We start from the raw sequence: 501276 nt of genomic DNA, 5'->3' as shown, positions 1-501276 counted from the left end.
TTTACTAGTTTGTATAGTGTTGGTTTGTTTCATTATATGCACTTCAGGCAAACTGTTCTAGAAAAAAATACCTGAAAGTATAACTTTAACTGTTTAAGAAGACAGTTCCTTGGAAAGGCAGTTTATATTGCCCATAATTACATTTGAAATGTTCATGGACTCTGCAGTCACTTTTCTATTTATAGCAACAACAACAAGAAATCCACTTGTCCTTTAGATTTTTAGAATGTTTTGGAGGGGTAGGTATGCTGGTATAAAGGAAACTCCAGTTCTTTGTAAGATTAAAGGCCATCTTCAAGACTAACACCCTTGGAGCCATCTGGTATAGATTGCAAGAACTATTAACTGACCATTCACAGGAAAACTGAATGTGCTTTGTCTAAGTTAAAGGAAATAAAACCAAAATGGACTAGCAATTAAAGATACAGCCCCTTCTGAAAGGCAGTATAAATTTTCTAGGTTTATGTTTAATGTTGCCATCTTTAGTGTAAAAACCTAAGTTTGCCAAGAAAGCATGGTTTTTAAAGATGCAAATCTCAGAGCAATATCAAAATCCTGGCAGTTTAAACAGTTTCTGAAAGAGGAAGGAAAAAAATTAGCACCTGTTACATAAATTGCTCATTATAATGAAGAACAATAGAGCCTCTACACAAGACTGTCTTTGTTATAAAGCACCCTGTTGGGCTGTTCATCCAGATCATGCTCCTGGGATATGTCTGTGAACTCCCCAACACTGACCAATCACTGTGAATGATGTCATAGGATGATTATGAGTATAATTTACAGGCACCTTCTCCCCCCACTCCCACTCCACCGGTGTTTTGAGACAAGATTTCTCTGTGTAGCCCCCAGCTGTCCTGGAACTCACTCTGTAGACCAGGCTGGCCTCAAACTCAAAGAGATCTGCCGCCTCTCCCTCCCAAGTGCTGGGATTAAAGGTGTGTACCACCACTGCCCTTACAGACACTTCTTATTTCAAGGAAATTTTTGTTACCTTTAATTCAGATCAAGGAGAGATTCAATTTTAATTGGTTTGATTTTTTTTTTCAGTACTAGGAATAAAACCTAGCCCATATGCACTAGACTAGTATTCTCCCACCAAGCCACATCCCAGCCCTTGGTTTGAGACAAGATCTTGCTATGTAGCTCAGACTGGTTTCAAGCTCACATCTTCCTCTTACTCTGAGTTATGAGATTACAGGCCAGAACCACTCCTTGATTTAAGGGTTCCTAAGAAACTCAACTCTTGAGTGGATATGACACCAGAAAAATGAGGTATCCTTTGAGCCCACAGGAACTTTCTTCTTGCTTCAAGTAGGCCTCTCAGGGGCTGGGATGCCAGACACTCGGGTTCTCATAAAACTCTGACTGAGTCAGTGACTTCCAAGTTATCATCTAGTGAATTCAAAGAATGAAGTTCACGGAACACAGAGGGTGACTTAGAAGTTTGTTGTTGATTCGTAGCTGGGAACTCAGAGAAAGCAAAGCTCCTGTCTAGTAAGAGTGGGTTCCAGGAAATGAGGTACCATCGAGCTAGTAGTCTGGGGTCTTTTTAGAGGGCTGGTGGCAGACACTGGGGCAAGGTAGGGGGAGGTAGTCTGTCCATCCAATTGGCCCACACACAGTGTGTCAGGATATCCTCTGAGTTGTTACATCCTCACTTTCAGCATCTGGGCAGGGTTAGGACCAAGGGACCAAGGACCAGACCTTTGAGCATTCCTGGCCTTGGACAAAGACTCCAAGTTGCTGCTTGGGATCCCTGTTCCACCTGACCAGCTTCTACCTCAGGTTCTCATCAGTTTCATTAGTTTTGTGTTGTTTGTTTTCTTTCTTTTAGAACTTTTGTCTCTAAGTTACTGCTGAAACTGTAAAGTCTCCTTTTACTAGTGAAGCAAATAGTTGAGCACTCTGGCTCCTTTTCTCTCTTTATTTTTGTTTGTTTGTTTGTTTGTGTAGCCTAGGCTATGCTGGAGATATCCCCAATAAACCTTTCTACCCATGTAAAACTTAAGTTCTGTGGTTTCACTGTGCCCTTGTTTACAGTTATATCTTATAAAATTATTAGTTTTATATTTTATATATAGGTGAAGTCTACTTATTAAATGAGTTTCTGTGGAAGGTGGGAGGGTTTAGTTAATATCTCCATTTATTTATTTATTTATTTGGTTCTTTGGTTGGTTGGTTGGTTTTTCGAGGCAGGTTTCTCTGTGTAGCTTTGTGCCTTTCCTGGAACTCGCTTTGTAGACCAGGCTGGTCTTGAACTCACAGATTCACCTGCCTCTGCCTCTGCCTAACAAGTGCTGGGATTAAAGGCGTGTGCCTCCATCCCCCCCCCCCCAACCCCGGCTATTTTTTTTTCAGTCTCTTCTAAAATAAAGAATTCTTCTCAACTTATATAAGACCAGTATATTTTTGATACCTGTGGTAGTTTGAATGTAATTGGCCACCACAGTCTTATAGGGAGTGGCACTATTAGGCGTAGCTTTGTTGGAGTGGGTATGGCCTTGTTGGGAGGAAGTGTGTCACTGTGGGGGTGGACTTTGAGGTTTCCAATGCTCAGGATACCATGCTGTGGATATCGCTCTGTATAAATAAAAATGCTGTTTGGCCAGTGGCCAGGCAGGAAGTATAGGCAGGACAAGAGAGAAGAGAATCTGGGAAGTGGAAGGCGGAGGGACAGACACCACCAGCCGCCGCCATGAGAAGCAACATGTAAAGACACATGTAAAGCCACAAGCCATGTGGCAAAGTATAGACTAACAGAAATGGGTTAATTTAAGATAGAAGAAGTAGATAACAAGAAGCCTGCCACGGCCATACAGTTTGTAAGCAATATAAGTGTCTGTATGATTATTTTATACATGGGTTGTGGGACTACAGGGGCTTGTTGGAACCTGGAGAGAAGCTCTCCAACTACAATACCACCCAGTGTCTCATTCGACTTCCTGTTGCATATGAGATGAAGGACTCCCCAGCTATTTCTCTAGTACCAAATCTGCCTACCTGCTGCCATGCTTCTTGCCATGATGGTAATGGACTGAACCACTGAAACTGTAAGTGAGCCCCCTCAATTAAATGTTTTCTTTATAATAGCTGCCATGGTCATGGTGTCTTTTTACAGCGATAGAAACCTTAACTAAGATATACCAAAAACAGACAGAACAAATCAAATCACATGGTAGGCTTGTTAGTACACAGCAATGTAGCTAGATTCTGGAGATCTGTCTTTGAAACTCAGGCTTAAAACTCTTGAACAAAACCTTAGCAAGTGCAATGTAGGTGTACATGGAAAGAATACCAGGCCCCTGCTAGAGTAGAAAAGACTCCTGGTCAATGGAGTGGAGTCTTCGGCCTGGGTGGAGACATAACATCCCAGTTCAGTTACTGTGGCTAAGGGGGGACTCCTAGGAAGGTGGACTACCTTAGACCATACTAAGAGATGGGCATTAGTGTACATTTTCTTCCCAGAACCCCTGCACCTAGTTCAGTAGTGTACAGGCAGCCACTCTGGGTTGTAAATAAACCTCTTGTCTGAATTATTCAGAAAGTATAACTTGTCCTTTTCCTCTAAACCTTTGTAAGCACGCTTTCCTTTCTGAAATAAGAAGAGCATAGGAAATCACAAAGAATTCACAAGAATCAATTCTATTTCTGTAGATACAAAATGGTTTGGTAATTTTTTTATAAAATATACGTGCAGTTACCACTCAACTAGTCAGTTGCGCTCTTGTGAATTCTTTGTGATTTCCTATGCAGATAACAATGTCATTCACAAATAGGAGTTGCATTTCCTTTCCAGTCTGTCTGCTTTTCTTACTTCAGGGGCTAGGACTTCAGTATTGCACTGAAAGAGTGGTCTGTGTGGCTGTCTGGCTTGTTCCTTTTAGAGAGGAAGTATTGTCTTTTACTGTTAAGTGTGATGCAGCTTTTTATGGATGGTCTTCACCATCAGAAAGCATGTGTGTTTTCCCATTTTACCAGCCAGCTAGACAGAAAGTTATTTCTAAATACCCTCAGATAGAAAAAGTCTAGCACTCACCCCCTTCGTGGATTTTCTTGCCTTACCCTGGTGGTGGCCTTGGAGCAGGCTCTCCATAGGCGCCTAATACTTGGTCACTATTGCTTGCTCTTTCATCTTTAGCTCATTTAATAAAAATACCAGCACAGAGGCATTAGAACCTTTGTGGACCATATTGCCCTCCCACTTCCTTGAGGCAAGGTTCACATAGTCCAGACTGTAGGACCTTGAGCCTCTGATCCTCCTGCCTCTACTTCCCAACTCCTGGAATTACACATGTGACCCACCATGCCCAGGACATGCAGCACTGATAAATCAAACTCCAGGTCTCCCGCATGCTAGGCAAACACTCTGTTAATTGAGCTAAATCTCCAGCCCCATTTCTCCATATTATTAAAGCAACCTTTTCAAACTGATCAAACTAATGGCAACTTGCACTTACTAGAACAGAATACTTAGAAACAGTGAGGTTTCCAGATTTCTGGATGTGGGCACCAGTCAAGGGAAGTAAGACAAACTCCCCTAGAAAGCAACTGGGCCTCTGGTGTGCTGGTGTGCCTTGCATTTTGGTTCCAAACTGTTCTCAGCATCTCTGGGTTCACATCATCACCTTCCTCCAAACATTTATACAGGAGCAGCTGCCAGACTCCGGCACATGGGAAATGAGTGTGTGAGAGATTCTGTGCCAAGCCTTAAGTGTGGGATCTACATTACCCCAAATCTGCCAAGCGGTGGAGACAAAAATCTCTACATGGTGTGACAGTGCCAAAGCAAACAGACAAGCTTGGAAGTGTATGCTGGAGAAGCTGAGAGAAGTGCCTGCTGAGGCTTCTCAAGTGTTTTCATTAATTTTTAAATTTTAAATAAAATTTCCCCATTACTATATGTGCTTTTGTCTTGATTACATGTCATATTTTTTTCTTGAAAAAAATCTAAACTTAATTATCAGTATCTTTTCTCTTGGGCCAGTAAAGAAAACAAAGTAACTTACCATATTGCAGAGTGCATCTGAGGGCTATGATGACTCATGCCTGTAATCCCAGATCTCAGAAGGCTCAGGCAGGAGGATTGGCGTGAGCTCCATCCAAGCAAAGCCTTGATTACAGATTGAGACTGCCTCAAAAAAAATTGTACATTAAATTGGGGGGGGGGGAGTTATCAAATTAAGAAGGAAAGATACTTTGTAAGTGGCTTTAGGTTTTATTTTATGTGATTCAAGACAGAATCTCTATTTGCCTGGGCTAGTCTTAAATTCTTGATCTCAAACCTACCTCAGCCTCCTGAATGTTGTGACCACAGGTGTATGTGGCTATGCCTGGCTGAAAATGGGCGTATTCCAACAGCAACTCATTAAGTATAAACTCTGAAAGTAATTATTGATTCCCTATGTTCCTCCATTTAAATGGATAACCTAGACTTTACATTCTGCAACAATTACAGGGTTCACTCAATGAATTATCAGGGACCACACAGGAAATGCATCCCAGATTTCTTTGTATGCCAATGAACCTCAGTTTCCCTATCACCTTAGGAATGCAGCACATTAATTTCCCATTGTTATAATAGAATACTTGAAGCCAAGTGCTTTATAAAGTAAAAATATAAAAGTATGTATTGGTGAAGTTATTAAGGCCACTCCACGTAGTTAAAGGGGAGGTTTATTTTGTGCAGTAACTTACAAATGAAGGGGTAAGTTGCAGGGTCTGGCAAAGGTACAGCGCAGTCCAGCGGTGTTCTCTGGAGACCAAGCGAGAGAACTCCTCTGGAGTCCTCGGTCTTCCGCTTCCCCTCCGCCCTGCCTTGTGGGCGTGGCCATTACCGAAGCCTCAATGGGGGTTGGAACTTCCAGGCCAATGCTGGGATGGCTATCCACTACAAGTATGTTAATCACAGATTTAGAGGCTGAAAATCCAAGCTCAGAGGAAGGTAGCTCAGGTCTGTGATCTCAGTACTAGGGAGGTGGAGGCAAGAGGATCAGGAGTTCGAAGTCAGCCTCACCTATATAGCAAATTCAAGGCCAGCATGAGCTAGAGAACCTGTCTAAAAAATAAAAGGAGTCCAAGGTCAAGTGCCCTTGTCCACTCAGCCTCTGAAAGCCCCTTTACTTGGGTCACAACATGATGGAGAAAAAGAAAACCAGAGTCGAGGGCTCACAGCTGAGGTAGCATACATGAGGTGGCCTCATTTCCAGAAGAGCTATGTATAGCTCTTCTGGAAACTCTGAAGACCAACACTAACCTCTTTAGACAGTGGTGCCCACACTGACTTAATGACTTCCAGCATTGGCCCCACCTCTTTAAGACCATACTAGGTCAACAATGTCACACTGGGAACCTAGCTTCCAGGATGTGACACTCCATGGGACACACCCAAACCATATACAAACTATGAAACCAACCCAAACTAGCTTAAGAAAGTCACAAGAACCAGGTGTGGTGGTGCACACCTTTAGTCCCAGTACTTGGGAGTCAGAGGAAGGTGGAGATCTGTGAGTTTCAAGTCAAACTTGGTCTACATAGTGAGTTCCAGCCAGGGCTACATAGAGAGACCCTGTCTGAAAAGAAATAAAAAAGAAAATGTCACAAAATGTGAGAATGGTGAAGTCCTGTAGTTCAGAATCCAAAGGCAGGAATAAATCAGTGCCAGGAAAGGATGGCCACCCAAGGGATGGACCTTCACTTAGCCTGCTTTGCTCATAGCATGGTCTTGTTAGCCCACTGGGGTTGAGAAGATGAGAAAACCAAATGCCAGTTCCCACTGAGTTCTAGGTCCAATTTGTATTAAAGAATTTTTTCCTTGCATTTAAGATTCAAGAATAAATTTTGAGGGGCTAGAGAGATGGCTCAGCAGTTAACAGCACTTGCTATTCTTACAGAGGACTTGGCCTTAGTTCCCAGCACCCAGGAGGTGATGGAAAATATGGACAAATCATCCGGTTTGTGCTTCGTGGCTAGAAGGAATTGGTTTTTTCCTTGGTTGGCTTATGTCATATGGTCACTTTTAATCAAGATGAGAGTGAAGTCACATGGTAAAATCCATCCTTTCCAACCCTAGCAAAGATGGCTGTCAACCACATGGCTACCTCCATCCTGAAGCTAGAATGGTGGCAAGCCTTTTGTTTTGTACAGATTTTACAGGTTTTTAATCATACCCAATATGCTTACTAATCTTGGGGTAAAGAAAATTTGCATAATAGTCTTATAAATCTAGATATATATGTTTATACACACACACACACACACACACACACACACACACACATCTTAACAAAAGTTTTAGAGAGTTTAACCAAAACCCAAAGAGTATGAGATGAATAGCAACAGTCCCATTGGATTTTGTTTTACTTTCCTTCCTCTGTCACATGGTCAAGTGGATTGCCTGATATGGGACAGAGAATTTGAAGGAAACCTTTACACAAGCATGCTTAGGTCTAGAGGAGGGGAACCATACCCCAACTCCAAAGCCAGCTTTTAATTTATGCGGGACAGCATGAAACAACAGTCTACATCTACTCATACCTAAAGGACACCCGAATTCCTGTAAAACTGAATTTAGTAAAGACCAAAGAAGGCTTAGAGATAGGAAATGTTTGAGCCCTGGCTACAGACAGAAGGTGCTGCAGGAGGGAACTGAGACATGCACCAGCCAGCAAAGTGTCTTCAAGCTGCAGCTGGTCTACTTCTTTGCTTTCTCCTGCTCTGCTGTGTCCCACCTCCCACTCCTACATTGCAACAAACTTGTAGATTCATGAGCAGTAACATAAAAGACCAGACATTTACACTATGGGGATTGCAGAATATTTGTTTAACTATGCAAAGATGTGTTGCATTTAACTGTGTAAAGATGTGCTATATTTGTTTATGTTGTACAATATTTGTTTACTTATGTAAAAATGTATTGCATTTGTTTAATTATATGAAGATACGTTACTTTGCCTGCCTGAGGTACCTGATTGGTCTAATAAAAAGTTGAATGGTCAATAGTGAGGGAGGAAGTATAGGTGGGACTTCTAGGCAGGAAGAATAAATAGGAGGAGGAATTTAGGCTCAGGAGATGAAAAAAAAGGAGACACCAGAGAGATGCCAGCGGCCAGACAGACAAACATGGAGGAAGCAGGAAAATATGACATACAGAATGAAAGAAAGGTTAAAACACCTGAGGCAAATATAGGTGGATAGAAACAGATTAAATTAAGTTAAAAAGTCAGTGGGACAAGCCTAAGCTAAGGCCAAGCATTCATAATTAATAATAAGTCTCCATGTCTTTGAGAGCTGGTTGGTGGCCCAAAGAAAATTCCAACTATGGGGAGGGGGGAGTGAACCAGACAAAAACAAACAGGGGTTGGAGCAGAAAAAAGAAATGGGGAATAAAGAAGGTATTTCCAAGTCCTCTTTGCTCACAGTGTTTGTAAAGTCCTGAATAATATTAGGATCTAGGGTGCTATTATGCAGCCCTTTAGAATGATAGTCTAGAAGTATTGAGGTAAAATTCGATTACAAAAGCGAATAAATTTAGGGCCCTTCAGGTTAGGTGTCAGGTGGAGAGGCTGGAGGTTCTCTAAGAGGCATCCCAAGGGAGAATGAGAGAGTACAGAAGGCACATTCCTATGCACAAGAGAAGGGGCTAGGAGGAAAAACGTCATTGCAGCCTGTAGTCGTGGGCATCCTCAGAACTCAGACAGGATGAGGAAGACACAAACTCAGTTAGTCACTGCACTTAACAGGAGCTAGGGCCTTAGCCTGGCTAATCCAGAAGAGAGATTCAGTGCCTGGTACCCAATTAAATGTTTTCTTTTATAAGAGTTGCTGTGATCATGTTGTCTCTTCACAGCAATAGAAACCCTAAGACAAGGCCAGAAGGTGAGGACAAAACCTGAGCTCTAGGAGGGTGGTCTCATCCACAGGAAAGAGTTGGAGAATAGAGTCACAAAAGCCATGAGGGCCTAGGGAAGCTGTGGGATTATAGGCAGCTCTAAAGGGAAGATGGGCAGAGAGGGCAGGAAGGGATGCAATAGCCCAGTTGGGCCTAAAGGAAACTGCAGGATTGTGGCTCCATGGGTGGGGCAACAGGGTCAGGTGAAGAAATCCAGCCATAGCCTTAAAGGTGGTAGCCGAGGAGAGTTGAGGATTTAGCTCAGTGGTAGAGCACTTTCCTGGCAAGCGCAAGGCCCTGGGTTCAATCCTCAGCTTTAAAAAAAAAAAAAAAAAAAAAAGATGGTAGCTGAGGATACCTCCACCTCCAAGAATATCAGCAGGGTGCCAGACTGTTGTGGGATATTTGATTACACTATGTAAAGATGTGTCTCTGTCCTTCCTTGCCTGCCTAAGATACCCTCTGATTGGTTTAATCAAGAGCAGGATGGCCAATAGCTAGGCAGGAGAGGATAGATGGGACTTCCAGGCAGAGATAGGAACTCTGGGAAAGAATAAGAGAGGTAGAGGTTTGCCAGTGAGATGTGGAGGAAATTGGATGTACAGTATGGAAGAGAGGTAATGAGCCATATGGCAGACTGTAGATTAATAATAAATGGGTTAATTTAAGTTTTAAGGGCTAGTTGGGAAGAAGCCTAAGCTTAGGCCAAGCTTTCACAATTAGTAAGAAGTCTCTGTGTCATTGTTTGGGAGTTGGCAGTCCAAAAAAAGACCTGTTACATTTGGCATGCAACATGGAGGCCCATATATCCAAGCATAGGGCCTGTGGGCAGCTGGTGCACTACTCCACAGGAGACTGTGTAGAAATGCCTGCTGCAGCTCAGCCCAGCATCTTCCCAGAGCTGGAGCAGGTAGATGCAGCTCCTGGCTGGTGCTCAAAGCCATAAAGCTCATCCCTCATGGAAGGGCAAGCAAGAGCAGCCCCAAACCAATGGGATAGCCTGCTGGACTGACCCAAGCGAGGCAGAGCCAGCTGCCAGCACTATGTGCTAAGCAGAGCCATAAAAGGAGCTTCTAGATGTAAGGAAGAGCAAAAGGAACATATTCCCAGAGCAAGTCAGGGTTCCACTGTAAGTGTTAGAGCTCTGAGGGAACAGTCTTCCTAATGGAAGTGAGCTCTGCTGGGAGTGGGGAGGTTTCCCCAGTGAGAGTGTTTCAGCTCTGAAGGGAAATATATTCTTCCATTTGGGAGCCAAGGAATACCACAAAGTCACACCTCACAAACAAACCTCACACAAGACATTTATTAGGAGGGAAAACCCGAGGAGGGTGGCTGCCTCTGCTTCAGTGAGAAGCAGAAGAGAACTGAGCAGAAGATAGGGTTTATACAGGGTTTCTTGGAGGGGTAGAGGTGGGGAGCTTTCCAAGGTGGCCTGGGATTGAAGTGTTTATGTGGCCTGATCTTGAGGCAAGCTGGGGGACTGGTGGAATTTTGTGGCCTGATCTTGTTTTGTTTTGTTTTTCCTATAGGGCAGGGCCTGGCCACTCTTCTGTATTGAGGGGCTGGGAAGGGCCATTACAGCAGTTAGGTTAGTCTTAGTAGGGGCCAGAGCCTGGGCTTGGAGCTCCTTAAGGGTAGGGCTCAGCCATTGAAGCTCCTTAGGGGTAGGGCCTGGCCACTGAAGCTCCTTAGGGACAGGACCCAGCCACTAAAGCTCCTGAGGCACAGGTGGTGGTGGTGGGGGCATGTCCGATCATATGATTCCAGGGATCAGGCCTGCCAGAGTAGTCTAGTGATGGAGCCTTGTGACTTGAGGTCTCCAGGGGTAGTACTTAGGAGTCTGTGGACGTGGCAGAGAAAGACGTCCTGCCACAGTTTTAATTTGGATAACTGGCAAAAGTCTTGAAATAGACCAAGATCTAATCTAGAAAAATATAAGAAATAATTGTGAACAAACCCTTTTATTAATATAAGGATGATGTTAGGTGAATGGACTTTATTTTAACTGGTAATGATCCATCAGTGTTGATTTCTTTATTTGGGGTCTGAATTTGATTATATGGGAGAATATCTTTACCTTGAAGAAACACTAAATGATCTAGGAGCATGGATCATTGCATAAGAAGCTAACTATAATATGATTTAAAAGTGTGTGTGCGCGCGTGTGTGCGTGTGCACGTGCACCTATGTAAATTCCACTGTGTGTGTAACTGTGTGTGAGAGTGTGTGTGTGAGTGTGTGTGTGCTGTTTTTCAGCTTTTTTGTAAGTCTAAGGTCATTCTGAAAAACAAAGGTTTTGGTTAGTGTTGTTTCTGTTTACAAAAAAAGGTGGAGATTTCAAGCCCAAGGCCTCATGAATACTAGACAAGTGCTCTAACACTGAGCAAGAGCCCCAGACAAAAAGTCATTTTTGAAATAGTCTAGACTCTTAAGTTTACAGGTGAAATGTGATTGGGCCAGTTGGTGTCCATATTATTCACCATCAGCTGTGGTTAGCAAGACCAGAAGGTGGATCTCCAAATAGTTCCATAAACAGACTAGGTGCTGGAGAAACTATCTGCAGATAATGGAACTTATCTTGCAGAGGACTCCATTCAGTTCCCAGCACACACATGGTGGCTCAACACAGCTGTATCTTCAGTTTCATCACCTTCTTCTGCCCTTCTCAGGCACTGCAAGCATGTGAGCCACATACATACATGCAGACAGACACTCCTTCATACACACACAATACAAATAAGTAAATCTTCAAACACAGAGAGACCAGAGAAATGCTGCATTTGATATGTACTGCAAAGACAATACACTCAGTGGGTTGGATTTTTTTTTAATTTTTTGTGACTTGTCATTTTCAACCTTTAATCATATTAATTCTCAACCTCTTCTCTTCCTTTGAGATGGGGAGAGGGCCATGAGATTAGAAATATGAAATGCAACGAAAATCCAAGACCAATGTCAGGAAAACACCAGCATGGAACTCTATGCTCTAGTCACCTTGTGACCAGCTCTGCTCTATAGATGAGATCCCAGTTCAGATGCAGATGATGTCTGATCTCAGTCTCTGCAGATAACCCAACAGCAGACGAGAATTGCTAAATGGTCTTATATATTAGGGTGCACAATATATTGGAGGACACAATATATCACCACACAGACCCTTTTAGCATACCGAGCAGAACAAGCAGGGCATACAAGTTTCATTAACACATAGCACTCTGGCATACATGGGCAGTCTTCCTTCTCCCTCCCTCCCCTCTTTGTTTTCTTGAAGAATTTCCTTCCTATCCTCTGGGAGTCCTGGACACTGCTGGACAGCAATAGTTTCCACAAATGGCTTTTCTACAAACCCATAGTCTTCATTCACCATAGTTGATCACCACTAAAGTGTAAGATTATGTGATATAATCGAGTGTAGCAATTACGAATTACACAAGAAATTTCCTTTTAAAGATAGAAAAACCTAGGAAAAGATGTAGCCTGGTCTGTTCAATGCTTGCCTAGAAAGCAGAAGGCCCTGGCTCTATTTCAAGAGTCACATAACCCTGGGCAACTTTGGTTGAATGCTCATGATTCCAGAACTCAGGAGGTGGAGGCAGGAAGATCAGAAGTTCAAGGTCATCTTCAGCTACTTATTAAGTTTGAGGATGGCATAGGCTACATGAAACCAAGGAAAGGAGGAAGGAAGAAAGAAAGGGGAAGAAGAAAAGAAGGAAGGGAGGGAAGGAGAGAGGGATGAAGGGGAAGTCCATCTAAATATGGTGTTTTATACCTGCAATCCTAGTAATTAGTAGGCTGAGGCAGGAGGATAACCACATATTTCAGGCCAGCTTGGGCAACTTAGCTAGTTCCTGACCAGCATGGTCCACAGAGTAAGAACCAGTCTCAAATAAACAATGAAAAGGGTACAAATATTGATTAGATTCATTTAAGAGCCTAATTTAGTAAATGGTGTAGAATAATAAAAACTTTCTTCATATATTAGAGAGCTAGGAGCTAGTGAGAGATATTACATGATGGCCACAGCCTCTACCATGCAGACAAAAACACTTTAACTTATTTCACAAGGACAGATATCTGGCTCTTGGTGCTGATTATTTGGTTGGTGGGGTTTAAAGGCTAGGAAGACAGCTGTCATGGTTGAAAGACCTTTACATAAACTGGCTGTGGTTGGCAGTTCTGAGATTTTCTGTCTTTGTTCTTTAAAATTCCAAGATTGAGCAGCCCATCTGTTCTCCTTGAAGAAGGTTCATGACAGGGAGCATTACACTGGTGGAGGTGTATGGCAAAAAGACATGATGACCAGGGGCTCTCCTGGTCTTGAATATATCTTCATGATATGCTGGCCCCACCCACCCACCCCCTCAAATCTCATCTTTTGTAATCGGACCTTCCTTTGGCCTGCCAGCTCACAAATAATGACATGGAGACTTATTATGAAAGCTCAACCTTAGCTTAGGCTTCTCCCACTGACTCTTATAACTTAAATTAACCCATATTTTTATGAATCTATGTTCTACCGCATGGCTTTTACATCTATCCCATTCATTCCACATCTGGCTGGCATCTCCTGATTATCTCTTCTTCCTCTCTGTCACAGTAAGTCCCACAACAATCTTTGGTCAAAGCTGGGTCTCATTTAAGGATATTAGATTGAATGGGAACAAAGATGTATGTTGGTAAGATAGTGAATAGCTTATGCACTCAAAGCAAGGGTCAATAGCCTGCAGGATGACTGAACTGAGGTACCTCTTTACAGGAGCTGTGAAGTTTTCTTTTCTTTTGAGACAGGATCTGTCAACATATTCCTGGCTGTCCTGGAGCTCACTATATAAACCAGGCATCCTCAAACTCACAGAAATCCTACTTCTGCCTCCCAAATCCTGGGACTAATGGTGTGTGCCACCACAAGGGGCCAAGAACCTTCCAAAGTTGTCATAGTGCAGTGTTCCAAGGGTAGAATACATAATCAGCCCAGTCTGGGGCAGGTGATTCTGCCTGCTCTCTACCCTTTTCCCTCTTCCCAGCTCTTACACAACCCTATTGGTTGTGGGAGTGTAAGTTTGGATCTAGTTACAGAAAAGGGCAAGAACCCAAGCTGGCCAATGAGGAGAATTACTAAGGATGACATGCCATATGAACAAGCCAGGGATGGACAAAAAAAAAACAAACAAACAAACAAAAAAAAAAAAAAAAAAAAAAAAAAAACAAGGAAAAGCAACTCTGAAGAGCTGCATCACCTCCCGATGGCTGAAGTGCTGTGGGAGGAAAATGGACTTGCAAAGAGCTGAAGACAGATGGCGCCCCTGAGCAGCAGCTCCCTGGGGGAACTGCTTGTTGTGAGGAGACAAGCCTGCTCCCCACACTTGTGGGATCTAGACAGAATATGCAAGTATTTACAACCCAGAAAAAAAATTCTGATTGATGACTTCCCTGGTGTAATTCTCCTACCACGTTGATACCAAGCTACAAACTGTCCCTGAACACAGAACTGCAAAGGAATGAATGCAATCGTTTCTCAAAATCCAGTATGATCTGCTTGCAGCATACCAGGATCCTGGGGCAAGAATCTAAATGGAGACTCAGACATCTAGATATTTAAGTTGTAACTCAAGATAGCTCATGTCCTGTCCTACTTTGACAACCAAAGAAGATATTATTATGTTCACCTAGACCAACCAATAGGAGGCTAGCCAGGGCTATATATCAAGACCTTACCCACAAAAAACCAAGAACAAACAAATAAACAAGTAAATAAAGTAAATAGAAGTAAGAGATAGGTTTGTAAATAATGAAAACAGGAGATTGCAAGTTTAAGGCTTCCCCCACCGGCTACAGAGATATTTTGCATAAAGCAGTATCATTTTCTGGTTGCACTTGGTATCTTCTTTCTCCTTGCAGTTTAATCCATGCTCCAGAAGCAATATTTATCATGTGTAAGTCTAAAGCCCAGAACACTAGGGCAGTGAAGTAGGTGGCTGAAAGACTGGAGAAAAGAATACCATGGAAGTGTTGGGTGAGGTATAAAGCTTCCTGGAACTCACTACTAGGGTCACTAATACCTACTGACAAGGTCAAGAGCCAAAGGCAGCCAGATTAACAGAGGTATTCTAGGCAACTGGTATTTTTCAGGACACTTAACTATCCCCAGGATGGGCCAGTAGCACCTCTCTGTCATGCAAAGGATTCCAATAGAATGACTCCATTCTTTTTCATGCTTCTTAGTAACTAACACGCCTCTTATCAAAAGGCTTCTTAGCTTTTAGGTTTTCCATGTAATGTCAACTCAGTCTAATTCCAGCTAAAGCCCCAGACCTCTATTTGCTGAGAAGTTAACACAAGGGGGCAAACAAGGATCGAACTCTCTGAGGCTAAGGGTTTATTATTATTATTTATATTATTATTATTTATATTATTATTGCTATTTTACCATATAATAAAATAACAAAATACACTTGGTACATGAAAGCAAAATCTTTCACAAGGGTATGTTGTTAAAAAAAAAAAAAAGTGGTGACCTAGTTCAATATTCCAGACTCACAAAACTAGAAGCATGCCTCACCCAACTTAAAGTGTTTCTCTTCCTTATGTATGCAGAGAGCAGGTGTAAGAATACTACGTCCTTACTCTACCGTTCATTAAACATAGATCATTTTCTACTCAAATTCTACTCATTCTATGAAGAGGAAAAGAAAGTATTTATTGAGTGTCTACCAAATGATCCTTGGAAATTTATTTTTATTGAGAGCCTGCCACATTAATATTTATTGAGTATCTACAAAGTAGAGCCTGAGCTAGAGAAACTGAGTCAGTGAACTAGGCTGGGAGGTCACTGATGAAGCTTTGGGCTGTAATGTCCTCTTGAAGCCATGTGTTGATTGCTGATTGCTGCTGCAGTAGGTGAGATGTGACAGGAGGAAGTTATGTCATTGGAAGAGTTCCTGTGAAGTTGATATTGGGCACAAGTTCTGTGTTATCATAGGCCCAAAGTGATGGAGCCAAGTGACCGTAGACAAAACCTTTCAAACCAAGAGCTGAAAGTAACCTTTCTCCCTTTAAATGAACTGTCTCAGGAACTTTGTGATGGCAATGGAAAGCTATGTGCACAGTCACATAGGGACTCAAGTCAATGCCATCATGTGAGACTAACTACTGCTGACATGCTTGCAAATAGACATTTAGAAAATCAAGCATCAGAGAGAAACAAGATGGGCAGTGGGAGGGCACAGATGATGACTTGAGTTCAACTCCCAGTACCACATGGTAGAAACAAAACCAACTCTGACAAGTTGTCCTCTACCCTCGTCACACATGCTGTGGCACCCACACCCACACAAAAATAAAAATGAATGAAAATTTTAATTGTTTATGACAGGTCCCACCAACAGCTCACCTGACACAGGTTTGCCCATCTCTGTCTTCAGGGTTCTGAGATTAAAAACATGCAGTACCACTGCCATGCCCAGTATAACAAATGTAGATTGGGACGGGTGGGAGGAGAGGCAGAGAGGGAAAGAGGGAGAGATGCAGATGCTGGTGAATCATGCCTGTAATCCCAGCACTTGGAAAGTGGAGGCAGCCGTAAGATCAGGAGCTTGAGGCCATCTTCAGCTCCACTGTGAGTTCAAAGTCAACCTGAGCTACATGAGACCCTGTCTCCACAAACAAACAAACAAACAAACAAACAAACACAGACTAAAATAAGAGATAAGGCAAGTGTGGTTTGAATGACAATGGTTCCCATAAGCTCACATATTTGAATGCTTGCTTGGTCCCCATTTGATGCAGCTGTTTGGGAAGAATGAGGGGGTACAGCCTTGAAGGAGGTAGTGTGTCACTGGAAGTGGCCGTTGAGGTTTCAAAAGCCTTGTATTTGTGCATCAGATGTAATCTCTCTGCTATTCCTTCAGCACCATGCCTGCCTGCCTGCCCACCATCCTGCCTGCCTCCATGCTCCCTGCTGTTATGCCCAGATCCCAGGGATGACCCCAAAAGACCGCCACGGAGACCAAATTCTGTACATAAAAGCAAAGAGCCTTTATTTTCAAGCTCTGGGGCTTGGTCTCTCTGTCTTATGCAGTAGTGAGAGCAGAGAGCCCTGAGTTCAGGCAGGGTGGGGTTTTTGTCACAGCAGAGGTTGGGGTGAGGGGATTTCCAGGGTTCAGGACCCTGATTGGCTGACATTTGTCTAGGGGTATCGGGAATGTTTGGGATATCAGGTACAGGCCCAATTAGGTGGGGTCAGCTTATGGCTTTTCCTGGGTCCAGGTATTGTCTGCCAAAAGCTAAGTTTGGGCCTCTAAGCCTGTCATGGCAGCTGTGTGGTCAAGCTGTTTTGGGCCCCCCACACACACACCTACCATGGTCTTTGACTTGATATAGGCTGTTTGGATTGACCTACAAGTAGATGCCCTTGCCTGAGGTTACTTGGCCTTTAGGAGTGCATTAAGGAAGGCTCCTGCTAAAGAGAAGCCTTCTTTACAAAATCCGCTTTTCTGGTAAAATGAAACCTGCCTTTAGGCTTTTGTTGACCCAGTAACAACCCTTTTGCTCACGTGGCCAAAGTCCATCTGTTTAGGACCTTGTCATCAGCACCGCTGTTTTGGGTGGAGGCTTTGGACCTAACAAAGAGCACTGGCTGCCTTTCCACAGAACCCAAGTTTGGTTCTTAGCACTCACATGGTAAATCACAGACATCTACAACTCTAGTTCTAGGAGATCTGGTGTCTTCTTCTGGCCTCTGCAGGACTGAGGCACATGGTACACAGACAGACAGGCAGGCAAAACACTCATACACATACAATCAAAAAATAAAGGGAGAAAAAAAACATGTTTTAAGTATAGAGGCTGGACATGGTGGCCCATATCTATAATCTTAGCACTTAGGAGGCAGGTGGATTTCTATGAGTTACAGGCTAAGCTGGTCTACATAGGGAGTTCTAGGGCAGCCAGGGCTACATAGTGGGATCCTGTCTCAAAAAAAAAATAAATAAAAATATTCTAAGAACATACAAAAACTTTACACTTAATTGAGAATTTAATTCCCTATGTTTTTCAGATGTTAAGGTAGAAGTATGTAATACTGAAGACTTAAACACCTACTTGGTATGTCTATGGTAGATGTAAACAACCCATTTCTTCTGGGCACTACTTCCCAAGTACTAGAATTATAAGTGTGCATCACCACTGCCAACCCTAGTTTTTTGTTTGTCTTTGGATTTATTTGCTGAGATAGAATCACACTATGTTGCCCAGGCTGACCTGAAACTCTCCATGTAGCCATGGTTGGCCTCAAACCTGCAATCCTCCTGCCTCTGCCTCCCACATGCTGGGTTTCAGATGTGCACTACCATCTCCAACTTTGGTGGGGTTTGTTTTGTTTTGTTTTGTTTTGTTTGGTTTTGTTTTGTTTTGAGCTGAGGATCGAACCCAGGGCCTTGTGCTTGCTAGGCAAGCATTCTACCACTGAGCTAAAGCCCCAACCCCTCAACTTTGGTTTTGGTTTTTGAAACAGACTCTCACTCATTGGCTCAAGTTGGCACCAAACTCCCTGTAATCCTACCTCCACCTCTGGTTTTCTGGAATTACAAGCACAAAGCACTATGCCTAGCCCACTGGACTCATAAGAAAAGTATACAGGACTGAAAATAGGATCTAGGCTGGTGCAGAGCAAACACTCCTATTAATTTTTGAGAAACAGTTTGACCAGAAGACAGGTGGGGGTCCATAAAGCCAGAGCCGAAATCAGAGTGGGAAAACTAACTCTCCCTCTACTTCAGTGTATGTCATGATTCTAATTGTCATTAGCTCATCTCTTTAGAAATACTTTCTCTACTTAGAAAGTTTAGGTCTCCCTATGGTGGTTTGAAAGAAAATGGCCCCCAAAGGGAGTGGCACTATTAGGAGGTGTGGCTTCTTGGAGGAAGTGTGTCACTGTGGGGGTGGGCTTTGAGGTCTCTTTTGTTCAAGCTTCCCTCAGTGTGACTATCAGTTGACTTCCTGTGGCCTGCAAGATGTAGCACTCTCAGATCTAGCGCCATGTCTGCCTGCACACTGCCATGCTCCCCTTCATGATCATAATGGATTGAACCTCTGGAAATGTAAGAAAGCCACCACCTTGATTAAATGTTTTCTTTGTAAGAGTTGTCATGGTCATGGTGTCTCTTCAAAGCAATAAATATCCTAAGACACTCCCAAGGTCTTATTTATTGTTTGACTTAACATTATATCTCACTTTAGAAAACAATGCTTATTTTATGTATTGTGGACTTCTCTTGAGCTTTTGGGTTAAAGATCATAGCTGGGAGCTGGGAGTTATTGACACATAGAATGAGAAGTATTATTATCTCCATTAGTAATGCTTTGGGGTTCTGGAGAATCTATACTTCTTGTTGGGTTGACATTTTACACTTGATGTACAAAATGTATACTGAACCAGGTGGTGGTGGCGCAGGCCTGTAATCCCAGCACTCAGGAGGCAGAGGCAGGTGGATCTCTGTGAGTTCAAGGCCAGCCTGGTCTACAAAGCAAGTTCCAGGACAGCCTCCAAAGCTACAGAGAAACCCTGTCTCAAAAAACAAACAACCAAAAAAAATGTATACTGTACAAGGGTACATTATGTAGGATAAACTATTCACTAAATTTCTCTGGAGATGCTGGCATTTTTTTCCATATGAATATTTTTCATTCTGTCTTGAAAAACATCAAGCTACTGCTTAAAAGATCCAAAGTCACATATTTTTAATAACTTTGAAAAATAAGTAGGGTAAGCATTTTTCCTCCTGTTTTACCAGGGTAGAAACCTGATACTCAGAGAAATTATGTAACTTTTCCCAGACTGAACAAATAGTCCATAGATTAAAAGTTATGAGACATTCTGACACCCCTCACTATCCACCAAACCACTGAAATATTCAAACATTCCAGTATATGGGTTCAGACTATTTCAACCATCATGGGTTCTTTTTCCCAAAACAACCATATTCATTTTACAGTATCTGTTATGATTAAGCAATACATCAAGACTCACTTCAAACATTGGTCAGTATAAACCTGCCTGACTCATAGTAATAGTGATAATCCACCCATCAGCTTTCCTAAGCTTCTCATTGATGATAGTTATCCATCTGATGAATTATCTTATCAGTCAGCAAAACATCTATCAAATGCCTTTTAGAAAAATATTACTGAAAAGTTATCTTCAACACCTCCAGCTTGGTGTTGAACAGCTACTTGGTCAGTTTCCTTTCAACCATTCCTCTTGTTTTTGTTGACTTATAAAACAGTGACTGCTGTGGAGCCATCCTTTATGACATGTTTACTAGAATCATATTCTAGTTGACAAGTTGCTCACACTACCAGAACAAAGACTTAACTGGGGAAGAGCAGCTACCATCTACTATCTCAGATGGAGAGCAGAACAATGCATAAAGGACTAGCCTACTGTGGGCAGTACCATTCCCTGGACATGTAGTCTTGACCGGCATAAAAAGCATGAGCCTGTGAGTGGGTCAGCAAGCAGCATTCCTCCATGATTTCTGCTTCTGGTTCCTGTTTTTAGCTCCTGCCTGACTCCCTTCAATGATGGACTATAACTGAAATAAAACCTCTTGCTGAGGAACCCACACTGAGTTAGAATGCCTTGCTCCTGTGACACCTGTCTGGAGTCAGGAGTTTTGATTCTCAACCCACAGCGGTCCTGAGGGAAAGGTAAGAGATTAAGGAAAACAGAAAAAGCAGGCAGCTGCAAATTCCATTGCTGACTTATCACATCAGCTGCTGGGAGCCAGAAGGATCTCAGATCCAGTCTATGTTCACATTAAACAGGTAAGTCAGGACAGGTAAGATCAAAATGAAACAGTGGCCTGGGTTTTTACTATTACTTTTTAATGAGTTGTCAGCAATGATGTTCTCTCAGTGTTTAGGTTTTCCTCAGCAGAAATGAGACACAATGTCCTTTTGAAGAAATGTGTACAGCAGAGGACTGAACCAAACAAGCCGAAGGCAATTCCTAGAAGCCATTTGAAAAGAAAACACTGGCATGCCTCTGACCACAGGAGATGAAAGATGGATGGCAGGAAGCAAATGGTGAAAGGAGAGAGCATGAGTGACTGGGGACTTCTGAGCAGATGAGGTGCTAAAAGTGATCACCTGCTGGTTGAGTAGAGATCTGCTTTTCCAAGTGCCTCATGTCTCCTTTCGCTCTGGCTTGCACTAAAGCTTCTGGTTCCAGACTCTGTTATGATTTTCCCGTTGTGTGTTAAGACACGGCTCAGGAATGTTCTCGGCTTAGCTGAGCTCATTACGGTTATTCAGAATGTTTCAAATTCTTATTCAAGTTTCCCTGAGGACAGGAGAGCCTTAAAATTCAGAGAATTTTACATGGTCTTGTTTCAAAAAGTTTGCTTAACAAGCAGGTTATTTTCTATAGATCCGAAAGACTGCACTATCAAAGATGTTTGAAATTTTAGTCAGTGTTCACTCAAGTTGACCAAAACCCAATCCAAACTAGCTTGAGCATGGAGGAATTTACTTATGGATCTGAGAACTCTAAGCTTGTGTGTGCTTCAGGTGTGGATTTATTTTAAGCCATCAATGGACATTAGGACTTCAGGAGCTCAGGCTTGCAAAATGGATCAGCAGATAAAAGGGCCTTCCACACAACCTGATGGGCTGAGTTTGAGTGTCAGAACCCATGTGAAAAAGCTGGATGTGGTGGTACACATCTGTGATCCCAGCATTCCTAAGGCATGGGAGTAGAAGATGGGGAAGTCACCCAGTGGTCCGAAGTTCAGCAAGGCTGCAGTATGCAGTGAGACAGAACGACACAGAACTTGATCAGTGAAGTGGAAAGAATCAACCTCTGGAAAGTTCCCCTCTGACTTCTACACACATAAACCCACACGTAACTCTCACAGAAACAAACAAATAAATAAATACTTCATGAGCTCGGCTGCATGTATATCCGTGCCTATTGCAATGATTTTTCACAACAGCCAAAAGCCGAAAACAACCACAGGTACGTTGACATATGAATGACTTGATGTGTTTGTCGAATTATTTTTAACAATAAAAACCTTACGAGTCAGATTGGGAGTAAGAACTTGAACGATGAGAGAAGCGGCGGAGAAATGACCAATGATCTCTCTCTCTCTGTCTTTGTTCCTCCATCGAAAAAGGCCGAGACCTCTCTAAACCATACCCTACTATTCCCTGTGTCTATCTCTCTCTTCTCTGTCCTGGGTCCTCCAAGATCTCTATGGCTAATTTTGGTCAGCTAGTAGCTAGCTCTGCCTTCTGATTCAAAGCAAACTTCATTGTCAGAATGTGATCAAAATATCACACAACAAACAAATTATACAGTGAACAAGGTATAGAGTGAAATATCATGTGACTATGAGAAGGAAAGAATCACTGAGTCATGTCACAAAATGAATGAACTTTGAAAACATCATGCCAAGTTAAATAACCCATACACACAAAAAACCACATTTTTTATGAATGTGTGTATATGTATGTGTACAAGTACACACAAGTGTGAATGCATGTAGAAGCCAAGGACAACCTTGGATGTTGGCCTCAGGTACTCTGTCCACTTCCTTTGAGGCAGGGTCTCTCATTGGCTTGGAATTCGGTGGTTAGGCTAGGGAGCTGCAGGGTTACTTCTGTTTCTGCCTCTCTTGTGAGGGATTACAAGGGCATATCACCATGCCCTACATTTTCACTCGGGGCCTGGGGACCGAACTGCTGTGGGATGTTCTGTATGTCAAAAGTGTTGCTCTGATTGGTTAGTAAATAAAACACTGATTGGCCAGTAGCCAGGCAGGAAATATAGGCAGGACAAGCAGAGAAGAGAAATTCGGGGAAGTGGAAGGCTGAGGCAGAGAGACACTGCCAGCCGCCATGACAAGCAAGATGTAAGGTATGGGTAAGCCACAAGCCACATGGCAACTTATAGACTAATAGATATGGGTTAATTTAAGATATAAGAACAGTTAGCAAGAAGCCTGAGCCATTAGGCCAAACAGTTTAAATAATATAAGCGTCTGTGCGTTTATTTTATAAGTGGGCTGTCGGACTTCTGGGGCTTGGCGGGACCTGGAGGAAAGCTCTAGCTACACCGAACTCATGTCCTCATGCTTGCAATGAAGCATGTTAATGACTGAACCACCTTTAAGCCACCACCCAGGACAAATATTGAACAATTTCATTTATAAGAAACATCTAGAATAGGCAAAGTCATGGAGGCAAAACACAGATCTTGCTGACAGGAAGAAAGAGGTGAGGAAATAACTGCTTAGTAGAGTTTCCTTGTGGAGAGACAAAAACAATTTGAAACAGATAGACATGGATATTGTACAACACTGTGAAAGTACTAAACCTCTGGTCACAGAATCATTTACATTAAAATGGTTAATTTAATACTGTATAATTCTCACCTCAATGAAAATGAAAAGGAAAGGAAAAGCAAAAATCAAAGCAGAACACCCAAAACAGATGAGCAAACAGAAGCCTTTAAATGGGGTCCCTGAAGAGAGCCCAGGCTGCTACAGACAGCAGCTCAGGCTGTGTGTCCTGCTCCCACTCGGTAACCCATCTCCCTCCTTCCGTCCCCATTCCATTCCTTCTTTCATTCCTTAGTGAGTGTGCATGCGTGCGTGCGTGCGTGCGTGCGTGCGTGTGTGTGTGTGTGTGTGTGTGTGTGTGATTCTTTTATATTTAAGAATGCAGGTGTGTGGTGGGGCTCAGAAAACAAGATTCCCCAGATGCAGCGCTTTGAGATGTTTGTCCTAGTTTGCTTTCTATTGCCATGACATTTACCATGATCCCAAACAACTTGGGTAGGAGAGGGCTCATTTCAGTTTACAGTTCCAACTCACACTCCATCTCTTAGTGAAGTCAGGACAGAAACTCAAGGCAGGAACCTGGAGGCAGAGATACTGAAGGATCACCAGGTACTAGCTTGCTTCTATTTATTTGCACACACACACACACACACACACACACACACACACTCCACACACTTAAAAATAAGCAAATGAAATGAATCTTTTAAAATCTAATAAATAAATCATCTACAAAGAAATCGTTTATCTCAGGTTCATTTGTCTTTTCTGTCCCTTAAATTTAACCTCCAGTTGTCTTTTCTTTCTTTTTTTATTTTGTTTTCCAAGACAGGGTTTCTCTGTGTAGCTTTGTGCCTTTCCTGGAACTCCCTTTGTAGACCAGGCTGGCCTAGAACTCACAGAGATCCGCCTGCCTCTGCCTCTGCCTCCCGAGTGCTGGGATTACAGGCGTGCGCCACCACCTCCCGGCCCATCTGTCTTTTCTATTACTTTAATTTAACCTCCATCCGCCTCCATCCCTCTGCCATATGAAGAAATGCTATTAAGACCTAAACTTCACCAGGCGGTGGTGGCACACGCCTTTAATCCCAGCACTCGGGAGGCAGAACCAGGTGGATCTCTGTGAGTTCCAGGCCAGCCTGGGCTACAGAGCGAGATCCAGGACAGGCACCAAAACTACATGGAGAAACCCTGTCTCATAAAGAAAAAAAAAAAAGACCTAAGCCATGGGGTTGTTGAATAATCACACTCCTGGGCTTTCCCATTCTTTGGTCTAGGGCCCATTGTCGTTGCAATGTTAGATATCTGCCTCATTATAGATTCAGATGAGGATGTTTTAAACCCATTCCTTAGTCTGATGTATCCAAAGTTCTTGGAACTGATTTTCCCACTATGATTTTAATACGCTTATGTGCTTCTGCTGTCTCATTTCACTCCAACAAACTGATGTGTTGGAACACTTTCTCCCCAAACCTTAGTCATCTATCAGTCTATGCAGTGGGCGGTTTGGGATTCCCAAAAGACATCCTCTGACCTTCACATTGCACCATGGCATATGTGGTATATATGCCCTTACCCCCACACACATCATGTACACACACACACACATGCACCACACTCAAATGAATAAAAAAAAATTGCAAAATGAATGAACTTGAATCAAAGGGGAAATGACTTCCTTGGCTAACCCGCCCAACAAAACTGACATTCTATCCTAGTTGATCCCAGGAGGAGGCAGGTGGCATTCTTTGAACCCATATCTGCAACTTTGATCTTCTATGACTCTGAATAATGGCAGAAATTGGAGTGGAGCAGTAAACACAATTATGAATTATGCTGTGGCTGAAATGTGCCCTCTCCATAACGCTGCTCATGTGATAGATAACATTAAGATCAATAATCTTTTGGTTTCTGTTGTTTGAGACAAGATCCTCTGCATAGCGGTGGCTGCCCTGGGACTTGTTTTGTAGACTAAGCTGGCCTTGAACTCATAGAGATCCATCTGCATCTGCCTCTTCCTCTGGAGTGCTGGGATTAATGGTGTGTACCACCACTATCTGAAGATCAACAGACTTAACAGGGCTTTTAAGTGATGATGAGGTATTTGGCACCTTGTGATAAATTTCACTCAGTTTTCAGGTGTCTTGCTGTCCTGTCTTCACATAGTGGCTGTGGCACTGAAGCCATCACCAGCTCCAAAACTGATACTTTGAGCTTGGACTTTCAGCCACAGGAGAAATATATCTCTGTATGTTATAGATCTCTCTCAGTCTCAAGAGTTTGGGTATAGAAATAGAAATAGATAAAGAAGTCACAACAATACACTGCCTTGTCAACCCTAAATGCATGGTTGAGAGGGAAAATGGCAGAATAAGAGAGGAAGGTAGCAGTCAGGGAGAAACTTTCCCAGTGACATCACAAGAGATGGGCCACTGTCAGGATGTCTGCTGGGGCCACCAGACCAGGAAACAGATGATGCGATGCTTTAGACCTGGGGTCTTGTAAGCAAGCCACCAAATTATCTGCCACAGTTCTAATTCTTCTTTATACTAATTGGTGTGCTCTGCTTTTGAAAATAACAGCCTAATAATACTCCCGCAGTGTTGCTGATAGGACCAAGGGAGTCTGGCAGTCTAACGGAAAACTTTGGGAAGATTCTCCATTTCCTCTTTATTTTAGAGTTGTACTCACCACTGAGTCTGGTGTCAAGTGTAGTTAGTTTTTAAGACACAAGGCTGGCGCTTTGAGGGCTATTTCATTTCTCATCTTCCCTTGTGAAAGAGCAGCTCTTATAAAGAAAACATTTAATTTGGGTGGTTCACTTACAGTTCATGATTCAGTCCATTATCATCACGACAGGGAGCATGGCAGCGTGCAGGCAGACCTGGTGCTGGAGGAATTGCTGAGAGCACTACATCTTGCAGGCGACAAGAAGTCAACTGAAAGTCACACTGAGGGAAGTTTGAACAAGAGACCTCAAAGGATCTAGCATGACTGTGGCTTATAATAAGTTTTGGTTTTACTCAGTTACTGGGCAAGCCTCAGTGAAACATTTCACTATTAGGATAAGAATTTGTACTGTATCAAGCTGATCATAGAAAAAATAAGTAAAAAAGAAAGAAAACTAAACACCCATTTTAAAAAAAGCCTATTCCCACAGTGACACACATTTCCTCCAACAAGGCCACACCTCCTAACAGTGCCACTCCCTTTGGGGGCCATTTTCTTTCAAACCACCACATTCTATTCCTGGGCCCGCAAAGGCTTATAGCCATATCATAACGCAAAAAGTCCATTCAGTCCAACTTCAAAAGTCTCCATAGTCTATAGCAATTTCAAATTTTTCAAAAAAAGTCTCTTCTGAGACACATGGCAATCTCTTAATTGTAATCCCCCTATAAAAATCAAAATCAAAATCAAAAAGCAGATCATATACTTCCAACAAAAATAGCACAGGATATACATTACCATTCCAAAACACAGGAAAGGGAGCATAGTGAGAAACACTGAGCAAAAGCAAGACCAAAAACCAGCTGGGAAAATTACAAACTCTGCAGCTCCTTGTCTGATGCCAAAATGCTCTTCAGATCGCCAACTCTGTTAGGTTTGTTGACTACGACACACTTCTTTCTCTTGGGCTGGTTCTACTCTGTTAGCAGTTCTCTTCAGCAGGTATCTCACAGTTCTGGCATCTCTAACATCTTGGGTTCTCTAAGGCAATCTAGGGTTCAACTTCACAGTTTCACACAATGGCCTCTCTACTAGGTCTCCATTTAGGGACACCCCTGACCCATGCCTAGTGATTTTCTTTCAAACCACCACACCTACTGCCTTAGTTAGTGTTCTACTGCTGTGAAGAGACACCATGACCATGGCAACTTATAAAGGAAAAACTGGGACTGGCAAATCAAAATTTTCCCGGAGGCCTGTCCTGAGAAGATTTCTCCCAGAGTCCTGGGGAAGACACTATGGCTGGCATGGGGTAATCTGAGGGAAAAGAATCTATGTACACCATGCTTTTTCATCTGTCCACTTTATTTTTTAAGACAATATTTCTACCTACATAGCTTCATTTCTATTCTTATACTTAGCTCCTCTCTGTCCCTTCTCTTCCTGTCCCCTCATAGCCCTAACTAAGCTCTTATGCTTTTGATCTCATCTTTGTCCCCAGTCCCTTCATTCATGTTTGTTCCTTCCTCTCCTAATCTCCTGACCTGACTCAAATCCACCTACAATCTGCAAAAACTTTTCCTTGCTCGTTCTCCTTGGGCTGAGCCTCTCTAAACCTAACCCAGAGTCAGGAATTTTGCCCTAGTCTTCACTGCATCTGGGAATGCAAAAAACCCTTTTATTCTGAGTCAATAGATCTGGACTCCCACTAGGCCTGTGAGAGAAAAGGATGATCTGAGCTTTATTTGTACAAGAAGCAAAGCTATGCATTTACATATCTGCCTGTCTCCTAGGCCTAGGAGACAGATGTTATCTCTGTAGGGGTGTTACCTAGTTCAGATCAGCAGTGGATCTGAGAAGCTTATACTGTTCGCTGTTGTGGCCTAGTAGTATACAAGCACATAACAAATTCATAGCAGAAGACAACTGATATATTAAAAGCTGAATAATATCAAATATTCCTTGATATTTGACTTCTCTAGAAGAATTCCTTGATCCTTCAAGGTATAGCTTTATTATATATAGCCTAATCTCTATTTCATATGCTTGCAACCTGCTGCACTGGCATACAGGTTCAGAGGTTCAGTCTATTATCACCATGGTAGAATGCATGGTGGCATACAGGCAGACATGGTGCTGGAGAAGGAGCTGGGAGTTCTACATTTTGATCCTCAGGCTCCAGAAAGTGAATTGAGACACACTTCCTCCAACAATGCTACACCTATTCCAACAAGGCCACAACTTATAATATGCCACTTCCTGAGTCTATGGGGGCCGTTTCTATTCAAACACCAAACCTATAGAACACATTGAAGAGGACACATTCAGCATCATTTTGAAAACAAACATTGTGTATGGAAAAAAAAGAGCTGGACAATATTATAGTCACAAACTTCACTATCATCATAGTGCTTGTGTGACAAATGTCCTTGATAACAATCAAAACTCATTCACATGCAAATCATAGACAGGCTTGTCTACTCAGTCAAAAGCTGTTTTGTTTGTTCACTTCAGTTCACATAGAAACAAAGCCTGACACAGGAATCTAAGGACATGGAATCCGTTCTGGATGAGGTCACAGGAAGCACTGAGAGAAAAACACATAGAGAAACAGGAAAGGGAAGAGGTCTCAAACATGGATGTGTCTGCTGGCAAACAGGTCACTGCTATGGTAGCTGAAGCTTGATCTACTGAGGTACTCTGGGGGACAGCACAGGAAGGTCAATGGGAATAGTGTGACAGTTACATTGTGATGACATTTGTTTTAATTTAATTTTATTTGTTATTGTGTGTATGTGTGTCTTAAGGTTTCCATTGCTGTGAAGAGACACCATGACCTTGGCAACTCTTTTAAAGGAAAATATTTAATTGGGGCTGGCTTACAGATTCAGAGGTTTACTCTGTTATCATCATGGTAGGACATGGCGGCATGTAGACAGACATGGTGCTGGATAAGGAGCTGAGAGTTCTACATTTTGATCTGTAGGTTGTAGAAGGAGTCTGTGTCACATCAGGTGTGACTTGAGTATATATGAGACCTCAAAACTTGCTTCCACAGTGACACACTTCCTCCAGCAACACCACACCTACTCCAACAAGGTCAATAATGTCATTCTCTATAGCCAAGCATTTAAACACATGGGTCTATGAGGGCCATTCCTATTCGAACCCCTATAATGTGTATCTGGGGGAGGGGCATGTACTCTATGCTGTATGTGTATATATAGCTTAGAGGCCAATTATGGAGTCAGTTCCATTTTTCAACCCTTACCTGGGTTCTGGTGGTTATACTTAGGTCATTGGGCTTTCATGGCAAGTGTTGTTACTCACAGAGCCATTTGATAGACCCAATTGTTAATATTAATTTTCAATGTAACAACATCTAGAATCACCTAAGAGATGGGCCTTCAGGTGATGGGGCTCTGGACGTGTTTGCCTATCTTGATGATGCTAATCAAGAGGGGACAACCCATCTTAATTGTGGACAGGAGCATTCCCTATACAGAAGATCCTGAATTGTATGAAATGGAGAAAGGGAGCTGGCCAGTAGCATGCCTTTATTGCTCTCCCTTCCTGATTATGGACATGAAATGAAAATCTGCATTGAACTGTGAGTCAACACTAACTTTTCATTCTTTGAGTTGCTTTTGTCAGAGTTTTTGTTTTGTTTTGCTTTTTGTTTTTTGTTTTTCATGACTGGGTTTGTCTGTGTAGCTTTGGAGCCTGTCCTGGATCTCACTCTGTAGACCAGGCTGGTCTTGAACTCACAGAGACCCGCTTGTCTCTGCCTCCCAAGTGCTGGGATTAAAGACATGCGCTACCATTGCCCATCTTCGTCAGGGTGTTTTATCATGGCAACAGGAAAAGCAACTATGGGTGGGATCTGCTGTAAGTCAGAGCCCACCTAAGTACAAGTCAAGTGGAGTCTGTGCTGGTGAAAAAGTCTGCAAAGAGACTGACATGCAGGTTGTTGAATTTATAGGGGTCTGTGCTATGATAGAACTGCTCAAAGGCCTAGGATCATACTCTACATAGGAGGAAGGAAAGGTTGTAATTTTACTCTTTTTCTGCTTGGAAAACAGGTTTAGAGACATTTGGTGGCTTTCCAGGGTCTTGTACACTGGTTCTCAACCTGTGGGTCACAACCCCCATAGGAGTTGCATATGAGATATCTTTAATATCAGATATTTACATTATGGTGTATAACAATAGAACAATTACATTTATGAAGTAGCAACAAAATAATTTTATGATTGGGGGTCATATGAGGAATTGTATTAAGGGGTCACAGCATTAGAAAGATCAAGAACCATTGGTCTTGTGGTCTACCAGAATTCTCAGAAATTTTTCTGATTTCATAGTCTTCTATCTAAAATCCTATTGAAACTGGCACACACATAGACACAAAAGGACAATATATTGCCTTGTCTAACTGGAAAGGTCAAGGGTAGGTCTTCAGGCTAAGTGATATACAAGAACTCAGATCATGTCTGCAGCACCATAGTCTGACCTCTTTCATCTGTATACATTATTCATTAAATTAACAAATTCTTATTTGAAGAAACTAAGACCAAGTACAGGTTGTTCTTAATAGGTTGGTTAATAGGATACTTTCTGAATAGCAAAACTCAACTGAAAAGGTGAATTACCTATGAACAAATTTTAAGTTATTGTTTTTAAATTTTGCAATACTGAGGATTGAACATGGGGTCTTACATGCTACTCATGAGTGAGCTACATCCACAGTACTCATTTAAAATAGGTATTAGCAAGAAAACACATCATGTCCTCTATAGAATTTTATCAATAAAATACCACATATATAGCAAAGGACCCATGAGTCATTTGTTGGGGAGCATCTTTGAATTAAAAACATGAGGAAAGAAAGGGGATGTGGCAGGGACTGGGTAGAGAGCATTGCAATGCAAGGCTCATTACAAATTTGGCCAGTCTGTGGGAAGATCAGAAACTGGAATGGCCTTTCAGACTTGTCCTGGTTCCTTCCACAGAGATGGACTTTTGTGCTCTATCACTGGTTAGTCATGGGCTATGGTATTCCCCTGTGATATATTTGTCTGTTTTACATTGCTAAAATAAAATATCAAGGCTGGGGACTTTTCAAGGGCATCACCTCCAACCACCCAATACCTGTATCTTAAGGTGTCCACCTCTTCCTGGCATCACTGCACTGGGAACCAGGGTTCTGACACATAAATCTTTTCTGTACAAATCATATCCAAACCACAGCATGGACTGCCCTCACATGAGATAGTGCCCCAAAGCAGAGTCAGTCTTCGAAGCACAGATGACTTAGTAGTAAAGTTTCAGAGCTTTGGGTCTCCATATAACTGCCACCTTGACATTTCGATCATTTCAAAGGCTGTGAAGAGATTGAGTGCCAACAGTAAGAACACAGAGATCAAGATGACGATGGCTACAAGAAGGTCACAGAAGGACAGATTAGAGGTACCAAAGATGGTATTGTCCCCATTTACACTTTCACAAAAAGCTCGTCTTTTCTGTGAACAGCTTTCTGAAGAGTAGACCCCAGCTCTTCAAACCCTGGGGTCACCTGATGTCTCCTACTCAGTCATCCCCTGCCCCCACTAAAGTGTTCCTCAAGTTTCACACACTTGAGTGAATGTTTTCTTTTCCTTGTACTTTGAAAGTTGATTTTCCTCCTCTTCTTTTTCTTTTATTACAGAGTTCAGTGTTTATGAAAAGGCCTTTAGGAATTAATTCAAGACCATTGTAATTTAAAGACCTCAGAGCCAAAAGACTTTAGAAGAAAATGTTTCAGGCCTTGGAAGCACAGACGGCAGCCAATGCCTTGAACTCTTGAGGTTTTTCTGGGCAGGAAAAGCCTGGAACACTGGAATGAGACTTTCTTCTCTTTCTCCTTCTTTGTCTTCAGAGTGTTCCATTGGCCAGCTATTGTACTGGAGATAGAATATTTGATCTCCAAAACTACAGTTTATCTCCAAAAGCTTAGAGAAAGGGAAAACAAAGAGAGAAACACCAGACAAGACAAACTGCACATTTGTGTTCTGGAAGGACTGTGAGGTTAGGAGCCAAGAGGCTTTGGTTTCTGGTCTCAACTGTGCCACTGAAAGTAGCTGTGAGACTCTGAATAAGAAATTGACATTTTCTTGGCCTCTACTTTCAAAGGATGAAGTCTGGGCAAGGTTCTTTCTCCACTGGCCCTCATTCCACCCTCTTCGGGTTTTAAACCTGTGAATTAGTCTTTCCCTTGGTCTACAGCATCCTGTTATTCCTTTACCCCATGAAACTGGGGGGACATACAGACAGCTAGAATGACTGTCCTATGTGTGTGTTTTAAGACAGCATCTCACATAGCCAAGGCTAGCTTTGAACCTGTGATACTAATGCTTTCACCTCCTGAGTGCTGAGATCACTGATTTTCTGACTACTTAAAAGTAATGCAGTTTGTTGGTCTCTTTCTTTTAATGCCAACACTCTGTTATCCTTATAGCTGAAACACATTGATAGACTTATGTTGAAGTCACAAGTACTTCCACATTGAGTAACTCATAAGCTTCCCAAATGTTACAAGCCTGTTGAAGTAGGCTTTCAGGTGCTAACAGATTTTACCTTTTTTTTTTTTTTCATAACATATCAGGGTTCTTCCAGTTGCAAACTCTTCCTGGAAATCCAACTCCAAACAGATCCTGTCAAAAACAGGAGCTTTGGGCTAAGAATATATCTCAGTTGTTAGTTTTCTTGTCTGGCATATATGAAGCCTAGATTTGATCCCTAGCATCATGTCAGAGATGGTGTGGGGACAGACACCTATAATCACAGCACTAGGGAGGTGGAGCCAGAAAGAGTACCACAAGTCCAAGGCCATCCTTGGCTACATAGTGAATTTGGAGCCAGCCTGGAATACATGAGACCAAGCCAAGCCAAACCAAATCCCAAGAGCTTATTGGTTTAGAAAATTACAGTGTTTCAAGGGTATGTCTTCAGGTTCAGCTTGATCAAAGAACTCAAATCTTGAACTTCACACCTTTTCTTTATATATATATGCTGCCACTCTTTTCTCTGAGTGTTTATGGTGTGTATTTAGACAAAAAAAAAAAATGTTTGTTGAACATCTGCAATACATCTTAAAAAATCGTGATGAGTTTCATGATTCTAGATTTGTGCAGTACTTAATCTAACAAAATAGAATCTGTTCCTACCTCCCACATTATAAGAACATGAAGTATAGTGAACAAGACATCATTCTTAGAACAGTGACTAAACACAGCTATGCTAAAAATCCATGAAGTTCATATTTTTCCATTCATACAAATGTTAATGTAGAATATTCCTATATACTATTAAATATATGTTGCTATGATTAGTTTAATAAGGAAGCTGACTAGCCAATAGCTGAACAAAATAAGGTTAGGTGGGAGAGCCAAACTGAAAATGCTGGGAAGGACAAGGGCAGAGTCTGGAGTCACAAGTGGATGCAAAGAGAAGTAAGATGGGCATGCTGTACTGAGAGAAGGTACCAAGCCACAGGACAAAGCATAGATAAGAAATACGGATTAATTTAAACGTAAGAATTAGCTAGTGACAAGCCTCAGCTATTGGCCAAGCATTTGTAATTAATATTAAGTCTCCATGTCGGTTAACAGGGTGCGAAAGAGAAACAGAGCTAGGCAGTGGTGGCACAAACCTTTAATCCCAGCACTAGGAAGGTTGAGACAGAAAGTGATATGGGTAGGCAGAAAAAGGAATATAAGGTGGGAGGAGACAGGAGCTCTGGCTTTCAGGCTCTTTCAGGCTGGGGAGTTGGTAAGGTAAGAGGTGGTGGCCATGGCTTTTTCTGCTTCTCTGATCTTTCAGCTTTCACCCTGATATCTGGCTCTGGGTTTTTGTTTTTGTTTTTAAGATTTATTTATTTATCATGTATACAGTGTTCTGTCTGCATGTATCCCTGCAGGCCAGAAGAGGGCACCAGATCTCATTACTGATGGTTGTGAGCCACCATGTGGTTGCTAGGAATTGAATTCAGGACCTTTGGAAGTCAGTGCCCTTAACCACTGAGCTATCTCTCCAGCCCATGGCTCCCGGTTTTTATTTTAAGACCATTTAGGAGATGTGCAACAAATCCGCGCATTTTAACATTTATTTTTAATGATGCCCATAGGGAAGAGGTGCACACATGTGAGTGTGGCAGCTCATGAAGTCCAGAAAAGAGCATTAGATCTCCTGAAAGTGGAGTTACAGGCAGTCAGGTGCTGCCAGGAATGGATGCTGGGAAATGGAATCAGGTCCTCTGGAAGAGCAGCAAGTGCTCTTAGTTAGGCGCCAAAATAAAAGACCTTTAATTTAAAAAATCAAATACATATTTGAAGTGGCGCTTTGCTAGTATACTGATTAGAATTTCCCTTGCCATCTTATTTTATGAGTACATGGAGGATGTGGGTCTCCAAAACTTTCCTGGACATCCATTCACTTGCAAGATTCAGAGTTCATAAGTCTGTCCTGGAAGACACCAGGCTAAAGCCAAGCCTGTTCCTTCCATGATGTCTTGTTAAGTATATCTGACCCAGTCTCAGGAGAATGAAAAACATGTTCAGGTTTGAGAGTAAGACAAATGTCAATCCAGCAAAAGTAAAAGCAGGCAGTTGTTCAAAGAAGACTGTTGGTCTCAGATTGGATAGTAAAAAGATTTGACAGGGAAATGCAGAGAAGACTCATCCAACAGGCTTGTCTTGGCGCCCATGAGCGAACTGTGAGCCAGCGTTCAGGCGGGTGAGCCCAGAAAATAGATTTTGTGGAAAAGGATGATTCACCCACCAATAATAATAATAATGATAAATACTGCTGACAAGGACCTGGTAATTGGCAAATGAAAATAAATCCAAGCCACATATGCTAGATACTTTAGAAGTAAGGTCAGAACATATTCTCTTTTAAAAACAAGAACATTTGTAGTGTGGCTCCTGTCCCTGGAATCCACAGTGTGTGTGTGTGTGTGTGTGTGTGTGTGTGTGTGTGTGTGTGAGAGAGAGAGAGAGAGACAGACAGAGACAGAGACAGAGAGAGACAGAGAGACAGAGACAGAGACAGAAAGAAATCTAATTACTTCCTGCTGAATAACATGGTGATTACTTCTGAAAATGCATCAGAAGAGCATTTCACAGCACATCCTTGCATTCTCCAAGTACAAAGAATCATATTAAGTTTTACTTTTCACGATCACCAACTATGACTCTGATTCATACTCTGTAATTGGAAAAGGCCAGTACCAAATTCTGGGAAGTGAGCTCAATCAAAAACAATTATTTGGAAACTTGTTTGGAGGATTTCAAATCCCAGAATGAAATACAGACCAGGCTTTGAGGTTAGTGCTCTCAGGACATTCAGAGGAGAAGGGTTAAAATTCTGTGTACCATGGCCGGGCGGTGGTGGCCCACACCTGTAATCCCAGCACTTGGGAGGCAGAGGCAGGTGGATCTCTGTGATTTTGAGGCCAGCCTGGTCTACAGAGCTAGTCCAGAATAGGCTCCAAAGCTACAGAGAAACCCTGTCTCAAAAAACCAAAAAAAAAAAATTTTTGTGTACCATGTGCTCACATCTATATGTTCTTTTAATTTTAATTTTTGTTTGTTTACTTTTTAGTCATTTTATACTCTATATTACTTTTTTATACTCTATATTACTATATATTACTTTTCTCCCTTCCGCAGCTCCTCCCAGATCTTCCACACTATCCTATGCATGAAACTTTTTTCTCTCCCTCTCTCTTTCAATAAAATTTTTTTTAAAAATCCAAAAAACAAAAAAGACAAACAAGACAAAAAATAAGAATCAAAAACAGAAATAAGAAAATCCCTGCAAAACACAAAACAAAAATCAAAACTAACAGGCAAAAGACAGGTAGGAAAAAAAATACCCAAACAAAGCAAAATGAAACAAAAAGTTCACAAAAATACCAGTGGGTTTATTTTCTGTTCTGGAGTGTAGTTGATATACCTAGTGACATTCTGTTGGAGAAAACTGATTTTCCATTTGCTGATGGGTGTAGGCGGAGCTTTTCTGTGTCCCAGCAGCCATTCCCCAAATAATCACTCAGAGACTTGATATTAATTATAAATGCTCAGCTGGGCAGTGGTAGCTCACGCCTTTAATCCCAGCACTCGGGAGGCAGAGCCAGGTGGATCTCTGTGAGTTCGAGGCCAGCCTGGGCTACAGAGTGAGTTCCAGGATAGGCTCCAATGCTATACAGAGAAACCCTGTCTCAAAAAACCAAATATATATATATACACACACACACATATATATACATATATATATATATACACATATATACATATATATGTGTGTGTGTGTGTATGTATACACTCCAAAGATAGCTCAGTCTTGTTACTAACAATTACATTTTAAATTGACCCATTTTTTTGTAATCTACCCTCTACCACATGGCGGTACCTTCTTTCAACATAGCATGTTCATCTTCCTTCAGTCTCTGCGTCCGCTTGTGACTCCTAAGACTCTGCCCTTCTTCCTCGCAGTGTTCTCTGTGTCTTGCTATCTTGCCTATGCCTCCTGCCCAGCCACCAGCCAGTCAGCCAGTCAGCTCTTTTGTTAAACCAATCAGAAGGCGCCTTGGCAAAGACACCACACTGTACAGAAAGATTAGTCCCTAACAAGTGGATATCAGTTGCAGATAGCTTCCGAGTTAGTTCCCAACTGCTGCAAGAAGCAGCTTGTCTCATGAGGGCTGGGCAAGGCACTTACTTATCTATGGGTACAATAGTATGTCTTTAGGAGTAATTTTATTGCTGGGTTTCCTTAGCAGTTTTTGGGTTTCCATGACGTATCTAGTCTCAGGTTCTTGGCCATTTTATCGGTGTCAAGTTTGAGTGCTTTCTCATGGAGTGGACCTTAAATGGGAGGTGGGGAAGCTGATTGCTCCCATAACATTTGTCCTACTACTAGTTGCTGTAGTCACCAGGAGGGTTTGTAGCTGGGTAATATTCATGATTACCTTTCTCCTCTGGTAACATGCAGAATACTTTCCAGTGCCATGAACACTAGTCAATAGACTTCTCCATGTTTGGTGACGTATTTTAAGTGCTGTCTTCAGCACTAAGGGCCTCACCAACAGGTTGTAGAGAACAATCAACGGCATTGACAATAAATAGCCTGTGGCATTGGAAGGGCTCCCAGGGGACCCTTTCAGTTAATGACTCCACAATATAGAACCCGTTCCTGGCACTGGACGTTTTCCTTGGTGGCATAGGATGTCTACCTGGGGTAGTGTCACCCCTATTGTTTGTTTCTTTGTGTCATGGTCACTGGCCTTAAACTCTGAATTATCCCAAATGCTAAGTTACAGGCATGAATGAGCATACCTGTTACATCCTGGATTTCTACATCAGCAACAAGCCGTCTGTCAAAAACAGGGTCACCTTTGGTTATCTCTTTCTTTTTTCTTTTTTAATTAAAGATTTATTTATTTATTATATATGCAGCGTTCTGTCTCCCTACAGGCCAGAAGAGGGCACCAGAATTCATTACAGATGGTTGTGAGCCACCATGTGGTTACTGGGAATTGAACTCAGGACCTTTGGAAGAGCAAGCAGTGCTCTTAACCTCTGAGCCATCTCTCCAGCCCCTGGCTATCTCTTTCTACTGGGAGACAGTAAATTCCCTGCAGTTTTTTCTCTTCTCCTTGGTCCCCCCTTCCTTCTTTATTCTTTTCTTGTCCCTTTACTTCTTAGATCCATACGCACAGCCTTGTTTGTCCCCACTCTTTGCAAAATTAACTATAGAGTTGCATTTTGCCTGCTTCTGGGGAGTATGGTTTTGGAAACAGAAAACAACAGCAAGAAGTAAGGATTAAAGTCTTCTTCCTGGGCTGGTGAGAGGACTCACCAGATCAAAGCATTTGCTGGGCAAGCTTGGCCACCTGAATTTGACCTCTGGAAACCAAGAGCTGTCCTTTGACCTCTGTAGGTGTGTCATGGTGTGCAAATACATGAACATACTCATACACACACATATACACACCACTAAATGAAATTTTAAAATTAAGTTTTATAAAAGTAGTTGGGCAGTGAGATAGCTCAGCAGGTCAAAGTGCTTCCTGTGCAAGCCTGATGACCTGAACTGCATCCCAGGTGGAAGGAGAGAACTGACTTCTGGGGAGTTGCCCTGACATCCCACTACCACCACATGCTTCGTGTCACACATATCTGCCCTCACATATATACCATACATACACTAAAAAATACTTTAGAAAAAGCATTCTCTTCTAGGCCAATGTAGATTTCCATCATGATTTCTCCCTTGCTTAAGTACAAGCTCCACCTAGCCACCTTAATCCTTTTTTCACACCCCACAAGATGTGAGGATAACTGGACTATTGTTTCCAATTTTAGCTGCTTATAGTAGTATTTGTATGTTAAAGTTTTTCCAGTGTCTACAAGTGAAATGAGGAGGGACCTTGGGTCTCTAATTTGGGATGGAAGGGACATACCACGTCATCCTCACAGCAATTAAAACCAGAATGTGCCTGGAGGTGCTCAGGTTCTATCCTTAATTGGCAAAGAACAAACATGAACAAGTTAAAAGTTCGACCAATCTTCTTAGGCCTGGCCAGGTCTGTGGGTGTAGCTCAATGTGAGTCACACAGGCATAAACTCACTACAGGATGAGTCCTAATCATGGGTCTCTAAAAAGCTTCCTGTACTCGGCTAATTTTATGTCAACTTGACAGAGGCTATAGTCATCTGAGAGAGGAGGGGACCCCAACTAAGAAAAAGCCTCCATAAGATTAGGCTGTAGGCAAGCTTGTAGAGTCTTTTCTTAATTAGTGATTGATGTGGGAGGGCTCAGCCCTTTGTAAATGGGGTCATGCCTGGGTTGGTTTCCATAAGCAGGCTGAACAAGCCATGGGGACTAAGCCAGTAAGCAGGACTCTTCCATGACCTCTGTATCAGCTCCTGCCTCGAGGTTCCTGCCCTGCTTGAGTTCCTATCCTGACTTCCTTTAATGATGAACTGTGATGTGGAAGTGTAAACCAAATGAACCCTTTCCCCCTCTGAATTGTGAGCCAAAATCTTTTCTCTTTGGGAGCTAATTATTTCACACATTTATTACAGTGATGAAAGACTGAATAAACTAGCCATATTATAACATGTCCATAAATTCTGGGGATTGAGACAGAAGAATCCTTGGGAGATTATTATTTTCCATAGTGATCAGGGCATCTGAATCATAGTAGTTTTTTTGTTTTTTGTTTTGTTTTTTAAGAAGTGAGTTCTAGAAAAGGAGGGATCCCTTTATTTCTGTTCCTCACTAGCAATTCAAAGGGTTGCTCATCTAAGCTGTGTGGGGGTGGGGGGTGGGAGGAGCTACTAATTAGAAACTAGATGATATCCTCTGACTAGTACTTTGTAACAGAGGTGCTTTTCCTGGCCGCTTTCCATAGAAGTGTTTAAGACCCTCCTGAGGCAGAAGAAATGACTTCTTACAAATAGTCTCCTATCTGTTATTGTGTTTTGTATGATCACACTGTAGGCAAATGATAGAAGTAAAAATAGAATAATGTTAACATTCCAATAACTTTTTCATTTATTAGTGAGTCATTCTGGACTTGGGCAAATTTGTGGCTATTTTTTTTTTTGGTCTACTTTAATGGGCTTGGATGATTGATATAACTTTCCAACTGATGTTTATTAGTTTTCCTTATTTTCCAGCTTCCAGGATGCTGGCTAATAATGTCTAAGTGAACCCTGGAATGCACATTTGCCATTGGTGACGTCCTCCCTTACCTTAGATTCCCAAATTGACTCCAGCAAAAGACAACATTGGCCCTGTGGTCAAGAACTCTGCCATTTCCACTTGCCTAGAGAGTTAGGTTTCTCTTCCACATAGTAGTCCTTCAAAAGTATTTGTTGAAGCCAGGCGGTGGTGGTACACACCTTTAGTCCCAGCACTCAGGAGGCAGAGCCAGGCAGATCTCGGTGAGTTTGAGGCCAGCCTGGGCTATAGAGTGAGATCCAGGACAGGCACCAAAATGACACAAAGAAACCCTGTCTTGAAAAACTAAGCCAAAAAAAAAAAAAAAAGTGTCTGTTGATTAGGTTAAACATCTGCCAGATAAATGGAATAGAGCAGATGAATATCACCTCAGATCTTACATGACAAAAACCAAGTCTTGAGATGAGTAGTGTGTACAGGTAATGTGCTAAGGAAAGACTTTTGAGCAAATCAGAGGAGGGAGAAAACACAGGGAAGACATAGGAGCCAGGTAATGGAACAGTTTCAGGCAAGGTCCCAGCCTTTGTAGGATCCCACAAAGATTCTGTAGAATCCAATATAAGACTCCATTTTAATAAAATGGCTAAGCACTACCAAATTTAATGGAAAAAAAATTACCCTGAACAACAAGAGCTCAATAAATTCCAGTTAGGATAAGCACAAAAATCCTATCCTTAGACACATCTTAGGCAAACAGATGAAAAACAGAGAAACCATGAAAGCAGTGACAGAAAAATAGTCATCAAGCCAAATGAAGCCAAAGAAAATCAATAGTTGTTTTCTTTTTAAAAAGAAAAAAGAAGGGCTCAGTGGTTAAAACCATGTATTACTCTTCAGAAGGACCCAAGTTCAATTCCCAGCATCCATGTCAGGCAGCTCACAACTACCTGCCTATACCTCCAGCTCCAAGGGATCAGATACCTCCGGCCTCCAAAGTTACACTCCCCTCCCACACATATACATATGATTTAAAATAAAATAAATCTTTAAAAAGGAAACAAAAGAGAAACCAAACCTGGAGTTTAAAATATGGTAGGGAAAATACGTAAGTAACTTTATGTCTAGAAAGTCTATGTAAGAAAAAAAAATCTTTCAAAACTAAAAACAAATATAGACATCATCAGATAGAGAAGATACCATCAGACAGTAATACAAAGAAACAAAGAACACCAGTAATGGTAATTTTGAAAGTAATTACAAATGATGCTATAATTATAAATAGTTCTATTAACAATCTTATTGAGTTTAATTTATATTAGCATATATTAATTGTGGAATATTCCTTTACACTGTGTGAATATATATATATATCACTGTGATTGGTTTAATAAAGAAGCTGACTGACCAGTAGCTGAACAGGATAAGGTTAGGTGGGAGGACCAGACTAAGGACACTGGGATAAAGAAGGGTGGAGTCAGGGGAGTCACCAGTGAGACATGGAGAAGGAACAGGAAGTGAAAGATGAAAGAGTGGTAACACCAAGTGGCAGGATGTAGATTAATGTAAATGGGTTAATTTGAAATGTAAGAGTTAGCTAGTAACAAGCCCAAGCTATTGGCTAAACATTGATAGTTAATATTGAGTCTCTGTGTCAGTTATTTGGGAACTGGTGGGTGGGAAAGAAAAGTCTACCTACAATTAATTATATATAATAACAAGTTTCATTGTGACATTTTCATATGTGTATATAATGTGTCTTGATCATATTTATGAATCATATGCTTCCAAATTTGTATCTTCTTGAGGATAAGTGCTGGATATTTGTATTTCACTGTCTGTTCCTGGTTGACCTGAAGCCTCTAGTGCCCAGGTGTAAGTGGGTGGGGGTGGGTGGCAGGGGTGTGGTGGGGGGGGTGTGGAAAGTGGAGGGGGGTAGGGAGTGGCTGTATATTCTCAGGCATTTTCAGTTCCCAGCAAAGAGGGCAGCATGACTCTATAAGCCTAGCAATGTTAGCCAGAAAGAGCCACAGGTGCTGGCTGTGACAAACAGAATCACAGAAGCTGAGGTGAGGAAATCACTAAAAAGGGTCCCCCAAAAGCTCATGTGCTGAGTCTTGGTCCTCACCCTGAGGCTCTATTGGAAGGTATGGGATTTAGGATTGAGGCCTGGTTTAAGGACAATAGCTCACCAAGGATATAGTCTCCAAGAGGAGAGTCCCTGGTCTCTTCCCTTTTTCATTCATACATGGCCATGCTCCTGCTGTAGTATGTCATGCCACTACTTGTTCAAATCAATGATCCAAATTTGTAAAATCATGAACCACAACAAACCTTTCATCTTTTTAAGGTGATTTGTCTCAGGTATTTGTTACAATAACTGGAGACTAACACAGAAAAAAAGCAATAGGACCCAAGGGGATCTAGGTGTAGCTAACAGTGTTCAACATAGTTTCTTTCACATTTCTAGAACTATTGTTATAAAAGGACAGTGTATCAATATTTGCATGAGTCAAAGACACATTTTGAGAATTTGCAGAAATACCCTTGTATTTTAAATAATTTGCTTTTAATAAATATGACTTGGCCCCCAGGAAATAATTTTTCCTGTGGTAAATGTGTATTTAAATGGTCATACCACATACAATTTCTATTTTAAAATTCTACTTAATTGCATCTAGAAATATTTTGGATTTTCTTAGTCCAATTGTACTATACTTGTAGAATGAACTAGAAAAAAAAAGCACAGTTGACCACAGACTCAATCCAAACATTCTCCTGATCAGTTATGGTATTAATTTGGTTTAATGTTGATGTTTTGGGTATTATTCATGGCATGGTTTAAAAAAAAAAAAACCATAAAAGTAAAACTTGAAGCATGTGTTCTGTAGTTCACAACTGAAGGAAAAGTTGACTGAAAATAAGGAGCCTATCTCATGATCTTGGATTCACAGAGGGCAGAATGGTCCCTCTCAAGATGAAGATGTTTCACTTATATAGCTGTAAGTTAGTCTGGTTTCTACTGTGGGCAGGTCAAAAAGGCACTTGAAAGCAATGCAGTGTGTTGGTTTTGGACCATTTTAATGCTAAAACACATATTTAAACCATTTACACAAGATAAACTAACATTTATTTGGCCCACAGCCTGCCAATTATGATGTTAAAAGAGAAGCATAAGAAACCACGGGTTGTTTTGGATGAAACCTGAGCCTGTTCTCTGGACTTGCAAAGGTTGTGAAAGATCAGCATACTCCAGTTTAGGGCCTGCTTGTTTCTGTCGTCCTCTGGGGCTTCTGTGTGTCAAAACTGCTCTTAGAGCTGTTTATCTTTGTCTAGAGAGCCACTGGCAAGCTCACTGAAGTGCTACTTCCAGCAATCACAATCAGGATGTAGGGATTAAATTTACCAGGAAACTGCAATGATTATTAAATATTCCACAAAGCTACTGATGATGAGAATGATACCCACGAGGAAGAGAGGCAGGAGATGCTTTGCCAAGCTTCTCTGTCATGAGAGCTCCCTGGGATTTTTGTGTCTGTGCTTTCTACAGAATCTTCCTTGTCCAGGTCTTGACATGGATGTTTCTCTTCATCATTCTCTACTGAGACATATTCCAAATGTCACATCTTCCAAGAGATCTTCGTTGGCATAATGTGACATGATATGTCCTCAAACATGATATGCTTTATAACACCACTCTTCTTTATTTTCTTCCTAATACTTACCAGTAACAATTTTCTTTTCTTGGCCATTCATTACTACTTACTGACTGTGGTTCTCTTCTAGCCTCCCTACTATCATTTGTAGAGGCCCCTGACGTCCAGCTCAATCCTGTTGTTTCTATCCCTGATAGCACCAAGGACCTCATACATGCTTGAAGACAAGCTAGGTTGCCAATGCAAGCTTTACCCACACACCACTATGCCTATGAAGGTTGAGGTATGACAACACAGAAGAGAATAAACTATAACTGACCTTTTAAAAGTATCATAGTTTTATGACTGCATACACGATTGGCTAAGTTGATAGACATTTCACAAAGCAAGTATAATTAAATTTAGGTGTAAGGTATCACCATATGCTATGGTCTGGTGTGTCTCATAAATTAGAAACGTCATCTTCAATGAACCAACCATGTTGAGAGGTGGATAGGTCATGGTGACTCAGTCTTAATGCTGTCATTTTGGTAGTATATGAGTTACTGGGGGACTAATGTTCCTGATAAAAACCATGAGTTCATTTTTCTCCTACTCTGCTGTGTGATATTTTGATCACATTCTGACAATCAAGTTTGCTTTGAGTAAGAGGGCAGAGGTAGCCACTTGCTGACCAAAATTAACCATAGAGGTTTGGAGGACTGAGGACAGATAGGAGACAGGAAGTAGTAAGACAGAGCTGAGAGAGAATCTCGACTCCTTTGGATGGAAGAACGGAAGAGACAGGAGGTCACTGGTGGTTGCTCTGCTACTTCTCTGATCTTTCAAGTTCTTACCCGTATATCTGACTCTGGATTTTTATTGGTAAGGAATAATTAGATAAACACTTCACTTCTCTCTCTTTTTAGACAGGGTCTCACTATGTAGTCTAGCTGTGCTGGAACTCACTCTGTGGAGTGTCCTAGTCTAGAAGCTGTCATAATCCTCTTGTCTCTGCCTTCCAAGTGTTGGACTTACAGGCATGTAGCATCAACTCAGAATTTTATTTTCAAGTTGCCTGTATATTTGAAACTTCTTCATCATATAGAATTGGGGAAAGAATAAAGATAAGTGAACTAGTTTAGAAGTGAAGAATTCTATGATTTGGTCCCAGCTCTGCTACTCACTAATAATTTAACTTTGGACAGATTTCAAATTCTAACCTCTGTTGAGGATCAATATCCTTAGAGTAAAATTAAAAAGGTTCACCCATAATTCCAGAACACAGGAAGTTCAAGGCCACTTTAGGCTACATAGCAAGTCAAAGCTAGCCTGTGCTACACAGGTCCCTCAACAAACAAAATGGTGGGACTGGGGATGGGGGTTGGCCAGCATAGAGGAGCTTCACACAAGGCCATAAGAAAAATACTTGTTGCCGGGCAGTGGTGGCGCATGCCTAATCCCAGCACTCGGGAGGCAGAGGCAGGCAGATCTCTGTGAGTTCGAGGCCAGCCTGGGCTACCAAGTGAGTTCCAGGAAAGGCACAAAGCTACATAGAGAAACCCTGTCTCGAAAAACCAAAAAAAAAGAAAGAAAGAAAGGAAGGAAGGAAGAAGGAAGGAAGAAAAATACTTGTTTTGTGTGACACTTGGAATATTCTTTTCCAACAGGCCTAACTTCCTTATGACTATTAGGTAAATCCTTTTGAAGTATACAAACAGACCCCTAACTTCTACCAACCCAAAGGCTAAAAATGCCATCATACAGTATCCAAGGCCTGTAATGAGAAGCTTCCCCCACTTTTCTATAATCTACATATCTGATGATGAAAAGTGCCCTGATTTATGGTTCTTAGTCTGCTACTACAAAGACATCATGAACCTGTTACCACATTGGAATGTGGTGTTTGAGGTAACCTAAATCTGTTCTTGGGTAATGGTCATTCATACTTGGTTCCAGAATAAACTATTTCTTACTCTCTTTGAGATGAAAACTGTATTCCTTTACATCTATAACTTGATCCTACCTGTAAAGGAAAATGAGACCCAAAGATGTGAAATGCTGGATCAGGGAGTATGGTAGCTACTTCGAGAACTCAAACATCCGGGTTTTTTTGTTGATCTTTCTACCCCCAAGTGCTAAAATTGTGGGCATGTACCACTATGATCACTTTTTATATTGGTGGTGGGGTGGAGAGGTCAAACGTAAATATCTCTTTGTTATATTCTTATTTCATATAGATTTCCTTTGCTCCAACTTTCAGTGGATTAACTCTCCACTAACTTTGCAGCAGATACCCTGATGGTGAAGAAAATAGGAGCTAAAATTACAAAATGAATGGAAAGGGGTGGGGTGGGGCCTTTGTATAATTGTTATTTTAATGTGTTAAACTTTGCAATCAACACAGCCAGGCTCTCCTAACAGAAAAGAAGACATCTGTTGGCTCCTTCCATAAGCTTATGGATAAAAGTTTGTTTATACAGCTGGATAGTCTGAAAGGAACCAGGGTGGAAAACATTAGGTGAGCAGGCAGATGGCAGGCAACAGTTGGAAGCATATGCTTTCTGTTAGAGACAGTAGGCTACAAAGGGCTGCCCTCTGACCTCTGAGTCCAGCTTCCCTGGGGACCTAGGTGTGCTCTCAAATCTCAAGGTGCTGACAGCCAATTTACTTGCCGACATATGCTAGGAGAACCCTTGGCTAAAATGGTGATCGAATAAGAATTTGGAAGTAAAGCCAGGGAATCAGGTTAAATGGGTGAAGTTATTTACATTCAGTTCCTAAAGCACACTTTAATTCTTGAGTAACAGTTGTTAGAAAAACAGCCTAGCCTGTAGGTAGAGTTTTCCTGCCTGGCCCACAGTCAGGACAAATCTCTCTTACCCGCCAGGCACACAGTCACCCAGACCCAACCAAGTAAACACACAGAGACTTATATTGTTTATAAACTGTATGGCTGTGGCAGGCTTCTTGTTATCTACTTCTTCTATCTTAAATTAACCCATTTCTATTAATCTATAACTTGCCACATGGCTCGTGGCTTACCTGTACCTTACATCTTGCTTGTCAGGGTGGCGGCTGGCAGGTCTCTCTGCCCTCCTGTTCCCAGAATTCTCTTCTCTGCTTGTCCCGCCTATACTTCCTGCATGGTTACTGGCCAATCAGCATTTTATTTACACAGAGCGATATCCACAGCACTCGCCTTTTCCTTTCCCCATTTCCCATATCCTCTTCCTTTTTAACTAATCAGTGTTCAACTAAAATTCCTATCTCTGAAATAAAAATCATTTATTATGTTATAGCAGATGCTAGGCAAAAAAGTAAATAAATAAAAGAGGAGGAGGAGACCAGGTCCTAAATAAATAAATAAATAAATAAATAAATAAATAAATAACGAAAAACCAAAGCAACAATAACAGCACAGCAAGGCTAGATAGATGTTGGGAAAATATTCACTGGTTCCAAAACTAAGAGATTTTGTTTGTTTGACAATGAAAATCAGGAGGGAGGATGTAGGTTACTTCAGCTGGCACTAGGTAACAGCCATGGACTCTCACGGGTGGGGGGGGGGGGAGTAGCCCACAGAGATAAGTACTTGTTTGGTTTGTGCGTTGGCTGGGATGAGCAGGATGCGAGGTTTTTCTATAGACTGTCCAGGTGGTGCTGTGGCTGGAGTGAGGAGGTGATGGCACAGAGTCAAGGTTTTAGCTGTGGAAGCCTTTTGGGGTTGTGTTTGCTTCTTTAGCTTTGCTTTGTGGGGTTACGAAGCCTCACAAAGCCGCACAAGCCACGGCTTCATGCACACTAGGTAAATGTACTATCGCTTAACTACCTCAGCCGTAGAACACTCTTTTTCTTGGTTTGCCCTACAGCTGTTAACTGGTTGCCCCCTCCCCCATTATCTTTCCTCTGTAAATCAATTAATAAGCACAGATACCAAAGAGACCGTGACTCACTTCTGTAGAAAAGCAGATGAAGTCTTCTACTACAGTAGTCATACTGGCCGGCATCTCAAAATACCTGCTCCAAGTGCATTACGTAAATGAATATTAGACTTTGTCACTTAAAGCTATGACAGGACAAATGATGCCAGGCTTAGTTTGGGTCCTCCCTTGAAATACAGACACTGCAGGTGCAGGGAATATTTGGAGAATGGTAGTAGGAAGCACATGTGAGAACTTTGAAAAAATAAGGCAGGAAAGGAAGAAAAGGCCTATGTAAAAGATGCTTCTTTAACGGGGCAGGACTCAATATCCTGAATTGTGGGAAGTTTATAAGAAATCTCTTGGAATTAGCCTAAAGGCCAGACATTTCAACTCCTTGGACCATAGATTGCCAATGGGGAAATGTTTACTTCCAACTTCCTCCAGCCTGTGCTTGGGCCTTGAAGCTGAGCAAGCTACTGCACCCTGGGGATGGTGCTGAGCCAGGAAACAAAACTGCAGGCGAGCTGACTGTGCAAGTTAGAACAGCCTGGAAAGTCTGGGAGCAGAGGCAGCCAAGATGAGATTGGGCACCAGAAGCTTCTGTTAACAAAGTGTGAGCAGCAGAATAAACTCAAAGTGCAGGTTAACTGGTGTTGGGAACATTCCAGCAAGTGACCTTCACTGCATTCTTCGAAAATTTCTATAATAAAAAGGTTTTTAGGGGGCTGGAGAGATGGCTCAAAGGTTAAGAGCACTGGCTGCTCTTCCAGAGGTCCTGAGTTCAATTCCCAGCAACCACATGGTGGCTCACAACCATCTGTAATGAGATCTGGTGCCCTCTTCTGGCATGCAGACAGAACACTGTATACATAATAAATAAATAAAATATTTTAAAAAAAGACTGACATTTAGTGTTGCACTCTTTCAATCCCAGCACTTGGGAGGCAGAACCAGGCGGATCTCTATGAGTTCGAGGCCAGCCTGGTCTGCAGCATGAGATCCAGAACAGGCACCAAAACTACACAGAGAAATCCTGTCTTGAAAAACCAAACCAAACCAAATAAAACAAAACGAAAACAAAACCAACAACAACAAAAACCAACAACAAAAAAGTTAGGTATGGAAATTATCCTTTCGATGATATCCCCACACTCAAAAGAAACATAAAAAAAGCTAATTCCTCCCAAAATTTTATCAGAACTCTTCCCTGTGTTATAAAAGATGAACAGATGTTATTAAAACATAATTTATTGATTCTCTGGGAATTTGACATTCACCCCAATCCTGGTCACCTTCCAATCACTCCATTTCCTTCCCTCACCCTGGCAGCATCCCCGCAAAAGAACCCTCCCCCAAAAATCAATTAAAAACAAAACAAAACACACAAAACCCAGAAAATGGAAGGATCTCCCATGCTCATGGATAGGTAGGATTAACATAGTAAAATGGCGATCTTACCAAAAGCAGTCTACAGATTCAATGCAATCCCCATCAAAATCCCAACACAGTTCTTCACAGCCTTGGAAAGAAAAATAGTCAACTTCATATGGAAAAACAAAAGACCCAGGATAGCTAAAAGAATCCTGTATAATAAAGCAACCTCTGGAGGCATCACCATCCCCGACCTTAAGCTCTACCATAAAGCTATAGTAATAAAAACAGCTTGGTACTGGTATAAAAAGTGACATACGGACCAATGGAATAGAATTGAAGACCCTGACATTAATCCACACACATATGAACACCTGATTTTTGACAAAGAAGCCAAAACTATACAATGGAAAATAGAAAGTATCTTCAACAAATGGTGCTGGCATAACTGGATGTCAATATGTAAAAGATTATAAATAGATCCATATCTGTCACCATGCACAAAACAAGTCCAAGTGGATCAAAGACCTCAACATAAATCCTGTTACACTGTTGTGCCCAGATTGCGACCTCCAGAAAGACCACCGAAGACTGGTTTAATTTGGAATATCCAAAAGCAGTACAAGTCTAGGCAGGGACTTTGTCCAGCAGATCCAACTCAGTGGAAGCTGGAGGAAGTGCCTGCCTCTCTGCAAGCTCAGTTTTTAAAGGCAAAAACCACAAGGTTACATCATTTAGGTGTGCTAGTACAGGTACCATTCTGATTGGCTCATTTCTAGGGGCTTTCTAGAAATCATGGCTTAATCTTACTTCTAAGGGGGTAGTTGCCTGATACCATTTCTCATTGGCTGCCCTCAGGTGGGGACATTTCTGTGGTCAGTTACCCTGGACACCGGGGAGAGGACATTCCATAGTCCCACAGTCATTACCTCATGACTACCTTGTGACTCTGTACTTTTACACTTCCTGGTTTCTGGAATCTGGACTGACTGATTTTAGTAACTTGTGGCCTATTCCTAAATGGAGAAATCTTAGGCCTTAGTTTTAGGTCTTATTTCTAAGATGGCTCAGTTTGGTCTCACAACACTAAACTCAATAGAAGAGAAAGTAGGAAATACACTTGAACGCACTGGCACAGGAGATCACTTCCTAAATATAACACCAGCAGCACAGACACTGAGAGCAACAATTAATAAAAGGGACCTCTTGAAACTGAGAAGCTTTTGTAGGGCAAAAGACATGGTCAATAAGACAAAAAACAAAACAAAACAAAACAAAACAAAAAAAACAGTCTACAGAATGGGAAAAGACCTTTACCAACCCCACATCTGACAGAAGACTGATCTGCACAGTATATAAAGAACTCAAGAAACTAGACATCAAAATACTGAACAATCCAATTGAAAAAATAGGCTAAAGAGCTAAACAGAGAATTCTCAAAAGAAGAATCACAAATGGCTGAAAGACATCTAAAGAAATGCTCAACATCCTTAGTCATCAGAGAAATGCAAATCAAAACAACTCTGAGGTACCACCTTACACCTGTCAGAATGGCTATGATCAGAAACACTAATGGCAGTCAATGTTGGAGAGGATTCAGAGTAAAGGGAACACTCCTCTACTGTTGGTGGGAATGCAAACTTGTACAACCACTGTGGAAATCAGTATGGCGGTTTCTCAGAAAATTGGAAATCCATCTCCCCCAAGACCCAGCCATACCACTCTTGGGCATATACCCAAGGAATGCTCAATCATACCACAAGGACACATGCTCAACTATGTTCACAGCAGCACTATTTGTAATAGCCAGAACCTGGAAACAACCTAGATGCCTATGAAGAATGGATTAAGAAAATGTGGTACATATACACAATGGAGCACTACTCAGCAGAGAAAAACAATGACAGCATGAAATTTACAGGCAAATGGATGGAACTAGAAAATATCATCCTGAGTGAGGTAACCAAGACTCACAAGGACAAACATGGTATGTACTCACTCATAAGTGGATATTAGCTATACAGCAAAGGACAATCAGACTACAACCCACAGATCCAGGGAGGCTACCTAGCAGGGGGGACCCTTGGATGACTGTGGTTTATAATAAGTTTTGGTTTTGCCCAATCACTGGGCAAGCTTTAGTGAAGCATTTTGCTATTAGGATAGAATTTGTACTGTATCAAGCTGATGAAAGAAAATACTGGCTGTGCTTTCAGTAGGGGAGGCTAAAATCTTTTTAGATTATGGATTAGCCTATAGAAAAATATCTGCCATAAATCAAACAGTGAAGGGGAAGATGAATAGGAATCTCACTTACACAACTTAAGTAAAACATAGCTCTCTGAACAGATGAAGATAGGTTTCTTCTGTATCTCAGAGTCGAATCAATATTCCTATGTATAATTCAGCTATTATTTTGGCTTAGAAAGGCTTTTGGGAAATTATAACCTGTTTGTATGTTCATATGTGTAGGGCCCTGGCCCGGTTTTGAGTAGCTGTTGCCTTGCTTGCTGACCTTGACCTTGATGTCCTCGCTATGCTAATTCCCTGGAGGTCTCCATCCTCCTGAATGCTTAAGGGAAGTTCCTTGTTTGTGTATCCTGCATATTGGATGTTAACTGCTTAGATGCAAGATTGTAAACATCAGTATTGAACTTCTGCCTTCTGGGGTTCTCCCATTATGCTGTAAGCCTGTATTTAAGGTTTCCTCCCTCTTTCAGGCGAATGACCTGCTGTCTTTTGTCTCTGTTTTTCGATCCACAGCCCCTTGCTTGCACATGGTGAATGGGTGGTGGTAGTGCCGGCGTTATCGCTACACATATGTGTGTGAGTGTGTGTGTGTGTGTGTGTGTGTGTGTGTGTGTGTGTAAAACACCCCCCAAATATATATAAATAAATAAATAAGTAGAGGGGTGCTCAGGGAAAGAACATGTCCAAGAATAAGAGTATCCTCAATGGAGAGTCCTGCTTAAGTGACTTTGAGATAATCTTGCTGGCTCTTGAAACTGTTTTTTCCATTTTTTTATTCCTTTTTCTTTTAATTTTATGTAAACCTTTTCATACATTATATTTTGTTCATCTTTCCCCTCCCCAACTACTAGATTCTCTCCACCTCTCTACCCACCAACTTCATTCTCTCTCAATACAACAAAACTGAAAATCAAAATACACAAACTAAAGAAAAAGAATGTCGACGGAGCAGAGAGCTGGATGTATCGGAAGAATCAGTGCGCCATAGTTACCTTTCTAGAGGTTTATTGGGAGAGAGAGGGAGGGGAGGGAGGGAGGGGGAGAGAGAGAGAGCATGGAGGGGGAGTATGGAAGGGGAGAGAGTATGGAGAAGAATAGAAGGCACAGAGGGCATGCCTGCTTTTTAGGCTGGGATGCCGGTGCAGGCTGGTGACATAATTAAGGACATAGTCCTTACAATATGTCCATCTCTTAGCAAGGCAAGTTAACCCTGGATGCAGATGGTGAGGCACAGTCAGTGGAAGTGAAATGAAGTGTCCTTAACAGAGTGTCCCCAGGGGTTATAGTACCACTTTTGCAGGGACACTGCTCTCATAGACTAAAAAGAATTTTTAAAAAGACTAAGTCAAAGAGATGGACTCAGAAGGAAATAAATAGACAAAAAAGGGTCTTTTTTTTATTTAAATGTTTTTTCATTTTACATACCAACCACAGTTCTCCCTCCCTCTCCTTCTCCCGTCTCTCCCCCCCCCCCCCCCCCCCCCGACTCAACCTCCTCCCACCCTACCTCCCATCCATTCCTCATGGGGTGTAAATTGTTCCTTGGGGAATCAACACAGGTTGGCATACCAAGTTGGAGCAGGACCAAGCCTTTCTCACTGCCTCAAGGCTGAGCAAGGTATCTCACCATAGGGAACTGGGCTCTAAAACGCCAGTTCCTGTACCCGGGGTTAAGTCCTATTCAGACAGGATCTTACTATATAGTGTTGATTGGCCTTGAACTCAAGAGATCTGCTTGCCTCTGTCTTCCTCTAGAGTGCCTAGATTAAAGGCATATTGCGCCCCGCCTGCCTCAAAGACAATTTTATTGGCATTTGAAAGAGAAAACAACAGGGCAGGCAAGCTGAGATCTCTTGGCAGGTGATAGGAGGAATGAGGTGGGAGAGGGAAAAATAAATCAGGTAGGGCAGGGCTGTGGTGGTGGCACACGCCTTTAGTTGAACTAAGAAAATGGGTTGGCTTTGTCCTGAGGCTCTGTAAGCACCGCTGCACTGAGGCAGGAGTTTGGGGGGTGGTGGTGTTTAATTATGTATCTTGTTAAGGGATACTTATTTCTTCCATGTCCTTATGTCTTCAGTTATATAGATATTCCATCTTCTGGTGCTAGGCTGTTCTTCCATGCGGATATAAACAGAGTCTGTTACCACTCCCTATCACCCATTACAGAAGATCTCAAGCCTTGTCTGATGGTTATGATAAACAGCACTGCTGGCAGCGCTGGTTACTGGCAGAAAAGTAGAAAAGTCAGGGGCCACGACCCCGACTACCTGAGTTATAAAGAGCTTTATTAGGAAGAAAGAGGGGATCAGAAGGAGGAGAGCCAGGCCTGGACAGAAAGGAAGATGGCAAGAGCAGAGAGAGAACACAGAGACAGAGGTGGGGATTCCACTTCCGGTTTTTTAAGGTAGGGACTGAGTGACCGCGTGGCAGGTGCCCAATCTCCCTGATGATGTAAGATGCCAGACCCCCAAGCTGCGCATGTGCCCGAGTGAGAGCAGGATCCTAACATTGTCTGGGCAAGGAAAGTTCATAGTGTGAGCACCAAAACAGACTATCAACCACTGACCAGTCTGTAAAACAGGTTATTGACCATCAACTATGCTATATGCTATTTGTATCTAAAGATGTCACCATGCTCTTATTCCTATTTCTCCAAGTGGTTCTCTGACAGGCAAGCAATTTGTCTATATTAGAATGTTACAGGTTGTAGAACATGTCATTTGTATGAAAGGAAGCTGGTGATGACTTGATATGTACTCAAATAGTACCTGGAAAGCAGCTAGTCATATCAAGCAGCTATGCCTTTTCATTTCCTATCAGAGGCCTTCATGCTGGAAAGAAAAAAAAATTAGCCAAACTGCCAATTTAGCATGCAGAGTTGTTGCAATCCATCTATTGCTGAAACTTTCTCTGACTCATAGGAGTAAGAATGCTTTAAGAATGATTTCCTGGGCGGTGGTGGCACAAGTCTTTAATCCTAGCACTCAGGAGGCAGAGCCAGGCGGATCTCTGTGAGTTAGAAGCCAGCCTGGTCTCCAAAGCAAGTTCCTGGAAAGGCACAAAGCTACACAGAGAAACCCTGTCACAAAACAAAAAAACAAAAACAAAAACAAAACAAAAACAAAAACAAAAAAACAAAAACGAAAAAAAGGACTGGAGAGATGGCTCAGAGGTAAGAGTACTGTCTGCTCTTCCACAGGTCCTGAGTTCAATTCCCAGCAACCACATGGTGGCTCACAACCATCTGTAATGAGATCTGGCACCCTCTTTTGGTGTGCAGACATAATGCAGCAGGCAAAATACTGTATATATAATAAATAAATCTTTAAAAAAAAATGAATGATTTCCACTGCTGATGGTATATGTACCTTGCATGATCCTTGTTGTACCTGTATCATGAAACTCCCAGAGACCACCAAGGAGCTGGTTTCCCATGCAAGCACACAAGGGTCTCTTTATTGTCATGTTGGAACCCGGGCCGACAACTTATGCTCCCACGCAGCGGATGGAGGGAAATGTGGTGGCCCAGGGCTCAGAGATTGGAGGAAAAAACCACAAGCCAGGAATTATATGCCTTGGTGGTTTGGGGGATTGGGTAGAAGAGATATGGAACAAGGTGGTTTTTTTTGAAACTATTGGTCTAGACTTTTGGTTCGAAACTACATTTGAAACTATTGGGTTAGGCTTTTGGCAGGGGAACCACAATCTACTGACAGGATTCAAGGGCCATAAATTGCAGACATAATATTTGCAGGAGCATCTGGATCTTGTTAAATTTTACTGCCCTGTATCTGTTTGAGTTGTCATGGCACATTCCTGACATTCTTCCTGGAATTGAGTACAGCAGGTGGTCTAAGATTGTGGCCCTTCCCTAAGATGGAGTCTAGGCCTTCACAATCCTCTCTCCTTGAATGTAGCTGTTGGGGGCCCCCCAAAACAGACTGACCACACAGCTACCATGACAGGCTTAGAGGCCCAGACACAGCTTCTGGCAGGCAACACCAGGACCCAGGAAAAGCCATAAGCTGACCCCACCCAGTGGAGCCTACACCTAAGAGGAAATACCTGACATTCCAAACATTCCCTATAACCCTAGACAAATGTCAGTCAATCAGGGTCCTGAACCCTAGAAATCCCCTCACCCCAACCTCTGCTGTGATAAAAACCCCACCCTGCCAGGGTTCTGGACTCTGCTCTCACATCTGCATCAGACAGAGATCCCAAGCTCTGAGCTTGAAAAATAAAGGCTCTTTGCTTTTACATACAGGTTTCAGTCTCTGTGGTGGTCTTTTGGAGGTCCTCAAGATCTGAGCATAACATAGTTAGAAACAGATGTTTATCACTTTTGTAACTTTCTTATTTTATATCCAGTCTGTTATGTACCAAGAGGAAAAAGAGAGACAACACTTAGAAGGTCCAAAGATTTTAATAAATCATTACATAAGTGGGGTCACTGATCAATCAGGGCTGCAGGACAAGGACTCCAGGAGCCTTGTTTCTCCTGGTAGTCCTGAACAGGGGCAGAAGCAGTGATTATAAGCACAAAAATTACAAACATTTGTTGCCAAGGTACAGTTACAAGTTTCACCAATCAGGAATCAAAGATTAGGTGTTATGAATTATTACAGGGGGGCAGGAAGACCCCCAAATATGCAGGGAAACATCCTGGGCAGATGCACCGATGGGCTGGCGGGCAGGGCAGCAGGTGGACATTCACAACCCAGAGGCTGCATCCACGTGGAAATGGTTTATTATAATGAGGAATAAAGAGAAAAATAGGAAAAGACAGGAAGGAGAAGAAGAGGGGGGGAGTTTGAGTGTGCACAACCTGTGGGAGGGAAGCGGAAGAGGAGAGAGAGAGAGAAATGGGTGGAAAGAGACACAGGGTGGCACCAAGAGGAGAGATCACAATATTAACATTAGGAAACTTTCTTGTGTGTTCCATCATTGTCAACTGACATACAATGCAAGCAAGCCTTTCAGTCCAACCAATCATCATTTGTTTTTTTCTGTTGTTAAAAACATAATGGGGCTGGAAAGATGGCTCAGAGGTTAAGAGCACTGGCTATTCTTCCAGAGGTCCTGATCTAGAGGTCCTGAGTTCAATTTCCAGCAACCACTCGGTGGTTCACAACCATCTAGAATGAGATCTGGTGCCCTCTTCTGGTGGTTCTGGCATACATGAAGACAGAATACCGTATACATAATAAATAAGTACATTTTTTTTAAAAAAAGGAAAGATTTATTATTTACAATAACAACAACAACAACAACAAAACAGCCATAATGTTTCTAGAGAACTAAAGATGCATAACAACTATTTCTATGGTGTAAGGAGGAAGTCGGTGAGCCATTGCAAAGTTCTCATCTCCCCTAGGGCTGGGGAAGCAGAACTTTATTTCATCCTATAGGTAAAATGGAGTTTGAAGTCAAAATGGCAGTGCGGAGGCCAAAGTGTTTTGCCTGCTTCCTTCAGTTACTAATCATTGACTTTGTGTTCATTAAAATGGAAGTCACCCAGGACTTAATTAGCTGTGTCCTTTAGAAGCTGGCAAAGTCAGAGAGGCTGGCTTCTGCTGACCTCCACTAAGGAGCTTGTTAAGTGCAAGAATCTTAGATCTACCAAACGCTTGGAGCAAGACGGAGCATTGATGAGATGGCAACCCTGCTGACCCCGTAACTGATGCCCTATGAGACCTGAGCAGAGCCTGGACATCTGACTGTGAGAGATGAAACACACAACTGAGTTTGTGGTAACTTGTTATGCGGTAATGAAAACAAATACACCATACTTCCATTGGGAACATGTCTGATTGGAGTGTTAAAGGAGAACTGTCCCTTGGCATCTGTGGGGAACTGCTTCCCTCATACCACCATCCAAAAATACTTAAGTCTGTTACAAACAATGATGTAGCATTGGCAAATAAACTCTTCAAATCCTCTCTTATAAAGTGTAAATAATATGTAGACAACATTATAATAACTAATGCAATGTAAGTGCTGTGTAAAGAGCTGTGATACTGTGGTGTTATGGCACTAACAACAGGAATGACAGAGAGGGCCACCTGAAATTGTGCTTTTCAGGAAGAGCAAATGCAGGTAGGCTCCCAGAGAAATGCAACAGAGGGACTGCCTAGGGTGTAAGGATCAAGATGCAGCAGTCATCATTCATACTACTAGAGATGAGGGAGAGGTTTTTCAGCTGGCTACTGTTTGGGGTTTGGAAGAGGAACAAACAAGAAGAGGATAGTTGTGGTGGTTTGAGAAGGAATGGACCCCATAGGTTCATATATTTGAATACTTGGTCATTCAGGAGTGGTGCTACTTGAGAGGGATTGGACCTTGGAGTTAGGTGTGGCCCTATTGGAGTAAGTGTGTCACTGGGGGTGGGCTTCGGGGTTTCAAAAGCTCAAGCCAGGCCCCATGTCTTTCTTTTCCTACTGCCTACAGATCCAGTTGTAGACTGCTCAGCTACCTCATACCATGTCTGCCTGTGTTCTGCCATGCTTCCGGCAATGATGATAATGGACTGAACCTCTGAAACTGCAAAGCAAGCCCAATTAAATACTTTTCTTTAGTCAGGTGGTGGCAGCAGCGCACACCTTTAATCCCAGCTCTTGGGAGGCAGAGGCAGGTGGATCTCTGTGAGTTGGAGGCCAGCGTGGTCTATAGAGTGAGATCCAGGACAGCCAGGGCTATATAAAGAAACTCTGTCTCGAACAACAAAATAAAAAATGTTTTCGGGGTTGGGGATTTAGCTCAGTGGTAGAGCGTTTGCCTAGCAAGTGCAAGGCCCTGGGTTCGATCCTCAGCTCCAAGAAAAAAAAATGTTTTCTTTCATAATAGTTTCATGGTCGTGATGTCTCTTCACAGTTGCTAATAAGAACTTTTCATAGTTAACATTTTGAGCAAATTTATTAGCTGGACAACTATTCCTTTTTAATATTTCAAATAATCTATCAATGACTGTGGTGAATAGTTTTAATCCTCAGCACTCAGGAGGCAATATGATTGGGAGTTTGAGATCAGCTTGGGCTACATTGTCAAACATCATCTCAAAACAAACAAACAAACAAACAAACACTCCAAACCAACCAACCAGCCAAACAAAAACCAGACTGGCAAAATGGCTAAACGTGCTTGCTGTCAAACCCCAGGATGTGAGTTAAATCTCTGGAACCCATATAAATGTGGACAATAAAACCAGCCCTACAGAGTTATTCGGACTTCCACAGGAGGACCACGGCATGTGTGTATCATGTCCACCCACACACTAATGCCAGACCCCTCTATGAACAGTTTACACCCTTGAATGAGAATAAAATATGTTATCACAACAAGTTTAAAATCGGTAAACACCTCACCAGTGAAATGATCTGGGATTTTTAACCCTGACCCCTGAACCACGCCTGGTTAACTGCTGCAGTATCTGTTTATATCTAAGCAGGTCTTTCTTCTAAACTGTGTATTGTCTTGGTGTTCAGTGTGGCTGGCTTATGGGATTGACTAGTTTGATCTCCAATTCTCTTTTCAAACCAGCATTTTCCCAGCACTTGTTTTGTGTAAAGCCTAATTATCTGTTAAATGAATGAATCATCACTTTCCAATTAGAATGGAAGAAAAATTTCTGTATCCCAGGAAGGAAAATAATAACAAAGCAAAAGTAGCTTTGCAAAGCAATTTTTTTTTTTGTTTGTTTTTTTGAGACAAGGTTTGTGTATAGCCTTGGCAGTCCTGGAACTTGCTCTGTAGACTAAGCTGCTCTTGAACTCACAGAGATCTGCCTTCCTCTGCCTCCCAAGTGCTGGGATCAAAGGTGTACGACACCACTGCCTGGCCACAGGCAATTCTTTTTGCAAAAGGGTGCACCAAACTCTAAACTGGATGAGCAAGCACATTTGGCCAAGATTGTTTCTGTCTTTTATGCCTGACATGGGTAGTGACTTTGTCTTATCCCAACTGTCTGAGCTCCATTTCACAATGTGTTGTCATTGTTTAATCATGTCAAAGAGGGAGGGGAAAGATTCAGAAATTTGAGTCCTTGCTAGGCTTCCTTTGACAGAGAAAAACAATAACAACAACCAAACCAAAAAACATTTCTCACAGTTATACAATGCTAACTTAGTTTCCCAATTTTGATGACCACTGACAGACATTTTTGGTTTATTAAATGTCTGTATGCTATTTGAGAAAGAAGTTTGATCCTTTGCAAACTTGTTGGTAACTAGTATGCATTTAATGGAGATTTCTTTTTTCTTTTCCTCTTCTCTCTCTCTCTTTGGTTTTTTGAGAGTTTCTCTGTGTATCCCTAGCTTTCTTGGAAAGCACTCTGTAGACCAGTCTGGTCTTAAACTCAGAGAGCCACTTGCCTCTGCTTTCTGAGTGCCGGGATTAAAGGTGTGCACCACCATTGCCAAGCTGGGAATTTCTTTATATTAAAAATTTTTTTTTATTTAAAAAAAAAATATATATATAGTTTTATTGCTGTGGATATGGCTCTGTACAAATAAAATGCTGATTGGCCAGTGGCCAGGCAGGAAGTATAGGTGGGACAAGAGAGTAGAGAATTCTGGGAAGTAGAAGGTTGGAAGACACACCGCCAGCCGCCGCCATGAGAAGCAACATGTAAAGCCACTGGTAAGCCACACGCCACGTGGCAAAGTATAGATTAACAGAAATGGGTTAATTTAAGATAGAAGAAGTAGATAACAAGCAGCCTGCCACGGCCATACAGTTTACAAGCAATATAAGTTTCTGTGTGCTTTCTTGGTTGGGTCTGAGCGACTGTGGGACTGGCGGGTAAGAGAGATTTGTCCTGACTGTGGGCCAGGCAGGAATACTCTAACTACAGTTTTATTATTTTACATGAATATGTCTGTGCACCACAAGCATGCTTGGTGCCCATGGAGGCCGGAGGAGGGCACTGGATCCACCAGAACTGGAGCTATCACTTGGGGTCTGCCAATCAATCTCAGGTTCTCTGGAGGAGCACTCAGTACTCTTAATTGGTGAGCTCTCTTTCCAGCTCAAGCTTTTTTCCTTTTTTTTTCCTGAGACAGGGTTTCTTTGTGTAGCTTTGTGCCTTTTCCTGGAACTCACTTGGTAGACCAGGCTGGCCTTGAACTCACAGAGATCCACCTGCCTCCCGAGTGCTGTGATTAAAGGTGTGCACCACCACTGCCCAGCTCACACAACATTTTAATTAATTAATTAACTAATTAATTAATTAAGTTTACGTGTATGCCTGCAGGCCAGAAGAGGGCGCCAGATCTCATTACAGGTGGTTGTGAGCCATCATGTGGGTGCTGGGAATTGAACTCAGGGCCTCTGGAAGAGCAGTCGGTACTCTTAACCTCTGAGCCATCTCTCCAGCCCCACACAGCATTTTTCATCCCCAGTTTACAAGTGTGGAAATTAAATAATAGAAGGGTCAATCAGACTGTTCAATCTGACAGTTCAGTAGTAGGACAGAGATGCAAACACTGATTCTTTAGTTTCTTGAGTCTGCTGTTAACATGTCCCATATTGCTACCATTCACTGACTTAATCATTAAACACTTCCCCCTTTATCCAAACCACTCATTTTAAAAAATATATGGGATTGGGGATTTAGCTCAGTGGTAGAGTGCTCGTCTAGCAAGCACAAGGTCCTGGGTTAGATCCTCAGCTCCAAACAAAACAAAACAAAACAAAAAGCAAAAAAAATTATTTATTTTTTGGGGGGTGGGAGGAGGGAGGATGGGGGAATCTGTGGTTGATATGAAAAATGAATGGAAAAATCTCTTAATTAAAAAAAAGGAAAAAATAAAGTATAAAATATAAACAAATTTATTTATTTTATTTCATGTGCATTGGTGTTTTGCCTGTATATATGTCTGTGTGAAGGTGTCAGGTCCCTTGGAACTGGAGCTATAGACAGTTGTGAGCTGGAAATTGAACCCGGGTCCTCTGGACGAGCAGTCAGTGTTCTTAACTGCTGAGCCATCTCTCCATCCTCCAAACCACTCATTTTAACACTGGTCTCTACATTTCCTTTCAAATCTAATGTTTTGTTTAAACTAACAAATTTTACCACTGTTTCTTAATTTCTTTCCATGGAAGAAAATATTACATAAAGATATCCTGGACTAGGCTAGAGAGATGGCTTGCCATTAAAGGCTAGGCCAAAAATATAAGATATCCTGGACAAGATAAAAATTATTAATTATATATCTAAGATTACCAGCAATTGAAAAAAATCTTTTCTTTACCATTTACATATTTTAATCTAGTAATCTCAGGGTGGGAATCTCATTCTTTTTTTTTTTTTTTTTTTTTTTTTCCGAGACAGGGTTTCTCTGTATTTTTGGAGCCTGTCCTGGACTAGCTCTGTAGACCAGGCTGGCCTGGAATTCAGAGATCCACCTGCCTCGGCCTCCCGAGTGCTGGGATTACAGGCATGCGCCACCACTGCCTAGCAGAAATCTCATTCTTGATCACCTAAAACCCCAAGTATTGGCTGCTCTCCTCTTCTGAGGATTGGGCTTATCACCCTTTCTGCTCTACCTCTAAAGAGTCAGTCAAGAAGTCCTACAGTCCAGTGACTCTCAAGCTTAGGCATTAGAATTACCTAGAAAGCTTGTTAAAAGATTGCTTTAAGCAGGGGGGTGGTGGTGCACACCTTTAGTCCCAGCACTCGGTAGGCAGAGCCAGGCGAATCTTTGTGAGTTCGAGTCCAGCCTGGTCTACAGAGTGAGATCCAGGACAGGCACCAAAACTACACAGAGAAACCCTGTCTCAAAAAACAAAACAAAACAAACAAACAAAAAAGGATTGCTTTAGGCGGGTTCTAAGAATTTGCATTTTGCTCTGGTGATCCTAAACTGCTGGTTTGGGACCTCACATAGGAGAAAAGTATATGCTGAGCATTTCTAATCTAAAAGTCCAAAACCTCAACTGCTCCTACACCATGCACGAAATTATTTAAAAATGCTTTACAAAATTACCTTTAGGCTCTGTGTGAAATACAATTGAGTATTTCTTTTTCCAACTGGGGTCCTATCCTCAGGATGTCTTATGTGTAAGCAAGTACTTCAAATTTGAAAAAACTTAAAAAAAAAAAAATCCCAAACGTTTTTCATCCTAACTATTTCAGATAAATGATACTTAACCCGCACTGTTCTATTTCTTCCAATATCAGCTTCTCCAAGCAGGCAACCCCTAGATAGAATCTATGTAGAATCCTAGTTTTCCATAGGAGTCAGGTTGCAAGAATGACGGGAGAAGGGCTCTACAGCAACCCGGTAATCAATGATGGCCACTATTTTCATTTCGTGCAACTGCCTTAGTTAGCTAACCACGTGCGTAAGAGGCAGACACTTCCCGCGAGCAAGTTACAGGGCACAGTGAAGGCGAGGTGGGTAACGCTGACCGCATAGCTGCGACAACAAGCAAACCGAAATATACAAATAAATAAATAAATAAAAGAAATCCTCCAAATATCAGAAGCCGGAGACAGACCTGTGTGTCTCTGCTCTGAAGCCAAAGAACCGGTAACAGACTAGCTGGCAGGGACACACCCACACAGGGCGGCTGCTTCCGGCCACGTGCGCACCCTCAGCCAATGGAAAGGCTTCATGCCACTCCCGCTTCCTCACCCTGGCAACGGGCGAGCGACTACTTCCGGCGCAAGGAGTGCTCTGCGCTGACGCGGGTGAGTGTCCCTCGTTCTCACGCTGTCCGCGTCGCCGCCGCCGAGCCTCGGTCTCCGTGTGGCCCCGCAGGCCCGCGCGGCGTCCTCTCCCTACCGCGCGGGACGGCGCTCTCGGCGCCACGTGCCTGTCCTGGGGCAGGGGCCCTCGGAGCGCCAGGCCCCGAGTCACGGTCACGCGTGGGCCCCGCCAGTTTCCTTGGCTGCGGAGTTCTCATAGCGCTCCGCACGCTGTGCAGTCACAGGCTGCAGGGCGCTCGCTCACAGCCTCCGGGACCGCCAGGGTCTGGGATGTGCCACATGCTGCTGTCGCAGTGGGGCCAGAGCTTCCCGGAGTGTGTTAGAGGCCTGGTTTGAGTCCCGAGGGACATCAGCATCCAGTGCAGAGGCAGCGGAGGCTAGGGCCGAGTAGAGGAAGCAGCTGGAGAGGCAGGCGAAAAGCAGTAGCTGGAGGTGTTTTGAAGTAGAGGACATAGTGATTCCGAGTTCAGCGTAATTCTGCTGGGAGAGGAAAGAAAGGTTTATTGGGGGGCCATTGGACTAAGATCTTTGAAAAATAAGCTAAGGAAGTTTAAGTTACACACGGGCATTTAATAATTTCCCTTTTTGTTTGTTGTAAATAAACTTTTTTTTTTTCCTCCAGGAAGCAGTGGTTATTAGAAAACGTTTGGGAAATGCAGAAGTAGTTGGAGATTAACATAGTTGCCTCAACTAAGGATTTATAATTTCTTAGGGTTTTTTTTTTTTTTTTTTTTTAGCTGAGGATCGAACTTTCTTAGGTGTTTTAAGCTATCACCTGCAAATGTGTGTGTACAGTACAGTTCAAAGTAAAAATTGCAGTTTGTGTATGTTGCATTCATTGCATGGATAGATTGATTATGCTTTGTCTTTAGTTTTTTTTTTTTAAATATTTTATTTTATGTGTATGAGTGCTTGCATCATAATGTCGGTCTGCACCATGTGCATGTCCGTGGAGGCCAGAAGAGGGCATCCTATTTCCTGGGACTGGAATCATGGATAGTTAAAAGCCAGTGTGTGGTGCTAGGAACAACTCAGGTCTCCTGCAAGAGAAGCAAGTGCTCTTTACTGCTAAGCCATCTTTCCAGCCCTGGTTGTGTTTTTTCTTTTTTAGGTGTAATCAACTCAGTACAAAATCCATCCTTTTAAATTGTAAGCCTGTGTGTGCGTGTGTTTTAAGTGTTCAAAAGTTTTATAGCATTGCTGTCTAGTCCCAGAACATGTTTATCACCTTCACCAAAAATCTCATGCCCATTAGAGTTAACCCTCCGCCAGCTGCCCATCCCACCCCCAAATTCTGATCCATGGTTCAGTATGCATCATGTACATTTCAAGTAAATGGAAGCATGTAACAGGTGTCCTTTTGTGTCTAGCCTCTTTCAGTTAGCAAGCGTAATGTTTCAGGGTTTGTTCATGACTGTGTAAAAATACATTATTCTTTTTTTTTTTTTTTCTCCGAGACAGGGTTTCTCTACGTAGCCTTGCACCTTTTCCTGGATCTCGCTCTGTAGCCCAGGTTGGCCTCGAACTCAGAGATCCGCCTGACTCTGCCTCCCGAGTGCTGGGATTAAAGGTGTGTGCCATCACCGCCTGGCTCATTATTAATTTTTATTTATTTTCCCCTGTCATTCTGGGGACAGAACTCACATGCTAGGTAAGAATTCTACCACTGACCTATATAACTCACCTATTTCTTTTTATAGATATGTGGTTGTATTGTTTTGTATTTTGGGCTATTTGGAATAATTCTACACATCCTCTATGACTTTTTGTGTGGATATTTTTAGTTTTTCTTTCCTTCATCATCTTCTTCTTTTTTTGAGCTGAGGATTGAACCCAGGGCCTTGCGCTTGCTAGGCAAGTGCTCTACCACTGAGCTAAATCCCCAACCCCCCCTTTTTTTTCCTTTTGTATGTACCTAGGACTAGAACTTCTGGGTCATGTGTTTTGAGAACTGAGTAGAGCAGCTACTTTCTAAAGTGGTTACAGCATATTGAATCCCATAGAGTATGAAGGCCTGCTTCTGTTAAATCCTGGCAAACACCTGTTGTTTTGATTATTTGCATCCTAGTAGTACTAGTGAAATAGTATCTCCTTATTGTTTTGCTTTTTATGGTTAATAATCTTAAGGATCTTTCCACGTACTAATTGATCATTATATAATTTTGGAGAAATGTCTAATATTTGATTGGCCATTTTGTTTTTTAATGTCCATGTACCACATGTGTGCCTGTTATTAACAGAGGCCAGAACTACATAATAGAATGACCCTGTCTCAGATAGAGAGACCCTATTTCTAAAAACTAAAGAAACAAAAACCACTACCACAACCAAAAACATTGCTAAATCTAGAGCAGAAATATTTACCCCTGTATAACTTCTGGTAACTCTAAAGGTTTTATAGTTTTGACTCTTGTTTTTGATGTACTTAATTTTGGTTTATAGTAGCAGAGAAGAGCACAGCTCTACTTTTTGCCTTTTGGCAATCTAATTTTCATCACCTTTGGTGCCTTTTGGCAATCTAATTTTCATCACCTTTGGTGACTTTCCTTTCCCCACTAACTGACTTAGGTATCCATCTTGAAAATCAATTGGCCACAAATAATGCTAGTTATAACTAGTCCTCTCTGTTGAACTCTTAGGTCGCACATGTTTGTAACATTCTATATTATTCTATATTAAGCATAGTATAAACTCTGTAAAGCTAATCAGGAGTAGTGGCACATGCTGGAAATCCTAGAACTTGGGAAGTGGAGGGAGGAGGATCAGGAGTTTGAGGTCAGCCTGGGCCACATGAGACCCTGTCTCACAAAACAAAACAGATGATCATCAATAATACAAACCAATCTAAGAAAGACTGTTTAAAATTTAGGTAGAAGGTGTGCTCAGAAGTAGAATTACTGGCTCAAAGATGAATTTAAGTTTGTTCTGGAACTCATTTAATGAAGCATTGCAATCTCAATATGATACTAAAAGCACAAAATACTGTGTTTGTTTTTTAAAATGAGAGCTTCTCCCCGATTGGCCTGCCACCCATTATGTAGACTAGGCTGGTCTGAAGCTTGCAGTGAGCCTCCTATCAAACTCTCTTAAGAGCTAGGATTCCAGTCATGTGTCATGATGGCCAGCTAACGTGGCTCTTTATTATCAGTTGCAATATCTTAAGGGCTAGATTTTTTCTGTAAAGAAATATTTTATTATCAGATAGATGATTTCTTGACTGTCTTCCTCCTATATTACTTTGGAAAGATAAAACAGGACACATGATACTTTTCTAAATTGCTTAATTAAAAAATATGTGATGTATATAAATGTATATCTTACATATTTTTTTGAGAGATTGAATGTCAAGATTTAAACCTTAAATTAGTGCCTAGAAAGTCCCTGAAGAAAAAAAAAATGTTGTATTTTGAGAATCCATTCTGGTCTTGATGATTAGTGAATTAGCATTTATCTTGGTCTTAGAAAGGTCAAATAGTCTCTTTTCAGTGGCTAGTACTGAGTAAAACAAGTTCAAATATGAAGGGTATTAGAGAAAACAGAATTTCTCAGTTCTCTTTTGAGGTATATCTACGATACTGTTAACTTGTGTCTTTATAGACTAGTACATATGTGCAATTTCTGGAGAAATGGTATCTACAGTATTGCATATTTGCAGGCTTTTCATACTTATAGACTTTTCAAAACAGTTACATTCAGCTTAAGGTACCAATACAGTTTTGTTAGAAACTTTTTTTGTTCTTTTATGAATATTCCTTAATATTATCCAATTCAGCTTTTATTTCCTCTTACATATTATCTATTCCTGATTTTTGGCATGGCATTTGTGTTGTTCAGTATTGTCCTTTATGAAGTTTATTTTGGCAGACTTTTGCAGATGGTTGCTCTATGATAACTTATGTTTGTGGAAAAAAGTCCAAATGCTGTGCAATATTTATGTTAAGAGGTATTTAGGGTAAACAATGGTAGAGGAAAGAGAAGTTAAATGCTTGAAGAAGAAACCTACGGGATTTTGATGCTGTCAGAAATGACTGTAAGGTGAGTTAGAAGGATTTTGCAATTATGAAAAATGCTGTGGAGATGACTTAGACTTCAGGGGAAAAAATTGAGCTCATTTTGGTAGATTAGCGAGGAACACCAAGATGAAGGAGCTTCAAGGAGAGAAAAACTGTGGCTCTAGCCACAATTTTATTTCAAGTCAGAGCATAAAAAAGCTAGGAAATCCCGTGTTTTGCTGAGAGGATTGTTTTGAAAGGTTGGTAGTAAGCACAGTTCTGGAGATGTTGAAAGTAGGCCCAGAGGGCCTATGAAGTGGGATGCAGGTTGGTGAGCTTGCCATGAAGAGCAGGAGGTTAGAGAACCAGAGTGGTAGTAGGAGACTAAGAGATAATTTCTGATTTCTGGGTAAATCAGAAAAGTACAGTTTATGGGAAGCAAGAGCTTATGTTTTTAGACAGCTTGGTAAGATATAATTTATGTGTTCACTCAAAGTGTATGATTTAGCCAGACGATGGTGTCTCATGCCTTTAATCCCAGCACCTGGGAGGCAGAGGCAGGAGAATCTTTGTGAGTTTGAGGCCAGTCTGGGCTACCAAGTGAGTTCCAGGAAAGGCGCAAAGCTACACAGAGAAACCCTGTCTCGAAAAACCGAAAACAAACAAACAAACAAACAAAAAAATATATATATGATTTATTGGCGTTTACTATATTCAGACTGTGAAACCTTCAATGCCCTAATCAGTTTTAGAATGTTGATTGTATGTACATTCTACTGTACAATGATATTGTATTCAATATTATACATTCTAAGGTTCTTAATACTGATTTTATGAGTATGTTATACTCATACACAGAACATTTGTATCTTTCTACAATGTTAGAATTTATTGGGGAGTACACTGGAATATTGCTTGGTTGTTAGAGTGTTTGTTTGCCTACCAGGCTATAAACTCTGGGTTAGATTTCAAGGACTGCATAACACTGGGTGTGGTGGCACATGCTTATAATCTCAGGATTCTGGAGGTAGAGTCAGGAGGATCAGAAATTCAAGGCCATTGTTGTTAACATGTGTTCAAGGCCTGCAGGGGATACACGATGCCTTATCTCAAAAACAAACAAAAAATATAAGAAAGAAAGAAAAAATAATTGAATAACAAGTTCACAAGCTTTTGTTGCCTCTAATTTGTAAAGTAGTCAAATTTGCCTTGATAGTTAGCTATTGCAAACACAGTTTTTTTTTATCCCAATCTTAATTACTCATCACACACTACATATTATGCAGTAATAAGTAGAGTCAGGAGGATCAGAAATTCAAGGCCATTGTTGTTAACATGTGTTCAAGGCCTGCAGGGGATACATGATGCCTTATCTCAAAAACAAACAAAAAAATATAAGAAAGAAAGAAAAAATAATTGAATAACAAGTTCGCAAGCTTTTGTTGCCTCTAATTTGTAAAGTAGTCAAATTTGCCTTGATAGTTAGCTATTGCAAACACAGTTTTTTTTATCCCAATCTTAATTACTCATCACACACTACATATTATGCAGTAATTATATATGTTAGTGTAGGTTACAGAATGTGGTAAAGAAGGTACAGGGAGTTCAAGCAGTGCAAAGAGGCTTTCCTGGAGGCTCAGGTAGAGAGCTGATGCTGATGGAGAGCTGTAGGAGCCAAATGTAGCAGGGATGCAGGGTCAGAGTTGATCCCAGGCCTCAGGGTTGAGTTGAGCTGCAGAGGTAAGATGTGGAACCATGGAGTCAATAGAGGTGAGGTGTGGGCCTAGAACTGGGCAGATTGGCAGATGATAATTTGAGTGCGTCATTTCATCAGTAGGGACTTATCTGAGCTTAATCCTCAGAGACAGTCCAGATTTCTTTGCCACTGGGTGGTGAGATGACAGGTTGGTGGAGGCCATTGATCATAGTGTTAGGGTGCCCAGATAAAGGTATAACACCCTTCCTCAGACTGATGTCTTTGGTAAAATTTTGGCTTCTCTTTGTCTGGTAAGATTTAATATCCCCACGTACTCATATGTTCCTAGTCTAATCTGTTTATAGAAGTGCCTTTTTACTTTAAATAAAAAGTTGGCTATCAGTCTGTGCCACCCCTACATGGTGCTGGACAGGTAGCATTATCTGCACAGTGTGTACAATGAGGAGCAGAGTCAATTGCTTCTGCATATGTACTCAAAATGGACTAAAATTTGGCTTGTAAAATGGAGTCACCTCGGCCAAGGCACAGTCTGGAAGCCACTGTTCTCTGTCCTGCTGAGCTCTTTTTATAGTAAGTTCTTTAGTTTATATGTGTTCAGGCAAGTACTGTCACTGGACAGGGATTTAAATTGTAAACTCATGTTCTATTATTATTATTATCCAGTTCAACTATTTAAAATATACCTATTTTAAATGTGCATGACTTTTTGCAAGTAATGTTCGTGTTGGTAGAAAGAAATAGAGATAATCACTTCCTATTTTTCTCTAGGGTAACTCCTCCTGTGAAGTTGCTTTTGCATGGAAGGATGCTCTTTTCCTGATAGAAGATGATAATCTTGGAGAATGACCATGGAGAAGGGGATGAGTTCTGGAGAAGGACTGCCTTCCAGATCACCTCAGGCATCTGCTGTTAAAGTAACAGTCAAGGAATCAGAAACAAGGCAGCCCTGTGAGGAGAAACGAGGAGGCTTTGTGCTGGTGCATGCAGGTGAGACATTGTGGGTGAGTTGAAATGGAAGCTGAAAAGAATGTTTTGTTTCTTGCTTTGAAAAAACACTGAAGACTGCATTTTGTATCTGCCAAAGAGAGATTGGAACCCACGAACCCGTTAGATGTTAATAGAGTGATTCTATACTCCAGGTTAGAAGGTCTTACAATGATATGTCTTCCTATGTCTTCCTTATTTCCCTTCTCTCTTATTTATCTTTACCGTATATAGTACATGTGTTTAGATCAGTAGTGTTAAAACCAAAGTAAATTTTAAATATTTATTTGCTTATTTATTTATTTAGAGACAGGATCTCATTATGTAGTTCTGACTGTCCTAGAACTTAATATATATTGGTGAAATTATTAAGGCCACTCCACGTAGTTAAAAGGGAGGTTTATTTTGTGCAGTAACTTAAAAATGAAGGGGTAGGTTGCAGGGTCTGGCAGAGGTATAACGCAGTCCGGCGGTGTTCTCTGGAGAACTCTGCTCGGTCTACCTCCTGCGTCCAGTGTCCCGGAACCAAGAGAGTGACCTCTTCTTGATCCTCGGTCTTCTGCTCCCTCCTCTGCCCCGACTTGTGGGCGTGATCATTACCGAAGCCTCAATGGGGGTTGGAACTTCCAGGCCAATGCTGGGATGGCTATCCACTACAAATATATAGACCAAGCTGGTCTCAAACTCACAGAGATCCACCTGCTTCTGCCTCCCAAGTGCTGGGATTAAAGTTGTGTACCACTATGCTTGGCTTGAAACCAAAGTAAGTTTTAAAGTTCTGGTTTATGTTTTATAGGATATAAATATAGATAATGCCACTGAAAAATTCTTTCTGGCCCCATTTTAGACAGTGGTCATCTTAAAGTATAATTACAAAATTATATAGATCAGCTTTTTCCCCTCATCCATCCATCTATCCATCCATCCATCCATCCATCCATCCATCCATCCATCCATCCATTCATCCATCCATCCATCCATCCATTCATCCATCCATCCATCCATCTATCCATCTGTCTGTCTGTATGTCTATGTGTGTATGTCTGTGTCCTTGTGTCTGGGCATAAGCACCATAGCATATTTGTGGAGGTCAGTTATGGGTATCAGTTTTCTTCACTATGTGGGTTATGGGGATTGAATTCAGTCATGGTGGCAAGCATCCTTGCCTACAGAGCCATCTTGACAGCCCATAGTTCAGCCTTGTAAGAATGTTTTAATTTCTTTTTGCCCTCTGCAGATTCAGTGATCCTTTATGAAATGAACTGATTGATGGGAGAAAAACTATTGTTTCTTGAGTTTTTTATATACTTTGGAGATCAGTCCTCTGTCAGATAAGGGGTTGGTGAAGGTCTTTTCCCATTCTGTAGGCTGTCTTTTGTCATATTGACCTTGTCTTTTGCTCTAAAAAGCTTCTCAGTTTCAAGAGGTCCCATTTATTAATTGTTGTGCTCACTGTCTGTGCTGCTGGTGTTATATTTAGGACGTGATCTACTGTGCCAATGCATTCAAGTGTACTTCCTACTTTCTCTTCTATTAAGTTGAGTGTAACTGGATTTATGTTGAGGTCTTTGATCCACTTGGACTTGATTTTTGTGCATGGTGACAGATATGGATCTATTTGTAATCTTTTATATATTTGACATCCAGTTATGCCAGTACCATTTGTTGAAGATACTTTCTTTTTTCCATTGTATAGCTTTGGCTTCTTTGTCAAAAATCAGGTGTTCATATGTGTGTGGATTAATGCCAGGGTCTTCAATTCTATTCCATTGGTCTGTATGTCGGTTTTTATACCAGTACCAAGCTGTTTTTATTACTATAGCTTTATAGTAGAGCTTGGGGTCGGGGATGGTGATGCCTTCAGAGGTTGCTTTATTATACAGGATTCTTTTAGCTATCCCGAGTCTTTTGTTTTTCCATATGAAGTTGACTATTTTTCTTTCCAAGGCTGTGAAGAATTGTGTTGGGATTTTGATGGGGATTGCATTGAATCTGTAGATTGCTTTTGGTAAGATTGCCATTTTTACTATGTTAATCTTACCTATCCATGGGCATGGAGATTCTTCCATTTTCTGATATCTTGGGTTTTGTGTGTTTTGTTTTGTTTTTAATTGATTTTGGGGGAAGGGTTCTTTTGGGGCGATGCTGCCAGGGTGAGGGAAGGAAATGGAGTGATTGGAAGGTGACCAGGATTGGGGTGAATGTCAAATTCCCAGAGAACTTCAAGTATTATATTGAATAAATACGGGGAGTCTTGCCTTGTTCCTGATTTTAGTGGAATCGCTTTGAGTTTCTCTCCGTTTAATTTGATGATGGCTATTGGCTTGCTGTAAATTGCCTTTATAATGTTTAGGAATGTTCCTTGTATTCTTGATCTCTCTAAGACCTTTATCATGAAGGGGTGTTGGATTTTGTCAAAGGCTTTTTCAGCATCTAATGAGATGATCATGTGGTTTTTTAATTTCAGTTTGTTTATATGGTGTATTACATTGACAGATTTTCGTATGTTAGAGTTTTGTTTTTACCTGGCTATTCTCAACATTGGCTAATCTGATACTGATAATAAAAAAAAAGTCAACTGTGCATGGGGTCATATACTAAACCCAGCACTTGGAAGTCTGTGGTAGGAAGAATACCATAAGTCTGATGCCAGCCTGAACTACGAAAAGAATTCCCAACCAACTGGAGCCACCTGAAGAATTCAGTTCAATCCAAACCAACCAACCAACCAACCAACCAGCCAACCAACCAAAGAAAAAAACTAAAACAAAGTAGCCACCTTTAAATTTTTGATAAATTTTTTTTTATATTTAAATATATGAATGTGAGTGTAGGTGCCCATAGAGGCCCAGAAGAGGGTGTTAGATTCTCTGGAGCAGGAGGTACAGGCAATGTTATCTGTCTAGTGTGGGAGCTAGGAACTGAGCTGGGATTCTCTGCAAGAGCAGTACATGCTCTTAACCACTGAACCATCTCTCCAGACCCAACCTTTAATCTTAAAATTGAAAAGCAGAGACTTGTCTACATAGTGAATGCCAGCGTTACATGCAGTAGAGAAACCATAGCTCACACAGTGCAAACATAATAGTGCAATAAAGTTTTTGCTATGTGTTATTACATGGGAGTGATCTGAGTGCTGAGCCTGTGTTTCCTTTGTCAAACAGGGAAATGGGCAAGTATTAACCAGATTCTAAAGATCACTTGGGGCCATAGAGCTCTTTTCTTTATTCTACTCAGAAGAATTTACATGCTAAGCTTATTTGGCAGTAATATCCCATGCCTTAGCAAATATTGCTGAAAATTTGGGGTCCCTGAGTTGGGACACAGCAGACCTAGGATCACATGCTTCATACCATAGGGCTGCATCTGTTGGTGTGAACTACTTACAGGCAGCATCTCCGATAGTCTAATGGTTACGCCTACTTGATTTTCTTAAGTTAACTTTTAAACATGTATTCTTTGAAAATTTCATATATGTATATGATATATCTTGATCACATTTCCTGCAGTCCTTCCCTCCAGCTCTCTTCTGCTCCTCTCCAACACATCTCCCTTCCAACTTTCTGTTTTCTTTTAAAATAACTTAATGTTGCTTACATGTGCAAGGGTGTAGGGTCATCTGTTGGGGCTTGGGCAACCCTAAAGAAAAATGACTCTCAATTCCTCAGCAGCCATCAGGAGCCCCTCCCACTTCCATGCCGGATTCCTTTAGCTGGTTTGATCTTGTGTAGCTATGGCTGCTATGGTTTGTGTGTGCAGTAGCCACATGAGGACAGCATGTCTTCCATCCTCAAGCCCTTACATTCTTTCTGATCCTTCTTTGATGTTCTCGAAGCCTTGTAGGGTTCTAGGAGTAGTGGTTGATATGTATGTCCCATTTGTATCTTGTAGGTGGAAGGTTTCCTGTATGGCAGCCAGCTGGTGGTTGGGACAAATCTCTCCCACTCGTGTCCCCCAAGTAAACACACAGAGGCTTATATTAATTATAACTGCTTGGCCATTAGCTCAGGCTTATTACTGACTGGCTCTTACACTTAAATTAACTCATAATTCTTATTTATGTTTAGTCACATGGCTTGGTACCTTTTCTCAGTTCTGCCTTGTCATCTTGCTTCCTCTGTGTCTGGTTGGTGACTCTTGACTCTGCCTTCCACTTCCCAGGATTCTGCCTATACTTCTTGCCTGGCTACTGGGCAATCAGCATTTTATTTATCAACCAATCAGAGCAACAGACATTCACAGCATACACAGTGACATTCCACAGCACTTCCCCTTTTCTGTCTAATCAAAAAGGAAGGTTTTAACTTTAACATAGTAAAATTATATATAATAGAACAGTTATGAAGCAAGAATTACAGTTACAATATCTAGTATATTTGTATTTGGCAAAATTAAAGAAAATATTCTATCCTACATTTGTGAGTTTAAAGTTTCATATCTAATTTATCTTTATCATTACCAAGGAAAATTATAACTAAGTCTTTAACTACATCAAAGGCCCCAGGAGATAATACTACCTAAGTAAACAGGAAGTACATTGTAAGCATCTTCCAAAAAATCTGGACATCACAGAGACAGCTGTCTGCCTGGACAGTCATCCAAATTTCCTCTGTAACGTTGGGGCATCCATCTTCAGCCTATAGGTCTATAGTTTTTTTTTTTTTTTTGTCACTTTTTCCTGTGTCCTGTAGAATGTTTGGCAGTCTCCTCTGCGAATCAGGAACCTGAAGGACCATCTCGCCTTGCAAATTGTAGTTGTCACCTTCCTATGGGTCCTGCATGTCCAGTTGATACAACATTTTGTCAAGCAGTCCAGACAAGAACAGTTTCTTACCCAAATGGCTATTTTTGCCAAGAAGATGATCAACTCCATATGGAGTGTCTTCGATGCCCATCTTTCTCTTTGAAGTAAATTGGTGCTACCAGGAGCAGACATGTCCAGAAAGTCTTAAGTTTTTAAAATATTTTAAATGCCATATTCTGTAGGTCTTTGAAGTGTTTGAAGATTACCTATCTAATTGAAATATATCTATGTATACCTAGAAAACTTAACTAATATGACTACAAGTTTGATTATCATAGATGACTAATTATTAATTTGTATTTCTTAGTTATACATTATAATTTCAAATGAATTGCACAAACAAAATACTTAAGAAGAGTAGAAATATACATACAGTATAACACAATTAACTTTAAATTTGTATCAATAAATTAAAATCCATAGCAATGTAAAACATTTTAAACAGTTGTTGCTGTTTAAAAGTAGGTTCACTAATCTATCCTTTTATCCTATCATATCTATATTATTTTTCTTTTTTAGAAAGAGATTGTGTTTATAATCAACCCTCTTTAATTTCTAAAAGGTCTTATTAAATAAGAAATACAGAGCCAGAGATAGGGGTGAAAACCTGAGAGATCAGGGAAATAGGGAAAGGCATAGCTGACTTTACTTCACCAACTCTGCAGCTTCCAAATGTGAGCTATTTATTTCCTGTCTACTCATGTCCTTATGCCTTTCTGTTCTGCTATCTGCTACCTTTCTGATTTGTTCTTTTTGTCCAGCTACATCATTTTCTCTTCCTGTCCAGCTCTGTCACTTCCTGTCTGTCTGTACGGACCTCTAGACCTGCATGGTTAACTAGTATTGGAATTCAAGGTGTGTGCCACCACACTTGACTCTGTTTCCAGTGTGGCCTTGAACTCACAGAGGTCCAGACAGATTCCTGCCTGCCAAGTGATAGGATTAAGGGTGTGTGCTATCATTGCCTGACTTCTTTGTTTATTTTAATGGCTGTTCCTTTTCCTCTGATCTGCAGGCAAGCTTTATTTATTAAAGAACAAATAAAATAACACATTTCAGCACAAATAAAACATCACCACAGTATCTGAGTGTTCATACTTTTTTCAGCACTTTGGACAATTATGAGTCTACAGTAACCACTACCCTCTTCAGTAAGAAATTCTTGGATCACAATTGAGAACAGCACCCATTTGTGGATAAATATTGAGAGAGCAGTTTAACAAAATGGCCATTTAGCAAAGCAATATTGATAGGTTCTCCTGTAGAGCCTATAACCTCCCTAGTCATGGATTTTGAATGTGACTAGTGCCTGGCATGAATTCTGTCCTGTGTAGCAGACCGCAGGTCTAATTAAGAGAGTGGTTGGTCATGACTATGGGCAGTGTTACTGCTGATGGACCAGTGGGTCCATCATGCTCAGTGGATTTGTATTGTAGTGTTCAGGGTCCAGAACACCATTGATGTCTCTCTTCCTTTAGTACTTTCTATTTCTAACATTATGAAAGCTAGCTAGCAGGGAAAGAGTTTCCTGATCAGTTCAAGATTGATTTTTATGTTGTACAACTGAAGTATGAGGTGTCTCTAACAATTAGGTATTATTCTATAGTTATGGTGACAATCAGGAGTAAAGGCAGTAGCCTGTATTATTTTTGATACTTCTGGGGCCTTCCTTGCCAATAAATAACTCATAGTGCATGAAACAGATATTTAATAACCCATCTGTTTGGAGCAGACTTGTTCAGCCATGTGAGGTACTGCCATCCAAATTTCTTTTTTAAAGAAAAAATGAAATATAGTTTAGCTTATAAAATCAATAATGAGGTTTCATATGCTTTTTCATACATTTTTAGTTTTGGTTATACCTACCCCTGCACTCCTTTCCCTCACCCACTGCTCCCATCCCTCCTTAACCTATAGCTCCTATTACTACCCTTTCATGGTCTTCATAGCATGTGTTATGCTTTCTCATACTAGCTTTTTACTTGAGTTGCAAGACCATGTAAGTCTGCTGCTGCTGCTGCTGCTGCTTCTTTTTTTAAATTTTTTTTATTTTTGAGACAGGGTTTCTCTGTGTAGCTTTGCGCCTTTCCTGGAACTCACTCTGTAGCCCAGGCTAGCCTGGAACTCACAGAGATCCACCTGGCTCTGCCTTCCGAGTGCTGGGATTAAAGGTGTGCACCACCACTGCCTGGCTTCCCATGTAGCTTCTTTATGCACACTTCATTTTTGTTAGTCCTTTTCATTTCTCCTTGTTTCTCAATCCTCTTTACCCCACTGTCTGATTGAAACCTCTCTGCATTCAGTATTCCACCTCTGAACTTTCTTTTCTTTCTTTCTTTCTTTCTTTCTTTTTTTTTTTTTTTAAGTTTTTCTAAACTGGATCTCACTTGGTAGACCAGGCTGGCCTGGAACTCAGAGAGATCCACCTGACTCTGCCTCCTGAGTGCTGGGATTAAAGGTGTTTCACCTGTATTTTGATATCCCTCCTCCCTGAATGACTTCTCCAGGTTAAACATGAAAAACAAACGATTTGAAGCAAAGATCCATGTATGAGAGAGAACATGCAATGTTTTCCTTTTTGGGCCTCACTAAGTATAATTTTTTCCAGTTCTATCCATTTGCCTGCAAATTTCCTGATTTGATTTTTCCTTTACAGCTGGGTAATATTCCATTGTATGCATGTGCCACATTTTCATTATCCATTTCCAGTTGTTGGATGTCTAGGTTGATGTTTGATATCTAGGTTGATTCCATTTCCTAGCTATTGTGAATAGCGTGTCAATGAATATGGGTGTGCAAGTGTCTCTGTAGTAAGATATATAGTCCTTTGGGTGTGCATACCCAGGAGTGTACTGGGTTATACGGTTCTGTGTTCGAATACTTGATTACTTTTCCTCTGCAGATCATGGTTTTAGAGAATTGTGAAGATAGGTTTGACAAAGACTCATAGAGGCTCTATTAACTTTTAGCTTTCTCTCATGAAAAGAGAATTGCTTTTGAGCCTTAGGGACTCTAGTTGTTTAGCATTGTTTCTATTGTCCCAGGTCCCTGTAACACTGTTTATGGGTTAGTTTTTTCTCAGTCTTGAGAAAAGTTGTGTTAGGTTTCCACTAGATCCACAGGAGATTGGGAGGCTTAAACATGTAACCTTAATCTTCCTTAGCTTTGACCTCTATGGAATCTAGTGGAAGAAGAAGGGCATACTAAAGAATTTTAATATGAACTCTAGTCATCAAGAGTTTTAAGTTCCTGTCTCTCCCCCTCCTCTTGCTCCCCTTTCTCCTACTCTCATTCCTAGCTTGACCCTTTAATTAAAAGTAAGGGGCTGGAGAGATGGCCCAGTGTTTAAGAGCACCGGCTGCTCTTTAAGAGGACTGAGGTTCAATTCCCAGAACCTACATAGTGGTTAGGAACTGTCTTTAACTCCAGTTCAAGGGGATCCAGTGCCCTCTTCTGGCCTCTATGGGACACTGCATGCAAGTAGTGTACAGACATTCTTTCAGGCAAAACACTTATACACATAAAATTAAAAAAAAATTATTTATTTCTTTATTTCTTTATTTATTTTGGTTTTTCGAGACAGGGTTTCTTTGTGTAGCTTTGCGCCTTTCCTGGAACTCGCTTTGGAGACCAGGCTGGCCTCGAACTCACAAAGATCCTCCTGCCTCTGCCTCTTGAGTGCTGGGATTAAAGGTGTGCGCCTCCACCTTATTTTTATTTTATTTTATTTTTTTTTGGAATAAATTTTAAAAAACACCAGAAAGCACTTGCTCTTGAAGAGGACTCAAGTTCACATCCCAGCACTGATGTTGGGTTGCTCACAACCACATGTAATTCTAGCTCCAAAGGATGGAACACTTTTTTCTGGTGTCCTTGGACACTTGTGTGAATGTGTACATACAGACAGACACACAGATATGCTATCAAAAGTAATAAAAATAAATGTTTAAAATTTACTTACATATGTTGTGTCTGTGTGTGTGACACATAGGTGCACCTGTGGAGACCAGAAGAGGAGTTTGGATTCCCAGAAGCTGGAGTTAGGGTGTTGGTTATGAGCTGCCTGATGTGGGTCCTGGGAACTGAACTGGGTTTCTTTGGAAGAGCAGCAAGTGCTCTTTACCACCGACCTGTTTCTCTAGTTCCAAGAATAAATTCCTTAAGGAAATTAGTTTATTTGGAGCCAAAGTTTTATTATTTATTTATTTTTTTTTATTTTTTTATTTTTTTACGATCTGGAGCCAAAGTTTTAAGTAACTTTCTGGATGTTTGTTTAAAAGACAGACCATGAGGATTTTTGGAAACCTTGAGAATTTTAGATTCTAAATAGTAATTTCCTAAATAGTAGGTCTTTTAGCCAAGTTGGTGGTGGCACAGGCTTTAATCCCAGCACTTGGGAGGTAGAGGCAGGTGGATCTCTGTGAGTTCGAGGTCAGCCTGGACTACAGAGTGAGTTCCAGGAAAGGTGCAAAGCTACACAGAGAAACCTTGTCTCAAAAATAAAAAAAAATAGTGAGTGGGGCTTTTAAAAGATCCCAGAGGAACCGGGGGATGGTGGTGGCACATGCCTGTAATCCCAGCACTTGGGAGGCAGAGGCAGGTGGATCTCTGTGAGTTCGAGGCCAGCCTGGTCTACAGAGCTAGTCTAGGACAGGCTCCAAAGCTACAGAGAAACCCTGTCTCGAAAAACCAAAAAAAAAAAAAAAAAAAAGATCACAGAGAAGGACTTCAAGGTTCTTTGTTCCTGGTACCACCTGCATTATCAACTCAATTCCAAAGGAACTATGGAGTTTAGTTTTTAGTTTTTTTTTTTTTTTTTTTAAATTAAAGATCACATTTACTTATTTATCTATCTACCTATCTATTTATTTGTATATTTAATGTGTGTGGTGGTAGTGGAGATCATCACACTTATGGAGATCAGAGAATAACTTGTGGGAGTTGGCTCTCTCTTTTTACCAGATAGGCTTCTGGAATAAAACTTAGGTTGTCTGGCTTGGTGCAAGTATCTCTCTGATCCTGGTGGAGGTTCTTGAAGGAGGTAGGGGGTGACCATATGAAGGTTCTTTCAGGGCATGAGCTATTCTTAGGAGCTCTGACAGGAAACTTTTTTGAATAAAGGGAAAAGCATGATATCAGCTGTTAGAGTCTAGAATCTCATATAGCCAAGGCACTGGGACTGCATCTGTATGGACTGCTTTTCTAGTTGGAGGGGTCACTGGTAGTTTAGCAGGAACTAACACTTGGTTTTTCTTTTTTTTAACTGTAGGTGCAGGTTATCATTCGGAATCCAAAGCCAAGGAATATAAACATGTATGCAAACGGGCCTGTCAGAAGGTATGAGCATAGTGTGTGTAATGCTTGTGATTTTGCACATGAAACTTTACCTTTAGATTCAAAGTTTAAATTTTATTTTCAGTGAAGTCTGGCTAGATCCCAAAGTTATTTTACTCATACTCATTTGTAGGATGTTAGTCCTCAGTTTTAGTTTCATCTGTGTTTTTAATTCTTTGAATGATGTTTAGCTTTTTCCTCTTCTCCCTGAGATTGAACTCTGTGCTCTTATAGTTATGGGCACATATAACCATATCTTTTTAAACATTCCCACAGATGGGAAAAACTGTTCCTGTTGTGTAGTTCAGTATCTATTCTTTCTTCCTTTCTTTAAAAGAAATATATTATTATTATTTTTTGAGAATTTATATGTATGTATTTGCTTTTTGTTTTTTTTTTTTTTAGATAGGGTCTCACTTTGTAGCTCTGGCTGGCCTAGAACTCACCTGCCTTTGCCTTCCTGTGAATAAATGCTTAATGTTTTTTCTTGATGGGAAGTCATTAAAAAAGAAAGAAGAAGAAAGGGAGAAAATCAGTGCTTTTCTTCAGTGACTCTGGGTCCTGTCCTCTGCTCTTCAGCACAGGCAGAGCAAATGCCTGTCTTCCTGGTGCCGTGAGCGCTGCCCTTCTGTTCACTTGTGCTTTGTGAACCTTTGACATTGGATGTTTGCTAACTAATTGTTGACTACTTAATTTGGAGGCAGGAATGAGGTCAGAAAAAATATGATTTGTTTTTATTTTGATCTGGACTATATAGCCTTGTAGGCAAACTTTCCATTATTTTTATGCATACAGAATGTTAGAAATTGTGTATCAGGTAAATATGGATATTTTTTCTTTTTAAATACCATTATGAACTTTTTCTTATTAATGGATTACCATAAATTGAGAGTATTTTGTTACAGGGATTTTGTATAGTAAATACACACACACATATATACACACGTATGTTCATTTATATATGTGTGTGTATTTACTGTATACATACATATATGTGTGTGTGTATATATATATATATATATGTCCTTAAATATTTTCTTAGGTTTTTCAAGTGTGAAATCTTTTCATTATCTGAAAAGATATGTTTGGTTTTCTATAGCTTTAGTCCTATAAATCTAATTTATTTTGACCTATCATCTTTAATTTTTGTAATGAATTACCTTTTTTTATATTTATTAAGTTTGTTACCTTATGTGTATGCGTGTTTTGCCTGCATTTATGTGTGTATACTACATGCATATTTGGTGTCCTGAGTCAGAAGAAGGTGACAGGAGTTACAGATACTTGTGAGCTGCCACGTGGCTTCTGGGAATTGAACTTCTTGGATCCTCTGCAAGAGCAACAAGTGATCTTAAGCATTAAGACTCCCTAGCACCATGAGTTACCTCTACATATCCCTGGCTGTCCTAGAACTCACTGTGTCACTATGTAGACTAGGCTGCCCTCAAACTCACAGAGATCTCCTGCCTCTTCCTGTATGTGCTGGAATTAAAGGCATGTGCCACTATGGGTGCCATAAATTACCTTCTTAAAAGTTTAATTATGAATATGGGGCTGGAGTTGTGGTTCATTGGGTAAGAGTACTTGTTCTACAGGGTAGTGCTATCTGTAACTGCAGTTCTTGGGGAATCTGACATCCTCTTCTGACTTCTGAGGGCACCAGGTACATATGTAGTACACATTCAGACATGAGAGCTAAACACTCATACAATCAAATAAAACAATAAAAAGTTTAATTAGAAATACATTGTTAGTTTTTGGGCTTTGTCTTATAATTCTTTATTGATTCTTTGGGAATTTCACATAATGTACCTCAATCCTGCTCACCTCCCAGTCCCTTTATACTCTCCCCTCACCTCTGCAGCATCTTTCCCCAAAAATAATTTCCTCCCATCCCAAAAATCAGTTAAAAACAAAACAAACAAAAAAACCTCATCTTGCTCCTTCATCTTTCCAACACCTCTATATTAATGCTAGTGACATTGAGTGCTGCGGTGTGTCATGAAGTATACCCTTTTGTCCAATCAGCCCCACCCACAAAATGTTCATTGCAGTGAGTCATCGGTCTGGTTCAAGGCTTCTGGCATACCATCGTCATTGGACCTTCACAAAAATTCCTCTCAGATATCCTAATGTTGCATGAGTCTTGGGGATCCTGTGGTTATCATTCTGCAGAACCAGAACCAGTTTCTTCTCGAACTCCAGCAGGTCATAGATGTAGTAGATGTTAGGGTGGGCCATCAGGATGTGGGTCTGAGTGGTAGCTGAGCAGGTCATTCTAGGTCACTGGGACAATCCCCCCAGGTAAGAGGCAGAGCCAGCCCTTTTAGGACAATACATTCAGGACCAGCTCTCCCATGCCCATGGTGAGGGGTGGTGGGCTATCTCTCCTGAGTGCAGGGAGCCATCTTTCCCATGGGGGTTGGGTCCAGTTCTCCTGCTGCAATGACCAGTGAGGAGCAGGACCAGCTATCCCAGGACCAGTGAGGGGGCGGGACTGGCTTAGCACGGCCTTCAGATTTCAATGTTCATGGTTTCTGTGGCTGACCCCCTGTGGCAACAAAGACCATGAACATCATCACAGATTCCCTCTGCAGCAGGACCATGGACTCAGACGTGGCCCTTGGGAGCATGGCCTGGACATTACCGTGGCCCTGGTGGCAGCACAGGTCACCCAGACCAGTATGGCCCTGGTGCCAGCAAGGCCCTTGGACACCAACATGGTTGCAGGTAGCTGCCCATACCCCCAGCATTGCACAGCCCTCAGTGATAATAAGAGCCATGGACGTCAACTCAGACCCTGGCTGCTGCTGGGCCACAGACCCAGATATGGCCTTATGCAACAGCCTGAGCCTGGATGAAACCATGACCTAGTGTGGTGGTGCATTCCACCTAGATTGGCATGGCCCTGGTGGCGGCGTTACCCATAGATACTAATATGTCCATAGGTTGCAGCCCAGACCCTGGTACCTGTATGGCCTGTGTTGTTACCATGGGCCATGGACCTCAACACAGACTTTGGATATTGTAGGACCATGGACCCAGACATGGTCTCCAGTAGCAGCCTGGGCACAGACGTCATCATGGTCCTAAGAGGCAGCGCATACTCAGATTGTAAAAGCCAATTTATATTTTTTTCTCCGCCCCCTCCCTCAAATTAGGTGATTTTACTTTGTAGAATATATTACAAAAGAGTATTTTGATAGGAGACGTTATAGTATCAAGAATATTTTTGAAAATGAATATATCCACCTTGGATTCTTTTTTACTTAATAAACACCATCCCACCTCTATTTTTGATCCCTAGGCTGGATTGAATTTTAAAATCATGCACTCTAACTGCCTATCTTAAGGTTCTGGAGAAGTCTCATAAAAGACTACCATCCACATATGTAATTAGCAAGAGTGTTTATTTCCAGCATGCTGGGACTGACCATCCTACACAAAGGCAAAATGGCAATGACCTTGAGAGAAGCTGCAGGCTCCTTTTAAGCACAGCTAAGGAGAGGTCCTAGAGCAGTTAGGTCATTTTAGATATGGTTGGCTTAAGAAAGGGGCAGTCATACTAGTATGTTCTAATTGGTCAGGGCTAGTCAGGGGCTGGTTAAGGCTACAGTTTTCCCATTTTTGGGCATGCCTGGACAAGTCCTAGGCTTTTTCCTTATTTGGTTATTACCATGAGCTTGCTGACTTTGGAGGATGGCTGACCTAGTACTGCATGTACCAGGCCTCCTCCTCGTCCTTGCTGCAAGGGGTGTTGGAGATTGATTGTCTTTTGTTTGTGGCTCATTTAGAAACTGCTTGTTTAGTCTCAGGAAACTAAACTGAGGCCTGATCTCTGAGAGAAGACTGAAAAGCCTGTTAATGGCTTCTGCTCGATCCTCTCATCTCAGACTCTTCGCTGAGATTGGAAGTTTGAGCCTCCATTGCTGGTTTATCAGAAGATCTTTGTGACTTAGAAACAATAGTCGTTTTTGACATGTATGGATGGGGAGAGTAGAAATAGTGGGAGAGGTAGCTGGATCTGAGATACAGTTCTTTATATGAAACCTAAATTGTCAGGAGAGCGTAACTGAACAAACACCATTTCTGTGGTTGTTTTGAACTGTTCTGTGAACAGTGAAGCCCTTTCACTCATTGCATTCCTCACATCTTGCACTTAGTGGCTAATTGTTAGTCATTGTTTTAATTTGGATAATATTAAGAATGATAATTAGTCTGAGTAATAAACACTACTATTCTTAAATCTGAGAAACATGCCTTAAAGCAGCCTTGTCCATCTTGCAGCCCACAGGTCACATGCATCCAGGAATGAAACCCAACATAACCACAACTTCATGTCACAGTGTCAGCAGGCCAGACACCCGTGTCTTCCAGTGGGGAGTGGAAATACTGACCAGTTTTTACCAACTTGGAGTGTCTCATATATTTTAAGCCTTTGCAAAGCTCATGCTATGTTTGAGAAGCTAGTTTTACAGTGAATAATTTCTCCTTTTGTTTCATAGGCAATTGAGAAGCTACAGGCTGGTGCTCTTGCAACAGATGCAGTGACTGCTGCTCTGGTGGAACTTGAGGTATTTCTTTTCTCTTTTTATGTTTTATTTAAAATATTTGAATTTACATTCCCTATTTTAAATGGCATAAACATGCTGAATTAGTCAACTATAAGTCATGTAACCAGTGTTTCCCCACCAATATTACCAAAGCTCTATAAAAAATTTTGAGATAAACAGTTTTTTAGAAGTATTTTCCTTGGTGACTTTTTCTAAGTAATAAAAAAGTTGGTCAATTCCTTCTTCCTCTTTTTTTTTTTTTTTTTTTTTTTTTTGTAGGATTCATGGTTATAAGTTTTTGGTGATAGGTATTTTCAGTAATGAGATGTATCTTTAACAAATACATAATTTCAGCTCTCTATGAAGTGTCTAAAGTGGAAAGATAAGTTTTAACACAAATGTAACAGATGTAAGTCCTAAAGCTATATGTTGTGTATTTTGTGAAAGCACCCTTGTTCCAGTGGGATTTTCAGGACAGTGCCAGGTTTATGGTGGGCACTGAGTTGAGTTGGGGAAGCTCTTGGTATTCTATAGCGAGGGACTGCCAGTTTCTCTGACTCTGGAGTATTGATGAGTTTGAGGCCTTTGAGAAGACTGAAATGTGGGGAAGATAGATTTTAGTGAGTTGACCAGATTATTAGAGATGACTGTTTTACTGGATATGAAGACTTCGTGGGGAGGAAAGTTAAGACCTGGAGATGAGTAATGATGAGTGTGAAGGAGAAGGTGTGAGGTAAAGTAGGCATTCCCAAGCTGACAGTGTGGGCTTTTGGTTAGTCTGTGATATCAGGGCACAGGTGAAATTTCTTCCCCTGGGAAAGTAGCTCTGGAGTGTTGACTGAAAGTCCTAGCCATGTTTTCTGTACATTCCCTCTCATGTTAACTATAGAGCTGCACTTTGAATTATTGCTTTGTAGATTTTAACCAATCTTTATAACATATCTAACTTCATGCTAACACAATCAAGGCAGGTTTTGTGTGTGTGTGTGTGTGTGTGTGTGTGTGTGTGTGTGTGTGATAGGTTTTAGTTCTCTTGAAGTCTGGCCTCTGAAATATCTGATGTTGGGATTTGTTGGTGCTTGCCTTTTGTGACCCAGGGTGTCAGTCATAGCCAACCGCCAATGGGTGTATTAGAGCCTTCCTGTAACTCAGTTCTGTCTGAAATAGGATAAAAATAATTCCTGCTTACAGAGTTATGAAGATTACTATATGCCAACCACTTAGAGTATGTATAGACCATAGTAAAAGCACCCCATAACTGTAACAGTTTTTACTTATGATGTGTTCTGCAGCTATCAATGACCAGTTTACAATGTAGAGGTTTTTAGATGTTGTGGATAAAAGAAGGTAAGTGACATGAGAAGGAAGGTTGTTGTATTTACTGCTAAGTCTTCCTTTATTCAAAAGACATAGTATGGTCCTTTTTGTCGAAGGTGATTCAAATTATCATTCTGTGGAGTCAGTATAGGTCTGGGGGAAAAAGCTTAATGAGTAATGCAGAATGGCAATCATGAACAGAAAAATATGTAAAATTAAGTTAAAAAACTTTAGAGTAACTTTAGTATTTATAAGTTAAAGCTATATCATGTTGAATATTTGATTCTATTTCCCCCTTATTTCATAAATGATTACCTATTTTATACTTAAAAAAATACATTTTGGGACCTTATTATGGCAGTACATGCCTGTAATCTAAGCATTCAAGAGGCTGAACACATTTGAGGCCAGCCTGGCCTACTTAATGAGACCATGTTTTAACAGCCACAGACCCCCAAACAACAAAAATCACTCTGTATTAATGAGTGGAATTTATGTTTTTTAAAAATTTTCTTTTAAGATACATTAATTTTATTTTATATATTTTATGAGTGTTTTGCCTACATGTAGTCTTCCTTTCTCAGATTCTTGAGTACTGGGATTATAGATATGTGATGGCTAATGCTGGTTGTCAACCTGATAGCCCTGGCAAGAGAGAACCTCAACTGAGGAATTGCTTCCACTAGAAATGGCTGCGGCTGTGCCTTTAAGGCATTTTTATTGTTAATTGATGTAGCAGACCCAGCCCACTATATGTGAGCAGGTGGCCTGTGCTGTAGGAGAAAGCATGCTAAGTCAGCCACAGGGAGCAAGCCAGTGACCTCTATGGCCTCTTCTTTCAGAGGGACCAACCCAGTGTCTTGTATGGTCTCTGCTTCAGTTCCCACCTCAAATTTTTGCCCTGACTTCCTCCAGTGATGAACTGTGACCTGAAAGTTGTAAGAAAAAATAAACTCTTTCATTCCCAAGTTTCTTTTTATTACTCCCGCCAGATAAGAATAAGACCACTATCAAAATTTAAAGCCAGAATTGTAGCAAGCTTTAGTTAAATACTGGCCAAGTGGCTGGGCTCTGTGCTGTGAGATAATTCTTTTGTACACTGGTTTAAGAAAATGCTGATTGGCCAGTAGCCAGGTAGAAAGTATAGGTGAGATAAGCAGACAAGGAGAATTTTGGGAAGAGGAAGGCTGAATCAGGAGACACCAGCCAGACACAGAGGAAGCAAGATGACAAGGCAGAACTGAAAAAAGGTACCAAGCCATGTGGCTAAACATAGATAAGAATTATGGGTTAATTTAAGTATAAGAGCTAGTCAGTAATAAGCTTGAGCTAATGGCCATACAGCTCATAATTAATATGAGCCTCTGTGTGTTTATTTGTGTCTGAGTGGCTGCAGACTGGGCGGGACACAGAAAAACTTCCAACTACAGCTCTGGCCAGGTCCTTCTCCAGGTCCATCTTCAGAAGATGGTCCTGAGTCAAGTTTTGCATCATCTTAAGTATTTCCCATCAGGTCCAATCATGGGCAAGCATACATCTGGGCATACCTCCAGCTTACATCCAGTCAGGGGCAACTGTTCATCCTGATGTATTTTCTGTCTGTGAACCTCTTGCCCATGTGTAATCAAGCACATCCAGTGCAGATGGATCAAACATGCTTGTTAGGGGAGTGAAAACATGTGGCTTGTTATCTCTCAGAAACAACAGCCTCCAGCATTTCAGGAACTATCTGTCCTTGGGCAAGGGGCTTGTAGATCAGAGGCATTTTTGTTTCATGGATCTCTAAATAGTAATTAGAACTGAAAATGTAACTTTGGCTTTCACATTTTGTCCATGGTGTTTATCTCATCAACAGGGAAGCAGACTAGGATTAGGTGTCTTATATCTTTTATTGAAATGTGTGTTCATAGTTTAAATGCCAACTGTAAGCGTTTTCCTGTATCTTAAGAATTATATGGTCATTTCCTTTACTGTCCCCTACAGTCTCTCTGACCTTAAGTGTTTGAAATGCATTCCATTAAACTCAGGATAGGTTTTCCTGTGAAGAGTTCCATTGGAGAAGTATTGTAATAGTTTGAGTCAATGGAAAGAATAAGAAAATTGGATTATGTTTTCTCTACTTAGATGAATATGTCATTCTGAGTTGTTTGAGCATATTGAAATGAGAGAAATCACAGAAAGTCTGATTTCTATTGTTTTACATTCGAGGGTAACATCCGTCTTTAAGTTTAGTCATCCTTTTCACTGACGTCTCATCCTCGATGTGCCTTGTCTTCAGGTTTGGAGATGCTTTTTTGGTGTGATGAGAGGAGACAAGGCCTCTCTATAGTAGTTCAGTCTGTTCTTGAATTTGTGATCCTCCTGCTTCAGATACTCAAGAACTGGAATTACAGATAATGTAGCATCAAGCGTGACTCACTCCAGGGAAGGTGGGAGGGGTTGTGTGCGTGCGTGTGTGCGTGTGTGCGTGTGTGTGTGTGTGCGTGTGTGTGTGTGTGTGTGTGTGTGTGTGTGTGTGTGTTTTGGTTTTTCAAGACAGGGTTTCTCTGTAGCCCTGTCTGTTGTGGAACTTGATTTGTAGATCAGGCTGGCTTTACAGAGATCTGCTTGCCTCTGCCTCTGGAGTGCTGTGATTAAAGGTGTGCGCCATCACACCTAGCTATGTTTATCCTTTTAAAAATTAAGTTTCTTTTCCCCCACCTTGAGACAGGCTCTCTGTCTAATTCTGGCTATCCTGAACTCACTGTGTAGACTAGGTTGGCCTCAAACACAGAGATCCTTCCATGTCAGCCTAAAGTTAAGTGTTTAAAAAGTATTTCTTGCTGGGTGGTGGTGGTGCACGCCTTTAATCCTAGCACTTGGGAGGCAGAGCCAGGAGAATCTCTGTGAGTTTGAGGCCAGCCTGGGCTACCAAGTGAGTTCCAGGAAAGGCACAAAGCTACACAGGGAAACCCTGTCTCGAAAACAAAAACAAAAACAAAACAAAACAAAACAAAAAAAGTATTTCTTTTTCTTTTTTTTTTGTTTTTGGTGTTTGGAGCTGAGGATCGAACCCAGGGCCTTGTGCTTGGTAGGCAAGCACTCTACCACTGAGCTAAATCCCCAACCCCTCTTTTTCTTTTTTAGATAGATTCTTGTTATTCTAGTCTAGGCTGGCTTGAATTTATAATTCTTCTGCTTCCACAGCCTTAGTGCTGGGATTATAGGTGGTATTATACTTTCTTTTTTAAATTTATTTTTATGTCTTTTTGAGACAGGGTCTCACTATCTAGCCCTGGCTGGCCTGGAACTTGCTGTGCAGATCAGGCTGGCCCCAAACTCACAGAGATTTGCTTCTTTCTGGGCCTATCTCTCCTTCCCCAATGATGGGATTAAAGATTTGTGTTATCACACCTGCGTAGGGATATACTTTTTGATTAACTAAATGATATAATTTAAACTTGCCTGTTGTTTTTTCTTTGCCAGATACTAGAATTGGTATGAATTCCTTGAGCTTGTTCCTAAACACAGAGTAAAGTAATTGATAGGAAATGGTTTAATGGTTCTTATTTTATAGAAAGGGGTATTTAGCCTTCTGTTTACAAAAGTTTGATGATTTGTGTTTTCCCAAATAGTGAATATTTTAATACTAGTATCAACTTTACACAGTAGAGGAGGAAGAGACAAGATGATATACAAAATGGACTTTTCACACAAACCTTCCTCACCTTGGCATACACTCTTACATATACTCTGTTCTTAAAAACCTTTTTTAATTTTTTTTTTTTTTTTTTAAATATAGGATCCTAATGTAACATGGGCTAGGTTCAGACTTGCCATGTAGACACAGCAGGTTTTGAACTCTTGATTCTAGGATTACAGGCATGTGCCATTGTGCTTGGTTCTTTTTTTTTTCTTTCTTTCTTTTTTTTTTTTTTTTGGTGGGGGAGCAGGGAAAGGTAGCTGTCTGGTCCCTGGGACTCTGATGGGTAGGGCCTAGGGGCTAGAGACCTGATATGCGGTCCGGAGATGGGGGTTTATCTATTCCAGTTGGTGTAGGGTAGGCTTATGATTCTGGTGATCTGGTTTGGTGGCTGGGTGGCGCCTTCTTTTGTGTTCTCAGGTTGTGATTTGCTTATTTGTCAACTCCTCAGCTGATCTTGTTTCCTCAGACTGCAGACTCTCCTGAATGGATCTCAGCTGAGCATTGTTCAGTAGGGCAATCTCACTAACACCTCCAAGTTGTTGGGTTTCACAAGATTGGAAGCTGGGCACTGGCTTGGCCTCATGCAGAATGTTTAGATCCATTCTGGTCTCATCCCACTGAGGTGGCTCCTTCCCCAGTGCTGGGATTAAAGTCGTCTCTGTTCCAAGCTCTTAATCTCCATGTTTTTACCTACTCCTCTTGGTTCTTCTTTTAAGCCCCCTTGAAACTGATTGTTTTGGTTAGCACACAAAGAAGCAAGTTTTATTGTGACATTTTTATAATTATTTATGCAGTTGTCAGATCTGGACGTTGTGTTTCTAGGTTCTTGGACTGTTTGTTACACAGAGAATTGAAAGTAAGGTCTCACAAAGACTTGCAAAAGAAGCAAGATAATTTTATTTGGATTCAAGAGAGGTACATTGTCAAGATTGACGGGGGCTACATGAATAAACAAGGACTCTAGGCTTTAGCATTGGGTCCCTTTTTATGAGATCAAAGAGGAGCGACTGGTTACTAAGGGGCATAGTTTGGGTGGTTCTCTATTTTGCTTGATAGCTTCAGTTATATAATCATTTTTCTATTGTGCATGTTCCTCTGCATAATGCATTTGATTTTAGTCCTGTGCTTACCCATAGGAATAAGATGGCAAAATAGGCTTGATGGTGGTGGTGCACGCCTTTAATCCCACACTCTGGAGGCAGAGGCAGGCAGATCTCTGTGAGTTTGAGGCCAGCCTAGACTACAGAGTGAGTTCCAGGAAAGGTGCAAAGCTACACAGAGAAACCCTGTCTCGAAAAACAAACAAACAAACAAAAAAACACATAAACAAAAACAAAAAACAAAAAAAAAGATGGCAAAATAGGGTTAACAAGGGCACAGTTTTGCCTTACTTCTCCTGCACTCAAAACCAAGTCAGGCTGCATTGTCCCTTCTGTTCTTCATATCTGGATATGTTGGGAGTATATTTAAATAGAAATTGTCTAAATTTGATGGTTACCAGAGGTTGCTAGGTGCATTGTTTGGAGAGAGATGTGTGTATGCAGTACTGTCAAGTAGGTGAACTAGGCTTCCCAGTTCATTATTATAAGAATGGAGGTATGTATACATAACCCCAAATCAAATAGGGGTCCCAGGATACTAAACGTTATGCTATGCTTGCTTGCCTCAATTATAACCATCCCTCATTTCTTCCTTTAAAAAAACCTATTGTGTGACAGTTTCATAAATAAGTATGCTGGATTTTAGTTATTTCACCCCCCTTTACTTTCTCTCCCCCTAAAATTCTCCCTCAAAACCACCCTCCTATTTTGATGGGTGTGTGTGTGTGTGTGTGTGTGTGTATGTATGTGCTGTTTTGGGATGCGTGTATGCACGCGCATACACACATGCATTTATTTGTGAAGCCCAGTGAATTTGACTGTGGTTGTTTGCACAAGCATGAGAGAGAAGTTATACTGTATTTTGTTCTTATTCATCTAAAGCTCATACGAATCACCTAGACTCATAATTTCCCTAGAAATGGATGATTTAGTCCACTACAAATACAAGTGTTGTCATCTTAAAATGACCACTTTTGGACACACACATGTATTTCTTCCTTTAAATAATGTATGGGCACTGGCATGCAGTCCTTACCTAGTATTCAGACTTTTCTCCCTTACAGGTTTTGGGAGGGCAGGTGGCCACTCCTGTGTGATAAGTGTTCTGTAGTGTGAAAATGCAGAGGTGCCGCCAAGTGCATTTCGTCTTCAAGTTGGTTTATACATTGTAGTTTGGAGATTGATGTTGAATTTACTTGGCCTGTTGTTTTATAACTTTCACAGATTATCTGTAGACCAAATGAGAAACGAATTATGTTTATTGGATATTACAACTCTGATTTTGCTTCAGCAGAGAGGATAATATTGGGAAGCAATTTGGTCTTCATGTCTGGGGTTGTACATTTGGGTGTTAGCTAGACCATTACTTTGTACATTTTACATGGAGTAGCCTCTGATAATATTTCTTCTTTGAGAAAATTGGACAGAGTTCTGAGTGATTCATAGGCTACCACTTTCTTAGACTTGTTCTCAAAATAAAAAGGCATGCTTCTTGATTTTTGAGTGAAAATGAACTACTTTTGAAACATTGTCATTCTCTTTTCATGGAGACATTATTTTAAAAAAGTACTAAGACCTGGTTTAAAAGGACTAATGAGGACTAATGGATAAAGTATGAGTGGCAAACTTTTGGTCAGCTATTTTCAGTCCTGTGTGAAAAAACTCATGACTCTGACAAGAGATTTTCATCTGGCAAGAACCTATAGGGTATTTTAGTCAGTTCATTTTGACTATGATAGGTAGAATTCTATACATTAAGAACAGGGCATGCAGGGCCTCCACCTGCAGACCAAGAACTGTAGACAAGTAAGGAATGCTGAGTGGGAGAACTAGTCTTCACCAGGGATGAGCCCCCTAATTGGTTAGGACTGAACAGGTACATATACAAATTTATATATTTATTTGCTTATATATATAAAACAATAACAATTAAAAAGAGACTTGAATTTGAAAAGGGGGATGGACTCAGGAGTTGGAGGAAAGGGAAGGAGAAAATGATGTAATTATATTTTAATAAAAATAAAAATTAAATTAAAAAGAATAGTGCTAAGACTAACTTAAATTTTATATAACAAAAGATAAATTACATAGGTTCTTTTGTTTAAAGAATTTTGTTTTGCTGGGAATGTTGATCAATCTGGAGCACATATTTAATATGCAAGGGGTCCTGAGTTTGATCTTCAGTTCAGAAAAACCAGAAACTAAACCGACCAATCAACCAAGAAAGCCAAACAGTATAAGAAAATTTCCATAATATTATGTTTAAATTATGTGACCCTCTGGTTTTCTGACTGACGTAATTTATCCTTAAAAGTTTCCTATAGGAAGAGAAGATCTTAATTCATATTTTAAATGGATTTATTGTCTAAATCAGGGCTTCTCAACCTGTGGGCCATGACTTCTTGGGAGTATCAAATGATTCTTTCACAGGGGTCATAGAAAACCATCGGAAAACACAGATGTTTATATTACAGTTAATCACAAAAGCAAAATTACAGTTATGGAGTGGCAATGAAAATAATTATATATGGTTGAACTGTATTAAAAGGTCACAGCATTAGGAATGTTGAGAATCACTGAGCTAAGTCCTTTATGGAGAGGATTACATTTGGTATAATTTCTTTTTTCTTTTTTGGTTTTTCGAGACAGGGTTTCTCTGTAGCTTTGGAGCCTGTCCTGGATCTCGCTCTGTAGACCAGGCTGGCCTCGAACTCACAGAGATCCACCTGCTTCTGCCTCCCGAGTACTGGGATTACAGGCATGCGCTACCACCGACTGGCCAAAGATTTATTTACTTATTTGTTTATTATGTATACAATATTCTGCCTGCATGTGTCCCTGCAGGCCAGAAGAGGGCACCAGTGGTTGTGAACCACCATGTGGTTTCTGGGAATTGAACTCAGGACCTCTGGAAGAGCAGTCAGTGCTCTTAACCACTGAGCCACCTCTCCAGCCTGGTATAGTTTCTTGCCTTTGAATCTTTGTACAGTCCAGTGGATTGCTTGGTTATAAGCTTGAATTCCTTTATGACATGATTTCTTTCCAGATGGCTGGTATTTTAAGGTAAAGAAGAAAGTTGATATTTGCATCACTATATATTGTGTTACTATATTTAATACTCTTTATTTGCATCACTACACATTGTGTTACTGTATTTAATACTCTTTTACATTTGTGTGTCTTTATATCCTCTTGTGCCAGGAACCCACTGCATGCATCTTTAGGAACTTGAGAATGCCAGTCACCTTTGAGTAGTCTGTTATTGAGAGATCCCACTCAAGGCATGTGTTCACCTGTAGGAGTTGGCCACATTCCTTTCCCTGGGCATTGCACATTTTCGACTAGAGTTGTTTGTGTGCCTCAGGCATTGTAGAAATAAAATACCTGAAGTTTACTGGTGCTTGAAATGTGTAGTGGTCATGAAGATGATGTGGATTGCAGTTAGTATATGGCATACCTGGATGGAAGAGCACATTAAGGAGGGCTGATATATATCATAGCAAGTTTGCTTGAGGGCTCCTCTGGGTCAGATGGTTATTGTCACCCATTCTATGCATGACTTCAACTTTTTATTTGTGTTTTTTAAAATTTATTTTTATTTTTGGTTTTTGAGACAGGGCTTCTCTGTTGCCTTGGCTATCCTGGAACTCACTTTGTAGACCAGGCTGGCCTTGAACTCACAGAGATCTGCCTCTTGAATGCTGGAATTAAAGACGTGTGTCACCATGCCCAGTTTGCTGCTAGCTCTTTGAACTTCCGAGCCATCTCTTTAGCCCTCAGTTGCTTTTTTTCCCCAGTAAAAAATAAAACAAGCAGAAGGTATCTGATCATTTCCATTAATTGGAGATGTTAACCATTGTCTAAATAAACGAGCACTTCTGTTTTCCTGCACAAAAAAATGTTTCTGTAGGTAGAGGGTGGCAGAGTATTCCTGTTCTGTACTCCAGGTGCAGCAGTTCCCTGTCCCTTCCCTTTTCTTCCCCTGCAGGGCTGCTTGATGCAGTTAGGTCATACGTATATAAGCACCCATTCACTGTACTGTAGCTGGTGATGCATTCTGCCCTTCAAAGACCAAGTTTTCTTCTTCATTGATGATGTCTTTTATTCTTTGTAATGTGGGAGGGGGAAATTATGCTTTTTATTTATGTGGAATAAAAGATTCACCTTTGCCGGGCGATGGTGGTGCACGCCTTCAATCCCAGCACTCGGGAGGCAGAGGCAGGCAGATTTCTGTGAGTTCGATGCCAGCCTGGTCTCCAAAGCGAGTTCTAGGAAAGGCGCAAAGCTACACAGAGAAACCCTGTCTCGAAAAACAAAAAACAAAAAACAAACAAACAAAAAGATTCACCTTTAACAAATGATTGCTTTTTTCCTTATAGTGCTTGCAGTATATTCATTGCATGGAATTTTAGTTTTAACTTGAGATATTCTTTTCTTTCCTTTTAAAATAGTTGATATCTCCAGTTATTTCAGAGCCCGATTGTGCCAATCTCGCTAGCAGCATTTCCAGGGGTGCTTCATTATTTCTGTGTGTTCCAGCTGTTTATGGAGTCTTTATATTTCTCTGCATTTTTTGTTTTATTTTTTGAGGTGTACACACACAGTTACACTTAATGGAGTTGCATCCCGCCAAGTCTCTATGTTCTTCTTGTGAAGAGGCAGAAAATCACCTCTCCCAAGAATTTCCATCTTCTGGCCAAGGGAACTGTGTCCTGAAGAGCTGTACACAGACGGGAGGCACCTTGTTTGCTTGCTCTGCTGCTAGAGCATTGATTTAATTAGAAGACAGGCTGTGGGTGGCCATGTGCAGACAAAGAAGCACCAGACAGAGCCCACTTAGCCTGGACGGTAAAAGTAAGTTACTTTCTTTTAAAACACTTTTTGGAGTACTAATGCTGATTCTTGCCTTTAGTACTAAGGATCATCTTGTAACTTACTCTGTTTACACATTAGGTAGGTACAGCTGTTCTTTTCCCAAGATTCTAGGAATCATGTGTGCTTTGTAGCACAAAGCACAAGCTTAGTGGAAAAGCAATGTTTTTTTTTTTTTTTTTTTACTTTTTAAAAAATAAAGAATAAGAAGAAAATCAATCCAGTTATTAGATTTTAGTTTTAACTTTACTCTGTATCAAAATCCAAGTGAAAACACTTAACTGCAGACCATGTCATGATTTACTTTGTACTGATGGGAACCTGAAGACTTTCTTTAGCCTTCTCTAGCCATTCTTGATGAGCTCTGTGGACCTCATCAGATGTTTACTCTTGATGGAAGATGTCTAGGGGATGTCTTCTAAGACTAGACCTAGCAATTTCTGAGAAGCATGTAGTGTTGTGTATGAGTTTCCATGTTTCTCTGGGTGTTGTTACTCTAAATATATTTTATTTGATATTCAGTTTTGAGCTGTTTAAACCAACCTACAGTATGATGGTAGAATTGGTGGTATTTCTGTGTTTTGACTATGTGAAAGTAATTTATTTAATTTTGAGTATTAAATATGCTGTAGTTCTGTATTCATGGATATAATTAGACTTAATGGTCCTGAGAATTGCAGTTTAATAATTTTTGCATCATTTCATCTGTTTGTAGTTACTTGATTTATCATTTCAGACATCAATTTTATAGAATTGGATAGTTTTACAACTTATTTCCCCTTTTGTTAATGAAGGATCAAAGCTAAAGCTTTTCTGTATGCTTCATTTCTGTGTAACCATAGACTGTAATTTGAAAGACTACCTTTTACCTTTCTTCTCTTTTTGGCGAGGGAGAGGGGGATGTGTTGGGTATTAAAACTAGGCCAAAGTTAGGGTTTCTTTTGCTGTGATAAAACACTTTGACCAAAAGCAACTTGTGGCAGAAGGAGTTTATTTTGGCCCACAGTTTTATAGCATAGTCTGTCACTGAAGGAAGTCAGGGCAGGAACTCAAGGCAGGAACCTGGAGGCAGGAGCTGATGCAGAGGTCATGAAGGTGTGTTGTTTACTGACCGACTGGCTCCCCATGGTTTGCTCACTCTGCTTTCTTATAACATCCTGACCAGCAGCCCAGGGGTGGCATTGTCCACAGTGAGCTGGGCCTCTCAAATCAATCATCAATCAAGGAAATGCCCCTGAGGCTTGCTCACAGACCATTTTCAGGCCATTTTCTCAATTGAGGTTTCTTCTTCCCAAATGACTCTGTGTTGTGTTAAGTTGCTACAAAACTAACTAGGGCAGTTGATCTCTTTTCAGCTTGACACAAACACATCACTTATCAAGCTATAACTTTTTCTTTTTTGTCCCTAAGATGTCATGTTAATATTAATGTGACAGTATAAAACATTCCAACTTTCTTTTCTTTTGGTTTTTCGAGACAGGGTTTCTCTGTGTAGCTTTGCGCCTTTCCTGGAACTCACTCTGTAGACCAGGCTGGCCTTGAACTCACAGAGACCCGCCTGCCTCTAACATTCCAACTTTTAAATGTCCCACAGTCTTTAAAATTGAAATACTTTAAAAGTTCAGTGTCTTTAAAATATTTAAGGCCTCTTTTCAAACTTTTTCTAAAATATCTAAAGTGTCTGTAAAATTCCTAAGTCTCTTAACTATAGGCTTTGGTAAAATCAAATCAAAACAAAACAAAGCAAAAAAAACCAACTTAAATACTTTCGTACTGCAAAAGGGAAAAATCAAGGCACATGTCCAATCAAATAAAAATAAAACCAAACTTTTACAGTGGAAACCTCACTGTTAGGCTCTGGGACCCCCCATGATCCTCTGGGCTCCAAAGGGCTTCATTTCTCCAGCTCTGCCATCTGCAGCACACACAGCTTGTCTCTTAGGGTAAGTAAGGCCAGTTCCACCTCACAGCTGCTGCTGTCCCTTGTGGTGGTCCCATAGTACTGGCATCTCCAAAATGCTGAGGATTTCTGCAACTAGGGTAAACTTCTACCAGTACCTTTTCCTGAGCTCTCTTCAGGGACTCTGACCTTGCCACATAGTACCAAGCCTTTCATGACTCCTTCAGTCTTGGGCATTCTACTTCATCTGAGTTTGTATCTTCACCGATGGCCTCTCATCAAAGATTCGAGCCCTGCTGCTCAGTACCAAGCTTCAGCTGTTCTTTATGCCTTCAAAACCAGTACCACTTTGGAAACTCTTCACATTACCAAGTTCAGTTGCCAGCACAAGCTACAGCCGTGGTTCCTGTTGGACCACAGCTTCTGTGTGCTGACTCCGTGGGAATACTTCTAAAGATTTCAGTGATGCTGGTCTCTTTAGCCCTAGCCGACCAGTATCAGTTGCCCCAGTGAAGCAGAGGTTTCACTTTAGAGGTTTAAGTCTCTTAGTGACAGCTGATATTTCAGCTCCAGCTGACCAGAACCACCCAATCTTTGTTTTTGTTTTTGTTTTTGGAGACAGGGTTTCTCTGTGTAGCTTTGTGCCTTTCCTGGATCTCGCTAGGTAGACCAGCCTGGCCTTGAACTCACAGAGATCCGTCTGCCTCTGCCTCCCGAGTGCTGGGATTAAAGGCATGTACCACCACCGACTGGTGAACCACCCAGTCTTAAAACTCAAAATATCAAACAGCCCCAATATAGTTTTTAAGGGACTCCCAAAACCTCCCTCTGAAACTTCATAAGCAGAGCTTCAATTTTTGCACTGCTTTCAGCATTTTTATCTTTCAAGTTCTCACAGCAGCCCATTAAGCTCTGAACACTCAATGATTTTCCAGTCCAAAATTCTAAAATCCTTCCAGTATCCTTAAACATGGCCAAGTCTATCATAGTAATACCCCACTTCTGGTACCAATTTTTGTCTTAATTGGGCTTTCTGTTTCTGTGATAAAACACTGTGACCAAAAGCATACAGTTCCACATCACAGTCCATTATCAAAGGAAGTCAGCAGGAACTCAAACAGAGCAGGAACCTGGAGGCATAGACTATGGAAGACAGGACTGCTGTAAACTGGCTTGCTTCTCATGGCCTGTTGTAGCTTGCTTTCTTATAGCACCCAGGACCACCAGCCCATAGTGAGCTAGGTTCTCACATCAATCATCAATCAAGAAAAATGACCTTACTTTGTTTTTTAATGTGCATGCGTGCGTGTGCGTGTGCGTGTGCGTGTGTGTGTGTGTGTGTGTGTGTGTGTGTGTGTGTGTGCTGAGTGCCAAGTGCTTATACATACATGTGGGGGGCAGAATGCAACCTCAGGTGTTTTCCTCTAATGCTGTCCACTATATGTTTTGAGACAGGGTCTGTCACCTACTCTGGCTCACTGAGGATAGAGGATCTCAGTCTCTGCATGCTAGGGTTAGTGGGCAAATGTGGCAAGTTATGCCACACTTGGCTTCGTTTTGTGGCATCAAAGATTTACTTTTAATTATTTGTATCTATATGTTCATGTGAGCGCAGGTGTCCATGGCTGTGATCCTAATAATATGATTTCTGGTAGTTGAACTCAGGTCCTCTGGAAGAGTACTGTGTGCCATGTGCCATCTTTCCAGCCTCCCCATCTTTTTTCTTTTCTTTTTTTTTTTAATGCGGGTGCTGAAGATCTGAACTTCTGTCTTAATGTTTGGGCAGTGAGCACTTTATTCCTTGAACCATCTCCCCAATCCCAGAATACTGACCTTCGATTTTAAGTTTTTGTGTGTCTAAAACAAACAACACCAAAACAACACCAAAACACCAAAACAACACCAAAACACCAAAACAACACCAAAACACCAAAACAACAACAACAAAAATAAAACCCGCAAAACAAAAAACTAGGTAGTGGTGCAATCCTTTAATTCCTTAACTTGGGAGGCAGAGAAAGCAGATCTCTGTGAGTTCAAGGCTAGCCTGGTCTGCATAGTGAGTTCTAGCACAGCCAGAACTGCATAGTGAGACCTATTTTTAAAAAATAAAAGTTTTTCTGTGTCTCTTAAATTCAATCTTAATTCAGAATCTGGGAAAGAATGAAGAAATGCAGCACATAATTTTTTAAGGTCTCAAGAATGTCGTATAAATCTTGCTTCTAAATTGTGCAAAGCAGTGTTCAAAAATTTCCTGTTATTTCCCTGTCTGTCTTCTGTCTAGTTTTTATGAGAACTTCAATGAAGGATCATATGTCACTATAGAAAACAACTTTAAACTGTGAACTTCCTGGTTGACAAAAGTTCTTTGGTCATTTCTACTGCTAAGTAGTATTTATTGGCAATAATTTTCACTTCATATCTCTGCTCTTGCATGATCTGTACATTTCCTGACAGTTCATAGCATCCTATTTCTTGGCACAGGGCATCAACACTATACAGTGCACTAAGCTTCTTACAGAATTCAGAGTGGGAAATACATTTATACTTCCCTCTTCTGGCATATATGTAGAAGTCACCAACATTTTGTAGTAGGCTAGAAATCTTTATAATTGAAGCAAATATAGTTAGTAGAGGATTAAAAAATTAGCTCCCCCGTCCTCATTATGACTGTGTCATGAAAGAACGATGGTGTAAATATAAATTCGATGATCTGGTAAGTTCTGTTTGAGTGATATTTCCATATTATTGTCAACATGGTTAAAAGGTATAATGACTGAGGTTGAAGGGAAGTGTAAGTGGCTGCCAGATCTGGCAGCACTGGGGAAATAGCTGCATTTGTCGTTTTATTGTACCTCATGTGGAAAGAACAGTTTCAGGTACTGTGTGTGCTAACTTCCTTCTGGACATCATAATGAATCCAACTAAAACATTTTAAAACTATTTCAGATGTGCAAGTCTGGAAGCCAGTCTTTTAGTTTAAAGATTTCTGTTGTATTTGACAAGTAACTCTTTGTACTGTTGCTCTGTGGCTTTAAATTAAAAATTTGGAAAAAACTGCCATGATGTCATTTTTTCTGCATAATTATATAGTATTTATTTGAAAATTAGGCAGATTAATAATGAAGAGGTAAGTATTCTTTTTGTTAAAATATTTTAAATAATGAAAATATGATTATATTTTGACAGACTATGCCAGATTAACAAATGTTCTAATGAGCAAATATCAACATTTATTCCAGTTTTTCTGACATTTTCAAAAGATCTTACATAGTTTAGGATCGTCAGTGTTTTTCTAGTGCATACACATACTGTTGTTTCCAGCAAAAGTATGTTGTCTTTATATAGTTGGACCGTTTTAACAAATGAACTGTCACTAATATTAAACCTTAGTATTCACAGAGTGTGATACAAACAAATGTTCTCTCAACTTATATCCAGGACATCTAAGATATTACTTTAACACATGTTTACGTAAGCACTCTATTTCGCTGGATACAATTCCGGGCTGTCTAGTTGAGTAATTTCCTCAGGCATTCCAACTTTGATCAACCACAGCAAGAACTCTTAGCATGTCTGTAAAGCAGCCAGGGCATCTGCAAGTATGTCCTGAGAAAGAGAGGAAAGAAAGAACGCCAAAAAGAAAGACTATGTCTTTAGGAGTTATGGAATGAAGATGGAAAGTTTTCTTATTTTGTTAGGAACCCTTCTCAATAATTGAATCTTTTCTTTCAAAGTGTGCCGTGATGATTAGTATTAATGAATGAAAAAGACTTCAATTGGGCCTAATAAAAATGTTTTCTGGCTAACTCTGGTACCTTATCAAAATCCATTAATTTTTAAAAGACCTATGTACTCTTTAAAATTGTAATAGTTTGCTAACACGCCTTTAATCTCAATACCAACCATAGAGACCTAGAGGTCTGTATAGACAGGCAGTGATGAGGAAGTCATGTGGTTGTGTTTTCAACCAATGAGAAGGCAGAACAGAAAGTCAATAAAAAGACAGACACACAGGAAGTAGGTCTCTTTCATAGGGGAAGGACGGCAGTGGCAGCAAAGGGTAAGAAAGGTTTTTTATTATCAGCTCTTAGCTACTGCTCTGACCTCTTGGGCCTTTGACTCTGCATTTGGTTCTGTGTTTCTTATTTAATAAGACTGTTCATCTACAACCTCAGGTGTCTTTTTTACATGCAATAAAGCTATTTGCTCTTCTGACCTTGTTTTCTGTAGTCCTGTGATAATAGATAGGCATTAATTAGTTGTAGTTCTTCAGTTTTTTTGTTCTGTTCTTCCCCCTCCCTTTGGTGCTGAGGACTAAACCCAAGGTGTATTAGTGTATGGTAGGCAAGTACTCTGTCACTGAACTATATCCCCACCTTAGTTTCAGTTCTGAACATCTCAATTATTTATCATGGAAAGGAAGATTAACACAGTTAAATAAAATTTATTGAAAGTAAAAGTTTTGTCATAATTTTTACTTAATGTTTGTTTAGAATTGAACAAAGGACAGTAAAATTTGCAGACTTACACCCATAACGTCTACCTCCTGTATCCTAAATAATATGCAGAGAAATGGTAAATTGGCAAGCTTGAAGAGATGATGGAGGGCAAGTTCCAGGTTCATTAACTGATGTTCAATGTAGGAGTATAAGAAGACATCTGAGTTGATCACTGTATTAGCCTTTTCCCATTGTAATTGAAGTAGCATAAACAACTTCTTAGAGAAAGTAGTAAACTCACATATTTGGAAGTTCAGTGATATGGTACTTACTGCTCTTGCAGAAGACCCATATTGGGTTCCTATCACCACCATGACAGCTTATAACCTCCACAGTGACACACTTCCTCCAACAAAGCCACACCTCCTAATAATACCACTTCCTATGAGCTTTTGGGGACTAATTATATTCAAACTACTACAGTACCTTATCATTGTTTCTTTATTTCCCTATAGAAATGATATTCAGCCTATTTTTATGTGTTTGTAGGCCGTTTGTGTATCTTTGGGGAAAAACACCTGTTGATGTCACTTCATGTCTTTTGCCCATTTAAAAATTTTCTTTTCTGATTATTCATGGTTGTAGAAGAGCTGTATATATTCTGGTTATTAGATCACTTAAAATTTAAATTACTTTTTCTTTATTTTGTGTTGGGACACATGTACCATAGCATCTGTAGGTCAGAGGACTGTGTAGTTAGAGTTTTCCTGTAGGCCCATAGTCAGGACAAATCTCTCTCACCCACCAGTCCCACAGTCGCTCAGACCCAACCAAGAAAGCACACAGAGACTTATATTGCTTACAAACTGTATGGCTGTGGCAGGCTTCTTGTTATCTACTTTTTCTATCTTAAATTAACCCATTTCTGCTTATCTATACTTTGCCACATGGCTTGTGGCTTACCAGTATCTTTACATGTTGCTTCTCATGGCGGCGGCTGGTGGTGTCTCTCCTGCCTTCTACTTCCCAGAATTCTCTTCTCTCTTGTCCCGCCTATACTTCCTGCCTGACCACTGGCCAGTCAGAAATTTATTTACACGGAGCGATATCCACAGCACTTCCCCTTTTCTTTTTTTTTTTTTTAAAGGAAGGTTTTAACTTTTACATAGTACAATTACATATAACAAAACAATTATCAAGCAAGAATTACAGTTATAATATTAAAGAAGATATCCTATCTATCTTATATTTGTGAGTCTAAGGTTTTATATCTAACTTATCTTTTATCATAATTGAGGAAATTATAACTATCTAGTCTTCAACCACATCAAAGACCTCAGAAGGATATAATATTACCTGAGAAACAGGAGGATGCAAGCAACTTTCGGGAGTCTTGCAGGGTAGACAGAGACAGCTGGCAGCCTGAACAGTCACCTAATGTTCCTTTGTAATGTTGGGGCATTTGTCTTCAGCCCACAGGGCTAGAGTCTCTTGGTCACTTTTTTCAGTGTCCTGTAGAATGTCTGGCAGTTTCCTCTGTGAAGCAGGAACCTGAAGGACCATTTTGTCAAGCAAAGTTCAGTGGTCACCTTTCTATGGGTCCTGCATGTCCAGTTGATTGAGCAGTCCAGGCAAGAACAGTTTCTTGCCCAAATGGCTATTTTTGCCAAGGTGAAGATAAACTCCATATGAAGTGTCTTCAATGCCCATCCTCCTCTCTGAAGTAAATCGATGCTGCCAGGAGCAGACGTGTCTCATTGTCAAGAAAGTCTAAATTTTAAAAGTATTTTAAATGCCATATTCTGTAGGTCTTTGAAGTATTTGAAGATTGCCCATCTATCTGAAATATCTCTATGTATACCCAGAAGACTTAACTAACGTGGCTATGAGTATGATTATCACAGATGATTAATTATTAATCTATTTTTAATTATCCATTACAATTTTAAATGAGCTATACAAACATAATACCTTAAACAAGAGTAGAAATATACACACAATATAACAAAATTAACTAAGTTTGTATCAATAGACTAAAATCTAAACCAATGTAAAACATTTTAAACAAGTTGTTGCTCTTTAGAAGTAAGTTCCCTAATCTACCCTTTCATCCTATTATATCTATATCATATCCCCCTTTCTTCTTTAGAAAGAGATCTCATTTATAATCAACCTGCTTTAAAGAAAAATATTGTTTTTTCTCTGTCCCACACCAGAGGGCTCTTTTGATTTGGGACACAAGAATCTCTTTAACCTTTTCTTTTAGCAACATGTCTGGGTTTAGAGAAGGAGTGAGCCAATTCCATCTCCAAAGCCAGCTTGATAATTTTGGGAATGTGGCCGTAGTTTCTCTTACTACTTCCTGCTGGAGGGGGGCGCTGTATCTTATGGGGATACAAAGAAAATTTTAGGATTATAGAGTAGTCCATTAGGGTGAACCTCTGAGCCAGTTGCCTTGAAACCATTCTGGATGTCAGATCATCTGGGCCATGTTGTCATCGGAGACCTTTCAAGTGGTCTTGGCTGATCAAACCTGATATATTTTAATCTGGAACAAATCCACAGCCTCTGGCTTTCTGTGGAAACAAAAGCAGAGACTCCTTTCCAAAGCAACATATCCTTATATCCAAATTTTGAAGTCAAGGTACCTTTAAAATTTACATATTTGTTTAACTCAACAGCTTTTATGATCAAATCTTTTTCTGCAGTTAAAAATCCCAAAGACAACATAAACCAGATTCTCTGTGTAATATCTATCTTTGTAAGACTGAAACACTGCTGTGGCTGCTGGCTCCGCCCACCTCAGCTTCCCAACATGGCGGTGGTACAGTTTACCACCAGCTCTGGCTCTGGAGCCTTGTGTACCATCAACAATCAGAAGCAGTTCTATCAAAGCAGCGCATAGCCCAGAAACCCTTTTTTTTTTTTTTTAACTCGCAAAGACTAAATCCACCACGCAGCAGAGTAAAGTGTCGCTTATAGATTCCTCATTCCTGCCACACTGCAGGTCAGACGCACACGCCAGGAACCCGCCATAGTAGCTCAAACTGGCAGGCTGTTGCTAACTTGAGGGAGACAACTAGGAATCTGTTTTTAGCTCCGTCTTAGAATCTTTTTTCTCAGGTTTTAGGTGGAAACTCTTGCCCCACGTTGGGCGCCATTTGTAGTTAGAGTTTTCCTGTAGGCCCATAGTCAGGACAAATCTCTCTCACCCACCAGTCCCACAGTCGCTCAGACCCAACCAAGAAAGCACACAAAGACTTATATTGCTTACAAACTGTATGGCTGTGGCAGGCTTCTTGTTATCTACTTTTTCTATCTTAAATTAACCCATTTCTGCTTATCTATACTTTGCCACATGGCTTGTGGCTTACCAGTATCTTTACATGTTGCTTCTCATGGCGGCGGCTGGTGGTGTCTCTCCCGCCTTCTACTTCCCAGAATTCTCTTCTCTCTTGTCCCGCCTATACTTCCTGCCTGACCACTGGCCAGTCAGAAATTTATTTACACGGAGCGATATCCACAGCAGGACTGACTGCTTGTGGGAAACAGTTCTTGCCTTAAACCATGTCAGGTTGTCAGACATGATGTCAGGCGTCTTTACTCACTGAGCCATCTTGCCGGCTCTTGGATATTGGATTGTATTGCAAATTTAAGTCTTAAATAAGTCAGAAGAAACAAAATAAAAACTAAGCTTTGGATACCTTTGTGGTTTGCTTGTCTCTCCTGTTTAGCTTTCTGACCATGACCTATCTTCTGTTTTAGATTTGTAGTTTTATATATACTATTGTCTAATATGCCATCCAATTTATTGTTAGTCTACATAGCCATGATTTCTGAATCTTTGTAGTTGCAGATCAAAAACATTCCAACCAAAATTTGCATCTGTACTAAAGTTGTACAATTTTTCTTGTCATTCCTTAAATGGTACAGTTTAACAACTATATTATATTAGTTATGTAGCCAAGCTGGCTTTGAACTTGTGGAGATTTTTCTGCCTCACTTTCCTGAGTGCTAAGATTGTAGGCCTGGGCCAGTATGCTTGACATTATTTTTGATATTTTGAGACAGTTCACTGTGTAACCCAGTCTTGGCTTTTTTTCTTCCTCTTTTCCATATATATTTTTAAAGTGTTTGAGTATTTGCCTATGTGTGCATATGTGCATGACTGGTGCCCTCAGAGGCTAGAAGATAGTGTGGGATTCCCTGGAACTGGAGTTACAGATGGTTTGTGAACTGCCATGAGGGTGCTAGGAACTCATCCCAGGTCCTCTGCAAGAGCATCAGTTTCTCTTAATTGCTGAGCTTTTTCTCCAGCCCTCTCAGTCTGGCTTTGAATATGTGTGTCCCTCTATCTCAGCCTTCTGAGTATTGCAAGCAGGAGCCAACACGTCTAACAAATATGTGTTATTCAAGGTTCATAAACTTTTTCTTTTTCTTAATAATACTAGGTGATACTGGGGATTGAACCCAAGACCTTATGCATGCTAGGCAAATATTTTACCACTGAACTACATCTTCAATCTCAATGCCACTTTATATAAGGGTGTAAGTGTGGTGGGGGTGTTCTGAAACTTACCCTCTTCAGATACCAGAGGACATCTGTATTTCATTCTGTTCCTTGCTCTGCCAACTTCTCCCCTTTCTTGGTACTGGATATGGAACCCAGGGCCTTGACAGTGTTAAGCATATGCTCTGCTACTGAAGGCACCTGCTTCCTATAGCTGGAATTGAGGCTACTTGTTGGGAAGACTATATTCTGTTTTGTGTATTGCTATAAACCCTATGATTGGGTCAAAAAGCCAAATGGGCTTTCTGCCTATTTTTGATGGTCTGTAAACTTGTAATGGTTTTTAGTTTTTAAGATGATTGAAATGAAATCAAAAGGAAACTAATATTTCATGATACTAGAAAATTATATGAAATTCAAATTTCAGGGTACGAAATGCAACTTCTTTGGGACGCAGCCATGCTCACTCATTTGTGTATTTTTTCTGGCTGATTTTGTACCTCAGTGGCAGAGTTGAGTAGCTGAAGCATTGTGTGGTCCACAAGTCTGAATCATTTAATATATCTGGCCTTTTATAGGAAAAAAATTGCTTGGTAGCAGGTATCCAATAAATATTTGTTGAATGAATGAATCCTAACCTATACTACTACAAAGGAATTTAAATGGGGGAAACTTTCAATTATTTAGTTATTGGAAATTTGAGCTTAAGTGGTTGTTAAATATGTCCTGGTGTGTGTGTGTGTGTGTGTGTTGATTGTTTTTTGTCAATGACTCAGTTTCATTAGCCATCCTTCATTCTATAGATATCATGAACCAATAAGGAAATACTAGAGAGTTAATAATTCTTGGAACAGTCTTGGCTAAGATAGGATACTGCATATTTTTTAAAAGTTTTTGTCCATCCCCCTGCCCCCTCTCTTGGGATGGATTCTGATTATGTAGCACAGGCTCGTCTGAGGCTGCATTTTTCTCATTATAATTTGAAAAAAGCTGTGATGGAAAATGCACCCTATTTTTATCACTTTTTTTTTTCTATCCTGGGATCAAATCCAGGCTCATGCACACACTAGGTAAATTCTATGCCACTGAGCTATATTTACATACCTTATTACTCTTACTTAGAAAGATTCATGAATATTTGTTTTAAGACTATGTCCTACTATAAGATGAATAAAGCTACTTGGCTGTCAATGGAGGCAGTAATGAAAAGAATTTCAATGGAATACTTAATTATGTATGGGTAAAATGATATATTCCCACATGTTTCATTAACTTTAAACTGTGCTTGTTGAATTTGTATCTGATAGAGTGTGAACACTAGCGTATTAGTGATCTATCAGTGGACATTTGACATACTTTAACAGGAATATTGGTGATTGGACAAATAGGAACATTTTATATAAAATAGTTTCATATTGTACTAGTTTGGTTTTCATATATTTGAAAACTTAATTGTGTCTGTAAGAGTTGTTTATAAAGGTTACATAATAAATCCCCCAAGGTACAGTAAATCCCATAGCTGTGCAAACTCCTTATTTTGTGCTTTTATCAAAAGACACTAAGTAGTGGGTAGTGCAGCTTTTAGTTTCTAGTGAAAAAGTGGTGTTGCAGCTTTTTGCCTTAGCTGGACGCTGCCTGATTTTACTGTAGGAAAAGCTTCCCTGTCACGGTAGTAGAGTAGACCCTGGCTTGCCACTTCTCTCCTCCTTTCCTTTAAAGGGGCGTTTCTGTTTGAAGTCTTTTTTTTTTTTTTTTCTGGAATTTCTCTGTAGGAATGTCACATAAGAATTAGTGTGATAGTTCACAATAATCATTATTCTACTTTACCTGGTTATGATCAACTGCTATTTAGTTATTCTATAAATATTTACCATGTGTGAATGAAACATTGCTTTAGACTCTGGGATACAACACCTAAAAAGACAAAGGGGCTTATGCTCTGTGGGACAAATTAATAACAGAAATTAAGATGTGAGCTGAGTGTGGTGATGCATACTGTCTTAGTTAAGTTTGTCTTACATAGGGTGTCTGTTGCTGTGATGAAACACCGTGACCAAAGCAACTTGGGGAGGAAAGGGGTTATTTGGCTTGTGCTTCCTTATCTGTTCATCACTGAAGGAAGTCAGGACAGGAACTGAAACATGACATTTACTTGGAGGCAGGAGCTGATGCAGAGACCACAGAAGGCTGCTGCTCACTGACTTGGTCCCTGTAGCTTGGTTATCCTGCTTTCTTCCAGGACCAGCTACTCAGGAATGGCACCACCTACAATGGGCTGGGCTCTCCCCCATTAATTACTAGTTAAGAAAATGCCTAAAGGCTTGTCTACAACCCTATCTTATGGTGACATTTTCTCAACTGAGGCTCCCTCCTTTCTTATGACTAGCGTTAACAGTTGTGAACCACCATGTTAGTGCTAGGCATCTAACCTGAGTATTCTGCAAGAGGAACAAGTGTTCTTAACTGTTGAGTCACCACTCCAGGTTCCCTAAACTTACTTTCATTATGGCCCTATTTTAACATTTTTCTCACCCTTTGGAGACACGGTCTCATGTAGCTCCAGCTACATGCCCTAACAACATATTATTTTGTACAGCTAACTCATGCTAAAAAGATCATGTTTTCTTCTCCTTTTTTAAAAAAAAAAGGTATGTTACTTGATTCATTCTTAAAAAAATTAGTTGTTCTTTATTTCTTTTTGTAGCAAGAATCTTTTTTTTTTTGGGTTTGTTATCTACCTACCTACCTACCTACCTACCTACCTACCTACCTATCTATCTATCTATCTATCTATCTATCTATCTATCTATCTATCTACCTATTTATTTTTTGAGACAGGGTTTCCCTGTATAGCTTTGCGCCTTTCCTGGAACTCACTTGGTAGCCCAGGCTGGCCTCGAACTCACAGAGATCCTCCTGGCTCTGCCTCCTGAGTGCTGGGATTACAGGCGTGCGAAACCACCACCCGGCCTTGTAGCAAGAATCTTAAAGAGTCTTATTAATAAAATGAAATCTGAGCCAGATATTGGGATGAATGCTGGAAGATCAGAGAGACAGAACAAGCCACAGCTTCCTCACTACGGCAGTCCCTCAGCTGGTCTTGTTTCTTCAGACTGCAAGCTTCTGTGTCCTCATCCAAATAAATCTCAGCTGAACTGTTGCTCAGAAGCCTAAATGCTTAACCAGCCAAATGCTTCTAGTTTCTGGTCTTCACGCCTTATATATCTTTTTCTTTCTGCCGTCACTCCCTGGGATTAAAGGCATATGCTATCATTGCCTATCCTCTATGTTAAATATTGTGGTTGTTCTGTCTCTGACCCCAGATAAGTTTATTAGGGTCACACAATATTTTTGGGAATACAATACCACCACATCTTTTCTTTGCCTACTTGTCTTGCTACAATTGTCTTTCATGTTGTTGAATAAGAAGTAGTGAGAATGGATATTCCTGTTGTGTTTTGACTTGAGGGAAAATTATTCAGTCTTTCTCCTTTTCCCCATTTGTCAACGATAGCTTTGGACTTTTTGTAGGTTTCTTTTATCATGGAAAGGATGTTGTTTTCTGTTTCTAGCTTACTTAGTGTTTTTGTTTTTGTTTTTGTTTTGTTTTGTTCTCATAAAAGGGTGTTGTAGTTTGTTAAGTAACTTTTCCCTATGTCTCTTGACATGATTATTTTATTAACATGGGGTATTTTGATTGTTTTTGTTTGTTTGTTTGTTTTTTGAGACAGGGTTTCTCTGTGTAGCTTTGCACCTTTCCTGGAACTCATTCTGTAGTACAGGCTGGCCTCGAACTCACAGAGATCCACCTGCCTCCTGAGTGCTGGGATTAAAGGCGTGTGCCACCACCTCCCGCTTTGTTTGTTGTTTTTTTCAGATATTAAACTAGCCTTGCCTTCCTGCCATCCTTCTTGTTCATGATATAAATACTTGTTCATATTCTGCTGGATTTGGTTTGCTTTTGTTTCTCTGATGATTTTGATGTTAGCATCTACAAAGTATAAAGTATATTGGCTTCTAATTTTCTCATAATATTTTTGTCCTTTGTCATTAGAGAAGTACTGATATTGCATGCGTCTTAGAAAGTGTTCTCTTACTTTCTACGTTTTAGAGGGTTTATGAAGGATTGACATTAATTATTTTTTATGACTAATATTATTTAAATTCTTTTTTTATTTTTTAGGATTCTCCTTTTACAAATGCAGGAATGGGATCTAATCTAAATCTCTTAGGAGAAATTGAGTGTGATGCCAGCATAATGGATGGAAAATCCTTAAATTTTGGAGCAGTTGGAGCACTGAGTGGTATGTGGGCATTATGATATAGTCCTGATTTGAAAAACTGAGTCTGTTATTATTCCATTCCTTCTGAAGACTTAGTCCCATATTTTTAATTGTTTTTGTTTGGAAGAATGCTGAAACAATTATTATTCCTTCTTTACTAAATTAAGAGCATAACATCTCATGTATAAACAGTTTTAAAGAAAGCCTCCAATACTAGGACTGTAGCTTAGTTGGTAGATTACTTTCTTACTGTGAACAAGGTCCTCACTCTGAATTCCGACACTGAAAAACAACAACAAAAAGCAAACATAACACAACTAAACAGAGCAGTCTGTGACCAAGTTTGGTTAGAAGTACACTCCTCTCTCTAGTCCTAAAAGAGATTATGGACATTTAACACTAATTCTGAATATGCTATTAGCTTTGCAATTGGAAATATATTAACATTCATACATTTAGGAGATATAAATAAAATTTACTTTCAATTTTTTAAAACTCCCCTTTCTATCCCTCTTCTCCCCTTGGTTATTAACCAGGAAAAAAATCCGGATTATTTATATAAATATATGTATTCTGTGAATATGGTTGTTTTTAAAAAATGAATGTTATTCTGTGTACATGATATGTATGTGAGCACATGTACTATGTGCCACTGTATGCATGTGGAGGTTAGAGGACAACTTAAAAAATTAAAAAAAAATTTAAAAAATTTTATAATTAATTTAATTTTACATATCAGCCACAGATTCCCCTGTCTTCCTTCCTCCCACTCCCCAAGAGGACAACTTTTAAGTGTTGGTTTTTTCTTTCCACTTGGGTTAGGAGGAGGCTTCCCGTCCTAGTAGCTCTGGCCAGTTGTCCCATTTCTTCCTGACATCTCACCTTAGGAAAGCTGAGGTCACAGATGCATGCTGTACCGTCCATCTTTTTATGTGTGTTCTGGGACATAAATCAGGTCCTCAGCTTTGTATAACAAGCATGTTTTCCTGCTGAGCCATCTCATTGGCCCACACACATATATTTTAATGAAACAGAATTCCTTCCTTTTCTTTTTTCCTCTCTCCCTCTCTTCCTTCTCTATTTCCTTTTCTTCCTTTGTTCAAAGTAGTCTAATTATGTAGCTCAGACTGGCCTTGAGCTTTGCAATCCAGGCTGGACTTAATCTCTTGATACTCTTGCATTAGCCTTTGACTGTTAGAATTTTAGGTTTGCAGTACTCTGCACGTTGCTGGAAGTTTTTCGGTTTAAATCGGAGTCTTGTGGCTGTCTTTTTTTTTTTTTCTTCAAGACAGGGTTTCTGTGTATAGCTTTGCTCCTTGCCTGGAACTGTAGCCCAGGCTGGCCTCGAATTCACAGAGATCCACCTGGCTCTGCCTCCCGAGTGCTGGGATTAAAGGTGTGTGCCACTGCTGCCTGGCTATAGCTGCCTTTTTACATTAGTACATAATAGATTGATTTACAATTCATTTAAAGATACATTAAATGTACATAGTTTTATCTTTAGATTTGTGACCTTTCTAAGGCATCCAGACATATACATGTAGATCAAGACATTAAATGCTGTCGTGTTAGAATTTAGAACATTGAGCTGGAGAGATGGCTCAGTGGTTAAAAGCATATACTGTTCTTGTAGAAGACTCATGTCCAGTCCCCGCAAAACTACCAGCTTACAACCACCTGTAAATCCAAGTTAAGGGGAACCGATGCCTGTGTCCTTCATGAGCACCTGTACCCTCCAAACCCATACGATACATTTATGTAATTATTCTTTATCAGTAAAACTGGGAGTCAAATATTGGGGTAAGACCCTGAATGATCAGAGAAGCAGCAGAGAAGCTGCCAGTGACCTATCTCTTCCATTCTTCCATTCAAAAGGAATGAGATCCTCTCTAAGCCCTGCCTTACTACTTCCTGTTTCTCTGTCCTCAGTCCTCCAAAACCTCTGTGGTTAATTTTGGTCACTTGATGACTAGCTCTGCACTCTGATTCAAAGCAAGCTTTATTGTCAGAATGCGATCAAAATATCACACATTTCCTGCTTTTTGTCTAAATAAAAAGGAAACGTTTTAACTCTAACATAGTAAAACTATACACAATAAGAGTAATTATCAGGTAAGAATTACATCCACAATGTCTAGACCATTTGCATTTGGCAAATTTAGAGAAAATACTGCATTATCTATCCTTTCTTGGTGAGTCCAAAGTTTTGTACCTAATTCACTTTCTATCCTAACTTGTATTACCAACCCAAAACTATCCTTTTATGTCTCTGAACCTTATACACTTTACACCTCTTTTGTGAGTTTCTTTTTCTAATTTGGTAACAAGGAAAACTATAGCTATAGTTATCTAGTCTTCAACTCTATCAAAGACTTGGAAGGATATAATATTATCTGAGTAAACAGGAAGTGCAGAGCAGACAACTTCCAAAACTAAGAAATGACAGAAACAGCTGGCTGCCTGGACAGTCACCCAGGGCTCCTCTGTAACACTGGGGCATCCATCTTAGGCCTATAGGCCCAGAATATCTGGTAGACTTTTCTATGAAGTAGGAATTTTGAAGGACACTCCCACCTTGTCTTTGCTAAGTTTGGCAGTTGCTTTCTTTTGTTTCCTGTTTGTCCAATTTGGACAGCATACTGTTAGCACTTGTGGCAAGGGTAGTTTCTTGCCCAGTGGCTAACTTTTGCCACACAGAAAGCAAACTCCATATGGAATTTCTTCAGTGCCCGTCATCTTCTCTGAAGTAGATTGTTACTGCCAGGAGCAGACATGTCTCATTGTCATAAAAAGCCTTATGTTATTAAAACATCTTAAATGCCATATTCTGTTGATCTCTGAAGTGTTTAAAGTCCACCTATCTAAAATATACCTCTGTTTGACCTTGAAAACATTCCTAACATGACTACAAGTTTGATTGTAATAGGTGACTAACTACCAACCTACGTTTTTTAATTATCCTAAATAGTTTGTAGTAATAACTTTCAAGGACTAGAAATTTACATTATATTGTTAAATGAGCTACATAGGTACAACACCTTAAACAAGAGTAGAACTATATATATATATTATTTTCTAACAAAAATAACCTTAAGCCAGGAGGTGGTGGTGAACGCCTTTAATCCCATCATTTGTGAGGCAGAGGCAGATGGATCTCTGAGTTCAAGGCCAGCCTGGTCTACAGATCGAGTTCCAGGACAGTCAGGACTGTTACACAGAGAAACCTTCTCTTGAAAAACAACAACAACAACAACAACAACAACAACAACAAATCCCCTTAAATTTGAATCAATATTCAAAAATATCTTAAAAGAAGAAATATATATATATATATACATATATAATAACAAAAATAATCTTAAATTTGTAACAATATACAAAAATCCATACCAATGTAAAATATTAATACTAGTAGTTGCTTTTTTAGTTCAATAGTAGATTCAGTAATTTATCTGTAGCATGAATCTTAAAAGGTTCTTACTAATAAAAACAAACCTGGAGCTGGGTATTGGGGTGAATGCTGGAAGATCAGAGAAGCAGAACAAGCCACAGCTAACCTCACCTCACTAGTTCCTCAGCTAATCTCATTTTTCTCAGACTGGAAGCCTCTGAATCCTCATCCGAATGAATCTTAGCTGAACTGTTACTCAAAAGCCTAAAAGCTTAACCAGCCAAATGCTTCTAGTTTTTGGTCTTTGCGCCTTATATACTTTTCTGCTTTCTGCCATCACTCCCTGGAATAAAGTCTCATTTCTTGGGATTAAAGGCGTGAATCACCATGCTTGGCTGTATCCTTGAACACACAGAGATCCAGGTAGATCTCTGCCTCTGGAATGCTAGGATTAAAGGCATGTGCTACCACTGCTTATCCTCTATGTTTAGTATGGTGGCTGTTCTGTTCTCTGACCCAGATAAGTTTATTAGCATGCACAATATTTCGGGGAACATAATACCACCACATTTACCCTTTTATCCTATCATTTCTATATCCCTTTTTTTCTTTTTAGAATGAGATTCCTGAATCTAATCTCCCTTGTTCAGTATTTTTCCTGACCATTACCAATAACAACTTGTAACCATACCCCCTAAATGATGACAAATATCCATAATCCATGGAATGACCAAAAACTATCCACTCCACCTCTTGGGAATGTAGTTGCTATGTTCTCTATATTGCTTCTTGCTGTCTAGGGGGTGATGGCATCTCTAGGGGACCCTGAGAAAAGTGAGTTTAATAGCCAAGTCCTGGGAAAGCTAGCTGTATTATTTGTTTCCAGTTTCTATATAATGGGAAAGTGTAGGTCTTATCTGAAGTCTTTGCTGGAGTAGTGCATGAGGCTGGACCATCTCAGCTAACTGCCTTAAAATTGTTCTGAGTAGTTTGTAGTCCAAAGCTGATTTTTGGGTGGTTGTTGTCAGCCTAGTGGTATTACCGCAATGTAGGTGGGATCATTGTTGGGGGCCCCCATCATTTTTTTTGAGACTTCAAAGGTCACTGTTAGGAATGGTCATTGTTCAATGCAGAAAACTTAAATATCTTAAATGTCATATGCAGCAGATCTTCGAGAGATTGAATAAACCCTGATTTGTTAAGTACATCTTGAGTATACAAACTTAATTTCTAGTTATCTGATTCAGACTCATCCCAAATTCATGTATAGGAAGCTAGATAAAGCCATTTTTTAGATTAGTACTCTATATGACTATTAATATCTGTCTCCCAAGTGTTGGGATTAAAGGCATGCGCCACCACTGCCCGGCCTGAAATTTTATTCTGTTGGAAATGTGCTATACCTTTAGGCCAGTTTATTCTTTTACTTGGGGCACTTTCTGTGGATGATTTGTCCTTTTTCTTCAGATGTCTCATTTGTCCAGTGATCTTCAGATTCCTTAGTTGGATGCTTTTATTCTCCTGGAAAGACAAAAATAAAACCCTGCCCCAACCTTAACTTTGAGTGAGTTTCCTTTTTGGCAGGTTATATATGATCAAATGGAAGGCATTTGTTAGTATTATACGTTAGATTGAATGGTCACATTGTCTAATGAACTATTGCCTCTTCTAATCAAGAGGTCTCTTCTGTTCGAATCTAATCTTTATCAGTTTTAATGGTATCCACAGCTTTTCTTCTTTTTTGGAAACAAAAGCAAAACATCTTTCCCAACATAACGCGTATCTTGGTTTCCATTCTTAGGTCAACAACATCCTGAAAGTATCCAGGCTGATTTAATTCTGCATTTTTCTATAACTTTTAATAAATGTGTAATTACAGAATTGGGCAGGAGAGATGACTCGGAGGTTAAGATCATTGGCTACTCTTCCAGAGGTCCTGAGTTCAATTCCCAGCAACCACATAGTGGCTCACAACCATCTGTAATGAGATCTGGTGCCCTCTTCTGGCCTGCAGGCATACATGCAGGCAGAATATTGTATCATAATAAATAAATCTTAAAAAAAATTACAGAATCAGCCTTTTCAGAAACTAAAGCCATTGCCCATTGAAATCCTCATTATGTATCCATGGTATGGTGTACATATTTTAATTTTCTAAATTCTGCAAAATGAAACATATCCATTTGCCAAATATCTTTTCTTTGAATACTCTTTGGGTTACTTCCTGCAGGTAGTAGAATTTGGTCATACAAAGAACATTTCCTTGGCTTTTTGCTAAGTGATAGAAAAATCTTTTTTGAAAGCCTTGCTACATCTTTGTTTTTTAATAATATTGCTTATTATTATTCAGTAATTTTAATTAAAAGCCATTTTAATATTTCTATAAATGTATTGTTTTGAGTTTTCCTATGAATACTAAATGGCTTTTCTTCTACATATACAACCTTTAGAAATCCTTGTTGTAAAGTTTTCATTTACAACTTCTCGTCATTTTTATTGGTTATTGTTTTTTTATTGCTTTGTAGACATATTCTGTATGTTTAATTAAAAATCCCTTTTCAGATGCATATATGATGGATCTTTCCTTCCAGGCTGTTACTTCTTTTTTCATTCTCTTGATGCTGTCTTTGAGTGAACAACTTTTCTACTATAATGCATTTAAGGTTCAACTTTTTTAAGTTTTTATTTTATGTATGTGGTATTTTGACTGACTGCATGTATGTCTATGCCCTACTTGTGTGCAGTGCCTACAGAGGCCAGAAGAGGGCATTAGATACCCTGAGACTGGAATTAAAGATGGTTATGAGCTATGTGGATGCTGGGATGGAATCCAGATCCTCAGGAAGAGCAGTCAGTGCTCTTACCTGCTGAACTCTCTCTCCAGCCCGTACTTGTTTCTTTCTTTCTGTAAAAAAATCCCCAAACTGGCTAGTTGTTGTATTTTAAGAAGTTGTACTTATCCAAAGTTAGGAAGCAGTCTTCCTTATTTTATTTTATTTTATTTTTTTAAATTGTTTTTTCACTGAGTGTTTAGTTTTTCAGACTAACTTTTATGTGTATTTATTTATTTTTGGTGGGAATTTGAAATGGCTTATTGCCCTTTATTGAAAAGATATTCCCTTCCTTACAAAATTTTATTGGCAAGTTAGGTGAAGTTCATGAGACATGGCTTATTAGTGTATTATGTCATAGCTGACCTCATACTACAGATCAGGTATTGTTTTCTATATTTGAAAGGGTTTGTGTATTATTGAAATACTTTTGTTGGGAATTATTCCAAAATATTAACTTTTTTCCTTTTAGAGTCTCATTAAGTAGCTCTAGCTGGCTTAGTACTCAATATGTAGACTTGACATTCTTGGTTGGCAGTTTTTTTATTTCAGGGCTTGATGTATATCATTCCTTGAATTCTTTTTTTCCCCCCGAGACAGGGTTTCTCTGTAGCTTTGGAGGCTGTCCTGGAACTTGCTTTGTAGACCAGGCTGGCCTCGAACTCACAGAGATCCACCTGCCTCTGCCTCCCGAGTGCTGGGATTACAGGCATGCGCCACTACTGCCTGGCTTGAATTCTTGACACTTAGAATTGTTAAGAGATCCAGCATTTCTATGTGTTTATCTTTGTAGGTGAGTTGGTGCTTTCTCTTACAACAGCTCTTAATATTTTTCTTTGTTTTTGTAGTTTTGAAAATTGTAATAAATCTCAGTGAAGATAATAATAGAGAATCATAAAGAGGAAGGAAATGAAGAAAGGGAAAAAGATGGAATAAAATAGGGCAAAAAGGAAAAGTATATGAGTTAGAGGTATGGGAAGTAATAGAGAAAATGTAGATAGGTGTAGAAAAAGAACAGCATTGAAACCTGTGACACACGATGCTAAATGCTAAAACAAAAACAATTTCAAATACAAAAGTGAAAATTTTACAAAATGCAAAACTATGAAATAAGATAGAATAAATATAACATCAGTTACTATATCTTTTTTGTTGGGATGAATATGGTTTACCTTACCCCATTATTATTTTTCTGTGCATGTGAGTGCATGTGTGCATGTTCATACATGTGTTGATACACGTATATGTGAATTTGTGTGTGCATATATAGAACCCAGAGCCAAAACTTGGGTAACATTTCCCTGTGGTTGATATATTGTGCACCCCAATAAACTTATCTGAGGGTCAGAGAACAAAACAGCCACTTTATTAACCATAGAGGTTACGCAGTGGTAGCACATGCCTTTAATCCTAGCATTCCAGAGGCAGAAATCCATCCAGATCTCTATGAGTTCAAGCCCACACCAGAAACAGAGCAAGGCATGGTGACACACACCTTTAATCCTAGGACTTGAGATCTCATGTTTTACTTTGGAAAGACACACACCTTTAATCCCAGGAAGTGATGGCAGGAAGCAGAAAGGTCTATAAGGTGTGAGGACCAGGAACTAGAGGCTTTTAAGCTTTTAGGCTTTTAGCAGCAGTTCAGCTGAGAGCCATTCAGATGAGGACTCAGAGACTTTCAGTCTGAGGAAATAGGATTGGGTAAGAAGTTGGTGAAGTGAGGTTAGCTTTGGCTTGTTCTTCTTCTCTGATCTTTCAGAATTTATCCCAATATCCAGCTCCGGGTTATTTCTAATTATAAGATCTTTTAAGATTTGTGTTACATTCCTCAGGCATCCTCCACCTTCATTTTGAGACAAGGTCTTTTATTGGCTTGGAACTTGCAGAGTATACTAGGTTGGTTGGCCATGGAACCCTGAAGATTTGCCTGCCTTGGCTTCCCCAGCATGGCCATGGCAGGCATTTTAAAAATGTGGGTTCTGGCGATTGAGTTTAGGTCCTTGTGCTAGTGTGGCAAACATGATACAAACTGAGCTAGCTCCTAAGTTATATTTTGCAGCTGATATAATTTAGGAAGAACATTGCAAATCTTTATGTATATGAAAACAAATAGCTCCAGAATGTTTTTCCTGCTGGGTTAGGTTCCTGCACAAAGATTAGCTCTCTGTGAGACTTTCCTAACCCTAGATGTGGATTGCTACACCTCTCCTATACAGAAATGTTTTTATTTTCATGCAGTTCCAACACTTGATACTTGGGGTTAGTTTCTACACAGCTAAGTGTTTACTGATTTAAAAGTGGTGGGACCTGGGAGAATGCAGCTTAAAATGAGGTGGACTAAAGTCTCATGCAATAGCTAACTTTATTCAGAGCCTCAGACAATTTATACTCTCCACGTTAAGAATTCCATGCGTAAAGTATACAGTCACAAGGACAAGCTGCATGTGGCAAAATGTTTTTCTTTCTTTCTTTCTTTTTTTTTTTTTTTTTAAAGATTTATTTATTTGTTACATATACAGTATTCTGCCTGCATGTGTCCTTGCAAGCCAGAAGAGGGCGGTAGATCTCATCACACATGGTTGTTGCTGGGAATTGAACTCAGGACCTCTGGAAGAGCAATCAGTGCTCTTAACCACTGAGCCATCTCTCCAGCCTGCAAAATATGTTTTTCAATCTAAATGAATAATCAATCTAAAACAAACTCACTCCTGTCTGCTGCCCTTGGGCCTTCCCAAGGGCATGAAGGCATATACCAAGAACAATTCTGTGTTTTTGAAGAAACTGAGGTCGTAAGACTGTCTTAGTTAGGGTTTCTGTTGCTGTGAAGAGACACTATAACCATGACAACTCCTATAAAGGAAAACATTTAATTGGGGCTGGCTTACAGTTCAAGTTTAGTCCATTAACCTCATGGTGGGACATGGCAGCATGCAGGCAGTCATGGTGTTGCTGAAGGAGCTGAGAGTTAATACATCTTGACTTACGGGCAAGACCACACCTATTCCAACAAGGCCACACCTCCTAATAGTGCCAATCCCTTTGGGGGCCATTTTCTTTCAAACTACCACACAAAACTTTTGTCTTGTTTTTATGGAGTTTTCTAATAAGCACTCAGAATTCTCACAGGACTCCATTCTTGGACTTTTGTTCCCACATCAGAGGAAACAATCAACAGAGTTAACAGTCCACAGAATGACAATGTTTCTTTTTCTTCTTCTTCACCCTTCTTTCTTTTCTTCTTTTTCTTTTCTGTTTTGTTTTCTGAGACAGGGTTTCTTTGTGTAGCCCTGGCTGTCCTGGAACTCACTCTATAGACTAGGCTAGCCTTGAACTCACAGACATCTGCCTGCTGCTGCCGCCTCCCGAGTGCTGGGATTAAAGGTGTTTACCATTGGCAGAATGGTTAAAAAGTCTTTACCAGCTGCATGTTGACATTGGGCTAATATCCAGAATATACAGAGAACTGAAGAATTTAAATACCAAGGAAATAAAATTGACAATCAGTAAATGAGCAAATGAACCAAATATAGAATTTTCAGAAAAGAAATACAAATGCTCAGTAATTAAATATTCAGTATCCCTAGCCATCAGGGAAATGCAAAATTAAACTACTTTGAGATAGCACCTCACCACAATCAACATGACTATTGTTAAAAAATATTACAGCAAATGTTGGAGAAGATGTGGAGAGAAAGAAACCCTTAATCATGGTGGGGGTGCAAACTAATACAACCATTGTGGAAATTAGTGTGGAGAGTTTCCAAAAATTAAAAATAGAACTACTATATTACCCAGATATTTCTCTCCTGGGATACACTTAGAGAAGTCCACACTCAACCACAGAGATGTTTACGTTCCCATGTTTACTGTTGCTTTATTCTCTATAGCAAAGAATTGGAGGTAACCTAGTTGTTTTTCAATAGATGAATAGATAACAATTTAATATATATTCATATATGGTAAAATATCACTCAGCTCTAAAGAAAAATCAAGTTAAAAATTGCAGAAAAATAGATGGACATAGAATATATAGTATTAAGTGAGGTCACAAAATATCAGAAACAAAAAAGTATGTTCTCTTCCATATATAGGATCTAGCCAATAATAGATGTATATATGTAAATAAATGTGCATGTGTGTACATTATAACGTGAAGAAAAGGGAACCAGAAAGGCTCAATATAAGAGGTATGGAAGGATTGAATGCAGATAAGGGACATGAGTTATGAAAGAGGATGTAAAATTGTTTTTGTAGTTCCAATTTTGTCATGATTCTTGTTTTGTGAGGCAAAGTCTTACTCCATAGGCCAGGTTGGCCTGTAACTTATTGTATATCCTAGGTTACCCTCATCTATGCTGTAATCTTCCTGTATCTGTATCCCAAGTGCTGGGATTACAGGTGTGCTCACATTTTCCACACAGTTTGGTGTTCCATGTTCTGGGGTGGGTAGGTAGATGGATGGGACACACTTGTATTTACCTTTACTACCTGGCCTCTCCTCTTATCAAAATGGACTGCGGCTGTTTCTCTGCCTACAGTGTACATTTCTTGCCTAAATATATGTTAGATGTATAACATATTATGTCTTTGTTTAAAAATTGAAAGGCTTACAGTCTCAGGTCAGAGTTCCCCAAGGCCAATGGTCCCCCCCCCCCCCCCCCCCCCCAGATTTTTCAAGACAGGGTTTCTCTGTGTAGCTTTGTGCCTTTCCTGGAACTCACTTGGTAGACCAGGCTGGCCTTGAACTCACAGAGTTCCAACTGCCTCTGCCTCCCGAGTGCTGGGATTAAAGGCATATGCCACCAATGCCCGGCTGGCCAGTGGTTCTTAACCTTCCTAATGCTGTGATTCTTTAATACGGTTCCTCTTGTTGTGGTAACCCCCAATCATAAAATTATTTTTGTTGCTACTTCCTAACTGTAATTTTGCTACTATTAATGAATCGTAATGTAAATATCTAATATGCAGATGGTCTTAGGTGACCCCTGTGAAACGGTCATTTAACCCCCAAAGGGGTTTGTGACCTACAGATTGAGAACTGCTTTCATAGAGTACATTTTAAGTTTTTATTGTATTCATGTTAAGTTTGTGTTAGTATATTTGGTGTCTGTAAAGAATTTCCAAGGTATTTTAAAGTTGTCTTATTGAAACAGCAGAAAACAAAGTGGAGAAATGTGAAGACATTTCTGATTTCTTTTTATGCCAATTTTATTTTGTAGGAATCAAGAATCCAGTTTCAGTTGCAAACAGACTCTTGTGTGAAGGGCAGAAGGGCAAGCTCTCTGCAGGCAGAATTCCTCCCTGGTAACCACTCTGTTCCTCTCGACTTCCATCTCGGGTTGTTAGTGTTTGAAGGCTGCTTTAATCCACAGGGGACTGATGCTGTTGGTTCTGTATCAGTGGTCACGAGACTTTAGACTAAGACATACTTCGTTCTGTAATGGTGGCATGCTCTACAATTGATAAGCTCCAGATGGAATAGAATCTCATGGATCAAAGGAGGTCTGAGTTAATTTCTGGATCTGTGTATTGTTGATTCTCAAGAGGATTTTGTGTCCCTTAGTGATCAGTTAGGGTTATTTTGTTGTGAAACTCAGAACCTATCATAGATACTGGAGCCTAGTGTTTAAAGTAATTAGTTTTGGGACATTCTTAGAAAAGTTTATATTGCATATTGTGAACAGTCATGATGCAACTATTACCCAATAGTAATAATTAACAGTGTCTTATCTTTTACCTTATTCATCTTACTGAGAAGAGATGAAAAGGGTAAATAGTCAGTAGGACAGACTTGTAAGTTAAGGGGATTCAGTCTTTGATGATGGTGTCATCTCAGTCATTGTGGTGGGAAAAAGATGTACTAAGTAACTTGTGCTGGGGCAATAGGGCTATATTATGCAAGAACAATAAGTTCATCACATTATTCAGAATAGTACAGTCCAAATTTAAAGGTTAAAAACTTGGTTGGAAAGATGTATGACTCAGAGGTTAAGAGCACTTGCTTAAAGGGGACCCCAGTTCAGTTCCAAGCACCCATATGGTGTTTTATACTCATCTATAACTCCAGTTGTGGGGGACCTGATTCCCTCTTCTGACCTTCATGTGTACCAAATACTTGGATTGTATGCATGCATACATGCAGGGAAAATATTCATACATATAAAAGTCAGTCCTAAAAAACGGTACAGTATAAAATTTTCTTGGTAGAGTATAAAGCTATAAACAGCCTAAATGTCTCCCAGTGATTAAAAAATTTGCTTTCTAGACCTGTTACTAAGTAGAAAAAAGGAGACGACATTAATACTAATTTAAACACAAAGTTTAAACTCTCATAAATGTAGAGGTTGAGGAGTTCAAGCTCACAGATCTCCCTGTCTGGGTTTGGTGTGGGCTTTCTTTTTGCCATGCCGTTAGTTGTCTTCTTGTTTTGTCCTTCACTGAAAGTATATGGGAGAGGGGAGGGGAGGGCTATAGAGGTGGAGATGGGGAGAGGAGGAGGAAGAGGGGAGAGGAAGAAAGAAGTCAGTGAGTGAGAAAGCAAGAGAGAGAGAGAGGGAGAGAGGGAGAGAGGGAGAGAGGGAGAGAGAGACAGAGAGAGAGAGAGAGAGAGAGAGAGAGAGAGAGAGAGAGAATGAGAATGAAAGAGAGAGTGAGACAGGGAGAGTGAGTGGAGGGGAAGTACCATTTCTTCTGTTAGTGCAGTAATACTTGTCATGGGGACCCTACCCTCATGGTGGTCTCTCTCAGTTTATAGCAATATTTCTTTACATTGTAGAATTAAAAATAAAATGAAAGTTATATTTTCTTTCTTTTTGATTTGTTGAGACAGGATCTTACTGTGTGGATCTGGCTGGCCTGGACCTTGATTTATAGGCCAGGTGAGCCTTGAACTCACAGAAATTTGCTGGCCTCTGCATCACTATGCCCCACTAGTTTCTTAAAAAACAACAGCAAAAACCCTGCAAAATAATATGCTGAACAAGTTGATACTACCTAAGTTAGGGAAAAAATATTACCAAAAGATTTGAGGCTATGTAGACTGAAGTTTTCTTTCTTCCTTCTTTTTTTTGGTTGGGTTTTGTCATATAGCCAGACTGACCTTGAATTTGGGATCCTCAGCCTGTTGATTGCTAGGAATACAGGTATAAACCATCATGCTCAATCAACTAAAGCCTTTCTAGTGGAACCTCACCTTACACACTGTCCCATAGTTCTATGCTGAGCTTTGGAGTTCCTATGCCTAGTACCAATTTTCCTGAATTGAAGGTTTTCTCATTCTGAGATGCCTTTTGTATTATGTATTTTCTATTTATACATAAAGATATATGCATTTACATAGTTGTATTTTCTAAGATGATATAATAAATGTGCATTGTATTAACTTTTCTATTTCTGCAATGAGACATTGTGACCACACAGTTTACAGAAGGAGGTTTAACTGGGCTTTCTGACCCAGAGGGTTAGAGTGACAGAATGATGGCATGGCAGCAGAAGCTGAGAGCTCACAGCCAGAAGCAGGAAAACAGAGGGAGCTAATTTGAAGTGGCCTGAGTCTTTTGAGACCGTAAAGCTTATCCTCAGTGACATACTTCCTCCAGCCAGTGTACACATCCTAGTCCTCCATAACAGTCACCAACTGGGCACCGTGTATTCAAATGCTTGGTATTTATGGAGAGCCTCTCATTTAAACTACTGCATGTGTGGGGATATCAAACACTTTGGAATGGCCATATAACCCACTATGATTGCCTCGTAAAGAAGCAGAAGAGAGACGAAACAAAACAAGGTAGTTGCCAAAGGGAGTATAATACCTTAATATTTTACAAGGAAAACTTTTTCCTAAAATGATCTCATCTATCCAGGCTGAATCAAACTCCATTGGGTATATGCACTACATTTTCTTTGTATGCTTATCTGTTGTTGGATATCTAGGTTACTTCCACATTTTGACTATTGTGAACACTACCGTAATAAGCATGGTTGTTTAAGTATCTCTTTGGTATGCTTGCTTTGATTTGTTTTGGGTATGTTTATCCCAAGGGATGGTATGTCTGGATCATAAGGCAGCTCTGTTTATTCATTCATTCATTCATTCATTCATTCATTCATTTATTGTGATACTATCTCACTGTGTAGCTCTGGCTGGCCTAGAATTATGTATGTAGACTACACTACACAAGCTTTGAACTCACACAGGTCTGCCTGCCTCTGTCTCCCAAGTGCTGGGATTAAAGGAATGATCACCCATGCCTGGCCTAGTTTTGTTTTGTTTTAGAGGAGCATCTATATTGATCTACATAGTGGCCGCACAAGGTTTCACTCTACTCTGCAAGTGTGTAAGGAACCCTTTTCACTACGTCTCCAACAGTACTTGCTGTCATTTGTTTTCTTGATAATAACAGTTTGACTGTGATGGAACAGACTTGAGAAGCAATCTTAAGTTACATTTTCATGGTGATTAAGGATGTTGAATTTTTTTTTTTCCCTTTGTTTTTTGAGACAAGGTTTTTCTTTATGGCCCCGGCTGTCCTGGAACTCACTTTGTAGACCAGGCTGGCCTTAAACTCAGAGATCTACCTGCCTCTGCTGGGATTAAAGACATGTGCCACCACTGTCTGGCCATATATATATATATTTTTTAATATGCCGTGTCCATTTGTATATTTTTTTTTTTTGGTTGTTTGTATATCTATGTACCACATGCTTGAATAGTGCATGAGGAAGCCAGAAGAAATTGGATCCTGTAACACGAATTTTTTTTTTTTTCTTTTTTCTTTTTTGGTTTTTCAAGACAGGGTTTCTCTGTGTAGCTTTGCGCCTTTCCTGGATATCGCTCTGTAGACCAGGCTGCATCGAACTCACAAAGATCTGCCTGGGTCTGCCCCAGTGCTGGGATTAAAGGCGTGTGCCACCAGTGCCCGGCATAACACGAATCTTAAATGGTCTTATTAATAAAAACTTGGGAGCCAGGTATTGGGGTGAATTTGGAGAGATCAGAGAAGCCACAGCTAACCTCACCTTGACAACTCCTCATCTGATCCTGTTTCCAAGAATCCTCAGATTGAAAGCTTCTGAGTCCTCACCCGAATGGCTCTTAGCTGAACTGCTGCTAAAAGCCTAAAAGCCTAAAAGCTTAAAAGCCTCTAGTTCCTGGTCCTCATGCCTTATAGACCTTTCTGCTTCCTACCATCACTTCCTGGGATTAAAGGAGTGTGTCTTTCCCAAGAAAGACATATGATCTCAAGTCCTGGGATTAAAGGTGTGTGTCATCATGCTTGGCTGTTTCCAATGTGGTCTTGAACTCACAGTGCCTTGGAATACTAGGGTTAAAGGCTTGTGCTACCACTGCCTAACTTCTACATTTAATATAGTGGCTGTTTGTAGATGAACAGTCTTATTAAATAAGAAACAGAGAGCCAATGCAGAGTTGAAAGCCCAAGAGGTCAGAGCAATAGCTAAGAGCTAAAAACCTTTTCTTACCCTCACTGCCGCTGCTGTCCTTTCCTCAGCAAGAGACCTACTTCCTGTGTGTCTGTCCTTTTTTAATGACTTTCTGTTCTGCCTTCTCATTGGTTGTAAACCCAACCACATGAGCTCCTCATCACTGCCTGTCTGTACAGACCTCCAGGTCTTCTATGGTTGGTATTGAGATTAAAGGTGAGTGTCTCCATGCTGGCTGTATCCTTGAACACACAGAGTTCCGCCTAGCTCTGCCTCCCAAGTGCTGGGATTAACGGCGTGCACCTTTCCTCTTTCTTAGGCTGTGGTTTCCATTCAGCACACTACTAAAGAGGAGCTTTCTATAGCTCTCAGGAGGCCTGGCTGCACTCGTTTCCTATGTTGTACATGGCCTGTGAACTCTAACCATTCTGGCTTCTGATGGCCCAGGCCATCTCTTTGCTCTAGAGACTGCTGGGTTCCTGGACTGTGTGGCCTAGAAACTCTGCAAGTCATACAAGTAAGCTCTCTGAGTGCAGCAAGGTGGTTTTTATGTATTTCTTTTATTTTCTACAGGATAACAGTCCTTTGCTGCCTGGTGTCTAATGACTGAAACTGTTGATTTTCATATTTTGCTTTTTTCCCTCATTGATTCAGACAAGATGATAAGTCATTCTGTTACTCTATCTTGCCTAATAGTGAAAAAATTTTTACATACTTGGAAGCTCATTGTATAACTGTAGTAGCTTAAAAGTAGATTCTCCCAGTCCCTTGTATTAATTTATCCAGGTTTATCATTTATTTTGAATTTTTATTTTTTAAAGAAGAAGTGCTTTTAAAATTTTAAAAAATTATTCTTCTCACATATATTACATTCCTATCACAGTTTCCACTTACTCCCCTCACCCTAGCCTCTCCCCCACCATCTCCCCTCTACCTCAGATCCACTTGTCCTCTGACTTCCCTCAGAGAAGAGCAGGCTTCCCAGGGGCATCAACCAAACATGGCATAATCTGTTAGTGTAAGACCAGGTACATACCATCATATCAAGCCTGGATGAGGTAACACAGTAGGAAGAAAAGGGTCCCATAAGTAGGCAAAAGAGTCAGTGACTGCCCCTGCTCCCACTGTTAGGAGTCCCACAATAACACCAAGCTACTCAGCCATAGCATATATGCAGAGGATCTAGGTCAGAACCCTACAGGCTCCCTGATCTTTGTGAGCCCCCATGAGTCCTGGTCAGTTTATTCTGTGGTCCATGTTTCTGTGGTGTCCCTGACCCCTTAGGTTCCTCTGATCCTTCTTGCTTCTTCTCCACAAGACTCCCCGATCTCCACCTAATGTTTGGCTCTGGAGCTCTGCATCAGTTCCTATCAGTTGCTGGATGAAAGTCTCTCTGATCTCTTTGATGAGGATTCTGCTAGGCCCTGGTCCCAGAACATTCTGTAGGCAGGACAAGCATAGGTCGAAGGTTTTGTGGCTGGGTTGATATCACAGTCCTGTCACTTGAGGCCTTCCCTGGTTACAGAAGATGGCCAGTTCAGGCTCTGTGTCCCCACTTACTAGGAATCTTTGCTTTACTCTTGTAGATTTCATTGCACTAGGTTCTACTTTGCCCTCGATTCCACTTTGCCCTCAAAATACCACTCAGTTCCAGTCATTTCTCCCAGTATTCTGCCCACCCCTCAAGTTGATCCCTCCTGTTCCCAACCCCACCTGCCCCACGTCCATCCACAAAATCTCTTTTATTTCCCCTTCCCAGGGAGATCCTTGCATCCTTCCTTAAGCCCTTGTTACTTATCTTCTCTGGGTCTATGGACCATAGCATAGCTCTCTTTTACTTTACAGCTAATGAACACTTATAAGTGAGGACATACTATATTTGTCTTTCTGAGTCTGAGTTACCTCACTCAGGATGATTTTTTTCAAGTTCCATCCATTTACCTGCAAATTTCATGATGTCATTGTTTTGAACAGCTGGGTAAATACTCCATTGTGTAAATGTAGCACATTTTCTTTATTGATTCTTTGGCTGAGGGACATTTAGATTGTTTCCATTTTCTGGCTATTATGAATAAAGCTACTATGAACATAGTTGAACAAGTGTTCTTGGGATAGAATAGAGCATCCTTTGGGTATATGCCCAGGAGTGGTGTAGCTGGGTCTTGAGGTAGATTGATTCCCAATTTTCTGAGAATTTCCCAATTTTCTTTGTTGAATCTTTGTGTGTTTGGTTGTCAGGGTGACTGTGGCCTTATAAAATGAATTTGGTAATGTTCCTTCTGTTTTTATTTATTTTGTGGAATAATTGAGGAATATTGGTATTAGCTCTTCTTTGGAAGTCTGGTAGAATTCTGAGCTAAAACTATCTTTTTTTTTTTTTTTTGGTGTTGTTGTTAGGAGAATTTTAATGAATCCTTCTCTTTCTTTAGTGATAATAGGTCTATTTAAATTGTGTATCTTATTTTGATTTAATTTTGGTAAGTGATATCTGTAAGCATTGCAGCTCGGATGGAAAAGTGTCCTGGCAGCTGGAAGCCAAGGGATACCACAAAGTCACACTATACAACAAACCTTATATAAGAGATTTATTGGGAAGGAAAAAACCAGATGGTGGCTGCCTCTGCTCGAGCAGGAAACAGCATCAAACTGAACAGGATACAGGGTTTATATAGCGCTTCTTGGGAAGGAGGTGGAACTTTTTAGAGTGGAGCTTTCCAGGGGAGTGATTGGTGGGATTTCATGTCCAGAGATTTGGCTTTTTACTCTGCAAGGCGGGGGCAGGGTCCAGCAGTTTGGGCAGTTAGAGTATTATGTGGGTGGAACTTGGCCTGGGGAGGGGAGGTCTTCAGAGAGGGGCCTGGCACAAGGGGCTATAGTATCTATCCAGAAAACTGCCCATTTCTTAAGATTTTCCAATTCTATGGAGTACATGAAAGGTGGTGGCACTGGTTACCACATGGAAAGGTCACCGTCATGACAGAACCCAGTGTTAGTTTTCAGAGCTTTATTAGGAGGGAAAGGTGGGGAGAGGGGAGAGAAGAGAGCCAGGTCTGGAGGAAAGCACTTGCGGAGGGCAGAGAGAGAAAGATGGTAGTGGTGGTGGGGAGCAGAGCAGAGCAGAGAAAGAGAGGGTGGGGTTTGTGTCTGGCTTTTAAGGGCTCCCAGTATGGAGCTACCCCACACATTTGCTGATGCTGATCTTATGACCACGATCTTGTAGTAGCCATACTGATGATGTAAGTTGCAAGACCTTTTGCTTAACTCCTGAACTGCACATGTGCAGCCATGTAGCTGGAGTGAGGGCAGAACAGTACAGGTTTTGAAATATGACCTAAATTCTCTGGATTTCCTCTGTGTCTGTTGTTATATTCCCTTTTCATTTCTGATTTTGTTGATTTGGATATTCTCTCTCTGCCTTTTACTTAGTTTCAATAAGGATTTGTCTACCTTGTTGATTTTCTCAAAGAACCAACTCTTTGTTTCATTGATTCTTTATATTGTTATTTAATTTAATTTAATTTAATTTTTTCGAGACATGGTTTCTCTGTGTAGCTTTGTGCCTTTCCTGGGTCTCACTTTGTAGACCAGGCTGGCCTCGAACTCACAGAGATCCGCCTGCTCCTGCCTCCCAAGTGCTGGGATTAAAGGCATACGCCACCACTGCTCGGCCTTGTTTCTATTTTATTGATTTCAGTCCTCAGATTATTTTCTCCAGTCTACTCCTCTTGGTTTTATTTGCTTCTTTTGTTCAGGAGCTTTCAGGTATGCTATTAAGTTGCAAGAATGATATCAGTGCAATTTCTTTATGAAGGCACTTAGTGCTATGAACTTTCCTATTAGTATCTCTTTAAACCAAGGATTTGTTTATTTATTTATATTTATTTATTTTTTTTGGAGACAGGAACTCCTATTATAGCCTCTGTTGGCCTGACACTATGTAGCCCAGGCAGACTTTGTTCTCAAAGCACTCCTTCTCCCTCAGCTCTTGAGTGACTGGGATTAGCGTGTGTGGTAGCATGACCAACATTGGTCATGTGTTTGTTTTTTGTTAAGAAAAATCAATTTTTGTCTTGATGTCATGGTCCCTACTTATAATTCCATCACTTGGGAGCGTAAGTCAGGAGGGTTGTGAGTTAAGGCCAGCTTGGGGTACATGGAGAGACCCTGTATTAACATTTTTGGGATACATTCCAAGATGTTTGTAGTTTAAATTATATTGTATCTTGGGTTTCCTTCAAAATAATTGTGTAAATATTGTCCATGAGTAAAATTGACAATATGTTGATAATTACTAAAGCAGACAGTAATGATGTGTTAATTTCATTGCTGTAACAGAATGTCATAGACTAGGTAGCTTAGAACAATAACACATTTCTCAGTTCTAAAGCTGAGGGGTCTAAGGTCAAGAACTTAGCAGCTGTAGTGTATAGTGAGGGTTTGGTTTTCCTGTGTGAAACCTGCCAGCTGAGTCATATGGTGAGAGGGCAGAGCAGCGTACTGGACCCACCCTAACCGTATTCACTAGGGCTCTCTCTGGACCTAATCACCTACTCACCCCTTCATAGGCCACACCTCCTAAGACTATCCTAAAACTATTCAGAATTGGATTTCACAATACGAATTTTGTCAGATTGGAGCACATAAACCTTCAAATAAAATTGGTCATATATTTTTGAAAAATTTTGTGATTTTTTTTTTTTTTTTTTAAATGAAGCAGCCTCAGCAGTTAGCTCAGTGGATAAAGTGCTTAAGTCATGACATCCAAGTTAAAGGCCTGTATGGTAGTACATGCCTGTAATCCCTATGCTGGTGAAGGGGCACAGAAACAGGTGAATCCCTGGCTGGCTAACTAGCTAGTCTTTTGGAAATGGTGAACTGGAGGTTCACCGAGAGACCTTGACATAAAAATAGAAGGTAGAAAATGATAGCGGGAGACACTTGGCATTGGCTTCTGGTCTCTTCATGTCTATGCACGGGTGCAGGAACACATACATATATCACACACATATCACAACAGTTCACATTCCACACAATCTCATACACTACACACTATATAGACATCACACACATTACACACATATTGCATAGACATTACACACACTACATCCATTACACAAATTTCTTACAAATCACACACATTACATGCACATTATACACACCATACACATCATACACACATACTAACAAATTTGTACACATTACACATACACCATACATATCACATACATCACATACATACCACACACCACACATATTTCATATACATTGCGCACACTACATACATCATACATGTATTTCACATATACACATCACCCCCCCCACACACAAATTCAGTTTTTGTTGGTTTAGTGCATGTTCCTAGTTCAGTGAGCTCTTGCACTTTATGTTCATGAACTTTAAGTAGTTAGTAGCCTAACTTGTGTTCAATTATATTTATTTATGATACACAACAAAATGATAGAAATATTTTTTAAATCTGCTGCCTAGTATTTATTTTATTATTGTGAATTTCATAAGTGAATATAATGTGTTTTGGTCTATTCGACCTTCATTCCCCCGCTTCAACTCTTCTGCCCATTTCCTCCAATCTTACGTGTTCTTTTCTTTTTTAAACTCAAGAGTCCACTTAATGTCTTGGTAATCTAGAACATGGATAGTCTCTCAGGGACCATAAGCCTTTACAGAACTGATTTCCCCTTTAAAGTAGCTATCAATTGCCAATATCTTCTCAGCTAGGGGTGGGATTCCTGGTCACCTCCCTACTTTATGCTTGAGTTTTGTCTGGTTTGATTTTGTGAAGGTCCTGTTTATGCTGTCACTTCTTACGTACAACTGTTCTCCTGTCTCCAGAAAACACTGTTTCGCTGTAGTCATCCATTACACATCTGGCTCCTTATACTCCTTCCAGTCTCTCTTCTGAGATGATCCCTGAGTTGTGAAAGAAAGGAGTATGATGTAGATATTGCATTTGTGGCTGAAAACCTTGCTGTGTTGTAGTGTCTTTATGGTGACCAGTTGTGAGTTTTTATGTTCATTGCCATCTATTGCAAAAGCAAGCTTCTCTGATGGGGGTTGAGAGGTGCACCTGCCTATGGATATAGTGATAAGTCTTTGGGTATTGGTTTAATATTGTTTTCCTTTAACAGAACAATGATAGTAGGTTTTCTCTTAGGCCCAATGACCTACCTAATCTCAGGTTCTTGGCCTTGATAACAGTGCTAGAGACATGAGTTCTTTCTTGTGTTTTGCAAAGATATTAATGACTGGTTTGTTTGAAAATTGACTGGAGTGGGCATGGGGTGGGTATATACACAGCAAGGCAGGCATAGAAAAAGTATCAGTGAGGTCAGTGCAATGCTAGAACAGTTGAGGTTTAGAGGAAGGAAGCACAGTAGTGGGCATGTCTTACTATGGTGGTGTTAATGGGTATTTGAATGGGTTTGCATAAATCTCCTTTAAAGGTTTCTCCTTGGAGATTCAGAACAAATATCAAAGGAAATTTAAATTAGTGCTTACTGTTCTGGAAAGTGATTTCTTTTTCTTTCTATATGTTACTTTGTATATGTAGTGGCATACATATACATAAATATTTTACAAAAAAATTTACATACAAATGATATCAAAAGCATTTATATGACATTTCACATATGATGGTGAATTCCTAGACAATAATATTTGATGGTAAGCAAAGGCTGCCTATATAGTGTGCTTTATAGTATCTATAAATGATTTCTAAATATTAATATTTTAAAATGTCTAAAGTATTTAAGAATTACATAGATTATATCAAAGTTTGAAAGAAGTTCTCATGTATTCCATACTGGCCTCAATTCACTATTTGGATCAAGGGATGCATACTATGTGTACTAGTTAGGGTTACTATTGCTGTGATGAAATACCATGACCAAAAGCAGTTTGGTGAGAAAGGGTTTATTCTGCTTACACTTCCACATCATAGTCTATCATGGAAGGAAATCAGGACAGGAACTCAAAGAAGGCAGGAACTTGGAGGCAGGAGCTGATACAGAGGCTATGGAGGAGTACTGCTTACTGGTTTATTTTCTCCATAGGTTCCTCAGCCAGCTTTCTTATAGAACCTAGGACTACTAGCTCAACCCACGTTGGGGTTGGCTCTTTCCCATCAATTACTAATTAAGAAAATGCCCTCCAGGTTTGCCTATAGCCTGATCTTATGGAGGCATTTCTCAATGGTGGTTCTCTCCTCTCAGATGACTATAGCTTGTGTCAAGTTGACTTATAACTATCCAATGTAGTAGGCAAATGCTTTACCAACTGAGCCACATTCTCATGCTCTAGATTGGTTTTGTTTATGTCAAAATTATGAATGGTGAAAGAATGAAAACTTAAGAACTGTCTATTAAATGACAATGATTCTAGACGCTGAGATCGAATCCTAGATAACGTCTGAAGTGTTGAAAACATCTAGGTTTAGCCCAGACTTCTGCCTTGATTGCTTAATATTTCACCATCTGGCTTACATTTTTACATTAATAGAATGACTTAAACAAATCAACTTTTTTTTTTCTCTAGAAGTAGGAAATGCTAAAGATGGCATAATGATAGCTCAAATCTTACATCTAAGTTTCCATTTTAGTTGCTCTCAATTTTATGCGACAGCTTTTATTTGTGGTGACCATTGTTACACGAATTTGAAAATTTCAGTTGGCTTTCTCTTTTTTCTTTTCCAGTGTTCTTTCCATTGTAGTCATAATGTAAAGAAAACAGTTGCTGGAATTAATCACTTAACTTTTCTTTGACATCATTTGTTACGTTTCAGTGTACCTCCTGAGATCTTTATCATTTTAATTTCTACAGATTTTTAAGTATCTCAGCATTTAAAAGTATTCATAGAAAAATGAATATTTGAATCATTTTTTGGGATGCCATAAGCTTTCTAAACATGTGACCCTTTTGCATTATCAAATGTTGCTTGCTCGTTTCTTGTTTTTTGAGACTGGGTTTCTGTGTGTAGTCCTGACTGTCCTGGAACTTGCTTTGTAGACCAGGCTGGTCTTGAACTCACAGAGATGCAACTGATTCTGCTTCCCGAGTGCTGTAATTAAAGGTGGGCACCACCACTACCTGGCTCAAATGTTGCTTTCTGATAGTTATCATTGCATGGAAAAGCTGAATTTCTTACTAGTGTTAGTAATTACTGAATATAAAGACTTTAATAGTTATTATTCTTTTTTTTAAAAATTTTATTTATTTATTATGTATACGGTGTTCTGCGTGCAGACTAGAAGAGGGCACCAGATCTTATTACAGATGGTTGTGAGCCACCATGTGGTTGCTGGCATTGAACTCAGGACCTCTGGAAGAGCAGTCAGTGCTCTTAACCTCTGAGCCATTTCTCCAGCCCAGTTATTATTCTTGATGTTTGTTTTAATATATTTTTTAAAATTACATTTATGTCTGTCTGTGTGGAAGTATGTGCACATGAATTCAGGTGCCTACAAAGGTTAGAAGATAGAGTCAGACCTCTTGGAACTGGAGTTATAGGTGGTTTCAAGCCTCTGTATATAGATTCTAGGAAATGAGTGTAGGCCCTCTGCAAGAACAGTAGGTACTCTTCACCACTGATTTCTCCAGCCCCTACTCTTGAGGGGAATGTGAGAATGATTAGAAATGAAAAATTGAGGGTAGGACACATGTTCAGGGGGTCCATTACTAGCTGGTTGGGATCTTTAAGTAGTTGGCTGTGGAAGAAGATGAAGTGATTTTTGCTGTTTGCTGTTTACAATTATGTTCACCTCATGAAATTATTTCAGAGAATAGGGTTGTTACTTGTGTTGTCATACTTTATGAAGTCTTTGGAAATTAGTCATTCATAAACCAGAATTGTTCTGTTCCCTTTTTTATATTAAACTTGTAGTATAGGGCTGAACACTCTCTTTTGGGATGTATTTCAGTATTTGCTCACTAGAGTGAAAATGATTCTGAGCATTCTATATGCCTTCTTGCTGCAGTGAACTTAGGATGTAAGCATGCCAGTGTGTTTGTATATATCTAGTTCTAGACAAGAATAACAAGTCTAAAGACATTCATTTAGACTCTTAACCTGATTGAACATATTGTATAAAATAAACTTTACAACCATGTGGATCAAAGAAAAATCTTATTTTCCATAGGAAGTTACTTTTACTTTTTATTGTGTTAATTTTTTACCAATTTCTACATCAATTACTTCTAGTAAGGAAAGATTTAAAAGGAACTTTAAGCATGCAGTTATCTTATTTTGTGCCAACTCTAGAATTACTTCTGTCTCTCAGACTTGACTTTAATTGTCATATGATATACTTCTATAACTTATTGATTGTAGAAGATGACACTATGTATTTTTAAAAGAATAACTTTTTTGTTGTTAGCTTTTTAGTTGGAGAAGGAGCCTACAGATGGGCAGTGGATCATGGGATACCCTCTTGCCCTCCTAGCATCATGACCACAAGTGAGTAAAACCCTCATGAGTTAAGCTGTGTGAACAACAAGCCTAAAGTGTTATATTACTTCTGTTCTGATGCATAGGTAGAACACTTTCATGTTGAAATATTTATAGGTAAAAGATAGGTCAAGTTTACTGATCCCTCCCACCCCCCATCACTTTTTTATTCTGGACGTTTCCTCTTTGCTTTTTGTTTTGAGGCAGTCCTATTCTGTAACCCAGGTTGGCCTGGGACTTACTACATAACTCTGACTAGCCCTGAACATGTGGAAGTCCTCGTAAGTGCTAGGATTGCAGGTGTGAGTCGCTGTGCCAGGTTTGTAAAGTATTCTTGAAGTACCATTTTTAGGTTACTTAAAGTAATTGTGAGTAGTAAAACCATGGTGTTCTCTCTAGAGGACATTGGGAGGAAGGAAAGGGAGGATGTGTAACTGCTCTTGAGCTGAGGAAGGATTTCTTTTTGTTTCTTACTTTTTAAGATTAGTTTATTTTTATTTTTTGTGTATGAGTGTTTGGCCTGCATTTATGTCTGTGCACCATGTTTGTGCAGTGGGCCAGAAGAGGGCTTCAGTTTCCCTGCAGTTACATATGGCTGTAAGCAACCACTTAGGTGCTGGACATGGAACCTGCATCTTCAGGAAGAGCAGCAAAGGCTTTTAACTACTGGGCTATGTCTTTAGCTCCTTGCTTTGTATTTTAAGTCAGGATTTCCTTCACTTTGTGCCCAAAGATCACCTGAAACTTACTATGGAGCTCTTGTGGTTAGAATGAGAAGGCACCCCCCAACCCCATAGGTGCATATATTTGAATGTTTGGATTAGGGATTGTGGCCTTACTGTAGGAAATCTGTCACTGGGAGTGTGTTTTGAGGTTTTAAAGTCCTGTGCCAGGCTCAGTTTTGCTCTCTCTTAGCCTCTGTCTTGCTGGCCAGATGTTAGTTCTCAGCTCCTACTCCAGCACCATGCATGCTTGCTGCCATATTTTCCGCCATGATGGTTAAGGACCAGTAACCCTCGAAACTGTAGGCAAGCCCCCAGTTAAATCTTTTCTTCTGAGCTGGGCATGGTGGCATACACCTTTAATCCCAGCAGAGGCAGAGGCAGGTGGATCTATATGAGTTCAAGGCCAGCCTGGTCTACAGAACAAGTTCCAGGACAGCCTGGGATATATAGAGAAATCCTGTCTCAAAAAACTGGGGGAAAGAAAAAAAAATCTGTAAGTTGCCTTGGTTATGGTGTCTCATACCTGCATTAGAACAACCATAGAACTAAATATAGAGCGGATATACAAACCACATTAGAGCTAAAGCAGCAGCCCATGCTGGCCCCATACTTGATTCTTCTGTCTCTGCTGCCCTATTGCTGAGATTGTAGGTATGGGGCGCCATGCCTGACCCTGAGGAATCAGCAACAAACTTTTTAGGTCTAAAATGTATGAAAAAGACACATGGGTTAAAACTGAGAAACATCATAAGTAAGACAAAGGGATAGATAGTTTAATGTGAACACGTTTTGCTCAGTTCAGAACCACAGCATACAAGTAATACTCCAATAGAAAAATGGTCAAGTCATAGTAGGTAATAGGGAAACTAAAATTAAATGAGTACATGTTAAATTTATACTCTTAATTTATGGAAGAGTTAAAAAGATACTACAGTGCTCCTGGTGAGCCCATGAAATGAACAGAAGATACAGACAGATTTTGGAGGATGACTAAATCATGTAGTCATAAGCTTATTTTCTAGTAATCTTTCATTGGGGAGAGAGAGAGACAGAGACAGACAGAAAGGGGGGGTGAGAGATGGAGATGTATGTGTGAGTGTGTGTATGTTTGTGTGTGTGTGTGTGTGTGTGTGTGTGTGTGTGTGTGTGTGTGTATGTATTTATGTAGATTGGTTATCAGTGAGCATTCAGACCATAAAAACAACCAGAGAAACATCCTATGTCCAATCCATAGGAATTGGGGTAAAGTACCATATATTCTTATAGAAAAAATATTACAAAATAACCAGAGATCCTATGAAAACTCATTTCTGATAGTAATTAAATCTTATGATTTTGAAGGGAGTGAAAAATTAAAAAACAAAAACATGTCATTCCTTTTAGCCTGGTATTTTCTTGAACATATCTGATAGTGTGTGTGGGTCTCACTATGTAGCTCTGGCTGTCCTGCAACTGTAGACCAGGCTGGCCTTGAACTCACAGAGATCCACCTGCCTCTGCCTCCCAGTGCTGGGATTAAAGGCGTGTGTCTCTATGCCCAGCATGTGCAAAAGGTTCCCAATTTTCATTCTCTAAAAAAAGATTTTATCTTTACTTTAAAAATACAATTTTAATTAGATTAAGACTTCTTGGTTTAAAAAAATAAAAAGCCGGGCGGTGGTGGCATATGCCTTTAATCCCAGCACTTGAGACGCAGAGGCAGGTGGATTTCTGTGAGTTTGAGGCCAGCCTGGTCTACAGAGTGAGTTCCAGGAAAGGCGCAAAGCTACACAGAGAAACCCTGTCTCGAAAAACAAAACAAAACAAAAAATACTTCTTGGTTTATTTTTTTAATATGTTGTCCCATTTTTTATTTAAAAACATCCATATCATAAATTATTATCTTAAATATTTTATTTCATTTGTTTGTTTACTTATTTACTTACTGTGTGCCTGTGTGTGTATGGGAACGTGCTTGCCATGGTCCATATGTGGAGTGCAGAGGACAGCTTGGAGGAGGTGGCTGTCTGCTTCAACCTTGTGAATCTTGGCTCTCAAACACAGATGATCAGGTGACCGCTGAGCACCTCCCCTGCTGTCTTAGCCATCTGCAGCTAAGTACATGTGTATATAGTGTTGTGCAGCTGCACTGTTCTCCACTGCCCTAACTATTGTGTTATCCCAAACAGAATTTCTAAACTGTTTGCTTGCTCCCCTCCTGTTAGTTACTTGTGATCCTGTTTTTACTTCCTATCTTTATGAATTTGCCTCACTGTATATAATTGAAGTAAAATTGATCCTTTATGCCTCACCTCACTTAATATAATTCCTTCAGCCGGGCGGTGGTGGCGCAAGCCTTTAATCCCAGCACTTGGGAGGTAGAGCCAGGATCTCTGTGACTTCAAGGCTTGCCTGGGCTACAGAGCAAGATTCAGGACAGGCACCAAAACAACACAGAGAAACCTGTCTCAAAAAACCAAAAAAGACAAAGAAAAAAAAAATATATCCTTTAAAGTTCATCTATGTTGTTAAATAGCTCAGAAATTTATTTTGTGACTGAATAATATTCCATATGTTCTTTTTTTTTTTCTGTCATGCTGAGGATTAAACACAGGTCCTTTTGCATGTTGGCAGGCATTCTACTGTAGAACTGTATGCCTACCTTCTTTGTGTTCTCTTATCATGGTGGAGTCTCCTTTAATCCCAGCACTTGGGAGGCAGAGCCAGGCGGATCTCTGAGTTCGAGGCCAGCCTGGTCTACAGAGTGAGTTCCAGAACAGGCACCAAAATTACACAGAGAAACCCTGTCTCAAAGAAAACAAACAAACAGACAAACAAACAAATAAACAAACAAAAAGTTACATTGATTTGAGATTGAATTATTTCCTAAAGAAATTCAATTGCTGTTTATTAATAGTTACCTATGACAATGTAACTTTTTTCTCTGTCTGCTTTTTAGAGTAATTCTTTATATTTGTTTGTCCTTAGTGTATCCGTGGTATGCCTAGGTGTGGTTTTCTTTGTGCATAGTCTGATAGGTCTTTGGATTAGTCTTACTTTCTTCTAAGCCGTTTATTCACGGTGTGTGATATTGTTGGCAGGTAGGTTTGTCACTGCTTTAGAGGTAGTGGGACCTGGGAGGATGGAGCCCATAAATGAGGCCGACTACAGTCTCCTGCAACTTTATTCAGAGCCTCAGTTTATACTCAGAGGATTAAGAAAGGGCACTTGAATAAAGTTCTCATGTGTTCAAGCTGTAGACAATCACTAGGATAAACCACACATGACAAATCCTGTTTTTCTATAGAGGCATGTAAAAGATAATGTGAGCATTTAATTGAATAGCAACAGAAGCAATAATGAGTAATTTAAAGTAGGGTCACTACTATCTGCCACACCTGGGAGGAGCATGAAAACACATTCTAAGAACAGTTCTGTGTTTTGAAGAAACTGAGGTCACAAGACTCTTGTCTTGTTTTCTTGGAATATTCTCACAAGCACTCAGAATTCTGACTTGACCCCATTCCTGAACTTGTCTGACATAGGTTTGTTTAGTGTAATTGACTCCTTCATTACCAGAACATAGAAGCTGTGCTTTCTAAGTATATGGTTTTAATAAATACAGTGTGAATAATAATGATGTTGATGATAATAATAGCTATAGTGTATTAGTTGTTTGTTTCATTGCCTGACAAAACACCAGCCAGAGCATATTTTGGAAGGAAAGGTTTATTTTGGCCTATAGTTCCATGGTTCATAGTACATCATGGGATGGAAGCTATGATAGCAGGAGATATCTGGTCATATTGTCTCCCAGGTTAGGAAGCAGAGAGTAATCAATGCTTATGTTTAGGTTGCTTTTTCCTTATTCAGTTTATAATTTCAGTCCATGGAATGGTGCTGCCCAAATCTAAGCGGGGTCTTTCTATTTCATTTAATCTAATCTACATGGCCCCTCACAGAGAAGCCCATAGTGTTTTTTATAGTGATTTAAGTCCCATCAAGTTGACAGTAAAGATTAATCACAAATAATAGCAATACTTGATATGATAGGCAAATACAGTAAATATATATTTTTAAAGTGTATTATTATTATTACTTTTTTTTTTTTTTTTTTTTTTTTTTGTTTTTTCGAAACAGGGTTTCTCTGTAGCTTTGGAGGCTGTCCTGGAACCAACTTTGTAGACCAGGCTGGCCTCGAACTCATAGAAATCCACCTGCCTCTGCCTCCCAAGTGCTGGGATTACAGGCATGCACCACCACCACCCGGCTTATTAAAGTGTATTATTTAAACATTTTTTTAAAAAATTAAAATCATGACATATCTTTATATATTTATGTAGTAGTTTGTGATGCTTTGATTCTGTATGCATTGTGTGATGGTGAAATCAGGCTAATGAGCTTATCTGTTGCGTGTGCATGTGTGTGTGTGTGTGTGTGTGTGTGTGTGTGTGTGTGTGTGTGTGTGTGTATGGTGCTTGCAGTGGGTTTTCTAGCAGTGTCTCAATTAGGATGCCACTGTTAGAACTGAGCTTCAAGAACACTGGTGTCTTCAAATAGGTCTTTCATGTTGACTTTTCATGATATCACTCACTTCCTCTTACCTTCACCCCTAGCAGCCAGTAAAATACTATTCATTAGTATAATTTTGTCATCTTAAGAGTGTTACATAGTGCCACCAAGCAAAGCCACTTGCTGCCACGCCTGATGACCTGAGCTTGATTATATGGGGGAAGGAGAGAACCAACTCCTGGAATTTGTTCTCTGACCTCAGCATATATGCCATAACATGTACATGCTATTTATATATAATATTATATGTAAATTAGCTTTTGCTAATTTTTATGTGTTTTCTAGTGTTTGTTCCTCATTTCTTTTATTTATCTATTCCTTTAACCTTTATTTGATTTTGCTTTCTTCAATAGTAAAGTGATTTTTAATCTCATTTCCTAAACTAGAGATAGAGTTTTTGCTAATATCTTTGTGATTGTGGTTACAATAAAGATTAAATTTAATATTTTTAAGATTATAGCTTAATTTTAATTTATGCTCTGTTAATGGGATCATATTAATAAGTTTTGTTGTTATATACCTCTGTCATCATTACCTTTTAGTTATTAATGTCACAACATTTCATAATAGCCAGAGATAGTTTAGCAAATACAGTGGCTATCACCAAGACTGATAGCCTGACAATCCAAGTTCAGTCTCAGACACACATGTTGCAAAAGAATTGATTCCTGGAAGTTGTCTTTTGAGCACTGCACGTGTCATGTCATGTGCACCAACACAAACATACTCAGTTAAATGTAAAAATCATGCAATATAGAATAACCTTTTCCATGTCTTAGTTCTAAAGTGATGTAGAAAATAAACAATTAGAAGCAAAAATTAGACTAGTAATAGCTTTTTATAATTGTGTATTTACCTTATAATCAGCTCTTTATTGTTGGCTGTGTCTTTTATGTTGTTGCCTGGCATCCTTTTGTTTCTTTGCCTGATGATTCCCTTTAGTCTTTCTTGTAGGCTATGTCTGGTGGTGATCAACTGTGTTATGTTTTCCATACTCTGAGACTTTCTTAACCTAGTCCTCCCTTTTGAAACGTAGCTAGTCAGGTTTGGGATTCATCGTTCACACCCCTTTTTTCTTTCAGTGCTGTGAACATGTGAATCCAAAACTTGTAGCTTCAGAGGTTTTGATGAGAAATCTGCTTATAATTCTTTACTATCCTTAGTATATTGACTTTTAAAATCTCTGTCTTTGGTAATTAAAAAGAAAATAAAAACAAATTGATATAATGTTTATATGTATTTATGATGTCGAATTTTATGCATGTTTCCACTTTGTAAGGATGAAATTAGGGTGAGCAGTGTGCTGGTCTCTGAAGACCTTAAACTGTCAGAGCCACTGATCTCCCAATTACTGTACTGTGTGTTTTCAGTTCTAAGATGTAGGTTCCTTATTGTGCCATAAAGTTTCCTGTCTTTTGATACCTGTTCCTTTTCCTTCTTACCTTTCTTAATCTTCTTACCCTTCCTAGTCTGTACTGACCTTTACTGTCTTTTATTGCTGACTTGTTTCCACAAATGAACAAGAAAGAAAACATCTTGAGTTTGTGTTTCTTTGCTTGCCTTATTTCATTAAACTGGATGTCTCCCATGATTACCCATGGTAATATTCCATTGTTTATATGTACCACCTTTTTTTTTTTAAACCTACTTTTATCCATTGATGAGTACCTTGGTGGATTTCATTTCTTGGGCTCTATGGCTGATGCTATAGTAAACACTGGAGTGCATTTATTTCTGTGATATGATTTTTTTCCTTTGTATATGTACTGTATTATAAATAGGTTTGCTAAGTTACATGGCAGTTATATTTTTAGAGGGAACTTTACACTATTTTCCATAATGACTGTTAATTTATGTTCTTACTGATGTGTTGGAGTTCCTCTCTCCTCTTCCTATTGACACTTACTATTTCTGTTTCTTTGATAATAGCCTTTCAGCTTGGGTGAGGTGACATCTCATTGTACTTCTGATTTGCTTTATCCCAATGGTTAGTGATGCTATGAATTGTTTCATATACTTGTGGGCCTTTTGTATGTTTTCTTTGAGAAATGCCTATTTAAGTAATTTGTCAATTTAAAAAACTGGGTCATCTTTTTTTCTGCTGTTGGACTTTTGAATTTGTTGTATGCTTTAGATATTGACCTCTCACATTCTCTGTGTTGTCTACCCAGTTGATGGTTCCCTTCCCCTGTAGATGCTTCTAGGTTTGAAGTTTGATATAATAATGCTTGTTTAATTCTCCTTTGTTGCTTATGCTTTTGTGGTCTTACCTTAAAGGTGGCTGATATCATTGCCTTAAGAGTGTGTGTGTGTGTGTGTGCGTGTGCGTGTGTTTGCTATTTTTTTTTGTCACTACTAGCATCTTATTCTGGTTAATATGGTTTTGTGATGTATTTTTCAAGTGAGGGCATATGATGCCTGAAGCTTTGTTTTTGCTGAAGATTGCTGGAACAGATAGCAAACTTATTCCTAGATATTTTACTTTAGTGGTAGTTGTAAATATAATTAACTTATTTATTTTTTACTTCACAGGAACAAGCATTTTTTTGTAACTTACTTTAATAATTATTTTATAGTATGAAATGCATAAGACAGTAGTTAACAAATAACATATATAACAGATATATGTGTGTGTGTGTGTGATTTGAAAATTTTTTAAAAATATTTTTGGTTGTGAGCCTAGCCTTTAACAGCTGAGCCACCTTCCTAGCCCAAAAATATGTTTTTCTATTGTCTATTTTAGAATAAGACTTAATTGATAAAACAGGTAGTTGATTAGTTCTTGAGACTTCACTTAGTTATTACAGAAAAGAAAGACTTTTATTACACTAAAATTTTCTTTCACTTATAAATTCTGTTATTCCCCATATTGCTTTCAGAATTCTTCCTGTGCAGTATGTGGTCACTGGTAAACTGGGCAACATAAAACATGTGTACATTTCACTTTATGGTCACTAACTCATCAAAGATAACCAAGCTAGGCCCTTTAAAGACATTAAATATCCTAGGCCATGAAGATATTATAATGTCACAGTAAATTATGATAAAATTGAAAAAATCAGATACTAGATGAGAGTGATGGTGGAGAGCTCTCAGTTGTTAAGAGCACTTGAAGCTCTTATGGGTGACTTTGGTTTTGTCGCAGCCTACCTTGGGACATAACTTTCTTTTGTAAAAGAGCAAGTTGTTTGTATGCAACATTCTTGCCGCTATTACTTATTTTTAATTTTTTCTTACATTTCAGTGTGTGTGTGTGTGTGTGTGTGTGTGTGTCCCCGTCCATTTGTCCGTCTGCTCCTGTCTACCTGTGGGTGTTTGCATACATGTATGCATGCATATCATTGTGTGAGTGTGTGTGTGGTGGTCAGAGGATCTGTCCTTCCACCATGTGGGGCTTGGGGATAGGACTTATGCCATCAAGCTTGGTAGCAAAAAGGGCTTTACTTGCTAAAACATCTTGCTGGCCCTGCTACTGTTCATTTTGTATCCTACCATGCTTTAGATCTCATTATTTCTAATGGTTGGGTGGAGTCTTAAGATCTTTCTGTAAAGTCCTGTTATCTACACTCTAGGTGATCTGAGTTCCTCCTTTTGAATTTGATACTTCTTATTCCTTTCTTGTTTAATTTCTTTGCCTGTAATAGTGTTTTGATAAGACAGGTGTAAGGAGATATGTATCATGTTCCAGATCTTGGAGGAAGTTGTTAGCTATGAACTTGCCACTCATTACGGCCCTTACTGGGTTGAGGCATGTTGATGCTATGTCTAATCTTATCAGGGTTTTTGTCATGAAGGGTTGCTGGATGTTACTGAATGCTTTCTTTTATGTGAATCAAAATCACGAGTTTTTTTTTTTCTTTGTTCTCTTCATGTAATATCATACCTATATTGTTAGGTTTGGTTGTTCTTGCATCATTGGGATAAATCTTTCTTGACATTTTGGAACTGTGGCAGTTGGCATGCTACTGTTAGGTTGATGATTTTGGTATCTGTTCATCAGGGATGTTGATGTGTAGGTTATTATTATTGTGTCTTTGATTTTTGTTTCAGGGTATGCTGGCCTAGCAGAATGGATTTGGTAATTTCTTCCTTTTCAGTTTATATTTGGACTAGTTTGAGAATAATTTAAACTTATTTCTTCTTGAAAGTTCATCAGTGAAACTCAAGTCATGGACCTTTCTTTGGTGGGAGACTCCTTCATATGTTCTATATGTTAAGGGACAAACTCAATTCTCATGTATGCTGGACAAGTGCTTTACCACTGATCTACATACATCTTCAAACCATAGAGGCTACTCACCTACTGCCTCCATTTCATTGCTTGTTGTAGGCTGCTGTATATTTTTTCCCCTATCTTGATCCAGTCTGGTGTATTGTGTATGCCCAGGGGCTTATCTGTGTCATCAGATTTTCCAGCTTGCAGGCATATGATCATGGCAGTTTTTCTGGTTCTTTGCATTTTTGTGAAACCACTTTGTAAGTCTTTCCTTTTTCACACCTAATTTAATTTTCTTCCTTTATTTGGCAAAAGGTTTGTTGATTTTATCTTTCAAAAGAATCAGTGTTTCTCCATCCCTGGGCTGAGGGGAGGGCTCTGCTGGGACTCTTGAGTTGGGGAAGGGGCAGGGGAGCAGGGTCTCAAAAATCAGCCATCAATTTGATTATTAGTGATTTATTTCTAGTTTCTCTTCACTGATTTCTGCTCTGATATTCATGGTTTCCTGGGATTTGGTTGTTTTCCTAGACTGGCTCTGTGACATAGTAATTAACTACTTCCAGTTGCTTTTATTGTACTTCATTTGGTGAATAAACAGGCTTTGGCATGCAGTGTTTCCATCAACTTGAGAGACTCTATGAGTTCCTTTTTTATTTCTTCATGACTCCCCCTCCCCACCCTTGAAACAGGGTTTCTCTGTGTAGCCCTTGTTGTTTTAGAGCTCACTCTGTAGACCAGCCTGGCCTCAGACTCAGAGACCATCTGCCTCTGCCCTCGGAGTGCTGGGATTAAAGGCATGCACCACCACCACCTGGCTCTTCAGTGACCTATTGGCTATTCCTGAGCATATTGTTTAATTTTTACATATTTGTTACTTTCTATTTTTGCTTATTGATATCTAAATTTTGTTCTACTATTTTATAGATTTGTGATAAGATTCTAGTTTTTAAAATCTTGAGACCTATTTTGGTGCCTAATATATAGTCTAGGTTGGAAAAAGTCCCAGTGTTAATGGGTATGTGTATTCTGCAGATGGTATACGAAGCTTCAGTTAAATTTTCTTTTTTTTTTTTTTTTTTTTTTGAGGATGTTTCATTCTGTAGCCCAGACTGGCCTCGAGCCCATAACAATTCTTTGTAACTGGAGTTTTCCTGCCTGGCCCACAGTCAGGACAAATCTCTCTCATCTGCCAGTTGCACAGCTGCTCAAACCAAACCAAGTAAACACACAGAGACTTATATTGCTTACAAACTGTATGGCCGTGGCAGGCTTCTTGCTAACTGTTCTTATATCTTAAATCAACCCATTTCTATTAATCTGTAAGTTGCCATGTGCCTTGTGGCTTACTGGTATCTTAACATCTCCTCTTGGCGGCGGCTGGCAGTGTCTCTCTCCCTCAGCCTTCCTGTTCCCAGAATTCTCTTCTCTGCTTGTCCCACCTATACTTCCTCCCTGGCTACTGGCCAATCAGTGTTTTATTTATTAACCAACCATAGCAACACATTTAACATACAGAACATCCCACAGCAATTCTTTTTTTCAGCTTGTTGAGTGTTATGATGATAAGTGTGAGCCCATACCAGGATACTCAGTGATTTTTTTTTTTTTTTTTTTAAATTGCCTTTCTGTCTGGATAGTCTTTGGCCAAACACCACAGAAGAAGAAACTTAAGGAGGAGGAATGTGTTCTGGTTAGTTTTGAGTGGCAGTGTCCACTGATCCACCTATAAGAAGCAGAGAGACACAAAGATTGGGGCTCAGCTTGCTTTTTTCTATTTAGTCAGTGCAGACCATAGAGTGGTCTACCAGTGTTGAGGGCGAGTCCTCTCTCCTCACTTACACCTCTCTGAAAGTCTCCTCAGAGATACAGACAGGAGTTTTCCCTGGTGATCCTCCGCCCAGTCCAGTTGACAGTGAAGATTAAGCATTATATACACTGAGGTCCCTTTTTTCTCCTCAGATCATACAGATAACATGACCTCTTCTCTACTTTCTTTTCTTTACCTCTAGAGACAAGGTTGAGACTTGCAACCTTATTATAGTTTGTGGCAGTTTATTTTGCCTTTCCTGGGGTGAATCAACCTCTGGGAGTTCCTCCTTTTCTTGTAGCTCATCTCTAGTATACTGTGTAGTGCTCTGGTCCCAAATTTCATCTCCTATACCTGTGCATTGAGATGGTCATGGGTCACCAGATGCCCCTGGGCCCTGTCCACCTTCAGAATTCAGCTGTTTGTCTGATTTGATCTTTCCCTTTAAGTTTATAAACTTGTGCTATTTGTTTTGTTTTCCACTGTTGTCAGGGTACATTGGAAAGACTTTAAAATCAACAGTTCAGCAGTCTTGCGTGCTTTTTCTCTGGGAAGACTATTCAGGATAATCTCCCTTGCCTTCTTGTTCTACTAATTCTCAAGCATTATTTTTGTTCTTCTCTTTGTAGGATTCAGCTTAGCTGCATTTAAAAGGAACAAGAGGAAGCTAGAACTGGCAGAAAAGGTGGAAACAGACTTCATTCAGCTAAAGAAAAGAAGACAATCAAGTGCAAAGGTCAGGAGGTGTCTGAAGTATTGGCTGACGACCTGCCTTTAGAACAGTACAGTCCATTGGAACTAGAACATATGCCATACGTAGATTTGAAAGCAGGGTGAAGCTGGTTGGGCTCAGTAAGGAAATGTACATACCACCAAGCCTGATAACCCCAGTTCTTTCCCCAGAACCCACATGGTGGAAGGAGAGAACTGACTCTTGTAAGCTGTTCTTTAACAGTCACATGTGTGTTGTGACAGTCACTTGAGCATGTGCACATATGCATGCATAATATATGTATAAAAATGTAATTTAAAAAGTAAAATTTCAGTTGGGTGTGGTGACACACATCTTTAATCCCAGCACTCAGGAGGCAGAGGCAGGTGGATATCTGAGTTCAAGGCCAGCCTGGTCTATAGATTAAGTTCCAGGACAGCCATGGCTACTCAGAGAAAGCCTGTCTTGGAAAAACAAACAAACAAACAAACAAACAACAACAAAACAAAAGTAAAATTTGATTGTGAAAAGAAACAAGTGAAGTTAATTTAAAAATGTAAACAAAACAAAATTATTTTAATAATATATTTTCTTATTCAAGTGAAATATATTTGAAAATATCTCTTGAAATATAATCAGTGCAAAAATTAATAATAAGCTATTTTAAAGTTTTGTTGAGGGATGGCAAGATGGTTCAGTGTGTAAAGGCACTTGCTGCCAAGCCTGATAACCTGAGTTTGATCCCCAGCGTTCACATTGGAGAAGAATAGAGCAGATTTCTGGGAGTTGTCCTTTGACCTCCACATGTATGCTGTGTATCCAAACTCATAGATACAAACAAATACATAACTATGTCAATGAATGCATGTAACAAAATTAGCTGTTGAAAAAGTAAATTTACATATTTAGTTATTAGAATCATAGTTTGCAATGGCTGAAAATGTTTTAAAATAAAACTGAATTCAAATTGAAGAAAATAAGAAATTCAGCTTTTCATTTGCCCATTCTTTACTTCACTTGCTCAGTGGCCACAAGAATGCTACATGACTATTGTATTGTGTTGGTTCTTCTGTACTTGCTTTTAAGAGTAGAGTGAAGTTGGAAGCTACAGCATTCTTCTTCAGCCTGTGGCTTTAGGGTTCACCAGCACACAGCTCATGGTTGGTGTGTCAGTTCATGTATTTCTTTGGACTACCTTGTCTGCATCATGTAGTTGTTGTTTAGTGCCTCATGAACTGGTTCATGCTGTCTATCAAAGTTTTGTAAGATTGCAGTAAAGTGAAAAACAAACCATCTTTCATAATAATAGGTATTTTCTCAGTACGTTTCTTCACAGGATAATTTATCAAATAATTTGGCCCAATTTCGCTTGTATGTCTCACAATAATGGGTTTTAGGAAGCAAATGAACAAATTAATATGTAGATTTTGGTGGAAGCTGGTGTAGTCTGGTTCCCCTATTTTTGTGTTTCTGCATCCTTTGTGATACCTTGGTAAACAAATTTAGGACTTTTTGCCTTTTGAAAAAAATTTTTGCTTATCTGGTTTGCCTGTCTGTAAGCTGAGTGAGATTGATTATAGATAGGTCACAGGTCATAGAGTATGACTTTGTCTCAAGAACAAAATACATATAGTAGATAGTTTCATCCATTTTCATGACTGTATACTGTACTCCTGCACCCAAGTCATATCAAGACACAGAACATTTCAGGTTTTGTTGTCCAGCAGTTAATTCCTAACCTGGAGAGTAGCCATTATTCCATTATAACCCTCCATAGATGTTTCCTGTTGCTGTCGTGTGGAATGGGTTTTCTTCTGTTTGCCTCTTTCACAGAATATTTTTAGATATCCTGTTATTGATTCCTTAAAACAAGCAGGTAAAAATTAAAAACAACACTAAGTAGTATTTCCTAATGTACATAGAGTATAATTTGCTTATACATGTCTCCTGTTGGAGATCGGCTGTTTCTGGAAGTTTACTCTTAGGAATAATGCTGCTGTGAAATGTTTACAGTTCCTTTTTTTGGTTATTAGTTTAGAATTTTGTGCATGGAAATATTATTGTGTTTTATGGAGGCTGTTTTTAGCTGATTATTACCAATTTAGATCACTCATTTTTTTCATTAAGAAAATGATTGTGTGTCAGCTAATAAGAAAATAGTGGTGAAACTGTGGTTGGGATGTAAAATAAATGAAAAAAATAGAAAACAGTGAACAGAATGTTCTAGTGAGACTTTATGCTTTAGTGAATAGACACACACACACACACACACACACACACACACACACACACACACACGGTTATTATGTTTTTTAACTAATTTGTTTATTTTATAGCATGACTGCAGTTTCACTTCCTTTTCTCCTCCCATTCCTTCCCCTTCTCCCCTCCACCTCCCCTGCAACCCACTCCTCCTCTGATCTGTTAAGAAAGGGGCAGGGCTTCCATTAGTATCAGCAAAGCATGTTGCATCAAGTTGCCATAAGACTAAGTACCTCCCCTTGTATTAGGCTAGGCAAGGCAATCCAATATGAGGAGTAGGTTCCCAAGAGCCTGCATTAGGAAGAGCCTCTGCTCCCATTGTTAGGACTCTCACAAATAGACAAGCCACACAACTGTCACATATATGTAGAGGGCTTAGATAGGTCCCGTGCAGGCTCCCTAGTGTGTTGGTTCAGACTCTGAGTTTCTGAGAGCAAAGTTAGTTGTTTATACAGGTTTTCTTGTGATGTCCTTGGGTCCTCTGGCTCATGTAATCCTTCTTTTTCCCTCTTCAGCAGGATTCCTTGAGCTTAGCCTAATGTTTGGTTGTGGGTCTCTGTGTGTTTCTCTTAGGCTCTGTGTGAGCCTAGCCTTTAATGGCTGAGCCATCTCTTCAGCCCCTCTGTATGTTTCTTTCAGTTATTGGATGAAGGCTTCTGCTAACAATTGGGGTAGTTACCAATCTGATCAAAGGGATTGGCCAGTTCAGGCTATGTATCCACTATTGCTAGGAGTCCTAGCTGGGGTCATTCTTGTAGATTCGTGGGAGTTTCCCTTGTACCAGGTTTCTACCTGACCCCAAAATGACCCCCCTTTCTATTCATTTCTTTCAGTCACCCATCCCCCAACCCAATCCCTGAAGTTCCCATGCCCACCCACCCCCAATCCACCCAGGAGATCTCTTCTATTTCCACTTCCCAGGGAGATCCATGCATTCCCCCCTTGGGCCCTCCTTGTTACCTAGCCTCTCTGAGGCTGTGGATTGTAGGTTGGTTATTTTTTACTTTACTCCTAACATAAACTTATGAGTGAGTACATACCCCATGTCTTTCTGGGTCTGGATTACCTCATTCAGAATGATTTTTTTTTTTCTAGTTCCATCCATTTGCCTGAAAATTTGATGAGGTCATTGTTTTTAACAGCTGAGTAATACTCCATTGTGTAAATGTACCACATTTTCCTTATCCATTCTTAGATTGAGGGACATCTATGTTGTTTCCAGGTTCTGGCTGTTACAAATGAAGCTGCTATGAACATAGTTGAGCAAGTGTCTCTGTGGTAGGATGAAGCATCCTTTGGGTATATGCCCAAGACTGGTATAGCTGGATCTTGAGGTAGATTGATTCCTAGTTTTCTGAGACACTGCCATATTGATTTCCAAAGTGGCTGTACAAGTTTGTACTCCCACCAACAGTGGAGAAGTGTTCCCCTTGCTCCACATTCTCTCCAGCATGAGCTGTCACTGTGTTTTTTTATCTTAGCCATTCTGACAGGTGTAAGATGGAATCTCATAGTTGTTTTGATTTACATTTTCCTGATGGCTAAGGATGACAAACAATTTTTTAAGTGTATTTCAGCCATTTGAGATTCTTCTGTTGAGAATTCTCTGTTTAGATCTGTACTACATTTTTAAATTGGATTATTTGTTTTTTTGATGTCCAGTTTCTTGAGTTCATTATATGTTTTGTAAATCAGCCCTTTGTTGGATATAGGGCATGTTTTATAATTGTAAAGGAGGAAAAAAATAGAACAAGATGATATGATAAAGTAGCCTAGATGTGAGATTCTGAAGATAAGATTCCCTTCATTAGGATGATCAGCAGAGACTCACTTGAGCAGACATGTGAAAAGTAAAAGTGAATTTTACCATCAGTCAGCAAAAGGATGAACTCAGAATGAACTGCATATCCACAGGCCATTGTGGAGGATTGTCGTGTTGGGGGAACGAAGACGAGAGTCAGTGTGGGCAGGGGAGGGTGGTATGGGATGAAGCTAAAGAGGTAGATAGAGGCTAGATCCTTGAGGATGGAATCCATGTGGAAAGGAGTTTCAGCTTCATTTCAAGAACTACCTTTTAGTGTGCTGTGCCCCTGTGTTCCTTTCAGCTGAATGCATCAGTATCCTCATGTGCACATTGCTTTTTATTATTAAAATTATGCAATCTGTTGTTTCATGTAAAACAAGAATAATGAGTTCAAAAAGAGAGCTGTCTGAAAACTAAAGATTGTTTAAATATTGAGTACTATACTGGAAAATTAAATTGAAAAAACAGAATTGGCTTAAAAAATTTTTTTTTATAGTTATGGGTAAGTGAGCTAGAAATAGAAAGATTGATGAAAGCCATAAAAATCTATGCATACTTTGTTCAGAGTGTTTTGTTAGTATCTTTATCTATTGTTCTCTTTTACATTATGTGAAACTCAAAAATCATAGGGCATTTCATTCTGTTTATTATGAGAAACAGTATAGAAATTATCTGCAGAACTACATTCAAAGAAAAGGCCCTGGTTCTATCAAAAGATCAGGACTATGCATGTAAATCAGGGGTAGAGCATTTATCTAGAATGTCGAAGACCCTGGGTTCAATTCTCAGCACTATGAAAAACAAAGATTAAAACATTAAGGTATTGTTGAGTTTTTCATCACCAGCAAAATACCCCAAACAATTTCTTTACAAGGAGGAGAGTTTCATTTTGGGTTTCAGAGTTTTCATGTGGCAATTTCGGCTTTTGCCATCATGCCTTTGACGAGGCAGTACGTTATGGCTGTGGTCATGATAACTCAAACTTGCTTACCCAGTGGCAGCCAAGCAGCAAAAATGGAGAGAATGGGCTAGGGTCTCCACATCCTCTGCAAGTGTATTCTTCAGGGACCTAGTTTCCTCCTAGTGTTTTCTTCCCATCTCCTAATGTCTTTATGGCCTTCTCAGTAGTGCCCCAGGCTAGCAACCAAGTGTGTGTGCGTGACACCAAAATACACTATAGCAAATATACATTAAAAATTAATTTATTTCACTTTATTTTATGTGCATTGGTGTGAAGGTGTCAGATCCTCCAGAACTGGAGTTACAGACAGTTGTAAGCTACCATGTGGGTGCTGGGAATTGAACCTGGGTCCTCTGGATGAACAGTTAGTGCTCTTAACCACTGAGCCATCTCTCCAGCCCCTCAAATATACATTTAAAAATACGCTTTTCCTAGAGTATTTTCAACTTTTGAAAATTTGAACCAACGTGTTGTCATTACTATTGGAAAGCTTGCTGTGATAGGTAGAAATATTAACTGTGTAGTTGGTTATATAAGCAACTAGATGTTCATGGACAGGAGTTTTGTTTATGGGCAAGGTGGGAGGGTGATAACTATGATGAAATTGTTGACATCAAAAGGATGCATCCATATTGATGCATCCCCGAAGAGTGAGACTATGTGAGAGACTTACACATGAATCTCAAGCCAGTTCAAGATGTAGAAACTGGAAGAACAAGGAACCACCTGAAGAAAAAGGAGGAGACACTGGTGAGGCAAAGGTACCAGTCCATATGTGTGTGAATGCGTATGTGCATGCATAAGAGAGAGAGGGAGGGGGGAGAGAGAGTGTGTGAGTGAGCATGCTAAGGAAGAAACATTTCAAAGAAAGTCTTTGCTGGGTTACATACTCCTGAGGAGTGGCTGTTGGGTTTGGCATCTGGAGACTGTTCTGGATGGACCATATTTATGATGTAATGGATGAGAGATGGGCAGGGCATGGTTTGGTCTGGGAGAAGAAGGTTAGTTCTTGAGAAGTTTTGTCATGGAGGTGAGAGAGAATATGAATGAGTAAGAGTTGATGCAATGCTCATTAATGTCTGTGAATCAACTGAGTTTTGTGAACTTAGTTTCTAGCTGTAGGGTTTGTAGATTTAAGGTGTAATACTTTAAAGTGAGAAATACAGGTTTTAAGGAATTATCTACTCTTAGTGATAGGTATTTTTGTTTTTTCATCGTTTATTTTTTTGTGACCTACATAGTAGAGACAGGGAAAGATTACTATTTAACTGCTGTATTGTATTTATGTTGTTATATTGTGGTTTAATATAAAAATAGTAGTGAACACTTGGCCCTGTTCTCTCTAGGTGGGCCTCTTGGTTTTTCTTCAATCTCTATTGTACATAGATACTCCGTACTTGCTGTATTCTGCGACAAAAAGCAAAAAGTAATGAGTCAGTACTAATCTTTATCATATCTGGAGGAAGAAACAATCCTCTTGGAATGATATGACCAACTCATTGGTCTGTTGCTATACTTGAAGACTGTGTTATTCATGGCTGAGAAGACCATTACATTTAGAAAACAGACATGTCATACACCATTGTCTAGATTTCATAAATATCAATTTGAAACAGCTAGTCCTGGATATGATTGGAAGGGACTCTTATTCTTAGAGTATTAAAAGAAGTTAGGGTATTGTTTGATCTCAACATTTTTGATGTTTCAAATCCCCCTTTTTCATTTTCATTCTTCACAAGCATATTGCCTAAATAGTTTCCATCTCCTTTTCTTTAATAACAGATTTTACAGTTGAATGTGTATACTTATCCCTTGCCTCATCTCACCACGTGCATAAAGTAATCTAAGCTTTTGGTTAATTCTGTTGGTTTTTAGGTAAAGCAGCTCTTATGTAGGACAGTGTAGCAAATGCTTGTCAGATCTTGTCCATTGTGCAAGTATGTTTTAGTCTTCAGTTTCTAACAAACAAATTTAGAAAAATAAGCACTGCTTTTTGTGCTTTCATACCATGTCGTGTGTTCAAAACCACTCTAAAGAGATGCTACAACTTTTAATTTTGGCTCTTTAGCCACCACACAGGGACATTAAATTGGCCACATGTTTCAGAAAGGAAATGTTGGGACTTGCTTTGTGCGCTTCATATAAATATATTCTATTCTTTTGAAGTATATTGTGTGTAATGTTTTCCCCCTTTCCCCTCCATCTTGAAGTTATTATGTAAGCGCTTAACTGTATCATACTAAATCACTGTATTTTTTTGGGTGAGAGGTAGGTTAAGATCAAAGAAAATGAGTGCCCCCAAAACAACATATTTTCTTCAGATTGTTCCCTTTGTACATGTCTGTGCATTTTGTGTGCAAGGAGCAGTGTCATTATTCTCTTGAAATTTACCTTTCTTCATCTGATGCTTTGTTTTCAAGAAGACAATTAACATGTGGGTATCTGAGTTAGTAGAACTGTGGGCTTCTATCACTTTTGAAAAGAGATGTACATTACATATTAGCTGTGTAAAATGGAAAATTCCTCAACAAGTGAAGTGATCATCCTTCTTTTGAAACCATTGCCTTGAATGGCAGGTAATATGTTAAAAATTGCAACAAGCCCATCTAAGAGTATCTGTATTCCTTGATGAGCCTACTCTACGGATTTTCCATGTTAACTGGTACTAGGTAGGACAGTCATTAAATCTGTTGCCCTATCATGTGTTTATTTACATGGGGTTTGGACCTGATGATGAGCATTTCTCCTTTGAACTTCATGGTGGTTCTTTTATGTTTATGTTTATACATTCATTTTGTATGCATGTGCATGGGCATATGTATGCCATGGCATGCTTGTGGAGGTCAGAGCACAATTTGCAGTTTTCCATTCTCTCCTTCCACTGTGTGGGCCCTGGAGCTAGAACTCAGGCAGTCAGGCTTAGTGGCAAGTACCTTTACCCACTGAGTCATCTCACTGACCTGAGGGTGACTCCTAGTCTATAGTTTGTGGTATTGTTTGGTAATTCATTCATATTTAAGTCCTATACCTTTAACTGTAGATGGTGGGTGTGGTGGTATTATGTTGCCCAAAATATCGTGCACCCTAATAAACTTATCTGGGGTCAGAGAACAGGACAGCCACTAGATACAGAGGCTAGAAAATGGTGGCACTCACACCTTTAATCCCAGCATTCCAGAGGCAGAAATTCCTCTGGATCTCTGTGAGTTCAAGGCCACATTGGAAACAGCCAGGCAAGGTGAGTCATGCTTTTAATCCCAGAAAGTGAGCCTTTAATCCCAGGAGTGAGGGCAGAAAGCAGAAAGGTATGTATATAAGGCATAAAAACCAGGAACTAGGCTGGTTAAACATTCAGGCTTTCGAGAAGCAGTTCAACTGATTCATTTGGATAGGAACTCAGAGGCTTCTAGTCTGAGGAAACAGGATCAGCTGAGGAACTGGCAGGGTGAGGTAGCTGTGGCTTGTTCTGCTTCTCTGATCTTCCAGGATTCACCCCAATACCTAGCTCGGTTTGTTTTTATTAATAAGATACAGGTGGGCTAGCTTTTTCTGTAATAGCTTTTACTCATTTCAGGAAAAGCTTCTAAGTATGTATATTCATTCAGTTGTTATGGAGATTGGGCTTCTAACTAGAGGTAAGTCTTAAAACTGTAGTTATCTAAATGTTAAATTTATATAGACTTGAAAATTATAGATAAGTAAAAACTGATGCAAAAGGCAATGTTAATAAATTTAACTGTTTTTTGGAATGAAAGTAACCAATGGTATTCTCGAAAACTTATTAGAAGTTAACATCAGATATTATCAGCCTTGTGAATCTTTTCTCATTTTATTATGAGGAACCAAGAATTTTGTATATACTTTTAATTAGCCCAGAAACTGTAGCTAAACGTGGAACCCCTTCCAACATTTGGCATGTTGAATCACATGGTTACTGTGGTAAAGATAATTTTGTTGAGTTTTTGTAGGTAAGTTTGTCTAGATCCCCCTGTTTTTCTCATGAAGAGATTTTTTTTTTCTAGTGGATCTTAAATCTGACTGACATTAGATACAGCTGAGAATCTAAACACTATAAATTCTTAGAGACTCTACTACTGTTGGGTAAGCTAATGGGCCAACACTTGAGATCATTGTTTTTTTTTTTTTTTTTTTTAAATGATTAAGATAGCCTGTAAAGTGATGGGTTTTATTATGGTATATTCGTATGTATATAACCATTAAAACATTTAATGATTCTCCGTGTGTGGGTAGGATGGGGTGCACATGCCATGGTGTGTATATTTGTGGAGGTTGGAGAACCACTTGTGCAATTCAGTTCTCTCCTTCTAGCATGTGGATTCTGGTGATGAAATTTTAGGATGTCTGGCTTAGTTGTAAGTATCTTTAACTGCTGGCCACCTCAAAGGCCCCATAGTGTCATTTTACTCAGTTCTTAGTCAATTCTCACTTCTAGTCTCCTCCTATCCTCTCATCTGACCTCAGTTTCTTCTTCTCGTCCCCCTACTTTGACATCACATACACCCCTTTGTTCTCTGCTTGATCCCTCCTGAGATCTTCCCTTCTCATGGTCTCTTTTCTATGTTCATGACCCCCCCCCCCCCAATATAAATTTAAACCTAGAGTCCTCAGCTGAAAGAAAACACACCATATTTGTTTTTTCTGAGTCTGACCTGCTTAGTCGAACATAAGTTTTATTTGTGTTCATTTTCCAATAAATTTCTTTTTTCTTTCCTACTTCATAAAATTTTGTGTGGGGTTGTAGGTGATAGCTTAGGTGGTAAAGTGCTTGCCATGCAAGTTTGAGGAACTGAGTCTGATCCTGAGAACCCATATAAAAAGTGGAGTTTTGTAGTCTGTCTTTTGCAGTCTCAGTGCTGGGAAGCAGAGACAGGCAGGTCTTTGGAACTTTTTGATCAGTGCACTCAGCATGCCATAAGAGATGCTATCTAAAAACATCCAAAGCTAGACAGCACTGGAGATCACTGTCTGGCCTTCACCCATGCTTGCATTCATGTACACACACACAGTCCACTGTAAATATGTACCATAATTGTTTTATTCATTTGTTGATTGACATCTAATGTAGACTTTATTCCATTTTTTCTTCATTTTTTTCCATTTCCCCTCCCTCCCTCCCTTCCTCCCTCCCTCTGTCTCTTCCTCCCTGAGAGAGTCTCTAGTCCAGGCTGTCCCGAAATTTACCATGTCAGTCAGGCTCACCTTAAATTCAAGAATCCATGGATCATCCTGCCTCAGTCTCCTGAGTGATGTTATTACAGGTCTGATCTGCCATGCTCAGTACTGGTTTAATTTTTCAGCTTTTATAAGTAGTAGAGCAGCAATCACCGATGAACAAGTATTTCTGTCTGGTTAACTTAGTGTTCTTTGCGTGTATACCCAGGAGGTTCTAGCTGACTTTATTTTTGGCTTTTTTTTTTTTTTTTTAATTTTTATTTTTTTAGGAACTTCTATACAGACATTCTTAGTGGCTGCATTAGTTTATGTTCTTACTGGTAGGGAATATAGTTCCCCTTTGCTCTCATCCTCACTAGCATTTGTTGTTTGTCATTTTTTGGTAAAGGTTCTGAATAGGATGAAATACAATCTTAGAGCAGCTGTAATTCACATTTCCCTGTTGGCCAAGAATGTTGAACACTTTTCCAGACTTTTATTGGCCATTTGAACTTCTTTTGAGAACTCTCCATTTTATTAGGCCATTTATTGATAGGGTGATCTGGGTGTTTATAGATCCTAGATATTAATCTCTTATCTATTATGTGATTGGGAAAGATAGTTCTAGGCTGTCTTTACTGTGGTGATTGCTTACTGTGCAGAACTTAAAACATTATTTCCTTTGAGACTCAGAAAATGCCTCAATGTTTTCTTCTAGCAGTTTTAAGTTTTAAGTCTTATATTTGGGTCTTTCATTCATTTTAAATTGCTTTCTTCCCTTCTTCTTCTTCTTCTTCTTCTTCTTCTTCTTCTTCTTCTTCTTCTTCTTCTTCTTCCTCCTCCTCCTCCTCCTCCTCCTCCTCCTCCTCCTCCTCCTCCTCTTCCTCTCCCTCTTCTTTTTTTTTTGTGCCAGTTAGAAATGCATTTTTCTTTCTTTTCTTTTTCCCTTCCTTCCTTCCTTCCTTCCTTCCTTCCTTCCTTCCTTCCTCCCTCCCTCCCTCCCTCCCTCCCTCTCTCTTTCTTTCTTTCCTTTCCCCTCCCTCCCTCCCTCCCTCCCTCCCTCCCTCCCTCTCTCTCTTTCTTTCTTTCTTTCTTTCTTTCTTTTTTTTTTTTTGCTGAGGATTGAACCCAGGGCCTTACAATTGTTAAGCAAGGGCTCTACCACTGAGCTAAATCCCCAACCCCCTTTCTTTCTTTCTTGACAGAGTTTCTCTGTGTAGCTTTTGGAGCCTGTCCTAGCACTTACTTTGTAGACCAGGCTGGCCTCTAACGCACAGAGATTCACCTGCCTCTGCCTCCCAAGCGCTGGGATTAAAGATGTACACCACCACCTCCCAGCCCCTATTTCTGCCTTTATAATGGGAGATGATGTTACATTTATTTTTTTACTTGTATGTGGGATGATGGTGGTACATGTTCCATTGTGTGTTTTTAGAGATCAGAGAACAACTTGTAGGAGTTTATTGTTCCCTTCACCTTGTGGATTTTCAGGCTCAAATTCAGGTTGTCAGGCTTGATGGGTGAGCCATCTGCCCAGTTCAAGATCAGTTATCTTTTTTTTTTTTTTTTTAGCTGAGGATCGAACTACCACTGAGGTAAATCCCCAACCCCAGTTATCTTTTTTTAAAATGGGGATTTATAACTCATATTTTATTGCATTAAAAATTTTTTTGAAGTAAAAATAAGATGTTGAATTTTATTAAAGATTAAGATTACTTTTTGACAAAAGACATGAAATTGGTAGAAATTACTATGAAATGTGATGAAAGGGCTCAATCCCCAGTGCCCTCAGTTATTCACTTCCAAGTCCAGATAGCTGAGCTCTGTGTCCCATCAGACTTCCCATTGTCCTTGGGAGACATCTATAAGCTGAGACAATACTTGGTTTTGTGTGCTAAGTCTTGTGAGAGATGAATTCAGGAATAAGGGTTAGGGAACCTGTTTAATTCATTGGCCACAAAGCTGTTGAAGTAAGCTGTGGTGCCTTGCTACAAAAGAAAGACACCTTGGAATGCATCGCTGAGGTTTACAACAGACCCTCTAACTAGCACAGCCTTCAGCCTGCAGACAGTGTTAGTCTGAACAGGACTCACTCAGTTTAGAAACACCAAAACCATGAAGAATCCAAATAACATGGACTCACTCACTCCCCCACAACTGGCAAATTTCAAGAATAGAGGAGCCACTCCACATCCAACAGAGGGCTGACCTCCAAAATATATAAAGAACTCAAGAAACTAGACATCAATATACCAAATGATCCAGTTAAAAGATGGGATACAGAACTAAACAGAGAATTCTCAACAGAAGAATCTCAAATGGCTGAAATATACTTAAAAAATTGTTTGTCATCCTTAGCCATCAGGAAAATGTAAATCAAAACAACTATGCGATTCCATCTTACACCTGTCGGAATGGCTAAGATAAAAAACACAGTGACAGCTTATGTGGATGTAAGGGGAGCATCTTCCACTGCTGGTGGGAGTGCAAACTTGTACAACCACTTTGGAAATCAATATGGCAGTGTCTCAGAAAACTAGGAATCAATCTACCTCAAGATCCAGCTATACCAGTCTTGGGCATATACCCAAAGGATGCTTCATCCTACCACAGAGACACTTGCTCAACTATGTTCATAGCAGCTTCATTTGTAACAGCCAGAACCTGGAAACAACATAGATGTCCCTCAATCTAAGAATGGATAAGGAAAATGTGGTACATTTACACAATGGAGTATTACTCAGCTGTTAAAAACAATGACCTCATCAAATTTTCAGGCAAATGGATGGAACTAGAAAAAAAAAAAAATCATTCTGAATGAGGTAATCCAGACCCAGAAAGACATGGGGTATGTACTCACTCATAAGTTTATGTTAGGAGTAAAGTAAAAAATAACCAACCTACAATCCACAGCCTCAGAGAGGCTAGGTAACAAGGAGGGCCCAAGGGGGGAATGCATGGATCTCCCTGGGAAGTGGAAATAGAAGAGATCTCCTGGGTGGATTGGGGGTGGGTGGGCATGGGAACTTGAGGGATTGGGTTGGGGGATGGGTGACTGAAAGAAATGAATAGAAAGGGGGGTCATTTTGGGGTCAGGTAGAAACCTGGTACAAGGGAAACTCCCACGAATCTACAAGAATGACCCCAGCTAGGACTCCTAGCAATAGTGGATACATAGCCTGAACTGGCCAATCCCTTTGATCAGATTGGTAACTACTCTAATTTATGGTGAAATTATTAAGGCAACTCCATGTAGTTAAAAGGGAGGTTTATTTTGTGGGGTAACTTACAATTGAAGGGATAGGCAGCAGGGTCTGGGAAAGGTGTGGCACAGTCCGGCAGTGTTCTCTGGAGAACTCTGCTCGGTCTGCCTCCAGCGTCCAGGATCCAGGAACTAAGAGAGCTGGCCCATCTGGATCGGGTCTTCAGGGTCCTCTCTTGGCCCCGCCTTGTAGGTGTGGCAGTTTTGGAAGCCTCAATGTGGATTGGAACTTCCAGATCAAAGCTGGAATGGCTACCCACTACACTAATTGTCAACAGAGAGCCTAAAAAAAAAAACTTGTACTGAATCTTTGTGGATTTCACATCATGCATTCCAATCCAATCCATCTCCCTGTCCTCTCCCCCCAATCCACCCTCTGCCCTTACAACCTCCTCCCAAAACAGAATACAGTTTAAAAGAACAACCAACCAAACCAAACCAAACAAAAACAAACAACAACAACAACAACAACAAAAAAAGGAAGAAACACATCTCGGAAGTTGTAGTGTGGCCCATTGAGTCACACAGTTCACCCTTTGTTTAGTTCATTTGTCTTCACTTCCAAGTGTTCATTGCCTTGAGTCATTGGTCTGGTTCGAAGCCTTTAGCCTCTGCTACACCATTGATAATGAGGCTTCTCTTGGATATTTTGCTGTTGTCCTATGTTGTTGAGATCCTGCTGCTTTGGTTCTGTAGGTTCATTGTCTTCCCATGCTCCAATAGTTACAGAGAGGTGGACATTGGACTGGGCCAACTCATAGCCCTGGTTCTGGGCCTGGGTGGTAGCTGGGTTGGCCAGCTCACTAGCTTTCCCTCATAGTCACTACCTGGATGAGCTCTCCAGCACTGCCTCGACCAGCCCACCCATCGCATCCTGCAGCAAAGAGCGTGGGCCAGTTCTCCTCTCTTCAGCCTCTTGTGTCTTGCTTACCAACATTCATAACAACAGTGCCAGCTCCACTGTCTTGCCCAGGCAAGGTGCAGGGCCCTCTCTCCCATTGCTGTAGGGTGGATGGGGGTTGGGATCAGCTCTCTTGATCTCATACTCTCAGGGCTGGCTCACCTGCACCTCTCAGGGCTGGCTCACCGGCGCCTGACATCAGAGTCAGTTCTTGTGTGTTGCCCAGGTGGGGTACAGGGCCCACTGCCGCGTGCTGCAGCTGGTGAGGTGGTGAGGGACAGGGCTAGTTCTCCCACTCTTGTAGTCCTGGGGCCAGATTTCTCAGCAGCTGAGGGTAGCAAGGGGAGGAGAAGTTGGGGGGAAAGATCTATTCCTCCCCCATGCCTCTACATGGTGTGTGTGTGTGTGTGTGTGTGTGTGTGTGTGTGTGTGTGTGTGTGTGTGGATGGTGATATGCCGTCTTTCCCCTGGGTGTGTGTGGACAGCTCTCCTGCTGCAGGAATCCGTGAGGGGCAGGGCTGGCTATCCCAGGGCAAGTGAAGGCTATCCCCAGCTCAGTACAGTCCTAAGATTTCAGCATGCATGATTCCTACTCCCCAAGCTGCAACCTCAGTTGAAGAAGATGACCCTCCTGAGTAGAGGAGCGCAGGTCAGTGGTATACCAGTAGCTGCACTCTGCTGCTAGAGTTTCCAAACAAGCTCTCAAGGTCAGGTAGCTTGATGACTTTAGCATTTTCTTTCTGCCCTAGGTTTATTTGGATGTTTGGGAATTTTCATATTTGAATTTTAGATTTTAAAATTTCTGTGAATGTAATTAAAATTTTAATAATGATTGTGTTGAATCTTTAGGTTGTTTCTTATAATATTGATCTTACCAATCCATGAACATGGATGGTCTGGTCCTCTCACCTTCTACTGTGCCTTCCAGCATTTTTCTTCAGTGTCTTAACATTTTTTATTGTAAAGATCTTTAACTTCCCTAGTTAGGTTTATTCACAGGTATTTTGTCTTTTTATTCTGAAGCTATTGTGAATAGGATTTCCTGCCCTGGTTTCTTTCTTAGGAAGTTTGTAACTAGTTTGTAGAAAGGCTCCTGATTTTTGTATATTGACCTTGTAGTTTGCTACATTGTGGAAAGTTTTAAAAGCAAAATGAAACAAGAAGAAGGAAAAACAAAACAAAACAAAACAAAACAAAACCAAAAAAAAACCCAACCAATTCCAAGAGATTTTTGGAAGGCCCTTTAGGAATTTTAACGTATAGGATCTGGTTGCCCGTAAGTGGCAATACTTTGACTTCTTTCATGTTTGCATCCCTGTTGTTTCTTTCTCTTGTACTTGTTCTAAGATTTTCCTGTATTGAGTAAGAGCTGTGAGAAAGGATAGCCTTTATTCCTGGTTTTAGAGGGAGTGCTTCAGTTTTTTGTCCTTTAACATAATACAGGTTTGTTCTAGAGAAGTTTTTCTTTAGTCCTAGTTTCTTTGAGGATTCTGATTTTGTTGCCACCTCCCTCCTCTCCCCACTCACGCTTAACACTTCCTCTCTCACCCCCTCGCCCCCCTGTCCCCCTCCTCATTCTTCCTTTTTTTTTTCCTTTTTAAATAACCCACTAATTAGGGTTGCCTGTGAATATGGGGGTTGTTATAAATGACTCTGTAATTAGGGTTGTTTATATGAATGTGAGTGGGGCTATTGAGTGGCACATGGGGAACTTACCAGTGACTACACCACTGAAGAAAGTGATTCTCCCTCCTCCAGTGACCATTAGCTACCATTATCTACTTAGGGGAAGAGTATGGACCTCAGGAGTCCCTCCCCAATAAGCAAGTAGATTTTATACAGGCAGCTACAGGTGCTGGGTTCATGAGTACAGTTGCCAATTTAAGAAGGTGTCAGATGCCTTTTTGGTGTCAAGTGAGATGATTGTATGTTTTCTGACCAAGTTTATTTTGTTTTTTATTAAATTTATGGATTTGGGTATATTATACCAACCTTACTTCCTGATAATGAAACAGTTTGTTTTTGAAATTAATAGTCCTAATATTCAGTATTAACCTATTTACAGATATTATATCTTGGTTAAATGTTCATTTGTTTATATGTAGTGGCCTTTTTTTAAAAAAAAAAAGATTTATTTATTTATATATTATGTATACAGCATGTATGACTGCAGGCCAGAAGAGGGCACCAGATCTCGTTACAGATGATTGTGAGCTACCATGTGGTTGCTGGGAATTGAACTCAGGACCTCTGGAAGAGCAGTCAGTGCTCTTAACCTCTGAGCCATCTCTCCAGCCCTATAGTGGCCTTAAAAAAAAAGATTTATTTATGTGTGTGAGTATTTTGTCTGCATGTTTATCTGTGTACCATTTGTATGCTTGAGGAGACCAGAAGAGACTGTTAGGTGCCCTGGGACTGGAGTTATAGCTATTATAAGCCAATATGCATGTCCTGGGAAACTAAGTCTGCATTCCTGGAAGAACAGCCCTTTCCTGATTAGGACTGCCCTCCTTATGCTATGGTGTCCCTTCAAGAATATTCTGCAGTGTTGGTTTGGTTTCCACAAACTGCCTTAGTGTGTACTCATCTTGAAATGATCTTATTACATTGGTGATTAAGAAGAAAGAAGTTTTGTTAGATGTGTACCGATTTTGGTTAGCAGTGTATTATATTTTCTTGGCTTTTATCACAGAAGATAAGGGATCTGATCTTAATCTGACATGTTAGCTTTTATAGGTGAATTAATGGTTTTGTTTTGTTTTTTCTTACATCTTTTATTATAAAGTCAGTTAAATACTTTTTACTGCATTTATTTATTTATTCAAATGTAAGTGTTGCAGCTTGAATGGAAAAGTATCCTGGTGGTTGGGAGGCTAAAGAGTACACAAAGTCACTGTAAACTTAGCAGTTCTCCTCCAGGGAAAGGGTTCACAATGCAAGTGTAAGCCCTGTTCCTGCAGGGGAGGGTTTCCTCAGTGGAAGCTGTTACAGCTCTGCTCCTTTATGCTCCAGAGCAGTGTTACAGCTCTGCTCAGAACCAGCAAAGTGTTACAGCTCTGTTCTGCTAGGGGAAAGTTTCTGGAGTGAAAGTGTTTCAGCTCTGCTCTGCTCTGCCAAATGTTGTTACAGCTCTGCTCACGTCATATTTATCCCCCACCCCTGTGTGATATGAGTGACATGAGACATGTGTGGAGATCAGTTCTCTTCTACCATATGAATCTTTGGCTCCAACTCGAGTTGTCTGATTTGACAGCAAGTACCTTCAGTTACTGAGCTAAGTCACTGGCCCTTATCCTTTGGTATTAGTTGTTTTGTATTTTTGACACTTGACTGATTGTTTTAAGTGTCTTCTCTGGTCATGTCTTTTTAGGGATTCTAAATGCTTCTTCCATTTGAATATAATAATTCTAATATTTCCTTGAGTATTTTGTCTATTCCTAATATTTTTTCATTTCTCTTTCATAGAATCTATTGGCCATATTTTTCAGTGTTTTAAAAAAATTTTAAATTTTCATCTGTAAGTTTTTAATTACTAACTGTAAGCAAGCGAATATTGCAACTCTGGGGCAAGGTATCCTGGTTGCTCAGGGAGCTATACCTTGAGCTACTAGGATAGCTCTGGTGGCTGGAGCTACAATGAGATAATTCATCTCTGGAGGGAAAGGTATCTTGATTGCTCAGGGAGTCAGGCTATACTTTGAGTTGGGGTGCAGTTGGGGTTGCTCTCCCTCTAGGATATAACAATTCTACTCCTCTGGAGAACCGCTGCAGCTGAGCTCCGACATAAAGGGGCTTTCCAGCAGAGTTCTGCTTCTTCTTTGGCCCAAGATGTTGCTTCTTTTGCTTCACTCTTCTAAAGGGGAAACCCCTGCAGAAATGTAGCAGTCTCCTCTGGCTCCAATGTTACTTTTTCTGCTTCTCCTTGCTCAGTCCCCTAAGAGACATCTCAGCAAGGTTCTTCTGTTCTGCTCTACCTTGCTCAGCCCCCCTAAGGGAACATCTCTGCAAGGTTTTTTTTCCCCCTGCTTATTCCATCAAGTAACATCTTAGCAAGGTTCTTCTCTGTGCTGGTGAATGAGGAACTTCACACCCCAAGATTCTTTTGAGAAAGAGATTTATTTGGGAAGGAGTCCAGGAAAGTGGCTGCCCCTACCAGGGTGGGAAAGAACAGCTGACAACTGAACAGGCAGGGTGGTTTATATAGGGTTTCTTAGGGGTGGAGGGAGAAGACTTTCTGTCCAGGGATTGGTTAGTTTTTTTCTACTCAGGGATTGGTTAGTTTTTTCTGCTCAGGGATTGGTTAGTTTTGTGGGTTAGGGGCAGAGATGGCTCTGATCTCAGAGCCAAACTGTGTTTCTTTCACTGGCCTTTCTTAGCTTTTTTGCTCTAATTCTAAGGCCAGGGCATATTTCTTTCACTGGCTTCGATTCCAGGGGCAAACTGTGTTTCTTTGGCACTGGTTTCAGAGTCAGGGCTTGTTTCTTTGGTTCTGGGTTCAGAGATAAAGTTTTTCTTTCTCTGTCTTGGATCTCAGATCTGGGTTGTGTTTCTTTCACTGATTCTGGGCTCCAGGGTTAGGGTGGGTTTCTTTAGCTGGCTCCTTTTCCCTACATTTAATTTTTTTCTTTTCTTAAAAATTTAAATTTCCTTGATTAACTTTTCTTCTGTGTTACTAACTTTTTCATCCATTCTTCTGATTTTCTCATCTATTAGGTTGGTGCAGAAGTAATTAGAGGTTTTGCATTGTTGACATTTGCCATGATATTAGAATGTATTCTTAATAAATGTGGTTATTTTGCATCATTTTAAAAGACATTTCTCATTTTATTATCTTTTTGCTAATGACTTATTTGCTGTTTATTTTATTCTGTGGAGATTATTTTAGACAAAAAACAAATTGGAGCAGTGTTCCTGTCTGAGTTGAAATAAGTTGTATGGCAGTGGAGACAACTTGGTATGTCAACAATGTATGGGTCTTAGGAACTGCTAATGAATTTATAGTGCAGTGATCCAGGGAGCCCATGACCCAGAGGAAATAGTGAGAGCCCTGTTTAAATACAAACAACCTCAGACCATTGGCATTTTAAACAGGAGGGGAAAAAGGAGAAAATTTACATACAACACCAGAAGAGACATCAAGCAATTCTTCTCATAACCCAACTGGAAGAGATGAAATATGGCATTAAAAGTAGCAATGCCAATTTCACCAACCTTGCTACATTGTTTGCTTGGTAACCCCAGATTCTCCATGAATTATACTCTTAGGAAACTCAAAGCAAGTGTCACAAAACTGTATTCTAAAAGCTGGCCAGCAGAATACATCCAGACTGCCAGAAGGAAACTTTGAATCTGAACTATGCAGTAGTTAGAAAGATGGAAACTTGGTTGGAACTAGAATATGAAAGGTGATGTGAATGGTATTAAGCAGTGTACTACTGTCAACTGAATTGCCTAGTGGTAGAACCAGCTATTCCTAACCATACTAACTGCCCTAGTTAGCTTTAATTGTCAGATTGACATTATCTGGGAAGGAATCTCAGCTGAGAATTTGTCTACATCAGATTGGCCTGTTGGCATGTCGTGGGGGATTATTTGAGTGTTACTTCCTGTAGAATGGCCCATCCCTTTGTGGGTGGCACTAACTGGATAGAACAGAGCTGAACATAACCCTGCCAGCCAGCAAGCAATATTCTCCATGAGTTTTTGCTGCACTTCTTTGGCTCTGAAATGATTTCCTTGGTCAGAGTTAATGCTGTGTGGAATAGCAAGTAGGTTTGTTTCAGGTTCCTATCTAGACTTCTCAATTATCTGATAACCTGAGCTCCATCCTCAGGATCCACATGGTGGAAGGAGAGAACTAACCGAAGGCTGCAAATTTCAGTGCCCCTGATGTGCATGACCCCAGCATGTATGATACCTCACCCATAAATAAATGTCATTTTAAAGATCAAAGAATGACCATATAAATTAATTCTAAGGCATGAAAAGAATATTCTGGATTTGTAGGGTACTATGAAAAGACCATATCTATGAATCATGGATGTAGAAGAAGAATTCCATGTTTAAGACAGGAAATAGTTTCCATAAAGTCACAGCAAAATGTTTCCGAAATCTAGGAAAAGAATATAGATAAAGGAATCTTTTAAACCCCAAACAAGACCAGAAAAGAAGATTCTCTTACTGAAGTTAAAATACTAAGTGAGCCAGAGTGAAGTGCCAAAATTTATATAAAGGCATGCTTTGAGGATAGCACATCTCAACAGAACTTTAAAAGTCAAGAGGACTAAGAATGGTGTATTTACTTTTCTGTTTAGTTTTTTTAAAAATGAATTTGTTTCAGTGTCTCGATTCTGTTTTAGCTCACATTTCTGTATTTATAGAATAATAATTGCTAGTAAAACATCAGCTGTTTCTCTGCCTTTTAACATTTTAATTCTAGTCCTTCTGTAAGGACTAGCTCCAATTCCACTGAGATCAGAATACATTTTTATCTTCTACTTAGTAGGAGAATTAAGCAGGAAGTATTTGTCAAATTGGATTATTTATATGTTTCACATCTGTCACTTTGGAATTGCTGCATATGGTTTTTTTTTTATCATATTTGTGTTAGCTCAAGAATGAACTTTTATTTAACTTGTTTATCCTTTTTTATAGTCCATAGAAAGTGTCATTTAATTCAGTTGACACTAATAGTCTACCACTGATTCTGATATTAATTTCAAAGGGAAAAAGTGTGTTAGTTTTGTAGTCTCACAAAAAGGTTGATTTTTTTTTTTAAAGATGGTTAAATATACACTAGTTCAAAATCTATGCTTAGATAATAATATTTTATTTAATATATAATAAACTTGCATATAGGGATTAACTACAAAAGGTGGAAGTTAGGTTAATTGAAATAGTAAATAATATTGTTACTTCCTCAGTATTATAGCCATTAAGGAGTGATATTAAAAATACATAAACACATGAGGGAAATGGGTATCAGGAAAGACTGACTTGGAAGGTAAGTACAGAAGTGCCCACAAGGGGGTGTGCTCACCTAGAGAAATTTGAGCAAGCACCTTTCCTGATACACAGGGTGAGAAATGCCTTTTTTTACACACGTACTTCCAGGCCATGTCCCCCACATCCTGGGAAAGAATGAAACCTTACCACAGCAAGAATTCCTGTTTATTTCCTGGAACATGTTTATTTTGATGTGTGATTTTCCAACTGTGAACAAAGGTCTTACAGAATGAAAATTTGAATTACCTTGTAAACATAGGCAAGTTTATAATTTTCTGAGCATCATTATGAATTACAAGCTTGTGAATGTCCTTTTCTTTGGGGTGTATTGATAGCACTTTAGTTTTGTAAGCACTATCACCTTTTCTGTGAAGAAGTGTTAAGGTTCATAAAATACTTACCGAATCATTAACCCCTTTAAAATACAGGTAGTATTTCATTTTCTGTTCATCTGTCTGTATGAGGTTTTCATCAGGAGGTCATGTTGAGAAATGCACAGACCTTGAGTGCATGCATGGCCTCATGTGATCTTTTGGTTTTCTTGTTTAGTACCTCTTATTTTACTTTTATACTCAGCATTATAGCCAGCAAACAACTGCTGAATATTCTTGTGTTTTAAAAATAGGCTTTAGTTAAGTGTAGAAAGCATTTGGTGCTTAGGCTCTGCCTTTTACATATTTGGCTCTGGGGTATTAAACATTAAATGGAAATCATATCACTTGATATGTGCCAAGACAATGAAACACCAGTGAGAGCTACAGACCTGGATGCAGAAGTCCTGCTGAGTTCCCTTTGGCAAGCTTAAGGAAAGAGAGGAATTGAAGCTGAGCTGAGGAAGTTAGAGTTCTAGGGTCAGCAGCCTACAAGTGGAGGAGCTTGGTTCAACCACAGGATCTGTACAGGTATGAGGTGTTGGGCTGATTGTTAGTGTTGCTCCACTTCAAGGTAACCAAAACTGTAAAGTGCTGTCCAACCAAACTGCTGCTTACATTTGTCTCCCTTGGGAATGCTAGCTGACCAAGTTAAATTGTCTGCAGAATTTAGCAAAATATAAAGGCCCTAGAGAAAATAAGTCCACATCTGGAGGTGTTTTCCCACCCTCAGTGCTTCTCTACTTTTATTTGGTCTGACTGTACTTGGAACCAAATGAGGAGAATGTTTGGAAGTATGTGTGAATGGGGCTCATCCTAGGAATTATTTGCATTATGTGGGCTTTTGAGTGTTGTAAGCCTCTAAAAACATCATTGAGGTTAAGTTGAAAGACATTTGATCCTCTAAAGCATATTGTTTGTATCCTAGAATGTAGTTTGCTCTTTGCTCATTGCTTTAGTTCTTTTGACTTATTTCTGCTTTCTAATAAGATTTTAATCTATTGGAGAACAAAAAGAGAAAGAACATATAAACATTTTCCGTTTTACTTTTTAATGTACTAGCCTTTAGTTGTTAAATTTTTGTGAGTTTGAATATTTTCTGTTTTTGTGGTTATACTCATAGTTAACTGGCCAGACAGATAGTGGTATGCTTTTAAAATCTCATGGCATATAAAGCAACTTATTAGTGTTTTATAAGTCAGTATAATTATTATTCTTCAATATGGAGAGGGTCCCATTTAAGTCCAGGTTAATTGGCCCATCCTAATTGTTATAGTGTTTCTCTGGCAGGAATAAGATCCAGATTGTCTGTGTTACTTTCTAGTCCTTTATCTGTTATTCCCTACTGCTTTAAGACTCAGTTCAAAGGCCAGTGAAGTTCTGGCATTTAAAAGTGTAATTTTATCCAGAGAAAGTGAGGGTATGCCCAAAATGAAAGAAAGACCTGTGTTCCAGGCTATGGCCAGGTGTTCCTTCAAAGAGCTAAATTGAACAACTAAATTGAAAAATGTTTCCCACTCTTCTAAAGAGTTTGCTGCCATTTATTTAATTAACAAAGTTTTAGCTTGCTTATTTTTGTGTCTTTTAATCTTTCCAGGTACTGAATTCATATTCCATTAGTGTGTTGTACTGTGGCTGTCAGTGAAGAGGTATGATGCATGTGCCTCTATGAAATGCCCCCTTCTCTTTTGGGTTTATTTCTCAGATATTGATTATTGATTAGAGCAAAGGACTGCCATCTTTCCAGTGGAGAAAACAGAATTGATGAAAAACTTTGATATGAGTATTACTTTTTAGAGCTTTTAGGATCTAAGAAATTTTGGACTTAAAGAAAACAGATTCAACAATGAGAAGAGTATAATCCAGTGTCAAATGACCTCAGAGGGTGAAAGGGCATTAAAGAGGATAAATATAACATTGAATATAAGAATGTATGGTCAAAGTCAATACATATATTTCTTTAGATAAAATGAGAGGCATAATGCTTGGTGGATTAATTTTGGAAGTTTATTTTGAACAGCAGACCAAAGGGCATGTAAAATTTCCTGAAATAAAATTTCCACTCTCATGTTGTGAAAAATGAATCTGGACTTGAGTATAGTGAGTATGGAGGCAGCTTAAGATTCTCAGTAGGATCTTATAAGGAGGTGCTTTGTGGGTAGGCAGGCCTCACGTAGATGGTGTGCAGAAGCATTGCATTTAGGGAAGATTTAAATGTAACTTTATCAGAAAATGTAACTTAATCAGGAACAAGAAAACAACTTTAGGTACCTGAACTAGCACCGTACATGAAAATTGAAGAAGATTTTGTCCAGAGGCTACAAAGTAGAGTTATTGGTGAGGTTCCACTAAAATATTCATTTCATAGTATTTGTTATCTGTTGCTCATAGGTGCGTGAGGTTTCAATGACCCCCCAAACTAGCCTAGAACAAGCTAATGCGTGGTGTTTTTGGAGCAGGAAGACAGAGTGTGGTTAGAGTGTGAGTTTAGGGTTCAACGTGGAGAAGTCTCGGGGAACGACTCAGGAAACCTTTTCTGCAGTGGTTGAAGCTATAGGGTTTTAAGACAGGTGGGGTGGGGGCATTGGCATTTATAATTGGAGAAAACCCAGGCTGCTGTTAGAGAAGCTGATGGTGGGGTTTGGGCCTTTGCTGAGATTTCAGTGGTAGAGAAAATGGTTCATTCAGTTTACTTAGAAAATAGTTTTTTTTTAAAACCCAGAACCAACTTTGCTTGTTTTTGATCTCTATATAGTGTTAATTTTTTCATTGATTTCCCCCCCCCTTTATCTCCAATTTCTCTTTTTAGATACTGTATTTAACCTGCTCTTTCTGATTTCTTTAATTGGCCATTTAATATTAGTTTTCCAAAATCTCCATTCTGTATATAAATTTCCTTCCAAGCACTATTTGTCTTGTATTGATTTGCAAGTATTCTGCTGTCATCCATTCATCGTGCTTTGTTGCTTTGTTTCCATTTAGTTTTATTTGATCTTCAAATTTTTTAGAAGTATTTTATTTTTAATTTTCAAATTTTATTGATTCTTGTATTGTTTTATAGTCAGTGTGTATTTTTGATGTTGCCTCTTGAAATTTGTTGTGATTTATAGTTTAATGTATGATAACTTGTAAACATTCGTGTGTGCTTTAAGGTGGTATTTCTTGTGTAATTGCTGAGCACAACTTATGAACACCTGTCATGTCCTGCTTTTAATGTGCTGTTCACATCTGTGTTTTACTGATTTTTTCCCCCCTTACTTGACCTACTTATGATTGAAAGAAATGTGTTGAAATATCTCATTATGGATTATGGTTTGTTGGTCATTTTCTTTGTGATTTTTACTTTACCTAAGTTTAAAGTAACTTTACATAATTTTTAAAGTACATGTGAATTTAGAATTATATTATTTTAGTGGAGCTTTATTTTGAACATTTATCATATTCTCTTTATTTCTGCTAATGCTTTTTGTATGAAAATTATGATTTTAAAATCCCTTCACAGTTTAGGTTGATATTTGCTCTGTGTGTCTAAATCCTCTACCTGTTGTTTTATTTTTTTAACTTGTATGTATCTTTAATAATTTAAATACATTGCTTATAACTAACATGTATTCAGGGCTGGGACAGAGCATGCTAGTGTAGCACGTGCATACCATGTGGGAAGCTCTTGATTCTGAACTCAGCATTGCAAACAACAACAAACAAAATAAGAACTAAAAAAAGAGAACAAAAGTAGAAAAAGACAGCAAGATTTAAAAAAATACATTCTTTATAAAAATATTTTAATACAATATTGCTTTTATTGAATATATAGATTTGTCATTTGATTTACTTCCTTGTTTTTACATTCATAATGGCCCTTCTTGGATTTTTTTCGTCTTTTTTTTCTTTCTTTCTTAGGGGAATTGGGACCTAAGGCCTCATTCATGTTAGGCACTGTTCTACCACAGGGCTATATGGCAACTTCTTTTGAAGTCTATCCTCTATTTATTCATTCATCCATTCATTCAGGAAGTACCTTAGAGATATCAACTGCTCCTTTGAATGTTGACATGCATTAATGAAATACACAAAAGTTCCTGTCCTCATAAGTGTTATAGTCTTGTGGTAGAAATAGACAATTTAGGGGCTGGAGAGATGGCTTAGCAGGCTTTAAGAACACTGGTTGCTTTGGGGATTTCGCTCAGTGGTAGAATGCTTACCTAGCAAGTGCAAGGTCCTGGGTTCTATCCTCAGCTCAGAATTAAAAAACAACAACAACAACAACAACAACAAACCACTGATTGCCCTTCCAGATGACCTAGATTTGATTCCCAGGACCTACACAGCAGCTCACAACCATCTTGTAACTTCAGGCTTTGGGGACCTGACTTTCTCTTCTGGCCTCCAGAGGCACCAGGTGTGCACATGGTGCACAGGCATATTTGCAGGCAAAACATATACACACTTAAAAGTAGATAAATAAAATATTTAAAGGAAATAGTTTAAATTAAAGAAGTAGTTTAAATAATTTGAAAAATAATATTATGTAATTTAAATAAATCAAAAGTTAATATTTGGGATGATGATATTATACCATAGAAATAAGATGGAGTAGAACAAAGAAAGGGGAAAGAGGCATGCGTGTGTGTGGTAGGGTGGATGCCTGAGTCATCAAGACAGACTGTACTTTTATAGAGAATGACCTCAGGGTTTCTTTAAAGGAAGATCTCCTATTTGTATATTCACAAGTATAGCTATTTAATTTTGCTTTTTAAAATATGGTTTTATTGGTTATCTATTTAGATTTATATCTTATTTGGGGAAGACACTATGCCAACCAGTAACTTCTGGCAAAAAGGGTTTTTGGGAATCAGCCATTTCATTGTAAGTGATCTCCTCTCTTAGCCTCATTTCTGTCCATTTTTGGTAAGTTTCTAGACTTCTGGGTTCTTTGTTCTATCATCAGTTCTGGAACATTTGAGTCACTTTCTCATTAAATATTTCCCTCCTTTACTATATCCATTGTTCTGAGTTAGACATAGATTAGACATTGTTTTGTTTGTATCTCCTATTTTTAAAATTTTTAAAAATTTCCATAGTATCTTTACTCTTTTGCTTATGATTGCCATAAAGTGTGTATTAAGCATATCTTAAACATATGGAAATAGAAAAAGTTGATTTATTTTTAAGATAGTACAACTGAAGTATACAATTCAAATGAATCTTGACATATGTGTATAATCATGTAGCCCATAAAGAAAATTTCCATTACTTGATATACTTTCCTCATGCTCCTTAGTTACCATCCCTTGGACCTAAGGTACTGTTCAGTTGCTTCCCTAATGTCTTGACTGTTCCAGAACTTCATGAGACAAATGGGAACACCATTGCTCTTTTGTATCTTGCATCTCCTTCTCTGCCTGTGTCTGAAACATATTGTTATGTGTGTTATTAATTCCAGTTGCTGAGCTGTCCTCTGCTGTTGATGACATCATAATTTGTCTACATATTCTCTTGTTGACATTTGAGTGATTGCAGTCTTTGGCTCTTGCAGATAAAAACTGTCCAAATAGCCTTGACAAGTCTTTCTGTGAGAGTACTTTGCTTTCTCTGTGATAAATACTTAGGGGTTTAGTTGCTGTGTCATGCTAGGTTTATACCTCATATAGGATTTCAGAATTTGATTTAGAATTAGAAGTATGATCAGCATTTATTCTACTCAAGGAAGAAGTCAACATGGATGTGTTCATTATTAAATGTTTAAAATGATTTCATAGTTTTTGTAAGACAGAGCTTTGCTGTGTAGCCAGGCAAGATTCAAACTACAGTCTTCCTTCCTTAGCCTATTGAGTGCTGGGATGGCAGGTGTTACCACAGTCAGCTCTGCACTAATAGTACTTGGTGTCCTTGAAATTTGCTTTATAAATGTTTGACAAGTATAATTTATGATCTAATTTATATTATCCTCAAGAGCTTATCAAAATTATCATATACATAGACATTTTTTCAGCTCTCACCTCAGTACTTTAGGTCTACTGCCCTTAACCAATGGCTTACTACCCATATATATTAAGTATTGTTAAAAAGCATATGAGTAAAAACAAAAGTGATTTAAAGTTGTATTAAATAACTTCTGTTGAGAGAGAAAGCTCCACAGATAGAGGAGCTTATGTACAGGCCTGATTATTTGAGTTTAATTTTGAATTCTACAAGCTAGCAGGAGAGAAACCACTCGAAACATTTTCCTTGACTTCCACAATGGCATGTGTTCACTTTTCTAGTGTTTTTCTATGATTACCTGTCTAGTAATCTATGATCAGTTTTCATGAATATATTAATTAGCTCTACCATATTTACACATGCTCATTGGACATGTACATTGAGGCTCTCAAATTTCTTAATTTACAGAGAAAAATATTTTTTTAAAACCACTGCCTTTCTACTTTTAAAGTTTTTAAACATTTTTATTAGCTCTTTGGAAATGTCCTTCAATTTACTTTGATCATATTCACTCCTCTCCCTACTCCTTTCAGATCCACTCTCCCCTTCCCTTCCCACCCAACTGTGTGTGTGTGTAACCTATCCGTGTCAGTTTATGCTGCCCCTGTACTCTCTTGGGTATGTGGCCATCCACTGGAATGTAGTTCACTTATTAGGGGTCATAGCCTTAAAGAAAACTAACTTTCCCTAAGCAGCTATCAATTGCCAGTAGCTCCTCCTTGAGAAGTGGGGATTTTATGACCACCTCCCCTCTTCTGTGATTCTGCCTATCTTGAGCGTGTGCAGGTCATATGCATGCTGTTACAATGTCTGTAGGTCCTTATGTACAACTGCCTTCTTGTGTTCAGAAAATACTCTTTCCTTGTAGTCATCTACTACCTCTGGTTCCTATAGTCTTTCTGCCTCCTCTTGTGAAGTGATTCCTGAGCTTTGGTTGGAGGATTGTTACATACATCTCATTTAGTTCTGAGCATTTAAATGTCTCCCATTTTCTGCATCTTGACCAAACATGATCTGTAGTTTGCAGGGTTCACTGCTGGGTAAGATTGAGGATTACTTTTCTTCTCTGGTAGTGTATTTACCTTTTAGTACCATGAGAGCTGGCCAATAGTGATGAAGTTTCCAGGTCAGTACCAGGATGATTTTTCCATATTCTATGTCTCAAATATATAGTGTCTTCAGCAAAAGAAGATTGGCAATTGCCTATAATGTTTGGTATTCTGTGGGACCTCACTGGCCAAACAGTTTTAAAAAGTGCTAACCCATTTCTGACTGTAGGCTTTTTACTTATTAGCCTGTAGTTCTAGTAGGAAAGTGTTTTTGCTCCATCTATTTATTCATGCTCATTACTGTTCTATTCACAATAGCCAGGAAATGGTAACAATATAGGTGTCCATCAACTGATGAATAGATAGTAAAAATGGCATACATTTACACAGTGGAGTATTATTTAGCTGTTAAAAGAAATGAAAATATGAAATTCCTAGGTAAATGGGTGGATATGGAAACAGTTATTTTCAGTGAGGTAACCCAAACCTGGAAAGACAGATGTTGCATGTTTTTCTCATTTGTGGATGTTAGCTTTGAATTTTCAGATATGTGTGTTCCATTTGGAATTCCCATGGAGGTCATTAAGGGTTTGTAAGGGGCCATGGGGGTGAGGGCTTTCAATACAGTGGTAGAACGAATACAGTGGTAGAAAGGGTTCCAGTGAGAACAGTGGAACATGAAGGCTTAAATGTGGTGGGTTATGGGAAGGGAGGGGAGAGGAGGGGACTCACAGAGTGATAGATAACCAGCAGTGGAAACCTTTATAAAAGTCACTAGGTCTACTGCTATCTAAGGTTCCTAAAAAATGTACACATGTGTATAAAAGGAGTTTAAATGGAGTTACTTTTTAAAATCAAGTATTTTTTATTTTTTGAGAACTTCATACAATACATTCAACGTATTTTGATCATATTCACCACCCCCTAGTTCTGCACATAACTCCTTCTGTATCCATTTCCCCAACTTCATGTCTCTCTGTATTTTTCTGTTTGTCTGTCTGTAACCTACTGAGTCCAATTTGTGTTGCCCTTAGATTGATGTGTGTAGGGCCATCCATTGGAGCATGGTTGGCCTCCCAAGGACCATATCCCTGTAGAAAATTGGTTTCACCCTCTCTTCTAGCAGCCATCATTGATTAGTTAGTAGCTTTTTACCTAGTTCTAATTGTACAGCCTCAGAGCATTAGATAGAGATCCTATGTTTTGGAAAACATTGTCCTTTGCTCCTTTGAGAATTTGTAAATCTCAAGGTAATTTTGTGGACCTTCCCTGTGGTATGAATTTGTAATTAACATTATAATTGATGTAATGTGATATCCCTTACCTAAGGGATAACACACTTTACCTAATATATTTTAAGTTGAAAATTTCCAACTTTTGTTGAATAATTTAGGAAATAGAATCATATATACTATACAACTCTATTTGTGTCCTAAATGTTTATATGAATTTACATGGTAGTACAGAGACATTTAATCCATCTCAGTTAAAGGGAGAAGGGATTATTTAACAATGGAGTTCTTGTCTTCAATTTATAAGAATCATTATTTATAGTTTTGGCAGCAGAAGATGGTTTTCTTTTCTTCTCTATCCTTCTCCTTTCATGTTTGGATCAAACCCAGTGCCTCATGCATGCTGATTATGTGCTGTTCCACTGATCTAGACCCAGCTCAGAGGATGGCTTCTGCAAAGAAAAGGGAAAGATCTTTCTATGCCCAGACTTTTCCTTGGTTTTGACCAGTCTTTGTATGCGAAGGCAGATAATTTAGACTTTGTTCACATGAACGTAAACTTACAGTATTTTACTCCACAGTGGCCACTGTTAGAGGCTGGTTTGTGAGGGGAAAACATTGAATGAAGATTGGATCTTCTATGACCAGAACCATCCATCTTTCCTTTCTTTCTCAGATACTCAAAAATGGTAAAGCTAATGTAATGACTCAGCATTAAGGGCATTTGTTGTTCTTTCAGAGGACCCAGGTTTGGTTCTCAGTACCTTCAGGGTGTCTCCCAACCATCTGTAACTCGAGTTCCAAGGGATCCAGTGCCTTCTGACCTCTGTGGAAACCAGGCACATATGTGACACATGCATTCATGTAGGAAAAATGCTCAGGCACATAATTAAATCTAATAAAATAAGAAAACCTTATGGTGGCATTGCTGTGTCATCTTGTAGGGCACAGAAACTTTTCGTTATACAAGGGGAAACTTTTATTAACCAAGATGCTGCTCTTAGATCTAATAATTATCATTCGAGAGTTTAGTGTATTTTAACTGTTTCCTTGATTGACTGTCGCCTTCATTTTTATTATTAGGTTACTATGTTGGCATACCAACTTTCATATACATGAATATACTTCAGACTTATTCTTGTATCTAGCTTGATATTTGAGTAATATTGAGTTGATAGTTCAGTAATTTTCTTCAAATGTAAGACAGTTTTAATTCTAATGAGACAAGTGATTGATAAGTGGGGTCTTTTAGAATGTTTCAGAACTAGAGAACCAGGCTAGAGGTGTAATTTTCTGGTGAGACCCTCCCCTCCAAGAGATTTATTACTTTTAAAGAAGTTTACACATGTCACTTCCATTAATTGTCATGATAACTATGTAAAAGCTGTCTCCATCTTGGAGCAGGGAAAACTAGAATTACTGTCAGGTTGATTTTAGTCTTTTCCATAATACTGGTGTGCTTTCTGCCGAATTCATATACATGTATTTATTCTGGGAAAAAAAACCAACAAAAACCTTATAGTTTATGTAGTTATTTTCTAGTCACAGTTTTATCAGAAGAGTAATGTGAATAGCCTGCTTCAGTCGGGGACAATAGGTGCATGTGTATCTGTGTGGTACACACATTTTTAAGTATTTATGGGGTGTAAGAGTGTAATTGTAGCTCTGTATAGTAACAGTGATTGTGTATTTTAACCTGAGATTTCATTCCCATATAAATGAGCTCTCTGAGATTATTATGCCAAAAATACCAGTATTTGTCTTTCACTCTATTTATCTACACTTCATAAAAGTCCTTAAATATTACTTCATTATCTTAAAATTTGCTTTGCAGTATATGAAGTCTATGGAATGGATTTTTAATATTTATGAAGTAGTTCTGATTTTTGCAAGTGTTGTAGACTCTTAGGAATATAGAGCTTAATTTAGAACAGAATCCTCTTTTCTGCATTTTTCATTTTTAAAACCACATTACAGTAAATCTATCTGTGTGATCCAGCTATACTGACATTGCTTTTTTATATCTTTCTATAGTGTTTTGGTTAGGCAGAAAAGTTCTCCTACTTTATAGTATCCCAGTTATAATGGAAGGATAGCTACTGCAGATAATAATCGTGTGTTGCTGTATTTATGTCATGCTTCCCCTGTAAAATTCTTATCCTACAGATTGCTTAGGCCAGATTAGCACTGCAGTGCTTTAAACAAATAAACACAACAAAATGCGAACAACTAATAAATACCCTTATAAAATAGATTTTAAGGCCTGAGAGTTTAGCTCCATAGTAGAGTATTGCCTTATATGATGAGAAAATTAGTAATCTTCTGTCCTAGGGAGGATGGGGATTAAGAGAAATTTTAAGCACTCTTGCCAGGCTGCATGTATGTGTGCACACTCCAGAATGCATGCTCATGAATGTGCACATGCACACATACAGACACATGTGATAAGTGTGAATGTAATCCATATGTTAATTATCTGGATTCTGCCATACATGTTACAACATATATTGGGTTAAAACATCATGCTGTATACTGTAAATACAGGTTTTTGTCACTTGTAAGAAGAGGGAAAGCACCTATCCTCAAATGTTAGAGAGTGCAATATGAGAGCTATAATTTACTTACTCATCAGAAGTTGTCCTTATCAAGCTGTCAAAGCTTTACTTTATGTTGTATCTGGTCTGAGAACCAACGAAGTATGTATAGATTTCCAGATCTGTACAATAATGGCACACAGTGCTGCTATATATCCCTCAAAAAATAGTATTGCTAAGGCAGTCTCAAAATAAAAGGAGTATTTCTTGATTTTATGTCAACTTAACTGTTAAGCAAAGTTGAGTTTATTCATTTGTGTAAGAGTTGTCTGTTTTAAAAAAATAACCAAAAGCACTTATGTCAGATTAGTACTTGAGTACACTTGGTGGTATGCCTGTGGTGGCATGTAAGTGGTGATATGCTGCCAGCTGGGTAAACAGGATAGAATACACATCCTATTGTAGTAGCATGTTAGCCTCAGCTGGTTTAAGTTTCTCCTTCACCAGTTTTGTGCCTGTATATTTTAGTTCAGCTGTTGAAAGCCCCATGGAATGCTTGTTTTTCACAGTAGGGTTTTGTGGACCAGCATCAGTGTTACCTACATGACATAGTCTTGGATAGTTTCTCAGTTACTTCATAGGAATCTTCACTTAAACAAATTCTCTTAGTGATTTGTGTGTGTATTAAAGCTCGAGAAGCCCCACTGTAGAACACAAAAGACTTGTAATTTGGACACTTTTGTAACTGAGGTTACAAAGTTTAAAAAATTTAGAGATGGTTTGTAAGGACACTAAACATGTTCACCTTAAAAGCTCCCTTTATGGTTTGGCTGATGATAGCCCCATGGAATGCTACCAGACTTTGTTTTTAAGTGCATTTTGGTTTATTTCTGTACTTTGATTCTCAATCTTACTGAGCAAAGAAGAAAAATGGTGCAAAGAAACAAAACCATTGCTGTTAAATCTTGATGCCTCTGGCATCACATAAAATCAACTCTTCAGAAAAGGAGAAAGACCTGCTCAGACACTGGGGTGCACAGATTATAATCACTACTGGGCTTTTATGCACACGAGGAATGCAGATATACTTAAAGCATAAGTGGATGCTCAGTGAATGGATAAACAAGGACTAGAGCCTTACTCAGGGAGTTGATGGTCAAGCCTGAAACTTTCCTTAAAGTTATGCTCCTGCCAGTGAGCACAACTGTATTATTCTGGGATGTGACCATGTGGTTCTCTTGGCTGCCTTTCCTTCAAGTGTGGCTACATGTGTAATTAGATGTATTATACTTGTTCATCCCCATGAACCTCTTCTGCCAACGTCAGAATTGTTGGCCATTTGTTTCATTACATTTGAGGGTGTTAGGACTCAGAATAATAAGTAGAAACATGTAACTGCTTCCTGTTACTATATTTAAATAAAAATTTTGTGACACATTTTACCTCTCACCTCCCAATTTAATTTAGACAAGAAAGTTTTTGTTTGAGTTTTATTTCTCATTGAAAGCGTCCTTCAGCTACTTCTGTGAAATGCTGCAGGAACTCATGGATAGTTTTGTGATGCCTTTACGTATCACTTTCTCTCTTAGTGCACTGAGGGTACAAATGAAGTTTTGCTCAATAGTCTGAGTGCCAAGCCACAGTGGTTGGGTAGCTAGCTACTCTTGTGAACCTGGGGTTGTGTTTGGTTCTTTCATTCATGCCAGGGGTTTGGCATACAGTTTGATAACCTTGCCGTAGCCTAAGAATACTACCATGACTGCTGTTGACAGTGTACACTAACCTTTTTTTTGGTAAGGGAATTTTCTCCATGCTTCCTTTAATTCTGTTCTTATCTAGTACTTTGTCCTTTTGCTGTGGATGACCAGGAAACCTTTGTGGTAGGAGACAGTTGCTATTAATTACTAAATTTTAAATGTCTTAGACATTTGAGACTGGTGAGAAGGCACAGAGACAAAGATGCCTTCTAATAACACACAGTTTTCTGTCACCAGTTGCCAAGCATATTAATGATAGCAGGAAAGGGACCATGTCATTCTGTTTCTCTTATGAGCTTGATGGGAAAATGGTAATGTTGTGCACTACAAGATGGCAAATGCCATTCTCCCTTTCTGAATGCATTATTTATTCTTGGAAGTCTGTATGTAATCTATTTTAAAAACATGAATGGTAGCATTTATTGGCTCATTTAGATCGCAGGTCTTTTCACCCACAAATTCTCATTTATTTAATTATTGAGATTAACAGAAAAACAATAAAATAATAAATGAATTATAACTGTTGCACTTAAGGATTAATTCAGATATTTTTGTGTTGTGATTACATTGTGCCCTCTGTGTAGTCATGTCTAGATTCCTTACATGAGGCCTGGTACATACCATGCCTGCTGGGCTGTCATGTCTAGGTGTCTTGTGCCAGGCTTGGTGGAGACTCATTCTCTTTTGTTCCACAGGAAAACGACTCAGGCTCTTTGGACACAGTGGGTGCTGTGGTCGTCGATCATGAAGGGAATGTTGCTGCTGCTGTCTCCAGTGGAGGTTTGGCCTTGAAACATCCAGGGAGAGTTGGGCAGGTAAGGATTTGTGGGTTACTTAATCTCCTTTTCAAAATGAAATCACATCTTGTCTACGCACAACCATTAAACAACTAGGGATGGTTTTTCCTTAGGAAAAATAAAGAAAATTTTGTTCTTGAACATTTACTTTTTATAGGTCAAGAACAAAATTCCTTTTTAGTCTTACTTCTTTAAAGAGCCATCTCATGATGACAGGGCTTTTGCTGATCTTTATAACCAGTAACCCCAGCTTCCCTGCTCTCAGCAGCCTGAGTGTCACAGGCCTTTGTAGTAGATATTTAATAATTGTATGTTGATGTACATCTTCCTTAGTAAATATAACTCTGCAGGAGCAACACTCCCTGACTATATTGCCCAGTGCTTTAAGTATGAACATTGTTTTCGAGTAACACTTTTATTCCCTTCACTCAAGTCACAGTGGCATTTTGGCATTCTATGTCTCTACTCTGATTTTAGACATTTTACAGAGTAGATAGTATTTTTGGTCACCCTATATCTCAGTCAAGTATCTAGTAAATGAAGAGACTCTTAATATATGTGAAGTGTTCTTATTCTGAGTTCTCTTGCAGAGCTGTTTTTCAACATGCCTTCCCCAACTTCAATCTTTAATTCTGTCCTGAAAATGAAATCTAATAATGAATTTGATATGCCAAGGGTGGTGGGTATTATGACCTGAGTTTACACATTTCTTATGATCTTAGTAAATATTTGTGAATCAAGATACTCCTCTGTAGTGTTTTTGTTTTTTTTTTTTTTTTGATTTTTCAAGACAGGGTTTCTCTGTGTAGCTTTGTGCCTTTCCTGGAACTCACTTGGTATCCAGGCTGGCCACGAACTTACAGAGATCCGCCTGGCTCTGCCTCCTGAGTGCTGGGATTAAAGGCATGCGCCACCACCTCCCGACAGTCTGTAGTTTTTTAAAAGAGGTTATGAAGATTTTATTTAATACTCCATGTTTGGCTCTTGTCTTCCATGTGAAATGAAGCTCATTGTGTTGTATGTCCCTAACATTTGGAGAACTGTCAATGTCACTGTTAGTTTAGTCATGCTTTTGAGTGATTGCTTGGAGCAGACTGGCTTGTGGAAGATACTATTGCAAAGCTCCCAGTGATAGTCCCCAATCAACCCTTAATGTGGATAGATTTCTACACTATAGTTCTGTACTAGTAGGTTGTAAGTGGTAATAGTAACTGATTTTGTGTTCCTTTTTGCCTACCAAGTAGAAAATTTATGGAGAATGATTACTTACCATATATATGGTGCTTTGAATGCATTATAAAAGCCTTTGTTCACTTATATTTTTCTGTATTATGGAACTGTATATTTGTCAAGTTTGGAGTAAGAAAATCGAACGTTCAAAGTCAGGTTTGGATGTCCTGGTAGAGAAGTTAAATAAAGCCAACAGAGTTGCCTCCATTACTTTTTAATCTCTTGACTTTCTCATTTTTTATTTGTTTTGGGTAGTAAAGTAATAGCAGCAGATTAACAGGGCACTGCATCCAGAGGTCTTGAAGCCATTCTGTCACCACAAATGGGACTTCTGTGAAATTTATGCATTGATTTGCTCTACTTGACTTGTTTAGAAATAAACCATTATGAGAGCTAAAAAGTCATCAAAACATGTGGAGTAGAGGAGTCAAAGTGCTTAGAGGAAAACTTATTGCTTAGTTGTATGAAGTTGCTAGGTCTAGGAGACATCATGAACCTGGAGATATCAAGCATCAAATGAGAGATAAAGAAATCTATGAAGCATAAAAGCATGTTCTTTCAAAGGCTAAGTAAAAACGAGCGGAAATGAGATGCATTTCAATGTATTGTAAATGCTCAAATGAATGATTTTTTAAAAATTAGCATACCTGCTATAGATTTAATAGGAACACAGATTGTAAAATTTAAACTAGGTTTACTTGTTTTAGTATGTAACTATTATATTTTACAGCTGGGATATGAGAAAGGAATTAATAGACTTTACTAGTTGTAGTTGAAGTTTTCTCCAGTCCTGCCCAGCCCCACAGACCCTGCAACCACTTATAAAATAATCACCCAGAAGTTTATATTAATTAAACTGCTTGGCCATTAGCTCAGGCCTACCACTAGCTCTTACACTTAAACTCAGCCCATTTCTGTTAATCTATATGTCACCACATGTTTCGTGGCCTTACCTGTTGCCTTTACATGCTGCTCCCTCACTCATCCTTCTTCCAACCAACATTCCCTTCTCTCCTTGTCCTGCCTACACTATCCTGCCTGGCTACTGGCCAATCAGCGTTTTATTTATCAATCAATCACAGCAACATATATTCACAGCATACAGGACACCCCACAGCACTTCCCCTTTTCTGTTAGTTTCCAAATTCTGAAGATGAAATGTTATAGTGCTTACCAAGTTCTAGAAGATTGACGTAACACATTTAAATTGCACATCATACTTCCTAGAAATGAACTATAGCTGTCATTGGTTATATACTTGAGTTTTCAACACATGCATTCATTCGCATGATCCCTTGACAACAATGTGAAGTAAATGTTTTTATGATTCTTTGTTGTTTTGTGGCATGAGGTATTGAACTCAGGGCTTGTGATTCTAGGCAAGCTCTCAGGGTTGTACTCCTTTCCATCACCTTTGTCTTTTTTGAGACAGACTTACTAAGTTGTCTAGGCTGACCTTGAACTTGCTCTGTGTTCCAGGCTTGCCTTGAGCTTGTGATCCTCCTGTCCAAGCTGCCAAGCAGCTGGCATTATGGTCTTCCACAATAATTGCTTGCCACATTATTATGCTCATTTTATAGGAAACAATAGTCCTGAGACAGTTAAGTAATTTATCATTTATATAAGCTGCTATTTTTATTATATATAACACTTTTAAAACAATTTTACTTCCCAAAACGTAGGAAGCCTTTAAACATTTTTAAAAGGTATACATTTTACTCACAGAAGTGAATAATAGGGATTCAAACTCTATAATATTATTACTGCATTTTTGTTACTATCTCATCCTAACTAATTTCAGAAGGTTAAGAAGATAGCCTGAGACCATGGAATTAAGAGTAGATATTATAAAAGGAATTTTCTTAAAGGAAGACAAAAAGGAGAGTAATACTGTGCATCCTTTCTTAGGAAGGTGTCTTCCCCAGGCTTTCTGAGAGGTGCCACCTCCTCCTCCTCCTCTCCTTCTTCTTTCTTCTCCTCCTCCCCCTCCCTTTTCCCTCCCTTCCCCCTTCTCCCTCCTCCTCCTCCTTTTCCTCCTTTCCCTTCCCCTTCCTCCTCCTCCTCCTCTTCCTCCTCCTTCTCTTTCCTCCTCCTCCTCCTCCCCTTTCCTCTTCCTCCTTTTCCTTCCTCTTCCTTCTCCTCCTCCTTCTCCCCCCATCCCCTCTTACCCCCCCCACGCCCACCCCACTTTGGTGCAGAGCTGTTTGCAGTTCCTACTGAGCCCCAAGGGAAGCGAGGAGACTGCTTGAAGCAGAAGTCCTCAGAGCCTGGTTGCAGCTCCAAGGCCTGGGGAGTGGTGTCTACTCCCAAGGCTTCACCCAATTCTGAGTCTGATGCTCCAGAAACCAGAGTTCTTATCTGTAAATTCCTCAAAAAAATTCAGCCTTTCTCTAGTTTGAGAAACCTTATTTTCAATCTTTTCCCCCCTATTTTATTGAGAATAGATGTTTTTCTCACATAATGTATCCTGATTGTTGTTTCTATCTACTCTGCTCAGTTCCTCCCTACCTTCCCTCCTATCAGGATCCACTTCCTTTCTATCTCTCATTAGAAAGCAAACAGGTATGTTCCCTGTATTCCTGATCACTCCAAGACCTTTATCATGAAGGGGTGTTGGATTTTGTCAAATGCCTTTTCTGCATCTAGTGAGATGATCATGTGGTTATTTTCTTTGAGTTTGTTTATATGGTGTTTTACATGGATGGACTTTCGTATGTTGAACCACCCTTGCATCCCTGGGATGAAGCCTACTTGATCATGGCGGATAATTGTTTTGATGTGTTCTTGGAGTCTGTTTGCCAGAATTTTATTGAGTATTTTGCATCAATGTTCATGAGGGAGATCAGTCTGTAGTTCTCTTTCTTTGTTGCATCTTTGTTTGATTTAGGAATCAGGGTAATTGTAGCCTCATAGAAGGAGTTTGGTAATATACCTTCTGCTTGTATTGTGTGGAACAATTTAAAGAGTATTGGTATTAAGTCTTCTTTGAAGATCTGGTAGAATTTTGCAGTGAAACCATCAGGTCCAGGGCTTTTTTTTTTGGTTGGGAGACTTTTAATGACTGATTCTATTTCCTTAGGGGTTATTGGGACTATTTAAATGGTTTATCTGGTCTTGATTTAACTTAGGTATGTGGTACCTATCCAGAAAATTATCCATTTCTTTTAGATTTTCCAGTTTTGTGGAATAGAGGTTTTTGAAGTATGACCTGATGATTCTCTGGATTTCCTCATTGTCTGTTGTTATGTCCCCCTTTTCATTTCTGATTTTGTTAATTTGGATGCTCTCTCTCTGTCTTTTGGTTAGTTTGGATAAGGGCTTGTCTATCTTGTTGATCTTCTCAAAGAACCAACTCTTTGTTTCATTAATCCTTTGTATTGTTCTCTTTATTTCTATTTTATTGATTTCAGCTCTCAATTTGATAATTTCCTGGTGTCTGTTCCTCCTGGGAGACTTTGCTTCTTCCTGTTCAAGGGCTTTCAGGTGTGCTGTCAAGTCACTAGCATGAGATTTCTCCAGCTTCTTTATGTGGGCATTCAGTGCTATGAATTTCCCTCTTAGCACTGCTTTCATAGTATCCCATAAGTTTGGGTATATGGTATATTCATTTTCATTGATCTTTTGGAAGTCTTTAATTTCTTTCTTTATTTCTTCCTTAACCCATCATGGTATGTACTCACTCCTAGTAGGATACTAGATGTAAAACAAAGATGACTAGACTGCTACACAACTCCAGGGAGGCTACCTAGAAAACGGGACCCTAGGAAAGACCCAAGGATCACCCAATGACAGAGAAATGGATGAGATCTACATGAACAACCTGGACAATAGTGGGAGTAATGAAGGGTAAGATTTGAGGGAAAGAAAGCTTAGGGGAGTAGGAGATCCCAGCTGGATCAAGAACAGAAAGGGAGAATGAGGAATAACAGACCATAATAAATGAAGACCACATGAGAACAGGAATAGGCAGAGTGCTAGAGAGGTCCCCAAGAATCCACAATGATACATCCTCTGTAGACTGCTGGCAATGGTCGAGAGAAAGCCTGATCTGACCTAGTCTGGTGATCAGATGGCTAAACACCCTAACTATCGTGCTGGAACTCTTGTCCAATAACTGATGGAAGTAGAAGCAGAGATCCTCAGCCGGGCCCCAGATGGAGCTCCAGGAGTCCAACTGTCGAGAAAGAGGAGGGTCTGCAAGAGCGTGAATTGTTGAATCCAAGATTGCAAAAAGCACAGGGACAAATAGCCAAACAAATGGAAGCACATGAATTATGAACCAAAGGCTGTGGAGCCCCCAGCTGGATAAGGCCCTCTGGATAAGTGAGACAATTGAATAGCTTGATCTGCTTGCGAGGCATCCAGGCTGTGGGACCAGGACCTGTTCTTAGTGCATGAGCTGGCTGTTTACAGGGATACTTTGCTCAGTCTGGAAGGAGGTGACAGGACCTGCCTGTACTGAATCCATCAAGTTTAAATGAATCCCCAGGGGTGCCTTGATCCTGGAGGATATGGGAATGGAGGGGAGGAGCTGGGGGGAAGGTGGGGGTGCGGGCGGGAGAGGGGAGGACGGGAACGCATGGCTGATGTATAAAATTTAAAACACATAATAATAAAGGAAAAAAGAAAGCAAACAGGCTTCTAAGGGATAATAATAATTTAAAATATAATAAAACAAAAGCTAATACATTGGAATTGAACAAAACTAACAGAGGGAAGAGAGCCCAAGAGAAGGCAAAAGAAACAGAGACTCACTTATTCACACATTCAGGAATCACATAAACACACATAAACTGGAAGCTATGTCAAATAATCGGAGGACCCCGTGCAGACTGTGCAGGCCTTGTGTACACTGCTCAGTCTCTGAGTTAATGTGTGCTTTAATATTGTGGATTTAGAGGACCTTGTTCTCCTGGTCCTCCATCCCCTCTGGCTCTTACCCTGGTTTTGCCTCTTCTGCAGGGATGGTTCCCTGAGCTCAGAGGGGAAGGATTTGATGGGGCCATCCCCTTTAGGACTGAGTTCAAAACCCTTATTTTTAAGGTTCCGCATTGATTTCAAGAGCCAGCAGAGCAACTGGCTGACAAGCTATGAAAAGGAAAGGTTTTTAGGGATTGGAAAAATTGCTGATGGGACTAAAACAATTTTCTTTTGCTGTTTTCTAAGAACTTTTAGATGATTAGAATAGCAGAATGCTCTTGCTAGTATTTTGCATTTGTATGTGTGTTGTGTGTGTATGTGTCTGCATGTGTGTGGGTACATGGTAAGCATGCATTTATGTGTATAGGCTTGAAATTGATGTTGAATGTTTTCCTTGATTGGTCTCCACTTTATTTACTGAGGAAAGGCCACTCACTGAACTTGGGGCTTCTTGGTTCTAGCTGGTCAAGCTAGCCAACTTGCCCCAGGGATCTCTCTAATTCTGGGATTACAAGTGACTGCCATGCCTGCCTAGCTTTCTGTGTAGGTCTGGGGATCCAAATTCTGGTCCTTATAATTTCATGACAACTGCTTTATGCATTGAGCCATGTCTCAGGCCCTATTAATTTTTTGGATGACATATAACATCTATACATATTTTTGAGGCATAATATGATTTGATTTATGTCCATGTTGATTTATTAATGTTACCAGCTACTGGGGAAAGCAGAGTGGGGGACAGGGAAAGGTGAGTCAAAGATACAATTAGGTAGGAAGAATAAATCTGTTGTCCCTGTCATAGCATAGTGAGAGGATGGTGAACAGTAATTCATTGCATGTCCACAAACAGAAGATACAGCCTTAAGAGTTTGAAAAACATTGTTTGCATAGTTTTTATGCGATCTCTGCTGTTATGAACAATTTTTTACTTTATTTTCCCTGTGTGTGCATGCAAGCATACATGTATGTGCACAAGAAGACAACTCCTGCTGTGGTTCTTCAGTTATCACTCTGTTTTTAGTCCACCCTGTTTTCTTGAGGTGGGGTCTCTCTTATTTTTATTTTTAATTAGCATATAGGTTAATTAAATAGGTTTCCTTATGACACTTTATACATACTTTGTTCTGTTCTCTATTTTGTGTATTGTTAATAAACTCAGTTTTTTCGATGAATATGACTTTTATCCTATATTGAAAACAGTGAGTATTATATGTGTCTGTTTTCTGTTTTCCTAGGCTGCTCTTTATGGATGTGGCTGCTGGGCTGAAAATACTGGAGCTCATAACCCCTACTCCACAGCTGTGAGTACCTCAGGTATTTGCTGCTTTCATGGCCATTTTTCATAGCTACAATCTGTCAGTCATTTAATAATTAAACATTTATTTTATTTATTTATGAGAATGAGGGGAAACATTTATGAGAGTGTTGATGCATGAAAAACATCATTAATATTTGGGGGGTTTTTAAAGTTTGTTTAGTTTCCAATTATAAATGCTTTGTAAACTTTACCAGTAAAACTCTGATATTAAGCATCATTTAATTCTATTTTATTATCTAATGACCCATGATAGTTACATTCACATCACAAGTGGTATCAAAGCAGTGAGGCATTTCAGAAATTATCAGGTAATCTCTTGTGTCAGATGTTGACATAAAACTCACATCATGTGCTTTAGAATATATAGCCTATGGCATTTCCTCAAACTATTATCCTTTTAGCAAAAACAAAACTGTCTTTGTATGCATATTAAGAAAGTTTATAATTTAGTATTGATTGAAATAGAATGAGCATGTGTGATGTAGTATGTGTATGAGCATGCACATGTATGTTTGTTGATGTGTCCCTGTGCTGTAAGGATGGGAAATAGGGGTAGGGGAAATTTAATGGGTAGAATAATAATCTATTTTCAAAGTTTTATAATACTGATACCACATATACTTGAAGCTTTTTCCTCTTTATGTGGTGATACTACTGATAGACAAGGTCAGTGATAGTCACTCCTTCCGCATGTATCCCTCAAGTTCTTTTTCTAAACAGCCCCAGGCTTTATCACATCTGTGCAGTACAGATATATCTTCCCTTATTTTCTTCACCCCTTCAGTTTCTGACCACATTGGTTTTTGTTGTCTAGTACAGTAGCTCGCCTATGCTTCCTGCTACTCATCCTGTGATCTACTGTAATATACAGTGCATTAGTAAATTGTCATATGTTGTTTGAACTCACTCACACGCTGTTTCTCTAGGCTGGCCTTTCCCCACTTCAGACTCTAGTGTGTTTACTTTAGAGTATCCTCCAAGATCCCTTGACCTGGAATGGCCTGGTCTCCTAGGCCTGTGAGAAAGGGAATGGGGAATGGTAAAATTGCCCAGAAGTAAGATACCAAGATGACACACAGATTAAATTGCTAGAGTAAAAATAAAAACCTGTGTCCTAGAACATAGCTGGGAGATAATAGTTTCCAAGCACCTTCTCAAAACAAAAGATCCAACTACAGTTTATCCTATGTTGTTGAAGACCCAGGAGAGGCCAACACAGGAGGTGGTCTGCCTGAGATCTCCATCCACACATGATCTGGCTGACACCTGCCCTGTAGGTGGATTTGTCTTTGGATCACCAGCTCACCAAAAAATGACATGGAGACTCATTAGTTATGAAAGCTCGGCCTTAGTTTAGGCTTGTTCTTAACTAGTTCTTACAAGTTAAATTAACCCATATCTTTTAATCTACAATCTTTTATGTGGCTCAGTTACCTTGACTCTATACTCCACGTTCTGCTTCCTCTCCATCTGACTGGCAACTCTGCCCTTTTCCTCTTTGAGTCCACTCTGTCCCCAGAAGTTCCACCTAACTAACCTCTTCCTGCCTAGCTATTGGCCATTCAGCTCTTTATTAAAGCAGTCACAGTGACACACACATCTTCACACAGTGTAAAGGAATAGTCCACAACATGCCCACTGACTGGTACAGTTTCTTCCACTTGGCCCCAGTCCATTTCTGCTGGATGCTCAGTTGCCTGATCAGGTGCTCTACTGTCTTCGAGCTGTTTGTGGTCGTCTTTTTGCTTTCATGTTTGTCGCACACTTAACAGTTCTTCAAGACAGGAAGCATGGCTATTGTGGATATTTTCTGTACAGAACATCTACAATATAGACATTGTCCATTATAGTGTAGAACTTGGCGCTCTCCCGATTTTTTTTTTTTTTTTTTTTAATTTACCCTTTGTCTCTAGCCTGCTTCATTTCAGGTAGCTTCATAGAGTTTTCTTCTTCTTGAAAACAGTTGTTGGGTTTGATTATCTTCATTTCTCTATCTGCTTTCTCTTGCTGATTGGTGTCCTTGCTGTCTTCCTGATTTCAACTGTTTTCTCTTTGCCTATTAACTTCTACATCTGTGTCTGCTATGGGTTTTCTCTTCTGTTTTCCTGTTAAGTATTCCCCTGTGAGTTTTATGTATGTAATTTTTTTCCCATGGCTGCCTTTCTCCAGTGGTTTTCTTCTTAAAAACTCTTTCAAAATTACATTAAGATTATTGTGTATATGGGGGCCATATCTGTGTGCCACAGTGCATGTGTGGAGATCAGAGGACAACCCATAGAAGTCAGTTCTCTCTTCCTGCCATAGTTTCCCAAGGATCAGACTGAGCTTGTCAGGCTCAGCCGTATGTGTCTTTACCTGCTGAATCATCTCACTGACCCTCTTAACTGTTTTCTTGCCCTCATTGTCCTCCTCTTTTAGATATTAAATATTGGCACTATTATAATTCATTACGTCTTTCCATTTTTACTGATCTGTCTTTGTTATTCAGACTTTGTGTTTTCTAACCTGCCATGTGTGGCTTCCATCTGATCTATCTCCTTTCTTTGTATCAGAAAATATGATTGTGAGTCATGAGGCTATTTGATAGACAAATCAATAATGAATCGAAAGCACCCCAGTATAATTGTAAAAAATGCTTTTCATCTTTTATTTTGAACAGAAGAAGAAAATATAGTAATGCATTAATTTTCAGTTTAATCTTGATGGAACATAAAAATCTTGCCATACAGTATCAGAAATTAGCTAATGTATGTAGTCGTGTGTCTTTAAAGAAAAAATATGTGAACAAACTGAAGTAGGAAGCATTGCTTCATTTGTATTTTTCCACAAAACTGTCAGTATCATGTATTGTGCTTGTGTTGGTTTTAGCAAATGTCCTCACTGAGTTAGTTAATTGTTTTGGTATTATCCTTAAGGATATCCTAATATTTGGAACTGTCTTGAGGGTCTGCCTAACTGTGCCATTTTGTAAAAGAGATTCAATCTCTTTGAGATTACCTATTCAGCAACAAAACCCAGTTTTAAAAAACTGGTGATGTGGCAATTAGAATAAGAACCTACTTTATAAATTTGATCCTGTTAAGGAGAATGCAATGGCAAGAAAAGCTAGAATTGCACCATTAAGGTCTTTACAAGCTCCTTTTCCCTCTCTGTTCCCCATTTTGTCTCTCCTGCATCAGTTGTTTCCAGTTCATGGTACCCAGAATTGCATTTGAACGTGGATATGAGACATGTCATGTTGCTCCTTCCAAAGTGAAAGGATGAAATGTTCAAACTGGAGGATTATAGAACAGATTCCCTGCTCCTCCTTTCTGTAGGACTGTGTTGGCTTCTTTCTTGTTTTCCCTGGGACTGTTGTGTGAGGTTGATGATAGAAACACATGGCAGAGCTATATTAGTAAAATTATTAAGGCAGCTCCACGTAGTTAAAAGGGAGGTTTATTTTGTGGGATAACTTACAAGTGAAGGGATTGGTAACAGTGTCTGGGAAAGGTGTAGTGCAGTCTGGTGGTGTTCTCTGGAGAACTCTGCTCGGTCTACCTCCAGCATCCAGGGTTCAGGAACCAAGAGAGCTGGCCCATCTGGATCGGGCCTTGAGCAGTTGTAGAAAATCCAGAGACTTGGCTAGTGTTTTAGTTTATATATCTTGGAAGGTGATAATTGAAAAGCAGAGAAAAGACAGTTAGTTATGGTCAGGATAGGGCTCTCCCAAGGCCAGACAGGCAATTTGGTTATTACCCGAGGAATAAACTCCAGCATCTTGTTCTCATCATTGGGTAGGGAGGAATGAGTAGCAGCGTTTTTGGGACAGGAACTGCTCTTGCAAACACTGACAAATGTTCTGGAGCCATAGGACTAGTCAACGCTAGGAATGGAGTAGAGCATTCTCTTTGCTTCTTGTCCAGACTTGGTAGTTGTATTTGCTAGTTGTTAGTAACACAACAGGAATAACTGGCCATTGCTGTGGATGTGTAGTCAGTTGACATACGGTCCTCAGCATACTTCTTTCACTATTAAGTTCCATTTATTATATGTCACATCTTTTATAAAATACACAATATTTAATACTAGTAAGGGAAACAAAAATATTACCAATAGAAGAACGATAAAGCATTTTCACCTCACTTAACACACGGTTGTTGCTTTATGAGAAAATAAGGAACTGGGGATGTTCCTTCAGTGGTAAGTGTTTGCTTTACTGGTAATAAACTCACTCCCCATTCTGTGCCATTTATAGTCATTTTAAATTTCAGTCCTAATTCTTTGAACACAATGTAAACAGCAAGCAAAATGAATACACCTAGTTTTCATGTGGCGCACAACAGACAACCACACAGAACAGCTTGCACCGGGAAACAGTGACAGCTCTATCACTACCATAGCGTATGGGACAGCATAATACCTTCTTTTTCTCGAACATTCCTCTCCTTTCTCCTCTCCCCTTCTTTTGAGACCAAGTTTGAGTGGCCAAAGCTGGCTCTGAAATTTCATCTGCTGCCCTACTGTTGAGTGCTGAAAATGACAGATGTGAGTTCTTGTGTCTAGTCAGAAGTTTTAAAAATGAAAAAGGCATATTTTAGAATTGGTAAATTATTAAAAGTTTTTTATTATTGTCATTTTAAAAAACGAAAATAAGTAACTTGTAACTTTTTGAAGTAATAAGGCAGGCTTCTGAGGAAAGGAGTGCTGTGGGTGGATTGGCATCTCTTGAGTGCCTGACATAGAGCTTTCCACATGGTAAGACTAACATTTAAAGAAAAGCAACGAGCATGTGGCTCCAGCCTCTTTTAGAAGAACGCTTACTTTTTCTAAAGGTGGTTCATCATGGAATTCTCTTAAATAACACTTTAAAAATGGTTTAATTATTTGCTGAATTTGGATTTGTACATAGTTTTTCAGTAGCAGATGAGATGTATATTGTAAGATACATCCTTGTTGGTCTCTGGCCATAGAAAGGAAGAACATGTGAAGGATTAGAGGAGGAAACCAGCTGGAGATTGAGGTTGTGCTCTGGTTGATCTTAAGGTTGTCTTCTGTTCCTTGTCACTTTTCTTGCCTCATTTCTTCTCTTCTTTTCCCCCATCCTCCTCTTCGTCATTTCCTGCTTTTTGAAAATGGATTTTTTCTCATATAATATATTCTCAGTTTTCCCTTTCTCAACTCCCAGTTCCTCTCCACCTCCCCTTCCATGCACATCCACCCCCTTTCTATCTCCCATTATAAAATAAACAGTGTTCTAAGGGATAATGTCTGTCTGTCTATCTATCTATCTATCTATCTATCTATCTATCTATCTATCTATCTATCTGCCTGCCTATGAAGATTAAGCGTAGCTATAAAGAACACATCAGAATAGGACAAAACAAGTTAAGAGAAGGAAAGGAGCCTAAAACACAGATACAGATTCAGAGACTGACTCATTTGCACATTATTGGATCCCATAAAAACATGAAACTGGAAGCCATAATAGAGACACAAAAAACCTGTATGGTAAAAAGAGATTAAAAAAAAATAAGACAGGCCACACCAGTCAGAAGAACAGGTGAGTGATCCACCTGCCAGCTGAACTGCCCCATTCCCTAGATTCTGTCGCTAAAGACACTTCCCACAGCCCACCATCCCAGCTCACTACAGCCCTGCTGCCTGGCCCTGCCTCCAACACCTGGGGACTTCTGCCTCCCAGGAGCAGGGCACTCCAATCAGAAGAACAGCTCATTGTCCACCCTGCTGCTGGGCCCTGCCCCTAACCCCAGTGGACTTTTGCCACTTAGGCGTAGTCCATAACAGTTAAAACAGACTTATGCTGCTCAGGTGCAGGGCATACCAATCTGGAGAACAGAGATCCCCTGTTGCACCAAAGTCCAAGCTAACTTCCAGAAGACCAGCTTTCAACTTGGACTGAGACTTCCTACTTAATGGGGTCTTCATGGGCCAGCCTTAAAGACCTCTTCTTGGGTCCAAAGGAGACACTACAATAAGCGAGGTAAAAACTAGTATCTGATGGTGAAAGAAGGAATCTGCTCATACCGTGTTCTATCCTTCCATGTCTCTTTATTCTTCTACTCTTTTCTGTCTTTTCACTCTCCTAATTTTCTTGGCCTAATTGTCTATAATTTCTTAGTTCAAATTCTCTGTTTTCATCTTCCTGCTGCTGCTGCTGCTGCTTCCTCCTCCTCCTCCTCCTCCTCCTCCTCCTCCTCTCCTCCTGCTCCTCCTCCTCCTTTTCCTCCTCCTTCTCATCTCACCTAATAAGTCTTCTTTCACAGGAGGCTTGAACAATAGAAAAAGTTACAGGAGTTACCTCTCATTGGTCAAAAGCATATTCCTAGGGTAAGTGATAAGGAGCCGAGCCATTTACCCTGGCACTACACATTTTCAAGGTTTCAGGAGTAATAGGGAGGGCCATAGTAACCAAATGAGACAAAATCTGAGACATAGGTCTATTGTGAGCAGATTTGGCAAGCGAAGAATTGGCCTGCTTTTTTGTTTAGGGTGATTTGTGTTAGTTATCTTGGTAGATACCTGTAACTCTGACCTTGTGCATAACTGCAAAGTTTTAAACTTAGGATCTATTTACAAAGGCCTTTAGTCTAGTTTGAACTTGCTCTGAGGTAAATATGAGCTAAACATTGTGTTAGACTGAGGTGAGATTGTTATTTTCTTTGCCTGAGTAAAAGGAACAAGGCAGGCTTTAAGGGTCTACAGTCTCATGGGACAATAGATCTGGCTATGAAGCATATCCTACTATATTTTTCCATATATCAAAATTATACAACTAAATTAAAAGTCATCTTCCTCACCACCCACAGATATATGTACCCATAAGATTGAGATGTAATCATGAGATTACTGTACAAATTTAATGAAAATGCATGGTAATGGGGAGATATCATAGCTGTTATTGCACAAGAAGTTATAGTTGGAAGGAACAGTATTCAGAGTCAGTGGCCTGCAAGCCTTGCTTGATATGTTACCCCACCAGAGAACATTCTGCTGGTTGGTTGACATCTGAATTATCAATTGCTATAAGGTGTAATTGCATCATGGCCCACAATAGCTCATGACAATGGCTCCTGACACCTACCAGATCAGAGGACATGCCAGCTTCAGAAATCCAGAACACAAAGAGTAGAAAACCAAAGAAACAGAAGCCAAGGAACAAAACACCCATCCAACAAAGACCAACCCAGAAATCAGGACCTAGTTCTAAATCAACCCAAACTCAGCCTAAATACCAGTGTGAAAATACAATCAACAATAGCTAGGGTAATGTGGCACCATCAAAGCCCAGATATCCGAAAACAGCAAGACCTGAATATTCCAACACAGCCAAAGCACAAGAAAAAGACATTAGAAACAACTTTATGAAGATGATATAGGTCTTTAACAAAGAAATGAAAAACTCTCTTAAAGAAATCAAGGAAAAAACAACCAAAAATTGGAAGGAATCAATGAATCCCTTAAAGAATGCCAAGAAAGCCAAAAGCAAACAGGTAAAGTAAACTATTCAAGACATGAAAATCGAAACATAAGCAATAAAGTAAACACAAACTGAGGGAGTTACGGAAATGGAAAAACTTGGGTATGCAAAAGGAGTTACAGATGCAAGCTTCAACAGAATACAAGATAATGGAAGAGAGAATCTTAGGTATTGACGGTACAATAGAAGAAACAGATTCATCCTTCTAAGAAAATGTTAAGTCTAAAAAACGTCTAACACAAAAAACATGCAGGAAATCTGGTACGCTATGAAAAGACCAAACCTAAGAATAATAGGAATGGAAGAAGAAGAATCCCAGCTCAAAAACCCACAACATAATATTTAACAAAATCATAGAATAAAATTTCCTAACCTAAAGAAGGAGATGCCATTAAAGATACAAGAATCTTACAGAATACCAAATAGATTGAATCAGAAAAGCAAGTCCCCATGGCACATAATAATCAAAATACTAAACATACAGAACAAAGAAAGAATATTAAAAGCTGCAAGGAAAAGGCCAAATAACATATAAAGCAGACCTATTAATGGCATACTTTTCTTTTCCTTCCTCCAATTCCCAAATAACAAACAGGGAGACTTAATATAAATTATAAATGCCCAGCTGATAGCTCAGACTTATTACTAACTAGCTTTTACAAGTTAAATTAACCTATTTTTGTAGCAGGAATCTTAAAGGTACTTGTTAATTAAAACAAACCTGAGGCTAGTTATTGGGGTGAATGCTGGAAGATCAGAGAAGCATAACAAGCCACAGTTATCTCACCTTGCTAGTTCCTCAGGTGATCTTGTTTCCTCAGGCTGGAAGCTTCTGAGTCTTCCTCCACATGAATCTCAGCTGAACTGTGTTGCTCCAAAGCCTAAATGCTTAACCAACCAAATGCTTAACTAACTACATGCTTTACTCACTTAGTTCTTGGTCCTCACGCTTTATATACCTTTCTCTTTCTGCCCCCACTCCCTGGGATTTAAGGTTGGGTTTCTGGGATTAAAGGCATGGGTCATCATGCTTAGCTGTTTTTAAAGTGGCCTTGAACTCAGAGATCCAGCTAGCTCTGCCTCCCAAGTGCTGGGATTAAAGGCGTGTACCACCACCGCCCAACTTCTGCTATAGCTTACTCTTCCCATTTCCTAGCTACCATTTTTGGCTTTGTTCTAGTGGCTGTCTGTTCTCTGACCCCAGATATGTTTATTTCAGGGAACACACAATATTTCAGGAAACACAATACCCACCACATATTTTTATTAATCTATGTATTGCTGCTCTTACAACTTAAATTAATCTATTTCTATTAATCTATGTATTGTCATGTGGCTCATGGCTTTACTTGTCTTCCAGCATATTTTGCTCCCTCTGTGACTCCTGGTGATCTCCTTGTGCAGGCTGGTGACTTCTCTGACTCTACTCTTCTTCCTCCCAGCATTCTCTGTGCTCCAAAAATTCTGCCTAGCTATCGACTAATCAGCTTTTTATTAACCATGAGAACAGCACATATTTACAAAAGGATTATTCCACAGCAACCTGTAAGAATTATTCCTGACTTCTCAACAGAGACTCTTAAAGCCAGAAAATTCTGGAAAGATGTCTTGCCAGACACTAAGAGACCATGCATGCCAGCCCAGACTACTATACCCAGCAAAACTTTCAGTCAACATAGATGGAGAAAATAAGATATTTCATGATAAATTCAAATTTAAACAATATCTGTCCACAAATACAGCTCTATAGAAGGCACTAGAAGGAAAACCCCAACCCAAGGAAGTTAACTATCCCCATGAAAATTCAGGCAATAGATAATATCAAACCAGCAAGATCTAAAGAAAGGAAACACAGACACAGACACACACACACAGACATACACACATACACACACTACCACCACCACCAAAATAACAGGATTTAACAGTCATTGCTCATTATTATCTCTCAACATCAATGGGCCGAATAACCAATTAAAAGTCACATGATAACAGAATGGAAACGAAAACAGGAGGATCCATTGTTCTGTGCATATAGGAAACACAACTCAACATCAAAGGAAGATATTACTTCAGAATAAAGGGCTGGAAAAAGATTTTCTGAGCAAAGGGACCTAAGCAAGCTGATGTAGTTATTCTAATATCTTAACAAAATAGGTATCAAACCAGAATTAAGCAAAAGTTATGGAGAAGCACATCTCATACTTGTCAAAGGAAAAATGCACCAGGATGCTGTCCTATTTCTGAACATTTATGCCCCACATGCAAGGGCACCCACATTTGTTAAAAAAAAAAAAAAAGAAAAAATTACTAAAGCTTATATCACATATTGAACATCACTCTTACCAATGAACAGGTTGACCAGACAGAATCTAAACAGAGAAATAATAGTACTAACACATTATTATGCAAATGGACCTAACATATATTTACAGAACATTTCACCCCCACACAAAGAATATACCTTCTTTTCAGCACCTCATTGAACCTTTCCTAAAATTGATCATACATTCAGATATAAAGCAAGTTTCAGCAGACACAAGAAAATCGAAATAACCCCCTGTATCTTATCAGACCATTGTGGTTTAAGGCTGGATTTCAACAACACCAGAAATAACAGAAAGCCTACAAACCCGTGGAAACGGAACAACTCTCAGTAGAATTACTGAGATTATCACTAGGTCAAGGAAGAAATAAAGAAGGAAATTAAAGACTTCATAGAATACACTGAAAATGATGCACAACATACCCAAACTTTGGGGACATAATCCAAGTGATGCGAAGAGGAAGGTTCATAGCACTAAGTACCTTCATGAAGAGGTTGGAGAGATCTCATACCAGTGACATAACAGCATACCTGAAAGCTCTAGAATAAAAAGAAGCAAACACACCTAAGAGGAGTAGATGGCAGGAAATAATCAAACTGAGGGCCGAAATTAAAGGAAAAAAAATAGAAACAGAGAATAATACGAATAATTATTGAAACAGAGAGTTTTGTTTTGTTTTTTTTTTTTGAGAAAATCAACTAGGTAGACAAAATTTTATCCAAGCTTACTAAAAGGCAGAGAGAGAGAGAGAGAGAGAGAGAGAGAGAGAGAGAAAGAGAGAGAGAGAATATGAATGAATGAATTTACAAAATCAGAAAGGAAAAGAGGGATGTAACAACAGATACCAAGGAAGTCCAAAGAATCATTAGGTTATACTTCAAAAACCTATACTCCCCCAAACTGGAAAATCTAAAAGAAATGGACAATTTTCTCAATATATCCACTTAACAAAGTTAAATCAAGATCAGATAAACAATTTAAATAAACTCCCAATGAAATAGAAGTATTCATTAAAAGTTTTCCAACCAGTCACTATGATCCTGGGAGCCAAGCTATCAGGAAAATGCAGCCCTTGACTGAAGAAGAGACCCAAGTAATATTTGTGAAGATTTCAAAATACATCAAGGAGAATCTATAGTTCCTGATGGACAGGCCCAACAGTACTTCCTATTTCTGCCTGCACAACAACCAGAATGTACTAAGTGAGTGTGATGATTCTGAAGCTGGCCACTAACATCTCTAGGGATAAGCTAGTGTCACTGGGGACATGTTTTGGAAAGTTGACCAAGACCCACAAGTTCTAGTTGCATGTTACAGCTCTCAGATACCGTGCACCCTATGCCAATTTTAAAGTGTGGATAAAGTCAGGAGCAGAACAGCTTTTCACTGAAAATACTTCTCAGTACCAGGGAATAGTGGTTTATTCCATGGTAGACATTCCTTTGGGGTTGGGCGTGGCCACAGAGTCTACTCAAGACTACAGAAAAGTGGACCCCATGGCAATTGTCGTGTTTCATCAAGCAAGCATTGGGGAATACGTACTGCATGAAGAAGCGTTGATGTAGGATGGTCATCCCAAGACCTTTTTGCGGTGTGAGTGGACTTATCTTTGTTTTCTGTGTGTGCAGAAAACATCATGTTAAATTTGGATAACACTGATAGGTGCAGCTTACATTCTTACTCAACAGAAATGGCTCAAAAAATAGAGATTCAGGTACTCGAGAGGCAAAAGTAAGTAGATCACAAATCTAAGGCCTGCTGGGGCTACTTGGCAAGATCAGGGCTAACCTAGGCTACATAGTGAGACACTGTCTCAAAGCTCTAAAACAAACAAACAAGCAAACAAACAAAAACCCCAAACAAACAAAAAATTAGAGTGTTTCTATTCTGTTAAAAAAATTCTCTTTCTTTGTTGACTCTGTGTGGTTTGGGTATTAGGGTGACTGACCTTAGAAAATGAATTTGATAATGTTTTTTTCTGTTTCTCTTTTGTGGAATAATTTGACGAATATTGGTGTTAGCTCTTCTTTGAAAGTCTAGTGGAATTCTGCTCTAAAAGAGCCCAGGGCCAAATGGTTTTATTGCAGAATTCTACCAGACGTTCAAAGAAGATCTAAAACCAACACTTGTCATATTATTCCACATAATATGGAAATAGAAATCGAAATAGAAGGAACATTGCCACATTCATTTTATGAGGCCATAGTCACTCTGATACCCCAACCACACAAAAACTAAACAAAGGAAGAGAATTATAGACCAATTTGCCTCATGAACATAGATGCAAAAATTCTCAATAAAATACTCAAACTGTATCTAAGGAACATCAAAAAGATTATCCATGATCAAGTAGGCTTCCTCCCAGAAATGCAACCAGCATTGGTTCAACATGAAAATCTGTCAGTGTAATCCACCATGTAAACAAACTGAAAGAAAAAAAGCCACATGATCATCTCATTAGATGGTGAAAAGCCTTTGACAAAATCCAACACCCTTCTTAATAAAAGTCTTGGAGAGATGAGGGATATAAGGGACATACCTAAACATAATAAAGGCAGTTTACAGCAAGCCTATATCCAAAATCAAATTAAATGGAGAGAAACTCAAAGCAATTCTTCTAAAATTAGGAACAGGTCAACGGCTCTCCATTCTCTCCATATCTATTCAGTATAATACTTGAAGTTCTAGCTAGAGCAATTAGACAACAAAAGGAGATCAGTGGATACATATTGGAAAGGAAGAATCGAAGTATTGCTATTTGCAGAAGATATGCTAGTATACATAAGCGACCCCAAAATTTCTAACAGGGAAACCCCCCTTTTTATTTTTCTTTATTAAGAAATTTTCTACTCACTCTACATACCACCCACAGATCCTCCCTCCTCCCACTCCCCAGCCCTCCCTCCCAAGCCATCCCACATCCCTACATCCCCCAAATCAAGGCCTCCCATGGGGAGTCAGCAGAGCCCAGCACACTGAGCCTAGGCAGGTTGTGGTGGGTATTGTGTTCCCTGAAATATTGTGTGTTCCCCGAAATAAACATATCTGGGGTCAGAGAACAGACAGCCACTAGAACAGAGCCAGAAATGGTGGCTAGAAAATGGGAAGAGTAAGCCATAACAGAAGTTGGGCGGTGGTGGTACACACCTTTAATCCCAGCACTTGGGAGACAGAGCTAGCCAGATCTCTGAGTTCAAGGCCACCTTAGAAACAGCTAAGCATGGTGACCCATGCCTTTAATCCCAGGAAGTGGGGGCAGAAAGTAAAAGGTATATAAGGCATGAGGACCAGGAACTAAAGAGGAAAAAGCATGTAGTTAGTTTAAGCTTTGGAGCAACACAGTTCAGCTGAGATTCATGTGGAGGAGGACTCAGAAGCTTCCAGCCTGAGGAAACAAGATCACCTGAGGAACTAGCAAGGTGAGATAGCTGTGGCTTGTTCTGCTTCTCTGATCTTCCAGCAGTCACCCCAATAACTGGCCTCGGGTTGAGTTTTATTAATAAGACTCTTTAAGATTCATGTTACAGCAGGTCCAGGCCCCTTCCCACTGCACCAAGGCTGTGTAAGGCATCACACCACAGGCACCTGATTCCCAAAAGCCTAACTGGGAACTCATTACAGCTGATAAACATCTTCAGTGAAGTGGCTGGATACAAAATTAACTGAAAAAAGATCAGTAGCCCTCATATATACAAATGGCCAGGCGGTGGTGGCACACGCCTTTAATCTCAGCACTCGGGATGCAGAGGCAGGTGGATCTCTGTGAGTTCAAGCCCAGCCTGGTCTACAAAGTGAGTTCCAGGAAAGGTGCAAAGCTACACAGAGAAACCCTGTCTCAAAATAAACCAACCAACCAACCAAATAAACAAAAACCAAAAAACAACAACAACAAAAAACAAAAACAAATGATAAATTGTCTGAGAAAGAAATCGGGTGGGGTGGGGTGAAATCTTTCACAATAGCCACAAATAATATAAAATATCTAACCAAGAAAGTGATAGACCTGTATGACAAGATCTTCAATTTTTTGAAGCAAGAAATTGGAGAAGGTAGTGGAAGATAAATCTCCCATGCTTATGGATTGGTAGGATTAATGTAGTAAAAATGGCCATTTTACCAAATGCAATCTACAGATTCAAAGCAATCCCCATCAAAATTCCAACTCAATTTTTTTAAATAAAGATTTTTTTTATTTCTTATGTATACAGTGTTCTGCCTGCAGGCCAGAAGAGGGCACCAGATCTCATTATAGATGGTTGTGAGCCACCATGTGGTTGCCAGTAATTGAACTCAGGACCTCTGGAAGAACAGCTAGTGCTCTTCACCTCTGAGCCATTTCTCCAGCCCCGTCCCCCCCAACACAGTTCTTTACAGACCTTGAAAGAACAACACTCAACTTCATATGGAAAAACAAAACCTAGTATAGCTAAAACAATCCTCTACAATAAAAGAACTTCCAGAGGTATCACCATCCCTGATTTCAAGCTGTACTGTAGAGCAATAGTAATAAAAACTGCATGGTATTGACATGAAAACGGATGAGTTGATCAATGGAATTGAATCTAAGACCTAGAAGTAAATCCACACAGGTATGGATACCTGATTTTCGACAAGGAAGCCAAAAATTATACAATGGAAAAAAGAAAACATCTTTAACAAATGGTGCCGGTCAAATTGAATGTTTTCATAGAGAAGAGTGAAAATGATCTATATTTATCACCCTGTACAAAGCTCAAGTCCAAGTGGATCAAAGACCTCTCAACATAAATCCAGATATGCTGAACCTGATAGAAGAGAAAGTGGGGGAAATAGCCTTGAGCACATTGGCACAGGAGACATCTTCCTGAACAGAACACCAGCAGTCCAGGCACTAAGACTGACAATTACCACCTGGGACCTTATGAAAGTGATAGGCTTCTATAAAGGAAAGGACACTGTCAAAGGGACAAAATGACAGCCTGCAGAATGGGAAAAGATCTTCAACAACTCCATATCTGACAGAGGGCTAATATCAAAAATATATAAAGAACTCAAGAAAGTAGACATCAAAAAACCAAATAATCTAGTTAAAAAATGATGTACAGATCTGAACAGAGAATCATCATCAAAACAATCTCAAATGGCCGAGAACACTTGACGAAATCTTCTATGTCCTTAGTCATCAGGGAAATGTAAATAAAAAAGACACTGAGATTTGAATGGCTAAGATCACAAACAGAAGTGGCCGCTCATGTTGTTGAGTATGTGGAGCAAGGGGAACATTCCTCCACTGCTTTATAGACATCAGCTCTACTTCTCCATGTTCAATGAATTGTGTTTGTGTTGTTTTCAGCAGTAGGGCCTTACTGTCAGTTTGTGGAGAGCAACCTGTAGTCTTGAAAATAGTCTAGGTTGTTTGGGCATCCTCATAGGACCCTTTGGCCAGCAACTCAATTATATGTATCCAATTTCTGGAACAGAAGCTTCATTTGGAGACATGAAATGTCCAGTGGGGCTCTGTCTCCCCCATTTTAGTGATTTCATTTAGATTACCCTCATATATGTACCTATTTTAGGAAGCTTCTGTATTGTTTGCACACTACCTTTCAAATGCCCCTTAATTTTAGCTGTTTGTACCATATTCCCTCTTACCTCCCACTTCCTACTTGTTTTTCTTATTCCAGCACACCACCATCCAAACACAGCTATCTGTTCTGTTTCCCTTTCCTAGGGAGATCTATCTTCTTGCAGCTCCATCCCCAGTCCCTTATGCTGTGCCTAACCTCTGTGGTTTTGTGGATTGTGGCTTGGTTATCATTGACTTAACAGCTAATATTCATATACAAGTGGATATATACCATATTTGTCTTTCTGAATCTGGGTTACCTTACTCAGGATGATTATTTTTTCCTAGGTCCATCCATTTATCTGTGAATTTCATGTTGTTTGTTTTTTCTTTTTGGTTTTTCGAGACAGGGTTTCTCTGTAGCTTTGGAGCCTGTCCTGGAACTCGCTTTGTAGACCAGGCTGGCCTCTGACTCACGGAGATCCACCTGTCTCTGCCTCCCGAGTGCTGGGATTAAAGGTGTGCGCCACCACTGCCCAGCTGTTTGTTTTTTTTTTAATGGCTGAGTCATATTCCAATGTGTAAATCTACCATATTTTCCTTATCCATTCTTCTATTATGGGCATCTAGGTTGTTTCCAATTTCTAGCTTTATGAATAAAGCAGCAATGAACATGGTTGAGCAGTTGTCTCTGAGGTAGGATGAAGCCTCCTTTGGATATATACTAAAGAGTGGTTTAGCTGAATCTGTAGGTAGATTGATTCTTGTCTTCCTGAGGAACCACCACACTAATTTCCATAGTGGCTGTACACATTTGCACTCTCACCAGCAATGGATGAGTGTTCACTTTTATTCAATGTCCTTGCCAACATGAGCTATCATTTGTTTTACTGCTCTTAGCCATTGAAATTTCAAAGTAGTTTTAATTTGCATTTCCCTGATGACTAAGCATGTTGAACATTTCCTTAAGTGTTTCCCAGCCATTTGAGTTTCCTTTTTTGGGAATTCTTTGTTTAGATCTGCATCTCATTTTTATTTGGGTTATTTGTTTTCTTTGTATCTAGTTTAGTGTGTGTGTTCTGTGTACATTTTGGATATTAGCCTCCTATCAGATGTGTAGCTGGTAAAAATCTTTTCCTGTTCTATAGGCTGCTGCTTTGTCTGAATGACGGTGTCCTTTGCAGTGCAGAAGCTTCTCAGTTTCCTGAGGTCTCCTTTATTAACTGTGGATCTTAGTGCCTGTGCTAACTGTGCCAATGCATTCAAGGCTGTTCCTGGCTTTCTCTACTATTAGGTTCAGTGTATCTGGTTTTATGTTGAGATTTCTGATCCATTTGAGGTTGAGTTTTGTGCAGGGTGATAAGTATGGATCTGTTGGAACTCTGACATGCAGCCATCCAGTTTGACCAGCACCATTTTGTGAAGATACTGTATTCCACTTTGTATTTCTGTCGTCTTTATAAAAAAAAAAATGATGTGTTCATAGGTATGTGGATTTTTGTCTAGGTCTTCAATTTGATTCCATTCAACATCATGTCTGTTTTTGTGCCAATATTATAGCTCTGTAGTACAATTTGAGGTTGAGGATGGTGGTATCTCCATCAATCCTCTTATTATTTAGGATTGTTTTAGCTATCCTTTTGTGTGTGTGTGTGTGTGTGTGTGTGTGTGTGTGTGTGTGTGTGTGTGTGTAGTCTGAGGCTGAAAATTGCCCTTTCCAAGATCTGTGAAGAATTGTTTTGGAATTTTGAGGGCAATTGCATTGAATCTGTAGATTGCTTTTTGGTAGGATGGCCATTTTTACTGTAATCATCCTACTGATCATGAGCGTAGGAGATCTATCATCTGGTATCTTCTTCAACTTCTTTCTTAATGTCTTAAAGTTTTTACCATACAAGCTTTTGACTTTCATGGTTATAGTTACCACAAACTTTTTAATTATTTGAGGTTATTGTGAATGGTGTTGTTTCCTTTATTTTCTTCTGTTTTGTTAATTTGCTTCTTTTGTTTGTGTTTTCATAGATTTAAGGGATTTATTCATATACTATTTAAGGACTATTTTAGAGTTCCTATTGCTGCAGTAAAACACAATAACCAAAAAGCAATTTTGGGAGGAAAAGGTCTATTTAGCTTACACTTCCACACATCATTTTTCATCATGAAGGTAGTCAGGACAAGGACTCAAACAGAGCAGGTCTGAAGAAAGGAGCTGGTGCAGAGGCTGTGAAGGGGTGCTGCTTACTGGCTTGCTTCACATGGTTTGGTCAGCTTGCTTTTGTATAGAACACAGGATCATGGGTTGGGTTGCCCTTCCTTCCCCCCTCCCCCCCATCACTAATTAAGAAAATTCCTTATAGGGTGGCCCACAGCTCGATCTTATGGAGGCATTTTATTCAATCAAGGTTCCTCCTCCTCTCAGATGACTATAGTTTGTTTCAAGTTGACATAAATCTAGCCAAAAAAGGACCTCTATCATATTCATAAAAACTATTTTAAGGTCTTTGTCTTATTTCAGCCATGTTGCATTTCTTAGGGCTTACTGTGGTAGGTTGCTGGGCTCTAGTTGTCCTGGCTGTTTCTGTGCTGGTGTCTAGGCATTTGAGTTTGTGGTGATTATGATACAAGGTAGCTGATATCATGATGGTTTGATGAGTGTTTTGTTACTTGGTTTCTGTTGCCTTCGCTGGTTCTTTAAGAGTGTGGTAGCTATGTGTTGTCTTGTAGGGAATGCTTTGGGGTTCCTTATAGGTGTGACCACTGGGGTTTTTGTGTAGAATGTATTTCTAGGCATTGGGAGCTTACACTTAGGAATGGGGAAGGGCTAGGAGGAAGGACTAAGGAGGTCCACAGGAGGGGGGGAAGCAGGGTCTTCTCCCAGGATCTGCTTAGTCTCCTGGGCATGGGGACTAAGAGTGAGGAGAGTGCACAACAGGTAGTTTGCTACAGAGCTGGGGATGAGACTGGGGCTTGGATTGAGGAGAGGAGGGAGGGTGAAGATCTGAAGCTAGCCTACCTGCTTTGCTGGCTTGCTTACTTCTCTGGCACAGTTGGCTGGCAGGTTTCCAGCGAATGCCTTCTGAAGGTGGGGTTGGGTAATGGGAGGAGTGGGTAGGAAGGTTGGAGGAGATCGTCATGTTTCTAAAGAGTTTTAGGGTGACAAGAAAACTGCTGCCTGGTTGCTTCGGAGTTCAGTGTTTTCTGATTATGTAGGTTCTTTGCTTTTATGGCAGTGCTGGAAACCTGAAGCCTGGGAGAGCTATGACTGTGATTTGCCCAATTAAGTACAAAGGTAGATGGGATTTTAAAACTGCATACATTGAAAACATTGCATGCTTTAAATTGAGTTACTGACTGGAGTCTCTTCCTTAAGAGCTTGGATAGTTCGCCACTTTTTCCTGGTTTCTCAGCCATCCCTGCACTCTGCCCTGCCCATATGAAGGATGCTTGAGGGACTATGCTCAAAAACGTACTCATGGAATCATTGTCAGGAGTGGACAGAGGGTCAGCAGTGGACTGATGAAGTGTCTGCCAGTGCTACTACAGCTCTTCCAGGGATGTGGAATCAATCAGTCAGGAAACCATGCTGCATCTTCTTTTCTAGCAGCCGCTATTCTTTATCTGTTGTTTTGTGTGTGTCATGGGCACTTTTGGCAACAATACCCAGTTGTGCTCAAAATGTTTTGTGCAAATTAACTTGGGATTTAATCTTTCTAGTCCTTTATTCATCTCATAGCAACCCTGCAAGGCGAAATGTTTAGGAATTGTTGAGGCTTGTTCATTTTTTTTTTCTTCAGTTGCTCTATTTTATTTAATTTTCAGACAGGGTCTCTCTCTCTATCCCTGACTGTCCTGGTATGGTGATATTTTATTTGTACTGAAATGTGATTTTATTTGTATGTTAATAAATAAAGTTGTCTGGGGATCATAGCTAATAGCAAGCCATAGCAGAAGCCAGGCGGTGGTGGCACACACATTTAATCCTGATCACATGACAAGCAGATCTCTGTGTGTTCAAGGATACAACAAGCATGGGGACACACGTCTTTAATCTCAATACCAACCATAGAGACCTGGAGGTCTGTATAGACAGGCAGTGGCAAGGAGGTCACGTGGTTGAGTTTACAACCAATGAGAAGGTAGAACAGAAAGTCAATAAAAAGACAGACACACAGGAAGTAGGTCTCTTGCTGAGGAGAAGGACTACAGTGGCAGGAACGGTAAGAAGGAGGTTTTAAGTCTCAACTCTTAGCTTACTGCTCTGACCTCTTGGGCTTTAAACTCTGCATTTGGCTCTGTGTTTCTTATTTAATAAGACTATTACTTCTACATCCTGGAGCTCGCTATGTAGACCAGGCTGGCCTCAAACCTCCAGCGATCCTCCCGTCCATGCCTCCCAAGTGCTGGGATTATTTATTTTTGAATGTATTTAAGGCAAGCTTTCTCTCTGCCACTCCACCATCTTCTTTTGTCAAAATTATCAGCAACTTCAATCTAGATGATTAATACTGTGAGCAGCATTGACAGCTATTTGAAGGGTTTGTTCTTTCTGGAATCCTGCCCTTGACCAGTGCTCTCTCTGCTGTTGTCCCCCTTACCTCACAAACTGCTGCTTCTCAGTTTGCTGTATTGATACCGCCTGTCCAGTCTAATGGCAAACCTTCATCTATCCTGATGTCTTGCACATGTCTATCTCCAAATTGGGTCCTCCCTAGATCTCATTTATAACCTACAGGTTTGTTAAACATCCCTGCTCATATTTCTAATGGACATCTCAAACTTAGCATGTCCAAATATGGGCTTTAAATTTTGGCCCCAACTCACACTATGTTCTCTTGAAATCTTTTCTATATAGCAGATTACATGGTTGCTCTTTACATTGAGAAATCTAAAAATCTTACTGAGTAGGACAATCTTATGAAATTTTTTGCCTCATAAGAACAAGATACTTGTGAGAAGCCAGAGTCAGCCATGTAGTGAGAAGCAGCATTGGCTAATCAAGAAGGTTAAAGAACCAGAGTGGGTGAGAGCATGGGACTCAGCAGTAGAACCAACAGCTAGGCATTTAACTTCTTAAATGTCTGCATCAGTGCTCCTCTCTCCAGAAACAACTTTAGAGATGAAAAAAAATCCATCTTCACCTAACTTGCAAAAGTAGGAGCATCTCCCTGCTCAACAGGAATTCTTGCTTCATGGGAAAGAAAATTCACTTATTCAAAGCTGCCTAGAGATCACAACCTAACACTTCAAATTGAACTCAAAGTGCCTTACCCTCACCATCTTCCTCAGCCATCCCTACTGTCAACAGAATAAAGGACTCCCATTCGATATTTACCTTCCTCTTGGTCCTTACTGGGAATGAATGGCCTTCCTCATTCTGCCTACTGTCTTGATTTGCCATTCATATTCATTTACATTCATTCATTCATTCAACAAGCATCAGAAGTTCTATGATGTATACCACCCACATTTCAGTGAACAAAGATGTTGGCACCCCAACCTTCATGGTGCTTAGAGAAGACAGAAAATAAAGATATGATAATTAAAATAATAAAGTATGAAATGATACATACAATGAAAAAAGAAAATATGAATGAGAATAGCAAGAATTCATGTTTGGATACTTTGGTCAAGAGATCTGAGTGAGAAGGGAACCATGTAAATAAGTTGACGGTGACGGTGGGGACTCAAATCCTACAAGGGGAACACGAAAGCACAACTCAAGCGTAGGTCCTAGGGATTCCTGAGGACAGTGACAGCCATGGCACCTGCAACTGAGCAGTTGGAGGGGGAGGGAGAGGGGGAAGGCAAGGGCTGCTGAGGGAGAGCTGGGAAGCTTTCATCCTTTCTTTTAAGATGAAGAGCAAATGGACAGCCAAAGGTGGGAGGTAAGAAAGGGAAGGGAGAGGAAAAGAGAAAAGAGGGAGGGAGGGATTGAGTTAGCTTTAAATGACAACTTCAGTGTTGAGAATTGAGGCAAGCTAAAAGCTTCTGCCATAAACTGGATTAGAAATGATGGCATCTAAGGTAGACTGGCAGCACTAACAGGCTGATAAATGGTCACATTTAAATGCATTTACAGAAGAGAACAAAGACGAGGTGTGGGCAGCACAGGAAACATCAAAGGATAGCGCCCCAATTTTGGCCAGAGCCACTTAAGTTAAATGCACAGCTGTTGGTTCTACTGCTGCCTCCCATGCTCTCACCCACTCTGGTTCTTTAACCTTCTTGATTAGCCAATGCTGCTTCTCACTACATGGCTGACTCTGGCTTCTCACAAGTGTCTTGTTCTCATGAAGCAAAAAATTTCATAAGATTGTCCTACTCAGTAAGATTGTTAGATTTCTCAATGTAAGGAACAACCATTTAAGCTGAAATAATTTGAGGGATGATATGTAGATGTGAGATTAATGCCACATGAAAATGTTTTATGAATGGTGGCTTCCGGATGTAAATGTCACCATCTTAAAAGCCCTTGACTTGGATGGTTTGGTTATTGGGGTGGAAGAATTCCTCTTATTCACAGATAGCAGAGTGTTTAAAGCTCCAGCACACTTCCAGGCACTAAATAATGATATGGCTTAGGAATTCTATTCTGAGACTATTCTAACTGAGTCACTTCATATCTGATGAACTATTAACATGTTATTTTCTGCTTTTTTACATAGCTTTGTCACTGATAGATCAAGATAAAGTAGAATTCTGAATTATGCTGCATCATTTTCTAGGATACTAGCTAAAAGTGACAGCTACTTTATTATTATTATTATTATTATTATTATTATTATTATTATTATTATTCTCTTATATATTACATCACCTCCCTCCCCTCCTCCTAGCCCCTTTCCTTTGCCCCTCCTCTCCCCTAGCGCCGCTCCTCCTTCATTTCCCTTCAGAAAAGAGCTGGTCTCCCAGGGATGTCAGTAAAACATGGCATGATAAGTTTTGTTATATATATTATAGAGGTATTAAATGAGTTGATACTTTTCTAATTGTGAAATAATGCATGCTAATTAGAAATAATTTGAAAAATGAAATGGGTAATTTTACCATCTTGAGATAGTATTTTTGGTGGATTTTTTTTTTTTTGGCAAGCAATAAAAGGGGTAATGTTGTTTAGTATAAAATATACTTTGTTATTTATTATTGTGTAATGAACATTTAAAATATTCTTCCAAAGAAAACTTTTAACATAAAGCTGGATTCTTTTTGTGTATACATGATCTCAGGTATTTTATTCTTTGGCAGGAAGATTTGTAATTTCTCACATGTAATTAAGCAATAGCTGTTTTAGAGGCACTTAGCTTATGTTCTGGTCTGAATAAGATAGAGAAACAGCATCTTTCAGGGGATGAAAGCTCTGGTATTACTTGGTAATGAAAGAAAGTTTCATGTCAGTATGGAAATATGCTGAAATGATGAGGCTGTGCTGGATTCATTTATCTGGGAATGTATGTATACTACAATAGGTGCAGGCCTCTTCTGTAGTGTACCTAGCAACTTGGATGAACCTGTTGTTGCAGCCGTTCATGTGTTCTGCTCCTTCACCCGTCTCATCTAAACCATTGCCTTTCACTCCAGTGCTGCACATTGCTTTCACACTACTGTTACCTTGAGCTCCGGGAGAACTCAGGACTTTGTGAGGAAGTCTTTCTCTGAGATTTTAGACCTGGATTACAGTGGATCAAGTGGGCCCCACGATGAGTTCTTTTGATGTTTATAATTTCTTGTTGTTGTTGTTGTTGTTTTTTTTTGGTTGCTCCTAGCTACATACTTAGTTTGCATTGCTTTGTTGTTTCACTTTGTTGTTATTTTGTGAAAGAACAGGCTTCTAATTTTAAAACATGAGGTGAAGAAATGGTAAAAAAAAAAACAGAGAAATAAGATAGATCAAGTGCTGGGTTAAAATGTCAAGGCTGTGATCCTTAATGTATTTCTCCCTTTGATTGTCCTCACTTGAAAGAATGCTTCTTCCTTCCTATTGTCAAGTACTACCTGCTGTCAGTTGGAGGGACTAAATCGAGCAACTTGTCAAAGACCTTCCAAGCTCCCTTCATATGGTTAGCAGAGACAGAACTGGGTTTTCATTTCTTCTTTCATTCAACAGGAGTCCCTTTCATGTTTGAAAATTGAAAACGCGTGTTTTTCAGTGTGCAGCGAGGATGTGTGTGCCCTCTGGCACACCTGTTTCTAATTTCCTGACTTGAAAGCATAACCCATCAAAAGGAGCAGAAAAACAATTTCTTTCTGACACGCTGCTTCGTGGCCCTTACTGGACTGGTGGACGTGGTGGCTTAGCCTTCTTGGTTCATCTGTACAAGGTTCTTGTTAGAGACAGAATTTCATTCAGTACAACTAGTGCCTTTTATAGCACAGGGCCATTTTTGGTATTGTTCTGTTTGTAATGGTAGAAGATCTTTTTAGTTTCAGGAAATTTACTTACAATAAGTTGTACTTAAAAAAAATACACAGAAAAATCTTTAAAAAAATTAAATACTAAATGTAGCCAGTGGTATATGTTGGACAGTTATATGTAAGGTAATCAGTGGGCTGATTGGCCAGGAGTAGTGGTGTTTAAGATAAGTCAAATATTTCCAGCATGTTACTTCAGATTTACTTCAGAGTACTTTGTACTCCTGCCAGTTTAAATGACTGTGAGGCACAATGTGTTGACTTTGAGTTTTATAAATTGATAGTTTGTTGCTGTGAAATCTGTACATGGAATAACTCATCAGTTTCTAAAGGTATCTAGTATGTCTGATGTTGGCAATCTGTTATGAGAAGTTGATGTCTGGGGACACTGTAGGCTGTAGTTTTCAGATGCTTAGTGTGTGGATCTTCAGGTTTGGGCTCTTTCTAAATTCTTTGAGGGTATCTGTCTTTTTTGTTTTGTTCTGAGTTTCTTTTTTGAGACATTTCACTATGTAGTACATGTTGGCCTTGAACTGTGATCCTCCTGCCTCAACCTCTTAATGCTGGTGTGACAATGTGATGTGCCATCATAGCCTGGCTTGGAAAAAAATCAAGTGTTGAAAATTTATTTTCTTATTCATTTATCTTTTTGTGGGGACATGTGCTACAGTGTGTGTGGAGATCAGAGGACAACCTGTAGGAGCTGATTCTTGTCTATTTTATGGGTCCTGGGGAACAAACTCATCTCGTCAGTATTGGTGGCAAATGCTTCTAACCTATTAAGCCATCTCTGTGGCTTTATTTATTATTATCATGTGATACACATATATGATGTATGTGTGAGTGAGTGAGTGAGTGAGTGTGTGTGTGTGTGTGTGGGGGGGTCTGGAGTCAATTATTTCTTTCTACTAAGGCCTGTAGGGATTGAACTCAAGTTGTCAGGCATGTGATACAAGCATTACTAGCTGCTCAGCCATCTCACTTGTCCAAGGATAGTAATCTTAATTTATATTCTCCTAACAGTTTCTTGGTTATTATTTTTAATTTTAACATAATATCTTCTCAAACTTAAATATGTCTGAGTCACCTGGAGGTCTTATTTAAGATACAGAATGTCATCTAGCAAGTCTGGGATGACTCATTTCCTAAGTTTTCAGATGACGCCAGGACATTTCAGTGGGAAGAGTGGTTTTCCCACCTGTGCCTCTTCTACAATACCCATCATATACAACTTACCACTGAGTTCTGTTTCATTTTTGTGTTTGATGGTGGCAAAAGTAAGATGTGACCGTTGGGTATTTCTGGGAGCATTAAATGACTATTTTAACAGGTTACAATTTGATCCAGAGTAGCCTAAAACTACTAAAAGAGGTTGATTTTGCTAAAGTAATAATCTAGTTATGTCTATCAAGTCTTGAAGAATACACCCAGCCCTGTACATTAACAAGACTCTTGTAAATGAAACCAGATAAAACAAACTGCTTGTTCTAAAAGGTCCTAAGAGATGAGTTAGAAAGACATACTGATAATTCAAATGTCTTTCATATAAGCCAGCTCTATGCAAGATGGCTGATAATTGAATGAAAAAATTCACTAGTGAACTGGAAAAAAATTGGGGACACGTAAATGTAAACTGTCAAGAGAGCTTGCATTTTTCCTTTATATTGATATCTACCCTGGTTCTCATTAATGAATTATATTGTGATCCAGCCTACTGTACAACAAGCCATGACAAAACAATTCCTTGTACTTTCAGAATTTGTTCATATCTGGTGGAGTCCATTTATTAGCATATTGTACTGATTTCTCTTTATTAAAATGTCTGAAGTAAGTGCTGGCTAGTAAAAGCTTACATAGTTACTTACAAAACTAAACGTATGAGCTGGCTATTGTATTAGAGACTTTAATTAGAATCACCAGTGGTTTTTAGCTCTGTGTGTGTCTACTTTGAGTTTGATATTTGGGAAGCACTTTGTGCTGGGTCATAGCAGATTTGTAGCAAGCCTTGTGTTTGAATCCTAATGTAAGGAGTGGATTGGAAGAAATGTATTTACCTGTTCCAGGCTATCTTCCCTCATGGAGGAAAGACATGTAGGTGTGTGCTAAGTATTGCTGATAGTTCTTTGACAATTTCATACATGTATATAATACATTGTCATTTTCAGCCCCATTATGTGACCCCTCTCCATAAATGCCTTCTTTGTTTTACATATGTTTTACTTGTCTGATTTATTTTATCTACTTTGATTTTATTTTACATTTTAGGATCAGTTTCTTTGTTGTAACCTTTCTCATCAGAATTATAATCAATTTCAATCTGGAGTAATTATAAGAAATAAGGTGTTGGACTTTGCACAGTACAACCTTTGCAGGCTTAAATCTGCCCTTGTCATTAGCTCATAGGCAGTGTTCAGCAGCTAACAGCTTCTTTCTGCTCCATTCAATAATCTTTTCTCTTTTTATCCACTGCTAAAGTCTGCTTTAAATTTCAAAGCCCAGAAAATAAGTAACTTCTTTTCCACAGCTTTTTCTATTTTTTCTTTTTCTCTCCTTTTCTGTTTCCCTCTCTCCATTCCCCTCTCACTCTTTCTTTTTGCTCACTCCTTCTTACCATGCTCAATTCCAAAATTTACTCCCCTTAAGGTTGGTGGTGGCATGGTGTAGCATATACACTAAATTTGTGTCCTGTTCTCTGCCACAAGACTTGGGAGTTTCTTGAGGAAGGGGTGGTGGGTTGAAAATATAGATGGTGCATAGTAAATACTTGCTGAGTTGTATTCAGGAATCCTTTGTGTCTTTTGCAGAACTGTCAAACACAGATTCTGATTGGCAAATGAATTACTTGCTTCACATTGAAAAACCAGAGTTAGTGCCTCTTTTTGTTTCATACAGTTTGATATTCATATACAGATTTTTCAGCATTTGGAAAGTGTTAACTAATTCAATAAAACTGTTCTACAAATCTTGATGTTTTGATGGTTGCCTGAGTTAGTGATGTGTGGTGTGATTCTGCTGGGATACTGGTTGTGCATCAAGCTCCAGTTCCTTGTCAGCAGTATGCTCATGGGAGTCCACTGTTGGTGCTCCACAGCAGATTGTACTGCTGAGATCTGTTGCTCAGAGGGTTAGGAATGTTCATTTCTGTGTTGACCCATGTTGTCTTCACTGTACAATGAATTTATTTAGCTTAACTCCAATAAGTTGATGAACATCTATAACACTATTCCTTGAGTTCCATGTAATAAAAATGACAACCTGGCTTCAATGATAAAGATATAAATCATTTCATGTAAGGAGTAGTTTAGAGGTGGACTGGTTGCAGGTGTCTGAATCTGAATCTCCTTGGTGAGTGCAAGTGCCTGCTTTTCCTTTTCTTGCTTGTTCTGTTGTCTTACTTTTTTGCTCTGTCTTGGGATTATATCAGAGTTCTGCATTACTAGAAAAAAAGTTGTCTGTAGCTATTTTCTTTTTTTCCTACAATGACTCTGGCTCATCTCTAATTCTCAACCTCTCTCAGCCTCTTGAATGTTGGGATTACAGGCATGTACCACCTTGACCAACTATGGGACTTGCTTTGTTTGTTTGTTTGTTTATTTATTTATTTATCTTTTTATCTGTCTATCTGTCTATCTATCTGTCTGTCTATCTGTTTATCATTTTCATTTAAGATCTCTAACAGACTTCTTTCATATTTTGTTGATTCCTTAATGTTCTATGTCTGTTTATGAACCAATTACTGACCTAGGGACGCGATATTACCCAAGAATAAACGATGGGCATAGGCCTTGTTTGTAGCTTGTGTACATTATCATGGATGAGGGAGTAGAAAGCAAAACCAAACCAGGATTTTATTAGGAAAGAACAGAGTGCAAGAGTAAATACACATAAGTACCCTACAGTTGAGACTTGCCATCATTTTGGAATCACTAATAAAAACACTGATAATCATTGTCTGTTAGGGAGTTGTAGTTGTTAGGCATCTTTCTCTGTTCAGATAGGTTAAGCATTGCAGAAGTACCTAAAGTATTTGGAGGTGGTAGAGAAATGTGAGAAAGGAGAAAAAAAGCTAAATTTAAGGTAAATCTTTTTAAAAATTATAAATATTGTAGGCTATATACAGTTAAAAATGAACTTTTTATACAAGTTTGTTCTTAACAAAGCCATGCCCTTTACCATTATTTTTGGCTAACAGAGAACTGGCTGTGGAAAATGGATGTTTTTGTTTTGAAAAATCAAATACAGTAGATGAAAACAATGCCACCACAAAGTTTGTTTATATCTTCATTTCACTTAATTGAATGGATGAAATGAGGTCTGGCTTTTCTCATGTTGTTTATGTTCTGCTTTGCTTCTTGGTTCTGGGGCAGGGTTCCCAGTTCTGTGAAGCTTTATTTTCCACTCAAATATCATTTGCTAGATTATTTTGAAAATCAATAAAAGTATTCCTATTCAGTAAGCACTATAATTGTGCTAATATGATGTAATGTCATGTTTCGGCAACACTGTAGACATCATTCCATTGTGTCCCTTAGCTTCCTTCCGTCTAGACTGGAGCAGAATATGGTGTTAGCTGTGACTAACCACTGCAATTTTAAATGAAGGGTCATTTGAATGCCTGACTGTTTCAGTTCTGTTAATATAAGGCCATAATTAAATGTTTGATCTATATTTCACCTAAAATCTAAGTGACTGAATTTAGTTTAGTTTGGTTTGGTTTTTGAGGTAGGATTTCACTATGTTGCCTAGACAGGTATCAAAGTGGTCATCCTCTTGCCTCAGCCTCTTGAGTGCTGTCAGATGTTTATGGCTTGCACAATGGCCATTTTCTTATTTTTTCATGATGTGATGTTTTCATGTGGCAAGTTCCTTTGCTGTGACTGAAGTTCAGTGGCAGCCTAGCTACATGTCTGATAGTTCCCTCTTATTCCCTTGTGGAACAGCCTGGAGGCTGAATCCAACTAATATGAAGAGATACTTTATCCTGGCCTTCTTCCCATGAAGCCTCAGGGATTATTCATGTTTGATGTGACCTCTGTAGCAAGCTTGCAGGAGTTCCAGTGTGGTAGTTCAGGGTTCTTCAGAAGTAAAAAGTGAAAGCCATTAGGCCTCTGAAGAGTTTAGTCCTGAGACTGACATTGCATTTATTAAGAGTGAACGGGAGGATCACACTAGACTATAAACACTATAGATAGCAGCTTGGTTCACTGAAGGCCATCTGTGAGAACTAGCTAACATGGTTTTTGTTTGTTTGTTTGTTTTTTTGTAATCACTGTCCCTTTGAAAATCTGAAAAATTTGTGTTTTTTTTTTTTTCCTAGAAATGTGAATGCAAGTACAATTTCTTGGATACCTGCCCAAGTAGTCCTCAACTCTGATAGGATTCTTAGGGATTACCTGGGATAGTCCTGGCTTAACTCTTAAATTGAGTGAATTTCAATTGAGTAAATCCCGTTAGTGTCCTAGCATTTTTTTTGTTTCTATGATCAAATATCCTGATTAGAGCAACATAGGAGAGAAAAGATTTTATCTGGCTGACAAGTTTAGGTGAGACAGTTTCATCATTATAAGAAAGTTTAAGGCAGTAACTTGAAGCAATTAATGATATCCACCACATTCAAGAGAAGAGTGGGAAGAAATGCAAACATGCTTCTAGTGCCTGGTTTGCTTTCTCTACTCTTATACTAGACAGGACCCCAATTCCCAAAACAGTGCCACCTACAGTAGTCTCAGACCCCCACATCAACTAGCATGGTCAAGATAATCCCACAGAGATACTCATAGGTCACACTGTTACAGGTAGTTCCTTACAGGGACTCTCTTCTCAGTCAACTTGGCAATTAAAAGTAGTTACATAGCCAGGTGTAGTGGTGTATGCCTTTAATTCTAGCACTTGGGAGGAAGAGGTAGGTGGACTTCTGTGAGTTCATGGCCAGTCTGGTCCATATAGTGAGTTCCAGGACAGCCAGGGCTTTGTCAAGAGACCCTGTCTCAACAATAAACCAAAACAAACTAATTACCATAGTAGGTGACTTAACAAATTTTTTAATGCAGCTATATAAAATTCTAGTATATGTTCTAAACCCTTAAAATACCTTAATATAATTTCCCTGTTTTTATTTTGTTGTTACTGTTCTTCTTAATTTGTTGTTCTAATAGCAATAAATTTTCTTTTATGTCCTTTTCCTCCTTTTTGTGTGTGTATGTGTTCATATCTGTACTAATTCATGTGCGTGTGTGTAAATGTGCATGTGTGTGTGGAGGCTAGAGATAGCCATTGAGTGTCTTAATGCTCTATCTCATTTTAAAATTTATATTTTCTTCATTTTTCATAATTTTGTACTTGCCGTCATTGAAATATGATCATATCTACTGCTAGTCCTTTTCTTGGTCCAACACCCACTATATTCCCCCACAAAGTCTCTTTGGTTCTTCCTTCTCAAATTCATTTTTGTTTTGTTTTGTTTTGTTCTGTTCTGTTTTGTTTGTGAGTGCAAAGCCACACTGGAAACAGCCAGGCATGGTGACATACACCTTTAATCCCAGGAAGTGATGGCAGGAAGCAGAAAGGTATATAAGGCGTGAGGACCAGGAACTAGTAGAGCCTTTATAAGCTTTTACCTTTTTAGCAGCACTTCAGCTGAGATCCATTCAGATGAGGACTCAGAGGCTTTCAGTCTGAGGAAACAGGATCAGCTGAGGAATTGGCAAGAGTTTCGCCTACATATTGGTGTATCTAGTTTTCCCAGCTTCATTCATTACCCTTGTAACAATTTAGTGGAGAAGTAGTTTTGATGATGCCTACCTGCAGTCCTTGCTTGGAGAGACTGAGGTAAGAGAGTCCTTGAGCTCAATATGTAGAGACTAGCCTGAAAATAGTGATACTGGCTTTCAGAAATAAACATGAGTGGCCATATGTATGTGGGCTTATGTTTTACTGTTCTGTGTATCTGCCAGACTGTACTATTGTGATTATTATATCTTATAATATGTGAAATTAGGAATTAGTTCTGTTTTTGCTCAAGACTGTTTAGCTAATTAGGGTATTTTGATTAATTTTTAAAAATTTCTATGAAAAATATAATTGGAATTTTGATAGTGACTACATTCTGTCTGTTGTTTGCTTTGGGTAGTTATAGATGTTGTCACAACATTTATTTTTTTATCCAGTTTATGAACATAGATATTTTTACATGTGCCTTTATCTGTATTTTATTTCATCAATATTTGTTAGTTTTTAGTGTTTGGGTCAGGATGGCTAAATTTATTTGTGGATTTGTTTTTGAATTTCTGTTCCAAGCAGTTTATCGTTAGTATATGGGTTTTGCATTCCACAATTTTTTGAGTTTATTACTTCTAACATTTTCTTGGTAGAATCTGAGGGTTTTTGTTTGTTTGTTTGTTTTAGTTTTTGTTTTTTTCTCTGCAAGATATTTTCATCTGCAACCAGAGAAAAATCTTTTTTTTTTTTGCACTGCTGGGATTTTTGAGTGCTGTGTTGAGTAGAGAGTGAGGAGAATGGGCATCCTTCTCTTGTTCCTACCTTGTCTTGTTTCCCATCTTATAGCCAAAATTTTCAGCTTTCCTAGTGATTAAATATCAGATATTTGTTGTTTCACCTCCTCCTCCCTTTGAGATAGGATCTCTGGTAGCTCAGAGTAGTCAAATTGTAGTTAGTAGCACCTAAAAGCCTCTCTTCCCTTCATCATCCTCTTCTCAATATTTAACCACTCCAGGCACTTCATGTTCTTAGGTGGACATGGAGGAATTCAGCTTCTTGGGCTACAACCCATTCATCTGAGGAGCCCAGGGCTTGTTCACTCTGATTTCACTTTGTACCATGGGTGCTGTAAGTTTTGAGGACATGTCTATCAGGACAGAACTTGAAGGAGTGGTGATGAGGGCAAAGTAAACTGTTTTTTTCTTACTCTCTTCAAGGCATTTATTTGATATTATGGTTTGTGCTGTATATGTGAACATCCCTGTTCGACTTGGACATTCCTGGATTCCCAGTTGTCAATAAATAGTGTTCAAAGCTGCTGCTGATGGTGTAGGGAGACAACAGCAGAAAGCTCCCAATGCCACCATTGTGAATAAACCACTCTGATGACCAACACTATTGTGTCTTCTGCTCTTTGACAAATCCCTACTTTCCTTTCCAGGCTATCACTGTTCTGAAAATTGTGCATCATTACCCTTTGTTTTTTAAAAAAAGTGCAATTGAATATGTATCCCCAAACAATATGCTGCTTTGTTGTTTTGCTTTCTGTTGACCGGTGACAGTGTGGTATCATATAGCATGTATTGCCTGTATCCTGCTGTTTTTGTAAGGTATACAGGAAATTCCCTAAGTTGTTCATTTAAGTTTTCTTTTATGTATTAAAAAATTTTGAAAATAAAACCCCTTTAATGAACTCACAAATAAAAGCATGACACAGATAAAGGTTGCCAATCAAACACTTGCTTACTCCCAAACACAAGAACTTTTTTGATAGTATAAGCCATTATTTCCTTCTGCTTCTTTGATCTCTGAACATGTATGAATATAATGATTATAAACATTATTTAATGTTCATATGTGTTATAAATGCCACAATGTTTCATCTTTTTGTGTGTGTTAAGCAGTTAGTTGTTTTTAAAAAGTCACCTGCGCGCGCACACACACACACACACACACACACACACACACACACACACACACACCCTTAATTAATGTTCAGGCTTTATGCCATTTAGTGTTTTTATTGTCCAAATCTGCTGCTGCTGAATCTTCTAAATTTCATTTGTCTGAACTGTCTTTTTTACCCCTTTACTGTTAAAAGATATTTTGTTCCTCTCACTGTCTCCCTCCCTGCCCTCAGTCTTCTCAGATATTTTCTGTTATCTTTTTATGTCCATTGTTTCTGCTAAGCAGTTTTAGAGTGTTCTTTTTAAATGTAGTATGTCTTTTTCTGTTTTTGATGTTTCATTTTTTACTTTCTAGCACTTGTTAGTAATACAGTCAGGTGTCCTAGTTTGTGTTTTTCCTTCTCAGGCTTTGCTGAGCTTCTTTGTCAGTTGGTATCAATTTTGGAAAACTGTCCTATTATCTTCAGTTGTTAGGCATAGTTCTCTCTTACTTCTGAGACTTCCGTTAGGGCCTAGAGATCATCCCACAGAGACTTGCTCTCATGCTATCTTCTCACTCATTTCTGTGCATCAGTTTAGATATTTCCCCAACTCCATTAGAACCTTGGGTCCTTTGGTTTCCGGTCTCTTACTTCCTCTTAAGTCTATTGGCCTCCCTTCATTTTGTATTCTCAGCCATCTGATTTGATTTATAGCTTTTTATTTTGAAATTTTCATCTTTTCATGATAATACTAATTTATATAGATCATTATTTTTAATTTTTAAAATATTATTCTGACTGTTCCTTCTTTAAATTCCTGATCATCTGTTTGTTTATTTTTCATATAACTTTCAATTATGTGTTTAAAATATTTGGAAAATTAAAATATTTGCTACAAAAAGGATACATTTCTCTTCACATGCATCTATAATGAAACATTGTGTCAATATCATCTGTAGTTAAATTGGTACTCAATTCTTGTAGCATTGGATATAGGTATTTTGATGGTGTCAAGACTTAACCATTTGGGGCTAATGAGATGGCTGAGCAGGTAAAGGCACTTATTTTTTTTCTTTTTCTTTCTTTTTTTTTTTTTTTAAATGACTATGAGACATGTCGGCTCCTGGCAGCACCAGTCTACTTCAGAGAAGATATGGGCATTTAAGAAACTGTATATGGAGTTAACTTTCATTATGGCAAAAGTTAACCACTGGACAACAAAGTGCCCTCGAATCGACTGCTGACAAACAGATGGGGATGGGATACTTTTTTTTTTTTTTTTTTTTGTATTTCGAGACAGGATTTCTCTTTGTAGCTTTGCACCTTTCCTGGAACTCGCTTTGTAGACCAGGCTGGCCTCGAACTCACAGAGATCCACCTGCCTCTGCCTCCCGAGTTCTGGGATTAAAGGCGTGCACCACCACTGCCCGGCTGGGATACTTCTTTTATTTGTTGTTTCATTCTGTCTTTTACAAGCTGCCTACTAGCTGATTTGGTTTCTTTGAGAGAGGTTTTTTTTTTAAGGATGCAATCTTCCTGGTCTTGGACCTTGTTTTTTGCCTTTCTAGGCACTCAGGGTGAGATACTGTTGCAATGTACTTGGACAAAACCCAGTCAGTCTTACAGTTTGGATGTGAAATATTCCTCACAGGTCATATGTTTGAATAAGTAATCCCAACAAGTAGTAGAATTTTGAAAGTTTGTAAAATGTCTGGGAAGTTGGACCTAACTGGAGGAAGTGAGTATCTAGGGGTGGGCCTTGAAGTTTATAGCCCAGCTCCATTCATTTCCAGTTCTGCTTCCTGCTCACTAGATAAAAGAAAGTAGGGAGTGCTAGCCATGAGCAGCTACAGTGCCTCCAACCCCCAATACAAAGTTCATTTTTCTGTAAACTGCTTTTGATCACAGTCATAACAGAGATTTAGCTAACATACCCATTGTTCTTTGATGGCTTTCTCACAGCCTTTCTCTTCCTGCTGTTTGGTGGCTGCTGCATGGTACTAGGTGAGGACTGTCTACTTCAGCATTGACTAGAAAGATTCTTTGTTTCAGTTCCTGTTTTGTTCTCAGTCCCCAGCTTGCTGCTACTTTTCACTCAGCCAAGCTCTGATGACTTCTGCTGTGCTCTATGTCTTGGGAAAAAGTCTTCACCAACCCCACATCTGACAGAGGGCTGATATCCAGAATATATAAAGAAGGCGCGGGGGGGGGGGGGAGGCAGGAGTGGGGAGGACAGGGGAACCCATGGCTGATATGTAAAATTAAAACACAAATATATATAAAGAAAATATGTAGGAAAGAATGTGGATGGGTTCAGCTCTGCTCTGCATGTGGGGCTTTTCTTGATTCTAATTTATGTTAGCCCAAGTGTGGTCTGTCACTCATAGTTGTTATTGTTCAACTTGTTTCTCCTTGTCTTCTTCAAAGGCATTCTTCTTTCCTTATTGTTTCCTCAGGAATAAAAGAGGTCATAGGCCACTTTCCTGTTAGGAAGATCTTCTCACTTTTGGGAATTATGTTCATTGAGATACACTTGCATCTTCATTTCATTTACAACTTCTTAAACTGTGGTTTTGTTGCCTGTTTTGCTTGTTCTGTTAGGATGGAATAACAAGCTCTTGTAAAGTCTCCTTCCAACAAGCGGAAATCTCTGTGAGTTGTGGAAGCCTGCACTTTGGATTCTGGGTTTGGAACCTCTCTTTTGTTAGTGACACCTATGGTCTTTGATATTTCTATCTTTGTTTCCTTGTTTGTAAGAAGAACAAGACTGTCTTAGATTCCCCTTGGGTAATTTCTTCAGCCACCCTGAACATGGCCCTTCCCAGGGGCATTTTACTGAACAGGAAATACAATTCTAGCATGATACTCTAATTGAAGAATTTTTAAACTCTGGAGCTGATGGTGATGGCACTATTGCTTTTGGCACACGGAGTTTATGGTCCCACCAGTATTTTTACTGCAAATCAAAATGAACACTTTACCTAGAGGTTTAAAACTATATGGTTGTATATTTTTAAATAAAATCATAGCTGTGTGAGTTCTTAATTGAGGTCTGAGCACTATGGAGTTGATAAATGAATTTTCATGTAGTATTCTGTGAATTTCCTGAGACTTTATAGATTCTTTTGGTAATGATATGTGCGTTTGCACACACACATGTACAAACACACACTCTCTCTCACTTTATCACAACCTAGGAGAGATAAGGAAGCACAATTTTTAAATTTTGAATAAAATTGTAAATAAATTCTAGGCTGTAAGTGTTAAGAGCAATGTAACCACATGAAATTTTTTTTAATAATGTTCTTTAGAATAGTATCAAACAACACCTTTGAAGAATGTCTGCCCTTTGTCTGCACAAAACTAGTTTTTGTCTTACATATTTGTTTTAATAGTTCGTGATAAGATAACTTTTGAGTAATTTCTATATTAGTATTCCCCAATTTTATTCTGATCCAAATAATTTAATATGCTTCCCATTTCTCCCACACATCAGCACATTTGTATCCTTTTATACCCTCAAATCACCCCTGCCAGGGAGGTGACTAGAGAAGGTGGTAAGGAGTGTGGTTGGTCAGCAGATTTAAGACTTTTTCTCTTATAGGTTATGTGTCTTCTAAATACTGAATGTTGTTTTCAGCATTGAGTGCAACTTAAAAACTGATGAAATGATTTATATTGACTGTCTATTGGAAGAATAATTATTGGGAAATAACATCAACTCAAACTTCAAATTTTTTAAGAGGCCTGGAAATTGAAATCAACCTCATAAATCACATCTGAATTTTAACTCATTAAGAAAGGTATTAATGATACTATATCATACATATAGTTGTTTTGGTAGTTATATGTTAAATTTATGGTACAGCATAAGGATCTTGCTTACATTCTTTTGTCTGTGGACCCTATTCCATACAACTAGTATACACATGTAGTTTACATTACATCTACACATTAGATATTTATAGTCGTCTCTTGACTTTTTTGGCTGACGAAATGTACACTATGGTGTTGAGGCAAAATAAAATCTTAATTTTTTATTGGGTATTTAGCTCAGGGACTTACAGTTTCCAGGACATTGTGGATAAAATTGGCCCTCTGTCATCTAAGGCCTTGTGCCAGAAGTGCCTGTTGAACTTCTTGTTTTCAGATTATGATTATTATTACTTGGATTTAGATAATGGACTCAGAGTTTTCTTTTTAAAAGATTTATTCTCATTTTATGTGTATGTGTGTTTGTGTTTCTGCGAGTGAATGCCATGTATGTGCAAGTGCCTGCAGAGGCCAGGAGAGGGCATTGGGTTTCTTGGAGTTGGAGTTAGACCTGATAAGGGTACTGGGAACCAGACTTGGGTCCTCTAGAAGAGCAGCAAGTACTCTTACTTACTGAGCCATCGCTCCAGTCCCAAGTTTCAGGGTTTGCAAGGCTTTGAGGATTCTTTTTTTTTTTTTTTTTTTTTTTTTTTTGCTTGCCTCTCCTTTTGAAGCAATAACTAACAATTCCCTTCTCTTATTTGTCAGTTAGGGATGATATACCTTCTCTAAGTCAATTGCAAATACCCATTGAAATGTTTGTGAAAGCCTACATATACATTAATTGGTTATTTAATGGTAAATCAGTGAGTCTGTGACCTTCTCCCTTCCCTTGTAAAGATTCTCTATAGTTGAAGTTAACTAAATGTGCTTTTTCTTAATTAACAATGTTTGAAAAGCATTTTCTCATGGTGGTCTATCCATTGTAAGCACTTAACTGAAGTATTAATAATAATAACAGTAACAGCAACAATAATTAATATTATGATTATATTGAAACAGGATTTATTTTGTACCCCAGTCTAGCCTGGAACGCAGTCTTTAGTCCAGACTACCTCAGTCTCAGAAAACCTCCTTCCTTAGCCTTCCTCTTGATGGGATTTTAGACATGAGCTTTGACACCTTGTTTGAAACTAAATTTGAAGCATAAATTTACTAAAGTATTTGCAGGTATAACTATTTTGTCTTGTGGGAACTTTAATGTTATTTACGTGAAGTCATTTGAGTTTTCAAATGAGGAAGACAAGGCATGGAGATCTCCAGTGATTCACTTCAGGTGTGAGTGACATCTGGAGCTGCCCTTGTCTGTGATCTACCCTCTAACAGAATAGCAATCTAAATAGGCAATTGGCAAAGAACATAACTGGGCATCACAGTGTTACTTTTAAATGGCCATTGCCCTGCTAGAGTTCTCAGGTTTCGATAAGCCTAGTGCTTTTACATGTGATGTGTTTCTCACTTGAGTGCCATAATACTGATTCACGCTTAGGGACAATAACAATGGAAAACCCACTTCTGCTGCAGGCAGTTGCTTCTCATATGAAGAAAAAAATATCCCCTTGTCCATTTCTCCCCAATTTCAGTGTTATGATTTAGGTAACTGAGTTTAAGTCTATAACAGAACAGAGAAAAGTCCTGTTTTATCATTGGCCTTCAGAGTGAACACTGAGAAAATTCTCACACCGAGATGCCATTTTAACAAAGGGGGCAGCGGATAGAGTTTGAAGAGGAGGACTGCTGTGTGTGAGCTATGGGATTCTGTTGTGACACTACTTTCTTTAGTGGAAAGTCTTTTACTTAAGTTTCAGTCTCTTTGAGCATGTTCTAATTTATGACAGTGTCACACTCACAAAACCAAAAGTTTCTCTGTTTATGTAGCTAATTGTTTAGGCAGTTAAAACTTTTGTAGTTTGGTTACATCTTTTCAGTAAAAATGCTAATATTGGATAACATTGGATAGGTATTGTATGCCTCAGATCAGATGTTCCTCTGTGTTGAATTAGAACTGTTGGACATATTTTTCTTTCATGAATAAATATGGAGCTTAAAGCATATATTGCTTATACCCCAGTCTTGAAGAGATAGTACCTCTGCATCGTAGTAAAAATGTTTTTTTTCTTTAGTTCCTTACTATTAAACAGTGAGTACACAAAAAGGCCTGAGTTGGTTTTTAATATTATTGCTATAAATACTTAAAAGTATGATGAGAATTATGTAATAGAATGAAATACGCATTTGAGAAACAATGTCCATGTTGGTGAGCTAACCTTTGGACTTGACTATTTTAGACATCTTCACTACTTACTCCATCTCTTTATAAAACTCCTTATGTTTTCCTCTTGTATATAATAGATTCCAGGTTTGATAGTCAAGGGGACACTGTGAAGACTGAACTCATGTGTATTCTATCACTTTTAAGGCAGCCCTCTCTGTAATTTCACAAGACAGGCTTGAAAACCAGAAGTAACCCAACTCCAAAATTGGCAGTAAATCCTCTGACAGGGAAAAGGTGACGTACTATGTAATAAATTCCTTTGTTGAAAAAGAGATGTTGCAATACTGGAAAGTGAAGTACCAAATGTTTCCTTTTAAATTTGGAAAGGCCTTTACTTATTACTTATCTGTCCCTGTGGACTTCTTACAGGCCTGTGTTGAAAGGTCTTTTCAGATGTCCAATACTTTCAGTGAGAGTGAATGGCAGCATTTATACGTTGACACATATGTACTTCAGTATCATCAGTGTTCCTTGGAGATGTGTGGTATGCCAGTAGTACCTACTGAATTTGGGCTTTTGTTGCTGCTGGTCCTGTGTTCCTGTGTGCTGGCTGCACAGGAATGTAGGATATGTCTCTCTTACGTATGCATCTTTAATTTCTCCCCCTCTGGGGATTCTTGATCTCAGAAGTTAAGTTAGAGCAGTTGATAGAAGAAATACAGTCTGCCAAAGCAAAAGTTTGCTAGATAATGGTTACATTTCAAAATGCTAATTTCCTTTTGAGGCTCTATGAAGATTATATTATATAGTGACTCTTACCCAGAAAGAACAATGGCTCTTGCTTACCCAGAAGCTATCAATTGCCGATAGCTGTTGAGGTAGGCTTGAGTCCTCTCCCACCCATACTGGAATGTTGATTGTCTTGGTCTTGTGCAGGAATTTTCCAGGTATCTATGGCTATCATGAATTCACAAGTGCAACTATCATGTTGTGTCTAGAAAATGGCATTTCACAGCCTTTCTCCCCTACTTCCAGCTCTTAACGTTCTTTCTTCTCCATCCTCCATGATACTCCCTGAACTTAGGGGCTTGATGTAAATGTCCTATTTAGGGCTGAGCTGCTGAAGATCTTGATTTCCCTAATGTTTATTTTTTGGCACTTTTGTAAAAAATCAGGTAGCCATAGTTGAAAGGCCATACATATGGCTTCTATATTCTATCCCTGTTTGTCTGGCTTTGTTGTTTTTTGTTTTTTGTTTTTTTTTTTTTTTTTGTGACAGTACCATGCTGATTTTAGTAGCAAGGTTCTGTAGTATAACTTGAAATCAGTTTTGGTGATGTCTACAATAAGTACTCCTATAATGAAGAATGAGAATTGTTTTTGGTATCTAGGGTGTTTTTGGTATCTAGGGTGTTTTTGGTATCTAGGGTGTTTTTGGTGTTGTTGTTGTATGTACACCCATATGAATTTCAAGTTTTTGTTTTCCTTTTCATGAAAAATGTTACTAGAACTTTGGATCTGTAGATTGGTTTTGGTAGGATAGCTATTTTTAATTTTTTTATTATGTAATTCTTAAGCATGGTAGGTGTTTCTGTCTCCTAGTGTTTTTAAAGTTTTCATTGTACAAGTCTTTAGATCCTTTGTCATGTTTGTTCTAAGGTGGGCTTTTCTTGTTTGCTTGTTTGCTTGGTTGATTTGAAGCTATTGTGAATGGAGTCTTTTCCCTGATTTCCTTCTCAGGATATTTTCATTAGTATATAGAAAGACCACTGATTCTTTTGAATGTTAATTTTGTATCCTACCACTTTGAAGAAACTGATTATCAGTTCTGAGAGTTGTCTGGTACAGTTTTTTTTTTTTTTTTAAAGATCTCATATATAGGTCATATTATCTGCAAATAGATACCTTGACTTTGTCCTTTCCTATCGTGTCCCTGTTATTTACTTCACTTGTCTTATTCTTCTGGCTAAGACTTCTAGTACATTATTGAATGGGAACAGAGAAATTGTACCTCTTTTCTTGATCCTGATTTTTGTGTAAATCTTTTGAGTTTTACCCCATTTAATGTTGGCCATAGGTTTGTCATATACATAGCCTTTATTAGATTGGGGTATGTTCTTTCTAATCTGAATTTCTTTATCACTTTAAATGATGAAAGGAAATTGGATCTTATCAAAAGCCTTTTCTTTGTCTGCTGAGATGAACATGTGATTTTTATCCTTGAGTCCATTCAGGAAATGTATAATACTTACTGGTGTGTGTGTGTGTGTGTGTGTGTGTGTGTGTGTGTGTGTGTGTAAAGCCATCATTACACCCCTGGCATAAATGCAACTTGATTGTGGTGAGTATTACTTTTGATGTATTCTTGAATTTAGTTTCCAAGTATTTTGTTGAGAATTGAATCTAAGTTCTTCAAGGATATTGACCTGTTTTCCCTTATCTGCTCTTGGTATCTCTGTCATACATACTAGCATTATAAAAAAGTGTAGTAGTGTTCCTTCCCTTTCTATTTCATGAACTAGTTTGAGGAACATTAGTGTTCTTCTTTGAAAGTGTGTTAAAATTCACCAGTGAATCCATCTGGGCCTGGACTCTTTATAGTTGGGAGATTAAAAAAAACAAAAAACAAAAAACGATGCATGTGGTGTGTGTGTGTTTAAGTTATACAGATGTGGGTTCAGGTATTCTTGGAGGCCAAACCCTAGAGCTGGAGTTACAGGCTTGTTTGAACTGCCTGCCAAACTTGACAAGAACAGTATGTGCTCTCAACTTCTAAAAGCCATTTCTCCAGCCCCAGGTAGGGAGATTTTCAGTTATTGTTTCAATCTCAGTGCTTGCTGTAGAATCTATTTACATTTTTTATTTCATCTTGGCTTGATTTTCTTAGGTCATTTACATCTAGAAAGTTATTTACCTCTTTTGTTTTTCCAAATTAGTGAAGTGTACGCTTTAAAGGTACGATCTAATGATTTTCTGAATTTCATTTGTATTTGTTTTAATGGTTCTTTTTAATTTTATTATTTGGAGTCTTTTTCTTTTGATTTGTTCAGGTAAGTGTTTGTCAAGCTTATCTTTTCAAAGAACCAAGTGTTTGCTTCATTTGTTCTATGTATTGTTTATTCCAAATTAAATAATATTTTGTTTTAGGTGTGAATGTGACATATGCATGTATGTGAGGGAGTATTCAGTTGTGTAGGGTTCATACCAAAGGCAGAAGTTGACACTTGGATATCTTTCTTAGTCCTTCTCCAATTTCTTTTCTTTTCTTTCTTTTTTTTTTTTTTTAAACAGCAACAACAGCAAAACAGGGTATCTTACTGAACCTGGGGCTCTATGTTTCAATTAGATTGGTTGGCCAGTGAGCCCCTAAGGGTCAGCCTGTATCCCCTGCCAAAGCCTGTTTTACATATATACACCACCATGCCTGGATTTTATGTGGATTCTGGGGATCTGAACTAAGGTCCTCATGATTGCCTAATAAGCACTTTAAAATTTAAAAGAGAACATACAATTTTTGTCTTTCTGAGTTTGGATTACCTTGCTAAATATTATATTTTCCCTATGCATTCTAGATACATGGGCACCAAAGAGCATGAGACCGTGTTTATATGGGTTATCTTTTGTAGAAGTCTTATAATACAATAAATATTATAAAAAATAGCCAGCTGTTAATATACTTAAACTAGTAGAAAGTAGCTTAATAACATGTGAATGGTTGATTGGATGGCTATGGGAAAAAATTTAAGTTCAGGCCCACATTTTGGAAGCTGGTAACAGGCAGAGATCTGCAAACAGTTACCCTAGATTACTAACCAGAGAGGAAAAATTTTGAGGCATACCACTAGTGTTTATTTTGTAGACATACCCCCTGGAGGGATTTTATATGTAAAAATTTTGTCATTTGTAAATGGGGACTGTTTTATTTCTTCCTTCCTGAATTTTTTTGTATTTGGGGTTGGTTATTTAAAACAGGGTCTTATAACCTGGGGTGACTTGAATTTGCTATGTAATGAGCTGTCTTTGAATTCCTGATCCTCCTGACTCCACTTCCTAAATGCCACTATGCCCAGCTTTCTGTCTTTTATCTCTCTCTTTCTTCTTATATATTTTTGTTCCTCCTTTTTTATTTCATTACCTTATCTTGTTGCAATGCCTTGGATCTTTAGCATACTGTTGAAGAAATGTGATGAACCAAGTATGTAGACTTTCATAATTTTCCAGCATGTTGACTGTAGGTTTTTGTAGATGCTTTCACTTTCTGAAAATTGATAGTAGAATTTATAAGCTTACTAATATGTTCATATTCAAATGTCTTGGTCATGATACTGAAGGGACTGGTATTGGCTTGATACTCCAAGACCAAGGTCTCAGCACAAAGATTTATTTGTCCCAGAGGGATAAAGGACAGGGAATAAGAGACAAAGACAGGAGATGGAGGATGAAGGAGAAGTGGGGAGAGAGAGGGAAGAAAGGAAAAGGAAAGGGGTATTTGTCCCAGAGGGACAAAGGACTGCCTCTGGATAGAGTGGAGACAGACTTGGCACATAGGAAAATGGTGGTTTATAAAGGTAAAAAGGGAAACCCTGTGTTAGGATGAGGTGTTTAATTTTAATTGGGCATGTTAATTATGTGAGCCAAAGGGGGCTTTTGATTGCTGGATTTCAGTTGGATAACTGGACCTTGGTAGTCAGCCTCAGAAGGAGGAAGTGTCCAAATAAGGGAATAGACCTTGGTGGCTAGCTTTAGGAATGTAATCTAATGGTTTTTTAGCAAGGCAGAGTGAGTGGGGAAGAAGGACAAGGCCTGCCAGAGCCTCATTTTCCCTTGCTCCGGCTTGCTAAAGTCCTTTCAGATACAACTATGTCTTAATTTTATCGAGAGACAGGTAGGGTTGGGTTATATCTGTTGTGATATTAGCAGTCATTAAGTTTTGTTGCCTTAGCAGTATTATTTTACAGGTTATAAGTACATGTAGTCTTATTCTTTTATATCCCCTTCATATATTTTCTAGAATCCTTCACTTCTATAGAAAATCATTTTTTTTCAATAAACCTTCTATATATTCCTATAGGCAGAACATTCCAAGGCAGAAAAAGCTCAATTTTTTTCTTCTAGTTATCTTATTAATACTAGCACATTAAAAATAGCTATTTTAAAAAGTTACACTTATTTCATGCATGTGCATCAAAAACATGCATGTGTTGAAGTCAAAGGATAGTTTGTTCTAGTTGGTTTGTTCTTCTATAATGCAGGTCACTGGGATCAAATTCAGGTCATCAGGCTTGGGATCAAGCACTTTTACTCACTAGGCTATCTCACTGGCCCATTCCTAATGCTTTTCCAAACATATTATGAATTTACTGTGTGTTTCATTCCATTTATTTGTAGGTTTCATTGATGTTTATGTAGGCAGGCTTGCCTTTGGCTACCTGTGCAGCTGAGGCTGAGTTTGAGCTCCTGATCTCCTTGCCTCTGCATCCTAAGTGTTGGGATTGCCACTGAGCCTCACCACACCACCTTTCTGAATTGCTTTGTTTGTTTTCAGGTCTTTGTTGTATTCATAATCTTTGGTTTTTAATAAGTTATAAGGTCATGACATACCTTTCCTTGTATAAGCAATAACAAAAAGAAGATGCAGTGGTTGGGTGGTGGTTGTGTATACCTTTAATCTCAGCACTAGAGAGGTAGAGGCAGGCAGATCTTTGTGAGTTTAAGGCTAGCCTTGTCTACAGAGCAAGTTCCAGGATAGATTCCAAAGTACACAGAGAACCCCTGTCCCCAAAACCTTAAACAAACAAATAATAAATAAATGTAGGCAGACTTTTTTTCCTCCACCCACCAATTCCCATGGAGTCCCAATATTAATTATAAATGCTTGGCCAATAGCTTGGCTTCTAACTAGCTAACTCTTAACCCATTTCCATTCCTTTACTTGCTGCCATGTGGCTCATAGCTTGTTACTCCATTTTTGTACACATCCTGCTTCCTCTGTTTCTGGCTGGTGACTCCTGTGACTCTGTCCTTCTTCCCGGTGTCTTCAGTTTTGTTTTCCTACCTAACTTTATCCTGTTCTGCTATTGGCCAGTCAGCTTCATTATTAAATCACCCACAGCACAATTTATACAGTGTATAGAAGAATTATTCCACAGCATAAATAAATATAAATAAAAGAATATGTAGTATCCCAATAAGTGATCTCCTTGGGGACCTGAAGTCGTCACTCAATGGCACCTTCATCCAAGAGGACCATCTGCAGAGGGGATTTCTCCTAACAGATGAAAAGGGATGCAAATCAAAGGGGCCTCACAATGAAGAGATAAATCTTTTTTTTTAAAGATGTAGTGAAAATATATTTCTAATGTGTATGAGTAAAGAATGAAACGCAAAGTTAAATAACACTTGACTCACAATTCAATTCTGTTGCAGCATGTTCTAAGAAACTTTGGTATTTAGTGGGTAAAAACTCCAATATTCCTTAATTGGAATCCATGGTAGAAAAAGTTTTGGTGTCCTAAGCCCTTTGTTAAGGTAATAACATGTCAGACTATAAATCAGAATTTTAATAGTTTCCTGGTAAAGCTCAGTCATTGGGAAACCCTTTATATTCTCCTGCAGGAAGAGAGGAAAATCTCTTCTTGACACATGTGAAATTTTGATGTAGTGTTATAACTGTGGCTTAACTGTTTTACTTGAGGCATGTGTATGTAACCTTCTGAATATTCATTTAGCTTATAGTATGCTAATTTTCTGTCACTATTGTCCTAAAGTATAATATTTCATTATTATGACATCAAATATATGCACAAAGAAAATTAAAATGTATGAGGTTCTGTAACCTTAATACAATGTCTTTACACAGTGTCAATCATATTTTTTAACTATTACTTTTATTATTTTTTTCTGCTTATAAAACAAATAGTACTGAACAAAACAGGATTGATATAATCCTTCCCACAAAATTCTATATTAAATTCCATGGGAATTTTTGTTTAAATGTAGATATTTACAAAGGCATCTTGAAAAGTGACATTTCCATAAGATATCAGGCAGCTTGACAGTTGTGTTCACACTTATGTGAACTGTTGGTATCTTGACATGAGTATACATAGTATATGTATATATAATGTGCACATATGTGCATATTTGCATGTTTATTTTAAGAAGGGGATACTTGGAGAGGAGTGAACAGAGGGGGAAAGGTGTATGTGTGAAGAGGACATTTCTGAAATGAAAGGCAACAACGTGGCTTAATGGTTATTATAGCTAATGTTTCTGAAGATTTATCAGTAGTACTTGATTCTCATTACAGTAATACTGCCCAGGAGAGAGCTAAGTATCATTTAGTTTTCATTTATTTTATAGACTGAAGGTTCTCCACCAAAAAAAGTTGTTGCCATTATTTAGAAATGGTTTCTGGTTAAGAGGACATGGGTTCAATTCCTATCACCCCCAGATAGTTCAATACTATTTGTCTGCAACTCCAGTTCCAAGGGATGTAACAATCTCTTCTGGCCTTTCAGCACTATGCATGAATTTGGTGCTTATACATTTATGCACATATTTAAAATAAAAATGAATAATTTTTAAGTAAAAAGTAAAAGTGATTGCTTTATTTGGCTGTTTCAGTCCAAGTTTCATTATGGTTGTTGAGACCCTCTTTTGTTTACTTGTTTTTCCCCAACATGTATGTGTGTTATGTGGATCACATGTGCATGTATGCAAATTGCAGAAATGTTAAGTTGTGCCTAGTCCTGCTGGGACTCTGAATAGATCCTAGACACTCTTCTATGGAGTTCTTTCTGAAGGTGGCTTGAAATATGCTTGTTTTTTAGATTCTCAGAAGTGTAGATCATGATACGAGGGTTAAATGTTTAAATTTTGTTTTCTTGTAGAAAGGAAGTTGCTCCTTTCCAAGAAATGCTCTAAAACTCACCAATCCTTAAATTTAGCTTCTTTGACTCTACTTTTGCAGTAGCTACTGCCATAGAACTTCTGTTCATAACTCTTAATCAGTGCAAACCTGCCTGAACCTACTTACAAGTGGGTTTGAGTAGTCCAAATTTGCCTCATGTTAAAATCCTCACCTCCTTCTCCCTCCCTCTCTCCCTCTCACTCTCTTCCTCCATCACTCCTTCCTTCCTTCTCTGTGTTTTATATGTATGAGTGTTTTGCCTGCATGGATGTATGTGCATCATGTGTATGTCCAGTACCCATATTAGTCTGGAATTACAGACAGTTGTGGGTGCTGGGAACCAAACCTAGGTCCTCTGTATGAACAAGTATTTTTAACTGTGAACCATCTCTTGAGCCCCATAATATACTTTTTCTTTAAAACTACAGAGAGACTTTACTCCTAAATGCTATGTGAATATGAAAGAATGCCAGAAAGGTGCTATTTTCTTAGGTCCCCTTCACACTTTCAGTGTGTGATTTTCTTGAACAATAGGTAGGGAGAGATTTAGACTGCCTCTGAAAATGCCAACTTTTCTCTTTAACCACCCAGGCAAGTGAAGTGTCAAAAAGAAAATGGTTGACAGCTGTAGAAACCACTTATTATATGGGAGAATAAGACCACCCAACAGGGTGGTTTGTAGTTACTCATTAGTGGGAATGAGACAGAACCCTAGGTACAGAATCTTCATTCCCATGTTACATAAATTATTACTCTGAAAAAGAGATTTCTTTTATCTATTTTTTTTTTTTTTTAGATTAAATAGTCCCATGTTTCTTTATATTGTATTGAATGTCATTACTAAAATTACCAGACTGTTCATTGAGGTCATCTCATTCCCTCACTGAGTTGTTCTGTTACATAACTGCTTCGTAAGCTGTGTGCAAGAGTGTTTTATGTTATTGAGACAAGCAAAGCATTCAGTATTGCTTTTCCTCAACTGTTGTTTTTCTTGGACTTGTAGGATGTGGAGAGCATCTTGTGCGCACCATACTGGCTAGAGAATGTTCACACGCTTTACAAGCTGAAGATGCTCACCAAGCTCTGTTGGAGACTATGCAAAACAAGTTTATCAGTAAGTGGAACTTTGAGAAAAGGACATCTTTCAAATTAGAGAATTTTCCTGAGCTGTATACATTAGGAATTAATTTTCCCACGTAAGCCTCTAGACTTTTCACTGCCTACCATATAGTTAGACCTTCAGTTAATATTGTTTGTAAGCAGAAATTCTATCACAATAGCTACTGCAGCATATCAACTATTTGACTAATTTAGTGTCTGGATTCTGAGACATTATCTAGCATTAAATTGACAAGTACTAAAATGAAACTCTGTAAAGAGATTCAAGGGACAATGTGCTATAGCATGTTTGAAATTCCTCAGATCCCTCTCACCCTTTTACCATGTGCACTGCACATAGTCAGGATGGAGTCCTGTCTGGACACTTGCCCAGTCCTCTAATGAGATGCGCATATGTGTGTGTGTTGGGTAATAATCTGAGCATGTCAGAGGGAAATTTCCTTGTTTGTTTGGTTAAGTTGAGGAAACCATCAGTGGAAAAAGTGGTCCACTTAGGTTTTGAGACAAAGTAGATGTGGCACTCCTGTTCTAATCAGGATTTAGAAACCATTCAATAGATTACATGGGTGAAGTCTAACAAGGAAGACTTTCTAACTAGAACATACATGGAGAGTGTTTCCTACTGTGCTGGCTCATATGTTTATGTCAACGTGACAACAACTGAGGGTCGGTCACCTGAGTAAAGGAAACCTCAACTGAGAAAATGCCTCCATTAGACTGGCTGTAGGCAAGTCTGTGGTGCATTTTCTTATTTGATAATTGACGTGGAAAAGTGTAGCCCACTGTAGACAGTGCTATCTTTGGGCAGGTAGTCCTGAACTGTATATGAAAGCAGGCTTAGCAAGCCAGTAAACAGTGCTCCTTCATTGCCTTTGCTTCAGTTCTTGCATCCAGGTTCCTGCTTGAGTTCCTGCCCTGATGTCCCTCAGTAATAAGAGTATGACTGGAGAGTTGTAAACGGAAGTAAACCCTTTCCTCCCCAAGTTGCTTTTGGTCATGGTGTTTTATCATAGCAATAGAAACCCTCAGACAGGTACCCTGGGGATAAAAGTTTTCTTAGAACACACTCAGGGGATTTTAAATCCCACCGGAGAAGACATTGACCATCAGACAGCTGAACTTTGCTGGTTGGGTCAGGGTAAGATGAATCTGGAACCACATAGGTCATGCTTCAGAGTTCAGAAAGGGCGCAGATGCTGAGCTCTGGGTGACTTGTGTGCAGTGGGTTCCCTGTGTCAGGGAGGGCAAGGTTTTCAGAGCATGTAGGTTGCAGAGAACATCAGAAGGAATGACTGCTTGGCAGATGACCCTCTGGGATGCAGGAACTTGTTGAGAGAGTCATGAGTGACAATTGTGTTCAGTCTACTGAGCTCTAGTTTCTATGTTGAGAGCTGTAGAAGGGTTATCAATGGGCCCGGCTCCATGGTTCTAGAGGAACACTTTCTGGACCTGTGGCTGAAGCAGACTCTGTTAGGTAACCCTGTACCCACGCTGCCAAGCCCAGCACTCTTCCCCAATCTCTGCTGGAACTTATGAGAGGGTCCATATTACAGTTGTGCTCATCCTCTCTAACTTCAGTTGTTGACTCACCTTTTTACTAGCTACATAAGCTCATTATTTTCTATATCCATATATATACACTTAACTGTTTTGTATTATGATATTTTATTCCATTTTTGGTGGCACCTAGATTTCAGGGAGCATCTGTGTTCTGGGGTTTTTGTGGAGGGACACTCTGGTTCTGCAACACATTTCCTCAACTATTGGCTTCTACCAAGATGTGACTTGGCCTCCACCTGTTTTAGGCAGGAAGCCTTTGTCACCGTTTAATTCATTGTGGTAGCTGTAGCTTTTGGCTCCTTAGCCCACACAGCGACCACTGAGCACAGATACTCAAGTGATAGACAGCTCACCTTCTCAGCTAGTGTTCCCTCTCCGCCTTTCAGTGAGCCCTGGTAGTTCAGTCAGGGAGGCGGAACCTCTGGGCACTTGATTGGATAGTCAGGTCACATCAGACTTCCTCTTTCACTAATAGAGCATGCTGCTGCTGTCCTGAGTGCGCCTTGGAGCGGGGACTGCACCATCAGTTCCTCTCCTTTTATATCTTGTGGGGAAAGGAGGCACAGGTCTCCAAATCTAGCTGGGGCTGTTTTGTTGTCTCATTTCCCCCATCCTTTACCTCTGTCAGCTCAGGAAGAGGAACAGAAACTCTTACTAGTGACTAACCTTTAGTTTTCCCACAAATCACATATCAATTCCCATCTCTATTTTAAGGATTCTTATGGGGACCAGGCTAAGCAAGTGTTTTCTCCAAACTATTGCTTTTTCAAGAGTTTGGGCTTTACCTACCCCAAGTTCTTTGCCCTGTGAATTTGTTATGATGTAGAATTTTAAGAAGCTCAAAGGATGAAACCAAATTGAGCTGGATTCACTGAGGGGAAAATGAAGGGGTCCTAGTGTGGGACTAAAACCTGAATGACCTCCTCAAAATCCTAGGTTGTTACCTTGATCCTTTAAAAGCATCATGCTGTGTTCGAAAGGTGGTTTTCAGCCACACACAGAGAAAATAACAAATTATGCTCAGAAAAATTATATTTATTTATGGGAAAATAGAATGACTAACCAAAGGAAAATTTATTTCACAAGGAAGGGATTTTCAACAGGTATTTCTTCCTCCTCCTCCTCCTCCTCCTCCTCCTCCTCCTCCTCCTCTTCTTTTTCTTCTTCTTCTCTTCTTCTTTGTGTATTTCCTGTGTATATGTCTGTGCACCTCATGTGCACCTGGCCTGGTGCACACAGAGGCCAGGAGAATGCCTTGGATCCTTAAGAACTGGAGTTGCAGATGGTGGTAAGCCACTGTGTATGTTCTAGAAATTGAGCCCATGTCTTCTGCAAGAGCACCACGTGTTCTTGGCCATTGAGGCATCTTTTCAGCTTGTTTTACTTTCCTTATGCTAATGTTATGAAGGCCTTGAAAAGATCCAAGGTTTCAAATCATCTGGAAGGTTGTGTTTCTCTCTCTCTCTCTTTCTCTCTCTCTCTCTCTCTCTCTCTCTCTCTCTCTCTCTCTGTGTGTGTGTGTGTGTGTGTGTGTTAAAAAGTGCTACTTGATATGGACATACAAACTGAGGAATAAATTATGAATAGGACTTGAGGTTTACTAATAGTGAATTTCAGAAAAGATTGGTTGCATTCTTTCGAGTTCTCAGATCTTTCAGTCAGACTTAGATCTTATTCTTTTATTTTAGTAATAGTGTTAGTAGTAGGAATCTTAAAGGTACTTGTTAATAAAACCCAACCTGAGTCCAGTTATTGGGGTGAATGCTGGAAGATTAGAGAATCAGAACAAGCCACAGCTACCTCACCTCGCCAGTTCCACAGCTGGTCTTGTTTCCTCAGACTGGATGCCTCTGTGTCCTCATCCCAAAGGCTCTCAGCTGAACTGTGCTGCTCCAAAGCCTGAATGCTTCTTTAGCCAAATGCTTAACTAACTACATGCTTTACTCACTTAGTTCCTGGTCTTCACACCTTATATACCTTTTTCTTTTTGCCCCCACTCCCTTGGGATTAAAGGTTGGGTTTCTGGGATTAAAGGCGTGGGTCACCATGCTTAGCTGTTTCTAAAGTGGCCTTGAACTCAGAGATCCAGCTAGCTCTGCCTCCCAAGTGCTGGGATTAAAGGCATGCACCACCACCGCCCAACTTCTGCTATGGCTTACTCTTCCCATTTTCTAGCCACCATTTTTGGCTTTGTTCTAGTGGCTGTCTGTTCTCTGACCGCAGATATGTTTATTTCGGGGAACACACAATATTTCAGGGAACACAATGCCCACTACAAGTGTTGAATGCTGTTTTAAAGAAAAATGATTTTTGGCTTAATAACATTTGATTTATATATGATTTGTTGTCATTGTAGTCTCAGGACATCAATAAGAAGAAATATAAGAATTTTAAAGTAGAGGTTTGTGAAAGCTAACTTCTTAGAAGTCCTGTGACAAGCCAGGCGATGGTGACACACACCTTTAATCCCAACACTCAAGAGGCAGAGGCAGGCGGATCTCTATGAGTTCAAGGCCAGACTGGTCTACAAAGTGACTTCCAGAACAGCCAGTATTGTTACACAGAGAAACCCTGTCTCAAACTCCCCTATCCCCTCCCCCTCCCCCAAAAAGGAAGTCCTGTGACAGGTATATAATTATAGTGCATGGTAACTTTGCATCTATTTAGAAGGACCTGAAGGAACCTGCAGAACCTAAAGCCACAAAGTCACTGTTAATTGAACTCCAGTTTGGGTCTAGGGACTCCCTAAATGTTAGTCTTTTCTGATGCTTTAGTCTTCCTTTGTATAACTTTCAAAAATGGCTGATGACGTTGTGCAGTTTCGCCTCTGGGAACCTATTATTAGTGCCTATTGAACCCTACCTTAAAAACTCCTTGCATTAGAAAGGAGCAAGGCACTTTATATAGCTCAGCTAATTGATCCTGTTTATTTGATAGTTAAAGTTAGTTTAGAAGAATCCAGGGATTTGCCCTCAATGCCATCTTGTTAGCCAGTGAGTATTGATTTGTTCTGTAAATCTGTGTAAAATATAGAAGAATGTCCTAAGCCTTGGGACAGGTGGACCTCTTTAGTTTTCTGTCTCATCTCTTGTTGTTGCAAATTACTTCAGTGATTTCGCTCTTTTAAGATCAAGAATATTAGGTAAAAGGAAATTTAAAAATTCTTTGGCCATACTAAATTCTCTTGGTTCTCTACTGGAGTCAGTCCATAAATCTGAAATTCTTTTTAATCAGATGATTTGGACATGGGATTAAGAAATTAAAAAATTCAGGAAGTACATGTGATTTTTACAAAGTCCTTGGAATGAGATAAATTGGATTTAGTGGACGCTTGGACTATAAGCAAGGAGGTTGAGTTCTTTTAGTGCACTGATAGTTAGCTTTCTATCTAAAACAAAAGTAGTCTTTGTTCTCTTTCTTCATTGGAGAATGAGGAGGCAGATCTACATGGTCCCAAGAACTCCTTCATGTTCCAAAACTTTAATCGATCCTTGGATTAATTCATGGACTCATCTAAAGTACTTATAAAAGTACAGTTATGCATCAATTAAAATTATGTATTAAGACTTTGAGTTAGTGACAGGCTCCTATGTGGAGTGATATGGTTGAAATCTCAGGAAATGATTGAAGTATGTTAATGACAGTTTTCTTCATCTTGTGGAAATATGAAAGTCTTCTAGTTTTGCTTTTGATGTTTTTTTAAAAACTTGTGAAAACCAATTTAAAGACTATCATTGCAATATTGATAGAAAAGTTTTATATGATAATTAAGTCAAATAACTCCATTTGTTCATCTGGATCTCATTCTTTTTGTCAGAAAGAATCATTGCTAAAAGGTTTACATTTTTATAGTCTTCTATCAATGAGCTATGTATTTTATGAGCACTTTAAATAAGTATGCAGACAAGATAGCAGCATAGTTGTCTTTTTCACTCAATGGCCCTCCTTCCTTCCTTTCCCTTCTCTTGGTGTTTTTCAAGACAGGGTCTCATGTAGCCAAGCCTGACCTTGACCTTCTAATCCTCTTTCATAACCTCTCAACCACTAAATTATAATACACCATCATATCTGGCCACTTAACATATCTTTTTTTAAAATATTTTTTATTATTAAGAAATTTTCTATTCAATTTACATAGCAACCACAGATCCCCCTCCCCTCTCTCCTGCCTCCCAGCTTCTCCCTTCCAACCCACTCCCCATTCCCATTTTCTCCAAGGCAAGGTCTCCCATGGGGAGTCAGCCAAACCTGGTACATTTAGTTGAGGCAGGTCCAAGCCCCTCCTCCCTGCACCAAGGCTGCTCAAAGTGTCTCACCTTAGGCACTGGGTTCCAAAAAGCCCATTCATGCACCAGGGATGGATCCCGATCCATCAAACAGTTCAAGCTAAACAACTGTTTCACCTATCCAGAGGGCCTAGTCCAGTCCCATGTGGACTCCACAGCTATTGGTCCACAGTTCATGGGTTTCCACTACTTTGGCTGGCCAAGTCTCTGTACATTTTCCCATCATGATCTCGATGTCCCTTGCTCATAGAATCCCTCCTCTCTCTCTCATCTATTGGACTCCTGGGGTTCTGCCTGGCACCCAGCCATGGATCTCTGCATCTACTTCCATTAGTCACTGGATGAAAGCTCTATGATGATAGTTAGGGTATTCATTAATCAGATTACTGCACTAGACCAGATCAGGCACCCTCTCGTCTACCGCTCGTAGTCTAAAGTCATCCTTGTGGATTCCTGGGAACTTCCCTAGCACCCTGTTTCTCCCTGTTCCTGTGATGTCTTCCTTTATCATGGTATCTCTTTCCTTGCTCTCCCACTCTATCCCTGTTCCAGCTCGAACCTCCCATTCCCTTATGTTCTCATCCCCCATTCCTTGCCCTCCATTACCTCCCCTCACCCTCAATTTGCTCATGTAGAGCTCATCTATTTCTCCTTCACAGGGATATCTATGTGTCACTCTTAGGGTCCTCCTTGTTAGCTAGCTTCTCTGGAGCTGTAGGTTGTAGTCAGGTTATCCTTTGCTTTACATGTAGTATCCACTTATGAGTGAGTACATATCATGTTTGTCCTTCTGAGTCTGGGTTACCTCGCTCAGGATGATATTTTCTAGTTCCATCCATTTGCCTGCAAATTTAATGATGCCATTTTTTTTCTTTTACAGCTGAGTAGTACTTCATTGTGTATATGTGCCACATTTTCTTTATCCATTCTTTGGTTGAGGGGCATCTAGGTTGTTTACAGGTTCTGGCTATTACGAATAATGCTGCTATGAACATAGTTGAGCATGTGTCCTTGTGGTATGATTGGGCATTCCTTGGGTATATACCCAAGATTGTTACACTTTGGTTTTGAGGTAGATTGATTCCCAATTTTCTGAGAAACCGCCATACTGATTTCCAAAGTGGCTGTACAAGCTTGAACTCCCACCAACAGTGGAGGAGTGTTCCTCTTGCTCTGCATCCTCTCCAACATAAGCTGTCTTCAGTGTTTTTGATCATAGCCATTCTGACAGGTGTAAGATGGTATCTCAGAGTCATTTTGATTTGCATTTCCATGATGACTAAGGATATTGAGCAATTCCTTAAATGTCTTTCAGCCATTTGAGATTTTTCTGTTGAGAATTCTCTGTTTAGCCTTGTAGCCCATTTTTAAAATTGAATTATTTGGTATTTTGATGTCTAGTTTGTAACACGAATCTTAAACAGTCTTATCAATACAAACAAACGTAGAACCAGGTATTGACTTGAATTTTGAAAGATCAGAGAGACAGAACAAGCCACAGCCAACCTCACCTCACTAACTCCTCAGCTGATCTTGTTTCCTCAAACTGAAAGCCTCTGAATCCTCATCCAAATGGATCTCAGCTGAACTGCTGGCAAAAGCCTCAAAGCTTCAAAAGCCTTTAGTTCCTGGTTTTCACACCTTATATACATTTCTGCTTCCTACCATCACTTCCTGGGATTAAAGGCGTGTGTCTTTCCCAAGCAAGACGTGAGATCTCAAGTGCTGGGATTAAAGGTGTGTGCCACCACACCTAGCTCTGTTTTCAATGTGGCTTGGAATTCACAGAGATCCAAATTGGATCTCTGCCTCCTGAGTAGTGCTAGGATTAAAGGTGTGTGCTATCACTGCCTAAACCTATGTTTAATATAATGGCTGTTTTGTTCTTGACTCCCAGATAAGTTTATTGGGGATGCACAATATATCAACTACACTAGTTTCTTGAATTCTTTATATATTTTGGAGATTAGCCCTCTGTCAGATGTGAGGTAGGTAAAGATCTTTGCCCACTCTGTAGGCTGTCGTTTTGTCTTATTGACTGTGTCCTTTGTCCTATAAAAGCTTCTCAGTTTCAGGAGGTTCCATTTATTAATTGTTGCTTTATGACTGTGCTACTGGTGTTATATTTATGAAGTGGTCTCTTGTGCCACTGAGTTCAAAATTACTTTCTACTTTCTCTTCTATCAAGTTACTGATATCAAGTATACTGAATTTATGTTGAGGTCTTTGAATCTTTTGGACTTGAGTTTTGTGCATGGTGACAGATATGGACCTATTTGCAATCTTCTACATGTTGACCTGTAGTTATGCCAGCACCATTTGTTGAAGATGCTTTCTTTTTCCAGTTGTATAATTTTAGCTTCTTTGTCAAAAATCAGCTGTTTTTAGGTGTGCTGATTAATGTCAGGGCCTTCAATTTGATTCCATTGGTCCACATGTTGGCTTTTATGCCAGTACCAAGCTGTTTTTTTTTTTTTTGTTGTTGTTGTTGTTTTTACACCCCCTCCCCCCAGACAGGGTTTCTCTGTGTAGCTTTGTGCCTTTTCTGGGACTCGCTTAGTAGCCCAGGCTGGCCTCACAGAGATCCACCTGCCTCTGCTTCCCGAGTGCTGGGATTAAAAGACGTGTGCTGCCACTGCCCGGCCCAAGCTGTTTTTATTACTATAGCTCTATAGTAGAGCTTGAGGTCAAGGATTATGATGCCTCCAGAGGTTGTTTTGTTGTTCATGATTCTTTTAGAAATTCTGGGTTTTTTGTTTTTCCATAGGAAATTGAGTATTGTTCTTTCCAAGTCTGTGAAGAATTGTTTTGGGATTTTGATGGGGATTGCATTGAATCTGTAGATTGCTTTATGGTAAGATTGCCATTTTTACTATGGTAATCCTACCTGTAGTGATATTTTATTTGTGCGTTAATAAATGAAGCTTGCCTGGAGGTCAGGGGAACAGGCCAGCCATTTTAAGTAAACAAAGAAGTCAGGCAGCACATATCCGTAATCCTTTAGCAGGCAGGATCGCTGTGTATTCAAGGCAACATTAGGGAACGGAGCCAAGTGTGGTGCCATACGCCTTTAATCCCAGTAACCACTATAGAGGCCTGGAGGTTTGTACAGACAGACAGACAATGACAGAGCTGTGTAGGAAGAGGAAGTGAGGTAGCTGGGCTAAGAGCCAATAAGAGGGCAGAAACCCTGATCTCTTTAAGGCTTTAACCCAAATTTCCGTGTTTTTTATTTAATAAGACCATTTAGAAATTCTTCTATACCTAGCTATTCATGAGCATGGGAGATCTTTCCATTTTCTGATATCTTCTTTGATTTCTTTCTTCAGCTGCTTTAAAGTTCTTATCACACAGGTCATTCACTTGCTTAGTTAGAGTCACCCCAAGGTATTTTATAGTATTTGTGGCTATTGTAAAGGGTGATGTTTCTCTGATTTCTTTTTCAGCCTGTTTATCATTTGTATATAGGAGGGCTACTGATTTTTTTTTTTTTTGAGTTAATCTTGTATCTGACCACATTACTGAAGGAGTTTATCAGCTGTAGGAGTTCCCTGGTAGAATTTTTGGGGTTACTTATGTACACTATCATATCATCTGCAAATAGTGAAAGTTTGACCTCTTCCTTTCCAATTTGTATCCCCTTGATCTCCTTTTGTTGTCTTATTGCTCTTGCTAGAACTTCCGAGTACTATATTGAATAAATATGGGGAGAGTGGTCAGCCTTGTCTTGTTCCTGATGTTAGTGGAATTGCTTTCTCTCCATTTCTCTCCATTTAACTTGATGTTGCCTGTTGGCTTGCTGTAAATTGCCTTTATTATGTTGAGGTATGTTCCTTGTATTCCTGCTCTCTCTAGGACTTTCATCATGAAAGGGTATTTGATTTTGTCAAAGGCTTTTTCAGCATCTGTTGAGATGATCATGTGGTTTTTTTCTTCAGTTTGTTTATATGGTATATTACGTTGACAGTTTTTTGTTGAACCATCCTTGCATCACTAGGATGAAGCCTACTTGGTCATGGTGGTTAATTTTTTTGATGTGTTCTTGGATTTGGTTTGCCAATATATTGGTATTAGCTCTTCTTTGAAAATCTGGTAGAATTCTGTGCTGAAATCATCTGGTCCTGGGCTTTTTCTGGTTGGGAGACTTTTAATGACTTTCTATTTCCTGTATTGGTCTTTTAAAATAGTTTATCTGGTCTCGATTTAACTTTGGTATATGATAACGTATCCAGAAAATTGTCCATTTCTTCCAGATTTTCCAATTTTGTGGAGTACAGGTTTTTGAAGTATGACCTGATGATTCTCTGGATTTCTTCCTTGTCTGTTGTCATGTGTCCCTTTTCATTTTTGATTTTGTAAATTTGGATGCTCTCTCTCTCTGCCTTTTGGTTAATTTGGATAAGGGCTTGTCCATCTTGTTGATTTTTCTCAAAGAACCAACTCTTCGTTTCATTGATTTTTTTTTTTTATATTGTTCTCTTTGTTTCTATTTTATTAAGTTCAGCCCTCAGTTTGATTATTTCCTGGCATCTATTCCTCTTGGGTGAGTTTGCTTCTTTTTGTTCTAGAACTTTCGGATGTGCTGTTAAGTCACTAGCGTGAGATTTCTCCATCTTCTTTATGTGGACATTTAGAGCTATGAATTTCTCTCTTAGTACTGCTTTTATAGTGTTCCATAAGTTTGGGCATGTTGCACATTCATTTTCATTGAATTCTAGGAAATCTTTAATTTCTTTCTTTATTTCTTCCTTGACCCATTGGTGATTTCAGTTGGGCATTACTCAGTTTCCATGAGAGTGTAGGCTTTCTGTAACTTTTGTTATTACTGAAATCTAACTTTAAGCCATGGTGTTCTGAGAAAATTCAGCGGATTATTCCATTTTTTTTTAAAATCTGTTGAGATTTGCTTTGTGACTGAGTATGTGGTCGATTTTAGAGAAGGTTCCATGGAATGCTGAGAAGAAGATATATTCTTTTATGTTTGGGTGGAATATTCTATTAGGTATCTATTAAGTCTATTTGAATCATCATGTCTGTTTGTTCCCTTATTTCTCTGTTAAGTTTCAGTTGGCTTCCCTGTCCTTTGGTGAGAGTGGGGTGTTGAGGTATCCCACTACTAGTGTATGAGGTTTGTTGTGTGAGTGTCCTTGTATTTGGGGCATAAATGTTCAGAATTGAGACTTCATCTTGGTGGATTTTCCCTGTGATAAATATGTAATATCCTTCCCAATCTCTTTCAATTGATTTTAGTTTGGTCTATTTTGTTATATATTAGGATAGCTACACCAGCTTGCTTCTTAAGTCCATTTGACTGGAAAGTCTTTTCCCAGCCTTTTACTCTGAGGTAGTGTCTGTCTTTGAAGTTGAAGTGTGTTTCTTATATGTAGCAGAAGGATGGATCCTGTTTTATATCCATTCTATTAGCCTGTGTCTTTTTATAGGCAAATTGAGACCATTGATATTGATAGATATTAATTACCAGTGATTGTTAATTCCTGTACTTAACATATCTTTTTTTTCTCTTTTTCTTTTTTTCTCTTTTTTTCCCCTTGTACTTAACATATCTTGATGCCCTTTTTATTGCAGTATAGTTAAATTAATAGCTGAGTAATTCCATAATTCTGTGATGTATTCATTCCTTTACTGGAAGGGATTTAAAATATCTGTATAATGTTATCATGGGTGCATTTTAACCTCTTCATATTCTTTTAAGTCATCTATCTACTATATTTCTTATTTGTAAAATATATTTTATTAATCCTTTGAGAATTTCATATAATGTATTTTGATCATATTTGTCTCCTCCAACTTCTCCCATCTCCACTAGCACCACAGTGGGGCCTGCCATGGAGTGTGGTCAGTCAACTATGCTCTGTAAAAGGAGCCATGTAAATTGGCCTTTAGTGTATAGTGATTCAGTCTGGAGAAGAGTTCTATAGCCCATGTTCAGGAGGGATTGATAGTTAATGGGGCCTACTGTTGGGGCTTCTTCTTCCCCTCAGTTGTTTAGGCTTAGATAAAATCCCACAAAGTTAGGTTCTGGTTTCTCCAGTGGCGAGGCCTATTAAAAAACAGATGCTTTTATTGAAATGAATATATAGCTTATTCTTACTGTGATTTTTTTTAACTTTGCCTGATAATTGCTCAATTATTGATACTGATCAAATTTTAACACACTGGATGACTGTGTATATCTTTAGTGTGAGATTTATCTTAGGTCTATTGTTCTTTTTAAAAACCAGATCATCTTGTGGAGCCTGCTAGGGCAGGTGTCATTGTTGCTTCTTGGGAGGTTAAGTCACCATGACCGCAAGCTAAAGGACAGCTTGAGTAAATTATTGATATCTTGTCTCAAAAGAAAAACCAGAAAGGTGTGGATGCAGCTCATTAGTAGAGTGCTTGGCCAGCACTCTATGCAAGACTGTTGGTTTAGTCCCCATTACTGTTTTAAAATATAGTGTCTATTATTCCAGAGATATCAGTGTGAGAACCTGGTTTAATTTCTGGAGTTAGAGTCCATGAAAGTGTAGGTGTCCTCCTGTGATTGGAGTTTAACTTCCATCAGACTTTTTACACTCACTGGGTCTCTAGCAGTTGGATTTCATTGTTCTCCTTAGTTCAAGTTTTTCTACTTAGGTACTGATTCCACTGGTGGATTCTGCCATGTTTAGGGCAAGCAATTCTTCGATGTCATTTTTCTCATGGATGCCATTGGTGAGTTTTTATATTTTCATTTTGTTCTGTGTGATTGTTGATATTGATTGTCCACCTTGCAGGAGAAAAGTCTCTGCTCATCCTTTGGCTTGTTATCCACATTAGGTTAATTGAGGTGGGAAGACCCACTTTAACTACAGGTGTTACATTCCATAAGCTGGAGTCCTGAACTCACGGGACAAACGAGTAAGTGAGCTGACCAGTAGCATTCATCTTGGCTTCTCTGGGTCCACACTGTAGCTCACTGCCCCAAACTCCTGTTTCTCTGACTTTCTTACCGAGGACCCTCACAGTGTTAGGTAAAATAAAAATATTCTTCCTTAAGTTGCTTTTGATGGGTATTTTATCCCATCAGTGTGGAAGGTAACTGATACATTCAGCTTTTCACAGTTGTTAGGATGCAGTGGAAGCTTCCATGTTTCTGAGATGCCAGACTGCTCTCTTTATACTCTTATTTCAATAATGACCAATTTTTTTAAATATAGAAAATTATAACTAAAAATAGCCACTGTAGTTTTGTCTTTTTTAAGACAAATGCTTTTATTCATTCTTTGAGAATTTCATGCAATATATTTCCCTTCCTATAAGTCTTCTCAAATCTTTTTCCATTTCCTTTACCCAATCTCTTAAGAACCAAAGCCAAAAACATGGAATCCAATTTATGTTAGTCAGCTACTCCTCTGCATGGGTGGAGCCTGCCTTGATAGTTAATCTACTCAGTGTCATGTTATTGAAGAAAGCTCTCCCAGAACCTGTCAATTCTGAATAACTTCTTGGCTCGAGGTAGGACTTAGTGCTCATTCCCCTCCTCCATGACAGGGTTTTGTCTGGCATTTGTCTTATTAATCTTGGCCATTCTGATGGGGCAAGATGAAATCTCAAAGCAGCTTTAACTTTACATTTCCCTGATGACTAAGGGTGTTAAACAAAAGTATTTCATCTTTTAAGAACTCTTTTCAATTCTATACCCTACTTTAAAGTGAGCTATTTGTTTTCTTATTGTAAAGTTATTATTATTTATTATTGATCTTATTATTTATCTACTTATTTATTTATTTTAGTTCTTTGTGTAGTCTAGGTACTAACTCTGTTAGATGTATAATTGGTAAAGTGTTTTTTGCCATTCTGTAGGCTACCTCTTCACTTGAATTAAGGTGTCGTTTGTTATACAGAAGCCTTTTAGTTTTATGGGGCCATATTTATCAGTTGTAGGTCTTAATACCTGAACTGTTAGAGTCCTATTTAAAAAGTCCTTTCCTGTGCTAGTAAGTTTAAGTCTGTTTCCTGCTTTATCTGCCATCAGATTCAGGATATCAGGTCTTAATGTTGAGGTCCTTGATCCATTTGGAGTTAATTGATAACTTAAAGTTTATACAGACTGGAAATATGCAGCTATTTCTAATCTTTTACATGACAGCCTTCCAGTTTGATCATGTGTTGAAGATGCTGTCTTTTCTCCAGTTGAATTTTTGGTTTCTTTATCAAATTTCATGTGTTTGTACTTAATGTGTGTGGACTTAATGCTTGGCTCTTCAATACCATTCTGTTGATCAGTGTGTCTGTTTTTATTACTATAGCTCTGGATTATGAATGCATATCTGAACGATGATATTTCCAGAAGTTCTTTCATTGTTCAGGATTGTGTTAGCTATCCTGTTTTTCCCCCTCTTTGGATGTGGGTGTGTGGGTGTTGTTGAGGGTGTGTATTTCCATATGAAGTTTAGGGTTATATTTTCAATTTCTGTGAAGAAATGTGTTGGATTTTGGTAGGGACTGCAGTAAATCTGTAGATTGCTTTTGGTAGGGTGGTCATTTTCACAATATTAATCTTACCAATCTGTGAGCATGGGAGATCTTTCCATCTTCTGATGTCTTCTTCAGTTTCTTTCTTTAACATCTTAAGGTTTTTATTATACAGTTCGTTCACTTGTTTTGTTAGAGTTATTCCAAGATTTTTTTTTGAGGCTGTTGTGAGTGGTTCGTTTTCCTGGTTTCTTTCTCAGCAGGTTTGTCATTTATATAGAGGAAAGCTACTCATTTTTATGTGTTTATTTTGTATCCTGCCTCTTTGCTGAAAGTGATGATCAATTGTAGGAGTTCCCAAGTGGAGCTTTTAGGGTCTTTTGTGTAATAACATCTAACTGTCTGCAAATAAGGATACTATGATTCCTCCATTCCTACTTGAATCCCCTCAACCCCCAGCCTTTTATGTATGTATGTATGTATGTATGTATGTATGTATGTATGTATGTATGTATTTTTGGAATCAGGGCCTCACTGTGTTGCTGTGGGTACTCTTTCTGTGTAAACCAGCCTGACCTTGAATTCACAGATCTGCCTGCTTCTGCCTGGGATTAAAGGCATGTGCTACTATACTTAGTAGTTTTATCTTTTTCTTATAGTCATTTTGAGAAACTTTTTACATATAACTTGATGCTTTTCTATTTTTCTTGGATTTATCTGTTCATAGCTTCTGCCCACTTTTTTTTCTTGCATTTGATGATTTTCCTTGACATGGTGTGCAACTTTTGTTAGTAATAAAATTTCTTTAAAGGATTCTTTTTTTTAAAAAAAGGCATAGTTTTAAGCCTTAGGGTATTAAAAAAAATCCTCTATAAATGTTTGGTACCTCTGACTCTTGACTAAAATTTAGTTAAGGACTTTCTGTTCAATTTTTTTTTTTTATTTTTTGAAGATTTCATACATGAGTTATATATTTATATATTTTCTACCCCATTCCTCTCCTCCAACTTTTCTCATTCCTCCCCTTGAATTCATTAACCTCTCCTTTAATTATTATCATTCATGTTTGTACATGTGTTTAGGGCTGACCATTTGGGATTTGATAACCTCCCAGGGGGCTTGTCCATGGAGAAAAGTAATTCTTCCTCTCTTGGTAGTCATTGATTGCTTGTAGCCCTTCATTTCCTGGAAGGACATTGTAAAATTTTCTCATCCTTAGTGGCATGTCTCCTATATTTCATTATGCAGATCTTGTTTAGGCAACCATATTAGTGTGTTTTCATAAGTGCAATTTCTTGTCATATCTAGGGGATACTGTTTTGCTCTGTGTCCTGATCCTCTAGCTCTTAAAATCTTTCTATCCCTCCTCCTAGGTTTTCCCTGAGCCTTAGATGTGGGGTTGTGCTGCATATTCACCAACTGGGGATAGCATACCAAGGTCACTGCAATTCTCTGACTTGTGATCTCCAGTGTAGCCTCTACCATCAACTCAGACCCTAAAGACTCTCTCATATATAAATCCAAAATAGAATCCCTCTTTTCTCTCTCTGACTGGACTTCTGGAGCTCTGCCTGGTATTTGGCTGTAGATCTCTGTATCTGCTCTCATCTGTCATTGGAGAAAAGCTCTGTGATGACAGTTGGGGTATTCAACGATTTGGTCACTGGGGTAGGACAGCTCAGGCACCCTCTCTACTATTTCTAGTAGTCCAAGCTGGGGTCATCCTTGGGGATTCCCGGCAACTTCTCTAACACTGGGTTTCTCTATCCCCATGATGTCTCCCTTTATCATGGTATCTCTTTTATTGCTTTCCCACTCCATCCCTGTTCCAGCTTGACCATCCCATTCCCTTATGTTCTCATCCCCTATCCCCTACCCTCCATTGCCCACCCCTCATCCCCAGTTTATTCATGGAGATCTCATCTATTTCCCCTTCCCAGGGCGATCCATGCGTCCCTCTTTGGGTCTTCCTTGTATTTATATATTTATATGTTTGTGTACATATAACAATAATAATTAAAGAAAAAAGAAAACAATAATGATACTGCATGAAACTAGAAGGGATTGGAGGTAGAGAAAGGGGAACAGTGAAAGGAAAGAGCAGGATATGATAGATTATAGGGGATTGAAGATGATCAGAGTTGTATTCTAGACATCTATTAAATGTTATAATGAAATTCATTATTTTGTACAATTCATAAATGTTAATAATGTGAGAAAGTCTTTAAAATGTACTTTTCAAACTCATTAGTATCACTTTATAAAATCAAAAGGTATACATCCAGATATAGTAAACTATAAAAGAAAGCAGGAGGTATTAAAGAAGTTTGGGGTAGTGAGCTGTAGAAAAGAAGACTTAGGATTCTTTCATAGTATGGTTGGTTTTTAACTTTTCTACAAGGATGTCAGTCATTTTAGAAGGAGACGTTTTATAGGAAGCTCATTGCAGAATTGAATGTCCATTCTAAAGAGTTTATTAGCATATATTAATTGCGCATAACAGTAGGTTCTTTATGACATTTTCATCCATACACATAATATATTTTGTTCATTATTCCTTCCATTATCTTCTCTTGTTCTTTCTGTCCCCATAAATCTCCTGCTTCCTCCCTTTTGCTTGTTTCTCCTTTTTTGTCCCTTCATGGGGACTTTTGATGATCTCTGATGTGCTTCCTTTGTTTGTTTCTTTTTCCAGACAGGGTTACTCGGTGTAGCTCTGACAGTTCTGTAACTTGCTCTGTAGACCAGGCTGGCCTCAAACTCAGAAATCCACCTGCCTTTGCTTCTTGACTGCTGGGATTAAAGGTGTCTGCCAGAACTGCCTGGCTGTAATGTACTTCTTAGAGTGGCTTGTTTCATTGTTATTTTTAAAGGGTGGCTTAAGAAATGCCTTATTTAAAACAAGATGCCAGAGATTTTGCGGAAAGCCTGGAAGTTGAAAAATAGAGTGATTAGATAGATATTACTTGGTAAAATTGTTGATTGTCATAAAAATATGAGAACCTCTCCCTTTTGGCTTGAATGGGTGTCTGAAAAAAAATCATATTTATTAGCCTGAGTAGATCGTTCCATTGGGAAAGTAGCTGCTGCTCATACATGAGGACTTGAGTTCAGATCCTCAGAACCAGCATAAAAGCCAGTATAATAGCACTTGCCTGTAGCCACCACACTGCAGTGAACATGGCAGAGATAAGTGGGCTCCTGGATGTCATTCTCAGGGCAGTCTACTGAAATCAGCAAACTTTAGGTTCACTGACTGTCTCAAAATAGATAAGACACCCACTGTGCATCTTTGGCCTGCACACACATGCACAGACAAGTGCACATACATGTACCTGTACCCACATATGTATATGGACACATCCACACCAACAAGTACACATAGTGGAAATGAAATAAAAGTTTAAAAGTTAAGTAAATAATAATTAAGTGATATTTGTTCACTAAAGCAGTTTTCATGTGAAAATCATATGATCTACCTCTCAATTGACACATTTGCGTCTGCAGTTCTTGTCATTTAGAAGCAGTCACTATACTTCCCAAGGAGCCCAGAGGTTCCCTTCATATGGCTGATATATTTTTATCTTAGGATAAAACTGAGTCAGCATGTCCTGAGCAGTCCATCTGTTTTGTTCTGCCCTCCCTTCCAAATAATAAAAACAAAACAAACCATTTTCTAATGTATTAAATTGCTAACAGAGCTGACCAGCAGCAGATGAACAGTGTGGACTGTCAGTCAGTAGACACAGGCAGCCAGCGCCAGGAGGGTAATGCCCCTGTGCCTTCAAAACAGAAATTGCTGTCTGTAGTTGATTTTTCTATTTGCACAAGTACTGTGGCCTTCCAAAGCCTGGGATACCATTTCTTTAGACACCAGGAGTTTTTACATAGGACTGACTGTATCAATAGCATTTGTGTTGTCCTTCACCCAGACATTTGAGAAGCAAACCAAAAAGTCATTTGACATAAGCACCAAACCTTGGTAAGTAGAAATAATTTGGTAATTAGACAACTCAGAACTGTAGAGCAATCTTGTGTTACCTTTAAAAAAGTACTTTGTTTTTGTTGCTGATCTGTGTTCTTTCAAACATGTCTGTATTTGAGGACCATGACCTTGACTATAAAATGTTGGTTTTGTCACACAGTTGAGAGCTGATAAACTAGTCAGAATAAGTATTACATTATGATTTTCTGTTAAAAGATGTTTATGAAGCCGGGTGGTGGTGGTGCACGCCTTTAATCCCAGCACTGGGGAGGCAGAGTCAGGTAGATCTCTATTAGTTCGAGGCCAGCCTGGTCCACTGAACGAGAAAGGCGCAAAGCTACACCGAGAAACCCTGTCTCGAAAAACAAAACAACAACAACAACAAAAAGATGTTTATGAAATACTAAGTTACATTAAAAACCATGTAAGGAATTTGTTTCATCCCATGTAGGAAAAGTTAAAAAACCAAAACAACCACAAAAAACCAACTTTGTTTCTGTTTCAGCAATTAGTTTTTTTCTGCTAGGGGTACTTATTAGGTGACCAAAGAGATTTTGTACCCCTGTTCTTTTAGTTTGTGAGTATCTGGAAATGCCACTAATAGTTACAGTAAACACAAAGCAATAATTATAATACCGCAAGAAGGAAAGGAAAATTAAGTCATGTAATACTTAAAGCTGAATTATACAGTGTGTTGATTATTATAATAGTTATATATTGACTCACTCCTTCATAGACCCTTTTCAAACTCAGAATTATTTTTATATTTGTGTTGTTCCCTCATATTAAAATTTTAAGACATCAGATATTTGAGAATAGCTACAATTGTTTGAGTCTCTGAAAACCATGCGTTCATGTGACATATTAACATTTATAAATATTCTAAAGCCTGGACTATCATTAGCACTAGTAATGGGCAGCTCATACCAATTGCTGCAGTGGCCTTAACATGCTGCTGATTTTCTGGTATTTTATCTCATTTCAGAGTTGAATTTTTTCAATTTCAAATTGGATAAGTTCAAAATGTCTCTGTCTTATATACTAAGATGTATATTTATTTAAAGTACTTAAATCAAGTAGTAGGATTCATTATTTGAATTTGTGGTATAGAAGTCTGTAGTTGCATTTGTTGGGGGAAATTTTGATTGGTCAAAATGCATGTGTTTTTTGAGATCTCTAGAAACATTGTTTTTTGTTTTGTTTTGTTTTGTTTTCATTTTTTCAAGACAGGGTTTCTCTGTGTAGTTTTGGTGCCTTTCCTGGAATTCACTTGGTAGCCCAGGCTGGCCTCAAACTCACAGAGATCCACCTGGCTCTGCCTCCCAAGTGCTGGGATTAAAGGCATGTGCCACCACCGCCCAGTGAAACATTGTTTTATAACATTTATTTGTGTATGCATGTGCACATGCACAACTTCCTAGAGTCAGTTTCTACCAAGTGTTACTGTGACTCTATTCTTGCAGAGGTGTGAACAAATGTCTACTCCAGTGAATTTCTATGCACAGTCTCAGCATGATAATATTGTGGTATAGATGGAGGAATAACCTTCTTTATATGTGATGGCTTTACAGTATTTAGGATCAAGGACTATAAAGTTTTAAACAAACCTTTTCAAACATCTCAGAATAAAAGTGTGTTTATTTCTATCTCTTTAATTGAGCAAACATTATGAACATTATAAGCCGTAGTATATAATTTTCATTATATATTATTTATTTTCATTATAGCTTAAACTTTTACATAGTCAAGGAAATTCATAATGGTCATAGTAGTGTTCCCCACCCCCCCCCCCCCCCACCCCCCGACAGGGTTTCTCTGTGTAGCTTTGCGCCTTTCCTGGAACTCACTTGGTAGCCCAGGCTGGCCTCGAACTCACAGAGATCTGCCTGGCTCTGCCTCCTGAGTGCTGGGATTAAAGGCGTGTACCACCGCCCGGCTATAGTAGTGATTTTTAAACATATTTTAGCCTTTTTTTTTTTTAAAAAGCCACTTATAGTTATATCATCATTTCTTATGTGGTAAGAATTGAGTCTCATCCCCGCTTCCCCAAGTCTTTAGAATGCTAGTCAAGGACTCTACCCCTGAGCTTTACCCAGTTCAGTTTTGCATTTTACAGACAGACAAGTCTGATTTGCCTTCTTTATGAAGTTACCATTGGGAAAGTGAAATTAGACGTATGAAAATAAGGGAACTTGCTACATAAGTGAACTGACAGTTGTATTCCTTATGAGAGATTTTTTCCCCCTGTGAATAGTGTGTTTTATAGTCCAGGCTAGCCTTGAACTTGTTATGTAGCTTCTGTTGACCTTGAACTCCTTATCTTCCTCTGCCTTCTAGTGCAGGCATTATAGGCATGTCCCCACTACTCCTGGCCAATAGTATAATGTCTTGATTTTTGTTTCTGAGGACAGTCAGAAAATAGCTTTTATACAAAAGCTTGGTACATCTGTAGATGATAAGAAATAGAATTTACTGATAACTTGCACCCCTTGCTTTTTTTTTTTTTTTTTTTTTTTTTTCCCCAAAGCTGAGGACCAAACTCAGGGCCTTGCACTTGCTAGGCAAGCGCTCTACCACTGAGCTAAATCCCCAACCCCACCCCTTGCTTTTATTAGTATCAAAGTTTGTAGATATTATTTTATAACTAGTCAAAGTAATGTTTCACACATTGTAAAAATATTTCATTAGTTTTCTATTCATTTTTTATATTAACTTGAAAAATATCCTATGTAGATTTTTAATTTGATTTTTAAAAATTAAACATATAATTTAATACAATTATACATTTGATTGTCATTGTGATGTATAATATAGATAGCTGTGTATCTGTTACTTAAGTTTGTCCAATGATAAGCTGTTACAAAGCTCTATTATTACAACCAAGACATTGACATTGATACAATACACCAATTTTTAAAATTTTTATGGTTTATTTTTTGAGATTATAATACAAGTACAACATTTCTCTCTTCCCTGTCCTCCTTCCAAACTCTCCCATATATCTCTCCCTGCTCTCTTTTAGATTCTGTCTTTTTTTTCACCAAATAATATAATATTACAGTACACCAGTCTTACTTTGTTTCCTTGGTTTTATTTGTATCTGGGAACATTTGTATGTTACTGTGAAGAGACAGTATGACACAGCAACTCTTATTTAAAAAAAAAAACAAATAAACAACAACATTTAATTGGAGCTTGCTTACAGCTTCAGAGGTTTAGTCCATTATCATTATGGCCGACGGCATGTCATCATGTAGGCAGACATGGTGCTGGAGAAGTAGATGACAATTCTCCATCTGGATCCACAGGCAGCAGGAAGAGAGAGCAACACTGGGCCTGGCTTGTGTTTTTGAAACCTCCAAGCCCAACACTGGTGACACACTTCTTCCAACAAAGTCACACCTACTTCAGCAAGGCCAGCCTCCTAGTCTTTCTCAAGTAGTGCGCCTGCCTGGTGATTAAGCATTCAGATACACGAGCCTTTTCTTATTCAAACTACCACAGCAACTTTTTTTGTTGAGGCTGGGGATTGAACACATGGCTTTATTCATGCTAGGTACATCTGCTTTTTGAAGGCTCATGCCTTAAAACTATGTTAAAAACTAATGCCAATTTCTTATTATTCTGTAATTTAACAAACCATGTCGAGGTGCACTTTTTCTATTTAGCAGCCACTAACTATATGTACCTACTAATTAATTATTAGAATTAAGTTTAAAATTCAGTATTTCAGTTCTAACATCATTATTTGAAATATCTGACTTGAGGTTAATGAAATAGTGAAGATTTAGCATACATTCATTATTGTGCTTCTGTTTAATCAGGGGTGCTGCTTAGTGAAATAAACATGTACAACTTTTGTGCACAGAGGGAAGGATGGAGGGAGGGAGAAGGGGAGGGACAGGGGGAGAGACACAGAGAGAGATTAAGAGGATGGAGACTGATGATCGTTTTTTTGTGCTCAAGTGTATTTCTTAATGTCCACATTGTGTATATGTAATGTTTCTTCTGTAGGCTGATATTGACTTTGGAGGAAAGCAAACCTTTGGGGCTTTCAATGGAAATGAAACTAAGTACCATTTAGTAAAATTGAAGATGTAGGTTGGTTTATGTATCTTGTGAAATTAAATGGGGTTATAGCATTATGCAAATGATGACTTAGATTTATAGGAAAAATACAAATATTATTTTTGGACATCGTGTTTTGTTTGTAAAAATTACATTTTGATAAGGAGCCAAATAAATATAAAAACATGGCTTGTAGTGTGGTGATACTTTATTTGTGATGAAAAGTGATGTTTTATTTGTATAGTCATAAATAAAGTTGCCTGGAGATCAGATAGCCATTAAGCAGAAGTCCAGCAGTGGTAGAGCATGCCCTTAATCCGATTACATGGCAGGCAGAGTCTTTGTGTAGTCAAGGACACAGCCAAGTCTGGTGATGTGAGCCTTTAATCCCAGTACTAATCATAGAGATCTGGAGGTCCGTATAGATAGGCAGTGACAAGAAAATCATGTGTCTGGGCTTAGAACCAATGAAAAAGCAGAACAGAAAGGCAATAAAAACACAAGTCAAATAGGAAGTAGCTCTCTCTCTGGGGAAGCTACTGTTGGTGGTAAGCTAAAGCTAGTCATGGCTATTGCTCTGATCTCTTTGGCTATTTCCTTTGTATTTAGCTCTGTGTTTCTTATTTACTAAGACTTCAAAATTTCGTCTACATTGTAGGTTAGTTTTCTTTTTTTTATTTAATTTGAAAATATACATGAGATTTTCTGCTTTTCTGCTGTGCACCCAAACTAAACTATATCACATTACTGTATTTGAAAATATTCTTAAAGCAGCTAATAAAACTCAGATACTGTCAGAAGTCATACTTTGTCACCTCTGCATGCTGTTCTTTGTACCTTATCAAAGTATTTGTGACACACAGTATGGGCTATCTTGTTCAGTTGCCAGTTCTCTGGTATATATATTTGTTTTTCTTGAGACTGGTTTTCTGTGTAGCTCTATCTGTCCTGGAACTCACTCTGTAGACTGTGTAGCCTTGAAATCACAGAGCTCTGCCTGTCTCTGCCTCCTGAGTGCTGGGATTAAAGGCACATGCCACCATGCCTGTCTTATTTTTCTTTTGTTTTTAATTTTTATTTATTTATTTTCAAACTTTATTTTCATTTTATATGCCAATACCAGTCCCCCCCCCCTTCTTCTGCCTCTCTCTACCTCCCCCCATCCACTCCTCAGAGAGGATAAGGACTCCCTTGGGGAGTCAACAAAGTTTGGCATACTAAGTTGAGGCAGGACCAAGCCCATCCCCCATGTTAAAGCTGAGCAAGGTATCTCACCCTAGGGAATGTGTTCCAAAAAGCCATTTCACACACCCGGGATAAGTACTGGTCTTACTGCCAGGGCCTAGTTTGGTCCCATTCTTGTTCCCCAGCTGACAGGCCAGACTTCATGAGCTCCCACCAGTTTGGGTCTGCTGTCTGTGGTTTTCCCTATCATGATCTTGACCTCTCTTGTTCCTGTGATCCCTCCTCGCTCTCTTCAACTGAAGTCTAGGAGTTCAGCCAGTGCTTGGTTGTGGATCACTTTATCTGCTTCCATCAGTTATTGGATGTAGGTTCTATGATGGCAATTAGGGTAGTCACTAACCTGATTAAAGGGGAAGGTAAGTTCAGGCACCCTCTCCATTATTGCTAGGAGACTTAGCTGGTGTCATCCTTGTGGATTCTTGGGGATTTCCCTAGCACCAGGTTTCTTCTAACCCCCTAATGGTTCCCTCTACCAGGATATCTCTTTAATTGCTCTCCCTCTCAATCCCTCTCTGTCCTTCTCTCTGCTGGGTCATCTCAGTCCCTCCTGTTCCTGTCCCCCATTCTTTCCCTTCTACACCGCCCCCTCTTAACTGTTTTCCCTTCCTGGAGCCCTCCATGTATATTCTTCTTAGGGTCCTCCTTTTTTACCTAGGTTCTCTGGGGTTGTGGAATGTACCTTGGTTATCCTTTGCTTAGCATCTAACATCCATTTAAGAGTGAGTACACACCGTGTTTGTCTTTCTGGGTCTGGATTACCTCACTCACGATGATATTTCTTTGTTCTATCCATTTGTCTACAAATTTCATGATATCTTTTTTTTTTTTTTTAACCACTGAGTAATACTCCATTGTGTAAACATACCACATTTTCCTTATCCGTTCTTCAGTTGAGGGGCATCTGGGTTGTTTCCAGGTTCTGGCTATTATGAATAATGCTGCTATGAACTTGGTAGAGCAAGTGACCTTGTGGTATGATTGAGCATCTTTTGAGTATATGTCCAATAGTGCTGGGTCATGAGGTAGATTGATTCACAATATTCTCAGAAAACGCCATACTAATTTCCAAAGTGGTTGTACAAGTTTGCACTTTTACCAACAGTGGAGGAGTGTTTCCCTTACTCCACATCCTCTCCAACATAAGCTGTCATCAGTGGTTTTGATCTTAGTCATTCTGACAGGTGTAAGATGGTATTTCATTGACTTTTGATTTGCATTTCCCTGATGGCTAAGGACGTTGAGCAGTTTCTTAAATGTCTTTCAGCCATTTGAATTTCTTCTGTTGAGAATTCTCTGCTTAACTCTGTACCTCATTTTTTAATTGTGTTATTTGGTATTTTTTATTATTATTATTATTATTATTATTATTATTATTATTATTATTATTATATTTGTGTTTTAATTTTACACATCAGCCATGGGTTCCCCTGTCCTCCCCGCTCCCACCCCCACCTTCTCCCTATCCCCTCCCCTCCATTCCCATCTCCAGGGCCAAGACTCCCCTGGGGATTCATTTAAACCTGGTGGATTCAGTACAGGCAGGTCCAGTCCCCTCCTTCCAGGCTGAGCAAAGTGTCCCTGTGTAAGCCCAAGGTTCCAAACAGCCAGCTCATGCACTAAGGACAGGTCCAGGTCCCACTGCCTGGGTGCCTCCCAAACAGTTCAAGCTATTCAGTTGTCTCACTTATCCAGAGGACCTGCCCCAGCTGGGGGCTCCACAGCCTTTGGTTCATAATTCATGTGCTTCCATTTGTTTGGCTATTTGTCCCTGTGCTTTTTCCAATCTTGCACTCAACAATTCACGCTCTTACAGTCCCTCCTCTTTCTCGACAATTGGACACCTGGAGCTCCACCTGGGGCCTGGCTGAGGATCTCTGCATCCACTTCCATCAGTTATTGGATGAGAGTTCCAGCTCGATTGTTAGGGTGTTTGGCCATCTGATCACCAGACTAGATCAGATCAGGCTTTCTCTCGACCATTGCCAGCAGTCTACAGAGGATATATCATTGTGGATTTCAGGGAACCTCTCCAGCACTCTGCCTATTCCAGTTCTCATGTGGTCTTCATTTATCGTGGTCTGTGGTCTGTTATTCCTTGTTCTCCCTTTCTGTTCTTGATCCAGCTGGGATCTCCTGCTCCCCTAAGCTTTCTTTCCCTCAAACCTTGTCCTTCATTACTCCCACTTTCGTCCAGGTTGTTCATGTAGATCTCATCCATTTCTCTGTCATTGGGTGATCTCTGTGTCTTTCCTAGGGTCCCGTTTTCTAGGTAGCCTCCCTGGGGTTATGTAGCAGTCTAGTCATCTTTGTTTTACATCTAGTATCCTCCTATGAGTTAGTACATACCATGTTTGTCCTTCTGAGTCTGGGTCACTTCACTCAGGATGATTTTTTCTAGATCCATCCATTTGCCTGCAAACTTCATGATGTCATTGTTTTTCTCTGCTGAGTAGTACTCCATTGTGTATATGTACCATGTTTTCTTTATCCATTCTTCAGTTGAAGGGCATGTAGGTTGTTTCCAGGTTCTGGCTATTACAAACAATGCTGATATGAACATAGCTGAGCAGATGCCCTTGTGGTATGATTGAGCATTCCTTGAGTGCTACAGCTGGGTCTTGGGGGAGATGGATTCCCAGTTTTCTAAGGAAGCGCCATATTGATTTCCAAAGTGGCTTTACAAGATTGTATTCCCACCAGCAGTGGAGAGTTCCCCTTGCTCCACATCCTCTCCAGCATAAGCTGTTTTCAGTGTTTTTGATCTTAGCCATTCTGACAGGCGTAAGGTGATATCTCAGAGTCGTTTTTCATTTGCATTTTCCGTATAATTAGGGATGTTGAGCAATTCCTTAAATGTCTTTCAGCCATTTGAAGTTCCTGTGTTGAGAATTCTCAGTTTAGTTCTATAGCCCATTTCTTAATTTGACTGTTGGGCATTTTGATGTCTAATTTCTTGAATTCTTTATATATTCGGGATATCCACCCTCTGTCAGATGTGGGCTTGGTGAAGACCTTTTCCCATTCTGTTGGCTGTCCTTTGTCTTGTTGACCGTGTCCTTTGCTCTACAAAAGCTTCTCAGTTTCAACAGGTCCCATTGACTGATTGTTTCTCTCAGTGTTTGTGCTACTGGTGTTATATTTAGAAAGTGATCTCCGGTGCCAGTGTGTTCAAGAGTACTTCCTACTTTCTCTTCTGTCAGGTTCAGAGTAACTGGATTTATGTTGAGGTCTTTGATCCACTTGGACTTAAGTTTTGTGCAGATAGGGGTCTATTTGCAGCCTTCTACAAGTTGACATCCAGTTATGCCAGCACCATTTGTTGAAGATGCTTTCTTTTTTCCATTGTACATTTTTGGCTTGTTTGTCAAAAATTATATGTTCATAGGTGTGCGGGTTAATGTCAGGGTCTTCAATTCGATTCCATTGGTCCACATGTCGGTTTTTATGCCAGTACCAAGCTGTTTTTATTATGGTAGCTCTATAGTAGAGCTTGAGGTTTGGGATCATGATACCTGCAGAGGTTGTTTTATTGTACAGGATTCTTTTGGCTATCCTGTTTTTGATTTTTTTTTTTCCATATGAAGTTGAGTATTATTCTTTCCAGATCTGTGAAGAATTGTGTTGGTAATTTGATGGGGATTGCGTTGAATCTGTGGATTGCTTTTTGTAGTTAGAGTTTTCCTGCCTGGCCCAGTCAGGACAAATCTCTCTTACCCGCCAGTCCCACAGTCGCTCAGACCCAACCAAGAAAGCACACAGAAACTTATATTGCTTATAAACTGTATGGCTGTGGCAGGCTTCTTGTTATCTACTTCTTCTATCTTAAATTAACCCATTTCTGTTAGTCTATACTTTGCCACATGGCTTGTGGCTTACCGGTGTCTTTACATGTTGCTTCTCATGGCGGCGGCTGGCGGTGTCTCTCTCCAGCCTTCTACTTCCCAGAATTCTCTTCTCTCTTGTCCCGCCTATACTTCCTGCCTGGCCACTGGCCAATCAGAACTTTATTTACACAGAGCGATATCCACAGCACTTCCCCTTTTCTTTTTTTTTTTAAAAGAAGGTTTTAACTTTTACATAGTACAATTACATATAACAAAACAATTGTCAAGCAAGAATTACAGTTACAATATTAAAGAAGATATCCTATCTATCTTATATTTGTGAGTCTAAAGTTTTATATCTAACTTATCTTGTATCATAACTGAGGAAATTATAACTATCTAGTCTTCAACCACATCAAAGACCTCAGAAGGATTTAATATTACCTGAGAACCGGGAGAAGGATGTAAGCATTTTTCGGGAGTCTTGCAGAGTAGACAGAGACAGCTGGCAGCCTGGACAGTCACCTAATGTTCCTTTGTAATGTTGGGGCATTTGTCTTCAGCCCACAGGGCTAGAGTCTCTCGGTTACTTCTCTCAGTGTCGTGTAGAATGTCTGGCAGTTTCCTCTGCGAAGCAGGAACCTGAAGGACCATTTTGTCAAGCAAAGTTTAGTGGTCACCTTTCTATGGGTCCTGCATGTCCAGTCGATCAAGCAGTCCAGGCAAGAACAATTTCTTGCCCAAATGGCTATTTTTGCCAAGGTGAAGATAAGATATGAAGTGTCTTTAATGCCCATCGTTGTCTCTGAAGTAAATTGGTGTTGCCAGGAGCAGACATGTCTCACTGTCCAGAAAGTCTAAATTTTAAAAATATTTTAAATGCCATATTCTGTAGACCTTTGAAGTGTTTGAAGATTACCTGTCTATCTGAAATATCTCTATGTATATGTAGAAGACTTAAGTAACATGGCTACGAGTATGATTATCATAGATGACCAGTTATTAATCTATTTTTAATTATCCATTACAATTTTAAATGAGCTATACAAACATAATACCTTAAACACGAGTAGAAATATATACATAGTATAACAAAATTAACTTTAAGTTTGTATCAATAGACTAAAATCTAAACCAATGTAAAACATTTTAAACAAGTTGTTGCTCTTTAGAAGTAAGTTTCTTCCTTAATCTACCCTTTCATCCTATTATATCTATATCATATCCCCTTTTCTTCTTTAAAAAGAGATTGCGTTTATAATCAATCTACTTTAAAGAAAAATATTGGTTTTTCTCTGTCCCACACCAGAGGGCTCTTCTGATTTGGGACACAAGAATCTCTTAACCTTTTCTTTTAGCAATATGTCTGGGTTTAGAGAAGGAGTGAGCCAATTCCATCTCCAAAGCCAGCTTGATAATTTTGGGAATGTGGGCGTAGTTTTTCTTACTACTTCCTGCTGGAAGGGGGCGCTGTATCTTATGGGGATACAAAGAAAATTTTAGGATTATGGAGTAGTCCATTAGGGTGAACCTCTGAGCCAGTTGTCTTGAAACCATTCTGGATGTCGGATCATCTGGGCCATGGTGTCATTGGAGACCTTTCAGGTGGTCTTGGCTGATCAAACCTGATATATCTTAATCTGGAACAAATCCACAGCCTCTGGCTTTCTGTGGAAACAAAAGCAGAGACTCTTTTCCAAAGCAACATATCCTTATATCCAAAATTTGAAGTCAAGGTACCTTTAAAATTTACATATTTGTTTAACTCAACAGCTTTTACGATCAAATCTTTTCCTGCAGTTAAAAGTCCCAAAGACAAGACAAACCAGATTCTCTGTGTAATATCCATCTTTGTAAGACTGAAACGCCGCTGTGGCTGCTGGCTCCACCCACCTCAGCTTCCCAACATGGCGGTGGTACAGTTTACCGCCAGCTCTGGGTCTGGAGCCATGTGTACCATCAACTATCAGAAGCAGTTCTATCAAAGCAGTGTACAGCCCAGAAAGTCAAAATCTACCACACAGCAGAGTAAAGTGCCGCTTGTAGACTCCTCATTCCTGCCACACTGCAGGTCAGACGCACACGCCAGGAACCCGCCATAGTAGCTGAAACCGGCAGGCTGCCGCTAACTTGAGAGAGACAATTAGGAAGCTGTTTTTAGCTCCGTCTTAGAATCTTTTTTCTCAGGTTTTAGGTGGAAACTCTTGCCCCACGTTGGGCGCCATTTGTAGTTAGAGTTTTCCTGCCTGGCCCAGTCAGGACAAATCTCTCTTACCCGCCAGTCCCACAGTCGCTCAGACCCAACCAAGAAAGCACACAGAAACTTATATTGCTTATAAACTGTATGGCTGTGGCAGGCTTCTTGTTATCTACTTCTTCTATCTTAAATTAACCCATTTCTGTTAGTCTATACTTTGCCACATGGCTTGTGGCTTACCGGTGTCTTTACATGTTGCTTCTCATGGCGGCGGCTGGCGGTGTCTCTCTCCAGCCTTCTACTTCCCAGAATTCTCTTCTCTCTTGTCCCGCCTATACTTCCTGCCTGGCCACTGGCCAATCAGAACTTTATTTACACAGAGCGATATCCACAGCAGCTTTTCATAAGATTTCCATCTTTACAGCGTTCTACCTATTCAAGAGCATGGGAGGTCTTTCCATTTTCTGCTATCTTCTTCAGTTTCTTTCTTTAAAGACTTAAATTTCTTATCATTCAGGTCTTTCACTTGTTTGGGTAGTGTTACTCCAAAATAGATTATGTTGCTTGTGGCTATGGTAAAGAGTGACGTTTCTTTGATTTCTTTCTCAGACCATTTATCATTTGTGTATAGGAGGGCTGCTGATTTTTTTTTTTAGTTAATCTTGCATCCTGCCACATCACCTTCTGGCTTTCAGAGTTTCTATTGAGAAATTGGGTGTAATTCTTTTAGGTCTGCCTTCATATGTCACTTGGCCTTTTTCCTTTGCCGTTCTTAATATTCTTTCATTATTTTGTATATTTAGTGTTTTTATTATTATGGTGAGGGAACTTTTTTTGGGGGGGGATCTGTTCTATTTAGTGTTCTGTAAGTTCTTGTACTTTCATAGGCATGTCCTTCTTTAGGTTAGGAAAGTTTTCTTCTGTGCCTTTGAGCTGAGATTCTCTTTCTTCTATCCCTATTATCTTAGGTTTGGTGTCCCAGATTTCCTGAATGTTTTGTGTTAAGAATTTGTTAGATTTAACATTTTCTTTGACTGATGAATCTATTTCCTCTATCGCCTCTTCAAAACCTGAGATTCTTTTTTCCATCTCTATATTCTGTTGGTTATACTTGCATCTGTAGTTCCAGATCATTTGCCTCAATTTTCCATTTCCAGAATTACCTTGGTTTGTGTTTTCTTTATTGCCTCTATTTCAATTTTCAAATCTTGAACTTTCCTTCACTTGTGTGACTCCCTTTTCTTGGCTTTCTTTAAGGGATTTATTGATTTCTTCCATTTTTTCTTTGTCTTTTTCTCTACTTCTTTAAGGGAATTTTTTATTTCCTCTTTAAGGCCTCTATCTTCTTCATAAAGTTATTTTTAAGGTTGTTTTCTTCTGCTTCTTCTAAATTCAATTTTTCAGGCCTTGCTGTTGTAGAACCACTAGTTTCCTGTGGTGACATACTGCGTTTTATGTTGTCGAATGAATTCTTACACTGTTCTTTACCTGTCTCTTCTTCCAGTTGGTGCAGGTGGGGCCTGTGCCTTAGGGGGTCCCTCTTCCTCCACTTGGTCTTGGTGGGGCTAATGCGGGGGCGAGGGGAATGGTTGGGGCTGTGAGGATGCTGCTTCTGGGTTTTTGATGGGTGGGGGTAACACATTATATGCCCCTGGAGGCTAGGGCCTGGAGACTATGGCTGTCCCGAAGGGAGCCCAGATGCTCATATCCTCCTTCAGGTGTAGGTAGGTCCCGTGGTAGCTCCTCCTCCAGGTGCAGACAGGGCTCAGGTGGTTGCTGATTTGGCTGGGCATGGCTGGGGGTGGGGGAAGGCTGGTGCCTGGTCTCTGGGGTTTCATTGGGTTGGGTAGATGTGCAGGATGTGCTCCTAGGGGGCTAGGACCTAGTAGGCAGTGCTGTCCAGACAGGAGCCTAGACACTCTTAAAAATGTTTTTTAAAAACATACTTCAGATTAAACATAGGCCTTGTGCATGTACATGCAAGGTAAAGAGCCATTTGTTAAACTGCATCCCCTACAATTTTCTCTATTTGTTTTATATTCCTCTATTACTTCTGTAGTTAGAGTTTTTCTGCCTGGTCCACAGTCAGGACAAATCTCTCTTACCCGCCAGTCCCACAGTCGCTCAGACCCAACCAAGAAAGCACACAGAAACTTATATTGTTTATAAACTGTATGGCCGTGGCAGGCTGCTTGTTATCTACCTTTTCTATCTTAAATTAACCCATTTCTGTTAATCTATACTTTGCCACGTGGCGTGTGGCTTACCAGTGTCTTTACATGTTGCTTCTCATGGCGGCGGTAGGCGGTGTCTCTCCCCAGCCTTCTACATCCCAGAATTCTCTTCTCTCTTGTCCCGCCTATACTTCCTGCCTGACCACTGGCCAATCAGAACTTTATTTACACAGAGCGATATCCACAGCATACTTCGACCGCAAAAAGTTCATATTCATGCTCTAGGACTTTGCAGCAGTTCTCTATGGTTCAGGCTGTTGAGATAGCATTTGCCTGAATATTTCTGGAGAAACTTTTGTTTTCCACATCAAAAGACCATCACCCCTTGCACAGTCTTTTAATTCCTGAATGTGAATGTGATTCCTGGAATAACAGCAACCAGGTACAGTCATGGTGGAGTAGATAGGACAGACACAATAATCATGGATTTGTCACTGGACCTGCTATTGCAAATGTGTGAGCTACTTAGGACTGGAGTACTTGTTTGAGGGAAAAAAGTAAATTGCAACTTATTTAAATCATAGTAGCTCTATTTTCTGTGGTTGCTAAGTACATTATAAAATGATTCTGGGGCGGCTGTGGTGCATGCCTTTAATCCCAGCGCTCAGGAGGCAGAGACAGGCAGATCTCTGTGAGTTCGATACCAGCCTGGGCTATAGAGTGAGTCCAGTAAAGGCACAAAGCTACGCAGAGAAACCCTGTCTCCATTATGCCCTTTGCTGCCTTTTAAAGAATCTTGAATGATGTTCATGATTTCTTAAAGCTATACTATTACATATGTACCATCCTACATTTACATACTTATTCACTCAATGATTGGGTTTTTCATAGTGTGTAGACTGGATCTCATTTTTAATCTTCGGCCCCTGTTATGGACAAGAAGATAAATTTGCTTACAAGTTAGTTGCCTTGCTTCTGTGGTGTTTTTTGTTATTGTTTTGTTTTGTTTGTTTTTAAATACCTGTGTTTGCTTTTGGTCCTTTCCTCATTATAAGCATTTTCTTTTTCTTTAGAGTTTCTTGAAACTTGTTATCTCTTTATATCCCTCTATAAATTAAAACACGAGTGACAAATCAACTTCCTTTTTTGTTACCATTGAGTTATATAAATTCTAAGACAGATACTTTACAATACAAAAGAAAGCAATGAATTGATAATTTTCACCTTTCTTTGTTGTCTTTCTAGATTGTCTAAAAATTATAAGGTTCCACTAATTTAACATTTTTGAATGGTTTTTTTAAATCATGACTCATTTTTCCCTATCTCCCATTCTTAAGAAGAAATTTATGATTTAATTCTGCAATTTCTTCTTTTATTTATTAGACATAATCAAAGGTTTCCCACTGCCTAAGGCTTCTAGGCATGTATGAAATGTACAAAATATGCCATTAAACCAAGCAGAGCCACAAAAATTCCATAACCAAGGTGGAGAAAAAGTTCAGGACTTTATTTAGTTTAAAAAAAAAAAGGAGAACCCCAATAAATATATCCTAGCCAGTGTTCTAAGGTTAACAAATTCAAGCTTTGCCAAATTAGGACACAGAGTGAATTTCAAGATAAACAGGGCCTGGGGGACTGGTAGAAGAGGGAAGGAGTTCACAACCTTAGCTCAGAGAAAGAATTTCACAGCAGTCAACTTCGTGATGTCCAGGATTCTGACATCCATCCTCAGGACACTGGTTGACATTGTATCATGACAGGAGAGCATATAAATGACTGGATTTAAATGGGAGACTGAAGTCAGTAACCACCTGCACTCATTCCAGGCTCATGCACGGACCTCCTGCTGAGAAGCAGACCTGGCTGCTTTTCTCAGTGTCCACCTGGCTAAATCCATTCCAATATCTTCTTGCCTCACTTTTACCTTAAGCAGCATCTGCTGCAGCAAAATTTCACTCTATGGGAGGTAAAGGGTGGCTGTCCAGGGTACATGGAAGTGTCTCCATACTTCCTAAGAAACTCTCGCCTAGATGTCCACAGAAGCCTCCATGGCAGTCTCCCTATCTCTTCTCCTAACAGCTGCTTGACCTACCTGTTCCCAAAATAGTCTGAGTTTCTTCTCTAAAATATTCTTACCCCTTGATGCCTTTCCACTCTGAAAAAGATACAAATGTAGGCAAGTACTCCATGATCTATGAGCTCTCATTACTGCTTGATCCCTCAGCCTCATTCCAGGTCTTGTTTGTTATGTTGGCCATTTTCATCTTGTTTTTGTTTTTCTAAATTGCCAGTCTTTAACTCTTCAGGACCTTGGCATGTCCTCTTTCTTTAGCTTGTTATGTCCTCCTTTATAACCCTTTTCTTGTTCCTTCTTTACCTATTACTGAAATTTCAAACACTATCCTTTCAGAAAGTACCGCTAGCAGTGGACTCTTCATCTTAAGTCTCCATCTTATCCCCTGATTAGATTTTCCATGGAGCTATTTTAAGTAGTTCCATGTTTATCTTTGCTTGGATGTCTCCAACTTCAGCATGTAGCCAGGAATCCAAGACTTTGTGTTTTGTTTGTTTGCTTTTCAAGACAGGGTTTCTCTGTGTAGTTTTGGAACCTGTCTTGGAACTCCCTCTGTAGACCACGCTGGCCTCTAACTGGCAGAGATCCGCCTGGCTCTGCCTCCCAAGTGCTGGGATTAAAGGCATGTGCCACTGCTGCCCGGCATGTTTTGTTTTGTTTTTATTGAATTATACAAAGCAGGGTAGGGTAAGTAATACCCAGATAGGGTAATACTAAATAAATACCTTAAGAATAAATAAAGAATATTGCTATGCATATACTCTTTGTGGTGATGTATCACCTTTTGGTAACCCCTTTCCTTTTATTATAGAAAAGATTAAAACAAAAAGAACAGTTTACATATGTGATACTTCTAATGGGAAGGGAACACTCATAATGCAAAGCTCCTCATTGTGGGAACTGTGTCCAGCAGCACTTGCTTGACTTTTTGAAACAGTGAAAAATGATAAATGTGGTTGGAATTCCATTAGACAAGTGCTATGGGACAGTCTTTCTGTATGCTGTGATATGTGTTGCTCCCATTGGTTAATAAATAAAGCTGATTTTGCCTGTGGTAAGGTAGGATATGAGCCAGGTAGGAAATCCAAGCAGAGAGACAGGGAGAAGGGCGGAGTCAGGGTAGAAATGACTCAGTTGCCCAAGGAGCAAGAAGATGCCAACAGACTGGTAACTCCATGGCCCTGTGGCAATACATAGAGTAATAGAAATGGGTTAATTTAAGATGTAATAGCTAGCTAGCAATAAGCCTGAACCGTAGACAAAACAGTTTGTAATTAATATAATCCTCTGTATGTTCATTTGTGAGTGAGTGGCTGCGGGACACAGGAAAACTAACGTCTGCAGACAATGATGTCCCTTATTATTTGCTTACTGTGTTCTCAGCTTGCCAAGCAAGTGATAGCACCTTCATAACCCTCTGAGCCATCAGTCTTTCAAAGCTTCTCTTATACCATAGATTTCTGTTTGTTTCTTACTCCTCCAATTTCAGCAAAGTAAAGTACTCTGACCTACCAGTTCCTAACTATTGCCCTCTGACCTTTTCAGTCCAGTCAGTCAGTGTGTGTGCTGGGTGCTTTCCACACCTCTCTCCTCCTCCTTTTTTTGAGGAACTAGTTCTGAACTTACTGATATGACAAAACTCTTCTCTGTGCCCCAAACTAGGTGTCTCTTTGTGCTGTTTATACCAGTGATATGGTGCTTCCATGCCTGTTGGTCTGCCTTTCAGTAATTTTTTTTGGAATCTTGTAGCAGATATTGAGAACCTACAATATTACAACTGGGTACTCTTTCATGTAACCTTTTTAACATTTCACCATCTCCAAACCGAATGAGCAGTGAGTACCTACTATTCTTCAATGTTATGGGCTTACGTACAGTAAACAGTTTACATAGTGAAAGTTAGTAGAGTTTGTACTCTGGGCAAATGGGTGTATAGGAAAACAACTCAAAACAGGGAAAACATACAACAGCAGCATTTAAGATCTGTGTGCAGAGATTGATAGAGACTTTTCCAGGTGTTTATCTGCCTTATTTACCAAGTCCATGATAAAATAAAACACATCCCCTGGGTCCTGAAGTAAAAGACATTGCTCATAAACACAGAGTTCTGGGAGACATCCTGAACTATATTATAAAGGACATAAGGTTTAGCACACACATGGGATCTTGACTATAATAAGCAAAGCCTCTGTTCCTTCAGAATTGTTTTAAAATGTTTTCCATGTTTTAAATACTGAGTCAGAGAAGTCTTTCATGTACTTTTGATTAGTTAAATTAAACTTTTTCCAATTCAGAGTGTTTTACCCACACTCATAGACAGCGTGACATCCAGGCTCTTTTGGAAACATGAGGGCCTTTATTTTGTTGTGTTTGAGTTTTGTTCTGTTTTGTGAGACCAAGCTGAAGATCACTTAGCATAAATTTTTTGCTTGTTTTAGAAATATGGATAGTGATAAATGAGATAGGATTGATCGAGAGGCTAAGCACTGAGAAAAAAAATTGTAGTAAGTTTATATATCAGGACATTCTACAATTGCATCTATTTGATCAAAGCTTAAGAGTAGAAGTATTAAATATATACCATAGGAAATTTTATCAGTATCTTTGAATCATAGGCAAAAATCACAATTTATTTAAATTTTGTCCAAATAAAATTTTCAATAAGAATAAAAGGCAATACTGTTAAGGAATGAATGCTATTTTGAAAAAAAAAACATATGAAAGCAGGAAAGATTAATTCATGTAAAAATATGGAGACGAAACTTGTCCAATCAAATAGAATGTTCTGCAAGACTATAAGTGAATTTATACACTATTTAGAGGAGAGTAGTTTTCATCATTTAAAAAATTTATGTGTTCAAATACATGTGAAAATTAAAATATAATTAAAATATATTTTAAGTCAGAAAAAGGACATTTTAAAGTCAGTAGACAAGGAATGAACTTTTCACCAAAGTTTTATTATGCAGTTGGCTGACTATTTAGGGGCAATAAGTTCTCCACAGCAATCTTTATCCCAAAGTTAATTCCAGAAGTTTGAAGTCTTAAAATTAAAGTCTGTAATTGTAAAAGTAGTCATAGAAAACATGGGCATGGGCACAACATTTTCATAATTTCCAACAAGTGAAGACTTTCCTGTAAAACTTACAATACAGAAACCTTAAACCCAAAAGGTTAACAAATCAGCTGCATGAGCATCCAAACAAGTTAAGCCAAAAATGAAGAATCCTAAGGAAAATCAAAGTAGTTAATAAATTGGGGAAGAAGTTTGCATCATATATGGCCAAAGACAGCTTGATATAGAGTGTAGCAAATTAGGGAGAAAAAAAAAATTAGGAGTCAGGTTAAAGCAAATTTTAATTTGACATTATGGTTTATTTCCCTGATAGAAATGTGGCAAGAAGGTTTGATCTCTAAGCCAAAGTAAGCACTCTTATCTTAAGTAGCGTTGGCCAGGTATTCTTTAGCTGCTAGAAGATAAGTAGTTAATACAGAGATGGAGGAGGGAGTCTCATTTCCCATATCCCTCTCTTACAGACTCCCTGCCCCTCTTCACCTTCTCCCTTGCAATAAGGCAAGGACAAGGTACGCTTTTTAGTGTCTCTCAAATAGGTTTTTCCTCTTGTGTCTGTTGGCTTGCAGGAAGGGGATTATCCAGTCTCTGCAGGTTTAGGGATACATCTCTTGCTCTAGTATGAATCCTAGACCATAGATCATGGATTGGCAAGTGTGCTGGCTAGTTTTATGTCATCTTGATACAGCTGGAGTCATCTGAGAGACAGGAACCTCAATTAAGAAAATGCCTCTAGAAGATCAGGTTGTCAACAGACTAGCCTGGAATTTATTTTCTTAGTGATCCAAGACCAAGTCTGTGGGTGGGGCCACCCATGGGCTGATGTTCATGGGTTCTCTAAGAAAGCAGGCTGGGCAAGCCATGAGAGCAAGCTACTAAGCAGCACCTCCTCACCCCACCCCCCAGCCCTATCCCTGGGGCCTCTGCCTCAGCTCCTGCCTCCAGGTTCCTGCCCTGTTTGAGTTCCTGTACTGACTTCTATTGATGATGAACCATAATTTAGAAGCATAAGCCAAATAAGCTTTCCTCCCCAAGTAGGTTTGGCTGTGTGTTTCATCACAGCAATAGTAATCCTAACTAGAACAGCAAACTTTATGTAAAAGGCTGAGAATAAATAGTGCTTGCTTCGCAAGCTTCATTGTGATCCCTGCTACCTATTTGTCTCTGAGCCCCTCTTCTTTCTCTCCTCCCCAATCTTTCTTTTTTTACTTTTTACTTTTTAAAAACCAGCCCTTAAAATTGTTTGTTTTTGAATTCTTAGCAGGTCATAGTTTGCTGACCTCTGTTCTGGAGGATTCTTTCCGACATTGAACCAGCTACCTCCATTTCATCTTTACTCTGTACTTTTGCCTTCAGAGGAGAATCAAGCCTCCAATTTTGATCCTTTTCAGTTTTGTAGCTAAACTAGATGTTTTTTTTTTTTTTTAAGGTTCCTTCCACTACAAGTTCTCTACTCCCTGGAAACTTGAGGTTTAACTTTTGTGGGTCCCTTAGTCTTTCTATTGTGATAAAGCACCATGACCAAAAAACTACTAGGGGAGAAGAGCTCTTTACCAACTCTTGTTCCACATCACAGCCTATCATTGAAGGAACCTGGGGGTAAGAGCTGATGCAGAGGTCATGGAGGAGTGCTGATTACTGGCTTACCTCTCATGGCTTGCTCAATATGCTTTCCTATAGAACCTAGAACCCTCACCACAGTGATCTGGGCCCTCCCACATCAATCTCAATCAAGAAAACACCCTACAGACCTGCTTACAAGCCAATCCTGTGGATGCATTTTATTTTATTTTATTTTTTAAATTAAGATCCTTCTTCCTAGATGGCCCTAGCGTGGGTTAACTTGATATAAAAACTGGTGAGCACACTAGGTCTGTAAGGGAAATAGTTGCATCTCCATCTCTTCTTCCCCATATATCTACCTTTTTTTCCCCTTAAACGTTTTGTTCATTTTTTATCCCCCTTCCTTTTCCACCCAGCATTCCCTGGGATTTGAGGAGGGTGTGGAGATAAATGCATGTATTTAATCTACTAAATTTACCTAGAAGTTTCCCCCAAATCCAATTTGGTTAGTTTTATTTTTACTGCTTTCTTTGATAGTTGTTGGGTTAATTTTGCGTTTGTTCTCCACGGGCTCACTTGTTATGCCAGATGTTCAAGAAGATGTCCTTGGGGAAGGAAAATGAGGGGCTTTAAAATGTAATGTCCTTGAAATGTTCACAATGGTTCAGTGTGTGAGATCTCAAGGAGGCTGGGCTGTTTCTAACCACCAGATTCACATCATAGAAATTCGACTTCATCCTTATTTGTGTAAACCATCAGGAGCATTTTTAAATGTTTGTAATAAACTTTGTGGCTTATTGTTTAAAATTGAATTTAAGGTAGTAAATCAAAGCGTTTGGTGGTGTGCCTCTGGCAGCATGGCAAGCCTTGTGCAGAATCCCCGCAAGTTGATCAAAGGGTGATGCTGAGCATTTTTGTGTGTCTGAATTGCTTTGGTCCTTTAATCTGATGGTGGTGTTTCCAGTTCTATTCCAAATACAGTACTGCACACGCTCTCCCCAGTCATGTTATCTTGGTGGTATCTGGCACTGCCTTTGCCAAATGGCTTCTGTTCAGGCATAAAACTGCCTTTGCCATCAAGTGTATATGAGGTATGAACAATGACCGTTAGAAACTGGGTATCTTTCATGTTCTTGTTTATGCCACATTTTTGTTCCTGTAACCAAATGGAAGTTGAAAATGAAATATGAAAGTGACTAAAAGGTGACTACAAGTCTTTTCTGTCCAGGTTCACCTTTCCTTGCCAGTGAAGATGGCGTGCTTGGTGGGGTGATTGTTCTCCGGTCATGCAGATGTTCCTCGGAGTCTGACTCCTCCCAAAATAAGCAGACACTTCTAGGTAAGTAGAATATCCATTTATTGGGAAGTTTCTTCTTTTCATCAAGACATGAAAAGGCTGATGCCCTTAGCCGGCAGTTTATACTCGTGATGTCTGTCACTACCCCACTGCTCGCACTCTTGCCTTCCTATAGGTAGTTCGGTGGTGGCGCATGCCTGTAATTCCAGCACTTTGGAGGCAGAGGCAGGCGGATCTTTGTGAGTTCGAGGCCAGCCTGGTCTACTGATCGAGAAAGGCGCAAAGCTACACAGAGAAACCCTGTCTCGAAAAACAACAACAACAAAAAAAACCCCAAAAAACAAAAAAACACTGTTTTTAAGGCTGTGCTTAAAGCATAGTTTTAAATGAGCTTCAGCGAAGTCTTATAGTGTGTCTCACTCACCTGTCTTATTCCATGGAGCATTAGGGGCGACCCATGACCGTACATATAATAACATGGAAACAGATTCTTCCTGTTTCCCTCTTCTAAAGGAAGAAGACTGTGTGAATAGCTACTGGCCTAGATCTTAGTCCTAGCTCCCTGGCTTAGTAGCTTTGCTACTGTCCGATATCCCTTTACTGTCCTCTCCCACTCCTTATGGGTAAGATAAAATGTTTGCCACACTTTCCTTATAAAACTGTTTTCAGGAAGGGTTGGTCAGTGAGTGTTTTTGCAGATTGCAGGTGTACATCCCGATGTGTAGTTTTGGGTCTAGCCCAGAAGGTCTAGCTTCATACCTGTAGGGGTGAAGCCATCCTTCCTGCCATTTATCAAGCCACAGACAGACTGGTGGGGTTGCCATATAGCCCACAGGCTGATTTTTACTCATCTATTTATCTAGATAGAAACTACTTTAAAATCTGTATAGCAGAGACTCTAGGTGTGTCTTTTTAATTAAAGTATACACATATTCAGAAAACACAAATCATAACTGCACTTTCTTGATGAATTATTTCCAAGTGAACCTACCTTATGTAATTTGTACCCAGATTTAAAAAGTTGAACTTTAGTGCCACCCCAAAGGCCCCTGTGACCCCTCCTAGTCTCTTTCTTGGTCTGGGTTATCCATTACCCTGATTTCTAACATAATTCTGAGTTTTATGCACAGGGTATTTCTAGATTATGTACTCTTGTATGTGGCCTTCAGTGAACTCTGACCGTAGTTTGTCTAAATAACTGAGTGGTGAAACATGGAGGTGGTCCTCTGTTAGTCTTTGGTTCCCATCAGGGCATCTGGGTTCTCATCTTTAGGACCCCTGGGATAGTTGTCACCAATATTATGAACTATGGTTTTTTTCGCCCTCTGCTTTTTATTTATTTGTCTGTTTTTTTGAGACAGGGTTTCTCTGTGTAGCTCAGGCTATCATGGAACTCTCTCTGTAGACCAGGCTGGCCACAAACTCAAAGATCCACTTGCCTCTACTTCCTGAGTGCTGGGATTAAAGGCATGTGCCTTGTGAACTGTGGTTTTTAACCACTTTTCCCCCTTTACACTCCCCAGCTCTAGCCTTCCCCAGTCTGGCTTACCTTTTCTATCATCTCATAGACAATTTGCACCTCCAATTTATTATCAGTGTTTTCTCTGTAACACACCTGCCCCTGAGTTGATAACCTAACCATGGCCCTAAGCTAAGGGCAATTGGGAAAGAAGACAGTGGCCCAAAGCAAAACAGGACAAAGATGAAAATGTGACCAAAAGAACTACACTAACCCCAGGATCAGAGTAGCCAAAATAAGACTGATAAAAGTTTTTGTGACTAATTTATTGCTCGTTTAAACTGAAGGATGAGTATCTTTCTAAAATGTGCTGAAATAAGATCAGAATAGGTATCTCTTAGCATTATTTCTGTGTTCTCTACTCTTGTATCTTTTTTGTTGCTCAGGTTAGCTTCAAATTCTCTATTCTTATACCTCAGCCTCTCCATTGCTGGAGTTACGGGTGCATTCCACCATGTCTGGCTTTTACTTTTGCTTGACATGTAATTATACACATGAATAGTGTACAATGTGATGTTTCATTTTATCTGTGCAGTATATACTGATCAAATATGGCCAATTAGTATATCCCTCACTTAAGCTTATTATTTCTTTGTTTACAAAATATCTAAAATACTCTCTTGCAGCTATTTTGAAATATGCAATAGATTATGGGTAGCTATATTTACTCTGGTGGGCAATAGAACTTATTTTTATTCCTGCCATCTGTCTGCTGTACAGATTCCTAAGCCCAAACTCTGCTCCTCTCCCCAGCCTTAGGAAGCATTTGAGCCACTCTCCGTTTCTATGAAGTCAGCCTTCTCAGATTTTGTATATGTTATGATCACTACTTTTACCCTTTTATTGAGGGATCTCTCTCTCCCTCCCTCCTTCCCTCCCTCCCTCCCTCCTTCCCTCCCTCCCTCTCTCCTACCTCTGGGTTACCTTCAGATATGCAAGATGGATGCCAGTTACCTAACCTAACGAGAAGAGTTGCTATCATTTCCTGGGGGACTGACAGGGTTAGGAAAAAGTACTCAATCTAGAAATGTCCCTTCTGTCTCTCTTGATGTTTTCCTTTTTCTCTCTTAATGTTTTTCCCCTAATTCTTTTATTCTTGATGTTTTCCTTCTAACTCATCTTAACTCTGTCTTTATTCTTTCCCTTATAGCTTATATACCCCAGGAAAATTCTTCAGGCAACATAAAAATTCCAATGTGGTTACATTCTGTTTTTCAAGGGAATGATTACAATGAGTACAAGTGAAAACCAGCAGGCTTTCCATCTCCCTTACATGATTAAACATATTGGGTATTGCAGGTGAAAAACAAATTATCCCAAGAACCCATTTACATTCACACCTGAGCAACTTGTTGTAGATGAACTGAGTGTTTAAGTAAGCAAGGTATTCTTTTACTGGCAGGCTACAGTTTGAAGTTACAAAGAAAGGACCAATCGTTCAAAAAGTAATCTTATAAGAAATCTTAAAAGAATCACAAATCTAGACTTTTATATAGAGAAAGAATCAGTCAGCTCTAATTTAAATCTTTAGGTTGCATACCCACTCATCAGTACTTTCTTATATCAGGAGATTGAGGGTAGAAATGGGTGTAAGGAATTAATCAACACCTTTGGTCATCAACCAATTCTAGCAAGAAAGGTATGTCAGATAATGATAATTGGGCTGCTGTGTTCCAGTTCCCTGAGCTTAACAAGTTCCTCATTCAACTGTGTGCTTTCTAAAACTTGAGATTGTCCTTCTTGGGGTTTTCACCTCAAAACTATTTGACCAAAACATCCTACTCTAACTTTAAGTTATTTTCTAAGCTTTGTTTCAGTTATTACGCACTCCAAAACCTGTGAACACATCTCTCAACATTAAGATTAGAAGGATTTAAACTAACTGGGCTACTGGAACTCAATTATTATTCTTAATTATTAAGATAAGCCACAGTCTCTGTGGCTCCTCAGTAGTAACTTAATGTGTTCTAGCTATGTGACACTTTCTCGCTTTAATTTTAATCATCAAAACGCTATTTAAATTAACATTATTATTATTATCAATTAGACAGTATAGCTTAGGAAGAAATCATCGTCATAATAGTCCACATGTAAAATTGACCAATAGAATGCGATGTTTCCATGAGATAAACACTCTACATTACAGGCAGTGGGGATTTCCACACCCATTCACACTATACCAGATACCAGAGAAAGATGGCAGTAACAAACATGTGAAGGCACAGCAGAAGCAAAAGACATTCCGGGATCTGTGGTCTCAGGGCCTTGCCTATCCAAGATTGACTCATCAGGGATTTTCCTCCTGGTGGACTGACACCCTAAAGTCTTCTGCCATCTGCTGTTCCTCTGACATGGCCACTGGCAAGTTCCCACTCACTCTTAACAGTTTAGAGCGAATGCTCAAATATCATTTTCAACTTATTCTTATTACCTATACTCATTGCCAATGTCTCAAGTCCTTGTCTTTTGAATAGCATTTGCAGGGGGAACATCCCCCCCACCCCCCATAACTTGCCCTCACTATTGCATTTTTCTTGGGAATGTACTGTTCTAGTAACCCATATTTAAGGTCTTTCTCAAACGTGAATTTTCTTGAAGAGTTTCCTCCAATGTATTTGCTCCTTCCTTGTGCTCTGCTAGTACCATGCAGTTTACATCTTTGTAAACTGAATAGGAAACACCCAGTCAGATACTAAAGTGCTTTCCTGTCTTCCTAGGTTGAAAATTTTTTTCTCTCCATTTATTTGATAAATAACTGGATAAATCACAGGTCATTGAGAACCAGAGAGGGGGCTAGGGATTTGATACACCTATGTATGGATTAGCACATTCTTCCTTCTGAGAAGCATCCCACACATTGGAAGCAAGTGTGGGCAGGTGCTGCGTCACTGACATTTTTGCCCATCTCCATAATGGGCTTCTAGTAATTCTTCGATACATGAATTTCAGTGCCAGATATAGATTTTGTATTATCTTAGCAGAATTCTCTCTTCCCCTTTCCCCACATGTGAACATGGATATGATTATAGATGTGTATATGTGAAAACAGCATCAGGTATCCTTGCTTTCCTCCTCATTTGACAAGGCTTGTGTCATTCTTCATATTGCTTCATACTCCAGGCTAGCTGCCCCATGAGCATCTCATGATTTCTGCTGTGTCTTCTTCCCACCACCCATTAGGGAGTTGACTGCATCTGGCTTTTATGTGGATTCTGGGGATCGAAACTCAGTAAGCACTTTACCCACAGAGCCATTTCTCTAGCCCTAGAATGAATGTTTTTGAGCTGACTACTCTTGAAGCAAAATGAAATGTCACATAAAATATCCCCATATGTTCTAAAAAGCAAATACCATAGGTTGAAAATTTGGTTAATGAGTGCCCAGGAATAAGATTTAGAGACAGTTTAAATGGTTCCCAGAAGACAGCTTCCGTATCCAGCCTTGTATAGGGACAGTGTGGCCACAAACATGTTTGCAACACCTGCCTGCCATATCCCACTCCCCAGATCAAGAGATGCTGACAAAGCCCAGCCTACAAACTGCACATTTAACACAAAGCAAATTTTTGTCCCTGGATGAGCCAGCTGAAAAGAATTAATTTTCTATAAGCTTTTAGAGGGAGGGAAAAGGCCAGTATATTTTTACCTGCTAAAGTATAATTGCACATTTTCCAGGCCTTGTAGAAGTGCTTTCTTGAGGCTGATGGATATAGTATGGTTAAGATATGTGCAAATTGAGGCTGGCAAGATGGCTCAGCAGTTAAAAGTATTGGCTGCTTTTCTAGAGATCTTGGGTTTGATAGCCAGCAACCACATGGTACTCTTCTTGCCTTCCTGGGCACCAGACATGCACATGGTAAACATACATACTTGTAGGCAAAATACCCTTACATGTTAAAATAAAATAATATTTTAAAATGCACAAACAAAGGCACATCAGGCCCTCCAGTGGGAACAGTGAATGTGTTGCTAATTTAAGCTTGATAGGGAGGTAATTAGAATATATGCAAATAATTTCCATAAACAACCAATCCTGCTATGGGGAACATTTCCTTCTTTGTATTCTATACCCCATGTCTTGATTGGAGCCTATGACATTAAAGATTTTCTCCCTTAGGTCGTTAGTAGATGTAGCAGGCCAGTGTGAAATAGGCTCCATATATTTGAGGAAAATAATAAGCAATCTAGAATAGATGTGTATATTTGTCAGTCGCCTTTGGTTCAAAGCTCTTTTGTAGTCCTTCATATTAGACAGGACTTCAGACTCACATTCACTTAGAGCCTGATCATCTCATGAGCACACATGGTGATTGTTAATTTGCCTTAAGTTAATCCCACTTTACTTAGATAATAACTCTGGTTCTTTCTATCTGGAAATGTGTTTATGTTGCTGATAATTAAGTTTTGAGTATGATACGCTTCCATTTCTCTAGCTACCTCTTTACTCACCCCTTGTGTTTTTCATCTTTTACTGTGCCATGTTTCATATATGTTTTAAAGAAGGATATAATAAATTTGTGAGTTATAAAGGGTAATAATAAAATGAACACCTGTGGGCCTGATGCGCAGCCCAAGAAATTGCCCATTACCCATATCTTTGAAACCCCCATGTGGGCCTCTCTGATCTTACAGCCTTCTTTCCCTGAGACTTATTTCATGGTTACCTTTGGGTTTTCCTTAAACTCTTTTCATATTTCTGTGTATCCGAAAGGTATGCTGTTTGGTAGTACTTGATTCGGACTTTTATGAGAATTTCTCTGGTGATTTTCATAGCTAACTGAAAGGATAATGAGTTCCTTATCATTTTCAACTTTACTCTATCAAATCAAACCGTTCTGTAGTTGCCAATTAGAGCTTCAGTGTGATGCCTCCCTCTGCCCCTCCACTTTCAGAACACAGACTTCTTTATTGCATACTTTGTGTTGTTTTTTCTCCTTTTACCAAAACATGCTGTAGTTTAAAAAAAAAAAAAAAAGAATATATTACATTTACTTGATGTTTCCTGGAACATTCAAAAGATAAAAAGTAATTTTACTATAACTTAAAATTCCTCCAGACTCTTGGTTTTACTGGCATTAAAAATTTGGCAAGCCTATAAAAAACGTGTGTTCAAAGGAGCTTCTTTGTGGGGCACCAACGACATCGCTTCTTTTCATTACGTGGTGCTGGCCTCTGTGAGCACCTATGGCAAGGCACTTCTGGGAGGTACACATGGTCATGAAGCTAACTGGCAAAGAGAAAGCAAATTCACTTCTAGGACAGCAGATATTTGTCTAATGTTGCCAAATTGACTGTAAATCAGAATTAAACTTTCTTTTCCATGTGGACCTCCATGATTTCACATGGTGGGAAGCTTTTTTTTTTTTTTTTTTGCGCCTTAGCAGTGCTTTGGAGGTGTTCTATCTCCACTGCTCTCATGAAAGATGGGTTGACATTTTAATTCTTATTTAAGGTCAAGAGGAAACACACAGACTGGTAAAGTAGCTGAGCTGTTTAGCAATTAAACAGATATAATATTTAAATGTTTTAGCAACCAAGAGTAGCATTAGCAAATTGTTGGGTAGTGCTCTGTGATTTGTATTTTTGGAAATATTTTTTTGATCTACTCTGTTTATAACAGAACATTTCTTTCTTTAAATGTCACTAACACATTCTTTAAGAGCCAAGAATAGTGGTTTTTTGGCTATAGTTTTCTTCTCTTTTTTGAGAAATGTAGTTCTAGCTATTATCTACCCAGAAGTTTTTTTTTTTTTTTAATTGTTTGGTTTAGTTTTCCATCTAAAAATATGAAGATTTCTGAATCTAATTCTGGTGGTTATATACTTCTTGTAGCTCTTCTAAAACTCAGGAAGCAATTTTGGCAAACTTTTCTAGTCAACTTTGGTCTGTTCAAGGGGTAGTAGGTGTCGCTGGAGCATGTGATAAATCCTAAAAGAAAAAGGAATTGTTGAATGAACAAAATCATGTCCAATTAACTTAGCTTTACTGAATGGTTTTCTGTTGAATAGAGACCGTCTGGATCTCAGTCAGCAACTACTACTTCCAGTAGTGTCTAATGCAATAAGAGGGTCAAAAGGAAGAGAGTTCAGATGCCTTTAGGGCCTGGATTTTTGTTTGACACATCTCTCTTACTTTTTAGTCTTAAACAAAGCAGCATGAGCACTGGTGAATGCTTATCTCCCCAACTTAATGTAAGTGGCATTCTATGGAACTCAGCCTCCATTGTTCCCATGACAGTTTACTAGTGAAAGTTTGACAGGGAAGCCTGCCAACTCAGCTACCTCATGGGCATAATGAAACTCTCCTTGTATGATTATACAGATTGTGGCAGGACAGTGAAACATTTTTGTATATCATTATATTATTATTATTATTATTATTATTATTATTATTATTATTATTATTTACAAGCATGAGCCACCTACTTGGTTAAGAAGTACTTAACAGCCAGGAGCAGATAAGAGGAAGCTATTGTATATATAGTTCCCCATCCTTCCCATTGAAAAATGAGCTTTTCTTCATTTAGTAAGTAGTTACTTATATGGTGTGCAAAGCATCCTCTAGTATGCTATCCCACCCAAAGAAGGCTAAGGAGCAGCAGCTGACTTGGCAACTTCCCAGCCAAGACTGTTCTGATTTTAGAGCTCTGTGTTCCTCCAAGGGACTTGGGGATGGGAAGCCAAGTGGAGAGGTTTTAAATGGTTATGAGAGCCAGAGCAGCAGGGGAATTGTTAACAACAATGGGAAGAATGTATGTGTATGTATCTGTCTGTCTGTTGTCTGTGTATGTGTGTGTGTGTGTGTGTGTGTGTGTGTGTGTGTGTGTGTGTGTGTGTGTGTGTTTCTCTGTGTGTATACTTATGTGCATCTTGTGTGTGTCTGTGTATCTGTATATGTATTTTAGTGGGGTGGCCTAGTGCTTTTTTTTCCTGTTTAGAAGGAGAATTCATTTGGAATGAGATAACTTACTCACAGCCTGGTAAGGACACTTTGTTTTATAAAATGTAATTTAATTGTGGATGGTGGAGAAAGAGAAAGAGGTGTCCTGGGAGAAGTCTCATTCAATGAGTAGCTTATAGCTCTAATAGTAAGTAGGGAAAGTGGTGACTTAAATGACGCAGGAAGGCCAAGCTTTGTGTTGGGCCTTCAGAATGGTTCATATAGCAGAAGTCAACAAGACTGAAGCATTACCCAAGACTGGATCTACTCGTTCAAAGCATTAAATAAACAGTCCCTTCCTCCTGTCCCTGTTCTTTAACCCAGCATTAAAAACTTTATTATGTATTGATATATGTATGTATGAGGTCAGAGGGTTGTTTGATACTCTGGAATTGTGAGCTGTGAGCTGCCTGATGTCAGGTCTAGGAATAGAACTAGGTCCTTTTCAAGAACAATAGGTGCTTTTAACTGCTGAGCCATCTCTCCAGTCCTTACCTTATTTTTGAGAAGCCCACACATAGCTATTTCAACCCTACCTAACTCTGGCACAGAAGCATTGTCATATTGGGACCCTTTCCATATCACACTATGACATGATGTGCTGAGAAGTCATCTCTCAGAGAAGATGACTACCAAAGCCCTATGTCCATTTTTCACATATTAAATCTATGTGGGAACTTTACTGTGTTCTTAATGTTTTCTGATAGGAATTTTTCCATGGTGTGGGTATTTCTAGGAGCCTTGCAACTCCTTGAGCTTTGGTCTAGTAAACATAAGGCTTTTTGAATCAGTATTGAAGCTATAAATAGTCATAGGCTGCTACCAAGGGAAAAGAGTCATTATTGAAAGGTCGAGAGCGTCTCTAAATGGCAATAAGCTTGAGTCTGACCACAACAAAGGTCACCATAGCCAGCACTTTCACAGGCTCAGGCTTGTCATTCCAGGCAATTCGTTAGTCCTGTATATTACCTGAATTCATAGCCCCTACATGTAATAATTACGTGTGAAAAAGTCTGATACAAGGAAGTAGCATCTCTTATACATGCTGTATAGTTAAAATAATTTTAATGATTTTTGAATATAGAATAATTAAAACCTTAAAATCAGGAAGCAGGTCATAGGCATCTAGAAAACAGTAATGCTAGGATTTAATTACTAAAACATTGTTTCTTCCTGCAGGTGTGTGTGAGCAATATTTATACTGCTTTTGCTCCCTTTTTCATACGTTGCTAGTTTTGATTAGTCCTTCTCTTAACCCTTACCTCTTCCTCCATCTCTCTGATCCTTTTCCCACTTCATTTGTTACATATCCATCTTCCCCCTTCTGTGTCAATGCATTTTACTACTCTGCTCCACACCTTGGAGAATCCTTTCTCCTTTCTCATGGGCTGCTTCTAGAGGCTCTACACACCACAAATTAAATAGAGTATGTCTTTCTGAGCTTGAATCACCTTGCTTAATGGACTTTCCACTTCCATCCATTTCCCCATAAGTTTTATTTTATTTTATAGCTGAATAAAATTCTATTATATATCTGTAGCACTGATTTTCTCTTTTCTCATTCATTTTTCTCATGAAAATTTTTATTTCTCATTTATCAATTGATAGACATCTAGGCAGTGTAAATTTTCTGCTATTATGAATAGAGCAGTAAGAAACATGGATTTGCAAATATATCTGTGGATATATGCCTAGGAGTGGTGTATCTGGGTTATATAGGGAGGGGCATAGTAGTGTGATAAAGAGATTGCCTGCTCTGCCTTAGGTTCTGTTTTCATTATGTGTGTGTGGGTTTAGTGGAATCACATGGAAGTTCTTATTTTAGTTCTTTTTAGAAGTATCTACCCTGATTTCCATAGCTGCTACACCAATTTATACTCCACCAGCAGTGAGTGAGAATTCCTCTTTCTTCACATATGACCATCATTTGTTGTCATGTATGGCCATTCTGACTGGAGTAAGATGGAATCCCAAAGTAGTTTTAATTTGCATTTTCCTGATAGCTAATTTTATTGATTATCTTTTAAAATAATAATTAATTTTTTTCAGAATTTTATACATTGAATTTTAATTATATTTCCCTTCCTATCAGATCCACTCTCACCACCTTCACCTTGTTACCCACCCAACTTCAAGTTTTCTTCTTCTTTTTGTTTTGTTTAACTGCATCAAGTCCAGTTCGGGTTATGCAACTACTCCTGTGAGTGTGGCATGCCCTGGAGTGTGTTTCACCTACCAGGGACCACAGCATTAAATAACACAGACTATCTCTCTCAGCAGCTATCTACTGGTGAGAGTTCATGTCCATATCTGTCTCCACACATAAAGACTGCAGATTAAAAGTTTTGTCTGGTGTGAACTTGGCATGTCTTGTTCATCATGTCACAAGTGAGTTCATGTGTGCAGCTGCCCTGTTGTGTCTGAAAAAAAAAACATTGTTCTCTTGATGTTATTCACCACTTCTCACTCTTTACTTTCTTTGTAACCATGCTTCCTTGAAGATCCCTGAGGCTTGTAGAGAGGGAATGGGTACTTTCCATTTAGTGCTGAGTACTCCACTGTCTCAGTCTGTTTTTCTTTTCATGTTGGCTGGCTGAGAGTCTGCATTTATTGTCATCTCTTGTAAGAAGCTTCTCTGGTGAAGGTTGAGAGATGAGCTGATCTATGAGTATAACAATATATTTGCAGGAGTTGTTTTAATACTGTGTCTATTTGGTATTGAGTTCTCTCATAGGGCATATGACCTATTTAGTTGTAGATTCTTTGCTGCACAAACATTGCCAAATACATGTTCTATCTTATGGAGTGGGCCTTAGATCCAACCAGAAAGTTGTTGATTATTTCCATATTAATAGTACCACTGTTGTACTAGTATGTGTAACTTGTCAGGCTAGTCATTATTGTAGCTAATAGGGTTCACAGTAAGGTGAGAATGATTACTTTTTTCTTCTAGTAGTGTTCATAGCACCTTCCAGCACTTCAAAAACTAGACAGTAGGGGTGAAGCTTCCAGGTGAGTACCAGCAGTACCCTTATGTTCTGTGAGTCCAGTTGATATGGTGTGTCCAGCAGTAAGGTCTTACTGTGAGTTGCTGGCAGGTAAACAGATTATTGGCAATAACCTGTAATGTTTGAGAGTTTATATGACTCTATTGGTCAACAACTCAAAGTGGTAAACAATCCCTTGTGCTGAGAGTTTTATTTTACTTGGTAGCAGTTGGGGTATTGTCTCCCTATTATAAGGTAACTCCATTTAAACTCTTTTTACATATGTGTATGTATATATCTTAAGACGCTTCTGCTGTAGTAGGCCTCTGTTGTGGGGTCCTTGCAGGTATCACCACCAGGAGGGAAAGAACCATGAAGAGGTGAGAATGAAAATTCGGTGCAACTGGACTTGGTCAGTCAGACTAGATCAAGACTTCTAGAGAGTCTGATGCTGTGGTTTATTCTTCTTATACATGTAAACATAGTATAAGGGAGGAGTCTGCATGTGACAATCTTCATAACAAAGCTCCAGGCATGACTACATAGGAACTCCTTAACAAAGGTCTTATTGTGGCCTTTACAATAAGAATGAGTTCTATTGACTGATAAACAAAGATCAGGGCTAGGGCCTAGAAAGGAAGGGTTTGTAAGAAGCATGTAATAAGCACAGGGATGGATTTTATTGATGGGAATGCAAAGTACATGGGGCCTTTTTCATAAGGATGAATTTTATTTATTGAGAAACAAAGCCCAGGATTAGGGACTAAACAATTCTTAGGAGTTGGGGGAAATTCAGGCAGAGTCTGGCTCCTAATAGAATAGCAAAGGATCATTATGTTGTTTGACCACTTTCATCCCAGCATTCCAGGTGATCAGGTGTCATACATTTCCATCCATGGAAGAAAATAGATCTGTGTGCTTAGCAATCCTGGTTTCTGACTCTAAACTGTGCTTCCTACAGGCTTCCATATGGTTTTTTAAAAATGCCTCTAGTGTTAGTGAACTCTCCCCATATTTCCTTTTCTGTTCATTCCCATCCTGTTCTCCCATCCCTCATGTCATTTATCCTACCTGTTCATTATTTTATTTCCCTTCTTTTTATCTCTATATTCTGTATCTCCTCCCTTGAATTATACCCTCTTCCACTATGGTATCTTACTAGTTTCCTAACCTCTATGAACATTCAAATTAAACACAAAGTATTTACTTTTTGAACGGTATTATGAATGGAATTTATTTTCCAGTATGCTTGTCACTGGTATATATGAAAACTACTCACTTACTGTGTTAATTTTCTGCTCTAGTACTTTGCTGAAAATGTTTTCAATTCTAAGAATCTGATGGAATCTTTAGAGTCTTTTATTTATAGAACCATGTCGTCTGTAAATAAGGATGCTTAGACTTCTTCCTTTCATATTTGTATACATTTTATTTGCTTGTCTTATTACATTGGCTAACAATTTAAGTACTATATTGAGTATGAGTGCAGAGAGTAGAAAGTCTTGTCTTGTTCTTAGTAAAAATATTTTTACTTTTTCTTAGTTTATCATGGTGTTGGCTTTAGTTTTGTCATAGCCTCTATTATATTGAGATATTTTCCCTTCACTCCTAGTCTCTACATTTTTATGATGGAAAAATGTTGGATTTCATCAAACCCTTTTTTAAATTTATTAAGATGATCATGTGATTTCTGTCCTTGATTCTACTTATGTTAATATATAATCATGACGTGTTACATTTATTAATTTATGTATATTGTGTCATCTCCATTTCTTGAATAAAGTCAATATGATCATGATGAATGATCTTTTCTAGATGTGCTTTTTTCTATTATTTGAGAATGTGCATGCATATAGTATGTTTTTATTAAATTCACTCCTTAATCTGTCCCTCTTGATTCCATCCCACCCTCCATCACTATTCCTTCCTAATTTCATGTGCTCTTTTTTTGAAAACCCACAGAGTCCACTCAATGCTGCCAATGTGTGCATGGGTGTAGGGCCACCTATTGTAGCATGGGTAGCCTTTTAGGGGATTATCCCTAAACAAAACTGATTATCCCTCTCACAGCAACCATCACATCAGCTAGAGGTGGAACACTGTGACTCTCCCACTGTATCCATGTTGGGAGTTTGTCTGACTTGACTTGTACAGTCACAGTTGCGATGAGTGCATTTGGGCTGCAATCTATTGTATCTGGTATATTAGTCCAGGTTCTTTAGGAGAACAGAATTTATAAAATGAATCTATAAATCTATCTATCTATCTATCTATCTATCTATCTATCTATCTATCTATCTATCTATGATGTATTAGAGTGGCTTACAGGCTGTGGTCCAGCTAGTTCAAAATGGCTGTCTGCCAACAGAAGGCCCAAGCATCCTGTAGTTGTTTAGTCTATGTTTCATCTGGTATTTAGTATATATGTGCCAGAATCCCAAAGAAATAGACTGTAATGGCTATGAGAGGATGGACTTGCTAGCCAGAGTGAGAGCAAGCATGCAAAGAGAGCATCCTTCCTTCTTTCATGTTCTTTATATAGATAGCCAGCAGAAGGTGTGGCCTAGACTAAAAGGTGGATCTTCCACCTCAAAGATCTGGAATAAGAAAAAAACATCCCTAAAAAAAAATCTCTCATAGATGTGCCCAGACATTTAGGTTTTAGTTAATTCCAGATGTAGTCAAATTGAGAAGCAAGAATAGCCATCACATCTGTAAAATACCACCTTGCTGCAGTCCTTTGCTACGCCTGGCTCTAACATTCTTTCTGCTCACTTTTCCATGATAGTCCCTAAGCCTTGGGAGGAAGGGATGGGATATAGATGGCCGGTCTGTGCTCGGCACCTCCCAGTCTCTTATTCTCTGCACATTGATCAGTTGTGGGTCTGTATTAATGGCCAGCTACTGCAAAAAGCTTTTCTAATGAGAGTTTAGAGATGTACAAATATATAGGTGTTAAGTACTTAGGATATAGTTTAATATTAAGTCCATTTAATAAAAGTAAGTAGTGCTTTCTCCCCTAGGGCCTATGATCTACCCACGTATTCATTTTTGGCCCAATTAAGGATGCCAGGTTTGAGGGTTTGTTTGTTTTTTTTTTGAATTGGGTCTTACATTTAATCAGAAAGTGGTTGATTACACCCATAATAAAGTTCTTGAATTCAGTTTACAATTATTTTATTGAGAATTTTTGTTTATGGTCAACACGAAAATTGGTCTATATTTGTGTGTGCATGTGTGCATACATGTATGTGTGTCTGTTCTTTTGACTCATTTTGATACCAGGTAGTACTAAATTTGTAATCTTAGAGGCATTCCTTTTTCTGTTTTATGGAACAGCTTAATAAAGGTTAGTGTTAATTCTTCTTTGAAGGTCTAGTAGAATTTATCAATGAATGTATCTACTTTGATCTTTATTAGTTTTGAAAAAATATTTTTAGTACATCAGTGTCCTTGTTTGTTATAGTTCTGTTTAAATTCTTTATCTCACATTGTTCTCATTTTGGCTGGTTATATGTATCTAGAAATTTATCCATTTTACCTTTTCCAATTTAGCAGTATATAAGTTTTAAAGGAATTTTATAATTTTCTGAATTTCATTGGTAATTATTGTAATATTTCCCTTTTCACCTCCAGCTTTATTAATTTGGATCTTTTTTTTTTTTTCTTTCTTAATTTGGTTAAGGGCTTGTCAATCTTCTTATTCGTTTGAAAGAACCAATTCTTCAGTTCATTGGTTCTTTGCAGGTTTTTTTGCTGTTGTTGTTTCATTAATTTCTACCCTCATTTCAATTGCTTTTTATGTCTGCTGCTTTTGGAATTGGCTTCTTCTTGTTTTTCCAAAGCCATAGGAAGTATCACAAAGTTCTCTATTTAAGAATCTATGATTTCTTTTAACGTGAACACTAGACACGAGCTCCCTTAAGAGTGCTTTCCTTGCATTCCATAGGACTTGGTATTTTGTATCTTCATTTGGATTCTAGTATAGGAGTTTTTTTTTTTTTAAATTTCTTTAGTATCTGTTTAGTATTGAACAATAGTATATTGTTAAATCTCCACGAGTTTTTGCATTTTCTGCAGTTTTTCTTGCTCTATCCTCTTGTGCTCTGATAGAATATAGGAAATTATTTTATTTTCCTATTTTTGGTGAAACTTGCTTTGTTTCCTATCGTGTTATCTGTTTTAGAGAAAATTCAGTAGGCAGAGTATTTTTTGTTGTTTGTTTATTTTTGAGATTATATTTTAATTACATTTCTCCCTTCCCTTTCATTCCTGTAGACCCTCCCATATACCTCTCCCCATTTTCTTCTCTTTTCATCAATTGTTAGTACATGCATGTATGTATTTTTACATTCATATATATTCTCAAATATAATCTGTTAAGTCCATACAATGTTACTTGTATATATATTTTTAAGTCTCACTGGTTGACACTGGATAATCAATTGGTATGCTCATACCTGGAGCCGGGGGCATCGCTCCCACTCACAGCCTTACTCAGTTGCCTGTTATTCTTCCTGTAGAGTTGAGGCCTTATGACTTTTCTCCACGAGGTTTGGCATTTTTTTGGTATCCATGTTCAGCTCACATTTGGACAACCATGTGGTGAGACTTTTATGGATGTAGTTTCTGGTGTTGCTGGGAGATACAGTCTCACAGGAAAGTCCTTGGTCCTCTGGCTCTTACAATATTTCCACTCCCTGTTCTGTAATATTCACAGATCCTTTGGTGTGGGAGTGTTTTTAGATGTATCCACTGGGAGTAGGCTCCACAACTTTGCATATTTATTGGTTGTGGTTTTCTGTAGTGATCTCCATCTGTTGCAAGTATCCTTGATAAGGAGTGAAGACTATACTTATCTATGGGTAGAAGGACAAGAGTTTATATACTATTGTTAAGGATTATGTGGTTTAGTAAATTAATGGTTATAGATTCTCTTTTAATAATCATGATTTCACTAGGACTGAGTAGGTAGCTATGTTTCTAATACTGGGCATGGTCTCTTGCTGAGCAGGTCATAAGTCCAATTAGAAAGTGCTTGGTTAACTATTGAGGTACAATGTTTTGGCAGAATGTTTAATAGATGTAAGTCCAACTGACATATCGTGTCATTTAACTATTAATGTCCCCTACCCTTTTTTTTTTTTCAATCAGGATGACCTATTTATTGGTCACTGTGTGATATTTAAGTTATTCCCTATTACTGTGTTGAGGTTAATTTGTGACTTTATATTTAGTAGTGTTTGTTTTAAGGAATTAGGTCTATTACTTGGGAGGCAGAGCCAGACAGATCTCTGTGAGTTTGAGGCAGCCTGGTCTACAGAGCAAGATCCAGGACAGGCACCAAAACTACACAGAGAAACCCTGTCTCAAAAAACAAAAACAAATAAACAAACAAACAAATAAATAAATAAACAAATAAAAAGTAAGGTCTAACATGTTTCAAATTCCAATGTTTTTTTGAATGGATTGTTCCCTTAATAATGAAGTGACTTTCTTTTTTCTTCTACAGTTAGCTTTTGTTTGAGGTCTATTTTGTTCCAAAATGTATAAATACATGTTTGTTTTCTAGTTTTATTTACTTGGAATACCTTTTTCTATTCTTTCATTATAAGATAGTATCTGTCTCTGATAGTGAGTTGTGTTTCTTAGAGGCAGCAAATAGATGGATCCTGTTGTTGTTTTAATACAATGTGCTAGTTCATGTCTTTTGATTGTAAAATTGAGACTATTGCTGTTCAGGTTATTTATGAAATATGTTTAAAATTTCTGTCATTTTGTTTATATTGTTTATTCCATTGGTGAGGATTTCACTGAGCTATTTATTTGAATTATCAACATTTTCATTTCTAGCATAATTTCAATTTAGTTTTTCTTCTATCTTTATCAAATTCTATTTTCAATATCATGCATTGACTTCATTTTGTTTAGCTGTTTATAGTCTCTTGGATTCATTAAGGAGTTTATCTTTGTCCTCTTTTCTTTGAACTTGTTACCATTATTCTTTTGAATTCATTGGAATTTCACTTAAACCACTCTCCTTGGTAGCCATTACATAGGATTTGTTATGTTTTAGAGGAGACATATCTTGATTTTTCAGAGTACTCACACTTTTGCATTCTAACATGAACAGTTCAATTATTGATTAAAATTTTAAATTTATTTAGATAATCTTTATTTAGTCATGTGTTTGCAGTGTGCATGAGGGTTATAGTAGGGTTGGGATGTTATCTCCCTCTGCCATACACACACACACACACACACATAATATTTTACTTTTAGAACACCAGGTTGTATTCCTACTCTTCTTCTTGGAGTAGAATACTGTCTGTAACAGTGATAATCCCGGGAGTATACCTGTCTACTGCTGCATATCATCTGGACTTCTTAGCCTCCTTTCACTTGGTCTAGAATGCTGTTCTGCTGTTTAGGAGTGGGTAGTCTTTGCTGGGTTTTAACCATAAATCAAGATAACAGACAATTGAATCATTTTTCACTGTGCTTTTTTGTGTGTGCTGAATTTTATCCTTGAGACAAATGTTTGCTAGTCATTTTTTTTTACACACTTATTACTTTGCCATTAAAAAATGGAATTTTTTGGGGGGAAGTAATCAGCTACATTGTTGTTTTGTTGGTTCTGACTATGTCTTGATATATAAATTTTACCATAAATATATGTGCCCATTATGAGTAAGTATGTAATTTTTTTATGTACTTTCATAAGAATTGGCTAGATAGTCATGAAACCAGGAACATTTAAAAACATTAGATGATATTTATATCATAATAAAGCTTTCTCCTGATAGACAGTTAAAAATACATGTTAAAAAAACAAACCAAAAAAAATGCAACATCAGATTTTCAGATTTTAGTTGTTCAGACTATCCTAATTCTTTGTCACTAGTGCAGATCAATCAGGGTAATCAGAATTCCTAGGAATATTTTTGCACAAAAGAGATAGTATCACCAGGCAGTAGTGGCGCACACCTTTAATCCCAGCACTCTGGAGGCAGCCCAAGGCAGATCTTTGTGAGTTTGAGGCCAGCCTGGTCTACAGAGCGAGATCCAGGAAAGGCACAAAGCTACACAGAGAAACTCTGTCTCAAAAAACCAACCAAACAAATGAACAAACAAACAGTTGATAAATAAATAATTTTCCCCTTTACTTCTATTAAGCAAAATTACTTATCTTTTAGATTGCTGTTTTCAAACTGCATAATGTCACATTGATGAGTTCTAAAGGCAACTTAGTGAGTCAAAAGCAGAATGCTTTATGCAGTGAGTAGCCTGTGAAGCGCTCTGTGCAAAGGTTAATACATTGAGTAAAAGGGCAACTGTTATTTTGTGATACTTTAGTTATAAATTGTGTACACTAAATGATATTATGTGGATTTTTTTTTTTTTTTTTTTTTTGCCTCTTGGTTAGCTTTTGGTTTTTAGCTATTATTTGTGGCTCAAAAAATTCAAAGATTCAGAGTAGATGTTTCATTTCAGCCATGTAGTGCTTCTTTTTTAGTTTTGTAACATGTATATAAAGTACAGTAGTTATCCATTCATACACCATACTGAATATTATTATAAATATCTTTTGTGTGCAGAAACATATCTAGAGACTAATTACCTACTACTAAAATTACTAGGTCAAAAGTCCAAATAGAATTTTTCTAAAACATCAGTTATTGTTCCTTAGTTCAGTATTTAGTAATTCTCTTACTTGCTACATGTATTGTAGCACCCTAATCAGTATTTCTAGTATTTTTACTGTCTTATGATGTTTTAGGTATCAGTAATGGTAAGAAATGTGTGACAGTTTACATATTGCCAGCACATGAAAACTATGTGAGTTCATTGCATTCCTGGTCTCTAAATGTGTCATTTCTGTGATCTATGTAGTGCCCTGATTTCTAAATTTTTGTTGTTGATATTGATTTTGAGGAAGAGATTTCAGAAGCCCAAGCTAGACCCAGGGTCTCCTCCTTCCTGCTGTCTGCAGATCCAGATGTAGAACTCTCAGCTGCTTCTGCATCACCATGTCTGCCTGTGTGCCACCATGCTTTCCGCCATTATAATAATGGACTAAACCACTGAACCTGTAAGCCTGCCTCAGTTAAATGTTTTTCTTTATAATAGTTGCCATGGTCATGGTGTTTCTTCACTGTAGCAGGAATCTAACAGGTCTTCTTAATAAAATCAAACGGAGGCCAGTTACTGGGGTGACCACTGGAAGATCAGAGAAACAGAACAAGCCACAGCTACCTCACCTCGCCAGTTCCTCAGCTGATCATGTTTCCTCAGGCTGGATGCCTCTGAGTCCTCATCCAGAATGGGTCTCAGCTGAACTGCTGCTCAAAAGCCTGAAAGTTTAACCAGCCAAATGCTTAACTAGCCAAATGCTGCTAGTTTCTGGTCCTCACACCTTATATATCTTTCTGCTATCTGACATCACTCCCTGGGATTAAAGGCTCACTTCTTGGGATGAAAGGTGTGGGTCACCATGCTTGACTGTATCCTTAAACAGATGGATTTCTGCCTCTGGAATGCTACGATTAAAGGCGTTTGCTACCACTGCCTATCCTCTATGTTTAATATTGTGGCTGTTCTGTCTCTGACCCCAGATAAGTTTATTAGGGTGCACAATATTTCGGGGAATATAATACCACCACACTTCACAGCAGTAGAAATTTTTGTTTGTATTTTTGTGTGTTTGAATTCTGTTGTTGTTTTTCAAATCAGGTTCTCTCTGCTATAACCCTGGCTGTCCTAGAATTCTCTTTGTAAACTAGGTTGACCTCAAACTCAAGAGATTCATGTGCAACTGCCTCCCAAGTGCTGGGGTTAAAAGCATCTGCCACCTCTGTCCCACTTGAATTCCTTTTTGTAACATTTTATTTAGATATGATTTCACACATATGGAAAAGTTTTAAGACTAGTACAGTAGGTCCCACAGATTTATCTGTTAGATGCCCTATTGCTTCGCCTTCCTAAATTATTTTTGTATCCTCACTCATCTTTCCTTTCCTCCAGATATACTTTCTTCAAATGCTTCAGAGGGGATTTAAACTCCTATACTCCTAATCCACCAATGTGTATTTCTGAAGAACAAGGGCATTCTTCTGAACAGTTCATTTCCACATGCCACCATTTGTCTTAGTAGTGTCTATGTAACTCCCTCTTCTCACCTCAGGCCAGAATACAATCCAAGATGATGTCCTGCACTTAGGTCATGTGTCCTTTAACCATGTCTCTCACCTTCCCTTAGGATTACTGGGACCAGTCTGAAGCATTCAGATGAGTTAGTGAGTAGAGAATGTTCCTCTGTCAAGCAGTTTGGTGGTCTCATTCAGATTTGCTTCCACATTATGGGATGTATTTCAGTGGGGAGGGGGTTAAATAGCTGGATAGCACCTTACAGTTTAGTTTGTGCCTTACTTGTTGAAATTAGCTTTCTCGTTTATTTAAATTAGAGCATCAGGTTTATTCCACAATGAATTTACATTTCTTTCACTTTATTTTTAACAAGAAATTTATAAAGAGATACATTGAGACTACCAATAGCATGCCCGTCTTTAAATCTTCACCCACTAGTTCTAGCAAAGATGATTTTCAGACTCTTTGTAAGTTTGTTCTTTGACAGTGTATGCATGTATGTAATGCATTCTGATTATTCCCTCCCCATACCTTTCCTTTTGCCCCTCCCATCTCAAACCACCACCACCTGCCATCTTGCCTTAAAGTTCCTTTTCCAGATTCAGGGCTTATCTTGTTTGGTTCTGTGACCTGAGTTTAACCAGAGCCCCTGAGGTATAAGTTTGGTACAGTTCATTGGAAGTTGTCCAGATTGCTGGTGGGTGAACAACCACAGTAAAAGACTTCCTTCCCCTAGGACCTAGCAGTAGCCAATACTTGAACAGAGGGAGGATGGACTGGTCCTCTGGAGACCCTTCCCCATCCATGCCTGGCTTTTGACAGCTTTTATGGAGACCCAGTTCAGGTAACCAGCTGCTGTGAGTTTATTATCATAATTTTTGTTTGTTTTTTATTTTCCCCTTTATTAAACATAAATTCTTTTCTCATACAATATAATCTACATACAGTTTTTCCTTCCTCTAGTTCTCCCAGTTTCTCCCCTATCTTCTCCCATCCAGATCCACTCCCTCTCTGTCTCTTCATTAGAAAGAACTGTTATCTAAGAAATAGCAACAAAGCATAACAAAATAAAGTATACTAAGATAAAATGAAGACCATGATATTGAAGTTGTAGGAGCCAGGCAACATAAAAATAAAAGAGCCCCCAAGAGAAGACATAAGAATCAGAGACTCACTTGTTTACACATTTAGGAGTCCCATGAAAGTACTAAATAGAGAGCTATAGTATACATGCAACAGACCTAGTGCAGACCTGTGTAGGTCCTGTGATTGCTGCTTCAGTCTGTGAGTTCACATGAGGCATGCTCACTTATTTTAGAGGACCTTGTTCTCCTGGTGTCTTCTGTCCCTTCTGTCTCCCTGACTCCTTCCAACTCTTCTACAAGGTTCCCTGAGCCCTTTGGGGAGGGATTTGATGGAGACATCTTGTTTAGAGCTGTGTGTTCTAAGGTGTCTTTCTCTGTGTAATGTCTGCTTGTGGGTCTCTGTACTGGTTCTATCTGCTGCAGGAGGAACCCTCTTGGATGATGACTAAATAAGGTACTAATCATAATTATAATGTCTTACTTGAAGATGGCACTTTGCATCCTTTCTCCCTGTCTACCATTCTTTCTGCCTCCTCTTCCACACTATTCCCCCAGCCTCAGAAAGATTTTACAATGTCTTGTTTAGGAGTGTAATTTTTAAATATTATTTATGATGATGATGATGATGATGATGATGATGATGATGATGTATATAATGTGGGGACATACAGGTGTCACAGCTTACATTCAAGTAAGTTGACAACTTTGGAGGGAAATCAGTTCTCTCCTTCCACTGTGAATTTCAGGTTTGGAACTCATATCATCTGGCTTGAGTGACAGGCAATCAATAGACATCTGCTCTTTTTATTCATTGACTCTGTTGCAAGCCAAGAAGAGCTGTCTCCTCTCATTTCTTCACTTGTTTCCATCACTATGGCTTCTTTGGTTCTTCATTTGCTCAGTGATTAGAATTCATCATTGTCACTTTGTTGAGAGCAGATTTGGCCAGTAAGAGACCTTCAAGCCAACTCCTGGGTCTTTTTGATAAGTCCCTCTCATTCTTGGAGCATTTCCTTCCTCTGTTACAAGCTAGTTCAGATTCATTGCTATTTCATCTGTTTCAGGTTTGTGTCTTAAGTAGAGAATAAGGTGTGTGTACATGTGCATGTATGTATGTTGAAAGAAACTATACTATGGAATAGTGCATTTAGTGAACCACTGTATACAGTTTTATGAATGTATAAGTGTTTAATGTTCTAAGTTCAAACATGAACATTTATTTTACATGTAATAATCATAAGTTTTGACAAGAAAGAAATACATTTTTCATTTCAGAGTAAATGGTATTACAGTTTTGAGTACTAAATCATCTTGACATTTATGAAGGAGCAAATGGAAAGTAGGGAATGAGTGTTAAATATAAAGCTATCTTTAACTGTTCTATTAAAAAGGCGAAGATTTATTTTCCATCTGTGAATGTGAATGTGCCTATTTGTGTTCTTGTTCACATAGTGGAATTTCTGTGGAGCCACACTACAGAGAGCATGTGCGTGGGATATATGTCAGCCCAGGATGGAAAAGCCAAGGTAAGCGGGAAAACTCGGTCATAACCTGAAAACCTTGTAGCCAGTGCATAAACTTCAAACCAGTCTGTTGAAACAGATGACTTTTCTGCCTCTTGAGCCATTGAGCTTCATTTAAAATACTGTTCACAGTTCCAAAGAAAAACCAGTAGGTTTTAAAAATGCTTCACATGAGGGCCAAAATGAATTAGGAAATCTCCCTCCTTTCTTCTTTCATTCTGTTCTCCTTTGCCTGCTGTGAATACCCGTGAAGAGGAAACTCAGGATTTGTAAGAGATAATGAGAATAAAGCTGACAAGCTGACCAAGATGTGTGACTCCTCAAGGAAGGTCAAAAAATATAAAGGAGACAGGCAACATAAAAGTAGTCAGGGATGTGTTTCCACATCTTTCAGAACAGAGTGGCTGATGTACTTGTGAATATCACTCATGCTCTCTTGTCCATCATCTGTTGGGCCCTGTTGTGTGTCCACACTTGCTTTGTCTCTCTGTGCCACATGAATTTCCATGAGTCACAGTAGTCATATAGTCATCCAGGCATCAGTTCCTGAGTTTCTGGGTCTCCATGACCTTAGAATTTTTGATCTTGCGAGTAAAAGAAACATGATTTGTGGATTTATTTTTATATTTGCCTCATGTTCCTGTTTATGAAGGTTTTAGGAACAGCTGTGGTATACAACTTTTATTTGGCATTAAAGCACCTCAGCTGCATATTTATGAAGTTGGGCAGCCTCTTTTTTAAAAGGAAAGTATTTACATATTTGGAAATAGCAAATAAAGAAACTTATAATATGTGTCATCTGATTCACATTGAGTAGTTTTAAAAAATAGAGAAAGTTAACAAAAGTACAGTGATATATCATATAAGCATTTTGAACAACAACAAACCACATGTATGACAGTAGTCACATAAGATTACATTGCTTAGTGATGTCATACATATGATGCTCACTCTGATAAAATGACCTACTGACAAATTTCCCAGTTAGGTAACACATGACTATAGTTGATTGCTCATTTCTTATACAACACTCATCCATAAGTATATTATCTAGTAAATCAGTAGGTTCACAGAATTCTATGAATGTACTATATAGGAACATTTTCACAGCAAGAGATTGACTAATATTTGTGAAATTACTGAACTCTCCCCTCCCATTGTCTCACCTTCATCTGATAAAACTTATATTTTGTATCAGTAAACCTATTGCATAAGAGAATTTTGAGATTGCTTTGCTTCATTATCTTTCTGAAATAGAATTGTAATTGTGTACTTTAAAGCTGATTGACATGCTTGGAGCAGCATTAAAGGCTTTGTCACAGTAGCTCAGTGATACCTGTGTCATCTAGTAGGGCAGCCAGAGCTACATGGTGAAATTATTGAGTATTTGTAATGTGACTGCTATAACTGAAGAACTGAATTTTAATCTATACTTAATTTCTTAACAGCCACATGTGGCTAGTAACTACTATATTGAGTAGCATAGTAAAGGAGTGGAAAATGGTTATTCAGATATTTCTAAAACATGTATGACAGCACTTTCCAAACAGGAAGCAAACTGAATAAGCCACAGGAGTTCCTTGTAGCCATTTAAGTTTGCTCTTCCACTTTGAATATTGATCTTGAACTAAGATCATGTTTGAACAAAAGATCATGATGAGGGTAGGCTTCAACACTGAGGCCAGTTGGGGGAAGTAGGGGTTGGGAAAGACAGGGTGGTGTACCAAGCCCTTTGAGTGGAAGTGTCTGCTTTCTCTGCTGGTAGTCTGTGGAAGACACCCTGCCACTGAACATGGAGTGCAGATGGTAAAGAAACACAAGGCCTGAGTTGGAACTAGAGCTGTTTGGCCTTCAGTTGTGCTGCTTGGCATGTGAGGGTGTGATTTTAGTATTGTCTGTACAGGCTCCCCCGGTAATGTGGAGTGGTATTATTGGGTCTCGGGTATATAGCTCATTTGTAAATTATGTTTTTAACCATTTTCTTTTCAGAGTGTTAATCCTTCTTACTTTCTTAATTGTTTGAGCTATTATCTATAAATGCTTTCCAGAAAAATAAAACATCAGCACTTTGATTGCTCAATTCTGTTGTTCGAAACAATGACAGCACACACAAAAACCAACAAAATTGTTCTTTTGTCACAAATGCAAGGGTTTTATTGTTGCAAGTGTGATAGAAGTTATAGATGAGACTGTGGGTTCAAAAGGAAAAAGAAAAGGGCCTTAGCAACATATGTATTCCAGTAACATATTTTGACTACAAGACAAATCTGGGTTTCCAAGTAAGAGTGGCAGCCTTTGCCTATCTGGTGACTTCACCCAGGGTTCCTGGCTCTGTCAAGAGTTGTTGTATAGGGACCTCGCTGTTTATCATGAAGTTATTCTCTCCATAATATAAGGTGTAGTAGTAAGATTGATAGGAAGAAGCTTTAGAAACTGTTCTTTTTATTTAAAACCTGTTTTGTTTTGTTTGTTTTTTGAAGAAAGAAAATCTTCTATTTCCCAAAAATTTCCCTCCTTTTCCTTATTGCCAAACAGGAAATTTAAAAGCATTTGAACTTTTTATATAAGGACTATGATTAATTCAAGTCTTGTGTTAACGTTCTCCTCACAGTCTCACTGCCCAGGAAAAGGTAAGGAGTAATTGGTGGTTGTCATCAGAGTCATAGGTAATTTGAGTGAAAATGGGTTCTTGGTACATGTTTTTGTTTTCTTTTTAAAATAATATTTTCTAAAATACAAAGAAAAGAACATTTTTGTATCATTTAATTTATAACCTCCTCTGACATAAAATAAATAGCCTTATTTTTATGGAGCAAACATTAGACCATTGACATTAGTTAGGTTTAAAAATTGTATTGCCCATTTTCTATAGTGAGTGGACTGTTAATGAGCAGTTTTTCATAAATACTCAGCGCACATAGTGTAGTGCAATAAAACATATTTAAACTGGCATGGGATTGATTCGGGCACATAACTCTCACCCTAAATGAATTAGATTTCTCTTACATACAGAGGTTACTTTTTGTAACAACAGTATAAATACTGTTATAAAATTTATCCTTGAGGAGGAATGGGCTATTTTATAGTTTGAATATCTCTCTAGAGATTTATTATTAGTTGTGGAAAAAATAGTAATTGCATAATGGAGAAAAAAGCAACACTGAAACTGTGTGTTCAGAATTAGGGCCACCATTGAGGAACAGGTAGACAGTGTATGTGCCTCTGGATGTGACAGCCTGAGAAGGACAGTGTCACTTGTGTAGTCTTCCATTTGGAATTACATAGCATGAACTTAATGACAGGGAAACAGACAAATCAAAAATGAAGAGGAGACTGGAAGAAAGTAAAAGGGAATGATGCTATATAAAACTGTTAAATGCTTTAAAAGATAAGGACTGAGGAAGTGTTCCAGAATGAGGACTACTAAAGAAATGTTATCAGTAAATGTTTTAACTTACCTTAAAGTGGCTTCTGTATATAAGACAAAAATACTGTAGTACATTTTAGGTCAGTTTTCAAAATGTGGCTTTGAAATTTGAAATATGGCTAGCTCCCTTTGCTCCACATCCTCTCCAGCATAAGCTGTCTTTTGTGTTTTTGGTCTTAGCCATTCTGACAGGTGTAAGGTAGTATCTCAGAGTCGTTTTGATTTGCATTTCCCGGATAATTAGGGATGTTGAGCAATTCCTTAAATGTCTTTCAGCCATTTGAACTTCCTCTGTTGAGAATTCTCTGTTTAGTGATTGGAAAAGCACAGGGACAAATAGCCAAACGAATGGAAACACATGAATTATGAACCAAAGGTTGTGGAGCCCCCAGCTGGAGCAGGCCCTCTGGATAAGTGAGACAGTTGAATAGCTTGAACTGTTTGGGAAGCACCCAGGCAGTGGGACCCGGACCTGTCCTTAGTGCATGAGCTGGCTGTTTGGAAACTTGGTCTTACACAGGGACACTTTGCTCAGCCTGGAAGGAGGGGACTGGACCTGCCTGTACTGAATCCACCAGGTTTAAATGAATCCCCAGGGGAGTCTTGGCCCAGGAGGATATGGGAATGGAGGGAAGGGGATGGGGAGAAGGTGGGGGTGAGGGCAGGAGTGGGGAGGACAGGGGAACCCATGGCTGATATGTAAAATTAAAACACAAAGATAATAAATAAAAAAAGGAAAAAAAAAGAAATATGGCTAGCAAAAATGGTTACATTGTTGTTAACATATCACTAACATTAATATGTATAGTATGATTTATAGGGACATATTTATATTTTTAGGCAACACGCCCTGAAGTATCTAGGCAAGTGGGGACCTGTATATATAAAATTGGTGTTTCAGAAAAGTATTATTTTAGTGAATATATGTTTAGTAAATTACTAAGTAAGTGGAGCAAAATGTTGACAACCAGTAAATGTTGGTAAATGTTGCAGGATAATCAAACTATTCTGTAATTTTTTAAAGTTATTTTAAGGTAAAATGCTTCAAGATATATCACTTGCATGCAAGTCAGATCTGATCATTAGTGAGCCTTGAACTTAAGCCTTGGTTTATATATAACCTCTTCTGCATTGAATGAGTGGCTACAGTCCTCTAAACTGCTGTCTTTCCTTGTTTTCTGGCTGGAGCTCAGAGCTGAGACTTTGTCGTTATCAACATGCCTCACATCAGGGTATCATCTGGAAGATTATCCAGCCGTTCCTGTAACATTTTAGCTACTTAGGAAACATTTACTTGTATTATCCTCTGCTGTGTGTGTCAAGCTATGTTCATATTTGACAGATGTCACCCATGTCATTATTTCCCTTGGATTAGGCAGTGCTTCTTTTAAATATGATCCCTAAAGCACATGCAACAAAAGGGAAAGTAAACTGTCAGTATTAAGACCTTTGTTGCAAAGGTCTTGTTAAAGAAGTGAAAGACAGCCCATAGAATAGGAAAACATGTTTATTAATAATGCCATTGGCGAGGGACTTGCATCAGTTCAGAATAAATTTAATATTCTTGTAATTCAACATGAAGATGCAAATAAGCAATTTTCCAGTGAAGATATACAAGCAGCAAGTAAGCATATGGAAATATGCTTACAGTCAGTGTTCATAGAGGAACTGCAAATCAAAACTATAACTTGATTCTACTTCTCATCCAACATGATGTCTATAGAAAAGAAGAATGAGTTCATTGGGACAAAAAGATGTAGTCATTAGGAAAAAAATAGGGCCTTCATATACTGCTTTTGGGAGTGTGGAAATGGTGTTTCCTTTTTGGAAAAACAGCGTGATAGTGTCTCAGAAAGTTTTAACAGAATTGCTACATTCCCCAGCAATTTCTGAATGAAAATTATTCATAGTAGTTAAAAAGTAGGAAAAACTTAATATCTGTCAACTGATGAATGGACAAACAAATGTGTTGTATTTATGCAATGATTTTTTTTTTTGTAACTACAAAAGGAAATGAATTTCTACATCAGGATAGTTCTAGTGACACTTGAAATCATGAGGCTAAGTACAAGAAGCCAGGTGAACAAAACCAAACGTTGCATGATTTTATTTGCATTAAATGTCTAGAATTGGAAAACCCCATAGAAACAAATGTAAGAGATTAGTGGTTGTGAGGGCCGAAGTGGGAGTATGGATATGGAATTTGTTTTCAAGGACATGAAAATGTTCTGGAATTAGAAAGTTAGTTGTCCAGTTTTACAAACACATGGCAAACCACTGGATTGAACATTTATTTAAAATGGTGTATTTTATGGTATATGTGTTTTTCCATAAAGCTGTAAAAATATCAACAAGTGTAATTACCGCATTATCAAAATGAAGGAGAAAAAATATTTATTCTGATAACACACAATCTTTTCAGCTTCCACTCATTATAAACCCTTCAAAACACCAGCTATTGGAAGAACTTCTGTAGTTAGATTTTCTAGGAGAAAAACAACAAAAAAACTACCAAAGTCTGTAGCCTAAAATCATAGTAATCAGTGAAACCTGGAGCATGTTTTAATTCTAGGAATGCCCAGAAAGGAAGTCCACTTTTGTTGATCTTGTTACTCCTGTTCAGTATTTTCCTGGAAATCCCAACCAGTACAGTGAAGCCAGCAAAAGAAGTCAGACAGACACTTGGGAAGGAATTCTTAAAACTTGTCTTTTCACATGATCAAGAATGAATAAGAAATATTCCAGAACTATCTATCCTCTTAAAGCTACAAAGCCTTGCTCAGATGAACTGATTGCAGAAATAGGTCTTATTCTTGAATTGAAAATTGAAAATACAGTACTGCCAACTGGTTTTTTTTTTTTTTTTCAGTTTTATCTGTAGAGTTAAAACAGTCTGAACCAAAATTCCAGTAGTTTTGTTTTTTAAAGTAAGAAATTGATAAAAATAGTTTAAAATTTGGTCTGGAAGCTCCACACCCATGGTATGGAGATGCACACATTGGACTAAGTGGGTAATATAAAAAATTGGCATGAATTTGGGAGCAGGGTATGAAAAAGAAGGGGTGAATGTGGTCTAAGTACATTGTATGCATTGTTAATTATCAAAGATTAAGAAAAATTATATTAAAAAGAAGTCAATTTGATTTTATGAAAATTTTATTGGGATTTTCATTTCCTCTTACATGAACATTTTAGTTAACTACAAGAAACCAATTTTTTTTGTCAGCTGGTGTGTGTGTGTGTGTGTGTGTGTGTGTGTGTGTGTGTGTTTTCATCCATGGTGGGATTTTTGTCTGGCTTGACCTTGTGCATGCAGTCCCAGTTGCTGTGAGCCCTGTTGTGTTTGGAGAGTACTGTTTTGAATTGTCCCAAGGCAAACCTTAAACCCATGGTCTTTTTCAGCATCTCAAGTATCAGGGTTATAGACCTGAGTCACCAGGCCATGCTTTTCCATTTCTGATAATCCATTAAGTTCAGTTAGTGCTGCCCATAGGTGTGTAGGGCCATCCACTACAGCATGGGAAATTGCCAGTAGTCATACCCTAAAAAAAAGAATGCTCTCATCATGAGCAGCTATCAATTGCCAATAGCTCCTCAGTAAGGGATGAGGCCTGGAGAGTACCTTTCCCCCATTTATGCTGGGATTTTGGCTGGCTTTATCTCATGCAGGTCTTGTGCAAGTAACCACAATTACTTTGATTTTATGAGTATGGGAGCCTTGTCATGTCCAGAAAATGGCTTTTCATTTCAACTCTGAAACTGATTCTGCCTCTTTTTTCTATGATGTTCCCTGAGCCTTGGTTAGGTGAGAGGTGTGTTGATAAAAATTCCCATTTAAGGCTGAGCACTCAGTCTCTTATTCTCAGTACCTGTGCCATTTATGCAGCTCTGCATTGAGTGCTGCCCACTGCAAACAGAAGCCTCTCTAGCCAAGGTTGAGAGCAGCCCGTGTATATGGGTATAAAACCAAGTATTTAGAATGTAATTTGACTTGAGAAAAAGAGCAACAGTAGATTCTACTCTAGGGCCTGTGATCTTCCTGCCTCAGGGCTTTGGACTAAGATTACTGCCCAGGCATGAAATTCTCTTATGGAGCAGGTCTCTCTTGTGGGCAGGAAAGCACTGCCCCATTGTTACACCGGTACACACCTTCTCCTGGCAGTCTGACCCTGCGGCATGCAGGGTCCAGTGTTCAGGCCATTCGCTGTCTTTCCTTTCTAATCAGTCTGCACAGCACCTTTGGCACTATGAGAGATAGACTGTGCCGAGGACGTTTCTAATGAGTTTGATACTGACTTCGCTGCCCTATACCCAAAGTGTGTGGTGTCTTCAGCAGAATCTTACTCCATAGTTGTGGTGGACAGCAGTGAGTGACAGTCGCCTGTGCTGTTTCTTTTGGAGCACTCTGGGGCCTCCCTGACTTACAACTGTAGTGAAATGTCTTGCACTGTGCTTTTATTCAGTAATGTGTATTTTCTGAAAATTTCATTGTTCACTCATTATTAAACTACTAAAACCAGTTTTTTAGTAAACATAGATTTCCCCTATTTTCATGTTTTTCTCAACCTGTTTAGGAATGACGAGAGTTTCTGAGGCAGAATTTTGATTTATGGAAACAACTTTCCTGAAATTGGATGAAAATTGGTGAAATAATCTCATCTAGTCTTAATTTTCTAACCTTTTAAAAACATTTATAAGGTTATTTAGTATATGATTAACTTAATGAGTGTTTCCTGCTGTTAAAGAGTAAAAATACAATAGATGACTTTGATACTGAGACAAGAGAACTTACATTCAGAAAATATATTTAAAGATCAAAAAGAATATGGAATAGGAAACCAAGTTAAAATGGATTTATTCTGTTTAGTGGTACTTTGTGTTTTGTTCTTCTTTACTTATTTCATACTATTGATTGTGATTACATATATAAATCTTATTTCCCTTATGTTGTAGGGGCTGGGGCCCAGAGCCTCATACATGCTAAGCAAGAACTCTCCACCAAGCTGTACCCAGCCTCATAAAACTTGGATGCCATTAATTTTCTCTGGCCTCATAAAATTGTTTCAAATAGAGTTTACAAAACTTGAGTAAGGTCTCTTTTGTGCCAAGGATAAAGCTTCAGAAAGCTAAATAAATTCTCTACTATATCTTAAAAATGAGGGGAAGCATTATGCTTAGTAACCATGCTAGGCACAAAAAGGAGACATTGTATTTCCATATATAAGAAATACTGACAGAGTTAAAATGCATTCTAGAAATCTATAATGCTAAAATAGTGGTGCCTGAGGGAATTTGAGAGTGATCGTAGAAATGTTCCATGTATAAAGTTTTCTATTTATGGTTTGGTTTTGTGGGTATACAAACTATTAGATGTCATCTAACCCTTTACTTAGCATCTATGCATTTCATGGCATGCAAATTATACTTCTGTGTTTTGGAAATCATGATAAGTAGGAGTACTATTCAAAGAATGACTCTAGAGTTAGACCTGGGTTTCTATATGAGCCCTTGTTTATAACCTGGGACAGGTTACAAGTCTGATCCCCAATTTTTATCTATTTATTTATTTATTCAATCATTTACTAGCTGTCATCCTCCTGCCTCAGTCTTCTTAATAGGTGTGTGCCACTGTTTTGTACATTCTACAGAATACTTTTGAGAGCCATGTTTTGATTTTTAATGAGTGAGCAAAATAAAAGGAGAAATAGCAAGTAGCTGATAGAGAGAAGTAGCAGACATATTGCAAAACATCAAATCAGGCACTCTAAGTACCCATCAGGGATGACTGGGGTAGCCTAATTGAGTGAGCAAACAAAATGTCAAAATATAACATTATAAGATCCAGGGTCTGGCTGAGGCTCTCTGCATCTACTTGCATCAGTTATTGGACAAGAGTTCCAGCACGACAGTTAGGGTGTTTGGCCATCTGATCACCAGCTTAGGCCAGATCAGGCTTTCTCTTCTCTCGACCATTGTCAGTAGTCTACAGAGGATGTATCATTGTGGATTTCTAGAGACCTCTCTAGCACTTTGCTTCTTCCTGTTCTCATGTGGTCTTCATTTATCATGGTCTGTTATTCCTTGTTCTCCCTTTCTGTTCTTGATCCAGCTGGGATCTCCTGCTCCCCTAAGCTCTCTTTCCCTTGAACCTTGCCCTTCATTATTCCCACTGTTGTCCAGGTTGTTCATGTAGATCTCATCCATTTCTCTGGTGGAGCTCCAGGAGTCCAATTGTCGAGAAAGAGGAGGGACTGTAAGAGTGTGAATTGTTGAGACCAAGATTGGAAAAGCACAGGGACAAATAGCCAAATGAATGGAAACACATGAATTATGAACCAAAAGCTGTGGAGCCCCCAGCTGGAGCAGGCCCTCTGGATAAGTGAGACAATTGAATAGCTTGAACTGTTTGGAAGGCACCCTGGCAGTGGGACCAGGATCTGTCCTTAGTGCATGAGCTGGCTGTTTGGAACCTTGGGCTTACACAGGGACACTTTGCTCAGCCTGGAAGGAGGGGACTGGACCTGCCTGTACTGAATCTACGAGGTTGAGCTGAATCCTCAGGGGAGTCTTGGCCCTGCAGGAGATGGGAATGGAGGGGAGGGGCTGGGGGAAAGGGGGGGAGGGGGGGAGGGGGGAGGACAGGCGAACCCATGGCTGATTTGTAAAATTAAAACACAAATATAATAATAAAAAAATAAAATAAAATGTATTCCTAAAACAAAACAAAACAAAAAAGATCCAGAGTCATACAAACATCTAGCACAAATAGTCTGGTCAGCTGGTGTAGACGAATTTCTAAACAGTCTTACTAAATAATAAACACAGAGCCAAATACAGAGGTAATAGCCAAAGAGATCAGAGAGCTAGCGAAGAGCCACGACTACCTTCTCTTACCACCTCATCACTGTTGCTTACCTAGAGTGAGCTTCTTCCTGTGGGTCTTGTGTTTTCATTGCTTTCCTGTTCTGCTTTCTCATTGGCTTTAAGCCTAGCCACATCACTTCCTCGTCACTGCCTGTTTATACAGACCTCCAGGTCTCTATGGTTGGTACTGGGATTAAAGGCTCATGTCACCATGCTTGGCTGTGTCCTTCACCACACAGATACTTCCTGCCATGTGATCAGATTAAGGGCGTGGGCTACCACAACCTGACTTCTGTTCCTGGCTCACTATGACCTCTAATCTCCAGGCAAACATTATTTATTAACATACAAATAAAATCACATTTCAGCACAATTAAAATATCACAAGCTGGAGTTTCTAAATGTGAGTCCCTAGTGGAAAACAGCATCCCCTCTGGCAAAGGCTTCCCCCAAAAAAAGATCAAATAGTATAGACAGCATCATCAAATTGGGCAGTTAACAATATATAGCAGAAATAACTAAGGAAGCCTTGAGATCGTGTGATGCTGGAGTTTCCACTTGGAACCCCAGGCAGGGCAGCACAGACTTCTGCATGAGCTTCTACCTTGCCTTTCCTTCTATGTGCATTTTCACATCATGGGATAAACAGTAGTAATCATTGTTGAATAGTTTGCCTTCTGGCTCTTCTCAAGGAGGCAGTGTTTTCAATATCCTTAACAGTTTGTTGTTTTCCCTCTCCCTAGTACAGAGACAGGAGACCAACTGGACTCAGGATAGGGGTTTTAGAAGACTCGTGACATAAACAAACTTGGGGCTGAAGTGAGAGGACCAACCTTGCTTTAAGAGCCAGCTTCTTCGTGGTCTTAAGCAGAACATGACAATTCACCAATATAAGGGAGATTACAGCTACCATGCCCTGCTTTGCAATTCCTCATTTTGAAGAGGGATGCTTCTGGTGATTAGATAGCATTCTGAGAAGTAGGTAAAAAGTGTAAGTGTAATGTATGTAATATATGTGACATTATATACCGTGGATTGTAAAAAGTGTAAGTGTGATGTATGTAATATATGTGACATTACATACTGTGGATTGTAGAAAGTGTAAGTGTGATGTATGTAATATATGTGACATTACATACCGTGGATTGTAGTGGTGATAGTGGTTGAGGCAGTAGAGGTTGAGAATCACTTAGAACCATCACATTTTGAAGCTCTTTAGTCTCTTCTGCACTGTATCTGTTTCAGGGGTTCCATTTGCATTGATGACTAGTTATACTTCTTGAATTTTACCCGGTGGAAACAATAGATTGGCTTTAAAAATGTTACTAGCCTGTATATACAAATGAACTAACAGGTAATTTAAGGGATTTCAGAATAAGGAAAAAGAAAAAAATATAAAACATGTTTGTAGCAACAAGAACAGATACCCCATATCCAACCATGTCCAATCCTGCAGTTCAGAACAGTATGTTGGTGATGGAATGCTCTCAAAAGGCTATCTAACTAGATGTTTTGGGCAACTGTAAGACCATAAGACCAGATTGACAGTGTCATGGCTTGCTGTTTTGTTTTGTTTTATGTGTGTGTGTGTGTGTGTGTGTGTGTGTGTGTGTGTGTGTGTATGTGTATGTGTGTTTTGAGTTTTTTCCTCCTTCCTTCCTTCCTTCCTTCCTTCCTTCCTTCCTTCCTTCCTTCCTTCCTCTTTTTCTTCTTTTCTTTTTCTTTTTTTCCTTCTTTTCCTCCTTCTTCCTCCTTCCTCCTCCTTCTTCCTCCTTTCTCCTCCTTCTTCCTCCTTTCCTTTTTCTTTCTCTCTTTCTTTTCCTTTCTTTTCCTTTCCTTTCCTTTCCTTTCCTTTCTTCTTTCTTCTTTCTTCTTTCTTCTTTCTTCTTTCTTCTTTCTTCTTGATTCAGAGGGCCAGCAGGCAAGGGTACTTGGTACCAAGCCTGATGACATGAATTCAATTTCTGGAAACCACATAATGAAAGAAGAAAATGACTTCTTCAGGTTGTCTTCTGACCTTAAAATGTACACCACAGCATGGGCACTAAATAAATGTAGTAAGCAAAAAAGATCTGCCTGTGGTGTTTCTGACACAAATGTACTTAAGAGTGATTAACTCTTGTGACTTTTATTAAAAAATAAAACTTGGGAGTCAAACATTAGGGAATAAACCTGAGAGATCTACAGAGCTATAGAGAAAGCTATAGCTATGATTACCTGCTCTCTTCTCCACCTTCCCTGATCAAAAAGACTGTGTATCTATATAGGACCCTTCTTATTCTGTTGTTGTTTTCTTTTTTTTTTTAACCCTTTACTCTTTTTGGCTCTTTGGGGGTCACTCAGCTCCCAAATAAATATAAATGGAGGCTTAATCTTTCTTATAAATGCCCAGCCTTAGCTTGGCTTGTTTCTAGCCAGCTTTTCTTAACTTAAATATCCCCTTTATCTTTTGCTCTGGGCTTTTATCTTTCTCTATATACCCCCTCATTACTGTTCTGTAGCTGAGTATCTGGCCCCTGATGTCTTCCTTGTTCTTCTCTTGCTCCTTGCTTTTCTCTCTTTTTCTCTTTCTATTTATTCTTTCTGCCATGCTATTTATTGGCCATTCAGCTTTTTATCATATCAGTCAGGTGTTTTAGACAGGCAAAGTAACACAGCTTCACACAGTTAAACAAATGCAACATAAAATAATGCAACACATCTTTGTTTCATTAAACAAATGTTCCATAGCATAAATTAAATGTAACACATCTTAAAATAATATTGTACAACATTATTCCTGTGTGTCTCTCTAGCTTCCTCTGAGTCTGCCAGAAAACTCTGTGGTCTGCTCTGGCCAGCTTAGTGTGGACTCTACCCTTCACACCAAGGTCTAACTCCATTGAGAGTCTCAGAGCGGCAGCACAAATAAGCCTCCCATGAAACTTATTATCCACATGAGAAAGTATTCTAAATTTGTTTTGCTCTGAACTGAAAATTTTCTTGATGGAGGGAGGCTTATACGTTTCAGGATAAAAATAAAACTTGAAACATACAAGGCTCAGGAAGGTCCTAAAACTAAGTTTCATAAGGATCCTGGCCGAGCTTATAAAAACAGTAAACAGTTGCTGGAGGAGGAGACTCTTCTATGCTGAACTATCTGAAAGTTGTGCAAGTACTTTGTGGGATACATACAGATCCTGTGAGTCCTCACCCATTCTTTGTGGGCTTTTCAGTGATGAATTTGATTTTGTCCTCCACGTTCCTGTAAGAAACCTCTTATGCTACTATAAGTACCTCCAGTAACATCATCAGTTCACTTAGCTACACTGGGAGTAAGCATTTCTTTGGTCTGTTGTCTGTGCCATATCTAAGATGAATCTTAGAATCACATAACAGAATAATGATTACATAGTGATCTTTTCTTTCTTTTACTTGCAAAGCAACAGACAAATTATTTCTTTAATGACAAAAAGGCTATAATCTTGACCATGTCATTCTTACTTTGGTGACTTTCTAATTTGACATAAGGCATTGGTTCTGTAATTGCAAATATTCAAGGTCCCCTCCATTCATTTTTGTGTTGTGAGAACTTTTATTACACCACGTTCAATATGTGACAAGAATGGACCTTATACACTGACATACAGAAGTTCCAGTGGCCACAAAGTAGGTGTAGATAATCTTAACTGTGAGCCTGTGTTTAACATTAGAATTCCAAGTCAGGATGGAATTTCAGACACAAGAGTTTGTCCTTTATGTTCTTTCTTCCTGATCATATCTAGATTTTAGATTGAAAGCTAGATTATAACCAAATCAGATTTTTAATTCCTTGAAGAATACATAGAATACCAAATTTTACATTAATAATCATAAACGTGCACATCTTAAAATTTATATAAGGTAAAGGGTTTTTTCCCCCCTGCTGTTTCCTCCTGCAAGAGCAGAAAATTTAATGATACTGATTCTGGTTTAGTATGGGTCAGCAGTTGGTTGAAGCCATATGGTAGCCTTTCTTGTTTGGTGAGGCCCTGGCACTTTTGAAAGTCTTAACACCTGGTCTGTTTCACAGACATTTAAGAGTGGTTGTAGATTTGATTTGTAGCCTCAAATCAAATATTATATAGGATACATATTTAATATTTTTATTAATCCCTTGCTAATTTTATGTAATGTATTTTTATTATATTCACACCCCCACTTTTTCCATATCCACCCTCTCCACCTTTACCTTCCTAATCACCCAACTTCACATTTTCTGCTTTTTAATAGAAATACATCTCTTCCAGACCAAACCAAAATATTCCTTTTAGTATCTTTTGTAGAGTTCCTTCAGGTTTTTTTTTTTTTTTTTAAACCATGGAAAGTGCTTCTCTGACCTCCAGATAACTGATAATTTTGTGGATATAGTAGCTTGGACTGGCACCTGTGGTTTTTGAACTAGTAGAACATCAGTGCAGGCCCTCTGGCTTTTAGCATTTCCTTTGAGAAATTAGCTAATTGTTTTGGTGGACATCCCTTTACATGTGACTGGGTCATTCTGTCTTGCCACTTTCAATCTCCTTTCTTTGTTCTGGACATGTAGTGTACTGAGTATTCTGTGATGTAGGGCATTTCTTTTTGTCCTGTCTATTTGGTGTTCTGTATGCCTCTTGGGCTTTAATAGGCAGCCCTTTCCTTAGCTTTGGACAGTTTTCTTTATAATGGTTGAAAATATTTCTGCACCTTTGGTTTAATTTTTCTTTTTTCTTCTGTATGTATTATTCATAAGTGCAGTCTTTTTTAGTGTCCCGGATTGCTTTCATGCCTTGTTCCTGGGATTTTTTAGATGTAATGTTTGACTGAATAATCTGTTTCCTCCACTTTATCCTGGAGACATGATATTCTGTTATAATTCATCCAGCCATGAGACTTCACTTTTAGTTTGTTTTTTCTTTTCCATGAGGAGGGTTTTTTTTTCCTTCAGAGATTTCATTTCATTACTTAATTCCACTTTAATATCTTGAATTGTTTTCATTACTTTATTGAGCTGTTTTTACTTTCACCATCCTCATTCAGGGTTTGTTCATATCCTCTTTTCCTTGAACGTGTTATAATTATATTTTCAAATCATTGTCCTTTGCAGTAGCTACATTGCATTTTCAGCTAGCAAAACAATGGAGTGCTATTTTCTTTTGTGTGTGTGTGTGTGTTCTTTTTTAAATAGTAATTTTATTTTATAATTAACTTAATTTCACATATTAGCCATGGATTCCCCTGTCCTCCCTCCTCCCACCCTCCAGCCCTCCCCCCTAATCCACTCCCCACTCCCTCCTCCTACAAGGCAAGGTTTTCTATAGGAGATATATTGTCTTGGTTATTCATGTTGTTTGTGGTTTTGTGATGGGACATTGGTGTCTGGAGTTAGGTTGTTGATAGTAATTTTTGATTTGTTATCTGGTTTTGCCCTGTTGTAGTTACTTGGGTCTTTATTTGCTGTTATCCCAATGTGTCAGGCTGCAATGGTGCTTTCAGTCTCGACCACTGCTCAGTGTTGCTATGGGAATGGACTGCTGGCAGTGGTCTCAGCTCGGGTAGGGAATAGGTGCAACTTTTGAGCATAAGAGTTAATCTGCTACAGGCTTAGAAGGTTCTATCTGCTGATCATCTTAAGTTTGTAGAGGGTTTGCCTGGTTCTGCTGCTGGTCCTTGGATAGCAGGGCCTGGGTTCTGAGTCATGCTGCACATGGTGCTGGTGATGAAGTTCCAGTGACTCCAGAGCGGACTGTTCCAGGTCAAAGTGTAGGATGCGTTCATTACCTGTTAGGAAAGCAGCTCTAGGTTCTGGGTGGACTTTGTATGGTTCTGGTGCTGGTTGGTGGATGGGATGAGTGATAGACAGGGGAATGGACTAGAATACATTTTAATTTTCATGTTTATTAAAAATACAGTTTGTGCCAGGCATTGGTGGCACACGCCTGTAATCCCAGGACTTGGGAGGCAGAGGCAGGTGGATCTCTGTGAGTTCGAGGCCAGCCTGGTCTACAGAGCAAGATCCAGGAAAGGTGCAAAGCTACACAGAGAAACCCTGTCTTGAAAAACAAAACAACAAAAACAAAAACAAAATACAGTTTGTGACTGATTGAAGGAAGGAGACTAGAAGGGGAAGAAGGGGAGGAAACTGGAGTGGAGTGAGTAGTCAAGGTGCACAGTGTATTTGAAAGGAGATATCTTAAGAAGCCAAACACTGTGTACAGCAAATACATACCATATGGAAAGGGACCTGTAAAAAGGAAGCAACTGAGAACATGAAGGATATGAGATGTTCTATCAATCAGTGAATATTGCTTGTGCTTGTAGAGTCATCCTGTGGAGGTGTCTGTGTCCTGAATATATGTAGCTGTGCATCCTGTAAAATTTTAGTGGAGCTGTAAGAAAACATAGTTTCTGTTTTAGAAATCTCAAGTAAGAGTGTCCATTCTGTTTAATTCTAGAGATTAAAATTCCTCTGTGATAGCTTAATACTCTTACCACTTGTAAGGCAATACTATAAGTTGGTGAAGAGTGGACAATTTAGTATTGAATAATTGATACATTTGGCCATGGTTGAGCTTGTCTCTCCACTTACATTCCTTTCGAATATCACTGTCTGCAGTAAGTGGTAGATACGGACAGTTTACTTTATGTTCTTGAGCTGTCATCACTATGCTGGGTGTTTGGACTGTCCTCACTGCTGCAGTGTTGAATTGCTGACAGAAATGTAATTTAGAATGAAGATTATAGTAACAATTTGTTGTTAGCGATACTCAGAGGACCTTGAAAATAGTATCACTAGAAAGTGGTATGTTAAATATGCATTTTAAAAACATAGTAGTTCTCTGATTTCTTCCACTGACGGTTCTTTTGAATATTAAATTTAAACAGTTAGAACCTGCTCACCACACTGTTCCTTTAAAATGTTTATGATACATATCTTCAGGACAAAAAGTAAAGACATTGGCAAGACTATTTTTTATAGCCAATTTGTAATAAGTCCTAGACTTTGAATAAAACACCACAAATTCCTACAGCTTTACAAAGCTCATGGTCCAAAAACTTGATACCTCTGTTGGGTGAAGATATTCTAGATTTAACAACTCATATTTTATCTGAGGAAGCCATATTTGGGGGAAAATATCACTTGTAACATTTTCATCACCAAAGATGACAAAACTGAATTTTTTTTCTTAGATTCAGGTAGCTAATATAGACTATTGGGATTTATTTCAGTCATTAGCATTGACAGACTACAAGGAAGGAATCTTTGCTTTGAGATTTTTGCTAAGAACAGAGGAAAATAGAGCAACAAGTTAGAAGGATTTCCCTGACATTTGACATGTTCCCTTTTTCACAGTATCTGTTGGGATCCAGCAAAAGTCAGCTTTACATAACTGACATTTTCGATTTTCACCTACGAGAAATGCTCAGGATATCAAGACATTCCCACAAAAGTTATTGAAAAAGGATACTTGGTTTCTGCCTTTACTATGGAAAAGATGAGCCAGAGCCTCCCCCTTTATAAGCCCAAGAGGAACCTCCAGTATCTATGCAAGGGTTATGGTTAATTGTACCTTAATCTGTAGAGTGGGTGCCTTAGTTAAGATTTCTGTTGCTTGAAGAGTCACAATGACCACTGCAAGTCTTATAAAGGAAAATAGTTAGTTGAGGTGGCAGCTTACAGTTCAGAGGTTCAGTTCATTATCATCATGGCGGGGAGCATGGTGCTGGCTATATCTTGATCTGAAGACAACAGGAAGTGGACTGTCACTCTGGGGGTGGTATTTTAAGCATATATGAGACCTCAAAGCCCTCCTCCACAGTGATAAATACTCCAACAAGACCACACCTACTTCAACAAGGCCACACCTCCTAATAGTGCTACTCCTTATAAGCTTATGGGGCCAGTACATTGAAACTACCACAGTGGGCTTTCCTTTTAACACAGTACCTCCTGACCACAGAGAAGATGTGTCTAAGATATCAAGTCCCTTACTATCAGCTGTAGAGTAGTGCAGCTCATATTTAGACCACAGACTTTGTACTCCAGAGCTTACACTTTTAACCACTTAGTTATTGTCTTAGGGTTTCTATTTCTGCAACAAAACACCATGACCAAAACGCAAATTGGGGAGGAAAGGGTTTGTTCAGCTTACACTTCCACAATACTGTTCATCATTGAAGGAAGTCAGGACAGGAACTCAAACAAGTAGGATCCTGGATGCAGAGGACATGGAGGGGTGCTGCTTACTGGCTTGCTTCCCCTGGCTTGCTCAGCCTGCTTTCTTATAGAACCCAGGACCACCAGTCTAGGGATGGCATCATTCACAATGGGCTACACCCTACCTGATAAATCACTAATTAAGAAAATACCTTACAGCCAGCTCTTATAGAGGCATTTTCTCAATTGAGGTTCCTTCCTTTCAAATAACTCTAGTTTGTGTGTCAAATTGACATAAGACTAGCCAGTACCACTGACCCCAAGTCTACTTGACACACAAATACATCAATTAAGCCACGCCTTTCCTTTCTTATTCATTCCCAAGATGTCACATTAAAAGCATAAATAACTTTAAAAGTTCCACAATCTTTACACATTCAAACACATTAAAATTTCAGTCTCTTTAAAATATTCAATCTCTCTAAAAATCCAAAATCTCTTGTAAAAGTTCAAAGTCTTTCATCTGTGAACTCCTGTAAAAATCAAAATTAAATACATTCTTTTAGAGGGAAGAACCAGGTCACAGTCACAATCTGAACCAAACCAAACCAAACTCTTTAACAGTATAAATAACTCAATGTCCAGTTCTCTGGGATTCACTCACAATCTTCTGGACTCCTCCAAAGTGCTCGGGTCACTTCTCTGGCTCCACCCTCACAGCAACACACACAGCTTGTTTTCTAGGCTACACTGTCTTCCCACTCCACTGCTGCTGCTGTTCTTGGATACTGGTATCTCCAAAATGCTGGGGTCTTCTGCTGTATGACAGAATCTTAATTCAAAATAGCAAATGACCCTGATAGAGTCTTTAAACTTATGTCTGAAACTTCCATCCTCTGCACTGCTCTCAACATTCTTATCTTCCACATTACATCCCACTGAGCTCTCAGCACTCAATGACTTTTCTTGCCCAAAGTTCCAAAAGTCCTTCCACAATCCTCCCCTAAATACGGGCAGGTCTGTCACAGCAATACCCCAATATGCTGGTACCTACTTGTCTTGGGATTTCTGTTACTGGAACAGAACACCATGACCAAAAAAACAAGTCGGAGAGGAAAGTGTTTATTCAGCTTATACTTCCACAGCACTGTTCGTCATTGAAGGAATAAGAATAGGGTGGTGATTTGAAAGAAAATGCCCCCCAAAGGGAATAGTACTATTAAGAGGTGTGACCTTGTTGGAGGAAGTATGTCACTGTAGGGTGGGCTTTGTTTTTCTTTTGTTCAAGCTTCCCTCAGTGTGACAAGGAGACTACTCCCTGTTGCCTTCAAGTCAAGATGTAGGAGACTTGGCTACTCCTCCAACACCATGTCTGTCTGCACACCACCATGTTACACTATGATGATAATGGACTAAACTTCTGAAAATGTAAGCCACCCCAATTAAATGTTTTTCCTTTATAAGGTCATGATGTCTCTGCACAGCAACAGAAACTCAATGACAGACAGGACTCAAACAAGGTAGGATCCTGGAAACAGGAGCTGATACAGAGCCATGGAGGGGTACTGCTTACTTACTGGCTTGCACCCTTGGCTTGCTCAGCTTGCTTTCTTACGGAACCTAGGACCACCGTCCCAGGAATGGCACCACCCATAATGGACTGATCCCTCCCCCATCAATCATTAGTTAAGAAAAAGCCTCACAGCTGGAGACATTTTTCTCAATTGAAGTTCCCTCCTTTTCAAATAACTCCAGTTTGTCTGTCAAGTTGACATAAAACTTCCCAGCACAGTTACTATAGGTGTGTGTTTGTGAATTTCAGCTTTAAAATGCTATAGAACAAAAACTGGGTAAGATCACCAAGAAAATGAATACAAACAGAAAGGAAGAGACCTGAGTCCTGGACCTTTCACATTTATATATTGGGGAATGAAGAAGAGCTAGCAAAGGACTCTGAGATGTGGCCAGTACCAGAAAACAGAAGAAAGCTAGGTTCAGAGAGAAGAGAATACAATTCTACTCAGTACTGTGGGGGATATTTCAGTTTCAATTCACACCCATCTAGGGGAAGAGTAAGGACATTCTCGAAAGAATGATATATGCTTATCTAGTTAATTATTATTTTTATTGGTACATTCAACATTAAATGACCCTGCTAGAGAATGAAGAAAATAACAAGAAGAGGGTGTCCAGTCCTGATCCTGAGTGTGTCCTGGAATTTCAGAGAGCTGCTCGGCTGCTCCACATTCAATATTCTTAACACTGAACTGTGATTTTTTTTCTGCCTAGTTGTGATTGTGTAGAATATATACGGATTTTTAAAATTTAATATTTCATTTAAAATTTGTTCCTCTTCAAATATTTAGAAAAAAGAGTAAAGAGTATTTTAAAAATCAGAACAAAGGGCCAATGAGATGGCTTCGCACTTGCCACAAAGCTTTATAACCTGAGTTTGATTGCCAAAAACCACATGGTGATAAAGAGAACAGGCTCATGCAGGTTGTCCTCTGAACTACGCATCCATGTCACAGCATGTGTTTACATTTGCATGAGCACTCATACACATGGGTACACACAGAGAGACACACACTAAATTAAAACAAATATTAATCAGTGTAAAGACTATAAAAGGTCTCAAGATCTCAAGACTTAACATTAATGTGACATCACGTGTGCATCTCCACATAGCCTGTACAATAGACCCACTGACAGTCTCCTGTCTGTGGTGCCTGAGGTAAGGACAATTTTGCTCCTCTGTGGCAGTATAAGACCATGTCCCAGGGTGGACTAAAAAGCTGTCTCCTACCTGCATCAGACACTGGTGCTTCGGGTATTGATAGGTCTTGAGATTATTCTCAGAGCATTATTTCCAAAGCTGAGGCTTTGCCCAAGGAGAAGGGGAAACAAACTTCCAGAACTGATTGTGATTTTAATTGGTTCTTAGCAGGGCTAATTAAAAACAAAACAAAAACAAACAAACAAACCAAAAAAAAAAACAAAAAACAAAAAACCTGTAACATGGATTCAAAGAGATTTCATTGATGCAAAACATGTAGATTTAGATATATGGGATTTTAAAATTATTTTAAATTACATTTACAAGAACATCTTAATGCATGAATCAGAATTAACTCAATATTGTTGAGGCAGTTTAAAAATATTTTTTTAATTTTTTTTTTCTGGAGCTGAGGACTGAACCCAGGGCCTTGTGCTTGCTAGGCAAGCACTCTACCACTGAGCTAATTCCCCAACCTAAAAATAATTTTTTAACCTGTAAAAATGTTGAATCCCAGTGACTAGAGATTATCCAACCAAGCAGTAGCTCATAACTCATTCTCTGAGTCACAGAATCATTCTAAACAGTTAAAAATTGTAGCAGTAGCTTTTTTAAGAAAGCCGTATTTCACTCTGAAAAACTTTTGGGCATATGCCACTGCAGTGAAGGTGTGTCTCCAACAAGTTAGATTTAGAACCCTTTGGGCTAGAGCACTCTGGTAGTACAAAGCCCTAAATTTGGAGTCCAGACACATTCATTCATGATTCAATTTTTCCACTTCCTCTCTGACCATAAGCAAACCACAGTACCATTCTATCTTTCTCATTTCTCTCCTTTTTCCCCCTTGGGGAAAAAAATAGCTGTAGCATACGTCTGTCTACCAGTAGTGGTATTTTGAGATTTCATTGATTCAGAAGCAGCATGGACTCTGCAACATTATATAATTATAGGGATCTCTTATTTCTAGAAAGATTTCACAAGGGAATGGTTTCTATATCCTATAAAGATAAATTGCCCTAGAGCAAGGTCCATGTATGCTTTATTCCACTGTCTCCTATTAAGAGTACAGAATAAGTGTTTGCTAAGTGGTTGAGAGCTTTTTATCACCTTTAACAAAGGGAATAGTCAAGATAAATCTCCATATGAGTGGAAGCTTACTATAGCATTTGCCACATTTTGTGGGCTGCCTCAAAAGGCTTTCAAGTGAAAACTGGGAGGGAATTCTGGTGTGATGTTGCCTCTAATCGAAGTGTGGTGTCAGCAGGCATGGTAAGAGAAGAAACCAGAACAGCTCTGGGGCTGGGACATGCTGTTCTCATCAAGCAGCATTTTCATCTTAGTTTAAGATTCTGTGGACATGATTTTATATGTGAGAACAATAGAACATGTTACCCTTCCTTTAGCCTTGTTTCAGTGCTAACAATGCAATTACCATAATATTGCCTTTGTGTTTCATCCACATTTACCAATGCATCTTTCATGTCATGGATATTTTGCATATGGAAAATGAGGTAGGGAGGACCTATAGCAAAATAAATAACATATGGAGTTAATTCCTCATTTTGTTGGTATTTCTGATTGATTGTAGGAATAATGTCTTCAGATTGCTCTGGCCTGTTTTTTACTTAAGACAATGGTGAATTTTTTAAAAATTCATTAACAGGATAAATAGAAGCTAGATAAAGTTAGCATCTTAGGGTGTTAAAACCCTGGGTGTTGGGGCTGAGAGCTGGCACAGTGATTAAGAACATTGGTTGTTCTTCTGGAGGACCCAAGTTCAATTCCGAGCACCCACAAGTTCAGCTCACAACCATCTAAAACACCAGTGCTAGGGGATCCAGTGCCCTCTTCTGGCTCTCATGGGCACCAGGCATGCACGTGATATATAGACATACATGCAGACAAAAGGAAATTAAAAATATAAAAATAAAAACTTAAGTGCTGTAGAGTTACATTGCTTAGTATCTATCTCACATGTTCACAGTCAAGTGACTGCCTTCATCTTTCAGCCTACTGGTAGATAATGAGTTCTTGTTCTATAAGATATACACACCATTTTAGACTATATTAAGAAAATTCAAGTGCAGTTGTCAGTAGAGTACATCTGCTTTCATGATGAGGTCTGAAGTCCAAACTATTTTTAGTTAACTACATTCTGAGGTTTAATGCCACACACAAAGAATACTCAGAATATACTTATTCACAAGTCATGTCTCCTTGAAAGACAGCTCTTGAAAGACATGGACAGGAACTTCTGGGAAACCAATGGGGGTGGTAGTGTCTCTTGAATCAAGTCATTAAGAGACAGAGGGGAAAAAAGAAAGCCCACAATAGAAGCATGCTAACAAAAGCTAACCAGATACAACTTCTCTCTGCAGTTGCTTTTTAAATGTCTGTCATGTTTATTCCAGCAAAAGAATACTGAGAGTGACTTGTTACTGGTCAAGTATGAATTGACTCTGTTGGGCCTGGAGACAGATGCAGCAGGTGAAGGCACTTGTCACACAAGACTGGCAAGCTGAGTTCAATCCCCAGATCTCATGTGAAGGCGGAAAGAGGCTGAGCACAGAAGTTGCCCTCTGACCTCTGCATGTGTGCTGTGGCTTGCCCCCCTCCCCCATGGTACTTTTTTTTTCAACTTACCTATGTTAAGGATGGAAAGTGTGTTCAGCCCGTAGTACAATCTCAATTAACCAAATTCATGTTGCCCAAATAGCAGAGTGGGAAATGCAGAAGTTTAACTTGTATTTAAATGATTTGTTACTCTATAAACGAACATGTTGTTCCAGGTTATATTTTAAAAGTTCATGTGGCACTATCATTATATGAAAAAAAAAATAGAAGTCCTAGGACTCCACAATTTAAAAATACAGCAGATTGAACAGGGTGTGATAAAATGGTAGAGGAAGGGAGTTATCTTTCTCTGCAGAAGGATATGGTAATGAAAGAGTGAGCTTGTTAAGGACCCACATCTTATCTGGCCAGAATCCTGCTTTCCAGAAGGAAAACACACACAGAAAAAAGTTTGTCCTAGAGTTTTCCAAATTTCTCCTGCTGTTGAATTCATCAAAATTTCACAAAAGCAAGAACCCTACAGATAGACAAGGCATACAGCTTCCACTTGACCATGATTTTTGTTGCTGATGTCTCTAGTGCACTCTGGAACAACTGTACAACAAATGAATGGGTGAAGTCATATGATACCATTTCTATGTTTTATACTAATATTGGGAAATATATAGACTTTTATTTTTATTGAGGGACTACTACTTCAATGTCATGATTATTTCATTTATATAAACATCCTCAAACTAAAGCACACTTGTTACTCTAATCAAAAATACTAAAATATAAAAATCATTAAGTTTTAAATCTCAAATTTGCAATATCATTCAGCCAAGGTTGCCCATCATGCCTTTCCCCCACCCAGACTTTTTAAAAGATGTATTTATTTAGTATGTATACAGTGTTCTGCCTGCATGTATGTCTGCAGGCCAGAAGAGGGCACCAGATCTCATTACAGGTGGTTGTGAGCCACAATGTGGTTGCTGGGAATTGATCTCAGGACCTCTGGAAGAGCAGTCAGTGCTCTTAACCTCTGAGCCCCCCTCCCACTTTTTAAAAGAATTCAGCATTTACTTAACATCTATACTGAGCTCCTGTCATGTGCTGGTTATCCTTTAGGTGACAATGAGAAAACAGTGTTGGATAGTTCCCTGTCCTCATGGAACTTCTATTCCAGGAGACATGGGTGATGGATGAGTAAGCAATCACAGATGGGTTAGACAATGGTAATGCTGTATGAACTATTGAAGCAGAAAGGCTGGTGGTAGTGGAACTCAGATGGGTGGCCTGAGGGAATTTCTTAGAGAAGGTAGCTTTTGAGGAAATATCTGACAGAAAGAGCAAGAGATGTACACCAATGTGAGAAGGAAAAACTTAGTGAGAACAACACATGGTCCTGATGCAGGTATGTGCTGTGTGATTGTGGACCAGCAAGAAGGCAGATGGATGACTAGAGGAACCGGTAGAGGAGAGGGCAGGAGACAGTTGAGCTTAGAGATAGTGGAGAATGAAGTCTATGGAGCATTGATGGCTTTAACCTTGTCATTTTGAAGTCTCTATTATGGTCTGAATTCTCACTTCTGTTGATGTAGTGTTGTTGTATTCTGTCTTTCCAACAATGTTTTATGTGTGAGAAGGTGATTTGTCAGCATTCTCCCACTTTTTCTCTGTGGCACCTAGGTCTGATGAGTTGATTGTTTATCACACTTATCAAATACAATTTCCCAATAGTCTTTAAATTGTGCTGCATATTTTGTGCTAGGCTGCATGTTTGTTTGAACAGTAATATTTAACATTTATTGATACATACTTTCTTTATATTCACTATCTCATATAGTCCTTGCCAGCTTTATGATGAATGTTACACTCATATTCATTAGTGTGGAGGCCCAAGAAGTTAAGTAACCAACAGAGTTCACATAGTAAGTGTAGAAGCCTGGCTTGTGTTAGTTAAGATGACAGAAGCTACTATAATAAGCAAACCTCGTAATGCATAATTACTTAAACATAATGGAAGTGTTTTCTTATTTATATAAGATGAAAAATTGAGGTTTCTGATTAGCAAAGGCTCCTCTCAGAATGGTGATGTGGAAGTCCCAGCCTCCTGTCCCAACAGACATCAAGATCAAAGCTGATAGAGCTGGGGGACAAGAAGATCTTTGTTAGCCTTGTGATGATGCATTTCACTACAGCCCACTGACCTTTCTGTCATATAACCATACTAACTGCAAAAGAGGCTGTTTTACCCAGAAGAAAAAAAGATCCATCCAGGAAGCCAAGGCATTGTGATTCTGTACATAGCCATTATGATACCTGTGTAAATTTTTGTGAAATTCATGTACTTGTTATTGAGTGGCGAATACTTCTACATCATGTTTTGATTTTTTGTTTGTTTGTTTTTTGTTTTTTCGAGACAGGGTTTCTCTGTGTAGATTTTGTGCCTTTCCTGGAACTCACTTGGTAGCCCAGGCTGGCCTAGAACTCACAGAGATCCACCTGGCTCTGCCTCCCAAGTGCTGGGATTAAAGGTGTGCGCCACCACAACCCAGCTACATCATGTTTGGAAATGCTTAGTTTCTCCACTGCCAAGTGTGTTTCACGTGTCCTTTTTTTCTGTTTGTAAATGCCTGCCTGACTTTAATTGTAATGCCTTAACTCAGGTTTTCTATATTGAAAAGGAAGACTAAGCCCCAGAATTGCAAAATCAATGAACAAAATATTTCTGAGAGATCATTTTTTATTGTGTCTGCCTAGATATTTTTACCTAACTCCACCAAAGTAGGGTAATGACTTAATGGTCATCCTTTGACTATTATGGAAGACCTACAAGTCTAAAAGTAGAAACATAGTTGTGTGTGGAGAAGCAGAGGATCAAAATATAATGACTAAATAAAGGCTTTTAAAATTAAACTGTGTTTAAAATTAAATCATGTGCTTGTAGCTTTCCTAGAAACTACAAAAGAGCAGGCACTGAGGTGTTCTTAAAAGATTTTAAAATGCATGAGTAATAGGAAGTAATCAGGTTCTCTTTAGATTCAATATCAAGTTATTAAATTTTTTTCTTTAAATATCACTTTAGAATTCTGATGCTGAATGTATTTGGATGTTTAAGGAGCTACAACCCTGAGGAGTCAGTCAGTTTATCTGCAAGTCATAGTTCTTCAGGCTCCTTAACAGCAAGACTGTCTACTGCTCAAGGCACGGGCCAGAAAACCACTATAGCTGTATAGTCACTGGATTCCACTGCTCAGGAGCTATTTGCATCTGAGAAATCTCAAGCTCCAGCTCTAGACAGCTTCCAACAAATTTCTCTGTCTCCCCAATTGGAAAAAATTTAGTTCATACCTTTTAAAAATAAAAATCTAAAAAGGGTTGTTACTGTGGGGAAGTAGCTTGATTGACTTTTTAACTAACCTGGTGAGTCACACTAGTTCATACTCTGGATCCTCTGTGTACACTAACAGCCCTGGAAGGTGTATTCCAGTCACCTACCCAGAGAGTGTTTGGAATATGTTTCTTTGTCAGGCTTTGAAACAGGAATAGAGAATGCTGGGGTGCCAACTGACTTTCAGTTAGACAGCTGTAAAACTGAAAAAGAAGTCAGAATCAAGAGTCACTGGATAAGAAATGCTCAGATGGCTGTTACAGAAGGGGAAGCTGCTTGATTGAGTTGGTGATTAGAAGTTTTTCCTTGACAAAGTTAGGATATACTAGAGAGCAATTGCTATTTGGTGAGAGACACCACCAATGAATGTGCCTGCTACATTCTCATTGGTTCTAAATTACAGTTAAAATGCATTATTTAAATAGCTGGAATTTACCTTGTGCAATTTCCTTTGCTTGTGAAAATACACAAATTTGCATAGTCCCTAAAGATACTGAATTGAAAATTTTCTGTTGGGGGCTGGGAAATGGTTTAATTGTCATCTGGGTGTGACAGCTTATCCCAGCTCTGAGGAGGTGGAGAAAAGAGGATTCTTGAGGCTGTTGGCCAGGTAGTCTGCCCAGTCTGTTAATTCCAGGTACAGTGAAAGTCCCTGCCTCAAAACATAAGATGCATGAGAGCTGGAGGAAGACACTTGGCATCGTGCTCTCGCCTCCACACGTGCACACACAGATCCTACTGATTTTTAGTTAATCTTTATAATTTTAGCTGCTTAGACTGAACCTAGAGTTTCACAAATATGTATGCTTGTTTGTTTTGTAGCCCAGGCTGGCATTTAACACATGCTTTTCTTGCCTCGAACTTCCAAATCCTAGGATTACAGTTATGTGCTACCACAGTGAGGGTGGGAGGGGGCATGTTGATTGTAGAAAATGGACTATTCGGAGCCTCCAGAGGTTCAGACACACTGCTCTAAAAGAAACTTGGAAATAAGCTCTCATATAACAACTGATAGGACATGTAACCGCTCCTACTGTTTCTAGGATTTGATAGCTATTGAAACATGCACAGAAAGCTTTGAGTGTGTGTATATAAACTTTCAGAATAAATTCACTTATTATCTGAGAAGATCATGCTGATGGGTGAAATTGGTAAAGTACTGGTATTACATTTAGCCATTTTACTACCCACAATATCAATATCATTCATTTTTTTTTTTTTTTGAGATAGTTTCTCTGTGTAACAGCCCTGGCTGTCTGGGAACTAACAGAGATTACCTGCCTCTGCCTCCTGAGTACTGGGATTAAATGTGTACACCACCACTGCCTGGCTGAAAATAATTTTTATAATTGCAAATCCCCCTGGGATTTAGGGAAGTGAGGATTGTGAAAAGTTAACAATTTTTTTTAATTAAGTTTATCTAGTTGAACTACTTTATCTAGTTGAGTATTTCTATTGTGTATAAGTAGCTCAAATTATAGAAATCTAGTTGTGTATTTGTAGCATTTTGCTTATGTACTATTATTGAACATCTCTAAGCTATTCCTACCCCTCTTTTTAACCTTCCTAATTTTCCTTGAAACTTTGTGGCTTAACTGCTTTTTTATGTATTCTGCTGTCATAAACTTTATGTTGGAGTGGTAGTGTTAGCAGGGCTCTAGACTGGCCATGTATGCTTTTTGAAGCATATCAAGTCCCACAGTGCTTACAGTAAAGGATTTTGCTGCTTCCAGTTCCGGATCTTTATCTTGGTCAACAGGAAATCTTGTTCCTTTAAGACTTAACATCCCCAGTTCAATATGTAGGCTGTTTGGTATATTGTCGTTCTTTAAAGACGTCAGTCAATTTATTCTCTTTAGTCTCTGAAGCCTGATGTCTCAGTGGATTTTGTATGATTCTCTAGGAAGTCTGAGGACAGGCTTTCCTATAATCCTCTCTTTTCAAACTAAGCTGTTCAGAACATTCCAATCTGTTTGTAAGTAGAAACAGTGAAGGTGTATTTCTGTTACAGAGGTCTGCATCTTAGGTTAATTCCTTGTGAGTCCCTGTCTTAGTTGGGGTTACCGTTGCTCCAATGAAACAAAAAAGACTGTTTCAGGGGAAAAGGGCTTACACTTCCACCTCACAGTTCATCATCAAAGGAAGTTAGGGCAGGAACCTGTAAGCAGGAGCTGATGGGGAGACAGGAAGAAGTTCTGCTTACTGGCTTGCTGGTCATGACTTGCTCAACCTGCTTTCTTATAGAACCCAAGACCACCAGCCCAGGGATGGCACTACCCACAATGGTCTGGATCCTCTCCTGACAATCACTAATTAAGAAAATGCCTTATAGCTGGATCTTATGGAGGTATTTTCTCAGTTGAGATTTCCTCCTTTTAGATGAATTTAGCCTGTGTTAGATTGGCATAAAACTAGTCAGCACAGTCCCTTATGGACAGCTACTCTGGCCAAGTAAGAACTATTATTTCTTCCTCTCTCTCTCTCTCTCTCTCTCTCTCTCTCTCTCTCTCTCTCTCTCTCTCTCTCTGTGTGCGTGTGCGTGTGCGTGTGCGCGTGTGCGTGTGTGTGTGTGTGTGTGTGTGAGAGAGAGAGATCTCTGAGAGAGAGAGATTGTTGTGACCTATACATAACATAGAATTTATTATTTAAATCAGTTTTACTAAGCACTAAACAATTCACATTGTTAGGAATTGTCACCATATCCATCTCCAGAACTCTTTCATCTTCCCAAACGGGAAATCTGTACCCATTACACATTACCCTACCCTACCCCATTCCCTTCTCTTCTCTCAGCCTCTGGAAGCTGCTATTCTAACTTAATATTTGTGAATTTAATTATTAGGTGTCACATATTAGTAGAACCTACTATCTTAGTTCTTTGATATCTGCTGTCTGGCCTATTTTCCTTAAGATAATTTCTTCAAGGTTCATTCCTGTTCCTCATATCCCTGCCTTTTGAAGGATAAGTAATATTCTATCATGTGTACATTGCACATTCTGTTCATCCAGTGACAGCCATTGGACTTGCTTCCACCTTGTGGCTGTTGTGGACAATGCTGCTGTGAAAATTGCACATCGTACACATTGTTGTACAGATATCTCAGTTACCACCTTCACTTCGTGATAGAGCTTAGATACCCAGCAGTGAGCTGTTAGATCATTCTGTCTTTAGAAGCCTACCACACTGTCTCCCATAGTGCTTCTGCTTTGTGCCTGTGTTGGTGACAGGAAGATGGTAGTAGGAAGGAAATTCATTGGACTTTTACTATCTTGGGTTCCTTTTTGTTTAAGAAGACCTTAAAAGGTTGATGGGGGACGTCCATGGGAAACATTTTTACCTCCTGATGATGAATATTCTTATCAATTCAAAATGTTGGCAATTGTGAGAGTTAAGCTTTTTGTGCTTCGTGTGATATAGGTCACTGAGGAGCAAGGACAAACTCTCCCTCTCCTAGTAGCTACTCTTTAGAGACTGAAGAAGCTTCATAAAGAGATTATCTCAGGAATGATATATCCATGTGATAAGACAGCTTGGCTTCCAGGTATAATAATAAGGCCAGGTTCTTCAACATGGCTCCCAGGGGCCTAAGTCTGAGAAGTAACATCAGGGATTACTGCATCTGAGAGACCTACCTTAGCCAGTGTCACACTCCAGAGTCAACTTGCCTCACCCCTGGACAGGGCAGGTTGCCTCCAGACTTGCATACAGGAAAGCTAAGTACTCAAAGAACATTTCCTATTCTCCAGACCTGCCCAGGCTGTTTTATGTCAGCACTTCTGGTTGGACATACTCAAAGCAGTATGTCCACCCTCACACCTCGAACCAGCAAGCTCACTATTCAATCTAAAACACATGATTACTTCAGTTTTGTTTCATGAAAGCATGCCAGCCCTGCCCTTGGCCAACTCTCCAGCTTCAGCTAACAATCTGATCCTATGTCCTTGAACTCACTTTGGTTCAGTCTTTAGGCAAAGTTTATTTAGAGAAAGAATTAGAGAGTAGTAGCTGAAGATGATTCACTCCTCTCCCATTCTTCGTTGAAAATACTGACATTTATTTGTCGCCTTGATTCAGCCAGATTATGGAAAAGAGGGAAAAAAGAGGAATAGTTTTCCTGACCCCTCTGGATCAGCATTTACTGTCTTTCTTGGATTCCAGCTTCCTTCAAGTGGTGTTGCAGTGCTCAGCTCATACAAATCCCTACTATATAGTACATCGATGTCTTCTCTTAGCCTCTTTAGTCAGTGACCTATTTATGATAGGCCCCAGGAGAAATGCCACCTAGCTTTAGTGCCAAGAATAGATGTTCTCACCTGAGCAATTGACAGGTTGTGATCTAGTACCCAAACCACAGGAAGCCATGTAGCCACAGTCAGGCTCCAGGACAGACCTCTTTAGCCTCAATTTTGTGTTGTCAGTAATCCTGTTTTTCCCTTACTAAATTTTTACTGTTATTTTGTATTATTTTCTTTAGATTATCTAAGTTTTTGTAAGCTACTTTAGTCATTGAAAGAATAAATGACACCTGAAAATCATTGTGCACATTTTTTTTTTCTTTTTTGAGAATTTAGAAGACAAAATGTATACCGTTGACCTGTTTTTAGGCAGCTGGAATGTGCTCTATGTAGTTGTATCAGAACCACTCTTCAGAAATCCAGAATGTTCTGTGCTATTGAGATGTTAGTGTCTCCATCATCTCTGCATCCCTATGAACTGGTGCTGTGCTTGCCTGTAGCAGATGGCCAGTGAACATACCTGAGGAATTTAAAGAAACAGGGCCTGCCATTCCTTAATGTTCCCATGATCACATCCAGTGGACACTGAGAAGCAAAGTGAAGACACAATGTTCCTGAGTTGGCCTCTGCTTGACCTCTGACACTCTCTTTCTCTTTCTTTGCAGACTCACATTTCAAGACTCCCTCCTGGTGCTGTGGCAGGACAGTCAGTTGCAATCGAAGGCGGGGTGTGCCGCCTGGAGAGCCCAGTGAACTGACTCTGGGCTGAATATGAAGTGTCTAAGAGGCATTTCAAAACCTGAGCTTTGGGCTAGTTAATTGAAGTTGGGTGTTTTATCTTGCTTGTTTTGTAAATCCTATTGCAACCTCGGGCACTGCTTGGGACACAAGTGCTGCTATACTTAGTGCTGGTTGACACTCGAGTCTTTGATGGGTGAGCGGGAGCATGTGTGAGTGTATATCCATGTGCAGTTTGTATGCTTGCTTCTCCCTGGTGGGGTAGGATCTCCTCAAGTGTAACCTATGACTGAGAATGATCAAATCCTTACAAAATGTGTGCTTTAACTGTTTACAAGTAAAACCTAAAATTGTAGAAAACTTTAATTTCATAAAAAGGTACCAACTATGGTTGATACAATGTGTCTGAACTGAAGAGTGAATCTGCTTGTTTAAATGACTTGACCTTCATTGTCCTTTTAATAACAGTAATAACAGTAATCAGTAATATGGTGTCAGTTTAAGTGGATGGTGTGGTAACTTAAACTGTTGTTCTCATCCCTCATACAGGGCATTTTTCCTTGAACAAAGAATGGTTTCAGTGAAACAGTCTAGTGGAAAATTAAGGTCAGAACCTTTTAAAGTAATAGTCTTATTGATAAAGTTTGTACTTCTCTCCTGAGCTATTTGAAGCTTAAGTATTGCATAGCTTTGCGCCGTGTGTACTATATTATGAAAGAATATGTAAAGAGAGTGTTCAGTAATGCACAGTCTTAATATGTGTATAATTGAATGTTATTTACAATGTAACACTGTAAATAAGAAAGCAAAGTTTATGGGAAAATTCAATATTATCTTTGTTTCTCGTTTAAATATATTTTTAAGATAAAGGTACAAGAATAAAAAGCATATTACTGGGTATAATGTGTGACTGCTTGTTGCAGACTAATCTTTTGAATCCTAGACTGGTAACTTGTGTTTTATTCTCTTTGCAAAAAAAAAAAAAATTACTTCTTCCAGAATTACATTTTTGCCCATCTTGCTAGCCTGGCTCCATGATGCTGCAGTCAACACTAGTAAGAAGGAAGTCAAACTTAAGGTGATTGAAGTCTCTCTCTCAAAACACTTACAATTTCCATTGCAACTTGATGAACATAACAAAGGGAATGAGCAGAAACACTTTGCTTTGAACACTTGGAGTGGCAGCTGAAAGCTCAATGGTGGTGGTTGATAAATTGCTCTTAAATGTTATATTTAGAGATTCTGGAGCCACAAAAGAAAACCCAGACTTTCTTTTTATTTCTTCTTCTTCTTTTTTTTTTTTTTTAATGTAAGAAGTGGTTATCAAGAAGATACTAAAGATAGACTTGCTCAGGGGGAGTAAGTTTCCCTGCAACATATAATCAGGGCTCTGGGCGGTAACTGATAAAACCTCAGATGAAATTATATACTTGACATGGATGTATGGCCAAATTATAAAGGAAAGACAACCAAATGAAGAGGATGTAAATATGAGAGTTGCTGATTTATATTCCTTGTACAGGCAATTACATTTGTCTCGCTATGTTCTCGTAGACAGGTTGGTGCCATAGTATCTGTTTCTCATTCTTAATGAGGCCGAGAACTTAGTGAGAAATGGACTGGCTGGTGGGGAGCCTTTGGTTTCAAATACTTTCAAAGACCTGTTACCTGTTGGCAGAATTTTTTTTAGGAGCTGGACTGGATCACATAAAACTATGAGGACATATGGAGTCTGAGAATCCTCTGACTGATTTCACCAGGAATGCCAGTTCTTTTATCTCCTGACTCACTCTATTCATTCTTAAGAGTCTGACTTTGTTTAAGATCCCTTTTATGAACAGTTTCAAAACTGGTCAGCACAATAGGGTACCTCCCCTCTTAAGAACAGTCTGTCAAGACTATTCTCCAGTACTCTGAATAGTTTGTTGTAAGAGATATTGTGGAGTTTTCAGGGGGAAAGTGCTATGCAGAAACTTGGAGGCAAAAATGAAGTGTGTTTATGGATCCTTTTATTATACAATCATGTTCAGTTTCAGGTACTGAACCCAAATGATATCAACAGATATAAAATAGAATTCACACAAAAGTAAGAAAGGTAGAAACAGATTAAAAAAGAAAACAAACAACAACAACAACCAAAAAAAACCCTTTATTCTCCTATTCACAGATATTACCCAGGCTCTCAAACTGTATTTCAAGAAAACTGCTTTTAATGTAGATGACCTTGACAATTAGCCTATATTCAATCTTCTTAGGAGCCAAGAATTATATGCTTTAATCTCTTTGTACAAATGGTCTGGATTCCATGAGGCCATCACTGTAACCCTGCTCTGAGTTTGAAAGTGGTACATCTCCAGGACTTGGTGAGAGCCAGGCTATGAACACTCCTCACACAGGTGGAATGCTGTGCTCTCCAGGACGGTGGTGACCATGTGACTTTGCCATCCTTGCTTGTCTCCTCCATGGGTCTGCCTGGGGCAGGCTCCTTCTTATATTTTGATCTCTACTTCTAAATGTGAACTTGATCTGGGATATCTGCTTATATGCCTGTTGGAAGTGTATCTGCAATATGCATAACTAAGTACCAAATGTTAATTTATAGTGCTTCTTTAGGAGCAAAGGGAATTAATTTTGGTTTACAGATATGAGGGCATCTCCTTGGGCTGTTCACAATCCCTGTATCATGATTGTTCTTCTGACACAGTGGATGAAGGGAAAGGACATCCTGTCTTGTTCCTGATTTTAATGAAAATACTTTAAGTTTTTCTCCATTTAGGATAATGTTGGCTGTGAGCTTCCTGTATATTCCTTATATTATGTTGAGATATGTCCCCTATAGTCCTATTTTCTCAGAACTTTTGTTATTGAATGAAGTTGAATTTTGTTGAAGACGTTTTCTGCAGCTGATGAGAAATGTATGTTCTGTCCTTTAGTCTATTTATACAGTGGGTTGTTTATTCAGGAATAAACAACTTCAGGTTTGTTTAACCTGAATACAGTGTTCAATTTACAAATGTTGAACTATCCCTGCATCTCTGGGACGAAGTGGACTTGATCACAATGGATACATTTTTGATATGTTCTTGAATTTTTCTGTTAGCTTTTTAAATCCTAGAAATGTATATTTTTTTAAATGCACAAAAGCTAATTGGCATACTATTAAACTGACTCCTGATGACCTACAGTATTATCCACATAGATTAGTACAACCCAGTCCTCATCAGAGAAGCTTCCGTTTTCAGAAGATGGCAATCAGCATAGAGACCCACAACTGGCCTAGATGTAGAGAAAAAGAGACTCGGTATCCTCAACTCTAAATGGGGCATCTAAGGAAGACCATTGTCTTTGTCTTTAGACTATGTTTTTTTTTCCAGTGTACCCCAAACAACTAAAGGTGAATATCTGCACCTCTGTGCCAGATGATATCTCTGGGAAGCATAGAGACTTGCCATCTCTATACACAGCAGGCCATAGGTATCAGAAAATTAGCACTTCCCCAAAGCTACTCCAAATGTGCCATCAAAGTTGAGGAAAATCTGCATCTCAGTCAGTTGACAGACCCTGTACTGCTGACATTTGAACGTTTTCAAGGAGGATATGTGGACTCTGAAGAGCAACTTATCCAGGATTTCCAAAAGGCCTGGTGTGCATCTTAGAACACATCTAGAATTATATTAACAGACATTGGAAGAAAGTTTACCCAAAGGCACATATTAAGGGACCTTAGAGCCCAAATTGTTGCAGAGTACTATGCCATAAACACATCTCCATGATGACCAACTAATAACAACCTCATATGAAACTCATTTCGAGGTGGCATCTTTCAAGCTGGATGTGGTAGCACGTGCCCATAAGCTCAGCAATCAGTATGTGAGAGGCTAAGTCAGGAGGATCATGAGTTTAAATTCAGCCAAAGCTACATAGGGAGACCTGCCAGGGTTTTTTTTTTTTTTTTTTTTCCAAAAGGTTGTGTTTAATTCTTGGATAGAAGACCTCAAAGGCAATCTAGATGATAGCTGTTCTTCCTTCCTAGGAACATTGGCACAAGAGAAGACTGAGCCCAGAAGAAGTAAACCCTTATGTATATTATAAACCTTTTATGGAATCCTATTAAGAGGAAAAGCATATGATTGGGTAGATGTCATGGGCTATTAGTGAGAATGAGTGGCAGATTGGCAGTGTAAGACTATTCCTTTTAAATTCACATTTGTTCTGGGACATTAAGAATTCTTAAATAATGCACATCCTTTCCTAACATAGTTTGGGTTCAGGTTCTGCGAGCCCAGATGTCTATGATCAGAGAGACTGACCAGACTGACCAGGCAGTTTTTCTTTTCCCACAAGCTGCTATCCAAAGGAAGGATTAAATCTAACATTGACCAGGACTTCTCTCCAAGGAACCTCAGCCTCCAGAAGCCCATCAACTAAGCCCTAGGTGGTTTACCATGACTAGTTGTGGAAAGTGGAGGGAATGTGAGCTCAGTGGTTTCTCCTTTACATGATGCCGATACCAAAGCCCTAAACCACAGCAGGCAAAACCAGGGACAGGCGAGGACTCTGCCATGCACAACCATAAGGGTTTCTCTGATTAACAGCCTCAGAAGCTAGAAAAAGGAAAACTGAAATAACCCCTCTAACTTCTGCTATTACATCAGCATCTAAAGAGTACCTCTTCAAGTGGCCTCTTTAAATCCTGGAAGAGCCATCAGTACTTAAGAGCAAAAGGATTTATTAAGAAAAACTAGGCGTCTACCTGCCTCATGTAGAAGTGGTAAGATTTTAATTTTGTCCCCATTATCCATGCCCTTCTCTCTAGGTAATGCTAATTCCATCCTTTAGGTGCTTGGGCTAAAACTCTTGGGTCATCTATTTGACAATTCCGTGGCTGAATAAGTCACCCTAGACTTTAGTAGCTTTAAACAATTTGTTTCCAGTTCTGTAGCTGGGCTTGGCTCCCCTCCGTGGATTTTCTGTTGTTCTTGCTGGTAGTCCCTGGTGTGCTTTGCTCAGTTGAAGCATGACCTAGAGGCTGGATCCATCTAGTATACCAGTGTTTCATTCTTCCTGCATACTTAGGGCTTCTCTTTGCAATATGTTCATGCCACCTGCTTGAAAGATCACAAGCCTTTCAAGAGCACAAAAGCAGAAGTTGCTTAGGACTAAGGTTTGGGTACAGACTGGCCCAGCATCACTTTTGTTACATAATTTACATCAAGTTGCCTGGGACAATCAAGGTTCAAAAGAAAGGAACTGGAGAAGAGTATTAATACCAGAAGCTAAGTTCACTGGGGGCCACTGACTTGACATCCTTGAATTTTTGCTTTCTTTCCTATTCCACAATCAGGTCACCAAGTGAGTCTCATTGTGTCTGCCTTAAAGTGCATCCTGAGTCAACTACTTACCATCTCTACTGATATCATCTGTTTGCCTGCGTAAAATGGACTCTTCACTGGCCTCCCTGCTTCCATTCTTTCTCCAACAGTCAGTTGTTCACTGGAGCCAAAAGTACTAAGATCAAGGTTATGCCATTATTCAGTTTTTTATTGCACTTTGGTTTTTAGTCCTTCAAAATCCTGGGATTAGCTTTTCCTTGTTCTATAACCTGGCTTTCTGTTCCCTTGGTTACTCTGCTCTAGCCACCCTGGCCTTCTTGCTATTCTTGCAGCATGTCAGAACTGTTACATATGATTATATTCTACTTAGAAAATACTTACTTTTGAGTCAGGGGTCTTTCTACAGTAGCCCAGGCTGACCCTAAACTTGTGATCATCTGCCTTACCTCCCAGTATGCTGAAGTTACAATAAAGCATTACAGATGAATCCACGTGGGTTGGTTCTCCATTTCCACTGTATTTGTTACTTTTCTCATTCTGTGACAAAGTACCTGAGAAGAAGCAATGTAGGAGAGCAGGATGTGAAACTTAATATTGATTATCAACTTGGATAAGTCTAGAATCAACTAGAACATAGACCCTCCACTCATGCTTCTGAAGAGTTATCCATATTAGGTTATCCTCTGGGCAGGCCTGTGAGCATCTACCTAGATTAGGTTAAATGAGGTAGGAATATCTAAACTATGAGCCTCACCATTCCTTGGATAGAGGTCCTGGACTGAATAAAAAGGAGAAAGTGCGGTGAGCATTAACAGGTAATATTTCTCCTCTCCAACAAAATGCTGTGTGGTTAGTGCCCTGAAGATCCTGCCACCATGACGTCTGTAAGCCAAAATAAACTCTTTCCCACTAAAGTTGGGTTTGTCGAGGCATTTTTATCACAATGTTGTATAGCAATTACCTCTAAATTGAAATATTCCATATTGGAGGGAAACTTTGTATGACTTGGAAAGTTTTGAAAGGCAGCTGTTAAGACTCAGGAAGTATCCCTGTGAGTTCAAGGCCAGCCTGGTCTACAAAGCAAGTTTCAGGACAGCCAGAGCTGTTACACAGAGAAACCCTGTCTCAAAAAAAAAAAAAAAAGAAAAAAGAAAAGAAAAAGAAAAAAAAAAAAGGACTTGGGACACAAACAACTCAAAATTCACAGAAAGTCTCTGAAACTGACTAAATTCACAAGATCTTAACCTCCCTTAGGTAAAGACTGCTTAGAAGAGATTCCAACCTGTCCAGCTGACTGATAATCATTCAGAGAGATCTAGAGTCTGTCTTTCATGAATAGTCACTCGTGCTGGAAAAGGCATTCAGTGTTTCAGCTGCCTTTTGAGTATCCACTCAAATATGCTCCTAGAAGTAATTCCAATAAACTCACTGGTTCACCAAATTGGACTTTAGTGTCATCATTTTTGTTGTTTGTTTTTTTCTCTTTTGGGGGGCCTGGCACCCAGCTCCCAAATAAATCACACACAAAGGCTTATTCTTCCTTATAACTGCCCATCCTTAGCTTGGCTTGTTTCTAGCCAGCTTTTCTTATGTTAAATTGTCCCATTGCCCTTATGCCTCTGGGTATGTACTCTTACTTCTGTAAATCTTACTCTTACTCTGTGACTTGCTGTGTAGCTGGATGGCTGGCCCCTGATGCCCTCCTTCGTCTCTGGCTACTTCTTTCTCCTCCCAGATTTCTCCTTCTGTTTATCCTCTCTGCCTACCAGCCTCACCTATTTCTCTCTCCTGCCTCACTGTTGGCCATTCAGCTTTTTATTAAACCATCAGGTGTTTTAGACAGGCACACTAAGACAGCTTCACAGAGTTAAACAAATGCAACATAAACAAAAGTAACATACTTTACAATAATATTCTACAACAATAATTACTTTGGTCTGCTGTTGTTTCCCTGTCTGTGGTAAATAAATGTGTCATAGGCAGGGTGTAGCACAACACACAGCAAAAGGAGAAGTAACTAATAAGATTCTATTTTGGCTTACACTTTGAGAGGACACATTCCATTGTGGTGATGAAGGGGGAAAGCCTGGTTACAAACTTGAGGTGTCTGGTTCCATTGTATCCACAGTCAAGAAGTAGAGCCATATGAATACCTGTGAAAATCTTGCTTTCTCTTTAGTCCAGGATCCCACATTTAGAGTGGCTCTTCTCAGTTAAACCCTGAAGTCTGTTTCCATGGTGATTCTAAATCTGATCACATTGACAATGAAGATTGACTATCACAGTAGCCCTCTTCCTAGGTCATCCCTGATGGTTTTTCTTACTGCCCCCTTCCAGTAATCTGCACCACTTCTTTCTAATCTATCATAGAACAGTAGCATACATAGCTGGTTTGTGTGCCTCCTTTTGAAAGCATTCTCCCTGAAAAAAGATTTTTGTGTTATAGATGCTAATTCTATAATACCTGTGTGCCTTAAGTGTTGTGGGATATTAGATGAAGATATGTTACACTCATTTATGCTGTGGAACATTTGTTTAATGATGTAGGGGTGTGTTGTATTCTTTTTAAAAAAAAAAAAAACATTTACTTATTATGTATACATTGCAGAACACCAGAAGAGAGCACCAGATCTCATTACAGATGGTTGTGTGCCATCTTGCCAGCCCCATGTTGAGTTCTTTTATGTTGCATTTGTTTAACTCTGAAGCTGTGTTACTTTGCCTACCTAAAACACCTGATTGGCCTAATAAAGAGCTGAACGGCCAATAGCTAGGCAGGAGAGGGATAGGTGAGGTGGCCAGGCAGAGATAATTAATAGAAGAGAGGAATGAGAGGAGAGAGGAGCAAGAGAAGGAGAAGAGGATGATGGTGGAGGTCATCCACACAGCGTAATGCAGAATAAGAAGGAAAGAAAGGATATACAGAAATAGAGAAAGGTATAGGCCAAGAGGCAAAAGGTAGATGGGATCATTTAAGAAAAGCTGACTAGAAACAAGCTAGGTTAGGCATTCATAAGTAAAAATAAGACTCTGTGTGTTTATTTAGGAGTTGGGTGGCATGCTTCCAAAGAGCAAAGAGTTAAAAAACCAACACCTAAGTGCCTAACACTGAGTAGGTTCTCAATAATTGCTTGTATACATGAAAGTTCCTCAAGATGACATGGAAGAAACAGTGCGGAGATGTATATTAGTTGCCCTTTGGAGCTATAACAAGTTGCTACAAATCCAGCTACTAAGAACAACTTTTTTTTTTTTTTTTTGCCTTACAATTCAGCAAGAAAGTTCAGTCACCCTAGATGGTTTCATTGCTTACAACTCCTGAGGTCAAAAGTGACAGACCTACATTCCTTGTAGGAAGTACTAGTGATGATTTGTTTCTAGTGAATTCATACTGGAATTCTTCATAGTGGAAGAATTCTGTTGCATGGGATTGTAACTGAGATGTCCATTTCGTTTCTGTTAGCTGAGGGTTGCTTTCAGCTTTCACCCTAAGTACTGGCCATCTTCAAAATTTTTCCTAACTGGATAGGATCCCTCTAGTGCTTCAGATGCTTGTCCTTTGCCTCATCTTTGCCATGCCTCTTCTAACTACAACTGAGAACAGTTCTCCACTCTTATGGGTCCACAAAGATCAGCCAAGAGAACTTCCCTTCCACCCGATTCATATTATCACCTACACCAACAGAGTCCATTCACTTGTATGCAATCTATCCTTGAGGGTTGGTCTTCTGCCTTCCAGATCAAGTGGTAGGTCAGTGAACTGAAGAGAAGACATCAAGTGCTGGATCTGGGTCTGCCACTATGCTTCTGTGTAGACTTAAACATGCCTCTTACTTTCTTGAAGGCATACTTTCCACATTTGTCAGATTAAGGGTGCAGGGATAAATTGAGATCCTTAGGACCTAGATAGACATATTTTAAACATGCTGTGTCAGGAAGTGCTGGGCCACAATACAACAGAATCTGCCAGAGAAGATGCTATTATTCTGGCTTTTTTCATACCTCATATGACTTACTCTGAGATGCCCTGTCTTTTCTAAAACCTTGGTTAACCATATTGAAATCAACTCTCAAAATTTCTGGTAAAAGGTGAAAGTCTAAGAGTGCCTCACCCCATCCTTCTTTTCTCCCATACTCGCTGTCTCTTATTTGTGAAGACAGAGTAGTTTGTCAATATTTATCAAGATGATATCACTTTACTCTGTAACTCAGCAACACAATTACTGGGATCTTCCAGCTGCATCCACCACATACAAAAGTGATGCATATGCAAGGACATTTGTTGTGGAATATTCATGATAGATTATTGAAGGACATCAATAATTACTACAGGGTTATGGAATTAGCTGCTTTATCCATATTAGAATGGTATGCAGTGTTGAAAAGGAAGGTGTGTTTCTCTATACTTTAATGGGAATAACTTTAGGATATATAAAAGTGCAAAAAAAGCAAAATAAAGATTAATGTGCACATCATGCAGTCTGTAGATAGGAGTCTGTAGCTGGGAAGTGGTGGTGCACGCCTTTAATCCCAGCACTTGGGAGGCAGAGACAGGCAGATCTCTGTGAGTTCAAGGCCAGCCTGCTCTCCAAGTTCCAGGAAAGGTGCAAAGCTACATAGAGAAACCTTGTCTCAAAAAACCAAAACCAAACAAACAAACAAACAAAGATAGGAGTCTGTACAAAGATTGCATTTTAAACTTCTTATATACTCCATAAAGAAATAGGAAGAAAGGTGGAGCTGGTGGGTGTAGCTCAGTGGCTGAGCAGGACTCTTGCTTAGCATGTTCAAGGCCCCTGGTTTGATCTTTAGAATTGGAGAAAGAAAAAGTCAGTATTTTTGAGGTGTTACAAATTCTTTGGGATGGGGGAGGGAGTGAAGAAAGACTAGGGACAAACTCACCAATGGGGTTGATTATCTGATCCTTTCTCAGGGAGGCCTCTTGCTCTTATAGTCTTTTTTCTCATCCTCTGATTAGCTGCCAAAACAAAATTCTTACCAGATGTTAGTGTCTGTGAAAACTGACACATTATTCTGAAATGTATATGGAGATAGAAAGACTGGTAGTAGCCAAGACCTCCAAGACCAGAACAATAGTACAACATGTCAACACTTACTATAAAGCATACTCATCAAGACTGAATCTTGGTATTGACAGAAACATTAAGAAAAAGGAACAATCAAAAAGAATATAGGGCCCAGAAACAGAACCGAAAGTATATGATCAATTGACTTTCAACAAATAGAGCATAGCAAAACAGTAGGAGGGAAGAAGGGTCTTTGTAGCAAGTGTTTTTGAGGTAATTAGCTGTACAAATGGAAAACGTGAGCTATACCTCACACTATGCACACAAGTAACAGCAAATGAGGAAACAGTATTCAAGAAAATCTACCAGAACTAAAAACAGCTAGAGTCTGTTCCATTTGAACCATTGCTTCACTTTCTTCATCAATTTCCATCTTAGCTTGTTAGAAGATTTACTCTGGGTATGTGACACCAAGGAATCAGGGCTACCTCTTCCCTTGTTAGCTCACAAGGCATTTGGTGGAGGGGGTTTGTTAGATGGTCTGGCTCTTGGAGGGAACATTGTCAGCTTAGATGGGAAAGTTTCCTTTAAAGTACATATATTATACACCAACTTGCCCCCAGTATAGGTAAATTTAGGTAGGTTTTTAATAGTGTGGTTCCTTAGGACTTTTTTCAGATATCCTTAGTATTATCTTACCCTCCTTCCTCCTGTATTTATCTCTCTTCCTCTCCCTAACTAGATCCCCTACTTTACCCATCAGATCACTTTTACTCTGCTAATCCCCTTCTATTGCTTTCCAACCCCTAGCCTGCCAATGATTCCCTTTTGCTGCCCTAGTTTCTGCAGTTACTCCAGGACATATAATCACATCTGAAGATTTGGAACTAGGAACCTCTGATGAGAGAGAGCATGTGACATTTGTCTTTCTGGGTCTGGGTAACCTTACTCAATATGATCCTTTCTAGTTTCATCCATTTGCCTACAAAGGTCATGGTTTTGCTTTTCTGTACAGCTGAATAGTATTCCATAGTATATATGTACCACATTTTCATTATCCATTCATCAGTTGAAGGGCATTTAGGTTGTTTCCATTTCCTAGCTACTGTGATTAGAGCAGCTGATAAAGTATCTGTAGAGTAGTATGTCAGGTCCTTTGGGCGTATGCCAAGGAATGATACAGCTGGGTCATATGGTAGACTTACCTTTAGCGTTTTGAAAAATCTCCACACTACTTTTCATAGTGACTGTAGCAGTGTGCAGTCTCATCAACAGTGAGTGAGGGCTCTTTTTCCCCACATCCCTCCAGCATTTGTTGTCTTTGTCATTAGGACTGGGGTAACGTGAAATCTTAGACTTATTTTGATTTGCACTTCTGTAATTTCTAGGGGCAATGAAGCAATTCCATTGAAGGCAGGAAGGAGACAAAGTTGTCCCCACTCTTTTCCAGTATTATGGTCAGGAAGGAGATGAAGTTGTCCCTACTCTTTTTCAATATCGTGCTCGAAGCACTGGCTACAGCAATAAGGTAGGAGAAGAAAAGTAAAGAGATACAAATAGAAAACAAAAGTTCAAACTGTTCATATTTGCAGATGATATGATATACACTAGAAATCCCCAAAATCTACTAGAAAAATTACAGAAACAATAAAACATACAGCAGTGTGGAAGGATACAGAATCAATTTGTACAAATTAATAGCTGTTCTGTATATCAACAGCAAGCATGCACAGAGAGAAATGCACATTCTCATTCATAATAGCCTCAAAGAAAACAAAAATCTAGGGCTAAATCTAACCAAGGAGATGAAGAGTGAAAACTTTAAAGCTCTGAAGAAAGAGACAGAGGAAAGACACCAGAAAATTGAATTCTCTCTCACACTTATGTGTTGGTAGAATTAATACTGTAAAAATTACCACATTTCCCCTTGTGCTGCTTTTAACATCATAAATCTGAAACCTCAAGATAAAAAAGGAATGAATTATCTAGAGGACAACATTCTGATTTTGCATTTGTTTGGTGGCAAACAAATTCATAGATGGGTGAATGTCTATAAAATCCAGACTGTCAATACTGTGAACCAGACATTTTCTTTCAAAACTGCTCAAGTTTGCCAGTGTTCACAGTGGTAGAAATGACTTTTCTACCAAGAGCTATTTATAGATCCAGTGCAAGCCCAATCAGAATCCCCATCCTGTTCTTCACAGAAACAGAAGGAAAAAAAAAACTATCTTAAAATTCATACGGAACCATAAAAGGTCCCAGAAAGACAAAACAATCTTGAGCAAAAAGAACAATGCTGGAGGAATTACCATTCTAGATCATAAGGTATATTAAAGAGCCATAGAAATAAAAACAGTATGGGACTGGCACAGAAACAGACATGTAACCAATGGAACAAAATCAAAGACCCACACATGTACACATAACTTCAGCCATTTAATGTTTGATGAAGATGCCAAGAACATACTCTGGAGAAAAGAAAGCATTTTCAACAGTTTATGCTGGGAAAACTGGATGTCTACTTGCAGAAGAATGAAATTAGACCCACATCTATTACCTCACACAAAACGTAGCTCAATCTGGATCAGAGAACTAAGTAAATACAAAACCTGAAACATGGGAACTGCTGGAAGACACAGGCAGTACCATAAATGATGAAGATGTAGGAAAGGACTTTCTGAATAGGACTCTATTTGTCTAAGAATTAAGGCCAATAATTGGCAAGTGGGACTTCATAAAACTAAAAAGTTTCTGCATAGCTAAAGAAACAACCAGGTGAAGTGGAAGCCCACAGAATAGGAGAGAATCTTTCCCAGCTATATGTCTGATGATATTAATATCCAGAATATATTAAGCAAAAAAAAGTTAAAAAAAAAAACCAAACCAAATGAACCATTTTTTAAAAATTGGCCAAGTATCCGAACAGATAGTTCTCAAAAGAAGAAACAAATGTCTAAGAAATACCATATCACTCCTATTGTCTTTCACCAGTAGAGGCAGGCTGCAGGTTTTTATCTCAGATTCCAAGATGAAAAGGTGAAATTTCTGCCAAGAGCATCAAGGAAAGCATGCAAACTGGGCAGATTGGTATGGTAATATTTATGCCTGCTAAGGAAGTGGGGGCAAATGAGGAAGAAAGCCTCATGGAAACCTGGGGCATCTAGTGTATTGTCATGTGCAGAACGGAAGTTATCACAAGACGGGAAGGAGCTGAAAAAAATTAACAACTGAAACTTGCTCAAATTTGCCGCAAAAAAAGCATGCTACTCAAGCTCAACAAACTGTAGGCTGGAAGTGAAGAAATAAAGCAGTAAAGGAAGGAGAGAGGAACAAAATGTACACATTACAAACAAATTAAACAACATACATAACTGTAGCAGTAGTTACAATTTTATCAGTCAAGACCTTGAGACTCCAGAGAGTTGAGTGTGAAGGAAGCCCACTGAAGAATTCCCTCATGCTTAGGGACTTGTTCTACTTAAACTGTGAACTCATTATTTTTCAGATGTGTAATTTTCATCTGATTCATGAGATGTGGAAGTTATACCTACAGACACACAGGAGTATACACAAACTGGAGCTTGGAAAACTTGGGGTTAGATCAAAGTCATTTAATGTGAAGAGTTACTGATGTACTGCTGGTAATCGCTGGGCCACATGGCTTTGGGAAGGCTGGTGTAGTAGTAATGATAGCTGTGGGCTTTTCCTTTGCTCTGTATCACTCACTGGCAGTCCTCCAGGGCCCTTGATCCCCACTACTTCCTGAGCCCTGTAGTCTATTTCCAAGGATGCTTATCAGTATCTCTGCCTGAGTAGTCTACCCAAGTCATCTTCAGGGGCCTGCTCTGCCTCTGGCAGGCCAGGTCTCATTCCATGAGACCCTCAATCCATGGCTCCCAGAAGCTGTATTTCAATTGACCCATATAGCTGTTCTGGAGGAGGAAAGTCATACTAAACAAGACCTGCAATAGAATAAATCTCTGTATCTGTTTTTTTTTTTTTTTTTCCTCCTCATTTATCCCAAGAAATCACTTGGCTCACACCTGGCTCATAGCCAGAAATTCTCTCTCTCTCTCTCTCTCTCTCTCTCTCTCTCTCTCTCTCTCTCCCTCCCTCCCTCCCTCCCTCCCTCTCTCACTCTCTCCCCCCTCTCCCTCCCTCTATCCCCCTTCTCTTCCCCTCACCAAATTTCTGTTTCTGACCTCATGGTCTTGGTAATATTTGTAGATGTACTTAAAAATTACATTTATAGGGGCTGGGCTTAAGAACACTTACGACTTTTCCAGAAGACCTAGGTTTAGGTCCTGGCACCCAGGTCTGGCAGCTCACAAACCACCTGTCACTCCAGCTCCAAAAGAGCCAATGTCCATTTCTGGTCTTTGCAGGCACCTGCATTTGTATGCATGTACACAGGAAGGCACTGATTTAAAATATATTTTAAAATTTTTTGTTTATATATATTTTTTATTTTGATGGTACTGGTAATTGAACCTAAGACTACATCCATTCTATGTAAATACTCTACTACTGAGCTATATGCTTGCCTTAAAGAGTATTTAAGTACACTGCTAATATCATCAGTTAGTTCTAAGCAGAGCAATGACAATGATTTCAGATTCTGTGGACTCAAGATATATGTGAGACCAAATGCCTCAGGTTTGCTTGTATTACAGACATGAGAGAGTCTTTGGTCCGTCAGTAGCCACTTGGTAATACAGGGAGATGCAACATGTTTTTTTCTACTCTGAGGTGGCTGGAAAGCAAATGAATGGTGACTTTTTAAATATTTTCCTCTTCATCAGCTGTTGTGAGCATTTGAAAGTCATTTGAGGGGAATCTCATTCTTTGACATCTAAGTTGGGTTAAAAATCATTTCATGGGTTTGGGATTTCGCTCAGTGGTAGAGCACTTGCCTAGTAAGTGCAAGGCCCTGGGTTCAATCCTCAGCTCAAAAAAATCATTTCATAAGGATTCTAATGAGTTACTTAATTACTAGGCAAAACCATATTTAGTGGTATGAACAAAGAAATAATAGCCATTGCAGTTAGCTATCAGATTAGATACTTACTCATTAATCAATTTTTGCATAAGTCACATATCTTCTCCCAGTGTATAGTTGTTCTGTGAAGCCATTTTCAGACTGTAGTGTTTTCTTCAAACTCCTTATAGCCATCAGGGACATTAAAGGATATCCAATTTCATTGGTCTAAGCTCAGTGATCACAATTTATCAAAGCATGAGAAGTCTGTCCAGTCTTCTGGAATATCATTAAATGGTTCAGGGACATTTCTAATCTTAATGGTGGCCCAGGGAGAACAACTATTATGATGATGGATGGGAATGAATATCTGGAGACAGTTCAAGGCATGTTATACTTCCAGAAACTAATACATGTTGTTTATCTAAATCATCCAACTGATTAAAGAAACACACAAAGCCCACGACAGTTAAAAGCAAAGAACCAAATAGGGTTTGACCTACCCTGGTATATTTATCGCTGCCCATGACATGCATGTGAAATGTATTGCTCTACCAAAATGCTGTGTATATAAATCGGGAGGGCCTTTTGAGGCTGCTGTTGAATAATATAGGCTGTCCAGTTTATTGCCTGGCTAAATATTTACATAAAATGACTTCATTGATTGTGGGGAAGCCTCCATAAAAGGAGTCTTTCAGTGTAACTAACTGATCAGCTACAACTCTCAAGGCTTAATAAGAGCTGGGAAGTGGAAACATGTAGTACTCCTGTTCCTACAATCAGTTTTTCAGTTGCTCAGTGTTTTCAATAGCTGATCTGAATTATATTTGGGTGTATAGCCAAGGAGACAAACCCCTCTTGGTTTTAAGGGGAAGGCAAAGTTTTCAAGAAAAGCAGGGAATGCTTTTCAGTACACACCTAGAAATCTGCTCTCTGTAGTCTACCTTTCTTCTGGGAGCAAATAACATACACTGGGAGTCATTAAACATACACTGTTCTTAGTACAGGGAAGGCAATGCTAGGTGAATGAAACAATGGAAAACCAGGAAAATAAAGATTTTGGCTGACCTCTCTGGACAAGTTGGGAGAGGGTGTCAACTCCATAGGTGTCTGGGAAGATAGTCCAAAGATATAGTAAATATCTTTTTGTTAGGTTTTGGAGTGAAATATTGTTGGAGTAAGTAAGAAGTGGGAGTACTAATAGTAAATGATAAGGCATAGGATCACAGACTTAATTCACTTTGATTCTTGGACTCCTGCTTCTGCTTCCTCACACTTCCTTGGCTTCTTGGTCAGTGTCCTTTGACAATGTGTTTTCTGTTCCTTACTTCTGAATCTTGGTAGTCTCTGGGTATGGTTCTCAGCCCTCTCAACCCTAGAGATGATCTTTTTGAGCCTCACAGTTAAATGTTGTGCCTCCTAAATCTCCAGCCTGGACTGGAACCTGCACCTAAACTCTAGGTTACTTCATGATGTGTCACCGTGACATCCAGGACATCCTTCTCAAGTCATTGTGTCCAAGGTAGAATACCCAAGTTCTCTCTTCATGCTCCGGTCCCCATGCTCCTCTTAACCAAGAATTCCCCATTTAAATTTATGTTTTCATTTAGCTTCTTGTCTAGCAGTTGTCTTTCAGTTCATTCATCTTATGGACATATATTAAAAAGCTTTGACTTTATCAGCATATCCACCCATGCTATTTTAATATAGTGCACTCACTATCCCATGCTACCCAGACTTGCCCTCTACCAATTTCCATGTCCTTCTCATCTCTAACCCCCAGGCACAAAGATCTTTTAAGATATGGAGGCCTTATCCTTTTGGAGGAGGGGATGGGGGATGTTGGGGGAGGCTGTAGGGGAGTGGGAGGAGGGATGAAAGGGAGATCTATAGTTGGTATGTAAAATGAATAAATTTTTAATACATAGTTTTCCTCAAAGTAATGAAAAGCTCTCACCACAACTTGCAGTGTTCTCCATATCTTGGTAGCTCACATCTTTCAAAAGCTATCTCCCCTCCCCCCTTCTCTTTTTGCCTACCCTAGTGCAATGCCCTTGCCTATGTTCCCTCCACACACTAAGCTTATTGCTAGTTTAGGGTTGTTTTCACTAGTCATTTCATCTGCTTAGACCAATGTTCCCATGTCTTTCAATCACTCAGGCCTTTGCTCACCCATCCCCACTCTGAACAGCCTTCAAAACACGGTAACCTAAAATATATCCCACATATATTATACTTTCTCTGTTTCATTACCCTGTTTATTTTTTTTTATCACAGCACCTACAACATTTTGACATATTTTTGTTAGCCTGCCAATTTTCTGTCCTTTACATTATAAATTTGATGAACCTAGAGCCTACCCTATCTTGTTTCTAGTCCTATTTAGAATAATGTTTGGCACAGAATAGGGATTAAGTAAATATTTATTTATTGAATAAAGATAGGCTAGTGTAAGATCTCACTAGAATAATTGGAAAAATTCTGGAGATCATTTCTGGCATTGAAATGACTATAGATGTATAGAGATAAACAATGGGAAAACGTATAGCATAAGATAATACGAAAGTGAGAGGTAAAGCTTTTATTTGATCAAGCTGCATTTTCTACCACAAATTATGTTTAATGAAATCAAATTCATCTGATGGGTCAGAAAAGTGTCAGTCAAAATATGTCTTTTTACTTGCTCACTTGGATAAGATTTCAAAACTCAATATTTTAGTTTAGGAAAAAAACCAAAGTAAATTACACAATAAAGAAGAGAATACTGTTTCATGTATGCAACAGTAGCTCTATAATTCCTGACAGAACCCCTTCCTGTCACTAAGGATCTCCCCAGCTCAAAGAGACAATAAAAGTAGACCAACAGAGGAACATCCAGACAGTGGCTATATGGAGGACCACTGACATTTTCTCATGTTACCTAGAAGAAAACCTGTCTCCTGCCCACCCTCCCTGAGAGCTGATCCTTGGGATGCAAGCTCAGATCATGTTGTCTGAGTTTAAAGGGCACAACAAAGGAGAGGGGAGGTTTTACTCTAACTGATGGTTCAGGACGTCAGCAGTGCTGTGAAAGCCCCAGCTCCCAACAAGGTCTCTGTCAACCACACCTAGCTGCTTGGCCTCTGGACATTCAGCCTAAGTAGTGTTTCTCCCTCCCTAACAAGGAATGTTAGGAAGTTTCAATAAACTTTGTGGCTCACACACTCCCTCCAGGGGCTGGGGGTGTTCTTCAGACTCTTGCCAATCTATCCCTATTATCCTTGAAGTCCTGGGATTCAGAGCCACAGTAGTCTGAGTAACAAGGAGAAGAAATATCTAATTATAACACTCTCCCTTCATCTGTATTTTCACTTCCTTTCTTTAAAAATTACAGTCAACCATAGTCTAAGAATATTAAGTGGAAGGTGACAGAAATATATAACTCATAACTTTTAAGTATTATGGTACATTAGAAATTATTCTACTTAATATTGTGTTAATATAATTTATAAATTAAATTTCATCATGGGCATGTATGTATAGGAATAAATGCATCAGGGATTTTTGAAATGTCCCCAGTGATAAAGCAGGACTACTGTCCACAGGCACAGAACAATGCTGTGTGGCAAAGACATGAGGATCATGCTGACATAGAAAGAGCCATTCTGTGCTTTCTTGATGAATTTGAGGCCCTGCCTCTACAGTAGGGAACCAATGCCTGGTACTCTAACCCTGGTCAAAAGCCCATAGCTGGCAAGGTTATAGGCCCTCAGAGAGAACTTACATGCTCTGCTAAATGGACATGGTGTCAAACAGCCTTTAGAATGTTTGTGCTTATATTCATGGATTCGTGTTGCTCTGAACCTTGATTAGACAAGCTTCTGTTTGCAGTACACATTAATGTAGAGACTCATAACTGGTCAAAGCATGGAAATGAGTGTTCAGCCTTACACAGGACATCACATCACATCTTCAATGACTCAGCGACATTGCAGAAGAAAGGGTGGAAAGAGTGTAAGAGCCAATAGATGAGGAAAGCTGTGAAATGTTCTTTTGGGCATGGCGTGGCTTTGAACTCACAGCAGCTGTGGTTACTTGCACAAGTCTGGCAAAAAAAAAAACCTCTCAACATTCTGTGATGGGTAGGGTTCATGAGTCTCCTTTCCTCCATGAGGAGCTGTGGTAGACTAGTGGTTGCCAGGGAAGGAGTATAATTTTCTTCAGTAGTGTAGCCACTGGCAAGTTGCCCATACTCCAATAAATAACCTTTGCTAACACAAACAATCCTCATTAACCTTTCTCTCTTTCTCCCTCTTTCCCCTTCCTGTCTCTTTCCCCTCTCACACACATACAAATAAAAGCACATAAAGATAGGAGTGGACCTTGTCAAAAAGAAGAAGAGATTTGTCAGGGGAAGTGGGCAAGAGAAGGATGTGGAATGAAAAATGGCCAAAACACATTATATACACATAAATTTGTCAAAGAATAAAAAAATTACAGGAAAAAAAGGAGTGTCTCATTCTGTTTGGTCTTGGGAAATGCCATAGGTGAAGCATTAACAAACAGCCCAGTAGAGCACTTCAAGCTTTCTTCCAATGGACACATGTTTCTATTGAGATCCCTAGTTGGCCCCCCTCAGGTCTGTTATAGGCTTAAAAATCCAGGGCCTTTGTGTTCTAGGCTAACCTGGGTTCACTGGCAGGAGTAAACATGATATAGATCAGATACTGGACCTGTCCTATCTGTCTTGGGCTACTGCAGGCACAAAACTTGTGGGGAAATCTGATGAGATCCTGTCAGTCTCAGCCCTCTTGCTAATGGCCATGGCGCTTGAGCTCTACTTCTCCCTCCTAGGACGCTGTTCACTCTTCAGCTCAGTGTATTCCTGACAACACAGCCCTGCCCTTTACTGGCTCCTTTTTATTGCTTTGGCTTTTGTTGTTGTTGTTAATAAAAAACATTTATTATTTTTCATTTTATACAGAACAATGTGAAGTCTGCATCATGACCTAACAGTTCCCCAGGGGGTTACAGTGTGTCCATCTCAACAGTGTGGTTCTGGGGTTTGGTTTCCACACAAACACAGGCAGGAGTTTGGGGGTAAGGAGGGGACACAACAGGAGTGTGTCTCAACCCTTTCTTAAAGAAAAGGCAGTGGGACACTGAGTCACTAAAGTCTGTACAAATGGGGCTGCTAAAATAAACACCGTACTGTGAGCTCTTATGTAAGGAAAGAGAAAGAGAAAGACATTGATAAATAAAGGGACATATCCTTGATGCAGGAGATGAGAAGGCTCACTGTTTTGAAAGCCCTTAGCCTTAGGTCCAATTGATATTTGAAGGGAACTATGTCCAATCACAAATCATTTTTCTGTTCAAACAGAAAGACTAGAACCTCTGGGACCAGACTATGAAGAGGCTGGTCATTCCTGAGTCCTTGTTTTGTGTGCCAGAGCATGTTAACAGGTGAAACTAAGGTCAGAAGAGAATGGCTTATGTTCCGTGGAAGTAAAAAGACTGGCTGACATTAAGTACTGATTAAGCCAAATTACTGGGAAGACCACAGGTCATAGACCTGCTAGGAGGACCCTCTGCTAGGGCAGGGAGACCCAGAGCATCCTCAGCTAAGGCACAGCATGTATAAGAAGTCTGGAAGGAAACAGAACATTCTCAGACCTTATTTTTAATGGAATAATTTAAAAAGAAATAGCACCAGGCTGAGCTCTGGGAGTCCAGTCGAAGAGAGGGAAGAGGGATTATATGAGCAATGGCCATCAAGATCATGATGGGGAAATCTACAGAGATAACCTAACCAAGCTAGTGGAAACTCATGAACTTTAGACCAACAGCTGTGGAGCCTACATGGGACCAGACTAGGCTCTCTGCATAAGCAAGACAGTTGTGTAGCTTGATCTGTTTGAGGGGCCCCTGGCAGTGGGAGCAGGATCTATCCCTGGTGCATGAGCCAGCTTTTCAGAGCCCATCACCTATGGTGAGACACCTTGCACAGCCGTGATGCAGGATAGGGAGCTTGGACCTGCCTCAACTGAATGTACCAGGCTTTGCTAACTCCCCACAGGAGGATTTATCTTTTCAGAGGAGGGAATGGGGGGGATGGGTTGGAGGAGAAGGCTGGGGTGAGAGGGACGAGGGATGAGAGGGAGATCTGTGGATGGTATGTAAAATGAATGAAAAATTTCCTATAAAGGGGAAAAAAGAAAAGCAAACCTAAAAGAGAGAGAGAGGGAGGGAGGGAGGGAGGGAGGGAGAGAGAGAGAGAGAGAGAGAGAGAGAGAGAGAGAGAGAGAGAGAGAGAATGAGAATCAAATGCTGGGTACCCATCACAATAAATACCATGCTATTTATGGTCACCTGATAGCATAAGTTGCTGAAACATTTCCAGGTAAACAATAGACCTTTGCTAGGATGTGCTTGTGCACACAGGAAAGGCATGAGGGCTTGACATAACTGACACCCAACGTGGTTCCCAGGGAAACAACAGGGGCCTGGCCCTGGCCTCCGAGGTTTAGAGGGTTGGTGGAGCAGAAGGAAAAGCTTTGCAGAGTGACTGCAGCTGTTCTGTTTTGACCTAAAGAAGAGGAGCCAGACTCTCGCTCTAGAGATGGTGGGTAGCCAGATCTAGCTTGACCACCTGCATTTGTCCTGGTCATCCTACAGTTGGAAAGCAACACACCAGGTAGAGGAAGTGAGCTGCTGAACAAAGGAGTCACTTTTCATCTTTTAATTTATATTTTAATTTCAAATGTATTTTCAGTGCCTCAGCTACAGTGTAATCTTAAGTCTTAAAGGCCTCTGAGACAAAATTATACTTTACTTTTAAGCCTCCTCATTTTCTTATAGTTTCCCTGACTTTAGAGTCCACAAACTTCATCAGACCATCTGTGCTCATGGACTTGGGCCTTTCTAGAGGGAAACAGAGCTCTGCTCCAGATTGAGTGTGCCAGCACGCCCAGTGCCCTCAACACTCTTGAGCAGGGCCATGTAACATCATCTCCATCATGCCATAGTACAGGAGCAGCACCTGCTGTGAGCATCTGTGTTGGGCCAAGGATTCTTGGCCTTCCCTTGCTTTAAGAGGATATTGGGCACAATCTTGGACAGCTGGACAACCAGCTTTAGCACAGGCAGGTGTTTCAGAACAACCTCTCTCAGACAGGAATATCATGGATCAGTCTTCCTTAGTACTGTATGACCATATCCTGGGACAACCCATCCTGAGTTGATATATTCCAGATGTAGTATTGTAACTTCTCATGGACACATCTTTGTCAACTCCTTCTGTAGCTGTGTTAGCCAGACAAGCACTTCCTGATTTGCTAGTCCATATAAAGGCCCATTCATGGCTGCTGCAAAGGACAGGTAAGGTCTGAAAAGGGCACTACCCACGCTGGTGTTACTACCCTCGTGGTCACTGTGGATAGTGAGATACAAACGCATAAGCTCGGGTGATCTGAACATCAGTATAGCCTAACATGTTGGTAAAAATGTGGGACCAGTTCAGTTTAGAGTCAGTGGCCCCAGTGCTGCTGCCTTTCTGGTAAAGATTCCATTAGATCTTTGCTGCAGCACATGGTAGCTGTGCAGTTGGGTTCATACAGTCTTTGTAAATCAACTCCCAACTTAGTTCAGTTGATTCCTTCTGGGCAAAGTCACTTTCACTGTTGAGAGCTATGATGGCTGAACTGAGCTGAGACATGGGATGCAGATTGTCCAGCATGGTGACCACATGAGAAGGCAGAGCTGCTTTTTTTTTTTTTGCCCATTCTTGTGAGAGCCATGATACCTGTTCTGCTGTTGGCATTTGTCCAGTTACCAGCAGCCAAACTAAGCCTTCAAGGAGGGGTTCTTCCCCACTCTTAACCTTAGGTATCAGTTTCTGGCATTCAGGGATACTACAACCTCTGAAACAGATACCCTCATCAGGATCAAGAACTGATGTTTCCTACACAAGTTCTTTTATGCCACTCATGGCACAATACATCATGTCCACAGTAATCTGGCCCATCACGGTCTCCCCATGTTGCTGTCTGAGGCTTTAATTCTGGCCTGCTCCTTTGGTATCAGCACTGAAAGAAGCTCTGGCATGCTGGGCAGTAATGACAGGGCAGGATGAATTCATTCTGGCTCTGATAAGTAGAGACATGGCGGTGAACTCCGGGACCTGTCAGGAAGGGAACAAAGGGAAACAGCTGCAGCTAGAACAGGAGAGGCTGCCATTGTAATGGATGCCAACCAACCATGGATAAGGTAGAAAGTTCTGTTTTTATAATTAATTGTTTTGTATTGTAAAACAAAGTTCTTTGCTTAATGAGAATAAAATATTTTATTACTGGAATTATAAAAAAGAATACAGTGGTATATAAGAAGTTATGAAGTGGTTTCTTCATAACTTTACCACTGAGAAATAATCACATCAAATAACATTCCTCTCACTTTCTCTTTTCCTTTTGTTTTACAGTGTGTTTATTTGTTTTTGTCTTTGTTTTTTGTATTTTGACAGGGTCTTGGTGTATGGGCATGCTGACCTAGGCCTTGGGATCCTCTTGTCTCAGCTTCTTGAGGGCTGAGATTATGAGTATTTACCATGGTACCCAGAATTTTTTTTTATGTAAGGAAATATCATTATTAGTGCATATACTTGGGAAAAACATATAAAATCTTTTGTGATTGATACATTTTTGTGTTATACACAGAATTCCTCCAAGAGAAGATTATCATTTCTGATAAGTTGCATAAACTATTTTCTGATGGTCTAGATGGGATGGAGACCACCAGTCACTCATCCCCTAGATGACTATCAGTAAAGATTTTACAAATCTATAGCTAGGCTTTGTGGTGATATATTGTGTACCCTAATAAAATTTACCCAAAGATCAGAGGACAGAACAAACCACTAAATTAAACATAGAGGCCAGGCAGTGGTGGCACACACCTTTAATCACACCAGTACTGGGAAGCACAAATGCCTTTAATCCCAGAAAGCAATGGCTGGGTGGAGAAAGGTAAATAAGGCATGAGGAGACAGGAACTAAAGCTCTTTTTGCCTGGAGCTCTTCCCACTGAAGCTTTTTCAGGCTGAGTCATCCTAGAGGTAAGACATGGAAGTGGCTTATTCCTTTGTTTCTTTGATCTTTCAGCATTTACCCCAATATCTGGCTCCAAGTTTTTATTACAAGACCTTTTAAAACTCTAGCAATATCTGGCACCCAACTTTTGGGGCATGAATTCATGAAAAAGCCACAGGCCAGAGCTACACATGGCTGAAATCTCCACCCTGCCTGGGCCAAGAGTCCCTATCCTGATGGCTAAGTTTCTGTTGCAGCCTTTCTGTAGCAACCCCCCCGGACCCAGGCTCCAAACACACCAGAATTAGCTGCTTTTGCACATTCCCCCATACAAACAGCTGGCTTTCTAATTTCTTCCCTTTGGCTTTCTTTGGACCCTATCCTTGGGCTGCTACCACACTGTTATCTGAATTATCATTGTCAGTAGATTTGGTGAGTCAATTAGGATTTCTTAAAGGGAAGAATTAGTAAAAGAAAATATTTTTCCACATTAAAAAATAGGAAACACTTTTACAATGGAAGGCATTTGGTCTCTGTTTGACTACACATTAAATGGTCTAAAAATGGAACAATTAAATGAGAGGAGAATCAGTGTTAATGGGATTTACATAATGTCAATTATAAATATTATTTGTTTGATTACTTCTGTTTTATCATTTAAAAAGTTGGTTAATATGAGAGCAAAGATAAAAGTTTTAGAAAAACCTGTTAAAACAGATCATAGAGACATTTAGACCCAGACAGAAGAATTTAAAGGAGAACCAATCTCAACATTGCATTATAAAGTTACAGAGAAACAGCCTAAGGCTTTTAAACAGCCAACCTTAATCTATCTAGTAACCTTACAGGAACTACCCAGCGATAGATATCCTCAATGCTGTGTAAGAGCTGACTGGGCACTCCTAGAAACAACGTTTCTTCAAGGAATAATCCCAACAGAATGCCCCTCCCTTCTAGATTATGCAGAAGGTGTGGTAAAGGCAGACATTGGACTAATGAATATAGACCAACAATAGACAGTCAAGATAGTCCTTTGCCATCAAGAAACTCCCTGAGGGGCCGCTCACAGGTCCCCATGTCAAATTCAGCTCAGTCCTTTCCTGTCACCATGGAAGAAACTCCTTCCCAGAACAATTAAAGAAACTAATGCCTATTGCAAAAAAACATATTGCTCAGGATGATAGAACAGTAATAGAAGAGAGAACAAAAAATTCAGGAGAAACCATAAAGTGAATTTTTTGGCAAACTTCTATTAATGAACAAAGACTAAAATTAAAAATATGGATAAATGATGTTCTCACTGAAGGTTTTGAGGACACAGGTGCAGTGTAACGATAATTGCACCAGAATCTTGGTATCGAAATTGGCCTCTTCATCAGGTAAATGTACTTTAATGATGTGCTGATCTCAGAATAGAAGCCAGGATATGTGTTACATTGGGGATAAGGTTTTGCTTTTGTTTCCACAGGAGAAGAAAAGCTATGGATAACATCAAAATTGATAAAGGTTCGATTTGAACAAGAGAGACCTCTTAATTAGAAGAGGTGATAGTTCATCAACCAGCATGACCATTCAATTTAAACTAACTTATACCACTAACAAATGCTTTTCATTGTTCAGGTATAACTTGCCAAAAGGGAACCTCCCCAAAGTTAGGTTGAGGAAGGGTTTTGTTTTTATCTTTCAGCAGAATGAAGGCTAAGGAATCTGAAGAACACTGAACAAATGAGACATCTGCAGAAAAAGGACAAAAAATCCAGAAAACATGTCCCAAGAAGAAGAGTAAATTGGCCTATTGGTATATCACATATCTAACAGGATAACATTTAATAAATCTTTCTAAATGTTTGTTTCTTCTGTTCTCTACAGACACATAACATAAATGGTCTTTATGTAGTCCCAGTTCAATTAAAAATTAAAGCTGGCTTTGGAGTTGGAGTGTGACTCTCTTCTCTAAACCTTGCATGCTTGTTAAAAGAAAATGCAAAATCTCTATATCATGTAAGAAGAGTCACCTGATAGCCACCAGAAGAAAAGCCAAAATTAAGGGACTGTTCTATTGCTATTAATCTCATTGTTCTTTGGTTTTATTTTAACTCTTTAAAAATCTTTTTAAGGTATGAATTTTATATCAAAATTTATAAGATTAATATATTTTAAACTTTTGTCATGATATTAATGGTCATATAGAGTACTAACTAATCCTATAAAAAGGCTTTATCTAGCTTCCTGTACATGATTTTGGGTTTGAGTCTTGCAGTTTTCTGCAGTGAACCATGACCATGCCTAACAGCAACATTGAAGTCTCCAAAAAGATGATGGGACCCCACAACGATGATTCCATCACAACTATGATAACACCAAACTGACAAATACCACCCAAAGATCAGCTTTGGACTACAAACTGCTCGACAATATTGAGATGGCTAGCTGAGATGATCCAGCCTCATAGACACTCTAGCCAGGACTTGAAACAAGCCCCATACTTTCACATTATGTAGAGATTGGACAACAAATGATACAGCTACCTCTCCCTGGACTTGAAAATTAACTCAATTTTTTTTTTCTTTTCAGGATCACCTAAAGATGCCTTCACCCCCAGACAGTAGGAAGTAATTTTAAGAACACAATGTCCACATTTCCAAGAGGTAGGGTGAGTGGCTTTTGGCCTTTCAATGGGTTATGGATAATTGTCATTGTTTAGGATGGTTGGTTACAAGTTGTTAATTGATAATGGTCAGGAAAAAAGCTAACCAAAGGAGATTAGATTCAGGGTTCTTGTTTGAAAAAAGGAAAAGAAAAAAAGAGGATATAGTGCTGTGGATATTGCTTTGTATGCTGTGAATATGTTGCTCTGATTTTGTTGATAAATAAAATGCTGATTGGCCAGTAGCCAGGCAGGAAGTATAGTTTAGGTGGGATAAGCAGAGAGGAGAATTCTGGGAACAGGAAGGCGGAGTCAGGAGTCGCCAGCCAGACACAGAGGAAGCAAGATGTAAAAGTACCAGTAAGCCACAAGCCACGTGGCAACTTATAGATTAATAGAAATGGGTTAATTTAAAGAACTAGGTAGCAAGAAGTCTGCCACTGCCATACAGTTTATAAGTAATGTAAGTCTCTGTGTGTTTACTTGAGTCTGAGTGGCTGCAGGAACCAGGTGGACACAGGAATACTCCAGCTATAATATAGATAAGAGGTAGATTATTGAATCTGAAAAAAAAAGATATAGAAATGATATGATAAAAGGGTAGATTTTTTAATCTGTTCTGAAAAGAAAAAAGGGAGGATATAGATATGATAAGATAAAAGTTAGATTATTGAATCTATATTTAAAAAGCAACTACCAGTTTTAAATATTTTACATTGGATTGAATTTTTGTATATTGTATACAAATTATGTATATTGATACAGATTTGAGATTGATTTTGTTAGAAATCATACTGTATATGTATTAATACTATACATATTTTTAAAATCTTGTTCAAGGTATTATATCTGTACAGTTCATTTACCAATATAATGCAAATTTCTAGTTCTTGAAAGTTATTATTACCAAATAATTAGGGTATAAAGAAATATATGTTAGTAGTTAGTCACCTATTATAATCAAACTTGTAGTCAAGTTAGGAATGTTTTCAAGGTTAAACAGATATATTTTAGATAGACATATCATATTCATACACTTCAGAGATCTACAGAATATGGCATTTAAGATGTTTTAATAACATAGATTCTTTTTTTTTATAACCATGAGACATGTCTGCTTCTGGCCACACCAATCTACATCAGAGAAGTTTCTGGGCATCAAAGAAACTCCATTTGGAGTTTACTTTCTTTGTGGCAAAAGTTAGCCACTGGGCAAGAAGGTGCCCTTACCTCAACTGCTGATAATATGCTGTCCAAATGGAGAAGCAGAACAAATAAGAAAAGACTGCCAAGATAAGGTAGAAAGGCCTTTTAAAAAACCTTGCTTCACAGATGAATTTGTCAGGTATGCTAGGCCTATAGGCCAAAGGTGGATGCCCCAACATTGCAGAAGAACCTTGGGTGACTGTCCAGGTAGTCAGCTATTTCTGTCATTTCTTACATTTTTTTGGAAGTTGCTTGTTTGTACTTCCTGCTTACTCAGTTAATATTATTTCCTTCTCAGGTCTCTGAGGGAGTTGAAGGCTAGATAGTTAAAGTTATCATTTTCCTTGTTAACAAATTCAGAAAAGAAACTCACTAAAAAGGTATAAAGTGTTTAAGTTTGAAAGACATCAAAAGATAGTTTTCAGTTGGTAATACAAGTTAGGATAGAAAGTGAATTAGGCACAACATTTTGGACTCACCAAAATAGGATAGATAATGGGATGTTTCCTCTGAATCTGTCAAATGAAATGGTGGACATTGTTAATATAATTCTTGACTGTATATATTGTATATACTTATTGTATATACTTTTTCTTATATTAGTTATAACCTTTTATTACTTTAGATAAAAAAATGGGAAATGTGGTGATATATTGTGTACTCTAATAAAATTTGTCTGAAGATCAGAGAACAGAACAAGCCACTAGATTAAACATAGATGCCAGGCAGTGGCAGTACATACCTTTACTCCTAGCACTCAGGAGGCAGAGATCTGTCTGGATCTATGTGAGTTCAAAGCCACCCTCGAGTACATGAGATTGACTCAGTCTAGGAGAGAAACAGAGCTAGATAATGGTGGCACATACCTTTAATCCCAGTACTTGGGAATCACACATCTTTAATCCCAGCAAGCAAGGTATGTAAGGCATGAACTAAAGGCTTTTCAGATGAGGAAGCCTTTTGGATGAGGACTCAGAGATGTTCAGTCAGAGGATTCATGGAGTTGGCAAGGTGAGATGTGGCAGTGGCTTGTTCCTTTGTCTCTCTGATCTTTCAGAATTTACCTCAATACCTGGATCTGGGTTTTTATTAAAAGACCTATTAGAATTCATGTTACAAGGCTTTTCTTCTCCTGATATAAAAGGAAAAAATGATTACATGATCATTTTCTTTCTCCATAAAATGTCTTCACTAAGAATAAATTTGTTGTGGAATAATCTTTTTGTATACTGTGAAGATGTGTCTTTGCCAAGGCACCTTCTGCTTGCTTTAATAAAGAGCCGACTGGCCAATAGCTTGGCAGGAGGAGATTAGCTGGGACTTCCAAACAGAGAGAAAGGAGAGATGAATCTAGGCATGGGGTGGGGTATGAGGAACAATGCCAGAGGACATGGAGAGAAAACAGGAGGTCCAAGACAGAAGAAAGGTAAAGAACCATGAGGCAAAACATAGATTAATATAAATGGGTTAATTTAATGTATAAGAGCTAGTGGGACAAGCCTAAACTATAGGCCAAGCTTTCATAATAAGTAAATCTCTTTGTCATTTTTTGTGAGTTGGTAACCCAAAGAAAAATCCATCAACATAAATCCTTGGAGTGGTACTCCTGTGGTTCTTCCCCCACATCAAAACTCATAAAATTTGGCATGTGCTCACAATTTTATCCAAAAAAGTTATTTTCTTTTTAAGTTGAAAAAGATAGACAATAGTTTTTATATTAAGAATATTTTTAATGGTTAAGTATGTATTCTCTATTTTTCTTAAAAATCTAGCTGCTCTTTGAATGGAAGAGGCCTATACTAAATTGGAGAATGCTCAGGGAATGTTTACTGAGAATAATTCCCTGAGAACCAGCATGTAAGTTATATTGCGTTTTCATTTGAGAGAAACATCAGAATATCCACTGGGAAGTCCACAGTTAGATACCAATGATCAGTCACTGCATTGCCAGAAGCAGGGTAACCAAACTGGTAGAATGTAATGCCCAACCCATACTTCTTTGTTTGTCACAGAGCACTTGTCATGGTTTAATCTCACAGTAACCCTATGATGTAGGCTCTATCTCTCTCTTTGTTTTCAAATGTAAGAACAGGTGCATAAAGATTCCATGGCTTTCTTAAAATCAAATGGTTGATGGCAGAACAGCAATTTGAGCCCACCTAATTGAGTGATGTGTTCAGAACTTTCTACGGGCTCTTCTCACCAACCCAGATGAAGGCCAGAAGATCTGCACTATTGTTATCTTCACTCTCCTTCTGAGTGGCTGTGAACACCAGATATGCCACCCATATCTTCTTTCTACAAATGTCCATTGAGTACCAATGCAGTAGGTAGTTTCTATAGATGGTTATATTCAATCCACCCCCACTGTGACTGTCAGCATGAATGGCTTCTACTTCCCTTGTTTTTAAATTACATCTGTCTTCTCACGGCTTTTGTTTTAACTTTTATACTTTGTGGATTACATCATGCATTTATCCAATCCCACTTATCTCTCTGTCCCCTGGTATTGCCCTCTGCCCTTGCAACCTCCTAAAACAAAACCAAATTTAAAAGAAAAAAACAGAAACCAAACAAAAATAAATAAATAAAACAAAACAGAATCCAAGCCAGACCAAACCAAACCAAACAAACAAAAACAAAACAAAAAAGAGAGAGAGAGAAAGAGAGAGAGAGAGAGAGAGAGGAGAATCTTGTTGTGGAAGCTGCAGTGTGTCTCTTTGAGTCACATACAGTTTTACTCTTTAGTTCATTCATCTTCACTTGCAAGTGTTCATTGCCACAAGTCATTGGTCTGGCTGGAGGCTTCTGGTTTCTGCGAAGCCACCAGTAATGGGCTCTCAGTGGGGCTCCTCTTGAATATCCTGTTGTTGCCCTGTGTCCTGGAGATCCTGCTGTTTTTGATCTGTAGGTTTGTCCCCTTCACATGTTCCAATAGTTCATAGATTCACTGTATGTTGGAATGGGCCAACTTATAGCCCTCATTCTGGGCCTGGGTGGTAGCTGGGTTGATTAGCTTACTAGCTTTCCCTCATCATCACTACCCAGATAACCTCTCCTGCTCCCCGGTCCTCAGATCCCAATCCCCCACACTTACGCCACCAGGGCCAGCTCTACTGTTTTGTCTAGGAGAGATGGAGGGCCCTCTTTCCCGGTTGCTATAGGGGTCATATAAGGGAAGGGTGGGTTCAGCTCTCCTGCTCTCATGCCCTCAGTGCTGGCTCACCTGTGACCTCCTCCCTGCCAAGAACAGGCTCAGCTCTAGTGTGCTCTCAGGTGGGGTGCAGGTCCTACTCTCCTGTGTGCTGCAGTTGGTGTGGGGCAGAGCTTGTTCTCTCACTCTCGTGACCCCAGGGTAACAAGGGAGGAGTGGGGAGGAGGGAGGGCATCTTTCTCTCACCCATGCCACAGTATGGCAGATGAGGGGAGCAGGGTCAGTTCTCTTGCTCTCATACCCTCCGGACTGGTCACATGTGTCCCATGATCTGCTCTAGTGTGTTTCCCAGATGGGGTGCAGAGCCTGCTCTCTTGTGTACTGCAGCCAATAAGGGTCAAGGCTAGCTCTGCCTCTTGTGACCCTGCTGCAGGTGGTAATGGACGAGGTAAGGCAGGGCAGACAAGGAGGGACAGGCTCACCTTTCACAGTTTACCTGGGACTTCTGAACCCAGGCCTTAGGAGCACTAGAAGGTTCTGTTTCTTTCCTCTTGGCATGTTCCCTCTCCAGACCCACTTGCCTGATGTGAGGAAACAAGAGCAGCTATGTGAAGACAGCCTTAGTCAGGCCACTGGCCAGCAACCAACACCAGCTGCTATTCCTGTGGACACATTCATGTTGAACCTTGTAGTTTTCCAATTGTCCCAGCCAATTTCTGTATGAAATAAAAGGACTAAATGGTAAGCCCAAAGGATCATGAACACTAATATAAAATTTGTGTAACTAAGCTTGGGGTGAGGAATAACAGTTTACTGTAGGTTCTGGAGATTAGAACTCCAGTTCTCAGGCTTGCACAGAAAACACTTTAACCACTTAGCCATCTCCTCAGCTCTCATTAATATTTTTATTTCTCACTTTTCCTAGACAAGAAGCTCTAATTATACTTAAGAACAGTCATAGACTGGTGGTTGTTGTTATTTAGTAACATTAAATTAAAGGCAAGAAGTTGAACCATTTTTTCCGTGAATGTAACTTAGCTCATATCTAAGAACAGATAATTGGCTTTACAAAGATGTTTATCTTAACATAGGCTTATACTAGAGGTCTTGCTATTGACCTACTTACCACAGTATTATAAACCAACATTAATTACATCACTGTTACATGGCTTTTCCAGGGGAGACATTAACAATGTCTATCTGAATACTGAGAAGGCGTCAGTGATAGGCCAAAGAGATAATTTCATCCTAGTCCAGTTTGATAAAGAAAAGTTTATTGGTCCTACTTAAAGAAGTATGGGTGAGGGAGATTACTTATAATGATGTGAGTGACCCATCACTGAAAGTCCCACCCAACAGAGGTACATACTGTGTCATAGATAGCAACTTCCAGTAAGCTGTGTGAATTTGGATTTTCTCCTCAATTAACCTTCTACTTCCCATATAATCCAGCACCACCCTAGACTACACACAAATGGATCAGAATCATATACAGCTTAAGCCAATGAGTAGTGGGAATCTCAGGTGAAGGTCTAATGACCCTCTCCATCCCCTCCAATGTAACCAAATCTATCTTGTGAGACTAGTCTATGGTAATCACAGTTACTCTGATTTCAATATGGGAAAGAGCCATGGCATGCCCAGAAGCAGTGTTCCAGTATTTTTGTTTGTTGTCATTGTTTGTTTGTTTGTTTGTTTTTCTGCATTGCTAAGATAAAATGCCTGTCAGGGAACAACTTAAGGAAGGATTTACTGGGAAGGGATAGAGTCAGAAGAATGGGACATTCTATATATAGTCAGGAAGGTACAGGAAATAGAAATGGGCTCATGGCCATCTCATAACACGGCATGATTTCAGTTCAACTTCAAAAGTCCTATCATCCTTAATTATTGCTGCCTGGGGAGGCAGCCCCCAGGAGTTCCAGGCCTCAAAGGGAAGCCATGGAGTTGGTGCATACTGAGACTTTTTTATCTGAGGGGATTAGGGAAAAAGACACACTCTCTTGATGGGTTCCTTCTTATTTCTTACATATTCTTCATTCTATGTTCTATATTTTCTTTTTTTTTTTCTCTCCAGAAATGTCCCTTCTCTCTAGATGTTTTCCTTCTCCTTCTAAGTCTCTTGATGTTCTCCTCCTAATTCTCTCATTCTTGATAGTTCCTTTCTAACTCATTTTAACTCCATCTTTATTTTTTCTCTTACAGCTTATATACCCCAGGAAAATCCTTCAGGCAGTATAAAAATTACAATGGGGTTACATTCTGTTTTTCAAGTGAATGATTATAATGAATACAAGTAAAAAACAGCATGTTTTCCATATCCCTTACATGATTAACATTTTATGTAGTACAGGTGAAAAACAAATTGTCCCAAGAACCTGTGCTCATTCATATCAAGCAACATGTTATAGATTAACCTTGTAGGCAAGAAGACATTCTTCTTGTTCAAGTCTTTTATTGACAGGCTGAATTTTGCAGTTACAAAGAATGGGCCAAATACTTTATTATTTATCTTGGAAGGTAATTGTATAAGGAATCTTAAAGGAATCATAAACCTAAACTTTTATATATGAAAAAGAAACAATTTTAAGCCTTTAGAGTTCATGCCTACTCATCATTAGGTATCAGGAGATTGAGGGTAGAAATGGGTATAAGGATTTAATCATCACATTCAGTTATCAACCAATCCTAGCAAGAAAAGTACATCAGCTAGTAACAATTGGGCTGCTTTGTTCCTGTTCTCTGACCTTAATGAGTTCCTACCTAGTGATCAAAATGACCCTTAACAGCCAGGGGCTCCTCCAAGCTCCCATAACCAGGATCACAGGTGGCTAATAGCCCAAATGACTTCTACCCTATATGACAAAACCAGGCTAGATCCTTCCTTAGGTCATTATGCTAATACATGTAGCTTACCTCTAGAACCCACCTTATTGGAAGAAATGACCTGTACCCTGAGTTGAGCTTCAATGTAATTATGCTTTCTTGTGTACCTGCGATTGATTGTATTATACCAGAAAACTTTTCCCCCAAATTATACTGTGTTTAAATGTTCTCTGGGAATAGATGCCTGGCATCAGACTCTCTAGAAGGTTTGATCCAGGTTGAAGAAGTCAACCAAGTTTTCATTCTCACCTCTTTGTGGTCTGTTTCCCTGCCTAACACTGGCAGAGAACCCCTCACTTGTAGATAATGTTGCCAAGTTCTGCTGCCAGAGTAATATGTGGCCAGGTCCACTTGAACTGCCTCAATGGTTGTTTTCTTTTCTTCTCTCCCTCCCCTTCCTTCCTTCCTTCCTTCCTTCCTTTCTTTTTTCCTTTGTTTTTTTTTTTTTTTTTTTGAGACAGCGTTTCTCTGCTTGGCTGTCCCTTAACTCACTTTGTAAACCAAGCTTTGTAGACCAGAGATTCACCTGTCTCTACCTCCTGAGTGCTGGGAATAAAGGCGTGTGCCACCACTGCTTCAATGGCTGTTTTCAAACAGGGATTTCCTTCTGTGACAGTCTCAGTTTCTATTCTCTCCTTTCAAATAAATTTGTGTTTTCATAATATGGAGTCTTTGATGGGTGGTTTGTGCCCTCAGCTAACTTTTCCTATTAGCCAATGCTGAACACAATGTTTCTCTTTAATGGTGCTGTGTCTTTTTACATGTATGTGTGTGTACATGTGGAGGACACAGGTAGATATCAGACATCTTCCATAATCACTGTTTTTAATTTAAAAATTGTTATTATTGTTTGTGTTTACATGGGGCATATGTGTATGTGTAGTGTAATGTAGTGTGTACCACAGATGGATCACATGGGGCATGTGTATGTGTACTGTAGTGTGTACCACAGATGGATCACATGGGGCATGTGTGTATGTGTAGTGTAGTGTAGTGTGTACCACAGATGGATCACATGGGGCATGTGTGTATGTGTAGTGTAGTGTAGTGTGTACCACAGATGGATTACATGGGGCATGTGTGTAGTGTAGTGTAGTGTAGTGTAGTGTAGCGTAGACCACAGATGGATCACATGGGGCATGTGTGTAGTGTAGTGTAGTGTAGTGTAGTGTAGCGTAGACCACAGATGGATCACATGGGGCATGTGTGTATGTGTAGTGTAGTGTAGTGTAGACCACAGATGGATCACATGGGGCATGTGTGTATGTGTAGTGTAGTGTAGTGTGTACCACAGATGGATCACATGGGGCATGTGTGTAGTGTAGTGTAGTGTAATGTAGTGTGTACCACAGATGGATCACATGGGGCATGTGTGTAGTGTAGTGTAATGTAGTGTATACCACAGAAGGATCACAGAGGACAACTTTGTGAAATTAGTTCTCTCCTTCTGCTTTTACACAGGTTCTAAGTATTGAACTCAGAATTGCCAAGCTTTATGCTGCAAACACCTTTATCTCCTGAGCTATTTCACTGTTTCCTTCCTTATTTTTTAAAGAAAAGTTTTTTGTTTTTTTTTTAACTCATTCAGTTAGACTGCCTAGCCAGCAAGCCTCAGGGACTCATCTGCCTCTATCCATCAGCACTGTGTTTATAGATGTGTGTCCCTACACTTAACTTTTTGTGGGTACTGGGGGCACAAACTCAGGTCCTTGTGCTTATGCTCTGTACTAAATTAACCATCTTTTCAGCCCCATTAATGATGCTGAGCTCATTAACAGTTGCAGCTCTTCCTTAGCCACCTTCTCTGCAGTTTAAAACTCTGTCCTTTCACCACAAAATCTTTCTGTGACACTTGTGGATTGCTCTCACTGTGGACTTGGGTAAGAGCAGTAATCAGTAACTAAGACACAGCCTGAGTGCTCTCCTGTGTTGAAATTTCATTATTCAACAATCCGATCTGTTATTTTTGAATTCAGCCTCAAGTTCACAGGGTATGGACAGAATGCATCTAGATTCTCTGTCAGAATGTGACATAAATAACTTCTAGCCCTGTTGCTGATAGAGTCTTTATTCCCTTCACAGTTTTCTTCCCCATCCACATTTCTTGGCATTCTGGCCTTCCTATGCAATGATAAGACTGCCCTATTAAACTCATCTTATGACACTCCAAGACTTCTACTGCACGATTCCAAACTCTTCCACATCCCTCTGGGGCCTCTGCTATCTCGTATCAAGGCCTGCCCCCAACTTCTTCCAGCTAATACCGCCTTAAGGCCCCGCTAAAAATGGGATCAAGTGTTCATGAGCCTATGGAGAACATTTCACATTCAACCATATCAAATCATCAACCTGAATTTTCTATTTGTTAGGTTTTAAGACAGAGTCTTTCTGTGTAGCTCAATCTTGCAGTCCTCCTGCCTCTACCTCTCAAGAACCTATGATTACAGATATTTACCACTACACCTGAATTCTTACTGGAATTTTGTTGTTGTTATTGTTACGAGGAAAAAGTAGTCTGTAATGGACTGTAGGCAAAGGTCTCCTCTTAAACTTATTTTTATGTTATTTTATGTGGGTCAGTGTTTTGCCAGTGTGTCTGTCTCTCTGTGTACCATGCATACCACGTGCTTGTGGAGGTCAGAAGAAGGTGTTAGGTCCCTTGGGACTGGAATTATAGAAGGTTATAAGCTACTATGTAGGTGCTAGGAATCAAACCTTGGTCCTCTCAAAGAACAGCTAGTTCTCTTACAATGAACCATCTCTCCAGCCTCACAAACTGTCTTTGTAAAAGCATGGGACTATGTGTCTGGTAGATTCATTCTTTTAAAGGCCTGCACTCATGTTCTATATAATGGCTCCATTACTTCCCACTAGTACTTCTCCATCAGTACCTTCCTTATCATTTGGGCCTATTGAATTGCAATTACCATTCTCCATCCACCCCTCCCTATGCCCACATAATTAGCTATGTGATCCCTTTCAGGTCTCCAAAGTTCACAATGAACAAATACACCACTTAAACCCTGAGCTGGATGTTTGAAAGTCCATTTCTTCCTCTGTGAAGTGATGGTAGTAACATTTGTCTAGCAAGATGGTAGGACTACTTTGGAGCAGAATTATTGCAATTTTAAAAGCGAATTCCATCTAAGTGAATGAAATAAATCCATGTTAAATGTTTACTTCATTAGACTTTGAAAAACATGCTTTCTTGAGTAACTGCCACCACAATCCAATATAAAGCATTTCTGTCACCCCAGAAAGTAACCCAAAGTTTCTTTAGGAGTGTGCTTCTTTTAATTATGGCCCCTATAGACTTGTGTGTTTGAATAGTTGGTCCCCAGTTGATGGAATTATTTGGGAAGGACTAGAGGTGTGGCCTTGTTGGAGAAGGTATGTCACTGGGAGTGGGCTTTGAAGTTTAAAAAACTCACGCTATTCTCAGTTATTTTCAAGGTATCAATTCTCAACTACTACTCCAGTCCCATGCCTGCCTGCTCTCACTCTTCCTGCCATGATGGTAATAGACTCTAACCCTCTGAAACTTGAATTAAACGATTTCTTTTATAAGCTGCCTTGATCATGGTATTGTTTGATGGCGGCAGTAGAAAAGTGATGGAGATACTGCAGTGTGGGGTCAACAAACTTTCTGCCCTTCACTGCAGTCCTTCCACCAGATGTAGATGGATGCCCCCTCCACATGCACCAAACCACCTGGGTGCAATTTAACTTCATTGTGGCATGTCTACCTAGAGACAGTGTCAGATCCTGTGGCTTGAGGGTTCAGCCCCTTTTCTTCATGCAGATCCTATTGCAAGTAGTATGTTGCATCTGGCTGGCTGGCTATGATTCAGGGTCTCCATGACCACGTCTTCCTGGTGGATTAATTTGCTAGAGTGGCTTGTTAATAAGAGACACAATGAGATGCAGATGAGCAGCCATCTGAAGAGATCCACAGGGCAGGGTCTGAAGGATTTCTGCACAGGAGCTTTTATCCCCACAGAGTTGGGGTGTGCTAGCCACTCTCCTGGCAGGGGACATGTTTCCCAATTCAGAAACCATGGATCGGGGATTTTTTTTTCACAGAGACTTTATTACATAGCATGACTGATTAGACTGATTACTAACTCAAGTTAGAGTCTTTCTCCTTTCTCTGGAGAGAGAGAGAGAGAAAGTGAAAACTCTAGGCTTTTGATTGTGGCTTATTTCTGGTGAGCTACTCCATCCACAACCTCATCTAGAGTCGCCTCATTAGAAAAAAAAAAAAATGTTCCTGCCAAATAGAAACTTCTAAGGGATTTGAGCACTCTTATCTCTCAAGAAATGATAAAGGTTTTTAGAAGTTTTAGGTTAGAAATCAAGGTCAAAATCCAACTATTAAAAAGAAAGACATCCCTCTGGAGTCTCCAGGAAATTGCAATGGCTTTAGGAACTCTGGGACAGGAACCAGAGGCACAGACTAACGTATACATTTATTATTTTCACCTGTTACAGTCAGCCCCTTTTCACCTCAAATTCTAGGCAATCACTGATCTTTTTGTTTTCATGATAGATTTGTTTTGTCTTTTTCTAGGATCTCATATGAATGGACTTGTATAATGTGTATCTATATGTGTTTGGATTATTGTGTTTGTAAGATATGTAAATACACACACACACACACACACACATACACACACACACACACACACCAATAGTTCTCAACTTGGGTGTCATGAACCCTTTGGGGGTTGAAGGACCCTTTCACAGGGGTCCCTTAAGACCACTAGAAAACACAAATATTTACATTATGATTCAAAACAGTAGTAAAATTAGTTATGAGTAGCAATGAAAATAATTTCATGGTTGGGGCTCACCACAACAGAACTATATTAAAAGGTCACAGCATTAGGAAGGCTGAGAACCACTGCAATAAACTATTAATTTCCTTAGTTGTAAAGTCTCCAATTAGCTAAATTTACCACACTTATTTACCTTTTCTACCATTGATACACCCTAGGTTGTTTTCCACTTGAGCTAAGAGGGCCAGCACTGCTGTAGATATTGGTATATATACTGTCTTAATGTGGGTGTCCTTTCTCTTGAATAAACACCTAGGACTGAAAATTCCGGGTCTGCTGCTGTTTTACAGCTCTAGAAGAACTTGTGCAGCTGTCCTTCAGTGCTTTATTTTCTTTCATTTCATCACAACTGTTTCTTACCATGGGCTTAAAAGAGCTCAGAGAAAAAGAAAGGGCTTACCAATGGACGACATAACTTTTTTTCCCTCTTTGGTGCTCTTCTTATTTGAAATACACTTAGCTTTCTTCTGCCTTTCTGAGAGAAACAAATAGCTGGGAGAAACAAAATAGTTATCTGATCCTGAAGCAAGAGGAATAGAAGAATATGTTAATGGCTTTCTAGGCTGATGGATGAGTTCTTTCCACTGAAGAAATCCTCCTGTTTATTCCTTTACTCAGAGGTTTGGATTCATCCTAGCTCAGCCTTAATGGCCCAATCCTTTGTAGACTTCTTAAAGTAGGGCCAACAATTATTCCTTTGCCCTCACTCATCTTTTCTGTTTTGGCACTGAGTAGTTCATAGCCATTTATATTTCCCTGATTAGTTGATGAGTATCTTCCTTTCTACACATCAGGAACCAAGACTCTTTTATCCTGGCCTCACAGTAGAACTCAAAAGCATTTGCATGAATATGCAAATGAATAACTGGAGAACAGGATTGCCAAGACAACAGTTGAGCTTCTATGAGTGAAGTAAAAACCTGCATCTGTTTGTCATTTCCAGCTCCTCCAAAGGACCAGGGCAGGCAGACTCAAGGCTGAGATCATTAACTTATTATTGTAAAGAAAGCACCATTTTGGAAGACTCTTGGGCTCTTAGAAGGAAGGGTCCAAGGGAAGGTAGGACTAGAGGTTCAGATATGGTTTGGGGCTTAAGGCAGACCTTTCAATGTGGAGAGTCAAATGGCAAAAGTTCATGAGTTAATGGCTTAGATGGAACAAACACACTGAAGGTCTTACTTTGATAAGGTAGAGAGTCTGTCTAAGAAAACCATCTGTTGACCTGAGAAAGGGAGCTAGTTGAATAGTCTATTATTTGGGGGAAAGAACACCCCACTAGGTATCCAAGGAGCACCTGAAGAGAATATACAAGTTATTTACTGAATAAAAACTTCTGGAACAAACTGTAAAGCTGTATTGATAAAAACGTAGTTCTCTAGTTACCAGGCTGAAGACAACTCATCAATATGAAAGCCAGGCTCCCTAAAACTACAGAATTGTTGATATTCATTGTTAAATCTAAGAAGCCTGTAGACAGGATGGCACTACCAACTGCTGAACCTCCACTTTCTCATAAAAGAAAATAATAACATCTCAATGGCACATCCAAGAATCAAGATACAGAATTTGTTAGGGTTTTTGTTTTGTTTTGTTTTGTTTCTTGAGATAGGATCTCAGTGTACCTCTGTTTGGCCTGGAACTCATTATATGTCTTAGTTAGGGTTCCATTGCTGTGAAGAGGCACTGTGACCATGGTAACTCTTTTTTTTTTTTAATTAAGGGATTTTTTTATTCATTTTACATACCAGCCATGGATCTCCCTCTCTTCCCTCCTCATGCCCCTCCAGGATACCCCCCTCACCTACTCCCCATTTCCTCCTCCAACAATGTAAGGCCTTCCATGGGGAGTCAGCAGAGCCTGGTCCTTTCAGTAGAGGCAGGTTCAAGCCCTTCCCCCTGCATCAAAGCTGTGCAAGGTATCCCACCATAAGTAGTGGGTTCCAAAATGCCAGCTCATGCACCAGGGATGGATCCTGATCCTATTGCCAGGGGCCTCCTTAAGCCGATCAAGCTTCACAACTGTCTCGCTTATGCAGAAGGCCTAGTCTAATCCCAGACCATGGTAACTCTTATAAAGGAAAACATTTCATTAGGGCTGGCTTATGGCTCAGAGGTGTAGTCCATTATCATCATGGCAGGAAGCATGGTAGCATGCAGACAGACATGATGCTGGAGAGGAAGCTGAAGTGTTTTACATTTTGAGCCTAGAGCAACAGGAAGTGAACTGTGTCCCACACTGGACATAGCTTCAGGATATGAGAACTCAAAGCCTGCCTCCACAGTGACATACTTCCTCCATCAAGGCCACACCTCTTAATAGTGCCACTCCCTATAGGTCAAGCATTCAAGCATGAGTCTATGGGGGCCATACCTATTCCATCACCAGAGTATATAAACCAGTCCAGCTTCAAACTGTGCCTCCCAAGACCTGGGACCAAGGACATGTGCTGCCATGCCTGGCAGAATTTTTTTTTTTTAAGAAAATATCTCACTATGTAGCCCAAAGTCTTCTGGGATTTATTCTTTTCCTGCTCCCCTGCCCCCAATTGCTTAGACTGCAGACACTTCATCTGGCAAGATGTGTAATCGTGGGTTCCTACTCTTTCTTTGACTTCAGTTTCTTAAAAATCCTCTGCTAGACAAAACTTTAGCTCTTCACCCAAAAATCTACTAGGAACAGAAACGGAAGGAAATACTAATAGCATGCCACCATAGCAGCAGAAGTCTCTAATTTAGAGCTCTGTTAGCAGCAATGGTTGAATCACACTCAAGGCTGCACAAGGGCTCAGCACAGCTATTTTGTTGCCAGTGTGAGGACAGGTGAGATCTTCACAGGACTTCCTGAGCTTGGGGGACATCTCAGTCTAAGTTAAGTAGGACTGGGGACTTGAGAGAATGGAAAGCCGAGTTACACAGAGACAGTTAAATGCAATGAAATAAACTTGTTTCTCCACATTCACCTGGCTGAAATAGAACACAGAGCCACTTCATAAACCATTCCAAAGCCTTCATTGCCTGCATGCTATGTGTGGTTGGCAGTCAAGACTTGCCACACCAGTGTTGGAGGAAGCGTGCTGAGGCTTGTGCAGATTCTGACAGCACTTGTATGGTGAGTAGGGACGTAGGAAACATTTTAACCATGGAAAATAAACATATCACCTCCAAATGGCTACACTCGGGCAAACACCATGGAACAAAGACTCAGTATTGTGAACAGAGCCAAGAATTTCCCAAAAGGGAGGGTGGAGCTTGGCATGGATTTTCTTCTCTCCCCTTACATAATGTCATCATATCATCTGAGGGTAATGTGTGTGGAATGGAGCCTTTAGAAAGATGGTTAGACCACAATTTATGGCTTCCCTCACCAACTGAATCTTTGCTGAATGATGGACAGCACAGCAAGCATGGTTTCTCCTTCTCTTTAAACATTTCTTTTTCTGTTCATAAAATCTCTGACCATAATATTTAAATTAAACAAATCTCCCAAACACAGGGGACTTACCTCTTTCTCCCCTCAATCCTTACTGCCCATGGTCCACTTTGATCTCTTCAAACCTTTTCTGGTATTTATACTCATGTGCTTACACTCTCCCTGCATGTATCCATTATATCCTGTATTAAACCCGGTATGTCAGCCCCTACATCATTCTGTAAGGATGCCATGCTCCTGTAGGCCTCTCTCTGTTTGCCTTTCTCCCTGTTCTGATATGTACCACACTTCAGTCACAATTCTCAGCTGAATTGTGAAATCCAAGAATCACGTAAGGACTCTGATTATTTTCCTTGTGAATTACCTCATTTTGTTTTTCAGTTGTAATTTTGTGTGCTTACCTTAGTTTTTTCCCACCAGATCTGCTCAAGCAGCTACTATATCAGGTAATTTGATCTTCCATTTTCTCCTTTGCAGCCTTCCTGCCAGGGCCCTCCACCTTCTTGTTTTCTCACAGTTTTGAAGAACGTTATGTGGCTGTCCCTCTGCCATCTCCTGTGACCCTCCTTCTTCTGGAATATTGTTTTCTATTTTCTCTTCTTATTCTCACCTGCTGTAGAATTATGTGCTCATAGTTTCCATGAGAAAGAGTACGTGGGAAGCATTACTTTTCAATTTAAGGAATAAGCATATTTCCATATTTATACTTTGGCCATATCCTGACTGAAATTCAGCAGCTCATCTTTCAGCATATGATATTGTGACTAGTCTAATGCCAGTCTCTTTTCTGACCACATCACCTCTTTCTCCTTTTGGATGATTTTAGGATGTCCTCTGTATTTCATGTAGCATCAGCATGCTAGTTACTCAGAAGACCCTTTGGATCTTGACATGCTAGTCAACTACAGAAATTTTCTTTTATTTTTTCTTTTATATTTTCCCTCTCTTTTGTAACTATCTGGAATAACTACCAGTTGGATCTTCAATACCTCTGTTGTCTAAGATGCTAATTTCTCTTTCAAGAATATTTTAATTTGGTTTTTTAATTTTTAATTTTTCTTTTTTGCTTTTCCTTTTTTTTGGTTTTTCGAGACGGGGTTTCTATGTGTAGCTTTGTGCCTTTCCTTAAACTCACTCTGTAGCCCAGGCTGGTCTCAAACTCACAGAGATCCGCCTGCTTCTGCCTCCCGAGTGCTGGGATTAAAGGCATGCGCAACCACTACCTGGCTTTATTTGTTTTTTTTTTAAACTATGAGATTTTATCTATTTTATTTTCCAAAACTCCTATTGATGCTTTAAAATTGGCTATCCTTTAAAAAATAGAGAGAAGGATGGTAGAGATCTCTCAGTGGTTAAAAGCACTTGTTGCTCTTGCAGAGGAGCTAGGTCTAGTTCCCAGCACCCACATGATAGTTCACAACCACCCATAATTCCAGTTCCAGGGAATGCAATGCTTCCTTCTGACCTCTGTAAGCACCAGGCATGCATGTGGTACACATACAAACACACAGGCAAAGCATTAGTAAAATAAATACATCCTTAAAAAAATGGAAATGTATAGGGGCTGGAGAGATGGCTCAGCAGTTAAAGTACTTGTTCTTTCAGAGGACCTGGGTTCAGTTCCCAAGCACCTACATGGTAGCTACAACCATATGTAACTCCAGTTCCATATGATCTGACACCATTTTCTGACCTCTGAGGGCACAACTCATGCACATAAAATGAAATGAATAAATCTAAAAAAATTTTAACGAACCTAAGTTCTTACATCCAAACTAATATTTTGATAGTATTTCATTATATACTTTTTCTTTCTTTGTTGTTTTTGTTTTTTGATTATTTGCATATAGATAATTTTTGTAGTATGTTAGCAAAATACAGCGAACTCATCAAATCTACAATGTCATGGATAATATTGCTGAATACAAACTATGCAAATGAGGGGAGTTAAGGGAAAACATATTAAAGTGTGATGGTTTGAATGTAAATGATCTCTCACAGGTTCATGTGCTGAAGATTTGGTCTCCAGCAAGTGGTGCTATTGGGGCAGGAAAGTAGGCGGCGAGACCCAATTGAACTAAGTAAGCAGGTCACTGGGAGTGTGCCCTGTTGTTTCCCCTGATTCTTTCTCCCACACTGTGTCTCCTGCTCATGGGGACATGGATCATTTTGCTTCAACATACGTTCTTCACATGATGCTCTGCCTCAGTATGCACAGACTGGTATGTAACAGGGCTGAGTGAAAATAATGAGACAAAATAAATTCTTCATCCTTTAAATTGTTTTGTCGGGTATTTTTTTTTTTTTTTTTTTTATCTCTTACTGGATTGGGAGGTCACTAATGAGCTAGACTGGCTGACCAGTGAGCTCCATGGATTCACCTGTTTCTGCCACCCTCCTCCCCAGTGCTGGGCTTTCAGAAGCATGTTGGATGCTTGACTTTTACTTGGATGTTGGGGATCCAAACTCAGGTCCTCATGTTTGTGTGGTAGGAATTTTATCAGTGGCACTGTCTCCCCAGCTTGGAAAATATCTCAGAAAACCCTCATTGAGCCTATACATCTACTATAACTTTCAAATTACTGCATTCTCAGTGAGCACACACCCAACAGATTTTGATTTGCCCCTCATTTTAGATACTCTAGCCTGTGTGTCAGCACATTTCAGATAAGCTCTGAGACAAAATATGGACAGGCTGGTCCCCTGCAGCTGTGCTGCCTAATGCAATAGGTGCTAGGTATAGGGACTATTTGAGATGAATTAATTCAAATTAAACAAGCCATTCAGTTTGCAGCCATATCTTGGGTGCTTATGAATCACATACAGCTACTGGCGACAGTGCTAGAGGCAAAAGGATGGGACATATTATCACCAAAGTTCCACTGGTAACACAACAGCACATAAAGCCAACTTTGGTTACAAAGTCTACTTTGGATTGAAAAAACCCTAAACATTTAAGTACACCAATACTGACTTTTTTTTGAGTGTATAGAATTGAATTGTAACACGAACATAGATGAAAATAGATGCTGTGACAATCATGGTATAAAACAACCCCATTGGTTCCTCTTCTCTCCTCAAATTCAATAGGGCCATTCCTTTTAAGTTTTTCAAAAATGCTATGTAAATGGAATCATGTGATGTGTAGCCTAATTGATAAATATCTGTTATTTCTAGAGGTATTTTGAAGACTTCTTGCATATTTCTACATTGACTATCATGTTGTATATGCAGGGGCTTTTTTCCAATATCAGAGTTTTGGTGACAGTCTACTGAAATATCAGTGGCTCAGTTGTAGCTAGAGTTTTCCTGCCTGGCCCACAGTCAGGACAAATCTCTTTCACCCGCCAGTCCCACAGCTGCTCAGACCCAAGCAAGTAAACACACAGAGACTTATATTACTTATAAACTGTATGGCCATGGCAGGCTTCTTGCTAACTGTTCTTATATCTTAAATCAACCTATTTCTATTAATCTATAAGTTGACATGTAGCTTGTGGCTTACCGGTATCTTAACATCTCATGGCGGTGGCTGGCAGTGTTGCTCTGCCTCTGCTTTCCACTTCCCAGAATTCTCTTCTCTCCTTGTCCCATATATTCCTGCCTGGCTACTGACCAATCAGTGTTTTATTTATTAACCAATCAGAGCAACACGTTTAACATACAGAACATCCCACAGCATTCAGTCATGTGGAACAAAGGTACAACAGCTGCTTTCTTTCCTTTTTTAATTTTTGTCTTCATGCTTTCTGTCCTCTGTCACTATCCATAAATCATGTCCTGATGAAATGCCACATCACAGAATGGTAAAACATTAACTGTCCTAAAATCGAAAGAAATGTGTAAGGATTCCCTAAAAAAGTTATAACATCATAGCCAGCAAGCCCTTGAATCCCTTACTTCATGTACTTGGGGGTAAATATTGCTCCTTTAGCACTTGCAATGATGAGATAGACCCTTAACCAGAGGCCCCTCAGGGGCATCTGACAGAAGTGTGAAGAACATCAACCCTAGCAGTGTGAGACAGCTGTGGAGCCAAGGAAGAAGGGGGCTGATTCTGTGTCCCTCAAAAGGCTTCAGGAACCAGACCACAGCTGGGGTCTTCCAGACACTGAGGTTCCATCATCTGTTTATGGGAAACCAACCTCCCGCCACTGGCTGTCCCTTATGGAGTTTTCAAACAGCTTAGCCCACACAAATGACAGGCTAAAGTTAACCCTGTTTCTCTAATTGAGGACTGTCAAAAATACCAACATGCAGGAGGTGGCGGGATACGGGTGTTTTGCACGTCAGGAGAGCTGGCTCTCATATGATACACTTAATTTGCCATGGCTCCAGAATTGTCCTAGAGAATAAGAAGGTGGGTGAGGGATACAATTCCTCTAGGCTATCCTAACTCACATGTTAGATGCCATTAAACTGGCTAGAAAACAGGAAGCAACAAAGATGCTCAGAGCTAAAAATAAAGCCTTGGTGCCATGTCAGGAAAGTCTGAGGACACAAAGGGAGTCTTTTAATTAGGACTGAGCAGCCTTTATAATGCACAGGGCAGACCTAGAAGCTCTTGGCATGCACTCTGCTCCCTCTGGGTCTCAGGAGCCAAAAAGACAAAACCTTCATCTTTAGGGGCTGCTTCTTTCTCTCTCTCTCTCTCTCTCTCTCTCTCTCTCTCTCTCTCTCTCTCTCTCTCTCCTCCCTCCCTTCAGTCCTCTCATTTCCTCCCCCTCCCCTCCTAGTAATGCATGTCTATGAATGGATTCTACCAAATCCCCTACCCCTCTTTTGCATTTCCAGTGTAGGAAGGCTTCTGAAGACTGCCAGAAGTTGTTGGTAGGGACTTGGTTTATTAATTTGTTCATCAATCATAGGAACATTTGACCACAGCAGAACTTTTGATAAGCTAGTCATTTTGGTTTAAAATGTAAAGTAACTTATTTTATTTCATATGAGTAAGTCAACACGCCGATGTTGTATAAAAGGTAGAGACACAGAAAAAAGAAAACACATTAGTGTGCATCTTGAAGACCATGGCCCCTCAACATTGTCAGTGCCCTGACATTTGGGGCTAGATGAGTCTTCGCTAAGGAGGAGGATGCCTGTGCATTGGCATGTGCTCACCAGCATCTCTGGCCCATACCCATCAAATACCAGTTACAACTCCCTCTCCACTCACTGCTCCAAGGGATTATTATGAGAATAATTTCAGGCATTTTCAGTCATCTCCTGGGATGGGGGCAAGCTCTCAGAACCACAGCCTTTGTTACCCTGGGTTAAGAAGGGGTTTATTGACTAAAGTCTCCATTTCTTCTTTTCCCTCCAGGAGACTAGAAGACACTTGGAAGGTACTGAAGGAGATGGAATAAAAGCTGTCTGCTTTCTCAACCTCTCAGGTGGAGGCAATTGGAGCTCAGGGCAAGCCGGGCTGGTTTCATTGACCCAAGGCAATGTGAGAAGCTGAAAGCAGAAATGAGAGGCATAGTTGGAGAACCTGGCTTGTCAGGAAGAGGGGCTGCTGCCTTAGAGTAGGGGTGAGTGACGGGGAAAGGGTAAGGCTTTGTCTTAGATTTTAAGCAGAATGACTCCTGTCTATTAGTGTGACAGAATAAGACAGATGACCCTCTTGGTTGGAGTGTCAGCGTCGCTGGTGGGTCCTTCTTCCACAGTACCCCTGCAGAGAGTCAAGGAGTTGGAATAAGAACTCTATCCAACACAAATGTGAGGGACAGGCAAAGAGGGTCTTCCCCACAAAGTTCTCTTCTAGTATCTCCATATATACATGGGTATTTCACGTACAACCCAGTAACGAGTCCCTCATTCTGTGCTTATATCATATGATTGAGTGTTCTCTAACCTCTTCAGTATTATACTACACACACTGCATCCCTCTTTTTAGTTACCATTAGATATTCACATTAAGTTCTTTAAGACATAACTTTGCATGGCTGCATTTTGCTTGTTTGTAATACACACACACACACACACACACACACACACACACACACACACACAGAGTCTCATTTCATTTCTCACTTTTGTAAACACACTTGGATCTCTGATTGGTTCAGGCTGCAAGGTAGTCCTGCTGGCAAGAGAGAAGTGAGATGGTTGGCTGGGTTTGGTGATACCTTCCTATAACCCTAGTACAGGCATGGTGGAAGATGCCTGCAATGCTAGAATGGGCATGGCGTGGCATCATGTTTGTAATCACAGCATGTAAGAAGCTGAGGCAGAAGTGTTGAAAGTTCAAGGCCAGTCTGGTCCACATATTGAAACCCTGCTTCAAAAAGGCAGAACCCACAAAACAGTGGAAATATTGGGTTAAATGATATGTGAAAAGCCTTCCTGGGATGCCCCCCGCAACTGTGTAGCTTAAGGAAATTTAGTTAGTGGCAGAAATCACAGAGGGGTGACATGACAGCTATTGTGTGTGTTTGTCCTGGCTTTATGAAAGCTCAGGTGGCTGTGGAGGTCAGGGGCTCCAAGTTTCCAAAGCTCCGTTGCTCCTGTAAGCTTGCAGCCTGCAGCAACTGACAAGTCTGAGGTCCCTGAGAAGGCTTTGCTCTTCCGTCCTCAGAGCATCGAACTCCTGGTGAGATGCATGTACATGGCCCCTAGCATGGTGTAGTGTTCAGACCCTCTGTGCTTCTTGACTATGATTTCACCGTGGAGAAGGCCACGGTGCAGAAAGGTCTTCCAGCCGTGCCACTCAAAGCTTCAGCCTTGAGCTATGCGGTTTGTGGTTCACTCAGGTGTTTTGCCATCTTTACCCTATATCCAGACACTGACATTTTTATTTTTGTGTTTCCAGAATGAGGATCCAGGAGCTGCTGGGATTTGAGTCATGTATTGGAAAGCAGGCTTTAAGGGTTTGAAGGACTAGTACCAGTTAAAGACCCATAAGAATTAAACCTCACTTTGCCCCCAGGGAACATTTTACCTTTTTTTCTGCTCTTCTTCATCTCTTTATTCCACTACTTTAACTTAAACATGACCCCCAAAAGCACTGCCTAAGTAATGAAGAAGGAGACAGACAGACAGGTCCTCGAGGCTAATATTTATGTTTGGGGCAAGGCTTCTCTCAGAGAGGCAGTAGCCCTGAGCTGCCTCCAAGATCTCTGAGCCAGTGTGCTGGCTAAACAATCTTGTTGCTCATTTGTTTTTCATGGCTTAGGATAGAGAAATGACCAAGTGAAGGAGCTGTAATACGTGTGCGTGTGCGTGTGCGTGTGCGTGTGTGTGTGTGTGTGTGTGTGTGTGTGTTAGGGGTCAGCCCCTTGGATCCTTCTCAACGTCTCCAGCTGTTCCTTCAATCTAAGGTTGAGTTGGAGAAAATGCACCAGGCTTGAGGAAATGGTAGGATAGGTGGGACAGGCTCAGCTCTCAAACCCATGGTGTTCTACATGCTCTTAATGCAGGGTCCATCTTCCAAAGACACTGGTGACGCCATAATATGAAATCCACAGTTGTAACACTCATCTTCAGAAATGTGTATGCTAGACCTCTCTCTTTTGCAAGGTTGCAAAGCCAGAGAGCCCTTAGCTGTGATATTAGGTTCAGGCAAGGGCACTCAGGGAGGCAACCCACTTTTCTGTGGCATCTTTTGGAGGTCAAGAAAACTTAGGCTGGATGGGCGACAGTGAAGAGACTGCAGTATCAGCACTGTGACGGTGCCTCCTCCGTCAGCCTGTGGGGCCTTTCCTGGCCATGGGTGGACTCCAGTGTCTGAAGGCTTGGGAGTCAGAAAACAACTGATATGGAGAAAAATGTTGGCCAAAACCCCCCTACATTGCGATTTCTGCTACTTAAAGAAATGAGTATGTATGGTCTTAGGGCACTGCTGCTGTGATGAAACACCATGGCAGAAGCAGCTTGGGGAGGGAAGGATTTATTTGGTTACTGCGTCCATGCCATAGTTCATCATCCTGGAGACAGGAGCTGACGCAGAGATCATAAAGAGTGCTGCTTACTGACTTGCTTCTCCTACTTGCTTAGCTTGCTGCCTGTTCTTCCTTTTCCTTTTATAATTCTATTGTTAATATGCCTGGGTCCGAGATTGAACCAAAATGTCTGAGTTTATTAGACAAGTGCCCCATCTCGCTGAGCTTATTTGTCTGTTTTCTATTGTTGTAATTTTTAAATTGAAAATAGATTCTACTCTCATACAATACATCCAGATCACAGTTTTCCATTCCTCCACTCCTCCAAAAACTCCCCCCACACCTCTCCCTACCCCTCTCCTCTCCCTTGGTTCACTCCTCCTCTATCTACATTCAGAAAAGAGCAGGCCTCCAAGAGACAAAAACCAAACAAGACAAAACAAAGCACAATAAGGCAAGGCATACACCTCACACCAAGGCTGGACAAGACTACTCAACAGGAGGAGGAGTCCCACAAAAACACCAGGGTAATAGCCACCGCATATACTGAGGACCTGGTGCAGACCCCTGCATGCCCTGTGCTTGCTGCTTCAGTCTCTGTGGGCCCACGTGTGCCCTGCTTTGTTGATTCAGGAGGCCATGTTCTCCTGGCGTCCTCCTTGCCTCTGACTCATAGTTCTTCTTCCACAGGACTCCTTGAGCTCCAAGGGGAGGGACACAGCCAGTTTAGACTCTCTTGGCATAATGCCAGTCAGCCTGCGTTCTTATAGAACCCAGGACCACCAGCCCAGGGACAGCCCCACTGAATCAATCACTATTTAAGAAAATACCCTACAAGTTTGCTTACAGCCCAATCTTATGGAAGCATTTTCTCAACTGAGGGTCCCTCCTTACAAATGACTTTAGCTTGTGGTGACATAAAACTAGCCAGTACCTATACAAATAAGGACTAAAGAGTACTAAAAATAATGGATAAGGGTAGATAAACTAGAAATGAAGTTTTCAAGTCAGTTTTCTCATTTTCTATAATAGGACTTTTTACCTTTCTAATTAAAAAGAAAAGAAATGAAGAAAAGGCTGGGGATGTAGCTCTGTGTAAGAGCACTTGCCTACCATGAGCAAAGCCAGGCCTTGAGTTTGATCCCTATACACACACACACACACACACACACACACACACACACACACACACACACGGAAAAGAAGTAACTCAGTTCTCAGAAGTGGAACTGGGGAATAGGGCAGTTAATGGTTGTAGCTGCCTAGTTTACCTATGTGAAGCCGATTTCTTTACATGGAGTTGAGCTTAAAAGATCCTTAGAGGTCAGAGCCTCCATTTTATCCAAAGACAAAGAAAACTTGATGTCTACAGAGTCTGCTGCAGCCACTCACCATGCTTGAGTGAGCTCATTGCAGACTGAAAACATGGGGTCCTTAGATAGAGAAGGGCTAGGAGAAAGGCCTAAATGTAGAGGTTTGTAGGGAACACAGGCCATGGGGAGCAGGAAGGTGCAAAGTATGCTGGAGAACTTGACCTCCTGGAGCCTTCTCCCTTTTACTTGGCAGCAGCCCCATTGGCTAATGGCAAGTTTTCTCTTCAAGAAGTTGAATGTTACTCAGTAGAGGCAGGAGATCTTTGAGAATATATTCAGATCATTCCAGGAAAACTCCCTTGGGTAAGGCTGCCCGTAGGCCCATCTCTCAGCTAGTCTAAGAATCATGATTTTAGGTCTCCTCCCTGTGAAGAAAGAGATTCCCCTGTTACTTCTCTCCCAGCTCCTCATCCCATAATACAGTTCCTTTACATCCATTTTCTTACATCCAGTTACTCTGTTTTACCAAGATCTCAAAAGTCTTAGCCTATACAGTGAGAACATTCCTCAGTGCAGTTTTCACGTGGAAAGGACAGAGTAAGGTGGGAAGGAAGGAAAGGGTATGCTGGTTAATATTTATTGTCAACAGGACAGTATTTTAAGATCACTTAGGAGACATACCTCTGGGAGTATATGTGCATACACATCTGGTATGTTTAAGGAAGGAAGACCAATGCTGAATGTAGATGACATCATCCTGTGGCTGGATCTTAAGATCCATACAGTGAAGAAAGAGAGCTGAGCATCAGCATTCGATTCCTTCAGCTTCCTGAGTATGGACACAATGTGACCATCCCCTTCACCTTCCTGCTGCCAGGCTTTCCCAGCATGGTGGGCTCGGTATCTTCTCAAACCATGAGCCTAACAGACCTTCTTTTGGTTATTTTAGTCAGGTATTGTGCCATAGAAACAAGAAAAGTAAGGAGCACCCATGGCTTGGAAATGGAGCTGCTGGTTAGGCCTGGGAATGCAGCCAGATCCTGGATTCTGCAGGACCAGACTCTGTTGCTTAGGGTGGTAAAGGGCTGAACACAGTCACTTGCTGGGATACCCAGAGCAGATGCTTTGCCAACAGCAATAAGGAGGTAGAGTGTAATTCTCAGAGGCCCGAGGTTGAGCCTCACATCTCCGGACCTGTGTAAGCCACCTATAAATGAGGAGACCTTTCCTGCAAGGAAAGTGGGAGCCCTAGTGCTTTGTCCCTCCCCGTTGCTCCCGGCCAAAGAACTGAGCCTGCAGGGAGAAGTGCGGAGTTGGAAAGTATGTGCGTTTCTTTGGCCTGTCTTTCGGTCCAGGTATGGTTTGGGGAGTCTCCTTGGCTTTTAAATCTGGAAACTTTATAAGGAACTGAACTCAGCGTTGTCTCTAGAGCCAAAAACAAGAATGTGAGGAACAAGGCCCAGTAGGACCCTTTTCTATGAGCCAGGCTGTGTTTCCCCGAGGCTTTGCTGAGTCTGCTGTCTTGGAGAACAGTGGGTAAGCTGGCCATGGCTTGTTTTGGTGGAGGCTCTGGCATCCCCATGGGGGCCTCCAGGCATATCAGATACTGGCCTCCCGCCGGACTTCATTTAATACCTATGTGTAGGTGGGGACTATTGGATAAGGACTTTGCCCACTCACACAGGAATGCTGCTGCTGGGGCTATGTCTGAGGCAAGGGCCAGTGAAGGAGCACTTGCCACAGCTGGCCAGGACCCTTCCTTGACCTTTTTGCACCTAAGCCCTGTTACAACATCTCCTCAAGGGAAGGCTCTGTTCCCAGAGGATCTGCCAGTTTTGTTCTTTTGAGACATTCCTTCTCGCATCTCTGGCAAATGCATCCTCTGGTTTCTCGTTATCCTGATCCCACGTGACTTCTTGTAAAGGGCAGAAGTGATTAGAACAGAGTAGGAACCTATTCCCGTACCCTGCCTCCAACACACACAACCTAAGGAAGCACCCTGTTGGGACATGTGGCTCCTCTTCACTCCTGTCCAGAGGGGACGACAGGGTTCTACAAACCAGACATTCCAAGCCCTTTGACAGTCGTTCACAACTTATGTAAAACCTTCAAACACGTAAGTGTGAGCCAAATATTGTCATCTGTGGGCCAGGAGTTCCACTTTTCCCAGTCCAGGATGCTCTCCTGTTATCTGGTAAGGTAAAGTTACTTTATCACCCCCAGCCAGCTAGACAAGGGCCACTGTGCCTTGTGCAAGCATGGCAGTTGATGAGTTCCCATCTAAGAAGGAAGGGTGGTCTCCAGTGCCTCAAATGCTCATCACAGTTTGCGCTGACTGCTCCCAACAGGTTCCAAGATATCTAACAAGGCACTGCTCCTCAGCTTGTCTTAACACACATAGCAGACAGCTCTGAGCTATTTATTTTCTCTTTGAAAGAAATAGCTAAAAGTCAAAACAAACAACCCATGCAAGCCTACAGTATCTGCATTGATAGAAAAATAAACTGTCTGGGTTTGGGGCAAAGAGTATTTGGGAAGACCAGCCCATGTGTGTGGCTCTGGAAAATTGTCTGGTTTTTGCCATCTATTGCTAAAGTGGCCACACATTTTTCTGTGACTTTGCAGTTCCTCTCGTAAAGAGATAAGCACATTTTCTCATGCGTTGGATCTGGGCTGTCCTGTGACTTGCTTTAGCTGCTGGAGTATGGATGAGTTAGTTAGACATGTGCCAGTTTTGAGCCCGGGTCTCAAGGAGCACTACACATTTTCTTTTACTCTCTTGTGACCACTAAGTGAACAAGCTCAAGACAGCCAGCTGGGGTGTGTGTGTGTGTGTGTGTGTGTGAGTGACAGAATCCCGCTGCAAAGGTTGACAGTTATCTGATCACCACAGATGGCCATCCCAGAACAGCTGGGTACCAGGGGGATCCCTCATTTGATCACAGGCATGCTGCCCTAGCTGAGAAGGTTAGATGAGGAGACCCACCTTACCCAGCCACAGGATGTGGAAGAGAAATGAATGGTGCTTGTTTATAGCCACTAAGTTTAGGGAACATATCTCAGCTCCTTAGGGTTACTCTGAGGATCATCCAAGATGATGCAACATTGTAAACCTGCAGAGAATGCTATATGATTCCTACCATGGAACTTTGGAACTGGCAAAGATCACAGAGATCTCTAAGAGCATACATGAAGCAATGCGACAGGAACTTCATTTCCTAAGCTCCCATTATCTCATTTAATTCTAAAAACCCATTTTCAGTGTTTTGAGAATGCCACCCTATATGAGACCAGAGCTGAAATCCAAGAGTTATCTGGCCAGGATTCATACTAATAATAGTGTATTGTAGCTAGATTGAATTTAGCCCTATGGAAAGCTAAAGGCCACATCTCTAACTATTGGCATTTAAAAACTTGGTTCATGTATTTACAGACTAAATTTGAGGCCTGCTCACTGAACGAGATGAATGATAACACAAAAAGAAAGATTACCATGTCTTGTTTGTAGAAGACCAAGAAAAGCTAGTGGCTTTACTCTCTGCTACTGAGATAATGTGGAGAGTAAGTCCTAGCTGCAGCGGTTATGAGCTGTAGGCCTACCAGGTTCAGGCTGATCTGCTTCAGAAATGCCTTGGTTAATAGCACAGCTGGCTTGGAGATTAGAGAGCTGTTTCGGCATTCGCCAACCTATAGCTTTGCATAGATGTATATCTCTTGGGGGAGAAGTCCCAGTTTCATAATGACTGAATGAGGGAAATAGTTATAATCACAATGTTTAAATTGCAGTCCTAATGTCTTCCTGGCTGTTTCCTTATTTTCAGAATGGAGATAAATGAGATAATGAAAATTGAACGGCCGCAGGAATATCAGTTATTGTTATTATTACAAGGTCAAGACCATTATTGAAATTGAGGAGGCTTTGAGTTAAACGAAAGACAGGTATTTGACTTGGGTCAAGAGCCAAAGCTCCTAGAACAAGGTTCACTGGTATCAAGAGAATTTTGTGTGCGATCAGAGTGATCAATTAACAATACTGAACATGGCAGGAAAACCCAGTTAATTCTGCTCAATATAGCCCGGCGTTACTTCCTCCCTTGGAAATAACAAGCTGCTGGCATGGATCCAGTTGTGCAGTAATCCCCTCTTACCACCCCTATTCTCATCGAATTAGCTTTTGTCCTCATACATAGTGCCTCATGGTCTCAAGATAGCCAAGGCAGTTCCCGTCAAGAAAGAGAAATGGTAGAAACTCCAATTTCCTCAGATATTGTTTCCTCCTTTATTTAGGTTTTGTTGGTTAGAAATGTGTCTTGACCATCTAACTGATAAGAGTATTAGCCTTTTACAGACTCTGTAGCAGGAAGAGCTAAATGAGAAAAGATTTGGGGATGTGTTGGCCTAACCAACAGAGCTATTAAATGAAAACTTTGAATCTTTAAGTTGTTTTTTTTTTCTTTTCTTTTGGGTTGTTTATGGTTCCTGAAATTTTATTTTGGCACAGACATATTTTATTTCTTTATAAGAAAGCAGACACCAAAGACTATACTGTTTAAAGGAGTCAAATAAAAAATTTTAGTCTTCCTTCAGTATTGAGCAGGGTCTGGGAACTCTTTGACTGGCAGTGTATGATAGCTGCCTATAGCTTTTTCTTGCACCTCCCAAACCATGCAAATGTCTGATGGCCAACATCCATGAAAGGCTGCAGCCTGTGGTGGTTTTTTCTTTTGGGGGAGTGGGGGACAATGACCATATCTCCATGGACTTTTTTCTGTGTTATACTTGTAGTCATTATTTTCCTCATTGCTATGACATAGTATTTGACAAAAGCAACTGGAAGAAGAACAGTTTAATTTGGCTCATGGTTTGAAGCCTGTCAAGGTGAAGGAGTTGTGGCATTAGGAAGTGTGATGTCAGTACTGTGGGACAGTACTTACATATGGAGTCAGGAAGCAGAAAGAGATGTGAATACTTAGCTCACTTTCTCCTTTTTATTCAGTTCCGGACCCTGTGGGTGATGGTGATGATATCATCCACATTCAGAGTGAGTCTCCCCTCCGTGGTTAAGTCTCTTTTGAAATACCTGTAGACATTCCAAAGGTGTGTCTCCTAGGTGATTCTAAATCCTATCAAGTTATCAGTCAAGATAAACCACCACAATACCCTGTATAGATCAGGTTTTGGATTGTAGGTCTCTATCTTTATAATATTTTTTAATGCCTCTGTGTGAATGCCTGTTTGTCTGTATGTGCACCATGTGAGTATGGATGCCTGTAGAGGCCAGAAGGTGGTACTGGATCCCATGGATCCCATGGATCCCATGAAACTGGCATTATTAGGCCATTATGTAGGTGCTGGGAATTCTACAATAGCAGCAAATGCTCTTAATCACTGAATCATCTCTGAGTTTGATGGTCTCTATTTTTTTTTTTTTTAAATCACAGATAAGCAAGAAAAAAAATCACTTCAAAATTGATAAGGATCTAACATCAAACTTTGAGGCAAAGTTTACAATCAAAATTCTATCCTCTGAGTCTAAAAGAAAAGTCAACAGCTGTTATTGACAAAATGGCTGTTAAGTAAATAAAGAAGGTAAAAATGACGTACTAGATGTCACAATCTGCAACATGTTAGGGATTAGCTGCTCTTGTCCTCACCAAGGAAACCAGTTTGGAAGAAAGAGTAAAAATGTGGCTTGATTTAGCGCTGATGATATCGTGTGTCTAGTCAGCCGAGATCAAAAGCATGCTGGCCTGTAAAACGCTGCTAATGAAATGAGAGCGGAGGCCAGGCTCTTCTTGGGTGTGTCAAAGGGAAGCATTGCTGGGTATCTGGCCAAGGGCATGTGAGTCATAGTATGTTCTATGGGTGTAGCTATGGACATGTGGCCTTACATTCAACCTCACGGGCACTGCAAACCACAGACTGTGTCTCATCATTGCCCTTCCTACCTGTGACATGGTGGCTGAATAACTCTGTCTATTCCCCGTAGTGTGTGACTAGAGACCTTTGTTTTAGGTTTTCTTTTTAAAAAATGACTTCATGTGTGTGTGCTTGTGAATGTGTATATGTGCATGCATGTCCGTGTGCATGTGTACACCATCATGGTGCTGAAGCATGGATTCTCATTCTGTAAAATTAGATTTTGAACAGCCTGCCTGTAATAATTATGCATCTTTTTTGTCTGAAACTGGAAACCAACACGTGGATAGTGAGATATATCCTCTTGGGATAACTCTGAGGAACGCTGAGGGCAATGTGAATCCAAGAAAATCACAGAAGTGAATGTCACACTCTTTGCAATGAAGAATTCGTGTGAAGACAGACAAAAAAACTTCCTCAGTATGAAAACTCACTGAAAGAAAATTCTTGCAGCCTATGGTATTTGGTGGGCTGGAAAGAACTTCGTCACGGTAGGCCTTGTTACCCTGTGTCAGGACACATTCTTTTGTAAGCACAATGGAAACCATTGGCCTTGCCGAACTCCCTTCTGAAAATTCCATGTGTACTGAATTTCCACGGAATTCCTATTTATAACACAACAGAGGTGCTGAAGACCTGTCAGAGCCACGCTCAAAGCTTAACCGAAGCACTCTCTTTTCCTTTCCTTCTGGCCTTTGGTTACTGAAAACATTTGCTGAAAATTGCTGTCCCACTCAAGAGCTGTCAAAGGTAATTGTGTTGCACAGAAGTTACCAAGAAGCATGAAGTAATATGGTTACCACCTGGCGACCAAGTTAATAGAACCTGTCTGATGAGCCGCCAGCCCTGCCACATGTGAACACACCAGTTTCTGTCTGAAAGACACGACAGCATAAATTGGTAAGGAAGATGTGGATCAGGGGCCTCTTAGTGGGAATTTATGATACAAATCCCCATGTAAGGGCAGCTGTCAGGTCACCAAATCCAGTGAGGTCTATGGTTCTGTGAATAGCAGCCTGAGCAAGATAGAGGAAGAAAAAAATTCTTGGGGAATGCGGACCTGCATGAAACAAGTAACAGCACTTGGAAAATCAAGGTCTAGGCTTGGCTACTTTCACAGCTGGCAGTGACCTTGGTGTCTGCTAAAATAAAGCTCAGACTCATGCATCAGAAGGGGCTCACACTGAATACTCCCTGCCCCCAGGCTTTAGCTTTTGGCTGGTCTGTACCCTTCCAGAGCAGCTAGCATCTCGTTTCCTGTGCATGTTCCCCATAGAAGAAAAGCCTGCCTGTTCCCAGAATCCACTTTCAGGGTCATATGTCTTCTAGAGAAAGTGTTGCTCTAACTTGAACCTAGATACAAATGTCTCTAGTCCCCTGGCCAAAACTCTGCTAAGCCTCCAAATACACCCATGGCTGCTTTGGGGAGGATCTTGATTTACATGGAATTGTCTTTCCCTGTAGTCAGAAATTGTCCAGTTTTGGTAGATCTGAATCTAGTGCTCATCCGACAGAAAAGGTGTGGCTCAGAAAGGAAGCACAGGAAGCTGGACCTGTAGTTGTTTGATCCCAGGCTCTAATCCGAACCACCCTAATGGAATTCTGGATGCAGTCGTTTATATGTGAGCTTATGTAGAGTTCTTGCATTTAAAATAACCAACAACTCTTTGTTAGTCACAGTTGAGTATTTGATATTCAGAAAATAATTCTCATTTCTCAAGCAGTAATTATTGAAATCAAGTGAAAATATGGAGACTTTTTTTTTTTTTTCAAAAAGCAAGTAGATAAAGCTCACCTTTCTTCTATTATATCTCACCATTTCATAGGGTTTAGTTGCTTCCAGACTCAAACTCAAGGTCTCATGCCTGCTAGGTAAGTGCCCTACTCCTGAGACACCTCTCTTGAGGGCTAAGTGTAGCCCTTATGGGCACTTAGAAGTGAAGATGGCACTTTCTCAATCAAATCCTTCCACAGGGACAGTAGGCAGCAGAAGGGGATGTACTGGCATCATCTGGACACCTTAGAGGTACAGATAGTTTAGTACCCGTACAAAGGGGCCAAGAGGTAGCAGGGCTAGGACTGTACATGAGCCAACCCTGCCTGGTACATGGACCACTGTTCTATTGATTTACAAAATACAAAGTTAAAGACAAAATGGTTAAGAATTTCAAAATGTGATCCCGAAGAGGGGGAAGAGGGATCATAAGAAGAAGGATGGTGAAGATTATGATGGGGAAATCTACAGAGACAACTGAGCCAAACTTGGAACTTTAGACTGACAGCTGTGGAACCTGCATGGGACTGGACTAAGCCCTCTGCATTCGGGAGACAGTTGTGTGGCTTGATCTGTTTAAGAGACCCCCTGGCAGTGGGATCAGGACCTATCCCTGGTGCATGAGCGGACTTTTTGGAGCTCATTACCTATGGTGGGATGCCTTGTTCAACCTTGATTCAGGGGGGAGGGGCTCGGTCCTGCCTCAACTAAATGTACCAGGCTTTGCTGACTCCCCATGGGAGCCCTTACCCTTTTGGAGGAGGGGCTGGGAGGGGTGGGCCTGAGAGGGGAGGCTGAGAGTGAGAGGAGGGATGAGAGGGGGATCTGTTTATGTAAAGTGAATGAAAAAGTTTAAGTTAAAAACAAGAATTTCAAAATGGTAATCATAGCATTAAACCCAGTGTGAAGTCTTCTGACTGTGAGAGTTAAAATAAACTCTTCCTGGCCTGACGAGATAGCTCAGCAGTTAAGAGTGCTTGCTGCTCTTGCAGGGAATCAGGTTCAGTCCCTGGCACACACACACACAGCAACTCACATCTATCCAACCACCTGTATCTCTGATTCCAAGAGATCCTATATGCTCTTTTAGCATCCACAGGCACTGTGCATATGCAGTACACTTAAATAGATGCAGGCAAGTACTCATATATATTAAAAATAAAATATGTAAAAATAGAATCTTCAAGAATAATTCTCTGTCATCATTGTCATCATATATAGCTCAATGGCTATCAGGAATTTTCTTGGTAGCTTTTGGATTCCTGTACTGTCCTATAGAGTCTGGATTTAATTCCTGGATGTACTGAGGATCTTCCCTTTAGTCCTGGTGTTCTGAGAGTTCCCAGTTGTGTACCTTGGCATGAATTTTTTATTATTCATAATCTTGGGCCCTTGGGGAAAACCAAAAACAAACCTTTAAACCTGTAAACTCATTCTCTCCGTTTTTTGGCAAATTGTCTTGTGTGATTTCTTTGATGAGTTCTCTTTTTTTTTTCTTCCTTTGTTTTCTTTTACCATTTTTTTCCAGATGTTGAGTGAATCCTCTAATTTGCTTTTTGAGTTGGTCAACTTTCCATTGCTATAACAAAGTACTGAAGACAATCAGCTTGCAAACAGAAGAGATTTATTTTCAGTCCGTGTTGGCGGGTCCAGCCCATGAAGTTGGCCTTGTTGCTTTTAGGACTGTGCTGAGGCAGCGGTGAAGGGAGCCTGTGGCAGGACGTGTGTGGGCTGCTCATGTTATGGTCAGGCAACAGAGAATTGAAGAGAGAACCAACAGGCTGCTCCCTGAAGACTTCCCATAGGTCTCATGGCTGAAAGGATTGAACCACTCCTATCTAGGCCAGCCTCGAAAACAAATGGCAGTTTTCTTACATTGTTTTGTGTGATTTTTTTCTCTGCCCTTTGAGAATTTTCTTCAACTTTGTTAGTGTTCTACTGAATAAAAAAAAAAAAATTGAGACTTGTATGTTTGATTCTTAACAGTTCTGTTTTTCTTTGTCCTTTTTTGTGACAACCTGTTCTTATATGAATACAATATCTTTGCCTGCTTAAAAATACTAACATTTCAAGTTTCTGGTGGTACTGGAGGTTGAACTGAGTGCAGGCCAACACTACCACTAAGCTATGTCACCAGCCCTAATGTTTGTATTTTAAACTGTCTTAACATTGTTTTTTGTTTTCTCTTTGATTTCATTCATTCATGTTGGAATTCTTCACAGTATCTGGTGGTACTTGCTATGACTGAGTGCTCTAAGATCATGGACAGAAACTTTTATGAGCTTGACTACTCAGAGAACAATGCATCAGTGATTCCTTGAAGACCCCTCACCTCTCATATCTGTAAGTCTTTACTGGACTTTATAGAAGAAAGTGCAATCTCTTGTTAGACTGTGTCCGTGTCTGTGAATGTGCATGTATGCATGTGAGCTCTGGGAGGAAGCTGGAGCTGGGCCTTGGGAACGTTGTCGCTTTCCACTGTGGTAGATTTGAGCTCCCCTTTGTTTTATTTTTGCTTTTCTCTGGTCCTGTTCCATAAACACACTAACTCCATGATGCTCAACACAAGGGAAGAATCCTCCTGGCCTTAACCACTAAGGGTGGGCTTCTAACAACAGCCCTTTCCACAGCAACCTTTATCTGTCTTCCTTCTGAAATAGTCATCACTTACACACAACTAAGCAACTTGGCGCTTCCTTGGGGAGAAGTGTCTGTGTTTCTACTTGTCTGAAAGCAGTTGGCATCCCCTCTTCTGCATTCTGCCAAGATAATTAGCATTCTTTCTCTCATTTCTCACTTTCCAAAAATGTGTTGAATATATTTATGGCAAATGGGCTCTCATTCTCTTGGACAGTGTTTATTAATTTTTTTTCAAAAGATTACATGACAGTCACTTTAAATGGGGTTGGAGTAGGAAGAAATGATAGTCATGGCCAGTTATGTTTGCAACCTGAAGTCCTGTAGAGATCCTAATCTCTGGTGGAATGCAGACCTGTTCACTGTTAGGTAAAGCCTTGCTTTGTAGTCAGTAAAGCAGGAAAGTTCTAGAGAAACACCATCTTTTACTCTGTTTCTTGTTGCCAAGTGCTGGTCCAAATACAATTCTAATAATCCTGGTTTTTTAATTTCCAAGATTTGATGAGACAAAGAACAGAATTTTAGTGTGGATATGGCTTGATTCCTGAGAATATCAAGAGATCAGTGGCAGAAAAAAATGAGAAGCTGCTGCAGAACACAGGACAGCACACGAGTTTCTAGGGGACATAGTCTTCCACATTCTAAAGCCCCTGCTCTATGGATGTCAACCGAGCCACCACACCCTCTTGTAAAGCCTGCTGGGTCTCCCCATTGTTGAACACTGAAGCTCCAAATCCTCTCCCTGGTCCTTTGTTAGCAGACATGGGACCCGTGGTTCCAGTGGAGTGTCCCAAGCTATTTCACACCCATGAATTTCTCCTGTAGACCTGTGAATTTATCATCCCAAACCTTTTTTGATGCTTGAAAACACATTTGAATTCTCATCGTGTCCTTTCCTTCCTCCTTCCTCTGTGCTTCCAACTTTAGACTCATGGAATAGAACTTGCTACATTTCACTAGGGATTTTGAACTTATAGATTGGCAGTTGGATCATGCACATCAAGGAGTAAATGTCATTACTCCTTGCTTGTGACTGCTCCTGAATGTGAATGCTCCTGCTGCTGGTGGAATCTGACTGGAAGTGTAACTGATAGCCAACCTGACAAGCCTTAGTCCCCAGGAAAAAAATACGTAGGAAGCTGTCCATTAGGTTAAAGGTTACATGAGCTATGTGTTTTTAAAAGTGAAATAAATTTTTATTGTATGCAATTTACCTTAAACATACATGCTGACAGAACGATGAGATGTGTTTTTCTCACAGGCCTTGGTGTGCCACCAAATTGTTTTAAGTTTGAGCATCACAGCTTAAGTGTTAGCTATCAGCTGCATCTCCTAAAAAGAAACAGTGGTGACAGATTGTAGGAGGTGAAAAATGTATCTTTATTGATGTGTGTTTGGGAGTCTGTGTTCCCTGACATAACTGACCCACTCCCCAAATACCTGGGCTCAAATCCCATCTTGCTATGTACTCATGTTGCAGTTTCCAAGGTGTTTTTATCTGTGCTCCAGATTGATCTTTAATCAGGTGTGACTTCTGACACATTTGCTTTAAATCTCTCTCTCCTCCCCTGTCAAGTAGTTAATGATCTCAAAATGTCACGAGAGATTCTTCAGATTTCCCAGGGAGTCCAGTGTGGATAGAATGACAAAGCAAATGGAAAACAGAGAATCACCTGCTTGGTTTCTATGCATACACACACCACTCTGACTTCATGGGCGTGGGAACCATGCCCAAGCAGTAGCATAGGATTAACTCAGTAAGTCACTATGTTTGGTTGAATTTTCTTCTCCACTCTCTTGGCATTCTTAATCATTTTATCTGTTTGAACCAGTCATGACTTCTTTTGATAATGAACAGCAATATGGAGGTGTAAGTCACTGAACCCTTTTCACCCCAACTTGCTTTTTGGTCAGGTGTTTCATTACAGCAATAGAAACCCTAACTAAGACAGTGTGTTTAGGCAACTTCCTTTATGATGCTCCTCCATCTTATTTATTTGTTGATTGATTGATTGATTGATTGATACACCATCTCTAACTGAACCCAGAGCTTTCCATTTCAGATACGCTGCCTGGCCAGTGACCTCTGGGATCTGCTTGTTTATCCTGCACAAACATTGGGGTTACAGAAATGTGGGTACCATGTGCGTGTTGGGGATCTGAACTTAGGACCCCAAGCTTGGGCCATCTCTCTACACCAAAGAAGTCTCCAGATTCAACTGTTGCATTGAACCACCATGGTTTTCTGTCAAGACGGATGTTAAATGCTTCCCTTATGGGAGTTTCTTCCAATAAGCTGCTCTTAGGGTAGTTGACAGGAGGTATAAGAAAAATCAAGCCCAAATTGTGAACCTCACTCATCAAATGGGGATTTGATGTGAACAGACAGACATGGCCCTTATTTCACAATTTTGAGACAGGTGGACTGATGGAAGAACTAACCTTACCTTGAGACTTGCTTTCTGCTGAAGTGTGGGATTTGAGTAAGCCTGTGGTCAAATTTCTGAGGGCAACCATGTAACTTTAGGGTTGAGGCTGGGCACACGGTGGCTACCATAATCCCCTTTATCCTCTTTCCTGTAACAGAAATTCCCAGTGTCTTATGACACCAAGCCATAACTCTCTTCTCTGCCTTGTTTGGGCATCACAGTGGTATGATCCTCCACGTTGTTTATGGGGACACACAGAGCAGCAAGCAGATGAGAGCCCCGAGAAAGTGTATCATTAGCACAAGGTCAGCACATGTGGATGCTGCTTTTCCTGCTCAGGACAGATGTGCAACCATGCTTTGCAGAAGGGACCTGAGACCTCTAACCCCTCGCTTAAGAACAAAAGATAACAGTCTTGGTTCTTGCTATCACATGTGTTTCCCATGAGAGGGGCCACTGGCCAGGGCCACCCCCATGTGTCAGCTTGTCCTCTCAGCACCCCCTGGTGGTCATTAATGTTGAGTGGATCTCTGTTCCTTGTGTCCAGGAGCGTTGTGGCCTGCAGGAGTATTGTGTATAAAATAAACAGAAATGTTCTGGTACATTTCTTTGGAGTGTCTACAAAGAAATAGCTGATGACTAAGAGAAGGGGCAGAAGATAAACAGCATTTTCTGACAGAGTTGTGTGAAAAAGTGATCATTTGAGCTAGGAATCCTTGTAAAATTTTTCTTCAGCTGCATCAGGGGCCTCTGTGAATGCTTCATTGTGCTTTGATATCCTTGTCTGAAAGATAAAAGCCTTGAACTCGGTTGTTGCAATGTGTGCTTCTAGCTTTAAACTTTTAAATATCTAATAATATATTTAATCAATCGGTGGTGGTGGTGGTGGTGGTGGTGGTGGTGGTGGTGGTGGTGTGGTGGTGGTGGTGGTGGTGGTGGTGTGGTGGTGGTGGTGGTGGTGGTGGTGGTGGTGGTGGTGGTGATGGTGGTGTGGTGGTGGTGGTGGTGGTGTGGTGGTGGTGGTGGTGGTGGTGGTGGTGGTGGTGGTGGTGGTGTGGTGGTGTGGTGGTGGTGGTGGTGGTGGTGGTGGTGGTGGTGGTGTGGTGGTGGTGGTGGTGGTGGTGGTGGTGGTGGTGTGGTGGTGGTGGTGGTGGTGGTGGTGGTGGTGGTGGTGCTACCATTTCTGCCACCCGACTTGACACTAGTCTTGGGGAATTAGTTCATTATCTGTTGCTATAACACCATTAGCGGAAACTAGGTCATGAAGAAAGGTGGTTTACTAGGCTTGCCACTCTTGAAGTTCAAGGAAGTAGCACCAGAGCTCAGCTCAGCTCACAGCCTCTTTGGATATGCCAGAACACAGCAGTTGATGTCTTGGTGACAGTGTCTATGAGAGATAGGAACTGTGTTAAAGTTCCATGTTCCCATCCCTCTGGGCCCTGCTTTTCCTTCCCACCATTAACAGAGTACTCTGCCTGTTTCCTGTAGCCCTGTCAGTTCTTAGAAGTGACCCCTTGCATTTGGATAGGTCCTCAGTCCCTATCTTTTGACATATTTCTTCAGTGTGTATCTCCTGCTTGACATGAGCACCCTGTGCTGACTCTGGTAACCATAGCATCCTTTTTGTTGTTGTTTTGCTTTTTGTTTTTCCAGACAGGGTTTCTCTGTGTAGTTTTGGTGCCTTTCCTGGAACTCACTCTGTAGCCCAGGCTGGCCTCAAACTCACAGAGATCCGCCTGCCTCTGCCTCCCGAGTGCTGGGATTAAAGGCATGCGCCACCACTGCCTGGCCCATAGCATCCTTTTAAACAAGGAGTTTCTCAGGGGGATTGTAGCCCTGATCAGCAGGGAGATCTGAATGCTTCCCCCTGGGGGTCTGCTTTTCCTGCCAGTTGTCATGAAACAGTGCCTGGAAAGTTGGGGGAAATACTTGCAACAAGTGGCTTAGTAACACACACACACACACACACACACACACACACACACACACACACACACTCCCTTCCTTTGCTCTCCAGAGAACCTGCCTAGAGATGCTGCCTCCTCTAGAGTGCCCACCTCATTACTTTGGTGTCTGGAAGCCAGGGTGAAGTGTGGCCTTTTTGCTTCCTACAAGAATATCAGGACTCTTTCATCCCAGGGGTTTATTCCAAATGGAATGTTAAGAAGGTTCAGATGCAGAGGAATGGGTCAAGGAGGTGGGGTGGGGATGGGGCAGGGAGAGGTGTGAGTCTGTCCAGATCTGTGGCTTTGCCAGGGCTGTTTTTAAGTTGACACAGTGCTAAATAAAAAGCCTCATGCTTTGATCTCAGTGATTTCCTGGTCAGACTGTCTGATTAGATAAAGATCATGTCTCCCTGCCCCCACCCTTTGGAAAGCAGTCTAAGCTTTGCAGTCTTCCCTGTCCTGTGTTCCTGTCTCCTTAAAGATTGACACTGTCTCATTGGGTGCCTTTTGAGGATCCTGGGTTTTTCTTTATGTTTCAGTAGGAAAGGGGAGTCTGGTGAAAACGGGACACCTCTTTCCCCTTGAATCCATCTCAAGTTGTTTAGAGATAGAGCAAAACTACTCTGAGACTCATCTGGACCTCGTCTGGCCTGGGGCATCAAAGGGAACTGATTTCTGTTTGCAACATGGTCAGCTCTAGGGATGCTGTGAAGCAGGCGAGCTGGCAGGTGGATCATTTGGAGAGAGAACAGCGCCAGCACTGGGTCATCAGCCAAGAAAACGGGTGGGGTATTTCTCGAAGGGTAACCTGAAACTCTTTAAGCTACATATAGAAACCCAAGAGATAGATGGGCTACAAGATGTCTTCAATGACAATGGGCTGACTTGCTCTGGGCAAGTCAAGGTTGTAGCTTCCTGCTCAGTTCAGGAAGAACAGTGCTTTGGGTTAATGAAGAATGGCATTGCAAAAAGGTATTGGCTTCTGATTTTTAATTCCATGCTCTGTACCCATCACTATTTTACATTCACAGTTTGCACTACGTAGGATGACCATATGAGCAACAGCATGTTTACCGACCCTGCCTCATCCCAGGGGACAGAGGCCAAAGAGCGCCTTTCTCAGAGTCATCCAGCAAATATGTCACACAACGAATGTGTGGCTAACTGTAGAGCCCATTCAGACAGGCTAGCCGAAGAATCTGCCTCTTCTGCTGCCTGAAACCCCCCCCCCCACACACACACACAAATACACACTCAGACAGTCAGCAAGAAAACACACAGTACATGAAGGCAGGAATTCAGTATTTTCAGAAAACATTTAGGCACGCATGAAAATAGTCACGTAGCTATGTGGAAGGTAGTGGAATGTAGTGGCTAATTCATTGGTTTCACAAAGGTTTCTTTGAGAGCTGGCAGTGTGTGCCAGGCCAGAGTGGGGGCTGGGCATCATGTGGTGGAGAAAACACACCCAGTGCCTGGGCTCCAGCTGAGAGGCACGCAGAATCATTCTTACCAGTCCTGAACTGCAAGGCCAGGGCCCTGGCACTCTCTAGAGCTTTTCTCCCCTTGGGTCCAAGCAATAACTACCACTTCCCGGAGGGGAGGCCCTGATGGAGGGAAGCAGCGTGGGGTCTGGTCTGGCCACACGTGGCATACAAGTCTGACTACAGTTAAAGTTTACACAGGGGGTTGATACTCAGGAAATAGTTTTTGCTCTAGCATCATCTCTATTGGTCAAAGAGTCCTTATTTTTTTCTAACCTTGGGAACATGGCCACTACAAACAAGCTAATTCCTCCTCTGCCTCCCTCTCCCCATTATCCAAGTCTTGAAAGTAGTTGGGCCCTATGACTACATTCCTGTAGGTGGTGATCCTGTAGAAAGGTGTCCCCTTTGTAGTTTCATGATCTACAGACACACACCCATAGATCACACACACACACACACACACACACACACACATACATATGCACATACTTTTCAATTTAGATTTTGTATATGAGAACAAACAGTATTGATATTTGCCTTTCTGAAGTTACGGCTTCAGCTATTTAGCTTAACTGAATGATTTCCAGTTTTATACAAATGTCATGATCTCATTTTTTTTTTTCCTAGAGGCTGCATAAAAGTCACTGTATCACTTTTCTTTATCCATTCATCTGTGGGTGAACATCTAAGTTCCATTTCCTGGCTATTGGGAATAGTGTAGTCATAAACATAGATATACAAATACTTTTGGGGAATGCCGACTTAGGCTTGTTCAGGTACATACCCAGACACCGTAAAACTGGGTCTTGTGGTAGTTCTAGTTTTAATTTTTTGAGGGACCCCCAAGTGGCTACAGCAGTTGAAATATACACCAGTGGATCGGAGTTCCTTTCTCCCCAATTTTCATGTGCATTTGTTGTCATCTGATTCTTTTTTTTAGTCTTAACCATTCCAATTGGGATGGGATGGAATCTCAGAGTTTTAATTTCTGTTTCCATGATAGCTAAAGTTGTTGAATAGTTTTTTCAGTTTTGTTTGCTTGTTAGTTTTTTTGTTTTTCAAGACAGAGTTTCTCTGTGTAACAGCCCTGACTGTTCTTGGAACTTGCTTTGAAGACCAGGCTGGCCTTGAACTCACAGAGGTCTGCTAGCCCCTGCCTCCTGAGTGCTGGGATTAAAGGTGTGTGCCACCATGCCCAGTGCTCAAGTATTTATTGGTCATTTATATTTCTTCTTTTGATAACTGTCTGCTCAGTTTATTAGTTCATTTATTTATTAAATTGGTTCATTGACCATTTGTGTATGTATATAGTGCATTCTGTTTATTCTTACCACCTCTCCCTCCAACCCCTCCCCATTATCTCCCTCCTTTCCCTGACTTTGACACAAATGAAGACAATAAATGTCCTTTCCCCACAATCCACCCGTTGCCAATAGTTGAACAAATGTGGTTTTTCAGCCACTTCTCTGACCTGTGATTAGCTGTTAACAGGCCCAGTACAAGCAACCACAGCTTCTATGAGATGATGTTGACAATGGCGATGTTTTGCCCAGAAGATGTCATTTCACAACGTATCTCCCTATCTTCTAGTTTTGAATTCTTTCTGCTTTCTCTTGTTACTGTTTTGCTAAAGACCCACTAATTGCCAGTAGCTTCTCAGCTGGGGAGGAGCCTCATGAGCTTCTCCCCCATCCATGCTGGAACTACTGACTAGCTTGATTGTAGATGTAACCGGCTTGTTAAATAAGAAACACAGAACCGATTGCAGAGTTAAAAACCACGAGGTCAGAGAAGAGCGGAAAACCTTACCCTTCACTGCTTCTGCTGTTCTTCCTCTCCGCAAGAGAGCTACCTCTCTGTGTCCTATCTTTTTTATAGATTTTCTGTTCTGTTTTCTCATTGGTTGTAAACCCAGCCACATGACCTCCTTGTCACTGCCTGTCTGTACAGACCTCCAGGTCTTCTATGGTTGCTATTGAGATTAAAGGCGTGTGTCTGCCATGCTGGCTGTGTCCTTGAACACACAGAGATCTACCCAGCTCTGCCTCCCTAGTGCTGGGATTAAAGGCGTGCACCACTACCGCCCAGTTTCTGCTCTGGCTTGCTCTGACCTCAAGGCAACTTTATTACCATACAAATAAAATCACACTTCAATACAAATAAAATATCACTATACTTGATCTTGTGTAGGTCTTGTGCAGGTACCCATAGATGCCATGAGTTTATGAGTGCAATGGCCATGCCATAGCTAGTGGACAGCATTTCATAGCAGCCCTCCCCATCTTTTGGCTCTTCATCCCGTTCTTCTTCATCATCTGTGATGTTCCCTGAGTCTTTAGGAAGTTGGTATAGACGTCACATGTAGAGATGAGCACTCAGTAGTCACTTTTTCTCAGCACTTTGACCAGTTGTGACTTTAACCACTAATCAGTGCAGAAGCTTCTCTGACAAAGGCTGGGAGCAGCACCAGTCTATGGGTATAAACATAAATATTTGGGAGATTATTTGAAACTAGGTGCTCCCTTCAGGGTCTATAACCTGCCCAGTCAAGGGAAGAAGTAGGCACAAAATCCCACCACTATTTTGAAAAGAGAGAGTCAGCTCTCTTTAATGCTATGACTTCTGGTAGGTTGACCACACTCCAGGACAGGGCCCACTCCCAAGAATAGTTGGGCAGCATAAACCAGACTTGATGTCAGAGGAAGAAAACTCAATGTAAGATGCATAGAGAAGTGAGGGTAAAGCTGTAGACTATGGGAAGAGTTGGGAGAGAGTGAATATGATCAAAATATACTATATGATATTTTCAAGGAATTAATAATTACATATAAAGATCAAGTCTGGATCCAAAATTATGGACATAAGACCCTACAGAGAGCTTCTTGATTAGCTCTCCATTTCTTTTACTACTTTTCTTTTTTGGAGCTGAGGATCAAACCCAGGGCCTTGCGCTTGCTAGGCAAATGCTCTACCACTGAGCTAAATCCCCAACCCCTTTTTTACTACTTTTCAGACCCTTAATCAGATCAACCTTGAGGTGTTAACCTTAACCATTTCTATCTACAAAATAATTTTCTCTATTTGTAACAGAGAGGGAAGAAATAGTATTACGAGTTCTAGATCTGAAGACAGTGTCTTTCCTCTCCAAACAACTGGATATGACTGCCAGAGGCTGGACCCCATACCTAAGGATGTAGTGGTTACTGTCCTACTGACTCAAGAGGCAAGTAAGCTTACCTGTGGACAACAAATAGATGTCATCTCACCCTACCAAGTCAGATATTCACTAAACAGTAATGCTTAGCAGCACCTCATGAACTTCTGCCTTACTCAGTATCCAATCCTCCTTCCAGGAAAGTCAAACATTTCTATTAGCAAATCTAATATCCCTGAGCATGAACTCCCAAGCCTATCATACACCTTTTATCAGATGCTTTAGAATGCTCTTGGGCACTCTGCCTAGCCTTAACAGACTGTTCTCCCCCACATCTCAGACACAAGAGGTTTATAGTTGGCAGTAAAGTTCTAAATGGAATAAGGAAATCAGGATATGCTATACCAACTACAACTCAAGCCATAGAAAGTCTACTCTTACCTCACACACCTTTGACCTAAAGGTAGAGCTTGTAGCTCTAACTATGGAAAAGGATGAAAGACTTGATATATACAGACTGTAAATAAGCCTTCCATGGTCTACATTCACATGCAGCCATCTGTGAAGAGAGGAGAGTTCTGACATTCAAAGGTTTAATCATTAAACATGCTTCTCTGATTCTATAATTTACAGGAGCCTCCCTACTCCTCATCTAGGTTGCTGTCACCCCCTGCAAAGGCCATTAGAAGACACAGTTTAGAGGCACTTGGAAATTAGAATATATAAAGAAACTATAAAGGCTGCCTTTCTGCCCTTCCTAGAAACGGAGGCTTTAGCCATCTTCTTAATTACCCCTAGGTTTAGTCAAGGAGAAAGAGAAGAATGGATTAATAAAGGAGTGCTTGAGCAAAGATGAGTCTTGGTTTTGTTTGTTTGTTTTTTGAGACAGGGTTTCTCTGTGTAGCTTTGGAGCCTGTCCTGGAACTCACTCTGTATCCCAGGCTGGCCTTGAACGAGCCTTGATTTTTTTTTTTTATACAAGGAAGGGTTATTCTTCTGGACAACCAGGAAAAGGAGGTCATCATTAGAAGTGTAATTCCTTACAAACAGTATTGAGTTTAGACACAGGCTCCTTACTCTGCTTATGTGTACCGTACCCCAAATTAGGAAGTTAGCAAATGGTTTTGTTTTTCTTCTGCATTCTGAAAGATTTTGCAGAGAGATACAAAATTTCTTTGAGTGTTTGGAAATTCATCAGTGAACTCATCTGAGACTCATGTGTTTTGCTCTGAAATGGTGATTAATTATTGTTTCCTTTTGGATAGAAACCTGTTCAGTTCTGTTTCCTCATTGTGAGTTGTATCAAATCTTGTCTAAAAGAATTCATCCGTTTCATCTATGTGGTGGTTTAAATGAGATGTCACCCTTAAGTCCAGGGCATTTGAATATTTAGTCCCTAGTCTGTGGCTGTTGGAGGAAGATTAAGAGGTATGGCTTTGCTGGAGGAGCATCATCACTGGGACTAGCTTTCAAAATCCTTGTGTCATTTCAAGTTATTTCTTTCTGCTTCCTGTGGGTAAATAGAGATGTAAATTCTCAGTTTCTCTAGTGACCCACTTGCCCACCTGCTTCCATTCTCCCTGCCATGATGGTTATAAACACTTATCCCTCTGGAACCATGAGCCTAAAACAAATGTTTTATTCTATACATTGTCTTAGTCATGGTGTTTTATCATAGCAATAGAAAATGACTGTCCTGGTGACCAAGACAACTTAGAAAAGAAAACATTTAATTGAGCTTATAGTTTCAGAGGGGTCTGTAATGGTGGAGCAGAAATATGTGGCAACAAGAACAACAGAGAACTCACATCTAAAACCACAAGTAAGAGGCAGAGAGAGACTATCTTAGGGTTTCTATTTCTGTGAAGAGACAACATGACCACAGCAAGTCTTATAAAGGGAAACATTTAATTGGGGCTGGCTTACAGTTTCAGAGGTTTAGTCCATCACTGACATGGCAGGGAACATGGCAGCATGTAGGCAGATGTGTTGCTGGAGAGGGAACTGAGAGTTCTACATCTGGATCAGCAGGCAGCAGGAGGGAAACTGTGTATTATACTGGACATAGCTTGAGCGTATGAGACCTCAAAGCCTGCCCCCACAATGACACCCTTCCCCCAACAAGATCACACTTACCCCAACAAGGCCACGCCTTCTAATAGTGCCACTCCCTATGGTTCAAGCATTCAAACACACGAGTCTATGGATGCCATTCCTATTCAAACCACCACAGAGACACACTGGGAATGGTGCAAGTCTTTTGAAATCTCAGTCTACTCCAAGTGACTTACCTCCTCTAACAAAAGCACACCTCCTAATCCTTCCCAAACAGTTTCACCAGCTGGGGACCAAGTATTCAAACATATGAACATGTAGGGGCCATTCTCATTCAAATCACCGCAGCCAATGACCTCTTAATTGCACTAAGAATAGAAGCTTATATAAATGGTAATCCAAAGGCAGACACTGGAGTGTTCACAGTAGAACTATTTGAAAAAGTGCTGTTTTAATTTGCTCATCATGGTGACTAAATACATTCATGTTGGCTATCTCTTCATAGTAGTGAAAAGGGCTATGCAGTCTGATGGCAGGGGAGGAAGTGAGCTATCAGCAATCTCACCTAGCTGTGAATGTATGAACTTCAATAATGACCACTGGGGAAAGATATGTCCATGGGTATAATAGTGGCACAAGTGTGATGGGGGTAACCAATTGCTTCCTAATTGGATTTAAAGTCAGTTCCACAGGAGGAAATACATGCTTGGTACAGTAAATGTGGCCAAAAGGAAAAAATAAAAACATGATTAGGGTTGTCACATGTGGGTCTCTATTTCCTTGGGGGTCGTTGGCCACGAGCCTGCAAGGGCAAAGGGGGAAGAAGCTGTGAGCAGGATTCAGACAACCATGACAGAAAGAACTTCTGGAAGTCAGTTTCAGAGAGACAGATCATTTTATTATTCCAAGGGTAAAGGTTGTTAGGGTTACAGGGATGAGGGGCTAATTGGTCATAACACAGCACCTAATTATCATATGGGCCAGAGGAAAGAATGAGAATTATATGCTCAGTCATACAGCATTTTCAGGGTGTTCTGTGCAGGGTCATTCTCCAATAAGGCCTGGCATCTGAGTTTAGAGACACTTTCCACCTAAGGATAGACAGAGAGGAGGAAGCCCTGCTGAGAAAGGGAGTCCTCCATATTACACTGAGCTCAGAGAACTCTCCAGATGTAGTGGACTGCAACCTTTTTAGCAGGGTTCTCCAACACTCACAGGCCCCAGGGGTGAACCTTCTACTGTTATTCAGCTAAATGGGCATAGCATCAAACTACCATCTAAATTCGTACCTCTCAATCCGAAGATTAGTGCAGCTCTGAGACCTTATCAGAGAAGTTTCTTTGTGCTACAGACCGTGGTCAATGCAGAAACCCACAATTTGTGAAAGAACAGAGAATAAGTGTTGACAGAATGCTCAATCCACAAAGGATACATCTATCTCAAACGTAATCCCCAAAGCTCAGGAGCCATTGTGGAAGAAGTATGTATGTGGAAATAGATTGTAAGATCTAGAAGTCAGGGAGGACCAGAGAAAAGTGTCTTCTTCACATTGACAGGACTGATGGAATCACCAACTCACAGCTGTAGACAAATTTCTAAGCGATCTTATTAAATAAAAAACATGGAGCCAAATATAGGGGTGAGAGCCTTAGAGATCAGGGAAATAGGAATAGCCACCAGCTAACCTTATCTCACCATGCCGCAGCTTTCAAAGTGTGCTACTTCCTGTCTACCCAAGCCTTTATTGCCTTGCTGTTCTGCCCTCTCACTGGCTCTTAGTCCAGCTACCTTACTTACTTGTCATTTCCTTGTCTGTACAGACCACCAGGTCTCTATGGTTGGTACTAGGATTAAAAGCATGTGTCACCACGCTTGACTCTGTTCCCTAGTGTGGCCTTGAACACTCAGAAACCCTGCCTGCTAAGTGATTGGATTAAGGGTGTGTGCTACCACTGCCTGACTCTTGTGTTTACTTAAAATATCTTGCTATTTCCTTTGATTTCCAGGAAAACTTCATTTATTTACATACAAATAAAATATCACCACATTTCAGCACAAATAAAATATCACCACACACAGCATCTGTGATCACCTGTATGAGATCTGAACAAGATCGGACCACTCAACATTCTAGCATGGAGTGAAAAGGGATTCACAAGCTCCGGTTTTCAGCTAAGGAGCTCTGGACCACTGATGGCTTCTAGGCAAGGAAAAATCAATTTTCTTTGAGAGTGTGGTTCCTAGTAAGTTGACCCTGCTCTAGTGGATGGCACCACATCTAGTTGTTTATGGGCATTGCAAATTGGAGTTGACTGGTCATTAAAAAAAAAAAAAAGGACACAAAATTGGTGAGGGATAGGGAGTTAGGGGAGGATCTTGAGGAATGGGGGAGTGTTAAATATAATGAAAGTACATTATACATTATATGAAATTCTCAAATAAGTAAAATGTTAATAAATAAATAAAGATTTAAAAAGAAATATAAAATTAGACAAAAAACCTTAAACACTAGAGAATCCAGGTACAGGAGGTCTCTAGAGAAGAATAGGCCTACACAGTGTGCTGGTGCCTGTCTGGTGGTATAAAAATTGAAAGGGTGCCTACTAGGAGTTGCTGATTCCCTCTTGCTGAGGTATGAAAGGCGGACTTCATCTAGATGGTTCTCGTCCATGGCAAATAAACTCAGGATTTAGCTATGACCTTTGTGAAAAATAAACTCACTGCATAGGAAAAAAAATGTCTTTAAAAAGTCAGGCTTGAAATTTTTATATCCTTTGAGTCATATTCTTGAAGCAATTGGCTGATTAATTCAAGAAATGTTACTTTCCCAATTCAAACATGACATTTTGAAAATCATCCATGAATTACATGCCTCAAGAATGAAAGGCTTTTCTGTGCCATTTAAAGGATTTTTTTTTCAACTTTTTATTTTTGAGGGAAATCATGAATATCTACGAGGGTGCATTTATTACTCCCAGAGCAGATAGAAAATTAACAAAGTCATAAAATCTGTACTCAGCTCTGCTCTTGCAGCTGTGTCTCAGTCCAGGCCCTCGCTGGTTCCCTGCCTCTAAAATGGTTAAGGATGATGTTGTTTTTGCCATTACATGCAAGGGCATGGGTCTTTGCATGTTGTCTTTCCAGATCTCTACACAGAGATCTAACAAAATTATCTGTGTCTAAGTTTTGTTTTTCTGGTGGGGTTCAATAAAAGAGTTTCAAGTCCTATGAATTTGTTCCAGAAAAATCTTACCTTCTGATGCTAGAAAATTTTCCTGTTCTTCTAATCCTATACAGTAAACCATTTCTGCATCTCAGAGAAGCATCTGACTTTAAACTTTCTGTCTTAATTTATACTACTGTATGTGGAGCATGTACATACGGGTACATGTTTGTGTATTTACCCACCCAGTAATTACTGAGGCAAGCCTTTAATTTATCTGAAATTGTACAGGCATCATGGTGACAACCCACACATTTTTCCATTGAAAATAAAGAGGGAGTTCCACCCGAACCCTCCACAGCCTACTTCCTGGGAAGTTCTGTAACTCATGACAGACTCTTCATGGGTGTTTAGATCATTGGGTTTTTTTTTTTGTTGTTGTTGTTTGTTTGTGTATTTGTTTGTTTGGTTGGTTAATGTGAGCTCTGCCCAAGTGTGGTCCTTGATATTGTACTGGTCTATGCATAGTCAGTAAGGAAATTAATTTGGAAAGGGAAAAGGTTTAAAAACATATAGAAGTATTTGGCAGAGAAAGTTTTTAGCTGTTGAATCTAATAATAAGCACTGCAGGTGGTCAGGGTGAGATTTATTTGACTTTTTGGTAGCTCTGTCATCAAGGTCAAAAGTCTCAAGTTTTGCAATGTATGATGACAATAATGATAAATTTACATTTAAATAGCCTCAACTAATGTTAAAGAATAAGAGAAGGTCTTGGTTTAGGATCCCACAAAACTGCAGTGAGAGAAGGATCTGAGAAAGTAGCAAATTTGAGAGATTATCCCAGCAAGTACCAGGAAGGAAGTGGAGAAGAGAAGCAAGGAAGAAAGAAAGCCAACAAGCTATATGTAACCAAGCAGGTTAACACTGTGGGTGACTAGGAATCAGTCCTATGGGGGGCTCCAGGAATGGAATACAATATGCTTTGCAGTTGTACAACTTGAGAGGTGAGCCTGGGTATTCTTTTACCATGTGTCTGCCAATCTGCTGTTCAATGCTCATGAGTTATGTACAATCCCTGGAGCTGAGCTGCCAGCATGCTCAGAGAGCAGTGGCTGGAGAGAAACACCAGGTAAAGCCTTGCAGGACCTTCCAGCAAGAAGTTGCTGGCGTAAACAGACATGGAGAGTGCCAAGGGATATCTAGGATATCATATGTACTTTCCAGCATGTAGGCAGGTCCTTCTTTATTTATGGATCAGGGAACTGAGGTCAAGGTGGAGCCTGGTAGTACAATATTGGAGACACTGGAGAGGAGAAAAGAATCTTGCTCCTTTGCCAACTTTATGTCCATGCAGAGACCCTTCTGCCACATTTTCTTCCATGCAGAGACTTCCTGGGAGTTCCCATAGATGAATGGTTCTCAACCTGTGGGTCATTACTCCTCTAGAGGTTAAACAGCCCTTTCAGAGGGGTCACATATCCTATATCTTTCATATCAAATATTTACATTATAATTTACACTACTTCATAACAGTAGCAAAATTAGAGTTATGAAGTAGCTATGAAAATAATTTTATGGTTGGAGTCACCTCAACATTAAGAGCTGTACTAAGGGTTCACACATTAGGAAGGTTGAGAACCCACTGCCATAGACTATCTCTTTCTCCTAGGCCCCTAACTGACTTGTTTCCTAAACATCACTGGAGAATGGTGTGGAATGGACAAAGCTGTGGAGTATAGATGTGATGTCAAGTATTTTGAAGCCTGACTTATAATAAGCCATTCATATATTCTCTCTGCTTGTCATACTTTGTGATGATTAATGTTGTAATCCTGATAGGATATTGTAGGCGGAGTTTTTTTTTTTTTTTTTGGTCTGGACTGCCAAACTTTGCCAATACAAGGTAGGACAGTCCTTCAAAATTCCTTGCTTCCCACAAATGCCTGTCAGATATACTAGGTATGTAGGCCAAGGTTGGGTGTCCCAATATTACAGAAGAGCTCTGGGTGACTGTCCAGGCAGCTAAATGTCCCTGTCATTAGATAACAATATACCCTTCTGGGGTCCTTAAGGGAGTTAAAGACTAAATAATTAGACTTAAAAGTTATGATAAAAAAGTAAATTAGGTATAAAAGTTTAGACTCACAAAGGTTAAATAAATAATAAAATATTTTCTCCAAATTTGCCAAAAACAGATGGACTAGATATTGTAACTGTAGTTTTTACTTGATAACTGCTTTTGTTATATATAATTTTACTATGTTAAAGTTAAAACTGTCCTTTTTTATTTAGACAAAAAACAGAAATGCTATGAAATAATCCTTATGTACACTGTAAAATGTGTTGCTCTCATTGTTAATAAAAAGCTGACTGGGCAGGATTTTAGGGGCAGAGAGAATGCTCAGAAGAAGGGTGGAGTCTGAGGAGTCTTGAGCAGACTCAGAGAGAAGCAAGATGAATGTGCCCTGTTGAAAGAAGGTACTGCCACATGGCAGAGGGTAGATGAGAAATATGGGTTAATTTAAAATGTAAGAGTTAGCTAAGTTAGTTAGATAAGCCTGGGCTATCAGCTTTTTATTGACAATGAGAGCAACACATTTTCACAGTGTCCGGGAGAATTATTCCACAGCAGGATATAGAGTCAGTCACCTGGGAGATGGGCCTCTGGATTTGCCTGTGGGGACTGTCTTGATTGCTTTAATCAAGGTAGGAGGATCTACCCACTCTTGGTGGCCTCACTCCCTGCCCAGGATCCAGAAGAATGTAAGGAGAGAAAGGGAGCTAAGCAGCAGCATGCATGCATCCTGCTCAGCCTTCCAATTGTGAAAGTTATGTGACCAGCTGCTTCAGGCGCTATTGCCACACCTTCCCACCATCATGGACTATGGCCACCAAAACAAATCCTTCCTATGTTGCTTTTGTCTGACTTTTTCTTTTTTTAAATCATAGTCACAAGGGGAGAAACTAAGACTGAAGCTGGTACTGAGAAATGGGCCACTGCTCTTCTTACCTTGGATATACAAATGCTGAGAGCAAAGGCTCAGAATCAGAACATTCCTCTCAGGAATCTGTGAGAACTGAACATAAAACATGGATGAGGCCAGATCCTTGGTGAGCTACTTGAACAAAGGCAGAGGAAGTCACAGGGGAGATCTTAGCAGGAGTTAGAAGTTGAGCAGAGAAGGAATAGTTAAAGGTCATGGGCTCAGTGAATCCAGGACTACCTCCAACTAAGTGCCATTTTCCAAGCAGAGAGATCTTACCACAGCTGCTAACCTCAGGGAACTTATTTTCTTCTCTGAAAACTCCAGGTAATAGTGCCCACAATGCTACTAGCAAATTGATGTAGTCTTTACTCTTTTATCACTGGTCTGAGGACTGGGAACTCCCATCGTCTTAGCTACATATAAAGCTAGAGCCACCTTTGAGAATGTAATCATGGCAGATGCTAGAACCTGGAGCAGAATAGAAAGCAATGAACTTTCCCATCCTCTCCCTTTCCAGATGGACCCACAAGAAAGCCCTGTGTATGCCTGCCTCTACTGGCACCATCCATCTAGGTGTGGGCCTCAAGAGGCCTGGTGGATGACCACAAAGAGGGCTCTTTCTAGGGAGCATCAGAGAATCCATGCATTCAGAGAGATGCTCTCAATGGACAAGGATTCTAGTTTTCAGATGAGGCTGTTCCATCTTCTTCTGTTGCCCAGGACAGCAATTGCCTATGGTTGTGCTTGAGCAACTTAGGGCCTTGAGCTGAACTGGATGAGGTTCATTGTGTCTATCAGATGAACTGGAGGATTGCTCATTGCTCCTCTGGGCTTTGGGCCCAAAAATTAGCTCAATTTGACAGTGAGCAACAGATTATTGTTTAGTAAATAGTTGGGTGAATTTCCAGAGGTGTGGGAGAATCTTAGTGATATATAGAAGATAACAGTCTCAATATTCTAAGAGCCTACACAACCTCTCCTGCTCATAATTCATGAGGTCAGAAAGATCAGGTATTAAAAGGCAACTAGCTCGAGGGAAAAAATGTACTGTTCTCAGTTAATTCTCATTGAACTGTGGAAGGAGTCTCAATTCCATGGTAAATTCTTTTTTTTTTTCTTCAGAATTTGTGTGTGTGTGTGTGTGTGTGTGTGTGTGTGTGTGTGTGTGTGTGTTTTGTTTTTTGTTTTTTGTTTTTCGAGGCAGGGTTTCTCTGTGTAGCTTTGTGCCTTTCCTGGAATTCACTTGGTAGCCCAGGCTGACCTAGAACTCACAAAGATCCTCCTGCCTCTGCCTCCCGAGTGCTGAGATTAAAGCTATGTGCCACCACCACCTGGCTTCCATGGTAAATTTTTTTTTTTTTGAGCCGAGGATTGAACCCAGGGCCTTGTGCTTGCTAGGCAAGTGCTCTACCACTGAGCTAAATCCCCAACCCGTAAAGTCTTAATATATTTTGGCTATGACTCTGGGACTCATCGTCATCATCATCATCATCATCATCATCATCATCATCATTATCTCTCTCTCTCTCTCTCTCTGGTTATTACATGCCTGAAACCTTAGAAAATATGAATTTCTTTCCCAGATCCTTTTCGTAGTGCCAGCATATCACTTGTCCTTCCCTTGACTTTTTCTTTAAATAAAAACCACACTCCCTTAATTTCCTTCTCTTGCCTTATTGTTCCAGCTAGTGCTTCCAGTACAATATTGAAAAGGAGTAGGCATAGTGGAGAGCCCAGACTCATTCCTGATTTCAGTGGGATGGCTTCAAGATTTTCCCCTCTGGATGATGTTGGCTGTGGGCTTCTCATGTATAACTTTTATTATGTTGAGGTGTGTTCCCTCTAGCCCTACATACTCTAGGACTTTTATCAGGAAAGCAGGATGGATTTAGTAAAAGACTTTTGCTGCAGCTACTGAGATGATCATGTGATTTTTTTTGTCTTTAAGTTCATTTATGTGGTTTATTACATTTATTGGCTCATGTATGTTGAACTATTCCGGCATTTTTTAATCTATGTCCATCAAGGATGTCATCTTGAAGATTTTCTGTGTGTGTGTGTGTGTGTGTGTGTGTGTGTGTGTGTGTGTGTGTCTTTACCTGGTTTTGGTACGGGAGCGATCCTGGCTTCATGGTAAGAATTTGAGAGTTCTCCCGTTTCTATTCTTTTGAATGGTTTAAGAAGAACTGGCTGCAGATATTCTTGGAAAGTTAAGTAGAATTCTGCTGTGACCCCATTTGGCCCTTGACATTTTTTGTGTGGAAGCTTTTTGTTACTGTTTCAACCTCCTCATTTGTTACAGGTCTGTTTAGGTTGTTGGCTTCTTGGTTTAATTTTGGTGGTTTGGTGGAATTTAGAAATTCACCCAATTCTCTTAGGTTTTTCAACCTAAAAAACTACAGGTTTTAAAAAATATTCCCTTGTAACATTCTAAATTTTTTGTTGTCTGTTGTGATGTTTCCCTGTCTATTTCTGGTTCTTTTAATTTGGGTCCTTTTTTTTTTCTTTCTTTTGGTTATTTGGGATAAGGATGTGTCAATTTTATTTATCTTTTCAATGAATTGGCTTTTAGATTCATTGATTATTTGTGTTGTTTTCTTTGTTTCTATCACATTGATTTCTGCTCTGATTTTTATGATTTCTTTCTGTTGACTGAATTTGGATTTGGCTTATTCTTGTTTTTCCAAATATTTGAGTTGCGTCATTACATCACTTATTGTCCTCTTGATGACTTTTAAAGATAGGCCGTTAGAAGCACACACTTTTCTTGTAGGACAGCTTTCTTTTTTTCTGAAAAATTTTATTAATTAATTTATTTTACACCCCAACCACAGCTTCCTCTCCCTCTTCCCTCCCATTCCTCCCTCCCACCTCCCCTCACTCCCCCCGTCACTCCCCCCTTCGTCTTTATTTGCTCAGAAAGGGGCTGGCCTCCCATGGGCATTAGCAAAGCATGGCATATCAAGCTGCCATAAGACTAAGCACATCCTCCTGTATTCAGACTGGGCATGGTATTCCAGCATGAGGAATAGGCTCCCAAGAGCCAGCCAAAGCACTAGGGATAGCCCTGATTCCATTGCCAGGAGTCCCACAAATAGACCAAGCCCACAACTGTCACATATATGCAGAGGGCCTAGGTCAGTCCCATGCAGGCTCCCTGATTGTTGGTTCAGACTCTGTGATTTCCCATGAGCCAGGCTAGCTGTTTATGTGAGCTTTCCTGCAATGTTCCTGACCCCCCTGGCTCCTACAATCCGTCCTCCCTCTCCTCAACAGGACTCCTCGAGCTAGGCTCAACGTTTGGCCATTGGTCTCTGAATCTGCCTCCATCAGTCACTGGATATATATTTCACCCTACAACCAGGGTAGTCATCAATCTGATCACAGCCAGTTCAGGCTATGCATCCACTGCTGCCAGGAGTCTTAGCTGGGGCCATCCTTGTAGACTCCTGGGAGTTGCCCTTGCATCAGGCTTCTACCTGACCCCAAAAAGCCCACCTTTCCATTTATCTTTCTTAATGCTCTCCCCTTCCCCCCACCAACCTGGTCTCTCAAGTTCCCATGCCCATTTGCCCCCAGTCCAACCAGGATATCTCCTCTATTTCCCCTTCCCTGGGAGTTTTATGCCTTGGGCCCTTCTCATTACCTAGCCTTTCTGGGGCTGTGGTTTGTAGCATGGTTATCCTTTACTTTACAATATGTATCCACTTATGAGTGAGTACATGCCATGTTTGTCTTTCTGGGTCTGGGTTACCTCATTCAGGATGATTTTTTTCTAGTTCCATCCATTTGCCTTCAAATTTCCTGATGTCATTGTTTTTAACAGCTGAGTAAATACTCCATTGTGTAAATGTACCACATTTTCTTTATCCATTCTTCAACTGATGGACATCTGGGTTGTTTCCAGTTTCTAGCTATTACAAATAAAGCTGCTATGAACATAGTTGAGCAAATGTCCTTGTGGTCTGATTGAGAATTCTTTGAATATATGCCCAGGAGTGGTATAACTGGGTCTTGAGGTAGAATGATTCCCAATTTTCTGAGAAACCACCATATTGCTTCCCAAAGTGGCGATAGAAGTTTATACTCACACTAGCAATGGAGGAGTGTTCCCCTTGTTCTACATCCTCTCCAGCATGAGCTCACTCTTGTGTTTTTGATCTTATCCATTCTGACAAGTGTAAGATGGAATCTCAGAGTACTTTTGATTTGCATTTCCCTGATGGCTAAGGACGATGAACATTTCTTTAAGTGTTTCTCTGCCATTTGAGATTCTTCTGTTGAGAATTTTCTGTTTAGGTCAGTATCCCATTTTTTAAATTGGATTATTTGTTTCTTTGATGTCTAGTTTCTTGAGTTCTTTATATATCTTAGAGATCAGCCCTCTGCTGTATGTGAGTCTGGGAAGATCTTTTCCCATTCAGGAAGTTGTATCCTGTGCCAATGCATTTGGGGCTACTTCCCACCTTCTTTTCTATTAGGTTTAATGTAACTGTATTTATGTTGAGGTCCTTGATCCATTTGGTCTTTTCAGTAGCACAGATACTAAGATTGACAATGAATAAATGGGACTTCATGAGACTGCAAAGCTTATGTAAGGCAAAGGACACTGTCAATAGGACAAAATGACAGCCTAGGATTTGATTAGAAAGTTCTCTAAAGAAGAAAAATATGGCTAAGAAATATCTCAAAAAATGTTCACCATCCCTAGCAATTAGGGAAATTCAAATCAAAATAACTTGGAGATTTCATCTTACTGCAGTCAAAACAGCAAAGATCAACAAAACAACCTACAACCAATGCTATGTGGGACTTGGGGGAAGGAGAACCCCCATTCACTGTCAGTGGATTGCAAACTGGTCCAGCCAATATGGATATCAGTGTGGAGAATTCTCATCAAGCTTTTGAATCTAACTTATGACCCAACTATACCATTCCTTGGCATATGCTCAAAGGACTGGACACCCTACTCTATAGATACTTGCTCAGCCATGTTCATTGCTGCTCTACTATGTCCCCCTCATAGGCAGTGGCACTATTAGGAGGTGAGGCCTTGTTAGAGGAAGTGTGTCATGGTGGAGGTGGACTTTGAGGTCTCCTGTGCTCAAGTTGCACCTAGTGTCACAGGCTCCTTCTGCTGTCTACAGATCAAGATGTAGAACTCTTAGCTCCTTCTTTCACACCATGTCTGCCTGCATGCCACCAAGTCCTGCTATGATGATAATAGACTAACCTTATGAAACTTTAAGATAGCCCCAATTAAATGTTTTCCTTTATAAGAGTTGCTGTGGACTAGGAAATGGAAACAACCTAAATGTCCTTCAACTGATGTTGTGGAATATTAGTTTAAGATGTCCTACATTTGTTTATGCTGTGGAATATTTGTTTAATGCTGCAAAGATGTGTTGAATTCTTTTATGTTGCATTTGTTTAACTCTGTAAAGTTGTGTTACTTTGTCTGTCTAAAACAACTGATTGGCCTGATAAAGAGCTGAATGACCAATAGCTAGGCAGGATAGAGAAATAGGCAGGGTGGCCAGGCAGAGAGAATAAATAGAAGAAAAGAGAGGAGAAGTAAGAGAGAAGTGAAAAAAGGCAGAGAGGAGGACGCCAGGGGCCAACCACCCAGCCACACAACCAGCCACAGAGTAAGAAGGAAAAACAGGTATAAAGAATAGAGAAAGGTAAAAGCCCAGAGGCAAAAGATAGATGGGATAATTTCAGTTAAGAAAAACTGGCTAGAAATAAACCAAGCTAAGGCGGGGCATTCCTGAGTAAGAATAAGTCTCCGTGTATTTATTTGTGAGCTGGGTGGCAGGCCCCCAAAGAGTTAAAAAAAAAGCAAAACCAACTACAAACTGATGATTCGATAATGAAAGTATGGTGTGTACACACTATGGAATACTAGTCATTTGTAGTAAAGAAAAATAAAATCATAAACTTTGCAGATTAATTGATAGAACTAGAAAATATCATATCAACACTCAGAAAAAGACAAAGGTCACATATTCTCTCTCATCTGAGGGTCCTAGCTATAAATCTTCAGATGTAAGTACATATTCTGGAGTAACTCCAGAAATCAGGAGAAAATAAAAAGCGGCCATTGCTGGGGTTGGGAGTGGGGATCGATAGAGAGGGGAATATCAGGGTATAAGAGATCTGATGGGGGAAATGGGAAAATGCGGGGCTCTAACTAAAGAGGTGGAGGGAGATAAATATAGAATAAGGAGTAAGGGGACAAAATAATAGTAAGGATGTCTGAAAAAATTGTAAGGGACCATACTATTAACTATCTGCCTAAAAATGCCTATAGTATACATAAATTGGTATATAAACATATGTTTGTAGGTTAAATGAAAATTTCCCATCTGGGCTGACAATGCTCCCTTCAAGAGCCAAAGATCATCTAACAAGAACCTCAACAAAAGAGTGAAAGCTTCCAAAGGAGGAAACAACCGGTCCTATGTAGTATGATGCCTATAAACCACAACAATGACCACCACGGCAGGATAATCCTAAGGATGCAGTATTGCATGCATACCTTGGCATAATTGGACTCAAGACTCATTCAACAAGACAGGAATCATGCCTGGTTACTGGAAACCTAGCCAACTACACTGGGCTAATGAAGTCATAGATCTTGGAGGAGAATCTCCAACTGACACTTCACTAGACCAATAGGATCCCTCACTGTATTCCAAATATTTGTCCTTTTACCTACAGACAAGTATAGTCCTTACCCTTATCAAGAAAATCTCTTTGTAACAGATGGAGATTGTTACAGAAAATCACAACCAATCAAAATGCAGAGTTATGGATCCCAGACTCAATGGATACATCTGCAGAACACCCCTGCACCTAAAGCTCAGAGATCACTGTGGTAAAGGGGGAGAAAGATTGTTAGAATCAGAGGGTCAAGGAGTTTGCTGTGAGACTGTGTATCCTAGGAATGCCAGAAGCTACACCCATAAAGTCTTACCAACATGACTATCTAACCATGAGCTGAAAAAGGACAACAAAAATAGACATGCCAAAGTAGACAGGGAAAGCCCAAGAGGCATTAACCATAGACAAAGAACTACAGTCAACTAAAGATTGCTGGGAGTGGGGGAAATCATCTTCCCCAGGGAGACACATCCGGTACCAAATGGTCAGCCCTGAAACAGACTGAGCAGGCTGTACTTATGTGTTTAGGATCACACACACACACGCACACGCACACGCATGCACGTGCACACACACTAGAGAGAGAGAGAGAGAGAGAGAGAGAGAGAGAGAGAGAGAGAGAGAGAGAATGAATGAATGAATGAATGAATAATTAATGGAATGAAGAGGGGCATATGGGAGTTTAGAGGGAGGAAAGGGTGAAATGATGTAATCATTATAATCTAAAAAAAAATAAAAGAAATAATTTAAAAAGTCAATTAAAATTACCAGAAGAGGGGTTGGGGATTTAGCTCAGTGGTAGAGCGATTGCCTAGCAAGTGCAAAGCCCAGGGTTTGATCCTCAGCTAAAAAAAAAAAAAAAAAAATCACCAGAAGAAAAAGTCTCACTCACTCCTCTACTGGAACCTTTAGATGCATTCCTTATCCCCAGAAGGATTTCCTCACAGCCTTGAACTTACTCTAGGACACCCCTCAGGTCTTGCTGCAGAACATTCTCATCCCTTCATGCTACTCAGCTGAATTTCCCACATGCCATATCTCTGGTCTTTGCTTGCATGTGTGTCCTGATAAGAAACTGATCACCTCAAAGGTAATTCATTCTATTTCCAGAAAATTCTCTCTTTAAAGATGTTTTCTTCTATATTACAAACCAAACTCTCTTTCTTCTCTGGTATGTGGACTGTTTATTCTTTCTGTTGGTTCACTTGCTTAGCATTCCTTCAGATGAGAGCAAGACCTTTAAAAAAGACTTATTTATTTTTATGTGTTCGTGTGAATGTCTCCATGGATGTATGTGTACCATGCATGCCTGGTGTCCACAGAAGCCAAGATAAGGTGCCAGATCCCCTGGAAATGTTACAAATGGTGTGAGCCACTATATGGGTGCTAGGAAATGAACCCATATCCTTTGCAAGAGCAGTATGTGCTCTTAACTACTATTGAACCATCTCTCCAGCCCCAAACAAGACTTATCATTCCATCACTAGATGCAGAACCTAAATATAAGTAATCTGATAGATATTGCCTCAGTAAGTAATTCATTCTAAAGTTTAAAGAACTACCAAGAGCTTTTCCACAAGAACATAGTTTTACCAGAGAACTTGAGTTTTGAGTGTGTGATCAAGAATATCGAAATCACCAAGGATACACGGAATATGGTTTATTCTTTCTGACCTTTGGTTTCTCTCAGCTGGCAAAAGAATAATTTGTATTTTGAGTATATTCTGCATATTACTTGTATTTCTATGTTTTGTTTGGAGTAGCCTTGCCCATCTTAAATCTTTGCTCTAGCTTGGTTTTCTTAGTTCTTGGTGAGAAAGAAAATTATATGTGTGCCAATTATCTCAATCTAATTGGGGGATAGGGAGATACACTTGATGCCAATGATGCTATGACTTGCCCTAACCACCATAAGACCATCTGTGAGTATTTTATTCCCAGCTGGTTTGAAGCTTTCTCCCCATGAAAGCCTTGCTTCCCTTGGAGTAGTTACAATATTTGTATCTTAAATCAAGGATGCAGGTAACACATTTTATTATGATTTTATTATATATCTCTTTTCCTGGAGTTTTGCAAGTAAGGTTGCATAAGAGCCAACTTTCCATCTGTCCTCCCAGTTCCACCCCACAGAACTGGACCATCTTCTAACTGCATGATGCAAAAGATCCAATAACTCAATAAATACTTTACAAAAATAATGCAGTTTTTTTTCTTAAAACATAAAAAAAATTAGGATTTCCCAGACTTCAGCTCTTTTATAGTTATTTTCTGGGAATATATTGGTGGAGAAAAGTTGTTATATTGAAATAAAATAGATTAAATGGGCCCATATTATTTCCCCACTTGCTTTGCTTTTTTCTTTTGGAAAGTGCCATTCCCAGCTTTATGCCTGAACTTCCTTCAGTCTTCTGAGCTTGTTAAGACAGCAGAAATGCTGCTGCTAGGGCTCCTTAGTAGAACCACACTGGAAATTTATTTATTTTAAAGCCATGTCTTAGATTTGACTTGAAACATCCACTTACTCCCCGCCCCCCTTGCCTAGTCTAAGGACAAGAGAGTGTTGGAATCTGTGACTCCAGTAAACACCCTACGACTCAAGAGCACCAGGTGTAAGGTGGCTGTGTTCTTGATTTGATGCATCTCCACGGCAAAATTCCTTTTCTCTCCATTCCCCCAAGTCCTTTCCTTTTTGAGCTCTCTCAGAAGTGATTAAATAATTTTTACAAGGACAACTCCAGAGAAAAGGTTAAGCTTAAGTCACATTCGTATTAAATAAGTTATATATAAAAACTGCTTATAATGTTTACAACCTCAGTCTCTGTGCTTCTGTGCACTGGATGGAGGTGGGAATTGAATCACACCCACTGTGGTTCCCACGTTCCTCTTCCTGCCGACACAGTCACTAGGAGGACTTCCAATACGGTTTGTAGGCAATGGACATAGCAGTCCCCCATACCTGGTGCATACCCCTAGTGTACTTAGAAAAATACTCATGTGGAATATACAAATATACAAAACAGTGGATTAAAAAACTGGGTGACAGTTGGCAGATCAGTGCATTTGTGCCTCCAAAGCAGCAGTGCTTTAGTACTCCCTGGCCTCTTGGAACTGCTTAATGTAGTCCTCATCAGAAGGGCTCTCCGTGCACTTCTGTCCATTATTGGGAGGCCGGGCCTCATTATATCTGCTCCAGTCACCCTTGCAGATGATCCAGGGCAGAACGTCCACTTTGTAGTGAAGCTCAGCAGAGAACTCAGTGCTGATGAGATTGGGCGTGCCTGCCCCTTTGCCCCTGGTGATGAGCTGCATGTTGTCACCATAGCAACAGTGCTGGGCAGCCAGTGTGGTACTCTCCAGAGACAGCATAGAGCGGATGCAGTACCGGGCAGTAGGCTTATAGATCTCCAGTTTCTCTTTGGGCCCACTAGCATCTTTCCATCGGAAGTCCTTGTGCTTGATGCGGTCAAAGATGTCGGCCGTGCTGTAAGCCACCTCAGTGGGGTAGGAACAGGGACAGCTGGGCAGGTCGTTGATCACCTTGTGCATGTATTTCTTTAAGAACTCGCTTTTGCAGCTCATCCATCGCTCACAGCTGTCCATGTCTGGAAAAAACCAAAACACCCCTCTAAGCACATGCTAAGTAAGGTGGCTTGGAGGATGGCACTGAAGCCAACAATGTCCTTCCTTAGCATTAGCTACCTGGCAGGTACCCATAACCACTACACATGGTGGCCATTCTCATCACCCTTGAACTTGGCAACTTAGTTTAGAGGACATCTTCCCAACTCCTTACTTTATAGTTTGAGGAATTTTCAAACACCAGACAGCAAAGATTGGGTCACTGATTGACTGACTACCAGGATTCCCTCACCTGTGTTTAACTACCACTGCATTTGATCTACCTTTTAAATTTTTATGTAGATTTCCAAAGTGGCTGTACAAGCTTGCATTATGGCGCTTCCTTAGAAAATTGGGAATCCATCTCCCCCAAGACCCAGATGTAGCACTCTTGGGCATATGCCCAAGGAATGCTCAATCATACCACAAGGGCATTTTCTCAGCTATGTTCATGTCAGCATTGTTTGTAATAGCCAGAACCTAGAAACAACCTAGATACCCTTCAACTGAAGAATGGATACAGAAAATATGGTACATATACACAATGGAGTACTACTCAGCAGAGAAAAACAATGACATCATGAGGTTTGCAAGCAAATGGATAGATCTAGAAAAAATCATCCTGAGTGAGGTAACCCAGACTCAGAAGGACAAACATAGTATGTACTCACTCATAGGAGGATACTAGATGTAAAACAAAGATGACTAGACTGCTACACAACTCCAGGGAAGCTACCTAGAAAACGGGACCCTAGGAAAGACCCAGGGATCACCCAATGACAGAGAAATGGATGAGATCTACATGAACAACCTGGACGACAGTGGGAGTAATGAAGGGCAAGGTTTGAGGGAAAGAAAGCTTAGGGGAGCAGGAGATCCCAGCTGGATCAAGAACAGAAAGGGAGAACGAGGAATAACAGACCACGATAAATGAAGACCACATGAGAACAGGAATAGGCAGAGTGCTCGAGAGGTCCCCAGAAATCTACAATGATATATCCTGTGTAGACTGCAGGCAATGGTCGAGAGAAAGCCTGATTTGACCTAGTCTGGTGATCAGATGACTAAACACCGTAACAGTCGTCTTGGAACTCTCATCCAATAACTGATGGAAGTGGATGCAGAGATCCTCAGCCAGGCCCCAGGTGGAGCTCTAGGTGTCCAACTGTCAAGAAAGAGGAGGGACTGCAAGAGCATGAATTGTTGAATCCAAGATTGCAAAAAGCACAGGGACAAATAGCCAATTGAATGGAAGCACATGAATTATGAACCAACAGCTGTGGAGCCCCCAGTTAGATCAGGCCCTCTGAATAAGTGAGACAATTGAATAGCTTGAACTGTTTGGGAGGCACCCAGTCTGTGGGACCAGGACCTGTCCTTAGTGCATGAACTGGCTGTTTGGAACCTTGGGCTTACACAGGGACGCATGCTCAGTCTGGAAGGAGGGGACAGGACCTGCCTGTACTGAATCCACCAGGTTTAAATGAATCCCCAGGGGTGTCTTGGTCCTGGAGGACATGGGAATGGAGGGGAGGGGCTGGGGGAAAGGTGGGGGGGGGGGGGGGAGGACAGGGGAACCCATGGCTGATGTATAAAATTAAAACACATAATAATAATAAAAAATTTACGTAGAAACATGTTATTAGCCCTAAATTGAAAGCATCTTAAAAAAATGCCCAAACCAAACCAGATCTCAGCAAAACCCCAATAAAACCCTCAAATACAAAACAAAAAGCAGAATACCATCACAGATAACCCTAGCCTAATTATACATCCTAACACAATTAGCTAATTCAGAGAGCTGTATTGAGTTTCCTAAATAAGTGGTAATGTGGTAGCAAGGCCTCAAAGGACCATTTGTCGAGTTGAATTTATTTCTCTCACTCACTGAGTGGTTTAAAACAATTCATCTCCTAGCTGCTGGACTTTAATTATCACTGAATGCAAATTCACAGGCTAAGATGCCTTAAAGGAGTGAGAGTGTAACTCAGAGTCCAGAGGTGATATGTTGGGTTTTTAAAGCATTAAGAAAAAGTTGATTTAGTTGCAAATACTTAAGAATTTATGGATTCCAATTATATGTTGGTTAACTACTCCTTTTATTTGTTTACAGTTTGAGGTTTTTTTTTTTTTTTCTCTTTTGGGTGTGGTTTTATTTTGTTTTCTTGGTTTGGGGAGTTTTGTTGTTATATTGGGTTTTTGGTTTTTGAGAAAGAACTTAAAGGTGGGTGGGTGGGAAGGGGAGAGGATCTGGAAGGACTTGGGGAAGTCAGAAGAATATGACCGAAATGTATTTAAATTTAAAGTTTGTTTTAAATAATTTATGGATTCCAATTCTAATTGTGCATTCCTGGCTTTAAGAACTGAAATGTGAATATATGCTGTTCTTGTCTTGCCCCTTGGGAACAACCAGCCAGGGTATAGGTGTACAGTGACACTCTACTTGGACAGGGCAGATGTTCCCAGATCAGCCTGGCTCCTGCCTGAGGTTCACTCATAGGGCTTCTCATGGTCGTTCAGTTGTTTGGGTCAGGAACGTTGGATTCAGCATATATCCTAGTGTGCTTTCTGTCAGACTGAGGCCAAGATGCCAGTAGAAACAGACACTGGGGAAATAAATGATAGCCAAAAGGGAGGGGACTTGATATAAGGTAGGTATCAAACAAATGTGAGGAACAAAGGCAGAGTCTCACTGTAACCTGGGATCTCAGAAAATCCTTCTTAGGATTCCCATTCAATGGCAACATCATACTTTACCTAAAAACTTTATCCCAGATCAGATGTGAGCATATAAACCTATCATCCCAGCTAATCTAGAGGCTGAGGCAGGAGAATCACAAGTTCAAGGCCTGCTTGGTCTACAGAATAAGTTTAAGGCAAATCTGGTATAGAGAATAAGTCCAAGCCTAGCCTGATACACAGAAAGACTTCAGGGTTATCCTGGGCAACTTAGTGAGACTTTATATCAAAATAACAAGTAAAAGAGGGCTGGGGCACATGAGTAGGCCCAGTGGCAGCGATCCAAAGAACTTTGTCCTAGAAAGCAGCAATATTAAGAATCTCTGTCCCCATCCCATCTCTACTGCAAAGGAGCCCTTTTCACATTGGACTTAGATGAGACTCATAAATGCCCCATCTCCATTTATGGATGAGAAGCTCAGTCAGAAACCTCCTTTCTTTTGTTTGTGATTAGTTGACCTACTTGCCCACACTGACTGATCAGAAAAGAATGCATCTTAACTAAACGTTACTAAACCTCTCTCCTTTCTTTTAAGCCCCTGGACTTTGGCCATTACTCTGCTGAGGTGACACACAGCTTTTCCATCAGGGTCCCTTCTGAATGCAGGTTGGCTGGTCCCAGGATAAAACACCCGTTGATCTGCTGCACCACCTTGCCGCACTTCCATCCCATTTCCCATTGTTACAGTTTGAATCTTACATGTCCATCAATAGCTCATATACTGACGGCTTGGTCTCCAGCATGTGGGACTACTGGGAGATAGTGGAACTTATAGGAGTTAACAGTGTGTGCCACTGAATGGCATCTTGGGATACCAGTCACTTTCAATCTCTCTTTTTTTCCTTCCTGGTTTCCATGAGGTAAACAGCATCCCTCCATCACCTGCTTACCATGATATTCTGCTATGCTACAGGTCCAAAGGCCAAATACCATGCACTGAAACTGGAGGCCAAAGCAAATCTTTCTTCCTTTTAAGTTGTTTTCTCTTTTAAGCACTTTTTTTCTTTCACAGTGACAGGAAGCTGTCTGATGAACACACCACTGGTTCTTTCTGGATTTATTTACTTCTCCATAAAAGAAAGCCCTGTTTACCTAAACCTAGACAAACAATGAAATTCTTCCATTGCTGTTTTTGAGACAGTCTCACTGTGTGTCCCAGGCTGGCCTGGAACTCACTTCAGCCTCTGCATGCTGTGGTTACTACAGACATGTATCACAGTACTTGGCTCTCAAAACAAAGCAAAGCAAAGCAAACAAACAAACAAAGCCAGAACATTTCAAAACTGAAATGAAATGTTATTTCTAGTAGGGTAAGTCAGGAACAGTTTTGGGTGCTTGTGACATCATGCTGATTGTGAGCCACAGTAGGGCCAGTGGTGGCCAGACCTGCTCTTCAGAGCTCCTCAAAGAGAGCCTGCTCTGCTTACTTTGCTGACTGCCTCCCATCGTTCAGCTCATACTTGCCTTGGAGGTCAATGACCACGCATGGAGGAAGCTCTTCTGTCTGGCTCCTCCCTGGGTCCCCTCAGTTTGGCAATCCCTGTTGGACAGGGCCCTGGATTTTTTTTTTTTCTTCTTCCTGGTTCTCCTTTTCTGCTTCCTTAGCTGTCATACTGTCACCTTGTAAGCTCACCCCCATCTGGCATGTGCTACTTGCAGAACCCCAGTTGGCACAAGCTTCAGTGGCAGAGGTAGCAGGAGGCAGGGGAGGGCTTTCCGCTAAGCATTAATTGTAAAAACCAAACTTGACCAGTAATAATACCTGATGGGAAACTGGAGAGATAGTTTAGTATACCTGCTGCTAAGCATGATGACCCAGGTTCAGATCCCCAGCATGGATGGAAAATCAGAACATGGCTGTAACCCCAGCACTGAGTGGGGAGTAGTGAGACATGTGGGTCATAGGTGTTCTCAGGCTAGCTAGGCTAGTAGAAATAATTCAGTGAGAGACCTAGTCTCAAAAAGTAAAGATGGAGAGCATCTGATATTGATCTCTAGCTCCACATGTCCTGATCCATGTAGACCATATCAATAGGCTTTTCACCCCTGACTTCTATTGGATTGCCCAGTGGGTAGCATGGACCACACAGAAGGAAGAAAGTAAAGCTAGAATGAGTCACTGGTTCCTTTCTCACTGTGCACTGTCTGCATCCTTTGAAGAAGCTGAGACTATGGTCAGGTGGTTCTCTCTAGGAGCTGTGCTTGCTGCTCCTATCTTGGTCCCATCAGATCAAGAATGGTAAGGGCTCTCCAAGGTTGCTAGTCTTGGGGTCCCCTTCTTGGTTTATATCAACTCTGCTCAGTTTTACAAATAAATGATCCTTCACTAAATACTTGCCACTTGCCTACACTGAATGTACTCAGTTCATTTTTGACTGGACTCTGGATGAAATAGGTCTACTTAGTTCTGGTATCTGATGTGGCCTTATGCATCACCCTGCACAAAAAGGCAGAAGGTGCATGCTTGTGAAATGTGACATGAGGAGACATGAGAAGTTCTCTGCCCCTCAAAGATCATGTCTTCTGTTCTTCCGTTTTATGTAAAACTTCTACCTTTAAAGTCAGTTTAAAAAGTAAATCCAATGAACTGTGTTTGCAGAAGGCTTTCGTGAAATAAATATAATTTCATTGTTTATGTGAGGTGGAGGCCCTGCTAACACAAAATTTCTAAACTGTCCTGAGTTTGGCTTACAGACATGTTGGAATGGATTTTTTTTTAAATGTAACAAGCATTGTAAGAATTAAGGTATATTTTAGCTAAACCAGATCTGGGATTTGTCTGGGAAAATTAGCCTACCTGATTTTCCAATCTGGAGAGATACTGCAGACTCGAGTTTATGAAAGAATTTTCGGGGCTAAAAAAAAGTGCAACAGAAGGGATCTGACACTTTCATAACACAGTAGTAATGGCTTGATATTTACCTTATATAAGGCCTTATAAGGCATGGCTGCCCCTGTCTTTTAGAGAAAATATTATTAGTTCTTTGATAATTTTGTAGAATATGTTTAGCTTTCCAGAGCTATCTGGCTTCCTAACTGTCCAATCCCCCCTTCCTCTCATCAAGACCAATTTGGGTCGTCCAAATATTCTTGGCTATGTTGTCTTCAACTGCAGCACGCTCAACTTCCCAGAGGCTACACTCTTAGAGAAAGCTGACTGTCCTTCTCCCAGCAGCTTCCTGCTGTCACTACCTCCTCAGCTGCGGGGCGGGCGCTGATGGTGGGATGAGTCACCATCACCACCTGATGTGGTGAAGGACTGTCCTACCCACTACTGCTCGCCGACAACAATGCTGTAGCTGTTTATTATTTCTTTTTTATCAGAGTGCAGACACCCTTCTTTTCAGTATTTCTCTGTTTTCTAGACTATCCTACTTAGATCCTTGACTGTCTCTGTAGTTCTCTGAGAAAGAGAAAAATTAAATCTCTAACCAGTTGGGCTAGGAAACTCAAAGAGACTTAGGCCTGCTCAATTTTGTCTGAGGAGATACCGCAGCCTTAAGTTTACAAAAGAATGTTCGGGAATAAAACAAGCGGGACATAAGGAATCTTACTCTTTTACAACACGGAATGGCACAGTATCCAGAAGTAAATGGAGCTGTGTTGAAAAGCAAGCTTGCACCTGAGTGTGAACTTGCTTTTGTGTTCCCCTAGGCTGTTGCTTCTAAGCTGGCACTTTCTAGTAAAGGAGTGAGACACACAGAAAAACGTCCTGAAGTTCCCCCCATCGATGGAAAATTCTGGCAAAGGAGGGAAGTATATAATATTGAGAAAACTTCCTCCCCTCTTCCTTTCATTTGCTGGAGACTTCTTTTCCTGGATGCTGGGTGAGGACAGAGCTCATTGGGTGGTGGGCTTACTTTGTGCTAGGGGAAGGGTGTGCTTAATCCATTTCTCACCTAAGAGGCTCTGCAGGCTGCTCACCGTGGTACACTATGGCTCAGTCTATTCTAGTGTGGGAGGGAAGGGCTGCTCTTTCTTGCCTGAGGTTACTCTTTCTTGCCTGGAGTCTAGTCAGTGAGCAGGAAATCTGCTGGGAGCATTGGACACTCAAAGGGAAAAATGAAACATTTTCATAGGTCCAAGGATGGCACTGCAAAAGAAAAATGAATCTCCAAAGCACTGAACCAATATTTGGATTAAAAAAAAAGGAAAAACTCTTACCAACTTCAAACAACTTGGTGGCATTAAACTCCTCACTTCCCGTAAGCAGACTTACTTCAGTGGCTGCTGTCCTGAAAGTGTCTTCAATTCCTAAACACAGACAAGAGCTCATTTTCCCCTAGTTTTATGGAAAAATTCACCCCCACCCCCTCAAATACAAAACAAATATACCTGAACAAAGCCTTTTTGTATTCATTACTACTCGTGGGTAGAAACTTGCCAACAGAGGAAACAGTAAAAGCAGGTAGCAGTGCATAAAACATATTAAAACTCCAGATACTAGTCACAGTGTAAAATCAGATCCAAATGTGCCTGCAATGTGTCCATGGGCTTACCCATTTGTCTGGGAGATGAGGGGTGGGTGGTGGTGGGGTACTTGTCAGGGTGGCTGTCTGGTGAGTGACAAACTAAATCAGAGGCAGCAGTGTGCTTGAGACCTTCTTTTTAATGGCTGACTGCCTGGTTTTAAATCATTGCTAGCTGTGTGGACCTGGGCAGGACACTTCATCTTTGTGTGCCTAGTTTTAATTTCTCTAAAGTCAGGAAAACTAAGTGGCACCTCTCCCCTGCAGAGTCAATAGGAGTGAAATTCGGGGAGAGCATCTCCCAGAAGGGAGAGTAGAAGCTCATGTTTCCTGCTTCATTGATTGTCTAATGCTACTCCTATTGATGCTCCAGGGAATCCCATTACTCATTCTAAGGAACTGAACCTAGTTTGCTTCAAACCTTTCAGCTCCCTTAAATCTCCCCTCAGAATTACCACACCCAACTCAGATTCAAGCTTAATAATGAGAAAGAGCAAAGAGTGGAGGCTGGCAGCTTTTTGGGAGAACCCTAGCTTTACTCTTGAGCATGACTGTATGTCCTTTAAGAGGTCACTCTGATTTTGTTAGCTCCCTTAAGCAAGAGTTGGCCTAGGGACATAGTTGTAAGAAATATTTATTATTTTTATTTGTGTGTGTGCATGTATGTATATGCTATGTGTGTTCAGGTGCCCAAGAAGGCCAGAAGAGGTCATCAGATTCCTGGGACCTGGAGTTTCAGGTGGTTCTGAACTGCCTGACATATGTACTGGTATCTGAAGGAGCAGCAGGTGCTTTTAGTTACCAAGCATTATCTCCAGCCCCCAAGGGGACATACTTTTATGATCATTACTGAGCCTATAAGACCTTGTTTATTCCATAGCTACTTTCAGTAAAGTAGAGATTCAACAAACCAAATAAAGAAGGAGACCCTGCTAAAAGTAATCATTTATATCCAAAGGAACCCTTGGAGCTGGAACCTCCTAAAGCAGAAAGGCTGGACAGACCTAAGTGGGCAAGGACAGCTGAGAAGAAAATGCATGCACAGGGATGCCAGCTGCAATGATCTCAGTGGTCCTGGTACCCAGAAAGGAAACGTGAAATTGCAGCAGGGGAGAACCTACCAGCTTGGCTCTGTATGCTAGCTCTGAAAAGAACATAGGCATGCCCCTATGACTCAAAGTAAAATTGTATCCATATGGGGCTGAGCCAAAGACCTTCCTTCATGGTGAAGGTGAAAGAGTGTTCCTCTCCAGTCAGGCAGCATGGATTCAAATTCCATTATTATCATTTGTTGCTGATTTAGGGCCTCAGTTTCAATGCCAAACAAATACAATAATAAAATTCTGTTCCATGAGGCAGTTTTGAGAGTTAAATGAAGTAGCACACCTAAAAGTCATGGAAGTTTGATTGATACTGAATTACTCAGAACACTCTCATTCTCTTTAATACCATCTTTTTCATGTTTTTCTTCAACTCCCTAGTCTTACCTTTCTCTCCACCCCTCTCTTATCTTCTCCTCCTCACCTTCCCCTCCTCTCTCCTCTTCCTTTGCTTTCTCCCTTCCTTCCTCTCTCTTTTGCATTTTGCTAAGGAATCTAAGCCGGGACCTCATATATGACCAGACAAGCACTCTCCTTCTCTCATTCCTAGACCTTCTTCCTTTTCTTCATCTTAATAGCTTTTTTTAAACTTTTCTATTTTTCTTCATAGTCTTCTTCTTTTCTTCTTCACATTCTTCCTGAATGTTGCTTCCTCCTACTTATGTTATTATTTACTCCTTTTGTTTTTCCCCACCCAAAACCCACTGGCCAGACTTCCACCTCAGCTCATTGCAAGGAGCACAGGGAAGATTCAGAGAGGTAAATGTCTGCAGGGCTGGCATGCAGGCGGAGCCACCACTTCTTACATTTCAACCCCATTTTCTTTGAATGCCCTCTGCCAGCATGCACCTCGTTCCGGTCTTTCCTCCCCCCTTCTTCAGAAATCCCTTTGTGCTTCCAGGTTTGTTTGGGTCCGACCTGGTTTGAGAATAGAATGGCTGGGAGTAGAAGAAAGAAGTCTGAGGAATGGGGATCAGATTTCTGGTCTCAGAAATTTCCTTTAGATGAAGCCATTTGGAATGTGTGGTTTTATGATAGGGCCCAAGATATTATTGTAGACTGGTATTTTGCCTGGCAATGGGAACACAGTAAAACTATACGCCAGGGGGTGATAAGCTTCATGTTAAGGACCAGGAGGCACATAGTTCAGGCTTTATGGGCCACTCATAGTCTTGGTTGACTCTGTTTCTCCTATTTGATCCCTTTAATAATGAAGGTCTCTACATAAATAGGCCATAGGCTAGACAAACCACTATAACTTTGACAACCATAGTCACAATTATTGTTTATTTCCAACATGGCTCCTCATTGAGTTACCAGTTAATTTAATTTTCAAGGCACTGATACTACAGTATAAGATCACAATTAAATGCTAAGTTGCACCAGTTTGTTTCATGGGAAGCCTTGGGCAACTCTCAGGTATTATTGACAATGCTAACTCCATGGTTTTTCTGAGAATGAGAATCCACTCATGCTGGCTTCCTTATCAGACATAAATACCTGTTTTCAAATGAGTTTTTCAAATTGTGACAATCTCACATCAAAGTCCCAAACTGATCAGAGTCCCTCCTTCAAGTTAAATAAGTACAATATGGCACTATCCCTTAGGTCAGAGCCTCTGTAATTGTGCTTATGAAATCTGTTTTTATTCACCAAGTCTATCAGCTATCTCTAGTTGTCCTGTTCTGGTCAAAAGATTTCTGAGGAAAATGTTTATCTTTCAAATAATTTCTTCAAGTTTTAAAATATAAACGAAAAACCTTTCCCTTGAACTTGGAACCAAAGCCCCACAATTACCTGGGCAGTTTGGACGGTCACAGGTCCTCGATTCTGTTGCTATGCATGCATAGCCACAAGAACGGGTCCGTTTCTGGTTGCCATTTCCACAGGTGACGCTGCAGACAGACCAGAGACTCCAGTCACTCTCACCGTCTGTGGAATCTGGAAGGGAGCCAGGGAGATGGTCATCATCCCCACCTAAAGAGTTCCCAAGTCTCCTGTCCAAGTTGCCTGTTGGCCATGTATTCCTCCACCTGCATCATGCTCACTCTTGAAGGGATTGGTTGAAGCCTGAGCTCAAAGGCTTACAGCTGTAGGTTCATGTGAGTGCTCAGCTTTGTGAGACCTGAGAGGGTTGCTATGTTGTGTTGACTGGTACATGACTAGGACAACCCTTGGGACAAACCCTTCCCCCTGTGGGAGGATAGGGGAGGGAGATGAATAAGAAGGGAGATAGAGCCACTGCCGGGTGGTGGTGGTGCATGCCTTTAATCCCAGCACTCTGGACTTTGTGAGTTTGAGGCCAGCCTGGTCTACAGAGCAAGATCCAGGAAAGGCACAAAGCTACACAGAGAAACCCTGTCTCGAAAAACAAAAAACAAACAACAACAACAAAAAAAAGAAGGGAGATAGAAATGGAGGGGGCAGAGGGAAGGGACAGAGGAAGGGAGAGGAAGAGGAGGAATGCAGGGGGAAGGAAGAGAGAAAGGGGAGGGAGAAAAACAGGGAGAGAGAAGAAGAAGAGAAGGAGGAGAGACAAGAGAAGAGAGTTCTACAGAATCTGGTCTTGCTTTGACCTATGGTCCCTACTGACTTCCAGTTTAGTTTAGTTTATTCTGGTAAATCCAATCACCATGAAAAAAGTTCAAGATGAACAAATTCAAGAATGATGAGATGCCTCCAAAAAAGGGAGTTACATGAAGGACTACAAAACATTTGACAGAGGAAGGGAGGCTCCCAGTACTTCTGTATAGAAACTGAATGCAGCTGAAGCCATCAACAGCAGAACTGCCCAGTGGTCTGGACTTCCTGAGCCACTAAATCATGAGAAATGACTGCTATTGTGCTGAGTATAGGATGCTTTGTCACACAGTAGCAAATAACTAACGTATTCATTGTAAATATAGAAATATCCTTTTAGTCATTATTCAACATCTGGCCAATGAATATTAGTTGGTCTTGCACTATTTGTCAAGGATAACTCTAGGTATGTGGATATATTATTAAGAATAGTGGGGTTGGGGATTTAGCTCAGTGGTAGAGCGCTTGCCTAGCAAGCACAAGGCCCTGGGTTCAGTCCTCAGCTCTGGCAGAAAAAAAAAAAGTTTTCTTCACCATGGTGTAATGAACAATGAATACAAAATAGTAAATTACATAGTATGTTAGAAGTTATGAATGACATGGGAAAAGAAAAAGTAGACCACACTAGGGAGTGTTGGAGAGGGGTGGGGATGTGGGTACATTATCATGACTGACTTTCTCTTAACAGAAGTAAATATTAACAAATGTCTTAGAGTGTCTGGGGGTCTTGTCCAGGGTTAGGTTAACAGAAAGGAAAGCTTGTGCTGTAGCATCAAGCCCTAGATCTCTAAAATATGACTTTCCTCCAGTAACACCACCCCATAATAATTTCTCCTGGCTTATGCACAGCTTCCAATAGCCTTGGGGCCTCTGTGAGTGCCAAGCACGGGGTTGCAGTTATGTGCCTTGAAGGGACGGGATACCCTTCATTCAGAATAGGTTGTAGTGGTTATTATTACATAGACCCAGCAAGAATGTTCTCACATGTTTCCACCTGAATCTTGGGTCCTGTGCCAGCCACCAGGGCTGTTGTTTACACAATACTCACTCTGAAGGCACCCTGGGCTATCACAGGGCTGCTGAGCCTTCTCAGTCTACTATTTAGAAGTGGTGTGTGTGTGTGTGTGTGTGTGTGTGTGTGTGTGTGTGTACAGGACACTGTAATGACCTCTTCCCTAACTGATGGTAAAGCTTCTCATAGCATACCTGCCTTTGGAAGCATTGTCCACCTCTATCTCCTTCCATCAAAATCATTTTTTCAAATTTTGATTTCTTCTAAGAAATAGTTTCCCAACCACACAGCCAAGCAGATGTCTGAAGCTTTCATTTTACATTAGGAAAATGGGCATCACTTTCCAATATGAACCTCTCTACTGTCTCCTCTGGCGCATATACCCAGCAAGGCTGGAGGGACAAGTTAGTACTGTGGATATTGCTCTCTATGCTGTGAATGTGTTGCTCTGATTGGTTAATAAATAAAATGCTGATTGACCAGTAGCCAGGTAGGAAGTATAGTATAGGCAGGAAAAGCAGAAAGGAGAATTCTGGGAACAGGAAGGCTGAGTCAGGAGATGCTGCCTGCCACTGACATGAGAAACAAGATGTAAAGATATTGGTAAGCCATGAGCCATGTGGCAAGGTATAGATTTTAGAAGTGGGTTCATTTAAGATTATAAGATCTAGCTAGCAAGGAGCCTGAGCCATTATCATACAGTTTTAATTGATGTAAGCCTCTGTGTGTTTATTTGGGTCTGAGTGGCTATGGGCCCTGGGCGAGACTGGATGAAACTTCAGCTACACAAGTTGCTTCCAAAAGGAGAAAAGTCCGAGACAGAATAGTCACTGCTCTCTCCCAGAACTTTGCAGACATGCCTGCAACAATTGCATGCTCATCAATGACACCATCTATATGCAGTGGATTATATTACATGTGCACACATTGCATTTTTACCATGCACACACAAACAGGGCCAGATTTTGTTAAAGGGGGAAACAAGAGGCACAAGTAAAGATTCTCATATTTTTGCACCATAAAAAGAGAGAGGGTAAGTTTGAAAAACAAACATTATGTCATGTAGATAAAAGCCATGCCACTTGTGGAGGGAATAGCAGCATCAGATAAAATCCAGTGAGGCCAACTGTTGTACTTCTGGACTTTATGAAAGCAAAGGGGTCTCTGCTATCCAGAATCTCCTGCAGCCTTTCCTTTTCATTTCATTAAGAGCACCAATGCATGTGGGGCAATGTCCCTCAACTCAAGGGCTTAGCTCACTTTGAGGCCTATATTTGAATCTATGCATGAGCTGGACTTCTCACTTTGGTTTTCTGGATCTAAATCACTATATTATTTTCCTTTGTTGCTATGATAAAAAATTGACAAAAATCAACTTAGGAGAGGAAATGGTGTATTTCATCTTATGGCTTACAGTTTGTAATCCATCACCAAAGGAAGTCAGGCCAAGAGCTCAAGACAGGAACCTGGAGGCAGGAACTGAAGCAGAGACCAGGAGGAGCATTGCTTACTGGCTTGCTCCTCATTGCTCACTCAGCCTGCTTTCTTAATCAATCCAGGACTACCTGCTCACAGTGAGCCTCCCCACATCAATCATAAATCAGGAAACACCCTCACAGACATGCACACAGGACAGTATGATAGAGGCAATTCCTCAGTTGAGGTTCCCTTTTCCAAGTCAACTCTAGATTTTGTCAATTTGACAAAACCTGCATAGCATAAGGACTAAATGCTAATGGTGTATCAGAGTATATGAGAGATGATGCTCATAAGTTCTTTTTCCATGTCCACTTCCTTGGCTACACCTTATTTTATGCTGGTTCTGAACCATGTGGTTTGCTTCAGTTAATGGGATGATGGCAAATAGGATGTAAGTAAAGGCCTAAAAAATGTCTAAGCCTGTAGACTTATCTTATTTAGCTGAAAGGAACCATTCCACTAGCATGTAAAGAGCCCAAGGAAGTTAAGGTCCAGGAGAAGAGAGGCTCTGACCATCTCAGCACTCCTGATTGTCTAGCTGAGCCCATTATTGTTACTGAGGTCACTGGAGACTGTTCAGTTCCAGCCAAGCCAGCCCACCTCAGCTCAGATGAACATTCCAGTCAACCTGCAGCCTCCTAAGAGAGAACCCTGCTTCTGTTGTTTGAAGCTGCTAAATCAGACTGGTGGTAGTTTCTTGGTTGTTTTTGTTTGTTGAGACAGGAGTTAACTATGTAGCCTGGGCTGGCCTCAAACTCATAACCCTCCTGCCTCAGCCTCCAGAATGCTAAGATTGCATGAAGTAGTTTCCCCTAAAATCTGTCAGGAATATGCCACAAAATCTCTCCTAACATATGTTATCTATAAGCAGCCATCAAGAACTTATTCTACCAGTAGGTGGCTTCTTGCAAATCCTTAACTGCTCACAAATTAGTTAATCATTTCTAAAGGAGAGCAATCTCCTAGGCAGGTCTTCACCATCTTGAGGCCTCTGCCATACAGTGGTCCAGATTGGCATCTAACAAAGACCTTTTGGGCGATTCCTGTTTCCTGAAGTCAAAGGGCAGAACAAGGATTTCTGGCCGGAGCACATCTTTCTAGGTGAGAAATCCTCTCTGTTTCAATGACAGATGGAGAAGTTGTAATAGATGTAACAGAAGACAAACCTAGTTTATGATGCTGGAAACAAAAGTGAGGTCGCCGTGTGAAAGCTTAACCAAGAGGGAGTGTGGCTCAGAGCAGAAAAACGAGCCTCAGCTACAACAATTGCAAAGACAACAATGACAACAAGAACAAACTCTTCCTGAGAACATTTCTGTAGCATTTTGACAGTTCAATGACATCAAAGGCCTCAAGGAAGGAAGACAATGCTAACCACCACAATGAGTGGAGAGCTGGGATTCATAGATGCTACTCTGGACATTAAAATCTTCCTTTTGTGGTGTCTGCACAGTAGAGCTTTTTGGACCAGTTCTAGTGTAGGGACCACTGAACTGCCCAGAACTGGTCTGGAAGTGGTGCCTGGGAATTCAGCACCACTAGTCCTGTATGATCATGGCTACATTTAACTCCCAGGCTAAGTCTGTGGCAGAAAGATTTTTACTCCTTTAATGGATAAGGAAACTGAGGCTTGTAATAAAACTTGAGATGCTTATGGATACCCATACAGCTCAGTCTGAGCACAGTAGGAGTTATATCTGAGGTCTGCATATTACCAACACACCCTGTTATCTATCCTGCCTTCCAGCAACATTGATTCTGGCCAAAGTTAGCCTCCCTTTTCTAAGGCACTAACAATGCAGCCATAATGAACATTACAAAGAAAATTCCATGAAAAAAAAACATGACTGTGAAATACTCTGTTAAAATGAGACCATGAAAAGTTGGAGGATTTCAAAGAACTAAATGCAAAAAAATGAAGGTCCAACTTCACTGTGGCCAGTTTAGGGGACAGAAACTGCCATGGACAGAGAAGTACCTGCTTGGACCTCTGTTTGAAACTCTCTGTATCATTCTTGCATCTGAAGATTTTCTTTTGCTGTGACAAGACACCATGAGCAAGGCAATTTAAGACAGAGTTTATTTGCCAGGCGGTGGTGGCTCACGCCTTTAATTCCAGCACTCGGGAAGCAGAGCCAGGCGTATCTCTGTGAGTTCAAGGCCAGCTTGGTCTACAGAGCAAGATCCAGGACAGGCACCAAAACTACACAGAGAAACCCTGTCTTGAACCCCACCTCCCACCCCCCAAAAGGAAGAGTTATTTGAGGCTTATAGTTCTAGAGTGTCAGAGTCCATGACGGAAGGGGTTAGAGTACACAGGTGGAAGTGGCAGGCAGCAGGTGACTGGAGCAGCAGCTGAGAGCTCAGAAGTAGGAAGAGCATACTGGAGGGTGATGGCTTTTGTAACCTCAAGTCCATCCTGAGTGATATACCTCCTTTAACCAGGCCACAATTCCTAACTCTGTCCAAACAGTTACCAAGTGGGGACCAAGTACTCAAATATCCGAGACGTATGGGGGGCATCTCATCCAAATCTCCATACTCCTCATCATGTATTATTCATTCCTTGGTCTGCTGATGGGAAAGCCACAAGAACACAACAGAGGTGTTTGTGGCGCATCAAGTGTTTGCTTGAAGGAAGGAGGGTGAACTGTTGAGTGACAGAGTGGATCTGAGATCCCTCCATCTTGTCTCTCATCATAACTAAAGTAAGAAAGTAACTGATTATTTTAATAAAATAATGTAATCATCTCTTGGAAGCTTCCCCTTCTCTTATGACCCTAGCAGTCTCAACTTGGGGTTATGGTAGAGGAGGGGACAGCTTGCTTTGACAACCTGTGACACAAGTTGTTCATGTGGATTCCCCAGGGCCACTCCACTGGTAACATCAGACATGACCTAGCTGCCTGGTCACAGGATGCAATTGTACATAAATTAGTTTTCAGCATTTTTATTTTTACAGCTAAAGAATAGAGGGAAGGTGTTTTGATGATTTATTCATCTTTAGAAATAAAATTAAATTTCAGAGAAGACAAGACAGGAAAGAACCCCAAAGACCCTAAAAAATATCTCAAGTATAATTTGAAAATTATAGTATTCCCAAAAAACTGTGGCTGTGGATGGCTCCATAGGGCTTCTGTGAACACAGCCTTTATGAGGTATGCCTCATAGAAGCCTGAAAACCACATACTGTAAACTGGGTTTTGCTTGGCCCCATGTCTGTGAGGCTTTTTATCATCCTCATTTACTCTCCCCACCAATTTTATATTACTGGGTAGTAAACTCACCATATTCTGGCTGCTCTTTGGTTTCAAAAGTCCGGTGGCCTGGGGCTGGACGGTCCCACCCCCTAGGAACACTGAGGAAGTTGCTGTCATCTGAGGTACTGTCATACTTGTAGTCCTGGTCCCCACTGTTTGTCCTGGCCAAGGACAAGGACCTCTGCCACCAGGCCCGCCAGTCAGGAGAGGGGACTGACCAGCTGGGTTTATTCTCTGGATGCTGATCCTTTTCCGCTTCAGAGTCAGGACCGTCGACCACCTCTATGGTGACCTGAGGGAATTCAGAACAGGCCAGATCAATGTCAATCAGACGAATTGGCAATCTCAAGCTCAGAAGGTCTGAGAGAGCTGAAGAAAAGGATGGCAGCATCCCTTGTGAAAGAAAGCTGTAATCACATGGTGATAGAGAACACAAGACATCTAGGAACAGCCCACATGAACTTCACAACTGTTAGGAAGAGTATGGCTTCAGATAGGCATGAAGCTAGGCATGACGGGCTTCTTGTTTACTGATGACCAAATTGTTAATAAGCCTTTTACTGAAGGAATGCTGTCTATGTTCCTGAGGTACTGAAAGAACAGCCGTAGCAAAGCATGACTTAGTAAGCAGGTGCCACATCAGGCACTGTTCTGAATGCTCTGTCCATGTGAATTTATCAAATCCTCACAATCCACATCCCTGCACATGTGTCATACATACTTCCCATCAACAAGCAGAGTCCATTTTCATCTGGGCTAGCCTCATGATGCACTAGGTCCAGTTGAATGGAAATAAGTGACACTCATGGGGTTGGGAAGGATGATTTAGGGAGGCCTGGGGGGATGGATCAGTGGGTAAAGTTGCCTATTTAGTAAGTGAGAGCACTGGGCTTCACATCCTGAGCACCCACATAAATGTCAGGTAAGCATGGCGGCCTGTTTGTCATCACAGCTCTTGGGAGGCAGAGACAGGGCATTCTGCAAAGCAAACAGGGTAGCTTGATTAACTAAATTGGAGAACTCTGGGTTCAAGTGAGAGACCCTGCCTTAATATAAAAAGGTGAAAAGTGATTGACCAAAGCACCCCACATTAACCTCTGTACTTATGTGTACCTGCATACGTAAGTGCACCCACACATATTTGAACATGTGCATGTGTGTGCGCGTGCGCACACACACACACACACACACACACACACACACACACACACACACGCGCGCCAAAAAAGTGTACTGAGGCTTCCGTAAAAGTGTGTTGGAGCATCCATTTTCTTTTCCTTACAGTGTTCTAATAGCCATGTAAGGAAGCCCAGCCTTGGTCACTGCATAAAGACGGGCTAGACGAAGAAAGACTGTGTGGAAGAAAACTGAAGCTAAGGTCTGGTGACTGACACTATTATGGATCTTTCAGTCCCAGTTGGATCACCCACAGTGGTACCATATGGAACGTGAACAAGCTCTCTTGGCTGAGTTCTACCACAATTCCTGTTCTAGAGGACCACAAGCAATCTGGTGGTCATTGCTCCAAGCTATTGAGTGTTGCGGTGATTGCTACATGAGACAGCTTTTCATAGATTAGGGAAACCAGCACAGAGATGATAAAGGAAGGCCATGGGACTTGGAAGTAGCAGGTAAGGAGAACATGCGTCCAGAGCCCACATTCTTACCGACTTTGCCACCTTGCCTTTCAAAAGTATCTAATAGATGTAAGATGGAGGGAGCAGAGAGGCCCAGGAACTAGGGGCAGTCTAGATGCTATAGGCCTTGCATAGATGTGAGCACTAGGCCCTCAGGACAAGGCCTTTCCAGTTATGATATTTCATTTTCCCCATTGTTCAGCCCCAGCAGCAGGGTCAAAGCACATAGTCCCTGAGCGATGGTTAGAACTTGTTCTTTGGATTAATGAAGCCTACTTTTGAAATCTGTCACAGGCCTGGAAGAACACAGTTTCTTGGCTCTGAGAGACAATCAGCATAGAAAAACTTGTTTAAAAAAAATAATAAAAGACTCATTGGGTTCCTCTGGCCATCACATAGTTCTTGCAACACCTCCTGGAAGAGTTACATGCAAATGAATCAGAAACACGTACTCCAAGTAATCAGCGCAAGATGTACTGGGCAGATCTATTCCCAGTTTTGCCCTGACCCAACATCTGAGGAGTTGCTGAGATACTCTGCCAAATTGCACTGGGGTGTGCCCATCCTTTAGATAAACAGCTTGGGGGTTGTTTGCATCGTACTCAGTCTGACACTTAAAGAAGCTGCCAAGCCAATAGTGGTCCTGGGCTTGAGATCTCGGTATGGCCTAGAGGGTGACCTTAGATCACATAGTATACTGAGAATGTATCAGGCCAAGTACATCCATCTCCTCTGTTGTGGGATGCCTAGAAGGGCACCATGAGCCATCATTGCCTTAATTTGTGAGCAACCCTTTTATTCTTATAATTATGAAGGTTTTATGTGATTCAGCTATAGTTTTAAGACTAGGAGAAGAAAAGAAACACAACACCCATGTTCTATCATTGTTTGGTGGAATGGACAGTTGCTAGGGAACAATGACTACTAGGATCCACATGGAACCTTCAAAGGACAAGTGAATAAAGAACACACGACTGGATGGCATATATAAAACTACCATGGCAGGATGGGCAAGGCAGAGTCTTTGAATACACAGCCTTTCTCCTTTGAAGCCCCATCCCCCTCTGCCTGCAGATAGAACTACTGAGCTGCAACAATTGTCTGCAAGGATATTAAGGGTCTTGGAGGAGAGAGGCTGCCAAAACCAGGGGAGGGGGGGAGGGCAGGCAAGCAGGCAATTATGGTAATGAAATCAGTCTCTGAGTAGAAGATAAGAGAGGGTGACGTGCCCAACAGTTTTGATACTCCGTTTGTATTCAGACTGGAGTCAAAGGGATTGCTTAAACAAAATGTGCCCTGCAATTTCTCCAAGCCGGGAATAAAAACAATTTCATGTTTCAAGCTATTACCGTCAATACGATTTTTTCCCTCTCAAATTGCTGCTCTGATCCAAACAAAATAGAGTCCTTGCCTGGTAAGGCAATGGGTAGCAAAATAGGAATTTACTCCAAAAACTGTATCAGTGACTAAATCTTAACAGCTTCGAGGTTTCTTTCTTCTCTTTAATTTCTAGCCACTGCCCCAAATGAATTACAAAACAAAGCAAAACACAAACAAAACTTCGGACCCACCCTTCCCCACAGTCAGCAATGTGGAAACCTCAAACTGATATCAAAAGAAGAAATCTAATCTTCAACCTGAAATTTTATAGGCATCCAATTAAAAAGACGCAATGAGCATGGCAAATGCCTTCTCAAATGGCTGGGATTACTTTTGTTTCCTGTTTCCCTTGTTCTAGTGGGGTATTTTAGAGTCAGGGAAGCCTCTGGAAAGATCTCTTAAGCAGTAAATGTGAACGTCTGGAGTCATGGAGTGAGTACAGTAAACTTCAAGCTGATAAAGACCCTAGATCTCTCTGTCCTTTCTAGCTCTAGTATATATCCTTGAGGTACCTTAGCACACTTAGAGAAAGAAAGAGAACTCTTTCAAAAACTCCAGGCCCAAGGTAAGACAGAACCTCCCAGCTCCAAAGGATAATGCAAAAGTAGGTATTAATTCTGCCCAAATTGGTAATCCTGTTCAGTTTTTTTTTTGTTTTTTTTTTTTTGTTTTTTTTTGCTAAATAGTTAAAACTTATGCTAGAACCAAACTCTTGACTCTTACTCTGCAAAACATTTTCTAACATAAACTAAGACAGCGCCCATTCTAAGTGCTAATGAGCCATGGCTGCTGTGAGTATGTAAGCTGTGCTGCCACAGTGAACCTAGGAGTTTTCTTTCTCCTTGCTCCTCTGAGCTTTGTGAGCTGAAGGGACTGACTGGGTGGATGGATGTAGATTAGAATTTCCCAGACAGAAAAGGGATTCCCTCCAGAGCAGAGAACATCCAGGAACATGTCTGCAGCAAAGGCTTCTGCTGCCCTTCTTCCTTGACAACTGTGGCAGAAAACACAAAATAGACCAGGAAGACATTCAATCCTCTTGTCTCAAACCTGCTGATGCTCCAAAGAAATTGTGGTATTCCCTACATAATTGCGGTTAGTGCACTGAGATTTGTAGTGGTGTGTCTGCCCAGATGTTATTGTCTGTTCTACAAAATTTAGACTCAGTTTTCAAGCACAAATTTGGCTTTGTGAAATCAAAGATAAATGACAAAGAAAGTGTAGAGATGGTTTCCAGGTAAATCTTCTGATTCCCAATGAATCTTTAAAAAAGTTATTTATTCCCATCCCCACTGCCGTGTGTGTGTGTGTGTGTGTGTGTGTGTGTGTGTGTGTGTGTGTGTGTACATATTTATTATAATTTGTGTGTGGAGGTCAGTGGATAACTTCATGGAGTTGGTCAGTTCTGTCCTTTCACATCTATGTGGGTGCTGGAGAGAACTAGGTAGCCAGGTTTCTGAAGTAATGGCCTTTACTCACTGAGCCATATTGCTGGCATGATCATTATTGTAGATGCTTTCCTATCATCCTTATCTGCATCATCTTTACGAATCATATCTATCAGTTCCAGAAAGCTTACCATACACATAACACGACACTAAGCCCTTCATATGGATAATCTCAACCCCCAGAGATCAGATGATATAGGTAATTGTGGGTGGAATTATCACACCAATTTTATAGACAAGAAAACTGAGGTATGGAGAAATTGAAAAACTGTCCAGGGGCTACAGAACTCAAGACTAGCAGACTGAGTGGTGCTGCTAGATTCCAAACCTAGTTCAGTCCGACTCCATAGTTTACGATGACAGCAGAAGCCCACGAGAATATCAGCTGTCCAGGTTTGTCTCCATTGGCATATTGGTCCTTATCTAGGGCACAGACATTTCTTGGCTCTTACCTTAGCCAGACTGGCCATTTCAAAAGTATTATAGACACAGGAGGGAAAATCAGAAGTAGAAGCATGTAAAACCCTGACCAATCTCTCTGAGTATATTTTGTAGCACCTAGAGGCCTAGGGCTGTTCAAGAAAGTCTGGGTGGAGAAGAAAGGTCTGTGGATCACTGGGTTTAAACCCCTCTCAATGGAGGCAAAGAAAGAATTATATTGGTTGAAGTGGTGATACTGACCTCAGACTGATTCAGAAAAGGGATATATTTTGTGAATAACTACTGTAGTAATGAATTGATGCAGCAAGTCTAATAATGAGTTTATTTTGGAATTTTTGTCTTTTATTATCTGACCATCAACCAAAGAACAAAAACTCAGCCAAGGGCACTAAAGTTCAAGTCAAAGTTGTCCTAGGGGATTTACTTTCTTTCCTGAATTTTTTTTTTTTTAAAGCAAAAACTAATTTCTTAAGTTGCTTTAAATCTAATATGAAGAGGCAACTTAGGAATCTAAGGCCATCTCTTTCTATGCAGAGATAATACTTCCTTCTCCCTCATTTGCTCAGCCTGAAACTAGTGCTAATGTGGACTCTACTTCCCCTGGAATGGAGGCTGCCTGACTTACGGCATAAAAATACTCCACAGAAGCAGATGTTGGGCTTTTATAAGGATTCTCAAGAGGTTCAAGGGACACAACCCTTTGCAGAAGCTCAGGAATGTCACTTTGGAGAGGCACAGACATTTTCAAAGGAGGGACAGGATCCATCCCTGGAGCTTTGGGCACATTTCCAGAGCATAGAGTTGCAGAGGGGTCAGGGACAAGGGTAGTGATTCCTGCTAGGCTCCCAGGCTCCAGCTGACGATAACTAGGTGGGAGTGAGGGGCAGTCTGCCTAGGGAGGGGGCACAGGAGGCCAGAGGCTCTGGCAGCAGAGGCCTACCCGTTGACACACCCCTCACCTATATTCACGCCACTAGCCAGGAGAGAAATGCTGAGGGGCCATGGTGAGCAGTGGGGTTTTGTGCTTGACTGGATGGGCTGGGTCAAGCCAGTGGATTTCAACAAAAGAACAGTGCTCTGAGGCCTGGATGAGGCCAGCCAGAAATCATTACTCCCTCCCCTTTGGGAAGCACCTTATGTTCTAAAGGACCACCAGGGAACTGGTTTACTCAAGTGTAGTGGTGCATGGGATGGTAGAGGCTGTTGGGCATATGAGCATGTACACATACATACATACATACATACATACATACATACATACATACATACTGAGAGAGACAGAGAAGAGGGACACAGAGAGAGACAGACACACATATAGAGAAACACAGAGAGAAAGAGAGAGAGAGATCGCCAGAATACATGGAGACAGTAGCTACCTTTGTGTGAATATCTTTCTGCGTGACACACACTAACTTTTTGTGGCCTTCTAGAAACAAAGGGTCATAAATGGAGCTCAATTCTCTTTAGGGTAAAGAATCCATCAGATTAATTAAACAGTTGTGTCTCACTCCTCCACACCATGGAAGACCAACAGACAGGGATTATCTAAAGTAGAATGGAATAACTGGACTGTGCAGTGAGCAGAAGGATGTATTGACCTTGTGTTGTTTGGGTGTCTGGCTTCAACATTTCTATGTTGGAACTGTATTAGTTTCAAATAATTTCTGCCAATAACTGTGATATTTGAAGCCATAGAAAACCTGTACTCTTGGTAGATGTTGTGGTCTCTGGTGTCTAAAAGGTGACTCTAGAAAAACATGAAACCTTCCTAGGAATAGCTCTCTCCTCCTCCCGCCATGTCCTCCAAAGCTGCCCTTTCAGTAGTACCATTTGGAGAGAAACTGCTTGCTGCAGTGCTGGGTAAGGACAGAACCAAGTGAAAAGCATTGATGGGGACTTTCACCTGTTCCAAGTCACAGAAGCAGGGTGCTGAGAGTCTCAGTGGCATGAAGGCAAATGATTTCCACCCATAACCACACTTCCATGGTGGCTGAGAGGGATTCTGTAAAAGTACAAGGGACTCTTCCAGAGAGACCCCAATGTTGTGAGGATCCTTGGCTCTATGGGTAAGGCCTTCTCTTATGCCACCCTTATTCTCTGCTACCTTACCTCAGCCTCTGTCTAGTTCTTTCCACACAGGTTAGTGCCTTTCTCAGGAGTAACTGACTCAAAAGTTCTCTTACTTCCTACTCAGAAACACAGCACAGCTTATTATGAGGAAAACTGAGTAGTTTTCTTGTCTGCTTTACTGAATGCTTGCACAGATCTGTCATGTGGGCAGGAGAGGGCTCAGCTTTTCCCAGGTTTAACCTGTGATCCCAGCAACCTTTGCACCACTGGCCTTCCTTAACATTTAGGTGGTACTTTCAAAGGTCCCAAAGGTGCCTGGATAGGGATTGGGCATATCCAGATGGACAAAGAAAGAAAAAGGACACAAGAAGTTTGGTCCCAAACTTAATTTATCACTGGGTGCACAATGGTGCCTAGTAAAATTTCAATAAGAGAACATCTCAAAAGCCCACAGTGTTCCTTTGTCCTTAATCCAGCACTCTTCTGTAACTTTACAGTAGCAGTTCTCAAATCCACTTCTCCAGGAGCTTAGGCTGCAGCATTAAGACTCTCCCTGATTTCCTGTCTTTGGGGTAAATGCTAGCCACAGGGAAATTAAGGTTAACCATGGTCTAAGGACCCTTGAGGTAAGGGTTGTTGAGCCTAGGAAGCATAAAATCTCTAAACAATGAAACATTTCTGTAGATGAAGCCACAATAGAGAGCAGTGGTGAGCAATGGTATGGAGCCAACTGCCATACTACTCTGCCAGTTTGTCCTTCCCCCAGGTAGATCCGCTGCTCTTTCAGAGCCATGTCGCAAGTTCCAGGAAGGGCACTAGAGCAAAAGGTCTGTTTTTACAATAAATCGTTAGACTATAGCACTCATCAGAATGTTACTTGGAACAGGCAGTGACTGCTGAGCATGCGCTGTCAACTATGATTTCCAACATACTTTTTTTGTGGAGCACTCACAGAGCCCTGCCCTACTTCTTTCTGTCTTCTATTGGGGAACACAGTACTTTTTCTTCCTCTGTCTTCAGCTGGGATAGTCATTCCTGTGCCATCAACAGGAGGGACTGAAGGGATATGGCTTTCTGCTTTCTAGATCTCATAAGCTAATGTAGTGTTTTCTGTATAGCAGCCATTGCTTGATGGTCATTAATGAAGGTATATTCTTAGTGACATTCACTGTTAAAAAGCATAACAACTTTGACAGAGAAAAGCTGTCCTGAAATGGTATCATGCAGAGGGTCAGGAGAGTCAGTCAGAAGGGCCATGGAGGAGAGAGGAGGGACACACACATACTACTTATATTACACACAAACATGTACCCCCCCCACACCCCCTCCCACACACCACACACATACTAGAGGTGTGGGAGAAACACTTGATAAGAATGCTCTGAGAGCCAGACAGTGGTGGTGCATACCTTTAGTCCTACCATTCAGGAGGCAGAGGTAGGCAGATGTCTGTGAGTTCAAAGCTAGCCTGGTCTACAAAGTGAGGTCCAGGACAGGCTCCAAAGATACAGAAAAACCCTGTCTAAAAAACAGAGAGAGAGAGAGAGAGAGAGAGAGAGAGAGAGAGAGAGAGAGAGAATGTTTTGAGCCCAAATTGAGGAGCTCTCTGCTGCTACACAAGCTAATAGGCATTTGATATGATAAATTAAGGAAAATCTGTTCTTATTCAAATGAAAGGAATCAAAGCAAAGTATAGAAATATGGAACCAGGCACATAGAGATTGGAGTGAGGTGAGGGTTAGACAGCTCAGGGCCTCTCTGAACTGTCAAGAGAACTATCTTCAGGAAGAAGAGAAGGTACAAGCAACACCCACAATCAGGAGTTTGTCCCTGAAACACGGATTAGTGGATGGGTATTCCTGGGAGCCATAGATCCTAGAACTGAGTTCTGTAGCTATAGTTTACCATCATGTGGTCTTAGTGATTCCCTTAACAGCTGCTGCTGAGAGGAAGGCTTCTCCTTCACGAAGATGCTTGAGGGTCAGATGGAAGAGACTTCCCTTGCAATATAGATGAATGCTATCATTTTTAAATTCAAGAACTCCTTGCTGGTGTCCCATTTTCCTGGCTTCATTAAAATCCCATTTTAATAAAATGCATGAATATCTCTTCTAGGAAGTTCCATTCTCACCTTCCTTCTTATTTAGTGTTTTGGTAAGTCTATTCCTTAGGAGGTTGTCCTCTCCTGAAGGAATTTCTGGTGTTGAAGGCAAGCTAGCAAGGCACTAAGGGGAAATACTTTCCTGAGTTGTTTGAAGATAGATTGTGGGTTACATGTTCTAGTCACAAGCCATGATATTCTTTTCCTTTAGCTACCACATTTCATTAATTTCAGGGTGCATCATTTTTGTTTTGTTTTTATATCTCAGTGTCTCAGAAATCATTAAGGGTGTTGAAATAGTATTTTTATGAGAATAATACAGCCCTCAGCAGGAGTCAGAGTGGGGTTGAGAAAGGCAAGGGGTTAAGGCCGCAGGGCTTGTTAGAATCAGGTTAGGAAACAAAAGACAAACTGTTTTCTTCTCCTTCACTTGCCAGCTGCTGAGAATTACCTGAATATTTGGATTCTGCCCATTGATATCAGCTTTGGAAAGATCTGGAAAGTTTGGTAGGTCAAGAAGAAAGGATCTGGGGCTGTCTCTTTGCAATGAAGGATGCCCAGTCTCTTGAGGGAATCGCTGTCTGGGGAAGGGTTGGTGGACGACTTGGTGCTCCCCTGGGACTTCTTTGGACAGAGGAAAGCTGGTTTCTGATGTGGAATCACTCTCCAAGTTGAGGTTATTCTAAAACATACAAACAAAACATACAAGTAATGAAGAAATACTTAGAAGGCAGGCAGTTAAAAGTGCTACTCTTAACAGTCCATTAAGTTAAGGGACAAGGACAATTTATTCCAGTGGCTGGAGTTAAACCAGTGTCTCAGGCATTGTTCTATAGCTGTGAGGAGACACCATGACCAAGGCAACTGTTATAAAAATAAAGCATTTAATTGCTCACAGTTCTAGAAGGTTAGTCCATTATTGTCATGGTGAGAAGCAGACAGGCTTGGCGCTATAGCAGTAGCTGAGATCTTTACATCCTGATCCATAGGCACCAGGCAGAGACACTAGGCCTAGCATGGACTTTTAAAACCTCAAAGCCTGCTCCCAATAACCTACTTCTTCCAAGACCATGTCTACTCTAACAAGACCACACCTCCCAATCTTTCCAAAAAGGTCTGCCAACTGATGACTAAGCATTCAAATATATAACCTTATGGGGGTCATTCTTATTGAAACTACCACAGCCAGCATAGTATTCCCAACTCATTTACCTACCACATGGTTTAGTTTCTCCATCTTTAAAAGATCAAGTCAGGAAATGTCTTCAAGTTTACTATTTAGGAATTTTCTTGGGAGTTATGAACTATTTATTAGCACCAAAGCACATCAAAATAAGAGAGCTATTTTGAAGGAAAAGAGGTACTCCTGGAAAAAAGCTGGAACCAACTTATAGTTCATTTCTCACAGCTTCAACTGGTTAACTACCATGGCTTTAATTATAACGTTGATGTCCAGTTTTGTTTCTTTGGCATAAATTGTGAAGGAAAAGATTTGATTAAATTGGATAAATATTTAAGTCAAACTATTGATTACATCCATTCACCCATTGTATCTCTATTCACTCATCAATTCATTTACCTATTCATTTTTGTTCAGCCATTTATCCTTGTCTATTCATCTACCCATTTATTCATACATATATCCATTTTATTTATAGCTTTCTATCTTTCTCCAATAAATAAATCATAACTACAAGCTAGTCATGAGATGAATTAATAAACAAGATAGTCATGTGATCTGTACTCTTTTGGAATGTACATCTATGTGTAACGAATAAGAATACATAGACAAATAAGACAAGAGACTACTGAACATTAGCTAGGTAGACAGAGAACATCTCTTTGAGGAGGTAACAGCAGAGACAAGATTCGGACAAGAGAAGGAGAAGCCCCGAAGTGATCCCGAGGTATGACAAAGAGCAAATTAGATAAAACTCACAAAGGAGGAACTGACAGCTGCCTTGAGGAACATGAAATCAGGAAGTCTGGGTAGAGAATGACAGAAGTTGAAGAAACACAAGAGAGAAGGACAAAGAGATAGAAGGTGATAACAAGAGAACTCTGAAATCTAGTGCCTTTACTCTTAAAATTGCAAGTCAAATCATTTTCTTACCTAGTGAAAAATGTCCCAATTTACTTGTCATTGGGGAAACTTTTCCAATAAATGTAGCTATCCCTGTCCTTTCACACTTTCTGGAACACTCAGCAAAGGCATCCTCTGGCCCTTCAGGGACAGTATTTTTATGTTTACTGGTGGAAGGAGATGTGGAGATAGAATTTCCCCAGCCTTTGGGTCAGTGGTTAATGCTGTTGTTATTGTTGGGCATGTTTTGAGGTTTGGGAGTTACGTTCCAGCACATTGTCTCCACACACACTCCCTTGCCCCCACTGCAGTGCTGTTGACCCAGCCAAACAGTTCTGTCTAGAATAAAAACATGTTTGACTCTGAGTACCCAAGGTCAAGAGCAGCCTGAGACTGAAACACTCATAGACCACCTTTGTCACTCTGTCACCTCTGAAGTGGAAAATGAGAGGTTGCTTTCATGTTTTCACTTGCCCATACTTCTTGCTCAGGAGATGTGGCCAAGCCAGTGTCTCTGTTAACCTTTCCAGCCACCTCTTTGTGATGGTTTTTGTTTCCTAGCATGATTGTAGAGGGAGTTAGACTAGTATTCTGAGGCATTGCTCAATGCAACAAATTCTAAATGTATTATTGTTTAATTGAGTTGGGGAGGGGGATAAGAAAGAAAGGAAGATAGAGGGAGAGAAAGAGGAGAGAAGGAGAAAGGAAAGATGAGAGAGAGAGAATAGAAGAGAACAACAGAGATTTCTTCAGTGTAAGACTTCTCTGTCCCAATCCCCCAAAAGGTACCTAATAAAGTTGTTTCTGTGCCTCTATCACTGGACACCCAACCCCAACACAATAGTGTTAGAGAGCATGGTTGGTAATATCCCTGATGGTGTTAGAGAGAACAGTTGGTGTTAGAATGTACAGTCAGTTCTTCTTGATGGTGTTAGCGTGTAGCCAGTAATCCCTGATGGTGGTAGAGTATAGTTGGTAATCCTCGATGGTGTTAGAACAGTCAATACTGCCTGATGGTATTAGACAGTACAGTTGGATTCTTCCTTTTGGTGTGAGGATGTTCAGCTGGTTCTCCTGGATAATTTTTGTTGGGGACTCAGGCATATAAAACATATAAGGGGCTTGGTATTTGCTTTCCAAATGCTTTATAGCTTTGTTGTGTCAACTGAACATGTTCTTAACTAGATCAAAAACAAAACTCTTTGTTCTAGAGATGTAGTTCAGTGGTAGAGCATTTTCCTAGCATCCTCAAGGTCCTAGGTTCAATTCTCAGCATTGCAATACACACACACACACACACACACACACACACACACACACACACACAATGAAGTATTCTTTTTACTACTAAATTTTGTGTTTTCAAAGAGATTGGAAATGTACGTATGTGGCCAGTTGACATTTTACTTAGGTGTCTGAAAAGAAAAGGACTAAATTTAGTTGATTTACTTTTTCCTTTGACTCCTGAATTCTTCTGACGGAAAATTCACCACTATAGAGTAATTCCTGGCTTAGATTCAAACCAAACAAACCCCTTCAACTTTCTATGGCTTAATGCTCCTCCATGCAAAACACAGCAGATAATCACAGTCCTATACTCTTCCAGAAAGATGGTCAAAAGTTGGGCTTTATCTACACAATAAAAGAGAAGTGCAAAGTTAGGACCTTTGGCTGAGCAATCCAGGCCACAAGTGACTCTGCTGGGAATAGTTTGAGGACTGGGATTCAAGTATGTTTTGAATTGAGTCTTGCACAAAACTGTGGCATTGCTCCATTGTTCCCCAACCATTCTGCCCCCTAGACATTTGGGCTCAACATTTGTAAATATTTGGAAGATTGGAATTAATAACAAAATGCATTTCAGTCTCTGAAAATCTGAATTATGTTTGCACCTCTACCAAATCTAGTTACCTTGATGCCATGTTATGCTGTGTTCCTAACTTTTCAAAAACTGGAAACCTTGGGGTCAGAGAAGAGTATTTAAGAATGGTCCCTCTAAGACAAAATGGAATTTTGCTCCATCAATAACAAAATATGAGAGTACCCATTATTTTGGTGATCTGAGACAGGAGGATGATAGACATCTACTAATAGTACAAGCAAAGGCCTTCCTTCATTTCTCTTAAAGGGACATGGGTCACATCTTCCTTGCAGAGTCTAGTTGATGACAACACTCTGGTTGTTACCATACTTACTCATTGGGTGTCCCACTTAAATTACTATAACAGGGTAAAGAGTCACAGGATAGGTGAAAACTGTAAAAACAGGGTTTTTATTTAGACAAGTAAACACTCTTTTCTGGAGATGATAGCTTAGAAATGTCCAGGAATTTAAGTCAAGAAACACTACATTTCTTGTGAGATGTCATAGGAGGCATTCCTGTCTAAATTCAAGCGACAACAGGGGCTTGCCTGCTCAGTATGGGAACATGTTTCTTTCTTTATAGTCTGCCTTTAATCTGTGACCTTCCAATGACGATGCTGTTGCACAGCCGCGGTAGCCATTCTCCCTTGGTGGTTCTAAGAGAGAGCTATTACTCCGACTGAAAATGAAAACAGGATAACTGAAGTTGAGGAAGGTGATCTAGGTGGGTCAAATTAGTGAGCTGCAACTTCATTCATCTTTATGCATAGGAATCCCTTCATTTTCCTACAAGTATTTGGACTTAAAATAGCATGGTTCTAGAAACATCAGGCTCTTGCAGGTTAGTGTTTTGCTTCAGATAGCAATAGTGTGGCAGATATTGCAGTTGCCTACCCAATGACCCTTCCTATCCTTTTATTACTCAGTGTTTGTTTCAGGTGGGAAGACAGCTGCATAAAACTATAGCTCCCAAACTTTTTTTTGCAGCTGAGGGCTGATTATGTGACACAGGCTGTTCAGTTAGGGTTAAAGAGAGGTGAGGGCTTGAAGTGCTAAAAAAGGAACAGATTCAGTTTGCCTTTTGTCCTTCTCTATCCCACTTTCTCCCGTATAAAGAACTGATGGCACTATCACCCTGATCACATCAGTCCAGGATTGATGACTCCCCAAATCTCTTCCCATTATCATTGATAATTGCCCTAGTTAGGGTTCCTATTGCTATAATGAAACACCATGACCAAAAGCAACTTGGAGAGGAAAGGGTTTATTCATCTTATACTTCCGCATCACAGTTTACCACCAAAGCAAGTCAGAACAGGAACTCAACCAGGACAGGAACCTGATGCAGAGGCCAAGGAGGGATGCTGCTTGCTGTCTTACTCATCATGGCTTACTCAGCCTGCTTCCTTACAGAATCCAGGACTACCAGGCCAGGAGTGGCTCTAATCACAATGGGCTGGCCTCTCCCCCATGAATCAATTCATTCAATAATTAATAAATTAATCAATAAAATTAATCAAATAATTAAGAAAATGCCCTCTAGCCAGATCTTAGGAGGGCATTTTCTCAGTTGAGGACCTTTCCTCTTTGATGACTCTAGCTTGTATCAGGTTGACATAGAAATAGCCAGCACAATAATGCTACAGTAGCAGTAGCAATGTTCCCTTCTGTAAACTCTATTGTATTTTTAGAGCTGTGACAATTATTTAAATGCTAAACTCTCTGATTTGTTGGTTTATGTGTCAGCTTTTATGCCAGGACCATATGTTTGGCTTGGTTGGAAAAAAAATCATGTCACCTGTCATTTATAGAAATGCTGACAGAATCATGGAACTGTGTTAACTGAAATTAGCTAAACACAAAAAGACAAATACTGCCTGTTGTTGCTCATTTGTGGAAGTTAAAAATACTAATACCAATGAAGTGGTGAGTGTACTAGTTGCCAAAGACTGGGAAGGTTAGGGAGTGAGCAGCAGGAGAGCTTAGGTAATGGGTACTCAAACACAGCCAAAGGGACAAGTTAGGGCTGTTGTTTCATAGCACAGGAGGCTACCAATAGTCTCCAATAATTTATCATATGTTTCAAAATAGCTAGAAAAGTTCAAAACTTTCTAAAAATTAGACATGATATATAAATAATAAATATTTGAGGCTAGTTATCAGGAAGTTATCATTACATATGGCATATATATTTTGAATTATCATAGTGTACTCTATAAGTATGTAAAATGCTATATGTTAATAAAATAAAATGATTAAGGGGAGGGAACCCATGATCAGAATATGATATATGAAAAAATATTTTCAATAAAAAAGTAAAAATCTATTTAGTTAATTAACCCTATTGAGTTTTTGATCTTTGTGATTGAATTTAATCCTTAAATGACAGAATTATTGGCAGGGCATAAGATGAAATGTGATTGAACTCCTTGGCATCCAGTTGTAGATGCTGGGCTCTACAACCTCCATAACATCCCATTCCAAATCTGCAACCCTCTGCAGATACTTACTGAATGGTTATTGTTTCTGTATGTACATGTTACATTCCTCAAATCTTGCTGACTGTGCTATGCTGTACTTCCTTTAAATTGTACAAGAGTGCTCTCAATAATGTTCAAGGGTTTGTCCTCATTCAAATGAACCAGAGCTCCTTGCACAAATGGCTGAGCAAAGAACTTGGGAATAGATACTGCACATGCACATGAGCACATGTTCAGTGCCTAACAGGGTTCTCTGGGGTGGGGGAAAACCACAGGAACCGACTTAAATGGATCTCAGTTATATTGGACAATTTGAGCCTAAAAAGAAAAAAAAAGCAAAACTACATGACTGACGCACACTGAATCTGAAAGTGCATGAGCATATAATAGAACCTCTGAGGAAAAATCCCAGAAAAATGACTATCATTATTTGAAGTAGCTATAATTAAACTCTGAGGGGGTAATTTGTGAGCTGAGATCAAAAGGAAATGAAAGTGAACAGGTGAAGGGAACAGGAAAGTGGGAAGGTGAGCCAGGAAGACAGAAGCCTGCAGCTGACTGAGCCTACTTTATAATACTGAAGAGTTCAGAGCTGGGAGGGGTACACTTTGCAGTTCTTCTGTAACATTGGGGAATAGTGTGAATACCAGCTTGTCTTGTGACTTTTCCACAGGTGCCACTTCACTGGTGGCATTCTGCAAGCAGGTTAGAGGCTGGTTGGAGCTGTGCGGTACTTGGATTATGTCAACCCTCCTACATCTTCTGGCTCCCTTTGCTCACACAACCTGGTCCCGCATGCCCTGGGATAGTTATACTAAGATGAAGAACATTTTCTGGACAATTTTTAAGATGATAAACTATATGTTTTTTTTTTTATCACTGTGTTCCTTATGCTGAGTATATAATAGGTACAAGACCAAGGATGTCCAGTCACAGCATTCTGCGACTGTGTGGCTCGAGCTGTTCATTGTGACTTCCCTGTGGCCGAGGTGGATTACCACAACCACATCAGCTGCCAGCATGGTCAGAATGGCCAGACTGTCCCAGTTGGTAATTTGCTGCAGGAGGTGAATACAAGGGAGAAAGAATAAGGTTCTTTAGACAACAAAACACAGGACAAATTGAGATGATGATCACCTAGTAAGGAAGACCATCACAGAAGAGAGGAACAGGGTGAGGGAACAGTCAGTAGATCCAGTTTTTGGAAAAAATGACCTAAGCATTGTTGTCCCTGTCTGCAAACAGTACCTGCTCCATTTGGCAAACATCAGCCCAGGGCTGTTGTGTGAAAAACACGGCTGCTCTGGTCCCTCCTCAGGCCTCCAGGAGAGGCTCATGCTAGTAACAAACTGGCTGGCTAGAAATGTTTTAGTGCTTTTCCTTTTGAAGGTTATGGAAACTATTCCCAGATTAATACAACCAGGCTGACTTCTCAGAGTCAGAATAGATGGTAAATTTCCGGGGGGCAAAGAAGGATGTATCTACAATCTCCGAGTCCCATTCCCCAATTCCAACTGCTAAGAGGGCGCCAAATAAGTACTAGCTAATGATAATGATTGCTATGTCTTGTTAAATTTTGTTTTAATTAGGCTCAGGCTGTAGGCCTTATTACTCCTAATGTAGCTTTAATGTGGGATTCTAAAGAAAAAAAAGAATCTAAGAATCTTCTATTGAAGATATTAAAGAAGATATTATTAGCAATGCATTTGGTCTCATAGGCTTTGAATAAAAAACAACAGAGATTATAATTAACGTCACTGTAGTCTCTCTCCTGAAAACACACTAACAATATAGCTAATTAGCAATATGTCCTCATTTGCAGCTGGACATCTGCATATTATTATCAACAATGCTTATTTCCTTTTTCCAGATTAAAGGAAGCCATACTGCACCCAGGCATATGGCTACACTTCTTCCATATTAAAACACTCTGTTTTCTTCCTTGTACCCAGGATAAGGAATAATCATACTGTTTTTTTTTTTTTTTTAATCTGTGCTGGGCATCGATTTTGTCTGGAAAACTTCCACACATCTAAAAATAAGTTCAAGAATGCCACTGGTGGAGTTTCAAAGGGAAGAGCAAAAGTTCTCCATTTGGGGAGATAAAAGAATAAAGGACACACTGATTATCTTCACACATGATTGAAGAGCAAGTACTCCTGGGGAGAGAAAAGCTAGAGAATGAATAAAATGAGATCTCAGCATCTCTTTCTCCAAGGGACACACTTGTTCTTGATGCTCAAGAAGATTGGATGGAGATGGGCACGCTATGAGTAGCAGCAGTGGATGCTGGGAAGAGGCAATCAAGATCCACTAGGGAGACACCATCCAGTCTGGATGTGAGGGCACAAAGGTTGTCTGCCCTCCGTTCTTGCTGTACCTGCATGTGATGACAGTCACTCCCCTGAAAACAGCATGGATGAAGTAAATAGTTGCTTCATCAATGCCTCTATTCTAAACCGAGCATGAAAATACAACAACTTGTAGGCACTATGCTGGCAGAGAGGAGACAGCCAGACATGTGCTTCAGTCTTTGTGAGGGGATCCCAAAGACAGTCCTGGGAGTTGGCGACACAGTCACATCATGTTTCAAGAAGGAAGGAGTGTCACAGTCCTGGCTGGGAACCAATAGAGCCTTCTGTTTAAAGTCTGACTAATAGCTGAGGAATCTCTGGTTGTGGTGGCAGAAAGCATGAGGAGGATGTTTACTTTAGGGCATGGGAGTGACCTCACTTCTGATCTCAGGCACCGCTTTAGAAGAGATGAAGGATGGTCCATTCTCTGCACTGGGGCAGGAATTGGCTCTCTGGGGGAGGGGCTGCCCAACTCTGTACATCTTTCCTAATGCTTCTGGGCCAGCTGGCAAAATGGAAGTCAGCACGTTGCTGATTTATCTCTAATACTTCTGTATTGCTTTGATCTTAAAACTGTGTAGATTATTAGTGGCATTTCAAGTTGTGTTCTCTCCGTTGCTGGCACAGAAAACAGAGGGGTAATTTTTCCAGGACCCGCTTCTTTTATGTTCTGTTAGTTAAAAAATGAACTGAAATCACCCTTTCAACTCTAAGATAACATATAAGACATAAAATTACAAGGATGGAAAGCCAGTTTTCCCAGAAAAGAATCTTTACTCATGCTATAAAACATCAATGAAAATATAAGGTGGAAAATTTGTATTTTCTAGATTGCTCCTTTGAGGTAGGTAGACAAACCTAGATAATAAAGCTAACTCTTATGAGGCTGTATCCCTGGGTACTCAAATTTGAGGCCAGACCTAATTTGCCAAGGGCTATAATGGATAGGCCTGGGCTGTCCACCAGGGGGCTTCAGCCACTGCTTTTTGGTCACACTGGAGCTCAGCATCCCCTAAATGTTGCACCCTGAGCAAATGTTACCGAGTATGGATTATTGACAATGTTCCAAGTCGTACTTTCTCTATTGCTAGAAAAGAAGACAGAGTGATCCTTTACATTTTTGCAATACCCAAGGCTCAGAGGAAATTCCAGAAAAGAAGGTAGAAAGATTGTAAGAGCTAGAGGACCAGAATGCTCACTGCTATAGTGTCTGGATGTGAAAGGGAATCTGCACCCGCAACACCACAACAATATGGTTGCCTACACAAGATGTACATAATGACAACACCACTTGACACACCAACACAGATAGGGGAAATCTTACAAGGTGCTCCCCTAGATAAAGATCTATGGGCAATCAATGCATGGGGAGAGAGAGAGAGAGAGAGAGAGAGAGAGAGAGAGAGAGAGAGAGAGAAGAGAAGAGAAGAGAAGAGAAGAGAAGAGAAGAGAAGAGAAGAGAAGAGAAGAGAAAATGAGAATGTGTCTTCTTCAGAGATGTGCTTGCTGACAGATTGTCTAATCAGTGGTCAGTCCCAAACACATGCACACACGAGTAACACTAAATGGACTCAGTACATTCTGTATTTGTGTGGAAATGGTGACAAAGAAGAGGTCATGAAACTGACAGGACTTGTGGAGGACACTGAAAGAGTCAGGGAGGGAGCGGTAGGAGGACATAAATGAAATTCTCAAAAAAATTTTAAAAAGAAAGAAAGAAAACTGATGATCTAAACCAGTGGTTCTCAACCTTTAGGAAGAAATGCTGAGACACTCTAATACAGTTCCTTGTGTTGTGTTGACCCCCAACCATAAAATTATTTTTGTTGCCACTCCATAACTGTAATTTTGCTACTGTTATGAATCATAATGTAATTATCTGTGTTTTCCAATGGTCTTAGGTGACCCCTATGAAAGGGTAATTCAGTCCCCAAAGGACTCAGCTTGAAGAGACGTTCATCAATGTGCTCATGTGCTGGTTAGTGGTTGTCAACTTGACGCAAACTAGAATCACTGGGCAAAAGAATCTCAATTGAGTAATTGCCTCCAAAAGATTGGCTTGTGGGAATATCTGTTCAGACATTTTCTTGACTATTAATTTTCACAGGAGGGTCAAATACACTGTGGGCGGTGCCATCCCTGGGCAGGTGGATCTCAGATGTATAAGAAAGGTAACTGAGCAAGCCAGAGGAAGCAAGCTATCAAGCAGTACTTCTCCATGGTTTCTGCTTCAGTTCCTGCCTCCAGGCTCATCCCTTGAGCTTCTATCCAGGCTTCTCTAAGTGATGAACTGTGAAGTGGAAGATGTAAGAAACCCTTTCTTCCCTGTCTTAGGCCTTCTATCACTGTGAAGAGACATGATGACAATGACAACTCTTATAAAGGAAAACATTTAATTGGGGTGGCTCACAGTTCAGAGGCTCAGTCCATTATCATCATGGAGGGACATGGTGGCATGCAGGCAGAGATGGTGCTGGAGAAGGAGCTGAGAGTTCTACATCTTGATCCACAGGCAACAAGAAGTGAACTGTGTGTCATACTGGGCATAGCTTGAGCATAGGAGACCTCAAAGCCCATCCCTACAGTGACACAGTTCTTCCAACAAGGCCATACCTATTTCAACAAAGCCACATATCCTAACAGTGCCACTCCTTATGGGGGCCTTTTTCTTTCAAACTACTATACTCTCCAAGTTGCTATTGGTATTGGTGTTTATCACAGCAATAGAAAAGTAAATTAGGACAGCAGGTATCAAGTATCCAAATCTCGCTTTGACCAAAGGGATCCAGCAAGCCAAGGAGGCTCAGGCAGTGAATTGGTATCTCCTGTATGTAATGAAGGGCACTAAAGACCCAGGCCAAAGCTGGGATTCTTATTTTTGAAGGGAAATCCCAAGAGGTAAGCCATATCACATAGAATGCTCATTCAGAGGCTGAGGCCAGAGGCTGGGCTGGCCCTGCCCAGTTACTGTACCAATTAAGAAGGGGGAGTCTTCTTAACATTTAAGCACAACACTTTTTACTTCTAGAAATCTCTCCATTTCAAGTACCTATAAGTAGATTTTTAAAAGAAATGTAACCCTTCCCTTGGAATTTTATAAAGGAGCTCATGGAATTGTGGGGATAGTGCTAGACCTAGAATAAGGCCTGTATTCCAGGCCCAACCTTGCCTTACTGTAAGTTTGGGTAAGTTACTGTGTTTTGCATCTATGGTAGAACGGTTTTAAAGATGTCTACAAATTCTTCCTTTCTAAGTAATCCTGCCTTAAGCAGGTATACCCTTTATATAGTCTTTGAACTTGATGATGCTACTGACTGACTATGAGTTTGGCCATGCTACTTACTATGAGGGACAGCAAAAACACAGACCACAAAGTGCTTGTGCTTTAGTATTGCTTATTTTAGTTGCTCTTTGGAATGTGCCAAGAAGCCAGGACTAACCTGCTGAAATGAGAGAGATGCAGATCAGGGGCCATATATCCCATGCCAATCAGTTTGCCAAAGGACAGTCCTCAGCTGGAGATCCACGACCACCCAAGACTAACTGAGCCAACTTGGCTGAGATTAAGAGAATAATGAAGAATAATATACTTTAATAGTTTTAAGTTACCAAATTCAGAGTGGTTTATTACACAGTAAAAGCTAACTGATACAGGACCTTAGCTGTTTTTTTCATAAGGGTCTTAGGAAGTAGGATGAGAATTTTAGAAGAGCTCTCTGTCCATTCAAATTTGATGTTCTTGGGTTTTCTGGAGATATTGTATCATAGCAATGTGGTTTTAAACATTTAAACAATGTTTGCTATTTTTAAACTATGTGTGTATGTATGTGTATATGTGTGTGTGTATTGTGTATGTGTGTATTGTATATGTGTGTATTGTGTATGTGTGTATTGTGTATGTGTACATAAGCGCAGGTGAATGTGGATGTGACAGGCATTGGATTCTCCTGGTGATGGAGTTATAGGTGCTTGTGATCTACTTGATGTATGTGCTGGGAACTGAATTCAGGTCCTCTACAACAGTAGTATATGTCCATAAACTGCCTTGATGTGTTTTATTTTCAAAACTTTTTGAAATGGCCAAAGCAGCAGATCCATGGGTAGCCTGATTAAATAAGAACCCAATGGTTCTAAATACATCAAACTCAGATGCTGCCTTTAGTGACTAGAACACCACTGTCTCCTTTCTTGGGTTAACTCAAGATTGGTGAAAGCTATTGGAAAATCCACCATCTACTTCCTTCACTTACATATTCTTTGTTAACAGCTCCACCACCAGCCTCTCAAAGGTTCAGAGTAGAGTCTGTAACAGATTTTCTTGCACTTTCACGATGCACCCGGATAGCTCTGTTTGCTGCCAGAAACTATTCACGCTCTTTTACTAGAGAGCCAGGACTGGTAGCATAAGCTAATTATAGAGCTGTCACAGACCAAATGTGGCTGGAGGTGAGGAGAAAGCTGCAGCAGGCCGCTAGGACATATTCTCCCTCCCACATGCCTATCCAGACAAATCTGACTAAGCTTCTGTTCTCCTGTCTCCAGGGAAACACAGTCTGGTCCCTGCAAGCGATGTAGCTGTTGGGTATTTTGAAAAAGCTTGGGTAATTTGGGGTGTTTGCTAGATTCATGAGTTTTCCCAACAAGCTCTTCTTCCACCTCTATCATGTATCAGGCACTGTGTGCTGGATGATGGCAGTTCACACCACACATGGATCGTTAAGGAAAGTTATCAGAAATATGAAAATGAAGCCAAAGGGGAGAGCAAATTTGTCAGTTTATAATGAGGCAAAATATAATATCCTTGTCTGAGATTATTTGATTCTCTGGGAGGATACAGCTTTGAGGCATTATTGATGAGGGCGATAGATTAAATGTGATAGGCTTACTTAGAGATCTTCATCCTGTAGAAATTTAAATGGGTTTGGTTCAGCATAAATACTCAAGGCTTATGACTTTATGGGTGTTTAGTATATTAATCAACTTTATTCAATAAAGAAATGTACTTAATTATCTTCCCAACTGGTTTTATAATCTATTCCTCAAATCTTCCTAGTTTTCTCATTAATTAGTTAAGTCTTTGAGATTTGCTTACTCTACATTGGTAGAAGAATCATGTCTTTTAATTAAAATTTATGAAAATTGTATATAGACAGGTTTTTCTTTTGTCTTTAACAAGTTCTAGAAGGGGAAATAAAAAAAATACTCATGCACTAAAACATACAAGGGTAGAAAGTAGGAAATCCTGAAGGGTGGGATAATTTCAGTTTAAGGAAGAAAAATTGTACAGACTCTTCACAACTTAACATGTAGTGATTTTTTTTTTTGAGTTAGGGTTTCACTTTCACTATGGATCCCATCCTTGGCTGGCCTGAAACTTACTATGATCAGGTCAGCCTAGAACTCTGAGATCTGCCTGTCCCTGGTCCAGAGTGTTAGGATTAAAAGTGTGTAGCACCACATCCAGCTGATGACTCTTTCATGTCATTTACTATGTTCTTTAATTGTACCCAACTTTCATGGATGCTGTCCCAAGGCACTAAAAAGCTGAAACAAGGGTGAAGAACCATGGTATATGAAAAGGAATTCCCTTGTTATGTGTTCTCAAAAGACAGAATGCTTGCCACTAGGTACAAAACTTACTTTCAACATCCCTGTCCCCATACCTAGTCCTCTTCTGATCCTAGAGAAAAGTTTTTATTCCTGGTTTTATTGTCATATAAGAGAAATTGCCCACCCAAACTCCTTCAGTTAGGTAAAGTTCAAGAAGGAGAACTGCACTTCTTTTAAAGGCCATCAGGGGGCTGTGGAGAGTGTGTGTGGGGGGACAGCACAGAAGGTATTTATCTGCTTACTGCTCTTCCCAGTCATGTTAGTTACTTTGCTCATCACTGTCATCAAATACTTAAGAGAATTCATTTAAGGAGAGGACTGATTTATTTTGGCTCATGGTAGCAAAAGTCTCAGTCTATCATGGTGAATATGGAATGTCAAAGCAGATCAGCTCACATTAAGGCAGCCAGGAAATACAGAAAGGGGATACAGGAGGATGTTGGAGAAGATAGACTCCCAAGGACACATCCCCAGTGACCTACTTTATTAAATGAGGCTCCATCTCCTACGTTTGCTAACCACCCAATAATGCTATTATATAGTGAATCCATCGAAGGATTAACTAACCCACTCATTAAGTCAGAACTCCCATGATCTTACAGCCTCTTATTTTTCACAAAAACATGTGTGTTATTGATCTGGTTGTCTTTTAATCCAATCAAGTTGGAATTAAGATTAACCATCACACAGGTATTGGCACTGTCAAATTAGGATAAATCAGTCTGAGTGTGAGCAGAAAACTAGTGGTGCTCTTAAGCTTGATAACAAAAGAGAACTCAACAAAAGAATGGCTTATACATTTCTAGGCAAAGGGTCCAGAAACTACCACCTCTTGGTCAACAAAACCATAGAGATCTTATACCACAGACCTGATGATGTAAAGAAAGGAAGAGGTTACTGTTTCTATAAGGAAAATAAAGAGCTATGTGTGGGGGTGGGGATGAGAGGGTGGGGTTGGATATACAAAGTTTTCCAAATACTCTCTCCTTATGCCTGCCATGTTTCACATTGGCCAAAGCCAACCTAAAGCCAGAGCAAGAGGCTGTTGCAATGCTTGGTTGAGTCAATGCATGTAAAACATATGCCATTAAATTTAAGTAGAGATGAGTATAAAGTGGATCCAGAGAGAAAAAATGGGAGAGTTTGGTGAATACTAGAAATTGGGTAGATAAACGATCACTCAAACATCCTAGGTACCATATGTTAAATGAATCTTTCATTTGAGTTGAACGTGAGAACTCCTATTCTATAAAGGAAGAGGCTGAGCGTCCCCTTGCTAAGAAACATGCTCCAAAGCCCTAGTCTCTTTCACAGGTTTATGTTGTCCTAATTTTTCCCCTGGAGGTATTGTCTAGAATAAGAGTCTAGCTGTTCTGAATTCTCTATTCTCCCCTACCCAGAGTAACAGCACTATCCTAGTGTAGCACACTATGAATTAAATCCTCAATTCAGTTCCCCATTTTGTTTGGTAATAGGAAAATCCTGGCCTCCCTTTCTTAGAGAAACTCCTTTGTAGATCTCATGTAGCCCAATGCTATGTGATTTGTACAATCTGAGAACTTCATAGGGAAAATTAGATCTGGTCAATAAAAGCAGAAGATACAACAAGGAGGGAACAAAACAGATGGTGCCCAACCCACACACAAAGAGGCAGAAGCAAAACACCACATAGTACTTGGTGCAAACCCGAAGAGAGCTACTCCAGGGGACAGATGGAGTAATGGGTCCCAAACATGTATTGCTTTGGATATTAGCAGGTGGGGCCATCACATTTTATTTTGGACCTGCTAAACACATACTCTGAATTGTCAAAGTGATAGGGACCAACTGGCCACCAGTAGTTGAAGGTATAAGTAAAACCTATACCTAAAATATAGAATGAATCACTATACAGCAATGAGAATGAGCAAACTATAACCACATCTAATAACAGACAAATTTCACAAACATCATAGAGAACAAAGGAAGTCAAGTACAAAAGAACATATGACTAAGATTCTATTTATATAAAGTTCAAAAGCAGGCAAAACTAACCAATAGTCTCAGAAGTCAGGACTGTGGCAGCCTGGGGGAGCTAGCAAAGGGAAGGGAGCCCTTGGGAGGCTCCTGGAGGACAGCTATATTCTACCACATGATCTGGGAGATGGATTCGTGGGTATGTTCACTTTGTGAAAGTTCACTGGACAGAACATGTAGGATTTGTGTTTCCGCTCTCTGTAAGTTATATGTACAGGATGTATACAACTACAAAGGCCACAAAAGGAACCAGGGAAGGAGTCAAAGAGAAATGGCACATGGAAAGGTCAAACACACTCCCCCTTCACCCCAAAAAAGCCATGTTTCTGTTCTTGTTTGTTGGTTTTCTGAATAAAACTGTACAGGGAAATACAGTATTTGAGAATGGAAGAGCTGCTACTAGGGATGTGGCCACCAGAGGCACTCGCCTGGCATGTGCAAAGCTCCAAGGATTTGATCTTCAGCACTGTACAAATAATAAATACACAAATAAGTGGCTTCACAGTGGAAGCATCATTTTCTTGGGGCTCACCTGTAAAATGGGTAGCAGCTTGAGGAGAAATACACTGCTTTTCTTTTCCCAATTTCTCACTGCCATTTGCCTTCCTGGTGCTCTTACATTGGCCCTTTCTTCTCAGTGATTTCTCCCAGGGCTCAGTTATTGTCTTTCCTAGTACCAACCGAACTTCTACCTTCTCCCTTGAAAAAAACAATCTCTACACTAACTTTGTCCTAACACCTTTTATGCGTTATAATAATCAACTGTTTCTCAAAGATCCCCATCAAATGGGCATAATTACCAACCCCTTCCATGGTACATATGAGAAATTAAAGTTTCACATCCAATTAATTTTGTCCATTTCATCAAGGGTCAGAAAGGGCTTCAACTGTGTTATGTCTGGTCGACCACTTGCAGATGAAGGCCAACAAAGACACTGGAAGGAAGCTTGTGTTGGTGAAGGGCGAATACCTTTTCCAATGACCACAGTGTCGAAAACCTAATCAAACTGCAGAGAGTGAGTGAGTGTGGAGTGCTTAGTCCTAAATGGCATATCTATATCACACTGTTCTTCAAGACTCAGGGAACATTACAGAAGTGGGGTGGGAGGGAAATGGTTGTAAGAGCTAGAAACTGGGGTCGGGTTGTTATGGAAAAATGTCTTTTGGACATAACATGATGGGTGGACTCATGAATTCACTATAGCTGTGGTTATCTGCACAAGACTTGCCCAAGACTGGGTCCATCCACATTTCATGGGAGGAGAAAGGGTAGAGAAAGTCCCATTTCTCTCTTGGAGGCACTATCAACTGCTAAAGGTGGCTGGGGGAGGAGTGTTTCTTTCTTTGGGGGTGTAGTCACTGACAATTTGCATGTGGTCTAGTAGATAACCGCCTGTGCATGCTTGTTTAGGAACAGAAAGCCCTGCTTAAATTCAGTGTCACACACACACACACACACACACACACACACACACACACACACACACATACACACTCACCATGAAAGTAGGATGGAGACTTAGGAAGAAGGAGAGGTTCAAAAGAAGAACAAGAGGGAGTGAGACAGGGTGGTAATAGGGGTATAGATGGACTAAAATTCATCACAGATACGTGTGAATCTGTCAATGAATATAAAGTAAAGTTAGAAAAAGTCTTTTAATAATTAACAACTATCACCTAGATGCCAAGAATTGATAGCCTTTTCCATAATAAATACAAATAATACTTTTTAGATCCAGTTTTCACACTATAATGAATGAACACACATCTGGCTAGTGGAATGAACAGGATGTCAAAGCTTGAAGTGCAAGGTAGAAGTGACCCTCTGTGGTGCCATTTGGGCTGTCATGTCCCTGTATAATGTATACAGAGCAGGAAGGAGTCCGTGGAGGAAGTAGGGGTTGAAGTTCAGACTGAAGGAGGGGACATTATTATATCATTTTGTAATTCACACAGAGACTTAGATGCTTGTAGATCCCTCCATGCCACACTTGCCTCTGTCTCTGCTCCTCTTACTAGCCACAGAAAGTTGCTATGTGTTTTTTAATAACCCTGCCTAAGTATTCCCTTCTCTAGGAAGTCTTCCTTAAGTTGTTGCCAGATTCTGTATTACTGCTGTACCTCACACTGGCTTCTTTTGTTGAATTTACTTACATTCTTAGAGCTTCTTTTCACTTTTCTTCTCATATGTGGTTAAACAGACACAAATAGTGACTGAAAGACAAACTGAGCTGTACAAAGGGTGAGCTAGATTAGCCATGGCAACATCCTCAAGTCCATTCCTATTCATTGACAACAGAAAACATTTTAACCACTTCCCAGCTTCTCTGCTACTGTTTTGGTTCAGAGAGCACTCTCCTCTCCTTTTTTCAAAAGTTACTTTCAGAGAGAACAGATTTTCCTGGTCGCCCGTGGTGCAACCTGAGCAGAGCAACCTCCATCTTGGGGAGCTCAGTTGTGCTCTCTTGCAAAAGGATTACCCCAGCTAGGGTTGTTTACAGCCATTCATGTAGAGGTGGAGGGTCATGACACCCTAACCTGAGTATCTAGCTGCTCTCTAACACCTGATATATACAACTCTGCTTCAATTGCATGTGGCCATTGGGAAGAGCAGAGACTAAGGGAGGAGGGGCTTTAATCTATAAAGCTACAGGGAGCCCTCATCTCTGTTGGATGAAGGCTTTCCAGGTACTGCTTTTGGAGTGGGATGCCCACACAGCTATAACTAATCCCTTACCTATGCTTTTGAAGGAAGCCCAATAAACTCACTGGCTCCCCATAGTGAACTTTGATGAAATTATGCCTCAGTTTGTCTTGGGATCTTAGAAGAAGGGATAGATATTACCTATGTCTCCCTTCTGGGAAGCAATTTTAGCAGCAGCATCTTTTATAATTAGTGGCCCTCCCAATCCCTCAGCAGTTCCCCCATCTTTCTTCTCATTTCCTTTGAAGATATTTTTTTACCACAAGCCAATATTTTATGGGATGGCCTATTTGTGATAGCTCCCATCAGTTCCTTAAAGCAGATATTAGATTTTTTTTGTAACTTTATATACTTGGCCCTTAGCCAGGCATCTGACACATAATAGGCCCTCATTAAATCTCCTCTGCATGAATAAATGGACCATGGAATAGACAGAGCAGTGGATGAATGGATTAAGGATAGGAGAAAGAAATGAACAGACCAGGGTTTGAAGCCTGATAGGTGTGGGCATGGTTGACTTATCCTGTTATCTATGGAATAGAATTTGGTTCCTGAAAGGTGGGAGGATGAGGTGCTTTGACAGAGATAGGATATAGTCTTTGCCCAGTTTCTGTGTGATGACTCCAAGTCTAGGTACAGCAGCATAGTCATCGCCTTTTAAGTGGTAACATGATCAGTGTCCTTTTCTCCTAAAGGGAAAAGGAAAATACCATGCAAGGAACCAGTGGCTACTGCCTCTGTCTGACTAAATCACATCCAGCACTCAGCTAGTGCCCAGAAGATCAGCCCTAGTAGAACAACAGGGAATGGCAGGATTTGAGATGTTCAAAGGGCATATATGTACATTTTACCTATTTATAAACGATGTATATAAGCACATAAAATATGTATTTGCATGCATACAGAGATATAAAACTATAAATTTAACGTATATTTATATATTAGATAGCAATATCTGTGCTCTACTAATTTTTGTTTTAGCATTTTTAAAATTTTAAGATAGCTAAAATAGCCTTCCCTGCTTGATACAGTGTCTTGCTATATAGCCCTGGCTGATCTTGAATTTATAGTCTTCCTTCTTTAGTCTCTGGAATCCTGGGATTACCATGTCCTACCATGTCCTACCATATTATGTCCATGCCCTAGCTTATAGTTTTCTTAACCTTCTAGAAAAACTGGTATCTCCAAGTGATCACTTTAACCCAGCTGTTCTAAATGCAGCACCAGCATTCCCTGGGAATGTATTAGAATGCTTATTCTCAGGCCCCTGTGAAATTAGAGCCCCAAGTTGGGTTTCACAGCTAATCTCCCACAAGAGTCCTGGTAATCCTGCTGCAGACTCATACCTAATGAACTCACTTCTGAAGAAGGAGCAGGGACCAGTTAAGGCATTGTTCTTCTCAGAGGCACTGTAGCAAAGGGATGGGGCTGTTAGAATATGCAGGGTTCTCAAGTTGTTGGAGTGCTTTATCTTGAGAAAATATAATCAAACAGATTATGAATAAATGCAAGCCATTAAGCCCAGCCAGGGTAAAATACTCTGAACTGTTACTCACTGCTTTAGGATCCCTAACTGATAAGGCTCCCCAAGGTAAAACATCACAACCTGCAAAGATGGAGGGTGAACTCACCCCTGCTTTTTTCCTAGCATCAACATAATCTGGCCTTTCTGAGCAGGTTTAGGTAGCATGTACCCCACACAAGGCAACAAAGTGTCACCAACATCCTCCATCCCATGCATCTTTTTTCGACAAAGACCCACAGTCTTGAGGAAGGACAGGCTTGTCCTCTCATGGCTACTGGAAAGGATAGCTATTCTCAGCCCAGAGGTAACAAATCACATGAGAAGTATGAGGGTCTGGGGTCTGAGACAGGTTAAGAAAGGAAAACAATCCACCAGGACATGACAAAAATGGAAATAAAGCTGGCGGGAGACAGAAGAAAGACATAAAGATTGTCTTTTGGTATCCCAAGCTCTGTAGACAAGGGCAAATTATGCCAAGAACCAGGGAAATGCTCTTGCCAAACTAATTGCACAAGCCCCAACTAAAACACTTAGTGCCAACTGTAGTTCCCCTCTTTCAGCACGGTTATAACTCTTCCTGTGAAAATGCCCTTTGCTGGGTCTAGCTCAGCCTCTTCTACTAATTTCCCAAGCTTGCAGATACAAAGGCTGGCCTTTTAGATAGAGCCAGGCCCATTTTTTACTAATGTCCTAGGTATTCAATTCCTAAGAGCTGAACTCCCAGCTTCAAGTGTTCACCCTCCTCAGTGGTCCACAGAAAAGTCCCATGGCAAACAAAGGTTCTGCACCACAGCATGTCATACACACTTATGAATGGCTCCTTTCAAACTCCCAACATCTGAAAGCAGACATGAGAAGTTCAGAAGATAGAGCTTGTTGAAAGTGAATTCATTTGCTCTCTGACCAAAAGAAATATATTTCTAACTCTTTTTATTTGTTTGCTTTTCAGAGCATGGTATGACCCTGATCCTGCACATCCCACACTGGTCCTGAACCTCACTTTTTCACATCAGGTCATGATCTCAGGCTTTGAGCTCAGCTCACAGAGGATCCTTTTCTCAGGAATTCACCAACTCCCTCCCCCCTCCAAGTGGAATTTCTCCTATTCCAGGTCTTGAACAAAGATTCCAAGGCATGTTTGATCTCTTCACGCTCCATTTTCTTCAGTCCTTCACACTCTCCATCACTTAGAAAAATACAAACAGCACGGTTCAGTTTTAAGGTTAAGAACTGACAGTCTCCATAAACATTTTTATAATAAAAGCTGACTTATCCACTGCCAGAACTTGGTGTCTGTGGAAGGCGGGTGAGATAGAATGAAGGCAGGCACTGGGAAATGGAAGCCTTCAATGTCAGAACAAGGAAACAAGTGAAAGACACTTGACTTGGGTTTCACTGGTGAAGAATGGCTGAGCTGATCCATCTCAGAGTAACTGAGTATTATTGGAAGTGTGAGGAAATTCCAGAAGGAGAGGAGTTCATGAAAAATATAAAGCAATCAACAGTCATGCGTTAAACATTGCCAGGGCATAAATATGAAATAAAGACTAGAAGTGGTGATTAAATTTGTTCTTGGGCTGTTTTAACTCAGGAGAGGGAGCGAGAAGATAGCAGAGGGACAAAGAAGACCCAAAACATAAGCCTCACTTACATTCAACCACCTCAAATGATTAAGAGCTGAAATCATCTCATTAGCTAGGATTTGTTTTGATAGTGTGTGGGCAGATGTGCTACAAGACTCTTTTTCACGTATTCATTTAATTACTGGGAGCTAATGACTCAAGGGCTGGGGATTCAATGGGAAGCAAGACAAACATGGCCCTTTTCCTCACTAATATTACAGGCAGCAGAAGCCTACACAGTGGTGTGGATCTTTCATTGTAGGTAAACCCAAAGCTGTTTAAATCAGCTTGGTAGAAGGCAGACACTGGGACATTCAAGACCAGCAGAATTTAAAAACATCTCAGGAGTGTTAGCTGGCTGTCTTAACTGCTTGATCTGTGAGCCAAAGCCTTGCCATGAATTCCTTTTCCCACAAATAGCTCCTGTCATGCTCTGCTTTCTACACCTCCATATGCCCACAAAGACTCCATCCCTGTGTCTCCAGAACAAGTAGGGAGTTCCCTGCAAGATCATTAAGTGCTGAGGTCTATGAAAAGGCATTCCCAACCCAATGCACTCGGTAACATCCTTGAAGGGTGTTAAGGGCCATTTTCCCAAAATATTTGGTAACATACTTGAAGGGTGTTAAGGACTGCTTTCTGTTCTACCCTAAACTGGCACACAGTACTCAGAGCCTTATCTGATAGTGGTTGTAAAATGTTTACAACCCAGGACATCCCAGAAGCCCATAGATCCCTACCTACTTTCTCTATACTATGGTCCTTCCATGGCATGGATCCTGGGAGCACAGGCTCATCATGTTTAATCTCTAATTTTCATTGTTAAGGGTGAAAAGGAAGCACGCTTTCCAGTCTTGTCCTCAGTCTCCTGTAGCTTCAATATCCCACTCTCCTGTAAGCTATGGGAGAAATCCATTATAGACTTTCTTGGGTCTACTCCTAGATTTTCATTCGTTTATAAAGGACACATTTTTCCAGAATGCCCCTGGAATTTTTGAAGAGGAGAATAAAAGAAAGAGACTAAGAAAGGAACCAACTTTGAAGTTTCAATGAATGTGCCAGAAAAAGATACACCCCGCCCCCAAACCAATGGTTCCTGAGAACAGTTTCACGAGAAATAATTCCCTTTACTTCCCACTGTGTTTTCTGCAGGGTGAATGGTCCCCACTCCAACCACTGAGCCTGCCACTTGGCCAACCCAATGGCATTCCACTGCAGAGATTAAAACCAACTTTATGATTGTGGTACAAATAATAAAGAGCCCGGCAGGGTTTCCTTCCAAAATGAAAGCTCATTTATTTTCCGAGGTGTATAATTTGGTTGTAAATGTTTCCTTTGGGCCAAAACATCCCAAATTGGGTTTTTGCCTGGAACACATCACTACTTTGTGGGAAAAGAATGGACCCTGTGTGGTCCCACTCTGTCTCTCTATTCAGGGCACAGTGGGGCTCAAGATGACCTTCTGTTGCTTCATATCTGGCAACAATAGTCATTAGGTTAGATTAGGAGGTCCTGGACTTCCATTAGCCACAATAGCCTCCAAACCCAGATTCATCTGTGCAAGAGCAGGCTCGCCAACAACCTGCATGGACACCTGTTTTTGTATCTCTCAGGGATGGGGAGAGTGGATCATTGTGCTTTCTGTCATACTTGGATGTTCTTCCAGGTTTTTGTGTCCTTAATCTATCTTTTCAAAAATCATCCTAAAAAAAAGTCCAACCAGCAATGACTAACATTTAGATTAAAACAAAGCCAGATTCTTTCCAGGGCTCCTGGGCTGACCACATGTATTTGGAGCCAGAATTCAGCCCAAGTAGTTTGACCAATCTCACCCAAATAGAAATAGCCATTTATCCTACATAAGCTTAAGAAAGAGCCCTGCCTGCGATTTTTCTGTTGACCAGCTGCTTCTTGTCATATACTCCTATCTTGTTTTCCATTTGTAGCTTTAGGTTAATTCAAAGTCACTGCTAAATTTTGCAGATAAACTATATTCACTTCACTGTTTCCCTCTGTTCTAAGTAGTAGATAAGGCAAAACAAAGAATCATTTAGTGCGATCAAGGAAATAGGTCAAAAACCATCATTTGGGTGTGGGGTAGGTAGATGAATATACTTGTATAAAACTGTCAGAATGAGACCTATTATGAAGCCCAATTTATATATATATATATATATATATCAGAGAGGGGGGGAGAGAGAACAATTGATCTTGTGTCACCCTTTCAGACTATTTCAAATTGTTATCCTAATACTAAGACTGGGGTGAAGAAGTGGGAAAATAAAGTCAGCACACTTCAGCAAGGGCACAGAAGAAAACACTAGAAATTGGTGTTATGGGGACTGGCCCAAGAGGTGAAGTTTATGATCCATCAACTGTCAAAATTCTGTCAAATTTTCCAGTTGATCACATTCCCTTGGAAATAGTTCTCACTAGCCACACAGTTTATGCTCAGCATTTTGGAATAATCACTTATTGTCTGATATCCCAGTTCATGCAGAAATAACAAGACATGGCATGGAAGGAAAGGCAAGTGAAGAAATGCTAGGGAATGAAGGATTTTTGATAATTCATGTACAAAGAAATAGCCTAATGTAAACCAGACTACCCCAGTCTTAGTCTCCAAGAAACCCGTTGGCTCAAGCTAATGCCTTCAGCACTTCTGGCTGCTGCCATGGCCCAGAGCCCACCTGGAACTTGGAAATCAGCTTCCAAGAGCATTTGGAAACCACAATACTGACACACGACGAACAAGTCATAAAGGAAGTCTGACTTTTCCTGTGTATGAGACTCACAAAAGCCAGGGATTCCAACCACTCCTGTTGCATGAATGTCACGTTTGCACTGTGGTTAGGGGATTTGATTCAAGGACACACACATCATACTGAGATAAAAGAGAAACTAAGATCTGACTTCTCTTTGAAAACCATAATTTCCTACTTCACTACCTTGTGTCAATACATCTGAGCCTGCCGGCTGTAAGTCACTTCCTGTCCTGGTCAAGTTTCATCTGCTTTATGAAGCTTTCCATACTGTTCACAGTTCCCAGGTGCAAACAGGACTTAGCTGAAAGTCGTTTTAAATTCAGAATATTGCCTGTAGAGGTCTGGACAATAGCTTTGGAGAAATAATTACCCTTCACATGTCAGTTCTCTTTGTAACACAGATACACACATACACACTCTGCTTTGCTGACAGACATGTCTATAGTTGTAGCTACAGCATCTAGGTGTTCTGGGTCACTAGAACCCTTATAACTGTGCAGGCTATGGCCACTTGGTAACATCATTGCATGCCAGAAAGGAGTCCAGGAGACACACTGATATTTAAAAACATGGCATTTGCTGACCCTGCTGTTTTGGTTAACTTCAAAAGGTTAATTCGCCAATGAACAACAAGTGGCAGACCTGGGCCTCCCTCTTACTGGGAAGCTCTTCTTTCTTTAAAATCTTTGTCTTCTTTCCTTGTTTCACTGAGGATAATTTTTTAAAAATGACAGTATGAGGATTGTTGAATGACTCTAAATAGTTCTCTTAAACAAACAAACAAACAAACAAAAATCAAAGCTAGGGGCTGGGAGAGATGGCCTAGTAGTTAAGAGCACTTATTGCTCTTGTAGAGGACCTGGATTCTGTTTCCAGCACCCACATAGTGCCTCACAACCATTTGTAACTCCAGTCCCAGGAGACCCAGAACCCTTTTCTGGCCTCCACGGATTCTCTCTCTCTCCTCTCTCTCTCTCTCTCTCTCTCTCTCTCTCTCTCTCTCTCTCTCTCTCACACACACACACACACACACACACACACACACACACACACACACACACCACAGGTAGTATACACACAAGCATGTAAGCAAAGTGTCCATGCAAATAAAATAAAAAGAAGTGAATCTTTAATTATCAGTCAGGCCTGGTAGTGCAGACTTATAATCCTAGTAACCCAGACAAATAAGGCAGGAATATCATAATTTCAAGGATAATTTATCAAGACCTTATCTCAAAATTAAAATTAAATAAAGTCTGAGGCTACAACGTAGGGTTAGTGTGCTTTCTTAGCATGCGTGAAGCTGCAGGATTAATCTCTGGTAGAGCTAAACAAACAATTAAGTATCAGGTCAAGTCAGATGGTTTTTCACTTAAAAGAAAAACAAAATAAAATGAATGAGGACTCCAAGATCGGGGTCCTTGGTCTGCTCTCAGAGAAGCAGGTAAACTATTTCCATTTCAGTTTTCTCATTTATAACATGAAAATAATAAAATGAGTGGGTCTTCCTAACTGTGAGAAAGGCATTTGGGGGAAGCAGTCACCACCATTCTAGACTTTATCAAACCCTTGCCATGTACAAGGGGTTGCCTGAATGCCACGGGCCACTGCAGAGATGGAAGCCCCTATTGCAGTCCTGGAGACCCTTCCTCTGATTGGCATGCAGGGTAGGGAGCAGCAGTATTTATAGCCTAGATAGTTATATGGGAACAGGAATATAGTAACTGTTCAGTGGACATGCAATGCAAGAGTGCTCAGAAATGAGCCCATTGAAATCCCAGCGTTGCACAGCAATTTCTTCTGTGCTGTGTTTAGCATTTTCACAGTTGGGAAGGGGAAGGGAAGTGTTAAGCTAAGGAAACAGCATGAGCCCAGAGGAAAGGAACATGCAAACTCTGACTTGGCAGCATGTAGCCTGTTGAAATGAAGGGTAGGAAATGAAGTTAATCCAAGATATAGACATTCTTAGTACTTGTGTTGAGCCAAAAAATCAGGAACCATCAAAGGTAGCAAGGAAGAGCAACAATGTATAGAGCAAAAAAATGGAGTACTGTGTTTGAATGGAGGTGAGAGGACAGACACCAGAATGAAAATGAAGAAATCTGGACAAGTAAGGATCCGGGTCATCACGGCAGAATGCAGGTGAACTGTCACTGTCTGGGAAACAGGAATGAGCACGCATACAGGCACTTGGTGGTCTGGGAAGTTTTACAGGCAGGTTTTGAAATGCCCTTCAGCATTCCTGTCCCCTAGAATGCTTACACTTGTATGATACTTTTCTTTTGGATCTGGGAATGGAGCAAGAGATCTGCTTTTAATAAACAGAATGAGATAAGAGTAATATGGGTGTCACTAAGACAAGATTACAAGAAATATAAGGTTTTGCCTCATGTTCTCTTTCTGGCTCTATTCATGTTCTTGCTCTGTAAACAAAACAAAACAGCTTTCTTCTTGTGAGCTGCACTGTAGAAAAGCCACATGGTAAAGGAATTGAGGGCTCCCTCCAGCCAAAAACCCATGGGAAACTGAATTCTGTCAATGCCCCCATGTTACAGGTCTGAATCTCATCCAAGATTATAATCCTGTCTGATACCTTAATTGTAGCTTGTGAGGGCTGACTTCCTGACACAGAAATGCTGGGATAATTGCAGATTCTCTTAATCTTCTAAATTCTGGGGCAATTTGTTACACAGCAGTACGTATCTGTAACCTGTATAAGATATTTAAGGTGAGAGGTTATAGGGAGCATAGGGAACAAATGCTCTTGGAGATTAAAATCTCAAAATCATGGACCAAAGTTGTAAACTCTTCTAGGCTAGTGGTTTTCACCCTTCCTGATACTCTGGAACTTTAATACAGTTCCTCATCTTATAGTGACTCCAACCATAAATTTATTTTTGTTGCTACTTCATAACTGCAATTTTGATACTATTATGAATCGAAATATAACTATTTTTTTATAGAGAGAGGTTTGCCAAAGGGGTCACAACCCACAGATTGAGAACTGCTGTTCTAAGTATTATTGATTCCAAGGACTTTTCATATAAAGAGGTCTCTCTGCCATTTCTTTATCTCACAATTTCCTGGAGCCGATTAAAGAAATTTCACTTGATTTTCAATTTCAAATGGCTCAGGGAGACAGTCCAGTGGAAAATGGCAGGAAAATTATCACCATGGATACAAGACAGAGCAGAGGCTTCTGAGTCTGACACAGGAGAAACACATCTCTCTCCTTTTGACACATCTTCCTCAAGTGTGATTTTTACTTACAGTAACAAGTTTCTTCAAGCCTGAGGAAGGTTATATATCCTCTTTATACAAAATAGGTTATCCCACAAATGCATGAGCAGTATCAAAATGCCTGAATGAAAGCTAACACAAAGTCAGCTGGGAGATTTGGGGAAAAAACAAAACGTGACAAAGCCACATTATCTCCTCATTTATGTTTGAGTTATGTACTCGAACAGCAAAGTTAATACCATATCTGTGAATCAGAATAATCTCCCATGCAAAATCTCTTTAGCATGTTTTTATGTCCAGTGTGCTACTTATAATTAGGTTCTCTTCAATGGCCTTACTGTGAGAAACAGAACAAAAGAAAGCACACTTTCAGAACTGCTTTGCCATGCAACTTGTAGGACCCTGGGACATACAATGTCCAAGCAAGTAACCATCAGACATTTTCATGATAATGTCATATGGAACAGTTACAGCACAGCTTGACACCCATGGAGAACTCTGCTTACCACAGCAACCAAGAGTTCCTTTATCTGCAGCAGCAAACTGGTGAGAAACAAGCTGTTCTGGATCAGGCCTCCTCTTCTTGCAGGCTTTTGAGTTAGCCTCTGAAAGTGTAAACAGGCCTTTGCATTTATCCATGATGGGGCAAACTTTCTGCTGGACTGTCTATCTTGCCTGCCTTCAGGGAGAGGAATGTTGTAGTTTGACTCTGAAATGTCCCTCACGGGATGATGTAGGTGGTGCTGTTTTGAGAGGTTCCAGAACCTTTAGGACTTGGGGAGGGACCCCGACAAGTGGTCACTGAGATCTGCTTCTGGTTCTGCTACTGATTATCTGCTTCCTGATTCAATAGGATGTGAGATGTTGTCTCAATTAACAGACAGACCTGCTGCTGTGCTTACAGACAGCTGGCCCTGCCTCTAAGCTATCACGTATAGCCCTTAGAACCATGGGCCAAAATGAACCCTGCACTCCTTGCTTCTGCCGGCTTTCTGTTTGTTTCTGTTTGCATCCATGTATGAGAGCATATCAAGGCCCACTGTTCACATTATCTCTCTACCTGGCAGATGAGTCAGCAGCTGACAGAGAGGGGTGTTGAGGATGAGCACTCCCTTGTCCAAGTACCAAGAGCATAAAGAAAATGCATTCTCTGAAAAACTGAGAAGGAAGTCCATCTTCCCTTCCAAGATCTTACCCTTTCAACAAAACTGCCAGCTGCTCACCAACTTTCAGCCCTCTCTCACTACCAATTTCCTCTATGTTCAGTAGTAGCCTCTTAACAGTAAACATTTAGGGCAACTCCTCTCAGTTCTCCTTGTCCCTCTCTCTCCCTCTAGCCCATGTGACTGAGGAGAAACACCCATGTTCAAGACAAACTTCATAATCTAACTTTTCTATGTTGGGAGCCAAACAAATGAGAGAAGAAATGAAAGAAAGGAAAATCATCCAACTTGGCAAATGAACTTTAATTTCGATCTGTGTCCTTAAACCTCACACAAGTAAAGGCTTATTATTGTCCCCAAACTACTCCTCTTCCCTCCCACAATGTCATCTCCAGCAGGGAGATGTCCCATTTCCTTGTATAGTTCCAGCATTACCTTGTTGATATCTAACCAGCTTATGGGCCACTCTGATTCCAGATCCTTTATGCTATATTTTCTGTCTGTGACTTCCTTGTAACCCTGAAGAAGTTTATCTGTGTTTTGTTTTCTTCTCAATGGACCATCTCTCATTTATTGAGCACAACCTGTTGAATTCCATTACATGTTAGCTGTTCTTTCTTTGTGGCTCAACTATGAACTTGGAACCAGTCCCATCCAAGTTTCTTACATAATTCATTCATTTGGTAGTAGTCACAGAATTAAGCACTGACTAAAGTACGGGAAAAAACAAAAACAAACAAACAAAAACTTGTATTTTGCACTGCTGAAGATTGGCCCTAAGGCCATGAGCATACTAGGCAAGCACTCTACCATAGAATGACATCCCCTACCCAACTCTCTCCCCACCCAAAAAAAAACAACTTATAAAGGAATGTATGATCACTGAAAATGTAAAACCACTATACTATCCCACTGGAATGGTAAAATGAAGAAAATAATCTTTGTAAGCACTAAGTGTTAGTAATGTTGAGCAACCCAGTGGTCTAGTGGGAGTGTAGATTGATATAAACACTGTGGAAAATGATTTTTCTAAAATAACTAACTTAAAATTAAAAAAAAAAAACTCTACATACCACTGCCCCATCAATTCTACTCTGGTGAGGTATTTACAGTCAATGCACTTAAAGACTGGGGGGAAAACCATCATAACATTATTAAACTCATCTCAACCTCAACCCAGCTCAAATGTCATGAATAGTAGAATAGATAAGAAGGCAATAGAGCACATGCTTAGAATGAACAAATTATAGCTACACCCCACCAAGGTATAGGTTTATTGGCATAATGCTGTGTGAAAGAAGCCAGTCACAAAACACTATCAGCTATATAGTCCTATCTATGTCAAGATCAAAACAATGACCAATGAGTGTATGAAGATGGAAAGGAGGACACAGGTGAAAAGAGGACAGAGGTTACCTTTGTCAAGAAAGTGTCTAGGATGGCTGCTCCCTCTGGGTGCTGATTGTATTCTCTCTGTTGATCTGAATGCTAGTTACACAAGTGGCCTCTGTTCATGAATTTTACTGAACTATGTATGTACAATACCATGTGAAGATCATACTCAGTTTAAAATATAGTCAAAAAAGCAGCAAGCAGAGAAAACAGTGGAGAGACTGGCTCAGTCTCTTCATTCCCTGTTGCATGCTGCCCTACATTCTGGTCTCTACCTTTTGATGAATGTAGACTGGCTTGTGTGTTCTGGGGGTGCTCCTCTGCCTTCGAGGCCCACTGCTATTGTTAGGACATCAAAGACCAACTGCTGACTAAGGTACTGTTCTTATGAAAAGAGTGACCAGCAAATTTTCTGCTTGACTTCATTCCCTTTAAACGAAGCTGGCCCCATGGTCCTCTTTGAAAGCTCAATTGTGGACATATATCTTCTTTATAGGACATTATATACAATAAAGAGAAGCAATAACTTCAGATAATAGAAAAAATACCTTTGAGAATGGTGTGAGATGGACATTCCGTTTAATAAACATCACTGTGGTTACATACTCCCAAACCTACTGAACTCCAGCCATTGACCCAAGAGCTTTCTATTTGACATAGGGGCTCTTTTGAACTAACTGACTTATTATATTTATGCCCCAATCCTTTCCTTAGGCTCTGTAAGATCTTGGGAATAAAACAGGATTATCTACTCCAGAAGACCACCATACTGAAACTGGGCAAAATGGAAGGTTCTATTCTATTACACATTCACTTATTAGGTAGAGCAAACTAAACTCCTATGCCTGTTATATGATGCCCCCGATAGCCATCTAGACATCCCTATTCATAACCCTGGTGTGAAAAACTCTTGGCATTGTTAGCATTTTCAGATACTGGGACAGGATTAGCAAAGACCTGATTATTTCACACCTTCTAAAAAGTAAAGATTGTTACTAATTGTCTATCAGAGAAAGAAAAACTACTTATAAAGGTTGTACTTGGTTTAACATAAAGTATGAACTAGGTTATGGAAAAGAAGCATCTATAATCAGAATCACCAGACTGCTCAAAATTAAGTAAATCAGAATGATCCTTTGAAAAATAATTACCTACTGCAGAAGTTTTCAGCCCACAGCACATAAAGTTCTCTGTAGTAACCAAGTCACAAGTGTGTTGGTGCACATGAGAAGTGGAGGCTGGAGGATCAGTAGTTCATGGACAGTCGTGGCTACATAATGATTCTCTAGACAGCCTGGGCTATAAGAGAATGTGACTCAAAAAATAAATGAACATCTAAGTCATCTACTTCTGAACTCATCACTCCTGGAGGGGTCCCATGCTCTACAATTGGTTCAGTTGGTTGGAAGCAGGCTGCTGAGTAGATCCTTGCCTTTCTTCTCTCCTCTTTGGTCCATGCAAGAAAATGCACTTGAGAGTCCCCCTACTGAGATTTTGATGGAGACAAAGAACTCAGTTCAAAACAACATCTATGAAATAAATATGCAGAGTAAGCATGAAACACTCACAATCTTTGTTGAGCAGTAGGACCTCAAGGAAAGACTATACTCCAAGCAATAGGTGGGAATAATGCATCAGACTGTGCATAAGGTACCTGTGGAGGATGGTTTTCTTCCCTACCATCTCAGAACCCTGAAACTCATCCAGTGGCTCTTCTAGAGTCTGAGATAATCCAAAAAATGAACATTAATTCCTCTGCTCTAGTTTTGTTCATAAATGGTGAGACAGGAAGAAAAGAAGGGAATTGGTTGGACCAGACCTGGCTGATTCAATTACAGAATGATACAGCCCCCAATAAGGATGTGACTGTGTGCTGTGGAGCCAAAAGGAACAGGATTCCCACCTTCCTGATGTGAGCAGAAGGAAAACAAAGAGTATGGGGTCACAGCTTCAAAGAGCTACCCTCTAATTATGAGGCTGCGTCCTTTCTCTGGACCTCTGAATGGTTGCTCCAAGATTGCTCAAACCATTAACTCAATTTACTTTACTAAGGGCTCCTGTATGTGTCTGTTGTTCCTTTGGGTTGGCGTTTTTTTCATGCCACTTAGAATGTGGTGTAAATAGAAATGCCATGGCAACCTGCCAGTCTGGTGGAGCCTATCCAGATGGGAAGAGCGTCTGTTGGCTACACAGGCTCCCTTTAAAAGAAAAATTCAATACTCACAAAACCCTAGGCATTCAGGATGGAGTGACATCAGGAGGCCATCTGCACCCCCCCCCCCCCAGGAGAGCTAAAGCAAACTTTTCTTTGGTTATTTCACCATGAGGTGGTTGCTGGTGGGAGAATTACAGTGGGTGTGGCCCTAGCAAAGTCTGGTTCCTGGGCCCAACTATTTAAGTGAAATAACCTTTGAGGGTATGTGGGCACATGACAGATACTCTTATGTACTTATGGCAGGGATGGTAACCATTCTACTCACTGGGTTGAACCAGGCCTTCAACTGGACCTACTACCACCAGAGTGAGACACACTGTTTAGAAGACAGGTTGCAAATACTCACCAAATCTATGGATTTTTATCATTGTGAAGAAAGCCCCATGTTTGCCTTTCACTAGTGAAGATCTAAAGTCTAAAAAAAGAAGGATTTTTTTTTCCCCCAAATCTTAACACTTATGACTGTCATCTTGCTTGGATTAAGAAATGCCTAGCTGGTTTGTGGTATCCTGTCACAGTGACAATAACCCCAACTAATATATTGATGGAGAGTCCAGAACCTGGGGAAATGAGAGAGTTTAGCCAAGACCATACCAATCATGTTGCGTACAGCAAATATCATATTATAGATTAACTAAATCCTAAGCAAATTGTCTTATATAAGCCACATTTTTTAACAGTTCATTGGCCTCATAGATGAAGGGGGAATCACAGTATGCATACTTCTAAGAGGTCTGTATTCTGTGATATTACAGTTGATGTTGCATTATTGTAGGACCAGAGAGGTCATTAACTGAGCAAGAATTTTGTCTTTTTTATTTCAGAGTACCACTAGGGTAAATGAAGGAATGTGTATCTAAGTACAGAGCATTGCCCAACTATCTCACAATTGAATTAATTCACACATCACTGGGTATATCAAATTGCTATTGTGAACAGACATTATGCTAAATGTTAAAAACTCAAGAGAAAAAAGTTTATGTTCTAGAAGGAGGAGATTAAGAACAATTCATATTGAAAGTCATCATTATAGATTGTGATGCTCAGCAGGACAGCCATGGGAAATACATATATAACCATGAGGTAGCTACTAAAAGAGGGTAATTAAGAAGTGCTTGATGGGTAAGTGATAGGGAAATCCTGAGCTGAGGGATAATAAAGGGCCAGTTTCATATAGAACTAGGTGAGGGAATGTTGCTCAGGCAGATAAGCTCAGAAGCTTTGAGAGAGAAGAATTTTTGCTTGGCTAAGACAAGCAAAAGAGACTGAAGAAATGTTTGCTAGAGAAAAAAATCCGTAGTAAAAAACTTGTAGGAAAAGGCATGGACTTTGTAGACCCTGTTAAACAACCTCACTGTTCTGAGATTGACAAGGAAAAAGCCACTGAAGAGATTTTGAATGATGGCTCTGGCTACTATGGAGAGAAAGGAAAGGAAGAGCAGAGACATTGTAGAAAGTTTTGTAAACCCAGGTAATAGATGATGTGATATGGAGTGGAGAGCATAGAATGGGCACAAGACACAGTTCTAGGATGGACACAGAAAGGCATGCAGATGACTGAACTTCAGAGAGCAGATTTATACTGAACTCTTGTAGTATGAGATGCCAATGGGATGTCTAAGTAAAGATAAGAGAAAGGAGTGTTTAGGTGGACCAAGAACCGAGACTGAAGTGTTGTGGCCAAAATGGTGGGTGGATTCAAAGAGTTGTGAGATCATAGGAACCAGGAGAGGAGTATGTCTAAAGGAGAAAGGTCCGATAACCTACCCAATGCTACTGTCACAACAAAGAGGAAGACAGAGAAATGTGTGTGCAAATGGGAAATATACTGGTTGCTACTGAGGGGAATTCCAAGGACATTAAATGAGGACTTGTAGTGTATACTAGAAAAAGGAATTGTGAGGAGAAAGTGGAGATAGAAAACATAAGTAAGACAGGAAATTTTTGCCTTGAAGGAGAGATGTGAATATGGGTCCTATGAGTTTAATGATTCACTTCAGATAAGAAATACCAGGCCATTTTGGATGCTGGTGAGAAAGTCCAGTTGCAAGAGATATTTAAACTGTAATGTTGATTAAAAAAAAAAGCCTTCATGAAGGCTTGAGCTTGAGTGTGACAAGTGGATTTTACTTTGGCTTTTGGAATTGGCCTTTGATAGAAGCATGAAAGCTCATTTAGGTAGCTGTTGGAAAGATGAACTGTACAGATGAAAGTGTGAATACATGATGGGAATATGAGAGTCGCAAACCAATAGCTCCTATTTCTTCTGTGAAACTGAAGGTCAGGGTAACAAAAGGGAGATGTGGAGAATGATGTGAAATAGGACATTGGGTAGAGAGAACGTTTTAAAATCTTGGTCATTTGCTCCCAAAAAGACCATGAGAAGGTGAACTTGTGACATACTGAAGAAAAGGAAAATGATTCATCAGAAGAAGGAATCCTTCTGGGCAGTACCAGTAATTAAGAAGTTGACTATATGCTCACAGAGTTGATGGAACGCCTGCCCCCAGGCATGTCCTGTTTCTCTTGTTATGTCAAGAAAGGGAAGGTAGGTGAGGGTGCCCCTTCATCAGGGAAAGTGGTTTCAGGCTTAAATTGCTAAAGTTCTATGAGTAATGAATAACATATTTGAGGGCACCATTCTCATCCTGCAGCACACTATGTTTAAGCACAGAAAGGGCAACTATTATAAAGGAAGCTGGAAAGAGGTGGACATGTATGCATACCTTGATTCAGAAACAACACTCACTGGGGTGTGATACTGTGCTGACAGAGCAAACTATGAGAGGAAACATCAATTCCAGCTCTGCTCCAGGCTATCTCATGCCTAATTTCTCAGGGAATGGACCTTTGGGGTCTTATCCTTCTGTTCCCTTTCATTCTTGCCCCAAAGCCACACTGAGTAGCCTTACTCTACATCCTTGAAAGATGTCTGGGCTCACTGGAAACTATACTTGTGTATACATGGCAGAAAGGGAAATTTCCTTGTTTCTTCCTTTTTATAACCCATAGGATACAACAGAAGCATCAACACTGATGTGAGGCTTATGGTGAGCCTTTCCAATAGAAGGGCAGCTACACAGACCAGCCTGGGCCATATTAACTCCACAAAGTGTTTACCTCTGTATGAAATGCTCACAAGAACACACTGGTAAATCTTGATGTTATAACATTGCCCATCCTCAGTTTCTTCAACTACAAAATGGGGACAATTTTCACAGGAAACTAAGGGAATATATATACACATTTAGTACCAATGGCAATGTCTGCCACAGTGTGTGTTACCTTTCATATCATCATTATCACCACCACTGGTTTTGAAAGTCAAGATCACAGATTAATAGAGCTCTATCTCCCCACCAGATTGCCTATTTCCCAATTAGAAAATGAAGTTCAGAGACTTGATGTGATTTGTCCAAGGTCACAGAATTCTCAGTACTACTACCTATGCTAAAACTTTACTCTGTGATATTAAAGTCATTACAACATTATAAATTCCCAGTGATGTAGACATTTTGTTCATTTTTACTGAATGGGAAGCAGAGGCAAATGCTTTTGCTTTAGACATACTCTTAAGAAACAGAACAAGAAGCAGCCACTCTGTTGGACCTTGTGACTTGACTTGGTTGATGAGATATTAACAGATGTAGTTTGAGCAAGGGGCTAAACTGTGTTCCACACACATGCCTAATTTTACCTTTCTGTACATTCTTATCACCATGAGATAAAGGTTTAGCAGGAAGCCTGCCAGGCCCAGAGAAATGTAAGAATCATGGAGCAAATGCAAACCCAAGGCAAGAATTGTTGGGGTACTTGCCCAGGCCTGAACTCTAGCTGACTCACTGGCCAATGAAGGTGCAGGTGCATGTTAATTGTTATAGGCTACTGAGTTTTATGTGCAATTAATCCTGTAAAATTATTAGGGGTTAACCGAATAATATAGAAGCTATGTTAACTGCTTTCTGGGTGTTCAGAAACACACCTCTGGACTAGTGAGTGCTTCTTGAGTTGTTATCTGCCTGTGATTAAGCTGAGAACTTTGTCAAAATATAGGTTCTGATTCAATGATTCTGGGGTGGACACAAGGAGATGCTAGTGCTGCTGGTCCACAGTATTCTGGGTACAAGAGCTACAAAGTCATCTTGAGTTTCTCCTGTGGGCTTTTGGGCCATGACTGCATTTAGTGAACACTCAAACAGTAGATGGGTCACCTTTGGTGTAAAAGGGCAATCCTTGCCCTCATAATCAGAATCCTGTGGGAGTCTGACACACTCCACACTGCTCTGACATGTATCTTGGCCAGAAGATGAGCCCATGTTAATATTTCCTCAGTCTGTCTTTTGAGATTGTCTGTCTTTAAATTCTTGGAATTTAAAGCTTCATAGTAATCCATCTGGCTGACAATTCATTCTGAGCTCATAACCCATTCTGGACTTTAAGTCACAACTCAGTTGAGATAGAAAAGCCTTCCCCTGGTTTTCTCAATTAGCTGTCAAACAGGAAATGGGGAAGTTGATGAAGAAGGCACATTGGACAGTAGCAAACACACAGGAAGCTTGACCAAATTTTTAATCTGTTTTCTGCTCTATCACCTACCTTTTGTTCCCATCCTCACTCCACAGTGACCAACACATCACTGTCATTATGTCACCCAGGCAACTGAGCCATATAGGATTTTGCACTTTGGTTGTCCTGAAAGGAAAGGAAAACTCTTTCCTTGGATATAGGATTTTTTTTTCTCTCCTTCAGATTCTTACAATATATTGGAGGTCAAATACTGATATTTTAATTGAGGAAAATATCTTCCTGGAATTCAACTTCCAAACTCTGTGAAGTTCTTCAAAGGTGCCACAGGATTGTTGTGAATCTTAAGCACATTATGTAAGTGCATTAAAAATATTGCCATGATTTCTTAATAAGTGAAACATGCAACATCCATATGACCCAACCATTTTGCAACTAAATATATACCCAACAGAAATGAAAGCATATGTTTACAGAAATGTTCACAGTATTTCCATTTTAAAGTTCCCAAATAGGAAACAACTTAATGTTTTTCAGTAGGCCAATGGATTACATACTGTAGATGGAGCCATACAATTGAATACTAATTTATAGTAATAAGGACCAAGTATAATTGTCAAATTCTTATGTGAGTAAAGAAGCCATATCATGTGTATGAATAAACTAACAAAGAATCCAGGAAATACAAAACAAGTCTATAGCGGTAGAAGGCATTTTAGTGGCTGCCTAGAGCTTTCTAGATATCATAAAGGGCCACAAAGAAATGTCTGGAAATTTACTACCTTAGTGATGGTGATGTTCTCACAGGTGTCTATGTTGTCAAAATAGTCATGTTAAAGCTATATAGTCCATCACTTATCAATTATGTCTCAAAAGGTTGTATTTTAGAAAGTAATAAATGACTATATCCCTTCCTTTCATTATCATTTCCAAAGTATGAAGTTTGTGTGTGTGTGTGTGTGTGTGTGTGTGTGTGTGTGTGTGTGTGTGAATCATTCTTATCGACATGAGTATTTTATTTGGATGCTGTAGAAGTTAATGTATGGGGTGAGCATGGCATTATTTCCAGATTACTAGATCCTTCATGTACATCCTGGCCATACTTTGTTGCTTGAAAATAGATATGTGGTATCCATCAGGAAATGGCCTGGCCTATTGCCTTCTATTTCTATATTCTTTTTTTCCCAGGTCACTGCTGTTGAATACCTGGGGACTGGATTGCTCTAAATTGTTCAGTTTCAGGGACCCTGCTTTAGTGTGTCTTCCAGGAAGAATAGGAATGCGGCTTTCTCACAGAGGGATGTTAATCACAGAGAGCACTGTATGCAAGATGATTTGCTTTACTACGATGGGCAAAGGCCAACGCCAACAGGAAGAAGGAGTCGCTAACCCTCTGTTTTCACTTCTGCTAAGTTTACAGTAATAACTTTCAGTGGCATCTGCTGGTCTATGTTTGGGGAGTTGATGTTATTTATCAAGGTGCGCTGCCCTGCTGTCTCAGGCATTAGATGACAACCATACAGAATTCTGAGGAGTTCCCATAGTCATTCATCCGCTCATTTAAAATAGTAAGTGACGACAGGGGTTAATTTTCCAATGGAAAGGGGGGCAAGTCATATTCCTGAGCACCAGGAATTTGTAGTCTTTACCTAATTCTGATCTTTGTTACCCATGAATTTTCCTATCTGTGGGAAGGTATGAGGCATTGGCTACTGTTACTGCCCATAGCACAGCCCTTTCTGAGGCTTATAGTCTTTATTGTTGTTACTGACAACAAACGGAGGTATCTCATGGAAGCTCTGGTCTGTCTTCCCAATGGTGTTCTACTCTGGAGTTATCAAGACAGGAAGTCATCCCAGTGACTAAAGTTTAGGTGTAAAATATGTCACTTAGTTTTAGGTCTTCCAAAAGCAAACCTGAGATACCTCCCAGACAAGACTCCCAGAATTCCTAGAAGAACAGGGAAAGGCAGAAAGGGAAGGGAAGGAGTATAAGAGAATAATACTAGAAAGTAGCTAGCATGGACAGTAGTGCTCAGCACTAAGGAATGAAGGACATTAACATGTTGGCTTGATTGGCATGGTACTTGATCTTACTTCTTGACTAATATACACAGAAGACAACAAGTTGAATTTCTTTTTTTCTTTTATGCACCTGAGTGTTTTACCTGCATGTACGTATGTGCTCCATGTGGGTGCCCTGGTGCCCATGGAGGCCAGAAGAGAGTGTCAGATTCCTTAGAACTGGACTTACAAATGTCTGTGAGCTACCACATGGGTGCTGGGAACCAAACCCAGGTCCTCTGCAAGAGCAGCAAGTGCTCTTAACTGCTGAGCCTTATTTCCACCCCAGAAAACGATTTAATGTATTTCATGCCCACAGCTTTGATTGAACTTCATACATAAGGCTTTAAAAGATGCAAAATGAGACTATTTTCCCTCCAACAACATACTCCTTTGTCATTTCTTTGAACTCATGGAATGTAATACAAGATTAACCAGACACTGTTGGCTTAGCCCCTAAATAATTTGTTTGGGGGCAAAGGAGCAGGATGAATGTGATGGTTATTCTTGGTTGTCAACATGACTATATCTGTAATTAACTAAAAATCCAAGTTGCTGGGAACACCTCTGAGAGATTTTTAATTACTTGGATCATTTGAGGTAAGATTTTATATATATATATATATATATATATATATATATGTGTGTGTGTGTGTGTGTGTGTGTGTGTGTGTATCACATATATGTATATTCCATTCTATCAGTTTTGTTCCTCTAAACCATGGTTATCAATCTTCCAAATGCTGTGACCCTTTAATACAGTTCCTCATGTTGTGGTGACCCCCCAACCATCAATTTATTTTTGTTGCTACTTCATAACTGTAATTTTGCTATTGTTATGAATTGTAATGGAAATATTTGTGTTTTCCAATGGTCTTAGGTAACTCCTGTGAAGGGCTTATCCAACCTCCTCCCCCCTAACACCAAAGATTCTAGAGAATGCTGACTAATACAGATTCTTTACTGTAATTGAAGAAAGGGACTTTGTCTCCACCAATCTAAGTTACCAAATGATGAACCAGGGGTTGGTTGCAAGAGAAGAATGATCTTAGAAGCTGAAAGGAAAAATATAACCAAAGAAAGCACTGAAATATTGTAAAACAAACCCAAAGAAAATATGCTAAGGAAATGGATAACTGAAATCAGAACAGAGAGAGGACTGTTACACAATAATCTTCAAACCTGTGCAACATTTCTTGGAAAGAGAGCAGGCACCTGCCTATGAACACTGGGGAGATAAAAATGAACAAAGAATTATATTATGGCTCAAGGGACTTAAAGGCATATCAAAGTAGGAACATTCTGAAGATGAGGATAAAAAAATATTTGAATGACACATAGGTATTTTGGGGTCCATTTGGAGGTTTTGACACCCCAGATGTAATCTTTAATAACAGACAATTCTCAGGACATCCCTCTATCCCAAATATACTTTGTAAGAGCATGGCTTGAAGGAAATGATTAAGAGCTTGCATAAGTAGTAGAGTTTTTTTTTAAAATAAAGAAATAAAATTATAGGGTTTCAGTTCAACATGACCAACAAAGCAACTTTGTTCACCTCTTTTCTTCTTTAAATTATGAGTTGTCATAAGAAATAGGAAAATCATCTGGGAGGGGGAACAGGCTTCTAATAGACATAATACAATGACAACCAATCAGAAGTTAGATATTTCAGGGTTGAGAGTATAGAAGATCAGTCTTCAGAAAACTTTGTCCTTGAGAAAAATTTCCTTAGTAGTATAAAGAACAACTTAATTTTAATTACTAGATGTCCACTCACAAGAAATGAAAACATTTGTTTATAAAAGGACCTGTGGTAGTCACATGATCTTACCTACACTATACAAAGCTTTCCAAATATCCATTGATGGGGAGTGGATAAACAAAATCATGGAATGGTTACAGGATGGAATATCAGTCAGCATGAAAGAAGGGCAATCTACTGATACACTTTTTCAAAGAATCTCAAAAATAGTACATTAAGTAAAAAATAACAAATATATGGAAAAATGTACACAGTGCAATTCTATGTGTGTGAGCACTGGGGCAGGCAAAGCTAATCTGTCCTGGTGGGCATCAGGAAAGGATGAACTGTTTACTAATATACAGTCACTTGAAAGCCTTCTAGGGTGATGGGGGATGCTATGGCCTCATACAGCTACCAAAAGTGCAGTGGAACTCTTGGAATTCATCCACTTTATTGCCTGTAAACCATATGTTGTTTAAAGACTTTAAATTTAGAGAGAAAGGAGAAGGGAGAGGTAGAAACAAAGGAAAGAATGGGGAAGGAAGGCAATGAAGAGAAAGGAAGTGGAGAGGTGGGAGAGGATGAAGTAAGATGAGAAGGAGCTGTAGATTTTGGGAAGATCCCAAGGACTGCTTCCTTCAGTCCTGGGGTTCAGAGTGCCTGGATGTGACATTTCCATCCGACCTACACTACAGTAGCTCAAGTATGAGCAGCTGCTGGATAAATCACCTAAGAAGACACAGCCAGGATGTAAAGTATGTTTTCAAAACAAACGAAGAGTATGGGAGGAAAAGGAAACACTGAAGACAGACCTTGAAATCTCAATACTAGCTTCGTACTTGGATAAGAGTCCCAGAAGAACAGTATATGGATACTGGTAAAAAACAAAGAAAAATTTCTGAACAGAGCACCAGCTTGGGGCTTCACATGGAAAGGGTTCATACACCATGTGCTGAAAAGGACTCAGAGCCAATCCTGACTCTAAGCACAACCTGATGAAATTTATGAACATTATGAGTAAAGAGAAAAATCTTAAAAGCTTCAACTTTGTTTTTAGGGGGTCAGGGGTTTGTTACAATACTAGGTCCCTTGCCTAGTATGTTTCAAAAGCCAAATGCTAAGAAGTTCTATTAAAATTTCCTGTGAAACATAAAATAATGTAATAAAGTGAATAATAACTTCAAAATTCTGAGAATAAACAATATAACTCAGTCAGCTGCCAAGTTGGCATCACATATAAGAACCAAATAAAGGTGTCTGAAAAATGTAAGTTCTTGGAGACTTTTGTAGTTGATAAGCTGTTTATAAAAACACTTTTTCAAGAATATATTCAGCAACATAAAAGGTGAAAATATGAGAGCTACAAAGCTACAGATAAAGAATGAGACATTTTGCCATTAAAGCAAAATGATTCTTGAGAACATAATAAAACTGGTAACAACTGATCACTATGCATAATAAAAGGGCGAAAAGAAAAAGAAAAAAGGAAAATTCCAATACTAAAAGTTCACAAAATATAATTTAAAGAAATCTAGAGACAATCTACAGACAAGACAGAAAAAGAGTCAGAATCCTGTTTCATATGGGGATATAAATTACACGTACTGACTGATTTTCAGCATTGATAGAAATATGTGAGCAAAATTATGGTTTTAAGTTTTTTTTAAAGGAATAGCAATAGGACACATTGCTTCCATAATTTGATGGAAAGCGAACAAAATAAATAAAATTGAATGCTGTGTTAAGCTCCAATCTCTGATAAAGCACTTTGCTAGCCCTCAAATGACACTAGGTTATAGTTATAGAGAGGTTAGCTCTCTTGCTATAGATAAGTTGATGATGGGCACAAAGAAACAATCAGAAATTTAATGACAACAAACACCTTGGAAAATATATCTTCAAATTTATCAGTAATAAAGTAATTATAAGTGGTTAATATTCATTGATTTCATAGATAAAAAAAATTGAGGCAGAGCTCATTAGTATCAGATATTCACAATTTTGAAAACAGAAAAGCTTGAAACTAAAGGTTGAAAACTATACACAAATAAGTGCCCCCCATCCCAAAACGGATTCAGAGTAACAACTTAAAAAACAACAAAATTTAATATACATGTAGTACAAGAGATTAATGGAATGTCTCACCTCAATAAAATGACAACACCTCAAAGACATTTATGTTTTAACACTATGGATTATAGAAATATAAATTTTAAAATGTACATAATGATAGTAACAAGAAGCAAAAAAGGTACAATGGCAGGGTAAGACCATAATAAGTTTGTTTCAGGAGTCATCAGATAAATCAAGGTATGGAGGCTTATATAATCCAATTAACAACCTTGACCCTATAGGTCTTATTATATAAGACTTTATATATTATATGTGCAAGTATAGACTACAAAGAATATAGAGCAGTGGTAAATACATAATTATGTGCAAATCTTACACTATTAAAATGAAAATTCAGTTGAGAATGTATGATTTTTCTCAGAAACATAAATGACTACAACCAACTAAAGAAATATTACGTAATTTAAATAGGCCACTGACAGTGGAATCACCTAGACTCTGAATCAGAGATTCCAATCAAGGAGATAGCAAGACAAGAGGATTTTAATATTATTTTGCTTGACATTCAATTTTTTTTATTTAAAGTGCTAGTGAAAAAAAAAAAAAGAAAGAAAGTTGAATCCTTGCCATGAGTGTATAACATACTACTGAAGTGTAATGCCAGCTCCCATACAGACACTAAGGGCAAACTAACACTGCAAGCAGGTGTTGCTAAGTGTCGCTTTTCTAGATTCCAGAACAAAATTGATGAACATAACAAAAAAAGAATACCTATTTTCAAAAGCACTCAAACCTAGAAAGTAACCTATATTAAAAAAAATTTTTTTTTTTGCTTGTTTCCTAAAGAGAGAGAAAGAAGTAACAGAGTTGGATGAGTGGGGAGGTGGAGAGGGGAAGCCATGGTCAGAATATATTGTATGGAAAAAATTATTTTCAATTAAAAAATCAGTTTTGTTAAAAAAAAAAAAACAACATAAAACCTTTCTCAAGAAACAGACGCCTCTATTTGTCCTTGACAGGAGAGGTAAAGGCAGGAAGACATTTAAAATAATTCTCATTAAAATTTTAGTAATTTATAGCAAAACAAATCTATAAAGTTTACTGGGATGTATTTAATATAGATTTTTCAAGAATTGTTACTAACATTGATTGATGTTTGTATGTGTGTGTGTGTGTGTGTGAGTGAGTGTGTGTGTGAGAAAGCATGTGTGAATGTGTATGTGAGTTTGTGTGTGTGTGTGTGTGTGTGTGTGTGTGTGTGTGTGTGTGTAGGTGTGAACTCACACACCACAGTGTACTTTTGGAGGTCAGAGGGCAACTTATGGGAAGATGGTTTTCAACTTCCAAAATGTGAGTCCCTGAGGTGAACTAATATCCTCAGAGATCCTTGTGCTTGGCGACAAAAGCCTTTACCTTCTGAGTTATGTTACTGACCCATATACTCGAAACAAAACAAAACAAAACAGGATATTAATACTATTAAAACATATTACATACATACATTACACAAAACACAGTAATAAATGTGCATGAATAGATGTGTGACAAAACAGACTTACATATGTGAAAAGCTTAATATATGACAAAGTGGAGCATGTAACAAGTTTGACAAGACAACTGGTTATTCCCTTAGGCAGGAAAAAAAATAGTTATATATTTAAAACCCAGAAATAACTTCAAAGTAGATTGCTGTTCTAGAACAGTTTAGCTATAAACATATTTGAACAGAATGTATTTTAAAGGTTTTTATAATCCTTAACAAAAGGCCATTAGGGAAAAGATTGGGAATTGAATACATTTTAGATAGCCAGCTACTACATGGCCCAAAGTAGCACAAACAAAGCAAGTTGACCAAGACATTGACAAAACCCATAAAACAAAAGATCAAGGTTGTATTTGCAAGAATTCCTTAAGATTCACACAGGCCTTTGTAATGTAACTTGGTGGCTACCCCAGCTAGAACCAGAACCTGTATCCTGTCCTTGAGAACCAAAGCTGATCCCAAGATGTGAAAGATTGTTAAGGGGTCTTACACCTGCTTTCATTTGTTTGCTGCTCTGAGCCTACCATGCGGAGATAAAGGTGAGAAGGTATGTGGAGAAAACAGGTGGGCGATAATAAGCAACAACCATCCAACTTATGAATGAGGTTACTAACACTACCTCATCCACATTATAACAACAGAAGGCTTAAAATACATGAATAATTTAAGGAGAGATGAACAGAAGAACCCGCCCAACTGAGCCTGGAGCTAGATGCTGCCCTACAGGCTCATGAGCATCTAAAACTATGGCTGCATTTACGCCACTAAAGTGTGGAGTGGTTTGTTTCCAGCAGTAGGGAAGTGGGACAATTATCCATCACATAGAAAGGGTTCCAGTGATGAGAGTAATTGCCTGACTGGAAAGTGGGCATGCAAGTTGGGAAGCAAGAAACATAAATGCCTATTAACTTGAATCAAAGCTGGAGGAATCTTGTTGACAGAAGGGAACAAGAGCTTGGACTCTACAGTCAGCCTGTCTCAGTCCAAGTCCTGGACCTGCCCTTCCCCCACCCCAGCTGTGTAGCTTTGAGCAAGTTATATCAATCTCTTTGGTTCTCCACATCTTTGTCTGTGGAATGGACCAGTCCTTTGTCTGTCATTTCACTCCCTGGGCTTTAGTCACTAGCCATCAACTATAGTCTAAAAATACTAAATGGAATATTTCAGAAATAGATAATATGTAAGTTTTAAATGGCACACTGTGATGAAATCTATCTTACGGAAAGTTTTTGTTCTTTATCATAGTGATCATAGTGTGTGTGTACAGGGGAATGGTGCTTGCAGGGTTTGGCACTATCTGGAGTTTTGGGTGTTCACCGAGGATAAGGAGATGATTGTCAATCCCCTGGAGTCCCTGTGAGGAGCTTCATTTAATAGTGGTTTTTCTTCCAGTGCTGAATGGCCCGGATGAAGCTGGGAGTACACGAAGCTGTGCTGTTTTATTGAAGGCAACAGGCGAATAAAGAGGCAGCATGCTTGCTCGTAAAGATGACAGATCAAGAACAAAATCTTTTCATTGAAGTTCAGAGTTCGGTTTCCTTTCATGCTATTGTAAAAATATCCAATTTGGCATTTTATTAAACTTGCTTAAATCTCACTGCTTTAATGAGGTTGGGTTTTACTACTAAAAATCACAATTTTAAATTTGAGTGAGATTTATTAGAAGGTACATGAGAATTCCATTTAAAAAGGAGATAGCATTATTTTGATTATAATTGTTATTGTCTGTGGAGCCTATATTTTGAAATGTTCAGTCTTCCAGACTGCTTTTATTATATGCAATTGTTTCCTCATATCATTTAATTAAAGGCATATGAAAAAAACTAATCAGAGAATCTGACCAGCGTTAGATAAAGTTATGCTAGCGAAACATAAGATGTCAGTCAAAAGTAAAAAAAACAAAAAAACAAACACAAACAAACAAACAAAAAACTTGGCAGTTCCATGAATTTTTATACAGCTGGTGATGACAATCAAGGTTTTCTTACTGGATATTTTATGACTTACTAACCAACAGAGAGACATTGTGTGCTCAAAACATTTTATTGCTACATCATAGCAGCATAACCTGTAGTGATGGAAGAGTCACAAAAGAAAAAACAAAACACCCCCTGCCCCTGATTCCATTTCTCTGAATGCCCTGGAACTACCAAAGAAATCCTGTTGACAATTCCTAAGTGTGTTTACATACAGACATAAGTACAGATGTATATATTGGTAGTTGGTACAGTAAGACTATACATGTACATTTGAAAATGTAACTTGTTTAAAAGTTGTCCCACTTTTGTAGCCAGTATTATGAGTTTACCAAGAACTTGGAATATTGATATATAATTTGAAATACAACATACAAAATATAAGGCATACATCTATACACTATAAAATAAGAAAAGCCAATTAAGGGGCAATTTAGCTCTTCAGCTTTGGAGTGACTTCCATAACCTCAGTTTCTCTACTTTGACAGTGGGATGATGGCAGTACCTAGTTCCTGAGGTTCTTCTCTTTGAGCTTAGAGAAGTTAATACATGTAAAGTGCTAGGGGCATTGCTTGTCATATATAAAAGACGCTCAAGAAGTCTCCAGCTATTGCTGGTATTTTGAGTACTTTTATTGGATATCCTTGATCCATCCAAATCACTAAGTCTTAAATAAAGGTTTGCCTCTTTTCAAATAATTCCAAATACAGTGCAGTTGAGGCAAACTCCTGGGAGCCACTGCGTTTCTGATAACGAAGAAGGACTTTGGTACCATAGAGCCAAACGATGTAGACTGGGTTTAAAATTGGATTCAAAATGTTCAGAAAACAGAAAGAATTTGGCAGTCACAGTTTAGTCTCCAAATACACCTGCTGCTAGCAAACACATTCTTTTGCACCCGGCAGAGAGCCGATAAATGTCTTTTGCAGGTTTAGTTGGCTCTGTCCATTGAATCATACTGCCTTGAGCCCAAGAAATAACTCTGGTCAGGAAGAATATAAAACTTTTATAAGAAGAAATTACAAAAAGAATAAAGTTACAAACTAAGCTGTTAAAGTCATCACTGGGCTTGGTTAAGTGGGAGCTTTGGATGCTCACCGTAACTGAACATTCTAGCAAGATAAACCAAAGCTACTGGATTAGCGGCTACTTAGGACCCCAGATATTCCTAGAAGCAGAACTCTTTTTAAATCTTCTGCCTTTGGGGGGCTGTTCTTCAGCAAAAGCCCTCTGAGAATCACATCCAATTCCACCAGCTGCTTCTCTCATTAACTTACTGTTGGGGTGGAAAAGGCCAACCGGAGATTATTCTAATGATAGCAAGCACCTCATAAAGAAATCTGCCAAATTTACTTTTCCATAGAACATCATTTTTACAGCTTTTCATGAGTCCATGAGGAAAGAAAGCATTACATATAAAATACCATTTCCAGAAGTCTTGAAGATATTAAGAATTACTCCTTCAGTGTTTGGCATGGGGAAATATCTGTCACTGTACAGGTTTACTCAAAGGGTAATGTGAGAGGCTTCTACAAAAGCAGAGTGTTTTTAGAAGGTTCCTAGAATATTTAAGTTTGAGGCATGTATTTTTGCAGGCCTGGATTGCATTTATAAGGGTCACCTTGCTTTAGTATGACAGATAATGGGCTTTTAACCAACAGGTGGGAATGTGAGAATTCTAACAAGCTTCTTAATCTCTCTGTACTTTTGTTTCATAATCTGTAAGGCAGAGAGATTAACAATCTTGAAATGAGGGTTATGATGAGATTAAATGAGCTAAATCCTGTAACAGTCTTAAAACAGCAGCATAGTAAATACTTGCTATAGAGCCGTTTAAATAAATGCTCCTCTCAACAACAGCTCTCTCTTTCTTTCTTTTTGCAAACAAACAAACAAACAAACAAACAAAACCGTCATAAAGATGTAAAAATATCGACATTACAGAGTGAATAGTTTTAGTAGGCCTGGCTTGATTTCTTTGGAGACTAGAGAATTCTGGCTGTGTCTTAAAGAAAATCCTGGCTCACTTCTACTAGCTCTCCAGTCTGCACCTGTCATATCCCTTGAATCATGAGAAGGGCTTTCCAACGCCGTAGCAGAAAAGCCCATGTGGGCAACCTTTAATCAGCAAAATTCATCTGTCATCTCAAGACCCAATATATGCCCTCAGGCCTGGACTCTTCCTGTTTGGAGCTGAAATGGATCAATGGAATCCTATTACCAAAGGAACCTTTCGAAGGGGGTGGTCTCTGGGAAGAAGTCTCTGCTACAAGTTTAAAAGCCTCGAGTAATTCCAGACCAGATCTCCACAAATGCCTTGACTATGACCTTTGCATTGTATAAAGGGGCACAGAAGGTGAAGGAATCACACAGACAAGGTTGGGGTGTCTGGCTATACTGCAGAAATTATGTCTTGACCTCTGCCACTGCTTGCACACCCGTCAGAGTTCTTTCTCCTAAATATATAGTTTGGAGATTTATCTTATAAGGCCTCTTTGTGGCTTGTCGCCTCACCTCTATCCTTCCTTGCCTGCAGACATGTCACTCAGTCTCTGAAAGCACTCAGAAGCAAAAGCATCCTCCAGCCGTGCACATCCCAAGCCTAACACCCCTTCCTGGTGCCTAGCCTGTGACAGATCTGAGCAGTGCTTTAGGTAGTAGACCTTGCAGCAGGCCTGGTCTCCACACATAGCCTCAACTCCCTCATCATATAGCCAGGGCGCTTCTGCCTCAGCCGAGTCGCCTAGGCACAAGCGCTCTTTGGTAGAACGGAGGACCCGCCTCCTGGCACGGACCTTGCCTGCCACCCTGCTTCGCGCAACCACGCACGCCCCCTCCGGCGGCGCACTCACCTGCAGCTGAGACCCGCTGACGTTGCCCGCGGCCGCGTCTGGCCGGTCGGCGGCTCCGGATCCGCGCAGAACCGTGATATGCAGCGTGAGCAGCAGGAGCCCCAGCAGCAGGAGCAGTTCCGCGGCCAGGCGCACCATCCTCTTGACTCGCGCGGCTTTAGGACCCCGCGCGGCGGGCGGCGGCGGCGGCGGCGGCGCCGGCGCCGGGGGAGGAGGAGTCGGAGCCCCAGAGCCCGGCTGCGCTGCTCCCGCCTCGGCCCCCGCCGGGGCCCCGCTCCCCGGGCCCGCAGGGTTGGCTCTGGGCTCGGCCGAGCGCGCGGGGCCCGGGGAACAGGAGCAGCCGCCACCGCCGCCCCCACACCACAGCGGAGCCACCGCGGGGCCGGGGACGTCCAAGCCGGTGGCCGAGCAATCCCAGGCGCTGTCCGGCGGTGGCGGTGGGGACGCGGGACTGTCCGAGACCCAGGCCAGGCCAGGGTCCACCCTGCGGGCAGGGAGATGCGGGGGCGGCGGCGGGGCGGACGCAGCCGAGCCCCCGAGCGCACATGGGAGCCCCAGATGTGGCCGCGGTGCCGCAGCTGGAGCGGGAACCGCCGCCAGAGGAGCGCGGGGAAGAGGTGGAGGAGAAGGAGGAGGAGGGCTTCAGCGGCCGCCCGAAGTTACCTCCACTCTCGGCTCCCCCGCCCCTGCTGCCCTGAGCCACTCACCCTCAGAGCCACCACCTTCCTCACTCCGTGCTCCTCGGGGCAGCCAGCCTCGAAGCCCCGCACGCCCAGTCCCCGGATGGGTTGGCTCCGGGTCACCGAGGTTGTCACCGTTTGAGGATAACTGGGGGCGCCCCGCCGGCGCCTGTGTCCGCCTTCTCGGCTGTGCTAAATGTGCGCTGCCGAGGTCGCTGTGGCGGAGGGGCTAGCCCTCTGCTCGCGCTAGTGCTTGGGGCTGCGGGCGAGTGGGGAGCGCCTAGGCCACCTGAGAAAAGTTTATGGGCAAAGTAGAGCTGGAGTTGTAGGAGTGGAGAACTGAGGGGCCCGGCAAACCAGGTGTCTACAACGCCACTGTGCGCCTTGGCTTTGAGCAGGCGAGCTTGGGGGAGTGGCACAGTGTCTTCCCGTCCGTCCGGAAGGGTCTTGACACTAGCTGATGGGCTCTAGGCTGGCTGATCACTGGGTGCCGAAGATCGCTCGCCCGCAGCACCCTGGAGAATCAGGAAGATGGGTGAGTTGGATTCAGTTCCCGCGTCTATTTAAGCGCGCAGGTGTCGCGTGGGAGGCTGCAAGGGACCCCGTGTGCGAGGTGAAGGCGCTCGGATGTCAGCCGGGCGCTGGGTAATTCTCAGCTTGGCAGGCTCGAGTCTGGGGGGCTCATCCCGGGGGCGCCGCGCCTGGAGGGGACTTGGGGGCTGCCGAAACGCAGCTGCTGCTACTATTGCGCCACCGCCTCATGACCGCGCTGCAGCCTCGGGCTCCGGCGAACGACTCATGCCTTGCAAGGGATGCGGCTGACGGACGGACGGCTAGGCAATGGACCAGGAGAGAGCGGGATCCTCGCCTCCAACGCTAGAGTGAACTGGGTCAGGCTGGCGTGGCTCTGGCTCCAGCCTTCTCGAAGTGGCTCCGAGTGGCTGGCGCGCTGTTAAGCCGAGACTTTTATACTGTGTTCCCTCCGCCTCCTTCCTCTCTAGCGCCAGCCCAGCCCTTCCCTCCCGGTGAGCCCAGCCCTAGTCAAGCGTGAGCACACGTTCCCACAGCCCTTGCCACACATTTCCATTTCTCATCCGGACCCCAGGACCATCGTCGGATAAAATCCTTCAGGTTCTCCTTAAGTGAATAAAATTAAATAAATAAAACTTTCTCCGGGACGCTGCTCTTGTCTTTTCTACCTCTTTCTACGAAACGGACCACCTTTAGAGCTTAAATCTTTACTTTGGGAACCTCAAGACAAATTCTTTAGCCACTCCAAAAATTCCTTGGGGCATCGTAGCATTTTGTAGAATTTAGCTGTTGGTTCAGTATGCTGTTTGCATCTGCTTGTATCCGGCCATCTGCCTCTTTGAAAATGCTGGAAATATCTTTAAAATTCTAGCCATACCCAGCACTCATTAATAAACTGGCAGCTACTTATAAAGTGCGTGATGGTATCTTTTCCTTTTCTTTGGGAGTGGGTTTCCCCCTTCCTGGCAAAGTGCTTGTTGTCGACTGTTAGGCTGCCTGGCATCCCTTTGCTATCTCCAGGCTCTAAAATACCAATAATTGTCAACCAGAGCGCTGAGGGAAGAAATTGAAACAATAAACCTTGGTGGTTCAGATGGGAGATCAAAGGGGATCATAGCAGCTTTGGAATCCCATAAGGATTCCCCTGTGTGTTTTCTAATTAGACTCACTTAAGGGCAGCAGGCAGCAGAATCAGCACACAGGTGGAATATATAAATTAAGATGGCAAACTCCGGTCCTATAGCCATAGGTAGTGTAAGGATAGCTGCATGCCTGGCCTTTCCAGGTGGTGCTGTGGACAAATTACTGCTGTTGCTAAAGGCAGGCTGGTCTAGATTAGGGCTGAAGGAATGCTGCATTCTGTCATTTTTTTCTCACACAGTCTCCACATGTGAGCCTCAACTGCATTTCCTCTCATCCAAAAGTTAAATTTTTTTTTTCTCCTAAGAAAAAATGACTCAAGGGGGGAAAAAAACCTGGAAAGACACTCTTGCAAGGAATGTGAATTCTTATAAAATTATACATGGAGATTAAAAGGTTATAATTTCTAAAACATTTTAGAATGTAAATTGATTTGGGGTCAGAATTCTTCATTAAATGTTGATCAAATGTGTGAATAAATGCTACTAAAGTCCCTTCAATCTGGGTGATCCCGATTCCAGATGAATTTGTACTCTGGTAAGCACACACCAGTTGCATTCTCAAAACAAAGCTACCAGCAACACCCTGCTTTGGGGACTTAGGAACATTGGCTTTCACATTAAAAGAGAGCCATGTGTATAATGCATCAACAAACTGTGTTTCAAGCACATTTCTGAAATCCTTCCAGACAGTTTGAAAACAATTCTACATCCTTCAAAATCTCCAAGGCCCTGCATTCACATCTTTATCACTGGCATTACTGTATACCCTAGCAGAATGTGTCTGTTTAGCCTGTCTGTTTTCCCAGCAGACTTGGATTGCACTATCTTTGTGGAAGACCATTTTAGAGTCCACTCGAAGCCAGTATACTCTTTCCTTCTTCCTAAATTCACAGCTAGAAGACATTTTCCCAGCCACATTTAGATCTAAGTAGGAGAGGAGAGCCCTGTTAGTTCTAAGACTCCCGAGTGATTATTGACATGCACTCTGCCTTCCCTTTCGCCATGGCAGGTCTAAGAGACAGAAGGAGACCTTATGTAGATTGTTGTTCAGAAGAGAGCCATTGAACTAGAAATATCTGTACTTGACTTTGAGTGAGAAATAGACCTTTTTGTTCAAATACACATGACCTTATGATGTTTACAACTATCATTACCTCTCAAGACAGTTACAGTCCTCACAGGGACACCTTCCTGATCAACACTAATATTTTTAAGACTGAGTACAGGTCTTATTGAGGACAGAGCAATGTCCATCTTTTAAAGAGTGTATTAGTTGCCTTCATTAAGACACTTACACACATGCTTATAATGTACTTTCATTATATTTAATCCTTTTGTTACCATTTCTTATCCTTTGTCCTCTTTCCCAATGTTAGGTTTCTACTGCTGTGATAAGCCCCATGGCCAAAGCAACTTGGGGAATAAAGAGTTATTTAATCTTACAGTTCAAGGTACATAGTAAAGGGAAGGTGGGGCAGGAACTCAAGGCAAGAACTAAGGCAGAGGTCACGGGGAAGTGCTGCTG

At 40.0% G+C, this 501276-nt stretch overlaps 2 protein-coding genes, 1 non-coding gene and 2 pseudogenes across 5 annotated transcripts; 2 read left to right on the top strand and 3 right to left on the bottom strand.

Annotated features, from left to right (window-relative positions):
• Nucleotides 1–62459: 62459 nt before the first annotated feature.
• On the top strand, nucleotides 62460–333177 carry Tasp1 (taspase 1). 3 transcript variants are annotated; one of them, XM_036185439.1, is made up of 15 exons: nucleotides 62460–62501; nucleotides 68997–69215; nucleotides 79286–79353; nucleotides 83856–83924; nucleotides 94596–94859; nucleotides 109913–110033; nucleotides 121457–121541; nucleotides 135068–135147; nucleotides 147067–147173; nucleotides 182137–182256; nucleotides 189624–189702; nucleotides 237016–237126; nucleotides 276866–276976; nucleotides 300063–300136; nucleotides 332207–333177. In XM_036185439.1, exons 6-15 carry the CDS (start codon nucleotides 109937–109939, stop codon nucleotides 332297–332299), a joined length of 957 nt encoding a protein of 318 aa, XP_036041332.1. In that variant the 5' UTR covers nucleotides 62460–62501; nucleotides 68997–69215; nucleotides 79286–79353; nucleotides 83856–83924; nucleotides 94596–94859; nucleotides 109913–109936; the 3' UTR covers nucleotides 332300–333177. The 3 variants fall into 3 exon arrangements, with proteins under 3 accessions (XP_036041332.1, XP_036041335.1, XP_036041333.1); XM_036185442.1 differs by lacking the exons at nucleotides 62460–62501; nucleotides 94596–94859; nucleotides 237016–237126 and adding an exon at nucleotides 65294–66554; XM_036185440.1 differs by lacking the exons at nucleotides 62460–62501; nucleotides 68997–69215; nucleotides 79286–79353; nucleotides 83856–83924 and adding an exon at nucleotides 320044–320099 and having other exon boundaries at nucleotides 94803–94859.
• On the bottom strand, nucleotides 88252–88327 carry Trnag-acc. Its single transcript has one exon. It is a non-coding gene; the product is annotated as a tRNA-Gly (tRNA).
• Nucleotides 200577–201078, top strand: LOC118581262 (annotated as a pseudogene).
• A 21269-nt stretch (nucleotides 333178–354446) lies between the features above and the next one.
• On the bottom strand, nucleotides 354447–355705 carry LOC118581906 (annotated as a pseudogene).
• Nucleotides 355706–420023: 64318 nt separating this feature from the next.
• On the bottom strand, nucleotides 420024–499024 carry Ism1 (isthmin 1). The gene is made up of 6 exons (XM_036185974.1): nucleotides 497399–499024; nucleotides 448040–448270; nucleotides 438539–438803; nucleotides 431978–432121; nucleotides 428776–428865; nucleotides 420024–421855 (listed from the first exon to the last, which is right to left on the bottom strand). The coding sequence occupies exons 1-6, from the start codon at nucleotides 497534–497536 to the stop codon at nucleotides 421338–421340; spliced, it is 1386 nt and encodes a 461-aa protein (XP_036041867.1). The 5' UTR covers nucleotides 497537–499024; the 3' UTR covers nucleotides 420024–421337.
• Between the last annotated feature and the right edge of the window lie 2252 nt (nucleotides 499025–501276).

The sequence above is a fragment of the Onychomys torridus genome, chromosome 4 (assembly GCF_903995425.1).
Source record: "Onychomys torridus chromosome 4, mOncTor1.1, whole genome shotgun sequence".
Taxonomy (NCBI): Eukaryota; Metazoa; Chordata; class Mammalia; order Rodentia; family Cricetidae; genus Onychomys; species Onychomys torridus.
This window is presented reverse-complemented; position numbering and strand designations above follow the sequence as displayed.

Bases quoted from the DNA above. Each gene is read 5' to 3' on its own strand.
- Tasp1 (XM_036185442.1), top strand. From the start codon at position 69,071: ATGACCATGGAGAAGGGGATGAGTTCTGGAGAAGGACTGCCTTCCAGA. The intron at 147,174-182,136 runs GTCAGGAGGTGT...TTTGTTCCACAG, and splicing joins GAAGACAATCAAGTGCAAAG to GAAAACGACTCAGGCTCTTT. The intron at 300,137-332,206 runs GTAAGCGGGAAA...CTTTCTTTGCAG, and splicing joins CCCAGGATGGAAAAGCCAAG to ACTCACATTTCAAGACTCCC.
- Ism1 (XM_036185974.1), bottom strand. From the start codon at position 497,536: ATGGTGCGCCTGGCCGCGGAACTGCTCCTGCTGCTGGGGCTCCTGCTG. The intron at 438,804-448,039 runs GTAATTCTCAGC...GAATTCCCTCAG, and splicing joins GGCAGAATCCAAATATTCAG to GTCACCATAGAGGTGGTCGA. The intron at 421,856-428,775 runs GTAAGAGTTTTT...GGTTTTTTCCAG, and splicing joins CACCAAGTTGTTTGAAGTTG to ACATGGACAGCTGTGAGCGA.